The 573,228-nt window shown below is 46.5% G+C and overlaps 7 protein-coding genes and 3 non-coding genes across 19 annotated transcripts; 8 read left to right on the top strand and 2 right to left on the bottom strand.

Moving 5' to 3' along the window:
• The first annotated feature begins 12,886 nt into the window (after positions 1-12,886).
• On the top strand, positions 12,887-13,002 carry LOC136170194 (U5 spliceosomal RNA). Its single transcript, XR_010663615.1, has one exon. It is a non-coding gene; the product is annotated as a U5 spliceosomal RNA (small nuclear RNA).
• A 13,314-nt stretch (positions 13,003-26,316) lies between these two features.
• Positions 26,317-32,159, bottom strand: KIAA2013 (KIAA2013 ortholog). The gene is made up of 3 exons (XM_065935744.1): positions 30,938-32,159; positions 28,340-29,193; positions 26,317-27,008 (listed from the first exon to the last, which is right to left on the bottom strand). Exons 1-3 carry the CDS (start codon positions 31,968-31,970, stop codon positions 26,991-26,993), a joined length of 1,905 nt encoding a protein of 634 aa, XP_065791816.1. The 5' UTR covers positions 31,971-32,159; the 3' UTR covers positions 26,317-26,990.
• A 5,428-nt stretch (positions 32,160-37,587) lies between these two features.
• On the top strand, positions 37,588-68,022 carry PLOD1 (procollagen-lysine,2-oxoglutarate 5-dioxygenase 1). Its single transcript, XM_065935743.1, has 19 exons — positions 37,588-37,757; positions 46,298-46,389; positions 46,550-46,680; positions 47,678-47,841; positions 48,971-49,083; positions 50,802-50,865; positions 51,809-51,906; positions 53,206-53,307; positions 53,904-54,035; positions 55,940-56,061; positions 57,932-58,036; positions 58,843-58,968; positions 59,268-59,409; positions 60,250-60,363; positions 62,104-62,169; positions 62,805-62,909; positions 64,361-64,507; positions 65,389-65,514; positions 67,135-68,022. The coding sequence occupies exons 1-19, from the start codon at positions 37,682-37,684 to the stop codon at positions 67,288-67,290; spliced, it is 2,181 nt and encodes a 726-aa protein (XP_065791815.1). The 5' UTR covers positions 37,588-37,681; the 3' UTR covers positions 67,291-68,022.
• Positions 68,023-75,296: 7,274 nt separating this feature from the next.
• MFN2 (mitofusin 2) lies at positions 75,297-102,562 on the top strand. 5 transcript variants are annotated; one of them, XM_065935740.1, is made up of 20 exons: positions 75,297-75,465; positions 76,780-76,827; positions 77,220-77,304; positions 81,579-81,757; positions 85,370-85,505; positions 88,349-88,511; positions 89,150-89,274; positions 90,207-90,315; positions 90,428-90,535; positions 91,862-92,015; positions 92,185-92,252; positions 92,395-92,516; positions 93,962-94,088; positions 94,501-94,605; positions 94,865-94,967; positions 95,392-95,612; positions 96,213-96,368; positions 97,812-98,008; positions 99,052-99,186; positions 100,418-102,562. In XM_065935740.1, the coding sequence occupies exons 4-20, from the start codon at positions 81,583-81,585 to the stop codon at positions 100,485-100,487; spliced, it is 2,274 nt and encodes a 757-aa protein (XP_065791812.1). In that variant the 5' UTR covers positions 75,297-75,465; positions 76,780-76,827; positions 77,220-77,304; positions 81,579-81,582; the 3' UTR covers positions 100,488-102,562. The 5 variants fall into 5 exon arrangements, with proteins under 5 accessions (XP_065791812.1, XP_065791810.1, XP_065791813.1 ...); XM_065935738.1 differs by having other exon boundaries at positions 76,689-76,827; XM_065935741.1 differs by lacking the exon at positions 77,220-77,304.
• A 13,914-nt stretch (positions 102,563-116,476) lies between these two features.
• On the top strand, positions 116,477-133,326 carry MIIP (migration and invasion inhibitory protein). Of its 5 annotated transcripts, none has more exons than XM_065935735.1 (11): positions 116,553-116,627; positions 118,386-118,569; positions 118,805-119,140; positions 119,579-119,660; positions 122,901-123,009; positions 123,097-123,149; positions 123,827-123,956; positions 124,111-124,207; positions 125,257-125,391; positions 125,688-125,794; positions 132,046-133,326. In XM_065935735.1, exons 2-10 carry the CDS (start codon positions 118,456-118,458, stop codon positions 125,775-125,777), a joined length of 1,146 nt encoding a protein of 381 aa, XP_065791807.1. In that variant the 5' UTR covers positions 116,553-116,627; positions 118,386-118,455; the 3' UTR covers positions 125,778-125,794; positions 132,046-133,326. The 5 variants fall into 5 exon arrangements, with proteins under 5 accessions (XP_065791808.1, XP_065791807.1, XP_065791806.1 ...); XM_065935734.1 differs by lacking the exon at positions 132,046-133,326 and adding an exon at positions 128,643-129,185; XM_065935732.1 differs by lacking the exon at positions 132,046-133,326 and having other exon boundaries at positions 125,688-128,636.
• A 52,947-nt stretch (positions 133,327-186,273) lies between these two features.
• On the top strand, positions 186,274-220,092 carry TNFRSF8 (TNF receptor superfamily member 8). Its single transcript, XM_065937137.1, has 12 exons — positions 186,274-186,417; positions 189,482-189,575; positions 189,943-190,100; positions 191,857-191,973; positions 194,867-195,019; positions 201,871-201,970; positions 202,257-202,402; positions 204,249-204,350; positions 204,484-204,537; positions 211,840-211,865; positions 216,009-216,192; positions 219,848-220,092. Exons 1-12 carry the CDS (start codon positions 186,330-186,332, stop codon positions 220,090-220,092), a joined length of 1,467 nt encoding a protein of 488 aa, XP_065793209.1. The 5' UTR covers positions 186,274-186,329.
• Positions 220,093-246,758: 26,666 nt separating this feature from the next.
• TNFRSF1B (TNF receptor superfamily member 1B) lies at positions 246,759-281,975 on the top strand. The gene is made up of 10 exons (XM_065935731.1): positions 246,759-246,904; positions 264,183-264,282; positions 266,398-266,526; positions 266,960-267,109; positions 267,579-267,672; positions 268,070-268,299; positions 269,437-269,514; positions 270,110-270,144; positions 276,215-276,422; positions 279,337-281,975. Exons 1-10 carry the CDS (start codon positions 246,827-246,829, stop codon positions 279,615-279,617), a joined length of 1,383 nt encoding a protein of 460 aa, XP_065791803.1. The 5' UTR covers positions 246,759-246,826; the 3' UTR covers positions 279,618-281,975.
• A 20,007-nt stretch (positions 281,976-301,982) lies between these two features.
• On the top strand, positions 301,983-567,775 carry VPS13D (vacuolar protein sorting 13 homolog D). 2 transcript variants are annotated; one of them, XM_065935730.1, is made up of 69 exons: positions 301,983-302,064; positions 306,616-306,788; positions 315,574-315,651; positions 317,995-318,185; positions 318,279-318,359; positions 321,149-321,265; positions 324,485-324,589; positions 325,760-325,930; positions 326,322-326,422; positions 327,549-327,717; positions 329,914-330,015; positions 330,153-330,354; positions 331,304-331,483; positions 332,686-332,816; positions 333,635-333,710; positions 334,142-334,312; positions 335,509-335,639; positions 337,954-338,086; positions 339,628-341,841; positions 342,972-343,123; positions 345,916-346,947; positions 349,331-349,421; positions 351,533-351,659; positions 353,185-353,365; positions 358,514-358,696; positions 364,381-364,603; positions 369,390-369,600; positions 372,173-372,344; positions 372,523-372,635; positions 374,345-374,557; positions 380,295-380,560; positions 381,702-381,835; positions 384,348-384,503; positions 385,687-385,897; positions 386,410-386,484; positions 389,554-389,760; positions 391,871-391,960; positions 394,539-394,679; positions 396,887-397,009; positions 402,873-402,975; positions 404,053-404,205; positions 406,319-406,454; positions 407,774-407,821; positions 410,004-410,154; positions 410,241-410,451; positions 413,990-414,237; positions 415,938-416,129; positions 416,436-416,562; positions 418,278-418,420; positions 423,118-423,248; positions 426,094-426,269; positions 431,242-431,365; positions 432,161-432,396; positions 435,424-435,532; positions 442,610-442,773; positions 443,973-444,081; positions 446,197-446,376; positions 448,598-448,714; positions 449,552-449,701; positions 454,753-454,902; positions 455,856-455,952; positions 458,087-458,235; positions 470,771-470,905; positions 472,053-472,220; positions 508,365-508,497; positions 511,202-511,397; positions 552,375-552,506; positions 562,779-563,019; positions 564,608-567,775. In XM_065935730.1, exons 2-69 carry the CDS (start codon positions 306,692-306,694, stop codon positions 564,737-564,739), a joined length of 13,092 nt encoding a protein of 4,363 aa, XP_065791802.1. In that variant the 5' UTR covers positions 301,983-302,064; positions 306,616-306,691; the 3' UTR covers positions 564,740-567,775. The 2 variants fall into 2 exon arrangements, with proteins under 2 accessions (XP_065791802.1, XP_065791801.1); XM_065935729.1 differs by having other exon boundaries at positions 402,870-402,975.
• Positions 350,535-350,606, top strand: TRNAC-GCA (transfer RNA cysteine (anticodon GCA)). The gene has a single exon. It is a non-coding gene; the product is annotated as a tRNA-Cys (tRNA).
• On the bottom strand, positions 371,315-371,387 carry TRNAG-CCC (transfer RNA glycine (anticodon CCC)). The gene has a single exon. It is a non-coding gene; the product is annotated as a tRNA-Gly (tRNA).
• Positions 567,776-573,228: the final 5,453 nt, after the last annotated feature.

Genomic DNA, 573,228 nt, shown 5'->3' with positions numbered 1-573,228 from the left:
TCACACAGCAGTGGCAAAGCAGACACTTCGACTCAGGTCTCTCTGATTCCCAGAGGGTGAAGTCTGTGTAGTAAGGGAAGGTAGGGGGGCTGCCCGTAGAAATGGGGGCCACTGCCTGCACTTTCACACCAGCAGAGCTGACCCCACCCAGTTACCTGAACTCCCGGCTCCCTGCTCTCAGCACCCCTGGAAAAGCTAAGGGTGGAGATAAGGTGGCCGAGGTGCTGATGCGGCATGTGACACGCAGATTTTTGCAGCTCCAAAGCCAGCCCCTACCCTCCCCGTCTGGCCAGAGGAATGCAGACGAGAAGGTCAGGTGATGGACAGGGCGTCCATGATGGGCAGATTCCAGTGTCAATCCCAGGGGCTCCGGGCTGAGACCTGCCTCACTTCCGAGGCTACCTCTCCACTTGTGCGTTTCGTGTGTCTGACCGGCCCTGGCTCCTCACCCTCCAAAGGGTCCTTCCATCACTGGGGCTCACCTGCCTCTTGGGGTCCCACAACTCTGAGGTCCCAGATGTCTCCCACTGGACTCATCTGTTCTCTACAGCAGGAGCAGAAAACTTGCTGTGAATCCTGCCTTTGAGACCAGATGGCATTAAAGATGTCCTAAAGGAGACTCCAGAGCAGTTACTTGGAATCCCACCAATTCAACCCATCGATGCAGGAGACTCCAGCCTCAGAACACCCAGGACAAAGATATTCTTCCAAAACAGCTGTCTAGCAGTTTCCCTGGCTCTCTGCCCATCCTTCCTAGCGTAATCACTCACTGCTATTCCCCGGGTGGGCAAAACTCTGTCCCAAGTGGATGAGAGTCTGTTTGTCTCGGGTCCTGTCACTAACCTACCCTCCTCCCTGGGATCTCTGACCGGCCCAGGACATTCTGCTGCCCCTGCTCAGAAGCAAGCCCCAAGCCCCAAGCCCCATGGTTTACCAGTGGGGCCAAACCCAGCCCTTCCAAAGCAGTGAAACTGAACCCCCTCCTCTAGGACTGCTGTTTTTTCAGAAATCCCTCATCTTTTATATGTTTTAACTTCATATATTACCACTATGATGTTTGCCTTAAAACATTAAGGGTTTTTTCTAGAAAGCAAATATTTTTCAGAGTTTTTCCCTCCAACCTGCTGTGAGAGAAGCAGGAGTTATTGAATGGGACTTCCCTGGTCCCATTGTACTTGTTTACAAAGTCCAGGGGTTAAGACTCTGTGTTTCCACCACAGGAGTCACAGGTTCAACCTCTGGTCTGGGAACTGGCATGCTGTATGGCCAAAAAAAAAGGTATGGAAGAGTTACTGGAAAATCAAGGTGATGCACCCAGGACTCCCAAAGTGGGGACAGACATGAATGTGGCCAGTAGTGGGCTTGAGGAAGCAGTTTCTGGGACATTCCTTGCTTGGCCCCCCAGTTCCATCTTACCAGGAGCTCAGTACTATCCTTACTCAGGGAACGGCATAGAGTAGCAAGAAATATAGGCCCCATGCTGGGCTCTGGCTGCTCAAGGGCCACCAACACGAGGCCTGGGAATGCAGAGAGAACAAGCTGACCACTAATTAGGATTTGGTGCTTTTGCATCCTGACCCATTTAATCCTGCCACTAACCTGTGCTTCCCAGGTGGTGCTAGTGGTTAAGAATCTGCCTGTCAATGCAGGAGATGTAAGAGACGTGGGTTGGATCTCTGGGTTGGGAAGATGCCCTGGAGGAGGGCATGGCAACCCACTCCAGTATTCTTGCCTGGAGAATCCCATGGACAGAGGAGTCTGGCTGGTTATGGTCCACAGGGTCACAGAGAGTCGGACACGACTGAAGCAACTTAGCATGCACACACCCGCATTTTACTGGTGAGAAAACTAAGGCTCAGAAAGATGAAGCAAGTTGCCCACAGTCACACAACCCATAAAATCAGAGCTGAGATTTGAACTGAGGTCTATGTAACTGCAAGGTCTCTGCCCTTCCAAGGCACCCGGCATGACTCTCGGGGGAGACAGGGTGAGATTGGTTCTGACTACTGTGCAGCTGATCCCAGACCAGAAGAGAGATGGGGCCTCCTGAACTATCTAGGAACTCCCACAAAAGGACTAAAATCTATCTCGCTTTATATTTATTTTATTTTATTAATTTATTTGACTGTGTTGCGGCACATGGGATCTTTTAATTGTGGCATGTGGGAACTTGTTTCCTGACCAGGGATCAAACCTGGGCCTCCTGCACTGGGGGCATGGCGTCTTAGCCACTGGACCACCGGGAAGTCCCTAGAATCTCTTGTGAGTTTCCCTAGTCGGCCGGCCTTGGGCGGAGCCACTGCCCTGTGTTCCCAACATCTGGCAGGCCTGCTACTTCCCAAGTTCAGACATATCAGACTCTGCTACTTCCCAAAGTGAGGATCAAACAGAGCAGTGTCACCCAGGTGAACAGAGAGCCTTTAGCGCCACCTGCTGGAGATACAGTAGCAGCATCTCTAGTGGACCCTGCAGTCCCAGAACACGCCATCCCTGGCCACTGGGGAAACTGGGGTTCGGAAGGTACGATGGACAGCAGGGAGCAGGACCAGACTGCTTCTCAGGAGATTAGAGCTATACTTGATCCTATAAACGGGTGTGCGTTCCTCCTGCCAGAAACTTAGAAAGCTGCACCTGGCGCTCAAAATACACCTGACCTTGCAAATACAGATGGATGGATGGAGGCATGTCAGCTGCTAAAGGCCAGGCTAGGAGGAAGGCTAGATAATTGCTGTATCATGGAAACAAGGCAATTTTCAGCAATTTTCTGCACAAAGCCCTGGCTGTTTAAGTCCAAAGAGATGATTGGAGGGGCCAGCTGGAGACTCATGTCAACTCTATTTCTGATCAGCCTGAAATTTTCACAACAGTCATGACTATTAATGAGCCTACGGCCACTGCCACTATACACCTCCCCTATCTTTCCTCTCCCAGCCTGAGTGTCTACAGGGTATCCACTGAGCGGAGGGCTGGGGTAATTGGCCCCAGGAAACCGGGAGAAGCAAGCAGCTCAGCCCCAGGGAGGGAAGGAAAGAGATCCAGGCTGTTCCCCACAGCTAACATCTCTCAAGTATGTCCTTTGTGTCAAATCATGCACCTACACACTAGACATGGGGTCTCATTGACCACGGCTGTGACCAATGAAGAAGGGAGGTTCATACCCAGAGGTATCAGTGTCCACACTAGTCTCTGTCTAGATGGAGGTTCCCATGACCCAGTCCTGCTGACCATCTTCTGCTGTTCAAGCCACGAAGGAGGAAGCATGATGGAGTGGTCAGGAGGCAGCCTCTGGAGCCAGATTGCCAGTCCTGGTCCTCACTGACCTGCAGTGTGATCTTGACAAGTAACTTGACTTCTCTGAGTCCCACATACTCTGCCTGTGATACAGAGGTTGTAACAGCACCTACCCAGGTCTTATTCCCTAGCTGGCACAGCCGGTGTCAGTTCTGATTGGTGACTCTGCCATAGAGTTGTTACAATATTTTTTATTGATTATTATTTATTTATTGACTGCACTGGGTCTTCACTGCTGCACAGGCTTTCTCTAGTTGTGGTGAGCAGGGGCTCCTCTGGAGTTGTGGTGTGCGACTTCTCATTGCAGTGACTTCTCTTGTTGAAAAGCAAGGGCTCTAGGTGTGCAAAGCTGCAGTAGTTATATTACAACTCCCAGGCTCTAGCGCACAGGCCTTGTATCTGTGGCTCATGGGAGCCGTGGCTCCCATTAGCTGCTCCATGGCCTGTGGGATCTTCCTGGGCCAGGGATCAAACCTGTGTCTGCTACATTCACAGGCAGATTGTTTACCACTGAGTCACTAGGGAAGCCCTTCATCCCACGTTTGATGTGTTAGTTTTATTAGCATTGAGACTGCTAAATAATTCCTAATTTCCCTTTTGATTTCTTCTTTGGACCATGGGTTATTTAGAAGGATATTGTTTAATTATCAAATATTTAGGGCTTTTCTGGATAACTTACTATTTTTGACTTCAAATTTAATTCTCTTGGGGTCAGACAACATATTCTCTAAGATTTTCATGTTCTTCCTTTAGTTCTGTCAGTTTTTGTTTCATTGCACTTTGAAAGTCTATTATTAAATAATCATTTAGGCTTGTTATGCCTTCCCAATAAATTGACACTTTTATCATTATGAAATATCTCACTTATCTCTGATACCATTCCATGCCCTAAAATATACATTGCTTCATATTACTACAATCATACAAACTTTATAACACCTAATAATGCATAATTTTCCATCCTTTCAGTTTCAACTATTTGTGTCCTTATATTTAAAATCTATTACCTACAGCAGCAACAAGTGGAGTCGTATCACTTTCATCCTCTTGGATAACCTTTGGCCTTTCTTTGGAAGATTTCACTCATTTAAATTTAATGTGATCACTGATATGGTTGAGTTTAAGTCTAGCATCTTACTATTTGTTTTCTATTTATTCTACTTCTTTGCTACTCTTTTCTTGACTTCTTTTAGGCTAACTGAATAATTTTATATTCCATTTTCTTTCTTTTACTAGTTTTTTTTTAGCTATACCTTTTTATATTGCTCTAGTGAATATATTATGCATTATTGATTTTCCAGAGTGTACCTAGAATTAACATTTTAGTACTTCAGGTAAAAGGTAAATACTTTAAAACAGTATAATTCCATTTAACCTCTTCCTTTGTGCTCCCAGTTTTATATATTTCACTTCTAAATATGTTACAAACTCCCAAAAACAAAATCGCTAATTTTGTTTTAAACAACTGCCTTTTAAACAAATTAGGGTAATGAAAGATAGTTTAATGTTTGGCCCTATGTTTACCTTTTCTGGTGCATTTTTCCATGAACCCCAGTTTCCAAGTCATTCCTTTCAGTCTGAAGTACTTCCTTTAGTACATCTTGTGCAGTTCTGCTGGAGACAGATCTTTCTCAACTCTTTTCTTGTATGTCTGAAATAGTCTTTATTTTTCACCCCCATAGTTGAAGGATATCTTGGCTGAATATAGAGTTTTGCGTTCACAGTTTTTCTTCTTTCAACACTTTAAAGTGTCTTCTACACTCTGGTTTTTTTTCTGATAAGTCCCCAGTTAGCTCCAAAATGACTTTTTATCATTAGCTAGTTCAAATCAAGATACAAAAAGGAACTTCATATTGCATTTTGTCATTTGTGGGTTCTTTTGTCCCTTTTACCCTGAACAGCATTTTTCCCCAACACTGTGTGTGTGTGTGATTTTTGAAGGACTGGATCAGTTGTCCTAAGGAATGTCCTCATCATGAATTTGTCTGAACTTTTCCCTCATGGTAGGTATTTCTCCCTCCAAATTTAATTTGTTCCTGTATCCTCTAAGCTTCTTGTAGACTGGACCTCAGATCTGTAAGATTCTGGACCTGACTAGATTTAAGTTTATCATTTTTATATTTTATATTGTCTGACATAAAATATATTGAACAACCTCTCTCCATCTACCTCATAAGGTTGGCAGGGGAATTAAAGGATCATAAAGTATTTCTCAGCACCTAGCTTAGAGCAAGTGCACAGAAATGTTAGCTAACGTCATTATTGTCATGCAGTCAGTCATGCCACTGCGTATGCTGCTGGCAGCCCACTGATTAAATGCTGACTACAGATGTATCTGGTCTTACTTTTAAGTTGTGAATTAATTCTCAATTTTTTAAGTGCCGGAAATTTTAAATCAAATTCTAAATTTATAGCTTCTTTGGGAAAATGAGAAATAGCAACAATAGGTCCCTCTTTCTTCATAGCCTTGATCAGCTAGACCTAAACTATGGGTGGGACTCTCCAAGGGGGCCCACTTACTCCAGGTTACATTCATTTCCTCTAAGTCTATGAGGGCTTGTAATTCCTGGTCCAGGTTCATCCCGTGTCTTGTCTGAAGAGCTGGGACCATTTCTGAGCTCCTTCTCCTGTTGTTTCAGTACTCTAATCTTCAGGAAGGCTGTGACTGCCACTGCTGAGAGAAGTTCCATTTCCTTTAACCAATCAATTAAAATAATTAAAAGCCATTCTCGGCAACCACATTGTCAATATTCCAGGGCTTTCCAAAGGTTACTATCAAGAGCCAAGTGAAATAACCCTTGGGGGGAAAAAAAATTGATTCTATCATTAAAGTATTCCATCTCATGCTAAAAAAATGGACAAAACTACCAGTTGACCAAAGGTGGAAAAATAGGAAGGACTTGCTATGATTCATAGACTTTATTCTTTTGTATAAAGTAAGACCAAGATAGAAGTGGCATCAGCATCATGATGGAGTGAGATGCGCTCTTTGTCTCTCCCCTTCAATGTACAACCAGTAAAACATTCACAGCTCAACAGAGGTGTCTCTGCCCAACTCACCTGAGATTTCAACATATTTGTACATCTAACAGGGGTGAAGTGGAACACACAGAGGAGGTGGAACGAGGGGAATGGTAGAGGTAGCACCTGCCATCCCAGACTCCCGGTTGTGACACCTGAATCTGCAGCCCCAGAGAACCCAGTAGCAGCAGGGGAGGTGGTGTACACAACTCCAGCCTCCTGGCCCTATGTAGCAACTCCCATGGCATCCCTCCAGCTGTAGAGGTATCCATAACTCTGGTCCCCTGCCCCCACCCCTAGTGGGAAAGCCTAAACCCAACTATATGACAAGGGAGGTGTCTGACTCTTTGCGACCCCAAGGACTGTAGCTGGCCAGTCTCCTTTGTCCATGGAATTCTCCAGGCAAGAATACTGCAGTGGTTTGCCATTTCCTTCTCCAGAGGATCTTCCCGACCCAGGGATTGAACCCAGGTCTCCTTCATTACAGGCAGATCTTGCATTGCAGGCAGATTTTGAACCACCAGGGAAGCCCTAGACATATGCATGACAAGGTATATGCACCCACAACCTGGGTTCCCGCCATCTTTCCCCTTTCAAACGCAGTGGAGCCTGCCTCAATGCCCATCATCCCATGTCCCAGACAGAGATGCCAGTGACACCAGCAGCAGCAAGGCACCAATAGCCCCTAGAGGGACAAGCAGTGATAACGATGGTGCTGGATACAGAGGCAGTGGAGGATGGAAAGTGCTGACTCTCAAATATAACCTGAGGGAGTGAAGTGAGTCAAAGTTGCTCACTCGTGTCCGACTCTTTGCGACCTCATGGTCTATACAGTCCATGGAATTCTCCAGGCCAGAATACTGGAGTGGGTAGCCTTTCCCTTCTCCAGGGGATCTTCCCAATCCAGGGATCGAACCCAGGTCTCACGCATTGCGGGCAGATTTTTTACCAGCTGAGCCACCAGGGAAGCCCAAGGGAGAGCAGCTAACAAAACTCAAAAAAAAAAAAAAAAAAAAAAAAAAAAAACACACCCCAAAAAAACCCCACCAACTTGCGCTATAGCGCCACCTTCTGTAAAACAAAAGAAAGAAAGAAAGTGAACTGGCTCAGTCGAGTCCGACTCAGCGACTTGCCATTTCCTTCTCCAGTAAAACAAAAGAAAGGCCTCTAATTTCTAATCTGTTCAATTGTTAGAACGATATTTTTAAGAAAGCTTTATGGGAGTTCCTTAAAGCGTCTGCCTACAATGCGGGAGACCCAGGTTCGATCCCTGGATCGGGAAGATCCCCTGGAGAAGGAAATGGCACCCCACTCCAGTATTCTTGCCTGGAAAATCCCATAGACTGAGGAGCTTGGTAGGCTACAGTCCATGGGGTCGCAAAGAGTCAGACACGACTGAGCGACTTCACTTCACTTCCACTTGGCAGTCCAGTGGTTAAGACTCTGTGCTTCCACTGCAGGTGAGAAGTTCAATCCCTGATTGGGGAACTAAAATCCCACAAGTTGTGTGGTGCGGCCCAAAAAAAAAAAAAAAGGAAAGAAAGAAAAGAGAGAGAGATTGAAATGCTGTAAAAGAACCAAACAGAAATATTGGAGTTGAAGAGCTCAATAAACGAGATAAAGAATGTGTTAGAAAGCATCGGAGATGAAGAAAGTATTAGAAAGAAATAGAGCAGACCATATGGAAGAGAGAATTAATGAGCTCAAACATGGAAATCTAGAAGACACAAGTAGAAGAAAAAGTAGACCCACCATAAAAGGGATGTTGAATAACATCCTCTGATCTGAAGAGGAACTTTGAGACTGAAAAACAGAGCAGGCAACTCCATAAAGTGCAATTATGACGTTTATTGTAGGTAACTGACACCCAGGCAGGAGATTATCTGGAGGCATTTGCAGCTACACTTTGCACCAACAAAAGGGGTACAGGGGGATTAAAAGAGGCCAAAGCTAAAAAGAGAACCAAGGCTAAAATAAATAAAAATAAACATCTAAAAATAGAAACACATCTGCACAGGGAGGAACCAGGGCTGATTCCTCCCTCCCCACCTCCACTCCCCGGGGATCTCGTGACCATTATTCCTTAAGGGCCATTAACCATCTGTATCAGTAAAAGGCATTCTTCCAGTTTTCTATCAGATAGACAAGGATTAAACTTGGTGAGGAGCTTATCTGACCTAGATGCATTCCTGTGAGTAAGCCAAAGATCGGTCTTGCAGAAATGGAACTGTGGTTTTATTAAAAAGGCGGAACTGACAAAATGGAGTGAGAGTGGTTCGGCCACACAGATAGCCACCAGCCATCCGGGGTGAAGCGGCCGAGGAGGCTGGCCACCAGTAGCATGCTGGCCTTCAGGCTGACAGTAAGAAGGCAAGGTTGCCCCTAGACCAGGGCCAGGGGAGGGAAGGGTTGGCTTTTGCCCTCCAGGAAGCCTGAAATTGCTCAGAAACTGCCAAAGTGTTAGGGGAAGCACACTGACTGAAACTGCCCACCCTGACCAGGCACCAGAGTAACCATTTGCATGAGTTGTTTTACGGCAGGAGATCCTGATAAGGAATACTGAACTAATAAGCCACCACCAGCCGGAAGAGTTCGGGAAGGATCGAAAGGAGACACTACCTGTCCGTCCACTTCCCAGAATCCCTCTTGCTAGCATCCACCTTGGCTGAGCGCTGCGTGCGCCACCAGGAAAGACTCTGAATTAGAATGATTGGCCAAAGACCACCCGGAAATGAATCCCATCACCATAAAACCCAAGACTGCGAGCCACGCGGCAGAGCAGTTCTCCTGGGTTCCCTTACCCTCCTGCTCTCCACCCGGGTGCCCTTTCCCAATAAAATCTCTTGCTTTGTCAGCATGTGTCTCCTCGGACAATTCATTTCCGAGTGTTAGACAAGAGCCCAGTTTCGGGCCCTGGAAGGGGTCCCCGTTCTTGCAACAAAAGTATAGCCAAAGTGGGTGGTACTGTGGTACCTGGGTTCCTCCCCACCTTGGAAGCAGCTGCCAGGCCTAGAGCAGGAACATCAGGGTCACCACCACAGCCAAGTCAGAGCTATGAGGGATTCCTTCTGGGTCTTCCAGGAGCTTAAATGGCTCAGGAATGATGCCTGAGAGAGGCAAGTTAGGCTCGGAGCTGTCAGGAGCCAAGGGCACATTGGCAGGGGTGGGTTGGGGGGTGCAGGGAGACAGTCCCTGCTGCCATAACCACGTGTTGCTCACAGACTAAGTCTGATTTTGCCCCATCCCAGACATGGTGAGCACACACCCTCCCAACTCCACCTGGCAGAGGGCCTCCATCCTCTGGGCATCAACCTGCCCAGAACCAGGGCTCAGCATCACCCAGGAGGTCCCAGCAGCAGAGGATCTGCTCTGCTTGGAGGAAGCAGATCAGCAAGGCTCAGAGAACAGGCCTGCAGGACAGAGGCCCCCGTGACCTGGTCCATGGCTGCCACTGGCCCAGGCTATTCTTCAAGTCCTCAGTTTCAAGATGACAGCCCCCACCAAGGTCACTGGAGAAACTACACAGATGGTCAGAATCCACATCTGACTGGCTCCAGGGATGAAGAGGAGGCAACTGGAGATGGAAAGTATCACTGAAATGCCCAGGGATAGGCTGCTGGATACTTCCCTGAGGCCAGGGAGCCGGGAGTGGAAGGAGAAGCTAATGATTTTATAGTATTTTCCAGGGAGGGCATGGATGTATGGAAAAGTCAGGAGCCCACATGAGAGTCAGCAAAGGTCATGGATCCAGGACTATATCCAAGGTGATGGCCCTGACCAAGTGGCATTTCCTCATCTGCAAATCCCTAATGGTGGTAGCATTTATCCCATTAAGTTGTGAGAAGAAAGGAAAGGACATGCGCCATGGGAGCGGCTCAATAAATGGGAATCTGTAGGTTATGATTGAGGGAGGGTGGTGTCATGGTTAGGGGATGGACTCTGGGAGTCTCCTGGATTCACATCCAGCTCTGCTACTTACCACCTGTGGGCTTTCACCACTGTGTGCCTGTTTGCTCGTTTGTAAAGTGAGGATGGTACTGATAGTACCAAACTTGTAGGGTTAGTTTAAGGATTAAAAGAGTTAAAAGAACTCAGGATAATTAACACTCACCTGGTCATCCAAGTGTCGACTCATTCTCTCTTGATCTGAGGGTGGGAAGTTACCAGCAGCAAATTTCTTTTTTTTTTTTTTTTCTAATATTTACTTATTTTACAGAATCGAGTCTTGGTCATGGCACTCAGGATCATTGCAGCACGCGGGCCTCTCTCTAGCTGTGTGTGGCACATGGGCTCAGTAGTTGCAGAGTCCTGAGACATGTGAGATCGTAGTTCCATTGACCAGGGATCAAACCCGTGTCTCCCACGTCTCCTGCTAATTCCAGACTCTTAACCACTGGACCACTAGGGAAGTCTCCCAGCAGCAAGTTTCTAATACTAGACCCTCCCTCTCTTAAGCCATCTTCTGAGAAATGAAGAGGAATTCTCTTACCTCTGACTAAACCAAATGTAAAGAGGAAACTAAACAACTATAGGGTCACATCATGCACTCCCAAGCCAAGGCAAAACGGTTTAAATTCCTTGAGGTTTTTGTTCTGCCCGTTCTGTTGATGTGGGTGATGGAAAGTGAACTGGGTTAGTAGGTGGGAGCTGGGGTGGGGGCGGGGAGTGGGGAAGCAGTGAAGTGGGAGGAAGCCGCCTTCCCCTGGATGCCCAGGGTCAAAAGTCAGATTTACAAGCACAGGTGGAGCTGCAGAGGAAGCGGCCCCCTCTCCCCTCCCCTGCCGCAGCAGCACGAGATTCAGGCCAGAGACTTGAACTCTGCAGATTTCCCAGCCTTAACCGGGTTTTTTGTTGTTGTTGTTGTTGTTGTTTCTGATTACGAAAATAACTTGGACTTCCCTGGTGGTCTGGTGGTAAAGACTGCCAATGCAGGGTACACAGTTCCATCCCTGGCCTGGGAAGATTTCCCTTGCTGCGGGGACAACTAGGCCCTTGAGTTACCACTGCGGAGCCTGCGCCCTGGCTGTGCTGTGCTTAGTCGCATCTGACTCTTTGCAACCCCACAGACTGTAGTCGGCCAGGCTCCTCTGTCCATGGCGATTCTCCAGGCAAGAATACTGGAGTGGGTTGTCATGCCCTCCTCCCAGGGGATCTTCCCACCCCAAGGATCGAACTCAGGTCTCCCGCATTGCAGGCGGATTCTTACCGCCTGAGCCACCAGGGAAGACCAAACTCCAGAGCCCCAGAGTTGCAACTACAGAGCCCCCACGTGCTGCAAGTACTGAAGCCGTGAGCATAGAGCTTGTGTTTCACAACAAGAGAAGACACCACAGCGAGAAGCCCGAGCACTACAATAAAGAGCAGCCCCCGACTCGCTGCAACTAGGGAAAGCCCGTGAGCAGCAATGAAGATCCAGCGCAGCCAAAAATAAAATAAAATTAATTAAAACAACGCTTAATTATCGCCGGGGAAGGCAATGGCAACCCACTCCAGTACTCTAGCCTGGAAAATCCTATGGGTGGAGGAGCCTGGTAGGCTGCAGTTCATGGGGTCGCGAAGAGTTGGACACGACTGAGCGACTTCACTTTCATGCATTGAAGAAGGAAATGGCAACCCACTCGAGTGTTCTTGCCTGGAGAATCCCAGGGACGGGGGAGCCTGGTGGGCTGCCGTCTTTGGGGTCGCACAGAGTGGGACACGACTGAAGCGACTTAGCAGCAGCAGAAGCAGCTTACTTATCGCTAGGAATAAATTCTTTATTATTAACATTTTAATGTTTATTCTCAAGCCTTTCATATACACACACACACACTTTTTTCTACCTAACTGGAATATACTTTTGTATCTTTCCTTTTAACCGAATAAATGGTAAATATATTCATATATATTCTTTGGAGAAAAACATTTTAGTGGTTTCAGAATGGTGCATTTTATTGACCTACCACAATTTAGTTAATTGCCTGTTGCTAGCTGTTCATGTGATTTCAAATTTTACTTTCATTGTATAGAGTACACTTTTCCCCCAGGTATGATTTTCTATATTTGATTATTTGGGTCCATTTAAAAAATAGTTTTGCTTGGCAAAAATGATAAACAGAAAATATTCTATGGACGGAAGAGCCTGGCGGGGTACAATCCACGGGGTCGTAAAGAGTGGAACACGACTGAGCACGCAAGCCCCAACCCACCCCCGCTTCACACCTAAAACAGTCTTTCTGTAGCTGGATCAGGCTCAGGTCTCTAACCTTCTAAGTCTCGCCTCCGCTCTGCCCCCTGGTGGTGGTCTCTGTCCCGCACAAGAGGAAGGAACTATTTAAGGAATTTCCGGAAACAGGGGCGTGACGACTGAGAGTATATTTGCATACCCACAATGCACTGCACTGAGGACAACTTTTCAATCTAAAAATGGCTAAATTCTTCTTTTTTCTTTGAACTATTTTCTCTCAAAAGTGAGAATACTTTCATAGAATTGCCTGAGAAAAGATAGGTATGAACGGCTCTGTCAGTTAAATAATCACTATTACTGTGTTAGGAGTAACAGTTACCTGAGCAATGCGTGCCGCGAAGTTGGGGCATACTCTGGTTTCTCTTCAGATCGTATAAATCTTTCGCCTTTTACTAAAGATTTCCGTGGAGAGGAACAATTCTGAGTTTTTACCCAATTTTTTGAGGCCTTGCTTTTGCAAGGCTAATAATGGTGTCAAAAAATAGAATGAACGTTTTGGTGTTTAGCTTAAACTATAGAATACTACGGGGTGACTAATGTTTAGTGTTTGTCTAAAACGTATCAAAGCTGTGCTGCTCAGGGGGTGACGCTATTGAATCATACCCAAACAGGTATGGGTGAATATAAAAATCAGTTTTCAAAATCTAAGTGTAACTACGTTGGTTTTTCTATAGTATATTTGTGAAGGTCTTTTTTTTTTTTTATGAAAGCTTCGTTTAAAAAAAAAAAAGTCTCAGTTTTGAACTTATTTGTTTAAATTTAGGCGTCAAGAAAGAATTTTGATGGCACTTAAAAAAGAATTGACAAACACGGTAGGAAGTAAATTTTTAACCTGTCTTATTAGCCAGAACTGAGCTTCCGGTTCCCAGTTTGCTTAGCTGTAAGGTATGTTGGGAAATGTAGTCTTTCCCCTAGGCAACCATGAGTTTTGTGAGGTTTACGCTGGTGGTAATAAACATGCACGCTAATGTAAGAGAGTTAAAAGACACGTGTTGGATCCCTGGGTCAGGAAGAAGAGCTTGGCAACCCACTCCAGTAGTCTTGCGTGGAGAATTCCATGAACCTGGTGGGCTACAATCCACAGGGTCCCAAAGAGTCCTACACGACCCAATCGGCTTAGCACGCGCACAGGAAAGAGAAGGAATGTTGTTCAGTTGCTAAATGGTGTCTGACTCTGTGACACACACCACCCCCCCCCCCCCGCCCCTGCCCACCCATGACTGCAGGATGCCAGGCTTCCCTGTTCTTCACTGTGTCCCAGGAATTTGCTCAGATTCATGTCCATTGAGTTGGTGGTACTGTAGAATCTTCTCCTCCTCTGTTCCCCATTCTCCTCCTGCCCTCAATCTTTCCCAGCATCAAGGTGTTTTCCAATGAGTCGACTCTTTGCATCAGGTGGCCAAAATATTGGAGCTTCAGCAACAGTCCTTCCAATGAATATTCAGGGACGATTTCCTCTAGAATTGACTAATTCGATGCCACTGCAATCCAAGGGACTCTCAAGAGTCTTCACAATTTGAAAGCATCAATTCTTTGGGGATCCGCCTTCTTTATGATCCAACTCCCACATCCATACATGACTACTGGAAATACCATAGCTTTGACTATACAGACTTTTTTGCAAAGTGACGTCTCTGCTTCTTAATACACTGTATAGGTTTGTCATAACTTTCCTTCCAAGGAGCAAGTGTCTTTTATTTTGTGGCTGCAGTGATTTTTGGAACCCAGGGAAAGAAAATCTGCCTGCTTCTGCTTTCTCCCCTTTTATTTGCCATAAAGTGATGAGACAGGATGCCATGACCTTAGTTTTTTTAAATGTCGAGTTTTAAGCCAGCTCTTTCACTCTCCTCTTTCAATCTCATCAAGAAGCTCTTTAGTTCCTCTACTTTCTGCCATTAGAGTGGTATCATCTTAGAGAGTGAATACTGAAGAAGAAAACCAGCTGTGTCTGCCCCAGTAAAGGAGGGAGAGAATCCATCCCCAAGTTCATTCCTTGGGCTCCATTTCTTTGCTTTCCAGGCTCCTCCCTGTGGTCATGTGCAGGGAGCCTCTCTGAGGTTGGAACAGGGTTGAGGGGATTACCTCTTCCCAGGGCCTTTTGATGTTCTTTTGTAGAGAACCAGGACAGCAGGCACAGGGAGCCTAAGGCAGCTGCCCACAGTCTAGCCCTGCTCCACTGGGGAGGGTAACTTACTTTCCTCTCCCTTAGACAAACTGCTCCTCTCACAACCAAATCTGTTCAAGCAGAACTAAATGCTAGTGGCCAGTGATTTCTTGGGCTCCAAAGGCTGAGTGTCTACCTAACACAGGGATTATAACTTGCTTGTTCAACTTTGGCAAACAAACAAAAAACCCTGTTGTAATGAGCACTCCTAGCACCCAGATTACATTCTCCAAACACCATTCTCGATTAAAAGCTGTCTCCTTGGAGAAATGGCCATCTGGTTCCTGGGAACCTCTTCAAGATACTGTTTCCTGGCTCATGGCTGGAGTCAGCCATGCCCAGACAGATCTAGACAATCAGCTGCTAAGATCAGAGAAAGAGAGAACTAGATACTCTATGCCCCCAGGTGAAAGAGTGTTCTGCTCCCATTAAGTAATCTTGCCAGGAAAAATTGAAGTTGAATCTGATCAAGACTAGATCTGACTACCAATTAACAGAAGAGCAGAGCACAGTGGAGCTTTTCTGCAGCACTGTGGGGGGATGGATGCAACCAGCAAAGTCCTGACTGAAAGGAGCTGTTTGGGGCAAACCACCAGAGTTCTTCAACAAATAAATTGCAAGAAGAGAGAGAGAAGAAAGGGAAACTTATATGTTAATAGAGAGTTAAAAGCAACCTGTCTCACTGTGCAGAACTTGATGGGATCCTGGTTTAAACAAACAGTATTCAGACTTTATTACATTTATGAGATGTCTTTGTTTTTTAATCTTAGTGGGTCTTTGATGATTTTAAGGAATTATTGGAGGATTTTGGATATGATTATCATATTGTGGCTACGGTTTTTGTTCTAACCTCCTTATACTTAGAAGTACATACAGAAATATCTACAGATGAAATGAAATTATTATATCTTGGGTTTGCTTCAAAATTATAGGACTACAAAAAATGTGCCCCACAAAAAAAATTATTTATGAAAAAAGTAATAATGTGAGTGGGAGAGAAGTCGTTGATGGTTGTTGGACTTGATGATGGGCACACAGCTGCTTAGTCGCTTCAGTCGTGTCTATAGCCTGCCAGGGTAACCTATGGACTGTAGCCTGCCAGGCTCCTCTGTCCATGAAATTCTCCAGGCAAGAGTATTCAAGTGGGTTGCCATGTCCTCCTCCAGGAGATCTTCCCGACCCAGGGATCGAATCCGGGTCTCCTGCACTGCAGCCAGATTCTTTACCACTGAGCCACCAGGACAGACAGAGTTTCTTTATTCTAACTGGTCTACTTATGTGTATGTTAAACATGGTTCATAATTTTAAAGTTTTGAATATATTTTTAAAAACAAATTTGTGATTGGTAACACATGTGCTTCTGTATTAATAGATGAAATACTGAAATCTAGTGGCAAATCTCATGACTACCATAATTTCAAAGTCCATAATGAACATGAACAATATTTCAAGATGCTTGCCACCCCTGGGCGTGTCATGAATGTGTCTGTGATTACTGACAATGATGCAAACGCCTAAGTTAATCATGGAAGGAAAGGTTGAATTTCAGTTAGAACTTAGTGAAAAAAAATTTTTTTTCAATCCAGCTTTGCAGATCTCCTGAATGCTATCCCTGGAGCCCACGTTTAGAAGCCCTGATTTACATTCCCTGGTCTCCAGGCACACTATACAAACGATTCCCCCTTGTGTGCGGCGAAGATGTTTAATTTATCAAAGCACTTTCGCATAGTCATTTATTTCATGGGAATTCTTAACCGTCTTCCGAAGCTGGAAGGTTTATTAGACCCATTTTACAAGTGGGAACCTAAAGTGTATGCACATAACTCACTCGTTGAAGGTTACACAGTGATAATGACAGACCCGGAGACCGAATGAAGGTCCCCTAACTCCCAGCCCTCTCCCTACTTTTTCCACATCCGGCGCCCATCCCCCAAAATGCTGCCTAGTTGCTTTTTCTCAAAGTTTTCCTTTGAGGGAAGCCACAGCTTTTCTCTCCTGAACTCACCCACTCTCTCTTGTCTGTTTGGTCATCTCTCAGGAGCATTATCCCACTCTGCCCCACCCCAGCCCACCCTGCCCTGGCCACCAGCCCTCATGTTGATTCCTCAGGTGCTTGCAGGCAACCGGGAGCTCTGATTTCCAGCACTCTCCTTCACATACTAGCAGAGGTGATAATTAACCTGCCCCTGGGCGAGTGTGTCGACCCTGCAAGGTTGTCAGTGACTTCTGGCAAGTCTGTCACTGTGTCTCAGTTTCTGCTTTTGTAAAACAGGGTCATGAACTGTCCTCCTTGGTTTTGAGGGAAGCTGTGAAGACTGGCTGAAGTCATGATGGTAACCAGGTGAGAGAAAGTGATCCATCCATGGGAGGAATTACTGCCTGTAAAGTTATCATTGCCATGGATTAGGGCCAGAGCCCATCTATCCCCTTGCTTTTTACAGATCGCTGAGGTGAACCCTCCCTCCTCTGCCTCCTGTACAATGTCGCGAATCTCTGTCCATAGTTCTTCAGGCACTCTATCAGATCTAATCCCTTGAGTCTATTTCTCACTTCCACTGTATAATCATAAGCGGTTTGATTTAGGTCATAACTGAATGGTCTAGAGCTTCCCTGGTGGCTCAGACGGTAAAGAGTCTGCCTACAATGTGGGAGACCCGGGTTCGATCCCTGAGTTGGGAAGATCCCCTGGAGAAGGAAATAGCAACCCACTCCAGTACTCTTGCCTGGAAAATCCCATGGGCGGAGGAGCCTGGTAGGCTGCAGTCCATGGGGTCACAAAGAGTTGGACACGACTGAATGACTTCACTTTCTTTCTTTCTTTTGAATAGTCTAGTGGTTTTCTCTACTTTCTTCAATTTAAGTCTGAATTTGGCAATAAGGAGTTCATGATCTGAGCCATAGTCAGCTCCTGATCTTGTTTTTACTGACTATATAGAGCTTCTCCATCTTTTGGCTGCAAAGAATATAATCAGTCTGATTTCAGTGTTGACCATCTGGTGATGTCCATGTGTAGAGTCTTCTCTTGTGTTGTTGGAAGAGGGTGTTTGCTATGACCAGTGCGGTCTCTTGGCAAAACTCTATTAGTCTTGCCCTGATTCACTCTGTACTCCAAATTTGCCTGTTACTCCAGGTATTTCTTGACTTCCTACTTTTGTATTCCAGTCCCCTATAATGAAAAGGACATCTTTTTTGAGTGTTAGTTCTAGAAGGTCTTGTAGGTCTTCATAGAACCATTCAACTTCAGCTTCTTCAGCATTACTGATCAAGGCATAGACTTGGATTACTGTGATATTGAATGGTTTGCCTTGGAAATGAACAGAGATCACTCTGTCATTTTTGAGATTGCATCCAAGTACTGCATTTTGGATTCTTTTGTTGACTATGATGGTTACTCCATTTCGTCTAAGGGATTCTTGCCCACTGCTAACTGCTACTGCTGCTAAGTCGCTTCAGTCATGTCTGACTCTGTGTGACTCCATAGACGGCAGCCCACCAGGCTCCCCCATCCCTGGGATTCTCCAGGCAAGAACACTCGAGTGGGTTGCCATTTCCTTCTCCAATGCGTGAAAGTGAAGTCGCTCAGTCGTGTCCGACTCTTTGCAACCGCATGGACTGCAGCCCACCAGGCTCCTCTGTCCATGGGATTTTCCAGGCGAGAGTACTGGAGTGGGTTGCCATTGCCTTCTCCAATTCTTGCCCACAGTAGTAGGTATAATGGTCATCTGAGTTAAATTCACCCATTCCAGTCCATTTTAGTTCACTGATCCCTAAAATGTCAATGTTCACTCTTGCCACCTCCTGTTTGACCACTTCTAATTTGCCTTGATTCATGGACCTAACATTCCAGTTTCCTATGTAATATTGCTCTTTACAGCATCGGACTTTACTCCATCACCAGTCACATCCACAACTGGGTGTTGTTTTTGCTTTGACTTTATCTCTTCATTCTTTCTGGAGTTCTCCACTGATCTCCAGTAGCACATTGCGCACCTACCGACCTGGGGAGTTCGTCTTTCAGTGTCTTATCTTTTTGTCTTTTCATACTGTTCATGGGGTTCTCAAGGCAAGAATACTGAGTTGGTTTGCCATTCCCTTCTCCAGTGGACCACGTTTTGTCAGGGATCAAGACCATCCCCAAGAAAAAGAAATGCAAAAAGGCAAAATGGTTGTCTGAGGAGGCCTTACAAATAGCTGTGAAAAGAAGAAAAGTGAAAGGCAAAGAAGAAAAGGAAAGATATACCTATTTGAATGCAGAGTTCCAAAGAATGGCAATGAGAGATAAGAAAGCCTTCCTCAGTGATCAGTGCAAAGAAGTAAAGGAAAACAATAGAATGGGAAAGACTAGAGATCTCTTCAAGAAAATAGATAGAGATATCAAGGGAACATTTCATGCAAAGATGGGCACAATAAAGGGCAGAAATGATATGGACCTAACAGAAGCAGAAGATATTAAGAAGAGGTGGCAAGAATACACAGAAGAACTATACAAAAAAGATCTTCAAGACCCAGATACCCACGATGGTGTGATCACTCACCTAGAGCCAGACATCCTGGAATGCAAAGTCAAGTGGGCCTTAGGAAGCATCACTATGAACAAAGATAGTGGAGGTGATGAAATTCCAGTTGAACTATTTCAGATCCTAAAAGATGATGCTATGAAAGTGCTGCACTCAATATACCAGCAAATTTGGAAAACTCAACAATGGCCACAGCACTGGAAAAGGTCAGTTTTCAGTGCAATGCCAAAGAATGCACAAACTACTGCACAATTGTACTCATCTTACACACTAGCAAAGTAATGCTCAAAATTCTCCAAGTCAGGCTTCAACAGTATGTGAACCATGAACTTCCAGATGTTCAAGCTGGATTTAGAAAAAGCAGAAGAACCAGAGATCAAATTGCCAACATCCACTGGATCTTTGTAAAAGCAAGAGAGTTCCAGAAAAACATTTACTTCTGCTTTATTGACTATGCCAAAACCTTTGACTATGTGGATCACAACAAACTGCGGAAAATTCTACAAGAAATTGGCATACCAGACCACCTGACCTGCCTCCTGAGAAATCTATATGCAGGTCAGGAAGCAACAGTTAGAACTGGACATGGAACAACAGACTGGTTCCAAATTGGGAAAGGAGTGTGTCAAGGCTGTATATTGTCACCCTGCTTATTTAACTTATATGCAGAGTACATCATGAGAAATGCCGGACTGGATGAAGTACAAGTCGGAATCAAGATTGCCAGGAGAAAAATCAAAACCCTCAGATATGTAGATGATACCACCCTTATGGCAGAAAGCAAAGAGGAACTAAAGAGCCTCTTGATGAAAGTGAAAGACGAGAGTGAAAAAGCTGGCTTAAAACTCAACATTCAGAAAACTAAATGGCATCCAGTCCCATCACTTCATGGCAAATAGATGGGGAAACAATAGAAACAGTGGCAGACGTTATTTTTTGGGCTCCAAAATCACTGCAGATGGTGACTGCAGCCATGAAATTAAAAAACGCTTGCTACCTGGAGGAAAAGTTATGACTAACCTAGACAGCATATTAAAAAGTAGAGACATTACTTTGCCAACAAAAGCCTGTCTGGTCAAAGCTATGGTTTTTCCAGTAGTCATATATGGATGTGAGAGTTGGACTATAAAGAAAGCTGAGCGCCTAAGAATTGATGCTTTTGCACTGGGGTGTTGGAAAAGACTCTTAAGAGTCCCTCGGACTGCAAGGAGATCCAACCAGTCCATCCTAAAGGAATCAGTCCTGAATATTCATTGGAAGGACTGATGCTAAAGCTGAAACTCCAATACTTTGGCCACCTGATGCGAAAAACTGACTCATTTGAAAAGACCCTGATGCTGGGAAAGATTGAAGGTGGGAGGAGAAGGGGATCACAGAGGATGAGATGGTTGGATGGTATCACCGGCTCGATGGACATGAGTTTGAGTAAACTCTGGGAGTTGGTGATGGACAGGGAAGTCTGGCGTGCTGCAGTCCATGGGGTCACAAAGAGCTGGACAAGGCTGAGCAACTGTACTGAACTGAGGTGAACCCATAAACTCCAACCCTGTAACCTTATCACTACTTTCTTCCCTTCATGGATTGTATACTCCAGACAAACTGATGTATTACTGTCCCCTTGCCTCCCTAAACTTCCCCATTTCTGTATGCTTACCCATGCCCTGCCCACTGCCTGGACGATCCTATCCCACAGTTTCACCTAGCAAACACCCATCATGCTGCAGGAAGCCATCCCTGAGCCTCTAGTGGAGGTTAGATGTGCCAGCCCCATACTTCACAGCCCCAATCACAGTATAATTGTCCATTTTCTTATCTGTCTCCCCTTTAGACTGTCCATTTCACCAGCTCAGGGTCTGTACCTGACCTCTTTCCAATCAATAAGATTGCTAAGGGGATTTGGTCAAATACAGGCATTGAGAGCCCCACAGCAGATAAACGGGATTGGAGGTGTGTGTGCATGCTCAGTCACTCTGTTGTGTCTGACTCTTTGCAACCCCATGGACTGTAGGCTGCCAGGTTACTCTGTCCATGGCATTCTCCAGGCAAGAATGCTGAGGCAAGTACCGTTGAACCTAAAGTCCTGCCCAGAAAGACTTTTGGATTAGAAAACAAAACATCCCTGCATAGAAGAAATTGGTGCAGCTCTGAGCAAATACACAAGCAGTTATTTCCAAAATACACCCATTGTGACTTGGACAACTGGTAGGCGCCTCTAGTTTTGGAGCTGGCAGACCTGGGACACATCCCAGACTCCAAAAATTATGTGACCTAGTGCCTTATCATCTTGGGGCCTCACTTCCTCATCTGTAAAATGGGAATAAAATTTGCCTTCCAGGGTAACCAGAGGCCTGTGCCTTGCTGCCAGGCATCTATTTCCTCTCCTTCCTGACAAGAGAACTCCAAATTTCCTTTAGCTAAACTTTCCTCTCCTGTGGCTTCCCAGGTGGCCCTAGTGGTAAAGAACTCACCTGCCAGTGCAGGAGACATAAGAGACAAGGGTTCCATCTCTGGGTCAGGAGGATCCCCTGGAGGAGGAGGGCACGACAACCCACTGCAGTATTCTTGCCTGGAGAATCCCATGGACAGAGGAGCCTGGCAGGCTACAGCCCATGGGGTTGCAGAGTTGGACATGACTGAAGCAACTTAACACACATGCATGCATGTATACATTATTCTCTGTGTAGTGGTTTGAGATTGACCCAGTGCCTAGCTCTGAGGTGGCCTGAATGGTCTAACCTAGTTAACATATCCCTTGCACTCTGGTCATAGTAATTGACTCAGGCATGGGCTGTCCAATCAGGGGTGAACCTCAGCACTTTGGGTAGAAATGCTGGGACTTGGACTCTGCTGGCCTTGTTAAGAGGGCAAATGGCCATAACTGTGGCCATTTTGTTTCCACAAGCGTGGCCCATCTGAGGATGGAAGCCAATCTACAGGAAGTAGAGCTAAGAGATGGATCCTACTGAAATTATTTGATTCCTGCATCAAGCCATTCCTGAAGTCCTCCTGGACTATACTGTTAAGGAACCAGTACTTTTATTTTGGTTTAAGCCAGTTAGAATTAAGTTTTCTATTACTTGCAACCCCAAAGTTTTAATTGAAACACCAGGGTTGAATGACATAAGGCATACAAATGTAATCAACAAGTATTCTTAAACACCCACCCTATGCCAGGCATTGTGCTAGTCTCTGGTCCATCCAGAGTGAAAAACAGGTACAGCCACTGCCTTCGTGGACCTTGAACTAGTGGGGGAGTGCCCAGCATGCAGATGTTTGTCAAAGGTAACCGTTGCCCCTTTTACACCCAAGGGTCAGATACATGCAAAGCCTGCTAAAAGAATCACCATGAACATTAACTGAGTTGAATGATTTTATCTGAAGCTTCCATTGGTCAAAGTCCAGAGGAGAGGCTCTAGGAAGCAGGACTGTGAGACTAGGTAGCTTGTTCATGGTCAGGCTGTTTGCTCAACCACCACCTGCCTGCTGAGATAAGCCTCCTTCTGCAAGGTGGCAAGTGCCCTCAGCAAGTGGGGTGATCAGCCCAATCACCGGACCCCTAAGCTGATGGCAGAAGGTCAGACCACTCCTGCTTCTTGGGGTTGGTGGGGAGCTGAAAACAAGACCCCAAAGTGCAGAGTATCTTGTACTTAAGGGTTTTTTTTAAAGGTCAGGAATTCTTTTAAGGACCTGAGGAAAGTTACAGAAACTCTCCTCATGAAAAAAAAGAAAATATATACATATATATGTATACATATATACACACACACACACACACATATATATGCATATATACATTTTGCAATTCCAGGGATTCACAGGTCCCTTGAAGCCAGGTTACAGACTCTTGAGCAAAACTAACTCTAAAGATTTTTTTAATCTAAGATCCTATGAATGTTTGTATTCTTGGCTTATTATCACCTTGAAAAGTTGCATTCCCCCACTGGAAGAATATGCCCGTCTTAGTCCATTTGGGCTCCTATGGCAGAATACCACAGACTGGGTGGCTCATAAACAACACAAACCTATTTCTCACAGTTCTGGGGGCTGAAAGTCTAAGACCAGGGTGCCGGCATGATTGGAATCTGATGAGAGCCCTCTTCTGGGCTGAAACAGTTGTATTCTCTCTGTGCCCTCACTCAGCAGGAAGAGGACTGGGGGAACTCTCTGGGTCTCTTTTATAAGGGCACTAATCCTGTTCATGAGGGCTCCACCCACATGACCTACTCACCTCCCAAAGGCCCCTCCTCCAAACTTCATCACCTGGGGGGTTAGGTTTCAACATATGGATTTGGGGATCCCCAACACTCAGTCCATAATAACACTCACAGGAGAACTCAACTTCCTCTTGGAAAAATTGCCCAGAGCTAATCATGGATGCTAATCATGGACCTCATGATTAGTGTCTTACTGAAGCAAAAGCTTGTGTGCAGGCAGCTTATTTGTAAGAGCTCCCAGGGGACAGTAGAGGGAGACTGGGCGAGTGTAAAATGGAGGGAGTGAAAGCAAATCAAGGGTGTCTTCCTGAATTCTTCACCACTGTGGGCAGCAGGGGCCTGATCCCATCTGAGAAGCAGTTTAGGAAGTCTCTCAAAATTGTCCACCCAGGGGATGGTGGAGGGAGCACTGGCTCCAACTCCCAAGGGAGAAGCAGTGTTATCCTTGGCCTGCTTCGAGGCTACACACATGCTGAGTGCAGAACAGCTTCCTGAGGTCAGAGAGAAGCCGAGGCCAGGTGCTGCCAGGAACACACCTTGGCAAAGAACTGGTGACTGCAACCATGGCAGGAGTGAAAAGTAGCCTACGAGGATGTGAGCTGGGGCATGAGATGCCAGGGAGCTTGTCAGTCTTCAGGGAGTTAATACATTTCCAAGCCAAAGTTTTAGCTGCTAGGAAGTGCTGGATATATGCGATTACATTTTCCATACCAGGTGTCTGCCCCGGAAAAGCGATTTGGCCTAGCCTCTTTGGATGGCATCACCGATTCGATGGACATGAGTTTGAGCAAGCTCCGGGAGTTGGTGGACAGGAAAGCCTGGCATGCTGCAGTCCATGGGGTCACAAAAAGTCAGACATGACTGAGTGACTGAACTGAACTTTCTCTGGTGCATTACTGGACCATGGGAGGCAGACCCACTAGGGTTATAGATGGCCTGCTGCCAACTGAGGCCAAACTGGAGGCACTGCAGAGGCTCATGGCAGAAAATGCATTACCCCACCCCATCCCACAGTGGCCATCAGAGGAATTTGAAGGGAGAGATGGAGGGTAGGGGCTGATAGAGGCTGGGCCAACAGCGAGCCCCAGCTTACATCCCTGCTTGAGCTGCACAGACTTGAGCAAATTATTTTTTAAATTTTATTTATTCTTGGCTATGTTGGGCTAGATCTTCATTGCTGTACTGGGTCTTTCCCTAGTTGCGGTGATGGGGCCTACTCTCCAGTTGTGGTGTTCGGACTTCTCATTGTGGTCTTTTGATGAGGAGCTTGGGCTCTAGAGCGCAGACTCAGTAGTTGTGGCACAGGGGTTTAGTTGCCCCATGGCACGTGGAAACTTCCCGGACCAGGGATCGAACCCATGTCCTCTGCATTGTCATGTAGATTCTTTTTAAATTTTATTGTTTTTGACTGCTCTGGGTCTTTGATGCTGCATGGGCTTTTCTCTAGTTGCAGCAAGTGGGGGCTTCTCATCACAGTGGCTTCTCTTGTTGCAGAACACCAGCTCTAGGGCACACAGGCTTAGTTGCTCCACAGCATGTGAGATCTTCCTGGACCAGGAATCAAACCCCTGGCTCCTGCATTGGCCAGCGGATTCTTTACCACTGAGCCACCAGAGAAGCCCTAGCAGGTGGATTCTTAACCAATGGATCACCAGGGAAGTCCTGAGCAAACTACTCAGAGGTCATTTCCTTATCTTTTTTTTTTCTTTCATTTCCTTATCTCTTAAATTGGCACCTTAACCCTCAGCAACCTCCTCCCCACGAGGCTGTGTTGATGTAAAATACCTAACACCTGTGCTCACTTCAATGAGACCTATAAATCACAGATACTCGTCTACTGAAATTAAACTTGCTAGGTCAGTATTTTCCAGGCACAGGTACGTAGGCTCATTTTTACATGTACAGGAGCCCACACCATGCCTCGCTGCAAGTTAAACAGGAGGAATGGGAGCCATGAAGCACTGCTCCTGTGGCCAAGTAGCTTCCAGTTGAATGCAGTGACTAGAGGCCACGTCACACTGTGAACCGCAGTCTACCTCACCCCCTGCCAGCCAAGGGTCCCCTGGCTGGAATCAGGAAGCATTCAATGCTCTGCACCCTGAGAGCAGGAGAGGATGGTATTCAGGACTGAAGCATCTGGAAAACCAGGGCTACTCAGAGAAGAGCCTGAGGAACTTTTTTTTTCTCTCTCCCAGCTGCCTGCTGGGGGCCAGACCCTTGGGACCTTGGCACCGAAACCAGGTGAGTCAAGCTGCTCAAAACACACACCTAGGAAGCAGAGTGACGGTCCCCAAGGTGGACTGCCATGCTCAGCATGGCCCCTTTGCTCCAATTCTCCCCACAAAGGATTCAGACCTTAGCTTCCAGAACCTGCTTCCCAGGTGGCTCAGCGGTAAAGAACCCACCTGCCAATGCAGGAGACTTGGGTTTGATCCCTGGGTTGGAAAGATCCCCTGGAGTAGAAAATGGTAATCTGCTCCACTAGTCTTGCCTGGGAAACCCCACAGGGCCTGGTGGGCTACAGTCCATGGAGCTGCAGAGTCGGACAGGACTAAGTGAACAGCAGCAGCAGTCCTACGGGCAGCAAGACCAGGGCAGGCAACTCCAGGCTCTTGGGCAGGCTGGAGGTGAGGCACCGCAGCAGGAAGGGACCTCGGTGACACTCCTCGAGCAGCCCCCTCTGCCAGGACATGCAGCAAACCCCAAGGAGGGTTGCAGGGGCCACATCCACATGATCTGAGGGGGCTCTTCTGAAGGGGAGAGGATGTGGGAAAAAAACACTGTCACCACAGTGGGGCCTTGTGCTTCGGATTCTCCCCCAGTCTGGTGACTGAGGAAGGTCTGAAGTCTCCAGAGGTTTTAACCACACACAAACCGCTCATGGAAGTTTGAAAGAGATTTATTTAAAAACAGAACGACAAAAAAAAGCTTTGGTATTCCAAAACCCAACAATCAACAGTCACTGGAAAGTTAACCACCTCCCCTAAGGCCCAGAGGTACAAAACCACGGTCTCCACAGGCTCATGGTAAGGACACGATGTGCAAACCCCAGGGTGATGGAGACCCACCCTCTCCACGCAAGCAGCCTACAGGGCTCCAAACCTCCCGGAAATCACCGCCAAGATTCACTACCGAAGAGTGGATGCAAAAGTCATCTGGCAAAATCTCAACAATAAATTATTACTAAAAATTCATTCAAGAAAAGAACACATTAAATTAGGAAAAGAACACATTTTTTCCTAGACAAGTCTTTTCAAAAAAGGGTCTATTTCCTGGGATAGAAGAAAGGGACAAAGTGGAAGGAGTGAGTTCAATTTCAAGTATTTTCCGTACAGGTTCATTTTATTGAATCAAAAGCTTACAAAAAGTCCATCGGCCCCTACCCTCCCCTCCCCGATGCAAACTCCTGAACATCCACACGCACTTCTGAGTCACTGGTGTTCCCCAACAAGGCACAAAAGGCTGGGTGCTTTCACAGGATCCCTTGTTCGCAGCAGCAGGACTTTCAGTGCTGGGCATCTTGTGCAAGTGGCGACTGAAAGCAGGACTGATGTCACTCAGACACTGGGATCTTCCTGTTCAATCAACAAGACAGGACATTACTGCACACGCCAACCCCAGTGGACAGATACAGCAATCTTGAGGGAAGCAGGTGATGGGAACACCCTGCTAGCATCCCATCCTGGCTCGCAGCCGGCTGGGATGACGGTGCCCAACCCAGAGACAGGCTACAGCCATCCTGGACTCAGGGCCTGGGCGTCTCCTTAGGCAGGTGCAGCAAGTTCACAGGCTCTGCTCTGGCCAGGCCTGGCTTCAGGGGTGGGAGGTCACTGGGCAAGATCCGAGAAGACAGCTTGGCCTGTCCCCCTGATCAGCTGGGAACCATGGCTGGATGGGGCTAGGCCAGATTAACAGCAGAGAAGTCCACCACCCAGCAGAGAGAAGCAGCCCGCCCACCTGCTTCACTGAGGCTGCCAGACCCACACAAATGCAATGCAGCCTGTGACAGCCACCCGGGAAGGCCATCTGCACATTTCTCTTTGATCTGACTTCTGTGTTCCTCACGCTTGACAAGCTCAGACCAGCCTCTGATCCTTCTCCCACGCCTTTAGGTCAAGTGCTACTTCCTTCTCAGAACCAGAAGCCACTGGGAGCACAGACCTGGAGCTAAATGTACCCTCCACCTACCCTCCACCCCACTACAATCTAATGAGAGGAATGGCAGGCGGCCTCCCCCAGGGACACCCATCCTGAACTCCAAGACATGTTTCGATGAGAATTTCACAGTCATCATGGCCGAAACCATGGCTTCCTGGGAGCAAAGATATTTCAGGAAACAGGAGGGAAATGATCTTGTCCTGGCTCACTGCATGGGACTGACCTCTGAACTCGGTAACAGGCTCTCAGGGGTGGGGGTGCAGATCTCATCAGCAGTTTAGGTACAGGCTTCAAGTCCATCTAGGGGTTTGTGGCAGGTATTTTTAACTGCTGAGATTCAGGATGTGGTAACAGGATTGCCTACGTCCCTGTGAGGCCAGCAGACGTATCTATGCATGTCTGGATTCCACAGCTGCCCTTCCAATGGGCTCCTCTAAGAAGGTACTTTTAAATGTCCTCTCAAAGCATTCCTGCTCCCCTCTGTGATGAGAACAGAGGACACTAGCTTAAAAGAACACTTCACGGGAAGGAGGTTCAAGAGGGAGGGGACATATGTATACCTATGGCTGATTTATGTTGATGTATGGCAGAAACCAACCCAACGTTGTAAAGCAATTATCCTCCAATTAAAAATAAATTTAAAAAAAAAAAAGGATATCCCACCACTCCCCCAGCCTCACTCTGTCCTAGACTTGGGACAGAATACAAGGCTGGGGCCCTGGGCGCTGGAGACACAGGGGCTTTCTACCTTATTCCTGAAGAAGGGCTTGGCGCCAGGCCCACAGTACTCATTGTAGATGAGCTTGAAGAGGAAAAGGTGGAAGAGGGTGATGAGGGAGGCCACGCTGAACCAGAAGAGGAAGGGCAGCCCCGGGTCCTGCTGGGCCATGTGCTCGTCGTGGGCCAGGATGGCCTTGAGGTGCAGCGTGTGCCGCAGGTCTTGCAGGTGCGTGAGGTCGGTCGAGATGTAGAGCAGCGGCGTGATGGGCTGTGTCACCATGACCGAGAAGGTGTGGCCCTGGGGCGCCGAGGTCAGCTCCACAGGCTCGTCCAGGCAGCCCGCTTCACAGGCGTAGATCTTGACGAGCTGGCCTCGGGACTCTACAGACACGTGCAGGTACGGCTTGCCCTCAGCGTCTGCGAGCACGGCCAGGTTGATGTGGTCGTTCTTGTAGCGGATGCCGTGCAGGGCGTAGCTGTTGTGCAGCACGTCAGGGTCGGCTTGGAACTGGAGGTGGTTCTCGGTGAACTGCAGGCCGCCGAAGCTGAGCACCATGCCCTGAAGGATGCCGGGGGCACCCGCCCGCACCAGCCCCTTGCAGCCGCGCTTCTGCAGGGTCAGTCTCCACAGGTCCCAGAGCTGCAGGATCTGCTGGACGGAGGACAGGCGGCCTGGCCAGAGGTTCTCAGCGTGCATGGTGGCGTGGCCGCTGAAGCAGTGGTCTTCGTAGTTCAGCGTCGACTCCATCTGGTCCCGCTCCCTGTGGCTCAGGTCGGGGCTGAGCAGCGGGGCCGGGGAGCAGGACAGCATGTAGTACAGCGTCAGGTTCACGGTCAGGCCAGATGGAGTATGGGCATCAGTGATCTTCTTCATTTCCACACCTGTCATGCCATAAAGGTTGCATGTTAAGGAGGACCAACACTGCCTGGAGGCTGAGGTTATGAAACAAAGATCAAGAGCAGCAGAGCTGGGGACTTCCCTGGTGGTCCAGTGGCTAAGACTCTGTGCTCCCAATGCAGGGAACAAAGGTTTGATCCCTGGTCAGGGAACTAGATCCCACATGCTGCAACTCAGAGTGTGTGCTGAAAATAAAGAACCCACATGCTACAACAAAGATCAAAGATTCTGAGTACTGCAACTAAGACCTGGTGTAGTCAAATAAATAAGAGCAACAACAACAAAAAGAGCAGCAGAGACACAAAATTTTTCTCCTTGATAAAAACAGCAGTTCTAGTCTCCCTAGAGTTCGGGGGAACATTATCCTGCCTGGCTTCCTCACATAACCACGTGGAGCCCCGAGGGCCTGAAACCTGCCAGTGGGGCTCCTGCCAGAGTCCAGAAGAACACAAACTTAGCCAAGCCTATGACACCAAGTCAAAAGGCCAGTCCCCTGTCTCCAGAACGGTCACCTATGCCCTGGCCGGTCATAGGCTGCTTCTGTCTCCTGGGCTCATAACCTCAAACAACATCTGATCAGAAGAGCTCCCAGATTTGTATGAACGCTAGCCTCAGACAGCTAACCGCACATGTGGTGTCTCTACCTGGATGTCTGACAGGCATTTTGAACCTGAAGGTTTGAATTCTTCCAGTTAATCCTTCCTTATCTATGGCTGATTCATATCAATGTATGACAAAACCCACTGAAAAATTAAAAAAAAAAAAAAAAAATCCTTCCTTAAATCATCTCCAGACACCTGCTGGCACCCTCCCCACAAACTCAGGAGTCACCCTCATGTTCTCACTCTTCACTGCCAGTCCACTGAAAGCCCCAGCGGCTCCAGCTCCGAAACTATCAGAGTCATCCACCGTGGCCTCCACAGTCACCGCTCTGGTCCCAGCCACCCTCCCCTCACCTCGGCTCCTGCCAAAACCACCTATCTGGTCTCCAAATTCTACTGCTCCCCGCCCCCACTTACTGTCTATACGCTGAGACAGCAGCCAGTGGGACCCTTAAAAATGTGCACCAGGGACTTCCCTGGTGGTCCGGCAGTTAAGAATCTACCTTCCAATGCAGGGTACGAGAGTCTGATCCCTGGTTGGGGAACTAAGATTCCACATGCCACGTAGCAACTAAGCCCGTGGGCTCTGGATCCCACAAGCCACAACTAGAGAAAACTGCATGCTGCAACAACAACCCGGCTCAGCCAAAAAATAAGTAATTTTCTTTAAAACAGAAGCCCAAGCCTGTCACCAGCTGAAACTGTGAGGAACTGAGGAAAGACTCTGGGGACCAGCCAGGCCCTTCATTTATCCTTTACCAACTGATCCTTCTCCCCACCCCCCAAACCACTCTGCTCAAACCAGGCTTCATCTACAAGAACAAATAACAATAATACCTGCCCTTTACACACTTCTCTCAGAAGACTCTGCTAAATGTCCTCTGAGATAGGCGTTACTATTATTATTGAATACAGGCCGAGAGAGAGTCAGCGATTAGTTCAAGGTCACGCAGATACTAAGTGGTGGAGCAAAAGAGTCAGCCCCAGACCCAATGGCAAGCCCAAGTATGAGCCACCTCAGGACCCTCCTTCAGTGTCAGCTCTGCTGACTTTGCAGGGGCATCCCCAGGGTGGGCTGTGCTCACCCTGCTGCAAGGTGTGCATGCCTGACAAAGCCGGACCTCACCTGGACTGAAGAGCTGAGCCCAGAGGCGCTGGTGATCCTGGAGCAGCTCAGCTGCTGGCATCTCCAAGAGCTCCAGCATTTCCTTCCGAGCCAAGTCCTGGAGCACCTTGAGCTCCTTGGCTGCTTTGCTTTTGAGCACCTGGGGGTTAAGGGGGCCAGAAACGTGTACCACCCACAGCACAGTCTCGTCCAGCTGCGCCTTGGGAGCCACCTGGAGACGGTCCACTAACTTCTTGGCGGCCACCACCACCAGGTGCACCAGCCCCGTGGGAACAGGCGGGGACCGGCCAGAGTAGAGGAGGAACTGATGGTCTCCGACCTTCTCCAGGGTGCTGGTGAAGGCCCTGGGGGCGGGGCCGGCAGTGGGCCCCACAGTCTGCAGCGCGGCCACGCGTTCCGTGGGGTTGTTGAGCTGGATGCGCTGCAGATAGACGTGGGGTCGGCCACGGTGAGCGAGAAAGTCCTCCTGCAGCAGCACGCAGTCTCGGCCGGATCCCGTGAGCAGGCCGGAGGCCGAGACGGGGCCCGGGCCGGCGGCCACAGGGCCGGGACCCGAGGTCCCCAGCTGCAAGCAACGTACTCGCCGCAGCAGCCCTTCCCGCAGAAGCAACACTGACTCCCCAGCTTCAGGGAGCGGGCTCAGCGGGCGCAGCTGCACGAAGGGCACGAAGTCCGGCGCCACGGCAGGCTCCCGCTCTCCAGGGGTCACCCACAGCCGGTTGGCGACCACGTCCAGGGCCAGAAAGCCGTTGGCCACCAGAGATGGCACTCCAGGGCCCAGGGGCACAGCCTCGCCCCGCTCCCGCAGGCTGCGCCAGGCGTGGGTGGCCGCCTCCAGACAGGCAGAGGGCTCGGCAGCGCCCGGCTCGCCGTGAGGCCAGGGCAGCAGCTGCAGGCCGCCCGCCGCCCGCCGCGCCCCGGAGCCCGCGAACCAGAGAAGCAGCACCAGGAGGCCGAGCAGGCAGAGTAGGCGGCGGGCCCAGCTGCTCGACAGCAGTCCCGGCAGCCCCTTAAGCCGCTGCTGCAGCCACATCGGGCCGCCGGGCGCGGGCGCGGCGCAGGGGCGGCCGCCGGGCCCGCCGCCCAGCCCACTGGCCCGGGCGCCCGCGCCTCACTCCCGGGCCCGGACCGCAGCGCCAACCCCGGCTCCAGTCGCAGGCGCCGCGGCAGCCACCACAGCTGCTTCCTCCTCCTTCTCGGTTCCCTCCGGCCGTCAAACAACACCGGCCGTCAAGCGCCGCCGAATCTTTTGCGACAGATGGAAAAGAGGCGGGTGGAGGAAGGGGAGCGAGCGGGCCCCACAGGAGGCGGGGCCACAGCAAGGAGGGGGCGGGCGCCGCCGGGGGATGGGCCACCGGTTCTTCTGTTATGCCAAGTCCAAAAGAGTCCGGTCGGGGTCTGTGGAAGACTGGATGCTTCCAGCTCATGGAAAGAAAAAAAAAAAGCCACCGCGCTAGCCAAACCTAACACGTGTCGGGCCCCATCTGCTACTGATGGATTCAACAGCCCTAAGATTTTTAAAAAATAATTTTAAAACATTTTTCTGTAAAAATGATCCTCACTGCAAAAATACTTAACAACTGTGCAGAATAGTACCCCCCCCCCAAAAAAAAAGAAAGAAAAAGAAAAGAAAGTAACCATTGTCAATCAGATTTCCTAGGATATATTTTGTTGACACTTTTCCAGACCAGTCTGGCTGCATGTATAGTATGTATGGGACACAAACCAGTTCCAGGACACTCCATTTCTCTACCATACCAAGTCATCTTCTTCTCTTTCTTTTAGATAAATAACTTTTAATTACTTATTTGGCATGTGTCAGCATGCGGCCTCTCTAGAGGGCTTAACTGCCCCAAGACATGTGGAATTTTCCCAGACCAGGGATGGAACCCATGTCCCCTGCATTGGAAAAGAAAATGAAAGCGATAGTGGCTCAGTCCTGTATGATTCTTTGCAAGTCCATGAACTGTGCCCACCAGGCCCCTCTGTCCGTGGAATTCTTCAGGCAATACTGGAGTGGGTTGCCATTCTCTTCTCCAAAGGATCTTCCCGACCCGAGGATGGAACTCTGGTCTCCTGCATTGCATTACTGTCTGAGCCACGAGGGAATTCTTAACCACTGGACCACCAGGAAAGGCCCCGAAGTCATCTTCTTGATGTCAACTGGGAGTTTTAGCTTATTAAATAACATAAAACACTAAAGCTGCATGCTTTGAAAATGCTTTTCATTTGTGAATTATCAATGCAGAAGAGAAATTTTGTTTCTGGGAGGAAAAATTCAATCAGAGCACAGGAGAAGACAATGGGACGATTGTTTCCGCTTTAGTTTCAGGACATTCCAAAGTCAGACAGTGTGCTTCCCAGTTGTTGAAAATTATACGGTCATTTGAGGTGGCTTCTTGTGAGCTGTGTGCAGACGCAGATGTGTTTGCTGAGTTCTAGGGCCAGCACCGCAAGAGAAGGCGACTCTCCAGGTGATCCTTCAGTATGCTCACCTTTTTATTTTTTTAAGATCATTATCAAAACATACACACAGAATCTTAACTCCCGCAAGGATTTTACAAGCCCACAGGACAGCTTCATGAATGTGCAGGAATCCATAACCTACAGTTAGACAGATAGGATCCATACAACCAACTCAGCAAGGCAGAAGTACTTGGGAGGAACAGTGAAATGAGAGCAAAGAACTAAACCAGGCTTGATCCCACCTGTAAAATGGGGATGACCAGAGAACCTACCTCTTAGATTTCTGAGGAATAAATAAGTTAATACAAGCAAAGCAAGCAAGGTGCAAGTACACAGTACATGTAAACCTATGAAATTGTTTTTGCTACTGTAAACATCTGTGTGATAGACATATAGCTTGGTCTACTTTTGAGATTGTTTCTGGGGGAGCAGTTTCTGGAAGTAGATTTCTACGTCAAAGAGAAGGGTCATTGTTGGTGCTCTTAACTCCCTTGTTGTTGTCATTATTGTTGTTTAGTCACTAAGTCGTATCCAACTTGACTGTAGCCCGCCAGGCTCCTCTGTCCATGTGGTTTCCCAGGCAAGAATACTGGAGTGGGTTGCCATTTCCTCCAGGGGATCTTCCCCACTCAGGGATGGAGTCCCCATCTCCTGTATTGGCAGGTGAATTCTTTACCACTGAGCACCAGGGAAGCCCCCTCTCTCTCTTAACTTCTTACCACTCTCAAACACCCCAGGGGAAGGAATCACAGGGTCAGCAATATAGCCACAACAAAGTCAGAAGGTCAGGAGAAAGGACCTTGGACTTTCCTGATGGTCCAGTGGTTAAGAATCTGCTGGCCAGTGCAGGAAACATGGGTTCAATCCGTGGTCCAGGAAGATCCTACATGCTTCCGAGCAACGAAGCCAGTGAGTCACAACTACTGAAGTCCGAGGCTCTGGAGTCCATGCTCCACAACAAAAGAAGTCACTGCAATGAGAAGCCCATGGACCACAAGAAAGAGTAGCCCCTTCTTGCCTCAACTAGAGAAAGCCAGCATGCAGCAACAAAGACACAGCGCAGTCAAAAGTAAATTTAAAAAAAAAAAAGTGAGGACCCTGGCTTGAGGCTACCTGGGTTTTGAATCTTGGCCTTGCCCCTTGCTAGCAAGTCAGCTAACTTCCTTGGGCCTTGGTTTCTCCATCCATAAAATGGGGATCACAAGACAGCGCTGGATTGGTCTGAGACTTGAGCTGGACAAACAAGTTAAACATTTGGCATATTGCCTGGCTTAAAATATGTTCCCCAGTGGCTCAGCAGTAAAGAATCTGCCTGTGATGCAGGAGACACGGGTATAATCCCTGGACTAGGGAAGATCCCCTTGAGAGTGGCATGGCAACCCACTCCAGTATTCTTGCCTGGAGAATCCTATGGACAGAGGAGGCTGGAAGGGCTACAGTTCATGGGGTCGCAAAGAGTCAGACACGACTGATTGACTAACACACACACACACACACACACACACACACACAGGCTTAAAAAATAACACTCATTATTTAAATTTCTTTTTTTGACTAGGAAACAGAAAACACATGTACATGATACAAAATTCAAAATATACAAAAGGGTGAAGCATGGACATTAAGTTTTCCTCTTTCCAGGAGCTCCAGCTAGTTAGTTCCTCTTCCTAGGTGGAACCACTGCTTCTTGTTCCTTGGATACTTTTCCAGAAATTCTATTCACTAACAAGTATATAGACAGAGATCTATACTTTTTCCTTCACAGAAATTATACATATGATATACACTTGCATATTATTTTTTTCATTTAAGAGAAATTCTATTATTATTATTAAAGGGAGTGGAAGCCAGTGGGAGTTAGCATATTACTTGCATGTTATCTTTTCATTTAAGGAAACAGCTTGGAAATTCTGTTACTATTATTATTATTAAAAGGAGTAGGTACCAGTGGGACTCAGTGATGGCTGTAAAGTGGGCGGAGGCTGAGAATCGGCGGGTAACACCGAGAATGTAGCTGTGCACTGAGACTATCACGCTTCCTCCGGTCAACAAAAGAAATGATAAAAATGGATAAAAGCAGAGAATGAAAGGGAGAACAGCCTCTTGTGGCATCAGACCACCGCCTGTACCTTCCCAGAAAAGCAGAGTCCGGTTCCTTTAAATGTGCGCAACACGTGCGGCACGTACCGGGAGTAACATCTGGGCGGCTGCCACCCCTGGCTGCTTAAAGAGACAGGCCTTCCCTTCCGATGAAGCTTGGACCGAGTTCAAGTTGCAGCAATTTAGTGAAGGGGGTTGGGGGGACAGAAGAATGGATATCGAAATTGGGGAGGTGGGGCAGGCTTCACCAGGGTGATCCTTTTTCAAAGGGAGGCCACCAGCCTCCAAGATTGATTTCCCCTACTGGTTTGCAATGACTCTGGGAACCCCACTGCCCTAGGATTTTTTCTGTCCAGAGTACGTCACCATCATCGAGATTCTTCTTGGGCCCGAGCAAAAGGGAAGTTAGAGAAAAGTTGCCTCCCTTTCTGTGATCCCACATCAGCTGTGTGACTTTGAGCAAGTTGCTCCACTTCTCTGAGCTCTGGTTTCCTCATTTCACAAGCAGGGGCAATAATGCCCAACTGGCAGGGCCCTGGGGAATGGGACATGAGCCAGAGCTTTGAAAACTGAGCCAGTCAACACATGCTCCTTCTCTTCCCCTCTGCTTATCCTTCCATTTCCTCCTCTAAGGAGCTGGAATTTCAGCCTGCATCCTCCTGAATTTAAAAAACATCCGGTGGATCCTGGCATCAAGTCCTGTCCCCAGCTGCAGAAACTCCCTGCCCTGGGTCCCAGGTCCCATTTGGCTGGCAGAGGCCCTGGTTGGCACACATGCCTCCCTTCACTTGCCTTTTGACCTTGAGCTTGCTGCCGTGTACCCTGGGCCTCACTTTTATCATCTTTACCACGAGCGAATCTCTCTACAATGAGATGATCTCCCAGGTTCCCAGGGACTGTACCTACTTTCTAAAAGAACATGTGGGATTCCCTGGTAGTCCAGTTGCTAAGACAGAGCTCCCAATGAAGGGGCCCAGGTTCGATTCCTGGTTGGGGAACTAGATCCCACAGGCCACAAATAGAGTGCACATGCTGAAACTAAAGTGCGTGCTGCAAGGATGATCGCTGAAGATCCCATGTGCTGCAACTAAGACCTGGCGCGGTCAAATAAATACATACATAAATAATATGTTGACTTTGTTTGGATTGTACAAATAGTATATATTCATTGTAAAATGATTCTAAAAACAATGAAAAATATAAAAAAGAAAATAAAAACTACCTGGGAATAACATACACATGTTCCCACAAGCTGGAAATTATGACTGTAAACATTTGACTGCCATTTTCTTTTAGCATCGTATCTGTAAGGATATATTTTTGCTGAGTGGAGTCATAGTGTATATACTGCTTTCCCCTCATGACACCCTATCAGTGGTGTATTCCTCACGCTGAAGCAGTCCCACATGCTTGAAGCACTCACTTCTGTGAAACAATTTCATTCATTCATTCATTCAACAGTGACCTCAGGGCCAAGACCTTCCTAGGCTCCGAGGTTCTCCTTTACCTCCCAGGGACAAACAGGCAGAATGAGTGAACCCTCATTGTGGGTCGGTGATGCGCTTTCTACATGGCCAGCAGCCAGGAGGACCCGCAAGGGTGTGGATGCCTCTGAACACATTCCTGCCGGCCTCGCCCACTCCAGGCTCAGACCCTCACGCCCACTTTCGCTTTGAACAGGACTAATGAAATCTGAAGGGCTGAGATGTACTGAGAGCTTATCACGGGGCTGTTCTAAGTGCCCCGTTGTTAGCAACGTCACTAACCCGTGCAAGATCCAATGCATAGCTGCCATCGTAAACCCCACTTTTCAAGCGTGGAAACCGAGGCTCACAGTGATCGTTACCATCAAGGCTTGGCGCAGGGTCTTGGGTATAGAAACTGTTGCCTCGCCCCGTCTCGCTTCGTCTTCCCTGTCGGAGTGAAGCCCCGGGAGAAGAGAGGGAGCAGGGCGGCGGAAGGACCCGGGAGCCGCGGGAACAGGCCGCAGGGAGCTGCCTGGACTCGGGAGAAGCAGCGGATTCGGGCGAGTCTGCAGGAAACCCTGCCCCCAGGCCGCGCGGCGCGACACCGCCCCCGGGGCGGGCCCAGTGCGTGGCAGCGGGATCGCCGACCCCATCGCGAAGTTTCCAGCCTGCGAGCGCCGCTGGACCGGCCGGACGTTCCCAGACCCCAGACATGCGGCTCCTGCTGCTCCTGGCCCCGCTGGGCTGGCTGCTCCTAGCCGAAACGAAGGGTGACGCCAAGCCGGAGGGTGAGGGCTCCGGGCGGGGGAGTGGGGGGTGCGGGAGGGAGGCAACAGGGGCTGGCTGGAGCGGGAGGATGGGGGCAGGAGGGCTGGTCTAGGGGCTGCCTCGGTTAGGAGAGGTCTGTAGGGAAGTCCTGGGCTTCTGAGGGTTTCTGGGTTCAGGTTGCTGGTCCCCTGACTCGCTGGTGACTTGGTCACTTCCCCTCTTAGGGTTGCGGTTCCCACTTTCATGCCGCTGGAGGGGAGGAATGGCCGAAGTCCTGTTCAGTACCCGAAGGGTCAAAGAGTAGTAGCACGCATAATAACAAGAACAGTAGCTACCATATATGGAGCGCTGGCCACGGGTCAGACATCAGTTAAGCCGATCCCAAGCTGAAGCCCATCCTTCTGCTATTCCCATTTTCCAGCTGGGCAAACTGAGGCTCTAGAGTTGACTCAGTTGCCCAAGGTCATTCTGCTTGTGGACTTTGGAACCTGGATTCTCACCTAGGCCTCACAACCCTGGAGTGAGGGGCCCCTGGGCAGGGTCGGGGGTGGAAGGGGTGGCTCAAATGCCAGAACCGTTGGTACTTGCCTGTGTCCTCTGTGGTCTGCTCTGCCCCTGTCAGGTGGGTCTTAACTCTCTCTGGGTTGCACATGAGGAAACTGGGGCCCAGACAGGTGCAGTGACTGCCCAGGGAGGTCCAGCCTTGGAGTGGTAGGTCTCAGATCTGCTGGATTCCAGGTCTATAGTGCTCCTTCTACATCCCCAAGGCAGATTGGATTTCAAGGTGTCCCACCATCCCAAGTGGGTGCTCTGCTCCTCCCCAGCTCTACCTGGACCACCTGCCCCGTGAGCATCTGAGAGCCCCCAGGGGGACACTGAAGGCAGGCCAGCCCAGCAAAGCAGAGCCAGACTGGCCATAGCCTCCATCATCCCCGTTCTGTTGGTCCACCCTCCTAGAGAACCTGGGAACAGAGTGGGGGTAGTTTAGCAGATGGCACCTGGGAACAGATGGTAGTTTAGCAGACTTGGGCCAGGAGAAGGGATGGGAACCACCATTTCTTGAATACTTCCTTTGTGTCAGGTTCTACCCAAGGCCACATGTCTCCCATGATGAAGCAGTATTGCTTCATCTCCATAAGGCTTGGTGTTCTAGCCTGCAAAACAGGAGTGACCATACCTCAGTCCCAGAGCTTGAACAGGGATTCCGTTCAGCCCAATACCCAGGCCATCAAGGCATTTTCTTTCTTGGGCCCAGTGCTACTTTTTGGAGTACCCAGCAGGACAGTAAGACCTGTCAAAAAATCCGGTGAGGGCGGTGCTAAGCACAGGGCTGGGCTGGTGGTATGTGCAAAGGTCCTGTGGCCGGGGTCTAGTTGCTGGCCTTTTTTCCCCCTGAGTCTCTCTTCCTTCTGCTTCTACCGATATAGGCTCCCTCCACTTTAAACCATCCCAGGAGAGAAACCCCAACCACCTATGATGAAACTCAGGGGGGTGAGTTGGAGAAACCAAATTGAGGACAAGGCTGCAGGTGCCCTGATCCCCAGCAGGTGTTGAGAGGGGGCAGAGTAAGTGCAAGGCAGCCTCCACAGAGTGTGCAGGATTCTGGGTGTTGCTGAGATAATCCAGGTAAAGCACCTGGTAGATAAGCAGGTCCCCAGACACATGTGGCTAATATCAGGCCGCTCTCAAGTGGCCACCCTGTGCTTCCCTTGCTCCACTCAGACCTTTTTGATAGCGTAAGTAATCATTGGGCCCATTTTGCAGTTGGGAAGACTGAGTTCCCTGAAAGGTTAGACCCCTGGTCTCAGGTTGCCACAGCTTTTTGGAGGTGGCATCATTGACTGCAACTCAGACCTTCTGCTCATTCCTGCTGACCCCTACCTTTGGATAGAGGGGTGTCCTTGTCGGGAGATGCTGCTTGGAGGAGTCTCTCCAGCTCTCCCAGACCCAGCTGGTTGGGACCTCTCAGTCTGCTGGCTAAGAAGACAGCGGAGGATGGAAGTTTTTTCTCTAGGCCTTGCTCAAGCTACCTACTGCAGTGCCTCCCGTGGAGGCCAGCTCCTTCCTCCCCCTGGCTGGGCGGGGCCACCCAGCCCAGCACCAGGTGGCCGGGATGGTGCAGCTGCAGAGGAAAGTTCCATGGGGCAGGCGCAGGGACTGGGCCAGATGTCCCTCGGGGGCCCAGCGAGGCCTGAAGTGGGGCCAGGAACTTGCTGTCTGGGGCTTGGGCGGTAGGGTGGAGATTCTCTCAAGAGCTTGTCTGCCCTTCAAACACCCAAGGATTTGACACAGGGAGAGAAAGATGGATGGTTCTCACTTTCAGGGTGCTCCCAATCTAACGGGGGAGACACGGAGCTCCTCATCGCGGTGGACGCCCAATCCGGTGGGGGAGGCAGAACCCTCTGTGCCCTCCTGTGCCCGAGGGAACAGACATTGCCCCTCCTGGGGGAGCCCGCAGACTGATGGGAGGGACCAAAAAAGGCCTTCAATAAAACAGGATCCAAACAAGCAAATTTGCGCAGAGCTGAGGGAGCAGGGGAGTCCCCAGAGGCAGCCCGGTCCTTTCTGCCTTTCTTCCCGCTCCCTTCTTCCCGGGCTCACGCCTTTCTCTGCAGGCCTTCATCTGGCCACGGAGAGGGGAGGACCAGCCGCAGCCCCGTAGGCGCTGAGATCTGAGGCTCCAGGATTACCGGCTAGGCTTGGGTGGGAGCTTCAAGCTCTGCTGTGGAACAGCAGGAAATGGAGAAGCAGGCAGACCCAGCTGGTTGGTGTGTGTGTGTTGGGAGGGGGGAGTCTGAGGAGACCTAAGGGTGTGAGTGGGAGGCCAGACCCCTGAGGAGAGGCAGGGTTGGCTCTGGCCCTGGGAATCCCCATCTCCAGGCTCTGCTTCCTTTCCAGCCCCAGGTGGGCGTTGGGGATGAAGGAGGAGTTTTCATTCATTTCCACCTTCCCAGAGAGCAGATTGGGTGTGTCCTGACCGCGCCTTGAGATCCAAGACACACAGACCGTCTGCCCCCTTGCCTGGGCTGGCATTGCTTGGGGCGAGGAGTTGGCATACCACGGAGCACGGCTGAACTGGCCTGCATCCCCAGCCTTCTCTTAGGATCCCAGAGAGATGTCTGCACTCCCACAAGCCCTTGGCGCAGCCTTTCCGGTCATTCTTGCTCTCAGGAAGACAGTTCCCCTCCATCCTGGTCCCCCCAGCACAGCTCCCTCTGTTAGGGGAGGTTCCCTATGACAAAAATTCCTTCAATCCTCACATGAGTCTCTGGAGGAAGTTGTTTTTTCTTTTTCTGGCTGCACTGTACAGCTTGCAAGACCTTAGTTCTGTGACCAGGGATTGAACTTGAACCTTCAGCAGTGAAAGCGAAGAGTTCTAACCATTGCTCGACTGCCAAGGAATTTCCTGATACTACTGTTACTACTCCCATTTTGCAGATAGGAAAACAAAGGTGCAGAGAGGCCACGTTACTCTCCCAGCAGTCTGTCTCTCGCAGTTTGCCACTCCGCTCTGCTGTTTGGTTTATCTCTGCTGACCCTGGATCATGGGTCATCATCTCTCCAGGGAAACCACTGCTGGACTTGGAGCAGCAAGTCAGGGGGACCAAGAGCCCTGGATGGCCGGCCTCACGTGGGCCTTGGCCTCAGCCCGTGGCGGCTGGCTGGACCAGACAGCAAGCAGGTGGGCGGGTCCCTGGTGTTCACGGAAGGCGAATCCTCCACGTTGTCAGCCTGTGGGCTGCCCAGAGCTCTGGCTGCGCGGTGATTTGGGAAGAGACCTCACCGCGTGACTGGAGCCGGGTGCCCATGCTGGGGAGGCCTGAGAGAAGGCGACCGGAAAGGCTGGATTCAGCTGGCAGCTGGGATTCCCAGCATTCCAGGATCTTGGACAGGGAGGTGAAGGGCATGGGCATGTGGGATTCCAGCTCATTCCTGTCTTATACTTCAAGGTTCTGTGACCTTGGGCAGGTTATGTAGCCTCTCTGTGCCTCAGTTTCCTCACCTGTAGAAGGGGAGTAGAAATGTCACCTATCACATAGGATGGTTTTTTAAAAATTATTTAATTGGCTGTGCTGGGCTTTCACGGCTGCCTGTAGGCTTCTTTTGTGAGTTGCGGAGAGTGGGCTTCTCCTTGCAGTGGCTTCTCTTATCATGGAGCACAGGCCCTGGAGTGCAGGCTCAGTAGTTCTGGCACACAGGCTTAGCTGCCTAGCAGCATGTGAGATCTTCCCAGACCGGGATCAAACCTGTGGCCCCATCATTGGCAGGAGGATTCTTAACCACTGGACCACCAGAAAAGTCCCTGCTTAAGATGTTGGTGGTTAAATTCGATAACAGATGTGACATGCTTCAGGCAGTGCGTGGCATTGAGTCAAGGCTCAGCTGGTGCTAGTGCCTAATAGTCACTCCCGATAGGGCTCCAAAGGCCACCCTCTGCACATCAGGCCCAAGTCACACTCAGTCCCAGCCTTGGGGAGGGACACCAAGGAAATAGAGACATTGGGCTCGTCATGATGAAGGGAGAAGGAGCAGGTTTGTACTGGTACTGCACCTGCGGGGCATACTGAGACTGCTCGAGCTGAGGACTGATGGATGTAAGGGCGTGAGATTGAGGAGGGCTTCCTGGAGGTGGTCTGGGGAAGGAGCAAGTTTGGCAGGCAGGACAAAAGAATAGGGTGCTGGTTGGATTCATCAAGGCAGTTTCATGGGGATGTTGAGAGCTGGTGCCAGGGTCCCTTAGGGCACGGGCCTGCCTTGAGTTCTCTTGCTGTGAACCACCTCCCGAGCCCCTGCATGGGAGCCTAGAGTCAGAGGACCAGGGGATGGGTGGTCCTATCCAGTCAATCCTAAAGGAGATAAACCCTAAATATTCATTGGAAGGACTGATGCTGAGGCTAAAACTCCAATACTTGGCTACCTGGTGTGAAGAGCCGACTCAATAGAAAAGACCTTGATGCTGGGAAAGATTGAAGGCAGGAGGAGAAGGGGACAACAGAGGATGAGATGGTTGGATGGCATCACTGATTCAATGGACAAGAGTTTGAGCAAACTCTGGGAAATGGTAAAGGAGAGAGAATCCTGGCATACTGCAGTCCATGGGATCATAGAGAGTCAGACACGACTGAGCAACTAAACAACATCAGCCTCCCAGGCCCTGCATTGGAGCCTAGAGTCAGAGGACCAGGGGAGATGGGTAGGACCAGAGGTTTCTAAACGTGGCTGACATCAGAAATCACCAGGGAAGTGGAGGAAGAATCCAATCCAGCCTCCTGGCTCCATCTCAGATTGCTGGTCCCAGGACCCAGGAGTGTGGATTTCAAAACCTCCTTTGTGATGCTAACATGCAGGCAGGTTTGGGACCTCCTGTACTGGGCGATCGTGGCCAGGAGAGTGGACATTGTGTTGCCCAAGGAATATAGGATTTGTAAGGTCCCCTTGCAAGACCCTGGCAAGGAAAACTGAGCAGAGACAGGCTGGGCAGGTGGAAGGGGGCATGTGGGGAGGGCCTGGCTGACCCGTCTCTTTAGATGGAGACGGATGCCTGACCACCATCCAGGCCTGAGCAGGGCATGCAGAGTTAAGAGAGGGGCCTTTAGAGCCAGATGTCTGTGTCCACATCATCGTGCTGCCTTGGGCAGGTTACAGTGTCTGAGTCTTCCCCCCGCCCTGCCCCCTGCCGCCTGACTTCAGGAGCCCTTGCCAGTAGAGAATCCAGAATCTCACGTAGATGCACACACTGGCTTTTTCCATCCATGAAATGTGACACTCTTCCTGTCCCCAGCAGCCCCTCCTGTCGACCAGAGGGCCTCAGAGCTAAGGCTTTGGCTCTCCTTTCCTGGGGGCAGAATTAACCATCCAGGCAGGAGTTGGAGGGAGTCCTTCCCCTGAGTGTGAGCCATGCCCCTCTTCCCTGGACCCCAGGGTCAGCTGGTGAGGCCTCCCCTCTCCACACCTGCCTAGTGAATCCACCCTTTTCTGCCCCAGGTCTCTGGACCCACCCCCAGTGGACTCTTGCCAATCCTGGCCCGGCTGCTTGGCACCATCCCCCTGCTCTGGGACCGGCAGCCTGCCTCTAGGCTCAGCTGACTCTGCCAGGCTGGGCCCCTTTGTTCTTTTAGCCCAGGCTCCTCCTGACTTCTTGGGGAGGTTAGGGTGGGAGGGCCTGACTTACCTGTGCTCACCTGGCCACTTGGAAGGTCTGTTCATCCATAAACGTGCTAAGTCCTGGACCCCAGGGAAACAAAACTCACCCAGTGAATCAATGATGAGTGCTGCAAATGATGGAGTCCTGCCTCTGAGGGCAGGAGAGAGGTCAAGAGAAATCCAGGAAGGCTTCATAGATGTGGAGGTAGGGAAGAAGTGAGACCGGGAGGAAGGTTAGAGAAAGGGCAGAGAGAGAAAACCCTGGCAGGAGGGAGGTGCCCAGCAAGATGAGGAGCAGGGCCTGCTTGGTGGAGGGAATGAGGGTGTCAAAGGCCAGTGGGCAGGGGCCCTGAATGCCAGAGCATGGTGTTTGCCTCTCAGTGATCAGCACCACGAATAGCTCTTAGTATGTGCCAGCATTCCAACAAGGATTTTCCAGGCCTGGAAGTGAAATGGGCTTCCCTGGTGGCTCAGATGGTAAAGAATCCGCCTGCAATGTGGGAGCCCTGGGTTTGATCCCTGGGTTGGGAAGATTCCCTGGAGGAGGGCATGGTAACCCACTCTAGTATTCTTGCCTGGAGAATCCCTATGGACAGAGGGGCCTGGCAGGCTACAGTCCATGGAGTCGCAAAGAGTCAGACATGACTAAGCCTGTGAAAGTGAAAAAAAGTGCTCGTGACTGAGCACAGAAAGTGAAAAAAGTGAAAGTGTTGGTTGCTCAGTTGTGTCTGACTCTTTGGGTCCCCATGGATTGTGGCCCGCCAGGCTCCTCCGTCCATGAAGAATTCTCCAGTCGAGAATACTGGAGTGGGTAGCCATTCCCTTCTCCAGGGGATCTTTGCAACCCAGGGATTGAACCCAGGTCTCCTGTACTGCAGGTGGATTCTTTACTGTCTGAACCACCAGAGCCTGATCTCATTTAATTAGTCTAGCAGTCCTAGGAAGCAGGTACTGTTATTACCCCTGTTTTACAATGGGGAAACTGCAGCTCAGAAGGTCAAGGACTTGCCCAAGGTCACACAGTTGATAAGGAGCAGAGCCAGGAGCCTATCCAAGCCAGCTACAAAGCTTTTATTTATTTTTTTTCCCAACCAGAGATTCAACCTGGGCCTCAGCAGTGAAAGCCCAGACTCATAACCACTAGTACACCAGGGAACTCCCAGAGCCTTTACTTCCCAGAGAATGCAATCTCAAAGTATGGTCTGGGAGCGGTTTGTCCAGGGCTCCCAGAGGTGGTATGTGGGAGAGTTTCCAGCAGGTTCTGTTGTAGAGATAAAGCCACCCTGCAGAGCCCAGAGTGGTTCCTTGTAAAAAAGGTAGCATAAGTAAGTTCATTTATATCACTTCTTTTTAGATTCCACATATAAGGAATGCCATAAAATATTTTTCCTTCTCTGTCTGACTTACTTCAGAAAGAGACTCACAGACTTAGAGAATGAACTTATGGTTGCTAGGGGTAAGGATGGGAGGAATGGATAGGGAATTTGGAATGGACATATACCCACTGCTCTATTTAAAATGGATAACCAACAAGGACCTACTGTATAGCACAGGGAACTCTGTTCAGTGTTCTGTGGCAGCCTGGATGGGAGAGGAGTCTGGGGGAGAATGGATGTGTGAATATGTCTGGCTGAGTCCCTTTGCTATCCACCTGAAACCATCACAACATTGTTAATCAATTATGTGCTCAGTCACGCCTGACTCTCTGCGGCCCCGTGGTCTGTAGCTCGCCAGGCTCCTCTGCCCATGGAATTTTCCAGGCAAGAGTACTGGAATGGGGTGCCATTTCCTATTCCAGGATAATTGGTTATACTCCAATACAAAATTTTTTTTAATTTTCTTTTTTTTTTTTTTTTTTGAGGAAAGGTAGCATAGCCACTCTCTGGCCAAAGGCCAGGATTTCAAGTGAATTGCTACTGCAGGCCAACTCTTCTTGGTTCTCACGGTGTTGGCAGAATCCAAGGCCAAGTGAGGCTCAGCACAAAAATGTATTGAGATCAATTAGCAACGTCTGCCCTAAGTGCAGGCATGGAGAGTGGAGGTTGTTCGCAGGATGATGTCTGACATTGGCCAGAGAGGTCCTCCTGGTGTTCAACATTCAGAGAGAATCCTTTCCTCTGCCCTTAAATCCAGAGAGACCCAGTCCCATAATGCAAGGTGCAGATGCTTCTGTTCTGGGCATTTCCTGCCATGTTGGTCAGTTGCCAGATAGACGGAGACCCAGGTCACGTTGCAGCTCTGACATTAACCTGCTGAGTGATCTTAGGCGTGCCCCTTCCTCCCTGGGCCCTGGGCCCTTGTCTGTGATGGGTTGACGTGAAGATACATCCCGTGGGATTTGACACATCCCTTTGGGCACAGTTACCCACTCCTGACGCCACCTCTTTTCATCCTCCATTCCCTTCTGTGTCCCTAGACAACCTTTTGGTCCTCACCGTGGCCACGAAGGAGACCGAGGGGTTCCGACGCTTTAAGCGCTCAGCTCAGTTCTTCAACTACAAGATCCAGGTAAGGGGCTCCCTGAGTGGGGGCAGAGACAGCCGAGGGGAGGTGCTGGACAGATAGAAGTCAAGATGCTCTGTCTGTCAGATGCCCAGGTGGGGCTGGAAATTGAGCTGGCCAGGTTTCTCTTTAGCAAAAGCCCATGTTAAGGGGCCTGTCTCTGCAGGCGCTGGGGCTGGGGGAGGACTGGCCTGGGGAGGCGACGTCGGCAGGCGGAGGGCTGAAGGTCCGGCTGCTGAAGAAAGCCCTGGAGAAGCACGCCGACAAGGAGAACCTGGTCATTCTCTTCACAGACAGGTAGGCAGCTGAGAGGTAGAATATTCTAGAATGAGGCCCTGCCGGGACATCAGGGATGAGGTAGGGATTACTCTAGTTAGGGTTCCCTGCAGTTCTAAGGGATCTATGCAGAAAAGACCCATTTCCATTCTTGGTGAAAAGATGGATGGGGGGACCTGCCCAGGTATGGTGAGCTATGCTTCTTTTAATGTATATATAATATATATAATTTTATATATTTGTTTTTGGTTGCACTGGGTCCTTATTGCTGTTTGCAGGTTTTTTTCTAGTTGTGGTGAGCAGGGGCTACTCCCTAGTTGCGTTTCACAGGGCTTCTCATTACGGTGGCTTCTCTTGTTGCTGAGCACAGGCTCTAGGGCTCTTGGGCCTCAGTAGTTGTGGTGTATGGGGCTCAGTAGTTTCAGCTCCTGGGCTCTAGAGCACAGGCTCAATGGTTGTGACTTGTGGACTTAGTTGCTCTGTGGCATGTGGGATCTTCCCGGACCAGGGATCAAACCTGTGTCTCCTGCATTGGCACGTGGATTTACCACTGAGCCACCAGGGAAGCCCGCTGAGCTATCCTTTGAGTGTGAAATGGGCACATATTATGGGGACCATGTCTCTTCCCAGGGAGGAGGTGGAAACTTGGTGGGCAGGGTCAAAGGTAACAGAGCTGATCTATTTGCCAGATGTGGCCCAGGGCGAGCATGGGAGGAGGATATTGTTAGTTGCTCAGTCGTGTCCGACTCTGCGACCCTGAGGCCTGTAGCCCACCAGGCTTCTCTGTCCATGGGATTCTCCAGGCGAGGATACTGGAGTAGGTAGTCATTCCCTTCTCCAGGGGATCTTCTTGACCCAGGGATCGAACCTGGGTGTCCTGCATTGCAGGCAGGTTCTTTACCGTCTGAGCCGCCGGGGAAGCCTGGGCTCCTCCTGCCTGTGCCCTCCTGAGCCCCCGCTCCCCACCAACCCCGTCTCCTCCCTGCCCTGCTCCATCTTCTCCCGGCTCTGGCCACAGCTACGACGTGGTGTTTGCCTCGGGGCCCCGAGAGCTCCTGAAGAAGTTCCGGCAGGCCAGGAGCCAGGTGGTCTTCTCCGCCGAGGAGCTCATCTACCCGGACCGCAGGCTGGAGGCCAAGTACCCGATGGTGTCCGACGGGAAGAGGTTCCTGGGCTCTGGAGGTGAGGAACCCGGGTACACAGTGTGTGGCAGATGGGGCGGGCTCCAGAGAGGTCCATCCGCTGCCTTGCGGAGGACCCCCTGACTCGACATCCCACATGGCTATCGCAAGCTACTGAATGCAGAGTGTCCTTGGAAGAACTGAGTTTTTAACCTTTAAATCAGCTCCCCTGCAGTCTTCTTCATCTCATTCAATAGCCCAGGACTATTGAATCTGCACAGGACAAAACAGGGAGTCACCCCTGATTCCTCCCTCCCCTCCCCCACCTTAGTCCTTCAGCAGGTCACACCACCCCCACTCCGAGAGATCTCTGGAGTCTGCCCGCTCATGTCCACAGCCCTGGCCACCGCCTCTCAGCACCGCTGGTGTGGGCAGTAGTCTTCTGACTGCTCTGCCAGCCTCCAGCCTCGCCCCTTTCAGTCCATTCTCCACCCAGCACAGATGCGAGTCCACACACATCACTCAGTGACTTCCTGTTGCAAGGAGAATAAAACCCATATTTTATTCTGGATTCCTCTGTCCCGCCACGAAGGGGGGTCCGCCCCAGCAACCCTATCTCCCTATTGGCCGAGATAGTTAGCGCAGCCCAGATGGCCTGGCCCTGGCCCAGGGGTAGAGGTGTCCTCGGGGGCGGGGCCCTTTCCTGGCTGCCCACCTTTTTCTCTTCCCCTCCCACCAGTCTACACAGTAGCTAAGGAGCTATGTGGGCTTTTCCCTCTAACGCCTCCTGCACTGTGTGACTTTGGCTCAGCCTCTGCCCTTTTCTGGGTCAAGTTTCCTGGATAACTATAGAAAAGGGGCTCCAAACTTATGCCCCACCAGCCCTGGGCTTCAGTCTAACTCAGTCATTCCCCACCTGTGTGTAGCCCAGGACCTGAGCTGGTGCAGCTTAATGGACAACAGTGATTTTTCTCTCTGGGCTCAGTGGGAACTTGTCACCAAGTGGCATTAACAGATAGACTGTTTCCAGCCCATAGACAGCACCTCCCCTCAATCCAGGAGGGCTTCTGAGAGGAGGCAGGGCTTATGAATAAAGAAGTGAAAGGTGGGTGAGAGGGAAGCCTGGGAGGAGGCCCCTGACTCAGAGGTCAGAAGCTGAGTGTCTTTCTCTATATGTCCCCCACCCCCAGGCTTCATTGGTTATGCCCCCAACCTCAGCAAACTGGTGGCAGAGTGGGAAGGCCAGGACAGCGACAGCGACCAGCTCTTTTACACCAAGATCTTCTTGGACCCAGAGAAGAGGGTAAGCGGCAACGGGTAGGACTGTGGGATCTTGACGCTGGATCCCGCAGATTGGGCTGCACTGGGAGCAGCCCCCGCCCCCCAGACCTGACCCCCTGGGTTGGGCATTAACACCCCATTTATCTATTCTTCGATTCACTCATCTATTCAGCAGGTATTTTTAAAAATATTTATTTATAGTATTTACTTTTTTATTTTTGGCTGTCCTGGGTCTTTGTTGCTGCACTGGCTTTTCTCTAGTTGCAGAGAATGGGGGCTGCTCTCTAGTTATGGTGTTCGGGCTTCTCATTGCAGTGGCTTCTCTTGTTGCAGAGCTTGGGCTCTAGGGCACTCAGGCTTCAGTAGTTGCAGCTCCCGGGCTCTAGACCACAGGCTCAATCGTCGTGGTGTGCTGGCTTACTTGCTCCACAGGATGTGGGATCTTCCTGGATCAGGGATCGAACCTGTGTCTCCTGTGTTGGTAGGCAGATTCTTAACCACTGAGCTACCAGGGAAGCCCCAGCAGATATTTACTGAGTTGTGTGTGAGACACTGTCAGGTGTAGGTAATGAACAAGACAGTTGGGGTTTCTGCCCTCCTGAACCCTCAAACTGGGGAGAGGAGGAATTGGCAGCCTTCTGTCAGGTGGTGAGGATGGTCTTGAAAGGAACTGACAGCCTGAGCTGCCCCTGTCCCACCCCACTTGGGGGAGTTCTGAGGGACTAAAGAAATCTTGACTGGACCTGGGCCCCACAAGCCAGGCCTCTGATCCTGTGTCAAGGCAGGGATCCTTGAGGGGAGTGGAGGTGGTAGAACTGAGCAAGTGTAACCCCAAAGCCAGCCAGTGTCCTCTGGGCAGGCAGGAAACTTAGGGAACCCTTGGGGTGAGGGTCAGTATTCCTGGATTCTGCCCTGCACACCCCCTCAACCCCTATTTATGCTGTGTTGCGTGACAAAGGGTAAGTCACTTTCCTTCTCTGGGCCTCGATTTTTATTATCCATGAAATGATGAAGTGAAGCAGTTGGACTTGTGTAGTGGAAACTATGAACTTGATCTTTGTTGGCTCAGTCCTTCCTCCTCCTTCCCCTCTGCCTCCAGTGATATTGCTAGTAGAAGCCTGTGGTCTAAAACGGTAGAGCTGCTCTCTGTGGGATGAAGGCTGACCCTAGAGTGTCACTTGGCTTGACCTAGGTTCCTTGAGACATAGTTGCACCTGCAAGAGGTAGCTTTATGCGGTGAACATGGACCTCAGGGCCAGGCTGCCCATTTCCAATGCCAGCTTAGCCAGTTACTAGCTATGTGACCTTGAGCAAGTTATCCAACCTCTCTGTGCCTTGTTTTTAAATCTGTGAAATGCAATGATGATACTTTCTCACAAGACTGTTCTGTGGATTAAATGAGTATGCTTGTAATACTTAGAATACTGATTGGCACACAATCAAGTGCTAAACAAGCATCTGTTATCACAATGGCTGTTGAACCAGCGGTCCCCTTAGATTCCTTCCAGTTCAGAGAGTCCCTGGTTCTCTGTGAATAAAGGTGCTAGAGCAGTAAATCCCAGGGGCTCGGCCACTGACTGACCTTCCCAGGGCTCCCAGCTGCCCTGATGTGACAGGACAAAGTGGGTGGAGGGAGAGGAAATGGCAGAAGGGAAGGACTGGCTCCCCACACTGGGTGATGGAACCCTGTCCACTGCCAGGGCTTGTTCCTGGTGCAGTCCAATGCCCTCTTTCCTACAGGAGCAGATCAATATCACCCTGGACCACCGTTGCCGAATCTTCCAGAATCTGGATGGAGCCTTGGGTGAGTAGCCCCGACAGGGAGGGGGATCCTGAGAGGAGTGGTAAGGAGATGAGGATTCCAGCCAAGGAGGTTCCTCTCAGCTGTTGTGCTGGGATTTTGCCTATCTCATCCCCACGTCCCCAGAGACCACCTGGATATTCTCTGGGGGCAGAGCTGTGTCTCTTTGGGGTGAAGAAAGGAGGGCCAGGAGGTCAGTCCAGAGAGCCTGCTGGACACCAGGGCTCAGACTGGGAGGAGCTGGGTGATGCACTCAGTGGGTATCCCATCCCTGCCCTGCGTCCCTGGTCCTGCGAGATGAGCCTACTTCACCTCCTTCCCCTGCTCTCCCACCTCCCAGGTGAAGACTTCCTGAGCTGGGGGCAGGGAGTTGATGGATGACATGGGAAGCAGAGAGGCCACTTGTCCCTTGAAACCACAAATGCTGTTGGCCTGGTCCCAAGTCAGTGGCTGGTGATGATGCTGCTTTGCCACTATTTTGCTGGGTGACCTCAGGCAAGACATATACACATACCCTCGGGCGTCTGTTTTCCCATCCTTAGAGAAGTTGGACCAGATCATTGATTGGTGATTTAATGGGGTAAATGGACCCCTTTGAGAGTCTGAGGAGAGCTCTGGGTCACATCCTAGTGAGGTGCAGAGACATCACACCCTTTGGTCTGTGGTTTCTGGGAGTTCATGAGCCTCGGTTAAAAAGCTGGGTCCAGACCACTTCTTGGGTGGGTCAGGGGCTTGCACTGATGGGCTCCCCTCACATGATCACTCGCCACAAAAGGCCTCCCTGCCAAGCATCTTCTCAGGCCTCTGGGAAAAGGCCCGTCTGCATTTTATAACTGTCAGACAGAGCAGTCCTACCTGCTGTCTTATGTGCAGACTGTCTGGGTCAGAGCCCAGAACTTGGCCTCTGGGCCTGATGCTGGACAGGTCTCTGTTTTCTGACCTACAGATGAGGTCGTGCTCAAGTTTGAAATGGGCCAAGTGAGAGCGAGGAACCTGGCCTACGACACCCTCCCGGTCCTGATTCATGGCAACGGGCCCACCAAGGTAGGGAGGGGCCCCAGCCCCAGGGGAGAGTCCGGGGGGAGAGGTCCAGAATCCGGGTTGTGCTCTCACTGTGACCCCAAAACTTCCCCTTGGGTTTGGGGCCACCTACCTGGGACCCGCTCACTGCCCCTGACCTCACATCTGAGTTCAGGGTGGTGCCTCCTCTCCGTACCGGATGGTCAGTGATGCCTGTCCATCTGTGCTGGACCACAGAGGAGGCACTGTCCCCATCCAGGTCCAGGCGGGGCTGCCTTGAGTCATCTGTACTCTGCCACTCCAGGGCAGACTTGTTTCTACATTCAGCAAACATTGCATGTTTGCACCAGGGCGTGAGGCCTCGCCAGCCCTGAACAGTACAGAGTGTTCCCTGTTCTCCCAGAGCTGTAGGAGGAGGGCGGGGTGCAGGCCAGCCTCCCCTGGCCCTTGAGGGACAGGCCCCTGGACCACAACTGGTTTCTAGGAGTGTGGTCCTCAACCACTCCTTCAGAATCACGTGGACAGGAGGGGAAGGGGAGTGTGTTTAAATGCAGATTTCCTGATGCCACCCAAGTGCGTGTGTGCTCAGTCGCTCAATTGTGTCCCACTCACTGTGGCCCCATAGACTGTAGCCTGCCAGGCTCCTCTGTCCATGGGATTTTCCAGGAAAGAATACCAGAGTGGGTTGCCATGCCCTCCTCCAGGGGATCTTCCCAACCCAGGGATTGAACCCGCGTCTCTTGTGTCTCCTGCATTGGCAGGTGGATTCTTTACCACTAGCGCCACCCACCCAAGAGCTGCGGTTTTGAAATGTCTGCAGATGTGGGGCCCAGGAATCTGCATTTTACACACTCCCAGGAGGTCCACAGGGCTTTCCAGGTACCACTAGTGGTAAAGAACCCATCTGCCAATGCAGAAGACTTCAGAGACGTGGCAGGTTCAGTCCCCGGATTGGGAAGATCCCCTGGAGGAGGGCATGGCAAGCCACTCCAGTATTCTTGCCTGGAGAGTCCCATGGACAGAGGATCCTGGCAGGTTACAGTCCATGGGGTCGCAGAGTTGGATATGACTGAAACGACTTAGCACACACAGGCAGTCCACAGATGAAGCAGCACTAGAGTCTGTGTCCTCCCTCCGCCCCCCTCAGAGCAGCTTTGGTCATCTCCAAGGCGGACATGCTCTCCAAGACCCACCCCCAACAAAGCCATATTTCTGCCCCCTTTGGGGTGGTGGAGGGCTGGGGTGCAGGCCCCCCCGCTTGGTGGTGGCCGGGGCAGGAGTGGGACTGGCCTGGTTTCGCTCATATCCCTCATCTCCCGACAGCTGCAGCTGAACTACTTGGGCAACTACATCCCGCGCTTCTGGACCTTCGAGACGGGGTGCGCCGTGTGTGACGAGGGCCTGCGCAGCCTCAAGGGCATCGGGGTGAGGCTGCTGGGCCCCAGGGCTGTGTCCTTGGGGTGGGAGACGGGCGGGGGGGGGGGATTCTGGAACAGACTCTGTCATCTTTGGTGGGCAGTAAAGCGGTCACCTTCCTCCTTGTCCTCACCCAGGCATCTCCTCCTGGAGATGCACATGGCTCAGATTGACCAAATCTGACCAAAGCTGCTCAGATTGCACATGGCTCTAGTTTCCTAGGAAGCCTAAGTTCTGGTTTCTTCTGCCCGGTCCTTCAGGTGCCCTTGTAGCCCTCTCCCCATCCCATGAACCTTATTCCTCATTCATGGTCCATCTCAGACCCCATGCCAGTCAACTTTTCTTGACAACATGCGGTCAACCCATCCTGGCTAGAGTTTGGACTCATACTGCAGCTGGCCCCTGCAGGGACAGCCTCCTGCTGCGTCCCAGCTGGTCCCCTCCCCTGCCACCTGCACACCCAGCTCGGAGCTCCTGCCCAGGCCCCTTTCCTGCTGAGTCCTGCAAAGCCTCTGACTTCTAGTCCCTCTGGCCATCCTCAGGGCTCAGCAGCCGCTCAGTGGCTGGACATGCCTGGACCCTTGTGCCGCCCTCTCTCCCTGCAGGATGAAGCTCTGCCCACTGTCCTGGTTGGCGTGTTCATCGAGCAGCCCACTCCATTCCTGTCCCTGTTCTTCCAGCGGCTCCTGCGCCTCCACTACCCCCGAAAACGGTTGAGGCTTTTCATTCACAACCACGTAGGTAGCAGGCACTCGGTGTGGTCACCATGTGATTTGGGTCAAGGGTCCACCTTTGCAAGGTGCCCTGAGACCTCTGAGGAAGTGACTGAACCAGGGTTATCTGGGCCAGATGGAAGTGGGCAGTAGGCTGTATCCCCAATCACTGGGTTGACTCTGGAGTCAGACTGGCTGGGTTTGAACCCCAATAACGCTGCTTATATTAGCTGTGTGACCTTGGGTATCTTATTCAACCTCTCTAGGCTTCAGTTTTCTCATCTGTTAGGTCTATTCAATAGGGATACTATTAGTGCTGGCCATATGGGATTGCTGCAAGGGTTAAACAAGTTGACCTCTGAAGCATGAAGATGAGCACCTGATGAATAGGAAGCACATAGTAGGTGCTCTTAGCGGACGTCATTATCATTATTACCCTTCCTGCTCCAGTCAGTCTTTCATTTCCCCACCCCCCTCCTTTTTTTTGGCCAAGCTGCAGGGCATGTGGGATCTTAGTTCCCCGACCAGGGATCGAACCTGTGTCCCATGCAGTGGAAGTGCTGAGTCTTAATCACTGGACCACCAGGGGAGTCCCAGTCTTTTCTGATTTGATCTGGTGATAGTTAAATTTATTTTTATTCCTTGAGTATAATACATTCTGAGGAGTCAGGGGGGATCCGAAGGCCTGCTGCTTTGTGAATCCAGGCCTGGAATAAGTATTCTGAGCTCCTGCCTTGCCAGCCTCTCTATCCCGGCAGGATAAAGTCCCACATCTCAGCTTTTGCTGAGAGAAGCCAGACATGCTCTTAAGTCCTGTCTGCTGTCAAGGCTTTTTGTCTTCCATAGAGTCTTCTCAGCTGCCCTGTCTAGGGTCACCCTCTTCTGAGACCTCTAGGCCCTGACTGTCTGCACCCCAACTCCAGGGACCTGTGGGCCCCACTCAGCTTGGCTTGTCTGTCTCACAGACATTCAACTGTGCTGCCTGGAAACAGAAGGAGGATGTAGACCCTGCCCATGGGAAGCACCCAGCTTCCCTGGAGTCATCAAACCTCACACGCGTGAATTGTGACTTTGTGTAGAAAAAGAGAGAGCTGTCCCAGATGGTCTTCAAGGACCTTCTGTGTGCCCTTGTCTGACTTGTCAGCTCCTCGCAGTGACCCTGTGGGGAGACATGATTGCCCTCCCATTTTACGAGGGAGGAGACTGAAGCTGAAACAGGTGAAGTGACTTGTCCAAGGTCCTGCAGCTCACTGGAGCAGATCCACGCTTCTCTCTGAACCCTGGGTTTGTTTTTAAACACCCTGCTCTTCCTTTTTCCCCATGCAAGGCACTTTTTCCAAGTGCCATTTGAGCATCACCTGGAGCATTTTATAGCAAAGCAGAACCCTGGGCCAAGGACCAGCAGAACTGGTCATCAGTGACTGGATGTCAGGCCTGTGAGGTGAGGGTCACTGTCCTGGTGACAGAGGCTTTTAAGAGGCCTGTAGACCTGGTCTCGTCAGGGGAGAATGGTCGGAGGCTGGCTTCCCAGGTGGCACTAGAGGTAAAGAACCCGCCTGCCAAGGCAGGAGACAAGAAACGTGTGTTCGATCTTTGGTTCGAGAGTATCCCCTGGAGGAGGAAATGGCAGCCCACTCCAGTATTCTTGCTTGGAGAATCCCATGGGTAGAGGAGCTTGGCGGGCTACAGTCCAGGGGTGACAAAGAGTCAGACACGACTGAAGTGACTTAGCATGCACGCACGGTCAGAGGCTGGCCAGGAAGGGCACTCCAGGCAGAAGGTCTGGTGATGGTAGAGTTCCAGGGAGCAAGTTGCAGCAAGTGGCTGGGGATGTGCCAGCAATGACAGGGAGCAGCCTGGGGAAGCAGAAGGCGTTGTGGGCCCAGGGGGTGGAGCCTCGTCCTCAGCCTCCATCCCTTTGCCCCCAGGAGCCGCACCACAAGGCTCAGGTGGAGCAGTTCCTGGCAGAGCACGGCGACGAGTACCAGTCAGTGAAACTGGTGGGCCCCGAGGTGCGGGTGGCCAACGCCGACGCCAGGAACATGGGCGCGTGAGTTGAGGGTCGTGGCGGGGGGGCCGTGATGTCAGGAGCCCCAGGCGGGGAGACGGGTTCAGAAGGCTGTGTGGTCTTCAGCAAGTCCTGCCCCTCCCTTGACCTCGGTGTTCTCATCTGTCAAGTGGGGAGATTGTTGAGCTAACCTCAGTGCTCCTGGGGAGGGCTGAGCACTGTCATTTGGGTTCGGGAAGCAAAGGAGAGACAGAGGAACGACTGGAGGGCTAGAGGAGATAAATGCTGACAGAGAAACAGTCTCTGATTTTTTTCCTTTATCATGGAAATAAACAAGTTTAATTTGTGTTGACTATAAGATAGAAAGTGCAGATCTGAGATTGGCAAACGCCTTATAAAGGACCAGCTAGTAAATCTATGTAAATTGGCTTTGAGGGCTCTGCTGTGACCTCTCAGCCCGGCTATTAGAGCATGAGTGAGCGTGGCTGTGCTCCAATAACATTTTCTTTATCAACACTGAAATTTGAAGTTCATATGATTTTCACATGACTTCTTTTGATTTTTGTTTTCCCCAGCCATTTAGAAATGTGAAACTGTTCTTACAGATTTGTGATTGCCATGGGGTGGGAGAGGGATGGACTGGGAGTTTGGGATTAGCAGATGCAAACTGTTATGTAGAGAACGGGAAAACAAGGTCCTACTGTGTAGTACAGGGAACTATATTCAATATCCTGTGATGAAGCATAATGGAAAAGAATATGAAAAAAATGTGTATATGTATATATATATGTATATATACAACTGAATCACTTGGCTGTATAGCAGAAATTAGCATTGTAAATCAACTATACGTCAATAAAGGAAATTTTTTAAAAGTTCTTGGGGATTCTCTTAGTGGTCCAGTGGTGAAGACTCCATGCTTCCACTGCAGAGGGACATGAGTTTGATCCCTGGTCAGGGAACTAAGATCCTGCATGGCGCATAGCACAGTCAAAAAAAGAGAAAACGGTCAAAACTCCAGGCAGTGGGCTAGATTTGCAGTGTGTTCCATAGTTTGGTGAACCTGGCACCAGTAAACAAAAAGAACAGATTTTTAAGAAAATTTTAACCATTATTGATTTACAATATTGTGCTAGTTTCAGGATTCTTTTCCATTAAAGGCTGTTACAAGGTATTGAATATCATCATCTTGCTGGCATCTGGCACCCAGTGCCCTGAAAACCATGGCAGTGGGGAGAGCAGGCCCACAGGCAGGTTCCTACCCTGCTCGGTGCTTTGGTGCCATTTACTGTGCTGGACAGTAAATCCTTGTTTATTTTTTGTGTATTGGTGTATATCTGTTAATCCCATACTGCTAATTTATCTCTCCCTTTTCCCCCTTTTCCACTTTAGTAACTGTATGTTTATTTTCTATGTCTATTTCTGTCTTGTAAATATGCTGGTTTGTATTATTTTTTTTTAGATTCCACATACAAGTGATATCATATGATATTTGTCTTTCTCTGACTGATTTTACTTAGTGTAAGATTTTTTTAAGCTTTTGGTATAGATTGCCAAACTGTCCTCTGGAAAGGCAGAGCCAGTTTACCCATAGCACTGAGCAGTATAGGGACCTGTCTGTGGGCCTGCTTTCCCCAGTGCCCAGGTTTTCAGGGCACTGGGTGCCAGATGCCAGGCTCTGGGCTTTGTCTTGACAGCTTTGTAGTCCAGGGGTTGGGTCAGAGTCGGGAGGGACCTCGAGGCGGCTGGTGCCAGCCTGCAGCAGGGCTGACCTGAGCTCCCTAAAGACCCTTGGCTGGTACCTGGTGATGACAGATGTGGGCAGCGGTGGGGACTGCAGGTGCAGCGATCCTGGGTGGGGAGGCTGGCACCAGCACCCTGACCCCGATGACCCTGTGTTCCCTCCCCACAGGGACCTGTGCCGGCAGGAGCGTGGCTGCACCTACTACTTCAGCGTGGATGCCGACGTGGCCCTGACTGAGCCCAAAACCCTGCGGCTGCTGATCGAGCAGAACAAGTGAGGCTGTGGGTTGGCCGCGGCCGGCTGGCAGGCAGGCGGGGTGGGGGCCCCTCCCCTGCCTGTCTCCTCCTCCACATTGGCCTCACCTGTGACCCTGGGCTTTTCCCAGCCTGGCTATCTTGTTTGTACACACACACACACACACACACACACCACACACACACACACACACACACACACACACACAATTTATTTATTTATTTTTGACCGTTCTGGGTCTTCACTGGTGCATGTGGGCTTTCTCTAGTTGTGGCGAGTGAGGGCTACTCTCTCTGCACTGCACAGGCTTCTCATTGCAGGAGCTTCTCTTGTTGCAGAGCACAGGCTCTGGATGCATGGGCTTCGGTAGTTGTACCCCGCAGCCTCAGTAGTTGTGACTCATGGGCTCTAGAGTACAGGCTCAGTAGTTGTGGTGCTCGGGCTTAGTTGCTCTGCAGAATATGGGATCTTCCTGGACCAGGGATCGAACCTGTGTCTCCTGCATTGGCAGGTAAATTTCTTATCCATCGTACTGCCAGGGAAGTCCTGGCTACCTTGTCTTAGTCTAGGATGTTCTCCACCTCCTGGCTCCAAGCTCCAATCTATCCCACCCCCTATTCCCACCCCTCCTCCTCTGTGCCTTTCCTGGCTGCTCTGTGAAGGGCAGGGGGAGCTGGCACCAGATGGGCCACACCCCACCCCAGGCCTGACTCCAGGGAGATCCTTGCAGGTTGAAGGCACTCTCCCTCCCCTTCCCCACACCTGGACCTGCCCCCACCTCCCCTCGGGCAGAGGGACTCCCTCTGAGATGCTCCCTTCCCCAGGAATGTTATCACCCCATTGATGACCCGCCACGGGAGGCTATGGTCGAACTTCTGGGGGGCACTGAGTGCAGACGGCTACTACGCCCGCTCGGAGGACTACGTGGACATCGTGCAGGGACGGCGTGTGTGAGTACCTGCAGGATGGGGGGACACCCTCCTCTGTCTGCCTCCTGGCCTCGCATCCCCCAGTATTCCTGTCCCTGTGCTCAAATTCCTGCTGAACTGAAACAAGGAAGACTGCAGTCAGACACACAGAAAGACTTCCTGACAATTATCCTGGGGCCATGTGCCCAGAGTAGGGGAATCAAATTGGCACCATCCTGCCCTCCCAGCCTGTGACTTCCCCCTCGTCTGACCCCTGACCCCCAGCCTGTGACTCCACACCATTGCCTGTGACCCCCTCCATCTTCCCCTCTCTCCCTTAGGGGTGTCTGGAATGTACCCTACATCTCAAACATCTACCTGATCAAGGGAAGCACCCTGCGGGCTGAGCTGCAGAAGACAGACCTGTTCCACCACAGCAAGCTGGACCCTGACATGGCCTTCTGTGCCAACATCCGGCAGCAGGTTAGCTGGGCTGGGCAGTCAGAAGAGACCCTGTTGATGGGGAAGATGAGTTACCTTGTTCCCATGTTCCCTGTGGCTTCTGAGATCCCAGCAGAACTGCTTACAGGCTGCCAGGCCCTGGTGGGGGCCTTGGGGCAGCAGGCATGAGGGCTGCCCCTCGGGGTCTGTAGGGTCATTTTAGTAGACCCAGTTATCACACTGTCTTTCTCTTTTTAAAAACTTTTGTTTATTTATTTATGACTGTGCTGGGTTTTCACTGCTATGCGGGCTTTCCTCTAGATGCAATGAAATAGGGGCCGCTCAATAGTGTGGTGCACAGGCTTCATTGCTCCATGGCCTGTGGGATTTTCCCAGACCAGGGATTGAACCCACATCTCCTGCATTGGCAGGTGGATTCTTTACCACTGAGCCACCAGGGAAGCCCCACACGATCTCTTTTATGTACATTTCGACAGCCTAAAGAAAACTGAACTTTTCACGTTTACTCCAAGTAATGTGCCCAAGAGATGCCCTTACCTTTTCCCTGTGCCCCACCTGATACTATTTTGTGGTTATTTTTTTTTTTAAACGTGACAGTGGGATGATGTTTTCCTTGTGCCCACAACTCACTCCAGGATCAGAACTCCGTCCTTTTCGTTTGCATGTTCATTCTTTCACTCCTGTTCAGTCCTCCAGGAAGTCTTCCTTGATTGGCTCAGGCCTTGGGCACTTGGAAAATGGAGTGACCCACACTGGGTTGTGAATTTAAATATGGTGGGTAGAGGAGGCTTCAGTTTTGCCCACCCCAGGGTTGGAGTGTGCAGAAAGGAGGCTCTCTTCCATCCGGCCTCTTCTCCCCAGGATGTGTTCATGTTCCTGACCAACCGGCACTCCTTCGGCCACCTGCTCTCCCTGGACAGCTACCAGACCACCCACCTCCACAACGACCTATGGGAGGTGTTCAGCAACCCCGAGGTGAGGCCCTGGGTGGGTGGGCAGGCATGGGAACAAAAGGGACCTCAGTGATCCTGTGACCTGAGGCACCTCCCTCCCAGAGCCTGACCTTGGCTGGGACCCACCACCTCCCTCCCAGAGCCTGACCTTGGCTGGGACCCCGTGCGTCCCCCCTGGCTCCCTCCACCCCAGAGGGCTTGTCAGGCAGGATTCCAGCGTGGAGAAGAGCGTGTCTCTAGAGGCAGCGCCATCTGGTGGAGGAGGGACCAGGAGTTAGAGGCTGAGGTTTGTGGTCCATCAGCTGTGACTCAGTTAAGCCTATCCACCTTTGGGGCCTTGGTTATCTTTTTTTTTCCCAGGCAAGGCTTTACTGGGGCCCCTTCTGCAGCAGTAGGGAGTGAGAACTAACAACAGGTTCCCTTGCTCACTCTCCCTGAGGAGGGGTCAGCTTGTTCCTTATATAGGGTGAGAGTTGGCAGGGTGTAGCCAGAGCGGTTGCTTAGGTGTTTTGCCCTCTAGTGTTGAGTGCAGGGGGCATGCTCAGTACCCTGCTTTTGCTCCCAGCACTCTGATTTTGCTCTCAGCTCTTGAGAAGTGGCAGTGGAAGTTGTTTAGTGTTTCCGTTATCTTTTGTCCAGAATCTGTGGGGCCTCAGTTATCTCAGCTCTAAAATGGGTGTGCTATCCCAGCCTGCCTCACCTCTGAGGGTGCTGTGCTGATCAGAGGAGGAGGAAGTTCTGACAGCATCACTAGATGTTGCAAGCCTGTGGCTGATGTGGGCACAGGCACATACCTGCAGGTGGACCTATACACACAGCACACACATGTACACACACATGCAAACATGGACTCCCATGGACACACTTGTGTGCCCAAACAGCTCACATGACACAGTAGGCAGTTCAGTTCAGTCGCTCAGTCGTGTCCGACTCTTTGCGACCCCATGAATCGCAGCATGCCAGGCCTCCCTGTCCATCACCAACTCCCGGAGTTTACTCAAACTCATGTCCATCGAGTCGGTGATGCCATCCAGCCATCTCATCCTCTGTCGTCCCCTTCTCCTCCTGCCCCCAATCCCTCCCAGCATCAGGGTCTTTTCCAATGAGTCAACTCTTTGCATGAGGTGGCCAAAGTACTGGAGTTTCAGCTTCAGCATCAGTCCTTCCAATGGACACCCAGGACTGATCTCCTTTAGGATGGACTGATTGAATCTCCTTGCAGTCCAAGGGACTCTCAAAAGCCTTCTCCAACACCACAGTTCAAAAGCATCAATTTTTTGGTGCTCAGCTTTCTTCACAGTCCAGCTCTCACATCCATACATGACCACTGGAAAAACCATAGCCTTGACTAGATGGACCTTTGTTGGCAAAGTAATGTCTCTGCTTTTTAATATGCTGTCTAGGTTGGTCATAACTTTCCTTCCAAGGAGTAAGCGTCTTTTAATTTCATGTCTGCAGTCACCATCTGCAGTGATTTTGGAGCCCCCAAAAATAAAGTCTTCCACTGTTTCCCCATCTATTTCCCATGAAGTGATGGGACTGGATGCCATGATCTTAGTTTTCTGAATGTTGAGCTTTAAGCCAACTTTTTCACTCTCCTCTTTTGGCATAGGTGCATACAAGCTCCCTCACTCCCACCCCCACCACCCCCACACCCCACCAGGCCTGGGGGGCAGAACTCCCTCTTGGAGCAGCCCCTGTGTGTTAGTCCCAACTGGCCCAGGCTGGGCTCAAGGACCCCAGCTCCCCTTCCTCCCCACAGGACTGGAAGGAGAAGTACATCCACGAGAACTACACCAAGGCCTTGGCGGGGAAGATGGTGGAGATGGTAAGGCCCCAGCGCCCTCTGTGAACAAAGCTGCTGGGCTTACACCCTGCAGTGACTGCGGGGGACAGATGGCAGAGCAACAAGGCCAGCTGACCTGGGGGAGGAGCAGGAACCACCTTCCTGTGCTCTGGTGCTGCTTGGGGCGAGGGAACACGCAGTGGGGTGCCCCTGCATCTTGCTGGCACTTTGCAGCTGGAGTCTTCAGGGGCGGAGGGGCCTGAGGCTTCTTCCCTGGCCAGAGCAGGAAAGAAGAAAATGTCCCCAGCTGTGGTCTCAGCTGTGAACTGTGGGCCTAGAGTGAGAAACAGATGCTTCCTTCTCTGCTTCTCCTGCAGCCTGTGGGCCTCTGCTCTCTGGATTTGCATATTCCTTTCCTGGCTTCGGCAGCTCTGTGACCTTGGCTGAGAAGGGCCAGCTCTGAGCTCTGGTTCCTCCTCCCTTCAGCAGCCTGCTGAGTTCCTGCTCCCTGGGGACACTTGTGGGGACACGGAGGGCTCACAGACTGGGATGTGGGACTGGACATAGGCCACATGAGGGGCCTTGCCTGCAGCAGGGTCTGCAGAGGGCCATGGGGGCAGTGGGAGGACGAAGTGATGCTTCTCTGGACCCTGTGACCAAATCTCCGCCCTCCTCAGCCTTGCCCGGACGTCTACTGGTTCCCCATCTTCACGGAGACGGCCTGTGATGAGCTGGTGGAGGAGATGGAGCACTACGGCCAGTGGTCTCTGGGAGATAACAAGGTGGGGGTCCAGATGCCTGGACTGCGATGGCGGGATGCTGCCCCTTTCCCATGCCTGCCCTCGGGGCTCTTTTTTGACAAGTTAGCCAACCTCTCTGGGACTCCTGGAGATGGGGGCATTGGCAGGGGTACCTGCAGACACTTAGGAGTAGAGGGAGTGAGAAATGGGATGGAGTGTTACTCTTCAAGTTGCCATTGCTGCTGGGTGACTTAGAGCTGCCTTCATCTTGAATTGCTAGGTTTCCAGTTCCTGGTTTGTCATTAGAATGATTTCACTTCCTTCCCCAGGTTGGGCATGGAGATGGGGGAGGAATGAGATTTGGAAGGATTTGGAAGCGACAGCCATGTCAAGATCACCAGACAGCAGAAGCAAGGGGCATGGTGCATGTGACACAGGCTGTGCATTCCCTGAAGGAGGAATTCATACCTGCAAGCATCTTAGAAAGTTCAGGAACCATTTTTAAAGGCACATGAACCCTGGGCCTATGTGCTGCTGGGACCAGCTAACATTGGGCTGGCAGCTAGACTAAGCATGGTTCTGGTTACTGCCCAGTTGACATACTTGGTGGCAGAGCTCATTTGCAGAACCCAGTAACTCAAATAGCCCACATGTGGGGTCTGGTGAACCCTTGTGCTCCAGTGACCCGGTCAGCAATGGAGCTCTAGTATCCCAACTAACCTGTGGCCTCTATGTTGGTTTTCTGTGCTGTGTAACAAATCACCACAAAGCTTATCAGCTTAAAACAATACCCATTTATTATCTCCCAGTCTCTGTGGGTTGGGAGTCCGGCTCAGCATCTCACAAGGCTGCAGTCCTGGTGTCAGCAGGCACTGGGATCCTATCTGAAGCTTGGGGTCCTTTTCCAAGCTCATGTGACAGAACTCACTTCCTTGCAGCTGTATCATTTCAGGCAGCTTGCTTTATCCCGACCAGCAGGACACAAAATCTCTGTCTTCCAGACCTTCCTTGAAGGCCCACCCGAGATGATCTCTCTTTGGATGAACCTAAAGGCAGTAGACTAATGTTACATTAATTACATCTCCTGAACCCCTTCACTTTTGTCCTGTAATCTAACCTTCTCCCATCAGGTTCACAGGTCAAAGGAAGGGGATTTAGACAGAGCATGTACACCAGGGGTGGGGCTTCCTGGGTGGCTCAGGGGTAAAGAATCTACCTGCCATGCTGAAGACGCAGGAGACGTTAAGAGTCCTATCCCTGGGTCGGGAAGATCCCTTGGAGGAGGGCATGGCAACCCACTTCAGTATTCTTGCCTGGAAAATCACCCATGGACAGAGGAGCCTGGCAGGCTACAGTCCGTGGGGTCGCACAGAGTCAGACACAACTGAAAGGACTGAACACGCACTACAGCAGGGAGCTGGGATTTCATGGTGTGTGTGTGGGGGGGGTTGGATCTTAGAATTCTGCTTACCATTCTCCTTGGTCACGTCCAGGACAACCGCATCCAGGGTGGCTACGAAAACGTGCCAACCATTGACATCCACATGAACCAGATCAACTTTGAGCGGGAGTGGCACAAGTTCCTGGTGGAGTACATCGCCCCCATGACGGAGAAACTCTACCCGGGCTACTACACCAGGGTGGGCGCGCCTGGGGTGCAGCCGGGATGAGGGCGTGGGGTGGGTGTGGTTGGGGCTTGCCGGGGAGGAAGGAGTTCCAGGCTTGGGGGAGAATATTTGGTCTCCAGGAGTGGCATCTCCTCCCATCAGGGGTGAGGCTAGGACCCCCGGAAGGTGGGGCCTCGGGAGGCGGGGGTCCCGGGAGGCGGGTCATGTGGGCGGGGCCTCGTGGACGGGCTCCAGGGGGCGGGGCCTAGGGAGGTGGTGTCCAGGGGGCGGGGCCTCGGGAGTCATCTAGTTCCTAAGGGGAGGCCACTCTGCCTCCAGCCTTGACTCACTCCTTTGCATCCTTCTCTGTGTACTTAAATCCTGCTCCAGAGGCTCCTATGCTAGTCCACCGAACAAGCCCCGTTAGCTGACCGGCATGCCCATTCCTTTAGCTCCCTCCCTCGTGTGTCTGGCTGCCTCTTTTGGCTTTTGCCCTCCTTCACTCGGTCACCTCCTCCTTGTTTACTCTGGTTTTCTCCAAACACCTGCTCTGAATGTGCCAGGGCCTTGCCCCCAAGGAATCACCAGCCAGAAAGAGTCCTAAGGGTTATGTGCATTTCCTCTCTTCTCTTCCTCCCCGCCCCTGCTCTCCATCATCATCTTCTCCTGCTCTTCCCTCCCTCCCTCCACGTCCTCCCTTTCTTCACTTTTCCTTCTCTTCCTTCCCTTCCACCCCACGTTTTAATTGAGAACCTTGTCTATGCCAGACGCTGGAGAACACAGCATAAGCAGATCTGCCGTCTTCTTCGACTTTACAGCGATTGGATGAGGGGTCCCTTCTGTGCACTCCTGCTTTTCCCAGCATTTGGGGGCCTCTCTCTGACTCCAGTTCTTGTCCCGCTTCCTTGGCACAGGCCCAATTCGACCTGGCCTTTGTCGTCCGCTACAAGCCCGATGAGCAACCCTCACTGGTGCCACATCACGACGCCTCCACCTTCACCATCAACATTGCCCTGAACCGGGTTGGAGTGGATTATGAGGTAAGCAGGGGGCACTTTGGGCCAGGGGCAGGGCTGACTGGGGAGTAAGCAGCTCACAGGGTGGCCAGTCAGGGTGGCCAGAGAACCCTAGAGAGAGGGTGTCTGGTGCGTGGAGAAGGCTTCTTGGAAGAGGTGGACTCAGAGCACAATTTGGTCGGGGGGAGAAGGCTTTAGACATAACAGAGCAAGGGTTTGGGATGTCTGGGAGCCAGACTGGCTGGGCTTGGGTCCTGTCTCCCTCTCACCAGCTCTGTGTAACGTGTAACCAGGCATGTTTCTTAGCATTTCCCTCATATCTTAGATGGGAAAACCAAGAGGACCCCCCCTGTAGATTTGTGAGAATTAAATGAGCTCATCCAGGTAATGCTTATGTGAATCCATAATAAGTAATCAAGGAAAAGAATAGCTATTAGTAATAAAAAGTTTAGGGTTTCATCACTCTTGAAATAAGAGGACAGCTTTGGGAATGGCAGGACAAGATTAAAACAGGTGTGGGGCACAGGCTTGTGACCAGAGGGGAGAATGGAGAAAACAGGAAGACATGAGAGTTCAGAGGGAGTAGTTGGGGGCCTCAGGGCCCCAAAGAAGGTTCTCTAGGTGTGATCAGCTAGGGAGACAGCCATTTATTCACCATTTACTCCTTAAGCTGCTATTTTCTTTTAAAAGTCTTTGTGGAATTTGTTAGAATATTGTTTCTGCATTATGTTTTTGTTGTTTTGACCATGAAGTATGTGGGATCTTAGTTCTCTGACCAGGAATCTAACTCACACCCTCTGCATTGGACAGCAAAGTCTTAACCACTAGACCGCAGGGGAAGTCCCAAGCTACTATTTATAAAAGCTTCTGGGAACTCAGCCCTGGGCAGGCACTGTGAAGGATACCCATAAAACACCTATCATTTTTTTGAGAGTTTACAATGTATCAGGGGTTTTCATAGGGGACAGTGTTGCCCTCTCAGCACACACTGGTGATATCTAAAGACATTTTCAGTTGTTACAACTATGAGGATACTATTGGCATCTCTTGGGTAGAGGCCAGGGGTACCCAGGACAGCTCCCCCATAAGAAGGAATTATCTGGCCCATGTGGTGATAACTGTACAGCAGTGTAAATGTACTTTTAATCATTGTATACTTGAAAATGATTATGATGGTAAAGTTTATGTTATGTATTTGCCACAATTAAAAAATAATTATCTGACCCAGAATGTCCTTAGTGCTAAGGTTGAGAAACCCAGCCCTAAGCTAGCTCTTATTTGTATCATCTCATTTAATTCTCACAACCCTGTACAGTTCAATGCCCATTTTCCAGAAGGGCAAACTGAGGTTCACGTTGGTCAGAGTCACTGCCCAGTGCTGCCTGCCTCCAAGGCCAGTGCTTCTGATTCCTTGTCCTTTGCTGAGTGTCTTCCTTAGGCAGCTCATGGCTGTCGCTCCACGGGGCATCCCCAGGCAGGCTGTCCTGAGGGGCCCCTTGGCTGCGATGGCTCAGATGGGAGAGTGGGGGTGGGGGTGGGAGGGCCGGGTGTCCCTTAGGGGAACTGGCACGGGGTGGGAGGGCCCGGTGTCCCTTAGGGGAACTGGCACTTCCTGTCGGGGAATCGACACTTCCTGTTTCGCAGGGCGGGGGCTGTCGGTTCCTGCGCTACAACTGCTCCATCCGAGCCCCACGGAAGGGCTGGACCCTGATGCACCCCGGGCGACTCACACACTACCACGAGGGGCTCCCCACCACCAAAGGCACCCGCTACATCGCAGTCTCCTTCGTCGATCCCTAACTGGCCGGGACCGGCCACCACAGACCTTTTCCTCTTGGTCAACAACCACTGCCCAGCAGCCTCCGGTGCCTCGGGCCCAGGGAACTGGATCCAGCCTCCAGGCTCTTGACCTCTCACTGCCTTTGAGCCACCTTCGGAGAGACGGGGCCGCAGGCCAGAGGCAGAGCACAGCTCTTTGGCTGGGACCTTCCTGGCGCTCTGGATGTCTTCCCGGGAAAAACTGTTCACTTTCACTGCTTTGTAGCAACTGGTTTTTTCTCACTCATCTTCTTGAAAAACCCAGTCCCACTTTCTCTGCTTCTTCCGGGGGGCAGTGCTTGAGCACAACAGGGGCTGACCCAGCTGCCCAGAGAGACTCTAGGGGTGAGAAGTCACACCCCAGAGCTTCTCCCCAGCAGAGCTGCAGCCTCGGGGCCTTCTGCTTCAGGGTTTACACTGAGACCTGGGTCAGACTCAAGTCCCCACGTGACCTTGGAACTGCAGCAGCCCCATCCTTCCTGGCTCCTGTCATGGGAGCAGAACGCTGTCCCTTGAAGATGGTGACTCGGAAAACCTTCTGGGAACAGGAAGTGCATGGATGTCGCAGCTCCATCCTCTACTTGACCTTTGCTGGGGGCGGGGCAGAGTGGGGAGTGGTGTGTCCTCACACTGCACTGCGTCATCCTGTCCTGGATGCCTTCGGAGAGAGGGACAGACAGAAACAGTGTTCCTATTAAAGGTCATTCAAACCACTGAGTGGGAGATGCTGGGGTAGGCGGGTGTACACGTGTCAGGGCGGGTGTCTGCAGGGAGAGGTTTTAATATCGAGGAAGGCTGGCTGTGTCAGCAGATTGGGTGACTTGTGTCTCACACTGAGTCACATGTGGTCTCTGTCTCACTTGTATATTCCGTAAACCCTCCATGTGAGCCAGGCTCTGCTACCTGGAGCGCATGGTGTCATCTCTCAAGATCCAAACCAGGTGTTTGGGTCCGAAGCCTTTGCTGACCACCCTTCCTGCGCATGTGAACATCAGGGAACGGAGAACTTCTGGTGATCTTGCCACACCCTGTAGCATCCATAACACGTCAAGGCATTTATTAATGTTATGAAGTATTAGTTGCTCGGTTGTGTCTGACTGTGACCCCACGAACTGGAGCCTCTGTCCATGGGATTCTCCAGGCAAGAATGCTGGAATGGGTAGCCATTCCCTTCTCCAGGGGATCTTCCTGACCCAGGGATTGAATCTGGGTCTCCTGCATTGCAGGCAGATTCTTTACCACCTGAGCCTCCAGGGAAGCCCATTTATTATTAATAAGTGCCAACCTCTGTCCATCCCTGCTGTGGGCTGGCCATCACGCATGTCAGGCACTCAGCATGCAGTCTTCTGGGGTGGGGGCTAGCATTGCCTTTTTATAGATGAGGAAATGTAGGCTTGGAGAGGCCAAGTAATTGACCTAAAGTCACAGAAGTAAGTGGTAAGGATGGGGATTTGAATATGATTTCAGCAGAAATCTGGTCCGTGCTCCCCACCCCCACCTCCCAGGTACCCTGTAGTCATGGATGGGGACAGAAAAAAACCAAATGCAGTTCACTGTGAACCCAGGGTGATAAATGTCACAATGACTGTAAGAACTGTGGGGAACTTAGTTTTTCTAGGTGATTTTTGCCCCCAAGGGCCATTTGGCAATGTCTAAAGGGATTTGAGGTGGTCACAACCTGGGAAGGGGGTTGGAATGCTGCTGGCAGTAGTGAGTCAGGGCCAGGAATGGTCCTAGACATCCTACAAGACATCCTGGCTGCCAACAAAGACTTGCCCCCAATACCAGTGGTGCTGAGACTGAGAAGCCTGCTGGTGGTGCTTTAATCATTGTATCTGACTCTTGAGACCCCATGGACTGTAGTCTGCCAGGCTCCTCTGTCCATGGGATTCTCCAGGCAAGAATACAGGAGTGGGTTGCCATTTTCTTTTCCAGGGTATCTTCCCAACCCAGAGATCGAACCTGGATTTCCTGCATTGCAGGTAGATTCCTTACTGACTGAGCCATGGGGAAACTGAGAAGCCTGCTAGCAGATGCCATTTAAGCTGGGCCTTGGAGAGGGAGGAGGTTTCCAATAGGTAGAGACATTCTCCAGGTCAGGAGATGGACCTGTCAAGGCATAGGCGGGACTGAGAAGCAGGTTGGCTGGTATGGGTGATGTGGAGGGGATCAGATAGCAAAACCCATTTTCAGTGGCTAAGGAGAGTTGGACTTTACTTAGTTGAAGTCATTCAGGGGTTTTTCATACGTGTCCTGAGGAGGTGGTTTTTTTTTTTTAATTAAAAAAGTTGAAGTATAATTCATTGACATGTTTCAGGTATACAGCAAAGTGATTCCATTATATATACTTTTCCACTATAGGCTTTTGGGCTTCCCTGGTGGCTCGGTGGTAAAGAATCTGCCTACCAAGCAGGAGACGTACGTTTGATCCCTGGGTTGGGAAGATCCTCTGGAGAAGGAGATGGCAACCCACTCCAGTATTCCTGCCTGGGAAATCCCATGGACAAAGGAGTGTAGGATCACAAAAGAGTCAGACATGACTTAGTGACTGAACAACAACAGATTATTACAAGATATTGAATATAGTTCCCTGTGCTTTACAGTCAGTCCTTGTATACAACAATAGTTGTGTTATCTGCTAATCCCAAATCCTTAATTTATCCCTTCTCTCTAAAAATAAATTTTTGTTTTTAAAATAACCCATGGCGAAGGGGCTTCCCAGGTGGCGCTAGTGGTAAAGAACCCACCTGTCAATGCAGGAGACCTAAGAGACCAGAGTACAATCCCTGGGTCAGGAAGATCACTCTGGAAAAGGGAATGGCAGCCCACTCCAGTGTTCTTGCCTGGAGAATCCCATGGACAGAGGAGTCTGGCTGCCTACAGTTTATAGGGTTGCAAAGAGTCAGACACGACTGAAGCACTGAGCATGCATGCAGTTCATGCACTGTGAATTCAAACAGTGCAAGTCTTAATCTCTGTCCCACCTCTGACCCCCAGCTTTCTAGTTCGCCCCAGAAGTGACATGTCTATTCAGTTTCTTGAGTGTCCTTTCTGAACTGGTCTGTGCCATACAAGTGTGTGTCGTAGGGTTGCTTTTAAGTGTTAAGATTTTTTCCGATGCCAAATGCAATTCAGGTCCACTGTGGAAATGTCCGTCAAAATAGAAATAGATAATGTTGAAGAGATGTCCTGCAATTGTACCCCACCCCTGCCCTGCGCCCCCACAATCACACCATCAGCAAAGTTGGGGGAGTCTGGTCATTGGAGGCCTCAGAGCTAGATGCAATGCTTCAGAGAGAAAGTGGGGGTGCTGGTTGAAGGCTCATGCTAGAAGGCTGGGGAAGGATTCCAAGGCTTCTGCAGTGGCTCAAGCAAGTGACCTGCACCTCGGCCAGAGCTCACAGGAAGGAATGGACAGGACAGATGCTTAGGAGGGAGAATCTTCAGGCCTCCTCAAAGAAGGGAAATGGAATTTATTTCATGCCCTTGGAGAACGGACTGTTCCCTTAGCCAGGGAGTTTGGAGGAGGAAGCAATCAGACAGCTGCTCTAAGAGGCAGGAGTACAGGTTTGGAGGCAGGGTCTGGGTGTGGCCTCACAGTCCAAAGTCCAAAGATGACTCTCAGGAGGGGAGGCTACTAGTTCAGTTACGACAGAAAGGGCAGAACAGCTCCTTCTGACCTCACTGGGAGCTGATAAGCTGGTCCAGTTGTTACTCAATTGCTAAGTCATGTCCGACTGTTTGCAACCCCATGGACTGCAGCACGCCAGGCTTTCCTGTCCTTCACTATCTCCTGGAGTTTGCTCAAATTCATATCCATTGAGTTGATGATGCTATCCAACCATCTCATCCTCTGTCACTCCCTTCTCCTCCTGCCCTCAATCTTTCCCAGCATCAGGGTCTTTTCCAATGAGTTGGCTGTTCGCATCAGGTGGCCAACGTATTGGAGCTTCAGCATCAGTCCTTCCAATGAATATTCAGGGTGGACTGCCTTTAGGATTGACTGGTTGGATCTCCTTGCTGTCCAAGGGACTCTCAAGAGTCTTCTCTAGCACCACAGTTCAGAAGTATCAATTCTTTGTTGCTTGGCCTTCTTAATGGTCCAATTCTCACATCCATATATGATTACTAGAAAAACCACAGCTTTGACTATATGGACCTTTGTCGGCAAAGTGATGTCTCTGCTTTTTAATATGCTGTCTAGGTTTGTCATGGCTTTTCTTCCAAAGAGCAAGTGTCTTTTCATTTCAACCCCATGAAAAGTATGAAAAATGTTGGTCCAGAGGCAAACAATTTGTCTATTGAGGTATCTGGCAAGATTATACCCTAGAGCAGTGCAGTCCAGTAGAGACAATGTTGGCTTTCCATACTCAAATACCTATTTGCACATGGAGGGAGCTGTTCTATGCCATTTTATATAAAGGACTTGAGCATCCGAGGATTGTGGTACCTAGGGAGATCCTGGAACCAATCCCTGCTGATACCGAGGAACAACTGTATAATATGAACCATAAGTCTGAGTGTTTTTCCTTAAACTCCACACAATACTCACTTAAGACACTTTTGGTCACCAAATGTGTCTGAGTTTTTCCCACACCAAGCAATCCTCCAATTCTGAGTAGACACAGAAAGGGTGTCCTACAAATTTAACTCCATTTTGACACTATTTATAAAGAAGGCTGAACACTGAAGAATTGATGCTTTTGAACTGTGGTCTTGGAGAAGACTCTTGAGAGTCCCTTGGGTTGTAAAGAGATCAAACCAGTCAATCCTAAAGGAAATCAACCCTGAATATTCACTGGAAGGACTGATGCTGAGGCTGAAGCTCCAATCTTTGGCCACCTGATGCAAAGAGCTGACTCATTAGAAAAGACCCTGATGCTGGGAAAGATTGAACGCAGGAGGAGAAGAGGACAACAGAGAACAAGATGGTGGGATGGCATCACCGACTCAATGGACATGAGTTTGAGCAAGCTCCAGGAGATGGTGAAGGACAGAGAAGCCTGGTGTGCTGCAGTTCATGGGGTCACAAAGAGTCAGACACGACTGAATGACCGAACAACAACAAAGCATCAGATCCCATAGATTAAGGGCTCAGTCCCACCAGACTGTCCCCACTTCAAGTGCCAATAGCAAGTCCAGGTTGTCACCTGTGCTTCTGACTACTAACCATCTATAAACTAGAGATTCCCATGATCCCTCCCCTCTCAAGTTTGACTAAATTTACTACATTGGCTCACAGAATTCAGGAAAATAGCTACTAGATTACTGGTTTATTATAAAAGGATATCACTTAAAAACAGCTAGGACTTTCCATGGGTTTCCCAGATGGCTCAGTGGGTAAAAAAATCTGCCTGCAATGCAGGAGACACAAGAGATACAGATTTGATCCCTGGGTCGGGAAGATCCCCTGGGTAAGGACATGGCAATCCACTCAAGTATTTTGCCTGGAGAATCCCATGGACAGAGGAGCCCAGCATCCATGAGGTTGCAACGAGTTGGATACGACTAAAGTGATGGAGCACAGCACAGCACAGGACTTTCCTGCTGTCACAATGGATAAGAATCTGCCTGCCAGTGCATGGGACACAGGTTCGATCCCTAGTCCAGGAAGATTCCACATGCTGCGGAGCAACTAAGCCTGTGTGCCACAACTACTGAGGCTGTTCACTAGGACCCAAGAGCTGGAAGTACTGACGTCTTTGTGCCTGGAGTCTGTGCTCTGCCACAAGAGCAGCCACCACAATGAGAAGGCTGTACGCTGCAACTAGAGAGTAGCTCCCACTGACTGCAACTAGAGAAAAAGCCTGTGCAGCAATGAAGACCCAGCAGAGCCAAAATTCAATACATAAATGAATAAAAAATTTTTAATAAAAAGGACAGCTGGATGAAAGATATATAGGACAAGGTATGTGGGCAGGAGTGATGAGTTTCCATGCTCTTTCTGGGTGCACCGGCCTCCCAGCACCTCCACATGTTCACCAGCCTGGAAGCTCTCTGGACTGTAGTTCAGGGCTTTTTATGAAGACCTCATTATGTAAGTATTAAAGCATGCAGGTAGCTAGATAGCAGAGGAAGCACAGGCTGGATGGCAGAAAATCACACATCTGTAATGGTCAGACAAAGAAAAGTAGGAACCTCCAGACTGATAGGAAACCACACATTTTGGGGTGATAAGTGTACTGGAGGCAGACAAAGCTGAGAAAAGGCGGGAATCTCTGGTGTCTAAACCTTTTGCTCATTATATTCTCATTACAGTAAAATCAGCCTTGCAGACAAGAAGGCTGCATTACACACCCATTACACACTGCTGCCACAACACTTTCAATCAAGGCTAAATAAGGACAAAAATCCCTCCTCCCCTCCAGAAGGAGAAGCTGGGATGAAAATCAGGGAATATGACCCCCAAGCCTGCAGTTCCAAATGACTATTCCACCCTTTCATTTGTATGTACCACATAACCAGCTTGCTAAGAAAACTCAGGGCAGCTACTTGCCTGTGTCTGCTCTCCCTTTGACAGCATGATTGATTGAGCGACAGTCGCTCAGTCATGTCCTACTCTTTGCGACCCCATGGACTGTCGCCCACCAGGTTCCTCTGTCCATGGGATTGTCCAGGCAAGAATACTGGAGCGGGTTGCCATTTCCTTCTTGAGAGCGTACTTTTGCTTAAATAAATTCTTGCTTTTCTTTGTTAACCTCCCTGTCTCTGAATTCTTTCTGTGACAAGACAAGAGTTTTTCTTTTACTGGGAATATAGACACAGTTGATTAAATCATTGACCATTAGTGATCAAGTCAATCTCCAACTCCTCTCTCAGGAGGTGGAGGAGGGTGGTAGGGCTGAAAGTTCCAACCCTCTAATCAGGTGATAGGGTTTCCTTGGCAACCAGCCCCCATCCTTAGGAGCATTCCAAAAGTTGTCTCATTAACATAAATTCAGTTGTGTCTGAAAGGTATGATTCATAAAAGACAGTCATTTCACTGTTATCTGAATAGCTCTGAAGGTATTTCAGAAAAAGAGGACACAACTAAATATAACAAATGATGCCCCTGTGGCTCTTATATAGGTAATTATCAGGTATTTAGGAGCTCTGTGGCAGGAACAGTGAATGAAGACCAAATAAATAGTTACTATTATAAACCACAATATCACAGCGAGCCAGTTGTGTGATTTTAGATTTTTAGTAGCCCTATTTTAAACAGTAGAAGGGAACAGGTGAACTTCATTTCAGTAGTATATTTCATTTAACCCAACTTATCCAAAAATACTGTATCATTACACACAACATAAAAATATGAGATCGTTGACATTCCTTTCCTACCGAGTCTCACATATCTCAGTTTGCACCGGCCACATTTCAGGAGCTTGCTTGTGGCACATGGCTAGGGACTACATACTGGAGAGTACAGCCTTGGAGCCTTCTCCTCCGTCGCTGAGGCCACCAGGAGCCTGTTTATTGCTGTGCCCCCAATGCCTGGCACATAATGAGGCCTAGTGAGCTGCCATATGTGAGCTGCAGTAATCTCCCCTCTGAGCCAGCTGGGGCTGCTGTGAAAGTTAGAACGATATACCCTGGGTACCCTGTTCAGGGACTGTTGCTATTCTTACTTCCTCAAAGTTAGTTGAAGGGCGGCAGGCTCAGGCGTGCTTCCTGAATTTCTCTTGAGAGCTCTTCTCTACAATTACCAAACGCAAGCGTGGACTGCAGAGCAGACAGGCTCTGGCTGTTGGGGTCGGGCTCTAGGGCAACAAACGAAAGAGAAGAGCGGGAACCTCTAACTTACGCCCTTGGTTTCTTTTTCCCTTGACAGCTCGTGGCCCCGCCCACCCCAGACCTGACAGGCGCCTGGCGGAACTACGACCCCCGTGATGCAGCGGGAGTCCTGACAGTACGTCATCGGTTTGGGACGCCCTGGCGGTGATAAGGGCGCCAAGGCGCCTCTCTTGGAGCTGAGCCAGTTGACCCCTGACCCATAAGGGTTAGTAGGGTGGAACCCGCTGAGCTCGGAGTCCACCGACTCACTGGGACCAGAACGGCGAACCTGCGACGGCTGGTGACGCACGCGTCCTCCCTCCTCCTTTCGCCTCTGCCGGGTGTGGCGCTCGTTGGTGACGTCGGGGGTATGATGGCCGCTGGGAAGCTAGGAAGGTGAAGGTGAGAGGGCGAGTGTGTTGGGTGGTGGGGCCCGACCCGGCCCAACAAGGCGAGTCCTGGGTACCCCAGCGTGGGCCGGTGGGACGCCGGGTTCCCGAAGGCTCAGGATCGAGGCCGGCGGGCGTCCCTACGCTCTCGCCTTGCAGCCGGGCCCTCCGCGGCCCTTGGAGGAGGGGGCGGGACTCGGGGTTCGGGACTTGGGGGTGGGGTCTCCTGAGGCGTCTTGTCGCTCCCCCGCCTTTCCGCTTTCTCACCCTTCCCCGCCAGATTCTGTTCTTGCCTTTCCCCATTTCTTGTCCACTTCTCTGTATTTGCCAGCACTTATTCAGCACGTGATAGGTGCCCGTATTCATCCTCGTAGGCGCCCCAATTCGGGCACTTACTGCTCTGGCACAGTTGTCGCTTTATTGTTTGGCTTGTGGATGGACGGTAAGCGCTAATTCTAGCGCCTAGCATGCACGCACACATATGTGCTCACACATGCGTGCATACACACACACAAGGCAGACAGAAAATGTACATAATTAGCTGCTTGGACGCTTGAAGCCAAAACTGCCCATTCCCATTTCCATCTGTTGTGAGCCTTGGTTGCCCTATTTCTTTAATTTCTGTATCTGTTCTCTTTCTCTCCTCCCAGAAAGGGCTCTGACTGTCACCCTTGCTATCCCCAAGAGTCAGGTGAGGCCCCTTCACATAACTGAAAATAAGTGAGGCTTGCAGTCAATGGGAGGGAGGCCGTATCTCAGTTCCAAGCTTGGCCTCTTAACTGGCAGTCCATAAATCTTTAAATATTCCAAGCCTGTCTTTGCACTGTGGAATTGAGAGTTAAGTAAGACATTTTGCAGCGTCTGACAGAGCGAGGCCTTCAGTAAGGTCCACTTCTCTGTCTCAACTCCACCTTCCCGTCTCTAATCCTCAGTGCCACAGCCCTCAAGCCTAGACCTTGAACTGGTTCTGTCCTCTCCTGTGGTCCCTCTGGATGTGCTTTTACCAGAGTCCCTGCTTGTCACCAGCACGTGGCTGAACACATGTTTGTGCACACCCAGGCTTGGCCCTGCACCCGTGGGTTGTTTTTCCCCAGGGCACTTCCTCACCTACCACCCCAGTACCTCAGTGAGTAAACTTCCCTCGGGCATGAGTTTGTTTGGCTTTTTAAACCTGGTTAGACTTGTTTGGCACCATTTTTTCCCCTTGCCTGTTGACCTGTCCCTTTGCTTTTCTAGTAACTCAGAATTGGCGGAGTCGATCAGTAGCCGTCTTCAACCTGAGACAGGAGGGAGGAGAACTCAAATTCTTTTCCTCTTTTTGACCCAGCCCGTGTTCATGATGCCTACCCTGTGAAAGTCTCTCACCATCGGAAAAGTAAGTCGTGGCCAAGACATCTGGCACCCTGGAATTGTGTGGGGTGGAAAGGGGTGTACTCTGCTGGCCATCGAGTGCCGAGTCTCTTGGACAGGGGTCTCTTGAACAGAGCTGGATTTTTCCAACCTGTGTTGGAAAAAACTGTCTCCTTTCACATGATTTTACTGGTTGCTGAGAAAGCCCATTTAAAGGTTGACAGTTAAGAAAATGACTGGGATCTCTGGGCTGCCTGAAGAACGAGTTTCTATCTCCCTCATTTGTTCTCTGCTGTGCTGGCTCCTCTGTCCCCTTCTCTGCCCACCAGAAGTTGGGTCACTGGCTCCTTATCACAGTTCTTCTAAGAGTCTCCTCTGCCTCTTTACTGTGTATACTCTTTTGTTTCAATTTCTCAGCTTTTCCTCTGTTCCAGTTGTACTAGCAGACGATCTGTGGATCCATTTTATTTTCTCTGCTAGGAGTCGCTGCGCATGAAACTGGGTAAGAAGGTGGTGTGGACTCAGGGACTCTGCTTGGGATCCAAACACACCTTGGAGTGAATTTTGTGGCTGCTGTCGCTGCACCCACTTCACATAATTCTCCTCCACTAATAACCTAGATTGAGGCTGAGCTTTTCAGTACCTGCGAGTGCTAGGAGCATTTTAGAATTGGTTTTAGTTTAGTATCTATTACTACTATGCCCCCAGCACTTTTTTGTCACGGGAGAAGGAGACTACTAGCATGAATGAGGCTTTTCCCAAAGTACGAGCCTTCTCCTGTTATGTAGAAGAAGGTTTTCTTCAGAGAAGTTTGTGAAATGCAGCATTGTGAAATGCAGTTAAGTGAGAGTTGTTACAGCAGGCCTTCCTTCCTAAAGTCTTTGTTGTGTTCATGTGCTACAGTGTGTGGGGGGGACTGTAGAGTGTTGTGTCTTACAAATTGATTTTGCTATGGAGCCCTGTGTATATGGAACATTGGCTGGATTAGAGTTCTGTGTGTTGCACTTTGGAAAATGCTAGTGTTAATTCTCTGAAACCATGACCTCGGGAAGCGCTTTGAGGCGGTCACAATAGCTTGATGCGTGCCACTTGGTGGATAGCTGATACTGGAGCTTGACTCTGGCCCAGCTGCGCCTGGGGGACCGACTCCACATGTCTGCTATGAGCCCTGTGATGAAGTAGGGGCTATCGGGGCTTTCCAGAGAAGGATCAGGAACCAGCTGCTTCCCCCCACTCTGAAAGCCTAGGAAGCCAGCTGGTGGAACCTCAAGATAGCGGTACTCAGTCTTGGAATGTGTGTGTATTTGCAACTGTGGTCCATTTGTGCACACATGTATGCCCAGCTCACTCTTTGGAAGGATTACATCCTGGAATCTGACAGATTTGATCAACTCTCTTGACTCATTGAACTCCAAATACTAAGAAACAGATGCTTGGCCAAAGGCTGCTTTTTAAGAGAAAAGTAAATACATGCATCCCAGGTTTAGAAGGGTAGGAAGGTAATTCCCTTTAGGGTCACTCACTAACTGAAGCCATGTCTCTCAGTTGTGGAGGAGGAAAGTAGAAATGGAAATTGGTCACTACTCTGTATTAGGCTGGCTTTCTAGAAGCTCACAAATTAGATGGTGAGAAAGTGTGATTTTAAAAGTCCTGGAAGTCTGGTAAGGTTGCATGGGCTCCATGCAGATGTCAAGGAAGGCTTCATGGAGGAGGTCACACTAGAGTTGGGTCTAGAAGGACAGGAGGCGTAGGCCAAATGGGTGAATAAGGGCAGAGGATTCCAGGCTGAAAGCAGCACGTGTAACACAAACATAGACTCTCAACTCAGGCATGAATAAGGGCAGAGAAATTAGTTTGGGTTGGTGGTAGGGTGCACCTGGGAGGTTCAGGCATGTACCTACAGGCTGGGGAACGTGAAAGCAGGGCAGCCCCTGGACAGGGTGCCATCTGAGCAGACCAGGTGACCTTAGAGCACTCGGCTTTTACTCACGTGCATGCTGTTGAATCTTGCACTTACTGAACACTTAACGCCTCTGGTGTCCTATCGTTTGGGCTTGCAAAGAACAGCAGAACTTGAAAGCGCCTGCTCCTAAAAGTCCCGCTGATATCTGGGAACTTGCTGCCTGCAAGCAAGTCACTTCTGGGGCGGGGCACTGCTGAGCCTCACCCCTGAGCAGACCTGTGCCTCGATCCCTGTGGCAGCTGTGGGGTGGCTGTGGGCGTGCTGGTGGTGGAATTGCCTCTGCTCACCCCCGAAGGCTACCTGTTCCAGGGAGAGTCCTGTGATCTTGCTGGTAGAGTTTATTACTGTTGTTGTTTTATGGTATGTAAAACTACCTTTGAGCTTGTGCCGTGTCATCTTTAATCTTCTCATGGACTCTGCGTGATATCTTGTTTGTACACATGACAATTCCAAGGCTCTGAGGTTTAAACAGCCCAGAAACAGCACAATCACGATTTGAACCCAGCTCTTTCTGATTCCAGAATCTCATCTGCAGCGCCAGCTACCTTGTGAGACCCTGTTCTCCTTCCGGTGACTTTCCTCTTCTGCTTATGTGTAACCCCTGTGTCTCCAAGAGTCTTTCCTACTGGGCCACGGGAAGCCCGATATCAGTGTACTCTCCTTTTCTGCTTTGGAGGAGCCAGTGGTATTTTCTTCCCCTTCTCAGAGCGATGCTGTCTTTCTTTTATTTCTTAATTCTATTTATTTATTTATTTTTGGCTGTGCTGGATTTTCTTTGCTGTGTAACAGCTTTGCTTTAGTTGCAGCGAGCAGGGACTACTCTCTAGTTGTGGCACTTGGGCTTCTCATTACTGTGGCTTCTCTTGTCGCAGAGCACAGGCTCTAGAGCTCGAGGGCTTCAGCTGTTGCAGCTCCCAGGCTCTGGCTCAGTAGTTGCGGAGCACTGGCTTAGTTGCTCCTCAGCATGTTGGATCTTCCAGAACCAGGGATAGAACCCTGTCTCCTGCATTGGCAGGTGGATTCTTTACTGCTGAGCCACCAGGGAAGGCCCATCTGCTGTCTTTCTTCCTTTTTTTTTTTTTTGACAGTTATTTGTTTATTTGGCTGTGTCAGGTCTTAGTTGCAGGAGTGGGATCTTGGGTGTGTCATGCAGGATCCTTCGTTGCAGCACTGGGACTGTCTAGTGGACTGAGTTGCTCTGTGGCACGTGGGATCAAAGTGCCCCAACCAGAATTGAACCTGCGTCCCCTGCATCGCAAGACAGATTCTTAATCACTGGACCACCAGGGAAGTCCCTGTCTTTCTTACTCATGCCCTTGATAGTAGGCACCATGCTAAGAAAATCTCACAGCTGTGGTATATTCCTGAGGAGGAAGGCAGAAATGGACACATAGTCAACTTCTCTCTCCCATCTCTCCAGAAATCTTGAATATCGAAAAATAACTTGTCGCTTTAGATAAAACATGTGGGTTCCCATTTCCCTGTGGGTCTCTCTTTCTCCTCACTCTTTGGGATGCTTAGTTCTTAAGGGCCAGTTTTCAGTTATTAGGAATGTTTATTTTTTTTCTGCTTCTCAGAAGCTGGTTCAGCTTGCTTTGGCAGTTTCTCTGTAGATTCACTCCTGGGCAGTACCCTGTCATCTCCCAGATAGGGCGCGCGCCAGGTTGGGTGGAGAGCAGGTGGCGCTGTGATTAGGGTGGCAGGGGAGGGAGGGAGGTGCTGAGTGTTGAGGAGGGCAGATCCAGGCATACACAGCTGTGCACACCGCCCCTTATCCTTGGAAAGGTCTTTTTCCTGGGACTTGCCAGGGTTTTGACGGCTCTGCTGAAGAAATGGCGCTATGCGTGGTGGGGACTGTGAGGAACTTTGGTTCAGGGACTGCCAGCCTCATCTGGGGACCAGCTTCTCTAGTCTGTCTGCCTCTTTTGACTTTGAGTAAAGATCTCTAGGACTCTGGAGTTAAGCCTCATGGCCCCTAACTTGTTGTTGCCATGTGGAAAAACAAAAAACAGGCCACAAAGATGTGCATGTGATTGAGGATTGAGTAAGAGCAAAAGAACTACCACACAGAAACAAATTGGGGTGATGAGCAACTGTTAATAGTGCCTGTTGTAGAACTGTGAGGTTATGGATTTTTTTTCCCTTTAGTTCCCACATTTTCTACAGTAGACACATTTATAATGAAAAGACAACAGTAAACATAAGTATAAATTGTAGAAGTAGACCGTGTTCATTTGAGGATCAGCCCTCCTTGCCATCGTCCCCACTGGCAACCAAAGATAAAAATAAAAACAGAAACAAAACCTGATACGATTCAGGGCCATCAGCGCTGGGCAGCAGAGTGGCCAAGGAGGGTGGTGGAAGTGCCTGACCTTGAGCATCACTTTGCTTTCACCGTTCTGAGTGTTCAGAGCCTTTTCTCAGGGGGTGATGTATAGGAAATAAGTGCGATTTCTGTCATTCTTTTCTGCCTAAGACTGAGAGGAGGATGTCTCTGTATGTTACCTTGTGCTTCCCCCCTCTTTCTCTGAGGTGGATGAGGCAAGCCTGTCCTTGTTCACCCAGCAGGGGACACCCAGAACTGACCCAAGCTCTGGGCCCTGGGTGCCCACACTGTGTGATAGGAAGAGGGGCCCAGGCAGTCCCTTCCTAGTTTTGAGATGCTGGCTCTGATCTCCCTGTCCGCAATCTGGTCCTGGAGGGCCCATGTTCTGGATGGGCCTGCGAGCCAGGCCCAGTGCCCCTGCCGCTCACACTCTTCTGCACCCCAGCAAAAGGTCCCTGGGTTCGCTCATGTATCTTCTCTCTCACAGCGCAATGTCCCTGCTCTTCTCTCGATGCAACTCCATCGTCGCAGTCAAGAAGGATAAGAGACACATGGCTGAAGTGAATGCTTCCCCGCTCAAGCACTTTGTCACCGCCAAGAAGAAGATCAATGGCATTTTCGAGCAGCTGGGGGCCTACATCCAGGAGAGCGCCACCTTCCTGGAAGGTGAGACGGGCACCCTGCTCAGCCACGCCCGCTCCTGTCAGCCTCAGTATTTAGGGGGCAGAATTGGGGGCAGGGAGGTACAGCCCTGCCCTTGATGAGCTCACACCCAGGTGGGTTGTCACCTTCAGTGGTACTCTGCTCCTGGAATCACATGGAACTGGGCTCCAGGGAGATGGGCCAGGGAAACACGGGACCTATCCTTGAAAATTCTATAGATTCTGCTCCACTTAATCATAAGGGGTGGGTGAATCGTATCCTCACCTGAGGGACAAGCAGACTGAGGTTCTGAGAGTCATTGATACCCTGTAAGTGACACAGTGGACTGTACCCGGGACTGTACTTGGGCTTAACTCCAAAGCCCAGGTGTTTTGCTTGGCCCAGCCTGGCTGCCATCAGTCCCCCACCCTGTGTCTGGGTGTTGGTTGTTCCTGACCAGGGTGTTCTCTCTCTGATATTTTTAGATACCAGGACTTTGAATAGGAAACTTGCATCACCGGCGCCTTTTCCTCTAGTTACTAATTTGAGTCCAACCTTAATCCTCACTCAGTCAGCAGAGAAGGACCGGTTCCCAGGGCCCCACTCAGTCTGAGCACCAACTCCAGCCACTGTCTTCTGAGACTCTGTCTAGAAGGCACACCTTGGCTCCAGGCCCTGGGGTTATCAGTGAACAGTCAGTAGCTGAATCTTACTGGTCTTGCTTTCCTCATTTGTGAAAGAGGAGCTTAGGGGAGACCAGGGGTTTCCTAATTCTAGTCTGCAGAACCCTAGAAGTTCAGTGGGAACGCCTCAGGGACATGCTTCTCTCTACTTGGTACCTTCCCCTGGAGCAGCTTGGCTTCTGGTTGGTGACACATCAGGCTGCTCCTTTAGGCTCCCTCTAAAGAAAGGAAGTAGTCCCAGTACTGGGGTCTGAACGTTTGTCCTTCTGTGCTCACGTGTTGGAATCCTCAGGCCCAGTGTGATGGTGTTAGGAGGCAGGACCTTGGGGAGGGGTTCCGTCATAAGGGTGGAGCCCTCGTGAGTGAGATTAGTGCTCTTATCAGAGAGACCCCATAAAGCTCCCTCGCCTCTTCTGCCACATGAGGATATGACTAGAAGTCTCCCACCTGGAAGAGGGCCCTCACCTCACCAGGCTGGCACCCTGATCCAAGACTTCCAGCCACCAGCACTGCGAGCAACACACTTCTGTTGTGTCTAAGCCTCCCAGTTGTGGTATTTTGTAAGAGTAACCTGAACAGACTAAGGATGGACTCTTCATGCCCTGCCCTCAGCATGGTGCTTAATGCAGGAAAGGGGTTCACAGAGAATTTGTTCAGTTTAAAGATCTGAATTTCAAGGGTGTAGGATTGGTAGTTGAAATGCTTCCAGTCTAGTATCTGTTTGTTTAGCAGTAGTTCTGGCGTGCAGAGATGGGACAGACCAGGCTGCTCTCCCCTCCGGAGCCAAGACTAACCCTCTGTGATGCTCTGACTCACTCCCATGGTTCTGTGGAGGAACACGTGGTTCATAATGAAGATGTTTGTGTGACGGCATCAGGAGTGGGTGTTTTAATTTCTCTTTTTGTGAAAACAGGAGGCCTCCCATACTGGTGGGCCTCCAGGGAGGGAAAGCATTGGGGTGATCCTGAGATGTATTTGGGGTTGTCCCGGCCAGGGGAGGGGAAGACTACTGCCTGGGACTGTTCTCTAAAGGGCAGTAGCAAGAGCTTGTCAGCTGATGGCTTTTTCTTTTAAATTTTCTTTCTCCAGTCACAGGCTGGAGAGCCAGCTTCCTCTGGGGCACATTCCAAAAGCCACACCCTTGTGCCCACTTAAGGGAAGAATGTCGATGGTCTGAGAAGGGGTGACCGGTGGACGTGGGGAGGCCTCGTTGGCACCAGCTGTAGGGGAAACTCACTGGGCGGCTCTGAAATGCACCTGTCGTGCTCTGGGACCGTTCTCAGGGCTGGGACCTGTCAGCCCAGTGGTTCACAAGTGCCTTAGTCTGTTTGGGCAGCTGTAACAGAAATGCCATAGACTGGGTGGCTTGTAAACAACGCATATTTATTTCTCACAGTTTTGGGAGGCTGGAAAGCCCAAGACCAAGGCAGCAGCAGATTTGGTGTCTGGTGAGGGCTGGCTTCCTAGACTGCTATCTTTTCTCTGTAGCAGCTCATGTAATCACATAGCAGAAGGGGCTGGCTACTTCTCAGGTTTTCCTTTATAAGGACACTAACCCTAGGCATGAGGCTCCATCTCTATGTACAGTTGACCCTCAAATAACATGAGTTTCAACTGCACAGATCCACTTATACATGCTTTTCTGCCCATAGTAAGTACTGCAGTAGTACACAATCCATGGTTGAATCCGTGGATGCAGACTGTGGATATAGAAGGGCTGTGCATACAGAAGCTGACTAAATTACATGCTGATTTTTGTTTGGAGGATTCACACCCCCAAGCCCCATGTTGTTCAAGGGTCAGCTGTACCATCACACTGTCATCACATGGGGCACGTAAACATTCAGTCCATCGCAGCCAGGGTGTGCTGAGGGGCAGACACCCATCTGCAGTCCAGCTAGCTCAGGACCCTCCTGGCGCAAGTGCTGGATGGGAAGGGGACAGGGTCTTTGTCGGTTGCTCCCATCTGTCATAACATGTTATCCAGCCGCGTGGCAAGGGCCCTGGGGAAAAGCAGTGCAGTGATCCCAGGATCCATTCACTTAGCAAACACCGTGTGCCTGCCGAGTGCGGGGTGCGGGGGTCAGACAGCTGGGCCCTCACGTGGTAGGTGATGCACACAGCTGAGTGGGGCAGTTACCCTATGCTGAGACAAGGGCTAAGATGCAAGAAGTCCGGGTGCCGCGGGGACACAAGCCAGGAGGATCTGCCTCAGGTTGGTGGGATCAGGGCAGGCTAAGTGAGAATAGGCCAGAGCACCCCGAGGTGGTATGTTCGTTCTTCGGAGGGGTGGGGTGAGGAAGCCCCGAGCAAAGCCTGGAGCGGTGGTGAGTGTGGGAATGTGGTGAGGTAGGATGCAAGGCGGAGGTGCCCAAGACCCAGCTGGAGCAGTGAGTGGGGCCAGGTCAGGCAGGGCCTCGGGAAGGTGCACAGTGACCTGGACTCAGCCTTGACCCCGCCGTCTACTAGCTCTGATGGGTACATGACGCGGATTAAATGAGGCCATGTTTGACCAGAACAGTGCCTGGCATATAGTGAGAACTTGGTGAGTGTACGTTAAGTACAAAACATATAAGTAAATGATGGCAGTCAGCATCTGGGTCTTCATCAGATACCTGCCCCATTCTTGGCACTTCTGTGTTTTAATTCAGTTAATCCTTTCTCCAGCCACATGAAGTAGGTGCTGTTGTTATTTCTGTTTTAAGGCTAAAGAAATTAAGACACAGGAAGGTTCATTTGTCTGAGGTCACAAAGCCAGGAAGAGGTAAGAACCAACACTTGCACTGGAACCCAGCAGTCTTGCTCCTAAGCCAAGTTCTTTATTGCACTGGGGCCCACAGGAGTCTGGACCTCCAGCCGGGGAACAGAGTGCCGCGGGGGTGGGTTCTGCTATCCAGACTGGGACTCTGAAACTCTGACGGTGGGCTGAACTGTTTTTAATCTACACCTGCAGAAACCTACAGGAATGCAGAACTGGACCCAGTTACGACAGAAGAACAGGTTCTGGACGTCAAAGGTTATCTGTCCAAAGTGAGGGGCATCAGCGAGGTGCTGGCCCGGCGGCACATGAAGGTGGCTTTTTTTGGCCGGTGAGTCTCGAAGTCCTCATGCCCTCTTTCTTCCCAGCTGGGAGGGAGGGAGGCATGCTCTTTGTGCTGGATCTGACCACCCCAAGGCGGGGAAGCAGGCAGCACACCCCAGAATTTGGCACTCTCTCGTTTATTTTTTTAAATTTAGCAGTGGTAAAATAGACATAAGAAAATTTCCCATTGTAACCTTTCTTAAGTGTACAGTTTCGCTTTGTTAAATACATTCACATTGTTACGCAGCTGTCACCACCACCAGTCTCTAGAACTTCTTCCCTGGAAAATGGAAATTTACCTGTTAAATAATATCTCCTGGTCCCTTCTCCCCCACCCGCTGGTAACTACCCCTCTACTTTCTGTCTCTATGAATTTTTGACTCTGGGAACCTCATATAAGTGAAACCACGTATTTTTGTAACTGGCTTATTTCAGTCAGAATAATATCCTCCAGAATCATCCGTGTCATAGCATTTGTCAGAATTCCCTTCCTTTTAAAGGCTGAACACTATTTCATTGCATGTATATTCCATATCTTGTTTATCCATTCATCCCCTATGGACACTTGTGGCTTTCCCTTTCTGATTATTGTGAGCAATGCTGCTATGAACAAATACCTGTTTGAGACCCTGCTTTCACTTCTTTTGGATAGATTCCCAGAAGTGGAGTTGCTGGATCATTCCGTTTTTAAGTTTTTGAGAAGCTGCCCACCATATGGTTTTCCATAGTGACTGTAACATTTTAATTCCCACCAGCAGTGCACAAGGGTCCTAGTTTTTCTTCATCCTTCCAATACTTATTTACTGTTTTTTTTTTTACAGTAGCCATCCTAATGGGTGTGAGTTAGTAGCTTTTAAAGTTTTGATTTGTAATCCCTAATGCCTAGTGATATTGAGCATCTTTTCACGTGTTTGTTGGCCACTTGTATATCTTCCTTGGAGAAATGTCTGTTCAGGTCCTTTGCCTACTTTTAAATTGGGTTGTTTGAGAGTTTTTGTGGTTGTTTTGTGATTTTTTTGTGTGTTTTTCGAGTTGTAGGAGTCCTGAATTTCCTTATCAGATATATGATTTGTAAATATTTTCCCCCATTTTGTCGGTTACCTTTCCACTCTATTGTCTGTGTCCTGTGATGCAGTTTTTTATTTTGATATAGTCTAATTTATTTATACTTTTCTTTGTTTATACTTTTGACATTGTATCTAAGAAACTGCCAATTCCAGTGTCATGAGGCTTTCCCCCCTATGTTTTCTTCTAAACGTTTTATATTAAAAAAAAAAAAAGTTTTGTACTTTTAGCCCTCAGATTTCTTTGTTATGCTTTGAGGTCAAGTAGGCACCTCTGGAATGTCTGCTACAGTGCCAGGGAATTGTCCAGTTCTGAGTGGGCACTGACTGGTGTCCTGCCCAGTGAACTTGGTTCTGACATTCTACCAGGAAGCGGCAGACTCTGCAGGTTAAGAACTTGGTGCACAGATAGCCCCACTTCAGATGCTGTTCGAACCTGTGCTTCTGATCAACTGGCTATAAGTCAGAGGTTCCCACAACCTTCTCCTCGAGTTTAATCTGCTTGAGCAGCATTCACTTAGGTTTACTGGCTTGTTACAAAGGATATTGTGAGGGATACAGATGAAGAGGTGGCCAGGGCGAGGTCTGGGAGGGTCCTGAGCGTGGGAGCTCTGTCCCCGTCAACTAGGGCACACCGCCTTCCACCCTGAAGCTCATCAGATCTCACTGTTCAAGAGATTGATGGGACTTAATCTACAGCCCCCCTCCTTCCTTTTCCAGGAGGTAGGTGGGCGGGGCTGAAAGTTCCAACCCTCTTACCACTTGGTCTTTCTGGTGATCAGCCCATCCTGAGACTGTGTGGGGGGCCACCTTAGTCATCTCATGAGTGTAAACAGGTGTGCTCAGCAGGGGCTCCTTATGAGTAACTAGGGACGCTCCTATCACTCAGGAAATTCCAAGGAATTGCCAGGAACTGGGGACAAAGACCAAATATATTTCTTCTTAAACCACAGCACCTTTAAAAAATTCAAGCCCAATCAGTTTGGGTTGCAGAGTCAGACACGATGGAGCAACGAAGCACAGCACAGGGGAAGAAGGCCTCAGGGAGGTGGGGTGCTCTGCACACAGTGGCGGCCTGAGGCGTCGGCGCTCTGCCCCTCTGCCCCTCATCACCTTGTGGTGTCCTTCAGCCTTCTGGGCTGTCTTTTCATCCTTGCCTCAGAACTGTGGCCCTGGCTTTGGTGAACTGGAGCTGATGAGTTTGAGGAGTGGAGCTGTCTTAAAGAAAAAGAAGATAGAAAAACGGGTGGCAGGCAGAATGCTACCATAATCTACCCTGGAGCAGGCCCTTACAAGCTGGGAGTGACGGGTGGGGCTTCATGTTCGAGAGGAACCTGGTGTGAGAAAAGCAGCAAAATTGGCCTTCTGTAGAAAAACTTTGGGGTCATTCAGCTGAGGTCACTTAGACAGAAGAAGACACCCTGGGGTGAGTCAGTGGCTTCTGGTAGAAGAGGAGGAGTGGTTAGTCTTCCGAGTCAGACAAGTGGTCTCCTGCACGATGCTGAGAGCCTCATGTTGGTGGGGGCTCACTCAAGGGCAGGTAGTGTCTGCATGCTGGCATCACACCACAGGAGCCCCATGTAGTTGGTTTGCCATGATGACCTGGGGCATGTCACACGCACAGGTCACCAGCTTTGTCCATCCATTTTCATAAGCACAGAGCACCCATTCTGCCTGTGTGGGCACTGATGTCACTATAGAGGACAAGACTTTGGACCTCCGGCTGTCCCTTCTTAGTGACAACCTGAGATGCAGTTGGCAGTAGCTTCACTGGGTTTCCTTGTAGGACGAGCAATGGGAAGAGCACCGTGATCAATGCCATGCTCTGGGACAAAGTGCTGCCCTCCGGGATTGGCCACACCACCAACTGCTTTCTGCGGGTGGAGGGCACAGATGGCCACGAGGCCTTCCTCCTCACGGAGGGCTCAGAGGAGAAGAGGAGTGTCAAGGTGAGAGGGCCCTGCCGGCCTGGTTTTTGGCCCTAGTCACACTGGTGGGTCAAGTCTGGGCTGAGACCAACCAGTGGGTCTGTTATGCCAGGACCCACAGCACCTCTAAGGAGGGGGAGGTGTCTCTGTAGTGGAGTTTGGGGAGCTCTGTCCTAGCCTGGCTGTTTAGGGAGTGTGAGAGCTTCAGGGAGGTTCTGGAGCCTGGAATTCATAGACCTGTGAATTGCTGAGCAGGCCTTTTCTCTTTGCAATGCAGAGTGTGTTTGCCTTGTTCTTGGGGGTGTTGCCAGAGAGCCATCCCTGCATTTGCTCCGAGATTCCGATGTTTCAGCTCAGGGTTGGCGTGCTTTCATTTTTCTGAGAGCCAGCTGCACTTTGGGTTGGGACCACATGCTCGTTTTGGTTCATAAAGAATTAATTAATGCAGAATGACATCCAAGAAAGAAACTTAACGGAGGAGTGAAGGATAGTTGGTTCTTGCTAGCAGCTCCCAACTCTTGACTTTGTATGCATGAAATGAAAGAGGGGTAGCAGATTAGCCTACGGCCCAGGTCATTGTCCTGGGGCTAGGCTGCACTGGTCTCCAGCCCAGAGGCTCTTCCTTGACCCTGATTATCCTCTGCCTCCACCCTCATCAGACAGTGAACCAGCTGGCACACGCCCTTCACCAGGACGAACAGCTGCATGCGGGCAGCCTGGTGAGTGTGATGTGGCCCAACTCCAAGTGCCCGCTTCTCAAGGATGACCTGGTGCTGATGGACAGGTGAGAGGGCAGGTGCCTCCTCCGGAGGTGCAGACGGGGAGGGCCCCTGGTTTCCATTTCTGGGTCCTCCAGGCCAGTGTCCCCAAGGTCATGTTGTTGCTGTGCTGAAGTATATTACTTTTTAAACCGGCTTAACCACATGTTCCAGCCTTATGGATTTCCTTCAGGGTCTGGTTATTGTATCATCTTGGCAGGCATCGACCCAAAGATCTCCCAATGATGGTCTATAAAGAGGGATAGGAAGGATGCTCGAAAGGGGAAGGTTCTCAGCCTCAACCCAATGTTAGTATGTTTATTGGAGGAGGGGGTGGAGCTTCTTCTTTATGAGGTCCCTGTTGTGTTTTATTTTTCTCAAGGCAACATTTTGCTCCTGCTTTGTGGACAGGCTATAACTATACCAAGAAATTTGGTACGAGAGTGCTTGCTGGACTCACAGAAATGTAGCATTTCACCTTAATTGTATATCCACAAAGTAAAATGCAGGGGCTTCCCACTGGTAAAGAACCTGCCTGCCAGTGTAGGAGATGCAGGTTTGATTCCTAGGTTGGGAAGATCCCCTGGAGAAGGGCGTGGCAACCCACTCCAGTATTCTTGCCTAGAGAATCCTGTGGACAGAGGAACCTGGCAGGTTACAGTTAGTCCATGGGGTCGCAAAGACTCAGACACGACTGAAGCGACTTAGCATGCAAACATGCATGCACAAAATAAAACTCAAATCTTTAGGTTTTTATATGAGTGATAAATGCATATGACAAAAATTACATTTTCAGACAGTCTGGAAGGATATGAGATGAAAAGTAAGAATCCCTCCAATAAGGGTGATTGCCCTCCCCTCTGTAGTTTTCTCTTCCTTTGCCTGCTGCCTCAGGTCTGTTCAGAGCAGGAAGAATAGGGCCCCAGGTCTGATGATGGTTTACCCCTGTCACCTCCAGCCCTGGCATCGATGTCACCACAGAGCTGGACAGCTGGATTGACAAGTTTTGCCTGGACGCCGACGTGTTTGTGCTGGTGGCCAACTCGGAGTCCACTCTGATGCAGACGGTAACCCATCCTCTGCCTTTCCCCACACTCCCAAGATCCAGTCGAGTGGACGGGCCAGCAGGGCCTTGGCTGGCACAGCCCCTCCTTTACTGAGGTCTTTCCTCTCATCCAGGAAAAGCAATTCTTCCACAAGGTGAGCGAGCGCCTGTCCCGCCCAAACATCTTCATCCTGAACAACCGCTGGGACGCGTCTGCCTCGGAGCCTGAGTACATGGAGGAGGTGGGCGCCTCTTTCATTCAGCAGCTTGGGGACTGCCACCCCATGTGTCTATCCAGACTCTGCATGCTCTCTCCAGCCACATCCCTGAATGAATTTCATCACCAAAGTTGTCCCATGAGGTCTTTGGGGTCACTATGGGACCGCTTCACTTCTCCCATTCACTTTCCTGGACCCCTCTCCTCTTTGTTTTTTGGAGTGTAACTGCTTTACAATGTTGTGTTAGTTTCTGCTGTATAACACAGTGGATCAGCTGTATGTATACGTGTATCCCCTTCCCCTCTAATCTTCAGAAGGCTTTCCTTCGTGCTGAGAGGCCTCCATACCACATTAGCCGAGCCCTTGCTTGGGACCAGTGCTCTCTTTAGTTCTTGAAGAGTGAGTCAGAGGCGTAGCTTTGAAAGACATCCAGGAGAGCTTAAAAGAAGAGCAAAGGATAATTGGTTCTTACTGACAGCTCAGAATGCTTTACTTTTTATGGGTAACATGTAAGAAAAAGGAGTCACAGGTGCTATGGGGCAGTGATCAAGTGTGTAGTCAGCAGATGCGGCGCAGTGTGACTGATAAACTCCCTAACCTATCCTAACTAACCCAGGTAAATCCTAACCTGTGAGCTGAGTGTAATAGATGGAGTTGTGGAGAGGATGAGATCTGTTCACCTTGAGAAAAGGCCTGGCACGTGGCAGGTGTCCACCGGAGGCTGTTGTCACTTTGACGTTCCAGCAGTGGAGCCCTAGGACTTCAGAGCGAGGAGGGATTTTCAGGTGGCACCCACTCATTCATTAAGGCCAGGGAGGACTCAGCTTGTCAGTACAGAGTCCACGTGTGTGTTTCTGTTTTTTTTAAATATATTTCTAATTGGGGGAAAATTGTTTTACAGTGTTGTGTTGGTTTCTGCTCTACAACAGAGTCAGCCATAATCATACATATATCAACTCCCTCTTGAGCCTTCCTGCATGCCCCTCGACAGGTGTGGGTTTCTTGACCCCCAGCTTCCTTTCCTTCTGGGTCACCAAAGGGAGACTTTTGTGGGCTTTTAACAAGGCAGTTTGGGGCATGTGTGAACGTTTCTGCTTGTTGACACCTCAGGTGTCTTGGGCAGGCTGCACCCCGAGGAGCCCTGTGACTTGGGATCTGGGCAGCCTGGTGGCTGGAGGACAGATGGTGGGACATGATCGCTGCATGTGGGCTTTTAGCTTCTGAATCCTGAGCTGTGTGACTAGATTACCTGTGCTCTTAGAAAAGAGGCCACCGGGGGCCATGGGCTCCCTCAGGAGGGCCCCCTCGCACCCCACCTGGTCATACAATACCTGTCTGCTTGGGCTCCAGGTGCGGCGGCAGCACATGGAGCGCTGCACCAGCTTCCTGGTGGACGAGCTGGGCGTGGTGGATCGGGGCCAGGCTGGAGACCGCATCTTCTTCGTGTCTGCCAAGGAGGTGCTCAACGCTAGGATCCAGAAGGCCCAGGGCATGCCCGAAGGAGGTGACAATAGAACCAGCTTCTTGCTTTTCCCTGACTCTTGAGACACTGGGTCTTGTGCTAAGTCAGCTGGTAGAAATAGTTGTGAGAATGAGGTAGTGAGAGGAGTCCTGGGTGAGAAGCTCTTGGCTGCCTGAGTTATTTCTGGACTAACGTGGTGCACTTCTCCTAGGGGGCGCTCTTGCAGAAGGCTTTCAAGTGAGGATGTTTGAGTTTCAGAATTTTGAGAGGAGATTTGAGGTGAGCATGAGCCTTTGATCCTGTTGTCTAGAGATTCTGTGCCTCTCTGGCGCTCCCCGGCCACGTCCCTGGCAGTTGAATGCCAGAGCCTGGCTCTTGGCTGGTGGCCCCTGCCTCCCTTGGCACTTCTTGTCTGTTCCAGGAGTGCATCTCCCAGTCGGCCGTGAAGACCAAGTTTGAGCAGCACACGGTCCGGGCCAAGCAGATCGCAGAGGCCGTCCGCCTCATCATGGACTCTCTGCACATCGCAGCGCAGGAGCAGCGGTAAGAGCCCGGGAACAGACTGGTGGAGGGAGCGTGGCCATGACCGCCTCACCCCCACCTGAGCCCGGGCCCAGGGCCAGCACTCAGCTGGCAGAGCAGGGTCTCAGGGTTTCCACCAGACCATGTTTGAGCCACGAGGAGCAGCCAGTGAGGAGGTTGTGGGGCGTCTGTCTGTCCCACCTGGTCTGTGTAGTGAGCTTCCCTAAAAGTCTGAGCTGGCAGCCTTGGTCCAGTGCTACACCAAGCACTGCAGCTATTCTCATGGCTGGAAGCAGAAAGCACTTCTTCAGAATACCTTTTTTGGGGACTGCCCTGGTGGTCCACTGGTTAGGACTCCGAGCTTCCACTGCAGGAGATGCAGGTTCGATCCCTTGGCGGGGAATTCAGATCCCACATGCTGTGCTGCATGGCCAAAAAAACCTTAAAAAGAGAATTAATAGATGCTCTTTTTTGATAGATTAAAATATATGAGAAAGTACAGAGAATAATATATCTTGTTTCCATTGCCCACAATTGACAATATTTGTTTTATTGTCAGAATAAAACAAATAAAACACAGAAAAAAACTATTGAATTCCCTTTGATTCTTCAGTCCCTGCCCCAGTGTCCCTCTGCCTGCTCCTCAGAGGTAACTGCCATCATGAATTTGGTGTGTAGTCCTGTCATTCAATAAAAAGTACTTTTTATGTAAATCCTGAAGAATGCACAGTGTTGTATTCTGCGTGTGTTTCAAATGTACAGGTACGGGAACATGCAATACTTGGCTTCGCTTTCCACTCAGCATTGTTTTTATCCTCTGTCCTTGTTGATGCCTATAGTTGGAGGTTAGGACTTTTCGTTGAGGTAGAGCAGTTCTCAGTTTCCTCTAGATTGATCTTTAGATTTCATTATTTTACTATTGTAGACCCTGCTGCTGTGGACACCAGTTTTTGTGTCCCCTGGTGTGCATCTGCTAGAGACTAGCATTAATTCCTGGAGGTGGAGTGTTCCGTCTTGGGATGTATGCGTTTCGACTTTACCCAGTTTTGCCCGTGGCTTTCTGAAACATCTGGCCCTGCCTGTGGTCCCACCAGCAGTATATGCTGGAACTCCCATTCCCCGACCCTGATCTGTACTTCAGACTTGGTGATTTGAGCCAGGCTTTTGGGTAGTGTTGTACCCCTTTTTCTCTTTTCCTTGTTTACTAGTGGAGTTTTTTCTATATGAATGGCAGAGCTTGTTCTAAAGTTCCTGAAAAAGCACCCTCCCCTATCTGTCACCACCACATCCTCCGAATTTGGAAAACTTAAGAGCGAGTTGTTGGTACTATCTCTCCCTCCTGCCTGGGAAGGGGAAGAGCAGGCCTCCAGGGGTGTGCACAGAATGCCAGGATCACAGCTGGGGCCCACAGACTTCCCAGCACCACCTCCTCGGCTTAGTCGGGTAACCAGGGCTCTTTCTCTCAGGGTCTACTGCCTGGAAACGCGTGAAGAGCGGCAGGAGCGGCTGAGGTTTATTGACAAGCAGCTGGAGCTCTTGGCGCAAGACTACAAGCTGAGAATTAAGCAGATCACAGAGGAAGTCGAGAGGCAGGTGAGAAGTGGAGGAGGAAGGACACTGGGGAGATTTGGGCTCCGAGTAGAGGCCAGGCACTCGAAAAGTGAAAACACAGACATCCTTTTTCTCGGGGGCTCCTCAGCCTTCCAGGAGGAAGCCATAACCCTGATTCAAGAATGTGGTGCCTCCCGGGGTTTGCTGTTCCATCGTGTGACCCCGGGCAAGTCCTCCTCCTCTGGGCCACCTCCTCTACAGCTTAGATGAGTTTCAGTCAGCCAATCTCTAATACCCCTGAATTCAAAAGCTTTAATTCTGCAGGCCATCTGTGGACACTGCAGATTTGCAGGGAGGCAGACCCAGTCTCCTGGAGCCTGTTAGGCACTCCCGGTGCTGTGGAGTGGAGCCACGTCCCCTTGGGCCACTCACCAGCACACTTCCTTTGCTGCAGGTGTCGACCGCGATGGCTGAGGAGATCCGGCGCCTCTCTGTGTTGGTGGACGAGTACCAGATGGACTTCCACCCTTCCCCCGTGGTCCTCAAGGTTTACAAGAATGTGAGTCATTAAGTGGCAGGGGCTCCCCTTGTTTCCCGTTGGCTATGGATGGAGTCACCACGAGACAGGGATTCAGCCCCTGCTGGTCTGAGTCAGGGCCCCTCAGCCAGGGACTTGAGCCTCAGGCTTCATTCCACCTGCCTGCCGCTGTCACCTGCTGGGCCTGGGCTGACCAGCCTCTGAATGCCTGGCCCTGGGCTCCCTGGAGGGAACCACTGGTGTAAGGCGCCGCTTCCTTTTCCGTCTCTTCTGGCTTCAGGAACTGCACCGCCACATAGAGGAAGGACTGGGCCGAAACATGTCAGACCGCTGCTCCACGGCCATCACCAACTCCCTGCAAACCATGCAGCAGGAGATGATGGGTCAGTGCTGTGGGGGCTCAGGACCAGGGCTCTGGGTGCCCGAGGTCAGTGTCAGGCCAGCCTGCAGAACTAATGACGTTTCCTCATCTGTCCTCTTTTGTGATGAGTCAGCTCCATACCTTGAGGTTCTGGGCATATGTTGTGAGTTTATTCCACGCATAGACTAGGGGTGAACAGGGGAGGGGGCGTCTTGTGTTACCACATGGGACTGGCAGAGGCTGAGAGCTTGGTCTGCTCCTTAAATCCACACATAAGTGGGTACGGAGTCTGAGTCTGCATACCCCACCCACAGGCCGGCTCTTCTAGGCCTGGTTTCTGGGTCACACTGCCAGCATCCTCGCCAGTGGCAGGTGTGGTGAGGCTCAGTACTGGCGAGGCACAAGGCTGAGCCACTCTGCTTTCTCCCCACTTCTGTTCCCGACAGACGGCTTGAAACCCCTCCTTCCTGTGTCTGTGCGGAGTCAGATGGACATGCTGGTCCCTCGGCAGTGTTTCTCCCTCAGCTACGACCTCAACTGTGACAAGCTGTGTGCCGACTTTCAGGAGGACATTGAATTTCACTTTTCCCTCGGGTGGACCATGCTGGTGAACCGGTTCCTGGGCCCCAAGAACAGCCGCCGGGCCTTGATGGGCTACAGCGACCAGGCACGCGGAGTCCCTCACCCTTGGGCACTGAGGGAGGCTAGTCTGCGCGCTGGGTATCCAAGCCATTCTGAATGGGGCTCCCGGAGGTCATGGCTGTGGCATGTGGGCCACCACCTCGGTCAGGTTTCTGCCACAAATCAACCTAGTTTTATCGTAGGCACTAATATTTGTGAAATTACAAAAGCAAGCTGTATTTTTTTTTATTAAGCTTATAAGTATGTAATTATTAAGTCTAGATGACCTATCTGTCCAGATACCACCATTTTCATGTTTAAATGTTAACCCCCATCTCTGTACTTCTGGAGGTATCACCTGGGCTGCTTTAGGCCACATCTCAGGCTTGGGGACCTAAGCTGAGGCCTTCCAGGGTGGCTGCAGCTCATGATCTGTGGTATCCATGGTGTTTACCTTTGGACTGGCAGGTCTGTTAGGAAGCTGAAATCCTGGTCTGCTACACGTGGAGCTCATTTTCCATTTTGGAAGGTGAAGTCACGCCCCGTGTCCCTGTTCTGGACTCTTGGCCCTGAGGGTTCCCGAGGGTTTCAGGGAATGGGAGATTTGCTGCCTTTTTCTTCTCAGCCCCCCTGTTTCTCTCCACAGGTGCAGCGGCCCATGCCCCTGACCCCGGCCAACCCCAGCATGCCCCCACTGCCCCAGGGCTCCCTCACCCAAGAGGAACTCATGGTTTCCATGGTCACTGGCTTGGCCTCCCTGACGTCCAGGACCTCCATGGGCATTCTCGTTGTTGGAGGAGTGGTCAGTGACAAGCCCAGCACGGGAAGGGTGGGGGTAGGTGGGTGGGACTGAGGGGCAATCTGGCGGGGATCTCTGCATCAGCCCGGCACTTTACATCCACGATGGCTTTTCACTATGATCTCAGGAGCCATGCAACCTTAGCCCTGAAATGTACATTTCTGGACGGAAGTCTCATTCAACATAAGGTGACATTGAGGTTCCCATTTTACAGAAAAAAATCTGCAGTTGGCTTGCCAAGGATACACAGGTTGGAGTTGAGCTCTGGCCCCATCTGACTCCAAGGCTATGTTCTTTCCCCTGTAGGGCCAGTCCTGTGGGTAGGGAAGTGACCTGAGAAATTGACAAACCTGGCTTCTAGAGAGGTGGGCGTGACCAGGAATTTCTCCTTTGTCAGTGAGGAAACAGAGCAGAACTTGGAAGGGCTTGAGCCAGAAAGAGGCTGGACTGGGCTGTGAACCCTCATTTTGCCAGCTGTGGTTTTATGACCCTTCTCTTCTACCCCAAGGCCTGAGGTCACAGGCTGCCTTCTTGATGGGGTACTCCCCACGTCTTGACCCAAGACACGCTGCAGCCAGAGTGACTTGTGCCTTGAATTTTCTTGATGATGTAGGCACATGCTCTCTGCGATGGTCATTTGAGTTGTAGAGTGGTGGCAGAATGTAACTGACAAAGCTGCCAGGAGTTGACTTCTCAGCTTGGAAAGCCAGGGCAGGCTGGAGCTGAGGCACCCTGCTCCCAGCCTGTAGACAATACCTACTCTGGTTCTTTTTTTGGTAGATGGTAACCTGGCAGAGGGTCACTAGCTTAGAAGCTGACACTTGACAGTTATGTAACCCTTTTACAATCAGTGTCTCATTTTACCCAAACCACCCTGGGAATTGGGTGAAAGCCATCATTCCTATTTTGAGAGGAAACAGGTATAAATAGACTCGCTGTGGGTCACACAGCCAGGATGGCAGGCAGCACTGGAGCCTCTGTTTCTGGTTCCAAGTCCACTGCTCTTTGACTCTAACTGCGCTGCCTTGCACCAAAGTGTTACAAAGCGGATTAAAAGATGCCATCTGCTGAGGACCGGTACTCAGAGTTCCACTTGTCATCAGTGTCACCAGAATGGAATGTCCCTTCTGAGGACTCCAGCATTTATGTTTAAGATGTCTGTGTGCCTGGATCTGTGCCTCTTGTGCTCACAACCATAGCAGTGGCCCCACTGCCTTTGCACAAGTCATGTTGTGTGGGCCACACTCCGTTTCCCTCATTTTCCAGCTAGAGAGAATCCCTGCCCTTCTGGTCTCGGTGGGGCCCAAGAAGATGTTGAGAGGAGTGTTCTGAGTAGAGGCACAAAGGCCTTTTGATGCTCCTGGGAAAGTCCTGGCAGCAACAGGCTAAGAAGCTGGGAGGTGGGACGGCAGAGGGCTGCATCCGCTGACCGCTGTGCCTCTGCAGGTGTGGAAGGCCGTGGGATGGCGACTCATCGCCCTCTCCCTTGGCCTCTATGGCCTCCTCTATGTCTATGAGCGTCTGACCTGGACCACCAAGGCCAAGGAGAGGGCCTTCAAGCGCCAGTTTGTGGAGTACGCCAGCGAGAAGTTGCAGCTCATCATCAGCTACACCGGCTCCAACTGCAGCCACCAGGTCCAGCAGTGAGTGTCCCCATCAGTCCGAGGGGCCGGCGCCAGCTCCCATGGTGCCCTCCTACACTGACCTGGAGACCAGTGGGACCCGAGCGCTGTCCGATCCTGGCCGTCAGCTATGCAGTGACAACGTGGAGGTTGAGAGTGGGAGAGGAGTCTCTGGGGACACTGTATGTCCAGGGCTGGGACTAAGTAGGCCTCTGGTCCCCCAGGAAGGAAGACAGCAACACGAAGGGCGTTACTTGTAGCATCTTTGGCAGGTTACCTTGAAGGACTTGCGTTGTGGGTGTAGCTTTGATGTTTTAAGCCACAGCCCAGTCTTCTTGGCGTATCTTTGGGCCAGGTGGGAGTGGTTGCTTGATCTAGGTGGTGGTGACTAAGGTGCTGGCTGCCTGCCTTTTATTGCTATGTGGCAGGTCCCCTGCTAGGCATTTTGCACCTAATACTTCATTTTCCCCTCAAACACTTTGAAGTAGTTGTTCTTATTGACACTTTGTTTTTCAAAATGAGGAAATTGAGATTTAAGAGGAGTCATGTGTCTTCTACAGGCTTCCCAGATGTCACTAGTGATAAAGAACCCATCTGCCAATGCAGGAGATGCAAGAGATGTGGGTTAGATCCCTGGGTTGGGAAGATCCCCTGGAGGAGGGCATGGCAACCCACTCCAGTATTCTTGCCTGAGAAATCCCGTGGACAAAAGAGCCTGGCAGGCTACAGCCCGTGGGGTTGCAGTCGGAGATGACTGAGCAGCTGGACACACACGACCCTGTCTCTTGCGCTCGACTGATCAGCAGCAGAACTGGGATCTGAGTCCCGGTCTCTTGTGTCCAGGTCGGGGTGTCCTGCCCTGTGCTCCCGGTTCTCACACGATGGTGATGCTGGTATTTGTGGTGGTCGTGATGTCCATGGTCTCAGCAGGAGGTGGGGCAGATGCTGCCAAACCAGGACAGGTGGTGGCCAGTGCAGGTGACCGGCAGGCTAGCAGCTGCCCTGCCCTGAGTCTGGTTTACCCTCGACATAGCCTGGTTGATCCTGACTCTCTCCCCCTTCAGGGAACTGTCTGGGACTTTTGCTCATTTGTGCCAGCAAGTTGATGTCACCCGGGAGAACCTGGAGCAGGAAATCGCTGCCATGAACAAGAAAATCGAGGTTCTTGATTCACTTCAGAGCAAAGCCAAACTGCTCAGGTGAGGTGGCAGCAGGGGAAACCCGTCCTGCGAGGTTACAGCTCACAGGCAGGTCCTTAACTGCGGTGTCTCGGCCACCTGACATGTGCTGTCCCAATCTTCAACATCCCTGCAGGGGCCTGTCATCACCTTCACTTTATAAAAAGGAAAACTGAGGCCTGGAGGGGTGTTGAGTAACTTATCTGAGATCCCAGAGTAGGTGGTTAAACTGGGAGTAGAAGGATCCAAGCCTGCTGGGCACCAGCACCCTCTGAGCCTCCTCACGTTATTTGGCCTCTGTTGTCAGCGGGAACACTGGGCTAGACGCACCCCTCACTTCCACCATTTCTCTGTGAGCCCAGGGATGATGGCCTCCTGAAACCCGTGCCCACAGGGGAGCCAGCCAGGTAGCGGGTGGCTGGCCGAGCCTGGCTCAGAACCCAGGTCTGCACAGAGTCTCCATCGAAAGTCAGAGCTTCGGGCAGCAGGTTGCTGGAGAGAGGATGGGTCCCTGGAGTCAGGAGTGCTGGCTTCTGGTCCCGGCCCTCACATTCAGGCAAATCTCTGAGCTTCCCCAAGTCTCATTGCTTTTATCTGTAAAATGCAGTGAGATTTCATGACACAGCCACAGAGCTACGTGCACAAGTGCTCTGGAGAGTCCTTGGCTGCTCAGGCCCAGATAACATCAGCACATGGGGACTCGGGGCTTCCTGCCCTGCCCTGACGTCAGCACAGAGGGGGGCTGCATCCAAGGGCGTCCGTGGGCCTTCCCCTCCCTGCAGTGCAGACGTGCGCTCCCGCCCACTGCCCAGGGACACCTATTTTCTAGAGATACACCGCTCATCCCCAGGGGAAATCTCACGAGGCGTGGGTCTTGGGGGTGGGCGCCTCTGCTGTGCGTCAGCTGCAGGGACAGGGTAAACCCAACAAGGACTGCATATCAGCAGCGCAGCCCCTTGCCGACAGGCAGAACATGGTGTTCCCAACAGATTGGGGCCTTGCCGGTGGGCCCAGCGTGAAGCCAGCACAGGGCTTAAGGGTCAGAAAAGTTTATTTCCACCACCAATGAGTCGTGTGACCGTGGGAAGTTATTTAACCTCTCTGGGCCTCATTTTCCTCATCTGTGAAGCGGAGGTTACTAGAGGAATAAAAGAGTCTGTACAAGTCAGGTATCCAGTAGAACAAGGCTTGGCAGGTGACGCCACGGCCAGTTATCAGCTCTTGCCGCTACAAGGTAACCTTTTCTCTGCAGGAATAAAGCCGGCTGGTTGGACAGCGAACTCAACATGTTCACCCACCAGTACCTGCAGCCCAGCAGATAGTGGGCACCCGGAGCCGGAGCCCCCGTGGGGAGGACAGTGCTGCCAGCACGTGGGGCCTCCCACCACCAGACCTGCGTGCAGCTCCTGTCCACTGCCTCCACCGTGAGAACGAAACCACCCACTGTCTCCCACCATGTTGAGCCCCAAAGCACTAGTTATTTTCCCCTCCTTTGCCTGCTGTTGCAGGAAGACCTTCCAACTTGTGCCCCTAAAGGAAACTTTTTTTTTTAATGAGTCTGGACAGCACGGTACTGGGGAGTTCAGTCTTTGCTTTGTCATGCTCTCTTGATTGAGAAGCTGCTGATTGATTGCTTGATGAGCTCTTGGGATCAGCCAGTGTTGCAGAAGGCCTGGTTGGGCCTTTAAGGGTAATCAGGCAGACACCGCCCCCTCCTCTGGCCAACGCTTAACACCAACCCCCACACACTTGCCCCCCACGCACCCCAGCCCCCGCACACCTGCCCACCACGCACCCCAGCTTCCCTGCAGAGAAAGACCGCCTTTGTGGGGAGGCTGCATTTTCTTCCCAGCGCAAACTGATTCCAAGAGTCCCAGGAGGCTTGTGGCTTTTGTGTCAGTGTGGTTCTTTGGCTTTCATGCTTCAGTCTGTTTGCAGAGTCTTCCAGACCAGCCTTTCTGCATTGGCAGTGGGTTGAGTGTGGCTTGGGTTTTAGGCGGAGGCAGGCTTTCTGCCATGAGGGGCAGGAAGATACCGCAGAGGCAGCTGGAGCGCGTGGCCAGGAAGGAGGTGGTGTGTGGAACCTGTGTCCTGTCTGTGCTGGCTCGGGCGGCCAGTGCCATGATGGGGCAAGATTTGCCTCCCTTCTCGTTGTGTCCCTTGTTCTGCTTTCGGTCCTTAGCCTTGTAGTCTGGCTTCGTATTGGTGAAAGATGGTTTGGTCCAGATTGTTAAAGGATGTAGTAGAAGGAAAGATGATGGAAGATGGGGACCTTGGTGGCAGGCTGAGGGGAGTGGACCCCATCCAGGATGGCTGAAGGATCAGTAGTCGGCACAAAACAGGGCTTTCTGTTTGACCTCACTCTGGGAGGGGCTCGTGGGGTCCAAGAGTCCACCCTACCAGCTTGAGGTTCCACAAGAAACTTGTTCCCACCCCTCACCCCGCCTTGGCTCAAGCCGCCCTTGGCTACCAGGCCTCTGGACGAAGTCTCTTGTGCCAGCCGTGCTGCACATGGCCAGGAGACAGTGCAGGGAACCCAGCACCCAGCCTCCCACCCTCCTGATCCCGGAGCCTCCAGATGACACACGGGGCCTCGAGTTGCTCTTGAGAAGTGTTTTCTGTATTGAGTGTGGGGATTGTTGCTGGTCACAGTGGGGGCAGGTTCCTGTCTCCATGGTGTTAGCCGTCTGGGGCAGGCAGCCTTCAGGTGGCAGCCTCTGCCGGGCAGGTCAGAGAGCTTCCTAGAAGCCAGCAGCACCGCTCTCCCAGAAAGAGGCAGGCTCAGGCAGAGAGGTGGGGCCTGTCCTGCCCTTCTGAGTCCACCCGCCCTCTGACTTCGGGGAAACGGCTCAGTGGCCTCTGCTTGCTGGTGGGTAGCGTGCAGTTGGCGTGCTCTCCAGGTGCCCACTGATCCTTCAAACCCTCAGTCTACTCTGGTGTGTGGAACAAAGTGATGGACTTAGCTAAGGTTGTTGTGCAGCAGAGGATGGCCCAGCTTTTTGCCAGACCCGGGTGGTGGTCACCTCACAGTATGTCCGGAAAAATCAGTGTTGCACAATTCCAATGAATTTTGTGCTTTGGGGGGGAAAGTTATGTAAAATAACTAAACATGAATTTTTTTTTTAATGTATCCCCTGGGATTTTGAGCTTATACAACAAGTAAAATTGAGTTTATACCACTGAGGGCAAGACTCTGAAAGAACTGTGGCAAAAAGCACTTTAATTTAATGCTGCTAACTTTGTTCTGTGTCTTTATGTTCATTTACTGGAGTGCGAGACGTGCTTGACACAGTGAGTTTTTTCTCTGATGTATTTAAGGTGATAAATTTGCCTGAATTACTCCTGTATCAGTGCTGATAATATTGGACACTAAAATAAAACCTAGTTGGAAACCCTTTGTGTTTGTGTGTCTCCTCAGTTTATTCTTATGCAAACTCTCTCTGACATGAGAAAGTCTACAGGCTGTATTTTGAAATGACCTTAACTTTACTTAGGGGAAGTTCCCACTGTAACCTGCCTGTGGGTTCCTCCTGACTCTTGGAAGGAATCTGATGCTCTCAGAAGAACAAAAGGCGTAACTGATCTTTAAGAACCAGGAAATCTAGAGTGATTTCTCTACAGATTTCACCATAACTCTAAACCATTCATTTTTCACTTAAAAAGTAATGACTCAGACTGGTCCACCCTAGTTTGCCTTCTGAGAATTTGGTTGTGACCTTTTCTTTCTTTTTTTTTCTCTGTCTTTTTTTTTGGAAGGGCTCTCAGCAGTGGCTTGGGCATGACTAGTCAGTTTTGCTGACCTTGCACACCTGTCCCCTGGGCTTTGGTTCACCCACTGCCTGCACAGCTCATCCACGTCAGAGGCCTCCACGTGGCAGTGGATGGCATCCTCATCCTTCCAGATTCCCAGGTCACCAACTTGGGGCATGACCCCGGATTCACTGGTCACTGCCTCCAACCTGTCAGTTTCTGTCTTAAAAATAAACTTCGCCCCTGACTCTCTCGTCTGCTCCATCACGGCTCTGGGCCACGTTACTGCCTCTCACTTCCCTTGCCTTCTCACACTTGCTTCAAAGCAGCAGGCCGGTTGACCTTGATGGAGGCTGGAAATAGAACTTAGCTCATGTTTCTTCCTTGCTCAAAATACAACTCCGGCTCCCTGTCCCACCCAGAATCGAGGCCCAAGTCCTTGCGGTGGCCTTTCAGGACCCGTGCTCTGACTGCCCCCTCCCTCCTCTGCTCGCTCTGCTCCGGCCACACTGGTGCTTGCTCTTCCTTGAAACTGCCGTGCACGTTCCTCCATAAGGCCTTCACCAGGGCTGACCTTCATCCAGACCCCCACCCCGCTCCTCAGTTAAGATCCCTGTCCCCCGGGCTCTCCTCTGGCACTTCTGAGTGCCCCTCCCCCCAGTCATTATCTGAGTAATACTGTTTGTGTCTGCACCTGCTAGAGCAGAGGCCCTAAAAACATAAGCAAACTATGAGATTTTTATCTATTGTGTTTATTGATAAGTGCCCAGATCTGGACCAGTACCTGGCACAGAATCGGAACTCAGTAAATACTTGCTGAATTAGCAAATCCTGTCCTGATAACACAGTCTCACACATTTATCAACCCTCAGCACTGGTGGACAGAACTAACATGCTATTGAAAACTTCCTATAGGTAGGCATGACCGCTAGGGGCTTTCATGTGTGTTGTGTATTTAGCGATGAGCGTTTTCAACTCCAGTGTGGAAACTGAGGCTCAGAGAGGTAGGAACTAGCTCAGGCTTCAGCAGCTGGAGGGTGATAGGGACTGGGTTGGAGCCCAAGTCCTGATTCCTCAAAGCCTAATGGCTTTGAACAATTTTTTACCCTGACGCACTATTAGAAATTCATAGCAACTGAGTACACACATGTGCAAGTGAAACCAAAAAACTTAAAGTCATTCGTTACCCACCCCCCGTTTTTTTTTTGTTTTTTTTTTTTTTTGCAATACACAGGTATTTTCTCACGAAGTGCTAACCCACTAAATTGCTTACCAGCCACTCTTGGGTCAAGACCGGTAGTTTGAAAAAAAGGTGTTCACCCACTTTGCCTCAGTCAGCACCTCCCAGTTCTTTATTCCCAAAGGCCAGACTTATTCCTGTGGTTTCTCAGACTACCTCATCTGCCCACGAGGAGTTCTGGGGAATCAAAAGCCTGAGATTTTTGGCCCTTCAGTAACAATGCCCCCGTTTAATTACAGCATATGTAGCCAGGAATGTACCTCTCTGTTCCAAGCACTGAACCCTACTCACAGATGTCAGCCAAGTTCACTCTGACCTCCAGGACAGGGTTTCCTGTCTCTGAGTCAGACTCAAGCTTGAGATAGGAACAGCCAACTTTTATGGAGGGCCTGGCATGTCAGACATGTTTATGCATAGCATCCAATCCTCTCAAAAACCTATTGACCGATTTTCCCCTTTGTACAAATGAAGTTTATTCAGCAAAATATTTGAGTGCCTGCTGTGTGCTGAGCGTAGTTCTGGGCACTGGAGATAACAGCAGTGAATTTTGTTGTTTACTTGCTAAATCGGTCTGACTCTTTTGCTTCCCCATGGACTGTAGACCACCAGGCTGCTCTATCCATTGATTTCCCAGGCAAGAATACTGGAGCGGATTGCCATTTCCTTCTCCAAGTGAATAAGGTGGATAAAATAGCCCTGCCTTGGTGGAGTTCACATACCAGTAGGGGAAGGCAGACAGCAGGCGAAATTTGTATAAAAGACATAGTGTATCAGAAGATAAGAGTTACAGGGGAAATGAGGCAGGGAAGGTCAGGGAGGGTGTAACAAGAGTGTGGCTGGGGTAGGCCTCTCTGAGAAGATATTTGAAGAAAGACCTGAATGAATTCGGTGGGGAATGAAGCTCTGGGGATACCTGGGACAGGGTATTCCAGGCAGATGGAGTCACATGTGTAAAGGCCCTGGGGTGCAAGTATGCCCAGTATCTTCAAGGAACAAAAAGAGACTAATTTTGTGACTGGAGCAGAGTGAGGAAGGTGGAGAGTAGTCAGAGTTAAGTTGGGAAAAGGACCCAGGGGAGCTTGGGGTCTTGCCAGCCATTGTGAGGACCTTGGCTTACCTGTGAGCAAGGAAGATGCCATGGAGTGTTCCGAGCCAAGGTTCTGGGCAGCTGTGGGGAGAGTAGACGGCAGAAAGTGAGGATGGAAGCAGAGGGACCGGTCAGGAGGAAAGTGCAGTGTTCCAGGGAAAAGAGGACACTGTTTTGGACCTGACCATTGTGATGGAGGCTGTGAAAAGTGGTCATTTCTGGAGATCTTTTTTAAAATGTTCTTTTTTTCTCTTTCTTTCTTTTTGGCTGTGCTGGGTCTTCACCCTTGCAGGCTTTCCCTCCTTGTGACAAGCAAGAGCTATTCTCCCTTGTAGTGCGAGGGTTTCTTGTTGCGGTGACTTCTCTTGCTGCAGAGCCCAAACTCTAGGTGCGGGGACTTCAGTTGCAGTTTCCGGACTCTAGAATACAGGCTCAGTAATTGGGGCGCACAGACTTAGTTGCCCCACTGCATGTGGAATCTTCCCTGACCAGGGATCAGATCTGTGTTCCCTGAGCTGGCAGGCAGACTATTAACCACGGCAGCCCAAGGGAAGTTCTGGAGACCTTTTGAAGACAGAAACGATGAGATGTGCTGGATGAGTCATGGCTGACTCAAGTTTTGTCCTAGGCACGTGGTAGGATGGGGAAGCTTCAGTGGAGCAGGCTTGGGGGAGAAGATCAGGAGTTTCATTTTGTTGAACTTTGGGTCCCTCTTCCATAGTTGCATATGTGAACTTAGAGTTCAAGGCAAGTCTGGCCCGGAGGTGCACACTGGGGAGTCAGTGTGTGATGGTGCCTTGGCTGGGGTCCCCAGGATGCAGAGCTTAATGCAGAAGACCTGTGTACCCTCATCCTAATGTACAGAATGACCCCAGAGAGATGTGAGTTGGGGGGGAGTTGGAAGGAGGGAGAGCCAGCAGAAGTGTGCGTGGTGGTGTGTGTGTGTGTGTGTGTGTGTGTGTATGTGTGTTAAACACTCAGTTGTGTCCAACTCTTTGTGATCCCATGGACTGTAGCCCACCAGGCTCCTCTGTTCATGGAATTCTTCAGGTAAGAACACTGGAGTGGGTAACCATTCCCTTCTCTAGGATATCTTCCCATGGATCGTAACCTGGACTCCTGCACTGCAGGTAGATTCTTTACAATCTGAGCCACCAGGGAAGCCCTTGGCCACCGCCAAATGTGACCCTGAGGAACCATGTAATGAGTCTCAGCACCATTTCTTGGTGGGGAGGAAGGGGCAGAATATATCTGCCATCGCCCTCTTCCAGTTGGTTGAAGATTTGCCCCATGGGAGACTGACTCTGTGCATTTCTGGGTTGCATATGAAATCACCTGGGCACCAAGCTGGGCCCACGGGAGTGGTGAAGTTGAGAGGGGCGGGGCTCAGGCAGGGAGTATGGTCTGGCAATTTGTGTTTGCTTCAGATCACTCAGCCCAGGCAGAGTCAGAATAAAAGACAGGCAAGGCCAAAGAGGTCTGAATGGGTCACCTCTCCAACCACTCAGATCTGCTCTTGCCATCCTACCCTTCCCTGAGAGGGGTGGTTTAAGTCCCACTGGACAGAGCTGCTTCAAGGTGATACAGTCAGTCCCTCATCTGTCCCCATTCTATCATCCTTTACCTTGGCCAAAGCTGCAGCTGGTCTGGTTATTTCCTGGTGGGGTCATCCAGACCTTCATCCCCAAGGGGTCTGAACTTTTGACTGTCTTGCCCTGAGAGGGCTGTGAATGCCATAATTGCAACTTACTGTCATCAGTAAGTGTGGAGACACCAAGAGACACCCAAGAAGATTCTAAACAAACCCTCTGCCTCATTTGGTACATGCAGTCCTGACTCCTCATCCCGTGCCACGCTACATGGCTTCAGTCATGTCTCTCTGTGACCCCATGGACTGTAGCCCGCTAGGCTCCTCTGTCTACAGGATTCTCCAGGCAAGAATACTGGAGTGGGTTGCCATGTCCTCCTCCAGGGAATCCCAACCCAGGGATTGAACCTGTGCCTGCATATGTCTCCTGCATAGGCAGGCAGGCTCTTTACCATTAGCGCCACCTGGGAAACCCTCTGACTCCTCATGGTGATTGAAATCTATCACCCCTGCCAGCATAGAAACTCTCTTTGCCTGCTGGTCCACCAGCAGGGAGGCCTGAAGACCAGGTGACGGTCATGTCTTCGAGTTCATTGGAACCCCGGGTACTCAACTGTATCCCCTGGTGGAAGTTCCCCAGCCCTGGGCACTGGGACCTTCAACCTGTCAATGTTTGCAGGGATAGGAAACACACATTTTACCAGGGAGTCACTATGACCAGTAGCAAGTTTGCTTCCTGTCCCCACGTGATCTAGCTTCAGGGGACACAGCAGCATATGTCAACTTCCTGGAGAACAGAGCTGCAGGGTATGGTCCTTGACTGCTATCTCAGGCCACTTGGGTGTAGGGGTACCTGGTAAGACCAGTGGATCCTTTTGTCAGATGCCCATTGCCCCACCTGTTTTGCCAAGAAATGGGTCCCTTGGTGAGACAAGGTGGTGTGGGGGACCATGTCACTGTACCAGGTAGCCTGAAGCCCTCAGATGGTGGTGCTGGTGATGGCCCCAAAGGCAGGTCAAGCAAGCCCATATCTGGAGCAGCATCGATTTCAGTAAGTACAGATCACTTCCTTCAGAGTCAAAGGGTTCTGATGTACTTGATCTGCCACCAGGTCAGTGGCTGGCTGGTCTCTTGGAGAGGCAGTATTGAAGACTCAGCTTTGGTCCTTCAGACCAGGTGTCCAGCAGCAGCAGGACCCAGCCTTTAGGAAAAAGAGCCCAGGTGACTTCACACCTTCATGTTGCCTGCTCTGTCCCTGGGATTTTGTATCTTCATTGGGGAGGCTGAGCAGAGAGGCTGGCTGACATTTACCAGCCACCTAGTCCCTTCCGGCTGGTTGTGGACCATCTCACCAGCAGTGGACATTCTCTGACGGACCTGAAATGTGAGACACAAAGATTTAATCCTTTGTGCCCCCACATACTGGCCATCATTGACACATCTTCCATTAAAAAAAATATATTTTAATTTATTTATTCAGCTGTGCCAGATCTTAGTTGCAGCGCGTGAAATCGCCGATCTTCATTGCAGCATAGCACATGTGCATGTTCAGTTGTGTCTGACTCTTTGCGACCCCATTGACTGTAGCCTGCCATGCTCCCCTGTCCATGGGATTCTCCAGGTGAGATTACTGGAGTGGGTTGCCATGCCCTCCTCCAGGGGACCATCGTGACCCAGGCATTGAATCGGTGTCTCCTGTGTCTCCTGTATTGGCAGGTGGGTTCTTTATTGCTGAGCCACTGAAGAAGCACTTCCAGGGTACGGATTCCACATTTAGTTTGTCCATTTGTGAGCTGATGGACATTTGGATTATTTCCCCCTTTTTTGTGACTATGATGAATAATGCTGCCAGGAACATTCTTACACAAGGCTTTGCATGGACATATGTTTTCATTTCTCTTGGATAGATACTTAGCACTGGAATTGCTGGGTCTTACAATCAGTTTATATTTAATTTTTTATGATACTGCCAAATTGTTTTCTAAAGTGGTTGTACCATTTTACATTCCCACTAGCAGAGCCTGTAGGGTCTATTTCCCCATCTTTGCCAACACTGGCATAAAGAGTCTTTGATTTCACATGCCATCATTTTAGACACAGAAAGAGTTATGCATTGATGTCTCATTGTGGTTTTATTTTATTGGGTTGGTCAAAAAGTTTGTTCGAGTTTTTCCATAAGATATAACAGAAAAACTTGAATGAACTTTTGGGCCAACCCAATACATTTGTCTGGTGAATGGAGCCTAGAACAATAGAAGACTCTAGAAAGCCAGACTGCGATGAAAGCTGGTGCTACAGGTATTCATGGTGGGTAAGGATGCTGTGTGGAGTCTCTGACTAGGCTCAGTAGCAGAGTTCTGTGATGTGGAGCATATTTTATGTGCTTAGTTACCATCTGTATGCATTTCTTCTTTGGTGAAATGTCTTCAGTCCTTTTACTCATTTTAAAAATTGGGTTGTTTTTTGGCCCTGAAATGGAAGCAAACTAAGAATCCAACAACAGATGAATGGACAAAGAAGTCCATTTCATACATATACGAAAAAGTGAGTCGCTCAGCTGTGTCTGACTCTTTGCAACCCCATGGACTGTAGTCCACCAGGCTCCTATATATATAGCAATACTACTCAGTCATAAAAGGAATGAGATATTGCCATTTGCAGCAATATGGATGGACCTAAAGAATATCATATGAAATGAAGTGATATCATTTATATGTGCAATCTAAAAAACAATACAAACGGACTTCCCTAGTGGTCCAGTGGCTAAGATTCCATGCTACCAACGCAGGGGGCCTGGGTTTGATCCCTGGTCGGGAAACTAGATCCCACATGCTACACTAAGACCCAGTGCAGCCAAATAAATTAAAAAGTTAATAAATATTTTAAAATGAAAAATAATACAAATGAATTTATATATAAGACAGAAACAGACTCACAGACAGAAAACAAACTTAGAGTTACCCAAAGGGAAATGTTGGGGTCGGGGAGGGATAAGTTAGGAGTCTGGGATTAACAGATACACATGACTATACATAAAGTAGATAAACAACAAGGATTTGCTGTATAGCACAGGGAACTGTATTCAGTATCTTATATTAATAGATAATGGAAAAGAATCTGAAAAAATAGACATATATAGCTGCATCACTGTACAAAAGTAACACAGTATGGTAAATTGGGTTGTTTTCTCATGAGTTGTAAGAGTTTTAAAAATATTTATTTATTTATTTGGCTGCATCAGGTCTCAGTTGCAACGTGCTGGCTCTTTCGTGGTGGCACACAGACACTCTTGTTGTGGTGTACAGGTTCAGCGATTGTGTTGTGCAGGCTTAATTGCCCCATGGCATGGGATCTTATTTGCCCAACCAGGGATCTAACTCTCCTCCCCAGCAACTCCCCTGCATTCCAAGGTGGATTCTTAACCACTGGACTACCAGGGAAATCCTGAGAATTCTTTATATAATCTGGATACAAATCTTTATTAGACATGTGATCTGCAAACATTTTCTCCAGTCTTATGTCTTGCATTTCCATCTTCTTAACAATGTCTTTCAAAGTACAGAAGTTATTAATTTTGACAAAGTCCAATTGATCCATTCTTTCTTTTAGGGGTTATACTTTTAGTGTCATATCTAAGAAATTTCTGCTTAATCCAGTATCACAACGATTTTCTTTTCTTTTTTTGATTTTCTCTTTTTAATTTTTTTTTCATTTATTTTTATTAGTTGGAGGCTAATTACTTTACAATATTGTAGTGGTTCTTGTCATACATTGACATGAATCGGCCATGGATTTACATGTATTCCCCATCCCGATCCCCCCTCCCATCTCCCTCTCCACCCGATTCTTCTGGGTCTTCCCAGTGCACGAGGCCCGAGCACTTGTCTCATGCATCCAGCCTGGGCTGGTGATCTGTTTCACCCTAGATAATGTACATGTTTCGAGCTGTTCTCTCAAAACATCCCACCCTCGCCTTCTCCCACAGAGTCCAAAAGTTTGTTCTGTACATCTGTGTCTCTTTTTCTGTTTTGCATATAGGGTTATCGTTACCATCTTTCTAAATTCCATATATATGCGTTAGTATACTGTATTGGTCCTTATCTTTCTGGCTTACTTCACTCTGTATAATGGGCTCCAGTTTCATCCATCTCATTAGAACTGATTCAAATGGATTCTTTTTAATGGCTGAGTAATATTCCATGGTGTATATGTACCACAGCTTCCTTATCCATTCGTCTGCTGATGGGCATCTAGGTTGCTTCCATGTCCTGGCTATTATAAACAGTGCTGTGGTGAACATTGGGGTGTACATGTCTCTTTCAGATCTGGTTTCCTCAGTGTGGATGCCCAGAAGTGGGATTGCTGGGTCATATGGCAGTTCTAATTCCAGTTTTTTAAGAAACCTCCACACTGTTCTCCATAGTGGCTGTACTAGTTTGCATTCCCACCAACAGTGTAAGAGGGTTCCCTTTTCTCTACACCCTCTCCAGCATTTATTGCTTGTAGACTTTTGGATAGCAGCCATCCTGACTGGCGTGTAATGGTACCCCATTGTGGTTTTGATTTGCATTTCTCTGATAATGAGTGATGTTGAGCACAAAGATTTTCTCTGAGGGTTTCTTCTAGAAGTATTACGGGTTTTACAAATAGATCTATAATTCATTTGAGTTGTTAATTTTTACTTATGGTACAAATATGGTACAAAGAGGGTTTTCAGAAATTTGTTTTGTTTTGTGGTGTGTCTCTCTTTGGCATCTGAGCATCCAGTTGTTCTTGTACCATTTGCTGTAACGACTGTAATTTCTTCACTGAATTGCCTTTGCATCATTATCAAAAATTAATTCATCATTTATGTGTGGGACAATTTGTTGACTTTCTATTCTGTTCCATTGATCTGTTTGTCTACTTTGATGGCCAATACTGCTCTTTCTTGTTTTCTGTACTTTTACCATAAGTCTTGAAGCAGGTAGTGTAAGTGTAAGGTCTTTCTTCTCTGGATATGTTGGTCCTTCGCATATCTGCATAAACTTTAGAAATTATAAATTTCAACAAAGAAATTTATTGGGATTTTGATTGGGATTGCTTGAGTCTTTCAAGCCATGAGCACAGTTTCTCTAATTGTTTAGTCTTTAGTTTTTCTCAACACTGTTTTATAATTTCTAAAGTATATGTGTACTTTTTGGGTCATATTTATCCTTAAATATTTTATTTTTATAGATGCTATTTTAAATGATATTAAAAATTTTTTATTTCTGATTTCTTATAGAAATAGAACTGATTTGTGTATATTCATCTTGTATCTTGACACTTTACAAAACTAAGAATTCTAGTAGGCTTTTTTGTAGACACCATGAGATTTTCTATTATCATGCTGTCTGTGAATAAAGACAGTTTTTCTTCTTCCTTCCCATTCTAAATGTCTTTTATTTTTCTTATTGGACTGGCTAGAACTCTACTGTAATATTGAATTGAAGTAGTGATAACTCTAAACTCCAATGTTTTGATAATGTTTGGCCTGATTGTATGTCAGGCACATGATTTGCACTTAGTAACATATATAACACACTTTCTGCATCCATTCATCCACTACTGGACACTTAGACTGTCTCCACATCTTGGCTACTGTAAAGAATGCTTCAGTGAATATGGAGGTGCATAAATCAGTGTTCTTGTTTTCCTCAGATGAATACCCAGAAGTGGAATTGCTGAAAAATTGGTAATTTTATTTTTTTTAATTAAAAAAAATTTTTTTGGCAGCCTAGATGCCCATCAGCAGACAAATGGATAAGGAAGCTGTGGTACATATACACCATGGAATATTACTCAGCTGTTAAAAAGAATTCATTTGAATCAGTTCTAATGAGATGGATGAAACTGGAGCCCATTATACAGAGTGAGGTGAGCCAGAAAGATAAAGAACATTACAGTATACTAACACATATATACGAAATTTAGAAAGATGGTAACGATGGCCCTATATGCAGGGCAGAAGAAGAGACGCAGAAGTACAGAACAGACTTTTGAACTCTGTGGGAGAAGGGGAGGGTGGGATGTTTCGAAAGAACAGCATGTATATTATCTGTGGTGAAACAGACCACCAGCCCAGGTGGGAGGCATGAGTCAAGTGCTCGGGCCTGTTGGGCTGGGAAGATCCAGAGGAATCGGGTGGAGAGGGAGGTTGGATGGGAGACTGGGATGGGGAATTCATGTAACTCTATGGCTGATTCATATCAATGTATGACAAAACCCACTGAAAAAAAAAAAGGGGGGGGAATAAAAATTATGGGTGCAGCATTTGGGTTTGCATTGATATTTGGCCATAGTATGCATCTGGTTTTCTGCTGTGTAACATACTATCCACAGCTGTAGAAAGAAAGAGTAGAGATGTTAGTATTTTACTAAGGATATGTGTGTGTCCTCAGTTGCTTCAGTTGTATCCGATTCTTTGCGACCCCATGGATTGCAGCCCACTAGGCTCCTCTGTCCATGGGATTCTCCCAGCAAGAAAACTGGAATGGGTTGCTATGCCTTCTTCCAGGAGATCTTCCTGACCAAGGGATTGAACCCACATTTCCTAAGTTGCAGGGGAATTCTTCACCACTGAGCTTCTGGGGAAGCCCTTTTACCAAGGATACAAAGTAACTACATGAAGAATGCAAAATAGAAATATAAAAACTGGTTGGAAGGGGGTTGGTGGTGAATCAGCTCAAAAAAATAAAAATAAAAATAAAAATAAATATTTTTGGCCACATGCCATGCAGCATGTGGGATTCTAGTTCCCTGACCAGAGATAGAACCTGTGGCCCCTCCATTTGAAGGGTGGAGTTCTAACCACTGGAATGCTAGGGAAGTTCCTATTTTTAATTTTTTGAGGAGCCTCCATACTATTTTCCACAGTGGTTGCATTGATTTTCCATCAACAGTGCCTAAGGGTTCCCTTTTCTCCACATCCTTGCAAACACTTGTTATTTCTTATCTTGTTGATAATAGCCATTCTAACACATGTGAGGCAATAACTCACTGTGCTTTTGATTTGCATTTTCCTGATGATTATTGATATTGAGCATCCTCCCATGTACCAGTTGGCCATCTGTATGTCTTTGGGAAAATGTCTATTCAGATCCTCTGCCCATTTTTAAATTGGATTATTTGGAAGATTTTTTTTTTTTTAAATCAGACATGAATGTTAGATTTTGCCAAATGCTGGAACACTGCTTTAAGTAAAAATATTGTGGCACTCCACTTCCAACTACTAAGAAAAAGGGAGAGCACTTGGTGGATTTTTCTGAATCTAATGAGATGGCTCTTCTTCTTTTCTTTCCTTTCCTCTGTTAATTGGGGAATTACACTGATTGCTTTTTTAAAAAACTTTTTATTTTGTATTAGGATATAGCTGATTAACAATGTTTTGATAGTTTTACGTGAATGCAAAGAGACTCAGCCATACATATACGTGTATCCATTCTCCCCCAAACTCCTCTCATCCAGGCTGCCACATAACATTGAGCAGAGTTCTGGTGCTATATGAAGTGAGGTGAAAGTGGCAGTCACTCAGTTGTGTCTGACTCTTTGTGACCCAATGGACCATAGCAGGCCAGGATCCTCTGCTATATAGTAGGTCCTTATTGGTTATCCATTTCAAATATAGCATACTGATTGCTTTTAAAAGTTCTGGGCAAGTTACTTCATCTCTCATGGCCTCACTTTTTTTTCTTTTTGCCTGTAAAATGGGACAATAATACTCATCTTAAAGCACATTTAGAGGTCAGCATGCATTGGTATATGGAAAATACCTGTCATATAGTAGGTATGCCATATAAACTTGCCCATATTTCACAGACTGGATCATAGCCATCTGTGTTCATATCTTACCCACAGGCTCCCTCCCTCTACTCCAGGCAGAGACTTCTCATAATTCTTTCTTGCGTCCAGATGAGCTATTTCAAATCCTAAAAGATGATGCTGTGAAAGTGCCACACTCAATATGCCAGCAAATTTGGATAACTCAGCAGTGATCACAGGACTGGAGAAAGTCAGTTTTCATTCCAACCCCAAAGAACAGCAATGCCAAAGAATGTTCAAACTACCACAATGTTCAAATTACACTCATCTCACATGCTAGCAAAGAAATGCTCAAAATTCTCCAAACACGGCTTCAACAGTATGTGACCTGAGAACTTCCAGATGCCCAAGCTAGATTTAGAAAAGACAGAGGAACCAAAGATCAAATTGCCAACATCCGTTGTATCATAGAAAAAGCAACAGAATTCCAGAAGAACATCTACTTCTGCTTCATTGACTACTCTAACGCCTTTGACTGTGTGGATCACAACAAACTGTGGAAAATTCTTCAAGAGATGGGAATACAAGACCACATTACCTGCCTTCTGAGAAATCTGTATGCAGGTCAAGAAGCAACAGTTAGAACTGGACATGGAACAACAGACTGGTTCAAAATTGGGAAAGGAGTACGTAAAGGGTATATATTGTCACCCTGCTTATTTATGCAGAGTACATCATGAAAAATGCTGAACTGAATGAAACACAAGTTGGAATCAAGATTGCAGGGTGAAATATCAATAACCTCAGATATGCAGATGATATCACCCTTATGGCCAAAAGCAAAGAGGAACTAAAGAGCCTCTTGACGAAAGTGAAAGACGAGAGTGAAAAAGCTGGCTTAAAACTCAACATTCAGAAAGCTAAGATCATGGCATCCAGTCCCATCACTTCATGGCACATAGATGGGAAAACAATGGAAACAGTGAGAAACTTTATTTTCTTGGGCTCCAAAATCACTGCAGATGGTGACTGCAGCCATGAAATTAAAAGATGCTTGCTCTTTGGAAGAAAAGCTATGACCAACCTAGACAGCATATTAAAAAGTAGAGACATTACTATGCTGACAAAGGCCCATCTAGTCAAAGCTATGGTTTTCCCAACAATAGTCATGTATGGATGTGAGAGTTGGACCATAAAGGAGGCTGAGCACTGAAGAATTAATACTTTTGAACTGTAGTGTTGGAGAAAACTCTCGAGAGTCCCTTGACTGCAAGGAGATCCAACCAGTCCATCCTAGAGGAAAGCAACCCTGAAATTCATTGGAAGGACTGATGCTGACGCTGAAACTCCAATGCTTTGGCCGCCTGATGCGAAGAACTGACTCACTGGAAAGATCCTGATGCTGGGAAAGATTGAAGGCAGGAGGAGAAGGGGACGACAGAGGATGAGTTGGTTGGATGGCATCACTGACTCGATGGACACGAGTTTGAGCAAGCTCCGGGAGTTGGTGATGGACATGGAGGCCTGACGTGCTGCAGTCCACGGGGTCGCAAAGAGTCGGACACGACTGAGCAACTGAACTGAAGTGCTTATTAGTATAGTGCCTATTGGCACAAAACAGGCAAGATAAGTACATGAAAGAAAGTATCAGTCACCGGCCGCCGCTTACCCTCCTGGGTCGAGAAGCTAAAACTGCCGCAACCAACCAAACGAGAAAGGGACCGAGGCCTTGTCCGGACCAATCGAAGCCCGTCCTCTGGGGGCCCGCCCCATTTCGAACCCTAGTACCTGGTCCCGGAATTGACCAATCAGCGTTGAATCCCGCCCCAATGTTGAAACTGCCGCTTCTGATGCGAAGAAACGCTCCCAGGAGCGTCCCGGCTCCGCCCCACGTCTGGCCAATCAGGGCGTCCGAATCAGGCTCCGCCCCCAGTTGGTGACGCGTTGGGTGGGCCTGGCGGAACTCTGGGCAGCGCTGGATGCGGCAGAGAGCTTGATTTCCCGGCTTCCCATCGGTGAGTGCGGAAGTAGCGGGCCCCGGGGTTGGAGAGGAGTGGTTCGACGGATTGTTCTACGTGCAGTTCCACGGAGCGTCCGGGTCCCTCGATGGGAAAGAAGAGGGAGACCGAGTCTCCCATTCCCGGGGGGGACGTCCCGCCCCTGCGTTCCGCTGCACTGCCGCTGCCCCAGTGTGTGTCTCTTTTGAACGTTGCCTTCCCGTCGCCTTGGCTCAGCTTTAGCTTTCCAGAGCGCCGTCAGAGCCGGAGGTTTTCTCTCTTTAACGATATGAGAGAACGGAGGCCCAAAGTCGTTCAGTCAGATGGGGGCGGGAACCGGGATCAGGCTGTCTTCTCCACTTGTTTGCACCTCCCACCCCTGTAACTCCCACTCCACTGTCCTCCCTTCCCTGCCTGGGTGTATGTGAGGGGGCGGGTCTCTCTGCTTTAGCCCTTGCAGCCGGGCCTTGAGGAGGGGGCCCGGATATGGGTGGTCCACAGGTGAGGAGTGTGGGTGGAAGGACTGGGGTCAGGGCAGGGTTTCTGAGAGCAGGGTGTCTGACTGGACCCAGTGTTAGAAAAGGATCCTGTGTACTGGAGGAGACTAAATTTCTAGTTGGAGGAATCTGGGCTTGGAGCTCAAGAGAGAAGATGAAGCCTCTTCCCCTAAGGGCAGAAATCTCTTCCAGAGGCATCAGTGTGTCCTTGAGCCCAGATCCCTGGGGGGCCAAAGGTTGGAGAATGAGGAGGTGGCTTCCTAGGCCCCCCTCCACACTGTTTGGGGAAAGGTTGTCATAATGGTCCCTGAAGCCAGATTTGGGTTCAAATCCTGGCTATACCACTACAAGCAGTGTGACTTGGGGCTAGTATTTTAATTTCTCTGAACTTCTTCATTTGTTTAAAAAAACAGAGAAGAAGGGAGGGCAGGAGAGAAGGACGAGTCCCTTCAAAAATTTGATTTGTGTTGAATTTGAAAGTTATAATGTTTTACATTTGTAGACTTGCCCTAATTGTCCACTACAAATTAAGGTGTTGTTGTTCAGTCGCTCATTCATGTCCAACTCTTTGTGACCCCATGGACTGCAGCGCACCTTCACCATCTCCCAAAGTTTGCTCAAACACATGTCCATAGAGTCGGTAATGCCATCCAACCATCTCACCCTTCTCCTGCCTTCAGTCTTTCCAAGCATCAGGGTCTTTTCCAGTGAGTCGGCTCTTCGCATCAGGTGGCTAAAGTATTGGAGCTTCAGCATCAATCCTTCCAATGAATATTCAGGGTTGATTTCTACAAATTAACCTAGTCATAATTTCATAGTTGAGGTTGTTAAAGGGGAGAGATTAATCTCTTTTGACATGTCAGGAAACATGCTCTGGCTAGTTTAACAATAATAAGCATTTATTGAGTGCTCATTGTGTGTGCCAGGTATTATACTAAGGTTTTTTTTTTTAATTAAAAAATATTTTGGCGGGTCTGAGTGTGGCATCTTAGTTCTCTAACCAGAGATCAAACCCATCCGTGTCCCCTTGCATTGGAAGTGTGGAGTCTTAACCACTGGACCACCAGATATAATATGCATTACCTCCTTTAGTCCTTACAACAGTTTTATGAGATTGATGCCATTATCGTCTGTGTGGCAGATGAGGAAACTGAGGCACAGCGAGGTTAATTAACTTGCTCGAGGTTTCCCAGTTAGAGAACATCAGAGTGGGGCTTTGACTCTCTGACTCCGAAGGGCAGCCTCCTCATTGCTGTCATGCTCTCTGTCTTGGCTTCAGGTAGGAGAACCCCGCCCTGAGGACAGTCTGTGGTCCAGGAGTCGGTGACATCTGTTGTGGAAAGCCCAGGATGGTGGAGATCAGGGACCTAGTGCAGCTGCGGCAGCTCAACCTGGAGCTCCTGAGGCAACTGTGGGTCGGGCAGGATGCCATGCGGCGGTCCGTGGCCAAGGCAGCCTCAGAGGTAAGCACCTTGGCCAAGTCCCTGGGGTGAGAGAGGGGCTGCCTAACCCTCAGGCCAGAATCAAGGCCTTCCAGGTCCTCTTATGCAGTGCGCCCATTTTACTGATGATGAGAAAACTGAGTGAGGCTCAGCATGGGAAGGTATGGCAGAGGCTGAGCAAGGATGAGGAGCTGGCCTTCATGCCTAATGCAGGCCAGCTGGATGGATGGCTACTGACCCAGCCTCTCTGTTCCAGTCAAGCCTGGGCTCAAGCAGCAGCCATGACTCAGAGATGCCATCGTCCCAAGAGATGTCCTCAGTTTCCTCGAGAGCCTCCTGCCCACAAGATGCCCACCCTGGTGACCCCTGTGATAGGTACTGGCCTGGCAAGGCCAGCTCTGGGATGAACACTCTCCCACCTGCCAAATGCCTACACCAGGAGTCCCTGGGCCCTCCGAGGCCCCATTCAGCTCCCTTACTGGCCATCTCAGACTCAAGTGACTCAGAGCTTTCAGCAGAGCTGGACAGTCCAGGAACCCAGGAGACCCAGGCTCTGAGGTCCATCTTGGCTCAACAGGGCAAGTTGTCTAAGGTAATGTGGGAGAGTGGGGCAGCCATTGATGGGGCTTCCTCGAACCTCAATTTCCCCTCTGACAGTTGCACTCACAGGCAACCTCCCTTCCAGGGTGAGAGGCTCTTGGGAGGTGCTATGAGTCGTGTCCTGCTTGGCCTGAGTGCTTGATAAGTTGTGGCCGTTAGTTTTTCAGAGAGCACTTTGGGAAGAAGGTGACCAGCCCCACTGTGCAGATGGGAAGACCGAGGTTCAGAGGGCAGACTTGTTCACATTCACACGTGGTGGGGGGAGTGAGGGGTCAAACTCTTGTCCTCCAGCCCCCAAGTCCTCAGCTGAGCCCTGGGGCCTACGTCAGGGTGTAAGTTAAGACATAGCCCCTTTCTTCCCATCAAGGTGGGGCCTCCTTTGGGCTGGGCCTGCTAGCACAACCTTGCCCCTCTTTGCCTCCCTCTTCAGCCAAGAGTGACCAACAAGGAGTCTCCAGTGCCTGAGAAGAGCTGGCGCCTGAGACCCTACCTGGGCTATGACTGGATTGCAGGTGTGGCCCTCCCTAGGGCCTAGAGATTGGGGGTGGGGGGCCCTAGCTTGCTTGTGCACCTGCCTGAGCCCCCACCAGGTGGGAGAATCTTCAGTACCACGTCTTCTGCCTCGGCCCTTGGCACAGTGAAAAGCACAGAGACGGTGTTCGCTGAGTGTTTGTTGAATGAATGAGAGCTGCCTTATTTTTTTTGGCATTTATTGTGTGCCAGGCCCTGGGAAACTGTATGTGTATCATCTCTATCTCTTTACTCCCCCAGCAACCTCAGTTGCCTCCTGGATGAATGACCTCTGGCCTCTTTCCAACCCCATTACCATCCATTTTTGACTCAACAGCCAGAATGAATTTTGAAACCTGGGAATCAGATCACATCATTCAGAATACTTGGCACTTAGTGTGTACGCTAAATCACTTCAGTTGTGTCCCACTCTTTGCGACCCCATGTAGCCCGCCAAGCTCCTCTGTGCATGGGATTCGCCAGGCAAGAATATTGGAATGGGTTGCCATGCCCTCCTCCAGGGGATCTTCCCAACCCAGTGATCAAATCCAGGTCTCTTATGTCTCCTGCATTGGGCAGGCAGATTCTTTACCACTAGCACCACTTAGGAAGCTAGCACTTAGAGTAAAATCCAAAATCCTTATCTAGACTTCTGAGGTATGATCTGGCCTCTGCTGGCCCAGTGACATAACCTCTAACCATCTATCTTCTGACTCTTCGCTCCAGCCTCGTTGGCCTCCTTGCTGATCCTTGAACCAGCTGTGTGCTCATGGCCACCTGCCTTTGCACTTGCTGTTTGCTTTGCTTTGGCGGTGTTGTGCAGCACATGGGATCTTAGTTCCCCAACCAGGGATTGAACCCATGCCCCCTGCATTGGAAGCATGGAGCCTTAACCACTGGACTACTATGCAAGTCCCTCTTCCCTTTGCTTTGAATGCACTTCCCCCAGATTCACACCTGCTGGTTCCTTTTCATCACTGAGCACTCAGTTCAAATGGCAGGCGCCTTGCACGAGCACAAGGTTGTAGGGCCACTGCCTCTGCATCCTTGCCTGTGGCATCAGCTACTGTTGTGTTCTTCATTCATTCATTCTCAGAAATCATCTTGTTTGCTTGTTTCTTGTCTGGCTCATGAGCTCCGTAGGAGCAAGGGCCTGGCTATCTTTTTGTTGCTGTGTTCCGTGAATCTAGAATAGGGCCCGGCACACCATAGGTCCTCAGCCAACACTGGTTGAAGGAGTGAGTGGACAGTCTTCAGAGCTTGGACTGTTGGAGCCTCACTTTCATGAAGGAGGAAACTGACGCACGGAGAGGCTGATTTCCTGCCAAGGCAGGGGCTCTGTGTGGCTGCTGGGCCCCTGTGGAGGTGGGGACATAGCCCCTGTCTGCCAGCTCACTGCCTTGCTTCTTGTCTCTGGGAAAGCGGAGGTGCCTGCCCTGTTCCTGCCCTGTGTCTGTGTGCACCTCTCTCCTCCTTTCTGAGCTCCTTTCTGCAGCCTGTCTGTGCATTTGTGTGCTTGATCCCATTCCTTCTTGATTCCCAAAGCTCTTGCTTCCTGTAATTCTCTCCTGTCCTCCCTCCACCATGATTCTGCTCCGTCAGCATATGAACACTGGGAAGTATTAATGAGAACTGATTTAACGGAGCGCTTGTCCTGTGCTGGGCCCTGTCCCAAGAGCTTTCCTACCATTAACTTCTTGACTCTTCACAATCATCTGATCAGGTGGGTAGTGTTACTGTCCCCATTGACAGATGAGAAGGCTGAGGGCCAAGAGACTTAAAAGCTTAGCAAAGTCTCACATCCGGTTGGGGTAAAGCTGGGAGTATTAATGAGAACTGATTAAGTCTGTGACTTCCCCTCCTGTTTCTAGTTAACACCCGTGTTCTCTGCTTTTCTTTATCATGAAACTCTAAAGGCCATCTTGATTCTCCATCTCCAGTTTCTCTCCCTGACTTTTTCTTAAGATCAGGCTTTAGGCCCTGACACCACCCCAGGTTAGCTGTGACCACTGCGTTACCAGCTCCCAGCTGAGTTCTCAGTCCACACACTTTTTGGCCCCTGAGTAGCATAGACACGGCGGCCACTCCCTCTTCCCTCCCCGAAGCTCTTCCCTTGGCTTCCAAACCTGGGCACCCCCCTGGCTCTTCCCCACTTCCTTGGCAGCTCCATCCAGTTTCCTCTGCCAGATCTGCTTCCTTGTTCCAACCTCCAAACTCCCTAGGCCCCGTCAGTGTTAAGACTCTCCTCACCCTCTTCTCTCCCACTTAACCCGTGCTGCTCCTCTAAATTCTGGACTTGTGTATCTGACTTTCTTCTCTGCCTGGTTCACTAGGTGTCCTAGACTAATATCAGGTCCAAAATCAAGGTCCTGACTTCCACAGCTTTTGGTCCACCCTCCCGCAGTCTTTCCTATGTCTATTGGCGGCAGCTCTGTTCATGGTGCTAATGGCCATAATCTGGAGATCAACCTTGATTTTTCCTCTCCTTTCCATACATACATCCTGGTAGCCCTGCCTTCAACATATTTCTAGAATTCACCGTCTTGTCTCCACCAGGATGCCTGCAGTAGTCCCCTAACTGCTCTGCCTGCTTCTTCTCACCTTGCTGCAGCAAGAAGAGGAGTACTCTAAAAGCACATGGCTGATGTGATCGTATCACTCCTTGTCCCCAAACCCATCAGCGGTTTCCCAGTCACATCTCCTCCACTCTCACCGCTCTGCCCATTTCACCTCCTGAGTGTAACTCCAGTGTACCAGCACACACTTGCCCCAGGGCCTTTGCATTTGCTCTTCTGTCTGCCTAGGATGTCCTCATGGCTCCCTCCCTCCCTCATCAGGTTTCTACTCAGGTGTCACGTCCTCAGGGAAGCTCACTCTGGCCCCTCTGCCGTCCAAGCTCAGTTTCCTGACTCTCTTTCTCTCTTACTTCCTGATAGGTGTCACCTTTCCCCATTGTATCCCAGGTTTCTTTAGCGACTGGTTTGTGACCACGTTAGAATGTAAGCCTCAAAAGGGCGGGGGCTTTGTCTAGGTTGCTGTTCTTTCCCCAGCCTGTGACACAGTGTCTGGCTTGTAGCAGGCGCTCTATAGATACTTTTTGCACAGACAATTGGGTATGCATGTGTCACGTGAGTTGAGGGACCCCTCCAGATCTGTACGCGACTCAGTGGCCTGGGGTGCCAGTGCTGAGCACCCCCTGAGTCTTGGCCTCACAGCAGCTCCTTTGTGCGTTGTCCGCCCAGGGTCCCTGGACAACACCTTTCCTGTCACCAGCAAGCCTGAGGCCTTCTTCTCGAAGCTGCAGAAGTTCCGGGAAGCCAACAAGGAGGAGTGTATTTGCAGTGACCCTGAGTGAGCAGGGGCAGGCACACGGTGGGCAGGGAGGCTCAGGCCGGCTTGCCCTCTCGCCCTGTCCTGCTCACCCTCTCGCCCTCACAGACCCCGGTTCCTAGGCCTGCAGGAAGGTGATGCTGTGGAGGGGGACCATGAATGTGAGTGTAAACACTTGGTTACCCCAGAGCCCAGCCAAGGCCTGGGGAGGCAGCTGAGTGTTGAGGACTCAGGGAGGGAGCCTGGTGTCCCAACAGGGGATGGGGTGGGGGGGAGCTGAGGCCTGGCCTCATGGGGAGTGGGGCCAGCCCTGTGCACTCACTGCCAGCCTCCCCAGCTGCCTTGTTTCCCACATGCCCCCCACCCCCTTCCTCTCCTCTCTGCATGTGGGTCATCTGAGGTGGGGGGGGTTCTGGCTCAGTTACGTGAGCATCTGAGTCTATATTGCGGGTTTGTATGTGCAGCGTACAGTGTCTGTATCCATGTATGTAGCTGTGTGTGTGAGGCGTGTTCATGTGGACATACATGTGTGTGCACTGTGTGTGTGTGATTACAAGTATAAACACACCGTATATGTCCACAAATGTGACTATATGAAGCAGTGCTCTGTGTTTGCACAGATGACATTTGAATGTATGAAGATGCCAGCACGTGTACATGTGTGTGTCATGCGTGAGTAGAAAGCGGTACTCGGCGTGGTTCTGTGTGAGCAGGTGTATGTGTGCACGCCTGTGGATGTGGCCACTGGGGCTGTGCAGGGGTTGGTGGGCCTGTTGGAGTCCAGGGGGTCTAGGTTCCCCAGCTGAGGAGGGACTTCTGCTCCTCTCGGGTCTCACAGGCATGTACTGTTACCGTGTCAACCGGCGCCTGTTTCTGGTACCTGCGGATCCTGGCACCCCCTGCCGCCTGTGCAGGAAGCCACGGGACCAGCGGGGTGCAGGGACCCTGGCGGAGCCAGTGCAGGTCAGGTGAGTGGCCCGAGTGGGCAGGACACCCATGGGAGTCACAGGGGCAGTGGCAGAGGGGAGCAGAGCCTGGGGCCCGCGGTCTCGAGGGGGTGCAGGTTGGGCCATTGCAGCCTGGAGAGACCTGCAGGAGTGCCCACACTGTCACCGCCCCCAGGGTGAGCCTCCCACTGTCCGTCCTGGATCCCCCGCACCGGCACCGCATCCACCGGCGGAAGAGCTTCGACGCCTCCGACACGCTGGCGCTGCCCCGGGTGAGAATGGGACTGGGGCTGCCCCCTCTCTGGCCCAGGTCCTCAGATGTGTCCTGAGGCCCAGAGAGGGCCAGGGACTGTCCTAGAGCCACACAGCGAGGCTGGAGCCCAGTCTCTGGAGTTCAGACTGGGCCACTCACATCACCTGTGCTGTACCTGTTTCCTGAGGGAGGCCAGGCTCCCCACCCACCCCCCGTCTGCCCATGAGCTGGCATAATGCAAAAGGATCTGATTTCTCATGCTATTGTGTGCTGTGTACACAGTCCTCAGGGGGCTTATCTTGTGGGGTCAAGCAACAGAGAGTGCAGTGGTGGTGGTTTAGTCTGATACTTGCGACCCCATGGGCTGTAGCCTGCCAGACTCCTCTGTCCATGGGATTCTCCAGGCAAGAATATTGGAGTGGGTTGCCATTTCCTTCTCCAGAGAGTACAGGTCCTGCTGTTATTCCAGTTTACAGATGAGGAGACTGAGGCAGAGGGGAGGTGCCTTGTCTGTGGTCAGCCACAGACATTTGAGGCCGCCCTTTGGGTCTCCTGGGTAGGACAGGGGTCAGTGGGGACCCCACTGATTCCCAGTTGAGGCCAGGGATTCTGGGGTGGAAGCGAGGAGAAGGAGTACTGAGGAAAGTCAGTTTGCTCATCTGTAAAATGGGTCCAATATACTGTCCTCAGGCTTATGGGGTGGGCGGGGGCCAGGTCAGTGAGTCAGTACTTGTCAGGGGCCTGGAGCAGAGCCTGGCACATAGGATGTGCCAGGTCCATCAGCGTCCATGGCCTTCCCTCCACCCATCTGTAGTCTGGGTCTGCAGGATTAGGAAAGGGAGGCCTGGGGGAACAGTGGTGGACACAGACCTCTGCCCTGGGGGAGCCTCAGTCGTGGGGGACACTGTGATTGTTTGGGGGGGGTCCCTTCACCTTCATGGGGGACACAGCCCTGTCCTAGAGGAGACTGCCAGTGCCGGAGGAGAGGTGCAGCCCCTCCCTGGGTTTGCCTGGTTAATGGGGAGTGCCCCCCACCAGCCAGGCGCCTTAACCCCTTACTCTCCACAGCACTGCCTGCTGGGCTGGGACATTATCCCTCCGAAGTCAGAGGAAAGCTCAGCCCCTAAGAGCCTGGACCTCTGGTCCAGTGTCTCCCCTGAGGCCCACCATCAGAAGCTATCAGCCACCGGCTCTCCTTACCTGGTATGTCCAGGGTGCCCTGGGAGGGGCAGACACCTTGGAGCAGCACGGGGACTGCAGAGTCTCTGGGGGAGGGATTGGGGTTGGGGGGGTCAGAACCTGGAAGCCTCTCTCTGTGGGCTCCCATCTCCCTGGCCCTGACCCCCGGCACCTCTCCAGTCTCCATTGCTCCCCGCTGGCTACCCTGCTGTGCCCTGGAAGCTGACCCCAACTCTGAGATCCAGAAGGGGACGAGGCTGGATGTAGGGGGGACCCATTCCAAAGAGGCCCGCTCTGACATCTTTCTCTTTATTCCCTAGGCTGTGCCAATGCGGGTCCCACTCCCCACCCCGATCTGGTCAGAGCCCTCCTCCATGCCCCGGCCCCGCTCACCCTGGCCGAAGCCCTGAGGACTGGCCAGTTGGAGGTGAGCGGTGCTCCTGCCATCGTTTCAGCTTCTCCCCTCTGGCAGGGGTGCCCACGAGAGGGGAGCCTTGCCCAGCCTTCGCTGGAGTTGGACTCAGGCCCCACCTTCCTTCCTAGGCTGGGCCAGTGGGTGGGCCCCGGCCTGTCTCCTTCCTGGGGACACAGAAGGGGACCCTGGGGTTGGGGTGAGGGGATTCTGTGACACGTTTGTAAGTAAAGCTCAGTGCTCCCTGCAGCCCCAGATTCCCACGTGTGCCGGGTCTGTCCTGCCGATGCCCTCAGAGCCTTGGAGGTGCCCTGGCCTCACCCTGGCCCTTCTTATTTGGGGAAGGACGCCTCTTGACAGCGTGCGCTGGGTGGGGTGGATCCAGCACTGAGTGTGGCTCTTTTGGGGGTGAGGGTCCCCAAAGCAGGCTGGGGTCAAGGTCAGCATTAAAAGGCCCCCTCAGCAAGGGGCTTGGGGTCTCAGGCCAGCCCCTATAGATGAGGCTGAAGCTGTGACAGTGGGGAGTGAATGACCCCCACTTGACCCCTCTTGACCCCTGACACCGGGGTCCAGTGATAAAGGGATACTCTTAAAGTTCCTGGGTCCAGTGGCTCCTTATTGCCATCTCAAGCCCAATCCTAGAAACCAGGGATGATTCAGAACCCCAACAGGGATCCCTGGGGAAACAAAAGGCCGGGAGGGTTCAAGTCAGAGGCAAGCAGCTCACCTCTGCCCTCCTGAATTAGTAAGCAGCACCTGTCTTTCCCCCTATATGTTGAACAATAGGAACTTTCTAATTTGTAGGATAAAAATGGAGTAGCTGGGGAACCTAGGCCCAGGGAAGGCATGTGCTTTTTCTGAGGTTTCTAGCTTAGAGGGGTGGAACTAGGGCTGTGGTCTGTGGCTCCCACCTGGAGCTTGTGAAGCTGAGAAAACCTTTCCCCGTCAGTCACAGCACATGTATTAGGATAAGTGAGGTTATGCCACAGCAACAAATTAATTCCCAGATTACAGTGGTCTGACATATATCTTGCTGACTTGCTCACACTACCTGTTCGTCATGGGTCACAGTGGGGCCTCTGTTTTGACATTGCCTTTCGGGGACCCAGACCATTGGTGGCTCCCCCGGTGGCTTCAGCCCAGAAGTGACACAGGTCAGTTCTGCTTGTGGGACATTGGGCAGAACTAGTCACGTGGAGTCGGGGCACGAAGGGGCGCATGGCATACTGGGTGAGTGTTACTGTCCTCCACGTCATGACTTCACCAGCTCTATCCCTGCAAGATGGACACACACCTCCCAGGCCATTGGCAACAATAACAGGCAATACAAACTCGCCTGAGTCTTCCCTCACTCCATCTGGAGTTCCAACCTCCAGTGCTTCCATAGACAGGCAGGTAAGGTGCCTGGGAGTGGTGGGCACAGGGCTACCTGGCCAACGCATATCCCTTCCAGAGACTTTCAAGTCCAGATGCCTCTGTGATCCTGCATACGTGTCTGTGGGCACTTTGAGCAGCAGGTCATGGTTTGCCACTTGATTCCAGTACCTGAAGAAACGAAGTCTCTTCCACACATAAATTTTTTAAATCAATTTTTTAAAAATTTATTTTCAGTTGTATAAAATGTAACATAACAGTAACTTCCCTGGTGGTCCGTGTGTGTGTGTGTGTGCTAAGTCACTTCAGTTGTGTCTGACTTTGCGACCCCATGAATTGTAGCCCTCCAGGCTCCTCTGTCCATGGGAATTCTCCAGGCAAGAATACTGGAATGGGTTGCCATGCCCTCCTCCAGGGGATCTTCCCAACCTGGGGGTCAAACCCGCATCTCTTATGTCTGTTGCATTGGCAGACAGGTTCTTTACCACTAGCGCCATCTGGGAAGCCCCTCTGGTGGTTTAGTGGATAAGAATCTGCCTGTTAATACCGGGGTCATTGTTCAATCCCTGCTCCTGGAAGATTCCACATGACTTGGAGCAACTAAATCCATGTACCACAACTACTGAGCCTATACTCTAGAGCCTGGGAGCTGCAACTACTGAAGCTGGCCCACCATAGGGCCCACGCCCTGCAACAAGAGAAGCCACTGCAAGGAGGAGCCTGAGCACCGCAACAAAGAGCAACAACTAGGGAAAGCTGCGTGCAGCAACAAAAATCTACTGCAGCCAAAAAAACCCAAGACACAAAGTTTACCACTTTTATATGTGCAATTCAGTGGCCCTAACGTCCATTTACACTTTTTGCAACTTTCAGCACCAAACATCCCCAGAATTTTTTTCTTCTTGCAAAACCAGAAAGGAAAAGTAAAAGTGTTAGTCGCTCAGTTGTGTCTGACTCTTTGCGACCCCATGGACTGTAGCCCGCCAGGCTCCTCTGTACATGGAATTCTCCAGGCAAGAATACTGGAGTGAGATGCCATTCCCTTCTCCAGGGGATTTTCCTGACCCAGGGAATGAACCCAGGTCTCCTGCACTGCAGGCGGATTCTCTATCATCTGAGCAGAGCTCCAATTAAACACTCATTCTCCATCCCCACCTGCCAGCTTCTGGCAGCCATTATTCTTTTCCATCTCTGTGAATTGACTAGGTTACTTCACCCAAGTGGAATCATGCAGTATTTGTCTTTTTGTTCATTTTTTGGCTTCTTTGATGTAGCATAATGTTCTTGAGGTTTATGTTGTAAAGTGTTAGAATTTCCTGCCTTTTTTTAAGACTGCAAAGTATTTCGTTGTATGATGGGCCACATCTTGTTTATCCATCCATCTACTGATGTACTTTTGAGTCACTTCCACCTTTTGTTATTGTATATAATGCTGTTGTGAACATGAGTGTACAGATGTCTCTCTGAATCCCTGCTTTCAATTCTTTAGGGTATAAACCTAGAAGAGGAATTGCTGGATCGTAGGATCATTCTGTGTTTAATCTTTTGAGGACCGGCTATACTGTTTTCAGAGGAGCCACTACACCATTTTCCATTCCCACTGGCAGTGCATAAGGGTTCCAATTTCTCCAGATCCTCACTAACAGTCATTTTCTGCCTTTTTTTTTTTAATATATAATAGCCATCCCAATGGGTGTGACGTATCTTGTTTATTGTAGTTTTGATTGCATTTCCCTGATGATGGTTAGTGATGATGAGCTGAGAGACCATTTGTCTATCTTATTTGGAGAAATGCCTTTTTAAGTCCTTCGCCCAGTTTTGAGTTGGATTGGTTTTTTTGTTGTTGTTCTTGTTTTCCCACATGTGATTTCAATTCAAGAAAGCCTGTGGGATTTCCATGGTGGGGGAGAATCCACTTTGGTCGGGGAACTAAGATCCCACATGCCAAGGGCTAACCAAGCCCAGCAACTGCAACTGCTGAGCCCGAAGGGTGCAATGAAAAGATTCTGCATGATGCAATAAAGATCCTGTTTGCCACAACTAAGACCCAATGCAGCCAAATAAATAAGCAAATCATAATTTAAAAAAAATTAAGACGCGCTTAGACTTATATGCCACCTGGTGAAACCCAGAGTTAGACATTAGAGTGAGGCAAGTAAGGTACAGAGAGACTGGTGCAAAAGTAAGAAAGGGCCAGAAAATTCAGTAATCAAAATAAATCATATTTAAAAAGAATAGAGAGCCTGTGGGAGTCAGCGGTTTTGTTAGAAATACTTTGACCGGAGGGAGAAGAGAATCTGGAAACCTTCTGTCAAACAAAATGACAACATAGACAGCTGAGATCACCTTCTAAGTTTAGCCAACCCAGAAGAGCAACAGCTTGAATGAGATAGAAATAGTTCTCTCCCATAAAAGTCCAGACTGCAGTGCTAGGCCGTTAAGTCATCAGGGCCAGTGGTTTCTCTGGAAGGACCGTTCCTTTGAACATTTAGAAGGTTTCTGGCTTCTGTCTTGCCCACACAGCCGCTCCAGATCAACTCTGAATGAGCAGGCTGGGGAACAGGCTTTTTCAAACCTGAGGGACCCCAAGGATGAAGATCACAGGGAGAGAGGCCCTGCACAGAGCATCACGTCTTCAGCTCTGCCTCACTCACCTGCACCCCAGCACGGTCACTTCTGTCCTCCCAGGAACAGGCAAGCCATTCCTGATTCTTCTAGGCTGTCCCTCCCTCCCTAGGGGATGTCCAGATCCCTTCTTGTCCCCCTTCCTCCACCCCTTCCAGGTGTGCATCTCAGCTGGAGAGTTCTTTCACGAGTGCCTTCCCTGAACCCCTGGACCCCCAGATGCATCCGCCCCATCACACACTGCACTTTCCTGTACTCCTCCATCCCAGCCCTTGTGTGTTTTCCTTTTTTGAATTTTTTTTGGCCATGCCGTGATGTACCGCATGCAGGATTTTAGTTCCCCGACTGGGGATCGAAATCATGCCCCCTGCCATGGAAGCATGGAGTCCTAACCCCTGGACTGCCAAGGAAGTCCCCTTTATATGTTATTAAATTACTACCCATGAGGTTCATTGCTTCAGTGTCTCCCTCTCCCCTGCTAGAATTTAAGCAGAGGTGGTATTTTCCTCTTAGTTGGAACTTTTTTTCCTCCTGTTTTCTCAAAGCTAGTGGCTAAACTGTATTTCAGGATCTGGCTTTTCCCTCTAGCCTGGACTCCCATTTACATCATGAAGGTGATGGGAGAGGAGAGGAGTTGTGTACTCAGTTGTGTCTGATTCTTTGTGACCCCCATGGACTGTAGCTGCCAGGATCCTCTGTCCATGAGATTTCCCAGGCAGGGATACTAGAGTGGGTTTCCGTTTCCTTCTCCAGGGGATCTTCCTGACCCAGGAATCAAAGCCAGGTGTTCTGGATTGGCAGGCGGATTCTTTACCACTGAACCACATGGAAAGTCCCTAAAGGCAATGGGGAGGATGCTTTCATTTCTCCAAACCAAAGGACTCTTGTGGTTGGACACCTTACATGCTTAATAATAGTGTCATTGTTTGTTGGCATAAATCCCAAAGGAAAAAAGCAAGATCATCTTTTTTGTTGTTGTTTAGTTGCTCAGTCATGTCCAACTCTTTGTGACCCCATGGACTGCAGCACTCCAGGCTTCCCTGTCCTTCACTGTCTCTTGGAGTTTGCTCAGACTAACATCCATTGAGTTGATGATGCTGTTGTGAAGGTTCTAGGCCCCACATAGGATTTCAAAGTCACACTCCCTGGCGAGTCCCAGTCCCTTCACTGGATCTCCAGGTTGGGAAGTCTGAAGATTCCTTGCATCTTCCAAAATTGACGTCAGTCATTTAGAAATAGGAACAGGGGAGCCTGGCTGTGTCACAGCAGAGACACAAACTCTCACTGGCCATTGGTTCATTCGTTCTCTCATTAATTCATTCACCACACATACATCGAGCTCCTGTGCTAGGCGCTGTGCCAGGCTCTGAGGACACAGTGGTGAAGCAGACAACAGGGTCACTTCCCGTGGAGCCCCCCTCCCTGTGCTGGGACTGCAGTGAGCCCACACATGGAGGAAGTGCCAGGAAGAATGCTGGAGCAAGGCCTGACCTCTGCTTCCCCCTTCTCTGTCTCACATCCCTCCCAGGTGAGGCTCCAGCCCTGCTGAAGCTTTTTTCTGGCTCTTAAACCTGTTGGCTTCTCCTGGGCCTTCATCCACCCTGTTCTGTTCCCTCTGCTCAAAGCTCTCTCTATCCCCCAAACTCCTCCTCAGGCCTCAGCTTCCAGGTCCGCTCCTCAGAGCCCTTCCCTGACCCCACGGGATTGGCCGAGGCACCTGAGTCAGGTCCCACCTCTGCGTCCCCATCCTGTCCCATATCACTCAACTGTAAAGTTCCTCGAGGGCAGGAGCGGAGCCTGCCTTGATTTCAGCTTCCCCCGAGCTTGGTATGTGGCATGTGACGGGCACGCAGTAAACAGGTGTTTGATGGATGAGTGGATGAGTCCCCAGGTCTTAGGAAGACGGAGGCCATGCGGCACAGGGACGTGGAGAGTGTCCCAGGAGTGTGGCTCCAGGGCTGCTCGGTCGCTTCTATAACTGCTCCTGGTTTTCTGTACACCATGTTGTCCTGTGTCTCAGGCAGACTGTCAGAGGTCTTGCTTAGCACCACCCCCACCCAGCCCTGTAGGGTATCTGACCTCCTGGATGAGAGGTAAGGAATGACTGGGAACAGCTGTGACATATTCCTCAACCACCAGCAGCCATGGGTCCCAGACCCTTGGTGAGAAGATTTGGGAGTGTGTGGAAACAAATGAGCCCCAGCTGGCTCCCCAAGGGAGCCTTCCAACTTCCCGAAGAACAGAAATATCTCCTGGTTGCCTTGTAGGAGGTGGTTCTCCTTGATGGGGTGAGAGACCCCTTCTGCTTCTCCAGCCTCGTGGAGGTGGACCGTTCATGGCCCAAGAAACATAAAGCACAGGATTTTCCAGGATCATTTCTCCAGGTGCCTTTTGAGCATAGCATCCTGACGTTCTGAGGATGTACATTTTATTGCAACCAAAGTTCCTACTTGGCTTGCCCCAGTCTTGTGGGTCAGACCTGGTCCAACCGGGGAGCTGCATTGAAAGACTGACTTGGAGAGGGGCACAGAGCATGGCTTCAAAGAGACTGGGGTTCAGACAGCCCCTCCCTCTCCCATTTGGGACATCTGAGTTGGAAAGGAAAAAGTAAAACCGTGTCTATTTGCAGATTTATAGAATATATATAGAAAACCCTTAAGCCTCCACAAAAAGCCTGTTTGAATTATGAACAAATTTGGTAAAGCTGAAGGATAGAAAATCCTGCTTCCTAACTGTGTGGAAAACCTAGACAGCATATTACAAAGCAAAGACATCACTTTGCCAACAAAGGTCCATCTAGTCAATGCTATGGTTTTTCCAGTAGTCATGTGCAGATGTGAGAGTTGGACTATAAAGAAAGCTGAATGCCAAAGAATTGATGCTTTTGAACTGTGGTGTTGGAGAAGGCTTTTGAGAGTCCCTTGGACTGCAAGGAGATCAAACCAGTAAATCCTAAAGGAAATCAGTCCTTAATATTCATTGGAAGGACTGATGCTGAAGCTGAAACTCCAATACTTTGGCCACCTAATGCGAAGAACTGACTCATTGGAATAGACCCTGATGCTGGGAAAGTTTGAAGACAGGAGAAGGGGATGACAAAGGATGAGATGATTGGATGGCATCACCGACTCAATGGACATGGATTTGAGCAAGCTCTGGGAGTTGGTGATGGACAGGGAAGCCTGGCGTGCACCAAGAGTCAGACATGACTGAGTGATGGAACAACGAGCGTGTGCCTTTGGGCATTTCACCTCACCTCTGGCTCATTTCAGCATGTGTACAGGGTGATAGTCCCAGGGAGAGAGAGGAACAGGAGATTAGATAGGTGGACGGCTGCCCATGGACTGGCCCGAGAAGAGGGTGATAAGACTCATGATTGTCATCAGCTCTTCCTGTCCCCCACCACACCCTGTCACGAGACCAACATCATTCTAACGGGCACAGGGGCCTGCCCTCTCTGAATTCACTTGGTCGGGCTCACCCCTTCCCCTGGGAGGTTAGAAGGAATCAGGAATAAAATATCAAGTTGGTTGATTGAAAGACTGCCTCTTCCCTCTGCTTCTTCCTTCTGGGCTCAGAGCACGTGCAGCGAATGTGCCGGTGGTCAGCTCTCCAGGTTGAGGGTTTTGCCCACAGGGAGGTGGAGGGCTTAAGTCAGCTGTGGGGCTGTGGCGACCAGCGCCCTGCCCGTGGCTGACGCCCCAGGGTGTGACGGTGGTGGGCTGTGACTGTGCAGGAAGTCAGGAGGGGAAGCCCAGGCCCCAAGGGATCATGTTGTGGCTGGTGGGGGTGGCATGAAGTTGGTCCCAGTGATGAATATCGGTGCCTGCCAGTGGCTTAGGTGGTCTTCGGGGACATCCCCCTGTCGTGGCACCAGGCTGAGCCCTTTCCACAAGTGTGTTCTCCCTCAGGTCCTCATTGTCTGTGGCCAGAGGCCACGAGGCTTCTCCCTCCCTCTCTAGAAACACCTCCTCACACAGCCCCTGAAACTCAAGAGATCCCCAGGCCCTACTGTGTGGTAGGACACTGGAAGGACCCAGCTGTCGAGCTGACAAGGCTGTTCTGGAAGCTGTGATATCTCAATGGGAGGGAAGGGGAAGCAGAGAGCTTTGAGAATTTTCCAGGTCCCAGATCTGGTGCAGAGCGGGGGGATCCTTCCTGCACCAGAAGGATCAGAAGACCCCAGCCCAGAGGAAGACCCAGCTGCCCATCCTTCCCACTCCCAACGAACTTGTATAAACTTCCCTGGCTCCTCTCGCCAAAGTCTACCTGCAGCGCGGAGGCGCACCCTCCTGGGTCTGGGTGGGGTCAGTGCCAGCTGCATGGACAGAGCACTGGACCTGAAGCTGAGGCCTGCAGTTCAGGGCAAGCCAGTGAGCCTCTCTGAGCCTCGTCTGTACAATGGAAGTTGTAGGATTTCCCTGGTGGCTCAGTGGTAAAGAATTTGCTGGCTGATGCAGGAGACACGGATTCGATTCCCGGTCCAGGAAGATCCCACATGCCTCAGAGCAACTAAGCCCGTGCGCCGCAACCACTGAACCTGTGCTCTAGAGCCTACAAGGAGCAACGACAGGCCTGGGTGCCCTAGAGCCCGTGTTCCGCAACAAGAGATGCTACTGCAATGGGAAGCCCATGCACCGCTGCAAAGAGCAGCCCCTACTTGCTGCAACTGGAGAGATGCCCTCACAGCAACAAAGTCCCAGCACAGCCAAAAATAAATAAATAAATAAAATTTTAAAAAATATATATGGTTGTAATGCTACCTACATACAGGGGTGTGTAGAGGAGTAAATGAGACAGTGGGGTAATGAAATGTTCAGCACAGTAACTGGCACTTAGTAAGTGCTTCATAAATATGAGAGTATTATATGAAAACAAGGGCTCATTGTATATTGCAAAATAGGAGTCCTATTTTGGGGGTAGTCTACTTTACCTGGCCTGAAACACAGAATTGAGAGAGGGTGAGAGGGGAAATTCTAGGGACTTCCTCCAGTGAATGACTGATGATGATCTCTGCCCGAGTGTCCCTGCTGGCATGGGCTCCTGTAGGCCTGCAGGTCTGGGAGAGTTGGGTGGGTGGTGGGTGAGAATGCTTCTGAGGAAGACTCAGAGGCCTAGAAACCATTAAGGCTTCCAGGAATCCTTGGGTTCAAAGTCTGGAGGCGTGGGATGGTATGGGACACAGCCTGGAAGATAGTGGCTGTGGGTATGGGGTTTACACAAGCCTCCATCTGCCTCCTCCTTCAGGGATTATTGCCCAAACTTGACTTGTCCATGGCCTCCCTCCCTGGCCGTGGGCTCTTCCTGACCTTCATCACCCCTGGAAACCAGCTTCCAGGGAGTCAACTTGTCGGCCTGCACCTTCCTGTGCCTCTCAGTGAGGCCCTACTGGGCTCATTGGATCTTCTCGCTTTGCTGGGCTGGGGGCCTGATGAAGGGCAGGGGTCTTCCGTCTGCAAGCCCAGGAGAAAGGCCTGATAAGGACCCAACCTGGCTGACACACCTCAGGCTTCCAGCCCCCTGGACTGTGAGACAGTATGTTTCTGTTGTTTAGGCTGCTCAGTTTGTAAGCCTTTGTCATGACGGTCCAAGGAGACCAAGATACCCTTTGTGCCAGGAAACTCCTTGCCAGGCTTGGGGAGGTGGAAAGGAGCTGGGGGAACCTGTTCAGCCCCCACCTGTGAGTCCTGCATCCCAGAGCTGTTCTGGCTTGGGCTTCATTTTTAAAAAATAAATTTCATTTATTTATTTTTGGCTGTGCTGGGTCTTCATGGCTGCATGGGTTTTCTCTAGCTGCGGAGAGTGGGGGCTACTCTTCATTGCGGTGTACTGGTTTGCTGCGGTGGCTGCTCTTGTTGATGAGCACAGGCTCTAGGGCGAGAGGGCTTCAGTAGTTGTGGCTCCTGGGCTCTAGAGCTTAGGCTCAGTAGTCATGGCACACGGGCTTAGTTGGCCCAAGACATATGGAATCTTCTTGAACCAGGGATCAAACCTGTGTCCTCTACATTGGCAGATGGATTCTTATCCGCTGTACCACCAGGGAAGTCTGTTGTTCAGTCGCTCAGTTGTGTCCCACTCTTCGCAACCCTGACCTCATCTTTCTGCCTGGTAATTTGGGTCACCTTCCCAGACAAAAGGGCCTCTCTTGGGTGATATGCGGTGGAGAGGAGGAAAGATGGGGACTTGGGGAGTGAGTAAGCAGAGAGCCCTGGAGACAAGGCTCCCCACCTACCTCTGCCTCAGTCACCACCAAACTGAGACCCAGCCTGGCCCACTCTTAGTTTCCAGTCATTCCAGCCCCTGATACATCTGTGGATTTTATAATCCTGAGAGTCACCTGTCTGCGGAGCTTATTAAATGCAGGAGCTCATTGCTATGATAAAAGCTGGAATCAAGATTGTCAGGAGAAATATCAATAACCTCAGATATGCAGATGACACCACCCTTATGGCAGAAAGTGAAGAACTAAAGAGCCTCTTGATGAAAGTGAAAGACGAGAGTGAAAAAGTTGACTTAAAACTCAAGATTCAAAACAATGAAGATTATGGCATCTAGTCCCATCACTTCCTGGCAAATAGATGGGAAAACAATGGAAACAGTGGCAGACTTTATTTTCTTAGGCTCCAAAATCACTGTAGATGGTGACTGCAGCCATGAAACTAAAAGACGCTTGCTCCTTGGAAGAAAAGCTATGACCAAGCTAAACAGCATATTAAAAAGCAGAGACATCACTTTGCCAACAAAGGTCTGTCTGGTCAAAGCTATGGTTTTTCCAGTAGGGTCATGTGTGGATGTGAGAGTTGGACCATAAAGAAAGCTGAGCAGCGAAGAATTGATGAATTGATGATTTTGATTTGTGGTGTTGGAGAAGACTCTTGAGAGTCCCTTGAACTGCAAGGAAATCAAACCAGTCAATCTTAAAGGAGATCAGTCCTGAATATTCATTGGAAAGACTGATGCTGAAGCTGAAGCTCCAATACTTTGGCCACCTGATGTGAAGAACTGACTCATTGGAAAAGACCCTGATGCTGGGAAAGATCGAGGGCAGAAGGAGAAGAGGGAGGCAGAGGATGAGATAGTTGGATGGCATCAGTGACTTGATGATGAGTTTGAGCAAGCTTTGGGAGTTGGTGATGGACAGGGAGGCCTGGGGGTAGCAAAGAGTTGGACGTGACTGAGCAAGTGGACTGAAATGATTGCCATGATATTAAAAGGAAGATTTCTGTAGCATTTGCTATGTGCCAAGTGCTATTCTAAGAGTTCTGCATCTCTTAACCCTTTGAGTTCTTACCACCTTATGAGGTAAGGTTATTATTCCCATTTATGGGTGGAGAGTTGAGCAACAGAGAGGATAAGTGACATTCCTAAGGCCACACAGCTAGCACATGACCCAGTCGAGATTTGAACTCAGACCATCATGAACTCCAGAGTCCATGCATCTAACTGGTACCACACCTCCCACAGGGACAAGCACCCTGTGTGTCTTGCCTTCAGGGGGCTGGCTTTGGGGTGGACGCTAGGTTTCCTTGAGAGGCAGCTCAGTAGGGAGCGGTGTCTGAGCTTGGGTTCTGAGTGTGGTCCCCAGGCCAGGGAACATGGGCAAGTGACCTCCTTGCCCTGAGCTTCACTTTCCTACCTGGGTGATGGGGGCGTCTCTGCTGGGGCCGCTGTGCAGCTGGAAAGGGTCCCTATTGCTCTGCTGACTGCACGCCCCTCACACGCCTTTACTCACCCAGCCTTGAGCATGCACTCTCACGCCTGCCCCCACTCTGTGTCCACACACCTCACACATCCATGTAAATACACATCTTTTTTTTGATCGTATGATATTACTATTTTTTTTTTTTTTGAGGAGGCTTCATACTGGTTTCCGTAGTGGCTGCACCAATTCACACTCCCACCAATAATGCACATGGGTTTTCTTTACTCCACTCCACATCCTCCCCACACTTGTTACCTCTTGTCTTTTTTTTTAATTAAAATATTTCATTCTTATACAATTTTACTTTCCATTTGTAATTACTTTGCACTGTTGGCTCTATTCCTTTTGCTGTACAATAACATATCCCTGTGATACTGAAGCTCCAATATTCTGGCCACCTGATGGGAAGAGTCGACTCATTGAAAAAGACCTTCCTGCTGGGAAAGATTGAAGGCAGGAGAAGAGGGAGACAAAGGATGAGACGGTTGGATGGCATCAGCAACTTGATGGACATGAATTTGAGCAATTTCCGGGAGTTGGTGATGGACAGGGAAGCCTGGTGTGCTGCAGTTCATGGGGTCACAAACAGTTGGACGTGACTGAGTGACTGAACAACAAAAGCCTATCTTAAACTCCCCCATATAGCGTCCCACCCCCTACTGGTAATCACTAATTTGTTCTCTGTGCTTATGCACACACGTAATCTTGTGGGCCCACAGCCTCACGCACACACCCTCACACACCCTCACACACACACACACACACACACACACACGTGCTGCAGGAGGCCCCATCCATGTCACTGTGGCCCCAGCACTTAGTCATTTAACAACCCACTGCGCCGAGTTCCTTTCATGGAAGCCGACGTTTGGCTTTTCGTTTGCAGAGATCTTCTCACTCAGTTTCTCTCAGTCTCACTTTTCACTCTGACTGGGAAGGAGTTTTTTTCAATCTCTCTTGTGGTTTTGACAGCCCAGCGCCCGTGGCTCACGCCCCATAACTCCTCAGAGGCGTTGGGCCTCTCCGACGTGTCCACTCTGGGGTCAGGCCCTGGACTGCCCTGTCACGACCCCACCACTGTCCAGCCATTGTGGGAGTGGTGGGTGGTAGTGGTGGGGCCGGCTGGGGAAGAGAGAGGTGATGTCATGGGATTCCTGGGGTGCAGATGGACCCCAAGAGCTCAGGGGCGTCAATCTACCTCCTCAGCTGTGAGTTTCTGTGAGAAGTTCTCGGGGAAAGAGTTCCGAGGTTGTCGCTAATGTGGCTGGGTCACCAGCTGATCGTAGACCTCTCCTGGGGGTGCTGACACCTGCCTGCCGCAGGTGTGCTGCCCGCCTCCCAGCCATCGCGCTTGGGGGTCCCTGAGCTGGCCTCCCACACTTCTTGCATTCCAGTCTCCTTTGCTGATGCTGGCAGAGGGACTCCGGGCCAGGCACTCATGCCCCCACTGCCTCGGACCTGGCAAGTACAGGAAGTCTAGAACAGCCCCTGGGAGAAGTCAGCCTCTTCCTGCTTTGAGATTTTCAGACCCCAAATTCCCTGACTCTTTCTTCAGAGTTATCTGAATTTGGGGGGAGGGAGGGAGGAGCACAGAGGAGTGTTATGCACTCCACCAACAGGAAATCATGTTTTCCTAATGTGTTGTTGGACACTCACTTCTCAACTCAATTTCTTTCTTTTTTTAAAAATAAATTTCTCTCTTTTTTTTAAAAACTATTTATTTTTGGCCGTGATGGGTCTTCACTGCTGTGCTTGGGTTTTCCCTAGTTGTGGTGAGCGGGGGTTATTCTCTGTTGTGATGTGTGCACTTCTCATTGTGGTGGCTTCTTTTGTTGCAGAGCACAGACTCCTGGCATGTGGGCTTCAGTAATCATGGCACATGGGCTATAGTTGCTCTGCGGCATCCATATGGCATCCACTCCTAGTCCAGGAATCTTCTTGGACTAGGGCTCAAACCTGTGTCCCCTGCATTGACAGGTAGAGTTCCTATCCCCTGTACCATGAGTGAAGTCCTCAACTCAATTTCCTATCTATAAATTTGCTATTATAATGCCTACCTTGTGGATACAAGAGAATAAATGAGCTCATGCAGGTAAACATGACTGAGTTGTGCTCCCCTTCAATCCATATATTGAAGTCCTAACCCCCAGTGTTACTCTATTTGGAGACAGGTCTTTTACAGAGGTAAATTAAGGTTAAATGCGGTCATAGGGTGGGGCCCATATTCAGTAGGACTGACGTCCTGAAAAGAAGAGGTAACGGGCAGTTCCTTGGTGGCCTACTGGTTAGGATTCAGGCTTTTACTGCCGAGACTCAGGTTCAGTCCCTGGTCGGGGCACTAAGGTCCTGCAAGCCTTTGTTGTTGCTCAGTTGCTCAGTTGTGTCAGACTCTTTGTGACACCATGAACTGCAGCACGCCAGGCTTCCCTGTCCTTCACCATCTCCCAGTTTGCTCAAACTTGTCCATTGAGTCAGTGATGCCATTCAGCCTTATAGCATGGCAAAAATAAAAAAGAGGAGTGGACTCCAGGGATGTGCACACATACAGAAAAGGTCATATGAGGACATGAGAAGGTGGCCTACTGCAAGCCAAGGAGAGAGGCCTCAGGAGCAGCCAAAGTTGCCGACACTTTGATCTGGGTCTTCCAGAACTGTGAGGAATAAATTCCTGTTGTTTAAGTCACCCAGTCTGTGCTATTTTGTTGCAGCAGCAATAGGGAGGGAATCCAAGGGCCAGTCTGGTGAGCTCTGACATGCATATAGTGATTACTCAGTAGATGGTAGTCAGTATTATTGTTGGGAGATATTAATAGTTCTCCCTGGCGTTTCTGCACATTTCATGTCAGCTTCTGACCTGGACAGTCTTCTTAAGGACATTTGCATAGAGTGGTGTCTTCCAGCCGAGGTCTTGAGATGCCACAGCCGGTGCTCCAGTGTTGAGGCCCAGGGAACTGGGGGTTCTTTGGGGAGAACAATGGCCCCATCAGTTCACGTGGTTGGGGCCTGACTAGGTGGCCGCATATTTAGAAGAGATCCCTGTTTTTGTAGTAGTTGGGCAATGAGTATTCAAGAGCTTCCTGTGTGCCCAGCTCTGTGCTAAGATTTATCATCTCCTTTAATCTTTGCACAACCCTATGAAGTGGGTGAAACAGAGGCCTCAGGAGGTTAACCAACTTGTTCCAGGCCGCTCAGCTGTGGCTGTGACAGAGGTGGGATGGGAACTCGGCCTTGTCCGACTTTTCCAAATACATAAAAACAAAACAAACAAACATCTGAGTACTTCCAATTGCATTTTATTTGTACAAGGATTTTCTTTCTATCCTTTTTTTTTTAATGTGAAGCTCTGGTGGTCTGAGAAGGGTTTTCTGTGTGCACACAGCTCTCCATTTTGATCTGAGTCCCAAGGATGGTGATGGGGACCCAGTTCTTGCAAGAAGAGCTGCCTCACCACCTGGGGTTTTGCAGGGGTGAGCTCCCAGCAAAGGGGGCCCTAGGGGCTAAGATCTGCCTGACCTGGTCATTCTGAAATCAGGGGCCCCTCCCGGGAAGGATGCAGGCTGGGGAGAGCTGCAAAGCGGGTTCAGAATTGGGGCTTGAGATGACTCATCTGTGGCTATTTATTACCCATTTCCATTTCTCAGTCTGATTGGGCTGCTCGAAGGCCAAGCCTCCTGTCTTCTGGGTGCTGAGTAAGCAGCCTGGCCAGTCCTGCCCACCTCTGGCCTCGTCTGGAGCTCGCTCTCCTCACCCTTGGCAACACTCGGGCCCCTTGGGGCTGCTGAAAGTTCCCCCTGACTGCCCTCATCGAGGCCTTCCCAGCAGCACCACTCTCTGCCAGTCCACCCCAGCCTATTCGTTCTTCCTTCAGGTCATAGCTTAAATGTCACCTCCCCCAGGAAGCCCTCTCTGACCACCATGCCCACCATGTCACAGGCTGGTCACGTGGCCCTTGCCTTGTGCTCTTGCAGCACTCGCCTTCCCGCCTAAGAGTCACCAGTGGGTGACTAATTAATTTTCCCATTCTCCCATCTCAGCAAAAGGCAATTCCATCCTTCCTGTTTCCCAGGTTCCCTTACGTTGTCTTCAGTGCCTCCGTCGGCAAATCCTGTCCATTCTCCCTTCCGAGACTGGCCCCCTTTCAGCTCCACTACTGCTCCCTCCTGGTCTAAGCCTCTACCACCTCTCCCCTGAAGGCTGTGGTTGGCCTCTTCCCTGGTCTTCCTGCTTCCATTCCTCCACTCGCCCCCTGACCCTATTTCTAACAATGGCAGCCAGAGGGAGACCCCAGAAGAACCCAAGTCAAAGTCATACTTCTCCTCTGCTCAAAGTTCTTGAGTAGCCCCCGTCTGAGTAAGGGTGCAAACCCAAGTCCTTACAGTGACCACAGGCTCTGAAAACCCTGTATTGCGCCTCTGACCACACCCCACCAGCCGCTGGGGCTACCTCACCCTTACCTCAGGGCCTTTGCACTGGCTGCTCTGTGCCAACCACCCCATCTGCCTGGCTCCCTCCCTCTCAATCTTCATGCCTTTGCTCAAAGTCAATTTCTCCGTGAGGCCTTTCTTGATCACTTGATTTAAATGTGTACTTCTCCTCCCCAGCATACCCGCTTTTCGTCCTTTCCCCTTACTTTTCTCTATAGCACATCTCCCCTTCAAAAATCCCATGTGCTTTACTCATTTATTTTATGTGTTGTCTGTCTTCCCCTCACTAGAATGGAAACTCTTCAAAGGCAGGACGTTTTGACTGTGTTCACTGCTCTATCCCCAGCACCTAGCCTAGAGGTGTACTACCCACGCACCTATAGAGTTTGTTGAATGAATGAATGACAGTTCCCATCACTCACCCCCTCGAACAAGCAGAAATGTGTTGCTTTCATCCAAACATTCCTGTTCTTGCAGGCGTGTTAGGTCCGCGGCGCTGGTCGGTCCCGTGGGAGGTGGGCCTGGGGCGGTTCCAGGTCTCGGTGGGCACCCAGCTCTCCTTGACATGCCCCACAGCCTGGATGGCCAAGCTCTGGCCCCTAGAGCACAGCGTGGAAGGGGCCTCAGGGGACTGGGAACACAGTGATGGCCACTGGTACGTGTAGGTGCTGACAGTTTCTCCACATGGCTCAGTTCAGTGGCGCCTACAGAGCTACAAGCCATGGCTCAGGAAAGCCCTCGGTCCATCGAGCAGGGTCCCTCCCAGCAAGGGCAGTAACTGCCCTCACTGCCCCCAAGCACGAGGGTGGGTCCTGGCAAGTGGTTGGACTTTAGGCCTCAAGGAACACAGGACAGGCTGCTTCCTTTGGGCTACTGCAGCCAAGCAGTGGGTATTTGAAATGCAGTGTCAGCTCACCAACACACAGGCCCCTGGGTGGTGGGCATGGGGCAGGCGACATTCCCCCTTCTTATCCTCGGCACGGGGCTTATTTCCCAGCACCTCTTTGGACAGACATGAGGACCACTTCCAGACAGCAGATGGCTCAGCCTCCAGGGTGTCTGGGATGGCGGGTGTGCCAGCATGGGTGTATCGGGTGTGTGTCTGTGGCTGCAGCATTCTAATAGGCGGATAGTTCCCCAACCCCTGACGCTCCAGCAGTTTCTGCAGGCATCAGACTCCCTGCCTGCTTCCTTTGCCTGGGGCTGAAACTCTGGGGTCAAGACCTTGCTCCCAGATGGAAGGCCTGGAGAAGGCAGATGACCCAAAGCAGCCAAGACATACGACAAAGCAGGTGATGGTGAAGGCGGGAGATTAAAAGCCTGGGTCTAGGGGCTGTCCCTGCACTGACTTGCTGCATGATATTGGCGTCAAGATCAATGTAAATCAGTTAGGGGAGGGACTCTTACTCTCCAGATCTCCTGTTTCCCACATCTTGGACCACCTTCTTATGCAAACTAGAAACTAATTAATGATGAGTAGCTGGGGGTTGTAGATGACAACTGTTGGTTTTCCGTAACACAGACCACGTCCCAGTCTCCAGCGGGAGCCACATGAGTTCCACACCTAACAGACCTGAGTCAGGGCCAGGCCTTAGTTTCCCCAGATTTCTGGGATTTCGTAGCTGGTGAGCCCCAGGCCCCACCAGGTCTTACTGCCTCAAGGCTCCTATTTGGAGGGAGAGAAGGGCCTGGGGGGTGGGGTGGGCAATCCTCCCCCAGTGGCATGGAGGGACTGGTGAGGAAAACCCCAGAGGGGTTTTCTGAATGAACTCTGCATACCCATGGGCCACTTCTGCTGGGAACAGGGTCCCTCCTCTCAGGGAGTGTGGCCCACCGCCCGCCTGCAGTGACCACATGGATGATGATGCGGACTCAGGGCAGAGGCTCTGTTCCGGGTTTCACTTTCAGAGCAGAGTCTGTCCTCCTCAGCCTCCATGCCGCAAGAGCGCGGGGAGGCAGAGCGGATGCCCGCCATCTTCCCAGGGCCCCTGGCCTTGGCCATTGAGTCCTCTGGAAAATACTCGTTAAACCAAGTCCTTCTTTCACATCAGATAGTCTCTGAGCCTATAAGCACTCATCCTAGGCGGAAAGTCAGACCACTGGCAAATACGCAGTTTCAGATGGTGGTGTGATCCGTCCCTGGAAGGGAATAAACAGAGTGAGGGGACACAGAGCGGCAGTATCAGTGGTCAGGGAAGTTTTCTTTGTAGAGTCTTCATCTAAGCCAAGACCCAAAGGGTGAGAAAGGGCAGAATAAAAAAATTATTGACAGCTTTATTAAAGTATAACTGACACATGATAAACTTGACCTGTTTAAGGTGGTGGTGGTGTTTAGTCGCCCAGTGCATCCAGCGCTTTGTGACCCCATGAACTGTAGTCCTGCCAGGCTCCTATGTCCATGGGATTTCCCAGGCAAGAATACTGGGGTGGATTCTCACATCTTTTTCCAGAGGATCTTCCTGATCCAGGGACTGAACCCACGTCTCCTGAATTGCAGATGGATTCTTTACCACTGAGCCACTGGGGAAGACTTGATAAATTTTGGCATCTGTATTCATCCATCAGCACAGCCAAGATATGAACATATCCATCACCCTGAAAGTTTCCTGGATGAGTCATAGAGCTAGGGGAAGAGGGATTCAGGCAGAGGAACTGGCAAGTGTAAAGGTTCTATGGCAGGGATAAGCCTGGTGGCCCCAGGAACAGAAAGGAGGCCAGTAGGGAACTTGACAGAGGATAAGGTCAGGGGGGCAGCAGCCCTTTGGGGGCCCTTTTTGGCTGTGCTAAGCTGGAGTCTGAATCGGAGCTCCCTCAGACTGGTGAGTGAGCAGCACGTTACACTTGGCCATCAGCCCCTCCAGCTCTGTACTCCTCCCAGGCTCTTCTGAGAAACCAGCCCATGTGTGGCAGTGACACTGTTAATGACTTACCGAGTGGCTTCCCCAAGAATGATTTACATTTTTACTGGGGACTTCGATACCTTGGCCCACAGGAGTGAGTAATGGTAGAATTTCAGGCTGAGGGGCAAGCAGTGGATAGAGACTTCCCTCCCTGGGTCTCGAAGTTCTCAGCCTTCAGGAGAGTGAAGCTGGCTTCCGGAACCTTCTGTGTTGTAAGTCTTGATTTGAGGATGGGGTGCCTTTGGCCCCCTCAAGTCCAGGCCCTGGAGAGTCTTCCTCAGCCTGACTGCCAGAGACCTGGCCCCTGTGGGGAAGGAGTGGGGTGACAGGAAACCCAAGGCCAATTCCTCTACAATAAACACCCCTGGGAGCCAAGAGCAGGTTCCAGGGTGATGAGGGGGAGTAGGTTGACCGTTGGTCTCCAGGACAACAAGATGTAGGGGTACAAGTTACAATAAGGAAAACCACCACCCTAGAGAGGGGAGTCACAGACTGGGGTTTGAATCATGGCTCTAGAACTTACTAACTGGCTGACTTGGGTAAACAACTTCTCTGAGCATCTTTTTTCCCATGGAATTTTTTTTTTTTTGGTCATTTTGCAGGGCTGCTGTGCTGAGTATCTGGTAATCACCTTTGATTCATTCAGTCTGCCTTGTGTGCTGATGACAGGCACTGAATTTGATGACAAAAATCCCTGCCCCAGGAGATTCTTTTTCTCCCAAGAAGCCAACAGACCCTGGCCTAAATGTTTCCTTCTATAGGGTGGGGACGGTGCTTCTGAAGGGAGGATGGCTTATTGGGATAAGAATGGCCCTGTGAGGAGTGGTCCTATCCTCCTTGGGCCTTCTGGTTGGGGCACACGGGTCTGGGGACCTCCATGTGTCTATGCGCTCATGAGCACACACTCTTCACCTGCACCTCCAGCCGAGTCGCTACTACCATCCGTTGCTTCTGTTTCCTTCTTGTACCTGATGTCTCTGATTCCGTGATTAATATTGGACTGGGTTTGGTTTCCTGAGAGTCTAAATGACTCACCCCCATTCACAACGGCCTCACTGAGCAGGAAGGTCTGGGGAAGACGGGGACTCTGTGATGGACAGTCTCCGCCCATGAGGTCATCCCTGACATGCTGTGGGCCTTGGCCAAATCTCTTTCCCTCTCTGGTCTTAGCTTTCTTCTCCATCTCTTTGGAAGTTAGAAGGAAATGATGGTACAGAACAGGAAGTCCTCCCCATCTACCAGTCCCAGGAGTTCATGAGAAGTAATGACCATGAGGCTGCGGATGAATGAAAGGTGCCTGAGCCTGGAGGCTAGACTGTCACTGAAGACAGATGCCCCTCTTGGGCTGGGAGAGCAGAGAGTCCCCTTGATGCCATTCACCTTAACCTGTTTAATCCTCACTTCAGCATCTCTGGGCTTCCCTGGTGGCTCAGTGGTAGAGAATCCAGCTACCAATGCAAGAGACATGGGTTCGATCTTTATGTCACAAAGATACCCTGGAGGAGGAAATGGCAACCCACTCCAATATTCTTGCCTGGAAAATTCCATGGACAGAGGAGACTGGTGGGTTACAGTGCATGGGGTCACAAAAGAGTCAGACACAACTTAGTGACTAAACAGCTAAAACAGCACTTCACAGTAGACATTGTCATTCTCATACTACGGATGAAGAATTTGAAGTTCAGAGAGGATGAAAAACTTGGCCAAGATCTACACAGTGAGTAAGTGGCAGAGGCGGAATTTGGCTGGGCTGTCTGGTTTCAAGGCTTGAGGCCAGCCCAGAAGAGCAGAGCTGGAAACGTCCTCCAGGAGCCCTCGGGCCCAGATGGGGACCTCCTATCTCTCTCACTCTCCCTGAAGCCTCAGAACAAGGGACCTTTAAAACAGGTCGTCACATCCCAGTCCCTCACTTCACGGATCACAGTGCAGAAGCCCAGGGAGGAGAAATCTTGAGGCTGGAGTCGGGCCTGGGCTCCTGACTCTCCGTGTGGTCTTCCCACAGCAGAGCTGATACCATCAAACTGGAGCCATGACTGAGGCCATCCCCGGATGCCTGGGGCCTGGGGAAGTATCCCCATGGTGCCTGTGTGACTAGCTGGCTGGCCTCTTCTGAGGCAGCCACCTGGCATTACCTGAGAGGTAGGAAAGACCTCTGACCCCTAAGGTCCTTGCTGTGGGCCTCTGCATGAGTCACCCCGTGGCTGGAACGGTGAATGCCACAGTTAACTCACCCTTGGGGAAGGGGAACACCAGGCCACGGGCCTTGCAGCTGTGATCCGGAATGGAGAGGTCTGGGGCCTCAGCAGGGCCCTAGGTAGCTGGTGGGTGTAGCAAAAGGACAGTGAAGCCTTACATTTCTCCCCTCTAATTCAAAGTGTTTTCAATGTCCATTTTTTTTCAGGGCCCCTTGCAACCCTCAGAAGGTTGCCTGGTAGCACTCACATCCACATCTGGCAGAGAAGGAAACTTGCCCAGATGATCCCCGCCTGCCTACAGGTCCTCCCGCCCCTGTGCAGACCCTGCACACCTTGAGGAGAGCCAGGCTTGCAATTAGCAAAACACCATGGGGATGATGAAGTGTGATTTCTGAGGCTCCATCATAAAAGACAACGTGGCTTCCATCTTGCTCTGGAGGAGGCTGGCCGCCATGTTGGGAGGACACCCAAGCAGCCCTGTGCGGCTGAGGCCTCCTGCACGCAGTCATGCGAGTGGCTCATCTTGGAAGCCCCAGGTAAGCCTTTCAGATGACTACAGTCCCAGCTGACATTTGATGTTAGAAAATCACCCTGTCCAGTCTTTCCCAAATTGCCGACCCCCAGAAAGAGTTGGACACAATCTTTGTTCTTTTCAGCTCCTAAGGTCTGTGGTACACAGAGATAGATAACTATAGAGAAAAGAAACAACATGCCCACAGTCACATGGGCAGATTAGGACTCCCATCTCCAGTGCTCTTTCTCCTGGAGAAACAGGGGCCTAGACAGAGAAGAGAGGGCAGCGAAGCCTTGAAAGTTAGAGGGCTGGAGCCAACTTTCAGCCCTGCCAATCTCAAGCTGTGTGACCTCAGGCAGGTTACTGAACGACTCTGTTTGTTCATCTGTGAAGTGGAGATAGCAATATTGACTTGAATAAAACCTTGCTGCCAGGCTTAAATGTCTGGCTAAGTGCCTGGGTATCCTGCCTGTGGGTACGTGTTGCTGGAGTTCCCCTAGCCAGCTGGGAGCCCCTACTACTTTCTCCCAACACCGAGGCCTGAACCCCACCACTTCTTACCACCCTCTAAGGGGCCAGAGCTGAGCCTCCAGGGTCTAGCTAGTTCTAGGCCTTTAGGAGGGCAGAGCTCTGGGGGCTTGAGTTCAAGCAAGGCAACTTGACATGAACGTTCCGCCAGAGAAGCCCCCAAGTAATCCCCACCTCCACCACTGCTCTCAAGAAAGGGACTCAGAGAAGTACCTGTGCCAGTCAGAGAAGAAAGGCCCAGACTTTCTACCCCTCCCTCCGCCCCAACTTTCAGCCTTCTACCTGCCTGCTGCCGCCTGCGGCAGAAAGAATCCCTTCATCTGCTGAGGGTATTTTGGGGCCATTTGGGGCTGGGGTTCCCAGCTGTTGGGGAAGTCCCTGCATTTCCTGAACCGAGTCGGAACCTTGTGTCTTGCTCAGCATCCCTTTGGTGACACAGGTTCCCGGTCCCTTGCAGAGAGCTTCCTGCTGCACCTGCCTCCCACCCCCTTCCTCTGAGATGAGATGGTCCTGGCAGCGCTGTGCACCTTCCTGCCTCCTGTAGGCCTAGTGGCCTGGCTTCCACAGCTCGATCTGGTGGGGCCGCCCCCCGCACCCCCCCACCCCCTGCTCCGCGATCCCACAACAGGACCCGCTGCTATGCCTCGCCTGGGCCCTCGGGACTTCCCCTCCTGCTCTTCAAAGCACTTTCACACGCATTCATGGGTTCGCGAACCGTCTGAAGCCTACAGAGGACAGGGACTCAGGTCTGGCCGATGCCTGCTCACCAGAGTCCCCCAAGCTGCCATTTTCCTAGGGGGCTGCAATTTCTCCCCCGATCCCCCACTCCACCTGCTCCTGGGACCCAGCCTGTTACCTGGCCACAGATTGTGCCCTTCCCTGGGCTAGCTGGTTATTGGCTGGCAGCCCTGGGCTTGGCTCTGTATCCGGCTTCCCAGGACATCCTGGTGCTCTGGGAGCCCCCAGTTTCCTGGGTCAAATGGATACTCAAATCAGTCATTACAGTCATGACACAGTGAGATCAGTTCTAGAATTGAGATACCAAAAAAACGACAGAAACCGCCTTTGTGACTGGGAAGATGGCTGGGGAGGGGAGGGATCAGTGCCAGGAAAGCTACAAAGAGGGGGTGGTACCACCGGAGCAGGTTCTGAAGACAGACATGAGTCGGATGGAGGTGTGTCCCAAGCCTTAGGACCAAGTCAGCTGGGGCATGGCCGTGAGCACCGTTGGCTCCGGGGAACCCTGGCTTCATGAATTCACTGCTCTTGTCGCAGTTTCTCACCTGCAGAATGGGCACAAACATTGAATCTTCATGGAGTTTCCCTGAGGATTCAAGGAATAGTCTGAAAACTCTTAGCAAAAAGTAGCGCTCAAAGACAGCTATTATTATTATTACAATAAGTAAATGACGCAATTTGAGAAGCACCCCTCCCACTTCGAGGAGGAGACTTGGTTAAGGGTCCCTTAAGGGGAAGGACAGGAGGGAGAGACAGGTTTCCACAGCATCACTATAATTATCATTTTTGATGGACGTGTCTTTTTGCTTGGGCTTACAGCTTTTTTAGATGGATGTGTAGTATTCCATTAAATGTGTAGACCACAGTTTCCTTAACCATTCATTCCCTGTTGTTGTGATTATTAGGGTATTTCCAAAATTTACAAATAATGGTTTAAGAAAAGTCACTGTGTCTATAGTTTTCTTTTTTATTTTTATAGTTCAACTATTTTCTTAGTCTTTCTTTACTAGAATTAAATTACTAAGCCAGAAGTTGTAAACTTTTTGGGGGGAGAGTGGCTTTTGTTAAAGCACTGCCATATTGCTTTCTGAAAGAGGTTGTAACATTTACTAGCAGAATATGAATGTGTATTCTGGTTTCACCACAACTTTAGGGTTGGACTTTACCAAAGTTGTTTTTATAAAGAAGAAAAAAAAAAACCCTGATGACTTAATAAGTCTAAAAAAGTATCCAAATTTGCTTTAATTTGCATCTCTTCGATTGCTAGAAAGGTGGAATTTTCAAGCTTGTAATTAACGTTCATTTTTGTTTCCCTGTATGTCAGCTGTTTTGATGTTATTATTTGTGCATGTGTGTTTAACAAGTATTTATTTATTCGTAGCACCAGCTCTTCTATATAGTGAGTTCTGGACTGGGGAGCAGGCATCCTGGGTTGCTCCTGTACCTGCCTGGTACTGTGAATGTCATGGGGTCACTTCCATAATTTCTTACTTAATTGTTTAACACAATCCCAGCTCAAACATCCTAGGACACTGGGCCCAGTGTATCTGGGGAGAGCCTAGAAGTGGGTCTCCAGGGAGAGTGCACAGTATAGGCATTTTAAAAGGGGAATCCAGGAGCTCAAGGAAGGTTGTGGGGACTTTGTTGAGAGAGTCCTGATGGCAGATGACTATTGGTGGGCCAAGGAGATGGAGGTATTTCTGGAAGACGGGGCCTTATGCCTTGCGGCACAGACCAAGACACAGAATCCTGAGGCATTCTGGGCTCAAGGAAAACAACTGGCCATCTTTAATCAGAGCACCGAGGACCAGATGACTGTTGCTGAGCTTTGGTTTCCATTTCTGGAAAAAAACAAACAATAAACAAACAAACACAAGGACAAGCAAATGGACCTTTGTCCTACAACCTGCCCAGTGGATGTGCAACCAATATGTACAGGATAAAGAATGAAAGTAGCGGAGAATCCATGGGATGGAGAAGCCCTGGAAGGGAAAATCAACTGCTGCAAATGAGAACTTAATTTGAATGAGGTTTGCACAATGTCTTTCTTTTAGGGAAGAGTGCTAGGCTCCTCCTCTAGGCAGAAAACTCTCAGGGGGCAGGGAAACACCTGTGGTTTGATAACTGAATATCTATTCTTTTCTCCATCAGTCCCTTCAACCGTCAGTCTGTCTAAATAGCCACCTATACGCCCACAACTCACCCTCCCACTCAGCCACGCATCCACCCATCCTCCCACCCACGCATCCGCCCATCCATCCTTCTACTGATTCGTTTCCCAGGGAATATTTATGAATGGTGGTGAACGGGTAACGGTGGCTTTCTCTGCAGCTTCCAGTGCTCCTTTCCAAAGAATCCCCAGGTCAGGAGAGAAGGTCTGGGTTGATTAGAGTGTCCAGAGCAGGAGTCTACTCGGGTTTCGCCCTTCTTTGGGTTGGGGTGGGACGGTTGAGACCCACTGGAGCCTCCCAATCTCCTGAGTCCCTGCCCCACCGCCCAGCCAGGGGCGGGAGCCGCTCTCCCCGCCCCTCAGCCCAGCTGGGCTGGGCAACACCCCCCACCCTGAAGCAGCAGGACGCCCCGGTTCTGTCAAATCCGGGGCGGGCCATTCAAACAGCAAAAGGCGAGTGTGGCTTTCCTGAGTCATCTCTGCACGTGTGTTCTCCCATTTGTCTTGACCGCTAAGTAGCTGCGTTCCTGGAAACAGGAACTGGGTACCTAGTGCGCCTCGGGTGGTGGTGGAAGGGAAAGGTTAAGGCTGAAACTTCGGAGAAGGAGCGTCCTCTTTTGAAGTGACTTCGCAGCGTGCGGTTGGGGCCTGCGAGGTGCGCCGAGGGTCTGCGAGGTCCGCCCGCGCTTGCGCGGCTGCTGGTCTCGGGCACCACACGTGGGTGCAGCGCGCTACCCAGGCTGAGCTGGTGGGCGCGGGCTGCGAGCCCAGTCCTCCGCCCCGGCCCCGGGATGCGCGCCCTCCGTGCTGTGCTTGGTCTGTTGCTCCTGGGGGCGCTCCGAGCCTTCCCGCAGGTAAGGGGGTGACAGGATCCTGGGGAGGCGCCAACGAGCGACCCGGAGCCCCTTTCTTGCCATCGCTGCCCTGAGTCCGGACAGTGTAGGGCTGGTGGGACGAAGGGGAGAACAGGGGCGCGCCACACCTCATTCCCTGACCAGGCGGGGTGAGGAGCCACAGGTGATAATCTGGGGCGGGGTGGGGGGGGGGGGGGTCACGAATCTGCAAGTATTCATAGGTGAGCGGTTGGCTGACAGGCTAGTGGGGGCGTTTTCTCCCACCCTCCCAGGGTGCTAGGATGATTCATTCATTCATTCATTCATTTAATATAAATGAGCAGAGGAGACTGCCTGCAGGAGATGGGTTGTTTGTGAATGGGGGTCCTGGGTAGATCAAGTGAGACCTGCGCGGGTCTGAGCAGGACAGATGGGGGTCTCCTTTGACCAGAAGAGGTTGGTATTCAGTCTCTTTATGGGTCTAGAAAGGGAGGGAGAGTTGGGTGTGGGTGAGGAGCAGGGTGAGGGGGTCAGACCAGCCAGATCAGCTTTCCCTGCCCTTGTCCGGCCAACCAACTCATGTGGATTTCTTGCTCTGGAGCATGTGGTGGGTGTCCATCCCTGGAAAAAGGTCAGTGGTGGAGCAGCTATCTGTTGTGGGAAGCCCCAGTACTGAATTTGGGGACTGCTTTAGGAAAATTGAGCCCTTACCAGTGGCAGCACCCAGAGAGGCACGAGGTGGGGGAGAGCTCAGATTAATCAGACGTGGTCTGCCGCCTAAGCTCTGAGAGCAGGGTCTGAAGATGAGACAGAAGTCCTAGTGGACTTCTGCCTAGAACGCAGTAGGTGTTGGTGAGTGCATGCTGTATATTGGTACAGAGGGCAGAGGTAGAAGCAACAACAGTGTGTTGGGGGAGGGGCGAGCCCCCACTTTAATCCTACAGGAGGAGGGATATGGAGTGGGCATCAGGCTGAAGGAGGGAACGTGTAGGTGGGAAAGTGCATGAGCAGCTGCCCCCTTCAATCTTCAATAGGGCAATGTGAAACATTTCTCCTCTGCCACACACACACACACACACACACACACACACACACACACACCCCAGAGGGCAGGGGCATGCAGCTGGCAGCATTATACCTTATGCTAGCCAGAGTTCCTGGCTAGAGAACCCCCTCCCAGCCCGCTAAGCCCTCTGCTGATGACCTGGGAGAGGGTGAAAGTCTGGGGAGTTAAGGTCTTGGCGGGGATAAAGGGAAGGGAGGCCTGTGAGAAGGGCTGGGGGAGGTTTCCAGCAATTTGTGACTGGCACTCATGTCTCTCCTTTCTATAAAGTGAAATCACCCTTTAAATTAAAAAATAACAGGTATTTACACAAGGGATAAATGAATATATCCTCAATGCAAAAAAAAAGCACACTATTCATGGGGTACTCTTGGCAAGAATCCTGGAGTGGTTTGCATTTTCTCCTCCAGTGGACTGTGTTTTGTCAGAACTCTTCCCTCTGACCCGTCCATCTTCGGTAGCCCTACAAGGCATGGCTCATAGCTTCATTGAGTTGCACAAGACCCTTTGCAATGACAAGGCTGTGATCCATGAAGGGAAAATCTTACAGATAAAGCTGAATTATTGGGCATCTCCTTATCTTGATTCCTTTGAAGTTGTAGCCACCATTTTGGTTTTGGTGTTTGCTCTGTGAGCTGTGTATGCGTGCTAAGTCACTTTGGTCATGTCCAACTCTTTGTGACTCCATGGACTGTAGCTGGCCAGGCTCCTCTGTCCATGGGATTCTCTAGGTAAGAGAATCCACTCAATACTGGAATGGGTTGCCATGCCCTCCTCCAGGGGATCTTCCCGACCCAGGGATTAAACCCAAGTCTCTTAGGTCTCCTGCATTGCCAGGTGGGTTCTTTACAACTAGTGCCACCAGAGCTTTATAAATGCATGTCCCCATTATGTCTATTTTATAAAAAATATCAGGTTTCCCATATACTATACCATATGGAACATTTTGCTCTTTCTTCATTTGGCTTTTACCATGTCTGCAGTGTGTCTTGGAGAGCTTTCCATGTGAATAAAGATCCTCCACTTATCTTTCAAAATGCCATCTAGTATTCTACCAAAAGGGTAGGGGGTTCCATAGTTTATTAATGTGTGTCCCTGATGGATGGGTAGTAAGTTTTCCATCATTGTTTTTTGTTTGTTTGCTTGCTGTTGCAACATACAGCCCCATGTGGATGCTTTGGGGAACGTGCATGTTTCTTACTCAGAGAAGAAGCTGAGAAGAGTGTATTGAGGCACAGGGTGAAAATGCATTCAAATGAAAAGACGCCACAGAATTGCCTCCCAGGGTGACTAGACACTTTGCTCTCCCACCAGCAGGGTTTGAGAGTAGAGTAGCGACTTCCCCACATCCCAACCGACTTTTGATCTTATCAGAGTTTTTATTTCTGTCAGTGTGATCGGTGAAGAGGGCCATATCCTTGCTGTGTTCATTTGCATTTCCCACCGACCCAGGAGGCTGAGCGTCCCTGGTCTGTCGGGTGCTCAGACTTGGGTCATTTCTGGGCAGGATTTGGGGTGCCCGTGGGGGCAGGGCTGCCTGCCCATCTCAGTACTCCCCCCACTTTCTAGCCTTCTTCCACCTCTATTGCCCCAATAAAAATGTGGAAAGTTCACTATTAAAAAGGGCTTGAATCAGGGCTTGAACATTAAAGTCCTTTTTTTCTTCGCCCTCTGGTTTTATGAGACCCCATCATTTTGTGGTCAGATCTCTGAGGCAAGAAGGCTTTCTTGCTGTGTGTCACCTTCTGAGAAAAAGATTTAGCCTCTGATGCTTCACCCTAAGGTCTCCCCACATGCGATTTTGTAATGTGATCCAGGATTATTCTGGTGAGAGTAAAATTCACTACCCGAAAAGCCTCTCCAACTTCCCTAGCCTTTCATCCAGGCCCCAGGAAAGGAGGGGCGGGGGGCAGGGAGGCTGAAGGCCTTTTCAGGAACTTTGCCTCCCCGGTCCTCCTCCAGGCCAGCGCTGAGGCTACAGCCAGCCTCCCTCCCAGACCCGCACCTCACCGTTCCAGCTCCTTCGGACCTCTGCGCTGACTTAGCCATCCTGCTGAGGCAGGTTCTCACGCCTCCCATCGGGCTTTCCAGAGTTCAGCTCGGACTCCATAGAGGGGGTGCTGACCCGGATGTACCAGCAGGAGGGGTGCAGGACAGACTTTCTGGTTTTGTCTTGGCAAAGGCTGCACCAGCTCTGCCTGGGGGGCAGAAGTCCACTCTCTACCAGGAGGAGGGGAGCCTGAGAGGGGGCCCCTGATGTGAAGAGGTGGAAGGAGATGCCGGCTGGTCTTCCTCAGAAGGAGGCCTGGGCCGACAGGAGATGGTGGGGGAGCTTTACTCAGCTTGAGAGCCGTCAGTGCTGGGAGAAGGGGAGCGTTTACTGTAAGTTTCTGCTTCTGCTCCCACTCATATCTGACCTCGCCTCGTTTCTTGAGTTGTGATTCATGCTTAGGCTTGTACACACATTCCTCAACCCTCCCTTCACCTCAAGGAACATTATCAGAAGGAAATGAAGCTGAGGGATGTCTGAGTCTGGGGAGCCCCGGGAGGCTTGAGGGTCCTTTCATGGTTGGTTAGTTAAATCCAACTTGGACTTCATGTGGTCTTCTTGGGTCCATGGTGCCCTTACCCTGTTGGTGGCTTGTCTGGGACCATAGTCCCCATTTTCCAAACAAGGATGTGGAGGCTCAGAGGCAGGGGAGGGTCTTGCCCACAGTCTCAGGACTGGTCAAGTCAAAGTAGAACCAGAGCCCCAGACGCTATGGACAGATGGTCCAAAAAGGCAGCTTCAGGCAAAGTTGGTCCTCCAGCTTCGCTCTCTCTTCCCCTTCCTGCCAGGGGCTGTTGGGATGAGGGGAGGAGCACTTCATTCTAGAGTCTTTGTTTAGGGTCAAGAACCTAGGCATTCTCAGTGGCCTTGCTGGTGGAGAGGGTCTTTAATATGCCAATCAGTCAAATTACCCAATAAGTGCCTAACTCTTCAGGCCCATCCAAGTATTCACTCATTCAAAAAACTCTTAAAGAAGCATCTGATCGGTGCCAGGCCTGGCTCCAGGGCTTTTGTCCCAAGCTGTTCCCAGTAATCACTCCGCTTCTTGTAGGCCTCAAGGGAAAGGGTGCTCCCTTCCTTCCTCCCCAGGCAACTTATGCCATCCTGGGTCACTCAGGCATCAAGAAGTTCTCTAGGATAAGCTGGAGTCAATCTCTTTGAAGTGTTTGCCCATCGATCCTGGTTCTGGATGCTGAGGCTATGTAACCAAGATGTGTCCACATTTCTCAGAAATTTCTTCCAGTGAGATGAAGACTGCGACCCTGGCCTCTGAGGTCTCCTGGTCAGTCATTCCACCCAGGGCCTTCAACGTGTATTTCTCACATGGTATGGGCCCCAAGCCCGCTTTAGCAATTCATTCATCCCACTACTATTTATAGTCAATCCTAAAAGAAATCGACCCTGAATATTCATCGAAAGGACCGATGCTGAAGCTCCAGTAATTTGGTCACCTGATGCGAAGAGCTGATTCACTGGAAGAGACCCTGATGCTGGGAAAGACTGAAGACAAAAGGAGAAGGGGGCAGCAGAGGATAGATTGGTTAGATAGCATCACCAACTCAATGGACATGAATCTGAGCAAGCTCCGGGAGAGAGTGAAGGACAGGGAAGCCTGGCGTGCTGCAGCCCGTGGGGTCACAAAGAGTCGGACACAGCTTAGTGACTGATCAACTGTATGCCAGGGAGTGTTCTGGATGCTGCAGGTGCCTCCGGGTCAGCTCTGCAGGTCTCTGTCTCATGGAACTAACATTCCACCAGACTGACAGACAGTGACCAGACAGTACCCCTTGCAGTGGAGAGAATTCTAACCTTTGAGAGTGAGAAGGGCAGTCACCCCAGGTGGGGAAAACAGGCCAGTCTCTCCCTAGGAGGTGGGGACACATACAGGAGTGAAAGTTGGAGGAACAGGAAGGAGGCCACGTGTGTGGCAGGGGATGGCATGGGAGGGTGGTGGGGAAGTAGGGGATAACACACACCTCTGTCTGTGGCTGGAGGGTTTTGCAGGGTGGAGGAATGACATTGCACGCATTTTAAAGTTCCTTCACTCTGCTGGGGGTGGAGCGGGAGCCAGGCTGTTGCTGTGGTCCAGGGGAGGGATGAGTGGGATGTGAAAACAGAAATGTACTTTGGAGCTAGAATCCATAGGACCCATAGATGGATTGGGTGTGAGTGCGGAGGGCAAGATGGGAATGGGGGGGGTGGGTTCTGTCCAGATTTGCGGGCTCCATACCTGGTCAAGTGGTGGTATCATTTATGGAGGTGGGAAAACTGGACATGGGACAGAAGAGTGTTTTGGAGAAAAGCAGGAGTTCTGTTTTGCCCACATCTGAGCGTCAAGTGGGGGCTGAGGGTTGGAATCAGGAGCTCTGTGCAGAGCTCAGGCCCCTGATGTGGGGTTCTGGCACCAGAGACGACTTCACAGTTCCTGGTGTTGCCTGGGCTCGGAGCCTGGGAGCATCAGCCCGCCCTCCATGGAGCCACCCTGCTTCTCTACTGATGTGGGCTAAGACCCCACATCTTTTGGGGGCCACTATGTTACCCTGTTGATTCACCCCAACCCAAAGGTAGGATCTTCCATTTGTCTTGTTAGCTGCTCAGTCATGTCTGACTCTTTTGTGACTCCTATGGACTGTAGTCTGCCAGGTTACTCTGTCCATGGGATTCTTCAGGCAAGAATACTGGAGTGGATTGTCATTTCCTCCTCCAGGGGATCTTTCCCACCCAGGGATTCAACCCAGGTCTCTTGTAGGGCAGGCAGATTCTTTACTGTCTGAGCTACCAGGGAAGCCCATTCATCTTGGTTACACTTTATTTTTTTGACTGCTCTGTGTGGCATCTGGAGTCTTAGTTCCCCAACCAGGGATCAAACTTGGCACCTCCTGTAGTGGAAGCAATGGACATTTAAGTTGTTTGTGTAGGACATGGACATTTTTGAAGATCACTATTCACCTACTACATACTTCATGTTGTCTTTTTAAAAATTGAAGTATAGTTGGCATGCTATATTTTATTAGTTCCAGGTATACAACATAGTGACAGCTTCCCTGATAACTCAGTTGGTAAAGAATCCACCTGTAATGAAAGAGACCCTGGTTCGATTCCTGGGTCAGGAAGATCCGCTGGAGAAGGGATAGGCTACCCACTCCAGTATTCTTGGGCTTCCCCTGTGGCTCAGCTGGTAAACAATCTGCCTGCAACGTGGGAGACCTGGGTTTGACCTCTGGGTTGGAATGATCCCCTGGAGAAGAGAAAGCTACCTACTCCAGTATTCATGCCTGGAGAATTTCATGGGTTGCAAAGTCCATGAAATTCTCCAGGCATGAATGTCCTTGGGGTTGCAAAGAGTTGGACACGACTGAGCAACTTTCACTTCACTTCATACAACATAGTGATTTGACATTTATATACTTTATGAATCTAGCATCACAATGTCTAGTAACCATCTGTCACCAATATTACAATATTATTGACATATATTGACAATATATTTCCTATGCTGTACATTACATCCACGTGGCTTATTAATTTTATAACTGGAAGTTTGTACTTTTTAATCCCCTTCACCTATTTTACTCAAACTCCTAACCTGTCAAGTCTTTTTTGGGAGACAATAGAGCATCATGTTTGGGCTTCCCTGATGGCTTAGTGGGTAGAGAGTCCACCTGAAATGCAGGAGACCCAGGAGATGCAGGTTTGATCCCTGGGTCAGGAAGATCCCCTGGAAAAGGAAATGGCAACCCACTCCAGTGTTCTTGCCTGGAAAATCCCATGGACAGAAGATCCTGGAGGGCTACAGTCCATGGGGTCACAAAGAGTCAGACATGACTGAGTGACTACAGACACACACACAGAGCATCATGGCTAAGGGGCAGCCTGCCAAGTTTATATTCTATTTCTGACACTTACCACGTGATGCTTGTGGGCAGGGTAAGTCACTCATCTGGGTCTCAACTTCCCTATCTATAGAATGGGGATGATCATAGTAGTTATTTTGTAAGACTGTTGGAATATTAAAAGGGATAGTAGAGGAGAGGTGCTGAGAGCAGCTCCTGGCATGTGGTGAGGCCTTGTGAGAGGTAAGCCGTTATTAAGTGCCTGTTGTATGCTAAGCATCATGGATGCAGGATGAAGGCAAATTAGTTACAGTCCCTGCCCTCCAGGGCGGCAGCATGGGAAGTGGTACATGGGGTGGGGGAATGCCATCAGAACTGTGTGAAGAACTGTCCAGGCCTGTGAGAGCCCACAGGGGCCTGTCCTCACCTCCACCTGGATTGATGGGGAAGAACTTTTGGAGGGAGGGTAGAGGTGGCCAGACTGCAGAGTCTGGGACAACAGGCTCTGCCCCATGGATGATGCCAACGTCTTCGCCAACATCTGGGTCAAATGGCATGGCAGCATGGGTATTCGTGATGGGCCCGGGGCTTGCTCTTGAAACTCCATCAACAGGCTTCATGTGGGGGGCTCTGAACCCCTGGGGACTGAGGACTCTCAAAGACATCATCCATGGCCTCATTTCACTACCTGCTGCAAACCCTATGTGGTTCGGGGGAGGGCATGGTCCCCTGAGATGGTTCCAATCCTGCAGGTCCATGAAACCCCTAAACCAAACCTTTGCTTTCCATCCAGAACATGTGCTCTTTCTACTACTGAGTCAGGACAGGGGGGCCAAGGGTTCTCTCTATCCTAGCAGTCAGTGGGGGCTGGGACCAGCCTCCCCCACGTGTAAGCTAGTAGGATGCAGAAGGTCAAGGAAACCTGCTGGCCCCTTCTAGGCAGGTAGGCTGATGCCAGGGTAGGGGGTGGCATTCCAGGCACCTCCAAGAAGGAGAAGAAAGCCAAAGTATCCCGTCACTGACCACCCCCCACACACCACATCTTTCCTCATTAACACCATCAAAGTTTCCTTGGCACTTCTGGTGTCCCGTGGTGACTGGTGCTTCTGGGGACTGTTATTCCAGGGCTGAGGTGGATCTTATCATCTCTTAGGTACAGCCGAGTATGCATCTCAGACACTTGCTGCAGCCCCAGAACTTTCATGAAGGCGCCCATCTGAACAACAGGCTCACCTGGCTGGCCTGGGGCTTCACTTGGGCTGGAGGAGCATCAATAGGAAGTGAAGAGTAAGACATTGCAGAATTGGGACTCCAGGCCAGATCTTGGTTATGTTATTCACCTCTGCCCTGTCCATCCCCTTGCATATTAGCTGCTCTGCAATCTTTAGTGGCTCCCTATTGCCCCAAGGCCACATTTCCCAAAGTCACTTCCAAAGACTAGTTGTCTCATGAGGCCAGGGTTCTATAGCCAGCTGAGTTTGGGAAAAATTTTGTCTCTCTGCGTGCATCTCTCCCCACCTCCATTCCCAACCTTTCCTTGGAGAGTCAGAGAGCAAGTAAGGAGATAAAAGGCTTGGAGAAATATCTCAAATGGGATGCAGTGATTCTCTGCATTTTGGTTTTGATTTTTCTTGTCCCCTGTGGACATCCTGTGGAACCAGCATTTGCTGGAACGCAACGTGGGAAATGAAGAGTTCAGTACAGATATGTGGCCCTGAGTCCCGGGCCTCCTGTCCTTCTGCTCCCACTGTCCAGCCCATCAAATCACTGAGTGCCCCACAGCTCTGCTCCTTCCAGCCTCAGTACTTTTGCTTCTGTGGAGCCTTTTACTTAGGATGCCTGCCTTTCAAGAATCTTTAAAAAAAAACAAAACTCAAAACTAAAAAATGGAAGTTCTCCTCTTCCAAGTCATCGTGGGGACTTCCTTGATTGTCCAGTGACCACAACACCACACTCCCAGTGTAGCTATGGGGCCAGGATGCATGGAGTCATATACACTCCCCCTCAGCTCCTTGGAGACCAGAGGTAGGAACCGGATCTTGTTCTTAGACGTGACAGCTGTGAGGAATACGGCCAGGGCCAGAGCGGGGCCAGACTGTGGGCCGTGGGTGTGTTTGAGGTCCAGGAGGAGGATGACTGCAGTTTCACATGGTCTCTTGGTCTGGACCTCATGTGAACCTTCAGGGTAGAGGGAAGGGTTTAGGGCCCCCAGGATTGTTGCTTTTTCGTCACTAAGTTGTGTCTGACTCTTTGCGACCCCATGGACTGCAGCACACCAGGCTTCCCTGTCCTTCACTATCTCCTGGAGTTTGCTCAAACTCATGTCCATTGAGTCAGTGATGCTATCTAACCATCTCATCCTCTGCCGTCCCTTTCTCCTTTTGCCTTCAATAGTTCCCATTATCAGGGTCTTTCTCAATGAGGAGTCGGCTCTTCACCCCCAGGACTAGTAGACTTACAAAGCTCAACCTTTTGGCAGAATAGCCTAGTGGTTACTTATGAGCAGGGCTATGGTCAGAACATCTGTAGCCTAATCCCTAGAACCTTATATGGCAAGACACCCGCGTTCAACCCCTGGGTTAGGAAGATCTCCTGAAGGAGGGGATGGCAACTCACTCCAGTGTTTTTGCCTGGAGAATTCCATGGACAGAGGAGCCTGGCAGGTACAAAGTTGGGGTCACAAAGAGTCAGACACGACTGAGAGACTAACATATGGCAAAGAGAACTTTGGAGATGTGATTAAGGGTACAGACCTTGAGATGGGGATTTTCCAGGTGGGCCCAGTGTCCTCACATGAGTCCTTAAAAGCAGAGGAACTTTCTTGGCTGCATTAGAGAGAGATGACACAGAAGAAGAGGTGTATGTTACAGAAGGACTTGACCTAGCATTGTGCACTTTGCAGATATAGGAAGGGGGCCATGAGCCAAGGAATGCAGCAGCCTTTAGAGGCTGGGAATGACCTTAGTTGAAACTGTGCAAAGAGACAAGTCCTCAGTCTTTAAAGATTTTTAAAAATTTATTTGGCTGAGTTAGGTCTTAGTTTTAGCATTCTGCATCTTTGTTGCATCATGCAGGACCTTTAGCTGTGGCGCACAGGCTCTCTAGTTGTGGCACATGGGCGTAATAGCTCAATGGCATATGGGATCTTAGTTTCCCGACCAGGGATCAAACCCACTTCCCCTGCATTGCAAGGCTGATTCTCAACCACTGAACCACCAGAGGAATCTCAGGCCCTCAGTCTTAACTATTAACACAAGGAAATGGATTCTCCCCTAGAGCCTCCAGCAAGGACACAAACTTGCCACATCTTGTTCTAGCCTGCCGAGACCTGGCCTGGATGGGGGTGATCAGGGAGGGGGTCCTCTGGGAAGAGACATGCAGGCGTGAAATCTGAAGGAAGAGTTGAAGTGTGCTGGGCCGGGGGGTGGGGCGCCCAGGGGAACAACATGAACAAGACTGCTGGAAAGATGGAGGGAGGAAGGGCGTGCACGGCCAGATGGCCAGGGCTGGTCCAGTAGCGTCTCTTGGGACCCTGTCCGGACTTTGGGCTTTATCCACAGTTTAGTTGGAAGCTATCTACTCATCTTCAACAGGGTATAAGGGAGAAGACCAGATCTGTGTTTTTAAAATATCGCTCCGGCCTCTGCACTATGAGTGGGGGATGAGGGATGGGGTGGATGTAAGGAGACCCTGGTCTGCCATTCGCAAGTCCAGATGGGGAGGAGGTGAGGAAGAGCTGGGGGACTAAGGGTAGAGCTGAAGGTTAAACAAACAGGACTTGGGATGCAGAGCCTGGTGGATAAGAGCCTGTGCCAGATGGCCAAATTCTGGCTCTAAAACTGCCAAGCTATGTGACTTGAGGCAAGGTTCTTAACCACTCTGTGCCTCAGTTTCCCCATCTGTAAAATGGGATAGATGGTAGGTCTAGGTGAGGCCTCGGATTCTGCATTTCAAGCAAATTCCCAAGTGGTGCCAATGCTGCTGGGGTCAGGCACCTCACTTTGAGTAAGAGCAGTGGCGAGCCCCGGGGTGGGGGTGGGGTACACCTCCCAGCTCTGCCCTGCTCCGGCCCTGTGGGTATTTTGCGTCTGATCTGATTCCTCCACCTCTCACCCCTCCCGCCTGCCACCCAGCTGTGGACTCTCGGATCCTACAGGTGTGGCCTGCCTCTTGTTTCTGCAGCTGTGACCAGGTGGGGCTTTCTGAAAGTGAATTTTACCAGGTTTTGTAGGGAAACCAAACCAACCTGAAAATAGATCTAGAAATGGGAAGGTTTCAAGCCACTCTTATCTTTATCTTGATGCCACTGAGCCTGAGCCACACGACTCTGGTTACACAGCTCATCACTCTGTGGACATCTTGCTCTGCCTCAAACCTGCTGGGGAACCCCACCCAAAAGCCCCCCTCCCAGGCCTTGGGCTTCCCCCTCCCACTCTCCCCTTTCTGACTCCCTCTTCCCTCCCAGAGCATGGCCTGGCTGTCGCTCCCCCCTTCCCTGGGGGGCAGCAGGAGCCGATGGGCCATCCAGGGTCTGGGCTTGTGGCCAGCAGAAGCTGGCAGGCCCTCAGAATTCAGAGACTGCCATAGATGACCAGGCTGCTGTGTTCTGTGCTCTACGCCAGGAGCTGGTATGGGTGGAGGGCCCAAGTGAGTGGGTGATGGAAGATGACACGGTGGGGCATTGTGGCAATGGGGAGATGGCAGAGGGGGGCAGTGAATGGGGCCAGAGGGTGAGGACCGAGTCTAGGGCGTGAGACAGGGCCAACTTTGCAGGGGGCTCAAGGACAGCTCTGCAAAGGCAAAGCTCGGGGCTTTGATTCCACCCCTTTCCAGTTTCTGGGCTAGGAACACCCTGGGAAGATGGGGTTGCCTCTTGCACAGGAGTGCCAGCCCTGGAGGGTGTTCTGTCGCCCATCAGCCCTCCAGCACAAGGTGGGTTTCTGGGGTAGCCCTGGAGTTGCCAAATCAGCTGACTAGACTCAGAGCCTGGGCAGGCTCTTCACTTCTCACAGATGGATTTCTGTGGTAATAGGGTCTCAGAGGGCCCTTGGGTTGTCAGTGCTGTTGTTTCTTCTGCAACAGCATGTGTACCTTGCACTGACCCATTTTCTCGGTGCTTGTAAAGCCATGACATCATAGGCACAAAAAGTCCCCAGTGTCTTTTCCAGAGAAGGCCAGCCACAGGGGCCTGGGGACGTTTAGGGTGAAGGCTAGGGGATAGGGTTGAGCTATGCCGCAGCCTGGACTCCACCTGTCTTTGGGAAGGGCTGGAAGGAGTGGGGGTCACCCCTCCATTGGGTTGAGGGGATCAGCGCCTTCCCTCATAAGCCCCACATGGGGAACAGAGGCCCCCAAGACCTCTGCTGTCTTCAAGGGACTCTGATCGGCTCCAGCTGGAAATCCTGGCTGAAATCCCACCACCCCTGGGGATGGCGAGAAGATAGCACCCCCTGGTGGCAAAATGTGGATTTACACAGATTTCCTTGTTGAAAAGAGGGCCCTCCTAGATGGCTCAGTGGTAAAGGATCTGCTTGCTGATGCAGAGGATCTGGGTTCCATTCCTGGGTTGGGAGGATCCCCTGTGGCAACCCACTTCAGTACTCTTGCCTGAAAAATCCTGTGGAGAGAGGAGCCTGGAGGGCTACAGCCCATGGGGTCACAAAGAGCCAGACTCAACTGAGTGACTGAGTACCCATGCATGCACGTTCCTTCCTGAGCACTTAGAACCCTGCAGGTGCTATTATTTACACTTGCTGTTTTGTACAATTGCTTTAGTTTTGTCTCTCTTTATGTATACATGTATTATGATGATGATGGTCATCATTTTTTACTGTTTGCTAGTTAATTGCAGACATTCTGATCCTTCACTCCTAAATATTTCAGCATGTTTCTTCTACAACAAGGACATCTCTTAGAAACAGGTTTTCAGGAATTCAACATCGATGGGACAAATCAGATAAAAAGCCCATATTCAAATTCCACCAGTTATCTCAATCTTCTTTACAGCAATATCCCCCTTCCCAGCCTGATTCAGGATCCAACTCAGACATTACATTCAGTTCTCTTGTCTCTTTAATGTTCTTTTTTTTCCTTCTGAAACATTCCACAGTTCTTCCTCATCTTTCATACACTGGCATTTTAAAGAGTTAAGGCCAGCAGGTTTGTAGAATATCCCTCAGTTTGGGGGAGCTGAGCTGTCTGATGTTTGTCTGGGTTTGTCTCATGATGTGATTCAGACTGTGGACTTTTGGTAGAAAGACCACAGATGTGATGTGATGTCCTTAGCACATTGGACCTTTTTTTTTTATTTTTAAGATTTACTGCTGTTTAAAAAAGTTAATTAATTTTTGGCCGTGTTGTGTCTTAGTTGCAGCCCACAGGCTTCTCTTTAGTTGCGGCACAGCCTTAGTTACCCCAGGGCATGTGGGATCTTAGTTCCCTGACCAGGGATCAAACCTGAGTCCCCTGTATCACAAGACGGATTCCTAAGCACTGGACCACCGGGGAAGTTCCTGGACCTTTTTTGTTTTCAAAATGGGCAGCCTGAGGCCCATAGAGGGGGAGAGACCTGGGGACACAGTGAAGCTCGAAATCTTCTGTCTGTGATTAGTTGCTCTGTGACTTTGGGCAAGTAACTGCACGTCTCTGAGCTGAAGTTTCCTCGTCTGTAATGTGGGGTAGTGATATGGCCCCGAAGGGCTGTGCGTGTGTAGTCCCTCAGTCATGTCTGACTCTTGCGACCCCACAGACCGCAACCCACCAAGCTCCTCTGTCGGTGGGATTTCCCAGGCAAGAATAACTGGAGTGGGTTGCCATGCCCTCCTCTAGGGGATCTTCCCAACCTGGGGACCGACTCATGTCTCTTACACCTCTTGCACTGGCAGGCAGGTTCTTTACCACTAGGGCCAACACTCACATGTGCGTGCTAATGCTAAGTCGCTCCAGTCGTGTTCAGCTCTTTGCGACCCTATGGACTACAGCCTGCCAGGCTCCTCTGTCCATGGGATTCTCCAGGCAAGAATACTGGAGTGGGTTGCCATGGTCTTCTCCAGGGGATCTTCCCAACCCAGGGATTGAACCCAGATCTCCTGCACTGCAGGTGGATTCTTTACCAGCTGAGTCACCAGGGAAGCCCCCCAAAGTGCTGGGGGTGGCCTAAAGGAGGTGATGTGTGACTCATGGTTGGGGAGGAGTGACTGGTAATACCATGGATTCCCTCTCCTCTGTACCTCCCCCTCTCCATTGACCCAGGGTGAGGTGGCGGGAGATGAAGGATAAGCATCTGTGCTCCCCTCGGCCATGCCCCTGGGCCCTGGGGAGAGTGAGCAGGGCCACGGCCCCCTGAGTCCATAGCTATCAGTGAGAGGAGCAGGCAGGCCAGGAGGGGAAAACCCAGACCAGGGCCCCAGAATTTCCCTCACGCTTAGCAGACCTGGCAGGGCTGAACCCTCAGCTCCCCACTGCCCGCAGCTCCCCGCAGCCATGGGCTTCCAAGCACACATGGTGAGATGCTGCAGGTCCGAGAGAAGCTTGGGCTGTCCTGGCAGGTCTCGGCCCCTAGAGAGTCTCCCTGGTGCCCCCAGTTTACTTGAGAAGAATGAGATTGTGCTGGAGCAGAAGGCTGGGCACAGGTAGGCACACAGAATGCCCCCAAGGCCCTGGGCTTTGGGTAACATGAGACAGACAAGTGCTGTGTGACTGGCGTTTGCCAATGTAGGTTATGTTTATTATTTCAAATTTATGTGGTGACACTTCAGATGTGCAAATAAAGAAGAGAAGAATGTAACTGACATTCCCTGTGTCCGCCTTCCAGCCACACTGCCCCGTTGCTGCTCTGTGCCCATAGCAGAGTGTTCGCGTATTATTTCTTTGTTCCCTTGGGTGGAGAGAAGAGTAGGGAATCCCCTTGGGCCAGCCAGGCCTCTCCCGGCAGGTCAATGGTTTCTGCTTTCTTCCCCCAAACCAAGAAAACCCCCGCTTCATCCATCCCATGAGTGGCCACCTCCTGTCTGCCAGCCTCCATCTGCTCGGATGCTGAAGATAAAGAGGTGGGACACAGCTCCCTCCTTCCCTGTCCCCCTTCACCTCCCTGCCATGCTCCTTTCCTGGAGCTCTTCGTTATGGGTCTTCCCAGAAACCTGATTCATGCTCCCCTCTCATTCACCAGGAAGGATGATGTTCATTCCCCCAAACTTTCATGAACACTGCCTAACGAAGGGGCTTAGCTTTCAAGGAGCCCTGGAAACATGTGGAAGAGCATTGTGAAAAATGCCTATTCCTAAGAATTCCTTGGTGGTCCTGTGGTTAGGACTCAGGGCTTTCATTGCTGTTAGCCAGGGTTTGATTCGTGGTTGGGGAACTAAGATCCTGCAAGCCGTGTGGTATGGCCAAAAAAAAGAAAGAAAAAAGCGTATTCCTGAAAAAAGTAAATCTTGGTCCCTACTTCACACCATGCAGCAAAATGAAACCCAAATTGAAAAGGTTAATACCATCCAGACGACAATGTAAAAGAATATCTAAATGGGGACTTGCCTGGTGGTCCAGTAGCTAAAATCTCTGAGTTTCCAATGCAATGGGCCCAGGTTCGATCCCTGGTTGGGGAACTAGATTCCCATGGAGCAACTAAAGATCTCACATGCTACAGAAAAGATTGAAGACTCTACATGCTGCAGCTAAGACCCAACACAGCCAACAAGCAAATACTAAGAAAACACCTACTCCAACCCTTTATTTTAAAAAAAGAATATTTAAATACATTGGGCAGGCAAATACTTCTTACATAGGACATTAGCAATAAAAGAAAAGATTGATAAATTGTACTTCATTGAAACTGAGGATTCTATTCATCACAAGACTCCTTTAAGAAAGTGGAAAGGCAAAACAGAAGATAGGAGAAGATAATTGCAGTAAATATATTCAACAAGGACTTGTATCCAGAATATATAAAGAACTCCTACATATCAGGAAGAAAAGTCAGATAATCCAATTTTTTAAAAAATGGCCAAAAGACCCAAATAGTCATCTTACAAGAGAGAATATTCAAATGGCTAATAAACATGTGGAAAAGTACCTAACATCACCACTCATCAGAGAAATGCAAATAAAAGATCAATGAAACACCACTGTAACCTCACCCAAATGGCTAAAAATTTACAAACTGACAATACCAAGTGTTGACAGGGATGTGGAGCAATTGGAACTCTCACACACTGCCATGAAATGTCAGTTAGTACAATTTAGAAAACTGTATGGAGAATCAATCAACACTGAGCATACACATACTTTATGACCCAGCAATTCCTTACCTAGGTATGTCTTCAGCAGTAATGTGTACACAGGGCTTCCCCTGTGGCTCAGGGGTAAAGAATCTGCCTGCAATGTAGGAGATGTGGGTTTGATCCCTGAGTCAGGAAGATAACCTGGAGAGGAAAATGGCAACCCATTCCAGTATTCTTGCCTGGGAAATCCCATCAAGAGAAGAGCCTGGCGGGCTGTAAGCCATACAATTGCAAAAGTGTTGCACAGTACTTAGAAACTAAAAAACAGCAACACAACATTGTGTACATATGTGCACCCAAAATACAGGTATAAGAAAGTTTCTAGCAGGGTTATTCATAATGATCAAAAAGTGGAAACAACCCAAAGGTCCCTCAAGAGTAGAACAGATAAATTGTGCATATCGATAGGATGCAATAGTCCAAGGCAGTGAACTTGAATGAATGGTTACTGTTTGCAATAATGTGGGTGATTCCCACATTAGAATTTTGAGTTAAAGAAGCCAGTTGTCAGGGTGTGTGTGTTTCTATCCAGGTGAAGTATAAAAGCAGACATAATGTGTCTCTGGGTGTAGAAGTCAAGGTAGCAGGGGGCCTTCCGTGGTGGGAAGGGGCAGGAAGGGGTTCTGGGTACTAGTGTCTTATTTGTGGATCTGGGAGCTGGTGGCAGAATGTGTTTATGCTGTAAAAATTCAGCACATATGTACTTGAGACCTGTGTGATTTTCTACATGAGAGTTAGACTTCAACAAGCAAGTTTACCAAAGATGATTTTTTGAAAGGATATATGTTTTTATTTCCCTGGAGGAGAGCATGGCAACCCACTCTAGTATTGTTGCCTGGAGAATCCCATGGACAGAGGACTGGCAGGTTACAGTCCATAGGGTCTCACAGAGTCAGACATGATTGGAGCAACTTAGCATGCATGCATGCACATGCTTTGGTTTTTTTTTTTTTAATTTATTTTTTAAATGTTTATTTTAAAATTTATTTTTGGCTGTGCTGGGTCTTCGTTGCTACTCGGGCTTTCCTCTAGTTGTGGTGAGTAGGGGGCTACTCTCTAGTTGCAGTGTATGGGTTTCTCATTGCAGTGGCTTCTTTTGTTGCGGAGAACGGACTCTGGGGCACATGGGTTTCAATAGTTGCGGCATGTGGACTCAGTAACTGCGGCTCCCGGGCTCTAGAGCACAGGCTCAATAATTGTGGCACATGGACTTGGTTGCTCTGAAGCATGTGGGATCTTCCCAGATCAGGGATCGAACCCACATTTGCTGCATTGGCAGGCAGGATTCTTTACCAATGAGCCACCAGAAAAGCTCTTACCGGAGATTCTTATTGCTGGGCCCATGCTGGAGGCCAGGTAGGAGGCAAGTGAATTATTCTCTGGGAGAAGGGATGGGAACTGAGACCTGGTGGACGAGGTGGGGGATACTGGTCCAAAGAGGCTTAGAGAACTTGCTGATGGGTTGGGTGTGAGCACTGGAGTAGAGGGTCAAGGGAGAATTCAAGGTTTGGGGTCTGAGTTATGGAAAGTTGGGGTGGCCTCCATCGCTCCAGGGAAGACCAAAAGTTCCGAGGAATTTCTGTCCTGACTATTAAAACATGAGGTTCCATCTCAGGCCTGGTCTTGACAGAAACTGGATACCAGGCCTCCTGGAACCTGAGGGGCAGGAGGGAGGGTGGGGGTCCGGGACCCTCCTGAACTTACCAGTGTGTTTCATGCTCCAGAGGCGAGCCCCTGAGAATGACTGTCTTGGAGACCTCAGCCGCTACTATGACAAGGCTGCCGGGAAGTGCTGTCACCGCTGCCGTGAGGGTGAGTGGGGGCTGCTGGGGTGGGGACGAGGGGAGTTTTGTCCTCAAGTTACAACAGTCTGGGGAGACTGGTAAGTGGGAACCACCAGAGTCAACATCGTCATTGTCATTGACTGTAGGTTTCTGAAGGCCAGCCCTTTATGAGCTTTTGTTTTTAATGATTGTGTGCGTGCTAAGTTGCTTCAGTGTTGTCCGACTCGGGGACCCGATGGACTATCGCTCACCAGTTTCCTCTGTCCGTGGGATTCTCCAGGCAAGAATACTGGAGTGGTTTGCCATGCCCTCCTCTAGGCGGTCTCTTAATTGCTAGTTCTGGCTTCCCTGGTGTCTCAGTGGTAAAGAATCCACCTGCCAATGCAGGAGATGTGGGCTGTATCCCTGGGTCAGGAAGATCCCCTGGAGAAGGAAATGGCTACCCACTCCAGTATTCTTGCCTGGGAAATCCCACGGACAGAGGAGCCTGGCAGCTTACAGTCCAGGGGGTAGCAAAGAGTCAGACACAACTGCGCGACTAAACAACAACAATTAAACACACACTGTACATATACTGGTCTGGGGCCTCACGTGTATTGCATCATCTTATCAGATCCTCATGATTATCCTTTATTGTTGCCATTTTGCAAATGAGGCTGGGGATGCTGCAAGGTTAAGCAAGTTGCCCAAGGTCACAGAGATAGAAAATGAGGGAGCTGACAGCGGCCAGATCCCAGGGTTCCGTGAACCCCAGAGCCTGGGCCATCAGCACCCCCTGACCACCCCTCATTTCCAGGCCTACAAGCCCTTTGCAGGCCTCATCTTTCCTGCTCTGGGAGCACGTTTGTCCAGGACTGCCAGGACCACAGCTCTCTCAAGGACAAATTTCCCTGCCCAGAGCTCAGTGGGCTTGCCCCCACCCACCACCCCTGCCCCGGCACAGTGATGGGCATCAAAGGTAGATGACAGGCACCATCAGGAAATCCTTCCGGAACAGAGATGAACCTGTTTGCCCCACTCTGCAGATGAGTCTAAAGGTCACAAGGTCATAAGGCATCCCCATCCTCTGTGGTTATCACAAGTCCCAAAGCACATCCAGTGGCCTTAAGCTGGGTGGAGTCATGAGATGAAGTTCAGCTGTGGTCTCTGACCTCGGGAACAGGGACTCATGGGGGAGGAAAGATATTCATTATTATGTCAGCAGAGGGCAGAGGGGCCTACAGTCTGAGGACAGCAGGCTTACACTCCGCCCACAGCAGGACAGGAGGTGGGCAGGGGTCTTCAGGACAGGTAGAGGGGCCAGCATTATTGTCTGGAGGATGGTGACAGGCCACGGTGCCCAAGATCACCAAGGCTGTGTGCCCTGAGCTGGCAGTAACCCTGCTCAGTCTGTTCCCTTCAGGCTCCTTGCTACACCAAGAGGGCAGACTCAGCCTGCACTCAGGCCACCCAAGGACCGAGAGAAATGTTTTGGGAAAGAATTTGATATTTTTTATTTATAAAAAATGATTGTAAGAAGTCATTGCAGCAGAAAAAGTAGAACTCTATTGGACTTTCTTTCCTTTATTTTATGGTTCAGTGTTGTTTTTGAACATACCTAACAAGTGGGGCCCCTTGCTTTTTAGTCCTTGGGACTTTACCCACATAGCCACGTATGAGGGGCCACATATGGCCCGCCACCCACACAGCCACCCACCCATGTACATGCTGTCCTTTCACCCACTGACTAACCTGTCCATCCCTTCCTCTTCTTGTCTCCTTCCTCCTATCCTCCCCCTTCCTATTTTTGCTGCCATCCATCCCACATACATCTACCCATCTGTCTCAGTCTGCTCAGGCTGCCGTAAGAAAATATTGCAGACTGGGGACTTAACAACAGACTTATTTTCTCATAGTTCTGGAGGTTCTTGAGTCCAAGATCAAGGTTCCAGCAGGGTTTGGTTTTGTTTCTGGTGAGAAATCTCTTCTTGGCTTGCAGACAGATACTATCTCATGGCAGAGAGAGAGAGAGAGAGAGAGAGAGCGAGAGAGAGAGGGAGATCTCTTCCCCTTTTTACAAGGCCACCAATCGTATCTGATCAGGGCCCCACCCTTCTGACCTCATTTAACCTTCATTACCTCCTAAAACCCCTATCTCTAAATATTGGGATGGCCAAAAAGTTCATTTGGGTTTTTTCATAACATCATCAGAAAAACCCAAATGACCTTTTTGGCCAACCCACTACATTGGGGGGTTAGAGATTCAAGGTATGGATTGGGGGAGTACATAGTTCAGGCCATAGCACTGGACCCCTCCCATCTATCCCTGACCTATCTCCCCACCTTATCCCATCCCCCTTTTATCCACTCTTCCACCCACATCCATTCAACAGTTGTTTATTGTTCGTTCTTATACTGATGTCACTTATCACCTTTCCAGCTTTTTCTCTCTCAGCCTTTCTACAGGGACTGCTCTGCTTGGTGTCCTCTGAACCTACTGTATGCTTTCGAGTTCTGGGCCATTGTACATGCCTGTCTGCACCCAGGATGCCCTCCCCCACCATCTCTTATCTGGCTGCCCTCCTGGCACCCTTCCCTCCACAAAGACTTCCCTCACCAGCCCAAATTTATGTGGCTGGTTGTATACCACATCTCCCCAGGGGAGCAGAGGTCAAAGTTCCTGGGTGGTGTGGCCCACATGGCTCTGATTTTCCATAAGACCCACAATCCCAGCTGCAGGGAGAAAGACAGACACTTCTTTTCCATGCCCCCCAGCCCCTTTGGCACCAGCCCGGCCGGGCTTTAATGGGGAGTGAGTGGGAAGAGCGGGTGATATCCCAGTCCCTGGCTCCCTCTACTTAGATGCTGTGGAGGGAAGAGGGGTGCTCCCTCTCCCCCCGTATTCCCTCTCTGAGGCCCACTGACTGGGGTGACTGAGCACCTGATGCTGGTGTGGTGGGCGGGGCATTTTGCTGGAGTTTTATTGACCTTGTGCTTCCGGGCATGCAAGAGAGGAAAAATGAAAAACCCACAAAAACCCCTTCCTCTGTCTCTCGGGGAAATTTCTGACATTTTGCTCGCCGCCTGCAGTCTGCACTCGGCTGCGTATGGGGGCAGCTTGGTGGAGGAAGGAAACAGGGAGACCTTTGAGGCTGAGAAATGATGTCGTCAGGTTCCTCCTCCCACCCAGGCCTCTTATGCCCTTTCTAGCATCCTCGGCAGTTGATCCCCAGCCCTCTGCTTACACACTCCCCAGTGACAGGGAGGTCATTCACTTGATTCATGACAACAGCCACAGTTGTCGTTGGTGAAGCATGTTCTGTGCCAGCGCTGAGCCCTGTAACCATCTGAGCTCACTGAGCCCTGATAGGAAACCCAGAGAGGAAACTTGCACACGGTGGGGAGGCGGGGCTCGGGGACTTGCCCATGGTCACATGCTAGCCAGCGGCTCAGGCGGGGTCACATCGCTGTCTAACGAGAACCCTGAGCTCTTCCCCACTATTTGGCACTGATCCCGAGGCATTCACTGCGGGGAGGAGGCAGCATAGGAGTTGGCCAGGGCCAAGGTGGGGAGACGGCATGCTCTGGTTAGAGGACAGAGAATATGCCAAGTCCTGGAGTGAGCAAGGATGGGCATTCAGGAACGGGGAGGGGGGCTTCCCTGGTGGTTCAATGGCCAGTGCAGGAGACACAGGTTCCATCCCTGATCCAGGAAGATCCCACAGGCCATGGAGCAACGAAACCCATGGACCACGACTACTGAGCTTGTGCTCTAGAGCCTGGGAGCCGCAACAACTGAAGCCTGACTGCTCTAAAGCCCATGCTCTGCAACAAGAGAAGCTGCAGTGAGAGGCCCGTGCACTGCAACTCGAGCATAGTTCCCGCTTGCTGCAACTAGAGAAAAGCTTGAGCAGCAACAAGAACCAACACAGCACAAAAATAAATAAATAAAATTATTAAAAAAAAAAAAAAAAAAGTCCCCAAACTTGGAGGGGCTGAAAAACTGAAGAGCCCATGTGGGGGCTACCCCTTTCCTGTTCTGCATCCTGCTTTCTGGATCACTCCCTTTTTGTGCCCGGACTAACCTTCTCATAGGAGGTGCCTCCTCCAGGCATGGGGGACCGGGGCCAATTTGAAGACAGGCCTGGTGTTAGGCAGAGAGCAAGGTTTGTTTGGGGCCGGGTGGGTGGACCCTGTCTTGTCCCTGGGGGAGCTGAGTGTTTCTTCAAGGAGGAGGCAGCCTGCCCTCCCTGCTCTGGCTGAGCTTGGCTGGCCCTCAGTTTCCTCCCCATTTGGGTTTCTCCTTCAGGGCAATGGGGGGACGCCAGACAAATATCTTCCAGCTCCCGTCCCAAAGCACAAGAAGAAAGCATCTGATGGCTCAGATAAGGCCAGAGTCCACCTCTGCTCCGGTTCCCCAATGACAGAACTGCCTTGGACCACTGCTAGCAGGGCAGGGAGTGGGGGAATGGGGGCAGTTCTCCAAGAAAGGCAATCTGTGGGCTGAAAAGTCCATCTGAAATGTGTCTGCTGCACCAGGCAGTTAGCATCTGGGAGCCCTGAGAACACACTCCAGGGAACCTGACTTGGTTGGAACATGCAGGGGGGTCCTTCCTGGAGGAGGTGTCCTGAGGATGAGCAGGAGTCAGCCAAGGTGGGGAGTGGGTATGCTCTGATTAGGGCACAGAGAATATGCCAAGGCCTGGGGTGGCAGGGATGGGCATTCAAGAGCTGGGAGGGGCTCCATTTAGCTCGTCAAGGGTGGGGTAGCTCAGTGGTAAAGAATCCACCTGCAATGTGGGAGACATGCATTCGATCCCTGGGTCAAGAAGATTACCCTGGAGGAGGAAATGGCACCCCACTCCAGTATTCTTGCCTGGAAAATCCCATGGACAGAGGAGTCCATGGGGTCACAGAGTCTGCCGTGACTTAGTGACTCAACAACAATAAGGGTGTGAAGTGGGTTGGGGGAGGGGAGGGCGGAGGGACCGGCGGCCCAGACTCAGCGAAAAGCAGTTCTCTGTGTGGGAGTTTCTGGGGCCGGAGCAGCTGCGGCCGGGGTTGCCTGATGCTGAGCCAGAAGTGAGAGGCGGTGACGGGAAAGGGAGGACCAACCCTGAGAACATCTGGAGTCACAAAGGCGCTGTTTTCAGAGGCTGGGCGCATCAGCACAGAGCGACACTTGGGAACCAGTCCTGAGAGCCAGAGGTTTCCTCACCATTCGGTTTCTTTTTCTCAACTTATTTTTCAGTCGGAGGAAAATTGCTTGCCAATGCTGGGTTGTGCGCATGCGTGCTAAGTCGCTTCAGTCACGTCTGACTCGCTACTCCATTAAAAGGCTGAGAAAGTAGCGCTGCGGTACATACACCGTGCGTGGGTGCCCGCTCACTCGCTCAGTGTCCGACTGTTTGCAGCCTCCTGGGTTGCAGCCGGCCAGGCTCCTCTCTCCATGGGGCTCTCCAGGCAAGAATACTGGAGTGGGTTGGCATTTTCTCCTCTAGGGGATCTTCCTAACCCAGGGATCAAACCCACGTCTCTTACGTCTCCTGCGTTGGCAGGCGGGTTCCTTAGCACTAGCACCATCTCGGAAGCCTTGTGTTGGTTTCTGCCATAGAGCAGTGTAAATCAGCCATAAGTATATATATACATATATATATATATATATATATATATATATGTCCCCTCCCTCTTGAACCTCCCTCCCCCCCACCCCCTCCCACCCCTCTAGATCATCAGAGCACAGGCTGATCTGTGTTACAGAGCAGCGTCCCACTAGCTATGTTACACATGGTAACTTCCCTGGTAGCTCAGTGGTAAAGAATCCACCTACCAGTTCAGGAGATGCAAGAGATACAGGTTCGATCCCTGGGTCAGGAAGATCCCCTCGAGTAGTAAACGGCAAACGGCTCCAGTTTTCTTGTCTGGAAAATTCCATGGACAGGGGAGCCTGGCAGGCTGCAGTCCAGAGGTTGCAAAGAGTCAGACAGGACTGAGCGACTGTGTGCACACACACGCAGTGTATGCGTGTCAGGACTGCTTTCTCAACCATTCGATTTTGTATTCTAAAAGTGGTGCTCAGGGGAGAAGATCTAAGTGGAATATGGGAAAAAGAAGAAACAGGCAGTGAATAAACACGCCTCATTCTGCTGCTGCGTGAGCTCCATAAGCTCCAGCATCGTTTCTTCAGCCCCTGTGGCCTTTCTGATCTCTGTACCAGCCACCTCTGTTCCTCCCATAGGGTCTCTGCACTGGCGGCTCCCTCCGCCTGGAATGCTGCCCGCACTCCCCCCACCCCACCCCCACCTCCTCCAGTCCTTTGGGACTCCGTGGGCCCCCCTCCTACTGTCTCACGCAATCACTTCTCTCCCCACTGCCTTCCTCTCTTGGAGCTCCTGTTCTATGTTCTTCCAAGGCTGTCTCCACATTGGAAACCCACTTGCTCATTTCCTTCTTTAATTAAAAAATTTTTTTATTTACTTTATTTTTTGGCTGCCCTAGGTCTTGCTTGCTGCACTCAGGCTTTCTCTAGTTGCAGGGAGGAAGGTCTACTCTCTAGTTGCAGTGCGGGGGCTTCTCATTGTGGTGGCTTCTCTTGTTGTGATGCAAGGGCTCTAGGCGCTTGGGCTTCAGTAGTTGTGGCACACGGGCTCAGCTGCCCCATGGCATGTGGGATCTCCCCAGACCAGGGATCAAACCCATATCCCCTGCATTACAAGGCAGATTCTTAGCCACTGGACCACCAGGGAAGTCCCTAGTCTAGATTCTTTTGGTTGTAACAAACAGCAGCCTAACTCACTTAAGCCAAAACAAGACAAAAGGGAAATAATTGGTTCAATAACAGAGGGGTCTGTGGTGCCATAATTCAGGTCTGAATGATGACCTCAGGAGTCCTTTTCTCTCTGTCGATGTCACCTCCTACTCACCTCCTTCTGAGGCAGGCTCTGCCCGTACCCCAGCAGCAATGACCCTCCAAGGGGACCTGACCAGGAGCATCTCTGCTTCTCTTCCCCAGGGTATTCCCCGAAGCAGCTGTGCCCAGAGGGGTCTCACCACTGCGAGAGGCAGTGTCTGCACGATTATTACTTGGACATCAATGACCGCTGCACGGCTTGTGTGAGCTGTTCTGGAGGTAAGGGCTGCGTCTCTCCTCCCCTGCTCCTTCCAGGAGGGATGGGGGGCCTTGGGGGTGGGAGGGAGGCAGGGGAGGCAGAGCACTTGGAAGGTGGGAGGTGGTGAGAAACGAGATTTGGTGCTTGTCCTCTGAATCAGCCCCCTGGTGCTTCAGTTTATCTCTCTGCATCTATGAATTGATATCAGCTGTGATATTTTGCGATATTTTGTGATATTTTTTTTTTAATTGGAGGATAATTGCTTTACAATGTTGTGTTGGTTTCTGCTGTTGCTGTTCTTCAGTGGTTCACTTTTTTTGACCCCATGGACTGCAGCATGCCAGGCAGATCTGGCCTTCACCATCTCCTGGAGTTTGCTCAAACTCATGTGCATCGAGTCGGTGATGCCATCCTACCATCTCATCCTCTGTCGTCCCCTTCTCCTCCTGCCTTCAATCTTTCCAAGCATCAGGGTCTTTTTCAATGAGTCAGTTCCTTGCATGGCTGGCCAAAGTATTGGAGCTTCAGCTTCAGCATCGGTCCTTCCAATGAATGTTCAGGGTTGATTTCCTTTAGGATTGACTGGTTTGATCTCTTTGCAGTCCAAGGGACTCTCAAGAGTTCTCTAGGGTCACAATTCAAAAGCATCAATTCTTCAGTGCTCAGTCTTCTTTATGTCTGACTCTCACATCCGTATATGATGAGTAGAAAGATCATATCTTTGACTCTATGGACCTTTGTTGGCAAAGGGATCTCTCTGCTTTTTAATACGCCATCTAGGTTTATCATGGCTTTCCTTCCAAGGAGCAAAGGTCTTTGAATTTCATGGCCGCAGTCACCGTCTACAATGAATTTGGAGCACAAGAAGGGAAAATCTTCACTACTTCCACATTTTCTCCCTCTATTTGCCATGAAGTGATGGAACCGGATGCCATGATCTTAGTTTTTTGAATGTTGAGTTTCAAGTCAGCTTTTTTACTCCCTCATCAAGAGGCTCTTTAGTTCCTCTTCATTTTCTGCCATGAAGGTGGTTTCTGCCAGACAGCAGTGCAAATCAGCCATAAGTCTATACATACCCCCTCCCTCTAGAGCCTCCCTCCTGCCCTCCTGCATCCATTCTTTTTAGAGACTTAATTATCGATACCATGTTTCCTCCATGGAGGGTCGTACACTTACACATTGACTCTGCTAAACCCCAGGGGAAGATTCTTTTCTTATCTCAGCTTTACAGTGAGGAAACCGAAGTTTAGGGAGGTTGAGGGCCTTTCCGAAATTACAATGCTCTGGTTAATGGGAGCACTAGAGTTTCAGCTATTGGTTTGACACCAAGGGCTGTGTTCTTTCCCAAGACCACAGTGCTTCCAGGAGAACATTTTCAATAAGTGTGTTTATTGTTAATTTCTTATTAAGGGTAGTGAGTGTGGTTTGTGTGCTATCTCATATTTGTTTGTTGGGTTTTTTTGGGGGGGAGGATGGGGAAATTTGTTGAGATTTCTTCTGGCCTAATACATTTTTGTGGGCTTCCCTAGTGGCTCAGCAGTAAAGAATCCATCTGCCAATGCAGGAGACGCGGGTTCAGGCTCTACGTCAGAGAGATCCCCTGGAGAAGGAAATGGCAACCCATTTATTAATTTATTAATTATTAATATTCCAGTATTCTTGCCTGGGAAATTCCATGGACAGAGGAGCCTGGTGGGCTACAGTCCATGGGGTTGTAAAGAGTAGGACATGACTTAGCAACTAAACAACAACAAATAAGTTTTCATACTGTTTAGTATGTTTAGTGTGTTTGGGGAGAAACATGTATTATGTTTGTTGTGTACAGAATTCCATGTGTACCTGTCTGACCAAGCTTGTCAATACTTATGTTCTTTTAATAAGATGCATCTTTATTTATTTTGTCACTTTCACCAAGGTTAGTTTCTGAGACAGATGTGTTGAAATTTGTCTCCCAACATGCTTGTTTTCATCAGATTTTCATAGTGTTCTATCTATTTTTGTTTTATAAGTGTCAAAGCTATGTTATTAGGTACAGTGTTCATGAGTATCATATTATCCTCGTGGGTTGCACCTTTTATTGACATGAAATAGACCTCTCTGTTTCTTATAATGTGTTTGCCTTAATTTTTGTTTGATATTAATGTTGCCATTCTTTTTTGTTTATGTTAGCATTTCTCTGATATAGCGTTACAATTTTTAAAATTATTGACCTCATTTTATTAAACGACAGTCATATGCATCCTTCACAAAAATTCAAGCAGGAACTTCCCTGGCGGTCCAGTTGTTATGACTGCACTTCCAGTACAAGGGTCCTGGTTTCCACCCCTGGTTCAGTTCAGTTCAGTTCAATTCAGTCGCTCAGTCGTGTCCGACTCTTTGCGACCCCATGAATCATAGCACGCCAAGCCTCCTTGTCCATCACCAACTCCCGGAGTTTACTCAAACTCATGCCCATCAAGTCGGTGATGCCACCCAGCCATCTCATCCTCTGTCGTCCCCTTCTCCTCCTGCCCCCAATCCCTCCCAGCATCAGGGTCTTTTCCAATGAGTCAACTCTTCGCATGAGGTGGCCAAAGTATTGGAGTTTCAGCTTCAGCATCAGTCCTTCCAATGAACACCCAGGACTGATCTCTTTTAGGATGGACTGGTTGGATCTCCTTGCAGTCCAAGGGACTCTCAAGAGTCTTCTTCAACACCATAGTTCAAAAGCATCAATTCTTCAGCACTCAGCTTTCTTCACAGTCCAACTCATCCCTGGTTAGGAAACTAATATCCTACATGCCATGGGTGTGGCCAAAAAACAAACAGACAAAAACTCCCCCCAAAACAGCAACAACATAAAAATTCAAGCAATACACAAGTGTTAGGAAGAAAGCCAGCTCTGATCCTCCCCAGTCATGGGTGACTGACACCTCTTTCCCTCTCTGTAGAGAGAACAATGGGTTGGTTCGTAGCCAGACATACTATACACACACAGAAAGAAGGAATCTTCAAGAGGATGAGATCTTACTGCTTATGGCGTGAAAATGATTATCTTTAACTTTATTCAAATATTTCAGAGGAGAAAGGAAAGTGAAGAAACTAGACTATCACAAGAGATATCACAAGGGTTTAAAAAAAAACCCTCTGAAATTAACAGAAGAGGTTATGAAAATCAATAAGTGGTTAGGAATCATTGAAGGAATGACTGTCTCTTGTGGTAAAGTCATATTCTACTTGTTTCAATTTTGGGGTACAGAGAGTTGCTTGACTCCCTGTAATGAAAAATGAATGACTTGTTGGCCTCCCCATCCTCTTCCTGACTTTTATAGTTTACATTATGTTTGCTCTGCATAGTCTGTGATGTTGATCTTCTTTTCTGTAGCCCTAAGTCCACACTAGCTTTACTTTGTTATTTAAATTTATCCATTGTGCATTATGAGTCCATTTATCACAGCTTCTCATTCCTGAATTTTTCATTTTGATTTATCACTTGATTGGTCAAGTTTCACTGTCATGTGAACTTTCCAGGGATTCTTTTGCACCTTCCTTGACTTCTTTCATGTTTGAAAATATCTGTCTCTAAACTGGAATGACCACTTGGACAGGTATAATACTATCCTGGGATATATTTTCTCTAGAATTTGGTAGGATTGGTACACTGTCTTCTTGTGGTAAATAGTGCTATGGAGGCATTGCCCTTGAAAATATGTGAGCTATTTTCAATTATCTTTTGACATTGATTTCTAACATAATTCCATAGTGATAAGAGAACAGACTGTATGACTTCAACACCTTTAGACGATGAAATTTTTGCTCCTTGTTCTATGTCTCTGGATATATTTCAGTGCCTCATAGTTTGTAGTCTATGGGAGCTCCAATAGAATTTGTATCCTACTGTTGTGTGAAAATTGTATAAATCTTATTTATATTGAAGTGGTCCATGGTGCTTTTCAGGTCTGCTATATCCTTCTACTTCTCTGTATAGTCATTCTATTAATTTTTCAGAGTTGTATATTGAAACTCCATCTAAAAATCTTAATTTATCTACTTAAAAAGTATTTGTAATATATAGTGGGACTATATAAAAGATAAAGACGTTTTGAAACACAATGTAAAAAAAATATTGCCGTGAAAGATTCTGCAGTCAGCCTTTTCCTCCCACCTTTGTAGGTGACTCCGAGAATCATTTTCTCTATTCTTAAGGATCAAAAACTTAGCCAGAATATGCCGTGATATTGTTTGCGAACAATTCTTCCTGTTATCTGGTATGTCTTTTCTATCTGCAGATTTAGTTCTTCATTTCAGGGGAATTTACATGTATTTTTTTTATTTCTGCTCAACAGATACATCTCAATGTCAACTTGACGGATGCCAGTTGTTCTTATGTTTGATTGTCTTGCTTTTCCTCCTTGTCCTTCATCTTCAATCATTGCATGAATATCTGCCTTTTTACCTTGCATTCACTGGTGTTTTTTCAATCTTTTCTCCATGCCATTAACTCAATTTTCCATCTAACCTTTTTTATTTCTTGCAGCCCAGGTATCATAGGGCCCCCAGGATACTGGTAGTTCACTTACTGAATTTCTAATGATGGTGCTGTGCACCTGAGTTTGTTTTCTTTTGCTCTGCAGTCTTCCTTCTTATCTCATCCTTTTTAAAAAAATCATCTTTAAAAAAAAAAAAAAAAACTCTTCCTTTCTTGGATTTATATTCTTACTGTGTGTTAGTTGCTCAGTTGTGTCGACTGTTTGTGACCCCATGGACTATAGCTTACCAGGCTCCTCTGTCCCTAGAATTTGCCAGAAAAGAATACTGGGGTAGGTTGCCATTTCCTTCTCCAGGGGATCTTCCTGACCCAGGGGTCAAACTCGGGTCTCCTGCATTGCAGGAAGATTCTTTACTGTCTGAGCCACCAGAGAAGCTATATTCTTATTAAGTTCCTTTATAGTGTGAAGCACTCCTAGGATTGCTTATTTGTTGTAGACTGGGTTCTTTGTCCTTGCAAACTATATTCCTATCTTTTTTAGAACTTTCTTTCTTGTCTTCTCTCCTTCCTCCCTTCTGTCGTCTTTCCTGCTATAGCACATTCACATAGTTGCCATGTTATATTTTTCCTTCTTGCTCAAGCTTAGCCATGGCAGCAACTCTGTTCCTGACACAGTGTGAGGAATTTCTCCTTCACACCTGCCCCACCTCACTGGGCTCAAGTGTCTTCCCAGCTCAGAGCTTCAACTGAGGTGTGTGTGCTTAATTGCTCAGTCTTCTCTGACTCTTTGCAACCGACCCCATGAACTGTAACTCGCCAGGCTCCTCTGTCCACGGAGTTTTTTAGGCAATAATACTGGAGTAGGTTACCATTTCCTTCTCCAGGGAATCTTCCTGACCCTGGGATCGAACCTATATCTCCTGTGTCTCCTGCATCACAGGTGGATTCTTTACCCCCTGTGCAATCAGGGAAGACTGAGAGTTAATTCTTTTTTTTTTTTTTTGGCTGTACTCTGTGACTTGCAGGATCTTAGCTCCCCAACCAGGGATTGAACCCAGGCCATTGCAGTGAAAGCATTGAGTCCTAACCACTGACCACCAGGGAATTCCTGAGTGTTACCTAAAAATAATCATGGTAAAATATACATAAAACTTCTTAGTTTAACCATTTAAAAGTATACTGTTGAACACTGCTGTATTTAAAATGGATAACTAACAAGGACCTATTGTATAGCACATGGAACTCTGCTCAATGTTACATGGCAGCCTGGATGGGAGAGGGGTTTGAGGGAGAATGGATACGTGTATATGTATGGCGGAATCCCTTCACTGTTCATCTGAAGCTATCATAACATTGTTAATTGGCTACACCCCAATACAAAAGAGAAAGTTCAAAAGAAAAAAAGAAGTGTACTCTTCAGCAGCATGAAGTACATTCATATTTTTGGGTGACCATCCCCATCACCTAGCTCCAGAATTTTTTCATCTTCCGCAACTGAAACTCTGTCCCCATTAAATACTAGCTCCACATCACCCCCCAACCACAAGCCTTTGGCAACTACCATTCTACTCCCTGTCTCTATGAATTTGACTACTCTAGGATGCTCATAGATATGGAATCATACAATACTTATCCTTTGTGACTTATTTCACTTAGCATAATGGTTTCAAGGTGCATCCATGTTATGACATGTCAGAATTTCCTTCCTTCCTAAGGCTGAATGATATTCCATTGGATGTATCTACCACATTTTGTTTAACTGTTGATGTCCATGGGCATTTGGACTGTTTCTGCCTTTTAGCTATTGTGAATATTGTTGCTATGAACATATTTGTACAAATATCAGTTGAAGTCCCTGCTCTCAGATCTTTTGGGTCTACAGTCAGCAGAGGAATTGCTGGATCATGTGGCAATTTTATGTTTCATTTCTTGAGGAATCTTGAATGTTACTTTTGAAACTCATTTTAGGAGCTCCAAGGACCTTGGTGGGGGGTCAGAGAGCAGCCAGAGATAGGTATTGTCCTGGTGGCAGGGGGTCTGCCTTCCCTTCTGTCAGAGTCTTTATTAAGCTCCTGCTGCCTAGAAAGGGGTGCATCCACTCCTAGGGCTTCTGCTCATTCCTCCCACTTGGCCTGGCTTCCTGGAATTGGCAAGTCCAGGCAGTCTTTTCCACCTCTGCCCAGGCCTGTGACATTAATGGGCAGGCAGCTACTCAAATAGTTTGTTTTTTCTTCCGTTTTCCATGGGTGTCTACTCGCTGCTTTTAGTTGGCTTCTCCAGATTTTTGAAAATTCTCAGGATTTTATTCTCTCCTCAGTAAAGCTTCTGGGGTTCAAGTGAGAATGAGGGGCTACACCAGCATCATTGCAACAAGGAAGAGAGAGGAAAGTGTCCTGAAATGGTTTTAGGGGCCAGGTGTAGGGGAGGGCAATTTTGTCATTGTTGCCCACATCCCATTGGCCAGAATAAAGTCACATGACCGCCCATGCAGCCTCAAGGGAGGCTGGGAAATGCAGTCTTTCTCCGAACCCATTTGAAACAGAAATTGGGAACACAGTCACTGTGCCCTAGGGGATTCCTTGTCATAGCTATAATTTCCTTTTGTCTCTCAGAGGATATTAAGTGTATCTATTCCAAAGGTGTGTTCTGTTTTCTCTTTTATCTGTTTTCTTAAGCGTTAGTTGTTTGAGTTTGGGGCTCTTTTTTCTTGGTGCTGCTTTTCTTTGAGTTTTGGTGACTTCAAGGTCTGCACGTGGTATCCGATGACCTGGAAAGGGGTGGGAGGTGGGGAAGGTGGGGTGGGGGTGGAGGGTGAAACCCGCCTCCAAAGGCAGGGAAGGTGAGGGAGGTGTTGGGCGGGGTCTGCCAGAGGCTGCTCCTCTGGGTCTGCAGGGTCCCTTCCTCCCCCCAGGGCTGATCAGCTCACCTCACCTGAGTCTCCTTGGGGAGACGCTTGACTTCTAGGTCCTGCGGCATGAATGGATGAGGAGTGCGGGGTGAGGGACCTAGTTGGGTGCTGCTGCTGCCCTCCTTGTCAGATTCCCTCCCTATCGCCCCAGCCATGCACCCATTTGGAGACAAGCACCAGAGCCTCTTCCAGCATAATCCCCTTGGGTATATTTTGGGCTGTGGTCTCCTTTTTCCATCCAACCCCATCTGCCTTCCTTGTTCCAGGAAGGCCTCATCATTTCTGGTTGACCCGGGATGCCCCTTCTTGTTTTCTCAGGGATATTTGCATTTATTATTATTTTTACCAGTGATTTTTTTAGAAGATAAAACTCATCATTTAAAGTATACAGTGCTGTGGTTTTATATTCACAATGTCTATCTATTTCCAGAACATTCCCTCCCCCCAGAGAATTCCTTTGTGATAACCATAAATAGATTATATCTTTTCAAAATTGTGAATCACTATGTTGTATCCCTGAAACATATAATATTGTACATCAGCTTTATCTCAATGAAAAAAAAGGAACCCCTTAGCTCCTAATTCTCCCCCCAGTTCCATCCCCTGGCAATCACTATTCAAGTCTCTGTCTCGATGGATTTGCCTACTCTAGACATTCCATGTAAATGGAATCATGCGGTTTGTGGCTTTTAGTGTCTAGCTTCTTTCACTTTATGTAGTGTTTTCAAGGTTTATCCATTTGTAGTGTGTATCAGTACATCATTCCTTTTTTATGGCTGAATAATATTTTATTATATGGCTATAGCACATTTTGTTTATCTGTTTATCAGTTGATGAATATCGGGTTGTTTCTACTTCTTGGCTAGTATGAATAATGTTAGTATGAACATTCACCAACAAGTTTTTGTATGGACATATGTTTTCAGTTGTCTTTGGTAGGTATCTAGGAGTAGAATTGCCAGATCATATGGTAAATCTATACTTAACTTTTTGAGGAATTGCCAGACTCCTTTCCACAGCTCTCTCCTACTTTATATTCCCACTAGCATTCTAAAAGGATTCCAGTTTCTCCACATCCTCACCCACTATTGTCACTGTCCGACATTTATATTCTGTCATCCTAGTGGATACAGTGTGGTCTGTCATTGTGGTTTTGGTTAGATGACTAATGGATGGATCTGATGACTCATGACATTGAGCATCTTTTCACATGCTTTTTGACCACTTGTATATCTTCTTGGAGAAGGGTATTCTTTTGCCCATTGAAAAAAATTTAGTAGACTTTTTTTTTGTAGTTTTCAATTTATAGAAAAACTGAGCAGGAAGTAAAAAGATTTCCCACTACTCCCCAGTGTTATTAACATCTTGCATTAGTGTGGCACCTTGTTACAACTGATGCACCAATGTTGGTGCATTATTAACTGAAGTTCATAGTTTACATTAAGGTTCACTCTTTGCATTGTAGATTCTAGTTTTTGACAAACTTATAATGTCGTCTATCCTTGGTTGCAGTAGCATACAGAATAGTTTCACTGCCCTAAAAATCCTTGGTGCTCTGCCCATTCATCTTCCCCTCCCCCACCCCTACCAAACACTGGCAACCACAGATCTTTTTACTGTCTTCCTAGTTTTGTCTTTCCCAAATGTCATGTAGTTAGAATCACAGTAGGTAGCCTTTCCATTTGGCTGCTTTCACTTCGAAATAGACATGTAATATCCCACCCTGTCTTTTTTTCCCATTTTAATATTGGGATATTCATTTATTTTTAACATCATTTTTGTGATCTCCAGGGATGTGGGCTAGGAGGTGGAGGCTGCCTCATGGACCCCGTCTGCCTTCTTGCCCTCATCTCAGGAACAGTCTGGAAGGAAGAGCGGAGCATGCCAGCTGCCCTGCCCAGCAGAAGACCACAGCAGTGTCCTCCCTCATGTGCTGGACTGCCCGTGGGGGCCTTCTGGGTCCCTTCCCTCACCCTCTTTGAGTCCCCAGTGACCTTTCTCTGTGTCCCTTAGACCTCGTGGAGAAGAAGCCATGCTCAAGGAATTCCTCCCGCGTCTGTGAGTGCCGGGCCGGCATGTTCTGTGGCACGTCAGTCGTCAACTCCTGTGCCCGCTGCATCCCCCATTCTGTCTGCCCAGCAGGGATGGTTGTCAAGTTGCAGGGTGAGTATCCCCACCACCCAGGACCACGATCTGTGCTGACGCCACCCCACCACCCCCCGACCTCTCACCTCCTCCTTCCTGCTGGACAGATGACATCTCCTATCATGATGATGCTGAAGATACACCCAGGGGCCCCTGTGGTCCCTTCCCTGCACCTCAGGTCCCAGGCTCAGAAAGAGTTCCAGGCATTGCCCTGGCTGGAGGAGGTCTTGGGTTTGCTTGAGGCTCGGGGCAGAAATTCTCTGATGCTTGATAAGCAATAAAGAAACCTGAAGTTTCTGTCCTGGCGTTTCCCGGAAGATTAGAGCTGGTTTCCCCGTTTTGGTTCATGGATGTGCCCTGCTTCTCCCTCTTCCAGGCCTTCACACATGCTGTTCCCTCTTTCTGGGACACCCTTCCTTCCCTGTTCACCCAGTGAACTCAACTCTGCCTTCAGCTGTCTGTCCAGCTCCTGACCTCTCACAGACCTCGTCTCCTTCCCAACATGGGTGTGAACACTGGCCTCTGTCTCAATGTGGTCAGCGCACGTCTCCCTCTCTCCCAGTAGCTTCGCGAGGGCCAGGACCATGCCCAGTACGTTCACAGTCATCTCCCCGCGAGGCGAGGTATCTGCTCTTCAGAGATGTCTGTTGACTGATGTGACCAGATCAGAGCTGGGAAGGACGGGTGGAGTTCAAATCTGGTTGGATTCGCCCTGCTTATTCAGAACCCTCAGTAGACGGATCCTCAGAAGGCTGCTACCTGCAGGCAGGCGCGGTGCATGTATGCATACTAAGTCACTCCAGTCGTGTCCGACTCTGTGCGACCCTATAGCCTCCCAGGCTCCTCTGCCCATGGGATCTTCAGGCAAGAATACTGGAGTGAGGAGCTGTTCCCTCCTCCAGGGGATCTTCCCAACCCAGGGATTGAACCTGCATCTCTCACCGGTGTCTTCTGCAATGGCAGCTAGTGCCACCTGCGAAAGGGTTCTGAACTAGGCATCAGATACCTGGGGTTTTGTACAGTTTTGCATCTGTGGGTTGTGTTCCCAGCCCTCTCTGGGCCTCAGTCTCACCTTCTGTAAATGAGGAAGTGTAACTTTTCTTGCTTAGAAACTCTTTCTTCTCTAAGAAAAGCTGCTTTGAGTTCTGTTGCGGCTGTCTGCGGACCGGCTCTGGCTCTCTAAATGGCATTCCTGCCTCTGCCACACGGTGGCGCCCAGAGGCCTCTCTTTCTGGCCCCCACAGACCAGCAGCTGCCCAAAGCTGTACCATTGGCCATCTGTGGTTGCTGAGCACTTAAAATGTGGTCAGTAATTTGAGATGGGTTGTCAGTATAGAATATGTGCTGGATTTCAAAAACTTAGTACACAGAAAGTACATTTCATTTTTCTTATGTTGATTTTTGTTGTTCAGTCTTTCAGTCGTGTTGGACTCTTTGCGACCACATAGGCTGCAGCACGCCAGGCTTCCCTGTCCTTCACTATCTCCTGGAGTTTGCTCAAACACATGTCCATTGTGTCGATGATGCCATCCAACCACATCATCTGCCCTCTTCTCCTGCCCTCAGTCTTTCCCAGCATCAAAGTCTTTTCCAATGAGTTGGCTCCTCACATTGGGTGGCCAAAGTATTGTAGCTTCAGCATCAGTCCTTCCAATGAATATTCAGGGTTGATTTCCTTTAGGATTAACTGGTTTATGTTGATTATCTATTGGCATAATTTGTGTCCGACTTTTTGTTACCCTTTGAACCACCGCCCTCCAGGCTCCTCTCTTCCTGGAATTTTTCAAGCAAGAATACTGGAACAGGTTGCCATTTCCTCCTCCAGGGGATCTTCCTGAGCCAGGGATCAAACCTGCATCTCCTGTGCTGGCAGGCAGATTCTTTATCTGCCGAGCCTTCAGGAAAGTTCATATTTTAGATATATGGGGTTAAATGTATTGCTTAATTTCACTTGTTTCTTCTTTTCTATCCAAAATTTGGCTACTGGAAAATTTAAAATGGTGACTAGTGATCCACATATTTTATTGGATAGCACTGCTTGAAAAGTACTCCAACCTTTAGTTACCAAACCCTGGCTTCATTCCTCTGTGAGAGTTCCCACCGAACAACTCTCAGGGCCTCAGTCTCTCCAGCTATAGAATGGAAAGTAATTTCTGCCTCAGATGGAGCTTATAGCTAAGTCTTACCCTAAGACCTTGCATTGACTTTCTCCTCTGAAATTTTCCAGACTCCATAGGACTGTATTAACCCCATTTTACAAGTAAGGAAATTGAGGTTCAGAGATGGCAGGTAATTGCTTAAGACCACAGAGCAGGGAATATCTAATCTAACATTTGAACCTTATGCTCAAGTCTTGTCACCCCACCACAGTGCAGGTAGATGAGATGAGTCAGCCTCACTCATAGCCACTTCCACCAAAACTTTCAATCTCAGGTCCACTTGACTGAAAGCACTATGTTTTCTTCTCCACTCTGCTTCCACCCAGTATTCTTCAGAACTCTTCATTTGCAAGTCACAAATTATCTGGTTCATGTAATTGAAAATATTCTTTGTGGAACTTCAGGTATGGCTGGATCCAGGAGCTCTGTCTTTTCTCGGCGTCTCATCTCTACCCCCCTGTGTGCTGTTTTTCCTGTAAAATATCTACCAGCAGCTCCAGACTTGCTTCCTACTCAACTCCAGTGGAAAATCCGCTTCTCCTTCCCATATTCTCAACAACAAAAACAAAACCTTGAAGTTGCATCTCATAGACATGGCTTGGGTCATGTGCCCACCCCTGAGCCAGCCCATCATGGCCACAGGAATGGGATGGATTGATTGGTCCAGCCTGTCCCATGGCAATTCCTGGAAGTGGAACTGGGGTGGTCAGTCGGTCCCAGCTCCTTACCACAGACATTGAGATTGGGAGGTGTAATTCTCCAGGGAAAACTGGGCTACTTTACCCCAAAGGGGAACGGATGCTGGGCAGGCACAGAGATCAGATGGCCGCTGTGTTTCCCTGGGTTGTGATGGCAAAAGGTCTACTCCTGGAGTCTCTGGCTCCTCCACACCAAAGCTGAAGGCATCTCTGTTCTCGCTGCAGGCACAGCACAGAGGGACACCGTCTGTGAGCCGGCTTCCCGAGGGGCCAGCCCCAACTGCAGCGCCAGCCTGCAGGACTGCAAGGGCCCCACCAGGTAACTCTCAGCCGCCCACTATCCAGCTGACCCTAGTGTGGGGCTGTCCCATCTGATAGGAGACCCAGGGCACTGTGGGCTGGGGATGGGGGTGGGAGTCAGTCCAAGGTGTCAGGAATCCAGGGGGCCTCTCTGCTGAGCAGAAGGGTCATTGAGGCCCTACTGTGTGCTCAGCCTGCCCTGGCACACAAGAGACCCAGAAGGACAAGAAAATACAGCTCTTGCTCCCAGGATCTGACAGAGGGCCTGCCAGAATCTGTGGGCACAGTCTGGGGGCCCCTTCTCTATAGAAATGGGTATCCTTGAGCACAGATTCCCCCTGCACCATCAGAAGAATTGCCAGTCCCATCTCTGGCTTCCTTCCCAGTGGCGCCATCTCCCAGGCCAAGACCACCCTGACCTCCCCAGCAAGCCCTGGTGCCAGGACCATGCTTCTTGGAGGGGGCATCCCCCTCACCCCAGAAGATGCTTCTAAAATGACTCCCAACTCCAGCTCCTTCATGGGGAAGCTCAATCCAGATCCAGGTAAGCTCTCCAGAGGACCCGGGGGCGGTCTCCAGGGCAATGGTGTCCGATGGGTGGGGTACTGTGTGTGGGGTGGTCAGGGCAAATGGTCACTGAGCCAGTATGGGGAGAATAGGATCTCAAGGCCTTCTGGGACTGAGACCTGTAAGGGCCAGAGTAGAGAATGGAAGGACTCATTTGTTTCCTGGTTTGGGTACCAGACACTGAGGCATGCTAGGGCAGTGGAAGAGGCCCGTCTCTGCAGGTATCAATATGATGCCTGCCTCTGGTTCCCATGGCAACAGATTAGGGTCCCCATTCTCTCCTGTTTATTACCCAATAGTCTTCCATTGTACATGAATGTATGAGAATATTACACTTTGTTTAACAAACAAAAGTTTTTGGATATTTGGGTTGTTTCTCCTTTTTGGCTGTAGTGAATAATGAAAAACAAGTCTTTGGTGAATGTATGTTTTCATTTCTCTTTGTTCTTTTGAATTGATCTCTAGGGCTTCTTATAATTCTGGGTTTGAGCCCTTTGTCTTATAGTTGTGTATAAAATATCTTCTCCCACCGTGTGGCTTGCCTTCTCATTCTCTTTATGGTGTCTTTTGATGAAGAGGTGTTTTTAATTTCAGTGTAGTCAAATTGATCCATCTTTTCCTTTCTAACTAGTGCTTTTCATGTTCTTCTCTGCAAGGCTTTTCCTCCACTGAGCTCTCAACAACACCCTACATTTATTTCCTAAGGTCGTTACCGTTTTGCCTTTGTTTAAAGTGTCCCTATGAATATCCGGGTGAATCCACACCATTTATCAAATAAATTGTCCTTTCCTCACTGATTTACATGCCATCTTTGTTGTAAATCAAGGGTCCATATATGTATGGGTAGGATTATCTGTTTTATATATAGTCATGTGTACATGTTAATCCCAATGGCCTAATTTATCCCTCTCCCCATTTGTGCCTTTTTAAAATTCTCCCAATAATGTTTTATTATGATCTGTGTAGAGATATTTACATCTTTTTGTTAGATTTTTATGTCTTTGGTATTTCTGGTGATAATATAATGATATCTTTTTCAATACTTCACGTGCTAACTTTTTTATTGTTAGTACTAGTTTGAACTGTGTGAAATGCCAATATTTGATTATTTCTGTCCTATCTAAACAGCAGTTTCATGTGGTTCAGTGCAAATATATAGACATTCAATTGATTTTGATATAGTGAAATTATATCCAGCTATCTTGCTAAAATCACTTATTCCTTCTAATAATATATCTACAAACTCTTATGATGGTCTGTGCAGTCCATGGTATCACCTGTCCATAAGTGCTTGATGTCTTCCTTTCTAACCTTGCTCCTTTTGTTTCTTTTTCTTGCCTTATTGCATTGCCTATGATCTATGGGACCAAACTGAATAGAAGTTGTGATGGTAGGCATCCTTGTATCCTGTTGAACTCAAAGAGAGAGTGGCTACCAAAGTTTTGAGTAGGGCAGGGACAGAGCAATGAGACTGGGGAGAGGGCTCTGGCAAAGAGGAGGGACCAGAAGCAGGAGGGTCATTTCGGCAGTTAGCACTCTTTTCCTGTGTGGCGTTAGACACATTCCTCCCCTCTCTGAGCGTGAGGATGCCCTCTGAAGGACTAATTGACATGTGCAGAGTTTGGGAGCTGGTCATGGAGCTGGGGGGGCTTCAGTGATGGGGGTGGGATAGGGTGAGGGTGAGGCCTCTGCCAACATGACCTGGCCTGGAGCTTCTTTGCTTCTTTTCCCAGGGCTGACCCTGCAGCCCCCGTGCCCTCAGGGGTCTGCTGACTGCAGGAAGCAGTGTAACCACGACTACTACCTGGACAGGGATGGTCGCTGCAAGGCCTGTGTGACGTGTTCAGGAGGTAAGGGCCATGTCTGTCCTCCTGGGGCCTCTTCCAGAGAGCAGGGATGATCTTGGAGGGAGAGGCCAAGAATCTGGGGGTGGGAGATGGGTCTTGGATGCTCAGTCCTCAGGAGCCTGGTTCACCTCACTGGCACTTTTTGAGCAATCGGCTTCTAGCGACTCCCACTGACGATCATGGGTTTTGATAGCCGTGACCCCCTTCCAGAGAGTTTCCATTCACTCACTCTGTCTTGCAAGGAAGCATTTGTTAGTCAGCTACCCATTTCAAGCTTGTCTCATTATTTTTTGTATCTATCCTATGATGCCTGGATTGAGATTGCCCCCATTTCACAGAAGAGGAAACTGAGGCTTGGGGAAGTCAGGGGACTTCCAGGGCCACAAGCCCCTGCAAATGGCAGGGCCAGGATTTGAACCTAGGGCATCTGCTACCAGGCTCTGGGCTCATCACTCCCTCCACTGCCTCTTAGAGCACCACTGTGCAAGCACTTAGATACTGACTGCTGATGTTCCTCCTGCGGCCCGCTGCCCGCAGCACCACCAGCCGCCCTGTGAAGTCCGTGCAGCTGCCCAGGTCCCAGACTGCCATGGCTGTCGCCCCAGCCCACTCACAGCCTCCACCACCAGGGGGAGGTGTGATTCTGTCTCTGCAGCAACATGGACTGGAGTCAGGGGAGGCCATGTGGGGGAAAGGACATTCTGTTTGTGGTCATTGGAGGTCACTGTTCTGCTTACTAAGGCCACAGAGCAAATTTTCTCAAATCTGAGCGGCAAAAAGCAAACCATTCATTGTAGTCATGGAGTCTGTGGGTCAGAATTCAGTCCTGACGCTGGAGGGCCAGCTGGTGTCTGCTCCATGAGGTCTGAGGTTTCAGCTGGAAAACCTGAAGGCTGGGAGCTGGAATCATCTGCACCTTCTTCATTCACCGGTCTGGGGTTGATGCCCTAAGATCCTTTCCATGTCGGCTGCTATTTGGGCTTCCTCAAGTTCTGGGTGCTGAACCCAAAGATGAGTTGGTAGTAGGATAGAAACCATACTCATTTTTATGACCCAGCTTCAGAAGTTACTCAGAAGGTAGAGAATCTGCCTGCAATGCAGGAGACCCGGGTTTGATCTCTGGGTTGGGAAGATCCCCCAGAGAAGAGAATGGCAACCCATTCCAGTATTCTTGCCTAGAGAATCCCACGGACAGAGAAACCTGGCTGGCTAGAGTCCATGGGGTTGCAAAGAGTCAGACACAACTGAACAACTAATACACCTTCAGAAATTACATGGCATAACTTCCACTGCATTCTGCCTCTGAAGGCAGGGGGACAGGTTCCCCCTGGAGTCATGGAAGGGAAAAAAAGTCAAATTTTTAGATGAGTAAGTGGCCAAGCTCTGGAAGAGCAGACAGACTGAGAGCTATTACTGTGGCCATTCCTGGAAAAAATATAATCTATCACAGCTGCTGTGTCAGATGAGGAAATAAAGAGATGGCTCTGGGCCCCAGAATTCCTTCAAGTTGCATAAATGAAGCCTTTGCGAGGCAATGGAGCCCAAGTGCCTGGGGTCAAATCTTAGCTCTACTGCTTGGGAGCTTATAAACTCAAGAAAGTTTCTTAACCTCTCTGGGCCTGTTTCCTCATTGGTAAAATGGGCATTATAACAGACCTTTTTCAGAGAGGTGTTCTGAGAGTTAAATAGGTTAAACTGAGTTAATCTGGATAGAGTGCTAGAAACACTGCCTCAAACAGGCTTAGCTATGTTAATACAATATTATAATTAATAGTTATAATATATAATGTATAATATTATATATATATAATATAATAATTAATAGCAGGCGTTTGTCTTTACCATGCAGAGGCTTCTAAGCCTCTAAGTATCCCACCAATGTCTTTATTGAGCAAATTACATTTATCTAATCCACTGATACAGTAATTCTATTTTCACCCATTAATAAAGCATGCAGAATATCCCTACACATGTATAAATGCATTATTACACTTTTTGTTTTATAAAACCACTAACAATTTATTTTTATTTTGGAGAAAACCCCACTTTTCATCATTAGAATTTTCAAACATCCTCAGAAGTAGAGAGAATCAGAAGTGGTTATGAACTATCACCCAATTTTAAAGAATTATCAAGTCATGGCCAGTCTTGGTTCATCTTTACCCATACTCACTCAACCCTAATCTTTGAATTATTTTCTTTAAAAAAATTTTTTGGTGGGATTTTTCTTTTGATAGCTTTACTATTACAGATAGTAATAGTAAATTGCTAGATGTAGATACATACAATAAATACAGTTGACATACTAGATACAGACAGATAGATACAGTTGACATACAATAAAAGTCACATGTTTAAAGTGTGCAGTTTGATAAGTCTTGAGACATGTGTGTGGCTGTGAAACCATCACCACAATCAAGATAATGAACTGTCTGTCCACCTCCCAAAAGATTCCTTAAGCTCCTTACTGTCCCTCCCACCATTCCCTGCCTCTACTCCCATTCCCAGGCATTTCGTATGCTGTCACTATGAAAGAGTTTGCATTTTCTGGCTTTTCCTATAAACAGAATCAGAGTATAGACTCTTTTTTCTTTTTTTTTGGCTGCGCTGAATGGCCTGCAGGATCTTAGTTCCCCGACCAGGGGTCGCACCTGTGCCCCATGCAATGGAAGCACGGAGTCCTAACCATTGGACTGCCAGGGAAGTCCCTATATACACCTTTTTTGTCCAGCATCTTTCATTGGGCATAGTTACTTCCTGCACCAAAAGATCTGCTCAACAGCATAATCAAATAAGCACGCGTTCCTGGGCAAATACGTCTCTGCCCTCCGCGGGTTCTCTGGATCCCTGCCCTCTTCATTCCAGTCCTTCCTCAAGACCCTTCTCTGCCCCCCAGATGGCCTCGTGGAGAAGACTCCTTGCACATGGAACTCCTCCCGCGTCTGTGAGTGTCAACCTGGCATGTTCTGTGCCACGCCAGTGACCAATTCCTGTGCCCGCTGTGTCACCCGCCCCAACTGCCCGCCAGGGACGGTCACCAAGCTTCAGGGTAAGCAGGTCACAGCCCAACCAAGGGGCTGAGCTCTGGGTCCCTACAGCTGTACCGCTCCCCTCCTCCAACCAGCAAAGGACCTTCATTCCTAGCTATTAATGAGGCCAGATCTGGGCTATGGTTTCTCTTCAAACAGTTAGATCCAGGAAATGATAAAAAAAAAAAAAAAATCCAAACTTGGCATTTTGGCAAGAGTTTCTAATGATTGTTTTAAATTATTTAAAAATTTTGTTATTCTTCTTGAAATTATTGGGCTGGTAAAATCTTGACTTGCTTGCAAGGTTGTTTTATTGACTCAAGATAGATCAATATAAAGCTTATAAGGAAGCTTCCAATTCAAATGGTGGACATTTGCCAGAGTGGAGAAAAAAGTATAAACACTCGACAGCAGGCAAAATAACAAACAAAAAAGAGTTCATCAGCAGATGAGAGAGTTCAACAACTTTTAAGAAGGTTGAAAACAGATGGCAGGGTGGTAACACATGGAACCCAAGTAGAGGAAAACTCACCCCAGAATTCACTCCTTGAGGCTGGCAAAAAAGTGAGGGGTAACCTGCTCATAAGACCCCTAGGGAGGCTCTGGGCTCAGACCAGGTAAGTAAAATGAAGGATGGGGTTGAATCAGAGAATTAAAAAGTGCAGTAAGCTGCAACTTCATATCCAACATAAAAATTAGAAATGTGTAACAATCTGCCTGTAATGTTCAGGTTCAAGAACAGGTTCAATTCTTGGGTTGGGAAGATCCCCTGGAGAAGGAAATGGCAACCAACTCCAGTGTTCTTGCCTGGAGAATTCCATGGACAGAGGATCCTGGCAGGCTACAATCCATGGGGTCACAAGAGTTGGATACGACTAGCAACTAAACCACCAACAATGCAAAACCAACCAACCAAAGTGCAATCTAAAAAATAAAACGGATGAATATAACAACAATGACAAAACATGCAGCAATGATATACCATGAGCTCTGACCAGTCTGAGAGATGGTGCCTGAGTTTTTATATCCTGGTGAAAATGATCAAATTTTTGTCTAATGACACTGAAGGACTATCTAGGGATAACCAGGTATTGGCCATTCTGGTGCAAAGCCCTCTTTGCTTGTGTCTTTGGAAGTACACCCTGTCAGTAGGCTATTCCTGCCAAGTCACCCTGAGTGAAAGCCTTCCAGCTTGCACTCCCCACTCATGATCCCAGAGTTCCCAGGCAGGCCTCCTGCTGAGAGAAGAGACCCATGGTGAAAAGGACATACTAATAGCACAGTAGAAGAAACCCCACCTGCTGCTGGAATATTCAGCATTATTCTTTTTAAATAAATATGAATGAGAAGTATAGATCTTCAGCCTTATAAGGAGAAACAGCGGTATGAAGGAAAATAACAAGATACACAAACAAGCAACAATGATCCCAGGAATGGAAGAGAAAATAATCTGTGTCCACAGAAAAATTTGAGAAGTTACAACCACAGAGTGAGAACAAAAGGCAATGAAGAAGGAACAGTAAGAAAGTAGAAGACAAGAAATGACTTTTAGAAAGTGTGCTTGTTACCAATCTGTTGCCTCTCAGGCCCCAATTCACCTGTGAACACTTACTGTGCAATGAAAGAGATTGGCCTCTTCAAGCATTCCTTTCTCCTTGTGAGTGTGGCTCTAGTATATGACAGTAGAGGGCGCAAGAGGACCACTGCAGGAGAAAGGAGGTGTTTCTTGACTGCCTTTGCTTTTTCTTGTTCTTGCTGGAGAGTCTGTTTCCAGGGCCTATGGATGCGGACATCTGGTGGTGCCCTGACCCGGTCATCCTTCCAGAGTAGGCAGTCTCTTGGCGACCTCACAATGAGACTTAGATTGAAAGGACCTACCAAGAGCAAGGCAGGATGAATGAAGAGTACCCACATCTAGCCATAACAGATGTACACGCATGCTCAGTTACATCCGACTCTTTGCGAGTCCATGGACTGTAGCCTGCCAGACTCCTTTATCCATGAGATTTTATAGGCAAGAACACTGGGGTGGGTTGTCATTTCCTTCTCCAGGGGATCTTCCCAACTCAGAGATAAAACCTGCGTCTCTTGAGTCTTCCTGCATTGACAGGCGGATGCTTTACCTCTAGCGCCACTGGGGAAGCCTGACATAACAGATGTACCACCATTTATTTATCCATCCACCAGTTGATGGACATTTGGCTTGCTTCCAGTTTAGGGCTACTATGAATAAAGCAGCTACAAATGTTCATGTGTGGGTTTTTGTGTGGACATGCATTTTCATTTCATGGGTAAATAGCTAGGAGAGGGATGCCTGGGTCACTGTGCTGGCCTACACAGAATGTCTTTGTGGGCCAGATCAAAGCTGGCCACCTGTGATCTGATCCAGCCACTTCTTTTTACGGGTGGAGGGAACCATGCATAGAGCCAGAGGTAGAGCTGGGACACAGAGATTCTGTGTCATCCCAAGTACTCTCCACTGGACCACACCAGCTCCTTCCTAGTTGACCAGAAAATTTTTTTTTTTTAGCTTAAATGCAATTATGTTTGAAAGTATATTAAAAATATTTTCAGGGAATTCCCTGGTGGTTCAGTAGTTCAGATTCAGTGCTTTCACTGAAGGGGCCCAAGTTCAATCCCTGGTCAGGGAATTAAGCCACACGGCATGGCAAAAACAAGAGAGGCATTTTCAGACATAAAAGGGCAGTTTGCTTCCCTACAACCCCATGTATCCTTTCTTAGAAAGTCACTTGAAGATGTAAGCCAGTTAAATGAGGGGCAAAAAAGAAAAGCCATGAAATCTAGAAAACAGTGGTTCCATCCCAGGAGAGCAAAGAAGGGAAGTCCCAGAATGACGATGGTGCTAAAGACATGACAACATCTGGTTGAGCCTCATCAGAGCAGGAAGGTGAGGGGCTCCAGGGAATTGTCTGCAGGAATAGAAGTTAGAATGGCAGTCAATTTCATGAGGAGTAGAGTTGAACAACTTGAGGATATGGTGAAGGCACATTATTCTTTCACCAACAGAAAAGAGAAAGGCAATTGAAAACTCTAGGGAAAATAAAAAGCTGACAAAAAACGTACAGCTCAAGTATGAAGATGAAAATTTCATCTAATTTTAAGCACTTTCTGGGTGTACGGGGAAAGATTCCATTTGACCTTGATGCTAAGACCGTTCTCCTTTAACTGGCCCAAGGATCAGGTGTTTGGATTTAAAGAGAAGTATTTAAGTCTGATAAACAATATCTTTTTTTAAGTTTCTAAATGGGTCTAAGAGCAGGCACGTTCCTTGCCCTCCCCCCCACCCCTGCTTTCCAGTGAGCCTTTTCCAGAGAACACAGGCAGATTAAGTAGGGGCTAAATGATGTCTTCTGTTCAGATCCAAAGGAGGAAAAAAGGGGAGAGTCAGTATCTCATGGAGGAAGGAGGAAGGTTACGGCGAGGTTATGGTAAATACATACAGAGAAGGGATGAGAGGCACCCAGGAGTGCTGGGCCCAATTTCTCTGCTTAGAGGAAGGACAGCATTTCTATTGCTGGATTCTGTCCCAGGTTGCCTTGAAGGGAGGTTGCCTTGAAGGGAGGTCAGAGGTTGCTAATTGGGTGGTAGTGTTGTTCAGTCAGTCGCTCAGCCGTGTCCAACTCTTTACGACCCCATGGACTGCAGCACACCAGGCTTTCCATCACCATCTCCCAGAGTTTGCTCAAACTCATGTCTTTTGAGTTGGTGATGCCATCCAACCATCTCATCCTCTGTCTCTCCCTTCTCCTCCTGCCTTCAATCTTTCCCTGCATCAGAGTCTTTTCCAATGAGTCAACTCTTAGCATCAGGTGGCCAAAGTATTGGAGCTTCAGCTTCAGCATCAGTCCTTCCAATGAATATTCAGGACTGATTTCCTTTAGGATTGACTGGCTTGATCTCCTTACCTTCCAAGGGACTCTCAAGAGTCTTCTCCAACACTACAGTTCGAAAGCATCAATTCTTCAGCACTCAGCCTTCTTTATGATCCAACTCTCCCATCCATACACGACTACTGGAGAAACCATAGCTTTGACTAGTTGGACCTTTGTTGGCAAAGTGATGTCTCTGCTTTTTAATACGCTGTCTAGGTTTGTCATAACTTTTCTTCCAAGTAGCAAGCGTCTTTTAATTTCATGGCTGCAATCACCAGCTGCAGTGATTTTGGAGCCCAAGAAAATAAAGTCTGTCACTGTTTCCATTGTTTCCTGGGTGTAGCTGCAGTTAGTGTTCCTGAGCAAAAGAGCTCCCCCAGTCCTCTCCAAGTCAACTCTCACTGAATCCCCAGGACATCTCAAATACAAGTCAAAATTATCATAACAATTGCTTTATTTTCCTCATAGCCCAAGGTCTCCAGGCTTCAACTAATTCAGGTAATAGTCTGGTGACTACATGGAAAGACATAGCATCTTTTTTTTTTTTTTTTTAATGTTTTTTAATTTGCTTTTTTAAAAAGAAATAATTCTGTTTATTTTCGGCTGTGCTGGGTCTTTGTTGCTGCAAGGGCTTTTTCTGTGGTTGCGGTGTGTGGGCTTACTGCAGTGGCTTCTCTTGTTGCCTAGCACCGGCTCTAGGGCACGTGGGCTTCAGTAGTTGTGACTCGTGGGCTGTAGAGTACAGGTTCAATAGTTACGGTGCTTGGGCTTATTTGCTTCGCCGCATGTGGGATCCTCTGGATCAGGGATCCAACCCGTGTCTCCGCATTGGCAGGCAGACTCTTTACCACTGAGCTACTAGGGAAGTCCTCATTTGCTGATTTTTAATCGCTCTAAACATTGTGTCGGTTTCTGCCATGTGTGTGTGTGTGTGTGAGAGTCACTCCGTCGTGTCCGACTCTGCAACCCCACGGACTGTAGCCCACCAGGCTCCTCTGAACATGGGATTTTCCAGGCAAGGATACTGGAGTGGGTTGCCATTTCCTTCGCCAGTGGATCTTCCTGACCCAGGGATCGAACCTGGGTCTCCTGCATTGCAGGCGGATGCTTTACCGTCTGAGTTACCAGGGAAGTTTCTGCCGTGTATCAGCATGAATTGGTCATATAGGTATGCCCCCTCCCTCTTGAACCTCCCTGCCACCTCCTCCTGTCTATGTGGAGACCTCCAAAAAGCGGAGGTTCCTCAGGACCCTACTGATCCAAGAAGAAAATTAATCCTGGCCTTACTTTCTCTTCAAAATGTTAAAATCAGGAAAAATCTGAGAGACATAATGAGAGATTTTTATAAGAGAAGCATGGGCAGGTGGAGGGTTGGCTTTGTATCACTTAAGAGGAAGGGGTGGGTACCGCCCCCCCTAGGAACATGGGGGCGGAGAAGGCTGTTAGCTGGGCTGGACCTACTTCAAATGGGGGCCATTTCCTTCTGCTCCAGTAAAGCAGTTAATCATGAACTAGTAAGAAAATGCTCAGTCCCCAGTAGGGGGCAGTGCCGTCCCATGGAAAGTGCTCCAGGCTGGAACTCAGGAGCCCTGATCTCTGGTTCAAGCTCTGGCTCTGTGGTTCTCTCCGTCTGTGAGAAGGGGTGGCTGGGTCAGATCGGAGGTGACTGTGCTTGAAGTGGTACCCAAAGGCAATCTGTCAGCACAGTGACACCGCCTTCCCCTTCCTAGGTACTCAAGTGAAGTGAAATTATGTTTTTGCAAAGGCTTATACACAAATACTCATGGCTACCCAGGTGGTGCTAGTGGTAAAAAATCTGCCTGCCAATGCAGAAAGTTTGAGAGATGAGGGTTCAATCCCTGGGCCAGGAAGATCCCCTGTAGAAGGGAATGGCAACCCACTCCAGTATTCTGGCCTGGAAATTAGTTTCTGTTACTCTAGATTAACTTTTTGGGGATATTTCCATAATATGTATTCTTCTGTGTCTGGCTTCTTTCACTGAGCTTCTGCAGTTCATCCATGCTGTAGCTGTATTAATGCGCTTAGTCACTTCGTGGTGTCCGACTCTTTGCCACCCCATGGATTGTAGCTTGCCAGACTCCTCTGTCCATGGGATTGTCTAGGGAAGAATACTGGAGTGGAGAGTCATTCTCTTCTCCAGGGGATCTTCCTGCCCCAGAGATGGAACCTGGGTCTCCTGCATTGCAGGCAGATTCTTTACCGTCTGAGCTACCAGGGAAGCTCCCAGTTGTGTTAGTATTTCATTTCTTTTATTGCCATACAGTATTCCAGCATTCAGAGATACTGCATTTTATGGGCACTGGGGTCATTCCTGCTTCTTTGATGACTATGCAGAACGCTGCTGTGACCCATCTCCTTCCTCCCATCTCTGGGGCTTCCTCACCTTTTGTTTCCTCTGCTTAGAAACTCCTCCTCAGGGAAGCCTCCCTAGTGAGACGAGATTGAGTCTGCCGTTACAGGGACCCAACTGCCTTCGTATGACACCGAGTCTATGAACCCCACCAACTGGTTGGCCCCCAGGGGTGCAAATCTTTTCTGTTTTGCTCACAGCCCTGTCCCAATTCCCAGCACATAGTAGGTGTTCAGTAAAGAGTTGCTGCACGGAGGGAAGGGAGGAGAGAGGGAGGAAGCAAGGAGACAGCCAGGACACAGACTTGGGTCTGCCCGGCTGCTGTGTCCTTCCGGCCCCACCGTGCTGCCTCCCCGAAGTCACCAGTCCTGGTGCGTCGGGCTCTTTGGCACTGATTTTTTTTTAAATTTAATTTAGAAAGTTGAAGTATGGTTGATTTATAAGATATTGAATACTGCTCCTTGCTATACAGTAGGTCCCTGCTATTTATCTCTTTTATATATAATAGTGTATATATCTGTTAATCCCATTTCCCAGTTTATCCCTTCCTCCCTGCTTTTCCCTTTGGTAACCATCCTTGCCACTGTTTCTAACCCACTCCCTGCAGGTATGGCTGAGACAGGCACCACCTCCCAGGCTGAGCCACCTCCACCAGGGAGCCCTCCTGACTGCAGCACCAGCCCGGAGGACCGTGGGGCACCTGCCAGGTGACTCCTTGGCCCCCTCTCTCCACTGGCCCTGCCTGGTGGGGGGCGGGGCAAAGCTGGCTGGGGGTGGCAACGGGGCTTGGGCTGGATCTCTAGGCCAAGCCTGCAGGTCATTTTGGAGAATGTGAGTCTATGTCTGTGCTGGCACCATGGAAGGCCAGAAGGCCTAGAAACCCAGGGTCTGCCCTCAAAGTGCCTGGCGGAGACTGTTGGCAGAGGAGCTGGGGTCTCAGGTCTCTGTTTCCATCTCAATCGTCCGTCTCACCTCTGGCCTCTCTCTCTGCAGGCCCACCCCCTCCTTGGTCTCCCCGGCCGCCTCCCTGACTGGTAAGGAGCACGGAGGGGGTGTCACCCACGCCTGGGAGGACATCCCAGTCTCAACCACTGCTCCCATCTCCTTCTCCTCCACAGGGAAGCCGGCCCTGGTTTCAGGTAATGATCACCCCCACGAAGCAGGGCCTTCCTCCCGGGCGACCACAAGCAGGGAGGCTTCTTACTGGGCAACAGCATCACTTGGTGGGGGGAAAGAGTGGGGGTTGGGAAGTCCTGGGAACAAAGTTGACCCCAGGTCTTCGGCTTCTTGATCTGGAGCTGTGGCTCTGTCACTTGCTAGAGATTGTTCCTTGATTCTTCTGAGCAGGGATTTTATTCTCAGCTTCTTCTCCACGGCCCATAATTGCTACTCACGAAATACTTGGCGACTTATCTCATGACCTTGACAGCTTCCCTGGTGGCTCAGTAGTAAAGAATCCGCCTGCAGTGCAGGAGATGCGGGTTCAGTCCTTGGGTCAGGAAGATTTCCTGGAAAAGGAAATGACAACCCACTCCAGTAATTTTTCCTGGAAAATTCCATGAACAGAAGAGCCTGGCGGGCTACATACAGTCCATGGGGTCACAAGAGTCGGACACGACCGAGTGACTAAACTACCACTACCTCATGATCTTGACTAGTTTCTTACTTCCTTTGAGCTTCAGCTTTCTCACCTTCTGACGTTTTAACAGCGTATACCGCAAAGGGTAGAAAGCAGAGAATGGTGTTACAGGGGCGTTATCGGCTCCCGGAATGCGATTTTAAGGACTTGCAGTTCTAGTGTTGGACACTAGGCGGCGGTAGTTCTCAGCCAGCGGCCCTCTGCGAGGTCTTGGATTTGGCAGTTTAGCAACTTAGAAAAGCAAATTACCAGACTCTCCCAGCTTACTGCATCAGACTCTGCATTTTAACATGGTCCCCAGGCGATTCATAGGCACAGGAATGTCTGAGAAGCACTTATCTAGCACATGTTGCTATTGTTCGTTCGCTAAGTCATTCTTAGCAGGCAAGAATCCTGGAGTGGGTAGCCATTTCCTTCTCCAGAGGATCTTCCCCGACCCAGGGAAGGAATCAGCGTCTCCTGCATTGGCGGGTGGATTCTTTATCACTGAGCCACCAGGGAAGCTATTGGGTGCGTGCTACTTTTTTAGCACCTAAACATGGATTTTAAAAAATAATAACTATATGTTGATTTTCATAAGCGACAAAGGGGCTAAAAAAAAAAGGGGGGGGGGCAGGTTACGTACTAAGAGATAATGAAATATATCCAGATAGTGGTTAACAGCATGGGCTCTGGGGTCACGCTGGCCTGGCCTGAGTTATGATTCCTACCCTCTGGGTGACCTTGGGGCTGTTAATCTTTGCAACATCAGTTTCCCTCCATTGTAAAATGGGGATGGTCATGGTGCCCATGGCATAGGGCTGTTGACTCCTCATTCAAGGAGCACTTGCTGAGTGTGCTTATGTGCAGAGTAGATGCTGTGCCTGCCCTCGTGGAACTTCCTGTCTAGAGGGGGGGCTGGGAGTTGTGCCAGACTCCTAACTTCACCCTCTTGGTTGTTCTACCTGCCAGCCGCCTGGGACTGGGAATCACACATGCTCTCCTCCCCAGTCCTCTGATGTCATTCTATTGGACCTCAATTCCCTCTTCATTCTGCCTCCTTGACCTCTCCATTTCTCCCCTTCTAGAAACGGTTTGTGCATCCTTCAACTCTTTAGCTCCCCCATGGGCTTCCCAGAGCCAGATGAGGAAGGACAGGCGGGTGAGGACTGGACCAGATAGCTATAGATAGGATCTGGTTTTCTGTTCTGGCTTGGGAAAAGAGCAGGTCCTGTCAGCAACAGTGGAGTCTGTGTCCAGAAGGAGGAAGCAGTCTGGGGTGAGGGCTGTCCTGTGTGGTTACTGTAGGGCCCCTGGCTCCCTACCAGGATGTCAGGGTGAGGATGCAGGGCACCTCTGTGTTCCAGGACCTGTGCTTTTCTGGGTGATTCTGATACTGGTGGTAGTCGTCAGCTTCACCTCCTTCGTCCTGTGCCACCGGAGGGCCTGCAGGAAGTGGATTGGACAGAGTAAGTGCATGCATCCTTGGGGCCATGGGAGGGCAGGGTGCCCTGTGCTAGCCTGGCCTGGGTCCCTTTCCCATCCTGCCCGCTGAGACTCCCTGAGGCTGGCACCCCAGCCCTCCTCCTGCTGTTATTTCAGAGCTGCATCTGTGCTACCCAGTCCAGACCTTCCGGCCCACGCTGGAGCCTGTGGGTGAGTGTCCAGGGGTCCAAGAGGGCTGCGCGCGGCTACACTGCATCTCTGCACGGTGGGCCAGAACTCCCTTGGGGCTCCCTCTGTGTGTGGGGATTCCCACAAGCTGCTCCTCCTTTCTGTGCAACCTCATATGTGATGGGAATATAATGTGGGTGGAAATTATGTGACATGTTCCCTTCAGCGTCGGATGCGGTCTGGGCACGAAGTTTCAAAAATTCAACTTGTCCTTCATTCTCTCCTTGGCCGTGCCCTCAGGAGAGGCCTTCCCTTCTTCTCTTCTCTCTGTCCCTCCTTCCCAGCCTCCTTGTCATTTCCCCTGCCCCTTCCTTCCTGCTGGTGCCCAGGGTGTGGGGGTTGGGGTGGGGGGAGCAGGCTAACAGGGCTAGAGTCCTGATTCTGCACTATGAGCTACATTGACTTTGGGTGAATTACTTCATTCCTCTGTGTCTCAGTTTCCTCATCTGTACCAAGTCACTCAGTCGTGTCCGACTCTTTGTGATCCTATGGACTGCCAGGCTCCTCTGTCCATGGGATTCTCCAGGAAAGAATGCTGGAATAGGTTGCCATACCCTCCCTCCAGGAGATCTTCCTGACCCAGGGATCGAACCCATGTCTCTTATGTCTCCTGCACTGGCAGGTGGGTTCTTTAGCACTAGCGCTACCTGGGAAGTGGGGTCTAATTCAGAGAGTGGATGTGTGGGTCTGTTGTGATGGGGCCTGTTAAGTGCTGTGTGCAGTGTCTGCACGCAGTCAGCGTTCGCAGATAGTGGCTGCTCTTTGCTGACAGCTCCCCTGTGTCTGGGGCCTTTTTTCTCACCAGGAATCCAGGCCTTCCTGAATTCTCGGTTGACCTGAACTCTTCGCTCTGATCCCTGGCCACCTCTTCCAGGCAGCTTTCCATGCCCCACCCATCCAGGCAGCAGACTCAGCTCTCACCTGGCAGGGGGCGGGAGGAGGGACCCCAGCCATCTTGTGCCAAGTATCTCCTCTCCCCTGGGCGACATCTTTCAAGGCAGGACAAGGTCCTCCTCAACATGCCACAAGCATTGATTGAGCACCTACTGTGTATGGGCCCTGACCACAGGGGAAGGAGCTAACATAAATGGTTTGAGCTTCCTTTCTGGTTTCAAGGCAGGGTCCTATGAGGGTCTCAGAGACCCAGAAGCCCCACGGGAAATGGGTGATGCTCTTCATTTCATAATGAAGACGAGACCAGGGCCACGCTATCTGTGGTTGCCATCGCCAGACTCAGGAACTGGTCCTGGAGACGGCAGGTCTCGCTGGCAGAGGTCTCAGTCCTTTACCCTCTTCCTCCCCACCCCACCCCCCGCCATGGGTTGTCCACCATGCAGTGCCCAGCCTGACACCCAGCGGTCAATGCAGACCTCCTCGCTCCCCACGTCCCCAGGCCCCACGGAAAGCTTTGCCCTGGCCTGGCTTCTGACTTGGGCCCCCGAACCCAGTGCGTGAGGCGTGTTTTGGGTTTGATGAGTTTCATAAGCAGGTGCTTGTGTTCTCTTCGCAGGGGGGTTTTTGTGTTTTGACAGTTTCAAGCCTTTTTCCATGAGCTGTCAGGCTCAGTGTCTCATTGAAACCCGCGTTTGCTTTCTTGACATTTTTCTAGTATTCGAGTTTCCATTGCTGTCAGTTTATTTTTTTCTTCAAACCTCCATGATAGCAGTTTTGTCGCACACATACAAAAAAAAAGAGAGAGAGAGAGAAAAGACAAAAAGCACCTTCTCTTAAAAAGTCAGACCTACCAGGAACTGAGCCTGGGCCTCAGTGGCGTCCACCCTGTTTGGTGCCATTTCTGGCGCGCAGGTTTCCTGTCGGTCCTTGGGGGTCTGGTTCCCAGGGAAGGAGGTGATGCAGGGTGCAAGACGTGGGTGTGCACAGCAGGGTGAATGCAGTGGGAGCTGGAGGGGTGCAGGAGTCTTTGTGCACTTGTCCGCTCCTTTGTGTATCTGCCGCGCACCTCCTAGTGGCCCTGTGCTGGGTCTGGCAAGTGCCCTCCCAAGCTTTCTGACCAGCTCAGGCAGAGTGGGAATAATCTGGCCTCAGTCCTCCTGGTCTCAGAACTCCAGGACTCGGGGAGCCCCAGGTGTGGTTAGCAGTGATCTGGACAGGTGCCTATTTGATGCTCACCCCCATCCCTGAATGGATTTGACTTGGTGATGTGTGTCCTCAGGGGCAGGCATCTCCATCAGTACCCGTGTGTTCTCATCTTATTCCTCCCAGAGGCCTGTTATACCCATTTCTCAGATGAGAAAGCTGAGGCACAGGAAGAGGAAGAAGCTTGTCTAAGGCCACTTGGTTAATGAGCAGTACGGCCGACCAGGATTTTGTTGGTGGTGCTGGTTAGATTTTTGCATAAAGGGTACCCTGGCACTGTTGACACCTGCCTGGGAGCCTTTGCTGTGGGGATTGTCTTGTGTGTTACAGGATGCCAGGCAGTCCTGGTCTGTAGATCCACCAGATACTGGCAGCACCTCCCATCTGTGACAGCCAGCAATGTCTCCAGGTACTGCCACATGTGCCCTGGAGGGGAAACGTCTCTTCTCTCCTGGTTGAAAAACACTGGGTGAAAGTCTTTTAACCCTTCATTTAGAAAGACACTGTCATCATTACTTTATCTGTTACTTCAGGCAGTTTTAAGTTGGAAACATTGCTTCGTTTGTTTTGAAACAACTTCAAACATACAGAAAAGTATGGTGAACCTATTTTTCCTGAACTATTTTGAGAGTAAGTTACTGACTTCATGCTTTTTCACCCCTGAATACCTGAGTGTGTATTTCACACAACCGCAGTGAAATCATCAACATCAGAGACTTCGCTTTGCTGTATCACTACCAGCTAGTTCTCAGACCCCAGTCGAGTTTCTTCGTGCATTGCTAACAGTACCTTGAATGCAGTCCAGCCTCCCCTGTTGCATTTGGCCACTGTGTCTTGTGTCCCCTCTAGTCTGAGTTTCTCCCTCCCGGTCATGACCTTGCCATTTTGGAAGATTCCACCAGTGATTCTGTGACTGCCCCTCACCCTAGGTTTGCCTGACTCTGGAGTGAGGTATCCACCCCATCCCCACCCCCGGCCAGCTTTCCCTTTGCCGCTTCCCCCGCATGTTCACCATAAGCCCTGGATTAGCGTGGTGTCTGCCAGCCTTCTCCAGCATGCAGTCCTCTTTCCTCTGTGGTCATCGCTAAGGTGAGGGGAGGTACTCTGAGGCTCTGTGAGTAACTGGTGCGTCAGCAGCCTTTCCTCCATTTCTGTATGTTTGTCTGTCTGGATGTGTGATTCCTTTCTTACTCTGCCGTCATTGTTGCTTAATTTGATGTTCAAATTGTCCCGGGTGATGCCAGTGAGGGCCCCTTCAAGCTGGCTCCTGTGTCCTTTTGGTTCTATCTTTCCGTGTTTGGAACTCATCTCTTTTTTAAGTCAGTTTTTTTTTTTTAATTGAAGGAATTTTTTTTTTTTTCCTTTTTTTTGGCTGGGCCATGCAGTTTGTGGGATCTTAGTTCTCTGACCAAGGATCAAACCCCAGCCCTTGGCAGTCAGAGTGCTGAGTCCCAACCGCTGGACCGCCAGGGGGTTCCCTGGAGCACTCCGTTACTGTGTTCCCAGCTTAGCTTGTAATAATTCCCTGCCCCTTCCTGGATTGGAATCTAAGGCTGCCTGTTGCCAAACTGCTTCCTTGGGTCTGTTCCACTTCCCACAGCAGCCAGAACCCCAGGCCAGAGAAGGGATGGAACTGACAGCAGAGAGCAACAGGGATGGAAAGGACGGATAACTTGGGTGTCAGAACCCACGAGCTTGGCTTGAGCAGCCCTCAGATCAGCTCTGGGAAGCCAAGCACTTCTCTTTGGGGACGGAGGGGGCTGCCAATGCCCAGTTTGTCGCTGGATTTGTGTCCTGGGATGCTGGACACATTTGTGAGAAGATTGCGATTATTCCAAAAAAGCAAGGTTACCAATGAATGAAGACGGGGAACTGAAGCAAAATTTTTGAGGGAAAAAGCACTTACGAAATCTGACCTCTACAGTTGGCACCATTCATTCTAGGTCTTTTAAAGAACATAGGCAGCTTGTAACACTGCTGTAGGCTGAGGTTGATACCATCTGGATTCTGCCTTTTCACCTTGGCATTATTTTATGCTGGTTTCTGAGAGAGTATTGAAAGCTGGCTTTCTTTTCAGTGTGATGGACTGTCAATCTACGGGAGTATCCTGGGGCCCCTAGGTGCTAGGGAGCATTCTAGCCACCTTCCTTTTTGGTTTTTTTCCTTCCCTTTTAAATGTTTTAATTTAAAAAGCCTAAACAGACTTCATTTTAAAGAGAAGTTTTAGACTTACAGAAAATTTGAGAAGTTAGTGGAAATATAGCCCACACCCAATTTCCTCTATTATAAACATCTTATTCTACTGCAGTACATTTGTCACAATAAAAGCAATACTGATACACTACTATTATCTGAATCCCATACTCTGTTCAGGTCTACTTAGCTTTGCCTAACATGTTTCGACTGCTCCAGGATCCCACCTAGGATCCCACTTTACATTTGTGCCTTAGGCTCCTCTGGCCTCTGACAGTTTCTGGCATTCCTAGCTTTTGATGACCTTGGCAGTTTTGAAGAGTGCTGGTCAGTTAAGTTATAGGATGATCCTCTGTTGGAATCGGTCTAGGGTTTTTGTCCTGATTAGATTGGAGTCATGGGTTTGGAGGAGGAAGACCATATGAGTCCAGTGTCATTTTCATCACAACCTATCAAGAGTATATGCTCTCAAATTAAAACTTGAAAACAATTCTTTTTTGGTTTAGTAGATGGGATAGACCTCCAGTGTCCCTAGCCACAAGGGACTAGTTCCACCGAGAAACAGTGAGGACTCAATTTTGAAGACTTTTGGGGGAAGGGAAAATTGGCTTTCTGTTAACTGGCAAAATGTCCCAGTGGGACTCTGTTTATGTTGAAATGTGTTATGTTTTGTATGTACACATATGTGGACCAGGGGGCTTCCCTGGGGGCTCAGATGGTAAAGAACCCACCTGCAATGCGGGAGACCTGGGTTCCATCCCTGGGTCGGGAAGATCCCCTGGAGAAGGGAATGTCTACCCACTCCAGTGTTCTTGCCTGCAGAATTCCATGGACAGAGGAGCCTAGTGGACTGGGCTGTATAGTCCATGTGGTCACAAAGAGTCGGACATGATTGAGTGACTAATATTTTCATATTTTCATATACGGACCAGAGTCTCTGCTGAGTTTATAAATTAAGAAACGATGGCTGATGAAATCTTGATTTTTGTTAACTTATCCCAATAAAACCCACAGAAACCAAAAAAAATAAAGAGAGAATATGCTCTCAACATTATTGATTCCTGGGCACCTTCTCTTCTGAGATCTCATTTAATCTTTATAAAAACCCTCCAAAGGGGCGTGATCTTGCCCCTTTTCCATACGAGAGAACTAAGACTGGGAGAGGTGAAGGATTGTGCTGGGATTACATGGCTAGGCAGGCCTCCAATGCAGGACTACTAAGCCGCTTCCTTGTTTGGCATCTGGCTCCTTTTCAGTTTTTTGCTTATTGTAGGCTCCACTGCTGTGCACAGCCTGGTTACTTTCCTTTGAGTTATTTCCTGAGGGTGTGTCCCCGAAGAGGGATTACTAAGTCAAAGTGTGTGAAGTTTTCACTGCCAGATGGTTCTTGAGAAAGAGGGAAGCAGTTCACAGGGCATGAGCAGCTGTGTTCCTATTTACCCCCTCCTGTTTACATCCTCTCCAGGACTGCGTTTTATCATTTTTGTTTATTCTGTCTTGTTACTTTGTCACATACTTTCTCCCCTCAATGACTTGCTGCCAAATGACAGTTGGCTGTTTGCAGAACTCAAAAATCACTCTCAAAGGATAAAGATTTGGCTTCTCTGACTTCATTTAAAAGAATGTGCCTCAGGCTGGACAACCCTTCTCAAAATGCTGGCTTGGGCACTGGACAGTGGCCACCTCGTGGGAGAGAGCCACGAGCCTCCTAAGGTGACTGCTCTGCTGGGAACAGCAGTTCCCAGATTTGTTTGTTAACTCAGTAATCAACCATTGTGTCATTTTACACATATGTTTCTCTTGACCATGATTCTGGTCCATTTCCCCTTTAGACACTTTACCTGTGGATGGTCATTTAAAATGGACATGGAAGATTGTCCCCCAGAGTGACCTGGTGTCTACACAGCAGGTTCAAATTGCCCATTGTGTTGTTTTATTGTGGCTGGTTGGCCCCCAGTGTGCATTTCTGCTAGGATTTGAGGAGGCTGGTTCCCCTGAGCAGCTGAGGTCAGAGTTCCAGAGATGACTCAGCTGGCTGGCCTCTTCATATGCCAGTTCTCTGCCCAGGTGTCCACACCTAAAGGCAACAAAAGTCAAGACCCTGTGGGTGGTCCCCTTGGGAGTGTAAGGGGCTGTGCGCTCCCAGAGCACTCAGCGCCTGGGAGCTGACTCACCCTGGTGTAAACATGTCTCCGGGTACCACCTCTAGCTTTTCCAGTTTTCCATCTGGCTGTGCTTAAGGGTCAACATATACTTGGCCTTGACCTGACGCCCTGTTTAATTGGAGAGAGAAGTTGGAGAGGAGGGTGGGGTTTAGGGTGAGAAGTTGAAGGTTGTGCCCTGAGGATCACTGTGGCCGGAGCCCACCAGGGGTGTCCCGAGCCCACACTATCGGAAGTGTGATGACCGGTGAGACTGGTTGCGTGGACTGTTTCGGGCACGTGTGATAGAGGGCCGAATTCGCGCTGGCCAGAGCCTAAAGGGCTCTGCAGCCATCCGGCTTTAGACATGTCTGACGCAGGGGCTCAGAAAGGATCCTCTGGACCCACCACCCTCTCTCTATCACCATGAGATCCTCCTGTGTGGGTTGAGTTTCACATGTTGCTCTGGGGGGCTCTGGCCTCTTCTGCCCCTGATGGGAGCAGCCACAGACCAACTTCTGACCCTGCCAGAGCCTCTTCGGCTCCAGCTGGGGTGCGCGCTGGTCCTGAACCACTCCTGTGGGTTTGTGGGAGTGGGTGGATGGGGTCCGGAGTGCTGAGGGGCTTGGTGGCTGGGAGAGAGATGACTGCCCTGTTCTCTGGCTGTCCGGAAAGTGAGGTCCTGTGCCCCGGGCCTGAAACCCATCCACTGTTCTCCAGAGTGAGGTCTGAGGAAGGACCAGCTTCCACCCTGGGGGCAGTGGAGGGGGCACGTGCCCGCAGTGGGGTGGGGCAGGGCCAGGCAGCTGCCAGATGACCCTTGGTGAAGTGACTGCTCTTTTTCTCCTTGCAGATTCCAAGCCGGGGAGGAACCCGATAGTAAGTAGCCTTTCCCTTGCCCCCACCCCAGCTTTGTGCCCCTACATATGACTCCTCCTCCATCAGAGCTGCTGGTTCTGACAGTGACTGGGTGGGTCCTTTCCCTCCCACGGCCCAGGTGCAGGTTCCCCTGCAAGTTCAGGCTGGGTCTGCCCCACGCAGGGAGCTCTGAACGCAGTGGGGCCTCAGCCAGGCCCTGGCGGGGGATGAGCAACCCCGCCCCCACGGCAGCCTCGGCTCCTGGCTCATCCTGCTGGGGACTTCCAGAAGGGCCTGCCAGAGGGCAGGTCTGGTTTTGACCATTCGGGTGCCTGGTGTGGTCTGAGGGAAGGCTGGGTTCATTTTCCCCTCTGTGAGTCTCATCCTCAAAGCTGGGATGTCAAGTCATTAGCACAAACTTTTGAAACTTTAGCTAGCATGTATGGAGCACTTCCCAGGAGGCAGAGTGGTAAAGAATCCGCCTGCAATGCAAGAGATGGAGGTTTGATCCCTGGGTCGGGAAGATCCCCTGGAGGAGGAAATGGCAACCTACTCTAGTACTCATGCCTGGAGAATCCCATGGAAGAGGAGCCTGGCGGGCTACACTTCGTGGGGTCGTAAAAAGTCAGACGTGACTGAGCACATGTGTGTGCTTGGAGCACTTACCGTGAGCTCGGCATCTGGCTTTGTGTTTCTCCAAGTTGTTCCGGTTTGTCCTGGCAACACACTGAGGTTGGTACTGTTGTCTGAGAGGAAACAGAGGCCCAGACAGGAAAGGTGATTCCACAGTTGGAAAATAGGTCAGCTGGGATTTGAGGGCTGTTGTGTGTGACTCCAAAGCAGGTGCTCTGAGCTGTTACCCTGAGCTGACTCCTAGCAAGGCCATCTTCACCTGCCTTTTATGATGCACTCGCTGTGCAAGGCGCTGGGCCAGGGGCTTTGCACATGGTACCGCCGACCCTGCAGCCATCCTGCATGGGGCATGTACACCAGGTCCTTGCCAGGCTTCGCTTGGGGCCCTGCTCTGTGCTGGCCTCTCAGGGGCAGTGCAGGGACCAGTGTAGGGGCTTGGGGAGAAGAGCGGCACTGCTTTCCACAGCTGAGAGGGGACAGGATGAAACATACCATATGATCAGGTCTCAGGTATGTATGGTTTGACCACTTTCCCCCCACTTACCAGTTCTTCTGTTCCTTTCTTTTTTTTAAATAGTATTTTTAAAGTTTTATTTATTTATTTGGCTGCGTTGGATCTTTGTTGCTACGTATGGGCTTTTTCTCGTTGCAGTGAGCAAGGGCTAATCTCTAGTTGTGGTGCATGGGCTTCTCGTTGCAGTGGCTTCTCTTGTTTCAGAGCACGGGCTCTAGAGCGCACAGCCTTAAGGAGTTGTGGTGCCTGGACTTGGTTGCTCTGTGGCATGTGCAATCTTCCCAGACCAGGGACTGAACCTGTGTCCCCTGCATTGACAGGCGATTCTTTACCACAGAGTCACCAGGGAAGCCTCCATTGTCTATTTTTAAACATAATAGATGGAAGCACACTATAGGTTCAATTTCAAATCATGAGAGATCACATTCAAACATGCTTGGGTCAGATGAGTTGCTGTTACGATATCAAGAAGTTTCATGAAAAAGGTATTTAATGATTTGTAAGATACAAACAAGGCTAGTAGAGATGATGGGATTCCAGTTGAGCTATTTTAAATCCTAAAAGATGATGCTGTGAAAGCGCTGCACTCAATATGCCAGCAAGTTTGAAAAACTCAGCAGTGGCCACAGGATTGGAAAAGGTCAGTTTTCATTCCAATCCCAAAGGAAGGCAATGCCAAAGAATGTTCAGGCTATCACACAATTGCACTCATCTCACACGGTAACAAAGTAATGCTCAAAATTCTCCAACCTAGATTTCAACAGTACATGAACCAAGAACTTCCAGATGTTCAAGCTGGATTTAAAAAAGGCAGAGAAACCAGAGATCAAATTGCCAACATCTGTTGGATCATAGAAAAACCAAGAATTGCTTCTTGGCCTTTTGGCTAAGATCAAGTGTAGAAAAACCAAGAGAATTCCCGAAAACCATCTACTTCTGCTTTATTGACTATGTCAAAGCCTTTGACCATGAGGATCACAACAAACTGGAAAATTCTTAGAGATGGGAATACCAGACCACCTTACGTGTCTCTTGAGAAACCTTACACAGGTCAAGAATCAACGGTTAGAACTGGACATGGAACAACGGACTGGTTCCAAATTGGGAAAGGAGTACATCAAGGCTGTTTATTGTCACCCTGTTTATTTAACTTAATGTGCAGAGTACATCATGTGAAATGCTGGGCTGGATGAAGCACAAGTAGGAATCAAGATTGCTGGAAGAAATATCAATAACCCCTGATACCACCCTTATTACAGAAAGTGAAGAGGAACTGAAGAGCCTCTTGATGATGAAAGAGGAGAGTGAAAAAGCTGGCTTAAAACTCAACATTCAAAAAACTAAGATCATGGCATCCGGTCCCATCACTTCATGGAAAATAGATGGGGAAACAATGGAAACAGTGACAGACTTTATTTTCTTAGGCTCCAGAATCACTGTAGATGGTGACTGCAGCCATGAATTTAAGAGATGCTTGCTTCTTGGAAAAAAGGCTATGACAAACCTAGATAGCATATTAAAAAGCAGAGACATTACTTTGCCGGCAAAGGTCCCTCTACTCAAAGCTATGGTTTTTCCAGTAGTCTTGTATGAATGGGAGAGTTGGACCGTAAAGAAGTCTAATTGCCAAAGAATTGATGCTTTTGAGCTGTGGTGTTGGAGAAGACTCTTGAGAGTCCCTTGGACTGCAAGGAGATCAAACCAGTCCATCCTAAAGAAAATCAATCTTGAATATTCATTGGAAGTACTGATGCTGAAGCTCCAATACTTTGGCCACTTGATGCGAAGAGCCAATTCATTAGAAAAGATCCTGATGCTGGGAAAGATTGAAGGCAGGAGGAGACAACAGAGGGTGAGATGGTTAGATGACATCACCGACTCAATGGACATGAGTTTGAGCAAGCTCCAGGAGATGCTGAATGACAAGGAAGCCTGGCGTGAGGCAGTCCGTGGGGTCGCAAAGAGTCGCATAAAACTGAGCAACTGAACAACAACAACAGCAAAGATAATCAAATATATTTTGGTCACATGGTCCAGTGCGTAAATAATAACTTCTTAAGACTACCATCTTTTAGACTTCAAATTATTTTAAAAGAATATGAAGGATTATGTAACTATATTTTTGGAATTATTCAAACTCATTCCCTTTTGAAGCCTGAAGGTAAATGGTATTTATGTTAGAACATTTCACGAGACCACTTCTCCTTGGCACTTATGGAATGGTCAAAACCAAAACCAACATTTTCCTGAAACATATCTGTTTTTAGTACATTAGTGTGATCATAAAAGACTGCTGTCCCAGGAGCAGGGGAATTGGGATGGGCCTAGAGCTGACACTTGTAGACTGAGCAAACATGTATGGATTCCAAAGGGAGACACTGGGGTTCCAGTATTGGCCAGACAGTTACTAACTAACCCTGAGCAAGCTACTTGACTCTTCTGTGCCTCAGTTTCTTGATCTGTAAAAAGGGGAGATATTAACCACCTTGTAGACTAGTTGGGCTTCCCAGGGGGTGCTAGTGGTAAAGAACCCACCTGTCAATGCAGGAGACATAAGAGACTCAGGTTCCATCCCTAGGTCAGGAAGATCCTCTGGAGGAGGGCTTGGCAACTCACTCTAGTATTCTTGCCTGGAGAATCCTATGGATAGAAGAGCCTGGCGGGCTACAGTCCTTAGGGTTGCAGAGTCAGACACGACTGAAGTGACTTAGCAAGCACTCACGCAGAGTGGTTGTTAAGGATTAGCACGTGCTGAGGGCCACATACATGGTAAGCATTGTATGCGATGCTCCACTATCCTTTTTTAGTGCCAGTTAAAACGAGGTGCCTTCAGAGGGTCCCATGTGCAGGAACATCAGGTCATCCATGCTGAGAAGCCCAGGGTAGCACATGGTGGCTTTAAAGCAGAGAGGGAGACTCGCTGGGGTCTATGGAGATGAAGAAACAGGGGTTCCCCAGCACAGAGACTGGGGGAGGTTGGGGTCCTGCCTCAGCACCATTTCCTCTGCCCACTGCAGCTGACCAAGAGCATATCAGTGGCAGACCCAGGCAATGAGGAGCAGGGCTTACTGAGCCGCCCAGCTGTGGAGACCTGCCTGGAGAGCCTGCGGCTGCTGGAGGCCAGCCCAGTCAGCAACCCCCCATCACCCACAGACCTACCTGAACCCCGAGGGACCATGGAGCATACCAACAACAAGATTGGTGAGTCGGCCTGTTTGGGGGGTCCTGGAGTGCTCAGGGGGCAGCAGAAGATGGACCCTGAGCCCCTAACAAGGGACCAGAGACCCTGGGGATGGAAAGCTCAGCAAGGAAGAGGCAGGGGCTCCCCCACCGGCTTTTATAAGTAGGAGATGCTTTTCATGAAGGAGTTAAGCCATTCTCAGGGGTATCTGCAGCATGCTCCGCCTCTTCATCCCAATTTAAATTTCTGTAAACTAGAGGAGCCTGGCGGGCTACAGCCCTTGGGGTTGCAAGATTCAGACATGACTTAGCGACTAAACCACCACCACCAAACCAAATGTAGTCAATAGTTCTGACTTCCCAGGGTCATTATGAGAATTTATGAAATGATGTTTGCAAAGTTGTCCTAGTGGGTGCGGGGCTCCCTCTGCCTGGTGTCTGCTCTTATTAGAGGGGAAGTAAACACCATCCAGCCCCCAACACAGGGCCCCTAAGACGGGTGGAGGGAGATGTCAGGAGAGAAGTCAGCCAACAGCTGCCGCTTGGCTGATGTGTTCACATTTGGGCACTGCGCTCTGGTCACCTCTCCTGAGGATCGAGTCAGTCCCTCTGTTTTACAATTGGAGAAACATCGGTTCAGGATGAAGAAGTGATTTCCTCTGGTGCCCTGAACTGCAGCCTCCCTCCAGCCAAGGCGAACCTTCCACTCTTGAGTCTCCTTCCTCCTCCTCCCCTCACCCTGGTACATCAAGAGCGCTTCTACCAAAATGGATACTTGCCCATATTATACCCCTGCTTGAAGCCCTCCAGGGAGTCCCTGCTCCCTGCAGTGTGAATTCCAGGCTGCTTTTTCTCCTTCCCACTAGGCTCGCCTGCCTCCCAACCCCACAGTTCTGCTCCTCTTGCTCAGTGGCAGTTTTCTAATTTTTGGAGCCCTCTCTCACATCTGAGCTTCTCCGTGGGAGCTTCTTCCTCACCTGAAATAGTCAACTCCACCTCCTTGAATCTAGTCAATTCTTTTCATTTTTGACCGCACCCCTTAGCCTGTGGGATCTTAGTTCCCTGACCAAGGATCGAACCCATGCCCCTTGCAGGGGAAGTGAGGAGTCTTAATTACTGGACTGCCAGGGGAAGTCTTAAATAAATTCCTGATGTCCCAGGACCTTGCGTACTTGCCTCCTCCTCCAGGAAGCCTTCCCTGCCCTCTCCACTCTCCTGTCTAGGAGACACCCTCTGGGTACCCCCAGAACCCAGGCCTCTCCGCCTTGTGTCCTCAGCTCCCGGCAGTGTGACTGTGTTTGCAGCTTCCTCCCCACCCCACCTGGCTTTGAGCTCCCCGAGGGGCAAGGTCTTAATGGGATCCATCTCTGTCTTCTCTGGAGGGTTAACCATCACTGAGATCATCCCGCAGAGGCATTTGTGATTGTCCTACACAATTCTGTAGCAGGGGTTGGTGGATGGAACTCTTCAGGGCAGAGCCATTAGCGCCAAATTGAAACTTTTGGAATTGCAGCTTTCAGCAAGTTTTATTGGAAAAGGATGTATTTTGGAAAATGCTGCTGAAGACATCCTCCTGCAAATTTCCTGAGAAGTGCTAGTTGAGTGTTTGAGTCCTTGCTGAGCACAGTGCCTGGAACCATAGGGCTGGGGCTCTGGGAGTGTTCGGCAGGGGTGGGTAGAGGGAGGCACCAGGCTCCCAGCAGGGCTGGGGCATGGGCAGCCCGGTCTATACGCCTGGTCTGTAAGCTTGGAGGAGGTCTTCCTGGAACATTCAGGAGATGGTGAGCCCTCTGTTCTTCTGACATCTCCCTAGAGGAGTACCCCCTGGTCCAGTTCCCAAGGGGACCACGCTCTGGTTACCCCTCTACCCCTGGGCCCCAGTCACAGGGAACCCTGTCCCTTCACCTTCACCACCACCCCTCTGCCCCCAACCAAGACGACTTCCTTGGATGCTGGAGCCCTGAATGGGGCAGAAAATCCAAGCAGCTTCTGGAAGACCCTCTCCCTCCCAGCTGGGAAGCGGACATCCCTGTGGTGGTGGACAGAGCCCAAGGAATCAGGACCCAAGGAATGTGAGGGGGTGACAGCCCGGCCCCCCAGTTTTGGCTGCTTCTACCTGGACAAACACACCCCGCTTCATTCATACCCCTCCTCCTCTATGTCTGTCTGTCTGTCTCTTTCATCTCTGGCCCTCCTGGTTTCTTCTGTGTTTTCCCTCACCTCACCATCACTGGCTTCTATTTTTTGCTAGCCCTTCTGGTCAGGTTCTGCAGGCTTTAGTGGAGGGTGTGTGACTTGAGGCCATGCTCTCTCTTTTGGGGGGTAGGGTGCTCCCAGCCTACAGCTTGTTTCATTCTTGTAACCTTGTCTCTCTCCTAGAGGTATCCAAAACAGAAAAACTGGATTATGCAATGGGGTTGAGGGTGCAGGGGTCCCAAGAATCTTTGGGGGGGGGTTCCTGAATCAGAGGGGTGTAACTGGGTTCCCCAGCGAGGCAGGCATCCTGAGCCCCAGGCATCCTGCACTCCACCCTAGCTCTCAAGTTCCCTCTTGATAGCTTCCCCATTTAGACTCCAGAGAGAGTTCTAGGGCTGAGGGGCTGGGAGCTGGCACCCTGCCCTGAGCTCAAGGCCATCAGAAACTGGGCTGCTGGAGTTTGCAGTTGGCTGATCTGGGTGAAAGCCAGGCTCCCTACTTCCCAGTTTCTTTGGCAGCTTACTTAGCTCCCCTGAGACTCCAAAGCCCTGGAAGCAGGAGGTCAGTGGTGGGGTGGGTAATATCGCTAACAGGCTGGACTGGTTATTCATCCATGCAATTCACACAGGCAGCCCTCCTGTTTGCTAGGCAGGCACACAGCAATAAGCAATAAACACCAAGATATACCAGCCCCTGCAAAGCTGTCCAGATCTCAGGCTTTTGGCGATTATTAACAGGGTTGAGGTTTCTGTAGGATGTGGTCTGGGTTTGCCTAGACTGAAGAAGTTCCTGGGACTCAGAACTTTGAAAACTGAATCTCAGGAAAACCAAGACATGTTGCCGCGGCCCCCTTCTCCTCCTCCTGCCCCCGCAATCCCCAGATTTCTGCTTTAGGCATGTGAATAGGTGCTGAAAGGGAAGCTGGGCAGGGTGGAGTTTCTTTGGGGATTTCTACTGACTACCTGGTGACCTTGGACAGGTCATTTAACATCCCTGAGCTCCATCTGTAAATGGGGATCGTATAATCATAGGCCATCTACCTTGTGGAAGTGATGCGAAGATTCGGAGGCTAATGTGTGGGAAACATCCAAGGCGGCATCCAGCAAGGCTAAACTCTGCCGGTGTTCAGTGGTGCTCTTGATATCAACGTCGTTGTTCCCTGATTTCTCCCCACTTCTTGCTTTCTCTTCTAACCCTGTCCTCTCCTCTTCTGCCCCATCCCTGCAGAAATATCAAGAAAATCAGGAGCACCTCCAGTCCTTAACCCCTCAGCAGGCAACTGCTAGCTGTTTTATCTCCTTTGAAGCCCAGGACACCTGTGAAGTCAGTGGGGTTTATTGTGAATCAGAGAGGCTGTACCTTCTCCCTGAGGCCACACAGCAGGAGTGGCAGAGCTAGGATGGGGACCCTCCTCTGCCTTCTGGTTTCTGTATAGCTGGGACCCTGGTCTTCTCATCTCCCCCACCCTCTTGCCTTGCAGAGAACATCTACATCATGAAAGCCGACACTGTGATTGTGGGGACCGTGAAGGCGGAGGTGCCTGAGGGCCAAGGCCCAGTGGGGTCAGCCGGGCCCGAGCTGGAGGAGGAGCTGGAGACGGACTATGCCTCCCACTACCCGGAGCAGGAGACGGAGCCACCGCTGGGCAGCTGTGGGGACGTTATGTTCTCGGTGGAGGAGGAAGGGAAGGAGGACCCCTTGCCCACGACCGTCTCTGAGAAATGAGGGCTGGACTGGGGCTGAGAGGGCAGCTGGGTGCCTCTGGAAGGCCACGGTGGCCCTGGTGGTACCACCGGGTGTCAGAGGCCCATCTGGCCTGAAGTGAGGTTCCAGCATCCAGTGGTGGACCCAGCCTGTCTATACGGGAGGTTCTGCTGTTCTATACTTGTATCCCCACCCAGCTGCCTCCCAACCCAGACCTTCGGGAGCCCGGGCCTGTGCGGCAGAGACAACCAAGGGGCTGGATCTGAATGACCAGGAGGGCCTGGGTCCCGTGCCTTCCGCTGCTGCCAAGAAGATGCCCCAGAGTCCTGGGTGTCAAACACACACCAAGCAGAGGCTGAGGCCACGAGGCACATCTCCCCCGCCCCCAGACCCCACTTTCTCCATCACCCTGGCCTCAGGAGTGATGCCCTCCAGGCCTCACTGCTGTGCCAGCCACCCCTAGTTACTGTGAGTGGCCCTGCGGACATGGAGCCAATGCCTGTACTTGTTTCTCCTGAATCAGAAGGGAAGTCAAGTAATGGGGTGTTGTCCGCCTGCCCCATCTTGGCCGCAGCCACAGCGCTGCGCTCTGTGCAGACGTGAGTCCCCAGTCTGGCCTCCAGCCCTACCTGGGCCACTGGGACCCTCCTAGTCTTGCCAGTCTGTCAGAGTTCTGCAGCCTGTTCCACAGTGGGCCCATGGCCCAGGGCATGTCACTGTCCCTGAAGCAAGAGGCATCCAGGACCCAGCTACCTGAAGATTCTCAGCTGCCATGGCGCCCTGGCCCAGACAGAGGCCCTGCCCACCCAACTGCTGCCTGGAGAAGGGCCCTGCTCTGCTTCACCCAGGGGGCTTCCTTGCTAAATGAAGAAGGGGAACCGTGGGCCCTTCCTGGGTTCTTGCCTGCTCTGTGGGGACCACGTGCTCTGTCTTGGGTCACGAAGATACATCCTTCATAGAGCTGCCAGGTACACAGACCCTGATGGTCCCAGGCCCAGCCTCGGGCTCCAGCCGCTCAGCGCCCGTGATGGAGACTGGGTGTATGTGCTCAGTCATGTCTGAGTCTTTGCGATCCCATGGACCCCACAAGGTGTGACCCCACCAGGCTCCTCTGTCTGTGGGATTCTCCAGGCAAGACTACTGGAGTGGCTTGCCATTTCCTCCTCCAGGGGACCTTCCCCACCCAGGGAGTGAACCCGCATGTCCTGCAGCTCCTGCCTTAGCAGGTGGGTTCTTTACCACTGAGCCACCTGGGAAGCCCTAAAGGCGATTTGGATGTGCATGCTCATGGGGATGTCAAAAAGCTCCCTGGTCTCACCCAGACATTCTGCCGGAAAACAAAGAACATTTTGTGGTTCAATCTGGACTTCAGGATTTTTGCGTTTCACAGTAAAGATCCAGTGCCCTGACGTGGGGCTGCGGCATCCTGCTCTCCTTGGGGCTCTCAGACTCAAGTCAACAAACAAGCAGCCTTGGAAAAGGAGTGTGGACAGATGATAAGTCTGCCGTGGCCCCGGGATGCACAGTCTGGGCAGCCTGAAGGCTGTTGGAATTACCCTCTGGAAAGCAGGCCGGGGAAAGCTGCTGTTTACTCACCAGCCCACTCAGTCTCTGGAGGAAGTTGAGGCTGGGTCAGGCATCACAAGGGTAGTTTCTGAAACCACTCAGATGTTTTGGGGAAAGTTGGAGAGACGCTGGACACTGGGAGAGACAGTTTACATCAGAACCTGATGTTTACATGGGCTGGACAACTGCCAAAATGCCCTTTGCAAGGACAGTATGGGTGCTCTGCACCCTCCCCCCACCCCCAAGGGCTCTGCAGCCATGACCTGAGGATATTGACATATGGTTCCCGGAATGACAGGCTCCCTCGCTGGAGGGCCTGTCACAGAACTTTGATCCTTTAAAAATTCATAAGTTCCCTTAGAAAGCAATTGCACGGCTCAGGAAATTCTCCCTGAGATTTGAGTACGTTTGAGCGATCCCTCTCCGGTCAGGATAGGGGTTCCCCCTTTATCTCTGCCCCCAGACACCTAGGCCATCAGCCACTGGGGACAAGGAGCCTCCTGTCTGCTGGGGCAGCCATTCCCACTGCTGGAGGTTTTTCCCTGTGGATGGAGGCAGACCGTTCCTTGTGTAATGCCCCCTCCCTGGTCGGTCCAAGGCCCAGCCTTTGAGGATACTCAGAATAAAGCCCTCAGGTCCCAAAGTTCCCTTTGGGTAGGAGGGATACATGGTTTCCCCACGATCCTTTTTCCCTCTGGGCTGAACCTAGCAGTACCCCAGCTTGGGAAAGGGAGTCACTTAGTAGCAAAATGAACGCCCCAGCTTGGGGAACCCAGAGAGGACTGGGGGTGAATGTAAGCCTTGGGCTTAGAGTCACAGCTAGGAAGGTCAGTCTGCCTCCCTGGTGTCAACAAAAAATTCATCTATCTAAGAAAGAATTGGAAGACTGTATTTGAGCCAAATGTTAGGATTATAATCAGGGAAGAGCATCTCAGAAAGCTCTGAGGACTATTCCACCCATTAGAAGTCAAGACACAGTTTAAGTTTTTTTGAGACAGAGGGCTGTACATTAAATGACATATTATTGACCGGTTTACATCATCCAGATCTAAGTGCCATTGTGGTGGGTCATGTGACCCACCCTTATAAGACCAAGAAGCAATACTGTGTTTTAATGAGTTGTCTTGTTGATGCTATGAGTACGTGACTGGTTGAGCTGGTGTTCCTGCTGATGGAAGTCTGGTTTGATGCATAATACAGATACACAATGCAGTGGGGGGAGAGGGGAAGCCAGATGGCAGAGAAGAATTCTTATGTTTAAATTTCTCTTGCCTTGCCATAAAAGATGAATTTTATTTCACAGCTTGTCACAATCAGGAGCAGTCTAGGGCCTCTTCTCCACCACAGGCAGCCAGCCCGAAGCCCGGCTCTGACTGTGTCTGCCCTGGGGGCTGGAGGGAGGTGACCTCGCCCACCCCACCTACAGGACTCCAGCCTACACCCAGATCTCACAATCAGCTGGGCCACTGAACTAGCCGCTGCCGGTCACGTGGTCCACCTGAGAGCCAGAGAACGTGTCCCTGCCCTACCTGCCCAGCGACGAGGGATGCTGCCTTCACTTCTGGTCATTCTGATGTCCAGGTGGGCAGATGGACAAGGCCCCTGATGCCTAGCATTGCAATTCCCGGGCTCTGAGGAGCTGGCCCACACGTGCTCACCCCTTTTCCTGAACAGTTGTAGTCAGGGAGTGACAGTAAGTGATGTGTATTGCGGAAACTATTGCATCAAAGAAAATCCGTTGTTTCCCAAGGCTGTCCTATAGGTTGCAAGCTACTGTAAGGTTCTTAGAATCTCTAAGGTCAGGGTCAGTCCCTAAGCGAGAACAAGGGACTGAATCTCCAGAGCATCACTCCAGCCACAAGAGCCTAAAGAAGGTGTCTTAGATGTCCTCTCTGTCTGTGGTCACTGGGACCTGATTTTAAATAAAAATCTATGCAGAGATGAGAGGTGGCTCTGACCAAAGTTCCTTGGGTGCCTTCTCTCCTCCACCCATTCCTTGACCCTCCCTGTCCTCTAACATGTAGCAGTGGGGGAAGTGCAAGGTAGGAGGTGCTGGGGCCAGGATGAGTAGGGGAAGGGATTCACAGTCAGGGCCTGAGAGGAAAGCTATCATGTGTCAGTACCCTTGACTGGGCTTCCCAGGTGACTCAGTGTTAAGGAACCTGCCTGCCAATGCAGGAGACGAAAGAGAGGCAGGTTTGATCCCTGGGTCAGGAAGATCCCCTGGAGTAGGAAATGACAACCCACTCCAGTATTCTTGCCTGGAGAATCCCATGGACAGAGGAGCCTGTCGGGCTACAGTCCATGGGGTCACAAAGAGTCAGACACGACTGAACACGCACCCTTGACTGGAAGTCGAAGTGAGCATATTGAAAGCGTCAAGGGAAGCTCCTTGGACCTTAGGGAGAAGGTGGCCGAGCCCACCTTGGGCTCCTACACCCCACCCCTCTGGGATCCCATAACCAGGTCAGTGAGCAAAGTCATTCTTGTGTCAGATCATGCTCTGTGCTACCTAAACCTAACCCCTAATCTGGGGACTGGCAGAAAGTCCGGAGGGCACGGTCAACTCTAGCCAGGTGGTTTGAGAGGGCTTCCTGGAGGAGGTGCCTTTTAAGTTCTACGTAAACATGACCTGCAAATATCCCAAAGAGGCAGACGGGGGATGGCAAATGCCAAGGTCCTCAGGTGGGAATCCTGGCCCCAGGGTTCAGGAAGCACACTCCCTGGTAGAGCTTAGTGATCAGGGCAGAGAGGAAAGGGAGGTAACAGGGCAGCAACCGGGTCAGATCCTGGAGGGACTGGCGGGCCATTGTAAGGCCCTTAGATTTTATCACAAGTATGGTTAAGAACACAGTCTGCATTTCTTTCTGTTTTCCTCCTATTAGAACAATAAACATCCTGGTATTATCTCAGCCATGGGCATGAAAGGCAAACGAGGGGCCTCACAGGTTGTTTTGACCTACTTCAGAGGGAAGCCGGGGAAGGAGGCAGTAGTAGCTGGTAGCCAGGAAGCAATTGGATGTGTTTTCTCAGAAGGAGCAGAGAACTGAGACCACATTCCCGGTTAACATCGCAACAGCCGTGCACCCTTGGCTGATGTCACCGCAGGGGGAGGAGGGGGGAGGTAAGGAGTCTGTCCAGGTTCCTCTTTCTCTGGGTGTCTTCCAGGAGAGGAAAAACCAAGCCAAAAGACCCTGGGGAGGCTAAAGGCGTCTGTGTTTTGGTGTGGGGCATGGGTCATCTTAGTGTGAGGCCCACCCTTTCCTCCCTAGCCCTCCAGCACTTGCCTCTGTCTCATTTCATTACTCTGGCTGCTGATACAGCAGAGGGGATGCGCCCATCAGACTTTAGCCTCCAGCCTAAAGCAGTTCCCAGCTCCTTGGCCTCTGGGAAAGCTCTCAAGGGCTTTCAGCTTCAGTTTCCTAATCTGCAAAATGGGCATAATAATTATTTTCCAAGTGGCTTAGATGGTAAAGAATCTGCTTGCAGTGTGGGAGACTCAGGTTCAATCCCTGGATTGGGAAGATTCCCCTGAAGAAAGGAAGGCTACCCACTCCAATATTCTTGCCTGGAGAATTCCATGGACAGAGGAGCTTGGTGGGCTACAGTCCATGAGGTTGCAGAGTCAGACTCGACTGAGTGACTAACACACACACTCAAGATGGTTGTGAGCTTCACCAGTAAGACAGGTAAAGAGTTTGGTGTGGTGCTGGGCATATTTCCTGTTCAGCAAATGATATTCATCATATGCAGCATTGTATGAGCTTTAGAGATTACCCAAGACTCTACTTTCTTTACATATTTGGGCTTCATAGTGATAACTGAAAGATAAAAATTGGCTGAGTATCAGCACTCTGTTTTATGAATTGAGAGTCAGAGAGGTTAAGCCACCAACCCACTGTCACACAGCTGGGAAGTGCCAGAGCTGGAATTCAACACTTCAACTCTGGCTGCCTCTATGGTTGGGGCTATGTTCACATTACAGTTAACATCTGGCAATATGCCCTCTGGGCCAGTTTCCTTTAGAAAGGTCGATTTTATTCCTCTTTTATGGGGAGGCAGAGACAGTTGCACTTTCCTGGTGGCTCAGACAGTAAAGAATCTGCCTGCAATGCCAGAGACCTGGGTTCAATCCCTGGGTTGGAAAGAGCCCTTGGAGGAGGAAATGGCAACCCACTCCAGTATTCTTGCTTGGGAAATCCCATGGACGGAGGAGCCTGGAGGGCTACAGTCCATGGGGTTGCAAAGAGTTGGACACTACTGAGCGACTGACACACACAGGGACGGTTGCTGAAGACTGGGTAAACCTTCCTGAGATTAAGTGGCTTTCTGATGCTTCTGCTGACCTAGCTGGAGTCTTGTTTCTTGAAGATGCTGTCCTTAAGGGTGGTCTGATTCTGAGGTCAGGGTTGACCCAAGGTTGGGACAGAAGGCTGGGAGGATAGGCAGAACAGAGAACCTGGGCTGGAGAGCTGCGTAACTGAACAGTAACCCCTTGTACCCACACTCTGCCCCATCTCAGGATCCCTGAAAGGGAGGCAGATCAAGAGCATGCCTTCCCATTTTACAGAGGGGAAAACTGAGCCCCATAGAGGAAAACAACCTGCTTACTGCCCAGTTTGGTGCTTTTTGGTGGAGACAACTTTAGCTGTTCATCTGGACTTGGTGCAGGATCTTAATCCAAATGAACAGTAAAGATCACTTGATGATTTTCATTCTTTTTCTTTCTTTCTTTCTTTTCCTTTCTCCATCCATCAGTCCCTCCTTCCCTTTCTTTCTTTCCTTCTGTCTTTTTTTTTTTAAATTGGTGTTAAAATGAAAGTAACTGTGGCAAATGACTTGGGTTCTTATTTATAAGACAGGTTTGCAAAATGGTCCTCATAATCAGACAAGAATATTATAGGTAAAGGGCTTTGCAGCTTTGAGGGTATCTGGACTGTGCACAACCCTACACTTAGAAGGACCCATGCTTGGTTTAATGCTCTGCTATCCCTGTCTGAAAAATTAATAATTTTTGAACAAGGAGCTGGTGTTTTCACTTTTCCCTGGGTCCCCAAAATTCCATAGCTGATCCTGCATAAGGAGCAGGGAAACCGTCTGTTAGGAATTGACTCTATGCCAAAATGCTTTATATACATTACCACTTAACCTCACAGTGACTGTTCTTATAGATGAGCTGGCTGATCCCCATTTCTCAAAAGTATTGACAGGCTCATAACAGACCTTAACCGTCCTGGTTATCTCTTACAACATCATGAACCACTTTGAAACTTAGTGGCTTAAAATACCACCTGCTGCTTATCTTGCTCATAAGTCTGCAGTTTGACCTGGGCTTGGCAGGGGCACCTCAGCCCTGCTCACAACAGCACTAGCTGGCACGGGGAACACACTTCTGAGATGGCTACAGGCTGGTGCTGCCTGTGGGTTTTTCTCCATGGGCCTTACCTGGAGCTGCTTGAGCTTCCTCACAGCATGGTGGCTGGGTTCCTACAGCAAACAACTGCCAGTCGCAAGTGGAAAACTGACATGTTCATAAAATCTGGGTCCAGAAATGGGCATAGCATCACTTTTGCCACGTAATATTTTTTGAAAAGTCTTTATTAAACTTGTTACAATGTTGCTTCTGTTGTTTCTATATTTTTTGTTTTTTGTTTTTTTTTTTTTTTTTGCAACAAGGCATGTGCTATCTTAGTTCCCCGACCAGGGATCGAACCCATATCCTCTGCACTGGAACATGAAGTCTTAACCCCTGGACCACTAGGGAATTCATGTCACATACTATTGGTCAAGCAGTCACAGAGACCAGATTCAAAAGGAGGTCACAGAGACCAGATTCAAAGGGAGGGAATGTCGACTCCCACACTCTGATGGGAGTTCAGAGAATTTTGAGATCTTACTATGTGCCAGGCTGTTGCTGCTGCTATTTAGTCACTCTTTGTGACCCCATGGACTGTAGCTCGCCAGGCTCCTCTGTCTGTGGAATTCTGCAGGCAAGAATACTGGAGTGGGTTGCCATTTCCTCCTCCAAAGGATCTTCCTGAAGCAGGGATCGAACCTGCCTCTCCTGCACTGGCAGGCGAATTCTTTACCACTGAGCAACCAGGGAAGCCCCATGTGCCAGGTACTGGGTTTAATTTGATCGTTACTGTTCCCAGCATTGCCTCAAGGAAGCTAAATAACCAAATCCAAGTTTGTCTGGACTGTGGGGTTGACCTGTGCATTTAGGAATCCACGCAATCAGAATGTAGCAGGGCCAGAAGCTGTCTGACTCCAGAACATTTAAGGCTTTTGAAATAATGGTTCCCCAGATGGGAAAGTCAAGGCTGCAAGAGGTCTTGCTGGGCCTCCCCCTCAGGGTGGGTGCGGGGTATGGCACCTTCTAGGGCAGGAAGGGGGCCCCTGGGCTGCACGGAGCCTGGTCAGGAAGTCACAGAGGGCTGTGGGCAGATTATGCAATAACAGGCTGTCTCAGGGACATTGTTTTTCACTGAGATGACACTTCACTCAGGAAATACCCACAGCCTTGGCAGGTGTCGAGGAAGTGTTCCTCACTTGTGCTGGAAGACCCCCCAGTGAACGAACACGGCAGTGATGGACTCTCTAGGTGGACCGGGTCCTCTGGGCCAGGTGCATTCATCAGAAGTTCCCTGAGAGCTGCTCTGAGTCCCTGTGAGCTGGGCTCAAACAAAAGAGATTTAAGATGCCCCATCTTTGCCATCCAGGAAGTCGCACCACATTCGTTAGATAATAAAACTCAATTATTGAGGTTTCTGGGGCTATCTCATTTAAACCTCACAATGCTCTAGGAAGTGGTAACTATTATTATCCCTATTTTACAGGTGAGAAAACCAAGGCACAGAGTACTTAAGTCATTTGCCCGAGGTCAAACTTAGGCTATGGTTAGTGTCTGAGTTTTCAACCACTTGGAAATGCTGTTCCATTGTAGCTCAGCCTAGGGTCACCACTGTGCTGAGGCCCCAACCCAGAGTCCCAGGCACTACAGAACACTGTTTAGACATCTTTGTTGTTCAATTGCTAACTCGTGTCTGACTCTTTGTGATCCCATGGACTGCAGTCCGCCAGGCTTCCCTGTTCTTCACTGTCTCCCGGAGTTTGCTTAAATTCATGTCCATTGAGTCAGTGATGCTATCTAAACAGCTCATCCTCTGCCACCCCCTTCTCCTCCTGCCCTCAATCTTTCCCAGCATCAGTGTCTTTTCCAATGAATCAGCTCTTCATATCAGGTGGCCAAAGTATTGGAGCTTCAGCTTCAGCATCAGTCCTTTCAATGAATATTCAGGGTTGATTGCCTTTACAGTTGACTGGTTTGATCTCCTTGCAGTCTGAGGGACTCTCAACAATCTTCTCCAGCACCACAGTTCAAAAGCATCAATTCTTCAGTGCTCAGTCTTTTTTATGGTCCAACTCCCACATCTGTACATAACTACTGGAAAAACCGTAGCTTTGACTAGACGAAACTTTGTCAGCTAAGTTATGTTTTTGCTTTTTAATACACTGTCTATGTTTGTCATAGTATCTTTAGGGCTCAGTAAACGTACAGATAATGGAGTTTGCCTCCTGGCTTCTGTCCACCTTTCCTTTTCAAAGCCCAGCTCCAACCAGGTCATTCTCTCGCAGAGCCTTCGATAATTCCCCAGTACCTACAGGCCAACGTCTGCCAGTCTGGCCCTCCCAGGCGTGTCCTGCTGCCTGTCACAGCTCCTGTATCCAAAACCCCTGTGAAACCCAACTGTGTTCCTCCCAAGTTACCAAATATGGAGGTCACATCCCCACCAAGAATCTCTTCTCAGCATCCCAACTCCCAAACCTCCATCCTCAACTTTCTCTTCTTCCTTCAGAAAGCCTTCCAGGACCACCCAGGACAGGGACATCTGTGTCCTTCACGTTCCCACAGCACTGACTATGAAGAAGGTTGGAGGCCTAGTTCCAGAGGGCACACACAAAATATTTCCAGGACTTCCCTGGTGGTCCAGTGATAAAGAATCCACCTGCCAACGTGGGGAACAAGAGTTTGATCCCTGATTCGGGAAGATTCCACATGCTTTGGGGCAACTAAGCCCGTGAACCACAGCTACTGAAGCCCATCCTCCTTAGAGCCTTGTACTCTGCAGAAAGAGAAGCCACTACAATAAGAAACCCGCGCATTGCAACTAGAGCATTGCCTACTTGGTGCAACTAGAGAAAGCCTATTTATTCATTTTTGTAGCCAAAAATGAATAAATAGAGAAATAAAATAAATAGAGAAATAAAATTTTTTCAAAGTACTGAAAATCTTAAGAAATTTCTGTTTGAAAAGATGAATTTGTTCATGGATTCATTCACTCATCCTCTCATTTAGTCACTCAAGCAATAGATCTGTGCAGGGCACCTACTATGTGTCAGGAACCATGCTGAAGAATACAGTGTGGCTGGGAGGGGATGGGGATCCATGGAACTGCTCTCAAGGAGTCAAAGCCTGACTGGGGAGATGGGTCTGAGGTCAGGTGATGGCTGTGGGTGTGGTCTTTGCTGTGACAGGTAAACCCAGGGCTCTAATACCCACTGTGTGGCCTCTAACCCAGGTGGTGGATCTCCACTTCCTCCTCTGCAAATTGGACTGAATAAGCATCTATCCCAAAGAGAAGTTGCAAGGATTAAATTTATTCATTAGTTTGTTAAATAAATATTTATTGAGCTCAAACTGTATGTGCTGCTGGTTCCTGGGGACCCAACCTTGCCCTCATGCAGAGGGACAATAAAAAGCATATGAGAGGACTTCCCTGGTGGTTCAGTGGTTAAGAATCCACCTGCCAATGCCAGGGTCATGGGTTCGACCCCTGGTCTGAGAAGACTCCACCTGCCACTGGGCAGCTAAGCCCATAGTGAAAGGCACTCAGTTGTGTCCAGCTCTCTGTGACTCCAGGGACTGTAGCCTGCCAGGCTCCTCTGTCCATCGAATTCTCCAGGCCAGAATACTGGAGTGGGTTGCCATTCCCTTCTCCAGGGGATCTTCTCAACCCAGGGATCAAATCCGATCCCTGAATTGCTAGCAGATTCTTTACAGTCTAAGCCACCAGAGAAGCCCTGACGAAGCCCATGTGCCACAACTACTGAAACCTGTGCGCCCTATAGCCCGTGCTCCCAGCAAGAGGAGTCACTGCGGTGGGAAGCCTGCACGCTGCCAACTAGAAAGTAGCCCCACTCCTGCACCTCAAGAAAGCCTGTGCAGAGCGACAAAGACCCAGTGTATCCAAAAATAAATATATTTAAATTTTAAAAGTGTATGAGATATGTTAGTCAGTGGTAACTGCTATAAAGACCAAAAGCTCAGTGATATGTGGGATCCCTGTTGTGGGCCAGATGTGCACTCAGGGTTTGGGGGGCTTGGCAGAAATCGAACAAAGTCTAGAAGGTTGGAGAAATTGGGGGCATGCAAGTGAGCAGGTGTGACTGGAGTGTCAGAAATGAGGGTGTTTGTGAGTCTTCAGGGGAAACTGCTCTACCCCTGCATCCAGATCACTTGGTCTCTGAGGAAAAAAGAGGTGAACTGATGAAGATAGGCAGAAATTATTATACAAGAGCTGGGTGGGAAAGTGGAAGGGCTGAACTGGGTGGTCAGTGGGAAGTTGCAACAGCCTCGAGAGGGTTTTGGAAACTGCCGTGGAATTGGGGGCCCCCAGAGGTTTCCTTTGGGTGTCAAAGGGAAGAGGGAGGGTGAGTACTTTGGGAACTTCACAGGGAAACCTTCCTCTGCACAGTGGAGGAGACCCGGGACTCCAATCTGGGGAGGCATCAAGTTCTGAGTCTACATTTACTGAGCACCAACTATGTGGTGGACTCCCAAACCCGGCTCCTTACAAGATCCCTACAGGGGACTTACTGCCCCCCTCATTGTATGTATATCCCTAGTCACTCAGTCATGCCCAACTCTTTGCAATCCTTTGGGCTATAACCCACCAGGCTCCTTCGTCAGCTGTCCAGGATTTCCCAGGCAAGAATACCAGAGTGGGTTATCATTTCCTCCTCCAGGGGATCTTCCCAAGCCAGGGATCGAACCGTGTCTTTTACATCTCCTGCACTGCAGATGGATTCTTTACCTGCTGAGCCAGAGGGGAAGCCCCCGTTCTACAGTCGAAGAAATGGAGGCTCAAGGAGATGAAGTGATTTGTCCAAGGACAAGATCACATGCTGTAAGTGGTCTGAGCTAGGATTTGAACCCAGGTCTAGAAAGTGGCAAAGGTGATACCCTCTTGGGGCTTGAAACGCCACCATTCATTCCTAGGAAGTAAAGGGTCCTAGGATCCTCATTTAGGTGCACGGCTGGAGCAGGGTCACCATGAACTGGGGGTGCAGAGGCAGGAGGATGCTGCCTGGAACATAGTAGGTGCTCAATGCTTACATGTGGTGTCTGCAGGACAGGCAGGACAGGCCTGGGGCCGGGGAATGAGTGGCTCTGGTTCCCCAGGAGTGAGGTCTTACAGACATATTTCACATCAGAGATGAATTAGAGGGGGCCACGTCACTGCCACTTATTTCAAGAAGCCCCTCGGGCCCCTCTATCTTTCTCCAAGTGTTTGGCCTCCACCCTCCCAAGTTCCTGCAGGGGCTGAGCCGACACTGAGTCACCCACGCCCAGCCCTGCTCGGCTCTGGTCAGTAGACATATACTCGTAAACATCCAAGTGAGTGAAAATTGAGAAATTGTAGCAGGGGAAAAATTACTTATTTCTTCCTCTTTTTGAATTGAGCAAGGGAAAACTTGCCGGGGAAATGAGGTCAGTGACTCGGGCATTGCTGACGAGCAGGGCCTCCTGCACTGCATCTCGCAAAGGGAGGGCTGGGTATCGGGTCAGGAAAATGGGCCCAGAACCATCCCATGTCCAGCCTGGCTGGCCCCCAGCCCTGTCACTCTCTCCTGGCTCCTTGACCATTCCTGTTCTCAGCCAAGTTCTCCCCAGTGGGAAAAAAATGTTCTCGTTCATGTGTCTGACAGCATCTGGGTGGGCAGGCCCAGGTAGGATGTACAGATGGGGGTGGGCTGATGTGCAGGAGGAATTTGTGACCCCCAGATCTTATTCCCTCCCTCTCAGAGTTGTTGCTGTTGAGTCAGTAGGTTGTGTCTGACTCTTTTGAGACCCCATGGACTGCAACCCACCAGGCTCCTCTGTCCATGGGATTTTCCAGGCAAGAACCCTGGAATGGGTTGCCATTTTCTTCTCCAGGAGATCTTCCTGACCCAGGGATTGAATCCGCATCTCCTGCATTGCAGGCAGATTCTTTACCACTGAGGCACCTGGAAAGCTCCTTATAAATAGAGAGGTAATTGCAATTTTTGAAAAATAAAACTAATAAAAATAGAAAAAAGTATAAGGAAAGTAATAAAAATTATGCATGATCCCAACACCCATCATAACCACTTCAAATATTTTTGCTTCTTCCCTTCTCCTAATTTTTAAAAATCATCTTCAGTTATTTATTAATAAAACCTTCCAACTTATGGTTATAATTGTTATGGATGTTAGTTCATAGCCCAGCTCACATTGGTAAAACCATTTTCATGCTACAATTACAAGAAATCCATAACTTAGACTGTCAGCCTGAACCCCATCTCCGTGGAGGCCCCACTGAGGGGATTTGCTTCTGGTGATTCTGAATGGAATGCCTAGAGGCCTCCTGCTTTTAGTTCTTTTCCTTTTATTTGATCTACAAGATCTGCTCCTTCTTAGCATCTGTGCTTGTTGTTGTTGTTGTTTTGTCACTAAAAAGTCATGTCCGACTCTTCGCAACCCCATGGACTGTAGCCCACTAGGTTCCTCTGTCCATGGAATTCTCCAGGCAAGAATACTGGAGTGGGTTGCCATTTCCTTCTCCGGGGGATCTTCCTGACCCAGAGATTAAACCTGTGTCTCCTGCATTGGCAGGTGGATTCTTTACCACTAAGCCACTTGGAAAGTTCAACTTAGTCAAGTCAGTGGAGAGCAATCCTGCCCCAGACACCTTCAGCCAAAGAAGCAACTCTTTGATTTGTTTTATAAACTGGATTTCCATCCTAATGGTCATCATTATTGAGTGCTTACTATGGTTGTTGTTTTCAGTTACTAAGTCGTGTCCAACTCTTTGTGATCCCATGGGCTGCAGCATGCCAGGCTCCCCTGCCCTTCACCATCTCCCAGAGTTTCCTCAAATCCATGTCCATTGCGTCAGTGATGCTATTTAACCATCATGTATCATAGCATTTACTTTTCAATATCACATTGGGAGGCAGGTATAGTTATTATTGTCATGTTACAGATCAAGAAATGAAGGGCTCAGAGAGGTGTAGTTATCTGTCCAAGGTCACACAGCCAGTGAGTGGCAGAGTTGGAATGCCCAAGCAATCTGAGAAGGCTAAGTCGTCTTTTCTCCTAAGATTCCATCTGAACAGAGTTTTATGACCAAAAAAATCTTTGAGAACCTCTGGTTTAGCCCATTCCAGTGCTTTTTCTTCAATGTCAGACTCCGTGTGGAGAAGGCAAAAGATCTCTGTGAACTGGAGATGTTGGAGGGGTTCAAGAAGGAGATAGAGTTGAAGTAAAGCCAGGAAGGATGGCTTAGCATCAGGAGCAGGAAGGCATCACATTTTTTAAAGTGTTTATTTATTTATTTGGCTGGGCTGGGTCTTAGCTGAAGCACACAGGATCTCTGATCTTTGTTGTGGCATGCAGGGTCTTTAGTTGTGGCCTGTGGGATCTAGGTCCCAGGGATTGAACCTGCTTCCCCTGCATTGAAAGTGCACAGGCTTAGTCAATGGACCACCAGGTAGGTCCCAAGGCATCATATTTTAATGCGAGATTGCTTATGCCCGAGAAGCCTGAGGGTCCAAGTGGGAACCCTCTGGGGATGCACGTTAGAGGAAGCCTTGGAGTAAGGTGAGGTGGGGACAGGCTCAGGAAAGCTATTTTCCCTTGGAAAAGTTAAAAAGAAGTGACAGGTATGCCTTTTGTTCCTGACAAAGGTTGTTCTGAAGAACTGAAGCCACTGATTCTGAGTAGGTATAGGCTACTGGCGATGGAGTGGGATGAGTCTGGTAATTCCATCTCTCCCTGGGTTTCAGCCCTGTGTTCAGAGCACACGAAGAACCCCAAGTTCTCCATCTGTGAAGTCAAACCTCTTTATGATACATAGAATAACTTATGAGGCCATTGCCTTGAGGTCTGGCAAATTCTTTATGACACAGACTTCACATGCTAATGAGATTTGCTATAGGAAGATTGTGCTACATCAGGTGTCCACACAGACCGTGAGGCTAGGATGAGCGGCTTAAAATCATCTACAGAGCTGGGCTATTAGGTCTTGCCATGCAGCCTACCCAGAGTTATTGCAAACATCAAATGGGAACCCAGGTGCAGAAGGTGGTGAGTTAGGGAGGGGTGCTGACAAATTTCAACCTGCCACACCCAAATGCTCAGAGGGGGAGGAAAACTATTAAAACCATAGAAGAAGTCTGAATAAAAGAAGGGTATACATACCATGTTGATAACAGAAAAACTTGACACTGCTAGGATGTCAGTTCTCCCCCAAATTCACCTATCAATTCAGTGCAACCTTAATTAAAATCTTAGCTGGAATTTGAGGAATTTAGCTCTGTTCAGTTCAGTCACTCAGCCATGTCCGACCCTTTGTGACCCCATGGACTGCAACACGCCAGACTTCCCTGTCCTTCACTATCTCCTGGAGTTTGCTCAAACTCACATCCATTGAGTTGGTGATGCCATCCAACCATCTCTATCGTCCCCTTCTCCTCCTGCCTTCAATCTTTCCCAGCATCAGGGTCTTTTCCAATAAGTCAGTTCTTCATGGCAGGTGGTCAAAGTGGCAAAGTATATTCTAAAATGTGTATGGAAAAATAAAGAACCTGTAGAATAAAGTGAATTTTAAAAAAGAGCAAAGCAGATTCACTTTACCAGATACTAAACAATGTACAGAGCCCAACCAATAAAAAAAAACTGTGTGGAACAAGCCCATGAGCAGGAATGAATGGAATAGAACAAGCTGTTCAGTGACAGACCCATGTAATTATGATCAGTGATTAAAGAATGGACGATTTGGCCAAAGATATAGGAAAGACTGGCTCACTCTGTAGAGAAAAAATGAAGTTGGGTCTCTAGATTTTCTATGCCACACATCATCTGGGTTGTATTAAAGACTTAGATGTGAGGTATAAAATCACAAAACTGACAAAAGAAAATATAGGAAAATACTTTTACATCTGCGGTGAGGAAGGACTTTTTGACTAAGATCCAAATGGCAAAAAATTTATGGATTTGATTACATTAAAACTAAGGTTTTGGTTTTTTTTTAAATCAACAAAGGACAGTATAAGCCAGATGGATGACAGAATGTAGAAGTGTTTGTGATATCTAAAAATGACAAGGAATTAATATCTAGAATATACAAGGAATTATTTCAAAGCTACAAGAAAAAGACAGGAAATAATAGAAATATGGTCAAAGGATATGAATAGGCAGTTCACAGAAGGGGAAACCCAAATGACTAAGTAGTGAAGAGGTGCTCAGACCCACGAATATTCAGAGAAATGCAAATGAGACAACGGTGACTTCTACTCTATACCCAACAAATTGGCCAAAATCAGAATGTTGGCTAATAGCCAGTCTGGGGAAAATGGAAGAAAGGGGAACCCTCCTACCCTGCTGGTGGGAAGGAGTATGGCCGATGCAGCCATCCCGGAGGACTTTCTGGCAATGTTCTTGAAATAGGCACACGATGACCCCACCATCCGGCAGTCCCACTTCAGAGAAATTCAAACACCCACAGACACCAGCATGTGCTTTACAAGGACACATGGATTGTGTTTATAGTGGGGGCCAGGGGACAGGGGCTGGAGGGGGGCAAATAAAGTCAGAGAGGAGGCTTGTAAGGCTAGATCTGAGGAGTATGATTCACTGAATCCATTGTACCTGAGAGAGAGAATTATGCAAAAAAAGATTCCATTCACACTAGCGACCAAACTGTCAAATAGCTAGGAATCACTTACCCCAAGGGGGAGGGGCTGGAGGAGGGGCTGGTGGAGGGGCTCAGGTTCTTGCTCAGCCTGAGGAGGCCCCGTTTGTAATGGGTGGAGAACTCAAGAGGAGGCAGGGAAACTGAGGCCAGAGTGCGTCTGGGAGACATTTTGTCTCTGAGTCTTTTTTTTTTTTTTGGCTGCGCTGGGTCTTCATTTCTGTGCTCAGGCCCTTCGTTGTGCATGTGGGCTAGTTGTGGCTCGAGGGCTTAGTCGCCTTGGGACATGTGGGATCTTAGTTCCCCAACCGGGGATCGAACCGGCGTCCCCTGCATTGGAAGGTGGATTCTTAACCACTGGACTACCAGGGAAGTCCTTTTCTTTCTTTCTTTCTTTCTGATTGTGCTGGGTCTTCGTTGCTGCACACGGGCTTTCTCTAGTTGCAGCGAGTGGGGGCTACTCTTCGCTGTGCTCGGGCTTCTCACTGCGGTGGCTTCTCTCATTGTGGAGCATGGGCTCTAGGCACGTGGACTTCAGTAGTTGTGGCTCACGGGCGTAGGCGCCTGCAGCATGTGGAATCTTCCCAGACCAGGGATTGAACCCACATTGCCTGTACTGGCAGGCGAATTCTTTATCACTGGATCACCAGGGAAGTCCTTGTCTTCACTTCTTTAACTAGAAAGTGGGGACCTGCTGCTTCTTGACTCCTCCAGGGCCTGAAGGAGAGATAGTGGGGTGTGGAGAGTGGAGAGGGTGGACGGGAAGCAGGAATGGGGGTAGGGGGTAGTGGGGTGAAGGTTGGGGGTTGGGAGTTGGGGAAGGAGGAGCTCATCCTTCAAAGGAAAGGAATATGGGTAGTGCCTTGATGAGGCTGAAAGGAGGTAGGAGAGTTGAAAGCTTTTTGAAAACCTAAAGGGCTGTAAAAAGAAACCTGCTGACAAGATGAAAAGAATTGGGCATGCGGAAGGGAGTCTCCTCTCCCTGCTGGCGGGAGTGTAAACAGTACGACCTCTTGGCCAGGACCTAGCAAAAATGAAAATGTGTAAACCCCACCGCCTGGCAGTGCTATGGTACTTTTTAGGTTTACGACCCAGAGAAACCCTCAGTCCAGTGCTTCAGGAAACAGGCTCCAGGATGTGCCTCTGGCCAGAAGTGCAGACACTTTACAATTCCAGGGCAGCAGGTGAACAGAGGTGGGGAGGGCAGGGGCAGGCGGGCGCGCGGGGCAGCACCAGGTCTGAACTCAACAACACGGAAAGTTCTCAGAAACACGGCCGAGGGGCGGTGGGGGGGAAAACCAGGAGGCAGAGAGCATGTGCCTGGGACACTGATATAAACACAGAAACACGCGTTTAGTAATACTCCCTGTCATCCAGTCACATGAAAAGGCAGAAAAAGGATTTGTGAGCAACATGGCAGACTCAGAGGAGTCTGAGCAGTCCCCCAATAGCTGCCTTTGCAGGGAAAGAGAAAGGACTAGACCAGGGGCTGGGGGTCAAGATGGACTTTGGTTTTAATTACCAAGGAATTTGAAGCAAAAAAAATTTTTTTTTTAATGTACAGAGAGACTATGATTAGGGGAAAAAAACCCCAAAACAAATGAATCAATGCCAGTGCTGCTTACTTAGTAGGGGTTGGAGGGCTAGGAGAGAGCAAAAGTGACATGGTTCCTGCCATCATGGGAGAGACAGACAAACAAACAGAGAACTTATACCAGTTGCTATGAAGAAAAGTAACTTCAGGGGACTTTCCTGGTGGTCCAGTGGCTAGAACTCCACACTCCCAAGGCAGGGGGCCCCGGGTTCCATCCCTAGTCAGTTAACTAGATCCTACATGCTGCAGTTAAGAGTTTGTATGCCTCAACTAATGATCCCACATGCTACGACCAAAGATCCTGCATAGTACGATGAGGAGGGATGATCCTTTGTGCCGTAACTAAGACCAGGCACAGTCAAATAGGTAAGTAAACGTCAAAGAAAGAGAGACAAGCAATTTTAGCTAGGAGGGTCAGAGAAGCATCTTTGAGGAGGTGGCGTTTGAGAGGACTGGACCAGAGTGAGGGCATAGTCACGCAGGCATCTGGAGGAAAGGTGATCCGGTTGTTTTACATGTTCAGGATCAACCAGGAAGACAGAGGGTCAAGTGTTAGGATAGACGGTCAGTGAGGAAGGAGGGCGAACCTGGTTGTTAACATTGGTCAATCCTAGGTAGTGGGAATATGGGTGATTTTTATAATACACTCTGAGATTTTTTTAATTAAAAAAATGAAAGACATCATAAAGTTAAAAGACAGATGGATGTAAAATGCAGCAGCTTGGTTGACAGAAAGATGAAAGGGAGACCTACCCACTGTGGAAGGCCCTGTGTGGGATCAAGGTGCTCATTCCTGCAGGATAGGTATGTTCCCTCTGTACAGTTGAAGGCAGGGGGTTACAATCCAGCCCATATCTCATGGAAGTCACAGTACTTGAATCAGAGTCAGAATCAGGATGAGAGGGGTGCTAGGACCCAGTCCAGAGATTGCAGAGACCAGGTGATCTGCTGAGGCTGCCCCCTCCCCACCCAGTGCACACCTGGCTACTTGGTCAAACATCTTTTCTTGCAGAGCCCACATGCAGGCCAAATCCTTTTCAGGGACTTGCCTGATGGTCCAGTGGCTAAGACTCCACACTGCCAATGCTGAGGGCCTAGGTTTGATTCCTGGTCAGGGAACCAGGTCCCACATGCTGCAACTAAAAGATCCTGCATGCCACAACCAAGACTTGGTGCAGCCAAATTAATTAATTGATTTTAAAGAATCCTTTTCAACATGAAGCCCTAGGCAGCTATCACCAAGCTGAGTTGACATTTAGGCTAAATCAGCCTGCCTCCCATGCCCTGATCTAATCCAGCCCCCTCATGTTCTAGATGTTCTAGGCTCTCACACAGGGTGAGGGCTAGGAAGGGAATTCCCCTGAGTCTGAGCTGGCCTCCACCCTCTGGGCTTAGAAACTCAGGGTCTTTAGAAGGTTTGGGGTCGATCTGGGGATCGATTCCTGGGAAGAGGCCACCCAGGACAGGGAGGTTGTGGGGGAGTGAAAAGAGAAGGAGGCCTGCAGGCTCCCTTCTCCAAGTTGCCTGGGGTCCTCTTTGAGGGTCATGAGGAGGGAGAGCTGCTCTCCTCTTCTTTGGGAGGAAATGGGGACGGAAGCAGTGTCCCCAGCCCCCAGCTTGGTCTGGCCAGCTTCACCCCTGTCCCCACCAAGACATGGCCCTCGGGTAGGCGGGAAGGCAGGTGGGAGGCCTCAACAGATAGAGGAGGCAGTTGCAGAGCTGCGGCTCACCCCAGTGCTACTTCCTTTTTGAGATTTTAGGACATGAGTCACCAAGGGGCTGGCCCTGAGCACCCAGGGCGCTGAGACAAGCAGGACAGTGGGATAAGAGAAAAGGTCGCCTCTCAGTCTGTGGGCCAAACTGGGTGAGGCTGGCAGTGGGGTCCTGCTGACTAAGACAAGATCCCAGTGAAGCCCACCCCAGACCAAGTCCCACTGAAGGCCAGTTCTGAGAACTCCCCTGCAGTGTAAACCACCCCTCCAAGCCTACCCATAGCAATGCCTTCTGAAATACCCTGACCACCTATGCCTTCCAACAGCACCTCTTGCTGCTGGCTGAAGCTGCAGAGCCGTTCCTCCAAATGTGAACACCCAGTACACAGTAGGTGCTCAATAAATAATGGTGGACAGGCTGGCTGTTCTCATGCATGATACCTTCTGGGCTGAGCCTTCCTCTACACAACTTGTGAAGCACAGGCACTGGCTTGCTGGGGTGGCGTGTGCGAGATGGCTGGGGGCTCTCCGAGAGCTACTGGCTGCACTGGGAGGTGGGGGAAGCTCCAGGGAGCCCCAGGGTTCCGATACTGCACATGCTGCTTCTGATTTGGGGACCAGAGGGCCATGCTTCTGGGTTCTGGAAACCAGCCTGCCACCTTTTACCGAGGAGCAAGTGGGATTTTTCTGCCTTGTGGGGCTAGGGGTCTCTGAAGTGCATGGTCTGGTAGACCTGGTTGAGTGTACCGGGCCTGGGAGTGACTGGACTGGACTGGATTCTGGGGCATCGACCCTGACAATCACTCAACCATTCATTTGCTGACTCCCTTCTTCACCCCTCTCTTGTCTCCTGCACACGCTCATCCTGTATGCAGCCTTCACCCACTTCAACTGTACTGAGCCCCCACTCGGGGTGTCACCTGGTCACCAGGGAAATAGAGGGGACTGTGACCAAGTTGCTCTGCCCTTGAGGATCACACAGTCCAGCATAGAGAGGCAGTCAGCTGAGCAGAGCTCCTTGACTATGTGTTTCAGTCCCCTTGCTTGACATGGCAGGCGATCAGGGACCACAAGACTGATGGAGAAGTTCATCTGCTTCCACTTTCAGCGCCCAGCTCCCCAGGGCTGCACACAGCAGGTGCTTCATAAAAGTCACAACATGAGTTGGAGCCTATGGCTGGATGTGTCTGAGGCGGTAGAGCTGGAGTGAGCCAGGATGCATGGGTGTGAACTGGGCTGCTTCAAGTATAGGGTTAAGGGCAACCGTGGGCTCCTAGGAGGAAGCCAGTTTTGGGTCCTCTCTGATCCACAGTGCTTGCTACAGGGAGCAAGCCCTGGGTGGAAGGCAGGAGGCCACCACTCATGTAGGAGACAGAGGGATAGAGAAAGTACCCCTTACTGGCCGTATAAGCTGGACCTCTCTGTTGCAAAACAACGTGTGTAATTCATCTGGCCCAGAGAAGACTTCTAATAACTACTAGTATCACAGTTACTAAGAACGGAGAGGAGACATGTAAGCGACTAACCGTACCCAAGTGAGTGTCATGCTCAAGGTCTGTGGAGGGACCAAACCCTGCTTGGGTTGGTGGGGTGTGGTTAAGGGCAAGTCTTACCAAGAAGAGAGAGTTGTGCTTTGACTTGACGGACAAATAGGTGATCATCCAGCAAACAGGAGGGGAAAACATCCCAGGCAGAGGGAGGCCAGGTGGACAAAGGCATGGAGGTGGGAACTCAGAATGCTTTAGGGAGTCCAGGGTGGTTAGGGTATGGAGGTGGGGGTCATGGTGCAAGAGATCCAACTGGTAGGCAGGCTGGACCAGGATATGAAAGTCTCCAGCATCTCACCAAGGAGGCTGAGCTCAATTCTGCAGGCTGTGGGGAGCCATGGGTTAGGGCATCAGTTCTCAGCTTCACCACTATCAACATTTGGGCCTGGAAAACTCTCTGTTATGCAAAACACCATTGCAGGGGGCTGTGCTGTGCATAGTAGGGTATTTAGTGGCTCCTCTTTGATCTCTAACCATAAGATACGAGTAGTCCCTGCCCCATGCAATGGTGACAACCAAAAATGTCTCCAGGCATTGCCAAATGTTCTCTGAAGAAGGGGGCAAAATCACCCCTTGGTTGAGAATGACTAGACTAGAGGGAATTATAGGATTACCTTACGCTTTTGAGAGCTGACCCTGGCCACACCCTGGCTAACGGGTGAGAGGGACAGAGTCTGAAGGCCAGGGCACTGGTTTGGAGGCCATCAGAGCATCACAAGTGAAAAATGGCCAAATTCAAAGCCAGGGCCAGCTCCTGGGGCAGGAGGAGAGGGGCCAGTGATCCAGTGGGCAGGGTACCAATGGCACGTACAATATGCTGGTTCTAAGATCAAACCCCATCTGGAAAAGAGAGTCCTGGGCCACCGATACAGGTCACGCTAAGAGACTGAATGTCAAATGACTTGGCCAGAAATGGGCCATTGCCTACCCACTGCTGAAACAAGATGTCGGGTTGGAGAAGCCAAGAGAAAGGATTTGGCGGGAGGAAGGAGTCACCATGGTGATGAGCGCCCCCTGCTGCCTCTCAAGGGAGAGGCGAGGGTGCTTTCCCTTAACTCCGGGCAAGCAGGAGGGGTACCAGGTCCACTCTGAGAGCTTGACATTGCTGGCGTTTAGGGACCACGAGACTGATGGGAGACTCTTTTATTTATTTATTTATTTTTGACCATGATGTGTCTTCATTGCTGGGAGGGTTTTTCTCTAGTTGTGGCGAGTGGGGACTATTCTCTAGTGGTATTGTGCAAGCTTCTCACTGTGGTAGCTTCTCTTGTTGCAGAGCAGGGGCTGCAGGGCACACGGGCTTCAGAAGTTGCAGCTCCCAGGCTCTAGTGCACAGGCTCAATAGTTGTGGCTCATGGGCTTAGTTGCTCCGTGGTATGTGGGATCTTCCAGAATCAGAGATTGAACCCCCTGTCTCCTGTATTGGCAGGCAGATTCTTTATCATCGAGCCACCAGGGAAGCCCCTGATGGGAGACTCTTATTGCTCATGTACTACGAAGCGCCCAGCACCCCAGGTCTGGCACACAGCAGATGCCTGATCAAGATGGTGATGTGAGTTGGAGCCTATGGCTGGAAGGGCCTAAGGTGGCAAAGTTGGGATGAGACAGGGTGCATGGGTGGGAGACAGCCTGCTCTAGGTGTAGGGCGAAGGGGCAACAACCATGGGCTCCAGGGAGAAAACCACCCTTGGGTCTCTCTGACCCATAGCACTTCCTGTGAGGAGAAGCCTTGGGCAGGAGGAGCCTGGAGACCACCACTCATGTAGGGGACAAGGGGGATATGGTAAGCTGTGGTCAGCAGGAGACTCAAGCATCTCTGGTGCTGAGGAGCTATGACCAGAGCAATCAGTAAACAGGTCTCCTAGAAACCTGCAAGAGTGCCCCAAGAGCGAATGAGCCGGAAACTGCCTCCCAGAGGCCCCAGTGTGTGTGTGTGTGGGGGGGTGGTGGTGGTGGTGGTGGTGACAACTCTAGCTGACATGAAACACTGCGCCCTTTGCTTCCAAAACCTTTCTCCCCAACACAGTCGGCAGGGTCAAGAGAGAAGTCATTGGGTCCTCCCACTCCTAGGCAGGTTCCAGCCAGGGTTCAGCTGGACAAAGGGAGAAGCTCCACCCTGGATAAGAGACTGTAGCTCTGTCAAGTCCCCAGGGCAGGATTGCATTCTCATCTGGTGACTTGCCTGGAAGTGCCTGGAAAAGCTCCAAGACTTGCCCAGGATTTCATACAGAAAGAATAGGTCCCCAGAACAAACGTAATAAGGAGTGAGACTTTCTCCTTAGACCCTCACCGGTTATCTGCCTGTGCTCAGCTCCAGGCCCTGCTATCAAGCCCCTGCTCCCACCCCACTCCCACTGTAGTGTTGCTGCGTTCAGTCGCTAAGTTGGGTCCGACTCTATGTGACCCCATGGACGTAGCATGCCAGGCTTCCCTGTCCTTCACCACCTCCGGGAGTTTGCCCAAATTCCCGCCCATTGAGTTGGTGATGCCATTCAACCATCTCATCCTCCGCTGCCCCCTTCTCCTTTTGCCCTCAATCTTTCCCAGCATCAGAGTCTTTTCCAATGAGTTGACTCTTCACATCAGGTGGCCAAAGTATTAGAGCAACAATATTTCCAATGAGTATTCAGGATTGATTTCCTTGAGGTTTGACTGGTTTGTTCTTCTTGCAGTCCAAGGGACTCTCAAGGGTCTTCTCCAGCACCACAATATGAAAGCATCAATTCTTTGGTGCTCAGCCTTCTTCAGTGTCCAACTGTCATGTCTGTGACATGACTACTAGAAAAACCACAGCTTTGACTATATGGACTTCTGTTGGCAAAATGATGTCGATGCTTTTTAACATGCTGCCTAGGTTTGTCATAGCTTTCTTTCCAAGGAGCAAGCGTCTTTTAATTTCTATTGCAGTGGGATAATCTCAAACTACATCTCCCAGGTTCCTTTCCTAAATGGCTCCTATCTTAGATTTGGCCAATGGGAGGCACTGGTGGGCGACTGGAGGCTGAGAGGAGGGGAGAAGCCAGGACTCTCTGCTCATGCCCTGTCTCTAACAGTGACTCTGTCTCCTCCATGTTTCCAGATGACTCTAGATACCCCAGCTCCTGGCTTTGGTAATGCCATTTGCGGCCCCAGAGATGGTGGTGGCTTCTTGTAGTTGCTAAGCTTGGAATAGTATCCCTTTCCCCTAATTCTTCTTTTAATTTCTCTAATATCTTTATAACTAATTCCTCTGTATTAAGTACCTTGTATAGCCTGGCCTTTAAGTTTGGGTTTCTTAGTGGCTCAGATGGCAAAGAACCTGCCTGCAATGCAGGAGGCCTGGGTTCGATCCCTGGGTCAGGAAGATCCCTTGGAGAAGAGAATGGCAACCTACTCCAGTATTCTTGCCTGGAGAATTCCATGGACAGAGGAGCATGGCAAGCTACAGTCCATGGGGTCACAAAGAGTCAGACATGATGGAGAGACTAACACTTTCACTTTCATAGGATCACTAGATAGAGGGCTTGCTTTCCTGTTGGGCTGGCTGTCACCCACCTCTTGGAGTCCAGCTGGTGGAGCTGAGTTGGAAGGTGGAATCCCTGAAGGATCCCCATGTTTGGGTGGTGGTGGTGGTGCTGCTTCCTGGCATGGGGAGCTGTTGGAGGGAATGAGTCAGGGGGACCCACCGGGTTTGGGGTGTGCAGAGGACATCCGCGGAGGTGACACCCCGCTCCTGGTCTTGGCTCTCTCTCAGGGATAAGGAAGTCCTCCAAACTGCTCCCAGACAAGACTTGTAAGAGCCAGAAGAAATCTTCATGCCAGTTTTAGAGGCTGACTCTTTCTACAGAGTTAATGTTGTGGGCTACGCTAGCCTCGCCCATGTCTCAGAAATGTGTGGGAACCAGGTAATTTCCCAGTCTCCTGATCAGGAGGTGGGATTTTCCATCCCTCAAGGGTCACTTCCCAGTTCCTCACGCAGTGCCTAGAAGCATCATCCTTACCATCCCTGGGGTTGGTGGCCAGAGCAGGGGGTCCCTTGTTTTGGGGCAGTGAGAGAAGAGAATAAAGTCCTGCCCACCCTGCCCCCCAGAAATACCCTGTGTGCTAGGGGCAAGGACTCCTAGGGCTGGTGGAACGTTTTGGTCATTCAGGGCTGGTCTTGGTATTAGAAGCCCTGGCATTCAAAGTGGCAGCTAGAATGGGTGTTCAGATGTAAACTCCAGGGAAACCAGCCTTCGCGGCCCTTGGCCTGGGCCAGGCCCCCTCTGGGCCCCCACAGCGTCCTGGACAGTTTTCTGTCCCAGTCTCTGTTTACTTGTCTGCTAACAGGACTGGGGACTCAAGGAGGTCAGGGCAGGGCCAGGCTCACTCTGAGGAGGGTATGAAGAATGTTGAAGGATAAATGAGCAGATGAATAATAGAAGTAACAGCTAATATGCACGCAGAGCTTACTGAGTTACTTAGATACTTACATTATAAGTTTACATGCATGTATAATATATACTATATTGTTGTTTAGTTGCTCAGTCCTGAGGGACTGTATGCAACCCCATGGACTGGAGCCTGCCAGGGTCCTTCTGTCCATGGGACAAGAATACTGCAAGAATACTGGAGTGGGTTGCCATTTCCTCTCTAGGGGATCTTCCTGACCCAGGGATTGAACCTGTGTCTCCTGCGTCTTCTGCATTGGCAGGTAGATTCTTTACCGCTGAGCCACTAGGGAAGTCCAACATATACTATAGTATGTTTACTCCATAACTTTCGATCTTCAGACTATCTCTTTGAGGTCAATGCAGAGATTCAGACTCAGGTGGTCCGACTCTAAAGTCTAAATGAGTGAATAATCTAGGACGCCCCTAGCTGAGCTCGTGTCAGTTTTGTGCGAGATTTCCCCAAAATTGTACCACACTCCTCCACAAGAGTGGAGAGCCTGACGCGGGTATGAGGGGTAGGTGGACCCGGGCAAGTCGACAGGCAAAGCCTCGGGGCAACCACAAGCCTGGTAGGAGCCTGTCCCCCATAAGGGTTTCCCGCGCCACCTCTGGGAAGGTTGGTTTTAATAGGAGGCGATGTTACAAGGAGGTTGCAGGATCTCGGCGGACGGCGAGTGGCTGGCGCTGGAGGTCCGGACCCAGCGCGGGGGCGGGCAGACTCGGGTGAGAGTCCGTGCTGGGGTGCAGGGCGGCCGGCTGGGGGGCGGGTGCAGGAGGAGGGCAAGGAGGTGTGTCCGCGCCCGGTCCCGCCCCCCGGCCTGTCTCCGGCCGCGCACCGGCTTTCGCTTTCAGTCGGAGGCGCGGAGGCAGCGGAGCGGGAGCCGAGGCGCAAGGGCGCGAGGGGTTGGCCAAGCCGCCGGCACCTATGGCGCCCACCGCCTTCTGGGCCGCGCTGGCGGTCGGTCTGCAGTTCTGGGCCGCGGGCCGCGCGGTGCCCGCCCAGGTAGGTGACTCGCGCGGCCCCGCGGGGGGCGCCATCCCACCCACCTCCGGTTTGGCGCGCGTCCCCCGCCCCCGGGGCACCCTGACAGGGGAGCTGGACTCCGGGCCATGGAAACAGGATCAGACGCGCGCGCCTTTGGAGACTTTAAGGGGACCTCGGGTTTGGCACACGGGCGCCCGAGGTCCGAGGTCTGGAACTCTGGACACCGCGGTCGGGGGTCGCACCCTGGTTCCTCCGTCTGCGCCGCCCAGGGCGTTGGTGGCCGGCCAGAGGGCTCTGGACAGATCCCAGCCAGACTCTGGACCCCAGCTCCCGTTACCCCTGCGACCCCTGCCCTCCCCAGGGTGGCTTTGGGGTGAGGGTAGGCGGTGAACTGTACTGGGGCGCTGTCCCCACTGCAGATGCCCGGCACCTTCTTCAGAAGACTTCCTCCTCTTCTGGGCAATGCTTTTCTTCTTTCTTAGAAATACTGGGGCTGCGCCTCTAAAAGAATAGGGCAGGTGTGCAGTAAGTGTCTAATAAGGGAACATTCAGACTATGGGCTGTCTTCCGTGCCCTTTGCCCAGACCCCACTTCAGAGTCTGCCCTGTCTGGACTCAGGGTTGATGGGGAGGAAGATACTGTCCTAGAGTACCCCTGGTCTGACCTCCCTGAGGATCTGGGGACAAGGGTGAGGGAGGACTTCTGGGCTGGTTGTCAAGACTGACATGATCTCTAAGGGGCTCCAGGAAAATAGAGCAGAGACCCCAGAGCTGTTATTCAGTACTGACTGCCCTCACCAGACAGCAAGGGAGAGCGTGCAGAGGACTGCTCCTCCTTTGCCCTTTGTGCCTGGTAAGACTGAATGGCCCCATTTTGCAGAGAAGGAAAACTGAGGCTCAACAAACTCCTTGTATTTCATGGAAGGACATGGGAAGGTGCTCTTCCCTGAAAGAGGACACCTCTTCCTTTCCCTTCTTGGCAAGTGAGGAGGTGTGCCTTCATCCCTTCTCATGATCTTATGGATGGGTGTATACTGACCCGTCTGGACATCTTGACCAGGGAGGAAAGTAGGAGGTGACACTGACTCATGTGAGGTGACTCACAGGCTAAGGCTAAAGATACCTTAGAGTCCAGTTCTCCAGGGCAGAGGATGGAGGCTGTCAGATCAGAACTGACTCACTCACATTTGGCGTGGGGGCGAGTTGCTGCCCCAGAGGTTGTTGTGTAAACAGAGAAGATCAGGAGAGTCCCAACTCTGAGACCTGACTATGGATGCCCATGGCTGTGGTCCCCAGCCTGCCTGCAGGGTGCCAAGACTAGGGGCATTGTCTGCCTCGGCAAACCTGGGTCATGCGAGCTCCTGAGGGGAGGAGGCGTGGGGCTTCTCTTCCGGACAGCGGCCCCTCGTCCTGGAGTTGTTAGAGGGCTTTGCCTGAGTCTCTCGCTTCCCTCCCCTGTGACCAGCTCCCATATCAGCTTGTTCCCTCCTTCCCAGAATGGTCTCATCGCTGGGGCAACCATCCTCAAAGTAGAGCACCTCTCTTCTTGCCTGAAAAGCAAAAGGTCCCCAGTGACCAAGGCAGAAACTGCCTTCCCCTCCACCCCACCTGCTGCCCCCGTGTCCCAGGCCAGAGCGAGTGAGGCATCCGGGTGTTTCACGGTCGTTGTGTATCTTCATATCGGTGCTATTCCCTCTCCATGGTAACCCCTCCCCCATCCTTCAGGGTCTTTTACACATTTCCCCCTATCCCTACCCCAAAGCCTTTCCTCAGTTTCCCAGTTGAATTTGATGAACTGCTTTTATAACTCCCAGCCCTTCATCTCCCTTGCAGAGAGACGTCATTCTATTTTTTAATCTGGTGTTTTTACCCACCTCAGTAGATGATGGAATGTTCCTTGAGGACAGGTTCTGTGCAATCTTCCTCCTTATTATTAGCACCGCAACAGCACCTGTTTTTTGAATACCCACTGAGTGCCAGGTACTAGCCTTTGAGTTTAATTGCAGAGTCTTGCTGAAACCTTCCTTATAGCAGCTCCTAAAAGGTGGTCTTCTCATTTAGAGATGTGGAAACTGAGTCTCTGAGAGGTTACGACATTTCCCAGGATTGTAGAACTGGAGGGTGGGGGGCGAGGAGACTTGAATACAGGTCTGCCTGATTCCAAAGCCCTCCTCACTCTACTCCCACCGTGCCTGTGTCCCCTCCTGCCCCTAGCCGGGTCCCTGGCACTCGGGGATGTCCAGTTATATTGGATGTAACAGAGCCAGTTGCAGAAAGAGCCCCAAGGAGACTTGAACTGATGGCAGGTGCAGGTGAATCACTTTGCCAGCTGGGTTTTTGCCTCCTTTAAAAGCTGTATGTGTCAGCTGGTGTGAAATGCATCATTCATTCATCTAGTCATTCATTCATTCATTCGACAAAGAAATGCCAGTAAAGCTGACAGGTTAGGTGGGCAATTGGTGCCGTCTGATGGGGGTGGGCAGGACCTCAGCTGTCTAGCTTTCTGTTGTTGCTGGGAGGGGGTTGAAGGGACCTCTACCTGCTGGGTGACCTACCTTCCCCTGGAAGTCCTGAGGCTGAGGGGCCTCTGTTTGCCTTATTATTTGCTTGGGGCCAGCTTGAATTAGGGGAGAGGTTGGGGGCCCCCAGTTTGGCCTAGAGATATCGGCCTTTGGTGGAGATGGGTGACCCAGGGCACCTGCTGTCCTATTTGCCCCTATCTGAGACCCCAGAGGGGAACCTGCTTGCCGGCTGAGGATGTGGCCCTCACTGTGGTCTTGGGGCCTGGCCCAGTGGCTCCTGGGGCACTCTTCTTTTCCAGGGCTGGGAGACATTTACGGTCTTGACCATCAGTGCTTCCTGGAGGAGTAGCCAAGAAGGATGGAGGGGGGAGTTTTACTGCCATCCGTGGGGTGTTTGTGTGTGTGTGTTGCCTTCAGCTCTACACATCAACTTAGTTCTCGGCTTTATACGATGCTGGCTGCTTTTCTGTTGTTCAGACGTGCAACACACACACACACCTGCCTCAGGCCCTTGCACTTGCTTCCAGTGTTCTCCTCTGGTCTCATTCCTGTACTTCCTTCTGCTCAAATGAATTCTTCTCAAGGGTGCCTTTTCTGGCCAACTTACATAAAAGCTCCCCTCCAGATACTCTCACTCCCATTATCTGCTTGGTTTTTTTATATAACACTCCTGGCTTATTAAATTTCTTTCACTTGCATTGTGTCTTTCTACTCGACTGTTAAGTAAAGTGTGGGCAGGGACTTGTTCACTACTGTAGACTCATAGCCTAGAAGAGGATTTCTCATTCTCGGTGCTCTTGACCCTTGGGCTCGGTGGTTCTGTGGGAGTTGTCCCGTGAGTTGTAGGATGTTTAGCAACGTCCTTGACCTCTACCCACGAGATGCCAGCAGCACGGGTCCTTCAGTTGTGACAGTTGGAAATATCCCTTGATAGGGCTTCCCTGGTGGGCAAGTGGTTAAGACTCTGTGCTTCCACTGCAGGAGGCACAGGTCTGATCTCTGGTGAGGTGACTTTTGCATGCTGTGAGGCTCAGCCAAAAAAAGAAAAAAAAAAATGTCTCCAGATACTGCAAAATGTCCCCTGGGGGAGAAATTAGCCCAGTTGAGAACCGCTGATTTAGAACACTGCCTGACATGTAGTTAGTGCTAAAAATATTGAATTAATGTCCGAAAATATTCATCTGACCTTTATAATGACCCTGTTCTTTAGATGAGATAGCTGAGTTTGAAGAGCCAATGGTGGCAGGCGGGGCTGGGCTCCAGTTTGTCTCCTCTCTGGGGTGATTCTCTGGGCTCTTCCTCTGCTCTGCTGGTCTGCTGAGGCTAGCAGTGCTCTCCCCAAAGTGCTCACCCGCCCACATCCCCCTCTCGGCTCGTGACAGGGCCACCCACTGGCAGTGACTCAGGAACCCAGGAAGCATGTGATTTGCCCGGAAGCAGGCAGGGAGGGAAGCCAGGGGTTTAGGATAGAGCGAGGGGTGCTACCGAGGGAAACAGGAACAAAGCAGAGATGCTGTGACTCCCGCTTCGGGACATCCCACCAGGCAATATTGATGACTTAGAAGAAGGGCTCCGGCCTCAGAGGTGGACAGACCTTGGCTCACCGGTTACTTTTCTGTTTCTAGACTGTGTGACCTTGACATATCTGTCCATCTAGGGATGCCTGCCTTTGTGTTCCCATCTGTAAAATGGGAATGATCCCTCACCTCTCTGGCTGGGTGTCAGGATTAAAAAGTGCTTTCTAAGTTGTGCAGCCCATTGGCGGTTGTTAGAGCATCTGTGGCTTTGCTGGACCTGGGAGTCCCCGTGGAGTCAGATCCCCAGGGCCCCGCGGTAGGGGTGGCAGACCTCCATGTGCCCAGAGCTCCTGCCCAGAAAGAACAGTTTCCCTCCTGCCCGCCTTCTAGCCCTGCTTCCTGCTCAAGACCCCCTTCCTGGGGCCCCTCACACCACCTGCCCAACTGCCTGGCCTCAGGAGCCTGGTGTGCAGCAGATGCTAAGGGGTCAGGAATCCCTCCCCTCCCCCCACTCCTTTCAGTGAGTGACAGGTGCTGGATCTTATTTGAGGGTGAACAAGGGGGACACGGGGCATAGAATAGGGGAGTCTCATGACCTTGCTGTGGAGAGGATGCAGAAGGCCTCGACTTTCTCACCATCAGCAAGATGGGCATGGGATGACTCCAGACTGCCTTTAAAACCTCTTCCATCTTTGACCTCTGCAATCTGGAAGATTCTGTTTACTTGTAACCCTGAGAATGGAAAGCCCTGTGAAGGCTCTTCTGGGGTCATGCTGTCCATGGCTGCCATTCTCCAAGTGACTTCTGAGATAGCAGGGCCCTGATAAAGGATCACTGGCCTGGGGGCCAGGAGACCAGAGTTTCCGTCTGTGCACTGACGTATTGGCTCGCTGTGTGACCTTGATCGGGTTACTTAACCTCTCTGGGCCTAAGCACCCCTATCTCTATAAAACCTAGCAGCACTGATCCTAACACACTCTTGGAGTGCTGGAGAAGCATCAGCTTTGTTTGTGCTTGACACAGGCCACAGACTGGGGGCGAGGGGGTTTAAGAGTTTTCCCAGGAAGGAGAGTCCTTCCCTCCCCACCATTAATATCTCTGCTTCTCAATCTATCTGCTTGCTGACCTCAATGCCACTTGCTTTACCTGGAATGATTTCCCTGACTCAGGCTGCAGTAGCATCAAGGCTGTTGGTCAGCTTGCAGCCAAGACGAGATGTACAACCCTCAGGCAGAGTAGGCGCCACGGGTTTCCCACCTCCCTACCCTTTATGACCTAGTTAGCCCCTCTTAATGTTCAGGCACTTCGGGGCTGAAAGTCTGTGCCGTGCGCATCACTGAACCTGCTGCCTGGGACCCCGTAGATAACGGGAAGCCTTGAGTGGGGAGAGCGCGTTCCTTAAAGAAGTCTTTGTCCCTGTGATACCTCTGCACAGCTATCCCCCCCCCCCCCCCCCCCGTTCTGAGTCCCCGGGCTTTGGGCATGAGTGCCCCCCTGCTGAGATGTTGCCTGTGGGGTTGGGACTTGGGAGCCCACAGTCAGTTTCCACCGTGTCTTGTTGTGAGGTCACAGGTAGTGGTGACATCACTGTGGTTTGGGGCTCTCGAGGTGCGTGCACAGGAAGAGGAAGTGTCTGTTCACGGAGAGGGGTTTGCAGGAGTTGATTTCTGACTGCCCCAAGTTTGAGCAATGCTGGGGGAGGGGCTTGGGGGCAGGGCAGCTGTCCAGGAGGCCCCGGCTCTGTCTCTGCCCTGGTGTCCTGTTGATCGTGTCAGATCGCCCTACCTCTCAGCATCTGTGTCCTCTTTGCACGGGAGGAGGGCTTGGAACAGGCTGCATCTCGGTTGTCGCCTGCGGAGGTTGAGGATCACGATACTACCTTGTGTTACTAGAACAAGACCTGTTAGCTAGCCCATGAGGCTGCAGAGCCCACCTCCCTGGCCCCGGGTGGGCCAGGTACCCTCCTACTCTTGGGAGCAGGCACTGAGTGGGCATGTGTGGGAACAGTTGGTAGCCCAGGGTGACTTCAAGGGACATGGGTGGATCCCTTTGGCCAGCAAACTGCTGGTCCGTCCCCGGCTTCGGAGCCGGGACCCTAGGTTGATTCAGTGCTCTGACCGAAGATGGGGCAGAAATCCCCAGGGGCTTTTGTTTTCCTCTGCCGTCCAGACAGCAGCCCACCTGTCTGTTTCCATCTAAGCCCGGCCCTGTGGCGGGTATGGCTGATGTGGCCACAGATTCAGGGAATTGAGTGGGCCGGAGGTTGAGAGTGGCTTGGGGAGGGAGTTGGGGCAGGGAGGCTGTGGACGGGCATCTTCCAGGCCATTCACAGAAAACCTTCTCCAGTGCTGTTCAGGAGAGATGCCCAAGACGACGGAAGTGAGCAGAGCGTGGAGCCGGGAGTGGGAGTCCCGGGCCCAGCCGTGGCTTGGCCTCCAGTTTCAGAGGACTTGGCCAGTTCTCTTCTCCTCGCTGACCCTCAGCAGACACCAGCACACCTGGCTCACTCCCTCTCTAGAGTCCTTCAGTGCTGACTGTTAGATGGGGAAGAGGGGAGATGGTGGGGAGGGTTGGTGTTTTCGGGCAGGAGGTGGCCTGCCACTCTGGCCTCCGTGAGGCTCCGGCTCAAAGCCGAGGTCCGGACTTGACAGTGATTCTTGAGGACGGGCCCCAGCACGTGGCTTCAGTTAGCGGAACCCCCGCCAGCATCCAGGGCACCCCTCCCTGCCCTCTGCTGCCGACCCAGAGTCCTGCTTGTGTCTGTCACGCGTGCGCAGAGGCTCCAGGTTCATTCAGGTTGACCCTGGTGAGCCTGTCCCCTCCTGCTCTGCATTCACAAGCCCCCAGTCCTGCTGCTTCCTGTCCTGTCCTCCCGACTCTCTCAAGCCCCCATCCCCCACCTCATGTCATGATCCCCTATCCTCTCTCCGCTCCTCCATCACCCCATGTCTTCACTCTCTTCCTGACCTGGCCCCTTGATCCCCTCCATCTTTTCTTGTCACCTTCTTGACTCTGTCCCCCACATTCCTCTTCCTGCAGTGACCACATAGGCTCTTTCTAAAAGCTGAGCCCTGGAGGGTGGGCAAGATTGGGCTTAGTGGATAGTTGGAGGATGGATAGCAGGGAACAGTGGCTAGACTCAATTAAGCAACAGCCTTGTTAGATGCAGTGATGGTACTTGAGGCTATAAGCTGGTGGTGGTTTAGTCACTTAGTCGTGTCCAACTCTTGTGACTCCCATGAACTGTAACCCACCAGGCTCCTCTGTTCATGAGATTTCCCAAGCAAGAATACTGGAGTGGGTTGCAATTTCCTTCTTCAGGGGATCTTCCTGACCCAGGGATCAAACCTGCATCTCCTTTCTTGAAGGCGAATGCTTTATTGCTGAGCCACTAGGGAATCCTGAGACTATAGGCTATTCAGGATCAATTGTACAAAATTTAAAAATTAAAACTTTGTAGCAGCTATAATTTTTGGAGCATTTACTAAGCACTTTACATGTGTTATCTCATTTAATTCTCACAGATGTCCCTTGAGGTATATACTGAGGTTTTTAGCCTCATTTATTGGGAAAAAAAAAAGCAAAACACCTTTGATGCTTCCCTCCAGTAAGAAAGGAGTCTGGATTCAAACCCAGGCATCTTTGTCCCAGTGTCCATGCTTTCAGCTGCCCCACTTACTTTGAATCAGGAGTTGAGTTAACCAGGAGCCACCGAGAGTTTTTGGACAAGGGAGTGACCAGAGCAGAGGGTGTATTAGGAAGATCACTCAGGCCTCAATGGGCAGGACAGGCTGTTACTGTAGTTTAGGCAAGAACTCTGGGCTGATGGAGTGGCAGCAGAACAGGAAGGAAGAATCGAAGGCTTCAGGAAGGAGGTGGGCTTTGGATTGGACTAAGACCTAGGGTGGGGGCAGAGGACTGGGGAAGAAGGGGGAGCTGGCCTTCTTCACCCCATCCTGCAACATGAGGCCCCTCTGGCCTTAACTGCGCCCCTGCAACCTGACTGTGGACCATGTCAGCCCCCTGTGTTCCTGGGGTGAGCCCGGCCTCAGGTGAGCCCGGCCCCAGGTGAGCCCGGCCTCAGTCACCCTGGCTGCTGCTGGAGTGGACCTACTCCGCTCCAGGCTGGGCAGGGCTGGCCTGAGCTTCTCCGGTGTGAAATATGATGAGCCCTACCATGGGCAGAGGGGCAGGACTCCTGGGGGCCTGCTTGCCTCTGCTGCCAGGACCTCGGGACCTTCTCCCTGGTTTGGTTTTCCTCTCTGTGGTGAGGTGGGGAGAAAAGGGACCCCCCCCCCTCGCCAGTCACTTCCCTTTGAGGGCTGGGAGAGTAAGGAGAGTACAGTGAACCCTGAGCTAGGACTGATGGCCAGTGGGTGCTTCATGGGTGCCAGGCAGGGGTCTAGTGCATCATTTGCCCCCAGTGACATCTGTCCTTGAGGCCACCAGGAGAGGGGTCACCAGTATCTTCCCCATTTGATAGGAGAGTCAGTCAAGGCACAGAGGTTAAGCTCTGGGCTCAGATTCTCAGCTCTCTAGAGGGCAGAGCCAAGAGTCCACCCTAGATGTCTCTCTCCAAGCTCCAGCTTAAACTACCCCCCAGATGTCACAGTGGTTGCAGCGGCCGTGAGGGGCTCTGCCAGCCTGAGGACGCCACCCTCTCTATAAATATATGCCCATTTCCTGCCCAGTTCTCATGCTGTAGCCCCAGCTCATTTCAGCTAATTGGAAACGAAAACTTTTGCTTCTGTTAAACAATTCAGCATCTATTAGGTGCACACCCCTCCCCCCGCCGCTGTGGGCTGTGCACTGGGCTGGGCGTGGAGCCGTGAGTAATAAAAACCTAACGAAATAATGCTCAGTTTTTACTGCTGCCGGGCATGGTGCTGAGCACGCCACACACCTTGGCCCAGTGAATCATAACAGTCCCCTGAGGTGGGCACTGCTTTTGTCCCCATTTCAGAGATGGCGAAACTGAGGCTGGTGAGTGACAGGGCTGGGACTGAAACCTGATGTCTTGCTCAGAGCTCACGCTAGAGGGTGCAGACACAGTGGGAAGATACAGGGAAGCAAATAATTTAACCAAGAAGTGGTCTGGGCAGTAGAGAGATAAACCCAGGTTGTCGCTGGAACCCTCAGGGAACCTCTGACCCCCAGAGAACGTTTCCTTGAGATGATAGTGGAAAGGACTCTTTTTTTTTCTGAAGTATCAATTTTACTTTACAATTTTGAGGAAAAGCACTATTTTCAAATTAAAACTAACGTATAGCTAACACAGTGCTGTAAATCTACTATGCTCAATAAAAATTTTAAAAAACCAAAAAAACAAACGTATATATTATGGCATGACATAGAAAAGTTTCATGGTAAAACATAAGACTTAAAAATTTCATGTTGTTAGAGCCAGTATATTTGAACTCCTTCCTTAGATTACTTTTCTTTCTTTTCCATTAAGGTATCCTTTGGTGGAAAAGTCTGAGTAGTGTTGATGTAGTAGGCTTGGCAGTTAAAGAGACCTGATTTCTAGGTCTGACTAGTGGAAAGGACTCTTGAAAGAAGCCCAAGAGTTGGCCCTGTGATGGGGGTCGGCAGGATACTGGGGCAGAGGGAGCAGCAGGAGGAGGCATGGAAGAGGGGGAGGGACCCAGAGGGGACAGTGCAGGGTGAAGACAGGGTGGGAGATGCTGGCATGGCCCGGGCAGTGACCCCCAGGCACCAAGCTGAGAACATTGAGCTCGGGCCAGACTTGGTGTAGGAAGGTGACATCGGGTCTGTCTGGAAAGCCTGGGGACCAAGAAAGAGTAAGGAGGTTGTAGGCAGCAGAGAGATGCTCAAGGCGGGGCCGAGAGAGATTGAGGAGGTGATAGGGCCAGTCTTGGGGGTGTGTGTTGGGAGGATAGAAAGGGTTGGGGATGCTTTCTGCAACTAGACTAAGTGTTCCTTAGGGACAGGGACCACACCCTGTTATCTTTGTACCCCGCTGCTTAGAACAAAGCGTGGCCCCAAGAACCGGATACCAGCCTGGGCTTCCTGTCTGCCCCCAGCTCACTTCTAACGCGACATCACAGGCAGTGGGCCAGGAGTGGGATGTGTCACCCGGGGCCGCCGCCTGTGATGTGGTCGGTCCTCCTGACGCAGGTGCCCCGCGTCTCCGTGACGGCAGACGAGCCTCCACCGCCTGGCTCCGGCGTCACCGCCCTGTAGGCTGCACCCCGAAGTCGGTGGGGCTCCTGAGAATCCCCTAAGATCTAGGCCCAAATGGCTCTGCTGTGTCTCACTGTGCATTGAGGCCCCCAGGGACCTGCCATGGAAATGATATGGTTTCTCTATTGGTTGAAACCGGTTTCCATCTGTGCGTGGATCCCTGGGTCCTTGGGCAGATGCTTCTGCTCTTCCCCAGGCTGTGCTGTCTGCCCTGGGATCCTGGAGACCCTTTTGCCTTGCTCACTGTGTGTTCTCCAGGTGGTCACTCTCCCTCTCTGGGCCCCTCGTCTCTAAAATGAGGCAGCAAGAGAGGATGCCGGGGCTAAGACTATCTGAGGACACCAAGGGAGAGGTGGCTGAGACTAGCTCCTGTCTGCTACTTGTTGGCTGTGTGGTCCCAGACATGGTGTAGAACCTCTGGAAGCCTCTGTTTCTGCATCTCTAATATGGGGTGATGCTGACCTCATTGTGTTGGTTCAGAGATTAAACAGTGCCTGGGAATGTCCCCAGGACTGTCTGCACACAGTAGGTGCTTCTCCTGGGTCTGAACAGCCTCTCTGTTCCCCCTACTCTGTGAAAAAGAGAAGTTTCGAGGGGCATGTGCTACTCTGCAAGCCTGGAGCTTCCTCCGTGGCTTCCTCTCCCATCGTGTCCCCTTCCTGGTCTCACTGTGCCCAGGGATGCTCCCGGGGGAGACTGGGAGTCAGATCCCTTCCCAAAGGTACTGGCATCTAGGGTGAGGGGGTCTCCAGAAAATCAAGAAGCCTTGGAGACCCCCACAGTGCTGCATCAGTATGCTGGCAGGAAGGGCTGAAGGTCTGTAGATTTTGTGCTTTCAGATGCCACAGTCTTGGTGGCAGCCTCTTCTTCCTCCTCCCCAAGGCCTGTCCTCTCTGCCTTCCCCTCTCACAGTCTATTTATAAATAGGAGAAGGGGCTGGGGGCCCAGACTCTGGGGTGCCTGCAGAGTCTTGTTCGGGGAGCAGCGAGGCAGGAAGTCAGCTGGTGCAGGGTTGCCCAATTCCCCAAAAGAGAGTGCTGACTCAGGCTCCAGAATCAGAGGGACCTGCCTGGTGCCCTGGCCCTGATGTTGCTGGATGGGTCACAGTGCAGTGCCCGTCTTGCCCTGGTCTCCCTCCTCAGGCCTGGCTAGCTGCCACTTCTGGTCCTCTAGGGTGAGAGGGGGGAGGGGTGAGGAGGGGAGGGAGCAGAGCAGAGAGAATTCATGCCTCACTCACCTGGTAAGTCTGGTCCCTCTCTAGCTATGCCCTCCTGCACACCTCTGTGGCTTGCCTCCTTTCAAGGACTCACAGCCACATCCCTGTCCCTTAGCCTGGACACTGTGTCCTCTGGCCACTTAACAGACCCCTGGCCCCTGGGCTTTGGTCACTTGCCCAAACTCTTTATTTTGGGGTCCCCTCACCGCTCCAGGTGAGGTCCTCTTGAGTAATGATCCTTGGAGACCACCTACATCTGGCCTGCCTTCTCCCCGCCTCTGCCCCAAGGAGGCTCACTCCACTGTCCCACAGCTGACCTGCCATGGTCTCCTGATCTTAGGCTTCTTGAGGAATGGGCTGGGGCCAGCCTGAGGGTGACCACGAAATTCCAAGGGTCACAGGTCTGCTTCCCCAGACTTCCCTTCTAGGAGGGAGGGAAGCCCTCATGGGCTGCCCAGCACCTCACCAGACCTGGGTAGTCTATTTCCAACAACTTGTCCTTGGCTTGCCTGATCTCAGCTGAAACCAAGGCAGAGAGTGCCCAGTTCCAATATGCCATCTGACACAAGTCCACACCATGTGCAGACCCTTAGAGTTTCCCCTGGGTCTCCTGGGAGTCTGGGAGAAGCTGATGGACCCCAGTTAAGACCCCCCCGGCCTGTGTGCCTATGATAACCCGGGGAGGAGGAGGCAGACAAGGTGTTATGTCACCATTTTATAGATGACATTGTTGAGGCTCAGAGAGAATAAGTGATGCCCCTAGGACCAGCTCATGCACCCAGACCCTCTGAACTAAGGCCACTGCTACTCCTGTGATGCTAGGTGTCTGTGTACCTGGGAGGATGGACATCTCCAACTCCCCTCCTTTCAGAGCCCACCTGCTCAGGCTGTCCTCACCTGGGAGAGGGTTTGAGGGACAGCTGGACTGGGAAGCCCGCCTCCCAGCCCTCAGTCTTGCTCATATCCCAGCCCCCACATCCCAGGTCGTTCAGTTTTTCCGTCTCTCACATGGGTGGCCCACCCGCCCACCGCATCCTCCTGAGGTCTTGGGAAGGGGCTGAGCTTTTTGATACTCATCTTTAAGGAGGCAGAGCTCGGGCCTCTCTGGTGGCTCAGTGGTAAAGAATCTGCCTGCCGATGCAGGAGACATGGGCTCGATCCCTGGTCTAGGAGGATCCCGCATGCCTCAGGGCAGCTAAGCCTGTGTCACAGCTAGTGAGCCTGTGCTCTAGAGTCCGGGAGCTGCAGATGCTGAGCCCACCTGCCGCATCTGCTGAAGCCTGAGGGCCCTAGAACCCGTGATCTGCAACAATGGTAGTCACCACAATGAGAAGCCCGCACACCACATCTAGAGAGTAGTCCCTGCTTGCCACACCTAGAGGAAAAAGCCTGTGCAGCAACAAAGACCCTGCATAGCCAAAAATAAACTAAAAGTTAAAAAAAAAAAAAAGCCAGAGCTGGAAAGAGCTTAGAACCTCAACTAGGCCACACAGCCATATTACAGAGGAGGAAACTGAGGCACAGAGAAACCTGTTAACCACCCAGAGTGGGGAAGCTGCCTGAGTCAGGGAGCGAAGACCTTTGGGGTGGGCCCTGTGGCGGGGAGGGTTAAGATCCAGTCTTCCTGGGGTGGGGAAGAAACACAGGGCTGGAGGTGAGGAGACCTCTTGGAGGCTCAGTTTTCTCATCTGTGGCTGGGGAATAATAACAGTACGGACCTCACAGCGCTGGGCTGAGGAGTCAGAGAGACTGTAATGCATGCGCGCAGCTCTGCCCAAGGCAGACTTTCAGGAGCGGGTGCTGCTGTGTCTGTCTCCCAGCGCCCTCGCCCCGCCACCGCTGCATGGCCCCCTGGCTGTGCGTGGAACACACGGAGCATGTCCTCGCCGGAGCCCCTCGTCTCACCTGGCTTTTCCATTCTCCTTAGCTCCTGCTACCCCTCCCCATTTTCCACCATGTGTGTCTGTGTCTCCCCCACAAGAGTCCAGCTTCCTGGGGCAGGGACTTGCATGTGTCTGATGCCGAGTGCCCACCACCTAGAACCACCTGCGTGCCGTGTGTTTGTTGAACAAATGAACGTTTCCTCCTTGGCCAGTGTCTTTCTCCACCACTAAATGGGAGGTTGTCTGAGATGATCTCTTAAGGTTCCAGCTCAGCCCATCCTGAGCTGCCGTGCCTCCATCCTGCTCCCACTTCTGGGTCCTTTCTCCTCCTCATTAGCTCCCATGTGTCCCTCTGGCATCTGGCACAACCGTAGATTAGTTGGGCCAACCCTCCCTACTCACAGACTCTTACCTTTGAGCGTTTGGTGGCCTCGCTCCTGCTTGCTTCTGACAGGTCAGAAGCCCGGTGACTCAGGCAGGTCTGAACAGTGCTGCGTCTCAGATGCTGGAGGTCCCTGCCTGCTGCCGGAGACTGGCTCTTCTGAGGTTCCTGCGTGGTCACCTGGGAAACCAGCTCAGAGCTGAAGTCAGAGGATGTTGGCCTGAAGCTGAGGGAGGTCCCCTGCACTGGTGTGTGTGTGTGAGAAAGAGAAAGAGAGGGACTGAGAGAGAGAGAGAGAGTGCCCATGTGAGCCAGCGCCCACATGAGCCAGTGCCCACGTGAGCCAGTGCCCACGCCCACGTGAGCCAGCGCCCGAGGCTCTGCTCAGCATGAAGGTGGATGAACAGGAGCTGATGGCATGGTGGTGACTCAGGGCAGAGGGCAGATCCCAGGAGCTGGTCCCTTCAGCTGTCCTGAGGAGGGGGCCAAAGATTTCTCCAGTGGAACCAGAGCAAGAGTCACATCGCATCTCCACCTCTCCCCTCCCAGACCTCAGACACGTGACTGCATCTCCCTGAGCTGTGAAATGGGCACATACCTGCTAAGGGGTGGGAGTGGGACCTTAAAAAGTGCCTGCAGCCAGGCCTGACAAATAGTTGGTGCCTAATGTGTATCCAGTTTTTTTCACGTCCTTCTTGAAGGGCCAAAGCTGGAGGAGTGATGGGAGCACATGGTGGGAGACGGTTTGAGTGGTGCTTGGGGTCCTGGGCCTGTGTTCAGGGAAGGGGAGCTTGGGCCCCCCAAGAGAAGGGAGGCAGGTTAGGGGCAGTGGGCATATGACCTTGGGTGCATGACTTTACCTCTGGAGCATCTGTGAAATGTTGGGGAGGAATCTCTGTAGGTGGAGCACGTACAGTTGGTCCTGAGATGTAGAGGAGATGGAGCTGCAGACTCCGATGTGAAGCTGCTCTGAGGCCTGAGGTGGATGAAGTGTGGGCCCTCATGGCCCCTTGTGCGCAGTCCTGCCACCAGCCAGGCCCTGGCATGGTCTTTGGGAAACCCCAGGAGGCGGGTTTGCTTCTTTCTGTCTCCATTTTCCCATTTGTGAAATGGGTACAATCAGATGTGCCTTACACACTGGATGTTAGATTCTTCCTTCCCGTTCTCCTTCCTCCTTCCTTCCTTCTATCATCATCTCTCCCTCTCTTATCTGTCTGTCTATCCATCCATCATCCCTCCATCCATCATCCATTCATCATCTGTCTTCTCCAGTCTCCCCCTAAACACACACACACACACACACACACACACACACACACACACACGGTCACAGGTCACCCACCTGTTAAATGGGTGGTTAATGCTCATCAGTGAGGTCCAAGTTTTTACTCAGGGACACTGTATTTTGAAAGGTCAGGTCTGCTAAGCATGCTGAGTGAATCCAGTACTAGCCAATTCATTTCCTCATTTTGAAATGTCAATCAGGCTCTCCTGTAGGTGGATGTTGTGTGGTTCTGAGCCTCCCGGACCCCAGAAAAAAGCTTGCATAGCCCTAAGTTTCCCAGAGGCTGCTCACCATGTTCTGGGGGTCTCCAAGGACCCTCAGCTTTTATGGCTGCTTTGCTGACCTGAGGCCCAACTTGCAGGGCTGTGCTTTGGCCTGGTCTCTGCTGTAGTGAGCAGGCCAATGGAGGGAGTGACCTTTTGTCCCGCTCTGCAAGGGGCTTTCTGTTCCTCATTGTTTAGCCATGACATGGCAGTATTTTTTTTTTTTTTTTTGTCCAAGAGGATAAACAGGCGTCAAGATGACTTAAAGGAGAGCTGACCTCCTCTGCCCGCTTAGGCTGGAGTCAGAGAGGCAAGAGGAAGTGTAGGGTAGATCTTTCATAGCAAGATTCAGACAGGAAAAGACCTGGGATGAGAGGCCTCAGGAAGGCCACTCCGGGCAGTGACCGGGGGGCCCCGGGGGTCCGGCTGCCTGCCTTTGTCCCGGAACCCTTGCCCTGTGGGTGGAGAGAGAGACCAGACTTGGCCACAGCAGGGCCCTTTCCCGTCAGATCCTCTGGGCCCTGACAGGAAATCCTCCCCCAGGGAGGGCAGGCCTCCCTGGGCTGCATCTTGGGGAGGAGTCCTTCCCCGCCAGAAGCTGCGGGGCCTGTGGCTCTCAGGGCCCGCAGGGGTGAGGGGCTCCCCTAGTTACACCGAAGGTGCTTGTAGGGAGGAAGCCCACTGTGCGCAGGGTCCTTGAGACCTGTGCCTGCCCCCATGGAGGGCAGGGGGCTGGAGGGAAGGAGCTGTGGCTTCTCCCCGTCTGATGGGGGAGGCTGCTGCCCGGGGTGTTCAGTCTGAGCTGGAGGAACAGCAGGCTGCTGCGAGAGGCATGGCAGGGACAGACCAGCCCTCCCATTCCATGTGGTGAATGCACAGGTGAATGTTGGAGTGAAGGGGGCTGCGGGCAGCACAGTTCTGTGGTTTTGGGGCTCCCGCAGCCTTTGATCACTGCTCTCTGCCCTGACCCATCCCCAGGTCATCTTGCTCCAGCCTGTGTGCCGGTCAGGTTTGCTCAGCAGCGGGGCATCAGAATCACTTGGGCAGGTTTTCTTCTTTTTTCTTTTCCACAGTACAGCTTTCTGGACCCACCCCTGGGCTCCTGACCCTTTGTTGGGGAGGGAGTTGGCATTATAACAGACCCTTCCAAGGTGCTTTGGAAACACGCAGTGCCACACAGTCCCCCCAGCCACCTCCAATAAATGGGAGGAGCCCTGAGAAGGGGCTTTGCTTCAGGACCAGACAGGAAAGGGAGAAGCACCAGGACTCTATGTGTGTGTGTGTGTGTGTGTGTGTGTGTGTGCGCGTGAATATACACACATGTGTATGCACAGGCATCAGACCAGGCTGGGAGGACAAGAAGGTACCTCATTTCAGCCCCATGAGATGATTGCTAGAAGGGGGCATATTCAGTGTTTAAGGAGAGCCCAGAGCAGGAGGAACCTGAATCAGCCTGGGGGAGTCAGGGAAGGCTTCCCGGAGGAGGCAGCACTCAGCTGGAAGGATGAAGGGGTGATTACCAGGTGCAGGAGGAAAGAGGGCGCAACCTAGGCATGGGCACTTTGTGCTGAGCTCTGATTCCCTGGAGAAGGAAATGGCAACCCACTCCTGTATTCTTGCCTGGAGAATCCCATGGACAGGGGAGCCTGGTGGGCTACAGTCCATGGGGTTGCAGAAGAATGGGACGTGACTGCGGGATGGAGCACTGCAGTTCTCTGTGACTGAGGCCACCACCTTCTGGGAGGCTTCAGGGCCTCACATCTGCCGGGTGTAGGGTTAGGAGCTGGCCCCACCCTCTGGCCAGCTGTTTCGGTGTCTCCGCCTGCAGACGTGAGTGTGCTACGCTGAGGGGGCTGAAGAGGAGATTAAAGAAGGCACCTCTTCTTGCTCTGTCTGCCCCCCTCATCCAAGGGAGAAGTCCCCACATGGCTAGAACTCCAGGAGGGAGAAAGCCAAACACTTGCCGGGCACAGATGGGGCTGTGGGAGTCCATGCTGATGGCTCTCCTTCCCTTCCCCCTTCCAGGCTGGGTTTACCCCCTACATCCCGGAGCCCGGAAGCTCATGCCGGCAGCAAGAATTCTACAACCAAAAGATTCAGATGTGCTGCAGCAAATGTCCACCAGGTAAGGGGTGGCCACTGGGGCCCTCGCCCTCAGCCTGGCTGGGTCCCTGGGCACCAGTGCCCTGAAGAGAGTCAGTGTGTGCGGGGGTCAGGGTCATGGCCCTAGACTCTTAACTGAGCTCCCTCTGGTTCCATGAATCGACCCCCACGGTCCCTCTTGCTTCTGGGCCATTGCACATGTCATTCTCTCTGCCTGGCACACTTCCCAGCAACCTTCCCCGGGTGCACACCCATTGATCCTTTAGACCTCTGATGGCCCCCTCCTCCAGGAAGCCTGCCCTCATTGCCTGGCCAGATCGGGCTCTTCCTTTGAGCTCCCGCTGGCCTTTGGCAGGCCCCATGGCAGCAGCTCTTTTTACACTGTGATCATGGCCTGGATCTCCTCTATGGCCCCGACTGTGCGCTACTTAGAACAGGGACTGTGTGGCTTGTTCTTTGCTGAATCCCCAGCACTTGGCACAACACCTGACACATAGCAGGTACTCGGTGCATATTTGATTGAATCAGTGACTGCTGCCCATTTCACAGGTGGTGGACCTGAGGCCTCATCCCAGTTGGGAGAGCCAGGCAGCCCAACTCCCAGGGCTGTCCATCCACTCGTTTGTTTATATATTCATCCCTGTAATGTTTATAAAGTATCTGCTAAGTGTCAGGCACCAAATACTGGGAACACGACAGAGAGCAGGGCAGGCAAAGTCCTCACCTTCATGGATTTTGCATTCTAACCAGGACATAAGACAGATAAACCAATAGAGGAGACAGACATGTGGTCTGTGAAGGAAACAAGACAGGGCAGGGCAGATGGAGGCAGAGTGGGACATGCTGGTCATGGAAGACCTTTCTGAGGAACTGACTCGTGGGCAGAGATGTGCAGGAGGTGAGTCATGCAGATGTACAGGGGGACAGCCCTGCAAAGGCTCTGAGGTTGTTAGCTTGTTTGGTGTACTTGGAGAACAGGCAGGCCAGTGTGTGGCCCCAAATGAGTTAGCAAGGACCATGGTAAGAAGTTTAGATTTTATTCTGCAGGATCTAGAAAGCCACTGGAGAGCTTTGAGCCATTAGCTTGAGATGTGGGCCGGCACAAATGCGCCTGTCACCATGGCCATTTTAAGAGATCCCAGGGAAGTGTCTCTTCTTTCTTCTGTTAACTGGCAGGGTCTCTGTAAGAAGGCACTTGAATAGCACAGCAGTGAAGGTGCAGGATAGGAATAGGGCTCAGAAGAGAAACTTCTTCAAGGTTTGCCTAGGTGTTCTCCATCGCCTGGCACATCTTTGAGTCCCCAGGAGTCCCATGGCCTCATCCTTGATCGAATACCAGGGATGACTGCTGCTGCCTTTTTTTTTTTTAACCTTTCTTAGATGAAGAATTTCAGCCAACTATAAAGAAGAAAGGATAAGACTTCCCTGGTGGTCCAGTGGTTAAGACTTTGCCTTCTAATGCAGGGGCTGTGAGTTCCATCCCTGGTCAGGAAGCTAAGATCCCACATGCCTTGTGACCAAAAAGCAAAGCATGAAACAGAAGCAATCAATAAAGACTTTAAGAATGGTCCACATCAAAAAAAAATTTTTTTAAATAAGAACTGGTAAACCAGTTCTTACTGAAGTGTTATTGACTGATAATCGGCAGTTCCAATGGTGGAATTCCAGGTAACTGAAAAGAGCAGAAAAGGAAGGGTTAGTCACTTAGTCGTGTCCAACTCTTTGCGACCCCATGGACTATATCCCACCAGGCTCCTCTGTCTATGGAATTCTCCAGGCAAAATTACTAGAGTGAGTAGCCATTGCCTTCTCCAGGGAATCTTCCCAACCCAGGGATCAAACCTGGATTTCCTACATTGCAGGCAGACTTTTTTACCATGTAAGCCACCAGGCAAGCCCTAAAAAAGAGCAGAGAGGAAGATATTTTAGGAGCACTTTAGGGTTCAGAGATGGAGTGATGGCTGGTACACGCTAGATAGGAGATGACGCAGCAGTTGAAACTCTATCAAAGAGCCTCCCAACTAGGCCTCAGAACTCTGGGGCGCTGGAGGACAGAGGATGAGCCTGGGTCCTGGCAGAAGCCACCCCCTGCCCCATTGCCCACCTCCACTGAGACTCCTGGCCTTCACTTTTTCAGGCTACCGGGTACAGTCTCCATGCAACACGACCTCAGACACCGTATGTGCCTCCTGTGAGAGCAGCACATTCACCCAGCTCTGGAACCTGGTCACTGCGTGCTTTAGCTGTAACTCGCGCTGCAGCTCTGGTGAGTCGGCTCAGAGTAAGGGGTGGTCCCGGGCATCCTCTCCTGGCCCCCGTGAACTCCAGCCCCTTTGCCCTTGAGCTGGCTGGGCTTATTCTAGACCTTTGTTTTCATACCCGAGGACACATGTACAGTACAGCTCTTCACTGTTTATCATCCTCTTCAATAACCCCTTGGGGCAGGCAGGCCAAGAGCAGCAGTGGGGAAATGGTGCCAGTTGTTAGAGTTGAGGACGTTGTGCCTGGGAAAGTAGGTGTACTTGTTCATACTGTGACGGAGACTCTGTGGCCAGCAGTCTTTATGCCCCTTCCTGAGGCCGGTGCAGCGGTCTGCTGTCTGTGGGTGGTAGGGCTGGGTGGAAAGACAGAGTGGGCGTGGCGATGGGCGTGGCCGGTGGAGGGAGGAGTGACCCTCGGCCTTCTTCTCCTTTCTCTAGACCAGGTGGAAACTCAAGCCTGCACAACGAAACAGAATCGCATCTGCACCTGCAGACCAGGCTGGTACTGCACCCTGGGGAGGCAGGAGGGCTGCCGGCTGTGCGTAGCGCTGCGCAAATGCGGCCCTGGCTTCGGCGTGGCCAAACCAGGTATGGGGCCAGGGTCAGAGGTCCTTGGGGTACCCTTGGGTCTCTCCTTCCTAGGAGCATCATCAGGGTAGCCAGGTGCTGATTACCCATCTGTCCACTCGTCCCGATTCATTCTTCCTTCCAGTCCTCCTGGTCAGGCACCTCCTGTGTGGTAGGCCCTGGGGATCCAGAGATGATCAAATTAAGCCTCAAGCTACTGGAAAGTCAGGTGGTGCCCCAGGAAGACAAAGTCACTAGAATTAGTTAAGGACAGACCACCCAGGTGTGTGTGTGTGTGTGTGTGTGTGTGTGTGTGTGTGTGTGTGTGTGTGTGGTATGAAGGGGTGGAAGTGCAGACAGAATCTCTCACCTCCTCAAGACTCCCCGGGGCTCCATTTACCACCTGGGTGTGTGTGTGTGTGTGTATGTGTGTGTGTGGTGTGAAGGGGTGGAAGTCTGAATTGGTGACAGTTTCCAATTTTTTGTGAAGGAACTGCAACAACAAATGTGATATGCGCTCCCTGTGGCCCGGGGATGTTCTCGGACACAACATCTCACACGGATACCTGCAGGCCCCACCGGAAGTGAGTGGTTGCATCCTCTGGTTCTGGAGGAGCAGGGAGGGGCTATTCCCCCAGTGATCCTGAGGCTTCCAGCACAGATCAGCTGGGCCACAGTGCCTGGGATCTTGGGCGGAGGCATTGCCGAGCCTGCTCCAGTGTTAGGACTGGTTTATCTGACAGTGGGCGGGTGGGTCCCTGAACAGCCTGGTGAACAGGAGTTTTGTCCTAGAAGTGAGGGATGGGGAGCATGGGGATAGGTCAGGTGGGGACAGGAAGGGACAGTCTTGAAAGAGGGCGTGGCATGCAAACTCCCTCCCCTATCCCAGTTGCTGGACCCCTTTGATGTCAGCCTGGCTCCCATGGGTGAGCCCAGCTACCCTGAGCCATTCAGTCCCAGTCACGCCTTCTCCTCCCACAGCTGTAGTTCCGTGGCCATTCCTGGTACCGCATCGACAGATGCAGTCTGCACCTCTGTGCTCCCCACCCGGAAGGTGGCCCGGGGCCCAGCCACCACAAGATCCCAGCACATGGAGCCGACTCCAGGGCCCAGCACAGCTTCAAGCACCTTCTTCCTCCTCCCAAAAGTCCCAAGTCCTCCAAGTTCCCCAGTGGAACAGCCCAACACAGGGAACATCTCTCTTCCCATTGGTAAGTCTCAAGAGGTCCCGTTCATCCTTGCTCCCTCCCTTCTGTCTTAGCGCATGTGTGCTAAGTTGCTTCAGTCGTGTCTGACTCTTTGCAACCCCAAGGGCTGTAGCCTGCCAAGCTCCTCTGTCTGTGGGATTTCCCAGGCAAGAACACTGGAATGGGTTGCCATTTCCTCCTCCGGGGGATCTTCCCAACCCAGGGATTGAACCCGAATATCTTACGTCTCTTGCATTGGCAGCCAGGTTCTTTACCACTCGTGCCACCTGGGAAGCCCTCTTAAGAGTCTGACCGAGAGCTTGTTATGGGCTGGACCCTGTGCTCCATCCTGAGATGCAGGTGGCATTGAGACCTGCTTTCTTCCAAGATTTGGCAATGCCACTAAGAATTCCTGGGTGGGGAGGCACAGGGTCCCTGTTTTATCTCCAAGTGGAGATGGTCTTCTGGTTGCCATTTCTGGTGAAACACTAGGCTTTGACAGTGGGCTGGGCCAGGTCACCGTATTGTGGGCTTCCCTTCTGGACTACACCAGAGGGCTCAAACTTGTGGTCCTCAGGCTGAGTGTGGCCCACAGGCGTGTTTTCTTTGGTGCATGGATTTTGGTTTGTTTGTTTTGTAATCAGATTTCAGAGTCTTTGCCCTGGGCTTGTCCCTTGCCTGCAACAGCCCCAGTCATCTTTGGTCATTGACTGACCTAGTACATTTGAGTTTCCTTGATTTGGCTGGGGCTTCCCAGGTGGCGCTAGTGGTAAAGAACCCACCTGCCAATGCAAGAGACGTAAGAGATGTGGGTTCGTTCCCTGGGTCGGGAAGATTTCCTGGAGAAGGGCATAGCAACCCACTCCAGTATTCTTGCCTGGAAAATCCCATGGAGAGAGGAGCCTGGCAGGCTATAGTCCATAGGGTCACACAGAGTCGGACACCATTGAAGCGATGTAGCATGCACACATTGGGTCGTGGTTGCAACCCTTTGGGCTCTCTAGTTGTGGCACACTGCCTTAGTTACTCCAAGCCATGTGGGATCTTAGTTCCCCAACCGGGGATACAGTCCACGTCCCCTGCTTTACAAAGTAAGTTCTTAACCACCGGACCCCCAGGGAAGTCCCAAGTTTACTTTTTGAACTTCTCTTTTCCTTCTAGGACTGATTGTGGGTGTGACAGCATTGGGTCTGCTACTGATAGTTGTCGTGAACTGTGTCATCATGACCCAGAGAAAAAGTAAGATTCAATCCTTCCTTCCTTCCTTCATTTGTTTATTCCCTTATTCAGGGAGTTTTTCTGGGGGGCCCCCTCTGAGTCCAGCACTGGGCACAGTTTTATGGGTCAGACAGAGCTCGGTCTGGTAGACCCTGTTCTTAGGAGCTTAGAGCCGGGTGCAGAGAGCATTTCCACTAACTCATCTAGTAAGAGGTGAGATGCTATCAGGGCTATCCACGAGGTGGGAGTCCAAGATTCTTGTCTAGAAATTCTGGGGGATTCAGCCCTTATGGAGCAGGTGGCATCTGAGCTGGGTAAGATTTTGATGGAGACATGAGTATAGGAAAGAGAGGGCATGCAGAGCAGTGGGGTGCGGTATGGACAAAGTGGGCCAGGCTGAAGAATGGTGGGTGTTGCGGAGGGGAAGGGAGCAATGTCAGGCTGGCTGGAGGGTTGGGTATGGGGGCTTCTGTGTACCTTGTCTGGTAGGTAATTGCTCCCCCAGGACTGAGCCTACTCTGAAAGCTTCTGCTTGGGCCCCATGCTCCCTCTTAGTTAAAAAAGATGTGACCTAAGGAAGTTGCTCACTGACTGGTCCCTTTTCTCCTCTCTGCAGAGAAACCCTTCTGCCTGCAAGGAGACGCCAAGGTGGTGAGTGCCCCTCTGCCTGCCCCCTCTGCCTCCATGGTATCCTTCCTGCTGGGCCGGGTTGTCCCATAGGAAGTGGTGAATTCTGTAGGTTGGTCTCTCCAGCCTCAGGCAGGATACAAAGCCCCAGGAGACTGCAGAAAGACCGGCCAGGGTCTGTTTTGGGGGCTGATAAAGGTGGCATCTGAGCTGGGCAAGATTTTGATGGAGACACGAGTGCAGGAAGGAAAGGGCATGCAGAGCAGCGGGGTGTGGTTGGACAAAGCAGGGCAGGCTGAAGAAGGGTGGGTGTGGGGGGAGAGGAGGAGAGCAATGTTGAGCTCATACAACTGAGCGTGAAAGGCCACATCAGGGAACAGTAAGGGTAAGTGGGGTCAGTGGCAAGCATGTGGTCATGGACCCATGCTGTGACCTTGGGCTGACATGAAATTGCCCATGGCTGGTTCCTCACCATTAAGTGTGGACACTGTCTCAGCCCCGCTTGTAGGACTGTGCCTTTCACCCAGCTGGCAGCAATTCCCAGCATCTCTGAGTTGTTTACAAAGCACTTCCACATTGTACAGTGGTTTTCAAACTGCGTGCTAGGGTACCCCCGTGTTCCATCAAGGGTCCTGCCTGGGGCAGTGGTGGGGGGTCAACTTGGAGGTTGAGATCAAGGCTAGGGGACTGGACCCAGGGCCCCCCCCAACTTCAACCAAAGCAACTCACTTTTGATCATTTTTATGAAGTAGGATCTGTGCAGGATTTTTGCTAGAAACAGAGCACTGACATTGTATTTCATCAGTTTTCCATCAGGAGGGCATTTGGCTGCAAGTAACCAAAAGCTTAAGGGTGACTTCAAAGGGCTGTATTTTCTGTCGGCGTGTTGCTGATTGCTGGAATGGTTCAGTTGCATTCTTCTGTGAGGCCAGCAGTACCCCAGGCTCTGCCATCTTTAGTGTGTTGGCTTTTATTCTCTTGCCTTTGGCCTGTGTCATAAGATGGTGATCACCACTGCATATGTGACCTCCAGTCTGAGGCAGGAAAAAGAGGGGAAACAGCCAGATGCCATTTTACAGGAAATCAGACACTTTCCTAGAAGCCCTGGGTACATTTCTTCTTTTGTCTTATTGGCCAGATGGTATCACGTGACCACCTCTTGCTGCAAGGGAGGCTGGAAAAGGTGGTGTTTTGCTTTTCTAGCCTTTATGGTGGAGAACTAGGGAGAGGGCTTGGAAATGGGTGTGGGGTGAGCCAGTACACGGTGTGTACTGCAGCCCCATGCCAGGTGGGCAGGGCAGGTTTTTTTTGCTTATTTGTTTGTTTTGGATGTGCTGGATCTTAGTTGTGGCCTGCAGGGTGTTTGGTGTGGCGTGCAGGATCTTTTGTTGCAGCACATGGGATCTAGTTCCCTCATCAGGGATTGACCCTGGGCTCCCTGCATTGGGAGCACAGAGTATTAATTACTGGACTGCCAGGGAAGTCCCTAGGGCAGGTTTTTTACCCAAATTTACAGATGAGGAAACAAGACTCCAGGAGTTCCCTCCATGTCCCCTGTCCTGCTGGGGCAGGGCTTCTCAAACCTGCCTGTCAACTCTTTGTCACGAGGGGCTATCCTGTGTATTATAGCTTTTTCAGTGATATCGTTGGCCTCTCCCTACGCGATGCCAGTAGCACTGCCTCCCAGGAGTGAGAATCAAAGTGTCTCCAGACATTGCAAAATGTTCCCTGGAGGACAGACACCCTCCATTGGGAACCACTGTGCTAGGGGACAGCTCAGCCCTGAGGTTTATACAGGGTTTTGGACTTGGTAGGAACCAGACTGGTTTCATCTCCTGATTGTCCCAACAAGAAAAGAAATAGAGGGAAAGTGACTTGCCCAAGGTCACACAGCATTACATCTCTGGACTCCTGGCTAGTGCTTTTTGACATGCCCTACAGTGAAAGTGAAAGTCACTCAGTCGTGTCTGACTCTTTGCAACCCCACAGACTATACAGTCCATGGAATTCTCCAGGCCAGAATACTGGAGTGGGTAGCCATTTGCTCCCTTCTCTAGAGGATCTTCCCAATCCAGGTCTCCCACATTGCAGGTGGATTCCTGCTGAGCCATGAGGGAAGTCAGACAGAAACACTGGTTTGGAGGTACAAACCATTTCTCGTTCCTCCAATGTACCAATGCCATGCCCTCCTTTTTCTCGCTTCAGTTCAGTGACACTGGAAGCTGAGACCTGGTGGCCCATAGAATAAGTGTGCCCTCTAAGCTCCACCCCAGCACCCAACTGCCACTTTCTCTTTCCTGGGCTGAGTATCTCCCAATCTTTGGTGCAATAAAGCTGCCTCAGGTGTGGCCCAGAACCCCCGCTGCCCTTTCTGTTTGCGCAGTTTTGTGTTTACCGAGTGTGAATGACCCCACTGCTGTTTGTTGAGTGCTATTGCCAGTGGAGCCCAGGGGTGTGCTGGTAACCACCCTCTGGGTGGGGGAGGACCCAAACCCTGATTTGTGGAGTTTGCTCATTTCTGTGTTATAAACACTCCCACTAGGACTGATTTCAGGAAGCTACTTAATGAATGTAAAGTTGGGAAGAAACACACATAGGTCTGAGCTGGTTCCAGCACCCCACTGGCTGAGCCCCAGTTTAGACCCTGCGTCCTCACACACAGCCCTGTGAGGTACAGGCTGTCATCACCCCACTTCACAGATGAGGAAACTGAGATTCAGGGAGCTTCAGGTGTCCGCATGAGGTTAGACCACTAGCTGAACAGCAGAGCCCAGGTTTGAAACTCATTGAGAATCTGCAGGGCTTGTATTTACCCACTTTCCTGTTTGCCCAGAGAAGACATTTAGAATTGTTCCAGGCATCCCTGTCCCCAGCAGGGACTGCCGTCCGAGGTTGATCTTCAGCCCCCTCAGTCCCCGGGCTTGCACCCCTGCCCTGACCCCTGAGCTCCGCCTGCACCCCACTCTGTTCCTCAGCCTCCTGGCAGTGGTCCTGTTAACAGCTGCCTAGTAACGCTCTTGGCCAGACCAGTGGGGTTGAGAAAACGGTGACTCAGCACCGCCCTGCCCCTCCTGCTAACACCAATACATGGCGAGACAGTAGCTTCCCTTTGTTCAGAAAAGACCAGGGTAACCACATGTATGAGCTCAGTCACCCCCACAGACACGCTCATCCACAGGCTCTCGTTTCATAAAGAGGGTGATGTTTATGAGGTGCCGAGCGTGGGCCAGGCACAGCACTGAGTGTTGCTTAGCCTCACAGCCATGCTGCGACCCAGGCAGTGTGGTTATTGCCCCGATTTTACAGCCCAGGAGTCTCGGGCTCAGAGAAGTTAAGTAACTTTCCCAAGGTCACACAGCAAATGAGTGGCCTGAGACGCAGACCCAGGAGTGCCTCTTTTCACCACCTCCAGCACACACGCTAGTTGCACCACTCAGTCATGCGCACGTGCTCCCCACACGTAGAGACACACATGTGGGCATACTTCAGGCATTTTCCTACCTATACTTACGGGCACGGGAGCTTCAGGGACACACTCTCACACACAGACAGACACAGGCCAGCCAGCAACTCTGCCAGGGCCTCTGCTCCTGCCCATGGCAGGGCCAGGCTGGGACATGACAGGGAGGCTAACTGGGATCCTGTTTGTTGAATGACCCCCCCTCAGTAACCGCCATCCATACCTCCCTAGGGTGCCAGCCCAGGACTCAGAATGTATCGGCTCCACTCAGAGTCTGCCTGAACTTAGCAACTCGTGGCTTTGGGGGAGGGAGGCAGGCTGTGACCTTTGGGGGTTTCTGTTCTGCCTGGCCCTTACCACCAGCAGAAAGGCGAGACACAGGCTGAAAAGCCCCCTTCTGTGGGGGATATGAGGGATGACCTTTGGATGTTTCTTCTCCTGTTCCTGCTCCCCCGCCTGTCCATGCTCAGAGCAGGTCAGGGGTGGGGTCCAATACCAAGGTCAGACCATGTGAGCGAAGAAAGGTTCAAGATGAACTTGAAATGCCCTCCCTTCCTCCAACATTGAGGGCACTGAGCCAGGGAGGCAGGACTCAGTCGGAAGCACGCAGCTGTGGTACAGCGAGTGGGACTCCCCCTGCCCCTGCCATGGGCCCGCTGCGGGATACTAAGAAGGGACTCACCCTTTTTGGGCCTCCGTGGCCTCACGGGGACTGCTTTCAAAGGATCCTCCCAGCCTGAGAGTCTGTGAGCTGGCCTTCGGATATGCAGAGCTCAGGGGGGACTGGGGGCCTGGGGCTGTGAAGATTGGCACCTGAGTCCTTCCTGCGTTCTCCACCTCTGACCCCACCTCCCCGACCCTGCCAGGCTGCATCCTTCTAGCACTCATTCGCCTCAGTTCTCAATCTACCCTGGACCCTCTCATCCTGGATAGGGGGTGAGAATGTGGCCCCTCGGTCTTTTTCTTTCTAGAATCCAGTGATCGCCCGGAACCCTAAGGCAAGGGCTTGTGCACCTGGTCAGTTGTAGACAGGTAGCTGACTGCCTCGGAGTGAAATTTCTAGCACAGGTGTCTGAAAATGGGGCACCTTGTCTTGAGCTTCCAGGGACAGAACCCCAAACACCCAAGAAAGATGTAGGTTTTAGCCCAGATGCACCATGTCCTAACTGTGTGGCCTTGGACAAGTAGCTCAACCTCTCTGGGCCTCAGCTTCTATGTCTGCAAAGCGAGGATAACATTCGGCTGTATAGATAGTGTCTGAAAGGGCTTCAGCACAGTGCTTGGCATTGGATGGATTCAAGTGTCAGCTAATATTTTATTATGGTTGTTGTTGTGACTTGTGTTTTAAGAGAAAAAGGTTGAGAATCATGGAACAGCTTGGGGAATGGACTCTGGAAAGTGTTACTGAGACAGCAAGACTGAGAGCCCTAAATGAGAGGACTGTCTACACTGAATTCAGGGCCAACAGACTTTTTCTGTAAAGGTCCAGACAGTCAATATTGTAGACTTTTTGGATCCTCTGGCTCTGTTATCGCTTCTCAGTTCTGACACTGCAGTGGGAAAGTAGCCACAAACACAACATTAACAAATGGGGGTGGCTGTGTGTCAAGAAAACTATATTTATGGACACCAGTGTTTGAACTTCACGTAACTTCGTATCATGAAACGTTCCTTAAATATTTTTTCATTCATTTAAAAATGTAAAAACCATTCTTAGCTCATAGCCTGTACAGAAACAGCAGCAGACCAGACTTGGCCCCTGGCAGTAGTTTGCTAAGCCCTTATTTTTTAAAAAAAATTTATTTATTTTGACTATGCTGGTCTTTGTTGCTGTGCACGGGCTTTATCTAGTTGCGGAGAGTGGGGGCTGCTTTCTCGCTGTTGTGTTCCGGCTTCTTGTTTTGGTGACTTCTCTTATTGTGGAGCACGGGCTCTAGGCACTTGGGCTTCAGCAGTTGTGGCTTGTTGCTCTGTGGCATGTGGAATATTCCTGGACCAGGGATCGAACCTGTGTTCCCTGTATTGGCAGGTGGATTCTCAACCACTGGACCACCAGGGAAGTCCAGAGCCCTGATTTAACAGACCCTTGATGGGTGCTTAATATGGGACAGGCACTATTGTTAGTGCTTTATAAAACTTCAGTCATTTAATCTCAATAATCCTGGGAGGTAGCTTTATTATTCTTTCCTTTCTAGAGGAAAAAAGAGGAACAGAGAGGTTAAGTAACTTGTCCAAGGTTGCAGAGCTAGTCAGTGATGGAATCATGGTTTGCACACTTATGGTCTGGTTCCAGGGTCCATGCCCATGGCTGCTAGGCTGAGCCACATCACCCTGTGACCTTAGGAGAGTCACTCTCCTTATCTGGGCCTCTGCTTCTTTATGCAAAATGAGGGTGAAAACCCTGCTTCACCTCTCAGACTGTTCAGTAAACAGGGCCATGTGGCGCCTGCCCTCCTAGGGCTCACACTCCAGGTTAATCACAGAAACCCCAGAGAATCACACGTCCTGAAAGTGCTGTGCATGGAGAGAAGGTGCAGAAACGCCGTGTAAACTGTGAAGTGCTGAGGGTGGTGAGCGGGACGAGGGGGCGAGGAGCCAGCTGATGGGTTCCCTGCTCCCCTCCTCCCCATGCAGCCTCACCTGCCCGCCAACAAGGCCCAAGGTGCCCCAGGCCCTGAGCAACAGCACCTGCTGACCACGGCGCCGAGCTCCAGCAGCAGCTCCCTGGAGAGCTCGACCAGCACCACGGACAAGAAGGCGCCCATCAGGTCCCAGCTGCAGGCGCCAGGCGTGGAGAAGGCCAGCATGACGGGGGAGGCTCGGACCAGCTGCGGCAGCTCAGGTAAGAGGTGGGAGCTTCCCCCCCGCCCCGCCCCCAGCTTCATCCCCTGTGGCACCCCTCCATGTTTCTTCCTGGTTTCTGTCTGAGCCAGCTAGTCCTGGGCTGCCCCTGTAGGACACTGGGTGCCCTGCACCACCAGCCTGGGCTCCCCTCCAGCCTCCCTTCCACCACCCTCTCAGGTGCAACTGAACCACAGGCTTCTTTCTGTATTTGGAGCCCACCAAGTCCCTCCAACCCTTGCCCTGCGTGTTCTCCCACCAGGAGCACCCTTCCTTCTAAACCATTTCAGATTGTCCTTTGAGTCCCTGGTATCCAGGCAGAGAGTCTTCTTATAGAATACATATAATATGTAAAATGGCATATAACAATGTTATATTTCAATGCCATGTTCTGTAAATATTGCATATCATATATTAAGAAAATATTGATCTATATTAATGTCATGTAAAATACATTATATATAGCACATAATATAATATCATGGCTTCTCGGGTGGCTCAGTGGTAAAGAACCCTCCTGCAAAGCAGGAGACACAGGTTCAATCCCTTGGTTGGGAAGATCCTCCTGGAGAAGGAAATGGCAACTCACTCCAAGTATTCTTGTCTGGGAAATCCCATGGACAGAGGAGCCTGGTGGGCTACAGTCCATGGGGTTGCAAAGAGTTGGACGTGACTTAGTGACTAAACAATAACAACAACAATATGATATTATATATAGATAATATATTTATATGAGTGTTATATCACTATATTAATATTCTAGATTAATGCTACATATAATATATAGCATATAGCATAATATTATATATTAACTTTATAATGTCTCAATTATATAATATTTTTGTATATTATGTGTTATATCTTATATAGGATATTACTATATATGGCATATATAATATATTTATTAATACATGATATTAAAGTTGGATTTTAATATATCATTATGTTATGCATGCTAAGCCACTTCAATTGTGGCTTCTTCAGCCACTTCAGCCGACTCTTTGCCACCCCATGAACTATAGCCTGCCAGGCTCCTCTGTCCATGGGATTTCCCAGGCAAGATTACTGGAGTGGGTTACCATTTCCTTCTCCAAGGGATCTTCCTGATCCAGGGATCAAACCTGAGTCTCCTGCTTGGCAGGCGGATTCTTTACCACTGAGCCACCTGGGAAGCCCCTATTATATATTATAGTTATATTATTGCTATATAGTACATTGTGTACACCCAATAAACAGAAGAGCCAGAAGCCACCCCTGGGCTCTTGGGGGACAGGGTTGGGCTGAATGCGTAGATGATACCCCTGGTCTCCACCCGCTGTGCCTGTTGTCTGGTCCGTTTGGGACTGAGGCATCAGGACTGTGGAGCCTGTGTGGGGTCTGGAGAAGCCTGTGGCCTGCTTACAGTCTGCATTTTGTCCTGGACCTGGTCTGTGACTACTGTCATCCTTGGTGGGCATTGGCAGTGCCCACACTGGACGAGGGCCCTGGGTGGAGTCCTGCAGAAAGCCTGGGGCTTCCTTGGGCATGCTTTGCACTGAGAGGCCAAGCCCACTGGCCTGTGTCTCCCCTCTCACCTGGCAGTGCTGGCCGGCGTCAAGGAATGACCGTGAACTTGGGTCATTCCTAGATGTCTTCCCAGCAGCTCTGGTGCTGTGAGATTCTGAACGGGCTCCTTAACCCACCGAGCCTCAGTTTCCTGGTCTAGAGGTGAGCATGGCATCTCCTGCGCAGGGCTGCGACAGCCTTCCCTGTCTGCCACCTGACTCGGGGACTGGCTGGAAACTTCTAGTTTCCCGTCATAGCCCACCCTCATCAGTGTGAGACCTTCTCAGTGCCGCCACCGCAGCCTGAGAACTCCCCAGTGAAGGACCAGGCCAGGGCCTGCAACATAGCCAGGGGTGAATAAATGAGATCCAAACATAAACTCTTGGTCTTTGCCCCCCTCTTAGATTCATCTTCCTGCATTCTTAGTGACACCTCTTCCACACCCAGTGTGGTGTGGCTTCCTCCTTGGAGACCCGTGTCTCTGTCTGCCTGCCCCACCTACCCGCCGTCTCTTCCCCGTTCCCCTCCTGAATCTCTGGCCTCTGCACCCCACTTCTCTCCCTCTCCCCCAACACCTCTCCCCACTGTGGGAACGGGTAGACCTCAGGTCTCTGCCCCCTCCTGCTCCCCCGTCTGCCCCCGCAGTGTCTCATTCACGGTATGCAAAGGCCATGGTGACGCTGGGTGACATTTGGGTGCCATGAAGGCACAGGGTGGAAATTTCCTTCCACCCCATGATTTCAGCTCCCCATCCCCACCCTTGCTTCTTTGGGGCTGTGTTTCTTTTTGTTTTGCTTTGTTAATGCTTTTTAGTTGGTATTTTTATTTTTTTAAGACTTTTTTTTTTGCAGTGAATTAAAAAAAATTTTTTTTTAATTTAAACTTTTTATTTTCTATTGGGGGTATATCAGTATGGATACTTTTTCATTTCTGTTGGGGTTCACAGTGTTGTGATAGTTTTAGGTAAACACTGAAGGGACTCAGCCACACATACACATGTATCCATTCTCCCCCAATGTCCCCTCCCATCCAGGCTGCCACAAGTTCAGAATCTCTGATTCTTTGTGGGGATTGTGTTTTGATCTTCAGACACCTTCGATTGCCTTATGTGGTTTGGTTGGCACCTTCCGTCTGTGGGGTAAATCGGGCAGGATATTCTTATTTGACAAATGAAGAAACTGAGGCACATGAAGGGTCAAGCAGCTTGTCCAAGAGTACACAGCAAAGCTGGGCTGGCACAGGGGCCTGTGCTCCTGGCCCGGTGCTCTTTCCGCGTGTCTGAATCTACCTCTTGGGCAGGAGACAGGCTGTGAAGACACTCTTCTCTCCAAGAATCCCCCACTGACCACCGTCTCCTGTCTTGTGTGTAGCAGAGGCATCCTCTGGTGGCCATGGGACCCAGGTCAACGTCACCTGCATCGTCAATGTTTGCAGCAGTCCTGATCACAGCTCGCAGTGCCCCTCCCAGGCCGGCTCCACGAGGGACACAGACGCCAGCACCCCCAACTCCCCGAAAGAGGAGCAGGTCCCCTTCTCCAAGGAGGAGAGCCCCTTTCAGTCCCAGCCGGGGGCTCCAGAGACTCTGCTGGAGGGCCTGGAGGAGAAGCCCCTGCCGCTCGGCGTGCCTGATGCAGGAATGAAGCCCAGTTAACCCGGCTGGCCGTGGGCTGTGTCACCGCTGAGGGGGGGGCCAACCTCTGGTGCTTCTCCGCCCCTCCCCTCCCCCAGGACTCTGGCTCTTTCTGGGCCAAATTCCTTTGTGCACAGCCTCAGCCTTCCTCTCACCTGCAGGCAGAAGAATGAGGCGGGGAGAGTCGTGATGTGTCCTGTCTTGGTGTGTGTCTAACTTGGAAGGCTGGCGGACGCAAATGTGCTGGGCAGCCTGGGACAAGCCCTTGCCTCTCTGAGAGCTGCCCCCCAGCCGGTCCTGCAGTCTTGGCTTCTGGAGCCCTTGTGGTTTTGGGGTTTTATTATTATTATTTTTTAATCCCTGGACTCTACTCAGCTCTGGCTTCTTGTCAGGGAGGAAGGATGCTGTGTGTATCAGTGGAGAGAGATAGTGGAGAAAGGCAGGACTTTAGCCTGAATGGGAGACTGCAGGATGGTCCCAGTGAGGGTGGGCAGGTGTCATTAAGTCAGATGGTTCTATGAGGGGAGAGGGTGGCGACCCCTATAAGGGTCCCCCAAGTTAGCTCAGGACCCTGGGCAGCACCACCTCCAAATCCACTCCTGCTATCTCCATCTCATACCATGGGCTAAAAACTGGATGCCCAGAGGGCCCGGGCAGGCAGCCTTCTCAATGAGTGCTGTGACCTGGTTAAGATGCCAAATCTCTAACTGGAAATCTTCTAGTTTAAACTTGTGGCAATTAAAAAAAAGAAAAAAGCACCATGGTGCAGACAAACAAGCCACAGTGTAACAAAGCCAGACTCAAGAGTTTGCATCCTCTGCCTTTGACCTTCACTCCCATTTACCCACAGCGCCAGCTTCCCCTCCCCTACTGTTTGGTGTGGGACTCCGAGGCCACACCTTTTCCTATCAGGGAATTTCAGGAACTGGAGATGACTGAGGCCCTGCAGCCATCTCCTCCTACCTCAGCCTGGACCTTCCTCTTTTGCCTCCCGAAGGGGTGTACCTGTTTCTCTCGACGCCTCCTCCCGCTGCGCCTGAAGTCCCAGGTCCCAGTGGAGCCTCAGAGCCACTGTGCCCACCAAGATCCTGGGTGGACATGAGATGCTGAGAGCTGGTCTTGTGTCTGTGTGTCTGTGTTGTATATTGTGGTTCCGTGTGGCCTATGTTGTCAGGTCAAATGACCTTCCAGGAACTGAAGTGCTGAAGCCAACACTTGGGCCGACGGATTCTTCCCGATTAAGGAGTCCCCCCACTCCCTAAAATGTATGCCCAGGCCCTGCAGATGACGGACAAGTGAGGCCTTAACCAGATTCTGGAAGGCAGGGGGATGGGGGCCTCCTTGAGAGGACAGCTGGATCCCATATTACTTGGATCCCTTGTTGAAAAATTCCACTGAACTTGAACTTGGCAGCTGAACTTTTAGAGGGTAGAAGAAGCCCAGCCATTACCCTGGAGTGAAGAAAGGCTTCCCACGCTGGGATCAAGATGTCCCCGTGCCTGGACTGGCGAGTCGCCAACCGCGTTGGACCCTTTACGGCCGTGGAGCACTTCTGCCCTCTGGTGGACTGTTCTGGGAGGACCTCAGGCTTCCTTGCTGTCACCCCCACAGAGCGGGGATGAATTAGGAGACTCGGTGTGGCTTCATTTTGTTACCAGAGTGGCCGCTAGACCCTTGGTCAAAACCCTTTGACCCCCTCCCTTGAACAGGAACTCACATATACCTTTTAAGTCACAGGGTTGGAACACAAAGAAAGAAACTAGAGGAAGAGAAAAATAAAAACTGGATAGAACCAGCTGAAACCAAGATGGAGATGCATCTGACCTCCAGCAGACCCCGAGTCTCAGTTGACACTGATTTTACTACATTAGCTACTCAATGACATACCTACCGGTCGCCGTGACCAGGAATCACTGACCAAAAAAGGACAGAAAAGAGGTGGCACCGCATTTCTAGGAAAACCCTGCCTCTTTCCCAGAAAATGAGAGCATTTGCCTCCCCATCATCCCTCGCACTCTTCCCCCCATTGTTCTTAATAGCAAATCTGGCTCCCCATTAAGGCGAGAAGTTTGTTTATGAACGGTTAGTAAGTTCCCACTTCTCCATTCTCTGACCAATGAGTAAAGCTTATGCTGCTCTACTCTCAGTTTCCATTTTGGGTTTGGTTGTGTGAACTCAAACAGAAAAAGAACCTTCTCTGCCAAGGTAGGGGCCTTGGCCAGCCCAGGGCCCACGTTCCGGGGGGGAGTCCATTTGACCTAACTGATAACAGTGTTCCCAGCTTGTGGGCTTGTGTTGATCCCAAGGACAAGGAGAATTTGCACTGTATGTATCCTGACAGCATTCCTGCTTATGAATAAACCTTTTATTTGTTTTTTACTTTGATTGCTGGCTCTGTCTTCAGGTCTGAGCTGGAGTATGTCCTTGGTTCTGCTGCCTGTCACCAAGGTAAGGGGGAGAATGGGTCTTGGCCACTGGATTCTGACAAGTCCATTCTGTGCAGGACCCCAGAAGCTGCCCATTATAGCTGCCCTTGCCGAGAGCCTGGCCACTTCCTCAGGCGTGGAATGGATAGTGCTTTTTGTCCAGAACCACCCAGCTGGCCTCCAAATAGGTCCTCAGGACACATGCCATCCATCGCCTTGGTCTCCTCAGCCCGCCCTTGGGGTTGGGATGGTCTCTGCAGGTATGCTCAGCGTGTGCAGCCCCCTACTGACTCAGGGGAACAAGACTCTGGTCTCCAGGAGGCCCCAGTCGCTGGGTACTCCAATTGTAAGCAGATAAGTTAGGGCTCCTTGGAGAAAGAGAATCAGGCATGGCTGAAACCATTTTGTAAGCTTAAGTCTAGCCACAATGCTTGTATTTGAACCGGCCTCAGTAACTACTGATCTTAAGGGAACAGAAGAATGGAGAAACAAAGGACTATTATAGGGGAAGAGAAGTGATAATAGCAAAGATGATGGACCAGTTCTAAAGCCCCCCATTTCTATTTCACTGGTAAAGATTAGCCTGAAATGCTCAACCACCAGATCAACCAGAACCTGAGGGATGATGATATTGACCTGTTCTGACCATTGTGACTTCAGTCAACTTAGACTCAACTTAAAAACTTAGACTCTGCCTACACCCCAGGCCCCTTCATGAGTATACGTGTGACTTTAGTTTAAAACTTGCCCAAGTTTTTTATTCAGGGGGACATTACTTGGGGAAAGATCTCTAGTGTTCTCCTTACTTACTGCAAATAATCATAAATCCTTCCTGGGACTTCTCTGGCAGTCCAGTGATTAAGATTTCTAACTCCCAATGCAGGAGGCGCAGGTTCGATCCCCAGCTGGGGAACTCAGATACTGTATGCCACTCAGCACAGCCAAAAATGAATAAATAAATAAAAATTAAAATGTAAATACATAAAAATTAAAGGGGGATGTTGAAGTAATAATAAATACTTCCTTCTCCTGATCTTTGACTTGGTTGTGTCTTTTGGTTCAACACTCACCAAGAGGCAAACTCAGTTTTTGGGTAACAAGCTGAGCACAGGGGCTGGAAATAGAGGAGAGCCCCTGGCTGTGGGGCTCCTAAGACATGAGGAGGAGTTTTCCAGAATAAAGGATTTGGAGGTGGTTTCCTTATGTCAGGGCCTGAAGGGGAGAAAGACTCTGGCCCATGAATTCATTCAGCTTCCTTCCCTGCTCTCTGACACTCCGTCACCAGACCCGTTTTTATTGCTGATGATTTCTTGGACTTCCTACTGATGCCAGAAACTCAGCCTCTGTGCACCAGTGCCAAATCAAATCTCAGAGTTCTGGGTGAAGTAGAAAACAATAGCTTTATTGCTTAGCCAGGCAAAGGGGGACACAGCCAGCTCGTGCCCTCTGAACTGTGTGTCCCCATGGTGTGGGAGGGATTTGGTGAGGAGTTTATAGCAAAGGTTCAAGTGTGGGGTTGCTGATAAGGTCCAGGGTATGTGAAGGGCCTACATTCCTTTAGTCTGGCCTTTGGTGGTCTCCTGATAAACTTCTCTGATTCTCGAGGTTATCAGACTGTGACCTCTGGAATGAAGAATGCTTCATCAAGTGAAAAGTGAAAGTATTAATTGCTCAGTTGTGTCTGACTCTTTGTGACTTCGTAGACTGGAGCCTGCCAGACTCCTCTGTCCATGGAGTTCTTCAGGCAAAAATACTGGAGTGGGTAGCCATTTCCTTCTCCAGGGAATATTCCCAATCCAGGGATAGACCCTGACTCTCCGGCACTAAAGGCAGATTCTTTATCATTTGAGCCACCAGGGAAGCCCTCATCAAGTAGTTAACATCTTCCATTTTGGGGAGCTTTAGTTCTGTATAAGGGCTCAAAATATTGTTACGTGTGTCCCTTGAGGTAGAATCAGGATTCTGCTCCAAGGCTGCACTAGTGTTTCTTGATTACTCCTCCCTTGTCTCTGCATCCTCTCCCTTCCTTGATCAAAAACTGAACCTGCACTTTGGAACTGAGGGAAGGTCATGGAGGCTGAAGCATGTTCCCTATAAATAAGAAATTGGGGACATAGAAAGGTTTCTGTACCCAGGAGCTGCACAGGTTTCTGCTCGGTTGGGATCTGTGGCCAGGTCCCACACTGTCTCAGAAACTCATACCCCAGAACAGGGCTAGGCAAACTTTTCTTATAAAGCACCACATGATAAATATTTTAGGCTTGGGGAGGGGGTAGGCTTATGGTTTCTATCACAACTGCTCAATTCTGCTGTTAAAGCATGGAAACAGTCACAGATGTTACATCAAAGAATGGGTGTGTGGAGTGTTTTCTGTTACTGAGTCCAAGCTCACTCTGCTCACTGCATATGTGCATGCTCAGTTGCTCAGTTGTGTCTGACTCTTTGCAACCCCATGGACTATAGCCCACCAGGCTCCTGTCCATGGGATTCTCCAGACTAAAATACTGCAGTGGGTTGCCATGCCCTCCTCCAAGGGATCTTCCTGATCCAGGGATTGAACTCGTGTCTCTTGTGTCTCCTCCATTGGCAGGCGGGTCCTTTACCACCAGTGCCACCTGGAAAGCTCCTAGTAACCAGGCAAAGATCAGTTAACTGAGAAGAGAGGTGTTGAGGCAAGGAGTAAGACTCCATTTGGAAGGCTTGCTGATAAAGATGGCAGACTATTGTCTCAAAATAACCATCTTCTCAGGGTCTGGTTGCCAGATTCTTTTATAGAATAGAGATGGGGGGGGGAGGTGAGGAAATAAAGTAAAAAGGCCATTAATCTTGCAAATATCTCCTGGAATGGCCAGCTGTAGGGAAAGAATGTGTTAATCTCTTCCTTCCTGTAGCCATCAACAGGTGGACAGGGTCCTGAACAAAGGCAGTTATTTTCATATTCAGGCAGAGGGTCAAGTTTCCCTGAAGTAGGCCATTATGTATAAACATTATCCTTGGAGTGAACAAAAGCAACCAGAAGCAAAGGTTGAAGTGAAAGAAACAGATCCAACATGGAAAAAACAGTTCTTCCCTATAACATTTCCACACCACTAAGCAGCTCCCCAGTTCTCCGTGGATCAACGAGGTATTCTACAAACTGAGCTCAACTCTGACACTCTCTGCCTGGAGGTAGTTCAGACCCCACAAGGTTAAGGGCTCAGTCCCCTTAGACGCTCCTACTTCAAATGCCAATCTCAAGTCCAGATAGTCACCTGTGCTTCTGTCTATTGGCTCTAAATCAGAGGTTTCCGCAACTTCCTCTTTGGGTTAAATCATTTGTTAGCATAGCTCACAAAGCTCGGGGACCACTTTTCTTATGTTTTTCAGCTTATTATAAAGGATACAGATGCACAACCAGATGAAGAGGTACATTGGGTAAGGTCTAAAGGGCCCTGACCCAGGAGATTTTGTCACTTTGGAACAGGGGATCCATCGCCCTCCTGCCTGGGTACCAAATTGGAAGCTTATCAAGTCTCATTTTTCAAGAGGTTTTATGGAGCTTGATCTACAGACCTCTCTTCATTTCCAGAGGTCAGTGGGTGGGGCTGAAAATTCCTCTGGTCACTTGGTCTTTCTGGTTAAAGCCCCAACCTGAGGCTGTCTAGGGACCCCTCTGCGAGTCACCTCATTAGCATAAACTTAGGTGTGCTCAAAAGGAGATCCTTGGGATTGTTGGCTTAAAAAAGAGTCACAACCTAGAAGTTGAGAGTTTTGTTTTATTCGGCAGAAATTTTTAGGACTTAAACCCCGGAGGCAGCATCTCAAGTAACACTGAACAAATTTCTCTGAGAAAGTGAGGGGAGGAGCCAGGTTATACAGAAGTTTTGCAATAAGGAGCAGGTAGTCTGAACATTAAACAATTAATGTTAATTAAAGAAAACCAGATATCCCAAGTTAAGGAATTTAGTGATTTTCTAGGTAAGGAAAGATAAGAGTCTGGGCTCCCCGAAATCATTCCTTTCATATGCATCTCCGCTATCTGGGGTCAATATTCTGAATTTTTCACATCCTGAGTTCCTCAGGGCTCACCGAAGGGAGTGGCTGCAGCCTGGTGGCTGCCAGATCCCGCAGGTATTCTCCTCCTTCCTGGGGGCCCTTAGGGCTCAGGAATTCACACCTGGAGAGCTGGAATTGCTGATGATTGTGACATCCTTGTTTACTGATATGGCAGGAAGTATTCCGTTTCTCAGGACTTCCCTGGGGATTCAGTGGTTAAGATTCCCTGCTTCCAAAGCAGAAGGCATAGTTTCAACACCTGATAAGATGATAGAGATCCCACAAACTGTGCAGCCAAAAAATAAAAATAAATGAATAAATACTCTTTTAATAGGTGAGGGGAGGCTCCTTATGAGTAAATAAAGATCCTTCTACCATTCAAGAAATTCCAAGGGTTTTAGGAGCTCTGTGCCAGGAATCAGACAAAGACAAAATATATTTCTTATTATATCACAAGCGTGACTATATTCCAATAAAACCTTATACTATTTGGCCTGTGGTTTGTGGTTTGCTAACCCTGCCCCAGACCTTGTCATTATGGATAGCCACAGCCACAATCCCAATTTCAAGCATCCCACTCTCCCTTGCCTTCACCCCCACCCCCACCACTGTTCTCTGTCTTTTTCCCTCACTGGAACCTGCCTTCCGTTAATCCCACCACCCCTCATCCCCTCCTGTCTTATTTGGCATAAGCACTGTGGTCAATCATTTAGTCCTGTGTATGCAACCTTGTTACCCAAAAACTGGGTTTGCCTCTTAGCTCTTGACACCCATCCAGCCAAAAGACACAACCAAGCCAAAGATCAGGTGAAGGAAGGATTTATGACAGCTTTCAGTAAGTAAGAACAACAAGGATCTGTCCCAAAGTAATGTCTCCCTGTACAGCAAAATTGGGGAAGTTTTAAGGTAAAGGTACATGCATATTGGGCAGTAGGCAGAGTCCAAGCTTTAGCTGACTGAAGTCACAAGTGTCAGAAAAAGGTCAACATCATCATCACCCTGTTGATCTGGTGGTTGAGCGCTTCTGGCTAATCTTTGCCACTGAAACAGAACTGAGGGTCTTTAAAACTGATACAGTATCTTTGCCATTGTTCATTTCTCCTGCTGACTGTTTCTGCATTCCTTTGTTCTTTTAGGAGCATTAATTACAGAGACCAGGAAAGAAATACTGGAGTAGGGTGGCATTTCCTACTCCAGGGAATCTTCCTTCGTGGGTACAGAATTCTCAGTTTTGTAAGATGAAAAGAGTTAGGGAGATGGATGGTGGTGGTAGTTCCCCAACCAGGTGATGCTTTTGAACTGTGGTGCTGGAGAAGACTCAAGAGTCCCTTGGACTTTGAGGAGATCAAACCAGTCAGTCCTAAAGGAAATTAACCCTGAACATTCAATGGAAGGACTGATAATGAAGCTGAAACTCCAATACTTTGGCCTCCTAATGCAAAGAGCCAACTCATTTGTAAAGACCCTGATGCTAGTAAAGATTGAGGAAAGCAGAAGGGGATGACAGAGGATGAGAGAGTTGGATGGCATTACTGACTCATTGGACACAAGTTTGGGTAGACTCTGGGGGATAGTGAAGAACAGGAAAGCCTGGCATGTTGCAGAACATGGGATTGCAACGAGTTGGACATGACTGAGCAACTAAACAATGGAATTAGTGGCTTTAAACAACATGAATTCATTCTCATAAAGTCTAAAATCAAGGGGTTGCTTGGAAGGCTAGGCTCTAAGGCAGAATCTGTTTCTGGAGGCATGAGAGGAGAATTCATTTCTTTGCCTTCACCTTCTAGAGGCACATTCATTCCTTGGGTTGTGGCTCCTTCCTCCATTTTCAAAGCCAGTAGTGTAATACCTTCTGTAGTCATATCTCCTTCTGCCTCCCACAGGTGATTATATTGGGCCCATAGGGATAATTCAGCATAATCTCCCCATCTCAAGATCCTGCCAGGTAATTCACAGATTTCAGGGATTCAGATGTCGATGACTTTGTGGGAGTCATTATACAGTCTCCCAACCACCAGTCACACTCTTTGATTAGATAGACTATTTCACACCCGGTCTTCTCTTCTCAAACCTGTGACCTCGCCCAATCATTACCATCAGTCGATTACCTGGCTGCCCATTTCAGTAAGGGGATAAAATAAACACAAGAGAGCATCCTCAGGCTCTCCCACCACACTGAGCCTCCTACCTGCCCAAGGTCTCAGGCTTCTCGCCTGTGCCTGTATAAACTCCCAGGCTACTGGCTAATGGCATCCTCCTCTCTGCTCTGGATCTCAGCATCTCTCCCAACTCAGAGATGTTGCTCCAGCACCTCTCCCCTCTCCCTGCTTTAGCATTAGCTTCCTGGTCTCCTGAATCTTTCTTGACTACATACAAACATACCAGTGATCCTCATACTTAAAAAACAACTTACTCCCCTATACCCAATAGAAGGGAAAATTTAAAAAGAAGGAAAGAAAGGAAGGAAAGAATGAAGAAAGAAAAAAGAAAGATAGGAAGGAAGGGAAGAAGAAAGAAAGAAGGGAAGGAGAAAGAAAGAAGAAAGGAAGGAAGGAAGCCAGTATAGGGGAGGATGTGGAGAAATCGGAACCCTTTTGCATTGCTAGTGGGAACTTAAAATGGTACGGTGCTAGGAAATACAGTATGGCAGTTTCTCCAAAAAAAAAAAAAAAAAAAATCCAACAACATGGAATTGCCATATGATCCAGTAATTCCAATTCTGGTTATATATCCGAAAGAATTGAAAACAGAGACACACATACTCATATGCCAGTGTTCATTGCAGCATTATTCATAACAGCCAAAAGGTGGCAGCAGACCAAGTGTCCACAGGTGGATGAGATATGATGGAGAATATTCAGCATTAAAAAGGAAAGAAATTCTGACACATGCTACAACATGGATGGACCTTGCAGAAATCATGCTAAGTGAAAGAAGCCTGTCACAAAAAGACAAATACCGTATGTAGGATTCCACTTACATGAGATACCTCTGTGTGTATGTTTAAGTCGCTTCAGTCATGTCAAACTCTTTGTGACCCTATGGACTGTAGCCTGCCAGGCTCTTCTGTCTATGGGGATTCTCCAGATGAGAATACTGGAGTGGTTTTCCATTCCCTCCTCTAGGGGATCTTCCCCACCCAGGGATCGAACCCAGGTCTCATGCAGCTCCTGCATTCCAGGCAGATTATTTACTGCTGAGCCACCAGGGAAGCCCATGAGATACCTAGCATAGTCCAATTCATAGGGACTGAAAGTATGATGATGGTTGCCAGCGGTAGAGGGAGAGGGGTATGGGAAGTTAGTGTTTACTGGGTACGTGTGTGCATGTGTACCCAGTTGTGTCCAGCTTTTTGCAACCCCATGGACTGTAGCCCACTAGGCTCCTCTGTCCATTGAATTTTTCAGGCAAGATATACTGGAGTGGATGGCCATTTCCTACTCCAGGGGATCTTCCTTCATGGGTACAGAATTTTCAGTTTTGTAAGATGAAAAGAGTTAGGGAGATGGATGGAGATGATGGTTGCCCAGCAAGGTGAATGGGCAGGCATACCTTGGAGACAGAGCAGAATTGATTCCAGACCACCATGATAAAATGAGTCACATGAATTTTTTGGTTTCCCAGTGTATACAAAAGTTGTGTTTGAACTATACTGTAGTTTATTAAGTGGACAATAACATTATGTCTTAAAAAACGATGTACACACCTTAATTAAAAAATACTTTATTGCTGGGACTTCCCTTGTGGCCTAGTGGCTAAGACTCTGCACTCCCAATTTGCTCCCTCGAATACCAGGTTCGATCTCTGGTCAGGAAACTAGATTCCACATGTTGCAATTAAAGATCCCGTGTGCCCAGTGAAGATGGAAGATCCCATGTACCACAACTAAGATGCAGCACAGCCAAATAAATATTTTTAAAAATACTCTATTGCTAAAAATTCAAGTCTTTAGTGAGTTGTAATCTTTTTGCTGATGGAAGGTTTTGCTTTGATGTTGATGGCTGTTGACTGATCTGGATGGTGGTTGCCTAAGGTTGGGGTGACTATGGCAATTTAGAAAAAGAAGATGACATGGGGTTTGCTGCACTGATTGACTCTTCCTTTCATGGTCAGTTTCTCTCTAGCATATGAAACTGATAGCATTTTAACCACAGTAGAAATTCTTTAAAAATTGGAGTCAATCCTATCAGACCCTACAGCTGCTCTATCAACTATGGTTATGTAAGATTCTAAGCCCTTTTTTGTCATTTCAGTATTCATCATATCTTCTTCACCAGGAGTAGATTCCATCTCAAAAGACCACTTATTTGGCTCATCCTTAAGAAGCAAGTCTTCATCCATTCAGGTTTCATCATGAGATTGCAGAAATTCACTCACATCTTCAGGCTACACTTCTAATTCTAGTTCTTCTGTTACTTCTACTACATCTGCAGTTATTCCTTCATAGAAGCCTCAGATCCCTCAAAGTCATCCATGAGCACTGGAATCAACTTCTTCCAAATTCCTGTTAATGTTGATATCTTGACCTCGTCTTATGAATCATGAGGGGTCTTAACAGCCTCTAGAATGGTGAATCCTTTCCAGATGGCTTCTTAGCTTATTTTGTCCAGATCCATCAGTGGACTTATCTATGGCAGCTAGAGCCTCACATAATATATTTCTTTTTTTAAAAAATATATTTCTTAAATAAAAAGACTTGAAAGTTGAAATTACTCCTTGATCAGTGGGCCACAGAATGGGTGTTCTGTTAGCAGTCACAAAGACATTAATCTTCATCAGGGCACCCATCACCTGGTGGGTGACCAGGTGCATTTTCAATGAGCAGTAATATTTGAAAGGAATCTTTGTTTCTGAGCAACAGACCTCAACGTTGGGCTTAAAATATTTAGAAAACAATGTTTTGAACAGATGTGCTGTCTCCAAGCTTTGTTGATCTATTTATAAAACACAAACAGAGTAGATTTAGCATAATTCTCATTGACTTTAACCTAAAGTCATCAGTTATGTTAGCCCCTAACAAGAAAGTCAGCCTCTCCTTTGAAGCTTTGAAGCCAGTCACTGACTTTTCCTCTCTAGCTATGAAAGTCCTAGATGGCATCTTTTTTTAGTCCATCCATCCATCCATCCTTCACATGCTCAACTCGTGTCTGACTCTTGTAATCCCATGGATTATAGACCACTAGGCTCCTCTGTCCATGGGATTTTCCAGGCAAGAATACTGGAATGGGCTCCCATTTCCTCCTCCAAGGGATCTTCCCTACTCAGGGATTGAACCTGTGTCTCCTGTGTCTCCTGCATTCAGGCACATTCTTTACCAATTGAGCCATCAGGGAAGCCCCTTCTTTCAACAGAAGGTTTTTCCATCTGTGCCGATAATCTGTTGTCTAGTGTAGCCATCTTCATTTATTATCTTAGTTAGATCCTCTGGGTAACTTGCAGCTTCAGCTTGAACTTTTATGGTATAACAACGGCTTCTTTCCTTCAACTTCCTGGACCAGGCTCTGCTGCCTTAAACTTTTTTTCTGCAGCTTCCTCACCTCTCTCAGCCTTCCTAGAATTGATGAGAGTTGGGGCCATGATCCGGGTTAGGCTTTGGCTTAAGGGAATGTTGTGGCTGGTTTGATCTTCTATGTAGACCACCAAAACTTTCTCCATTTCAGCAATAAAGCTGTTTCACTTTCTGCTCATTCGTGTATTCATTAGAGTAGCACTTTTCATTTCCTTTAAGTATGTTCCTTTGCATTCACAACTTGGCTAACTGTTTGGCACAGGAGGCCTACCTGCCTGTCTCAGCATTTGACATGACTTCTTCACTAAGCTTCATCATTTCTAGGTTCTGTTTTATAACAGAAGTGTGGGGCTTCCCTACCAATCCAGGAGAGGCTGGAGATGCCAGTTCGATCCCTGTGTCAGAAAGATCCCCTGGAGGAGGAAATGGCAACCTATTCCAATATTCTTGCCTGGAAAATCCCATGGACAGAGGAGCCTGGCGGGCTATAGTCCATGGGGTCACAAAAGAATCAGACACGACTGAGGGACTCAGCATGGAGCACCAAGAGACGTGTGACTCTTCCTTTCGCTTGAAGACTTAGAGGCCGTCATAGGCTTATTAACTGGCATGATTTCGATATTGTTGTGTCTTAAGGAATAGGGAGGCCCAGGGAGAGGGAGAGAGATGGGGGAGGATATCTGGTCAGTGGAGCAGTCAGAACACACACAACGTTAAGTTTGCCATCTATACAGGCATGGCTTGTGATGCCCCCTAAGAACTACAATAGTAACATCAAAAATCACTAATCACATTTCACCATTACAAACATAATAATAACGAAAACGTTTGAAATATTTAAAGAATTTTATTTTATATTTTTAGCTGCACTGTGTGGCTTGTGGGATCTTAGTTCCCCAACCAGGGTTTGAACCCAGGCCCTTGGCAGTGAAAGCATGGAGTCCTAACCACTGGACTGCCAGGGAATTCCCGAAGTATTTCAAGAATTATCCAAATGTGACACAGAGACATAAAGCAAGCAAATGCTGTTGGGAAAATGGTATGGATAGACTTGTCGAACATACAAGGTTGCCACAAATTTTCAATTTGTAAAAAATTCATTATCTGCGAAGTGCGATAAAGTGAAGTGCAATAAAACGAGGTATGCCTGTACTTAATGCCACTGAGCTGTTCACTTAGAAATGATTAAGATGGCAGATTTTATATAATGTGCATTTCATTACAATTACAAACAGCAAAAACCTTCTTGAAAACGATTCTCTCTCCAGTTACTCTCAGATTTCCCAGTTACTTCTTCTTCTTTTTTTTTAAAAACTTTTTTGTACTGGAGTATAGCTGATTAAGAATGTTGTGAGTTTCAGCTGGACAGCAAAGGACTCAGCCACACATGTACATATATCCATTCTCCCCCAAACTGTCCTCCCATCCAGGCTGCCACATAACATTGAGCAGAGTTCCCTGTGCTGTACAATAGGTCCTTGTTGGTTATCCACTTTAAATATTGCAGAGTGTACACGTCCATCCCAAACTCCCTAACTATCCTTTCTCCCCATCCTCTCCGTTGGCAACCATAAACTCTCTAAGTCTGTGAGTCTCCTTCTGTTTTGTAAATTCATTTGTATTATTTCTTTTTAGATTCCACATATAAGGGAGATCATATGATATCTCTCCTTCTCTGTCTGACCTACTTCACTCAGTATGACAATCTCTAGGCACATCTGTGTTGCTACAAATGGCATTATTTCATTCTTTTTAATGACTGAGTAATATTCCATTCTATACATGTACCACATCTTCTTTATCCATTCCTCTGTCGATGGACATTTAGGCTGCTTCCATGTCTTTGCTATCGTAAACAGTTCCCAGTTATTCTTAACAGCAAGACATTGTTTATTGACAATATTGAAAATGTCTATCGACATTTGCTGTCTCCAATTTATCTTCTCTCATCTTCTCTTGAGCTCACTCCATTGAAGCTGTGTCCATCTCATCACTAGAACTCTTAATGGCCAGGTCATTGCTGACACTAACCCTGATGCTCAATTCACAAAGACTCTCAGGGGTCCTCTTACTTCCTCTGTGGGCTGTGTTTGATGCAAGTGACCAGTTCCTTCCAAGAAACATGCTCCTTGCCTGCTTCCAGGAGCACACACTCCCTTGGCTTTCCTGTCATCTCAGGGGCTCCTTCTGCCTCCTTTGCTGCTCCCTCCTCATTTCAACTCTTTGTATCTTCTCCATCTCCCACCCCCTCCCCTGCAAGCTCCACACAGCTTCATGGCTTTAAGTACCACAGATGCATCCTGCCAGCTCCCAGAGTTTGAATGGATAAGTGCTTCCCGGGCTCCAACTTCATGGCAGGCTGAAGATGTTCTAGGTGCTGGGATACAGCAACTACTAAAGCAAAAGGTTGGGAAGAGAGGCAATAAGAAAACACACACACAATACTCCTACAAAGATTAGGAGTATTAGAGTATTAGATGTTTCTTAAGAGCATCTCATCTACTTTTTCTTTGCACCAGTCAGCATTCCAGGATAGAGCTCTCATTCCCACTCATGTTTTTTGAGTACTGCTCTTAAGTACAGTACACCTAGCTCATTAACTTTGGCTGGGCCATAATTAATGGGTAGTAGTATTTTCTAAAACTGGATTCATGCACACATCTAAGCCACATTAAAATTTCAACTGAGAGAGGACTTCCTTGTGGTCTAGTGGTTGAGACTCTGTATTTTCAATGTGGGCGGTTTGGGTTCAACCCCTGGTTGGGGAACTAAGATCCCACGTGCTATGTTGTACAGCCAAAATTGTATAAAATAAAATAGCCTATTCCCAAACTTTCTTTAAAAAATTTCAACTTCAAGTCTACAAAGTCTGTTTCCTTTCTATCTGAAGAAAATGAAGCTGGTCACAGAGAATAGACAGATAGGGGGTTTCCCCTGTCCTACTAAGGTGGGCAATGGGCAAAAGACTCATGAAAAATTATAGCCAGTACAGAGACAGGGCCAGACCTGTCTTTTGGAAAGATGTCTCCAGGTGTTGGGGGCGGGGTGGCGAGTGGAAAGCGGGGCTGTCAGAACTGGGATGCTAATCCTGTCTGTGGCTCTCATGCCCTTTGGTTACTGGGAGGTGGGCTGATCCCTCCTAAAGCCCCCTTGTTCTGGCTACGTTGGGAAGATGACTAGGGAAGGGAAGATTGGAAGCAAAGACACCAGGGATGTGCTGGTTGTGTAACAGGGAAGAACAAATCTGATTCCTTAACTGGATCTGTTTCTTTTACTTTAACTTTGTATTTTATTGCTTTTGCTATAAGTTGAGAATGTTGTCTACTGAAATATACGTGATAGCCCATTTTTGGGGCCCTCATCTTTAATGGTATAACTGTTTTCCATTCATATAGAGATAAAAAGTTGCAGAACATAAAATAACATTTGTCTTGTTGGAGGTTTATGGGAACATTGTGACAGGACCTACATGGACAGTTGCAAGAACAAAGGATTCCTGCACCAAGAGGTTTGCAACAGCCAACCAGACTCCCTCCCCTTGTAGTATAAAAGAGGCCTGAGCCTTAACCTGGGAAAGATGGTTCTTTGGGACACTAGTCCACCATCTTCTTGGTCTGCTGGCTTTCTGAACAAAGTCGCTATTCCTTGCCCCGACAACTCGTCTCTCAATTTATTGGCCTGTTGTGCAATGAGCAGTATGAGCTTAGTCTGGGTAACTGTTGTTCTCCACCCACTCCTCCAGTCCTCTTTCCACCCAGCTCTGTATCCTCTTCAGACTGAATCGCCAGACCCTTGCCCTCCAGCTTCCAGCAGGGTTTGCCCTTGGGAAGGCAGTAGCAGGAACAGAGTGGGAGGAGAGGACTGGCCGGCTGTATTCCCTCCTCCACACACCCTTCCAGTGGCTTCTAACCGTATCCACTCTCTCAGCTTGCTTTGCTGCAGCCACACCTTCCCTGTCCCCATAGCTCCTCCCCGTGGCTTCTCCCCGTGTGCTTAGCCAGCTCCCTGGATTTTCTTACTGCTGCCCTCTGCCCTGCCAGCTGCCCTTCCTTTAACTTGCCCATGCCCTGTTTGCTTCCAAGGGGCACCACAGCCCTGACAGCTCTCACTGCACATTTCCCAGGCCTCTGCTATGCAGGAGCCTCCTAAGTTCCCATTCCAGGTTCAGTTTCACTCTATACAATGGGGGTAATAACAGGTGATGTGATGTGAGAGGCATAAAGGAAAACTCTTCCCACGTGTTGCCTGTACTCTCAATACTCTTGACACGGTTACCAAATGTGGGTTTTTTCCCCTCCCCCACACCAAAAAATTCAGTGACACCAGCTGGGTGTGCTACAGTTTAACTCAATTCTGACACTTTCCACCTGGAAGTAGTACTAGAGCTCACAGGTTAAGGGCTCCCTCCTACAAGACTGCCTGAATTTCACACACCAGTCACAGGTTCAGGTGTTACCTGTGCTTTAAAAAATTTTTTTTAATTATTTACTTTATTTTTGGCTGCGCTGGGTCTTCGTTGCTGCCTGTGGGCCTTTCTCTAATTGTGGTGCGTGGGCTTCTTGTTTCAGTGACTTCTCTTGTTGCAGAGCATGAGTTCTAGGTGCACGGGCTTCAGTAGTTGTGGCACATGGGCTTCGTTGCCCCAAGGCATGGGGGATCTTCCTGGACCAAGGACTGAACTGGTGTCCCCTGCACTGACAGGCAAATTCTTAACCACTGGACCACTAGGGAAGTTCCCCTGGAAGCTTTCTGAACCCCATCCTTTTGAGGTTTTATGGACATCCTTAACAGGCACGCTTGATTGACTCATTGGTCACTGGTGATTGATTCAACCTCTAGCCCCTCTTCCCAACCCAGAGATAAATGGTTGGAGTTGAAAGTCCCAACCCTCTAATCACATGGTTCATTCCTCTGGTATCCAGCCCCCATTCTTGGGGGCTTTCCAAAAGCCACCTACTGACTGAAACTTAGGTGTGACTGAAAGGGATTTGATATGAATAATAAGACCCAGGTTTTGCCTTTATGGCTCTGGAGCTTTTTCAGAAATGAGGACACAAGAGCAGCTATTTGAACAAAAGATGCTCCACTGCTTTTATCATTTGGGAAATTTTAAAGATTTTTGGAGTTGTGAGCCAGGGATGAAGGATGAAGATCAAATGTATATTTCTTATTATAAATCACAACATCAAAAAAACAAAAAACAAAAAAATAAATCACAACATCACAGTGGGGAAATTTGAAGCAACTGAAGGCAGCCACTGGCCTGATGAGTTAACTGATCAAAATGGGCCACATGAAGCCCCTCCTGCCTCTTTATTTTCTTTAACCCAGATGGAGCAAGTGGTTTTACTAAAGTAGGGCCAGGGTGGATGGGAGGAAGAAACTCTTGGATTCCTCTCCATCGAGTTTACATTCAGGCATCATTGTTAGGGAGCACCTTGATGGACTGGCACAGAAGTCAAGAAGTCCAGAGTTGTGGGCGCTAGAAGTCCGCTTTTCCAGGTGTGAATCTTGGTTCCTGTTTGTGTAACCTCAAGCAAATTAATGACCTTCTCTGTGCCTCACTCTCCTTACCTCTAAAATTGGGTTAAAATATCTCCGTCAGAATAAGGGATTACATGAACTACTATCTATAAAATACTTGGGACTATGTCTGGCACATAGTAAGTACTCAATAAATACTAGTTGCTCTGTGTGTGTGTGTGTGTGTGTGTGTGTGTGTGTGTGAGTGTGTGTTGGGATGCAACAGAATGCAAGGCAAGGAAGGTTTCTGCTGGAGCTGGCATGCTAGGTGGGGCTATGTGAAGAAATATGTGAGTGCTATGCCACATAGCATAGCACTTAAACTCACATGGTGAGTTTAAGAAGTAAAACAACATGGGAAACAGAAGTGGGAGTACTGAGAGTTTGCAAGGGGAGTTCAAGAAGGCTTCTCTGAGGAGCTGGTATTTGAGCTGAGGCTTTGGTGAAGGGAGGGACAGCAGCTGCTCCAAGTTCACATAGCAGGTTATAGGTGAAGCTAGGGTGCAATCCCAGGACTCTTTTTTAAATTTTATTTTTAATCAGAGGATAGTTACAATATTGTGATGGTTTCTGTTATACATCAACATAAATCAGCCATACATATACATATGTCCCCTCCCTCTTGAAACCCCCTCCCACCTCCCTCCCTACCCCACCCCTCTAGCTTGTCACAGAGCACTGGCTTTGTGTTCCCTGCATCATACAGTGAACTCCCACTGGCTATCTATTTTACATATAGACTCTTAACCTTTAGGTTTGCCCCAAGCAGCCTTCTGGCTTTTCAGATGCTACTCTGGTTTCTGGTTTCTGAATATGGAGCTCCAGGCAGGGCAAAGAAGTCCCTGGAGAGAGAGGAAATTCTAAAGAGCTGGTTGTGAGGAGCCCCCTATAGTAAATAAACTGTCCACCCAACTCAACTCCTCAGATGAGTATCAAGCCCAGCTGGCCCAGTGCCTCCTCTGCATGGCATGGATAATGGGTACCTTGCCTATCCCCCAGGGCAATTATGGAGATAAAATAACTGAAGCTCAGTTTCCCAACTCTCAGGCCAGGCCACACTCAGACCCTTGCCATCATTCAGGAAACAAACCCCAACATCTTGCCCTGGCTCCTGAAGCCAACCTTCTGGCCTCATATTTTGTCTCTGGGGTCCCAAAACTGTCTGTCTGCACCCCATCTGGTCTAGACCACCTGGAGGCCAGGTGGGGAGAGAACTTTATTGGGACGTACTGAGGAGGGCCTCTCAAATCTGCCTGCCCCAGAAAACCTGCCCCCTTGGGCCAATATGCACCCCAGGGTCTAGCCTGGACGGTGATTAGGGGACATCCCCCATCTCCTGCAGTCCTTCACCTGTCACGTGTCTGAAACCTGCAGCTTTGGGGGCCACAGCATGGATGGGGGACTGTTGGAGGACCTTCCCTGTGGCCAGCACAACCCTTTCCCCTCTGCTAGGCCTACCTTTGACCGACCTCTCTGTTCCCTGGGTCCCCCATAACAAGCAGCAGGAGGGTGGAGGGTGAGCTGCGGTCATCATGCAGAAGGTTTCAGGCCGGCAGCAGAGTCCTGCCTCGTCCTGTGGTCTCTCTGTGTGATCTTGAGTCAGTTCCTTCCCCTTCCTAATCCTCAGTTTCCCCTTCTGTACAATGTGGACTTTGGACCAGCTCTACATTTCCAAACTCATCACTTGGGGAGCTGGGTCCTCCTCCAGACTCCCTGAATTTGTATCCCTGGGGGCCAGTTCTTCCCACTAAGACCTCCAGCTAAAACTGTACACCCCTCGATCCCACCTTGCTTCCCCGTATTATTTCTTTAGTGCCTATCACCATCCCACTCCTGCATGCTTTATGCTGACTTTGCTTTTTGTCTGTGTCTCATCACCTGTTGGTATGTAATCTCCAGGAGGGCAGGGATATTTATCTATTTGTTTGGTTGTGCTGGGTCTGTTACTGCACTCGGGCTTTCTCTAGTTGTGGTGAGTGGGGGGGTACTCTTCACTGCGGTGCGAGGGCTTCTCAATGCGGTGGCTTTTCTTGTTGCGGAGCACGGGTTCTAGGGCTCCTGGGCTTCAGTAGTTGTGGCACATGGGCTTAGTTGCCCAAGGTACGTGGAATCTTCCCTGACCAGGGATTGAACCTCATGTCCTCTGCATTGGCAGGCAGATTGTTGGCCACTGGGCCACCAGGGAAGTCCCCACATGTGCTTTGATTTTCTCTTGTGTAAACACCCAGGAATGAGATGGCTGTGTGGTAAACACAGTCGTGGCGCAAACTCCTCAGGTACAGTCAGGTGTCTCTGGGCTGGAATATCTGGATTCTGAGAAAAGTTCTGAGGGGTGCCTTCCCTTCTGCCTTTTGTGGAGTTTGGGGTTTTACACCCAAACCTCAGCCTCTGAGGACACCCAGTGTTGAGATTCTGATGGGTTGACCCCACCTCAAAGGAACCCAGGTTTTCTTTAGGAGTGAGTCAGCCCACAAGCACCTTCATTAGCTTAGCATCCTGAAGGTTCATAATTATTATGGTGAACAGATACCTGCAAACTTGCCAGCCTGCATCCTGCATCTTCTGACTTTTTATGAGCCTGAGTTGTTCTTCCTGTCCTTGTGATAATCCAAAATGAGTTGTTCATTTGTTCATTCATTCACAGCACCTTCATTGAGTCCTTCCTGTGTTAGCCCAAGTCTAGGTACTGAAGAAACATTTGTGAAAAAGACACAATTTCTGCTGTCAGAGAACGTTTAGGGTGAGGGAAGAAAAGATGTGGATCAGTCAGTTCAGTGACTCAGTCGTGTCCGACTCTTTGCGACCTCATGTACTGCAGTACACCAGGCTTCCCTGTCCATCACCAACCTCCAGAGCTTGCTCAAACTCATGTTCATTGAATTGGTGATGCCATCCAACCATTTCATCCTCTGTTGCCCCCTTCTCCTCCCGCCTTCAATCTTTCCCAGTATTAGGGTCTTTTCCAATGGGTCAGTTCTTTGCATCAGGTGGCCAGAGTATTGAAGTTTCAGCTTCAGCATCAGTCCTTCCAATTATATTCAGGACTGATTTCCTTTAAGTATAAACAAGTAAATAAAATAATCTCATTTCAGACAGCATTATACTTTGTGAAGATAATATAACAGGATAATGGATGAGGGGAACTTAAGCTAGGACAGCAAGGAAATCCTCTGAGATCGAATGTTTGAAACAAAGAGTGGGCTATATGGTTATTCAGAGTTGCCCTGTAACCAGATACATCTATCGAGCATGTGAAAGGCAGCGTTATAAAATTGTGACTTGCTGTAGTGTAAAATACACACCAGATTTAAAAAACCAATGTCTTTTTTTTTTTTTTTTGACAGTGGCTCTTTTTTAAAAAAAAATTATTTATATATTTTGCTTCACCAGGTCTTAGTTGCAGCATGTGGGGTTTTTAGTTGTGGCATGTGAACTTAGTTATGGCATGTGAGATCTAGTTCCCTGACAAGAGATCGAACCCAGGGCCCCTGCACTGGGGGTGCAGCCTTAGCCATTGGAACACCAGGGAAGTCCCCAAAACGTCTTATTAATAATACTTGTCCTGTTAGTTACAGGTTGATCAGTCCTGAATATTCATTGGAAGGACTGACGTTGAGGCTGAAACTCCAATACTTTGACCACCTGATGCGAAGAACTGACTCATTTTGAAAAGACCCTGATGCTGGGAAAGATTGAAGGCAGGAGGAGAAGGAAATGATAGAGGATGAGATGGTTGGATGACATCACCCACTCAGTGGACATGAGTTTGAGTAAACTCCGGGAGTTGATGACAGACAGGGAGGTCTGGTGTGTTGCAGTCCATGTGGTTGCAAAGAGTTGAACATGACTGAGCAACTGAACTGAACTGAACAGGTTGAGATGATAATATTTAGAACATGTTGGATTAAATAAAATATATTATTAATTTCACCTTTTAGTTTTCCCTTTAAAAAATGTACCAAGTAAATTTAGTATGCAGCTTAGCGCCGAAGAATTAATGCTTTTGAGTTGTGGTGCTAGAGAAGACTCTTGAGAGTCCCTTGGACTGCAAGATCAAACCAGTCAATCCTAAAGGAAATTAACCCTGAACATTCACTGGAAGGACTGATGCTGAAGCTGAAGCTCCAATACTTTGGCCACCTGATGCGAACAGCCGACTCATTTGCAAAGACCGGATACTTGGAAAGATTGAAGGCCAAAGGAGAAGAGGGGTGGCAGAGGATGAGATGGTTGGATGATATCACTGACTCAATGGACATGAGTTTGAGCAAACTCTGGGAGATAGTGGAGGACAGAGGTGCCTGGCCTTCTGCAGTCCATGGGTCGCAAAGAATTGGACACGACTTCACGACTGAACAACAACTGCATTATACTCCCACTGGACAGCAGTGGTTTCTGTAAAAGCATCCTAAGGAGAGAGATGCAAAATAAAGGTCCAAAGGTAGGAACTGGAGGATGCTGGGGGCAGAGCGGGCCCAGGAAAGAGTAGCAAAAATCGGAGTGGAACAAATTCATTAGGATCTTGGTTTTGGCTCTCTGAGGAATGGGTTTTAATTTAAGTGTGGTGGGGAAGCAGTTTTAAGCAGGCAAGTGGCAAAGTCTGAATTATGTTTTAACAGACCCCTGGACTGCTAAGTGTCGAACCGACTGCAGGCCAGTCTGTCCTAAATATTATCATCTCAAACTGTAGCCTTCCCCCGGACTCGGTTTACCCAGCTATATATATAGCTATAAAATGAGGCTATACGGGCCTTTCTCCCCATTGGTCTCCAGCACCTGCGAACTCTGGAGCGGGCTGCTGGCGTCGCCTCCTCGATGACTCGGCGCTCGGCTGGCCAGGCGCCGGCGAGTGGCTCGCTCGATTGGTCGGGTCGGGGCGGGCCTGAGTGCAGCCGGCCAGCGCCATTGAGGAGCCGCGGAGAGGAAGCGCCGCGCAGTGCCGGGCTGGGGCGGGCGGTCCGGACACCGACAGGTACGGGCCGAGGCGGGGCGGCGCCGGGAGGCGAGCAGGGCCGGGGGACTCAGGGTGGGCGTGGGCCCGCGGTCGGCTGCTCGGGATCTGCTTCAGACCTAGAGGCCCGGGCCCGCCCGTGTCGGGCGCGGCGCGGGGAGCCTGGGGACCCCACCGTCGGGCCCTCCGAGCTCCTTGGTGAAGTCCTGGGGCGTCCGAGCCCTCGACATCCCCGAGAGTCCCACCCTCACCGGGACCCCCGCGTCCGAGCCCCTACGGGCACCCTAGCCACACGCTCGGACGTCCTGAGCCTTCCGGGACTCCGGCGTCCGTGTCCTGGGGAGTGCGAGCCCCCGCCAGACCCCGCATCCTCTCCAGGGTCGGGCAGCCTGGTGCCCGGGGGTCAAGGGGGTGTCAACCCGCGTCTCCCGCCGAAGCCTTGGTCTCCACACGAGAGCCCAGTGCATGAGCCTCGCTACCTGTTCCCAAGAAGGATCTCCAGTCAGGGTTCTAGAGGGTCTTAACCACCCCCTTCTTCAGCCTCTGGGGGTCACGGTCTGGGCTGGGAACATCAGGCCTCAAACCTCTCTTTGCCCCTCGCCCTCCGGGGTCATGCCCTCCTGAGCCCCTCCTTCCCGGGGCTTGGGGACACCTGGAGCTCTTCCCTCCTGGCTCTATCTGGTAGGTGGGGTCTCCGTCCCCCGGAGCTGGGCTTAGGGTTCTTAGCAGAGAGGAGGCGCACGGGCTGGGGGGAGCCTGGCCTCCTGGTTTATTTCCTTCCTGCCGGGCCCCGGGCCTGGCCCCCGCCCCTCGCCGGCCGCTGATCTCCGAGCTCCCTGTGCCGGCAACCCTCTGCCCCGCCGCCTCCGCTCCTGTCGCCAGACCTTCCTACTTAGGACTCCAGCCACCCCTCGAGGGAGGGGCCTGGCTCAAGGTCATGGCCAGCTGTCTGCCCGCCCGTGGACTGAGTACTGATCTCCAGTGTCACCTGCCCTACCAATTAGGGGAGGCCAGGAGGGGGGTTAGTGCCAGGCAGCTGCCGAGAAGTCCTGATGGACAGGGGTGTAAGCACTTTAGGATTCTGGCCAGCCTGGGGGCCCTTCCTGACACCGGATTCCTTAAGGGAATCCTTGAAGTGGCCTCAAGCCTGGTTTAGATGCTTAGCAGAGTTAATGGATGCCGTCTGGCTTGGGCCTTAACCTATTTATTGCCCAGGGCGTTTTATAGTGCCTCTCACCCCATCTTCTTTTAATCTGGGCTTTGCCTTCCTCCACCTTCAGGGGAAGTAGAACAGGGCCAGATCTTGTGTGCACACTGATAGTTGTTTCCCTTTATGCCTATTCAGAGAGCACTTGTAGTTGGCACTTCAGAGTTTGTTGGCATTTAGGGCCAGAATCAATGGCAGTTACTTCAAAAATAGAGAGTACTCCGACTTTGGCTCTTTGTTTAAGTGTGTTTGGAGTTTGCATAGTTAGACTACATTAGTCAGATTCATGTTTTGTTTTCAAAGATTTACTCGTTTAAAGTTATAATAAAGAAGTGTTTCCTTTATTCTTATTTTAAGAAACTTGTTCTTGTAATCTCTTCTTTAAATAAATGTACCCCATAATTTTTAGCAGATTCGTAATTTTACATAAAATGTGCTTTACAAAAGATCTTTGGAAAGAAGTGTTCCCAGGTGGCTCAGTAGTAAAGAATCTGCCTGCCGGTGCAGGAGACTGAAGACACTCGACTTTGATCCCTGTGTCAGGAGGATCCCCTGAAATAGGAAATGGCAGGCCACTCCAGTATTCTTGCCTGGGAAATCTCAGGGACAGAGGGGCCTGGCGGGGCTGCAGTCCGTGGGGTCACAAAAGAGTCAGACATGACTTAGCAACTAAACAACAGCAAAGCATTTATTTTCTTATATGTTTTTACTGTCATTGTTGACAAATAAGAGTTAATTTAATCTGGAAATGCAGAACACTGCTGACGAATAAAAACAATTTTTCCTGCAGGTTAACTCTTAAAGAGCTTTGTGTTTGGGGGGGTTTGGTGGGTGGAGGCCTCTCAGTTGGCCTAAGAGTGTCTTCTGGCACTAAGATGAATCACTGGGGGTGGGGCAAAGTGCTTGGAAAGGATCCGGAAAGGGCCATTTCCAAGTGGGATGCCTGCCACAGCAAACCTGGAGCCTCAGGCTTGGTGGGCCGGTGTCCCACATGCTTGGCTCAGAGCAAGATGTGGAGCACACATCTAACTCTAACTGGGATCTACTAGCTGAGAAATCTTGATACCCGTTTAAACTTTTATGTCTCAAGTTCCCTATGTTAATTTTATGGAATTCTAAAAATTATTTTTTGTAATGCTAATGGACACCAGTTATTATGGTGGACAGTAATAAATCAGTACTGGGTGTGAATACTATAGCTGGAACCAGAAGATTTCTGGTGTTTGTAGTTACTAAGGTATCAGTGTCAGCTGATGTCTAAGTACCAATAATGCAGTTCTAGGACTTTTAAGAACAGTGATAAACCACTACTCTCTCCCTTCCATTTATATCATTTTTAAAATGATCCTGATAAATTTGCAAAATTGATTTCAGGAAGGTTTAAGAGGATCTTTGCAGAATATAAAGTTCATTGATCCAATCTCTGAGGCCATTTTTCTATTTTTTTTTTTTGTTTTTTGACTGTGTTGGGTCTTCGTTGGACTTCTCAGGTGGCACTAGTGGTCAAGAACCCACCTGCCAGTGCAGGAGACATAAGAGACTTGGGTTAGATCCCTGGGTGAGGAAGATCCCCTGGAGGAGGGAATGACAATCCAGTCCGGTATTCTTGCCTGGAGAATCCCATGGACAGAGGAGCCTGGCAGGCTACAGTCTGTGGGGTAGCAAAGAGTTGGACCCGACTGAAGTGACTTAACACACTCGGGTCTTCGTTGCTTTTCTTGGCCTTTCTCTAGTTGTGGGGAGCTGGGGGCTACTCTTCGTTGCAGTGTGAGGGCTCCTCCTTGCCGTGGCTTCAGTTGTTGAGGAGCACAGGTTCTAGGGCATGGCGGTTCAGCAGTTGTAGCGCACAGTTCAGTAGCTGTAGCGCATGGCCTTAGTTGCCCTGAGGCATGTGGGATATTCCTGGACCAAGGTTTGAACCTGTGTCTTCTGCATTGGCAGGCGGACTCCCATCCAATGCTCCACCAGGAAAGTCCCTCTTGGGCCATTTTTGCTTTAATCTAGGATAGGGTTTCTCATCCTTGGTACTGTTGGCATATTGGGCTGGATTATTCTTTGCTGTGAAGGGCTGTCTTGTGCATTGTAGGGAGTTCAGCAGCTTCCATGGCCCGTCTCCTCTTACAAGGTACCAGTTGCAAAATTCCAGCCACCGCCCCCCGCCCCAGCCCCCAGTCATAATATTCAGAAATATCTCTAGATGTTTCCAGGTCACATCTGGATAGAACCTCTGATCAGGACAGCCTAGTCCCCAGGTCAGTCACCCAAAGCTATCAGTTTCATGATCAGTTACATCAAAAAGATGCACAACTTTGAATTGTAGGTAATTTTTGGTTAATTTATAAGTGACCATTCTTTGCAGCTCCATCAGTTTGTAATGTATTGGCCCTCCATTTACTAGTGGTGGCATCTTAACAGTGTTTCCCATTCATCATTCTTTTTTTTTTTTTGATTGAAGTTAGTTTCAGGTGTGCAGCAAAGTGATTCAGTTCTAAATATATATATTTCCGGTTTATTTTTCATTATAGGTTGTTATACACTATTGAATATTGTTCCCTGTGTTACACAGTAGATCGTTGTTGCTTAAATCTGTTTTATGTATAGTACTGTGTGTCTGCTAATCCCGTACTCCTAATATCCCTCCCTTCTTCCCCCTTTAGTAACTGTAAGTTTATTTTCTATGTCTGTGAGTCTGTTTCTGTTGTATATATAGATTCATTTGTATTATTTTTTTAGATTTCACATATAAATGATATAGTATTTGTCTTTCTCTGCCTGATTTCACTTAGTCTGATTCTCTAGGTCCATGCATGTTGCTGTAAATAGCAGCATTTTCCTTCTTTTTAAAAAATATTTACTCATTTGGCTTCATCATGTTTTACGGCACGTGGCGTCTTTGTTGTGTTGTTCGGGATCTCATGTTGAGACCCGTGGACTTTCTAGTTGTGGTATGTGGGCTCAGTAGTTGTGGCTTGGGGACTCCAGAGCACGTGGGCTTTAGCAGTTGTAGCATGTGGGCTTAGTTGCTCTGAGGAATGTGGGGTCTTAGTTCCCCGACCAGGAATTGAATTTGCGTCCCCTGTATTGCTTAATCTCTAGACCACCAGAGAAGTCCCTTTCCTTTTCTTTATGGCTGAGTAGTATTCCACACCTTCAAACCACACCTTCTTTATCCATTCATCTGTTGACAACACTTAGGTTGCTTTCATCTCTTGGCTATTGTAAATGGTGGTGCTGTGAACATTCACCCCATATTTTCTTAAATCTGTGCTTTGTATCCATCTACTTTCAGGACAGATGGAGTAGGATATCATCTTGGAAAAATTGTCTGGTTTTTCTGTTCATTTTCTTTTTTTCTTCTTCCATAGATTCTTCTGTGACCATGAGAGAGAGAAATAAAGAATAATCCATGAGTTTTAAACACCTTGTCTTGAGGATATAGTCATGTTGGAAGGTCTTGTAGCCTGGGTTCTTAATACCTACCTGGGGAAGTATGTCAACAACCTGAACACTGACCAGCTCTCTGTCGCACTTTTGAAAGGTGAGTACATGTGTCTCTTTTTGGTGAACTGTGCTTTGCAGATTGGATATCTATTTTTTATATTCTTTTTATTGTATTGAGAATAATAAACCTTAATGGCCAGATGGCTTTGTTCCAAATATGTGCAAAAGAAAATAATGTTCCCCCATAGGACACCGATTATTATTATAGGGTAACTTAAGTAGGTAGCTGTATTGTCATAGAGTTTAGGGAAGTATTAAATAATAATAATAATAATTTTAAAAAGAACATACTACTGGTGACTATGCTTTGCCCCAGTTAATGTTTTCAGTTTTATAAGACTTTATGGAAGTAGCCAGGATGTAGTGACAGTGGCATTAGCTTCAGCTTCAAATCCTGCTATTACTTAATTAGCTATATGAACAAGTCATTGCAATTCTGAGCCTCAGTTTCTTTCGAAATAGAGGGCAATATACCTCTGTGGGTTGCTGTAAGGATGAAATGGAGTGGCCTTTGAAGCTCCTTTCCTGCTGGTGTGTAATAGATAGCCACATGTTACTCTAGGGTCTTCCGACAGAGTTTATGGGATCTTGTCCTGCCGAGTAGTAAAATACCTAAAGCTTGAGACATTTTCGCCTTGACAAGGCTATATTTCCTAAATACAGCCCAGTGGTTTGATGAGGGGATTGGAAAAGTGCTTTCTTCTCCCTCCTTGCTTTAAGTTCTCTTTGCTCAACTCAAAATGGAACCCTTTAACACATCTAGGAAAAGAAAGAAGATCGAGTCAGTTTGCAAACATGTAGAATCATCGAAAGAGGAAAGGGGGCCTCAAGCACAGTGGAAACCTCCTGGGCTCCTGGGAGTATGATTTTGGCAAGTGTACGGGGGCAGGTTAGGGGGGCTGGCCATGAAGCAGATGTGTGGGCAGCCTGAGCACAGGTGCAGTGATTTACTGTTCCCAGAAGTGGCATTCTCCGGGGTTTCCTGACCCACCCAAGCCAGGGGAAGGATCACAGCAGCGATAGGCCACAGGGAGCTCGAAGGGTTGCACCCCCCTGCTCCCTTCCTTTCATTGGAAACAGCAGTGGCTTCTTTCCTATTCTTTTTTTCCTCTGCACTTTCCTGGACGGGAGCTTCTTGATGGAAATTAAAAATGACTGGTTGCCCGGGAAAGGGCTGTGTTTAAAGTATAATGGTAGTGTCAAGTTTATGTCTTTGGTCATGTACTGAAGTTCTCAGACACACTATGAAGCTACCGGGGTGAACGGGTAGGTTACTGGGCCCAGAAGGAGCCCTGCAAACCACAGCATTGCTGACAACAGAGCTGGCTTTCTTAAGAGCGATGTGGTAAGAAGGATGTTTGCTAAAGAAATTAATAAATAGAAATTGGTATCTGATTAGTTATGGCATCTCCACTGATAATAGACTTTGAACCTCAGCAGTTTTATTTATTTATTTTTTTAAGTTATTACTGCTTATTTATTTTGACTGCGCCAGGTATTAGTTGCAGCATATGAGCTCTTGGTTGTGGCATGTGGAATCTAGTTCCCTGACTAGGGAGGGATTAAACCCGGGCCCCCTGCATTGGGAGTGTGGAGTCTTAGCCCCTGGACCACCAGGTAAGTCCCTGAAAAGGATTTGGCCTGCATGTGGGCTCTGCATGAAAGGATGTTTGACCAAGTAGCCAGGTGTGCACTGGGTGGGGAGGGGGCAGCCTCAGTGGATCACCTGGTCTCTGTGATCTCTGGACTGGGTCCTAGCGCGCCTCCATCCTGATTCTGACTCTGATCTGACTCTGATTCAAGGACTCTGACTTCATGAGATGTGGGGGATGGGATGGGGCTGGGCTGGGCTGGATTCTAACCCCCTGCCTTCTACTATACAGAGGGGACATGCCTGTCCTGCAGGGATGACCACCTTGATCCCACACAGGGCCTTCCACAATGGGTAGATCTCCCATTTATCCTTTTGCCAACCAAGCTGCTACATTTGACATCCGTCTGTCTTTATTTCAGTTTTGTTTTTTATTTAAATTAAAAAAAATCCAGAACATAAGACACACCCGCTACCCAGAATTGACCAATGTTACCAACCAGGTCCGCCCTCCTTCCTTTCTGACCTTCGAACCTAACACTTGACCCTCTGTCCTCCTGGTTGTTCCTGAACATGCAAAATACCTGGATCACCTTTCCTCCAGATGCCTGCATGACAGTGCCCTCACTCTGGTCCAGTCTGCTCAAAAGCCACCTCCTCAGAGATGCTTCTCTGACCCTCCTAGCTAAAGTTGCTTTTTTTAAGAAATTTTTTATTTACTTATTTGGCTGTGCTGGTCTTAGTTGTGTCGTGCAGGATGTTCTATCCTCATTGCACCAGGCAAAATCTTTAGTTGCAGTATGTGGGATCTAGTTCCCACACCAAGGATTGAGTGTGGGCCCCCTGCATTGGAAACTCCGAGTCTCAGCCACAGACCACCAGAGAAGTCCCTCTAATCTCAGCAATTTCAGACAGAGTATATCTTGTAAGGATGACCATGGCTATCACTGAAGCTTTCTACCCCATTTCTGGGCCTATCTCTTCTTAAAAAGTATTCTCTGTGGCTTTTAACAAGCCTGTGGAGTTTGCGGAATGTGTCTCTGCAGAATAGAAACATGCTTTTTCTTTCGTAACTGATGTAGTTACTCTATGTTTATGGATCCGGAGCACGCCATGGTGCTTGGCCAAAAAAGTTTTAGAGCATCACAGTGCACTGAGAGAATGGCTTTGTAAAGGAGTTGAACACTTTTTTGTTGATCTTGATGACATGATTAAGGAGGCTTTGGGGGTAGAGGATATGAGAGGAAAATGAGAGTGTTATTTCAGTTTGTCTAGAGATATTTACCCGACCAGTAATGCTGAAGATCATGATCATCAAGTCATGAACTCCTTATTGCCAAATTCAGACTTAAATTGAAGAAAGTGGGGAAAACCATTAAACCCTTTAGGTATGACCTAAACCAAATCACTTATGATTATACAATGGAAGTGAGAAATAGATTTCAGGGACTAGATCTAATAGACAGAGTGCCTGGTGAACTATGGACAGAGGTTCATGACATTGTACAGGAGACAGGGATCAGTACCATCCCCAAGAAAAAGAAATGCGAAAAAGCAAAATGGCTGTCTGAGGAGGGCTTACAAATAGCTGTGAAAAGAAGAGAAGTGAAAAACAAAGGAGAAAAGGAAAATACCCACTTGAATGCAGAGTTCCAAAGAATAGCAAGGAGAGATAAGAAAGCCTTCCTCAGTGATCAGTGCAAAGAAATAGAGGAAAACAATAGAATGGGAAAGACTAGAGATCTCTTCAAGAAAATTAGAGATACCAAGGGAACATTTCATACAAAGATGGACTCAATAAAGGACAGATATGGTATGGACCTAACAGAAGCAGAAGATATTAAGAAAAGGTGGCAAGAATACACACAGGAACTGTACAAAAAAGATCTTCACAACCCAGTTAATCATGATGTTGTGGTCACTCACCTAGAACCAGACATCCTGGAATGTGAAGTCAAGTGGGCCTTAGGAAGCATCACTACAAACAAAGCTAGTGGAAGTGATGGAATTCCAGTTGAGCTATTTTAAATCCTAAAAGATGATGCTGTGAAAGTGCTGCGCTCAATATGTCAGCAAATTTGGAAAACTCAGCAGTGGCCGCAGGACTGGAAAAGGTCAGTTTTCATTCCAATCCCAAAGAAAGGCAGTGCCAAAGAATGCTTAAACTACCGCACAATTGCACTTACCTCACACGCTAGTAAAGTAATGCTCAAAAGTCTCCAAGCCAGGCTTCAGCGATATGTGAACTGTGAACTTCCAGATGTTCAAGCTGGTTTTAGAAAAGGCAGAGAAACCAGAGATCAAATTGCCAACATCCGCTGGATCATTGAAAAAGCCAGAGAGTTCCAGAAAAACATCTATTTCTGCTTTATTGACTATGCCAAGGCCTTTGACTGTGTGGATCACAATAAATTGTGGAAAATTCTGAAAGAGATGGGAATACCAGACCATCTGACCTGCTTCTTGAGAAACCTATGTGCAGGTTAGGAAGCACAGTTAGAAGAACAGTTAGAACTGGACATGGATTAACAGACTGTTTCCAAATAGGAAAAGGAGTACGTCAAGGCTGTATATTGTCACCCTGCTTATTTAACTTATATGCAGAGTACATCATGAGAAACACTGGGCTGGAAGAAGCACAAACTGGAATCAAGATTGCTGGGAGGAATATCAGTAACCTCAGATATGCAGATGATACCACCCTTATGGCAGAAAGTGAAGAGGAGCTAAAAAGCCTCTTGATGAAAGTGAAAGAGGAGAGTGAAAAAGTTGGCTTAAAGCTCAACATTCAGAAAACTAAGATCATGGCATCCAGTCCCATCTCTTCATGACAAATAGATGGGGAAACAGTGGCAGACTTTATTTTTGGGGGCTCCAAAATCACTGCAGATGGTGATTGCAGCCATGAAATTAAAAGACACTTACTCCTTGGGAAGAAAGTTATGTCCAACCTAGACAGCATATTAAAAAGCAGAGACATTACTTTGCCAACAAAGGTCCATCTAGTCAAGGCTATGGTTTTTCCAATAGTCATGTATGGATGCGAGAGTTAGACTATAAAGAAAGCTGAGTGCTGAAGAACTGATGCTTTTGAACTGTGGTGTTGGAGAAGACCCTTTAGAGTCCCTTGGACAGCAAGGAGATTCAACCGCTTCATCCTAAAGGAAATCAGTCCTGAATATTCATTGGAAGAACTGATGTTGAAGCTGAAACTCTGGCCACCTGACGCGAAGAACTGACTCATTTGAAAAGACCCTGATGCTGGGAAAGATTGAAGGTGGGAGGAGAAGGGGATGACAGAGGATGAGATGGTTGGATGGCATCACCGACTCAATGGACTTGGGTTTGGGTAGACTCTGGGAGTTGGTGATGGACAGGGAGGCCTGGCGTGCTGCAGACCATGGGGTCACAAAGAGTCAGACATGACTGAGGAACTGAATTGAATTGAACTGAGAGATATTTACAGATACTTTGGGAGATGCAAAGGAGACCGAAATAGTTGTCAAGTGTATGAATTTTGTAGTCAGACTGGGTTTGAATCCCAGTTCCTTCACTTAGACCACTAACTTGGGCAAATCACTCAAATTATTTTTTTCTTCTTCCACTTTTACTGAGATATAATTGATACAGAGTCCTGTATAAGGTTAGAGTGTATAGTATAATGATTTGACTTACATACATCATGAAATGATCATCAGTAAGTTTAGTGAACATGCATCATCTCATTTAGATACAAAATTAAAGAAACAAACCTTTTTTCTTGTGATGAGAGTTCCTAGGATTCAATTTTGATATACAGCATATACATTAACTCTACTTATCGTGTTGTACCTTACATCCCTAAATTACTCAAATTCTTAATGCTTCAGTCTCCCTTTCTGCAAATTGGAGAGAATATTCCCTGTCTCATGCACTTCCAAGGACTGAACCCATTAATGTGGGTCAAAAAGCTAGAACTACTCTTGGCATTCAGTGGGCCCTCAGTCAGTGTTAGTTATCATCACCATTTAAGGATCAGCCTTATGACTGACTGGTGCATTGGACTTCAAGGATGGACTGTGCACACATGTTCAAAGCAATAAAAATGCAAAATAGCATGAGAGAAGTTGAAGGACAGAGACAGCACTTGTATAATATTTCATTTGTTCAGTCATTCAACAAACACTGAGCACCTGCTTTGGGTAAGACTCTGTATTATGGAATGACACAAAAAGGGGAGACAGTACAAAATACTTGGAGCTCAGGCATAGAGTCTATCTAACCCGAGTTCCACCACTTTACAGTTGTTTGTGACTGTGAGCAAGTTACGTAAAAGCCTCTTCTTCACCAGCAACCCCCAACACCTCCCACCTTTTCTTTTGCTGTAACACGAGACTTGTGGAATTTTAGTTTCCTTACCAGGGATTGGACCCAGGCCCTCAGCAGTGAGAATGCAGAGTCCTAACCACTGGACCGCCAGGGAATACCCACCCCTTCTCCGTCTTGCCACCAGAGATCAGCCAGGCCTGGTATGAACTCTGGCACTACCCCTGACCAGCTCTGTTGTTTGTAAGAAACTGCTTATCCTCTAAGCCTCACTTTTCTTATTTTACAAGTGAAGGAAGTAATACTTTGTTATTTTTTTGTGAGGATCAGATTAAGAAATGCATATGAAGTGCTTGGTACATAGTAGGATCTCAGGGTACTATCATCGGCATCATTATTAATATCATCATCCTAGCTCCCTCCTCTGTAGTCCCTGTTCTTAGCCATTAGCCTGTCTGGGAGGCAGAAATGAGTGTACAGTGATAGAAGCAGTATGTATTATGTTGTTACACTAGACATCCAACTGTAATGCAGTGGGAGGAGGATCATTCATCCTGTCTGGAGACTGAGAAAGCTATTCTGGAGGTGGCTTCTGAGTGGGTCTTGCAGGGTTTTGGTAGATGGCCCGAACTGGGTGACCGCCTTCCAGCAGGATGAGGCCTGTGAGTGGAGGCAGAAGGTGAACACCTGCAGGGCATGTTCACTTGCTTTGAGGCCAGAAGGTAGCAGCTGCCGGTGCTGAGTCAAGGAGTTTGAGCCCTGGGCTGCGGGCATACGTTTAGTTTCCCTCTCCTTTTCTGATTTATAAGCTCTGAATCTCAGGTTGGCCCTTTAAATGAGGTTGACTTTCCTAGAGCCCAGGGAGGAGGATTGAGTAATCATTAGGTATTTACTCTTAATTCACTGTAGTTCTGGCTTCCCAGGTGGCCCAATGGTAAAGAATCCGCCTGCCAATGCAGGAGACCTGGGTTTGATCCCTGAGTTGGGAAGATCCCCTGGAGTAGGAAATGACAACTCACTCCAGTATTCTTGCCTGGGAAATTTCATGAACAGTCCTCTGTAGCCTGGCGGGCTACAGTCCCTGGGATTGCAAAGAGTTGGACACAACTGAGTGCACACGCACTACACACTAGTGACTAGATTTCTTATTAATCTGAGCTGAGCAATTTTGGCATGAAAGAGTCATCCATAAGTAAGTCTGCAGATTTTCTGCCTGGAAATCAACGAACATTGTCATCTATAAGGTGCTTACCTATGCTGGGTGCTTTGTGGCCTGGTTCCTTGGAGGGACCTTTCCCGGCAGGGCCGGACGGGTGTAGGGAAGTAGGAAGCCTTTGATCTGTATTTTGTCTGATTCCCTTGTTTTGGACTCTCGGTAGGCTGCCTTTTCTCTTCATTTTTGCCTATGTGTCTTCTTTCGAGACCACCTCCTCTGTTCTCTTTGCTTCAGCTTCTTTAATTGTTCATTGCGTGGATTGCCTGCAAGTTCAGTTTTCCATGTGGTTCAGCAGCCATGGAAACCTGGGTCTGTCTGCCTTTGTGACAGATTTGGGTGTTGAAAAATAGGGCAAGTGAGTCAAATTGCAAATGTTGTTCTTTAAAAGAAGAAACTGTATGGTTTCCTCCCTTTAAGTCAGTTTCAACTGATAAGGAATGTGTTTCACATTTTTTTCCCCAAATGATCATTTTCTCCCTAAATGTGGATATAGGGTTGTTTCTGGACTCTCTGGGACAATTAACTTGTTCATCTTAAGGTGTGTGGAACCCTATCTGAAAAATAATTTGGGTCCATTTGCTCAGAATCTGCTCAGATGCTAGCTTTGAATACTTTAGACGCCAGTAAGGCACATCTTAATCATTCAAAGGGGGAAGTAATCAGGTTTCTTGTATTAGTTTGTCTTTGGAGGAAAAGACTTGCTTTCCTTTTTTCTGAGTTCTCTTGCCAGATAATGGTTGCTAGTTGTTGTTGTCTGTACTTTCTGTTCTTGAAAATATATTTCAGACAGATTTATATGACTCAGAAATCAACTTTGTTGCGCAAACAACTTCATAAAAGGATGGCTGTGTCCCCAGCTTTTTGAGGGTGGGGACCCTGCCTGCCTTTGTTTATAATCCCAGTGGCCAGCACCGTGCCTTAGGCACAGGGGACGGTCACTTCCGTAGTTTCAGGAGTGAGTGTCACCCCCGTGACTGTCCCTTTAGTCTGCTTCGGAGACATCTAGTACTTTTGGGTTTAAGTGATGGTAAAAGCTGGGGCTGAAAAGGACCTTGAGCAGTGGTCCAGTTCATGCCTTTTCTCATTACTCTGCAAGTGAGGGTGGGAAGGAGAACCTGTGGAGGTGGGCTTTCTGGAAGAGAGAGTGTACTTCCTTCTGATGACCAACTTTACTGAACTCACAGGAGCTCTTAGACATGGGGTGGAATACATCATTTTAGGAGGGCAGGCAGTGAATGAGGAGAGCTTGTTAAAAATGGCAAATTTCTGTTTCAATTTCAGAGATATCTGGGTGGGGAAACCAGGATCTGTGTTTCATCCCAGGCAATTCAAATGTTAATGGTCCTTGGGTGAATATTAGCCTAAACTTGGGGCATGTAAACTGGCCACCCGGCCAGATCCCTCTATAATAGCTTTTCCATTTTTAAAGACTTGTAAAGAAAAGAAAGAGAGAATATACAATAGACCCTGTAAGGACTGAACTATTTACTCCCTGCCTCGTTAGAGTCTGATCCCTGCCCTAAACCCTTCATCTCCTGGCAGGCTTACATGTCAGAGTGGGCAGGTCAGGTCATCAGTACAGATAAAGCACAGTGGTAGGTACAGCCTGGGCCTCCGTGGGAAACTCGCCCTTTACTCTTCACTGATTTGCACACAGTAGGCTCCTACTGCATCTGTTGGATGAACATGTTATGTGTTTTTATTTTTTAGGTGCTGTTGAATTAGAAAACTTGCCTTTAAAGAAAGATGCCTTGAAAGAACTGGAATTACCATTTGAGGTCAAAGCTGGTATGTGAAACAAGGGAGAGGGAGGCAGTATTACATCATTTGGGACGCGAAAACTGAGACCCTTGCATCTGGCTCTGTTGGACCAGGAAGAGGCAGAATAGGAGTTTCGATCAGTCTTCAAGTGTGGTCCCTAGGCTGCTAATGTCAGGATGTTCTTGGGGTGGTTGTGGCCCCCAGACTTACTGAATCAGAGTCTCTGAAGAAGTGTCATTGAACCTGCATCATTTTTATTTAATTTTTGAACCTGCACCTTTACTAAGCTCCCCAGGTGATTCTTAAAAGTCTGGGAACTTCAGTCTTAGATATGGGGGTTTCTTATTTTCAGAGAATTCATTATACATTTTGGGCTTACCCAGTGGCTTAGCAGTAAAGAACCTGCATGCAATACAGGAGGCACAGGAGACCTGAGTTAGATCCCTGGGTCGGGAGGATCCCTGGAGGAGGGAATGGCTACCCACACCAGTATTCTTGCCTGGAGAATCCCATGGACAGAGGAGCCTGGTGGGGTACAGTCCATGGGGTCACAGGGTTGGACGCGATTGAAGTGACTGAGCACAGCACACATGTTTTACATATTCCGGAGAGACAGTTGACTCTGTTGAATGAAAGGTGGGCTCGGGAACAGTATGCTTGGGTTTCTGTTCCATATCTGCCATTTTCTGGCTGTGTGACTTTGGGGCAGTTCCGTCACAACTGTGTATGTGCTTCCTCATCTTTAAGATGGGAAGATTGACGTTACATCGTAGGGTTGCTGAGAGGAATACCTGAGTCAGTACATTAAAATTACTCAGTACAGTGCCCAGCACAAGTCTTGCAGTTACTAGATTTGGTAAAGAAACAAGAATTGTCACAGAATAAAAATATTCTCTATTAAGTGACCACGCATAAAATTAGTCCCTCTTTAGACACTGCTTGTCATTGACCAGTAGCCTATTGATGTCAGTCAGTCTTTCCTTTATTTTGAGGGTACATATAATAAAGTGTACATACAGTGCAAGTCAGTTGCTAGGTGAAATAAAATGGAAATTTTGCAAGAGATTTAGGCTTTCTTGAAGTCAACTCAAGTCATGGGTGAACTGCCAGAGTCACAAACAAAGGCAGTGACAAGTTAGAATCTGAAAGAAACTCTCAAGAATGATGACATGGTGGATACTGCCAAAGAGTTCTTAATTGAATATCAAAGGATTAAGAGAGGCTTTTGGGGAAAATTGATGTTTTCTAATGTTTTGGCAAAAATGACCCTTGCTCTGCCAAAATGGAATGTAGCAGAAGTTATATTTTGCTGTCATATAATTGTCCTCCCAATTAATTAAGATTAGAATTGCAACTGTGCACTAATTATTGTTAGAATTCTTTGTTGTGAACATTGATGTATGGTTTCAGTTTATAATATAAATTTTATTAAATGTAAGAACTGACTTTGATTTTTCTAGATAAAGCCAGAATTATTTTTTCATTATTTGTTGTGACATATATCTTCATTTGTTGCTGGATTACACAACTGATCACTTGGTGTCAATGATACTCTGTTATCTTAAATATAACAGATTGCTCCTGCTCGAATTCTAGGTCTTAGGCAGGCATGATCACACTCTGCTAACCTTCTACTTTTCAAGGTAGACTGTTAGTTGGGCTCTGTGGATCTCTGAGAGATCCCTTAGGTCAGACGGTTCATATGCTCTCATGCTTTACTCCTTGGTGGTGACTGGCCTCGTATTAATTTTAAGGAAAGAAGCCTTGTGTTCTAGGAGGCTTGGCTAGAAATGGTAGAACTCGGGAAATATGTGTCACGGTTCTCCCCGGCCATTTAGCTCTCCCATCAGTCCGAGGTCTCATGAAGAGTCAGTTTTCCTTCTCGATAGAATTCCACTGCAACATGACCAACGTTTCAGTCGTTGTGTTTGAAACTGGGTGTATTGTAAGTCTGTTAACTCCCAGTAAGTACCTATCAGCCAGCTAATTAATAATGAAGAAGAAATGAGTTGTGTGCCCACGGGCTTGTGCAAGTACCATGGGGAGAAAGAAACCCCAGAGAAATTTATGATATAGTCCCATTGGGGAAGAGGTAATTTCCAGAGCGGAGATGTTGCATTTGAAATGAAAAAGTTACACTGACCTTGTTCCAGTTTCTACCTTATTATGCCTTTGTTCTTACAGCTCTCAGCCTAGCAGCGTTTGTTTCACATGTAGGAAAACTGGCTGCTTGTTTTCTTAAAAAGTAAATGGTAAAAAAAAAAAAAGTAAATGGTAAAATTAATGATACTCCTTAAAGGACACTAGAAGAATACAGAAAAATAGAATTAAACACGTGTCAGACATTTAACAAGACTTTCCTCTTCCCAGGCTTAATTGGGAAAGTGACCCTTCAGATTCCCTTCTACCGCCCCCATGTGGACCCTTGGGTGATCTCCATCTCCAGCCTTCATTTAATTGGAGCCCCTGAAAAAATACAGGATTTCAATGATGAAAAGGAGAAGCGATTGGAAAGGGAGCGCAAGAAAGCTCTCCTTCAGGCCCTGGAGGAAAAATGGAAGGCAAGGCAGAAATCCTCTTGACCTGAGAGCGATGGTGGTGAGACTCGAAATTGGCAAAGCCCTGGATTCTAACACCAGCTCTTTGCTTTGTAGAACGAACGCCAGCAGAAAGGGGAATCTTACTGGTATTCAGTCACTGCCTCAGTAGTTACGAGGATTGTGGAGAACATTGAAGTAAGTCCTAATGGCTTTTATAAAGTATGAACACGGAGGGGACCGCTCAGGCTTAAATGCGTTTCATGTCATGGTTGCTGGTTTCTCGTGGGTGTAACTGATCACAGAGTGTCTGCAGAGAATGCTGACTGCTCAGGTGTGCCTTTTCCTAGGTGGTGTTGGAGGGAGAACCTGAAAAGTGAGTCAGACACAGGTTTTTCTTGCTTCAGTTAGTGTGAGTAGGAGTTTTAATTTCACTGACACTTCACTTCATTTTCTTTTTGAATATGGGAATGCCACTTGCTGAAGGATATATCTTCTAAGAAGACAGATCCTGTCTGGTTGCAGAGCAGATCACTTAATCTCTCTGCTCTCAGTTTCTTCCTCTGGACAAGGAGAGTGGTTGGATATGGTTTCCAGTTGATTACATAGTGTGTTTTGAACAACTCTCTCACCGCCATGTCTGGGGCCATGTGATGAGTTACAGTGCTCGGGCCGCTGGCCATATTTTCTGCTTTAATCACCATTTTGTTTTGTCCTCAAAACCGAGAATAGGGTTCATACTAATTTTCAGGAATGTCATAAGAATCAGCTCATACTTATCAACTCCAGGGTTTTCATGCAATGCCATGTGACAGTCCACATGTTTTTTTAAGGTGTCCCACTCCCCCCCAGAATACAGTCTGAGGTTGCTGAATTCATAACTTTGGTAACATTGGTAAAAAGATCAGTACATTTGAGGTGACTGCTTTGCATTCTTTTTCAGGCAGTTATTTATCTCATTGATTTTTTTAGATATTGTCGTTATTTTAACTGTATTTTTAATAATAACTTTGGGATTTAGTTCACATACCATAAAGTTTACAATTTTAAAGTGTACAAACTGGTGTTTTTTGGTATATTTACAAAGTTGAGCATTGATCACCACTGTCTAATTCCAGAATATTTTCATTATCCATCAGAGATGCTCTATACCCAACTAGCAATCACTTCGAATTCCCCTTTCTTCCAGTCCTCTGCAACCATTAATGTACTTTATGGATTTGTGTAGTCTGGACATTTCATATCAGTGGAGCTGTACACTCCATGGCCTTTTGCATCTGGCTTTTTAGCATAATGCTCCCAAGGTTCATCCATGTTGTGACATGTATCAGTACTTTATTCCTCTTATGACTGAATAATATATTCCATTGTATGGATTGCCAAAGATGAACAAAGCTGGAGTGAAGTTAAAGTGGTGAAAACAGACTTTATTCAGTGACTCCTGACAGTAGGGGAAAGAGCAGAGCTCCATTTCAGTTGGTACAGAGGTGACCAGGTGTTTTAAAGGGAGAATGAGGGTGTGTGTGTGTGTTGGGGTGGGTGGGGTGGGCAGGGCTCAGGAGGAAAATTACAAAGGGTTGGTCAATGTGGATGTGATTAGGTCAGCTGTATCTGGTAGCTGGACTTCTCTCCTTCCATAGAGATGGGTGACAGGAGCCCCTTTCTTCCTGATGATTGCATTTCAAGGGAGTGGCTTTTGGGTCCTTGAGTTGTAGGAGATACATTACATAGGGACAGCGAAAGGATTCACAGCTGTAAGCCCTTTTTGATAAATGTTCTAAGAAAAGGGAGGGGGATGTGCACTATTGTCAGGTGTTGACTGGAGCAGACAGTCCTGAACTTTTCCACATAGGAGCTCAGGAAGGGGATGGAATGTCGGTCCCAGGGACACAGCGTGAGGCTGCTGGAAACCTTCATTAAAATTTCAAGTCTTTTCATGGAGGTGTTTGAATTGAACGTTCATACCTAGGGCTTTTGCAGTTCTTGGGGTAGACCACATTTTGTTTATCAGTTTATCAGTTGATGGACATTTGGGTTGTTTCCCCTTTTTGGCTCTTAGGAATATTGCTGTTGTAAAGATTCATGTGTCTGGTTTTGTGTGAACATGTGTTTTCATTTCTCTTGCATACATACCTAAGAGTGGAGTTGTTGAGTCATATGGTAACTATATGTTAAATTTTTTGAGGAACAGTTTTATAGTTTCACTGGTAATGTGTGAACATTTCAGTTTTTCCACATCCTGACCAGCACTTGTTATTGTCTGTTTTTTAATAATAGCCATATTAGTGGGTACGAAGTGATACCTCAGTGTGGTTTAGATTTGCATTTCCTTAATGGTTAATGTTGTTGAGCATCTTTCCAGGTGCTTATTGGCTCTCTGTTTATCTTTTGGAGAAGCATCTATTCAAATTCCTTTTCCATTTAAAAAAATGAATTCTTTACTGTTGAGTTGTAAGAGTTCTTTATGTATCCTGGATTCTCCCTATGAGATACACATGACTTGCAAGTGTTTTCTCCCATTCTATGAGTTGTCTTTTCACAGTCTGCTGTTTTTTATTTCATTGAAGCAGAGTGCTTTTTCAGTAGGCCCACTATAGAGGCACGGGGAAATAAATAAGGTCAGAGTGGAAATGCCCTGTCCAGATTTGAGGGCACAGGGACCAGATGAAGATACCATGAGAGGGAGGGCCAGTTATCTAGATACAGTGGTACTACTTTAGTTCAGTGTTTAAGGTGTTTTCTGAAATGATTTCATGGAAGTACCATTAACTGTCTTCTTGAGTTGGCACTAATCAAAAGAAATGTCATTCATGTCCAGTTTGTGATTCTAACTCTTAGGAACTTAGAATATTGGGTATGTATGTGACATACGCGTTTGTATAAAATACCTGCTGTGGTTTACTTAAGTGGCTCAAGCACAGTTTGACCCCTGCTTATAGTACTCTACCTGCCACAATTGTCTAAATGTGTTTTTTCCCCTCCTGCAGTTAAAAATTCAAGATGTCCATTTGCGCTTTGAAGATGGTGTCACCAACCCTTCCCATCCGTTTGCATTTGGCATCTGCATTAAAAATGTATCCATGCAAAATGCCATGAACGAGCCTGTGAGTATGAAATACACCTGCAAACTAGGAAGAAAGCACCAGGTCTGGGGCATTTGGGGCTGTGCCTTGGGTCCTTTCATGTTCTGTGAGATCATCGTCTTTTTCTCCATGTTCTTTGGCAGGTGTGGATGTCTTTTGTGTTAATTTCCTCTGACCTGTCATTATTTCACTCGTCCATCAAGGTTGGCACATTTTACACATGAAGAAACTGAGGTGCAGAAAGGATCTCATTTTTTATTTTCTTCTGTCCTTACGTGCACTCTTGGGGTACACTCACTCTGTTTCAGGGTTTTATCAGCCACCTGGGAATACGTGCCGATGGCATCCACATCTTGAAAGTCATTCTTCCCACCTCTTCTGGCCTTCAGATTCAAGGTCTTTTCCTATGGGATGCCTCTGTGGTATTTTGTTGTTTAGTCACTCAGTCGTGTCCGACTCTTTCGTAACCCCATGGACTGTAGCCCACCAGGCTCCTCTGTCCATGGGGTTCTTCAGGCAAAAATACTGGAGTGGTTTGCCATGCCCTGCTCCAGGGGATCTTCCCAACCCAGACATCGAACTCGTGTCTCTTGCATTGGCGGGAGGGTTCTTTACTGCTGGTTAATGGAAGCCTGTGGTATTTTAGGCTTGTTATAATTAAAATGATCCCATTATATTCCAGCTGCCCATTTTGCTTCCCTGAAACCAACTTTTTTCCTTTTTTCCTCTGACATGTTATTGCATGTTACAAACCAATCACATGAAAACTGACTTTTGAGCCCTTTTTGTGCCAGGCACTGTTCTTAGTGGTTTGCTTGATCTTTCATGTTGAATTCTCATTACTCTTCACTACCACTGTTATCCTGTACTGTAGCTGAGGACACTGGAGAGCCCACAAAGCCTAAATATCTGCTCTCTCCAGCCCTTTACAGAACAAGTTTGCCTCCCTTGCTTCAGGCCACGTGTTCTCGCCCATGACTCTCGTCTTTAGACACCTGTGCTCATTTCTTCACTTCTTATTCATCAGCTTCTGTATCCATTTGGTTACAATGTCCTGCCAGTTTTCCCTGCAAGGTGTCTCAAACATGGCTCTTCCTCTCCCCTTCACTTCAACTGTCTGACTTAGGATCCTGTCAGCTTCTGCCTGAGTCAGTAAGCTCCTGACTTCCGACCCTGCCTCACTTCTGTCCCAGGCTCTTGATTCGCCCTGTGCCAGGGCTTATCAGCCTTTCCTATGTCCCAGCATACAGAGGAGAGTGATGGTGTTTGTACAGGTCAAAGGGGCAAGTGGATGTGGCTGCTTGGGGCTGGATGTGTCCTGAGAGCAACCAGGTACAGTGGATCCTCCAGCAAGATGGGCTTGAACACTGTGAGTCCACTTGTCCACAGACTTCTTTTAAAAAACAGACCACAGTATCACATGATCCTTCAGTGCAGAACTGTGAATAGGAGTGCTGAGCAGAAAGTTATATGAGGATTTTTGACTGCAAGGAGGGTTGACGCCCCTAACTCCCAAGTTGTTCAAGGGTCAGTGTATTCTGAACTGTAGTTTGGTCCTGTAGACTTGCTTGTTATCTTGACACACTCATGACTCCATTTGGGGTAGAGGGGAGCTCTACCTTGCACTGTTGCCAGGGTTCTCTTTCTAAAACACATAGCTGGTTCTGAAACATGCCTGCATCCAAACCCTCAGTGACTTCATGTCCCTTCAAGTGTGACATCCAAACTCCTTAGTATGTCAGACTTCTTACTGTATCAGTTTTCTTGGGCCTAGATAACAAATTACCGTGAACTAGATGACTTCTTCTGTGCTGGAGGCCAGAGTCCAAGGTCAAGGTATCAGCAGAGTTGGTTGCTCTTAGAGACTCTGAGGGAGAAAACTGCCCCCTGCGTCTCTCCTTGCTTCCCGTGGTTCCCTTGGCTTGTGGGTGCATCACTCCAGTCTCTGCCTGGATCTTCACATGGCCTTCTCCCCCTGTGTCTGTTTCCTCTTCTTTTAAGGACACCAGTGATTAGATTAGGGCCCACCCCAACCCCCTATGATTCCCCCCCCCTACAAAGAATTCGACAGTTTTAATCATATAAAATAAAATACAATGAAAAAACATATTGCTCAAGGTCTATCCCAATCTAGATGACCTTATTTTTTTTCACAGAAAGTTCAGTTTTAATCATATAAAATACAATAAAAGCCATATTGATCTTCTTTCTTGAATTGTTTTAGGTGTAAGGTTAGGTTGTTTATTTGAGATTTTTCTTGTTTCTTGAGGTAAGATTGTATTGCTGTAAACTTCCCTCTTAGAATGCTTTTGTTTCATCCTATAGGTTTTGGATTGTTGTGCCTGCATTTTCTCTAGGTATTTTTTTGTTTTCCTCTCTGATTAGTATGACCTTATTTTAATCTGATTATGTCTGCAATGACCCTATTTCTGAGTATGTTCCCCCACTCACAGGTTTTGGGACAACACAAATTTTGCAGGGTGCAGGGGGAGCTTTTCAACCTAGTGTACCTAGTAACACTCCAACCTACTTTTCTCAACACTCAAGTAACTCTCCACTCCTTGTGTGTGTCCGTACACGTGTCCTAGTACTGCCGCACCCCTAAACACAGTGCTTCAGTACATGTGTCCCAGTACTGCCCCACCCTGAACACAGCGCTTCCGTACACGTGTCCCAGTACTGCCCCACCCTGAACACAGCGCTTCTGTACACGTGTCCCAGTACCCACTCCACCCCTGAACACAGTGCTTCTCTACACGTGTCCCAGTACTGCCCCACCCTGAACACAGCGCTTCCGTACACGTGTCCCAGTACTGCCGCACCCTGAACACGGCACTTCAGTTGCACAGATGTATTCACTGTCCTTTGGAGCAATCGGGCCTATTGTGTCATTGGCCCCACTCCTTGCAATGTGTCCTGAACCTTTCCTTTCTCCCCTCTGTCTGAAACATACACAGCTTTTGATACTTACCTGCCCAGTGGTATTTTTTAGTTGTGTGCTTGTAGCATCTTATATATTCTTCCTCTGCTCTCCTCTGCTTAATTACACTTGTTCACATGTTTGTGTTTCCATTTAGTTAGATTCTCAACTCCCTAAGAGCAGAACCATGTTTTCATTGTTTTGTATCCTCAGCACCTTGCAAAGTGCCCTGTGTATGACTCGTCACTAATGGCCTGTTGAATGAATGAATAGATTTGTAAATAAAGAATCATCTTGCTTTCTTCCCTGTCTTCCCTCAGGTACAGAAATTAATGCGGAAAAAGCAATTAGATGTGGCAGAGTTTAGCGTCTATTGGGATGTGGATTGCACTTTATTGGGGGATTTGCCTCAGGTGGAGTTACAGGTATGATTCTGGCAGGGCTCTCCTATAACACAGCACAGCAATGAAGTGTGTAGGATCACGGCCATATAGGGTTTTGTTTTCTGTGTCTCTGTTCCCGTTCCCACCCCCTTTCCCTCCTTGGCATCCGTTCTCGAGTGTGTATGAGTATGTTTTCTTGAGGTACCGGCTATGTCTGTAACTCTAAAAAATATATAGGGATTTGTGTATGTTTTACATTTATAGTGTATTATAGATTTGTTTTCTTTTTTTCATTTAAAGCTCCATTTTTACCAGTGTTGCATTTTATACTTCTGATTCATTGCTTCTGTTGGATGGTATTCAGCTGCATGCACTTAACGTATTAGTGTTCTCTACTCTTTTGGCCACCGTTGTACACCCAGGTTTTCAATGAATGAAGAACCACATCTGACTGTTAAGAAGAGATTTCTTACTATGTTTTGTGTTGAAATTTCACCTCTGGTGGCATTCCTTTAAGAAAACTTAGAATGTCATTGTAAATCATTGGATGTAAAATTGTGAAGGATATTTAGAAAAATCTCAGTTTAATCTTTTTGTAAAGAAATTGTACTTGGTTTTAAGTGAAATGGAAAGAAAGTTCTCATATTTCCCTCAACCACGATTATCCTTGCATGCTGTTGTCCAGAATGGTTTTTGTTTTGCCAGTTTGATTAAATAAATATTGTACATTCATACAGTAGAGTATGCAGCTAAAAAAACAAAGGGCAGAGATCTTTATAATGAATACATAATAGTCTCTAAGACAGTATTAAGTTTCAAAAACTAAGGTAAAAAAGCATGTATGCCTTCTATGTAAGACTGGTTTTAAAAACCAAAAAGTTATGCATTTGCCTGAATCTGTACAGAATGCTTCTGGTGGACTGTGTAAGAAACTGGTGTCATTGGTTGCCTCAGGATAGGGTAAATGGGTGACTGAAAGAAGGAGTAGGAAGGAGACATTTCACTTTTTTGCCTTTAAAATTCTAAACTGTGTGAATGTATTACCTGTAAGAAATATAAATACAAATTTAAAAATGCTGGAGAGCTTTAGATTCCCAGTTTTTTCCTGCTTTTGGATTCTGATGTCATATGCTGTAGATTAGACAGCATTACACCAGGTGACTCGATCTGGGAAACGTCTGCTGTAATGACAGCCATTCTTATGACACTCAGGAGGCCATGGACAGGAGCATGGAGAGTCGTGACCATCACTACATCTTGGAGCCCGTTTGTGCATCTGCTCTTCTGAAGAGAAACTGCTCCAAAGAGCCTCTGCGCTCTCGGCACACTCCCCGAATCGAATGTGATATTCACCTGGAGACCATTCCCTTGAAACTCTCTCAGGTACCCTCCTCCTTCCTGTCACTGTCTGCTGCTAACTGGGTGTTGATAGAAGGGTCCCCTCGTGGGAAAGGAAGTGCGCATGAGACCCAGCTACGGTGGATACAGAACCCACTGTCTTTATACGCTCAGGTTGGGTGTGTCTCAGGTTAGCTTGATTTGATGTTTTTAAGTGCTGAGTGAAGAGCGTGAGAGAGACAGTGAATCTGTGTACTTAGCTGATAATGTTCAGAGAGACATGCTACGTACTGCTGGAGCTTGGTCTTGCAGTTGGCTTTGGATTTCAGCTCACTGGGTTGACTAGTATGACTTGTCCCTGTGATGTGTAATGTCTTTACTGAGCAAAAGAAATAAACCAGTTCTAACCTTGTACCGCTTAACTTCTAATAAAAAGCTGCAGTACCGGCAAATCATGGAATTCCTCAAGGAGCTGGAGCGAAAGGAGAGGCAGGTGAAGTTCCGAAAATGGAAACCCAAAGTGGCCGTGTCTGAGAAGTAAGGCTTGTCAATTAAGTGTTGTGTGTGGAATGCATTTTCTAGCATGTTTTTTTTGTATATAGATCAGAAATGTGCCTCATTGTCTTCACATGGTTGAAATTGAAAGTATAGTCGATTTTTCTGGTTTTAAAATGCCCTTTCTGTTGTCATTGTTACCATGCTATCATGTATCTCTGGTGTCACCGGTTTACTCTGAGGTCGAGCATAGTGGAGTTTAGAAGGTTCTCTCAGTCTCAGGCATGTTTCCCTGGTGCTTCAGTGGTAGAGCATCTTCCAGCCCGTGCAGGAGACACGGGAGGCTTGGCTTCAATCCCTGGTCTGGGAAGATCCCCTGGAGAGGGAAATGGCAACCCAGTCTAGTATTTTTGCATGGAGAACTTGATGGACAGAGGAGCCTGGTGGGTTATAGTCCATGGGGTCACAAAGGGTCGGATACGACTTAGCAACTGAGCAACAGCAGCAACAACTCAGTCTCATGTAGCAAGGAGACTAGCCTTGCTCTGGTGGGATCTGACCCTGTGGTAAATATTTTGTAGCACTTTTGATCCTATTCCCTTGTATCTTTTCTCCTAACCAGTTTGGTCAGCATTTATGTAATAGACTTGATGACATCTGTAGCATAAATGTCCAAAACATCACTAAGAGTCAGACAGGACTGAAGTGACTTACCAACCACATAGGATAAATAAATGTTTTCATGTAGATGTGCTCAATTTGACCAGTCAATATATTAAACCTTTTTTAAAGATCCTATGTATTTCCAGTCTTCCCTGAAGTCTTCCATTTAAAAATCTTTAACAGTCAAATCCTTGCTGATTATCTTACAATGGTATTTACTGTAAAGCCATCACTTGATTGTCTGTCAGTGGGAGAGGCTGATGTCATGGGTCGTTCAGACCAATTGAGTAATGTACTGTTATCGGTGTATCTATCGAGGATGCAGTGGATTAGCTTTCCCCACTGGTTGAAGTTAGCCTAATATTATTTGAATTTGAGGCATAAAGTGATGGTTGACAAGAGAAGACATGTCTAGAATGGGAGTAGTGTGCTGTGGATCGCCCTGGGTCGATAACATTTTCATTGCTTTTGCTGTGAGTAACTAGATGGCTATGAAATGTTTCAGCTGCCGAGAGTGGTGGTATTTCGCTTTGAATGCCAACCTGCACGAGATCCGGGAGCAGAGAAAGCGCTGCACATGGGGCTTCCTGTTGGGCCGGGCCCGTGACGCCGTGTCTTATACTGACAAGTACTTCACCACGTTGAGAGGAGGCTTGCTATCTGCAGACGACAAGGTAAGGGGTGTTGTCTCGCGTTTCTCGTCACCACTCAGAGGGTAAGAATGTCTCTTCAAGACTGAAGAAAATGGAATCTGTGAAGAAATAAAAGTCTTTGTTCGGTATCATAGTTTTTTAGGATAAAGTTTGCCTTACTAGGGTGAGAGCTTCTTGGAAGGCTGGGTTTTGCCTCGGCAGAAAGCTTTCTCCACCTTCTGTTGCTAGAGGGTAGCTGGGCTGTGGGCTGGGAGAAGGAAAAGGGGCTGTGATCCTGCCAGGCTCCCCTGCTCTCTACGCAGGGCCCAGAGAGACTTTGCATCTAGTCTCTGATATTGAACACCTGATCCTAACTCTTTTCCTCACATTTCCCGTAATCCTGACGGACTAGATGGACCCTGGAGTTTTGGGGGTAGAGCCTAGGCCGAGGCTGTGTGGTGAGGGGAAGGCCAGCTCCAGTTTCAGTTACCTGCAGGACCAGAGACCCTTGGAGCTGGCAGTCCTAGGGTCCTGGCCTGGAGCTTCCTCTAGCTCCAGCTTCCTGGAGCTTCAGAGTATGGAGCTCCTCTGTCTCCTCTGTCTCCTCGGGGAGGGCCGTGGGGAGTGTTTTCCTCCTTGATTTGTTTCGGTTTTGTGAGCGTTAGTTTTTGTAATAGCAATTTAGACTTATTCCAGCCTGGGGATTGTCTCAATTAACTCTTTCTCTAGTAAACACTTCTAAGCTTCCCCTTAGCACCTGTCTTAGCTTGGGCTGCTATAACAACATTCCACAACTTGGGGCGCTTTAAACGGTGGATGTTTACTTCTCACAGTTCTGGAGGCTGAAATTCCATATTAGAGGTGCCAGCAGATTCAGTTCTTGGGGAAGACCATCTTCCTGGTTTATAGGCAGCCGCCTTCTCCCTGTGTGCTCATGTGGCCTTTCCTGGGCAGAGAGAGAGCTGTTTGTCTTCCCCTTCCCACAAGGGAACTAGTCCCATAATGATGGTCCCATCCTCATCACCTCATCTAAACCTGTTCACCTCCCAGGGGCTCCACCTTCAGATCCTATCACGTTGAGGGTTAAGGCCTCAACATGAACTTATTGGGGGGACACATTCAGCCTATGAGAGCACGCCACTGTGGTAACCAGTGGCAGTGCTGCCTCCTTGGGTGTTCTCACCTGTCTTGCCAGAACCCTGAGGTATGACCCACTCTGCTAGTGCTTTTTTTGAGTGTCAGGTGTGGTTACTGACATAGAAGCCTTAATAAAAGGATGGAATAAACCAGACCTTTTGTTTTGGATAGTTTTCTTAAAGGCATAGGGAAAGGCATGGGGCAAGGGAAAAATCTAAATTACAGCTGAGGTGAGCAAGTGAACATGTATAATCTCCTTTTCCTTAATGGCAGGGGGTAAAGCTTCCCTGGTGGCTCAGATGGTAAAGAATCCACGTGCAGTACAGAAGACCCAGGTTCCATCCCTGGGTCGGGATGATCCCCTGGAGAAGGGAAATGACAACCCACTCCAGTCAGTATTCTTGCCTGGAGAATCCCATGGACAGTGGGGCCTGGTGGGCTATAGTCCATTGGGACGCAGAGTCCGACACCTCTGAGCGACTAACAACTTTCAATTTCAAGAAAACCGCTTAGGAGAACTGACTCCACTTTCTTCCGCGTCTTTGTGTGTCGCTGGCCACTGTTGTTCTTTCCTAACTAGTATGAAACACATGATAAATGACCACTTCCTTGCTAATGTCCCACATGAAACATAAAGAAGCTGGAGGCCTGCACACTTACTCTGTAAACTAGGTCCTCAGTTTCCTCCTCTGACTTGGGAAGATTAACAGCCAGCCACCAACTTGAATCAGTTGAGGTAACGCATGTGAAAGCACTTTGTAAACTGCCTTTGCTGAGCAAAGATGGGCTATTGGAGCAATACTTGTCCTGCAACACTTGTCCTTCACTTACCCGTTGACAACTCAATAGCATCTCTGCTCCCTCTGCGCTTCCTGTTAGTCTCAGAGTACAGGTAGGATCTACCGGGGTTATATGGAAAAGCTGTTTGAACCAGAAGCTTAGCAGTTATGGAACTCACTGTTTATCTTCATGGTTTCTGGGCCTTGGAAATATTGGAAACATTGGGGGCCAGGTGGGTTCCTTTAGTACTGGACGGGTTCGTGATGGTGTCCACTTTCTCTGCAGCCATGACACCTGTTTTGTCTGACTTCACCCGAACAGGAGGAAATGTGTCGGATTGAAGAGGAGCAGAGCTTTGAGGAACTGAAGATATTGCGTGAACTGGTACATGAGCGGTTTCACAAGCAAGAAGAACTGGCAGAGGTAGGAGACCCTCCAAGAGAATCTGTGTTTACACTCAGCATGCTGAGTGCCTCTTGGGGCACAGAGAATGAGGAGTGGCACCTCACGCTCTGTCTCTGTCTTTGGTCCTCACGTGTGCTCGTTTCTGATTGACACAGAGCCTACGGGAGCCTCAGCTGGATCCTCTGGGAGACTCTCCTGGAGACCCAGGCCCTGGGGGAGGCAGCGGGATGCTACAGTACCTTCAGTCCTGGTTTCCCGGCTGGGGTGGCTGGTACGGGCAGCAGAGCCCTGAAGGGAAGCCAGTGGAGGGCCTGATGGCGGAGCCGCAAGAGCAGTGGACTCCCGAGGAGATCTTGGGTAAGGCAGGAACTGGCTTTCACTTGCCCTTCTTGATTACAGAGAAGGGAGACACTTGGTTCATGATTCACCTATTATTTGTGAAACTGGCCCATAGTATATTTCAAAAAAAAAAGACATTTGTAACAGTTTGTTTCATGTTATAGAGGCAGAGAGAGGTTTTTTAAAAAAATAATTTTCTTTCTTTATATTTGGCTGTGCTGAACCTTTGTTGCTGTGTGGGCTTGTCTCTAGTTTCGGCTCGTGGGCTTCAGTAGTTGTGGCACGTGGGCTCAGTAGTTTCGGTTGCTGGGCTTTAGAGCACAGGCTCAATAGTTGTGGCCCATGGGCCTAGTTGCTCTGCAGCATGTGGGATCTTTTTGGACTAGGGATCAAACCTGCGTCTCTTGCATTGGCAGGCAGATTCTTTACCACTGGACCTCTAGCGAAGTCTGAGAGTAGGTTTTAAGAGATACTTCGTTTACAGCTCCATTACTGAATTTGAGTGTTTACATGATTTCAAACAGATCTGAGTGGCAGTGATTGTAAGAGAATTAAGCCTGAGCCAGTTCAAAAGTTTGAAACCCTGAGAGCTTGAATACCAGTCGAGAGTCACTCTTTAGACCCAGGCTGTCCAGTATGGTAGCCGCAGTCACAAATGGCTATTTAAATTTATTCAGCTAAAATAAAAAATTCACTTCCTCAGTTGACTAGCCACATGAGCCACAGTGCTCAGAGCCTCCTGTGGTTAGTGGCCACCAGGTGGACAGTGCTGCCTTATACTGTAGTTTATCGTGAATTTGACATTGCCTCTCGTTTGACAATAAGTTGATCAGGGCCCTTATAAGGTAGTTAGAGTCGTTTCATGTTGGTGAATAAAAGTCATCCATGACTTCGGAGTTCTTTCCTAAAGGGGAGATAATAGTTATGTCATATCGTTTTCTTAAAGCCTCTTCTTCCTCATGTTCAGGCTCCGAGGAGTTTTTTGACCCTACTGCGGATGCCTCTTGTATGAACACGTACACAAAGCGAGACCACGTCTTTGCGAAACTGAACTTGCAGCTGCAGCGAGGGACCGTGACTCTGCTGCACCAGGAGCAGGGGGCTCCCCAGATGAACCAGAGTGCTTTCATGCAGCTTGAGTTTTCAGGTGCTGCCCCCAAAATGCTTCCTGATGCTCTCTATCTCCCCAGACACCAGTGTCCACTTGAGTCTTGGTATTTGTGGTAGTTCTGTTGTAGAAAGTTGCCGTGAGTACTGAGTCATGGCCCCTAGGGGAAACACAAGGTTAGATGTCTGTAAGCATTTGGTGATCACATTCATCGGTGGATCAGTACATAATGCTGTTCTCTGTGTGTGTTTAATGACACCTTATTTAATACATGTTGTTGACTCGATAGTGGAACTCATAGCCAGTGACACTGAAACTGTAACTGATGTCTGAGTGAAGGTTATCTACGATGTGTATTTCCTCTGTAAGACACAGCGCTTCCGCACTGTGCTTGGGGGCCCTTTTAAACAGCGAAATCACCAATAGACAGCACAAAAATGCCAAAAGCTGGCACTAATTGGATCATGATAAGGGCACTGGTATGAGCTGAAACAAGAAGGCAGAGTGTTGTCTTGTTCAACTTCAACTAGAAACACGCACTTCAGGTGACTTGAATTTTTTTTTTTTGACTTGAATTTTTTGCTGCTCTGTACATGTCTGCAAAGCACTGTGAATGTATTATATTTGGGGTTACAGTAAATTTTAGTGAGTAGATGAATTTGCAAATATGGAATCTGCAAATAATGAAAATTTTTTGACTTCTTTTTGTGAATTTGAATTGAAGGTACGTAAATAAATGCCCAGATGTTGGTTTTGTCTTCTCACAAATAGATTTATTGTAGTTCATAAAATAGCCACTTATCTGAGGTCTGTCAGTAGTTTAAAGGCAAGTGACCAAAAAAAAAAACCAGTTTTTGACTGGCTTTGACTTTGTAACCTTGAGAGCTGAGAAGTCATAAACTTAGTGTGAACTAGCAGATTGCTTGAACTAAATTGTGACGTGCTCTGTTTAAAATTCATTGTGTTGGAAAACTTCTGATATTCCTTACAAATTTATGTCAGTGGACAGGAAAGCCTGGCATGCTGCAGTCTGTGGAGTCGTAAAGAGTCGGACACGACTGAGCGACTGAACTGAACGGAAGTAGACATTTAGATATGTAGATAGGGTTATTTTGTTCCAATTTGAAGGAGAAGTAGTTCATGATATCTGATAGTTCACTGTAAAATATTATATCTAATACTTTGAAAATACTTAAGGCTATGATGGCATAGTATCAACTCTTAACATTTGTCTTCTGTAGGTGTAAAACTTCTAGCAGAATCTCTTCCTCGAAGAAACTCCTCCTTGCTCTTAGTCCGGTTGGGTGGACTGTTTCTTCGAGACCTGGCTACGGAAGGAACCATGTTTCCTCTTCTGGTCTTCCCTAATCCAGTACGTATAGCTGTATGGTTCCTCCAGGGTGTTGGTGAATTGCCGTCTGTTTTAGGCAAGCAATAAGTAGTATTAAGTGGATTCGTTCCAACATTTGATCATTTTGAGCGAGATATGGTAATCAGAATGTAACTACAGTTAGATAAGTTTTTTTATTTTGTTACCATGTGTTGGTGGGATTTATGGCAGTGGCTTCCCCCTACCTGGTATTGTAGCCACCTTAGAATAGTTGCCTTGGTTTGGAAGAAAATGTTATCAGCATGACTATTTCCTGCATTTCAAGGTCAGTGTTTGAATTTCCTCTGTATCTTGACAGTGATTTTCATGCATTCTGATCCTTAGTCACCGATAGGACTTCTCATCTCTCTAGAGTTACAGAAGAATCACTTTAAGTTTTCTCTTTTTATATATAATATTCTTCTTAGACGAGAAGATCTTTGCTCTTACTGAGTTGGCAAAGATATGATCAGAAGAGTTGAATCTTTAGCTCCTTATTATGCCTCCCATAGCTTTTCGGCTTGGGGGGTTGGTGATAGGGTGGGAGGGCAGAATAAAAGTGTGAAAAGCTGTGCACGTCCAGTCCTCGTTGAGCAGTAGTTCATGTAGTGCTGAGTGCAGAGCAGCACACTGCCTGTACAGGCTGGGGAAGGCACAGGCTGGAGGGCTCGGCCTCTGGGTCTGCATCCCCTGATGTCACTTGAGTTTTGATTCGACTGTGCTAAGTGAGAGTGACGTCAAAGGGTAAGACGGGAGAGAATGTGTGCACGGTGAACTGGCCCCTCTCACCCTGATCCGTATGTTTTGTGTGTGTTCATCAGCAAAAGGAGGTTGGCAGAGTCTCCCAGTCTTTTGGACTCCAAACAACATCTGCAGACAGAAGCCATCATTATCCTGGTAAACTGTCATGTGTTCTTAAATTCATCCTTAAAAATGCAATGATTACAGATCAGTAGTCTTGGTCAGAGAGGGAGTGAGTCCTGTTTTGTGCCCATGGGCTTGCTGTGTGGATCCTTATCTGACTTGGAGACCACCCTGTGCTCTCCCTTAACTGGTGAGTGACAGGGGCAACTCCCAGGGCCTCCAGGTCTGGGGTTCCATGATGGGAGTGAATACAACAACCCAGTCTTGAGAAGTCCTGTTGATACCAAGAGGCAGCCCTTATTAGGCTATCTATTTTATAAAGTTTTTGAAAATGAGACTTAATTGGAAAATAATTGAGGAAATGTCTTTTCCCCCCCGAGAATTCTTTGCCAGTTATAAAGAATAAGGTTATTGTTTTGCTGTGTTCTATTTATTATTTTTTTCCTCTGGTTCTTTTCCTCTAGCTGCAGACCCGGATGACCCAGTTTTTGAGATGCTGTATGAGAGAAATCCAGTGCACAGCCATTTTGAGAGACGGCTGAATGTCAGCACAAGGCCCTTGAACATCATATATAATCCCCAGGCTATTAAAAAAGTAGCAGACTTTTTCTACAAGGGAAAGGTTCATACCTCAGGTTAACTTTTTTGTTTGATTATGTTACTTTCTAATGACCTCTTTGTTGTCACTTCTGGGACAAGGGTTATTGTACATTCTGGTGACCTGGTAGTGGTAGAAAAGCCCTGAGAATAAGTGGAAGTGTTGTCCTTAGATCTTGAATCAAAGTGAATATCCTTGGAAAGTTGCTCTTCCAAGAGAAATCAACGGCTTAATATTTTTTTCTTTCCTTGTCTTCATTTAGCATGTATTTAAAATACTTTCCATCTATTATGACAATGGTTTCCTTGGCTACCCAGGATATTTTAGATCAGAGAATTTAGGGGGAATGTTTAAGAATTTTCTCCTAGATGACAGGATCAGTTGTTTGTTTTACTTGTTTTGTGCAGCAGTAAATACTGCAGAGGTCGTCATTGGACTCTTCTGTGTCATCGCTGGTTTACATATGTCTGCCTTTGTCTCCCAAAAAGATTTGAGACAGTATGTGCAAAAAAAGCAATTCTGTTGATAGAGAAATCGATAAAACAATATTGCTCTCCTGAATATATCCGTCACTCCCCTTTCATAAGGGTTGTTTTAGTTTTTGGTCCAGTTTTTGAGTCTCTTCATGTACATGAATGTGTGTGCATGCTTAGTTGCTCTTTGTGACCCCATGGACTGCAGCCCACCAGGCTCCTCGGTCTGTGGAATTTTTCAAGCCAGGATATTGGAGTGGGTTGCCATTTCTTCCTCTAAGGGATCTTCCACACCCTGGGATTGAACCCATGTCTCCTGCATTGGCAGGTGGGTTCTTTAGTACTGAGCCCCCAGGGAAGCCCCTTTCATGTAGACGGTGACCATAAATGTCTTGGCTCCACTGCTCTGACACTGACAGAATGTAGAAGGCAAATCCTCCTAAATTCCAGTTTCCCTTTCAGTAATGATCATGCTGTTAAGGATTTTGAAATATTATAGTTTGGAATCTTTCAGAAACTGATTCTAGAAATTCTAATAACTTAGATGCCCATCTCTTATGTACTTAACCTTTCTCTGCATGGCTGTCCTCACTGTCTTTGCCACATTCCTGTAACCCCAGCTCAGGCTGGAGTAAGGGACTCTTGTTGTACAGACTGTTTTTTAGCTTTGGTGGAAATTCCTGGTCAGAGTACATGTTGCAGCACTTTCTTTCACCCAGTCGTAAGAAGATTATGACTCTTGGATACTTCAATCTTGCAGGTTTCGGTTATCAGTCTGAACTTGAGTTGAGAGTGGCTGAAGCTGCGCGAAGACAGTATAACAGACTGAAGATGCAAACCAAGGCGGAAATCCGGCAGACTCTTGACCGATTGCTAGTGGGTGATTTCATTGTAAGTGGACATAATGATGCTCCTTTTGGGGGGTAGGGAAGAGGAAGGCATTCTTTCTGGGAAGTTCTTTATGTACAATAGAGAGTCATGCCTGTATCAATTACACTGATAAGTAAATGGAATCTATGAAATACTTATCAGCTAGCAAAAAATAAAATCCCATATCTTTTATAGTCAGGGTGTAATAAATAAAAACAAATGACTGAGACTAGATCATATGTTATTTCTTCCTTGTTTCCGTTTTAGAACATTCTCAAGACTTGTCTTTGTTCCATTTTCTAGACCTGACATTTTGTAAATATTTCAATTAAGAACACCCCCTTTTAGTTACCGTTATCAAAAGAAAAACAATTGGAATGATGCCCCAGTAATTTTTTGTTTTAGAAATTTGTTTATTTACTTTTTTGGCTGCGTTGGGTCTTTGTTTGCTGCATGTGGGTTTTTTCCAGTTGAGGCAAGCAGGGGCTACTCTTTGTTGTGGTGTACAGGCTTCCCATTGCAGTGGTTTCTTTTGTTGTGGAGCACGGGTTCTAGGTGAGTGGGCTCAATAGCTGTGGCTCGCGGGCTTAGTTGCTCCACTGCATGTGGTATCTTCCTGGACCAGGGATTGAACCAGTGTCCCTTGCATTGCAAGGAGGATTCTTGCACTGGTCCACCAGGGAAGCCCGATACCCCAGTTTTGATTCCTGGAAGTGATGATCACTTTGTGATGCTGAGTGCCCAACTGATATGAGGATGCTTATGCACAGGGAGAGCCAAGAAACATCTTAACAGTCCAGCTAAACTGAGTTTCTGACCCTGTGGCCTGGGGATGTGGTGCTCAGATGTGGCAGTAGGTGTAACACTCAGAGGGTGGCTTGTATTTGGTGCAGAGCCATTTGGGAGTGTAAGGGATGGCAGAAATGTTCAGGGGAAACACTTAGGGGTTTGTAGTATGGGATACAGAATTTGTCCCAAATTTGTCCCATTTTTTTGTTTTTGCATGTATTCCAACACAAATAACAACATTTAGTATTTCTGATTATCTTAGACCAAGAGGTTTCTCTTTCATGGCATTTATATAAATTAGCTTTTACTACTACATATAATTTACCAAATGTTACTATTACTACATGTAATTATATAAATTATATTATATATTTATATAGTGTATATAAAATGTGTAAATTATCTATTTACAATAACTAGGACATGGAAGCAACCTAGATGTCCATTGACAGATGAATGGATAAAGAAGTTGTAGTACACACACGATGGAATATTACTCAGCCATGGAAAGAAATGCATTTGAGTCAGTTCTAATGAGGTGGATGAACCTAGAGCCTATTATATAGAGGAAAGTAAGTCAGAAAGAGAAAGATAAATACCGTATATTAAGGCATATCTATGGAATCTGGAAAGATGGTACTGACAGTTCTATGTGCAGGGCAGCAAAAGAGACAGACATAAGAACAGACTTTTGGACTCAGTGGGAGATGGCGAGGTAGGATGATTTGAGAGGATAGTATTGAAACATACACATTACCATATGTAAAATAGATAACCAGTGCAAGTTTGATGTATGACTCAGGGCACCCAAAGCTGTTGCTCTGTGACAACCTGGAGGGATGGGGTGAGGAGGGCGGTGGGAGGGAAGTTCAGGATGGAGGGGGCACATATATACCTATGGCTGATTCACATTGATGTATGGCAAAAATCATCACAGTATTGTAATTGTCCTCCAATTAAATAAATTGAAAAAATACATAAATTGTTAATTTTTTACTGTATATAATCCTCTTTGATAAGCATTTATATAAATTAATTTATATAGCAAATTCATGGGAAGAGCCATTAACAAAGTTGTGAATTGGTGTATTTTTTATATTTCAAATGTCAAAGCTTATGTTTTTCAGTAAGATATTTTGGCCTGAAAGTTTGTGCTTAGCAATGTCCATGAATAAGTAAAAATATTTGGATTTCTCATTTATTTGAATTCTATAATTTCTACAGTACTTTAAAGTATTAAGTCTTTAGAAATAAGAGCTTTCTTAAACCATCAATCATCAGAATCAAAGAGCAAGCAACCCCCAAACCAGTAATTTGCACATTTTTCTCTCCCACTTCAGCCATTTGCCTGTGGTAATGTCTCATATCCTTAAGCATTTGGATCCACTTTTGTTTTAAATGTTTTGCTTTAATACCATAGACCGTTAGGTCATCCTGTGATCCTAGTGTGACCTTCAGGGAGGCTTGAGCTCCAGCTGATAAAGCTGCCCACTCTTAGCTGTTATAGTTCAAGGCTATTTAATTGTGATTGATTCTATTTTTATAGGAGGAGAGTAAACGGTGGACTGTGCGACTGGACATTTCTGCCCCTCAAGTGATATTTCCTGATGACTTTAAGTTCAAGAATCCCGTGTTGGTTGTTGTGGATCTAGGAAGAATGCTGTTGACCAACACCCAAGGTACAGTGTGAATGTGAAGTAATAAAGGCATATCTTGGCAGATTGATCTCGCTCTCTCACTGAACCAAGTAAAGCTTAAAAAGAGGTTTATTTAACATTTCTAGGCTCCAAAGTTAACTCGTTACTTTTTTATATAATAGTTTTATTGAGATCCATTTGAAAATGTACAATTCAGTTGTTTTTGGTATATTCATAAAATTGTACAGCTTTCACTGTTATCTAATTCCAGAACATTTTCATTGTCCCAAGAAGACTTTCTAGACCCATAAGCAGTTATTCTCTATTACCACCTCTACTGGCCGTTGCTAACCACTAATCTTTCTATCTTTGTTTTTATGCCTGTTCTGAAGAGTTCGTATGAATAGAATCTTGTAATATGAGATCTTTTATGTATGACTTCTTAAACTTAGCTCAGTGTTTTCAAGGTTTATCCATTTTGTGAAAGAAGGGAAAGTGAAAGTGTTAGTTGCTTAGTTGTGTCTGACTCTTTTTGACCCCTTGGACTGTAGGCCTCCAGGCTCCTCTGTCTATGGAATTCTCCAGGCAGGAATACTAGAGTGGATAGTCATTCGGTTCTCCAAGGGATCCTCCCATCTCAGGGATTGAACCCTGATCTCCTGCATTGTAGGTAGATTCTTTATCATCTGAGCCACCAGGGAAGCCCTGTAGCATGTTATCAATACTTCATTTCTGTTTGTGGTTAAATGATGTTCTCTTATATCGATATACTACATTTAATAATATCCACTCATCAGTTGGTGTACATTTGGTTGTTTCTGCTCTTTGGTTGGTATGAGCTTGGCCCTAAGGGGATGTGAAAAGGGAATTACATCCGAAGAAAAGAATCACACAACCGCAGAAAGTACCTTCTTGGATTTATAAAACATAAACGTGGGATGGAGACACAGGTGACCAAACCCAGGGATGTGTTTTTGTAGTTGTCGTGACACTGCTCAGGTGCAGAAGAGAGGGGTTGAGTGAATTTGGGACTGGAACTTGACATATTAAGCAATTACTGCTCGCCAAGTGCTGCTCTTAACACGTGGGTATTGTGTTGAGGAAGGCAGAGGAAACCTCTGTTCTTTTGTAATCTTCTAGCTGGGGGGACAAAACGAACACATAGATGAATACAGGAAGAAGTAAACAAATAAGGAGGGTTGGTGATGGCAGCTCATGCAGTGCAGCTCAGATGTTGGGGGGCGGGGGGCAGTGGCCAGAGGGCATTGTTGGTTTCTGCACCCTGACATGTGTTCTATGTTAGCAGGTCTCCATCTTTCCTCACGTTCATGAACTTTTACTCTTTGTGTTTTGATTTCCAAATCAGTAGATAAGTTCACTCTGAATACATGGGAAATACAGAATATTGTGCTTAGAGTTTTCATCCCCTTATTTTTTAAATCAGAGCTGTTGATTCTTTCTTCTTGTTGTTCAGTCTCTTAAGTTGTGTCCAACTCTTCTCTACTTTTCTTAATTATTACATTAAATGGGGGAGGAAGGCAAGAGCCAACATGTACTTTAAATCTTCCTGTTTTCATCTGCAGATGACTCCAAGAGGAAGAGTGGGGATGGGTCAGCATCGGAAGAGAATCAGTTCAGTGATGATGAATATAAGACCCCTCTTGCCACACCTCCCAATACCCCACCTCGTGAGACTAGCAGCAGTAATGGGGAGAAAACACCTCCATTTTCCGGAGTTAAGTTCAGTGAAGAGCAGCTTCAAGCACATCTAATGAGCACAAAGATGTATGAGAGGTACTCGCTGTCCTTTCTCGACCTGCAGATTATGGTTGGACGTGTGAAGGACAACTGGAAGCATGTCCAGGATATTGACGTGGGACCGACCCACGTGGTCGAGAAGTTCAACGTTCACCTCCAGTTAGAACGTCGATTGATTTATACGTCAGATCCCAAGTACCCCGGAGCCGTGCTCTCAGGCAACCTACCAGACCTGAAGATCCACATCAATGAAGATAAAATATCTGCTCTGAAGAATTGTTTTGCTCTCCTGACCACCCCAGAAACTAAGACTTTTGACTCTCAGATGAAGGAGAAGATTTTTCCCCAAGGAGGACAGCGGGGAAGTTTGCAAGACTCCGTGATGAACTTGACCCAGAGCATTGTGATGTTGGAGCAGCATACTCGGGAGGTCCTGGTGGAGTCACAGCTCCTCCTGGCGGAGTTTAAGGTGAATTGCATGCAGCTTGGTGTTGAGAGCAACGGCCGGTACATCTCTGTGCTCAAGGTGTTTGGCACCAACGCTCACTTTGTGAAGAGGCCTTATGACGCTGAGGTCTCCCTCACCGTTCATGGTTTGCTTCTGGTGGACACCATGCAGACGTATGGCGCTGATTTTGACCTTTTGATGGCCTCCCACAAGAACTTGAGCTTTGATATCCCGACAGGAAGCCTCCGGGACAGCAGGGCCCAGTCTCCCGTCTCTGGGTCCAATGTGGCCCACCTCACGAGTGCTGCCACACGGAACAACCAGTCAGCCACTAGTATTTCTCTGGACAGAGTTCTCACCAAAGAACAAGAGTCCCTCATAAAACTGGAATATCAGTTTGTGAGTTCAGAGTGCCCGTCCATGAATTTGGACAGCACCCTTCAGGTGATTTCATTGCAGGTGAATAATTTGGATATCATCCTAAATCCAGAGACAATTGTGGAGCTGATTGGTTTTCTTCAAAAATCTTTTCCCAAGGAAAAAGATGAATTGAGTCCTCAACCTTTAATGACTGATTTTGAAAGAAGCTTTAGGGAACAGGGAACTTACCAGTCTACATATGAACAAAACACGGAGGTCGCGGTGGAAATCCACAGGCTTAACCTGCTGCTCCTTCGGACGGTGGGAATGGCAAATGGAGAGAAGTATGGTAGAAAGATTGCGACAGCGAGTATAGGTGGCACCAAAGTTAATGTCTCCATGGGCAGCACATTTGACATGAATGGTTCTCTCGGCTGTTTGCAGCTTATGGATTTGACACAAGAGAATGTTAAGAACCAGTATGTTGTCAGCATTGGAAATTCCGTAGGCTATGAAAATATCATCAGTGATATTGGCTTCTATGAATCTGTGTTTGTCAGAATGGAAGACGCAGGCCTCACTGATGCTCTGAGTTTCACCTTTGTTGAGAAATCTAAACAGGAATGTTTTCTCAACCTCAAGATGGCCTCCTTGCATTACAATCACTCCGCTAAATTCTTGAAGGAGCTGACGTTGTCCATGGATGAGCTGGAAGAAAATTTTCGAAGTATGCTGAAAAGTGCAGCCACCAAAGTCACCACGGTCCTAGCCACTAAGACAGCCGAGTACAGTGAGATGGTGTCGCTCTTTGAAACTCCCAGGAAGGCCCGGGATTCCTTTTTCTTAGAAGAAAATGAACCATGTGGGTTTGGCCTAGGTGCGTCTCATTCTGACACCGTAAAGCTCATCTTGAACATAAACATTGAATCACCAGTGGTTTCCATCCCTCGGAAGCCTGGGAGTCCTGAGTTGCTGGTAGGACACTTGGGACAGATCTTCATCCAGAATTTTGTGGCAGGAGATGATGAATCCAGAAGTGACCGTCTGCAAGTGGAAATCAAAGACATTAAATTATATTCTTTGAACTGCACCCAGTTGGCAGGCAGAGAGGGCCCCGGGCCGGAAATGAGCCGGGCGTTCTGCCCTCTGTCTGGGTCTACCAGTGCCAATAGTCAGGAGGAAGCTCACTTCACCCGACATGATTTCTTTGAATCTTTGCATAGAGGTCAAGGTGAGGCATGGGTATCTTTTGTCTCATTTTGTTTAGATTCCAGACCCAGCCATGAATGTAGTACCTGGCTTAAAATAACAACAAAAACCTTCCTTTTAGAATTACCCTAAGTGAACATTTAAGAAGTTAAAATAGAATTTTAATAGGATGCTTTCATATTATGTTTGAATGTTTGCACCTTTTCTCACTGAATACCATTTTTGGCCCAGATAAGGATTTTTTTTTTTAAGTGGCCCCCTTGGGTGAGTGTTCATTCATTGGGATTCAGTGGGTGAATTCTGTTAGAGTATTATGTAATTTAGTCAAATGCATCTGACTTTTTCATTCCTAAGCTGTAAATCTTTTCTAGTTAAATATCGTAGTCTAAGACAGCTGGAGGGATTGACAGAAATAGAATGTGAAATTTAAGTCTGTGGATGTTATGGTCTCTGTTGACTATCCTGCCATCTTCTGTAATGATTTGGTACAGGGTTCTAGGAATAAAGTGCTTGTATTTATGTATTCTCGATCTGATCTGCTAAAACCAAGCAGTTCAATCTATTAGTCTTGGCCTCTATAGAAATCAGGTAAGCTATATTGATGGTGAAGATATTAATGCCTTTGAGAACTTCTCCTATGGTTCTCAGATGTTAATTCACTGATTCATGTTTACATAGTTAACAAAAAATTGCTTTTTCTGCTTGGGTTAAAAGTTGTTCACTTAGAATTCTATGTTGTCCTTGATTCTGAGCTAGGCCCCATGAGAGGGATCAGTCTAAAGTTGAGCATGGATGAACAGTTTTGGTTGGAAAATGCCAGTTTGGGAGATTAAGAGAAGCTTACTGAGGACCCTTGCCTGGGTTAATGTTCACTGCACCATATTTTGAAACCATCAAATGGAGCTTGTTATGAAAATAGCTGTAGCATGCTCTGTGTGTGTAAATTTATCTTATACCCTTGCTTGCTGTGAGTTTTGGTCTTGGAATAGTTACCAAGGTTTGTACTCAATTGTAGACCCTCGGTGCCAGGCTAACCTGCCTTCCTGGTTTAAGAGCAACTCCTGGGCTTGTTTATATATACCCTCACTTAATCAGCAATGACGCAATCAATCTGAGTGTTTCTAGTTGGTCATTTCTTCTCTCTTATGCCAGCTTTTCACATCCTCAACAACACGACCATTCAGTTTAAACTGGAGAAGATCCCTATAGAGAGAGAATCTGAACTGACTTTCTCACTTAGTCCAGATGACCTGGGAGCTTCTAGCATCATGAAGATTGAAGGAAAATTTGTCAATCCAGTTCAGGTAAGCACGCTGTTGATTTTTATGTCAGGACAGTTGAAGTCATGTAATGATTTTATATTTGTTATATACATATGTTTTGTCTTGTTATATTTTGTATATATAAAATGTTGGAAGGAAAATATAAATTCAAAGAGATATTGTTCATGCACATTATTGTCAATAACTTGTTCCAATAAGCATGGAATCCTTTTATCATGTCCTTCTATCACTGAATCAGTCTTTGTTAGCTTCTTCATGTGGAGGGGTGAATTATAGAGTGGAAGAGGGCAAATTGTTAATTCTGTTGCCATTAAGAAATGAGGAAAATTATTGCTTAAAAAGTCAGGATCTCTCTTTCCCAGAGTGTTATAATTCTGGTCACACTTTTGGCATATGTGGCCCACCTATAAAACAATCTGATTATCTGAGCTGTTGGCAGATCCTTTCAAGGGAGAATTAGTCTTGCCGTCATTGAAATGAAATGGTCCAGGGTGTGTGTGTGGTATGTATGTATACATCTTTCATCCTTTTACCTTCAGAAGTGTCATTTTTCCTGCTTTCACAGGGAAGAGAGCGAAAAGCATAACATTATAAAACAGCAAGGATAGGGAGAATCTTAGGACAGTGCATAGGATCTAGGGGAGTGACTGGTCATTAGTTTGGCAGCTTCTCTGCAGTAACCCAGGGGTGCTGTTAACAGAACATGTGTAGCTTTTGACATCAGTGGTTTCTGGATATGGGTCTCTGGTTGAGAGAACTTTCACTGGATCTTTTCCTTTTTGGCTTTTAAGCTTTTTCTCTTAAACTTTTGCCTCATCAGTGCTGGATACTTAGGGTGGAGTTTACACCTTAAATCTAGCACATAAGGTGAATTCTATTGGATTGTATTGACTTTTTATTCTTATGGTTACCGTTGACTTACTGTTGTTTTTGATGAAAATCTTAGAAAATTATTCTTTAAATTATTATGCAATAATTTAGTAGTTTAAATAATGAAAAGTATTTTGTTATGAAAGATTTTAAAAATAAAGTAGAATATGCTGGTAAACTTCATGTACCCATTACTCAGATTCAACAGTTACCAAGATTTTGCCACATTTGTCTCATCCATTTTTTTTCTTCCTCCTTTGGAGAAATATTTTAAGGCAAATCTCAGACCATGCCATTTTTAATCCTATATATTTGAAGTGTATCACTATAAATTATGTGCATTTAAAAAAATAACTATAGTGGTATTATCATGCCTGACAAAATTAGTGAAGATTTCTTGGTATCATCTGAATTTTAATTCATTTTGAGATTTCAGAGACATTTTTGATTTTTTTAAAAGATGTCCTTTACTTTTGGTATATTTGAATCAGGATCCAAGTAAGGACTGTACATTCCATTTGGGTGATACATCTTGTGGGTCTCTATTCATTTAGTTTCCCTCTCATTTCCCCCCACCCCATGACATTATTTTGTTGGAAAACTAGGTCAGTTGCCCTGCAGAATGTCCCGCATTCTGGATTTGGCTGTTAGTTTGTGGTGTTGCTGAACCAATTTTTCTACAACCAATTTTTTTGTAACTTAACTCTGTAGGTTTAGTTGATTGAGGTGTTTTTTTTTTTTTTGGCCAGAACACTTCAAAGGTGGTGCACTGTAGCTTATATCAGGAGGCAAGCAATGTCTGATTGACTGTCAGTGATGCCAAAATTGTTGATTGTATGCAGATGGCAAAAAGTTGATCCATTCATTGTAAAATTCCCTGTCAGTCACTCATATAAGGTCTTATTCCACTGATAACTGGTGGGATCCATTATTTATCTAGCAGTTACAAAATGATCACCTTCCAGTTCTGTCTTTTCTATATCTATTTGGAACTCCTCTGTTAAAAAATTACCCTTGAGCAAATAAAAACTTCCCTGAAAACAGTTTTAGTAAGAAATTGTAATTAAAAACAAAGTGAGGGGATAACAGGTAATCATCAATCAACATTATTACCATAAAAAAGTACTATTTGTTTGATCAGCTGTACTTGTCATAGGCTGTTATAATAATTGGTGATGATCAGCAAGTTTTATTTTTTTGACTTTTTATTTTATATTGGAATATAGCTAATTAACAGTATTGTGATAGTTTCAGGTGGGCAGCAAAGGAACTCACCGGTACATATACATATATCCATTCTCCCTGAAACTCCCCTCCCATCCAGGCTACTACATAACCCTGAGCAGAGTTCCCTGTGCTAAACAGTAGGTCCTTGTTGGTTATCCATTTTAAATATAGCTGTGTGTACAAGTCGATCCCAAGATCAGCAAGTTTTAGAATCATGAGAGTTTCTTAGTCCTAAGGTATAACCCACATTAGACTTTTGGCAGGATTTCCTTCAATTTCTGTAGTTGTTTTGTGGGGTTAGAAAGAATGATTTTGCAGATTCAGGCCTACATTTAATAGCACTTATTGAAACATTTATTGTGTGAAGATTATTCTGTGAGGTACTTGGGGACGGCCTTGTGAATAGATATAGATCAGAGAGAGGTAGAGGTGTAAGGACAAAAAAGAAATAAAGAGATGATGAAGAAATAGATGATCCTTGCTGTCAACTGATTTAAAACGTCTTGGAGAGTTGATATATATCAGAAACCATTGTGATATTGTAAAGTCATTATCCTCCAATTAAAAATAAATAAATTGAAATAAAATATATCTTATAAATTATATTTTAAAAAAACAGTTGGGTAAAGTCATACAAAATTTGTGGGCAGTGCATATGAACGCATTTGACAGTAGTAGTAGTAGTAGAATAACTGAATTTTTCTCTTCGAATGCAGGTGGTGTTAGCAAAGCATGTATATGAGCAGGTTATACAAACGCTGGACAATCTGGTGTATAGTGAAGATCTGAATAAGTTTCCAGTCAGTGCAGCCTCCTCACCCTGCCCTAATTCTCCTCTGCCTCCCCTCAGTACCTGTGGAGAACCTTCCGCTGAAAGGAAGGAGAATGGATTGTTCAGCCACTCCAGTCTTTCTAACTCTTCTCAAAAGTCCTTGTCTGTGAAGGAAGTCAAATCCTTTACCCAGATTCAAGCCAACTTTTGTATATCAGAGCTTCAGGTTCAGCTAAGTGGAGATCTGACTTTGGGGGCCCAGGGTCTTGTGAGCTTAAAATTTCAGGATTTTGAGGTGGAATTCAGTAAAGACCACCCCCAGACTTTATCCATTCAGATTGCCCTGCGCTCTCTGCTGATGGAGGACTTACTGGAGAAAAATCCAGATTCCAAATATAAGAACCTGATGGTGTCTCGGGGAGCCCCAAAGCCATCTAGTTTAGCACAAAAAGAGTATCTCTCTCAGTCCTGCCCTTCCGTGTCCAACGTGGAGTATCCAGACATGCCTCGGTCTCTCCCTTCTCACATGGAGGAAGCTCCCAATGTGTTCCAGCTGTATCAGAGACCCACCTCGGCCTCCCGGAAGAAGCAAAAGGAAGTCCAGGACAAGGACTATCCCTTGACCCCACCTCCTTCTCCAACGGTAGATGAGCCCAAGATACTTGCGGGAAAGAGTAAATTTGATGACTCCTTGGTCCATATCAATGTATTCCTGGTGGATAAGAAGCATCCAGAATTCTCTTCCAGTTACAATCGAGTTAACCGGAGCATTGATGTTGATTTTAACTGCTTGGATGTGCTGATCACACTGCAGACCTGGGTCGTGATCCTAGATTTTTTTGGAATTGGCTCGACTGCAGACAACCATGCGATGAAGGTGCCGCCTGAGGACACCCTACCAAACGTGAAGTCAGAGTCAAGTACGTTAGCGGAGTCTGAACTGCAGGATCCAGTTAACACCAAACTGGATCTCAAGGTATCAGTTCCCTTAGGCTCTTGTTACGTTCTGAGTATGAACGTGGGCTTGTTTACTTAGATGCTGTCACCGTGCATTTGTGCCGGAGAATCTATCTCATTGGCAGAGGAGATATGTGGTCTTTTGGATGTCTATTCCAAAAGGGTAGACGTTAATATCTCAGAAAAGGTTTTAGCATTAATCCCATCTGGAGGCAGGAGAAATAAACGGTTTCAGTAACTTCTTGTCTTTCCTTTGGGCTGTAAAATTCGGTGGAATTATTTAGCTTCTTTATGCCTCTGTTTCCTTATCTTCCATCATCTGATTATGATAACTAAATGAGGAAATTACATGAAGCACCTGGCAATGTGTCTAGCACGTAATAACCATGTTACTATGTAACTAGTAACTAGTGCAGAGTAGCTATTTTCAAATGTGCCTTTTATTATCTTCCTTTCACTCAGAACATTATTGGCTTTTAGTGAGAGCAAGAGTACAGGTGTCTTAAATGTCAGACTACCTTGATTTGAAACCTGGCATTTTTGTTGTAACCATACAGTTGTTCGACTGTGGACAAACCATTTAACCTCTTTCTCCCTTAAGTTTTTCATCAATAAACAGAGGTTGTTTAATGGTGCCTGTGTTGTCAGATTGTAAAAGTTCAATGAGATGACCTAGGTATGGCCCTCCTCATGTGCATGACAGAAATGATCATTCAGTGACTGGTACCTTCCCCGCTTCTTCCTCCCATGCAGTTGTCTATAGAAGTTGGGTTAGTGTCTCCTAGGGTGTTCCACATTCTGGATTTGTCTCTCTTTCTTTATGGTACATTTGACTCCTCTACTAATTTTAGAAATGGAAGTTAGCTCTGAAGACTTAATCATGTCCAGGTCCGACACTTTGTAGGTGGTGCCGAGTGCTTCCTGTTGCATTACACCGGAAGTCTACAACACGCAGCCGTCCCACTTTCAGTGATGCTAAGATCCATGCCGAGAGTGGGCTCAGGTGGTGACAGCTGGATTCCTCCAAACAAAGCATATTTAGACTCATTATATGCATTATTTTGGTGATGAAGTGACTAGAGGTTGTTTTTTTTTTTGTTTTTCCCCACTTCATGATAACCTCATTCCCGTGAGATCCTCCTGTCATCCATGTCCAGAAGCCACTGCAAGGGGACCCCTTGTGCCATTGGAGTGGCCCCCATGGTCACTGCTCCATCTGTAATAATTCCCCCTTTTTTCTCTTCCTTCTTCTACAAATGTTTTTTCTCCTTCATTTTCTCCTACTATTTTCTTTCTTTTTCCTTTTTTTTTTTTTCATTTATCAGACATAGGCTGAGCACCTACTTTGTTGTTGTTCAGTTGCTAAGTCATGACCAACTCTTCGCAACCCCATGGACTGCAGCATGTCAGGCTTCCCTGTCCTTCACTATCTCCCGGAGTTTGCTCAAACTCATGTCCATTGAGTCGATGATGCCATCCAACCATGTCATCCTCTCTAGTGGTAGGCATTAAAGATAAGGGGTGCATATCACCAGGCTCTGCCACTCGGGAGCAGAGAGTGTGAATTGGGATGTGAGCTTCTATCTCCTCTTCCTTCCTTCCTTCTCTTCAGCTGATGCCTTATCTAGTGATGGCACTCAGGGGTATCTGCCTCCATAAATCATAGACTCAGAGTCCTTTTTGTAGCTAAAATGACAGAATTATGTTACTGAATTTATTTGTTGCCAAGAATGCTGTTCCTGAAACAGAGGATTTTGGTTTTCTTCTATTGGTGGTTGTCTCAGGGGAAGAAAATCTTTGATTGTTCTTCCTAAGTGAAGTCCCAGTTGGTCACCAAGGGCTTCTATTAAATATTAGTTTGAAGACATAAACATTAAGTGTATTTATCACTTCGCTTTGACAGATTTCTTAGGGTGCACTTAATGAATCTGTATGAGTGATTATAGAATAGTGCAATATTAGATATAAATGCTGAAAGGGGAAAAATTGTTTTATAATGTAAGACATTTCACTGACAAACAATAGATGAAACCCAAAGAAAGCTTCCCCCCCAAAAAACCAAAGAGCCAACCAACCAACGTACAAAAAAAAAAAAAAAAAAAAGAGAGAGGAGAAAGAAAAAAGAAAAAAAAATTTCAAAGAGAACAGATAAGGTGACCATAGAGAAGACACCACAGAACCTGGGTTTTAGATTGCCCAGTCGAGTTCTTTTCCTATCAGCTCTCTCCTCTTACTGTGGTCTGACTGGCTAAGAAAAGCTGAAATGAATTTGGTATCAGTCGGACAAAAAGTTTTATCTTCAGCTCTCCTGAGACTTGCAGCATCTTTCTTGATGCCATTTGCCTGAAAGGTACCTTTTCCTCTGAGTAACATTTGCCTTGTCTTACCTCCTGTGTTCTTAGGTTCATTCGCTTTCTCTCGTGCTGAATAAGACCACCAGTGAGCTTGCCAAGGCGAATGTGTCTAAATTAGTGGCACACCTGGAAATGATTGGTAAGTGGAGTAAATCAGGCTTGGGGAATCTAGGGAGAATTTGAACATCCTGCTCACAAATCTAATTGTCTTCACAGGCGCTAAGTAAGGTGTGGCTCAGTGGCTGGGTTGTGGTTACTGGTCTGGCCAGGACTGATGGTGGTGGTTTCCAGATACTGGTTTATGGATCAGAATCATCTGTTAGAAATGCAGCTGTCTGGCACAGCTCCCTTCCCATCCCAAGACTCTGATTCTATGGGTTGGGATGGGACCCTGGGATCTATCTGTGTTTTAAAAAAGCTCTCTGGGTGTCTATATAGTTTCTTTGTCTAAAGTTTGGACATGTTGGGGCGTGAAAGGGGGCATTATTAATAATTACAGCTGGGAAAGTGGCATATAACAGGGGCTGCCTCTGGGAAATCAGGGCATATGTTCACTCTGTTGCCATAATTAGGGGGAGCTCATAAGAGGGCATGGGTTTCCCTGATAGCTCAGTTTATAAAGAATCTGCCTGCAATACAGGAGACCCCGGTTTGATTGCTGGGTCGGGAAGATACACTAGAGAAGGGATAGGCTACCCACTTCAGTAATCTTGGGCTTCCCTTGTGGCTCACTTGGTATAGAATGCGCCTGCAATGCAGGAGACCTGGGTTCAATCCCTGGATTGGGAAGATCCCCTACAGAAGGGAACAGCTACCCACTCCAGTTTTCTGGCCTGGAGAATTCCATGGACTGTAGTCCATGGGGTCGCCAAGAGTTGGACACGGCTGAGAGACTTTCACTTTTCTAAGACGGGGTGGTTTAAGCAGGGAGATATTGTAGCAAATCTAGCATTCTTCCTAATGGGACGCAAAAGGCTGTAATCCCTAGTAGAACATAAGTGAAGAGCTACATCAAGCTCTAAAGTGGAGGAATTTACAAAGTGAGCATTAAATACTGCTCCTTCCTTAAGCAACTGGTGATAAAATAAGAAGACTGTAAAACTCAAATGTTGACTCTGTAGTAAAATAAGAATGTCTTTTGGGGAAAGGGTGATTTAAAATTGAGGTTTCATTCCTGGTATAAATTAATTTATAAAAGGTTCCTAGAAGAGATGAGTCTTTAGAATTGGGAGAAGATTGGGTAGGATAAGTTTCCCTGGTGGCTCAGAGGGTAAAGCGTCTGCCTGCAATGCAGGAGACCCAGGTTCGATCCCTGGGTTGGGAAGATCCCCTGGAGAAGGAAATGGCAGCCCACTCTGGTACTCTTGCCTGGAAAATCCCATGGATGGAGAAGCCTGGTAGGCTACAGTCCATGGGGTCACAAAGAGTCAGACATGACTGAGTGACTTCACTTTTTCACTTGTGTATTTTTGTTAGAGGACATTCGGAACCAAAAATAAGTATGTGTCTTCATTGGGAGCAGAACTAGCCTGCCAAATACATACACCTCAGTCATTGTTTTATTGTTAATTATGATGACAAAATTTGTTTTACATAAGCAACAGTTCAGAATATTCCTTTTCAGTATCTACCCCATGTTAAGAATGATTCATACAGGTTCATAGCCCAGGGGTGCATGTTTCAACATTTCCTCTTTCTTCCGCCCACCTTCCAGGAGCTTCACTTGTGTAATATTGGAGTAGTTTCAAATCTGTGTCTTCAGTGTCTTATTTTATTAATGTTGCCTTTTAATTAAGTCACACTAAAACCCATTTAATGCTGCCTGATTAATACATCTCTGACATTTTTTCCTTTATTCTTTTATTGATAGTATAAAATAGACCTTATGCTATTTTGCTAATTCTAATTAGTGGTCTGATCTCAGAAGAGAGCATGTTTCTATCTGTATTTGTAAATGTTTTATCCTTTAATTTATGTTTACCCTTAATTTCTTCCCCCTTTTAAGTGTTAAAGTGTGGTGCTATGGTATTATTTCAGTCCCTTTGGACTTCTGCATTGAGGCTGTTTGAAATAGTGCATAAAATATTTTTCTGGATGTATTAGAATATAAATATTCACTTTTGACATTTCGTTTTATTAAATGGTGTGAAGTCTGGGGCATGTGTATATCAATTTTTGTTTCAGGCAGAGTTAGGGTGTGTGACAGAAAAAAAGACCATAAGAATGCATTCTGATTTTTAATCTTCCTAGAGGGGGACCTGGCCTTACAGGGAAGCATTGGGAGCCTGTCTCTGAGTGATCTTACCTCGCATGGAGAGTTCTACCGAGAACGGTTCACTACGAGTGGAGAAGAAGCCCTCATCTTCCAGACTTTCAAGTAAAAATATCGAGCTTTTCCATCGTGGTTGTTTCCTGTTTCAAATTCTTGTCAGCTAAGCAATGAGGAAAAGTTTTAAAAAATCATAGCCTCTTATGTAGAATCAAGTTGATCTAGTTGTGAGGAATCTCGATTTATATTAAAATGGATCTACATTGAAGTGGGCTACTCAGGCTTTAATAAATTAAGGGGATATGGTTGAAATAATTGTGGTTATCATTATAGTCCGGTTTCACACCAACGTGTTGTGTGACTTGAACAAGTCACTTAATCTCCTTGCATCAGTTTTTCTATTGAAATAGTGAGGAGACTATGTTAGATCAATTTCGATTTAGCTCTGAATGATCTGGGATGATTTCAGCCCAAGAAAGTTGTTGAAGATAATGGGTTTTAAATTGCATTAGGCATTTTCCCCAGTACAAATACAATCTGTATTCAGTTTTAGAATTTAGAAGGCAGTTTTAGGCCTATGTAGTTATTAAAGAATAGTTTTCTCAGAAAACAGAAATTTTAAAAAGTGGTTTTTCAACCTTTTGGAGAGCTGTTAGAATGTATGGATATCCATCTCTGCCCCCAAGTATTCTGGTCTGTGGTAGTGTAGTGTTCTTTTTTTTTAAATTTAATTATCCAAAGTGATTTTAATGTTCAACCAGAGTTGAGAAAAGTGGTCCCTAAAGATGTCTGAGAAGTTTCTCTTTCATTTCCAGAGGGAGTGTGTCATACTCCCTGAGAGTGCTCCATCTGAGAAGTTGGATTGGTTTATTTGCATTGTTACCTACCACAGTGACATGGTTCTTTAATAAATGAGATAATTAGTGTAAAACTCTTAACTCTCTGCCTGGCAAAATAATAGTTGCTCAGCTAATATGAATTCCTTTCTCCAGTGACTATGTCCTGTATAATAATTTATTATTGTGGCATCTTGTCCCATTAAAACCATTTGTCAAAGTTTTCTAATATCTGTGAATGTGGATGCTAAAACTCTTTGGCCTGCATTTCACTGAAGTAAAAAGACTTCTTTCAGCTTCCAGAGACAGATTGCCTCAGGAACACTGGTTCTGTTGCCTAATTTTCTTTACCAGTTTTTTCACAGTGTAGTTTTTATTACCCCGAGTTGTCACAGTCTTTGCTCGAAAAGTGAGCAGGAATATTCACTTTTCCTTAAAGTCAGGGACAAAGAGACTCAGGTGAAAGGTCTGAACCATGGTGGCTTCTGAGTGAGTTCTGGAGCCAAGAGTGATCGCAGCCCCAGACCTATCCCCCTGTTTATAGCCCTGGCCATCATACCAGACTTTTTTTTTAACATCCTCGACCTCTGGTGGAAGCTTAGGAAGGAGGTAGTTATTGGAGTTTGCTTTCTAAAACCTGATTGTGGATTTCCATTTTTTTGGGGGGGGGGGGGAGTTTCCATTTTAACAGTTAAAGCTGTTTCCTAGGGAAGCCTCTAAGTGAACCCGAGTTTTCTTCAGACACTCATTTGCATCCTTCCACTGTCTCCGAGTCACATTGTTGCCCTTCCTCCTAGGTATGGCCGGCCTGACCCTCTCCTCCGGAGGGAGCATGATGTCCGAGTGAGCCTCCAGATGGCGTCCGTGCAGTACGTGCACACCCAGCGCTTCCAGGCGGAGGTGGTGGCCTTCATCCAGCACTTCACTCAGCTGCAGGATGTGTTAGGGCGCCAGCGAGCTGCCATTGAGGGGCAGACGGTAGGTAGTGCCTGGATACGAGACACTTTCCGAGTTTGACTCATCAGCAGAACTTTTAAATCTCCGGGGATAAATCTGGAAAGTGTCACTGAGAAAAGTGAAGGTAATCAAGTAATCTTAAGCTTTACTAATGTCCTCCATATAGCTGATTAGCTACAGAAATCTTACTGTAATCGGAGAGCTTATATTCCTTGTTTCTTGCATCATGTTGTAATTACCTTTTAAAGTTTAGCTTTGGCTTGCTCTAAAAAAGATAAACAAGTTACTTCAGTGGGGATACTTCTCCTGGAAAGTGGTTTCAAAGAAGGTATCTGTTATAAAAAGAGGGTTTCTTTCAAATGTAGTTCTCAAACTTCTTAGCTCATGGCTCCCTTCTTGTCTTGGAAGTTTTTCTGAGACACGTCTGAGGCCAAAAGAAACACCTAATGGTCTTTCCATTTCCAAAGTGATTAAGTCCAAACAACTTCATAATTACGTTTGTCCAACAATTTAGTAGCTGTTTGAAAACGTAAAAGCGTAAGTGAAAGATGATATTTTTATTTCATTCTTAAATCACCATAATTGCTTCCTAGTAGGTTGTATGTGCCTCTTGGGCACAGAACAGCTCCTCAGATTTGGAATCGGGTTGAACGTCACAGCCCTCATTTCCTTTTCCACATTTATTTTCTCATGGAACTTGTTTTTTATCTCAGCAAGTGCTTAAGACCCAGCTTTGCAAAGATGTGACATCACTGGAAGGAATGTAGCATGACCTCACATTGGGTGTAGAACACCTTGAGCTGGTGGCATGTGCAGTGTTCAGGTGACATCACTGGAAGGAATGGAGCATGATCTGACATTGGGTGTAGACCACCTCGAGCTGGTGGCGTGTGCAATGTTCAGGTGACATCACTGGAAGGAATGTAGCATGATCTGACATTGGGTGTAGACCACCTCGAGCTGGTGGCGTGTGCAGTGTTCAGGTGACATCACTGGAAGGAATGTAGCATGATCTGACATTGGGTGTAGACCACCTCGAGCTGGTGGTGTGTGCAGTGTCCAGCCGATGATGTGTTTACATGAAGGATTTAAGATGCCCTGGCAGCGCACCTGTGAGTGTGAGGCAGCCTCTGGTGTCCTCTTGGAACCACAGAAAGCAGTTACAATGTGGTTCTTTGTAAAACGTGTTGGTTATTTAAGTTTTATTAGGTAAAAGATTATACTTAGTGGCAGCGTTTAAAAATTTTATGTTTTAATTTAAATAAAAAATTTTTTGAGTAAGTTGTATATTGTTTTAGTACAGAATCAAAGCCAAAAAGAGCATTTGGAGAAAAGTCTCTTTCTCAGCTACTTCTCCTCACCCACCCAGTTTCTGTCCTTGGCAGCAGCCAGTATTACTGGTTTCCTATGTATATTATAGAGAGTTTATTTATTTTTTTTAATATAAAAGTAGTACAATCAAATGACAGGGAATCTGAAAAAAAAAATAGCTTAGTTTTCTAGCACCATAGGTATATTTTATTTTTTATTTTTTTTCCTCATACATGTTTCCATGAATATATGTAACCTTTTTTTCTCTCTTTAGAAACTTATAAAAAACAGATGAAAGAATATCTGTAACATGTATATAAACTTCAAAGTGTGGTAATAGAAGGAACATCCATGAAACCACCACCAAAATAAAAGTTAAAACATTACTAAGACGTATTGCATGTAGTCCTTCCCTATCTCATTCTTTTGATGCCTCAAGAAGCCACTCCCCTGACTTTTGGGTCTACTAGTCCCTTTAAGATTAAAAGAAAACTTCGTATACCATATCTTTTGCTCAGCTTGTTTGCACTTTATGAAAAGGGTATGAAATTTGCTTGTGTCCCTTTGCTAATGGTCTCCCAGCCCTAATCCCTGCTTCCTGGTAGCCACTGGCCAGCTTGCTGCTATAGCAGGATGCAGCCACATTCATTCATTTCCTTATTGTCTGGATGCCTTTACACTTTTCTTAATTTGCTCTGATATCTTAGGGATTTTTGTATCTAAGCTCCTGAGCGTTACTAGTTTGTAGTTTTCTTTTCTTGAAAAGAAAAATGCCTGTTTTAGTTTTGGTAACTGGGCCATGCTGTCCTTGTAGGATGAATTGGGAAGTGTTCCCTCTTTTATTTTCAGAACAGTTTGTGTAGAATTGACATCAGTATTTCTTCCTTTATATCTTCCTTTACATATTCTGGATATAAGACCTTTGATATATTTATTGTGAATATTTTTTCCTAGTCTATGGCTCCCCCCTCCCCCATTTTCTTAATACTGTTTTTTGAAAAGCAGGTCTTTCGTTTTGATGAATTTCAATTTTTTAATTTTATGGTTAGTGCTATTGTTTTGTCAAAGAAATCTGGCTACCACCAGGTGGCAATAAATCTCTCCTATTTTCCTTTTTTAGAAGTGTTATAATTTTAGATCTCTTCCATTTTGAGTTAATTTTTGCGTATTTCGTGAAGTGAGACTTGAGGTTTTTTTTCCAAAATACCTATCCAGACTCTTCTTTTCCCACTGAATTACCTTGACACTTATGTTGAGAATCCACTGATCATATATGTATGTGTATTTCTTTATTCTCTATTCTGTTTCTTTGATTTATATTTAATTGTACACCCCCTTGTCTTTCCTAAAATAATACTATTTATTTATTTCTTGGCTGTGTCGAGTCTTTGTTGTTGTGCTGTGTGCAGGCTTTCTCTCGCTGCAGCAAGTGGGGGCTTCTCGTATGGAGCAGGGGCTCTAGGTATGGGGGCTTCAGTAGTTGTGGCTTACCAGCTTAGTTGGCCTCCGGTATGTAGGATCTTCTTGGACCAGGGATTGAGCCTGTGTCCTCTGTGTTGGCAGGTGGATTCTTAACCACTTGACCATCAGGGAATACCTTCCCCCCGTGTCTTTTTTTTTTTCTTTTTAAACTTATTTTTAAACAATTTATTTAGCTGCCCCAGTTGTAGCATGTGGATTCTTCCATCTTTGTTGCAGCATGTGAATTCTTTCGTTGTGGAATGTGGGATCTAGTTCCCTGACCAGAGATCAAACCCATGCCCCCTGCATTGACTGTGTAGTGTCTTAGCCACTGGACCACCTGGAAGTCCCCCCTCTCCCTTGCCTTGATAGCTCTTCCTTTATGGTATGTCTTGAAATCAGATATTCTAAGTCTTCCAACTTGTTTTTCAAAGATGTATTGGCTCCTCTAGGTCCTTTGTTTTTCCTCTATAAATTTTAGAATCAGCTTGCTGTTTCTACAGTAAAGTCAGCTAGAATTTTGATTGAGATTGTCTTGAATCCATATATCTGAAGAATTTACATCTTAACAATATTGAGTCTTTGGATCCTTGAGTATGGTGCATCTTCCATTGAAGTAGGTCTTTAGTTTCAGCAGTGTTTCGTAGTTTCAGGTAAATCGTTCTTACATATTTTTTGTTAAACTTATCACTAGGTATTTCAGCATTTTGATGCTATTCTAAATTGTATCAATGAAAAAAATTCAATGTCCACTTATTTATTGAAAGTTGAAGAGATATAATTGACTTTTGTTTACATAGATGTTGAGCTCATATCCTGTAATCTTGCTAAACTTACTTAGTCTGAAGTGAAGTGGAAGTCACTTGTCATGTCTGACTCTGTGACCCCATGCTATACAGTCTATGGAATTCTCCAGGCCAGAATATTGGAGCCTTTCTCTTCTCCAGGGGATCTTCCCAACTCAGGGATCAAACCCAGGTCTCCTGCAGTGCAGGCACATTCTTTACCAGCTGAGCCACAAGGGAAGCCCAAGAATACTGGAGTGGGTAGCCTATCCCTTCTCCAGCGGATCTTCCCAACCCAGGAATCAAATTGGGATCTCCTGCATTGCAGGTGGATTCTTTGCCAGCTGAGCTATCACGGAAGCCCTCAGTTATTTATTTTAGCTCCTTTAGATTCTTAAGAGTTTTCTACATAAATGATTACATTGTCTATGAATAAGAGAGTTTTCTTTTTTCCTTCCCAACCTGTATACCTTTCATTTGAACTAGGAGTTCAGCTACAGTGTTGAATAGAAATGGTGAGAGTGGGTATCCATGGGTATTCCTTATCTTAGAGGGAAAGCGTTGTCTTCTGCAGATGTTAACTAATATGATGTTAGCTGTAGATAGTTTGTGTACGTTTTTAAGGAATCTGTCTACTTCATCTGAATTGTCAGTTTGTTGGCCTGAACTTGTTTATAGGTTTCCACGTCTCTTAATATTTTTAAGTTCTGTAGCAATGTCCCTGACTCTTCTGATAGTGGTGGTTTTGTTTTCTTCCTTTTTTCCTGATTCATATAGGTAGAGGTTTTATCACTTTCATTAATCTCTTTAAACAATCAACTTATTGAGGGCTTTGTCAGGCCTGTGCATACTCTTAATAAGCATGTGTGCACTTATAAAGAATGTAAAGTGATAGTTGAGTAGAGTGTTCTATAAATGTTCAATTGATTTTTTTCTCTTATCTGTTTTCTAAATAACTGGTTTCTGCTCTTTATTATTTTCTTCCTTCTCCTTACTTAGGTTTATTTTGCTTTTCTAGCTTTGTAAGCTGGAAGTTTTATTGATTTTAGATCTTTTATATAAAATAAACATTTAATGCTAAACTTTTACTTCAAGTGCCTTTCCCCTCCCCTTTTTTCCTTCTTTCTTTTCTTGAGTTAATTTTTATCAGAGTGTGGTTGCTTTACTATGTTGGTAGTTTCTACTGTACAGCAAACTGAATCAGCTATACATATACATATATCCTTGCCCTTTTGGACTTATATCCCTTTCAGGTCATTGAAATCTGTAAGTACCTTTTTAAGTGCTTTAAAATTCATTCCATGAATTTTGATGTGCTGTGTTTTTTTAATCAGTGAGGTCAAGATTTTTTTTTTTAACTTCCCTTGTGATTTCTTCTGTGACCCATGGGTTATTTAGAAGTGTGTAGTTTAATTTCCAGATACTTGGGAGTTTTCCATTATCTTCTTGTTACTATTTTCTAATTGAACTCCTTGGTGTTCATAGAATATACTCTGTGTGATTTTAGTTGTTTTAGATTTATAAATTCATGAAACTTTTGGGAACTTGAGGTTATTTGATTGTTAAAATGAGGGAATGAATTGAATGTCTCATTCAGTTTTCCTTCTTTCAGGTGAGAGATCAAGCACAGCGCTGTTCACGGGTTCTCCTGGATATTGAGGCTGGTGCTCCTGTTCTTCTTATCCCAGAAAGTTCCAGATCAAATAATCTGATTGTAGCAAATTTGGGAAAGTTGAAAGTCAAGAACAAATTTCTCTTCTCTGGTTTTCCTGGGACCTTTACCTTACAAGATAAGGTGAGCAGTCAGCACCCATTCCCGTCTCGGTTTACCTGGCATTGGAATACCAATTGAAAAATTCAGATGTTACCATAAGATAATTACTAACACTGTATTTTTGTAGTATATGCGGCTTGAAGAATATTTTTTTTTGACATTTTATTAACATTTCAATTAACCCTTAATAGAGGTAGTATAAATTATAACTTTTACTAACTCTATGTAGTAACTTATTTTAGCAAACGAATCAACAGAACCATCTTTATAATGTTTTCCTCCCAAGCTGAATTCATAGTTATCAACTTTATACTGTGTAGCTTTGTTTTCTGGAGACTTTGGCTCAAGGCTTATCTGAAGCCATTTGAAAATATCTTAATAAAATCGTATGGAGTTTATCTCTTTACAGTTTAAAACTGCATCAGCACTTATTTCTTATAACAAGTTCAGAGGTAATTGGGATAAGACTGCTTTTTTCATTTTACATTTAGAAAAGCTAGAATTCATTGAGAATAAGTGATGAAAATGGGAAACTTTTGTGAATCACAGACTTAGCAGTGATAGGACCTTGGAGGTGGTCCCACCATTTTTGCAGTTGAGGAGACTGAGTAACATTGCTAGAATTAAGAGATGCTCTTGGGTTCTAGGTGTGTGCTTTAATGAAACTCCCCTGGTTTCCATGGTAGCTGACAATAATAGCAATGGAAATAGTGTTTGTTGAATGCCTAGTATACAGCAGCCTATGCTAAACTCTTTTTGTATTTGTTCATCTTGTCCTCTTGTCCTTATTAGCAAGCTGAGAGGTATTATTTACACCATTTTTCCCTGTAAAGAAATTGAGGCTAGATAAATTAAGTAATCTCTTTCAGATTAAACATCTAGTGAAGAGTATAGTGTGGACCTCAGGCTTTGGTGGTGTTCATTCACCAAGTCGTGTCTAACTCTTTGCCACCCCATGGACTGCAGCATGTCAGGCTTCCCCATCCTTCACTATCTCCTGCAGTTTGTTCAGGCTCATGTCCATTGAGTCGGTGATGTTATCCAAATATCTCATCCTCTGTTGCCCCCTTCTCTTCCCACCCTCAATCTTTTCCAGCATCAGGATCTTTTTGAATGATTTGGCTCTTCACATTAGGTGACCAAAGTATTGGAACTTCAGCTTCAGCATTTATCCTTCCAATGAATATTCAGGGTTGATTTCCTTTATGATTGCCTGGTTTGATCTCCTTGCAGTCCAAGGGACTTTTAAAAGTTTGTATTCTCCAGCACCACAATTTGAAACCATCAATTCTTCGGCATTCAGCCTTGTTCATGGTCCGACTCTCACATCCATACATGACTACTAGAAAAACCATAGCTTTGACTGTATGGACTTCTGTAGGCAAAGTAATGTCTCTGCTTTTTAATATGCTGTCTGGGTTTGTCATAGCTTAGACTTTGGTATATCTGCCTTTAGTACTCCATGCTCATAACTGTGGTATGATTTTACCTCCCAGCATTGGTGGCGGTAGTTTAGTTGCTAAGTCATGTCCGACTCTGCGACCCCGTGGACGGTAGCCTGCTAGGCTTCCATGTCCTTGGGCTTTCCCAGGCAAGAGTACTGGTGTGGGTTGCCATTTCCTTCTCCAGGAGCTCTTCCCGACCTAGGGATCGAGCCCACATCTCTTGCATTGGCAGGTGGATTCTTTACCACTGAGCCACCTGGGAAGCCCCTCCCAGCATTAGGATTTGGTTTATGTAGGATAGGGGAAAACAAACTGACAGAGGTTGTTCCTATCTTACTATCCCTTTCCCAGATAACTCTTGAAATTTTCTAAAGGATGTGGCAATGAGTTCATTAAAATAACTTCAGTGGAAGAACTCCAGAGTTTTTCACAGAAAAGATACAGATTTGAGCAACTGCTGTTCGCCTCTTTAAGTGTAGGAAGAAAAGAAAATGGAAGAGAGTGATTAGGGAACAAGTCTTGCCAGGCCTTTGCCAAGGACCTCAAGTCAAGTTGAAAGTAGGAAGACTGCATTTGTTGTTATGTGTAGACTCAAATAGTGTTACTTTTTTCAAATGATTGTCTCTATAGTTTTCTTCATTTGTTTTACTTCTCACTCATCCAGTTACTCACTACTACTAACCCAAACACCCTGAACTGAAAATACTTGATTCATTGAGTGGGAATGGCTAGAGTGAGGAGAGTGGAGATGAGACAGTGAGAACCATGGGAACCATGTTCAAGTGTCATGACCTTGGGCTCAGGGCCCAGAGTAGGGGTGTTTGGATGATGGTTTAGAGGACAGGTTGTCCATATCTTATCTCACTGCAGCTGCTGAGACAAACCAGATTTAGTGATCGGAGCATAAGGTGAAACCAGTACAGAACAGCAGTGATAAGCAATGCAGATGGAAGTGCATCACCAGGCTTACTCATCCGCATGCCGCACATTCAGACAGCTGATGGCTTAGGACTTGCTGGTTCACCTTGCGTTCGGAAGCCCCTCCTGTTGGAATAATAGGTCTTCTTTCCAGATGGGGCTTCCCTGGTGGCTTAGCTGGTAAAGAATCTACCTGCAAGAGACCTGGGTTCGATCTCTGGGTTGGGAAGATCCCCTGGAGAAGGGAATGGCTACCCACTCCAATATTTTGGTATGGAGAATTCCATGGACTGTATAGTCCATGGGGTCACAAAGAGTTGGACACAACTGAGCGACTTTCACTTTCATTTTCCAGAGTGAGGAATAGGCCTCCACTTACGTATATATGTATATTTTTTTTCGTATATTTTTTAAGACAGTTAAACAAAATCACCATTGACCTTTCATAGTAGGCCTAGTAGAGAACTAGTAACCTTGGTGTTAATTAGGAAAATCTCTTTTCATATTTGAGTTGTAGGCGTTTTACTGTTTACTGGCTCGAGCCTTAAAGAAAATAAAGAAAAATCCATTTATAAAAACAAAGATTGATAACTGCATCTAAAATTTCTTACTTTTTTTTTTTTTACTGTGCAATGCTTGTAATTAATGCTACTAGATATTGAACAAATGTATCAGAGCTGGTGTTGGCACATGACTGTTGTCCCCATGGTCACCTCAGGGCATCTGCCTCTCTTACCCACGTCTACTGCCCTTCCTTGCGGCCCTAGGGAGAGCTGAATTCTTCCTTGGAAACTGTCTTCTGAGACTTCAGTTAGTTCTTTGAAATATATTTGTTTGTGGGAAATCGTTGTTTTGAGGCCCAAGTTTTTAGGAAGAGATCCATTAGAGCCAGAATGGGTGATCAAGCTCAATGATACCATTTTGTCCCTCTCTCCCTCCTGAAAAGATAAAGGGCTTATTTTTCTGTATCAGGTATATCTGTATATGGGCTTATGAGCTGACTCTGAAGTTAGCTTCTAAAGAATTGCCAAAGTATCTCAAGAAAGTTTTGCAAAAGGGTTTCTATTTTGTTAAGTACTACCAAATAACAAGTGCATTGTTTGTAGCATTTTAATGGAAAAATTTCCCTGTATTTTGTTTTCGAGGATTTGATTTTAAGTGGCAGCACATACAAGGATCGCTTTTCCTTCAAGGTATAATATACTTTTTTTGCCTCCTGGTTATTCGGAAAAACCTTATGGGATTCAGCAGTCAACTCCCATTCATTTGCTTAAAAAGGAAAATCTTGAAAACTAATCTTTTAAAATATTTCATTACTTGGGAAAGCCTGCTTATCACCACCCCCCACCCCACACCCCCCCCCCCCCCCCCCCCCGCTTTGACTAATCACTTCCCACCTGTGTAGAGGAATTCTCCTTAAGGATCATTAAAACTAATTCTTTCTTCCCTGCTTCCCTCCTTCCTTCCTTTCTCCTTTCCTTCCCTAGGTAATACTTTCTTAATGACCTTATTTTATTTCCTTCAATCCTAAAAGACTTTATCTTGTTACGTGCCAGTGGGTTGTTCTGTGAAATTCCATAAGGTTTGCTTGGAGTGTGTTTCTTGTTAAAATATTTGTAATTCAGTTAATTCATCTGTGAAACTTACCTCTCCACATGTACAGTCAAGCTTCACATAGGCTTGACTACGTGAAGTGAGTAATTACTTTTCTTCTCCAAAAAATCCTTTGTATTTACATTTGCTCTTTAATGCATCTGCCCATGTGAGGTTTGTCTTAGTATGCATTCCAGTGGTTAAAGAACAGGAAATAGTCCTGGAATCAAAGCTTGCAGAGGGGTCATTTGCCTTTGAGTTCTATGACTCCCGTGTGTTTGGAATTGTTTTACATAAGTCCTTGTCTTAATGAGGGCAGGTTTGAATTTTTTGCATATGCTTTTTCTTTCATTTTTTTCAACCATAGTTCGTGCTTAAACTTAATTTCTTAGTATTTCAAAAGCTTTGAGTTAATCCCCTCAAGCCACCGATTTATTTAAACCAACTCAGAGAGGATGGAGAGATGAATCAAATGAAAGAGCAACAAATACTCAAAGGCGTTTTAAATAAACTAAGCAAGAGGGAAGGTTTTTAATGTTGAAATACTTAAATGATAGCATTTAGCTAGTCATTTGCCTTGCAAAAAGGAATTGCAAAAAAAAAATAACTGGTTTCTTTCACTGTTACATGTAATTACTACTCAAGATAACTGTGAAGGTGAATAATACTATCATCTCCCTTTAGAATGCTGAGAGGAATATACATATAAAGCAGTCCTTGGGAGAACCATTCTTCCTCTCCTTCCAGCTTGCTAGTGAGAAGGGATAGATGAGAACAAACTGATGCTGCAGAGACCATGCGGATATGTAGCTCTGAGTCTTGAGGGAAGGAGCCATGCAAACTTAAAATGTCAGTTATTGGACCATTCTGGTGAAAAAGATTTGCCCTGTCAGCAATTAACTGAAGGTACTAGGTATGTAAGAGAAGCATGTGATATTTTCAGTAGAGTTACAGATTTGATTTAATTTTATTCTGTATTTACCCTTAATTTTTATGCCCTTGAACAGAAACATGATAGGAATGGCTTGCCTGTGTTTTCCATTTGCAGTTACTTAGATGAGAAATGTAAACCTGGGAGGGGAGACTTCTGGAATGTACAAACACATTAGTGGGGCTTCATTCCATATTGCTGTTAGATGCATTTTCTTAGGAAAAAAGAGTCCCTCTCCTCCAGCAAATCAACAGTATATTGTATGGCTGAGAGATTTGCCTTTGTAGCATTGACCTAGATTAAACCACCGTTATTAGTATCTTGATATTTACTCTTAAGCCAAAAGATAACATGTTCTATGTTCAGTTGCCAAGTCGTTTCTGACTCTTTGCGACCCCATGGTCTGTAGCCCGCCAGGCTCCTCTAGTCATGGGATTTTTCAGGCAAGAAGATTGGAGTGGGTTGCCTTTCCTTCTCCAGGGTCTTTCCAACCCAGGGATTGAACCTGTGTCTCCTGCTTTGGCAGGTAGATTCTTTACCACTGAGCCACCAGGGAAGCCTAAAAGATAAAATATGTTCCTGCAAAATTGCCAGAGTTTTCAACAGGTACTGAATTATATGTAATGTCTCTGCAGAGAATTACACGTGGAAGAAAGAATCATGATCCTGTGGCCCTTTTGTTTATGGGATCTGGGGGACTTGGGAAATACCATGTGGCAGAGAGTCTTTGAAGAGTCCAGGACCGGGAAGGGACTTCCAGGATAGTAGATAGTTACCACCCCCATCCCTGCTGCTAGTTTTCTTTTCTTTCTTCCCAGGAGTCTGTGCCTTCATCTTCCCCAACTGGTACTCCCAAGCACAGTGTGAGGAAAATGACAAGCACGGAGGACCTGAAGGGGACCCACTCTGAGGGGCTGATCATGATGCCTCCTGCTGGAATGAGTCCAGGCAGCTTGAAGAGCGAGTCTGTGCCCAGCACCTCGACCAAGCAACAAGGGCAGGCAGTCACACCCTCTGTCGGCCGAGCTTCCAGCAGTCCAGGTAAAGGAGGAGCGGGGAGCTGCATGAGGACGGAGGGGAAATTCATGAGACCATTCTGCAATCCTAAAGGGCGATGCATCCTGTTCAAGTAGATGCCGACAAACGGGTAGCGTGTCTTTAGTCATCATCTGATTCTGATACTGATTTGGAAGGCTTTAGAGTCTTAGGATGTAGATTAGGATTGGGTGACTTCTAAAGTAGGGTTGTTGTTGTTGTTCAATCACTCAGTCTTGTCTGACTGTGCGACCCTGTGGACTGCAGCATGCCAAGCCTCCCTGTCCATCACTAACTCTTGGAGCTTGCTCAAACTCATGTCCATTGAGTCCATGATGCCATCCAACCATCTTATCCTCTGTCATCCCCTTCTCCTCCTGCCTTCAGTCTTTCCCAGCATCAGGCTCTTCACATCAGGTGGCTGAAGTATTGGAGCTTCAGCTTCAGCATCAGTCTTTCTAATGAATATTCAGGGTTCATTTCCTTTCGGGTTGACTGGTTTGATCTCCTCGCACTCCAAGGTACTCTCAAGAGTCTTCTCCAGCACCACATTTTGAAGGCATCAGTTCTTTGGTGCTCAGACTTTTTATTGGCCAGCTCTCACATCCGTACATGACTACTGGAAAAACCATAGCTTTGACTATATGGACCTCTGTAGGCAAAGCAACGTCTCTGCTTTTCAATATGCTGTCTAGGTTGGTCATAGCTTTTCTTCCCAGGAGCAAGCGTCTTTTAATTTCATGGTTGCAGTCACCATCTGTAGTGATTTTGGAGTCCAAGAAAATAAAATCTGTCATTATTTCCAGTGTTTCCCTATCTATTTGCCATGAAGTGGTGGGACCAGATGCCGAGATCTTTGTTTTTTGAATGTTGAGTTTTAAGCCCGCTTTTTCACTCACCTCTTTCATCTTCATCAAGAAGCTCTTTAGTTCCTCTTTGCTTTCTGCCATAAGAGTGGCGTCATCTGCATATCTGAGGTTATTGATATTTCTCCTGGCAGTCTTGATTCCAGCTTCTCCTTTATCCAGTCTGGCATTTCGCATGATGTACTCTGCTTACAAGTTATAAGCAGGGTGTCAGTTACAGCCTTGACGTACTCCTTTCCCAATTTTGAACCAGTCTGTTGTTTCATGTCTGGTTCTAACTGTTGCTTCTTGACCTGCATACAGGTTTCTCAGGAGGCTGGTAAGGTGGTCTGGTATTCCCAACTCTTCAAGAATTTTCCAGTTTGTTGTGAACTACTCAGTCAAAGGCTTTAGCATAATCAATGAAGTAGAAGTAGATGTATGATTAAATTAGTGAAATATAGGGACTTCCCTGATGGGCCAGTGGTTAAGAATCTTCCTTGCAATGCAGGGGATGCGGGTTTGATCCCTGGTCAGGGAACTAAGATCCCACATGCCTGGAATCACCCAAGCCCACATGCAAGTTCTCAGCCTGTAGGCTTTGGAGCCCGTGCACCACAACGAGACAGACCCGGAGCAGCACTTAAAAGCTCTCACATGATGCAATGAAAGATTCTATGTGATGCAATGAAGATCCTGCATGTAGCTAAGACTCGACACAGTCAAATAAATAAATTTTTAAAAAAAGAGTTTAAGAACAAACCAAATAGTAAAATGCAGTATAAATAAAGAGATTTAGGTAGCCTCTAAGGGCTTGTCAAGATAGTTGCCACCAGATGGTGGTAGTATAGCTAGAGTAATTCCTACATCCTTAGACACATCCTTGCGAGTGACCTTTCAGACACTATCCCTTCAAGTCATTGGTTCAGTCAGTTCAGTTCAGTTCAGTCGCTCAGTCATGTCCAACTCTTTGCGACCCCATGAATCGCAGCACGCCAGGCCTCCCTGTCTATCACCAACTCCTGGAGTTTACTCAAACCCATGTCCATCGAGTTGGTGATGCCATCCAACCATCTCATCCCCTGTCGTCCCCTTCTCCTCCTACCCCCAATCCGTCCCAGCATATGGGTCTTTTCCAGTGAGTCAACTCTTCGCATGAGGTGGCCAAAGTACTGGAGTTTCAGCTTCAGCATAAGTCTTTCCAATGAACACCCAGGACTTGTCTCTTTTAGGATGGACTGGTTGGATCTCCTTGCAGTCCAAGGGACTCTCAAGCGTCTTCTTCAGCACCATAGTTCAAAAGCATCAATTTTTTGGCGCTCAGCTTTCTTCACAGTCCAACTCTCACATCCATACATGACCACTGGAAAAACCGTAGCCTTGACCAGATGGACCTTTGTTGGCAAAGTAATGTCTCTGCTTTTTAATATGCTAGTCATTGGTTAGTTCTGGAGAAATAAAAATCCTGCAAAGTAGGTAACAGCAGAAATACCCTAAGTAGCAATTTTTGAAAGACGTGAACCACCCAGTTATTGGTGTGCTGCTCTTGAATTTGACAGTTTGCCATTGTATTCCAAATGAGAGTCTTGATTTTGACCTTTTGGTTTTTCCGGATAGTGTGGATTGGATAAGTGAGGTGTTGCTTCAAGGAGTTTGGGAAGCAGAATATGATTTACCATCAGAATCCATTGGTGAAGTCAGTCCAGTGTTGTTGAACTTTGAGAGATGTGGGACGCTAACTGAGGGATATGTTGGATAGATATAAAGAATGGTTAATCCCTTCTGGGTACCTTGTTGTCCCAGAGGGGACAGAAAAGGGTTTATGGTTACGTTGATGATTCAAGGAGATTATTGTAATCCTCATCAGAAGACTGGGTATTGAACATTTACTACATGCCAGACATCGTGGCACATTTTTTCATAAATATTTGCAGTTTATCGTCATGCTACTCCTATAGGGTTTTATTTTTATCCCTGTGTTATAGATGAAGAGGCCCAGACTTTTTGAACCAGTAACCAAGAGACCCAGAGAGGCTGAGTAACTTGCCCATAGTCATGTCAATGTACGTGGTAAATGGTAGGGTTCGACTATGAGTCTAGGCAGTCTATCTTTAGAATCTGAAGTCTTAACCTGCATGATATTACTGACTAATCTATATACATAATGGACACTCACAGCATGGGGTAGGGGGGTGGGGCAAGCTGGGTGCCTACATAGGGCCAGTCAGTACATGAATCTTCTGTTGTTGTTCCGATAATAGTGATAATTAGGAATTGAGGCCAAAGGTACATGGGCCAGCAGTAAGAATTCACCTGTAATGCAAGAGACGTGAGTTAGATCCCTGGGTCAGGAAGATCCCCTGGAGAAGGAAATGGCAGACAACTCCAATAATCTTGCCTGGGAAATCCCGTGGACAGAGGAGTCTGGCAGGCTACAGTCTATGGGATTGTGAAAGAATCAGACGTGACTTAGCGACTGCACAACAACAGTACATATATCTGGAAGCCTATTAGGAAGTGATTTGGAAATTTTTTGTTAATTAATTTCTGTTGGAGTATAGTTGCTCCTCAGTGTTGTATTAATTTCCACTGTGCATCAGAGTGAGTCAGCTCTACTTGTACATATGTCCCCTCTCTTTCGGATTTCCCTCCGGTATAGGTCACCACAGAGCACTGAGCAGAGTCCCCTGAGCTATACTATAGGTTCTTACTGGGGTGTTTTATAGAAAGATCTCTTTCCTGACCATATTTTGCCTCCCAATTTGCTGTTTGTTTCTGGAATTCTGACTGTGATTAAGATGGGGTTAAGGTAGTGGTTTTCATGCTGCTTCTATACTCCTAGGATTCCGTGACAACCCTTGGGAATTATGAAGCCCTTTGTTCCTGTCCCTTGTCCCTTCTATGAGATCAGCTCTACTTCTGTCTTTTTCACTTATTTATCCATACAGTAACGAGGCAAGAGCTAATTTAATTAGTGCCTACCTAATCTAGGTGTTCAATGTTTTGTTCTATATAGTAACAAGCTATTAGACATAGTTCCTGCCACCTTGTAAATGATATGAGAAAGGCATTCAGTAAGCATCTAAATAAGGACAGATTAAGATAAATGTCATGGGAAAGACAGAATGGTAAGAGGGAAAGAACAGAGAAGGAGAGAGGAGGGTGATGCTCTGGGCAAGACTTCAGACAGTGAAGAGCCTGGAACGTGGGGGATAACAAAGACCAGTGAGCCAGCGGCTTCATGGGCAAGGTGGAGAATGGGTGGAGATGAGGTTGGAAAAGTAGGCAGTGGGCTTCTTATGCAGGGCTTTCGAGGGATTTAGGGGAGTTTCACAGAAAGAACTGTGGATTAAACTCAGTCATCAAAGCATATAAAGGAAGGGAATGTTTTGGTCTCAATTATTTTTTTAAGGATTACTGAGGTATTTTGTGAGCAGAATGGTTTTGTGAGGGCAGACTGGAATGGAATGGGTATGTTGGAGGGGAGTTTATGGTGGTCTAGGCAAGAATGGTAGTGCTTTGGATTAGATTGCTCTAGTGGAAATGGTTATGTGTGGTATTTGTTTGGAAAAAGCACTTTGCTGTAGAAAATTTTGTAAACCTTTGGGTAACATCATCTCTACACAAGACCCCTGTGGGATCTTCTTGAGAGGGATGCATGTTAAGTCCTTTTAGTCATAAGCCCTTTAGCCTTTGTTAGTGTCTCGGGACAGCAGTGAAACACTGGGAGGATGTGGCCTGGTTTGTGCCTGTGTACGGGGGGCAGGTAGGCAATGTCCAGCACATGGAGTGTTGAGGAGGGAGGTCTTGGTGCCAGAGTGGAGACTTCTGATCTAAACATTTTCCAAAGACAGAATGAACATTTTGGGGCTATTTAGTTTTTTTCTGGACCAGCCCCTTCTGAGTCCCATCTTCTTCCTTGTCTCCTTTTCCTTGGATCCACGTAGAAGACCATGTGTGCCTGCTGGATTGCATTGTTGTTGATCTTCAAGACATGGACATCTTTGCTGCAGAGAGACACCCACGAGAGTATTCCAGGGTCTCAGAAGACAGCAGCGGAGATCTGATCTTCCCCTCCTATTTCGTGAGACAGACAGGAGGAAGCCTCTTGACCGAGCCCTGTAGGCTGAAATTGCAGGTGGAAAGGAATTTGGACAAGTGAGTGGTTTATTTTCAAATAACTGTCTATTGTAAGTAGAACTGTGATAGCTTGGAAACCAGTGCTGTTAAGTCTGGAAGGGTATGGGTATTTACTTATATTTTCATCTATGTAACAAATCTATGTTGAGTCCCTACCATCTGCTAGACATCAGGGCTCCTTTGATGAAAGAAAAAACTTCTACCTTTATGGAGCTTGCATTTTGTTGAGGGATATAGGAAGGTAAGTACATGATTCTAATTTTGTGTTTGATTCAATTTTCAACTGTACTGAAGGATGACAGTAGGTGCCTTAGAAACAAACAGTAAGGGGCCTGAATTTAGCATGGATTTTGATGGCAGAAGGGAGGTAGTGATGGCACTGAAGAAGTGTTTGGAAGAAGTGACATTTGGATTCTGTGTTCCAAATGCAATAGATTCTGGACCTGCTATTGATATTTACCCTGGAGCTCCACCGAATCAGAGTAACTGTTTAGATGCTATTTTACCCGTTTTACTCCAATTAGCCATCTGAAAGTGCTCCATAAAGACCATTGAACTGACTGTAATTTCCTTCTTAATCGGCTTCAAAGCACAGGATGCTTAATTTCTGTAGTTTGGAGCATGGCCTCAGTTAGTTCTATATCTGACTGGGAAACTTACTGAAAATGAATGCACTCAGACCCCATCTGAGACCAGCAGAAGCTGACTCTCAGGGCCAAACCTCAGGTGCATATTAGCAAGGTCCTCTGATAGCGCTTACACTCCACTGGCCCCAGCAGTGGACTGGGACTGCTGGTTACAGTGTGTGATGCCTGTTCAGTTTGGGGCATTAATTTTGGGGAAAGCAGCAACACTCAGATCTTAACTTCAGGGAGAGATGAGGCGTGGCTGTGAAGTAATGAAAGCAAATGATTTTCATTTGCAGCATTTTGAAAAACAGTGTCACTACTTTTCCAGAGTGTGATTTTAATCCCTCTAGGGCCACTCCCTTCGCAGTTCATCACTTTGGGCAAGTCAGTTAGTGTCACTGTTTTGTTTCTCTCTGGATTAATGATACGGCATAGCCACTCTCACTGGGATTTTTGTGTTTCATTCTTACTTGTTATTCAAGTGCTCTCTGGCTGGTGTTCAGTTATGGTTGGCATGGGCTGTATTTGATTTTACTGGCTTAAACGTCTTAAGAGAAGCTTCATTATTTAGAAATTGAACATTTTGTTTTCTTTTCAAGTAATGCTTTCCAAAAAAAAATGTGCTTTACTGCTCTGCTTATCTAAACTTCACCCACTTCCATCAGTGTTTATGTGCAGGTAATTATCCCTGTTAGCCCAGATAGAAGGGGATGACTAAACACAGGGTATCTGATCAGCTTCTCCTGCCCTGGACTTGGCAACCCAGGGGGTTCTGGGTAATCCTTTCCAGCTTTTTTTTGTTGATTGCATGACTGGTCTTTTTTTCACCTGGTTGCATGAAGGTTTTTCTCCATAGACAAAGTAGTTTTTAATATTTCTCTTCAACTGCAAATCCTGGCCTTCTGCTCTATATACTTGGAGCATAACCTCTGTAAGATCTCTGATATCCACTTCACCTTTAGGAGGGTAGAGAAAAAGCTCTTCAGTGTTGGGATGAAGTATATTCCCCCTTCCCTGGGCATTTTTTTTTTTAAAGATTATTTTTTGGTGCGCTGAGGTCTTTGTGGTGTGAAGGATCTTTAGTTGTGGCAGGCAGGATCTGGTTCCCTGAGCAGGGATCAAACCTGGGCCCCCTGCATTGGGAGTGCAGAGTCTTAGCCACTGGACCACCAGGGAAGACCTCCCTGACCTGGGCATTTTCAACATCATTCCTGCCTGCCCATCTCAGCTTGAAATGAGTGACTGATTCAGGTTTTATCCTAGTGTCCCATCTTGGCTCATTATGAAACACTGGGTCCTTTTTTTTGTTACCACTAAATGGATAAAGAGCTTGTCGTTTTTTCTTTTTTATTGAAATATAGTTGTCGTACAATAATGTGTTAGTCTCAGTTTTGCTACATGATAATATGACATTTGCACACGTTATGAAATGATCTCTACTGTGAGCCTAGTAACCATCTGTTTCCACACACAGTTATTGCAGTGTCATTGGCCATATTCCTCATGCTGTATAGTATATCCCCATGGCTTGTTTATTTTATGGCTGGAGGTTTGTACCTCTTAATCCCTGTCACCTATTTTTGTACCACCCCCCACTCCTCTGTTCTCTGTACCTGTATCTTTCCCTTTTGTCTTTTTTTCTTTTTAATTGCTCTCCCAACTATAATGTTTAAATTATTTCTGAGTCTTATGAGATTTTTCTTTATTCATCAATTAGTTAGCTCAGATTTGGGGACTTTATAAATGTATAGTTGGGGAGAAAAATTGCCTTTTGTAGCTGAAGGATGACACTCAGTTGTACTAACTTGCTTCACTTGGACTCATGAAATTTTTGTCATTGAAGATTAGAAATTAATTGGTTGATAAGGGAGGTGGGTACATGTTAACACTTATATTTGGATGTGAGCTGTGTCAATGTTCGTGATTTTTTTGTGGAAGTGACCTTTTATCTTTTTCCATAGAGAGATAAGTCATACGGTGCCAGACATATCTATCCATGGCAATCTCTCCTCAGTCCACTGTTCTCTGGATTTGTGCAAGTACAAGCTGATCCGGGGTTTATTGGAGAACAACCTTGGAGAGCCCATAGAGGAATTCATGAGACCTTATGATTTGCAAGACCCAAGGATTCATGTGAGTGTGACATTAGGTTCTTCTGTAACTCTTGTGGTCTCATGATCATCCTGTGTATCTGTTCCTCAGAGTCAGCTGGGGAAAGAAGATGGAGCCACAAGCAAATTAGATTTCATGACATTAACTCCATTTTGAGATTGACATCAACTATGAATTGATCGACATTTTCCTTTTCCAGACTGTTCTGAGTGGAGAAGTATACACGTGCATGTGTTTCCTCATTGATATGGTAAATGTAAGTCTGGAGCTAAAAGATCCGAAAGGAAAAGAAGGTGCTGGGTCCCTGGCCAGGTATGGGGGGGGGGGGGTGTGTGTGTGTGTGTGTGTGTGTGTGTGTGTGTGTGTGTGTGTGTGTGTGTGTGTGTGTGTGTGTGTGTGTGTGTGTGTGTGTGTGTGTGTGTGTGTGTGTGTGTGTGCGCGCGCGCTGTACACCTTGTGCTGCCGTGTAGGGCAGAGGTGGCACAGTGGTGGTTCTGGTTGCTCTGCACAATGCTTTTTAAAAGTTTAAATTCATCTATCACTCAAGACAGCTGAGGTTATGCTGTGGTAACAGGCACTCCAAAATACCAATGACTTAGAAGAGTGACAGTGTTTTTCTCCTCATGTTTCGTGTCCATTATGGGTCTTGGGCTGCTCTGCTCACTGTAGTTACCCTGGCTGACAGAGCTGCTTCCTGTGCCAGCGAGAAAGCCCTTGAGTGGTCTTGAATGTCAGTGGGATCCTGGTAAACCCTGTGGGGCCAGAACATGGTCCCAACATGAGTGCGGGGTCAGGAAGTAGTCTCCCTGTGGGTCTGTGTCCAGGGAGTCCAGAGCTATCTGGTGAACACCAGTGTTGATAGCCTCACTGGCCGGAATTGGTGAATTGTACATGAAAAAGTTTGGATTTCAGCTTCCTTTTAAGAACTGTAAGTTTTGTCAGTAGAGGGCCAGTGTTCTCAATTAGAAGCATCTGGGAGCTGAGTGGAAGCTTGGGTGGCCTTTAGATAAGGCATGTGCTCACCCAGCAGTTCACTAATTTATGTCTTCTTGGTTACTATAGACCAGGAATTTGTGATTAGTGGTATAGAACCCTCAAGAGAGCATTGTATTTTCACACTTGACAACATTTTTATCTCTTGACAGCCAAGTAAAGTTGAGCAGATATTACTCCTGTTCTCCAGATAGTTTTTGACTAGTATAAGATCATATGACTGGAAAAGTGGTTCCGTATTTGAAAACAGGACTTCAAGGCTAGTAATTTTTCTATGGGACACACTCTGTCTTCTATTTTGTTTTTCCCTTAAAAATTCATCTAGGTATCTAACTCAGCTAATGAGAACATGATATGGTGGAGTTGGGGTCCCAGATTGATTATCTTGTGAACCAGCAGTTTTTTCTGATGACTGGTTATATTCTTATTTTCTTTCAATATGGGATAATTCTGTCTGGATTGTCATGATGGTACTGAGTGATTAAGAGCTGCCCATTGTAGCTCTGCCTGTTATTTAAAAAAATGGCAGTTGCAGATGCATTTTCTGTTGGTAGATGAGCTGCATTACTTCTCTCCATGAAAAGTGTTATTGTTGTGGTGGTTCCTAGGAGCTTCTTGCATAAAAATTCAGCAGACTGTGGAGAGAGACTCCTCCAAGCAGGCCAGGAGTTGACAGATGAAGGACTAAAGGGACCCTCACCCTTGGGGATTATTACGAATATATAGTCTTACTAAACTTAGGTGAGAAATGAGAATGCTAACGAACCAAGCATGCAACAAATATGTGGTAGGTTATTCCCCATGAAGTTCCCATGGACAAGAGTATCTCCTTAGAAATGGAAAGAAGGTACAAGGCAAAGTGAGACTTCGATCCATTTTGTGGAGACTGTTAAAATCAGTGACAGATCTGAGTGAAGTTATCTCCTTCATAGAACTTAAGCATATTTATGATTTTGTTCTTTTATCCTTAAACATATGTAATTTTGTAAAATGGAAGCATTCAACATCTTGTCTGCTTTCTCCCATAGATTTGACTTCAAGAAGTGTAAACTGCTCTATGAGAGCTTTTCCAACCAAACCAAGTCCGTTAACTTGGTTTCCCATTCCATGATGGCTTTTGACACCCGCTCTGCTGGGCAGAAGACCAGTCCTGGTGTGACCAATGTGTTCACCTGCATCTTTCAGCCCTCTAAAAGCAGCAGCACCACCCAAGGCTCCATTCAGATCGAACTGCACTTCAGGTGGGAGATCCAGACCTTGACTTTGCCTTTCTTTATCATGAAATACCCTGTTGTGGCCTGTGGGCCAACACCATGTAGGCTTTAGAGCATCAAAAGACTGAGCCATCTTTGAGAAATAAATAATGGCTTATCAGTGCAGTGTACTGTATGTTAATAACCATGCAGTTTCACTGACTGGCCAAAAGATGTCTCTGTTGCCTTAAGGAAAATAGTTAGGATTAAACCAGATTCTTAAAATCAGCCTCCCTATCGGATGTGTGTGTGTGTGTGTGTGTGTGTGTGTGTGTGTGTGTGTGCCTGCCCAGTTGCCAAGTTGTGTCCAGCTCTTTGCGACCCCATGGACTGTACCCTGCCAGGCTCCACTCTCCGTGGGATTCTCTTGGCAAGAATACTGGAGTGGGTTGCCGTTTTCTCCTCCAGGAGATCTTCCCATCCTAGGGACTGAACCTGCATCTCCTGTATTGGTAGGTGGATTCTTTTCCACTGTGCCACCTGGGAAGCACCCCCATCAGCTGTAGACTTTTAATATGTAAAGCGACTTGGGGCAGGAAGACATTATACTCATTTAAGGGGAAAAACGTCTCTTGGTCTATAGAAATGATAGAAGGGATGTGGTGTTACATTATCGGGTTATCTGTGCATGTCTTAATGACTGACTTCTCCATATAAAACAAGCTTTAGCCTCCTTGAACTAGATTATGTTTTTCTTCCTGGCATTATGGGAGGCACTGTTGTGTGTGAAAAGAGCGCAGCTTTTGGGATCACATAGATCTGGGCTCAAAACCTTCATCTACCACTTCCTAGTAATGTGTCCAAGGACAAGTTTTTTCATCTCTTTCACCTGCATTTTCATCTACTATAAAATAGGAAAGAGTTACTGTACCTACCTCATAGGAAGGAGGTGATAAAAGACAGAGTGCCAAAGAATCGATGCCTTCAAATTGTGGTGCTGGAGAAGACTCTTGAAAGTCCCTTGAACAGCAAGGTGATCAAACCAGTCAATTTTAAGGGAAATCAACCCTGAATATTCATTGGAAGAACTGATGCTGAAGCTGAAGCTCCAGTGTTTTGGTCATCTGATGTGAACAACTGACTGACTGGAAAAGACCTTGATGCTGGGAAAGAATGAGAGCAAGAGGAGAAGGGGATAACAGGATGAGATGGTTGGATGACATCACTGACTCAGTGGACATGAATTTGGGCAAACTCTGGGAGATAGTGGTGGACAGAGGAGCCTGGTATTCTACAGTCCATGGGGTCACAAAGAGTTGGACATGATTGGGCGACTGAACAACAACAATAATTAAACATCACTTTGCCGACAAAAATCTGTGTAGTCAAAGCTATGGTTTTTCCAGTAGTCATGTATGGATGTGAGAATTGGACCCTAAAGAAGGCTGGGCAACAAAGAACTTTTGAATTGTGATGCTGGAGAAGACTCTTGAGAGCCTCTTGAACATCAAGGAGATCAAACTAGTCAATCCTAAAGGAAATCAGCTCTAAATATTCATTGGAAGGACTGATGCTGAAACTGTAGCTTCAGTATACTTTGGCTATCTGATGCCAAGAGGCAACTCACTGGAAGAGATCCTGATGCTGGGAAAGATTGAAGGCTAAAGGTGAAGGGGGAGGCAGAGGATAAGATGGTTAGGTAACATCATGATTCAATGGACATGAATTTGAGCAAACTCTGGGAGATAGTGAAGGATAGAGGAGCCTGGCATACTTAGTCCATGGGGTTGAAAAGAGTTGGACACGATTTAGCAACTGAACAACACCAACATATAATGAAACAAGATATTCTGGCTACTGCTTGGCATAGATGGGAGCTGTTACAATTATTCCTGATGTAGCTTATGTTACTTTATGATACACTACTGTAAAATTTTTTGACTAAGTGGGCATAGACCTGAAAACTGAAAAATTAGGTACGATCGATAGAAATTCAAAAGGTGACCTTTGGAACTGATGTCAGTTTCATTCTATTAGTGCTTAATGTCATTGAATAAGTTGTAAATATATAAACCAGTAAGTAAAAAGGCTGGGGAAAACTTATTGGTTAGACAAGAGAGGAAAAAAAAACCTTACTAAAATTGTACTTTCATTTGCACACGTGTGACATTTCAGTGTGCTGTTCAGTGAATTCCTCAGGGTTGAGTTTTCCTAGGGAGGGGTCGTGATCTCCATATGCGTTTAGGAATTCTGCCTAATTAGATATTTAAACTTTTGCATGAGCTTTTAAAAAAGTGTATTAATTATTTTATTTTTGGTTGCACTGGGTCTTCATTGCTGTGTATGGGCTTTCTTTAGCTGCCGTTGGGGCTAGTGGTTGCTCTAGGGCTAGCTACTCTTCATCGCAGTGAGTGGGCTTCTCATTGCGGTGGCTTCTCTTGTTGTGAAACACGGGCTGTAGGCATATGGGCTTCAGTAGTTGAAGCACAGGGGTTCAGTAGTTGTGGCTCACCAGCTCTAGGGCATAAGCTCAGTAGTTGTGGTGCACGAGCTTCGTTGTCATGTGGCATGTAGAATCTTTCTGGATCAGGGATCGAACCGTGTACCCTGCATTGGCAGGTGGATTCTTCTTTACTGTACTGTCAGGGAAGGCCTTGCATGAACTTTAAAACAGTTTAGTAATGGGAATGCTAGTTGCCTCTTACTGAGCCTTACCAAGGGTCAGGCACTTTACTTGCCTTTAACTTAATTCTCACGAGTTTGTCCAGTGGGTGACTTCTTCCCCATTTTACAGATATAGGCATAGAACCTTGGATGGGGTTAAGTAACTCTTCTGAGATCACATAGTCAGTAAGTGAAGTAGTCATAACTCAGGCTTGGGCCTCTGATTTTAAAGCCTGTGTCTTGTCTAACAGTTGTCAAGCCCACCACATTTTAGTGACTGGGCTGATTGCAGTCAGATGATAAGCTGGCTGTGACTTGCAGTGTCTTTGTTGGAAGATGATGTTTATTTGAACAGGAGGCTTGCATACATTTGGTCCATCTGCTGAAACAGTTTCTTTTTTCGGTTTGCTTTGTTATTGAACTGGCTTTCTCAATATCAACTAGTTGTCCCACCTATTATATTTTTAATATAAAAGAAGCCTTAAAATATCAATAAATTTATATACTAAAGGTGTATAATTTCTCAGAGGCTAATAATAAAATCGTCCACCTTGGTTCTTGCTAACAGAAATACCGTTGTTAGTGAGAGGGTTAAAGTGCTCTCTTGATTGGAACTTGTGAACGTTTCTGTGTCTCAAGAAGAATTGCTCTTCTGTTGGGATTTTGTGTGTCAAATATAAATCACTTTACAGTGTTTAAAGGCTTGAAATATTTTCCAGAAAAGGGATCAGACATATTTTGACTTTCCAGTTAGTTCATAGCGCTGACGATCTGTGTTCAAAATGGGGTGGAAAAATTTTACTGAGGGCAACATTTTTTCTCTATTACAAAAGGGTAAAGTGTTTCTGTGAAAAATACTGTGTCTGTATGAAGGAGACATGCACTACAGTGCCCTTTTTCTAGGGGCAGTGAGCCAGGTTTAGGAGAAACAAGAGACTAGAGAAGCTAGCCTTAAAAAAAAAAAAATCTCCGAGTCAACTTTTCCTGAATAGAAGCCCCTTTTAGAGCCGTGAAGCAGGAATGTGTAGTAGCCAGAGCCCCAGAATCGATTTTGGGCTCACAGAACAAAATTCAGCCCCAAAATCTATAGGGGTGTCCCTGCCCATTTTTCTTGTCTTAGCCATCTCTGCCCACTAATATACTGACAGTGCCTGGATAAGGCCCTGACCACACCATGGCTCGAAGCCAGGCCTGAGAGTCCTTCTAGGGTTTTCACCTCAAATACAGACTTGAGGGTAATGGTGGCAATGAAACCAGTACCCCCTCCCCCTCTCCTGCAGCTCTCCTTCTAGGGTGCTTGGGGTATCAGCCACAGTAAACATCATCTTACTTGTCCTCCCTCTGGCTAAACCATCTGGGGTCTCAGGCTAGTTCCAGCTAGAGAAACCATCATGTACTAGTATGTGAATTTGATGTTTATAAAGAAGTGATCTTAGACATTGAAGAAAGAGTACCTGCCTCGCTGATCTTGTAGAAACAGCCTGTAGTGGAGAGAACTGACATTTATCAGACTTGATATGTGCCTGGTGCTTTCTCTCTTGCTGTTTTATTATTGCTCAGTTTATAAGTGAGAAAACAGAAAGATAAATATATGATGTTATTTATATGTGGCATCTAAAAAAAATGGTACAAATGAACTTATTTGGAAAACAAAAATAGAGTCACAGATGTAGAAAACAATTGTCTTGTTACCAGGGTAAAAGGGGAGGAGTGGTAAATTGGGAGATTGAGATTGATAGGTACACACTTCTGTATATAAAATAGGTAACTAGTGAGGACTTACTGTACAGCACAGGGAACTCTACTCAGTACTTTGTAATGACCTATATGGGAGAAGAATCTTAAAAAAGAGAGTGGATATATGTATAACTGATTCACTTTGTTCTACAGCAGAAACTAACATAATATAAATCAACTATTTTGTTATTGTTCTTTAGTTGCTAAGTCGTCCCACTAAGTCAGGTCCGACTCTTTTGCCCCATGGACTGTAAACCACCATGCCTCTCTGTGGGATTTTCCAGAGAAGCATACTAAAGTGTGTTGCTGTTTACTTCTCCAGGAGATCTTCCTGACCCAAGGGTTGAACCTGCTGACGACTCAGTGGTAAAGAATCTGTCTACTGATGCAGGAGATGCAAGTTCGAGCCCTGGGACAGGAAGATCCCTGGATAAGGAAATCAGCTATACTCCGATAAAATTTTTTTAAAAAGTGAGGAAAGAGGCTCAGAGAGGGTAGATAACTTACCCAAGATAACACAGCTTTTAAGTGACACAATTTAAGCCCATGCTTTTTCTACCACACCAGGATTTCTCAAACTCAGCACTGGTGACATTGTAGGTTAGATCATTCCGTGTTGTGAAGGCTGTCCTGTAAATTATGGGTTGTTTAGCTGCATCCCTGATTTCTACCCACAAGATACCTATAGGAACCCCTTCTCTTGTGATAAAAATGTCTCCAGACATCGCCAGATGATTCCTAGGGGATGGAAGAACCTGAGATGGGGATGTCTGAGAACTGCAGGATGACATACTTGCTACTGCTTTCTTATAATACATTCCTTCTTGTTTAAAAATATGATTGACTTTTGAAAACATACTGAATGTTTTATTAGACTCGGGGTCAGAGTTTATTGATATTCAAAGCTTAGTTTAGAAGATGCTGGAGGGCTTCCCTAGTGGCTCAGTGGTAAAGAATCCACCTGCCAATGCAGGAGACATGAGTTTGATCCCTGATCTGGGAAGATCATACATGGTGCAGAGCAGCTAAGCCTGTGTACCACAGTTATTGAGTCTGTGCTCTAGAGCCCAGGAGCCTCAACTATCGAGCCCACGTGTTGCAACTATGGAAGCCTATGTGCCCTAGAGCCCATGCTCCACAACACGAGAAACCCCCACAATGAGAAACCCAAGCACTGCAACTAGAGAGTAGCCCCTGCTTGCCGCAACTAGAGAAACGCCCACACAGCAGCAAACACCCAGTACAGCCATAAATAAATAAATAAAATAAAAAAAAAAGAAAATGCTAGAGTATCACCTGCCCAAATTGAGTGATATATTTGCAGGTTAGTGAAATGTCATGTTCCTCTTTTCCTATTTTATTTTTATGATCTTCTTTCTTGTAGGTCTACAAAGGATTCCTCCTGTTTCACAGTTGTTCTCAACAATCTCCGTGTGTTTCTCATATTTGACTGGCTGCTGCTGGTGCACGATTTTCTCCATACCTCCAGTGATATTAAGAAGCCAACTAAAGTTACTCCTTCTCGCCACCGTAACTCGAGCAGCGAATCTGCTGTAATGCCCAAAACTGTGAAAAGTGGAGTAGTTACCAAGCGGTCTTCCCTTCCTGTGTCCACCGAAAGGCACCTGGAGGTCAAGGTCAACGTAACAGGTAAGTGTATGTAGTTGTGAGTCACTGATTCTTGGTTTCGATTTTAGGCTAATTTTGTGTCTTACAGTATGACTTTTCTGTTGCCTCTGCATTTTGACATGAACACTTACGTGTTTCCACAATTTGCAGACTAACAGCTGTTGACTTTCTTGACCTCTGTTTTCAGATGGGAGTTGCCTGGTCCTCAGTGAAGGCTACAAGATCTAGTCCCTCTCCTCTGACCCCCTCTAATGCATGTGCCTGGCCTGAGTACCCACCTGGGCAATGATCTTTTTTCTCAGTGTTAAATCTGGCTTCAATTTTCTGTTTGATCTCCAGGGCCCCAACAGATGTGCCTTACTGAGTTTAGGCAAAGGTGATATGTGAAAAATCTCAGTTTAGAAGATAAATAAATGAGGGGATTGGTGCTGGCTTTACAAAAAGAATATTTTCCTTTATAAACAGATTTACCATGGTTTCTGTTAACTAGTAGACTCTCATAGCACATCTGTACATATATGTGTATTTATTGTTATGTTTGTGATATATCCTATGTCCTGCACAGTGATTTGAAAGAATCTGGATAGCTCATGGCATTTAAAATAGATTTAGTTTCAAAAGTTCAATTTATACATGTTTTTTGATGAGAACAAAAAGTAAATTTGCCATATCCATGTCCAGATGAATAGAAAACTGTCTATGTCTACCAATTTAAAAAGCAAAGAAAGTGGTCCACATTCTTTGTAAACAACCCTGAACATTTACACAGTTATGACCTGTTGCTCTTTGCTGCCTGACCAACATCAGTATCTGAATATTCTTCCTGGGAATTTAAAACAATTAGTCGCTTGGAGAAGGGGTGGTTTCCTGAGCTTCTTAGTGTCTGTTTTGCCTCCCAGGAGACCTAGCATACAACTACATTCTAAAGAGAGAAAGTGTGCCCCGGTCTTATGTCTGTGCAGTGCTCTGTTGGCTCAGCTGCGCCTGGCCAGATCTGCAGGACCTGCTCAGGGTGTCAGCAGAATGTCGACAGACATCCTGGACATCCGATCTCTCTGGCTGACCTATCAGCCCCCGACCCAGTAAATGTGCTGTCTGGTTTACGACATCTGCTGCTTTCACTTTCCAACCTTGCCCTAGTTGACGATATTGTTCTTTCTAGGCACAGAGTTTGTGGTCGTTGAAGATGTATCCTGCTTCGATACCAATGCCATCATTCTCAAAGGCACTACTGTGCTCACCTACAAGCCCCGATTTGTCGATCGGCCCTTTTCAGGAAGTTTGTTTGGTATTGAGGTAAGAAGTCTTTGTGTTGATTGAAGCACTCAATGTTTGGCTTAAGAGAAAAGCATCTGGAGAATAATTTTACCTCCTAAACTTTCTTTCAGGGTGATAATCAATGGGACCAGAGGACCCTTGCCCTCTTCTCTTCATTTTCTCCTCACATCTACCAGGTTATTCTAATGTGTGAATTCAGGCCCCCAGGGTCAGGCTGTGAATGTGTGGAGGGACTGTACCTCTTTCTCTTAGACCCAGCCTTCCTCAGAACATTCAAGGAAGCTCTTTCAATCCCCCTTTCCCCAACAGGCTCCTTGTCATGTCCTCCTGGTTCTATGGGTCTAGGCCCTGGCTAATTTGTGAGGGTGAGGAAGGGGTCCTTGTTTCTCCTGCATCCCCTTCCGCACATTGAGTGCTTGTCCTCGAGAAGACCTAGAGCTTTCTGGTTATAGAAACGTGATACTAAAGTGTTAGGGACTTTCCATGTTATCCTTCTAGGAATATCTGATCTATTAAAGGGCACCTCTGGAGAGTCGGACCTGACCTCAAGGGCTGAATCTCTAATTGTGATGCTCACGGCTCTGATTCAGTCTCATGAAGGAGATAATTTGCATTGGGATGGCTTTTGTAGCCAGAAGATTACATTCTACAATATTATGCAAAAATTGCTTTGTCTTTTCTTAAGCCAGGATATGTGGAGACAGAAGGAGAAAGGAGACAGAAGAAGAAATGAGGCAGATTACTATCTCCTCTGGCAAATATTCTTAAGTCACTGATCTCCACTAATATTCTTCTTGTTAGAATACTAGAATATTTGGTCAGAGTTACTCATCATTTGCTTCCCATTTATGATTAAACTTTTTCATGCCCAGTTCTTTCCAGTGGTATTTCAGAGGTTAAGGGAACAAAAACTGTTTTCACCCTCAGCAGCAGATGGTACTTTTTTTTCTGGTCAGAAATAGTTGAATAAAACCTGTCTGGAAATTTTACTTCCCTACCACTTGTATCTCTCATGTAAAGGAACCTCAGTGTGAGAGGAAGGATTTGCCTGCTAGTGCGATGTGACTTGGTCCTGAAATTGCAGTTCGTCTGCTTTCCAAGCCTCCACAATACCAGCTTTGAACGAGAGTTTGGTGATTGATTAATGAACTGTCAGATACAATTGGGTTTTGTGTAGCAGAAGCCCGGAAAGAAAAAAGGAAAATGGAACTTTCCTGCTCCAGAATCTTAGAAAAACTCCATGGCAAAATATTCGAGCTTCCTGGAAACTCTTTTCAGTCTTGTTCTTAAGGTGGCACAGTTGGATCTGAATTTTAAGACTACCCTAATACATCCTTGGGGGAGAATTTGTAAAGAAGGCAAAATGAATTAATGTTGAATACAGCAGAGGACCTTGGTGTCACATGCTTTTCAATAGCTCTAGAAAATGCCAGGCTTCCCTGGTAGTTCAGACGGTAAAGAGTCTGCCTGCAGTGCAGGAGACCCAGGTTTGAACCCTGGGTTGGGAAGATCCCCTGGAGAAGGAAATGGCAACCCACTCCAGTATTCTTGCCTGGAAAATCCCATGGATGGAGGAGCCTGGTAAGCTACAGTCCATGGGGTTGCAAAGAGTTGGACAAGACTGAGCAACTTCACTTTCTTTTTCCTTCTTTAGAAAATGCCAGAAAAGAGGAAGCAGCTCGGGAGACTAAAGCAGTGCTTTTTTCTTCCTCCTCTGCTCTTGCCGAGCATGCAGCATAATGTGGTCCTGGAATGGGTGTCCTACGTCCCTATTCTCTCCCCATAAACATGTTTTATTTTATTTTTATTAGAACATCTCAAACATACACAAAGTAAACAGAACAATATAAGGAACCCCTATGTACCTTTCACATAGCTTCAGTGATTAATATATTTATTTTCACTTATGATAGTAACAACAATATTACATGAAATTAGGCAAGGGGTGGGAAAAACCACTTATCGCCACCTATCTCACCTACATAATCTGTCTTGACATTTTGATGTGTTTCTTCTCCTATAGTTTTGGCGTAATGTTATTTTGATTGGGCTGCTTTTTCACAACCGGTATTGTAACTGTTTTCCTACCTTTCTAGGTAGTCTTTTAAACTGTTACTTTTAAATGGCTGCAAAACAGTCTGCTTAGTAGATGGGGAGTATCTTGAAAACATTGATTCTCTTAATTTTTTTTGTTTGTTTAGTGTTAAATGATGATTCGGAGAATTTTTCTCTATTTTGATTACTTCCTTGGCCTAGTTCCCAGCAAGAGTAGGATTATTGGATCAAAGGGTGTGAGATTTTTAAGTTTCTTGTTATGTATTGCCAGACTGCTTTTCCCACGGGTGAAGCACTGTACTGCTGGCAGCGGGTGAGGGCATCAGCCTCACTCTTCACAGTGTTCATTTCAGTGGTTGTTACGGGTCTTTTATAGGAGAGGACTGATGGCTTCTGAGATGGCCCCGTTTTCTTCTGGTAGTGAGACTTCCTAAATCAGACATTAATTCACGCCATATTTCATTTCATCCTCTAGGTGTTTTCGTGCCGACTAGGGAATGAACACGACACAGCTCTTTCAATCGTCGATCCAGTACAAATTCATGTGGAGCTGGTGGGAAATTCTTCTTACCAGAATAGTTCTGGATTGATGGATGCATTCAATAGCGAAGATTTTCCTCCCATCTTAGAGGTAATGATGACAAGTCTGGATAACACACTGAGACTCTCCCAAACACTTCCCTTTACTTGAACTACTTATTTGCTCTGCCAGACTCAGCAACAGTTCCATTACTTCAGCAAATACAAAATACATATGACGTTGTCTCTGCCCTAGAAGATCTTTCAGTCTTGTGGAGGATGAAAGACCTTTTGATTGTCTGGTATGATCTTGAAGTTCAATGAAAGTGTATAGAAAGCAGAGTTCAACATAGTTAGGGATATTGATTGTGAGTGAAACAAAAGAAGAGTCTGATCAGGGGAAGTAGGATGTAAATAGGCTAAGAAGGAGAGCAGTTCTGAATTAGGAAGCAGCAAAGTCAGGGGTAGAAGTGGCCCAGCAGAGCTGAGACTGAGGGAGGTCTCACTGCAGGAAGTCTGGGGACGTGAGGAGGAGGGAGAGGGGAAGCAGAGCAGGTGAAGCCAGGCCAGAACCGGTTAAGACTTGGATGTTTTATTTCTTTGGTAGAGAGGGAGTAATTAATTCATAATCCATTTGAACTGTAGGAGGTTTGAAAGAGAAAAGCCATTCTGATTTTGGGGCTTCAAAAAAAGAAAGATAAAAGTAAGTAATAAATAAAGTAGTATACCCAGACTTCAAGCAGACATTCCATTTTAAAGTGGTCTTGTGTTGGTGTCTGTACAGCTTTTTCCACTGGTAGCTGAATTGCTCACGACTGAAGAACACCAGATTTTCAGAAATACTAGTATAGAACTTGACTCATTTAAGGCTCTGTTTGAATAAAGGAGAGAGAAATTTTGTAGGGCGGTCAGTTGGCTTCAGAAATTTAAAAAACTAAATAGATCAAAGCAAAATGGATTAACCGAGTGTTACTAATTGGCTCTGGAGGAGGCAAGGATTGCCCTCCTCTGATTCTCTGCTTTGATGATTATATATACTTGTAAGAAATATTAAGTGCTCTAGTAATTTTGCCTGCTTAGTATTTTTTGTTTGGTACAGTTTTGTGACATTGGACCTCACATCTGAGACAACTTACCTCATGGCTATTCGTGCTTGATGTCAAGGTCTCCCCAGTCTTCAAAATGAGGACGTGTCTGTTGTATTTCTAGAACCAGAATTAGAGTGGTACCTCTGAGAGGTGTGGACACAGAAGCCACTGCAGCTTTAAAAACTGCCACCTTTTAAATCTTGTTAGATTCAGTTACAGGCCCTGGATATCAGACTCTCCTATAATGATGTTCAGCTGTTTCTTGCCATTGCAAAATCCATCCCAGAGCAAGCTAACGCTGCGGTGCCAGACGCGGCGGCCTTGGAGGCCAGCTCCGTTCACAGCTACCTTCCCGGTGCTTCTCGAGGGGGCGAGGAGGTCAGAGAAGGGACAAGACACACCTTAGACCCTGTCTTGGGTAGGTATTTAACCATAAAACCTGTCCAACCTTCCCCCAAACTCCCTGTCTTCTTAATGTTTAAGATTTTCTTTTGCACAATTCGTTTATTCAGGGTATAATTGTCTGTCATTAAGTATAATTGTTAAGTCATAAGTATGACTAATTCTTATTTTAAAAATAAAGGAAACACCCCAAACCAACTATTCTAACCTACAGTATTTTTCCTTTTACCATTTCTTCTAGAGATATGGGTAATGATAAGGTTTAGTTTTAAACTTTGTTTTCTTCCAAAAGTATATGGATAATAATACTGAGTTTCAGTTTTAAGCTTTTAAAACACAGCCAATATAGGGAGAAGACTTAAAAACTTCAGGGTATACTTGATAACTTCCAGTTAGAAGCTTATTTTTGCCTATAGAAGTGAAATGACTGAATCACCAGTTTCTGATTTCATTTTTTGCTTCAGCTAGTCTGTGGGTTAATTTACATTAAATTACTTATAAAAATATATATACCATTTCCTCCTGTAGAGTTACAGCTGGCTAGACTGCAGGAGCTGGGGTTTAGCATGGATGACTGCCGCAAAGCTCTCTTGGTGTGTCAAGGTAATTTGAATAAGGCTTTTTCCTTTATCTATTATCTTGATAAACAATAATGTTTGATAATGTTTATCTTTCCATTTCCTCCCGTACTCCCATGGATGCCTTAGTGAACTGGAGTGTGTTTTGAAAGCCCTCTGTGGTTTTCTGTGGGCTGGATATAATCTTGGGCCAGTAATAATGGGATGCAGTATTTTATGGTGGACGTAAATGTGGGCTCTGGAGCCGACTGCTTGGCTTCAGATCCTTGCGTTGTCCCCTACTGGCTCCTTGTTAGTGACGTGGGCAAGTTTGACCTCTCTGTTCCAGTGCTTCCTTACCTGCACAAGTGAGGATAGAAGACCTCCCTTGGTCCTTTGTTGCTAAGAAGCACTCTATGCAAAACACACAGCATGTGCCTTGTAGACATTAGCACTGTTGCTACTGGGAGTGGCAATGGTGGTGACACTGATCAACTTGGCCATTGATCGAGCTCCTCTGTGCCTAGTCATGTTTCTTGTCAAATCCTCATTCCCTTGGTGGTGGCATTCTTAGCCTCACTTCAGATGGGGAAGCTGACCCAGATGGTTTGGTAAGATAGTTTTGTCTGAGGCTATGTTTTAGCTTGGGGCTGGGATGGGTTTAAAGCCAGGTGTGCCCATCTTCCTTTCCACTGTGTCACACCACCTCTCCACCTCCCTCTGTGCTCTCCTTGTCTTTAAGTCAGAGATACAACAAAAACTGTATTTTTTCCTAGTCTTGATACTTGGGTGTATATCCTCCCTTTTTATTTCTCTATGTACTATATACAGGAGTACCTTGAAGATTTTAGGGACTTGGTTCCAGACCACCAAAATAAAGAAAATACTGCAGTCAAGCAAGTCACACACAATTTTTTATTTCCCAGTGTGAATAAAAGTTGCTTTCACATCGTATTGTAGTCCGTTGGGTGTGCAGTACCATTATGTCTATAAGAACAGTGCATGTATGCTGTTGGGAAAATGGTGCTGATAGACTTGCCCGACACAGGGTTGTCACAAATCTTCAATTTGTAAGAACTGCAGTATCAGCAAAGTGCAATAAAAGTTTGCTCAGGTATCCAACAAACACACACACACATGCATATATATATATTCGCATGTGGTATTTTTACATGTTGGTAGATTGTATTGCAAATACTTTATAGAATTACAGTTACAATTTTATTATAATGTAAATTATATATTAAATATATAATTTAATTATAATAATATTAGCAGCATCATACCTTGTCATTAAAATTATTTGTAAACGATTCTTTTACATTGATCTGAGGACGTATTATAATTTATTCTTCAGTTGTTTTTCATTCTTTCATTATTATACACAATTCTGTTATTAATATTTTTGTGTATGAACTTTTGTCTACGTCTCTCTTAGTTTCTTCGGTGGTGAGACTTAAAAAAAAATTTATTTGTTTATTTGACTGCACCAGATCTGTTTATTTGGCTGTACTCTTGGTACAAAGTGTCTTCGATGTTTGATGTGGCATTTGGGACTTTTTAGTTGTCACACGTGGGATCTTTTAGTTGCAAACTCTTAGTTATGGCATAAGGAGTCTTAGTTGCAGCATGCAGGATCTAGTTCCTTCACCAGGAATTGAACCTGGGCCCACAGCATTGGGCATTCAGAGTCTTAGTAAAGCACCAGGGAACTCCCTCTTTGGTAGTGAGACTTGAAAGTGAAAGTGAAAGTCTGTCTGTTGTGTCCAACTATACAGTCCATGGATTTCTCCAGGCCAGAATACTGGAGTGGGTAGCTGTTCCCTTCTCCAGGGGATCTTCTCAACCCAGGGATCGAACCCAGGTCTCTCGCATTGGTGGTAGATTCTTTACCAGCTGAGCCACCAGTGAGACTTAGTATTGTAAAAACTGGATCAGAGGATATAGATACTTTTTGAGGCTCTTTACTTGAGTCGACAAATCTTTTTCTGAAAGAATTGTACCAGGTTAAACTTTGACCACTTGTGTGGTCTTATCACATGATTGTTTGCATTACCTATCCTTTACCTCTGAAAACAATTGGAAGGTAGGCCTAATTATCTTATGTGCTTTAATTTCATTTTTTCCTAATCATCATTGCTTTTGGTGTAATTAACTTCATATCCCTTAATGTTTACATTTCTTTTTTTTTTTTTTTACTCTTTAACAATTCAAACACATTAAAAAAATTTCTAAGAACCTTTTGGATTTTTGTTACTCTTTGTTTCTTTAGTAACTGAGGTTTAGTTCCACCAATAATAAAGACGATAATACCAACTAATGTTTATAGAGCCTCTGTTATATGCCAGGTTCTGATCTGAGAACCTCCCAGGTGCTCACTTGTTTCTTCCTCATGGCAGTCCTATAAGTGGGTGCTGTCGGGCAGAGAGAGACCAAGCATCTTGCCCAAGAGCCGATATCTAGTCAGTGCAGGATCAGAAGCCAGGCCATCTTGCTCCAAAGCCTATGCCCTGAACCACCCACCACTGTTGCATGCACTGGCCTCTGGTAATTTATAAGTGTGGGGCTGCGTTGCTTTGCTTTTCGGTTCTGTTCTTTTTTAGCTTTGGCAACCTGATTGTGTTCAGGGGGCTGTTGTTTAATAGTTTTACAGTACATACATGGTTGAGAAGACCAAGTATGTACAACCTAAGACCTTTGAGAACGGTTACAAAGCAGCACATCAAAATATGCAGAACTACATAGTGAAGATTAAATGCTTGAGTACCAAGTGGCACCTGGAAGTTTGGATCCTCTCCATTCCTCTTTCCTCCTCTCCTCCAGCAGATGTCACAGTAGAGGAAGGACGGCTTCCTGCAAGCATTTTGAGCCAGGTCATATGGTAAACTTGAGTAGAGGTGTGTAGTAAAGAGGGCCTTGTTCTGTTCGCTAAAAAAGCAGGATTCCTATTATTGTGCTTCGTTTTCCTTGTTGTGTCTGAGACTACAATCTGGCATCAAGGTTCTCTTGGACTGTCTAGTAGGTCCCTATCAAATGTATTTCTCTGTTTCCCCTGTGAGTTGCTTGAGTAGCAGTGGGGACAGGTCCAACTGATCACCTTTTGATTTCTTTACAGGTCAGCTGAAAAAAGCAGCCAGTTGGTTGTTCAAGAACGCTGAACCCCGGACATCCCTTTCCCTGGCCTCCAACAGCCAGCAGAGCCAGGGGGTGGTGCCGGCCCGGTTGATCTCGGGCGTGGAGATGAAAGCTGAGAGCGTGTGTATCTGCTTTATCGATGACTGCATGGACTGCGACGTGCCTCTAGCCGAGCTCACCTTCTCCCGTGAGTGATCGCCCAACCCTTGGGTTCATCTCCAAGATCGGCAGCGACTGCTGTCTTTTCTTCATGTTACCCATGCTCTTCCATACCTAATAGCATTAGCATGGGAGAGATTTAGATAATGGTTTTACATGTGTTTCCTATTATTTGTATTTTAAAGACATGTATTTATTTGCTGTATGTGGCCTTCAGGCTGTGGGTTGGGAATAACAAATTGTCGTTGAAATTTCTGTTCTGTTAACATGTGTGCGTGCTTAATCACTAAGTTGTGTCTGGTTCCCTGTGACCCCATGGAGTGTAGCCCACCAGGCTCCTCTGTCCATGGAATTTTCCAGGCACGAATACTGGAGTGGATTGCCATTTCTTCCTCCAGGAGATCTTCCTGACCCAGGGATCAAACACGTTTCTTATGTCTCTTGCATTGACAGGTGGATTCTTTACCACTATGCCACATGGGATGTGCCACATGGGAAGCCATTTTTCTATAAACAGCCCTAGTTAAATAATTCCTGATCTCTCCATTTTGTTTATGTTTTCATGTCTCTAAAGATTGTAGTTGTTGTTTAGTTGCTAAGTCGTGTCCAACTCTTTGTGACCCCATGGCTGTCAGCCACCAGGTTCCTTTGTCCTTTGATTTCCCAGGCAAGAATACTAAAGTGGATTTTCGTTTTCTTCTCCAGGAAAGTGGGTTGCCATCTTCCCTGAGCCAAGGATCAAACCCATGTCTCCTGCATTGACAGGTGGATTTTGTACCTCTGAGCCACCTCTGGCTTCAGGGAAGCCCAAAGATTGTAGGGAGTACTATTATTAAAGGGATTTAAAAGATAAGCATAGAAAATAGGGTTTCCATGCTATATGTCTTTTGAAAATTAAAAAAACACAGAGGCTTGTTAGAAAGCTCACTCCATTGTCTCCTCCATAGGGCCAGATAGTAAGAGAAACCCTGTTCATCTGAGAGCTGTCCCTCAGCAGAGTGGGTACGACTGTAGAAGGGCTTTATCTTCAATCACATCATTGTAAGCCATGTTAGATGCAGCTACTAAAGAGAGTAAAGGAAAATCTCACTTCTGTGTTTACTTTTAATTTTCCATCATTTTGATCTTGTAAGTCACTTTTCTCTTCAAAGAAAATTCGATTCTGGGGATTTTGTTCAACCTTTTACACAGTGTGGGAGTTTTCCTTTTCTCTGTGTTTCTAGGCACCAAAGGGCCACTTGATTAAAACTAACAATGGGAATTTTGACTGTTTGCGTGTCTTTTCTGCAGAAGATAATTTTTAATTTTCTATGGTAATCTTAACATTTTGAGCTAATATTTATGAGAGCATGACTGTTCTCATTACACTACCTTCTTTTCAGATATTCAGGAAAAAATGTGTTTTTTATGTTGCCTGGTTGCTGAGGCTGGGATTGGTGGGGAGACAAATGAGGCATTTACCTCATTCACAACATTTAAAGGGCAACCATGAAAAGCAGTGATTAAGATAAATGATACTTTAATGCAATATTTTTAAAAATCAGAATTTATTAAATAAAAATCCCATGATGAGCAAAATATCAAATTTTTGTGTGCTCTCCTATAAGATCATTAGTATTAATTATAACTAATAGATCTTTGGGCTTCTCAGGTGGTGCTAGTCATAGAGAACCGCCTGCAATTGCAGGAGATTTAAGAGATGCAGATTCAATCCCTGGGTCAGGAAGATCCCCTGGAGGAGGAAATGATAACCCACTCCAGTTTTCTTGCCTGGAGAATCCCATGGACAGAGGAGCCTGGCGGCTTACAGTCCATGGGGTTGCAACAAGTTGGACACAACCAAAGTGACTGGGCACAACAGGTCTTCATTTTTATTATGATAACACCAGTTTATAACATACAGCTTTCTTGTGTACAACCTTATATTTCCACTTCTGTATACACTACAGTGTGCTCACTACCGAAAATTTAGTTTCTCTCCATCACCATACAGTTGATCACCCTTGCTCCCACCCCCCTCCCTGTCCTCTGCATCTTTGTGTTTATTTTTCTAACATCTCTTTAATATGCTGTGTCAGCAACAGAAAGTTTTGGTTGTTTCCGCCCCACCGCTGCAATAAGATTTGCTTTCATTGCAGGTCTGAATTTTCTGCAGCATGTAAGAACTAGCCCTGAAGGCCACGCCCACTTCACCCTTTCTGGAGATTATTATAACCGTGCTCTGTCAGGTCAGTATAATTATCATGGGATTTAAAACATACACTTTAGCATTTGCCTAGGCCTATCTCTACATAAATCTTATATGAAGCAAAGGAGTGGGACAGGACAGGGAAAGATGAAAAATAAGGGCACGAGCACAGAAGGTACAGATTTTTTTCATATTTCTAAAAATATATTTGGTATGTCACAATGGAATTATTTAAAGTTTTCATAGTTAATTCTTTTTGATCCTGGAGTTTGGCTCATTTCAGAACATGAAATTGCTCAGTAGTGAAGGATCACTTGTCTGGCCCTGACAGTAGCTAACTTTCAAGTGAGATTTAAGTCCACACACATTCTAAACTTAAGGCTTCCTCACTTCCTACTGGGCTTGTCTCATTAGAAGAGCACTGAGTCAGTGACAGCACATAACCTGCCTTGCATGCATACATACTGTCGCTTCAGTTGTGTCTGACTCTGTGTGACGTTATGGACTGTAGCCTGCCGGGTGCCTCTGTCCTTAGGATTCTGGCTAGAATCCTAGAATACTGGAGTGGATTGCCATGCCCTCCTCCAGGGGATCTTCCCTGCCCAGGAATTAAACCTGAATCTCTTACGTCACCTGTGTTGGCAGGCAGGTTCTTTACCATTAGTGTCACCTGGGAAGCTGGTAAATGAGTATAACCTGCCTTATGTATTCCCTAAAGTAGTACATGGTTGCTCAGGGCAAGCTGTTCTTCCAGAGACATAAACCTGGATACGATGCAAGTCATTTTCGTATTTCTTTCCTTTCACTGAAAAGACCAGAGTAAGGATGTATGCAGATGGACATTCAAGAACAATCCGGTAACAGGGCTGAACAGTTTGAGCTGCGACATTCTTTACCTTAAAGAGAGTTCTTTGTAGGTCTGGACAGGGTAAATCAAGTAGTGTTGAGGAGCGGTTGCTGCCTTTGAAGTCAGTGGAAAATTAAACTTCCAGTGTGTTTTGCTGCCTGCTAATTGTTCTAGAGTATGTGTCACATTCAATTTTATATGTTAGTTAACATTCTCCCTTCTCTGTTCTGGATTCACTTAAAGGCCACACACTCTTTTTTCCTAATTGTTCAAAATGTTTAACTTCAGCATAATGGTCCCAGCCCTACTAGTTGAGAGAAAGTTTTACAGGGCATATGGTAGCTATTTTTTTTGAGAATCTTTTATTTTCCCAGAGCAAATATTCCTTACTTTTACAGTTGCAGGAACACATTGAGGTCACTAAGCACTAAATGGCGTGAGGAGATGAACGTACCAATGTTAAGCTACATGTTAGATTGGATTTGTATTAGTAAATCACCTCATCTATGGCCAGTGGATTGTGTTTAGGGAAAAATTAACTGGCCTTGAAAAGCCATCTGTAAAACCACAGCAAGATACCATTTTTCTCATCCAACAAATGGGCAAAAAGGAAGTGTGACAGACCTAAGTGTGGTGAAGATATGAGCCATAGAAGTGTCATTTCCTACGGTCAGAATTGTAACTTGGGACAACCACTTTTGAAAACAATTTGACGTGACCTAGAAGCGTACTTGGCAACCCTTCAACATACTTCTAGATCTGTGCCCTTGAGAGTCTCCTATGTGTCCTAGGAAACAAGTGAAAAAGACTGCTTCTAGTAGTGGTCTTCCAAATAGCAGCAAAGCTGGAATCAAGTGCAGTATCTCTTAGCAGTAGAATAGATAAAGTGGTATGTTCATAAGTGGATTGGAACTCAGTGGTGAAAATAATGTGCCACAGATATATGGCATCAATGTGAGCAGATCTCAAAGACATGTTATTGATCAAAAATAGAAACTTGCAAAAGAATACACACAGTTGGATTCTATTTATGTGAAGATCCCCTACATTAGCAGGACACACTAATGTTTTTATTCTTCAGAAATGTATGCATGGGTGGTAAAACTACAAAGAAGAACACAGGAATGATTAAAAATTCAAGCTAATGGGGTCAAGTGGGAGAGGTTTGGTGGGGAGTGGTACTCAGGAACTTCAAAAGCACATATAATGTTCTGTTTCATAAGCTGAGTAGAGGGTACATGAGTGTTTGAGGGGATTTTATTCTTTAAACCATACATAAATGTTATTTAAATATACCTTTTGTACATATGACACGTTTTAAGATGAAAATTTCGAAAAACTTAATGAATTGCCGAATATACCTATTTTTCAACCAGTGGTTCTTGATGTAAGAAGGTAAATTTAATAGTTACTTCAGCCACTGACACTATTTTTCCAACCTGAGTCTGAGACTTTTTTCCATCTTGAGTGTATCAAAAACAGGGCTTGCCTGCTCTTTAATAGAAAAGGGCACATCCCGCCTGCCTGCCTTCCTCCCACCTCTGGAAGACCATGGTTGTGGTGCGTATGTGCTCTGCTGCCTATGTCCTTGAGGCAGCATAGCCATCTGTAGGATAACTTGCAGCTAAAGAGGGTGCCTTCTGTGTGAAATCAAGTTGGAAATAGAAAGCTGTTATCCATAGTATGTCCTTGCTGAACATTTGTGAACGGTGTTCCCCTGTAAACTCTTGGTATCTGCTGAGCAGATGTCTTATTTCCTGTGTTCTGCTAGGCTGGGAGCCATTTATTGAGCCCTGGCCATGCTCCGTATCCTGGCAACAGCAGGCCGCTAGTCGTCTCCATCCTCCTCGACTGAAGCTGGAAGCCAAGGCCAAACAGCGCTTGGATGTCAACATCACCTCTGTGCTAATTGGTGAGTGAAAGTTGTCTTTTGAACACTGGTACCCTTCTGTGCATAAATCCCTTGTCTGGAAGACTGTTAATTCTGGTTTAACAATTACTTGGGCCTGTACCAGACGTCGCTTACTCCTCACAGCTGCTTTCCTGATAAACCCTAACTTGGCCTTATGGTACTCCTCACCCAATTTTTCCAGAGGTGGCATCCCACGTTGGTCCTTTCGGTGCTCAAGGAAGAGTTATGCCATGTAAGAAATACCCATGTCCATGACGAACTTTCTCCCCATGATGCTTGGTCACTGGGGCTTATTAAATGTCCTAGAAGTGAGTTTAGATTCATTTATCTCACTCTATTCACAGAATAATTCTTGAAATGTATGATTTTGATTGTCTTTAGAGCAAGGTCAGTTGTCTGTGCTGTTTCTCATCAATTGTCCTATTGATGTAACTCTAAAAATCACTGGGTTAACGGGTTGTCAAGCTAATGGCGTGAACTCTGAAAGTGTCTTTGACAACACTGAAATGTACACTCCTGGATTCAATGTAGTGAGTCAGAATCTTGTCCCTATACTTGTCCTTATATCAGAAGAATAGTAAATTTATCACACAGTGAGATAGCGCCTTTGTTCACCACGAAACCTACTCACTGTTATTGATCCGTAAGCTCTGATTTTTGGTAACACTGTAGTGTCTGAGTGATAGTAACATATGCTAAAGTTGTGCCTCAGTATCCAAAAGGATTGGTTCCAGCACCACACTCGCTGCCCCTCACCTCCCCCGCCCCCATCCACATCTGTGGCTGCTTAAGTCCCTTGTGTAAAATGGCCTAGTACAGTGAATACAGTTGGCCCTCCATATCTGCCTGCAGAGCCCACAGATATGGAGGGCAGACTGTCCTGCAAATTTGTGAACTTTGTTCAGGGTATCTGTTGGGTTGAGTCTCATAGATTATCCATTGGCTTATTCCCTGTCAGAGTTAAGAGAATGTGTAGTGAAACGAGACCAGAAGTTTATTGATCCCCAGATTTTAAAAACACTGTTTTACATTTGTAGGTCTCATTAATATCAGCAATGTAATGGTAAATTGATCTCATGATTCTTCTATATTATTTTGGCTTCTATGTTATTTCTTATATAATTTGTTCATCTGGAAATTTAGATAAAGTTTGGGAAAGTGTTTTGAAAAGCCATGGTAAATAAGAGCTTACCTCAAACAAAAGAGTTCTATTGATATATTTCTTATGAGTATTTAATTTAAAATGTCTAATTAAAAATATCCTCTAAAAACCATTCTTGTCATTGGTAAAGCTGTTTTATTTTTTTAACCTTTAATTTCTTATTTCTAAAATTGTGCTGAAATCCAGAAACACTGCTGTAACCTCTTAGTGTTTAAAGAAATATAATTTCTGTAGCCAAATACTAGAGCTGAAAACCAGAAACTTACCATCCTTGTTTTAATTTTAATTAGTAAAGAAGGTCTTTACCAAGTGTGGTACGTAATAATTTTGTTAACCTGCTCTTCCTGTTATAATTCTCCTGTTGAAAAAGTAAAGCCACTTCTGGAGAACTGTCAGCTGGATTTCAGCCTCCTGAGTTTGGTGGCCTCTTAGCTGGTCTTTCTTCCTCCAGACCCTGCCCCTTAGCATGGCATGTCATGCTCTTCACAAAGGAAGTTGTTCTCTTTCCTACATTTCTTTGCTATATCCCCCGTACCCCAGCATATTGTACCAGTCACACCACAGTATTCTGTGTTCCCTAAGTGTGACATGTGCCTTCATATCTTAAAGTCTTTGCATGTGCTGTTCTCTCTGCCTGGAATATCCTGTCTAGTCCTATTGGTAACCCTACCTGCTTCAAGACCCAGAACAAAGGTCCTCACGTCTCTGGTGATTGCCATGTATTTGGCTGTGCGCTCCTCCACTTCCGCCAATGCAGAATAAACCTTCCCCTGTTACATGCTCCCATAGCATTTTGTTTGTATCTTTCTTTTAGCTCCTTTCACATTGTGGGATAGTTTTGTGGTGACGGTTGTTTTGCTAACCTTCATTTCTTCCAGTGGAGTATGAGGTTCTTCAAGAAACCAGCTTTCTCGGAATCTAGCATAGGGCCCCGCATTTAGGCAGGCATTCAATAAAAGCTTGTTTTGCTGAATTGAAGTGGTCTGACTTGAACTCTCAATCTTTACCATTTGTGTTCTCAATACCTTTGGGGAATTTTTCCTAGACCAATACATAAGTACCAAGGAATCGTGGATGGCAGATTACTGTAAACAGGACAAGGAAGTAGACCCCACCCCATCTGAAGACTGGATGGGCTCGTCAGTGGATCCTCCATGCTTTGGACAAAGTAAGATTTTTCTCTACACATGTCTGACTAAATCACCTTTGACCCCCACAGCCATGTTTCAGTGAGAAATTCAAATAGAACCATCATTTTCTATGGAAAACCTACAGGAAGTTCTGACTGCCTTCTACAGTTGTTTTAGTCTGTGGAAGGGACTTTTTTTTCTGGCACAACACGCTGAACTTTTCCTCTCAGCTCAGGAGAAGGACCCGCCTTGCGCCATTCCTCAATTCCGGTCACGTGGCACATAAACCGGGGCACCTGGAAATGCACTGGGGTGGCCGTTGGTCAGTTTGTGTTTTGCTCACCTGAACAGTTTAATTGACTGGGCTTTGGGCCTCGATCTTGAAGAGCGTCTTTTCAAGTTTCTAAATCTAAAGATTAGAGAGTTTGGATATATTCTTGAAGAGGGCGGGTGTGTTCCCGCGTGGAAGCAATTGTTTCACGGGGGGGCCTGTACTATAAAGGAGAAAAGAATTGAATGCCCAGCCTCTGAAAGATAGAAAAGTCAGTGTGTTCTCTGTTAACAATGTTTTCTTTCCTTATTTAACGCTTCACCATGGAGCTCTGATTTCCTCAGAGCTGGGGAGGTTGTGATGGCCAACGGCATGGTCCTTAGTTGTTCCACAAGCCATTGTCATCCAAATTCAACTCAGCCCCAGCTCTTTCAGTGTGGTTTCTTTGGGGAGTCTTGGCCAGACTTCACATAACTCATGAATACTTAACTGTTCCATCTGGTCTGCAAACGTGTCACGGGAAGATGGATTTTCTTAGTGTACGAAGTATTTGAACTGGTTCGTCTCTCCTTAGGGTGTATAAATGGATTTTCTATCTGCCTTGTACTTCTTGAAGGAGGAACAAGGCCACGTCAGCTCTGTTTGCTCTGTGTGTTTCCAGACTGTTGCTTCTGAGTCTCAAGGCCATTGCTTGGAAGCCAGGGCTTCTCAGATATCATCAGTTTCAATTCTAGCTCCTCCTCTGGCCTTCCCCATTTGTGTGTTGAGAGAATGTAATGGAGTCTACCCAGAAGGCTCTAAATAATCTTTGTAACATGTAATGTGTCCTAGAGAGTGTGTTTCTAAAAACGTTATTCATGCAGAGGGGTCTTAAATCCAGACTCAGTGCAAACACTAAGAAGGCTGCATCTTTTGGATTTTGATGAAGGACTTTCTTTTGTCTCTCTCCCACTGCTCCCTTCCCTTTTTATTTTAACATCTCCTCTTTCTTTATAGTTAAAAAGCTACCGTATGTATGGTAAATGCCTGTGTTAAATTAAAGCTAGATTTTTATTTACTTATAGATTTTTGTGGTTACTTAGGCTTATAAAGTTTTAATACATCTTTTTAATTAGGCATGAGCGAATATACCTAAATTTCCCAACTCTCTTCTTATTGAGACTTCTTGGATGATAGAATAGCAAGTGAGATTGTATTCTTCTACTAGGCCTGCTAAAGTAATTGTTGGGCATTTGTTTCCAAGGTCAGCCGGTTTGGATCTTGTTGAACCAATCACAAACCTTCAGCTTTTACTCTGGAATATTTAGTAATGATCCCCCCCAGATTTGTACATTTTATTCAGGCCAGCTTCAAAATAAGACCTTGAACTAGAGGTTCTTAATATGAAGTTCAGCCTAAGGGAGCCACTGATTTCTTACTGTTTCTTTAGCTGGGAAAGAAAATTAGCAGCCTCTTTTTTGACCTTATCATTGGCTTTGTTCAGGAAGGGCTGAGATTCCGTAGGTAAACCTGGATGGCATGGCACCTTAATTCATTAGTTTTGTAATCAGGGACCTTTTATGGAAATGTAAAAAAAAAAAGTCCTAGAAATGTCCATGTTTAACATGTAAATAAGACCATGAGGTAACTCCTCAGCTGAGACTGTAGCCTTGGAACATGGGCTGATTCTTCCCCTTGAATTTTTGAGACCCGTGGGAGGCTAGCATTCTGTTGCTACCACCATTTCCAATTGGAGCGGAGTAGCTCCCACTGGAATCTGTACTGCTTGTTCTTGGTTAACTTTTCTATGCCATGTGAGAACAAGCATGCTTTAAATTAAAAATCCTCAAAAGGCTGGTCATTCTGTTCAAGTGAATGTGAGTGCATTTTCTTTCCCCAACAGAGAAAAAAAGGAGCATGCTCTGTTGACACAGGCTCCACAGTAAAAGCCAGCATTAAAGCTGTCTGGCTCACCTCATCAAGTACTTCGTGAGCGCCTAGTGATCACCAAAGGAATGAGCCAATAAGTGCATGATGCTTGCTGTGTTTGTAATGTACACTGTTTGCGCTAATGTTTTGGAGACGAATCTTCTTTTTCGCTGTATTGATTCTCACCCTCTAACTTTGTCTCTCCTGTCTACCAGGCCTCCCCCTTGTCTACCTTAGAACTAGGAGTACAGCCAGTCTGACTAACCTAGAGCACCAGATCTATGCTAGAGGTACAGTACAGCCAAGCGAGGGCTTGCTTTATTTTCCTGTTTTAAGAACTGCCTCGTACATCTTATTTTCTGTGAACACAGGAGCCAAAGGGGGGTATAACCAGTTATGAGTACTTTGTTTTAGTAACGGGAAAGATCATTTCCAACTAATGGACAAAGTACCGTATTGTATTAGAAGGAAGTGACGTGCTGATTCTTATTCTGTCTCTTGCATGTGCTTTTTAATCTTCAGTGGAAATAAAATCAACTCTACCGTGTATGATGCAGAAGCATCCAGTGTCAGTTAGAGGTGATGTCTATACTGAAAAACAAATGATCGGAAGAAAACCTTCCTCCATCAAGCCCTGCAGCGAGTCTTTGTTTATAGACTACTCTGTGAATGTTTATTCTTATGGTAATGCAAAGGGCAGTGTGGACTAGGAGCTATGATGATCAGGAATGGAGCTCAGAAAAAAATTTCCAGTAAATAATTGCTTAGACACAAATCTTAATTTCCTTAGAAATGAATTGAGGTTCTTAGGAGGTAGAAAAAAGAATGTTCTTTGTTTCTATCTCTGATCCTTTAAGGGTTTTTGAGAATTTGACTGGTAAGTAAATATGAGAGGAAGACATCATAAACTTCAAGGAATTAGAATCGCAAAATGTTCAGTTCTTCTTTTGTGTGAAGGAGTGCAGTTTAATGTGAATGATCTATGTTTGTTGTTGGCTGCCACCACCAGATCCTGGGTCATAGTATATTTTGTAAAAATATACCTTTTGAGCTTCCTCTAAGGAGTTCGGAACAGGGATATTAATAAATGAGGGCAGTACTATGATTTTTTTCTGCAAGGTTTTACTCAGATTGATGTTTGTGAGGAGGGCTCCCAAAGTTCAGGCTTGATTCTTCATTTTTTTATGAAGAATTTTTTATACCTCTTAAGTTTTTGTATATCTGTTATTTCATCTTTTGGGCTCAGCAAAGCATTATTCCTATGTAGCCCATGGGGACAGAAGCTCAGAGAGACTAAGTAATTTGCCTCCATTCACATGAGAGGCCTGGGACTTTATTTCTCTGATTTACAAGCCAGGTCCTTTCTGATAGGCTGAGCTGCTTAGAGCATAAGAACCCGCACTGTGTATAATAGTCACATTTCCCTGGGGATCAGGTCCACAGGGCAGACATTTCCTCAGCTGGAGCTATTTAAGCTAAATGTGGATGTGAGGAGCTTGGGGTTCTTTCAGCCTGTGAACCAATTAGGTCTGGTCACCAAAGGAGGTTTCTGAGGCCACCAGGGAATCCTGTTCTCTTTGGTGAGCTTGGGGCTTTTGTCCTCTGGAGCTATGCCCAAGCCAGGTACACAGTTGAACTGGACTCTAGTGTGGAAGATGTCTGCTTCTTCCCCTGTGAGTTTAGACTTGTGAGCCCCTCCACTTATTTTTATCCTCAGTGAGGCAGGCTGTTGAAGTCTCTGCGGGTATGTGCAATCTACACAATCAGCTTGGGGACCTTAGCAGTGTGCCTACCCAGGCTATTTAATTCCACAGCCATATACTCGTGAATACCTTTATATGGGTTCCTAGCACTTTATTCCATATTACAGTGTGATCAAAGCCATTTGCCACCTGTTCTTTTTAAATCTAATTTGCAAATAGAAACTTAGCGTCTGGCTCACAGTGGGATATGAAAGCACATCTGGCTTCTTTTCCTCCTGGGCCCTTTATCTTCTGCAGTAAAGCTGCTTTCTGGCTCAAGGAGAGGGAGGTTCCTTTCAAGGTGCCACAGTGAGTACTGTTTACCCTGCTGACAGCTCTTAAATTTTTTACTCCCCCTCTGCTCTTGTCAGCAGCCTCACAGCTACTCCTTAATTTTCAACTTGTTGAATACTGATTTTTTTTTTTAAATCAAGCCTTGGGAACTAAGTGAGGCCATTGGGATGAGAAATGGGCATATTCTAGGTGGAGATTATATTTAGATGCATTTGGGGTGTCTCTAAAAAGCTAACCACTAAGTTGTGAGAACACGCTGGAGCCTACTCACTTACTTAGACTCCCCTGAGCCGTTGTTCTTACCAAAACAGAACTTATCTTAACCTGAAATGGCTTGTTGTGGCCTGTGTAGAGCACTAACTTCTGAAAACTTGAGAAGCTACAAAGGGAAAAGGAAACAGTGGTTACTTTTTAGAAGATGTGACGCTGACTTAGCCCTACTGCCCTTGTGCCGTACCCAAGAGGTGGGAAAGGCAGGCTTTGGTGGGGTTGGCGTTCTTAATTTTGCTGGCAGGAAACACACGGTCCTAGAAGATGAATTGAATTTTGCTGTAGTCTTCTCAGCCGGCAACTGCAGGCACCTCCAGCTGTCATTTTCTCCACAGCTGCAGACAACTTGGATCCTGGTCTTCCGAGGGCTGTCTTTGTGCTTTAAACCCAGACACAGAGTAAGACTGGGCCTCGCCCGTTTTTGTCTGCCGGGTGTGTATTGTTGAGCACGTCAGCCTGGAGGCTCCCAGCCTTGGGCTGCTGCTGCTTTTGTGGTTCCTGCTCCCACCTCGCTCTTTCTTTGTGTGGCCAGTAGAGGAAGCACAGGCCCTGGTAGGGGCCAGGGCCTCTCTGCTCCCAGGAGCGCACAGCAGGCCGAACGGGCACCAGAGAGCCTTCATCAGTCTGTTTCCAATGTTCATAGTCAGGTCCAGCTCCCCCTAGAACTGGATCACTTACAGTCTCGTATGGATCAGTGTTTCTCTTCAGTTTCCCCGATTAGAAGCTGCTTGGTGAAGGAAACCATATTTTGTGTTCTTCTTGGCATCTCCATAGGACCCGCCTAATACCGATGGTGAGGATATCTGTGCAAGAAAAATGAGCTAAAAACTTCATTTAAATAGCTTTGGGATAGTATCTTTTTGAACTTCCAGGGAGGAAAACCCACAACTGCATATGTAAGAGAACAGAAAAGGATGTTTTTATTTTTTTATAAATGTGCTTAGTGTGACTCAAGGGTAACTCTTATACAAAAGAGAGCTTCCTGAAAGAAAAGGTGTTTTGGACAAAGTGATACAAGTACACGTGTTCTGTCTTGCTGCAGTTCAGGTTATCTGTTTCGAATGGCTTTCTTGGGAGCAGTAGAGGTTCATGTCTGTCTTTTTTGATGCCAGCTGTGGTAGGTCTAATGCCTTCTCCTGCGTTAAGGCCCATAAGAATCACGGGAGAAGTGTGGGGTGAGAGTTGTTAACCCTCACAGTCAGTCGTTGGGGGCCTGAGTCATCTCACAATAGGTGGCAGAGTACATGAAGATGTCCTGCTTGGCCTTCAGCACACCTGTGGTGCTTTGTTCTTTTTTCTCTCCACATCAGCCTCTTTGCACGAGAGGCCGTGATGGGCACTGCCTCCAGGTGTGGGGAGGGTCTCTGCCGCACAGGTCAGGGCGCGTGCTGATGGCCTTCTGTTTGCTCACAGCAGAGATGAAAGCCCCCAAGCGCCGGCAGCCGTTTGTCCCTTTCGCTCTGAGGAATCATACAGGCTGCACTTTGTGGTTTGCCACCCTGACCACCACGCCCACCAGGTAAGGCCCATGCCATCTGTCACCCGGTGACATCTCTGTCACCACAGGCTCCTGTGTACCAACCCAGCTGAGCAAGGCAGGCCCTCCATGAGGCTCTTGGGATCCATTGCATTTGAATCAATAACGTGCTGCTTGCTGAGACTTATGGTGGAGGTTCTGGTTCTACATAGAGTCTATAGTCAGAGAAGTAGATCTTGAGTCTGAAATATCCAAACTATGATTTTGATCCTGGCATCCATTGTTTTTAAAGTAAAAGTTGAGCAGTTTAAGGATGTGAAAGAAAAGTCACCCCATCCCTTCTCCTTGGTCTTCATTCTACTTCCCCCTTTAAGAGAAGCTGTATGCTATTATGGAATCAAATGTTTTGCCCACTTTTCTTCCAAAACTGCTTGAAAATACCTCTCATATCCCTCACCTCCAATCTGGAATTTTCCAAACCTGTAGCATGCTTGAGTCCAGATGGAACTGGGTGGAGTTGGGAGAACAAATGGGTTCACCTAAGCCAAGTGAGAAGGCTTTCTAACAACTTTCTGCCGATTTAGACCTTGGCTCAACTCTCCAAATGCAGGCCGATCTTCCCAATTTAGTAGTGAAGTGTATGAAATGAGGACCAGAATCAGTTGATTTGAGACGGTATTCTTCCTGCCTCCACCAAGTATGGTAGTGCTCCAGAAGAAACCTTTTTTTTTTTAAGTCAGTTTTTAGTTAATAGTCACACACACACACACAAAAGTCACTTAACTATTGGGTTGGCCAAGAAATTCATTCAGGTTTTCTAATACTACAGTTAAAAGTCACAACTAGCTTACATAACCCCTTGGGTACCAGACTGTACTGCTGGCAGCAGGTGATTCTGCAGTGGTTGCTTTCAGCTGTTTGTAAAGTTTCAAATGTTATGATTGATCATGAAGTTAACTTGTGTTACTGACCTTTAAGGTCCTCTTTTGCAGCCAAGTTATGTGACCTTATTGCTGCGAATTGCGTCCTGGGAAGATTTCTGCTTCCAGCCCTGAGTTCTGGGTGAGAGGGAGGTAGAGAGAAAGAGGGACCAGCTGATACTGTCTGCTTTGGTTCCAGGGCTGCACTGTCTCACAGTGGGAGTCCAGGTGTGGTTCCGGAAGGGAACGGGACGCTTCTGGATGATGCTCACAATGTTAGCGAGTGGCGAGAAGTCCTGACGGGTGAAGAGATTCCCTTTGAATTTGAAGCAAGAGGAAAGCTAAGACACAGGTAAGACGTGGTTTTCTGTTTGCCTCAAAAAATGGGGGGAAAAAAAAATATATATATAAGTAATTGTCCCTAGTGTTTTGCCTCTTCACTTTCCTTTGTTAATGGCTTTAATGTTTTATTTTTAAAAGGTGTTTAGAAAACCAGTGTTTCCTTTTTAAAAAAATATAGTGACTATTTGGGAATACATTTCTTTCCATCAGTTATCCCTTTATTTGACATGTGAGGTGGTAACTGGTATGTTCCATGTAACTGCTTTGGGTGAAGCATAGACAGATCATAGCTCTCCAGTTCATTGCATCCTAGCTGGTTTTCATGATGGAGTGGTGACGTGGTCTTATGAAAAACGTTATCAAAGCATGGCGAGTTTTAAGCTACATGTGTACCCTTTCAGCAAGCAGATGGTTTCAGGAAGCAAAGCCGATAATAATAAGATGCTCTTGTTCTTTTCTTTCTTAATATTTATTTATTTATTTGGCTGTGTCAAACCTTAGCTGTGGCACGAGGGATCCTCACTGTATCATGTGGGATCTTCCATTGTGGTGCATAGACTCTCTAGTTGCGAGGCTCAGGCTCTTGAGTGTGTGGGCTCAGTAGTTGAGGCTTATGGGCTTAGTTGCTCCGCAGCACGTTGGATCTTAGTTCCAAGACCGGGGGTCAGACGCATGTCCCCTGCATTGGAAGGAAGATTCTTAACCAGTAGACCCCCAGAGAAGCCGCATAAGATACTCTCATTCTAAGAATAACTCACTTAGGGAGACCACTTGGCTGATGCACTCAAAACCACCAAAGGCTGGGAATAAATGTGAAAGAACATTGTGCCTGGTAACCAAGAGGGTGTAAAATGTGTAATAAAATGTTCTTTCCTGCACTTTTAAGCATTTCTTGCCAGCATTTTTAAGTAGAAGGGCTGTCTGGTAGATTTTAAGATTTTAGCATTTGAGCCTCATTATCTAAAACTTAAGAGATTGGCTTCAACCTTCTGTGGTCACATGTGTTCTTGGTGCGTTGATTTCTTTGTATGCAGACATGCTACTCAAACACTCTTCCTTCCATATAGCTGTGCGCCTACTCACATTACTCCCTAGTGGCAAGAGTTCTGACCTTGGGTGTCTCCAGTGGTTTTTAGGAAAAGAAGTTTATAAAAAAAATCACTGCGCTGGGCACATGTACCTGGAAACCACGTTAGAATTTCCAGGGAAGAGTGGTGAGCATTTTTCTGTTCCACAGAGTTCCTGGAGAAGCTGATTATAGAACCACTCGCTGTATTTCTTAATAAACACTGCCTCTGTTGTAGAAGCGGTTTGGCTTTTTTGTTATTTCCGTTTCCATGTTTTGTAACTCATTTCAAGTCCCACCTTTCTGCTTGAATTCGTCGAAATAAATGCCTTCTCTGGTGTTTCCCCCTTTGGCATCCTGTCCCCCACTCCCTGCCTCCCTCCCCCCTTCCCTTCCTGTCAGCCTCAAGTCCAGTTCCTCATTTCAGGCTTCTGGCTTGAATTAGGCAGAATCTAAAATAGAATTAAATGTGCAATTTCCTCCCGTTCCTCCTGTTCTGCCCACTGCCTTCTACTGCAGTTTCAGCAGAGCACGTTAGCCCTAAAACCCTGCGGGCTCTGTGTCTCATTACCTCGTCTGTAAGCTTCTAGGACCGAAGCCCAGTGACTGAGTGTGGTTCTGGGAGAAACTGGAGATTCCACAAAAGAACCAAGGAGAAAATGTCGTTTTAGGCATTTCCAAGAGTGTGGTTATGTGATTACATTGCTAGCGCAGCATTTTCACTACCCCACTGTCCCACTTTTAGTTGATGTCGTCATTTCATGAAGGTTGAGGTGTAGGGGTGGGTGGAAGACAGACCCGAGCTAGTTCACCTGGTTTGTATAGAGGGAGGGCAGCTGCCACTCTTGCTCAAGCTCTGTACATCTTGCAGTTTTGTTTTAAGCATAAGACGCAATTAAAAATATCCTCTTGATTTCCCTTGCATTAGGTAATCACCAAAAAGTTTGGCCAGCTGGGTTTTTATGTCATTATGCAGTAAATCCGATTTCAGGCTTTGCTCCTACTCCTCCCTTGGTAGGATTGTGCTTAATGTCTTTTTCTGTGTTCTGCCTGACAGACACACCCATGACCTCCGGATTCATCAACTGCAAGTGAGAGTGAATGGCTGGGAGCAAGTGAGCCCAGTGTCTGTGGACAAAGTTGGGACCTTTTTCCGATATGCTGCACCAGATAAGAATTCCTCATCCTCTACGGTGTGTGGCTGTGGCAAGGGTGTTCAGTGGCAGGGTTGTGCCTTGGCCACACACCCTCAAAGCCAGGCGGTCAGACAGGCCTGTAGTAGCCTTGCTCTAGTGAAATTTTCTTTCTTTTTTTAATGTTTTATTTTATATTGAAGTATAGCCTGATTAACAGTGTTGTAATAGTTTTAGGTGACAGCAGAATGACTCAGCCATACATGTCCATTCTCCCCCAAACTCCCCTCCTGTCGAGGCTGTCATATAACACTGAGCAGGGTTCCCTGTGCTGTATAGTGGGTCCTTGTTGGCTATCCATTGTAAATGAAATTTTCTCGTTCTTCAATTTTCCTAGCGCTGGGAAGAATACCCAAGATTATTTTGGGTCAATCATAGGCATTGATAATCACCATATAGATAAGCCAGCCAGTGGTTAGTTTTAGTAGAAAAACAGGACCTAAAATTGGCATTAATGCATATTACCCTACCTGTGCAACTCGATTTTATCCTCACCCAGACCAACCAGCAATTTACAAGGTTGCTGAATATACATTGGCTTTATTCCACATATCATTATGCTTCCTTTATAGTCTGTCTTCACTACACTTTTACAAGGCTACTCCTTGATCCTTCTAGCTCCGTGTCTCCAAATTCTACTCTCTGGCATAAAGACAGATGTCCGCTGTTGTTTATTTTCTGGTCACGCATCCTCTCAGATACCCTGGCCCTGATTTTACCCAGCTGTAGTTCTAGAGATTGGAGGCCAGCCTGGAGAATGCAGCATTCCTGACCAGAATGTGCAGGTGGAGGCTGGCATCCCAACTGATATGACCACTGTGGGTGCCCTTGCCAGACAGTTACACTTCAGGGGGTAATGGTGCTCCTTGTTGAGTAGCCAGTGGTGACTAGGAAAGCGCAGATTTGCAGAGACGTGGAAGCTTTCCTCATGCTCGCTCGCTTCATGAAAAATATTCTTGGAAGACACTGATGTTTTCATGGTCCGTCTTGTGCCCCAAGTTTCTTAGAAAAGGAAGCTTTCTTTCAAGATGACTTTTTTCTCTCCAAGTTAACATTCAGGAACAAAAGGACTAATTCCCCTAAGAGATACCTTTCTATTGTCTTGATGCATCCTGGAGAATTTGGGGTATGTTGAATGATTGTAAAAGGAATATCGCTTTTCCCATATCTTCCAAGATGCTTTTTCTTCACAGTAGACCGTTCTTCACCTAAGAGTATTTATAAACACCGCCTTTGCAAACAACTTAAGTTGCCATTGAATTTAATGATGCCTGTGTCTTAGCTCTGTACTGATTCTTTGACTTTGGGATCTTTCTTAGATTGGCAGCCCGAGCAGCAGGACGAATATTATCCATCCCCAGGTTTATGTGAGTATGATTTTTCTGTGTCACTGTGTTTACTGCATGCACATATAGCTCCTGATGACCACTGGACTCTGTGGTTGGAATTTATCTTTTTCATTTTCTGTTAATGATTTCCTTCCTTTTAAAAGAACTTGCACGGAAATATTTTCACCTAACTTGGTCTATGAGACTGAATATTATAGGGAAGGAGAAAAAAAAGGGCAAATGTTTTGGTCCAAGGTCTCTTTTTCTTTCTAAGTTAAATATAAATTAACCTTTGTACAGCTGTACATATTTTACAGGTTTTCCCCCAAAGGTCAACATGAAAGTAACTCAGAATGAAAAATAGTAAGATTCCCCCACCATTTGAGTTTTGAAACATCACCACAGGATGACATTAAAAGGCTGTTTTGTGGTTTTTGCTTATAATTTCTTCTCCCTGAGGATAGTAAGTTTTAAAATGTGAAATTTCAGATAAGCACAGAGGCAACAAGATCGAGATTTAAGACAGTTGTTACTGGGCCCTCGTTCTCCCGGGGCTTTGCTGGGCTTGGTCAGTGGAGGCTTTTGTGATGATTGTGTCCTTCTGATAACACTCTAGGAAGCTGTACTCCACCTTAAAAAAAAATTTTTTTTAATTTAAAAAATTTATTTATTTTTAATTGGAGGATAATTGCTTTACAATATTGTGTTGGTTTCTCCCATATCTCAACATGAATCAGCCGTAGGTATGTGTATGTTGTCTCCCTCTTGAACCTCCCTCCCAGCCCGCATCCCATCCCACCCCTCTGGGTCATCACAGACCCCAGGTTGACTCCCTGTGTTATATAGCTCCTTCCCACTAGCTATGTATTTTATACATGGTAATGTATATGTTTCAGTGCTACTCTCTCAACTTGTCCCACCCTCTCCTGCCCTCGCTGTGTCATTAAGTCTGCTCTCTATGTCTGAGTCTCTATTCCTGCCCTGCAAATAGGTTCATCATCTTAGGTTCTAGATTCCATAATATGTGTTAATATACTATATTTGTTTTTCTCTTTTTGACTTACCTTACTCTGTATAACAGACTCTAGGTTCATCCACCTCACTAAAACTGACTCACTTGCAATCCTTTTTATGGCTGAGTAGTATTGCATTATGTATATGTACTCCAGCTTCTTTATCCATCCCTTTGTCAACTGACATCAGGTTGCTTCCGTGTCCTGGCTGTTGTAAATAGTGCTGCAGTGAACATGGGGGTACATTTGTCTCTACTCTTCCTTTGCATTAGAACTTCCTGGAAGCTTTGGTTTAAAACATGGATCTTTTCCTTTGGTTGTTTATTAGGTTGACTTTCACATACTGTTTGTTTTAATGAAAAAATTGGGAGTATGGAAAGCTTAGATGTCATGTCATTTGTTTTTCCAATAAAAAAAAGCAATGTCAATATATTCTGAGTACTCAGAGTAATAGTTTTAAAAACCTTCTATTTTACCTAATGTGAAATTTTATACTTTAAAATAAAAAAACCAAAAACCTAAATTCTTGGCACATGGTAGCGGCACAAAGTATGTGTTAAATGTGTGCATGGACACGTGAACACAAATAGGAAACAGTGGCTGCACCTAAGACCAGAAATAAATCAGTTTCCTCTAGTATCTTGGATGGCATCATTGACTCAATGGACATTGAGCAAATCCCGGGTTTTAGTGAAGGACAGGGAGGCCTGGCATGTTGCAGTCCATGGGGTCGCAAAGATTCGGACATGACTGAGTGAGTGAACAACTAGTATCTTGAGTTTGATGAGCCTTGGTGTCCTGTTAAAAAAAGGAGTAATTATTGAGCAGAACTTAGACAATTATCATTGTGAAGTTTTTTTTTTTTTTAAAGTTCTTTGAAATCCAAATGTTGGCTTTTTATAAGCATGTCAACAAACAGTGTATGGGCATATTGAGTAAATTTCATCACATTTAGGAAAAAAAGTTATTCTTCCTATGAAAGGCATGCCAGAACAAACAACTCTTCAGAATTGGCTGTTATAATAGTGGGTATTAAAGGATATTAACTCCTATTAAAGCAGAGTGGTTTTAGAGCTTAATGACTCATTTCACTGAAGATATATAGTCATAGTAAGATGCTTTATGTAGGCCTTCTGACCAGTATTATTATACTTTGCGTGATTTTCAAAAGCCACACTTTTTTTTTACTATTTCTCTCTTTTCCATAGTTCTCTTCACTCCCACCTGTCCGGGTCGTCTTTGCAGTGACCATGGAAGGCAGTGCTCGGAAGGTGATCACGGTCCGATCAGCCCTTATTGTGAAGAACAGACTTGAGACGCCGATGGAACTGAGATTGGACAGCCCGTCAGCTCCAGACAGTGAGTTCTGACACTGCCTGCTGTGCCCTGAGCTGAACTCTGGGGTGGGAGACATGTCTCAGTGCTGACACGTGTTTCTGTGGCAGAGCCTGTGGTCCTTCCTGCCATCATGCCAGGAGACTCTTTTGCTGTGCCTTTACACCTTACTTCTTGGCGACTGCAGGCCCGGCCCAAAGGACTGGGCGTGTTTTTCTGTAAAGCTCCTATTCACTGGACCAATGTAGTGAAGACTGCTGAAGTTAGTAGCAGCAAACGAGAATGCCACTCCATGGACACGGAGAAAAGCCGGTTCTTCAGGTAAGCATGGCGCGGTAATGCCATGTAGATTTTGCCATTTTTTCCCCTTTATGCTTTCTCTGAGGACCCTTAGTGACTCAGTTGTGCTTGTTGTAAACCCTAAAGTTCTTACTGCTTAAGTGTTAAAGTTCATAAGAATTCAAGAGTTAATCCTGGACAGGAGAGTGGCTGTTACTTACCACCTAATATTCATGGAAGAAACAACCACAAACCCAGTACTCACACATGTGCGATTAGAAAGTGGTCTGTCTGCATCAGCTTAAAGAGAAGACATGGAAGGGGACTTCCCTTGTGGTCCAGTGGTTAAGAGTCCGACTTGCAATGCAGGGGATGCAGGTTTGATCCCTGGTCCAGGAACTAAGATCCCACGTGCAACAGAGCAATTAAGCCCGAGTGTCCCAACTAAGACCTGATGTAGATAATAGATAAATAAGGGTATGTGTATATATATGTGTATGTGTATATATTTTATATATTTATTTATTTTAAAAAGAGAAAATATCTGGAGAGGGAAGAAAAAAGAATGAAAAGTTCTCATTCCTACATTGGGGAGGAAAATCCTAGAGGTGGGAATTTTTCAAATAACAGATTTCAAAGGAGTTTGGGTAGAGGTGCACCTAATACTGACTTTTCTTGGGAACTTTGACAAAATTATTATGTAGACTCCTCATTTCCTCTTCTGAAGAGTACAAGTAATATGTTACTAGATTCAATGTTAGAAAAAATACTGGATTGCTATTGTGAGATCTTTCTAAACTTTAAACTTGTTTAAATGAGAGATGATCAGCTTTAGTTTCCTTTGTAGCAAAGACAGGCATTTACTTAGTTTAAGAAGATGATAAAGGAGAACAAGAAGAATATGAAGAATGCCAGTATACCCTTTATCCGGGCTTCCCTGATAGCTCAGATGGTAAAGCGTCTACCTACAATGCGGGAGACCAGGGTTCGATCCCTGGGTCGGGAAGATCCCCTGGGGAAGGAAATGGCAACCCACTCCAGTATTCTCCTGGAGAATCCCATGGACTGAGGATCCTGGTAGGCTACAGTCCATGGGGTCACAAAGAGTCAGACACGACTGAGCGACTTCACTTTCATGCCCTTTATCCACATTTGCCAGTTGTTAACAGACTACTTCTCTTTCGGTGATTTACAAAACAAAAAAAAACAATAAAGATATAAATGGTTTTGAACAGTGCTATTAGGCAGCTTGTCACAATTGGCATTTATGAAATACTTTAACCATCAATTCCAATTGCATTTTTATTTCAAGTATCTGCGGACATTCATCAGAAGAGACCATCTCCTGGGCCATAAAACGAAGATCAAGCAAATATTAAAGAATTGAAACCCCTCACAATGTATTTCATTATTATGATAGTTATTAAGTTAGACACCAGTGACAATAACATGCTTACAAAACCCCAAATATTTGCAAATTAAGCAATACATTTCTAAATAACCTGTGGGTTCAAAAGACATCACAAAGAAAATAATATTTTAAAATGAATACTAATGAAAACCATACATATTAAAATATGGGGGATGCAGCAAAGGCAGTCCTAAAGGGAAATGTGTAGCTTTTAATGCTCACATGAGGAAATCAGGAAGACGTAAAATCACTGCTCTAAACTTCTTCCTTAATGTAGAAGAGCAAACTAAACACAGAGAAATAGGAAAATAAAAGTATGAAAATCAACAAAATAGAAAATAAACAATAAGAAAAATCAACAGTGTCAAAATTGGCTTTTTGAAAAGATTCACAAGCTTGATAAACCTCTAGTAAGACCAGTCATGTTTCGAGGCAAGAAAACAAAATTGCCGGTATAAGGAGTAGAGAAAAAGGAGAACTGCTCTAGATCTTACAGATATTAAAAGATTTGTTATAAACAATTTTATTTAAATAAATTCCACACTGGAAGGATAAATTTCTTGAAAGATACAGATCACCAAAACTAACACAAAGAAGAAATAGGAAACTCAAAGAACCTAATATCTATTAAAGAAATTTAATTTATAATACAAAGGACTTCACAGAAAGAACGTTTAGGACCGTGAAACTTCACTAGTGAATTCTACAGACATTTAGGGAAGAAATCATACAAGCTCTTTGCAGACTCTTTCAGAAAGTATGGGAGGATAGTTTTGACTCATTTTATGAGGCCAGGATTCCTGATACCAAAAGTGATATAGTTATTATCAAAAAAAAGAAAAAAAACTGCAAACTAGTATTCCACCATGAAGAGATGCAAAAATTCTTAACAGAATACTCCCTAGTAGAATCCAGGGAGTATGTGTTAATTGCTCAGTCATGTCCGACTCTTTGTGACCTTATGGACTTTATAGCTCACCAGGCTCCTCTGTCCATTGGCTTCTCCAGGCGAGAATACTGGAGTGGGTTGCCATTCCCTTCTCTATGGGATCTTCCCCACCCAGGGATTGAACCCAGGTCTTTTGCATTACAGGCAGATTCTTTACCATCTGAGCCATCAGGGAAGCCCTTTAAAAAGCATGAGACTTAATAATTTTATCAAGACTTCAGAATTCCAGATCAACCTATAGAAATCAATTATACACTTATATTTTGGCCATGAACAAATGGAAAATATTTTAAGAAACACCATTTAGAGTAGCACCAAAATTTTTAATTATTTAGAAATCAGTCTTGGGAATGATATACCAGTCTTTTATCCTAAGAATTACAAAGCTTTGCTGAGGGATAGTAAAGAATCTGCCTGTCAGTGCAGAAGATGTGGGTTTGATCCCTGGGTCAGCAAGATCCCTTGGAGAAGGAAATGGCAACCCACTCCAGTATTGTTGCCTGAAAAATTCCATGGATAGGGGAGCCTGGTAGGCCTCAGTCCCTGGGGTTGCAAAAGAATTGGACATGATTTAGCGACTAAACAACAACAAAATTAATGAAAATCTATTAACTAAGTGGAAAAACAATCAGGTTCATGAATTGGATTGTTAAGATTTACATTCTCACTACATTGATTGGGAGATACAACCCAGTTGGTTATCAATAGAATGAGTTTTTTTAAAAATGGCATATGAACCAAATACAGATACATATAACAACTTGGCTGAATCTTGTTAAAACTTAATGCAATAAAAACAAACCCAGACACAAAGAGTAAATGCATCCTGTATCATTCCATTTATGCTATTCAAGAACAGACACAGCTAACTTATAATGATGACTATCAGAAACTGGTTGCTTGAATAATGGGGGAGGATATTGATTAGAAAGGGATATGAGGGGACTTGCTGGGATGAGAGAAATGCTCTGTAATTGATTTTGGGTGGTGCCTATAGGGGTGTGTGTAATTGTCAGAATTCATCAAACTGAACATGTAAAATCCATACGTTTTACTGTGATTTGATTATGCCTTAGTAAATGTGTTTGGACTGAAAATTGCAAATATCTTACCAAATTATTGAACCATTCGAGTGTTATCCTGTCTCAGACTCATCTAAGGAGAAAAAATTCAAGGTCTTCATTCAGGCTGATGATTTTTACACCATTTTGTCATCACAGGTTTTGTGTGGCCATAAAGAAGGAGAATTACCCAGATTACATGCCCTCCAACATATTTTCTGACAGTGCAAAACAGATTTTCAGACAGCCGGGGCATACCATATACCTCCTGCCAACAGTGGTCATTTGCAACTTGCTACCTTGTGAACTTGATTTTTATGTTAAAGGAATGCCCATTAATGGGACACTGAAACCTGGCAAGGAGGTGGCTCTCCACACAGCTGATACCTCCCAGAACATTGAACTGGGTAAGGGCTTCGTCAAATAAGTATTTGTAATTGTTCTGTGAAAGTGTCAATGGGTATCTTATGACTGTTTGGCATACATTTTGGAGAAATCGTAGCACATATAATACTGCAGTACGTTGGCTCGGGACTTCCCTGGTGATCCAGTGGTTAAGACCTCACGTTCCAATGCAGCGGCTGTGAGTTTGATCCCTGGTTGAAGAGTTAAGATCCCATGTACTTCTGGGCCAAAAATCCAAAATGTAAAACAGGAAAATATTGTAACAAATCCAATAAAGGCTTTAAACAATGATCCACATCAAAAGGAAAAAAATGCACCAGCTCAGAGGATTTATGCAGCTAAAAAAGCAAAACTCCTAACACAGAAAATCATTGAAACAAAAAAACTGAACAAAACTAAAAGATCTCAAGGCAAGCTCTCAACATAGCCTTTTTTCTTGTGTTGCTCACTTGATGTGTGACTAAGGGAAGTCATTTTGTCTCTTCAAACCATGCTTTTTACTAGCTGTAGAATGAACAAAATCAAATATCTCTTCTCTTTCAGAAAAAGGGAAAACGTTTGCCAAGCACGCTCGGTATCCCAGACAGTATGTCAAATACTTTGACACACATGTTCTCGTGTAATCCTTATAGCAGTAGTTATGAGTCCCATTTTACTGATGAAGACATTGAGGTTTGGAACAGTTAATACATCAAGTAACTTTCAGTTGTAGGGATGAATGAAGTGAAGGTAGAGTCACTATAATATCTGTAGCTCTTGTAGCAAGAAAGTCCTTCCGGATATGGGACAGAAAGAATGTTTCTTTAAGGCTGCTATAGACATGTTGAAATAAGGACGTAGATATTTACCTGTTTTACAGTTTTATAAGTGATTTCATTCTGTCATCTCATTTGATCTTCACAACAATGGATGTCTCAGGCAGAGAGACAGCTGTGACCCCCTTTTTACTGATGAGGAACCTGAAACTCATTGAACTTCAGCAGCGTGTCCCGCAGGGAAAAGCTTACATTTTTGAATACATAAATCCTTGAGCTTAATCTCGAAAAGAAAAAATACTGCAACCCTACTTGTCTGTTTTTAAAAAAAAATGGGTCTTGCTTTGATATTTAAATGTTTGTTCAACAAATATTTACTGAGCCCCTGTATAGAATAGAAATGCCCCCTCACCCTCCATCACTGTGTGCTCTTTGAGCACTCCTTGTCTTCACTCTCATTGTCTACAGGGAGCATCACTTTTAATAAGAAACTCTTGAAGTAGATACTGTTGTTATCCCCTTTTGGCAGATGGACACAGTGAAGTTAAATAGCTTGTCCCATGTCACACAGCTGTGAGAACAGACTGGGAATTTGAAGCCAGGCAGTGAGGCTGCAGAAAACCTTAACTCTTACCCTTTACTTGGCGTTTATTGAGTTTCAGACACCCAGCTGAGGGCCTGTATAGTAAACTCTTGAATAACCAGAGCTGTGACTGATAACTTTCATTCTTCTAATTATTACATGGTTCAGACTCCCTAGTGTGACTTCTAGACCATATTTATTCTCACCCCAGCTAAAGGGAGATGGCCATTGTAATAAGGTTTCTGCCAGTTGAATACTGTAGTTACTGACTTTTCCAAGAGGAATCAAATTTAGTTTGGCTATGGGCTATTTTGACAAACTATAAAATGAAACTCATAAAGACAGTAGTTTTATCTTTCTTTAGGGGTGTCCCTGGAGAATTTTCCACTCTGCAAAGAATTGCTCATTCCACCCGGAACCCAAAACTATATGGTAAGAATGAGGCTCTATGACACCAATCGGCGGCAGCTGAACCTTACGATTCGGATTGTGTGTCGAGCAGAAGGATCTTTGAAGATCTTCATTTCGGCTCCGTATTGGTTGATTAACAAAACCGGTATGTACAGAGGTTGCTCCAGTCGGCCTTTGGAGTCGGTCATGGGAATTCAGATTTATTTGCTCCACGCACTAAATGGAGCCAATGCAAACAGATTACCTCAACAGTGTAAGCTGCTGAACCTTTCCCACTCCATAGAAGTGCTTTAATCATGGTCAAGACTGGCCTTTTGGACAACGACTGAGTCCACTGAATAAATTCAGTCATCACTTTTTCCCCCTTGATGATTTTTTTCCTTTTATTATTTGCATCTGTCTTGGATACACTGGGTGGGATTGATATAAACATTTCCCCTCCTTCCTAAAGGGCTACCACTGATCTTCAGACAGGACAATGCGAAGACGGATGCTGCAGGCCAGTTCGAAGAACACGAGCTGGCCCGGAGCCTGAGCCCTCTCTTATTCTGCTACGCTGACAAAGAGCAGCCAAACCTGTGAGTACAGTTATTTATGGGAAGGGGAAATAAGCTCCCAGGGAAGGGAAAAATTAGCAAAGGCTATAGTATATCCGTGTAAGTAGAAATAGACTGTAGATAACCATCCTGACTTGGCAGGGGGACAGCACCATGACTTAATGGGATTTTTTTCGGATCTAATTTCTGTGTTATTTGATATGGAAAATAAACCATTTGGTTTTGGTGTATAATGAAAGCCAGTTTTATTTTCCGTGTATTGAAGTGGTTCTATTCATAACTCTGCTGATGGTGAGAGACCCACATGCTCTCTTTTCTGCGTGGTTTCTCTCCCCTGGAAGCGCTCAGTGCAAGCAGAGTAGCTGGCTGCAGAGGGAAGACAGGTTAGCCCATTGGTAGAGAGCCTGCACCCCATTAATCCAATCAGGCCATCTTATATTAGATTCTGAAATCCATCTCTTTCTGTTGAAATAAAGTGTGCCATTTCAAGATCTCAAAGCATTCATTACCTGTTTAAACACAGGGAAAAGCAACAATTGTGAGGATTAGCGGACATGTCCTTCTTAATGTATGGTAGGGCATTAAGGAAATGACAACCCACTCCAATATTCTTGCCTGGGAAATCCCATGGAGGAGCCTGGTGGGCTACAGTCCAGTGGGTCACAAAGAGTCAGACATGGCTGAGTGACTAAGCAAAGGGCATTAATTCAGTTTATTTTTTCTTGGATTTGACATTCTGCTTTTTACAGTGGTCTTCTGATGTTTAGCCTTAATCCAAAAATATGTAGGTGAATTTGATACTGCTAAATGCCATACCCTATTATCTATAGAAGGATGCTACAAACTTAGAGGAGGGCCACTCCAGTGGATACAGATGCATCTGTCTACCTAGCGGTTGGGCTGGAGTCAGGAGAGGACTGACCAGGGTACTGGCCAGTAGGAGACAGAAAACAGCCGCTTAACATGGTCAGTAGGCCCAGTTTCACTGTTTCCCTGAATGGATTTTGACAGTTTTAGATCCAGGACTTGAAATTCAAAACACAGTTTATTTTGTCCGTCAAATTCACAGTTTCCAAAGCCTTTCCACGTAGATGATCTCATTTGATTCTCCCAACATTTCAGTGGACTAGGCAGCATGGCAAAGTTTTTAAGATGAGGAAACTAAGGCCGAAGGAGAGTTATCTGCCCAAAGTTACATTGCTTGTTAGTGGCCAGTCTGGAACACACATCTGGGAATTATGTTTCCAGGATCCATGACAGGATGCTGGCCAACTGCATATGGTGCCTTGCCATTATATTAGCACCGGGCCCTTGAATGAATGTACCATTAGCTGCATCTTCTGTACATACTTTTCTCCTATGTTCAGGGTATTTCATGAACCCTTGAAACACCAGAGTCAGGAAAGTATCAGTTTGCTTTGAATCTTTGTTTTTCAGATATTGTAGCATTTTCCTCATGCCTTATGCTCACAGAATTGATGTTTTCCCCTAAAATGTCTAGTTGTGGAGGTCAGTACATGTCACACGTTGTTAAACTGTGACTACCTCTCAGATTGAGTTTTGACCACTGATTAATTGCCTTGCTGTGTTTGGGAATAACATGAGAATGAGGAAGAGTCACTGTTAGAGTTCTAATTTTGCCCGACAGCCACAGCAAGGCTTCCTGATTAGAACAGGTAGAAAAGACTTTCTTACGGATGAATGTCTATATACGTCTTTGCTTTTCTGCCCCACAGCTGCACGATGAGAATCGGAAGGGGGATTCACCCTGAAGGCATGCCAGGCTGGTGTCAGGGCTTCTCCCTGGATGGTGGTAGTGGCGTCCGAGCTCTCAGAGTCATCCAGCAAGGAAACCGCCCAGGGCTGATCTATAACATTGGTGGGTTACATTTGGGGGAGGGGGAGTATCTAAACCATGGGCCGACGATTTCAGGCTTGGAGGGATAAGCTGGCCCTACACTTTGGTCTGTCGGCAAGTGCTGGTTTTCTTATTTGCCATTGGGTCAGGTATCCATTCTCTGAATGCTGGATTGATATCATCACAGACCTATTCTTCTAGGGATCCAAGGAGCCACCTACACACTGCCCTTTTGAGGTCTGAGGCTGTTTAGTTTCAGATTCACCTGTGTCAGGAAAGTGTCAATTTGGCTTGAATCCTTATTTTTCTTGGAAATAATAGGAACACTTAGAATGCTTTTCATCCTCCAAGCATTTCCCACGCATTCATTGAAACCTGCAAAAACCCTAAGAGAGTAAGAAGCATTGTTCTCCTTGAAACTGAAGCTGAGGGGTTAAGTAACTTGTCCAGATATAAAGGGAAAGTCTGGGTTGGCATTAGGATTATGACTGAGGTGTCCACATTTGAGGCAAAAAATATAAAATGCACTTGGTGGTTATGGTAATTAGAAATCCCTAAGCTAGCTTAGCAGAGAAAGCAATGGCACCCCACTCCAGTACTCATGCCTGGAAAATCCCATGGACAGAGGAGCCTGGTAGGCTGCAGTCCATGGGGTCGCTAAGAGTTGGACACAACTGAGTGACTTCACTTTCACTTTTCGTTTTCATGCACTGGAGAAGGAAATGGCAACCCACTCCAGTGTTCTTGCCTGGAGAATCTCAGGGACGGGGAAGCCTGGTGGGCTGCCGTATTTGGGGTTGCACAGAGTCGGACACGACTGAATCGAGTTAGCAGCAGCAGCAAGCTAGCTTCCCAGGTGACTCAATGGTAAAGAATCTGTCTGCAATGCAGGAGACACAGGTTTGATCCTTGGGTTGGGAAGATCCCCTGGAGAAGGAAATGGCAACCCACTCCAGTATTCTTCCCTGGGAAATCTCATGGACAGAGGAGCTTGGCGGGCAATAGTCCATGCGGTCATAAAGAGTTGGACATGACTGAACACACACAACTAGTCTAGATTGGTGCTTTAACACTTTCCATGCACAAGCTTGCTTAGCTTCTAGAGGTGGGGAGCACCAAGGGAAGATGTGCCTGTGCCTATGTACCTCAAAAGATGTCGCAAAAGATTAAGACAAACTTGATTTAATTATGTCTCAGATTTGAAGTGTTAGCAGTGTATCCTTCCTTTCCTATATAACTTCTGGGCTCTCAAAGCATTGTTTACTCTTGAATATAGGAAAACCATTGAACTGTCTGTGGTAATGGAAATGTTCCATCTTGTACTGTCCAATGTGGAGGCACTAGCCACACATGGCTGCTGAGCACTTGAGAGTACATTACTAAGAAATGTGAGTGTGACAAACTGAATTTTTTATTTTGTTTTTTTATTTTGGTGAGTATGAGTGGTCATGTATGACTAGTGGCTCCTGTTTTGGACAATGCTGATGTAGAGAGTCCTGTTACAGAAGGAAAAATTGAGATGGTATTACTTAGCTGTTTACTTGACTCCCATGGAGTCAGTGCTTTGTTTAAGTGTTGGAGGGTTTATTAGTGAAAGACTCTCTTCCAAGTATAGTTTGTTTTTTTGTTTAAAAACATGAATTTGCGTGCATTCTCCCTTGACATGGAAGCTGTCTCCTTTAAAGCTGACGTGAAGACTTTTAATAGAAGAGATAAACTTTTATCTGATCCTCCAGCTGAGGATCACAATTCTCATGTTTGTTCGCTCCATCCCTTTAGTCAAAGTCCACTTCATGCTGGGTTTGGCTTTCTGCTGGGGTGTCTGGTCCTTGATAGAGTTTCCAAAGCAAGCCCCTGCAGGTTGGCCAGAAGCCACAGTTGGGACAAATTGGAGGAAACACGGTGGTGCCTGCGCCTTTTGAAGCAGCTGGCGCTAAGGAACCACACAGAACCCTGGCAGAGAGGCAGACTGAGCTCTCCAGTGGAAATATGCAGGGAGTGCACACACAAACTTAGATGCTGCGTGCATTCATGAGAACACGTCACTTATGTGTTTAGGGACCAGACTGTGTTTCACATTTTGTTGTTAACTAAAGAAAGGAAGAGAGAGTTTGAGCTAAGATGAGATTTTATGTGAGATCTTGGCATGTATTAAGAGAATTTGTGGAATCTCTTAAATGACTATTTTTGAAGAATTTGATAGATAACTAGCTTCCTATCAGGAAAGTTGAAAGCACAGACACAAATGGAAAAGCCATGCAGTGCCTGACCAGGTAACCTTAACATGTACCTCCAATAAGGATGATTTTGTATATTTTGATCTTATCAGCTATTCATTTGTTAAGGGTTTGCCAGGGCAATCTGAGATAAAAGGGAAACAAATTTTTTTTTTTTAATTGAGTCTTGATGCTATAGACTCTTTCTATGATACCAAATATACCTTTTATTTTTTTGTCCCCCAAATATACCTTTTATAGGTATATTAGTTGAGATCAGGCATCCGGTCCCATCACTTCATGGCAAATAGATGGAGAAACAATGGAAACAGTGGCTGACTTTATTTTTTTGGGCTCCAAAATCACTGCAGATGGTGACTGCAGCCATGAAATTAAAAGACGCTTACTCCTTGGAAGGAAAGTTATGACCAACCTAGACAGCATATTAAAAAGTGGAGACATTATTTTGCCAACAAAAGTCCGTCTAGTCAAGGCTATGGTTTTTCCAGTGGTCATGTATGGATGTGAGAGTTGGATTATAAAGAAAGCTGAGCGCAGAAGAATTGATGCTTTTGAACTGTGATGTTGGAGAAGACTCTTGAGAGTCCCTTGGACTGCCAAGGAGATCCAACCAGTCCATCCTAAAGGAGATCATCAGTCCTGGGTGTTCACTGGAAGGACTGATGCTGAATCTGAAACTCCAATACTTTGGCCACCTGATGCAAAGAACTGACTCATTTGAAAAGACCCTGATGCTGGGAAAGATTGAGGGCAGGAGAAGAAGGGGACGGCAGAGGATGAGATGGTTGGATGGCATCACTGACTCAATGGACATGAGTTTGGGTAAACTCTGGGAGTTGGTGATGAACAGGGAGGCCTGGCGTGCTGCGAATCATGGGGTCGCAAAGTCGGACACGACTGATAGACTAAACTGAACTGAAGGTTGATTTCTGATAATCAATGCTTTTCTGTATGTCATAGAAAAGTGATGGGAGTTTATCTCCCTATCCCAGTATTACTGAATGTTTCTTAGATACAGAGTTTTAGTGTTGAAAGTATGTTAGTCATTCAGTCATGTCTGATTCTTTGTGACCCCATGCACCATTGCCTGCCAAACTCCTCTGTCCATGGAATTCTCCAGGCAATAATACTGTAGTGGGTAGCCATTCCCTTCTCCAGAGGATCTTCCTGACTATTCCAGTATTACTGAGCATTTCTTAGATACAGAGTTTCAGTGAGTGATTTTGTGATTTGCTTAGTTTTTCAGCTATTTTGAGATTTACGTTAAAGAAACACTAGTACCAGTGAATTAGGGAGTTAACAGATCAGAGTATTTATAATTGAAAGTATGTTGGGACATCCAGGACATCTAGTTGTCATATCCTAAGGTCACTTCTCTTTTTATGATCTCTTGATACCTGTCTTTAGTAGGGTCCTTTGTGTCTGTCTCCGAGGCAGGCTCCCTGGGTTTAATCCAGCTACGCCACCTACTGGCTATGTCACCTCAGGACAAGTCACTTATCTTTCCCTGCCTTAGTTTCCTCATCTGCAAAAATGAAGGAATGAAAATGTCTAACTCACACGGTTGTTATAAGAATTAAATGTTGAGCCTTTGGTAGAGGGTGTAATGTGTACTAAGAGTTCAATATTATTATTTTTATTATTTTTTTACCATAAATATTATCATTGTATAACCAGAGTTCAACCCAATGCCTTGAATATAGTTACTTTATTCATTGTCTGAATGAAGGAGTGAACTCGTCCATCGAATTTCAGATTTTTAAAAGTTATTATCAGTTTTTGAGATAATATGGTGTTTTTTCATTTTTCTTTCTTTCTTTGGAACTTGAGATTTCCTTTTGATTGACTATGACTTTCTTTCCTTGGTATGTTTTTTGTTTATCTTTTTTCCCCACAGTACCTATTAGGTGCTGAAAACATTTATTTTATGAAGGAATAAATTCAGTTGTATTGAGCATTATATTTGAGCTGCATTTTTGGGCTGACAGAAAATACTAAAAGAGTCAGTTGAGTTTAGGGCAGTTGCAGAATGCAGTTAAGTAATACGCAGATTCTCCTCTATGTTGTAAAAGGGGCATGTTCTCTAGGAGGAAATTTTGTGTCCCATATGTAAGGAGAAATGTGTCACATAAGCCGTCTTAGTAGTCAACTTCATAAATGGAAACCAAGCTAAACACCTGTTTGTTTTAGTTGCTGTTAAAATTGTACACACTTTATGAAGAAGCTGGGAATTATGGGAATATTGATGTTGCCAAGGAGACTTTTTAAGGTCTAAATGGCAATAAAGAATGAGAAAGTACCTTCAAAGAACTGCTTTGAAGGTAGTTGCTGTTTTCGTTCTATTCTTAGGAGATGTCACAGCCTCTATGGGTGCTACAATCATTATCTCAGAGAAACTAATTGTGAAGGCTATTTAATTTTTTCAGACCATAATTTTTTTCCTTCTGATTAATTCATGGAACTGGTTCTTGTTATTCATAGGTATTGATGTCAAGAAAGGCCGAGGCCGATATATTGACACCTGTATGGTCATCTTTGCTCCCCGTTACCTGTTGGATAATAAGTCATCCCACAAGCTTGCATTTGCACAGAGGGAATTTGCCAGGGGACAGGTAAGCAGCTTGCTTTTAAAGAATGACTAGTGCTTATTTAATAGCACAGTGAATTTTAATGTCATTTTAATTTGAATGTCACATTTAATTTTATTGACTTATCTCCCCGTCAACAGTAAGTTTGTTGATTTGAGTAAACGACAGAATGATCTCCGTTCGCTTCGAAGGGAAACCATTCAATATCACGGTAATCCAAGTCTATGCCCCGACCAGTAATGCTGAAGAAGCTGAAGTTGAACGGTTCTCTGAAGACCTACAAGACCTTTTAGAATTAACACCCAAAAAAGGTATCCTTTTCATTATAGGGGACTGGAATGCAAAAGTAGAAAGTCAAGAAACACCTGGAGTAATAGACAAATTTGGCCTTGGAATACAGAATGAATCAGGGCAAAGGCTCATAGAGTTTTGCCAAGAGCATGCACTGATCATAGCAAACACCCTCTTCCAACAACACAAGAGAAGACTTTACACATGGACATCACCAGATGGTCAACACCGAAATCAAATTGATTATATTCTTTGCAGCCAAAGATGAAGAAGCTCTATACAGTCAGTAAAAACAAGACCAGGAGCTGACTATGGCTCAGATCATGAACTCCTTATTGCCAAATTCAGACTTAAATTGAAGAAAGTAGGGAAAACCAATAGACCGTTTACTTATGACCTAAATCAAATCCCTTACTATTATACAGTTGAAGTGGGAAATAGATTTAAGGGACTAGATCTGATAGACAGAGTGCCTGATGAACTATGGATGGAGGTTCATGACACTGTACAGGAGACAGGGATCAAGACCATCCCCAAGAAAAAGAAATGCAAAAAGGCAAAATAGTTGTCTGAGGAGGCCTTCCAAATAGCTGTGAAAAGAAGAAAAGCAAAAAGCAAAGCAGAAAAGGAAAGATATACCCATTTGAATGCAGAGTTCCAAAGAATAGCAAGGAGAGGTAAGAAAGCATTCCTCAGTGATCAGTGCGAAGAAACAGAAGAAAACAATAGAATGGGAAAGACTAGATATATCTTCAAGAAAATTAGAGATATCAAGGGAACATTGCATACAAAGATGGGCTCAGTAAAGGAGAGAAATGGTATGGACCTAACAGAAGCAGAAGATATTAAGAAGAGGTGGCAAGAATACACAGAAGAACTATACAAAAAAGATCTTCATGACCCAGATGATCACAATGGTATGATCACTCACCTAGAGCCAGACATCCTGGAATGTGAAGTCAAGTGGGCCTTAGGAAGTATCACTATGAACAAAGCTAGTGGAAGTGATGGAATTCCAGTTGAGCTATTTCAAATCCAAAAGATGATGCTGTGAAAGTGCTGCACTCAATATGCCAGCAAATTTGGAAAAGTCAACAGTGGCCACAGGACTGGAAAAGGTCGATTTTCATTCCAATCCCAAAGAAAGGCAATGCCAAAGAATGGTCAAACTACTGTAAAACTTCAGTCATCTTACATGCTAGCAAAGTAATGCTCAAAATTCTCCAAGTCAGACTTCAGCAATAGGTGAACCATGAACTTCCAGATGTTCAAGCTGGTTCTAGAAAAGGCAGAGGAACTAGAGATCAAATTGCCAACATCCCCTGGATCATTGAAAAAGCAAGAGAGTTCCAGAAAAACATCTATTTTTGCTTTACTGACTATGCCAAAGCCTTTGACTGGGTGGGCCACAATAAACTATGGAAAATTCTGAAAGAGATGAGAATACCAGACCATCTGACCTGCCCCTTGAGAAACCAGGTCAGAAGGCAACAGTTAGAACTGGACATGGAACAACAGACTGTTTCCAAATAGGAAAAGGAGTACATCAAGTCTGTTTATTGTCACCCTGCTTATTTAACTTATATGCAGAATACACCATGAGAAATGCTGGGCTAGATGAAGCACAAGCTGGAATCAAGATTGCTGGCAGAAATATCAATAACCTCAGATAAGCAGATGACATCACCGTTATGGCAGAAAGTGAAGAAAAACTAAGGAGCCTCTTGATGAAAGTGAAAGAGAAGAGTGGAAAAGTTGGCTTGAGGCTCAACATTCAGGAAACTAAGATCATGGCATCTGGTCCCATCACTTCATGGGAAATAGATGGGGAAACAGTGGAAACAGTGTCAGACTTTATTTTTGGTGGCTCCAAAATCACTGCAGATGGTGACTGCAGCCATGAAATCAAAAGACACTTACTCCTTGGAAGGAAAGTTATGACCAACCTAGACAGCATATTAAAAAGCAGAGACATTACTTTGCCAACAAAGGTCCATCTAGTCAAAGCTATGGTTTTTCCCATAGTCATGTATGGATGTGAGAGTTCGACTGTAAAGAAAGCTGAGCGTCAAAGAATTGATGCTTTTGAACTGTGGTATTGAAGACTTTTGAAAGTCCCTTGGACTGCAAGGAGATCCAACCAGTCCATCCTAAAGGAGATTAGTCCTGAGTGTTCATTGGAAGGACTGATATTGAAGTTGAAGCTCCAGTACTTTGGCTGCCTCATGCAAAGAACTGACTCATTTGAAAAGACCCTGATGCTGGGAAAGATTGAAGGCGGGAGGAGAAGGGAATGACAGAGGATAAGATGGTTTGATGGCATCACTGCCTCAATGGACATGAGTTTGAGTAAAATCCGGGAGTTGATGATGGACAGGGAGGCCTGGTGTGCTGCAATCCGTGGAGGGTTGCAAAGTGTTGGACATGACCTAGCAACTGAACTGAACCGAACCATTTTGTGCCTTTGGTGCCCTAAAAAGCTCCTGGTGGAGGGCAAGGCTCAGGGTAGAGAGATTCTCAGTAAACATTTACATCTTTGACTTGACTTTTGACTAACGCCAGTGATACCATGTTTTAGGGAACAGCCAATCCTGAAGGTTACATTTCCACGCTTCCTGGTTCCAGTGTGGTGTTCCACTGGCCTCGGAATGACTACGATCAGCTGTTATGTGTCCGACCGATGGATGTTCCCAATTGTATTTGGTCTGGAGGCTTTGAAGTCAATAAGAATAATTCCTTCCATATCAACATGAGGTCAGTCCAGAGACTATATTTAGTCAAAAAGTAGTCTTGTTTGAGGTGTGGCAATATAAATAGTAAGCTGTAAATACCATATAAATTTCAAATATTTATAAAGCTGTAAATAGCAAGTAGGTACTTTTAGTAAGACTACTCTTGATGAAATGGGCACATATGTTTCTGACTGAAAGGTCTTAAAACTGCAAAGACTAGGCAGGTAGGAATGAACCTTTTTATGGAATGAGCTAAAAGGGGGCATTGGCAGTTTTGACCATTTTGCAGTTGCTGTCCTCTGAGGTCACATGTCCAGGGAGTAGCACTGAGCTCATGGTCGCCTGCAACTCTTGTCAGCATTCAGATGGCAGCTTTGATTATGTTTTTGTCTGTTCTTGCACACTGTACAAGCTCTTCTGTCGTTAGATGCCATTCCAGTAAATCTCCTGGTCTTCTTTGCCCAACCCAGTGACCCTCAGATCCTTATTAAGAAAAATCAACAAAAGCCAGGGTCAGTTAGCACAGGATGACTCTTTTCTTTCATCCAGCGCTTTTTTTTTTTTTAATGTATTAAACTTTAAAAAGATTGTGGTAAAATGCACATACCATATGAAAAAGATAGCATAACATAAAGACCCAGACATTATTTTGTGTGCCTCAGGCACATAAAGTAAAATTTACCCTCTTAGCCATTTTTAGCTTTAAAAGTGTTAGGTATATTCGTGTTGTGCAGTCTCCTAAACTCTTTTCATCTTGTAAAACAGAAACGCTATACCCATTAAGCAACAACTCCTCATTTTCCCTTTCTTAACCCCTGGCGACCTTTGTTCTCCTTTCTCTATGTGTTTGACTACTCTAGGTACCTCAGATAAGTAAAATCATACAATATTTGTCTTTTTGTGACTGGCTGATTTCACTTAGCATAATGTCCTCAATGTCATCCACATTGTAACATGTGTCAGAACTCCTTTTTTTTCTTGGTGACAGCATTTAGTTTATTACATTTTATTTCCCTTTAGTGCAGTGAAATTCTATTTCATTCTTTCTTCTTTTTAATTTCTTCAAGTATAACTGATTTACAATGTGGTGTCAATTTCTGTTATACAGCACAGTGATTCAGTTATATAAACATGATATATATGTTCTTTTTCATTTTCCTTTCCATTATGGTTTATCACAGGATGCTGAATATGGTTCACTGTGGTATACAGTAGAACCATTTTACATTCACCATTTATATTTCACCATTTTACATTCTTGCAAAGAGCACATGAGGGTCCAGTTTCTCCACGTCTGTACCAGTGCTTGTTATTTTTCTTTTTTTTGATAATAGCCATCCTCATGGGTGTGAGGTGGTATCTTATGGTTTTGATTCTCATTTCCTTAATGATTAGTGATGCTGAGCTTGTTTTCATGTGCTTGTAGGCCATTTGTACATCTTTTGACATGTCTGTTCAAGTTCTTTGCCTGTTTTTGAGTTGGATTTTTGTTGTTGTTGAGTTGTCGGAATCCTTTATTCTGGATACTAACCCCTTATGAGATACATACATGCGTGCATTCTAAGTGGCTTCGGTTGTGTCTGACTCTCTGCAACCCTAGAGTCTGATGTATGAGATGTATAATTTACATATATTCTCTCCCACTCATATGTTGCATTTTTACTCTGTTGATGGTATTCTTTGACATATAGTTTTTAATTTTGATATAGCCCAGCTTGCCTATTTTAACTTTGGTTTCCTGTGCTCTCTGTGTTGTACGCAAGATCATTGCCAAATCAGTGTCTTGAAGCTTTTCCCCTATATTTTCTTCTGAGAATTTTATAGTTTTAGCTTTTCTATATAGATCTTTGATCTGTTTGTATTCATATAAGGTTAAGAGTTCAATAGAGACATCAGTTTGCCGACGAAGGTTCATATAGTCAAAGCTGTGGTTTTTCCAGTAGTCGTGTACGGATGTGAGAGTTAGCCCATAAAGAAGGTTGAGTGCTGAAGAACTGATCCTTTCGAACTGTGGTGCTAGAGGAGACTCTTGAGAGTCCCTTGGACTGCAAGGAGATCAAGCCAGTCAGTCCTAAAGGAAGTCAACCCTGAGTACTCATTGGAAGGATGGTTGCTGAAGCTGAAGTTCCAATACTTTGGGTTCCAGATGCGAAGAGCTGACTCATTGGAAAAGACCCTGATGCTGGGAAAAATTGAGGGCAAGAGGAGAAGGGAGTGACAAAGGATTAGATAGTTGGATGGCATCACTGACTAAATGGACATGAGTTTGAGCAAACTCAGAGAGATAGTGAGGGACAGAGAAGCCTGGCATGCTACAGTTTATTGGGTCACAAAGAGTCAGACACGACTTAGCGACTGAACAACAACAGAGTCCAACTCTGTTCTTTTGTTTGTGGATATCCAGTTTTCCCAGTACTATTTGTTGAAAAAACTTTCTTTTCCCTATGGAATGGTTTCTACATCCTTGTCAAGAATTATTTGACCCTATATGTGAGGGTTTATTTGGGGGCTTTCTAGTCTATTCCTTCATATTTTGTCTTTTTGCCAGTGTCAGACTGTCTTGATTACAGTAGCTTTGTAATAAGCTTTGAAATTAGCAAGTGTGAGACCTCCATCTTTGTTCTTTTTCAAGATTATTTTGGCTACGTGGCGTCCCTAGAGATTCCATCTGAATTTTAGGATAAATTTTTCTATTTTGGGGGGGAAAAAACAGTTGGAGTTTTGATGAGCATTATATTAAATCTCTAGATCTACTTTGCGTAGCCTTGACATCTTGACAATATTAAGTCTTCTAAATCCATAAACATGGGATGTCTTTCTGTTTGTTTCTGTCTTCTTTAATGTTTTTCATCAAATGCTTTTGACGCCAAAGAGACTGAAATCAGTGCTAGTTCAACACATCTAGAAGCAAAATTCAATTATTTATACCTTATGGTGAGTTCTCTTTGGAGAGAACACTATTATAAGGGAACAGAAAAATGGGTAATTTATTAACAGATGATTCAAAATAATATTTATATTTGACTTTTTAAAAAATGCATTATCTGAGGTTTGTCTTTGACTTTGTTTTTGTTGCTGATGTGCCTTTCTTAATTATGTTTTGCCCTGCTTCTTATTAGAGCTAGGTGCATCTGGTATAGTGGTTTTCAAGCTGTGTTCCTAGAATTCATACGGGTCTAAGGAGGTGATTTTATAGGCCAGATGAGTGAAGTGGACAGGGCCCCAGGGCCCTCATCCTGACTTCAACCAGAACTCCTGTCTCGTAGTGTCATATGTTCCCCACAAGGTTGGGGTGGGGGTGGGCAAGGTGAGGAATTTGCAGCTAAAACCACCATTGATTTATACACTGCTTTGGTGGAGGCAGCCCAGGTCTGTTTTGTGGTATAAAGCCAATTCAGAATTAAGCAGAAAAGTTACTCATGATTACTTAAAAGAAGAAGAAAAGAAAGGAAAGAAAGGTGTGGAGAGTAGGGGTGGGTGATACCTTTTAATCCCTTTGAAATAGTTTCAGTGTGTGGCCCTAAACTACTGAGCAGGAACCCTGGGCCAGATGTTTCCTTTACTTTCCTCAAGTTTTCATTTTGAAACAATTTAAACCCACAGAGAACTTGTAGGAGTAGTACAAAGACACCCCTCCTTTACCTACATTTCCTACTTTTCAACATTTGCTCTGTTCTTGTTCTCTCTCCACAATGTATTCACATGCATCATTTTTCCCTAAACCATTTGAAAGTAAAATGAAGTCATCATAAGACTTCAGACATAAAAAATTTGTCACCTATCGTTACACACTGAAGAAATTTAATATCATGTTTTTAAGCATATAAAATGTCCTTTAAAATGTTCTTCACAGTAACCCTGCTTCCCAGATCTGGGGTCCAGTGAAGGATCATGCATTTTATTGGGCTGGTGTGTCTCATCTGCTTTAATCTAGAATGGTCATCGTCTCAGTTTTCCTTTTTTGTCTTTATTAAACGTTGACATTTTTGGAGTCCAAGCCAGTTTCATATAGAATGATTTGTTTTCTGGACTTTTCTGATGGTTTTCTACGTTTAAGTTTGGGCCTGACATTTTTGGTAAGAACACTACTTCTGCTGTGGTGTATATTTCCCATTACATCTTGTCAGGAGGCCTGCGATGCCTGTTGGTTCCATTATTGATGTTAAATTCAGTCGTCATTCGGTTTAGGTGCTGTCCACCAGGTCTCTCTTTTGTAAAGTTACCTTTTCTTTACAAACAACACTAGTCCATTGTAGGGATAATTTGAACCTTTTTATATACTCACTTTTCACAAAACCTTTCAGTCAGTGGTTTGGTGGTTCTCACCTGAATCATTTGTTACATTAGTGGTTGCAAAATGGTGATTTCTGGTTCTTACATGTCTTCTACGTTTAGTAACTGATATTCTTCCATAAAGAAGAGCTTTCCATTCTCTCCAGTGGTTTGTCTATATTTAAATACACACACACACACACACACACATTATGATCGCATCTAGTACCAGTGGTTTGTCTATATTTAAATACACACACACACACACACACACACACACATTATGATCGCATCTAGTACCTCCACTCCACAGGATTCTTCCTCATCTTCCCTTGTCCTACAGTGTGAACCCTGTTCATCAATAACATCAACATATTAGTTTGAACCATATGAAATTCCTCTTTTCTAGGTCAAAAGTAGTCTAGTATCAACAATTTTATGTAGTTCAACCAATGTTTACTCACTTGTTGCACTGACACTATGACCCAAAACAAACCCAAAGTAAAATTTGTAGATCTCATGTATGTAGATCTCATCTTTGGCATGCTGTTCAAAGTTGCTTGAATGATTTCTTTTTTATTGTGTGATTGTACTGTCAGTTTCTACTTTTTAAATGTGGTCAAAGAACACATAGTGGTAATTGTGAGAAGTATGAGAAGAAAGTGAGTTGGGAACTTGTTCCCTACATTTTATGCAGCCTCTATGATTTCCTTTTGCTGCAGGGATACTCTGGGAAAATGCTTCTTCCTGCGTGTGGAAATTACTCTCCGAGGAGCTACCTATAGGATCTCCTTCAGTGATACAGATCAGTTACCCCCTCCTTTCCGAATTGACAACTTTTCTAAGGTATCAAGGGGAGTTGAGAGCCAGTTGGGCTCTTTCATATGTCAGAAAGTGGAGCATATTCTGCACTTAAGATGATGATGAAATACATCGTAAACTTGGGTTTGAAAGAAGCTGCACAGCGGTCTCAGGAATTCTAACCACTGGGAGGTGGTTTCTGCTGGTCATTTTGATTGCTGGGCAACCTTGTCCAGAAGTGACTTCTCAGCTCCCAAAAGTTACTTTGACCAGATGGTTTGGTTAGCATGGGGCCCTCTGCAGACACACCATATAAACAGAGAAATCAGAATCAGATTGACAAATGCCCAGTAGAATGGACAGTTCTACTGATGCTTTGTTAAGTGAGCTCCCTTCTGAATCTTCCAAGTGCAGCCAAGATGGAGGTTGTTAGATTCTATTTTAAATTATACCTTATGTCTTATAATTTGTAACTTTCCATAGCTGAATCCCAAGATTTTTGTTCCTTTCTTTGTTCATAGTGTATCCTGGGCATGGTGGGGTGAGACTAGATGCCACTGAAAGAACAGGGTTGCTTTCTCTAGGTATTTGGTATGGCAAAGTTTCTCAAAAGCTTTTACCCAACAGACTGTGACCCATGTCGTCTAAGTGGTGGGCTTTTTGCAATTTTGAAGATGATTAGAAAGGCATTTGAAGAGGCCAGCTGTTGAGGCTTACTTGTGGTTTTGTACCCTGTATAGCATTCATTTGGGAAAGATTTGGAACCTAAGAGGCACTGAATCACTTTCCAGCATCACCCCACTGAATGAGGGTTCTCCTTATTCTCTGCTGTTCCTGTAGGTCCCGGTTGTCTTCACTCAGCATGGCGTTGCTGAGCCCAGGCTCCGCACTGAAGTGAAGCCCATGACTTCCTTGGATTATGCTTGGGATGAACCCACCCTGCCACCTTTTATTACTCTGACTGTTAAAGGGGCAGGTTCCTCTGAGATCAGCTGCAACATGAATGATTTCCAGGATAACCAGCAGCTTTATTATGAAAATTTCATTTACATTGCTGCTACATACACGTTCTCTGGGTAAGTCTGGGTTAAATTACTGTTCTTGTAAAGCAGAAAGCTCTAATTATTAACCGGTTTTAAATTTTAAGCAGTTCTCAGAAGGCTGAGGGATGAAGGAAGATTCCTTCCATTCTTTACCAAATCCTAGGCTCAGACTTTATCTTGAAAGCTCTTTGGTCTAAGCCCTTGTCTTCTGGCTAGAGTGAAATTTATCCAAAGAGGCAAGACTCTTCTCTTTTTAAAGAGCTTCCTAATAATCCATTCTAGTATTTAACAGCTCTCCTTGGGCATTTTTGTTGTAATAGCTTCAACTTCTCTTGCTTTATGGTGATATTTCTTATGCATTTTTTAAACTTCTTGCTGCTAGCTACTATTTTTTATTTATTTTACCTCGTTCCTTATTTGAAACTGACTAATCTTCATCCATAATTACTCGAATCACTGTTCTGACCCTCCTCTCCCATTGAGAACACTGATTAAGCAGACACTTTAGGGTCTTCTTAATAGTCACCTAAAGGCAAACAGAGGAATTTAACTTCACAGTAATTACAGTTGCCTCAGAATTATGATCTTATGATCTTCACTGTTTGTCTGATTAGTTAGTTGTATTTAGAAAAAAAAAGCAAGGAGTAGTCAGCTTATTCTAATTCTGTTAGATTGGTACATGGATAGGTACATAGAGATTCAGAATATTAGGCTTTCAAGAGTAGTCATTCCACCAACACATAAATACAGTTGTTTCTGTGCTGATCACAGGGCCAATTTTAAAGTTGATCCATGAAGATACTGGGAAAATAGCCGAATCTTTAGCATTCCAAATATAAGTCACCTGGTGAACAGTACATTTAAAGTCCTGTTTATTTCCAAAATGTCCTAAATAGTTTTGCTTATGAAATATTTTTTATATGTGCCTGAGGCCCCCAAGAAATTGTCTGAGTCTGTGCAGCATCTTTCTCATCTTCTTAGACCCTAGATTTCACTAATAATGATATGAATGGCATGTTTGCTTTGATAAGATTTTAGTGCCTGAAAAACCAGTCCTTAATCTGGTTGCTATGCATGTTTTTCTCTATACTTCCTCATCTTCTGGTAGTTACTAAGCTCTTTAACTGAAGAATCCTAGTGGAGACTTAGTAGTGTCACAGGTTGAGCAGATATGAATAGATAAAAAGAGAAGTTTCTGGGAATCTAGTGTGCTGAGAGGCTGAACTATATTTTGGAGTGAAGTGGATCCTATTTCTTTGCATCTTTGATGAGAACTAATGATGAGGAAAGAGACTAGGATTTTGTTTTTTGAATTGAGGCAAAGTTCATAAACTGTAAAATTAACCATTTGTTAAAGTGATGAGTTTGGTGGCATTTAATGTATTCATGATGTAAAGCTACCACCTCTAGTTCCGAGACAGTTCCATCACTCCAAACCCTAAGTAGTTACTGCCCAGTAAACCTTTTCTTCTAGCCCCTGGAAATCACAGATCTGCATTCTTGTCTCTAAGGATTTACCTATTCCAGATATTTCACATAAATTATCATAAAATATCTGACCTTTTGTGACTGGCTTATTTCACTTAGCATAATGTTTTCAAGGTTCACCCACTTTGTAGCGTGTGTCACTTTTTCATTCCTGTTATGGCTGAGTAATACTCCATTGTACGTCTATACCACATTCTCTTTGTCTATTCTTCCTTTGATGGACATTTGTATTGTCCCAACTTATTGGCTGTTATGAACAGTGCTGCAATCAACATGCCTGTACATGTGTTTCAGTGCTTGTTTTAATTCTTTTGTGTGTATACCTTGGGGTGGAATGGCTGGGTTCTGTGGTAATTGTTTGTTTACCTTTTTGAGGAACTGCTGTGCTGTTTTCCACAGCAGCTGGATCATTTTATCTTCCTGCCATCAATGTGTAAGGGTTTCGTTTCTTCTACATTTTCCGCAGAGCTTGTTGTTTTCCACTTTTTTTCTTTAATTGTAACAATTCTACTAAGTAGGTAGTGGTATCTCAGTGTGGTTTTCATTTGCATTTCTATACTAGCTAATGACATTGAAGATCTTATCATGTGCCTATTGGTCAGTTGTATATCTTTTTTTTTCCCCATGCTACATAGATTGTGGGTCTTGAACCCTGGCCACTTGGGCCATGGCAGTGAAAGGTCTGTGTCCTAACTGCTGGACTACCAGGGAATTCCTCATTTTTATATCTTTGGGGAAAATCCTTGGCCCATTTTTACATTTGATTTTTTTTTTTTTTTTGCCTCTTTATTGTTGAATTTTACAACTCCTTATGTAATATGGGTGCAGATCCCATATCAGATACATGATTTGCCACTATCATCTATTCTGTGGGTTGTGTTTTTACTTTCTTGGTAATGTCTTTTGGAAGGATAAAAGTTTTTAATTTTGTTGAAATCAATTTTTTTATTTACTTGTGCTTTTGATATCATGAAAGCTAATTTTTAACGTTGAATTTTTCAGTCCCTTTTTTGATGATAGAGATTAATGGAAATAGAATAATCTAAACAAAATCTCATCAAAATACCCTAAAGTATAGTTAAGGCTGCAGCAATTCCATAAAACTTAGGATTATTAAGCCCAGAGAAACATAACAGGGTAGAATTGGAGGAGGTGATTATGAACCCTTTGTTTTCTTTTCATCTTAAAGGAACTTCTGATTTCTTGCTAAGATGTGAGGATGCAGTAATGCTGATCATCTTCCTGGCAAACAGTAGAGCCAATTCTTGGACCTTTGGAATGTCTGGATTGGTTTTTGTTTTTTTCCCTCTAAAAATATATAGTCATTCTTTTATGTCAGAATTTTTCTTTTATGTATATCTTCTGACAAATGAATCTTTGAATTATGCAGGAGAACAACACAACCTTGATCTTTCTGCAGCTTGAGTCAGACTTTTTCTTCCATGATTAAAAAACAAGTTTTCTATATAGTGGAGGTTTAGGCATCTGCTTATGAATACTTGAATAAATACATGTGTGTGGGGGCGGGAGGGTGTGTGTGTATTATGACTGTTACTGTTTTTTCAATTCTAGTTTACAGGAGGGGACAGGACGGCCTGTGACTTCCAACAAAGCCATTACTTGTGCAGAGCTCGTCTTGGATGTCTCACCAAAGACACAGAGAGTCATTTTAAAGAAGAAGGTAAGAAAGCCTAGAACTTTGAGCTTAGAATAAAAGATTTAGAATAAAAGTTAGAATAAGAGATAGGCCACCTGGTCCATCCCCTCCTTTTCCAAACAAGCATTGGAGACTGAGGCCTGGGCTCAGGGTGGAACTTGGGTGTCCTGACAGCTCCAGTTGGGGATCTCCCCTCTGTCCTGCGACGCCTACTGTAGGAACCCTAAGTCCCTCTCATCTCTGATACCCTTCTTGGAGAACTCAAGAATTTATTTTTTTCCCCAAATTTGTGATTTATCATTTTCCTTACTTTTTTTCTGTTGTATCACTCCCCTAATCTACTTTTCCCTGAACTCAATGGAAAAATGATCACAATGACAGTTTTCTCCCTATTTATGGCAGCATTCTTTTCCAGTTTAGGAAAATATTTATGCTGTTAGATCTAGATATTGAGAGAAAGAGTAAACTGACCAGAAATACTGTGGCTGACAGAAGGACTAGAAAGAAATAGTTGAGTCTTCAAAATGAACGTTGTTTGAGAACAGAGGTGCAGAAAATCACTAAGAGGAAGGAGATCACTAACTAATTATTTGAACACTCACCCAAGGAGTGTGTTCCAGAAAATTTTGCATAATGTAAGTTATATAATCCATAAATAACCCTGACAGAGGAAGTGTTACTAACGGAGTAACTAACGGAAGTGTTACTCCGTTGTTACTAACGGAGAATGTGCCTTTATCACCTGAAGTGGCATCAGTTGTGTGGCAGTGGGTAGTGCAGGTGGTTGGTGACTCTTTTGGCTTTGAGGTTGTACAACTCTTCTCACATCCTTAATGGAGGGGGGGGGTAGATTCAAGTTATTTCACATTTTGCACATCAAATGAAACTTTGATACATGGATTTTTAATTCAGTTTTATATTTTTTAACAACTTTATTGATACATAATTCATACACCATACAAATCTTCCATTTAAAATATACAGTTCAGTGGGTTTTAGTATATCCACAGTATGTACAACTATAACCACACTCAATTTTAGAACATTTTCATCACTCAGGAAAGAACTCTGTATCCTTTAGCTATCTCATGCACATACCCCATATTTCCCAGCCGTAGGCAATCTTTAATTCACTTTCTGTCACTATAGACTCCCCTGTTCTGGACTTCCATGTGAGTGGTCTTCAATGAGGAACTTCTTTCACTTATCCTGATGTTTCTAAGGTTCATCCATCTATCAGTCTACCAGTACTTCTCAGATTCCTTGCCTATCTAAGCCACTAGGGAAGCCCAGTACTTCTACATGTATTTCTGTATCACACCATTTGAATGCCACATAATGCAACTTGGCTTAAAATGTTATCACACTCTTTTCTATAAGACTGTCTTAGATATATTTTAGAAATCAGATTTGGGAATGGTGATGAGTAAACAGAGCATGTGCCAGAGGATGTTTAAACTACTGTACAATTGTGCTCCTTTCACATGCTAGTAAGGTAATATTCAAAATCCTTCAAGCTAGGCTTCAGGACTGTGTGAATCAAGAACTTCCAGATGTACAGGCTGGGTTTAGAAAAGTCAGAGGAACCAGAGATCAAATTGCCAACATTCATTGGATCATAGAGAAAGCAAAGTAATTTCAGAAAAACATCTACTTCTGCTTCATTGACTACATGAAAGCCTTTGACTGTGTGTGCTGTGTGCTTAGTCACTCAGTCGTGTCCCACTCTTTGCAACCCCATAGACTATAGCCCACCAGGCTCCTCTGTCCATGGGGATTCTCCCCATGGACAAGAATACTGCATGGGTTGCCCAGCCCTCCTCCAGGGAATCTTCCCAACCCAGGGATTGAACCCAGGTCTCCACACTGCAGGCAGATTCTTTGCCGTCTGAGCCACCAGGGATCACAACAAACTGTGGAAAATTCTTAGAGAATGGGAATACCAGACCACCTTACCTATCTCTTGAGAAACCTGTATGCGAGTTAAGAAGCAACAGTTAGAACCTTACATGGAACAATGGACTGGTTCAAAATTGGGAATGGAGTAAGACAGGCTATGTATTGTCATCCTGTTATTTATGTACTCATGCAGAGTACATCATGTGAAATGTCAGGCTGGATGAATCACAAGCTGGAATCAAGATTGCCAGGAGAGATATCAACAGCCTTAGATATGCAGATGATACTACTCTAACGGTAGAAAGTGAAGAGGAACTAAAGAGACTCCTAATAAGGGTGAAAGAGGAGAGAGAAAAAGCTGGCTTAAAACTCATCGTTCAAAAAATTAAGATATGGTGTCCGGTCCCATCACTTCATGGCAAATAGAAGGGGGGAAAGTGGAAGCAGTGACAGATTTTCTTTTCATGGGCTCTAAAATCACTGCAGACAGTGACTGCAGCCATGAAATTAAAAGATGCTTGCTCCATGAAAGGAAAGCTATGACAAACTTAGACAAAGCATTAAAAAGCACAGACATCACTTTGCTGACAAAGGTCCATATAGTCAAAACTATGATTTTTCCAGTAGTCATGTATGGATGTGAGCGTTGGCCCATAAAGAAGGCTGAGTGCTGAAGAACTGATGCTTTCAAACTGTGTTGCTGGAGAAGACTCTTGAGAGTCCCTTGAACTGCAAGGAGATCAAAGTCAGTCCTAAAGGAAGTCAACCCTGAATATTCATTGGAAGGACTGTTGCTGAAGCTGAAGCTCCAATACTTTGGCCACTGAATGCGAAGAACTGATTCATTTGACAAGACCCTGTTTCTGGAAAGATTGAAGGCAAAAGGAGAAAAGGGTGAGAGGGTGAGATGGTTAGATAGCATCACTGACTCAATGGACATAAATTTGAGCAAACTCTGGGAGATAGTGAAGGACAGGGAAGCCTGGCGTGTTGCAGTCTATGGCATCACAAAGAGTCAGACACAACTCTTAGTGACTGAATAGCAACAACAATAACAAATAAGAGACCATGAGGTATAGTAATTGAAAGTAAACAATTTTCTTGACTTCTATTGAAAATTTTGAAAAAGGAAATTTTGAAAGGCAGTAATTTAAAAATAAAAGTCTGACAGAAATCAGGGAATTGGGGGGGGAAAAATGGAAGAGTCCTTGGAAGTGATTCAGATGACCTTCAAAGAAGTGTTCACTTTGATGAGGATGTTAGAGTGAATGAAAGTCAACTCAGGAGAACAATGATTTTTCAAGTGGGATGTGATCACAGGTGTGATCAGAAAACACAAATCATGAATATTCTGGTGATTTCCAAGGCCTATGGGACTGTTAAGTAAATAAAAACAAAAATTTTTAATTAAATAGCAAAAAGTATTTTAATAAAAATTTTAATTTATACACTTTCACATTTGTTATTTCACTTGATGAAGATGAAAACTGGTAAATGAGAGGGCAGGTGATAAGTGAGTTACATTGACATCTAAGGCTAGATAGTTCTTTGAATAGGTGCTAGGAAATGGATCTGTGCATTTAAATTAGAAACCAGGAGTAGGAGGTTGACGTCTTAGGTTTTTGTTTTTTTACTTTTTATTTTGAAAGTATCTCAAATTTGCAGGAAACTTGGCAGAAATTCTGTAGAAGTGGAGTCCTGTTGCTGGTAATTTTAATGTTAGCACTTGCTTAAGGTGGTGTCTGCCAGTCTTCTCAACTGTGAAGGAAGTTTTTCTTTTTCCCTGTATTTAGTAAATATAAATACCTTCGAGAGGTACTTTGAGACTCTGTAAATATACTGTTCCTCATCAGGTTTCCTATGTATGTATGCATGCATGCATGTGTATTAGCTTGATCTTCCAAACAGAACACTATAAACGATGGAAATTTATTCCTCACAATTCCTCTGGAGGCTGGGAGGTCTGAGATCAGGGTGCTGGCCAGTTCGGTTCCTGTAGAGGGCTCTCTTCCTGGTTTGTAGACTGCTGCCTTCTCACTGTATCCTCAAACGGCAGAGAAGGTCCGGGCAGGGGCGAGGGGAAAGGAGAAAGCAAGCCCTTTAGTGTCTAAGGGCACTGAGCCTGACAGGACACCCCCACTCTCATGTCCTCATCTAAACTTAATTACTACCCAGAGGCCCCATTTTCATCACAACTGAGGGTTAGGTCTTCATCATAAGGGGTTTGCAGGGCCCAGTTCGGTCTCCAGCTTTGTGTATGTCCCCATGGCTTCCTGTCTTATTCAGGGTGTTTTCTGTTAGTGTCAGGATTTATTTTTACCCTCAGTTTTCCTGTTTGTCCGGCGGGAGTGCCTTTAGCCTTCTGTGTCCCTTGACATAATGCCCCCTCGTTCCTTGAGCACTTTTGTACTTTGTGACACAGCAAGTTATTTGGGGCTCATTTTATACTTTCCCTGCAGCATTCCTGGAATTCGCCACTTTTTTAAGGAATCCTGATTCCTTTTATCAGAGAATGGAATTTAGAAACTTCAGGTACATCCACTGGTACCCTTGTTGCTGTTGTGTCACTACAGACCTAGGGGTTGTATGTACACATGGCATGTATATACACACACAGGCACATATATATCTTAGTATATACATAACATATGTGCATATGCATACATATATCTTATGTGTGTGTTTATATATTAAACAGATTTCTCTTTCTCTGTATATTAAAAACCAGCCTTTCACAGTGATAGTTCTAATTCCAGTCCAGCATCACAGAGCTCATTGTAATTTTTCCCCTTTTCATATTTGTGACTCCCTTGTCCAGTACTAAGAATGTACTTAATTTGATCAGTTTCCCTGAATGTAACCTATGCACTTTCACCACAGTTGTGCCCCTGCCCCTCCCCTGTGTGGATGCACCTTGTTACCTGGCATGGGCTCTGCTCGCCACATTCTGGGCAAATTCCCTACCAGCCCCTACCCTTCATAGGAGTACCCTCCTCACCTCACAACCCATCCTAAGCTCACCTCCAAGGCCCCATTATAATCCATGGGTGACATGGATTATCACCCACGTGTGTTTTCACGTCCCACTCAGGGTCGGGCCACCATAATACACCCACCCACCGTCATGTGTCCCCCAGGTTTCTCCTTTCTTCTGTCTCACCTAAAGTTTTAGGACTAAATTATATAGGACAGGGGCAGGGGAAGGGAACTGGAAGGAGAATGGTGCATCTCAGATTTTTAAATGAAGGTTTGGGTAGTTTCCAACGATGATGAGCCTATACATATGGGCAGGCAATAGTGGAATCCATATATGAAGACTTGACTCCACCTGGCATTTGGGCTTTGATTCCCAATCTGGAACACTTCCAGGAAAACTGAGATGCACCATGTGGTTTTGGTGCTCTGGATAGATGTGTTCCCTTACTGTGAACTGAGAAGTAAGCATGTGGGGATTGCGGGTGGAGACATGCAGCTGAGTTCCATCTGTGTTCACAGGTGCAGGAGGCAGTAGCACACAGTAGAAAAAATGTCATATTTTTAGATTTGAGTTCTGGCCTTGCCATGTAAAGGTGATATCTACTTTCTCACATTCCTTCCTGAGCCTCATTTTCCCACTGATCTTCCAGGTTTATGAGAAGGATCAACTAAGATACTATACATAGCGTGCTGTGTAAAGAGATGTAATCATGATAACATTGCCAACATTTATTGAGACATTACCCTGTGCCAGGCACGTACACTTATCACAAGAACCCTCAGAGGTAGCTTAATTTCCCTGTTTGAAAAATCAGCAAAGACAGGCTCTGAGATATTTAGTAACTGAGCCAAGGTCACTTAGCTAGTAATGAAGCAGCTGGGTTTCAAGTCCTGGCATTCGACTCCAGCAGTCATACTACTTTCTCAGCTTTTACTTTGGAGAATGTAGCGGAAAAGCTGTTTTTCCAGTGTGAGGCAGTGTGTGGATGCGTTTGTGGAACCCAGAGTATGATCCTGACAGGTCTAGCTGGAGTATTCATCCCCATAGAAAGAGTCTTCTCAATGGTTTGGTGTTACTGAAATGGAGTTATGTGGATTGTTAGAAAGGTAGCGTGGCAGAGTGGTTAAGTGTGTCCCTGCACTCACCCTGTAGGAATTCAAACCTTCACTCTGCCACCTACTCGTTATGTGACCGAGCTGGAGTTTCTTTATCTCATTGAGACTTAGCTTCTTCATTTGTAAGTTAGGGTAATAATAGTATATACTTCACTGGATTGTTTTGAGGCTTAAATGAATTACTGTGTGCAGATCACAGTAATCAATCAGTGACTGACACATAGTAAATATTCATAGTGAATAACATAGTAGATGTTATTACTATTATTATTGCTTCTCATGAATTGGCCTGGAAGTCCCAAGTGCTGTTTATAAAATATTGCTAAGGAGAAAATATATTTAGAATTAGTAGCAACAATTTAGTATAATTTCTGAATATAATCAGCTTAATACTGAACGCAGCTGACCTGAGAATTGGAAACCATCAATGTAGTAGGTATCGCTTAGTAGCTCAGTCTTGTCTGACTCTTTGCAACCCCATGGACTGTAGCCCACCAGGCTCCGCTGTCCATGGGGATTCTCCAGGCAAGAATACTGAAATGGGTTGCCATGCCCTTCTCCGGGGGGATCTTCCTAACCCAGAGGTTGAACCCAGGCCTCACACATTACAGGCGGATTCTTTATCATCTGATCTACCAGAGAAGCCCTCTATGTAGTATGCATCCATGATAAACGTGGGATGGGGGAGAGCCCTGGTAAATTCTTGCTGTCTGCCACTTACGAGCATTACAAAAGACCAAGTGTTGAGAATATCGTATATCCTTTATATAATTGGATCTCTCTTCCACGTAAGGCATGGAGGGTTACTACCAGGAAGAGCAGTTAACAGCTACTGGAGGGAATTAGATTGAACCTTGACTCACTAGTTTGCTCAGAAAGTAAAGTTTTAAAGTTTACATTATTTGGGTTTTTTTTATTGTTTCAAAGAGTTTAGCAGGTTTCATCTAAACTGCAACTGGGGATTGACAATAATGCAAGTTTGAATTAAGCATCTGTTAGTATCTAATGTGGAAAATGTCCTTTTTAGTACAGTTCCTCCTTGAGAATTCATCCAGCCCTTGTCTGGAGCTGTGTCTGCACATGATGGCTCTTTTTGTCTCTGCCTGACAGGAACCAGGGAAGCGCTCTCAGCTGTGGAGGATGACTGGAACAGGCATGCTGGCCCACGAGGGCTCTTCCGTGCCTCACAACCCCAGTGAGCCCTCGGCTGCCCGCTCTGCCGAGGGCTCTGCCATCTTGGATATAGCTGGTCTCGCTGCAGTCACTGACAATAGGTAACTTTCTAGGCAGCTTCTGATTCAAGTTTCCCACTTTCAAATTCAGACTCAGAGGAAATGTATACCCAAAAGCTATATAGTTTAGAAGTGAAGTAAGAATTTGGTTTTTCTTCGACAATAGAATTTTATTTCCAAATATGAGTATTGAGTGTTTTGCTTTTAAAAGTTATTATGGAAATGCCTGTGGAGATGTTAAAAAAAAACAAACAATAAGAAGGATATGTTATGAAAATTGAATTTATTTTCAGCCAAACGTCTATCTCCCATTGCTCCCTAGAAGTGAATGTGCTCAGTCACTTCAGTCATGTCCAACTCTGCAGTCCCATTGACTGTAGCCCACCAGGCTCCTCTGTCCATGGATTTTCCCAGCAAGAATATTGGAGTGGGTTGCCATGCCCTCCTCCAGGGGATATTCCTCACCCAGGGATTGAACCCACATCTCTTGCATTGCAGGTGGATTCTTTACTGCTGAGCCACAGGGGAGGCCCCAACTGCTCTTGGCAAGCACCAGTTTGTAGTTGACACAGTCCCCTCATGGTCATAAATTCAACCATACTTTGGGAGGCATTTCATGACCAGCACTCCCTAGAAGGGAAAAGTTTGGTTTTTAATCTAGTAATTTTGTTAAATCTTTTGAAAGCAGAAATAAATTATTAAGAAAATAATCAAATGTGTTTTTATGACTTAGCTCCTTGAATTCAAATCAGCTCTTTAACTTTGAATAAGTTATTAACCTATACCTCAGTTTGCCCATGTAGTCAGTGTATGTTTTCAGCTAATACCCTGTTTATTTCCAAAATGACTTTATAGGACTTACAAGTTAAAACTCAGTATAAAATAAAAGTATTTGGAAATAAAGCAGAAAAGACTTTTGAAAATATTTTTAAAACCCTTTGCATACTGCATGAGACTGCATGATAACTTGTCATCGTGAGAAAGAAAGAAAACACGTTTCATTTATTAAATTATGAATCCCTAAGTATTTGTATTTGTTGACCTCACTGCTTTCCATTTTATTTTATTCTTCTTTCCTCATCTAGAGATAACTTAATTGCCATAGGATTCAAGCGAACTGTCTGTTAGATTTCCAGGGCAGAAGATATTAGAAGCAAGAAGAGTAAAATCATCATCCTGATACTCTCTTCAGACCTGAAGTGTTTGACTCACAGGACTCGTTACTTTTTCCTTTCTTCCAGATACGAGCCACTAATGCTTCGGAAGCCTGACCGTAGGCGGAGCACAACCCAGACTTGGAGTTTCAGAGAAGGGAAGCTGACCTGTGGGCTACATGGGCTGGTGGTCCAGGTCAGTAGGTTTTGACATCCTCAGTTGGAGCAAGCAGTGTTTGAGCTTTTTTTTTTTTTGAAACAGAGTCTCATTTAGAATATACATGAGATGTTGTTGAATGGGGAAAAAAAAATTACAGACCAAATATGTATTCTTTCATTTTAGTCAGGAAAACCATGAAACTTAGTGCATCTGTGTGTATTAACCCAGGAAATATTCTTGAAGGTGACATATAAGAAATGTTTTAGAAATGGTTGCCTCTGAGTGATTTTTTTCCCCCCTTGGCTTATTTGGATTTTTTTTTTTTTTCCTTTGATGAGATAAATTACCTATGAAGTTTTAAAAAGAGAGAGAAAAATGTCAGCTAAAAGCTCACCATAAATTAGACGGGTTTGTTTTAGACCTGTGAAGTTAAAACTGTCTTTTATAAAGTGTTCTCTGAGATGGTAAATAATCACCAAGCGCTCTGCATGCTCCAGATTCTGTTTACTTGTGCATTCTTAGTGGTGCCCAAATAAACATTTAATTGTAGCAAATGTCAAAATTAAGATTACTGGTCAAATCTCCCCTGCCCTCAACTCAGCCAGTTCACCACATGCAAAACTCCTGGGTACTTTACAAGCAAATGTGTGTTTGGAAAATTACCAGGAATTTGGATTTTCTCTCCTTCTGACTTCAGGCCAAGAATGGTACCATGGCTCTGAGATGGGTAGCTGGGAAGATGTGTGAGAGGTTTGGGCATAGAGCAGAACAATACATGTGACTGTGTATGCAGTTCTGCCTCAGTTTTACCCAAAAGGCAAACGCTAGAGCTAGGCTAGAGAGGTCTTAGTGTGTTTGACCTGGGGGAAACCTGGCCATCCTTCCATAATGGGAGCTTGTTCTCCAGGGCAGCAAGCGAAACTGTAAGGAGCCTCTGACTGCTGTTTGGTGAGATTTATTTTCTTTATCTCTATTGCCCTGAGCTTTTTTCATCAAAGACAAGCTGCTTATATGAAACACACATCTGGAATGGATTTGTGATTTTCAATTAGCAATACAATTCAGACTTCTAGAGGCAAAATAGGGCTTGTTATAATTGTTGGGTTCTGTGTCTGACCCTGACTTTACTTCTGGTTTGTTTCTAAAGCCCTTGTAATTCCAATTCTTTTAGAGCATCCCCCTGCCCCGCAAATCCCTTTCTGGTGTTTGTTGTTTCTTGAATCTATTTCATCATTTCTCTGGTTGTGAGTGACCCTATAACAACAGTATTCAACAAAGCAGAATGTGTTTTGGTTAGGGAAATAAGCTTGTTTCAATCTTATTATTCTGAATAAAGTAATTGATGGCATTAAAACATTTTCTGACACTGTCCTTATAAGGTTGTGTGCACGTTCTTCTAAACCTGAAACAGTCATAAAAGGTTTCTCCATGTTGAAATCCGTCCTATAAATCCAGCTCAAATTTTCCTTCTCATTACTTACTGTTTAAAAACTAACAAGGGGGAATCTAGACACTTGTGCTATCATTTTCTCTAGCCCTGTGTGCACTCTCCCAAAGGCATCATCCTATAGAGTTTTCGTTTTTACTTGGGGCATGTGGCAAGAAGGTGCTTTTCTCCAAAGGCCCAAATAACTGGCTATCAATGACATCACAATTCCCTGTTTCATTTTAGAAGAGACACCATCTTTGATATTTGATGGTCCAGCCATATGCATGTTGGGGGAGGTTTTCCATTCAGAATTTGCTTTTTATTGGAAAGCTGAGTGATGGTGATAATTTTAAAATTTTCAGAATGTTTCAGATTTTTAAGACAGCCCTAGGGAGAACACTCAAAGAAACAGGACTTTTGGAACTTTTTTATTTTTTATGCTTATCTTAATGACTAGAAGTTAATCACTAAGCTAATATACTGTATTTGTGGAATTATCTTACCCAGAATTCCTTAAATTCATGCAGTATAAGTTTCCATCTTGGCCCTAGTAATCCTACTGTTTTTTTAATCAACTCTAAGACTGAAAAAACAGTACAAGTTTTGGTGTATGTTGACCTTCAGAAGTGAGTTTAAATTTGGTGACTTGTTTCAAATGACATGTTAAATTGTCAAAGTTAGTGCCTTTGCCTTTTTTCATACATCTTTCCTCTGTCCTTTAGGCCAAAGGAGGGCTGTCTGGTTTGTTTGATGGAGCTGAAGTTGTTCTTGGTCCGGACACTTCCATGGAGCTTCTGGGGCCAGTTCCACCTGAACAACAATTTATTAACCAAAAAATGAGGCCTGGTTCTGGAATGTTGTCCATCAGAGTTGTTCCAGATGGACCAACTAGAGCGCTCCAGGTGATACTTTATTGTAAGAACTGACATGAAACTCAGTGTTCTCCCTGTGAGTCATTCAACAAATATTTATTGAATTATCTATGCTGAACTTGAGGATTTCTTGTCCTTATTTATAAAATGGGGATAAGACCTGCCTCACAAAGTTGTTATAAGAATTAAAGTATAAGTAAGATACGAGATGGTATTTTAAAAGGTATAAGAATTAATTTATTGTAACTTATAAGGAAATGCGGGAGACCTCAGTTTGATCCCTGGGTTGGGAAGATCCCCTGGAGGAGGGCATGGCAACCCACTCCAGTATTCTTGCCTGGAGAATGCCCATGGACTGAGGAGTCTAGCAGGCTGCAGTCCATTGGGTCTCAAAGAGTTGGACATGACTGAGTGACTAAGCACAGCATACAGCACAAGGAAAAAGAATCTGCAAAAAAAAAAAGATAAATATATATGTGTGATTGAATTACATGCTATACACATGAAACTAACACAACATTGTAAATCAACTATATATGTCATTTAAAAAAAAGGATGAGTAAAAACAAAATATGAGAATTAAAAAGATACTATCAAGAATAGCACATATTATTATCCATCATTATATATGTTTATTTTACATTTAAATAATTGATATATTAATAACAGTAACAACAAGAAGATCTCTGAGGTCTGTAATCAGACAATTTAAAATGTTATGTTTTGAAAGTAGGAGTAGAAGGTATTATGAGTAGTATCTAGAAGGGATTTGTATGCCCAGATTTGGAGAGAGGCTTTCTAAGCTAAGTAATACTTAAGGTGAGATCTAAAGGTTAACCAGAAGGAGTTAGCCAAATCAAGAAGGAAAGACTGGGGACTCCCTAGCTGTCCAGTGGTTAAGCCTGGGCGCTTCCAATGCAAGGGCAAGGGTTTGATCCCTTTCAGGGGAACTAAGATCCCACATGCCCTGTGGTGTGGCCAAAAAGAAGAAGGAAAGGCAGGGGCGCTGTGCCCTAAGAATGAGAGTGTTAACTCACCAGTTATTTACTGAGCACCCGTTAGAGCCAGACACAGTTTTACGTACTGAACCTAGACTAGTGAACAAAGTTAAGTTCCCTGCTGTGTTGGAGCTTTCATTGTAGTGGAGGAGATAAACCATAAGCAGTAAACAAAGTAAGTACATTATATATATTTGGGAGGTTGATAAGTGAAGGCCTGGAGATAAAAAAGAGTGATCTTACTGGCACCTCGAATGTGCTAAGAAAGAGGCAGGAGACAGTAGAAGGGGCCAGAACATTAAAAAAGCTTGACACATGCTAAAGATTTTGTGTTTTTTCTATGGCAACAGAGAGTCAGAGGATGACATGATCAGAAATTTATTTTGACTTGCTCACTTTGGCTCCAGTGTGGAGAGTTGGAGTGGAATGAAATTGGAAATGGAGAAAAAAGCCAGTTGGGAAAGACCTGGATGAGAGATTGTGGTGATTCAAACCAAAATATACAGCAAGAGATGGACATGAGGAGACTGGAGAGAAATGATTAGAAATGAGAACTTATTAAAGAGTAGAGTTGGTCAGATTGACTGTGGGGATGAGAGAGAGGAAGGAGTCAAGAGTGGCCTTCAAAATTTCAATTTGGGCATTTAAGAGGATGATAATCTACATCACAAAGAAATGTATGTAGAGCAGACTTCTGAGGGAAAATGAGGAGTTAAGTTTTGAACTTATTAAGTATATGATACTACATGAAAATGTCCAGAAGTCAGTACAAGTATGGGTCTGTAGCTCAGGGAGAGGTCTGTGCTGGAGACAGGGATTTACCAGGGCTTGATGAATTCGAGTTAAGGATAAAGAAAAGATGTTGATGATATGTAACAGTGAACTCTCTGAGACAGTACACCCTGATCCACAACACTTCTTTAAAAAGCACCCTTCTCAAGGCAAAAAACAAATGCTGTGATCCTGAGCTTTGCATATTTTGACTTGAGCTATAATTCTGGATCACCTACAGATGCCTACCCCACACTGTATGAAACTCTCAAGGTCCACAGCTTGGTGTTAGTCATACAGACTCAAAACCATGTTTGCTTCATTATTACATAAATCTTACCTTAGCAGTGCTTTGGAAACCATTAACTTCCATAGGATTATTGAGTGCATAGTGACTTTTGACTCATACAATTGGTGTGGAGTGTGTTTCGCAATGGAAGTGTGAGCCCTCTTAATAAGTACAGTGTTTTGTTTGACCTCAGATAACAGATTTCTCCCAACGGAAAAGTGACCGTTCATCATATGAAGTGGATGAACTTCCTGTTACTGAACGAGAGCTGCAGAAACTAAAGAATCCAGACACAGAGCAGGAATTGGAAGTACGTTTGAACTCTTGCAAGGTCACATCTTCATTATAAATTTGTTTGGAATTTTGCTCTTTGATATTCTCAGTTGAGACCTTCCTTTTTTTTTTTTTTCCCCTCTCTGACTTCTAAGTATCCTTGTTACTTCACAGTACTTAATGTTATCACAACATGAATGTGTGAATATGTTAGTTAAATAACTGCTCCGGTCAAATCAGGATGTAACAAACATTGCTAGAGTAAGATGAAAAATAAAGAATTTAAACAGGACGGAAGATTGAGAATAAGAAAACTAGGTCTTATCTTTTTTTGGCTCCAGCTGACTCTGACATCTTCCTTCCTCTACCCCGGTTTGGCCATTGGAAAGAAAGTAACAAGTTTGCAAAGGAATATGAGATGAGTGTGATAAAGCACACTTATTCCTCATTTATTCAGTAATCTTCTGAAAAAACATAAATGCCTTTATGTACAGCACTAGATTGGATGTTATGGATGTTCAATGAATGACTTAAGGAGAGCTTGCCTCCCAAATAGGAAGAAAGATTCTCAAACAATTATTTTCCTGTAATAAAATGCAGAATCTCATTAGTGCTCCAGCAGAGGTTTTATCATATCACTGCTGAGTTCTGGTTGGGGTGAGGAGTATGCCTGGAGAGGAAGGCTTCTAGTAAGATGATGAAATTTGAGCCATCTAGGTCAGAGTTACAACTCTTCTTTAAGTGGTGTTCATAGGCTCAGAGGCTCAGTCCCTCTTCTGAGAGGGACTTAAAGCCATGTGTTTCCTTGTACTCTCTTGACTACCTTAAGCTCTGATTTAAATTGCCAGTGTGCCATATTTTGGTTTTCTTTTAGGTGCTTGTGAAGTTAGAAGGTGGAATTGGGCTGTCTTTAATTAATAAAGTCCCAGAAGAACTGGTCTTTGCAAGTCTTTCGGGAATCAACGTGCACTACACACAGCTGGCCACCAGTCACATGCTTGAACTCAGCATACAGGATGTACAGGTGAGTGGGGGAGGCTCAGAACTTGTTGATTTTATTTTTTTTCTTCCTGCTGAACAGTTAACCAGATCAATGTTTAATGTTCTAGGAATTTAGTCCTCTGTGGCTTTTAAAAAATTTTCTATGAAAAGAATCATTTTTACCTACATTTGTCTTTACTGATTTTTCCAGACAGCAGAATTCTAAATATAATATCTAGTCTATCAGTAACTTGGAGAACTTAGTCAGGGTGGCACAGAGGAAGGTGACTGCTGGTTCCCCATCTTGTAAACAGAGAAAACAATGAAAATCCTCTAACCATCATTTAGAAGAACTGAAGTTCACCGCAGGGAGAAAAGAGAAATGCTAGGGAAATGAGTTTGTGCTTCTGACCAAGATGGAGTACAGGGATCTGATTTACTGTCCTACCTGAAACACCCCCCAAATCCAGATAAAATAAAGAGACAACAGATTCAAGACACTAGACATCAGGCAACAGAGGACAGGGATCTTTTGTTTTTGAGAAACAAAAGATGTGAGCCCTGCAGTCATTCCAACTGTGTTGTTGTTGTTTGGTTGCTGAGTTGTGTCTGACTTCTGTGACCCTGTGGACTGTACCCCCCCAGCTTCTCTGTCCTTAGGATTTCCCAGGCAAAATATTGGGGTAGGTTACCATTTCCTTCTTCATCACTCCAGCTTGCTGCCTTGAAAAAGTTTTCAGGCTCTGCACCAGGTGGAGAGACTGAGACAGAGCCTGTAGAGTGGATGAGCTGAACAGAATTGAGAGTCCTAGGACCAAGGCAGCCAGAGTTCATAGGACAACAGACCTGGGAAGGGCATGCTGCACAGAAGGAAATCTCCAGAGATTTGCAGTGGGCCCTGCAGGTATTCCGCAGAGACACAACAGATCAGAGGTGTACGTGAGGAGACTACCTTCTAAAAAGCTCACAGGGACAGTGCCTGCAGCTCACCCCCAGCTGCAATGGGTAAACTAATAATTATGGGACACTGGGAAGAGCCTTCCAGAAAGTCTTGGGCCTCCATGGTACATGTTGAGGCCTAAGCTGAGCACTGCTCCAGACCTACCTGACAAATCAGTCATAATAAAAGGAGGTTCTGAGAGGATCAAGCTGTTTCCAAGTAAATTAACCGTATCCCTGAACAAAGCTCCAGATTCAGTGGAATACAGAAACATCCAACACCCAGCAGAATGAAAACCACAGTGTCTGACATCCTGTCAGAAATCATCAGGTGTGCCAAGGGGCAAGGAAACACAATACACAATGAGAGCAGTGATCATTCCAAACCAACCCAGAACTAACAGAGACATTAGGATATTCAGAGAAGGACATTAAAACTTACTGTAACTGTATTCTATTCCACATGTTCAAAAAGTTAAGTGGGGAGCTGGAAGATAGTCAAAATCTCAAATCAAACGTCTAGAAATTAAAATGAAATGGATAAAAACACTGGATTTGATCAGAAGCAGATGACACAGTGACGAAAAAAAAACAATGAGTGAACTTATAACAAGAGAAACTGTTAAAATTGAAATACCCAGAGAAAAATAATCCAAGGGAAAAAACCTAGAAACCCACAAAGAGACTAGCATCAGTGACCTATGATAAAACTTCAAGCAACCTAATATCAATACTATATAGATAATTGGAATCCGTAGAACAGAGAGAGAGGAGAGGACAGAAAAAAAATATTTGAAGAAATTTTGACCATAAAATTTTCAAACTTAGTGAAAACTATAAACTCACAGAAGCAGCTCAAACACAAAGCCACGTTCACACCACCCCCCTTGCCACACACACACATAGTGGAAGCTATACCAAAGTACATCATAATCAGTTACTCAAAACCAGTGATAAAACATCCAGATTAAAAAAGCATGTTCCTTCCAAGGAACAAAGGTGAGAATGACAGCCAGTTTCTCATTGTGAACAACACAAGTGAGAAGATAGTCAGCAACGTTTTTACAGTATTGAAAGGAAAAAACAAACTGCCAACCTAGAAGTCTGTGCCCAGCAAATAAAATTTTCAGGAACCAGGGTGAATTAAAGGTGTTTTAGACATTCAAAAACTAAAAGAACTCATTTCCAGCAGATCCACACTACAAAAAATGTTAAAGGATTATCATTAAGGCAGAAAGTAGTGATACTTCCATCCATGCCAAAACCCTTTTCAGAAGAATTTTTTCTTTTATCATATATCATAGGTAGCAAAAGGGTTCAGGCTAATGACATCGCATTTGTTTGAGGATAGAAAGTTGGTATCTTTTACTTCCATTTCTTTGTCTTTCTTTTTTAGTATTACAGAGATCCAAGGAGTCATTTGATGTTCATTAACTTCATAACTATAATTAAACAGATATTTCTTCTTGTAGTGTCTCTTGATTTAATGTGTGCTGTAAATCATAAAAAGTAAACAGATTTGAGCTTTTACTATGATTACAGTACTGTGAGAAAGAATTTTTAAAGGCAGAAAATATAGTCCCACCTTTCATACATGCGTGCTCAGTTGCATCAGTCATGTCCGACGCTTAGCAGCCCCTGGTGGGCCCATGGAGCCCACTAGGCTCCTCTGTTCATGGAATTTTCCAAACAAGAATACTGGAGTGGGTTGCCATTTCCTACTCCATGGAATCTTCCCAACCCGGGGATTGAACCCAAGTCTCCTGTGTCTTCTGCATTGGCAGGGAAATTCTTTACCAGTAGCACCACCTGGGAAGCCCAGTCCCACTCTTAGGGAACTTCTAATCTGATTGAGAGAGTAAAACAAGGATCAGAAGAAATTTGCAGTTAGTACACTTATGCCAAATGTGTTTGGGGAGAGTATAGGGAAGAGGTCAGAGTAAGGGGGAACTTTACTGTCATTTCATCTATTGGATGTGACTGGTGGGTTGTCACTGATATTGCCTGTGAGTCAGGCATGGCACTGGGCTCTGCAGATATCACTGTGACCGAAAGGGTGAAGTTTCTGCACTCTGAGCTGAGAACCTAGGGAAGAAGTCAGCCAGTAGGGAAGCGAGCAAGCAAATGAATCATTCCAGCCTGGGACACTTTCTGTGAGAGAATAAAGGGAGATGGTGCTGCTTTGGGTAAAGTGGCCTCGAAAGCTCTTCCTGAGGACGTGGGAGCCAAGCCGAGCTTAGAGGACAAGAGTGAGATACCAGAGAAAAAGTGTCCTAGGGGAAAAACGTTCTGGAAAATTCTGAGAAGTGGGGAGGACTCACCCACCTTTGGGAAACAGCAGGGAGGCTTGTGTGCAGGATGGTGGGGAACCTGGAGGACAGCCACGTGTGGTGGAGCTGAGTCCCGCTGGCCCTGGCGGCGTTGCCGAGGAGGCTGTGCAGTCCTCTGAGAAAGGGAAGCCCCTGCAGGGTGTCCAGAAAGGAGGGACATGGTGTGTGTTTTTGGTGGATCACTCTGGCTGCTGTGTCAGAGCATGTAGGAGGAAAAGGGTACGGAAGCAGAAAGAAGTGCTTTAGGTCCCCCGCCCTTCCCTCTGTACCATGAGAGCCAGCAGAAGGACTGCCCACAGCGATTGGACAGAATGATTCTGTGGAAGTCCTGGTGATACAGTGCAAAGGTCAGGGGTTGGTGCTTGAAACACCTGTGTCTGAATCCCCACTCTCCCATTTACTACTTGGTGAATCTGAGTAAGTAATGTAACTTATCTAGGCTTTTGTTTTCCTGTTTGTAACATAGGGAGGAAGAACACTTAACCTTTAGGACTGTACTGAGGGGTGTGCTAGGTGGCGTGTGGGAAGGACGCTGAGGGGATACCTGATACATGCTCTCTCCTCTTTCCTCTTCCCAGTGTGGGCCTGTAGGGTGAAACAGAAAGTGAAGATGCTCACTTCCTGCTATGAGCCTCCAGACATTCATGAACTTGCCTGAGTGTGGGGAGAGTGTTCTCTGTGATGCTGCTCATGGAGGATGAACAGAGCAGCCCCTGTTTCTGCCACTGTCATCACTCCATCCCTAGAAGGGAGTTGACTTGAGGATGGGTAGCTGTGCCTGTTTGGCAGCCATATGTTACTGGTTTTTGGTTTGAGTTCTTTTGTTGCTGTTGTTCAGTTGCTGAGTCGTGTCAACTCTTTGTGACTCCATGAACTGTAGCACACCAGACTTCCCTGTCCTCCACCAGCTCCCGGAGTTTGCTCAAACTCATGTCCATTGAGCTGGTGATGCCGTCTAACTATCTCATCCTCTGTTGCCCCCTTCTCCTCTTGCCCTCATTCTTTCCCAGCATCAGGATCTTTTCCAGTGAGTCAGCTCTTCACACCAGGTGACCAGTGTATTGGTGTTTCAGCTTTAGTATCAGTCCTTCCAGTGAATCTTCAGGGTTGGTTTCCTTTAGGATTGACCAGTTCGAGTTCTTCTTATTCAGGGAATCTGGAACGAGAGAAGCGTCAGTAACCTGTTGGCTGAGAGTGTCCGCTTTGGGGACAGAGAGAATTGGAGTTCAGTTCTCGTTCTGTCACTGACTAGGCGTAGAGCCTCCGACAGGGGTGTCTCTTCTCGGCTTCTTCCTCTGTGACTCGAGGACAGAGACAGTTCCCAGGAGGCTGTGGTGAGGGTGCAGCTTTAATGACTCGGGCGGCCTGGCGGTCGCGGGACTTGCTGCGGTGATCCCTGTGTGGGGACCAGCTCAGTGCTTGGCCCATGGTGGCGTTTGCTCGCTCAGTCATGTCTGACTCTTTGACTCCATGGACTGTAGCCCACTAGGCTCCTCTGTCCAAGGGATTTCCCAGGCAAGAATAGTAGAATGGGTTGCCATTTCCTTCTCCAGGAGTTCCTCTGACCTGGGGATAAAACCTGCATCTCTTGCATTGGCCGGCGGATTCTTTACCACTGAGCCGCCAGGGAAGCACCCTTGGCACATAGTACTCTCACCAAATAAAGTATAGCTCCTGTTACTACTACTATTGTTGCTGGGTTTAGTGGAGATTATGTTTTTCCAAAGGTACTTTCTGAGTGACCTGCATATTTTGAGATTCAGTCAAGGGTAAAAATGAAAACTGAGAAACTCGTCCGTTTTGTCACTGCTTTTTCATGTCCCAGGTGGACAACCAGCTCATTGGCACCACTCAACCTTTCATGCTCTACGTGACCCCTCTGAGCAACGAGAATGAGGTCATTGAGACAGGCCCGGCTGTGCAGGTGAATGCGGTGAAGTTCCCCAGTAAGAGCGCGCTGACCAACATCTACAAGGTAGGCTGGAGGACTTGCTTTGTCTTCTCACAGCCCAGGCTCAGAGCAGCAGTTTAGGCCGCAGATGGAAATAGTCCAAGGGGTAAAGGCACAAGCAACTCAACATGTTGTGTAGCTGGATTGATGGAAGTTTCTCTTTAAACTTTATATTCTCAGTTGTGCTGTCGATGAGTATCAGGTGATAGAACTGAATCCATCAGAGTGTGTATTTTTCACCATGAAGTCTCTGCAGGAAAGTATAGCATCTTCTAGATTGATCGTGACCAGATATCTAGACCATGGTCTAGATATATTATTAATATTATAATCCATAAATTAACACACAGCATTGTAAAACAGCTATCCTTCAACAAAATAAATTTAAAAAAAAATAATCTCAGACTACTGGACAAGGGGTAGGAGGGGCCTCACTTGGGACAGACACCTTGAGCTGCCACAGTGTTCACTAAAAGCAGATCATACTAAAAGTAGATCATTCAAAAAGTGATACACTTTCTTTCGTGGAGAAGTCTTCATGTACAAACTAGTGTTACAAAGCTAGCTTGTCTGGAAAAATGGGAGCTAAGAGGTTGCTCCTCATATTTCTGGCCCTTTGTTACCAGGGCCAGTGGGGGCCATGCCTGCATGTGGTCCTCACATTTACAAATCCAGTCTTCTCCTTGAACTAGATGCCATCCACGTGAACTCAGTTGCATGGTGCATCTGAAAACGTCATCCTGACTAACTGACACAGATGCCCTGGTGCCAAGTAACAGGATGGTGAATCATCTATTAAACATCTTCTGGAATTTTGGGTTCATTTTAACAGTGGAGAGAGATGAGGCAGAGGAAAATTGGCAATATGATTATGAAATCACATTAAGAGACCATCCCGTACCATTGGGGCCTTCTTAGGTTGCAGATGAAAGTTCCTCTGACGTTTGCACTGTAAATCAGAATTTCTTTCTCTCTAGCACCTGATGGTCACGGCTCAGAGATTCACGGTACAAATTGAGGAGAAACTGCTCCTCAAGCTGCTGAGTTTCTTTGGCTATGATCAAGCTGAATCAGGTAATGTCCAGTGTTCCAGGTTTGTATCTGGGAATTGGCACTAGGGTGGTGTTTTTAGTCTGCTTGTGAACACAGGTAGGCTCTAGATGCCTGGTGAGCTGCCTTCCCAATTCGTGGTCTAAGCGGGGAAGCTAAGGCTTGTGGTCCGTTTCTGTTTCTCAGTGTTGCCTATTGATAGGTAGTGAGGTATGCCTGCTTGTGGAGGGCCTTCCGGACCCAAGCATACCCAGGGCAAGCCTTTGGAAAGCAGTCTTTTGTTCCTCTTTGTTTCTTGGTTTGGTTTTTTTTTGACACATCTGCTTTAGGATGGCAGAAATGATATTATTCATTTAGCTGACCACTTTGTTTCCTAACCTTTGTTTATTAAACAGACTCAGGGCCAAGAATCAGAAATCCCTTCAGCAGTTTTTTGGTTTAGCTGAGGAAGAAAATTGGCGAGCCTCAACCCCTTAACTTTACATTTTTGACATCTATACCCTTATGCCTTAATGTAATTACAGACGTTTTCAGTTATTGTGCTATTTTGGGAGGGGAATAAGATGAGCTATTGAAAAACCTAAATTTTCCAGCGATGCTCCAGGAATTATTTAGCTGTCGTCCCTTTGTTTTAGATCCTCATCATGGCCTTTCAAGACTGTTTATACAGCTTAGAAAGAAGTCAGTAATGCTTAGTCTTTTGAAGACTAAATATTAAGCCTAAAGAAATGATAAGATTGAGACTTTTAATGTTTGTCTACCCATGTTGGCTAGGGGGAAAAAATTCCTGGGGATTTGTGAAATAGGAACATACATACACACAGTGCAAGAAAAATGTTTTTGCTCTTTTTATCCCAGACTTAGAATTTAAGCTTTAAGCATATTTGGGGTCAAGAGCAAGATCCTGTGTGTCTAATGCTGCGTTCTCTACTTTGGGTGGAAACGCCAGTGTGTGTGTGTGTTCAGAAAGCCACTTGAGCCTGCTGCCAGGTATAAGTTCTTGTTGGGTACCTTCCTGGGAAGTTTTACTTTAAATTTGATTGGACATGCTCTTCTTGTAAGTTGCTCTAAATAAATTTCTCCCTATGCATTGTCTAGTGGATTTAGACTTATAAAATCCTTGCCTGCTTTTCACTGAGGAATCTCCTCCACTTTCTATAACTGTTCCTGTTCCCTGAATACAGATAAGCCTGTCTTTGTTGTGTTACCTTTTTTTTTTTTTTAAACCTATTCCCCTCTTTCTATAAATAGAGCTATAAAAGCTTCTAGTATAAATTTGTGTGATGTGTAGCTATGTATAGTCCCTTTGGTTTTATTTCTAAGGCGCATAAATCCAAGTGCAGATGAGCTGCCCACACAGATGTGGGAACCAGCATCAAGCTGAAGAGCACACTGCTGTGTGTTAGCTCATGTTTGTCCCTTTTACTTCATGAGATAACAAGTGAGTAATGTGCTTCCATGTGCTATTTAAGTGATGTCCTCTGGGAATTCCCTGGCAGTCCAGTAGTTAGGACTCTACACTCTCGCTACCAAGGGCCCAGGTTTGATCCCTGGTCGGGGCAGTAAGATCCCACAGGCTTCACAGTGTGACAAAAAATAAATAAATAGTGTCCACTGTTTGGGAGAGAGAGCATCACTTGTCCTGATGTCAGTTCTTTATAGCCTGCAGCCTGTTTCTTTTTAAGACATTATGTTTTGCTCAGATTCATCATTTAATTGGTCATGTTCATTATGACTGAATGAAAGTATGCTCCAAGTACTTATTTTTATATCATTTTCTGAGATAAATTCAAATAATCTGGGTCATTTATAGTAATAATAATGATAAGGACAGGATTTCTAGAAAGTGTGTTGCCCCATGACCTTTGACTTTCCCACCTGGATTATTTTTTTCCAGAGATTACATCTGCCAGGTGGTGCAGAGTTGCAAATCAGTAGTTTAAACTATTGTACTTTTCTGATAAACAACTTGAACCAGATCTGCTTTTATATAGAAGTGATATCAGGATGCTGTATGTATTAAAAAGCTAAATTTAGAGAGATAAATGTTTTCATCTTCCTATGAATTTCTTTTCAATGTGCCTGAAGTATTTGAATCACGAGACTTTTAAGGAGACTTATTAAAAAAAAACAAAAAACAATTCTACCTTTGTGCCAGAGGTGGAAAAATATGATGAAAACCTCCACGAAAAGACAGCTGAGCAAGGCGGGACGCCAGTCCGATACTACTTTGAGAATCTCAAAATCAGTATTCCCCAGATCAAACTGAGCGTGTTCACCTCCAACAAGCTTCCACTGGACCTCAAGGTGAGCTCCTCACGGGGAAAGTTCTAAAAACCACTTTTCCTGAGAAAAGAATGAATGTGCTTACTACTTGCCTTTTCCTGTCCAGCCTCATCATTTGTAGCAGATATTTTTACAGGTTTCCCTTTTTGAGACAGTTTATCAACTCATACGTGTATGTAGAGTTGACCCTTCAGCAGCATGGGGTTAAGAGCACCCATCCTCCTTGAACTTGAAAATCCACATAGACGTTATCATTGGCCTTCTGCATGTGTGGTTCTGCAGCCAAGTGCAAACCACTGAAAAAAACCCACGTTGAAGTGGACGATGCAGTTCAAACCCATGTTGTTCAAGGGTCAACTGTATCTTTCTTTTTTTTTTTTTTTAACATTTAAGTATGACTTTACTGAAGATTAAAGAGTAACAAAAGAATAAACACAAAAGAATAAACACAGAATGACATAAAAACCCATCTGCCCTCTGCTTAGCCCTTGGCTTAACTCAGTGAGGCAAAAGCCCATTTCCTGGGCCGCCCCCAGACTCAAGAGAAAAGCTGCAGCCCAGACCAGTATCTTCTCTTCATGCCCAAGACTCACCTGCCCTCCTTCTCTCTTAAGTATTCATCCCTTCTTGAATGGTTGACAGTAGAAATGTCTACCACACCCACTGAGATGTGGGGCCCCCCACACCACCGTACCAGGATGTGACACTCCTACAAGAGCATCTGGATGTGCACTTGACAGATGCAGTCTGAATACTGTCTTTATTTTCTACAATAAAATCTATTAAAAATTAAGGGATGTTCCTCAAATTCTGATACAATATTTGACTCAAAAGTTCATATACATTTTCCCCCTATACTGAGCTGCCCCTCAGTGTCTAAGAAATCATGAATTTTAGAGATTCATGCGTCCTTAATGATCCCCTGCTTGATAAACAAGGGTTTTGGAGTTCACAGGGCTTTGTCCCTGAAGATAATATAGATAATTAATGTAGAAATAGATAGGTAATGGTAGGAGCAGGAGGAGAACTGGGTGAATGTTGAAAAGCCTTTCCTTGGGTGGAGTCCTCATCTGCCTCCCTGCAGCTGGCACCCATTACTTCTGGTTCTTTGCTCTATTGCTGTTAAAGATGGTTATGATGGTGTCTACCTCCTCTCTAACTACCTGTCTAAGACTCCCGCTGCCCCATGCTGCCTCCTTGAAGATGCTGCAAGGTGGTCTCTCTTTCTGAGCGGAAGGAGCTAGAGACATGAACAAATAAGTAGTAAAACTGGAGTCTTAAATATACACACCTCTGGGTCTGCCCACGTTGCAAGCAAGTGAAGCAGCCCAGGGGGAACACGGCCCTCAGCATGTGCACACTCCATCTGAAATGAGCAGTGCAGCTCAGCTCCAGCCCGTTGTCGTGGGGTAATGTGAACCCAGAACTGCCAGATCTTCGGAATTCTTAAAGTGAAGCCGGAAATCTGGACTTTTATGTGGAATCTCCTGGTCTTCAAGTGTTGGCAACCCATTTGAATTTTTTTGTTTTTTGTTTTTCAACCTAGTGAGCCTGACAAAACACATGTGCAGGCCTCATGTGGCCCACGATTTGCCTGCTCACAACTTCCAAAATAGACTTATAGGTAATAGGACAGTAGCCTGGTCCACATCAAGTCCTATTTGAACCAGGACAGGACCAGGGTGATAGTTTCATTAAGGCAGCAAGTGGGGTGAGTGGTTGGGAGTGCTGGTCGGGAACCAGGAGCTCCTGCAACCATCCTGAGAACAGTGCCTTCTCGATGGACTGTCCTGTTGGCTTAATTTGCTTTAACTTCATGTTCCCCAGGAGACCGAAGATACTTATAATCAGCATGGGAGTGGGGGGAAAACCGTGGGAAAACCACTATCTTGCTCATATTCACAAGTATCCACTTGACTTATGTGACCCTTCGGAATGGGTTTGTTTGATAAAGTATATATTCCCCCAGAACACTTGGCACCCGCCCAGCAAACCAATGTCAAGCATTTCCTGAGAGTTAAGGACTTCTTGTTTTTTAAATCATCTTAACTAAGAAACACAGACACCTAACTGTTCCCTTTCAGATTACTCCCAGTAGAAAACTTCCCCCCAGACTGACAAATGCCGTGTGATTTTCTCCAGTTGAAGTGACTCCAGACCCCCAGTTCCAGGGTATTGACACTCACCAGTTTGCTTTCCATGCAATAAACTAGGAATCATCGAGGTCTAATTTGGCACTATACTGAAGGCCAAAGTTACGAGGTGTGGGCAGGGGGCACTCTGAATGTGGTACTTTAATGTCTCACACCAGGCGGTGGGAATCGGGACATCAATATTAAATCCTCAGCTTGTGGAAGTCACCATTTCATTGTGTCTTGAGTTCTCCTTATGGAGTCTGGGACCCATAAAATAATGTCATTTATTCAAAGAGTTTTCTAACAGAGTAATATCCCTTGATGAGCAGCTCTTAGGAAGTGCAATCCTCTCTTTGAGATGAATAGATAACGGCTAAAAGAATGGAGTCCCGTCCCAGAGCAGGAATCATGAGAGTCTTGACTAAAAGGTAACCGTGTCTTTGGTATTGAAGGAATAATTATCTTGATTCTCTTGACTCCAGACCAGAAATGAGGCTGTCAGAAGTCTCAGAGGGAAGTCTCTCCAGGTTTACAGTGAGGGTACATTATTGCCAGATAGAGTGTCTGTTCAGAGGACTCAGAGCAGTCTCACAGGTGCTATCTCGATTGGATTCCTTGCTCTGCGATGGATGAAGGGGGAGATAATAGCTCCATCTCACAAATGCAGAAAGGAGCACAGGGCATTCCCCACCCCCCGTTCTCCATTATTCCAAGTTTGCATGTTAGAGAGCAGCTGAGTGACATGGAAAAGGCCAGGTAGCCTATGTGTTCTTTTGCCCTTTTTCTTTTTTTTTTTTTTTAAAAGATCAAAAGAGTCCAGGAACCTTTAAAAGGTTTCACAAGGTGGCCTACAGCAGTCCTTTTCCCATTTAGAGCATTGGGGTATTACAAAAGAAGGGCTTTAATTGAGCAATCTAGTTTGGAAGAAAACCCACATTTTAATGGTCAGAGAGCAAGAGGGTGGGGGTAAGGGGGAATTTCAAACAAAGACACTATTTAAAAAGCCTAAAACTGTCTTCTCAAAGGCTTGAAATAATTTGTTGGGAAACTTCAGACCCTTTACTTTTTTCCTCCCCTCCCTAAATAAAAACCAGATTTGTTAAAAGGAAAAAAGATCCAGTATTGTTAATTGTATTTCAGAAAGTGCCAGAGAGGGAAATATCCCTGTAGTTTTAAACACTGTCCCAGGAGGAAAATGGGCAAATACCCTGCTTCACATAAACAGTCTCTGTGTACCATAAATAAACCTTTAAAGAATGAATTCCAGACAGTTTTGTTTAGTGCAGGATAAACTGAGAAAGGAAAAGACGTGGCCCAGGGACTTGCTTGTCATCTGAGACCTTATGGCATATGGACAGGTATTTCTTCTTTAACTCTAAAGTTTCTGTAAGACTTCAGCAAGTTTGTTTTTTTTTTTTTTTTTTGGTCTGACAGAGGTAGAATGGACAGTTTCCTATTTTTATGAGGAACTTATGAGCACAGATTGCCTTCTCCAGTGTCCATTTTATAACAGGAAACTGTCTGCTACTTGAGTAAATAAGCATCAACTTTGTACACTACTGTATTTGATTAGTCATTTAGTTACTGCAAGAAAAAGCCCTGATGGGCTCTTCCCCTCCTGTGTTTTGACTCGCCAGAGTGACCTGAAGGTGGCAGAGTAATTCATACCAGTATGCCGTGGAGCAGCTTTTTCCACTGTGGGAGGCCCCACAGCAGTACCAGATAAAGATTACTTTTTAGTGAAAGTCCAGAATATTTCCTTGGTTCAGACAAAGTGCATTGGCCACTCAGAAAGGTGATAGTGTCTCTCATGAGGGTTTTGACAATTTAGTAGAGGTATTAAAGTCTTTTTTGTATCAATATCATCTGTGGTTCTTCAGTGTTTGGCTGCAGTGAGGAAGTTAGGGTACAAAGCTTTTTGCCATCTCCTTTGTTTTGATCTCATTTCCTGTTCTCTGAGAAGAAAGTAAGGCTCAGAGTTGTATTGCCAAAACAGACTGCTGAACTGATGTTGGTACCTGGCTTTCCCAGCATATTTATTGTTTGGTTCTGAGCAAAATGGTGAAGCCTGCCAGGCCTCAGTTTCTTCATCGGAGAAACGGGTAAAATAGGGCCTGCTCACTTCATCATCACTCACCATGTGGATGTGCAAGTTGTGCATGAATGAGGAGCAGAAAGTTTTTCAGGAGAAATAAAGTAATCCTCTATTCTGGTCTTCATGCTTTCCACCAGACAGTCACGGTTGTGAAAATGAGCATGCTCTAATCTACGATCTACTAATTACCGGCTACAGGAGTTTAGGCCACCCACTTAATGTTTCTTTGGGGGTTTTTTTGTTGTTGTTGTTTAAAGAAATGAGAGTGTTAGGCTGAATTAAAACTTGAGGATGCTCTTAATCTCCGAAATGTTTTGTTCTGAAACTTTTTAGTAGGCTACTAGTGACTTCCCAAGGCACCAAGTGCAGTGGTACTCTTTCCTGGCCTGTCTTTGTACGGCCCTCTGCAGTGTTTGATACTATTGACTGCCCTGTTGCTGACCGTGACCTTTCTGGTTCTCTGACTCTTCCGTTTGTTTCATCTCTTCTCCTAACCCTATGTTTATCGAAGAGGGTCATTTTTTACCTAGTGGACTAAACTCTGGTCATATCACTTGTCCATTTTAAAGATAATTTTGTTAGTGCTTTATCGCTAATAATTTTAGAAGCTCTTTATAGAAGGTTTGTTTTTGATGTAAGTTGCAAATATTCTTTCTCTGGTTTTTCACTTGTCTTTTTTCTTTGCTTTTGGAGTGCATATGTTTTTTTTAAATCATGCAAAAGCTTTTTACTTTATGTTGTTGAATTTGTCAGTCTTTTTCCTTTTTCAATCTGAATTTCAACCCACTCTCTGGTTTTAAAAAATTGTATCTTGTTTTTCTTCAATTATATAATTTCATTTCAGTTATGCATGCTCCTATTCCAAAAGAATTTAAGACAGACTCTGAAGATATATGCTGAAGGATTAAAAAATAAGAGAAAATGAAGTAGAAAGTCCATTAAATTGCATATGAGATTTTAATATAAAGCCAGTTTAATTCGATGGGGAATATATAGGTGTTCTAAAATGCTGTTAAACTGTACAGATAGTGATATGGACAAATATGAAGTAAAATTTGTTATCACACTCTACATAAGAATAAATTCCAAACAGATCAGAGATTTAGTGACATTATTAGCATGAATGAAAAAGTGTTTTTATATTAAAAAAGGAGAGCACTTGGCATGCTCTCTAAAATCCTTAAATGTCAATCATGTTAAATAAATATATAATTGGAAAACAGACTATATCCAGAAATTGTTAACAGGCTTATAGCAGACCCAAATCAGCTGAGAACTACAAGAAATGCTAGACCGAGAAAAGCCCAAAAGTCTGTTGAAGGTATTGGAAAGTTACCAAGTCAGTACTTGAGGGTCCACAACTTATGAGAGGAGAGAAACTCAATCAGGTGAACCAAACATTAACTCTGGTTTTATTTTTGAGACAATTCTAATTGAGAAAGGTAGAGAAGTCAAGCAGAAAGCAGCTCTCAAAAGTCAGAGAATCAGAGTAAAGCTTTGGACAGTCTCATGGGGCTGGTCAAGCAAAAGCGAGAATCCATTGCTATTAAGAGAGCTGGTAATTGAGGGCCTCGTATCTTTTTTTTAATTGACGTATGGTTGATTTACAATGCTATGTTAGTTTCACGTGTAAAGCAAAGTCATTCAGTTATACATATATGTATTCTTTTTCATCTTTTCCATTATAGGTTATTATGGGATATTGAATATAATTCCTTGTGCTATGTAGTAGAAACTTGTTTATTTGTTTTATATGTAGTAGTTTGTATCTGCTAATCCCAAACTCCTAATTTATCCTCCCCCAACCACTTTCCCCTTTGGTAACCACAAGTTTGTTTTCTATGTCTTTGAGTCTATTTTGGAAATAAGTTCATTTGTATCATGTTTTAGATTCTATGTGTAAGTGATATCATATGATATTTGTCTTTCTCTAATTTACTTCGCTTAGTATGATAAGCTCTGGGTCCATCTATGTTGCTGCAAATGGCATTATTTCATTCTTCTTTTTTTTTAATTGTTGCTGTTCAGTCACTCATTTGTGTCTGACTTTTTGCGATCCCATGCACTGCGGCATGCCAGGGTTCCCTGTCCATCACCAACTTCTGGAGCTTGCTCAAACTCATGTCCATTGAGTCAGTGATACCATCCAGCCATCTTGTCCTCTGTCGTCCCCTTCTCCTGCCTTCAATCTTTCCCAGCATCAGATTGAATTTTTTTTATAGCTGAGTAGTATTCCATTGTGTGTGTGTGTGTATATATATATATATACACACACACACCATATCTTTATCAATTCATCTGTCAATGGATGTTTAGGTTGCTTCCATGTCTTGACTATTGTAAATAGTGCTGCTCTGAACATTGGTGTGCATGTATCCTTTTCAACGAGTTTTCTCTGGATATATGCCCAGGAGTAGGATAGCCGGATCATATGGATCAAAAAACTAAAACTCTATTTTTAGTTTTTTAAAGAACCTCCATGTACTCTTCTCCATAGTGACTGCACAAATTTGCATTCCCACCAACAGTGCAGGAGGGTTCCCTTGTCTCCACACCCTCTGTAGCATTTATTATTTATCGACTTTTTAATGATTGCCATTCTGACTGGTGTGAGGTGGTATCTCATTATAGTTTGGATTTGCATTTCTCTAATAATTAGTGATGTTGAGCATCTTTTCATGTGCCTGTTGCCCATCTGTGTGTCTTCTCTGGATAAATGTCTGTTTAGGTCTTCTGCCCATTTTCTGATTGGGTTGCTTGCTTTTTTGTTATTGAGTTGTATGAGCTGTTTGAATATTTTGGAAATTAAGCCCTTGTTGGTCTCATTGTTTGCAAGTATTTTCTCCCAGCCCATAGGTTGTCTTTTCATTTTATTGATGGTTTATTTTGCTGTGCTAAAGCCTGCAAGTTTGATTAGGTTCCATTTATTTATTTTTACTTTTATTTCTATTGCCTTGGGAGACTGACCTAAGAAAACATTGCTACAATTTATGTCAGAGAATGTTTTGCCTATGTTCTCTTCTAGGAGTTTTATGGTGACATGTCTTATATTTAAGTCTCTAAGCCACTTTGAGTTTATTTTTGTGTATGGAGTGAGGGAGTGTTCTAGCTTCATTGATTTACATGCGGCTGTCCAGCTTTCCCAACACCACTTGCTGAGGAGACTGTCTTTTTTCCATTGTATATTCTTGCCTTCTTTGTTGAAGATTAATTGACCATAGGTGTGGAGGGGCTCATATCTTACAGAGAAGGGACAGGCAGAACAAGGACCCCGATAGTCTTGAGCTGTTTATTTCTTGAAGCAGATGCCAATTTCTAAGTAGTCTAGGAGAAGCTAAGCAAAAAACAGCAGTCAAGAGGCTAACTAAATAGATCTTTTAGCAGTTTTATGGTGCTGGGGAGATTAAAAGTGGAGGGATGGAACTGGTTTTCAGTTGAGACTGCTGAAGGACTATACCAAATCTTATAAAGATGGAAACAGACCAAGATTATCTTTATTATTGTTCAGTTGCTCGGTCGTGCCTTTGCGACCCCATGGACTGCAGCAGGCCAAGTTTCCCTGTCCTTCATCAGCTTTACAAAGACTGAAAGCCAGCCTTGAAAACACCGGTTGGATTAACCCCCTAATTTAACTGCCTTGTTGTTCAGTTGGTAAGTCATGCCGTACTCTTTGCAACCTCATGAACTGCAGCACGCCATGCTTCCCTGTTCTTCACTATCTCCTGGAATTTGCTCAAACTCATTTCCATTGAGTCAGTGATGCTACCTAACCATCTCATCCTTTAACTGCCTGCTGAAGCTAAAGACTCATTTAAAATCTACAAGTTTTTATACAAAAAGTAGCATTCAATCACAAGTTACCAGGCCTACCAAGAGGAAAAAAGGACACTAGAAACAGATAAATCAGATGTTGACATTATCAGACACATGATTTAAAATATTAATAATTATAAATTTTAAATAAATTTATATAAAATTATAAATTTTCCCATTGGGAAAAAAAAATCCATATATTATTGACCCATGTAGTTCAAACCCATGTTATTCAAGGGTCACCTGTATTTTTCTTCTTATACATTGCTGTATTTAATTTGATGATATTTTGTCCAATGTGTCTTGAACACATTTATAATTATTAATATTTTAAATCATGTGTAGCACTACACATTAGTCAAGTCTGTGGTTGTAGAACTGTAGATGTGGAAAACTGACTATAAAGCTGTATGAGACTTTTTAACTGTGTAGGGGATTGGCACTTTTAACCTGCACATAGCTCAAGGACTAATTGTATGAAGATATTATAACCAAATCATATTTATTCCAGGAGTGTAAGTTAATCCGCCTGCCAATGCAGGGGATGCAAGAAATGCATGTTGGATCCCTGGGTCAGGAAGATTCTTTGAAAGAGAAAATGGCAATCTACTCCAGTATACTTGCCTGGAGAATCCCATGGACAGAGGAGCCTGGTAGGCTACAGTCCATGGGGTCACAAAGAGTCGGACGTGATTGAGCAACTGAGTACACGTGCTCACAAGTTTACATGTCCAAATAAATCATGTCATTCACCACATCAGCAAAATGAAAGAATTAAAAATAGGCTTATCTCAATAGTTGCACCAAAATCTTTTGACAAAATTCAGCATCCATTTATGAGAAGTCAGCAAGCAAAAAGTAGATAGGAACTGCCTTGATCTGACAATGTGTCTCCATGAGAAATCTACCCCAAATATACTCAGTGGTGGTCTGTTGAAAGCACGAAGGGATGGCTATTGTCCCCACTTCTGCTCACTGTTTTGCTAGACATCCTAGCCAGTAAGATAAATAAATAATAGGTACAAAGACTGGACAGGAAAATGAAAACTTTATTATTTGTAGAGAGCATGATTACCTAGAAAATCTAAAAGAATGTACAACTAAATTTTGAGAATGGATAAGTAAATTTAACAAGGTCCCTGAAGACATTGTATAAAAATCAATTGTATTTCTGGTCAGCAGCAATTAAAGAGAAAAGGAAAATTTGAAGGGACGGGGGAGCCTGGTGGGCTGCCATCTAGGGGGTCACACAGAGTCAGACGTGACTGTAGCGACTTAGCAGCAGCAGCAGTAGCTAGGTGCTGTTTCTGCTGGACTCACCTGTAGTTTTTGATGTAACTGCAGTCACCTGCCAGTCAGCTGAGACCAAACAGTGTAAGATGACCTTATGACCATGTCAGGTGCGTGTTGTTGGCCGTCAACAGAACCCCCTTCCACGTGGTCTCTTATTTTCAAGGAAGCTAGTCTTGGCCTCCTCACATCATGGAAACATCAAAATGGATGAAGGAGATGCTCCAAGATTTCTTGAGGCCAAAATTCAGAGATTGCTCAGTGTTACTTAGGTGGCATTTATTGTTTAAAGTAAATTATATGGTCAGTGCAGATTCAGGTGAAGGGGAAATAGACTTGGTAGAAGTGCAAAGAATTTGTGGCCATTTTTACTGTACCCCTTGATGTCTAGGAATAAATCCAACAGTGTGTACAAGACCTCTGCACAGAAAGCAATGAAATATTACTGAGAAAAATTTTAAAAATAAACAGATAAAGGGATGCACCTCGTTAATACACTGCAAGATGGAATATTGTAAAGTTGTCATTTCTCAAATTGATGTATAGATTCAATACAATCATTATGAAAATTCTAGCAATTTTTTTTTGTGGCAAATTGACAGGCTGATTCTGAAATTTACTTGGAAAGTGCAAAATGTAGCCCAAAATCCTGAAGAAAACAGAGTTGAAGAGCTTACTATTAGACTTCAAAATTATTATAAAACTACAGTAATTAAGATAGCTTAGTATTGGCAGAAGGCAGGACAAAATGATAATCCAGAAACAGACACATGAGCACAGTCTCTTGACTTTTGACAAAATTGCATTGTACTACAATAAGGGCAAGGATGGCCCTTCAATAAATATTATTAAGATGATAAGATACCTCTCTGGAAAGAATACTTCTTGATCTCTGCTTTATATATATATATATATATATATATATATAGAGAGAGAGAGAGAGAGAGAGAGAGAGAGAGAGTCATGTTCAAGTAGGTTGTAGATTTGAAGAGTAAAACAATAAAAATTCTACAAGTAAATAAATGCGAATATCTCTATGACCTTAGTGTAGATAATTTCTTAACTACAACGTAGAACATTCCTATCATAAAGGGAAAGATTGTTAAGTTGGATTTCATTAAAACTAAGAATATTTGCTATCAAAAAGCACCAAAGAGTGGTAAGACAAGTCACAGAATGGGAGAGGATATTTGCAAAGCATTCATGAAACAGACTTGTATACAAAATGTATAAGAAAAACACCTACAAAACTATAAGGAAAAAACAGACAATCCACTGTGCAAATGAGAAAAAGCCTTGAGTAGGCACTTAACAAAAAAGTATATCCACAAGGCTGATGTGTATATTATCAGGTGCTTAATCTCATCCTTGAACAAGAAAATGGAAGTTAAAACCACACAGAATTAGCATTACACACCCATCAGAACATTTGTTTCTTAAAAAGCTTTCTATACCAAGTGTTGGTGAGGATGTCGCCTAACAGGAAATTTCATAGACTGCTTCAGGGGAGCCAAACCAGTTCAGCTGCTTTGGAAAACTGTTTGGCAGCATAGGCTAAGGTTGAACATGTATATTCTTTATGACCCAGCAGTTCCACTCCCAGGTAGATATTTAAAAAAAAAAGATGTGTACAAATGTGCCCCAAAAGACACATCCAAGAATGTTCATAACACCACTATTCATAAAAAAAAGTTGGAAATAGCACAACTGTTCATCAACAGCAGTGGTTAAATAAATTGTGTTTTATTCATATGTTGGAATACTGCATAGCACTGACAGTTATATTTAAACTGCAGCTGTGTGCAACAACCTAGTGACTCACAGACTTAATGTTGATGTCAGAAGCCACATGCAACCAAGTCCATACTGATGATTGCATTTAGGTAAAATTCAAAGCAGGAAAAACTCATCTATAATGATAGAAGTTGACCTTAGGGAACGAAGGAGTCGTGACAGAGTTCACAAGGGGATGGGTGCTTCCAGGATGGGGATAATAACCACCTTTCTGGTCTAGGTGGTGGTTACTTGGTTGTGTTTTCTGTTCAGTGGCTCAGTTGTGTCTGACACTTTGTGACCCCACAGACTGCAGCACACCAGGCTTCCGTGTCCATCACCAACTCCCAGAGCTTGCTCAAACTCATGTCCACTGAGTCAGTGATACCATCTAACTATCTTGTCCTCTCTTCCCCTTCTCCTCCTGCCTTCAGTCCTTACCAGCATTGGGGTCTTTTTAATGAATCAGCATTTTGCATCAGGTGGCCAAAGTATTGGAACTTCAGCTTCAGCATCAATCCTTCTAATGAATATTCAGGATTGATTTCCTTTAGGATTGACTGGTTTGATCTCCTTGCAGTCCACGGGACTCTGAAGAGTCTTCTCCAACACCACAGCTCAAAAGCATCAGTTCTTTGGTGTTCAGCCTTCTTTATGGTCCAGCTCTCACATCTATACATGACTACTGGGAAAACCATAGATTCGACTATACAAACCTTTGTCGCCAAAGTAACATCTCTGCTTTTTAATACGCTCTCTGGATTTGTCATAGCTTTTCTTTCAAGGAGCAAGCATCTTTTACTTTCATGGCTGCAGTCATCATCTGCAGTGATTTTGAAATCGAAGAAAATAAAGTCTGTCACTGTGGTTGTGTTTACTTGGAGAAAAATTATTGAACCATTCATTTGATGAGTACACCTTTCCATATGAGTGGTATATTTCAGTGAAAAAGTAAAACATGGGACTTCCCTGGTGGTCCAGTGGTTGAGAATCTGCCTTCCAGTACAGGGGGGCAGGGGTTGATCCTTGGTCGGGAAGGTGGGGTCCCAGATGCCTCATGGCCAGAACACCACAACATAAAATCAATATTGCAACAAATTCAATGAAGACTTTAAAAATGGTCTACATTAAAAAATCTGGAAAAAAAAAAAAAGAAAGTAAAACATGACAAACATATAGATCCAAAACAGATCATAAAGAATTATGCTGTGAAGCTCAGGTATTTATTTCTATGTGATAATATGTTACTTTGGATGATACTTCTGTGTGTATGTATGTGTGTGTGTATCTTCCTAATGTTTACCTGGAAAATCCTTATTTATGAATATCATAACCTTGACTCCCATTGGAAAGTTGACATGACTTGTAGCTTTCATGGAATCCAGAATTACAGTACTGTAGAAGGCCATCGTATGGCTGAAGTGTGTTGTTGCCTTTCTTCCCTAACTAGGCCCTGAAAAGCACCTTGGGATTTCCATTGATTCGATTTGAAGACGCTGTGATCAATCTAGATCCATTCACTCGAGTGCATCCCTATGAGACCAAGGACTTCATCATCAATGATATCCTCAAACATTTCCAGGAGGTGAGCTTTGGAGTGGTCCTCGTGGCTGGAGCACGAGCGGAATGCTTCTTTTAGTTGTTTGGGAATTCTGGTTACTGAGACATTACTGCCAGCAGCCCAGCTGAACATTTCAGCCCTGACCATTGTGTTATGGAGTCATGTCACACAGCCTACGAAGTCCACGCACATCATGAAAATCCCCAAACAGTGCTTCTGACTTACAAGCTGTTAGTCTTGTTTCTTAGGACTAGTCTCAGGACCTTCCACTAGATCAGTCACAACTCTTACCAAGGGTTTAATTGATGCTTTCATGATAACACAAGACTGTGAACGCTGTTTATTGGGCATGGGCTTACTTTCAACAACCACACCAGTGTTCTTGGAACATGTGAGATCCTGCCCTAGAGTTGAACTTAAATTTTTTTTTTAATCAAGTTTGGGCATTTTCCATTTTGCATTTATTATCCTGACTGCAAAGAACCAAATGCAAAGCCAACACATATATACTCTTCGATGACTAGATAGGTCAGGATCATATCAAACTTCTTAGCTGTCAAAGGTGAAGTATGTCCTGTTCCTGTTGCCGTCTCTCCCTCTCCTTCTCCCTCCTTGCTTCCTTCCTTGACCTCACTCACTGGTGATGTTTCTACTGCACTGTGAGCAGGAAGGGATAGCGGATGTCACTGGAATGGTGGAATCAGGCCGTGGAGGTCCAGGAGGTTGGGGGGTGCGGGGTAGGTCTGAGCTTGCCTGCTCTATGCATACCGCCTGCTCCACAAACTCTGAGGGGCTCCACATCCCTCCCTCACTTTCCTGTTAAAATTCTCTCTGCTGCTTGTTGATTCCATATTTATAGAACGATGGAAAGGAGAGTGCGATGTGTGTACTAATAAATACTTATAGAGTCTTTCCTCTTTCATAGCTTTTTTCTTGTAAATGGCTTTGAAGAGTACATATGAGAGTGTTGAGGATAACCTCTGGGATATGTGTATTGGGAGAGGTTTAGGGTGGAGCTTAGGAAGGGCAGGAGCTCACAGTTGAGAAATAAAGAGCAATTAGTGGTGGGAATGGAGGACAAGACTGATTTATAATCTTTTTGCTTGGGACACTCAACCTGCAGATATAAAAAGAGGCTGGTTTTTTCTTCTCTCCCTGCTCCATTTGACAGGAACTCCTTAGTCAGGCAGCTCGGATCCTGGGGTCAGTGGACTTCCTTGGCAACCCCATGGGGCTTTTGAATGACGTTTCTGAAGGGGTGACTGGACTGATAAAGTATGGAAACGTTGGGGGCCTTATCAGAAATGTTACCCATGGAGTATCAAATTCTGCTGCCAAGGTAAGGAAATTGAGGTGTAGTTCCACTGGAATTAGCCTCAAGAGTTCTCTCCATTACTGTAGTTCTTTTATAATTAATAGGTTGTGAAAAGTTACATGCGTGGCCCTGGCTTCACTGTCTTTCCCTCCCCTCCTGTAACCAGGCCCCGGTCCATCGAGTGCGCCTCTGCACTCTCTTCTTTCTCCTCTCCATTCCCACTGCCTCTGTCCATGTGCTGGTTGTCTGTTTCCAGGGCCACTGTCATAGCCCCCTGGCCGGACTTCACCACAGCTTTCACAGTGCTGCCAGCATGAACTCGCTTCTTATATTATTTCATTTATTTAAGAATTTTTTGATGTGGACCATTTTTAAAGCCTTTATGGAATTTGTTGCAATATTGCTTCTGTTCTGGATTTTTGACCTCGAGGCATGTGGGATCTTAGCTTCCTAATGCGGATCGATTGCCCCCTGCGTTGGAAGGTGAAACCTTAAACACTGGACCACCAGGGACGTCCCTGAACTCTCTTTAAAACATAGTTTGATTGTGCCATTCTTCTGCCTGAAATCTACCAGCTAACCCGCACAGCTCACCAGATAGAATCCAAACTGAGGTACAGCCTTCCAGAGTGAAGCGAGCCCCTAAGTTACCTGCAGGATGGCAGCAATGTGATTCTCCTGTGTCTTGCGCTCTAGTTGGCTGTTTTGTGCTCTGGCCTCCTGTTTGGTGGCCATCTTGTTATTCCACAGTTTAATTTTTGGTGGAAGCTGACTTTACATGTGAAGCTGGAAAAGGTGAAGGTAGTTGAAGGTGGTGGGGAGGGGGGTTGCCATTTCATAACATACAAAATGCATCTAAAGACTCTGGTTTCTTCCCCTTCCTGTCAGCTCACCGTGGAGTCCTTTTAGAGACTGTCCTTTTCATGAATGAACGAGCGTTGGGAAAGCACCTGTATGCCCCACTAGTTTACCGTAGTGCGTTGCCATGGCAAAGTCACAGGCCCATTTGTGTCATGACCATGATGGTGGTGGCTTCACTGTAGAGAGCCTTTCAGGTGCCACATAGGAATTCATGATGTGAGTTCATGATGTGAGCAGGGAAGGAGATGGAATTGAACAGCCAACATTTCTGTGTTTTGTAACACTCTTGATAACAGTGTATGCAAGTTGGAAATTTATTCCTGTTTTCCACACTCTTTCCTAGAGATGATGGTCCTTTAATCAGATCAGTTTCTTCAATACCAGCAGATCTCTTTTTATTGCACCTCACAGATTATTTACAGTTGTTTACAAATTGAAGGCTTGTGGCAGGCCTGTGTGTCCAGCAAGTCTGTCAACACCATTTTTCCAACAGCATCAGCTCACTTTGTGTCTCTGTCACATTTGGTAATTCTTGAAATATTTCAGTCTTCTTCATTATGGTTATATTGGTTATGGTGATAAGTGATCTTTGATGTTAGTTTTGCAAAACGATTATGATTTGCTGAAGACTTGGATGATGGTTAGCATTTTTTAGCAATAAAGTATTTTAAAAATTAAGATAGGTGCCTTATATTTTTAGACACAATACTGTCGTGCACTTGATCAACTACACTGTAGTATAAACATGATTTTATGTTCATTGAGAAATCAAAAAATCTGTGCAGCTCACTTTATTGCAATATTTGCTTTATCCCTCAATCTCTCTGAGGTATGCCTGTGCTGGACTTAAGAGAGTTAAACCAGAACAAAATGTACTGTTTGACTTGTGGTTCAAAACAGGCAGTACTCTTACTTTTAGAGAAAGGGTGGAATGTAGAGAGGCAAGATACTTTCTAAATCATGGTTTAGAAACACACTCAGGGTCAAAGTCTGAATGAGTCTGCACATTTCTGCCTTGAATCATTGCCTCTGCTGCCCTTGGACCTGCACCCCTGACAGCAACATAAAATTGGCACAGGTTCCTCAGTGTTCTCTTAGCTACTGAACTGGTTATAAACATATGCACTCAACATATTTACTTTTGTGCACCTGTAGCTTGTATAACTTTGTGCATCAGCTATACTTCAAAAAAAAATTTAAATGTAAACGCTTAGTTTAAGGATCTTACTTAATTTTTTAAAACTAATTAACATAGGACAGTGTCTTTGTTTTTATACTTCGTTTTTTATTTTTGTTCCCCTGGGCTTTGTTTTCACTTGAAAAATACAAGACATATCATTTATTTAGAGGTCTTCCTTAACCTGGTATATGCCCTGACCTTATAACTTACTGTGAAAATAAAGTGAGGTATGACATTATGAAAATTTTGAAAAACACAGACTGAACAAGAAAAAGGGGTTTTCATTTTGACTCTTTGGTTTGCATCAGTGTAAAATCTTTACACTTTGGTCACCAAGAAACCATTGTGCTGTGCTAAGTCGCTTTAGTCATGTCTGACTCTGTGACCATAGCCCATGAGGCTCCTCTGTCCATGGGATTCTCTAGGAAATAATACTGGAGTGGGTTGCCGTGCCCTCCTCCTCAGGATCTTCCCAACCCAGGGACTGAACCTGTTGTCTCTTAATGTCTCCTGCATTGGTAGGCGGGTTCTTTACTACTAGCACCACCTGGGAAACTGTTAATGCACTTGAAATGAAAACCAGTGTCTTATGGTCTACAGGGGGGAGGGTCTGAGGCTCTGCGAGTGGGAGAGCCACACTCCATTGGGCCAGTTTGGCCGTTAGGACCCCCTGGCTACCTTGTGGTTGAGAATGAAGATGTGGGGAATTTGCCCAAACTCTCTACAGGTGAGACTGTGGGTGCATTTCTCTGCAGCATTCCTATGGAAAGGGTCGGCCCGTTCTTTGATTCTGTCTCATTCAGGGGCATCTCATTCATCTCCTGGTTCTTCTGTTTCCCCTGGAAAAACTATTTTTGAAGCTTGAGGGTCAGCGTGAGAATATAACTTGAGCAGAAGGGAAGGCAGAATACTTCTTGCCTCTGTTCTCACCCCTAAGTCCATCCAAAGGCCTGGGTGGCAGTATGCCTGTGTTTGCTGGATATTGTGCTTTATCTTGTTGTTGGATTTGCATAAAGGTACTTGAGTGGGAACGCTGCTTCCCATAGGATTGGTGTCCTTCATGTTTTTTTCTTGCCTTTAATGGGCTAATCAGAATGGGCATCACAGACTGCTACTCAGAGGAATAGCTGTGTAATTTATTTTGATACCCAAACCCTGGATGTGCTATAGCAATTAGTCCACATTATCTATCATGAGAAAGCAAAGAAACTTAAAATTACCACTTCCTTTTGAAAGTGGTAGCGTCAAAGACCAGGTCTGTCCGCTGAATGCCCATTCAGGTCATCTGTGATTCTGCATGTATGCAATTTGGCTGCAGATCTCCATTTTCTTGTAGTTTTGTGGGTTGCAATCAGACCTTTCATGTTGCTTTGGGGGAATGTTTTGTTTGCTTTTCTGTGTATACAAGAAGAGTTTAAGGAAGTGCAAATGACCACAGTAATCAACTGTTGGCCTGTGGGAAGTATTCCTTTAAAGAGTGCCAGTGATTAAAGAACGGGGTCAGACAAGGCAGAACTGCACCTCACCAAGCCCCCTCCCGCCAGTCCCTCTTGGCTGCAAAGTCCAAAGGGCTTGGTTTAGTAGGCTTTGGATGGAGTGGAATAGCCCCATAAACCTCTTAAAATTAATTATAAATAGTGTGTGTGTGTGTGTGTGTGTGTGTGTGTGTGTGTGTGTGTATTTTCCTGGAACAAAGATCTGAAGTTTTTATTGGATTGTCAGAGAGCTTCATGCCTCTTGAGATCATAAGTCATTAGTGCAGACTTAGGGTTGAGCGTTAAAGGCACCTAGTAGTCAGAAAACCTGGGTTCTGCCCATTCCTGCTTTTAAATAACCTTTATCTCTGTCCATCTCAAGAGATTTTAGTTTTTTGTTTTTGTTTTGTTTAACCTGTAAGAAGGTGTTGGTACTTTCCCTTGTCCCCACTGACCTGAGGAGCAAAGGAGATGAAGAGGTAACAACCCTCTCCATCAAGTTAAAAGGAAAATCATTCTGTCATAAGAAGGTAATAGATCTGCAGGTCTTAGTTGTCTGTGGGTATATATGAATTCTTCACAGAACATTTTTAATTTCTGGTCTATCATGTCCACTTCTGGAATTTCTCATTATATTTTAAACTGTTGTTTACTTTATTTACTGTTAGCATCAAGGAGCTACAACTAGGAGGTAATCTCTGCCTTTTATCCCCTTTATTTCTCTTAGCCTCTTCTTCTGGTCTCCCAACCCCCAGAAATCACCTATGGATTCCAGATCAAAGATGATATGATTTAGGGGTTAGCCACAGAGCTGTGAGCATCTTTCCATGACCCTTTTGCCTGGATCTTGGCAAAAGAACTCACACCCTTTGAGTAGAACCTCAAGAGATCCGATCCTGTTCCTAAGGCCATGATAAGATGGTTGCTCCTGGAATCCTTTCTAGGAATATGATTTATTTAAAAAAAGCACAACATTTCAGATTCTAAAACCTTGACAGAGGAACAGGTTTCTCTCTGCAGCATGAATGAAAAAAGCATACTTTTCTCTTGTTGGGTATCATTTGAATATAAGACCCTCTAACCTCTGAAAGCCAGAGAATTCATGGCGGGGGGACATCCATTGAATAAATTTCCTCTCTTAGACTCTCATTCCCTTCTCTCTGTAATTATTTTGTGATTATTTTCATTACTTATAGGAAAATTGCAGTTATTCTTAAAATTTTCTTTTAAAGTTCTTTGTAAACTAGGAAAGTCTCAGATGTTAACAGTAGAACAAATGATTCCATTCTCTTTTCTGCCCCTGTAGTAACTCAGTGTTTTCTCTGCACAACTGTCATCTGGTCTTCCTAAGGGAAGAAAGCCAATAGCATAGTTTCTTCCTGCAAAGGAGTGGAGCACTTCTGATCATCATAGAACCTCTGCTCTGTCCCACTTTCCATCCCTCTCTCTGTGTCCTCATCAAGACAATATAAGATGCTCTTCATCTTGGGTACTTTTCTGATCCCAGTAATGTTTTATGACTCTACACTTATGAATACAAATATTTTAATAATTTTCTGTGTTTTAAAAAAAATTCATTTATAGATTTTTAATTGGAGGATAATTTCTTTACAATTTTGTGTTGGTTTCTGTCATGCATCAACATGAATCAGCCGTAGGCATACATACGTCCCCTCCCTCTTGAACCTCCCTCCCACTTCCCACCCCGTCCCACCTCCCAGGTTGTCACAGCACTGGGTTGCGCTCCCTGTGTCGTACGGCAGATTCCTACTATCTGTTTTACATAGGGTGATGTATACGTTTCAATGCACCCGTCTCAGTTTGTCCCACCCTCTCCTTCCCCAACTGTGCACACAGTCTGTTCTCTATGCCTGCATCTCTATTGCTGCCCTGCAGGTATGTTCATCAGTACCATCTTTCTAGATTCCGTATATATGCGTTAATATATTTGTTTTCCTCTTTCTGACTTCCTGTTCAGTCGCTAGTCATGTCCGACTCTGTGACCCCATGGACTGCAGTACACCAGGCTTCCCTGTCCTTCATTGTCTCTCAGAGTTTGCTCCATTCATGTACGTTGCATCAGTGATGCTGTATAACCATTTCATCCTCTGCTGCCCCCTTGTCTTCTGGCCCTCGATCTTTCCCAGCATCAGGGTCCTTTCCAACAAGTCAGCTTTTTGCATCAGTTGGCCAAAGTATTGGAGCTTCAGCATCAGTTTTTCCAATGAGTATTCAGGGTTGATTTACCTTAGGATGCACTGCTTTGGCCTCTTCTGTCCAAGAGACTCTCGAGAGTCTTCTCCGGCACCACAATTCAAAAACATCCATTCTTCAGCACTCAACCTTCTTTATGGTCCCACCGTCACATTTGTTCATGACTACTGGAAAAACCATAGCTTTGACTACATGGAACTTTGTCAGCAAAGTGATGTTTCTGCTTTTTGATACACTGTCTAGGTTTGTCATAGCTTTTCTTTTAAGGAGCAAGAAAGTGTCTTTTAATTTCATGGCTGCAGTCACTGTTCACTGTGATTTTGGAGACCAAGAAGAGAAAATCCGTCACTGTTTCTACTTTTTCCCCTTCTATTTGCCATGAAGTGATGGGACTGGGTGCCATGGTCTTAGTTTTTTGAATGTTGAGTTTTAAACCAGCTTTTCCACTTTCCTCTTTCACTTTCATCAATAGTTCTTCTTCAGTTACTTCTTCTTCACTTTCGGCCATTAGAGTGGTATCATCTGCATATCTGAGGTTGTTGATATTTCTCCTGACAATCTTGATTCCAGCCTGTGATTCATCCAGCCCAGCGTTTCACATGATGTCCTCTGCATATACTTTCTGACCTACTTCACTCCATAATAGGCTATAGGTTCATCCACCTCATTAGAACTCACTCAAATGCATTCCTGTTTATGGCTGAGTAATATTCCATTGTATGTATGTAACACAACGTCTTTATCCATTCATCTGTCAATGGACATCTAAGTTACTTGCATCTCCTTGCTGTTGTAAATAGTGCTGCAGTGAACATTAGGGTACATGTGTCTTTTTCAGTTACGGTTTTTGCCTGTTTTTGACTAAGAGTTTTTTCATCAAAGTCAGTTGTTGTTCATGGAATTAAAATTTTTGTTCCTTATTCACTAAGGGTTAGTTTTACTGATAACTTCTACAGTTTTGTGATGGGTTTATTTCTCTCTTTGATTTTGGAGCATTTATTTCTACCAAGCTCAGAATTCCCAGCTCAAATTCTACAGATCTAAATTTTTGTCAAGGAGATATGAATTTTCTGTTAGTTTTAGTTAATAACATTTTATTCTATATACCTTTAGCCATTGTTTTATTGTTTAAATCAGTTTTGTTTGTTGTGAATTGGATAAAGACCTAATAGTTTTATATGTTTCTTGGTACAGGCAGCATTAGTAGGGAAAAAGATGCAAAAACAAGGTTGAAACGCCCTGTCTCTTTATGAAGAACATACTTACTTATAAACATTAATTGAACGTCTTCTCTTTGTCAGGCCTTCTTCTAGGCTCCCTACATATATTGTCTTGTGTTTGTTAAGCTCTATTCTTCAAATCAGGAAACTGAGACTTAAAGAGATTTTTTCAAGGTCGTGCAACTGGAAATGACAGGAATGATATGAAACCAAGTCCAGCTAATTCTAAAGACTTTGTTTTTTCCCTTGTATGTTGTTTCTCCTTTGTGTGTAGGAGGCTTTCTTCCAGGCACTAGAGAGAACATGAAAAATTAATTACTGTTAATTTTCCACCAGAAGCTTATTATTTGACATCACTTGGTTAGCTTGTAAGATGACCGCTGTCACATCACCTCTGTCATAAAGCAGGCTCTCAGGAAGTGGTGCTGGTTGTGGCCATTCTTGGGGCCCCCCTGATGGCTCAGTGGTAAAGAATCTGCCTGCCAGTGCAGGAGATGCAAGTTTGATCCCTGGGTTGGGAATATCCCCTGGAGGAGGAAATGGCAGCTGATTCCAGTATTCTTGCCTGGGAAACTTCATGGACAGAGGAGCCTGGCGGAACACAGTCCATGGGGTCACAAAGAGTCAGACACGACTGAGTGACTAACACACATATATGCATAAGCAAGTGAAGTGGGAAAGAGAGAGTAGGAAATTGAGACTGTTTGGATAGTTCAGTGGGAAACTTAGCTAGCACTTTAGATGGTATTTTGTTCTTTGGTCTTTACTTGGGGTACCGTGTGTGGAGGAGACACTTCCCTTCTAAGAGAGCCTTTCGCTGGTCCTTCGTGCCTACAAAACCAGATCTGGGCACAGCAGTAATCCAGTGGAAACCGGCTCGTGTCCCTGCACCCAGAGATTCTCAGCCAGCCTCTCCCACTAGCCAGACTTCTATCATATATACTGTGAACTGATTGAGGGCAGAGAGGTCCATCTGCCTTTTGTTTAAGATAAACAGCATTTGTTTGTATTTGTTTTGTAGGCAGTCTATTTATAAGGCTCAACTGAGACTAAGCCACTGTTTATTCAAGGCAAAAGTTTTATCTTTGCACAAAAGAATGTACTGGAGTGCCTGCCTGCATGGATTCTGAAGGGGAAAAGGCAATTTATGACTTGTATCTGTTTTTGTCATTATGTATGACTGCTCCATTTTATAGTTGAGCTGATTATCCCCTTAATAGCTTTTCCATGTACCTATAAGCAAGGAAGAGGTGAATGCCTTCTTATAAGCATTGGGGCTTTCGTGTGTTTAAGTTGGCATAAAACTTTAGGTTAAATGAAATTCACTTCAGACAGTGATCTATCCCTTTGAGAATGTAGAGTTTTCTATTTTCAAAACGACTTTGATCCGAAATAAGTCACCCAAGGGATTTCTTTTCCAGCCAAGAGGAGGTGCCTTGAAGTTGTTGTATGTAGAGAAATGACTCAAATTCTTGGCAACAGAGCTTTTGTTTTATTTTCCTCTGATAACCTTGAACACTAAAATGATTCCCTTAGTCTGAGCTCTTTTTGGTTAGAGGCAAATAATTTTAGATGCTGAATGACCCAGCAGTGACCTATCCTAACTTGGTCAAACCTCAAATATTTGTGGGAATTGGAAGTGTATTGGGCGGGGATGGACAGGTCTGGTGGAGGCATGAGAGTCCCATGAGTGGCCAGAATTCCCAGGCCATCCCCACCTGCCCCATTTGAGCACCCTTGCTCCTCAAGGAGGCTGGTGAGTGGGGCTCAGCTTTCCTCTCGGTCCACCCTCATCAAGCAGCTCGGCCAGAAGTAGGAGGGAATGACACCACCATTAATGCTCTGTTTTTGAAACAGGAAGATTGGAAGAGTTTAAAACTTGTCTTCATTTCTTGGTCGTAGTTCAGTTAAGAGTCAGGTCGTTAGTTATCTTCTTAGACCAAACATCTCATGTTTCAGAGGAATTCACTCTGTCTTCCAACCCTGTAGTCTATGGTGGTGGAAAAGTCTGCTCAGTTGCTAAATTGAAAAGAGAGGAAATATTTGTGGCCCCCAAAGAGTAGTGGTTTTCTACCCTCGTGTAAACATGGTGAGTAAAAGAATAATATGTTCAGGCTTTTCTTAGGTTGACTGGTTACCCCCAGAGAGGTGGTAGTTCATCTCTTTTCTGCATTTCAATCAGTATTTGGCCCCTCTTGAAAAACTGTGACGAAACTGAGACAAACTATAACTTATTTTTTTTTTTTTATAAACACATGACTATAGAACAAATCAAATTCTAATTCTTGGCAGTAAAAATCTGAACAATCACTCCGTTTGGAAGGTCCCTTTGGTTTTCTTTCCCTCTTTCTCCCCTGTAATTGTTATGTCTCTCTCCATTTTTGAAGAAAAGCTAAATCAAAGTGTTTTCTTAGGAGAAAGAGAGGAATCTTGGAATGCTATCCTTAAGAGTCAGAAAAGGATGTGGGTAATGGAGCCATTATTTATTGGGTGGCTCCTGTATGTCAGGTAAGGAGGGGCTAGGAGCTTTACAGATACTATCTCATTTAATTTTCACATGTACCCTCTAAGAAGGAAGGGTTATCTCCGCTTTATAGATAAGAAAAAGTAAGGTAAAGTCAGTTACCTTAATTAAAGTTTAATAATTAAGGAGCCATAAGTTTTAGGAAAAAGTGGTTTGGGAGTCTGTATATTTTTTCTCCACATGATCCAGCTTCTCAGATATAACCCTCTACCAAACCCAACCATCATAGAAGCTAAAACACCAGCAATCGAAACAGCATTTTAAAGTAAAGCTCAAACAGTGCTCCATTCATTCCCAACTTTTCCCCTCTGTGTTGGACTTTGAGATTTTTTCAACTGTGATTTCCAGGCTTTCTGAATTAATCTTTACTACTGAGGATTCCCTACTCTCGAGTAAAAGGATTGAAATGGGACAAAAAGATTGAAAGTTTTCCATAACCAAACAGAAAGTGACTTGAAAGTGTTTGCGGAAGCTGACTTTTACTCTCTTGCGCACTCAATATGCTTCATTTAAGATTTATTCAGATTTAAATAATTCAGTTTACACATGTAGGCCTTTCCTCTAATTTGCTTGGGGAGCAGACCTTCAAGCCACCTCAGCGTGTGCTCCAATAGCCAGCTTCCCCTAAATGTACATGTGAAATCATACTTTTGTTAAGCCATTTATTGAACTTTACTACTGTAAGTATTTCTGAACAAGTAGGATGTCACTTTAAAATATTTGGTTTTCAGCATAGAGGTCATGAAAGTAGGGAGATTTGTGCTTTCCCACTATCAATTGAGGGCTTCCCTAGCAGCTTAGTGGTAAAGAATCTGCCTGTCAATGCAAGAGACACAGGTTTGATCCCTGGGTTGGGAAGATTCCATGGAGGAGGAAATGGCAATCCACTCCAGTTTTCTTGGCTGAGAAAAGCCCATGAACAGAGGAGCCTGGCAGGCTATAAAGTCCATGGGTCACAAGAGAGTCAGACACAACTTAACGACTAAACAGCAACTATCAACTGAAGGCAGAAAATAAACTCACTCTCTCCAACAGTCCTTTTCTTTCTTTGCTCACTTCCCTTTACTCCAAAGTACAGCTTTTCACATTTTGTGGAGGTGTGTATGTCTCTGAATTCTGCTGGCACATTGGCTTTCAGATGCTTAGTGATAAACCATTGCTGCAGTTTAGAAGCCAATGAAGAATACTGGGGTTGGTATGTTGTCCTGAGGGTTTTATGGTTGGCTAGTTCTATTGACCTGATCTGGGCTTTGCTTCTTGGAGGAAAGGAGAAGTAAGGTTCCTTACTGGAATAATAATAATACTGCATTGTATTTGTCATGATTTTTAGTTGTTGATGAAGGATTTATAGATATCTCATCCCATGTCCGGGCTTCCCTGTTGACTCAGATGGTATAGAATCCGTCTGCAGTTTGGGAGACCTGGGTTTGATCCCTGGGTTGGGAAGATCCCCTGGAGGAGGACATGGCAACCCACTCCAGTATTCTTGCCTGGAGAATCCCCATGGACAGAGGAGCCTGGTGGGCTACAGTCTGCAGAGAGTCAGACACAACTGAGCATCTAAGAACAGCACGGCACATCCCATCTCTGAGCCTGAAAGCAAGCAGGTGATGTTTTCCTTACCATTTCCACCGCAGCCTCCACCACCACCACCACCATGAAGAAACTGAGACCCATCAAAAGAAAATGACTTTCTCAACATGGCCAGAAAGAAAGTGGTAGAGCTCTGGGCTTCTTCCCTGACCTCTGACTTCTAGAACATTGCTGGGCAGTATTTCTGGAATCTTACCAGACACCATAGAGACCGACATCTCCCTTTGAGACTTGGGTGATGGGTCATCGGTGTCGTTGAGCATTGGTAGAATGCTTCCCCTGCAGAATGGGTTTCAGAGAACATGGAGGGGAGGGAAATATATCTTTCCCTAAAGAGGCTTGTTGACTCATTCATTAGCCATGTGCCATGTGTGTGAAATATGTGGGAGCTCACAAACAGGAAGTGTGATGAGAGCAGTTCTTTAGAGCACAGTGTTTTGTGGAGCAGACAGCAGAAAGAAAATTTCCAGCTTCTCTCAGGAACAGTTCTGCGTTGTTGAAGGTGAGTGGAGATAAGAGACACCATGAAGGAGACATGATGGCACTTCCAGAAGGGGACAGTGTCTGGCTCTGCCTTGGCTTTGCTCAGAGCCACATGGTGATGTGTCCAGGCCCGACTCTTCAGGGAGGCTCAGCAAGCCCTCCAGTGGCAGCTTGAAGGCCCAGGTGGTCAGTAAAGAGTAGCAGAGACACGCTGCATGTAGGTCACAGGTAAATGGCAATGACGGCCTCTCGTTTCTTTTCTATTAAGTGCCAGTAGGGAAGCCTTTCTGTTCAATTTGTAGCAACAAGAACACTTCCTAATTAGGCATGTGAGGAAGGTGCAGATAAGGTCTGAAACTCAGAGCCAACTGGGGAAGTCAAGTAATGTGAAGAGAGAGTGGCAAAAAGCTGGCCACTCGGGTCATTTTCTGTTCTCCCAGTCCTACATGTTTGCGCCTCATCTTTGCACTGTTGTTGCTCGTGACTCTTCCTCTGTTTGGAATGCCCTTCTCCCCAATCTCTGGCCAAATGGCTCTGAGTGTGTAAGGTCCAGTCCTGATGCCCTGTAAGGTCCTCTCTGCCCTGAATTCCCAGGGCACTTTGTGCTTCCGTGAAGGCAATGGCTGTATTTTTTCTTGGAAAAAAACTAACCATTTGTGCGCATGTCTCAAACATCTATTTAACGTTTATCGTTATCAATTAGGTGCTCGGTCCTGTGGCAAATACTTAGGAAAGTAAGATTAATTTTTTTTTTAATGGATATGAAGCAGGTAAAGGCAGATAAGAAGTCAGTAAGCATCATACAGAGGGAATAAGTTTTGCAGCTGGAATCCAGGCAAAACATCTGCACTTTTGTGAAATAAGTGCTCTGGAGGTGAGGGGAAAAGAACACTTTATTCTGAACCTCAAGGATGAGATTGGCTTGGGGTGAAATGTTTGACGCAGTTGCGTGTTTATTCATTTGCCTCCCACAGTAGACGTAAAGCTCCCAGAAGCCGAAGGTCTTACTGTCGTCAACTTGCCAATATCCCTGAGACTAGCCTTAAATATTTGTCGTAAGAGGGTTGAGGTGATCCCGGTGGTAACCATGTGGGCCCTCCTTTATCTGGCATGGCATTTCCACATGGTGTACTTTCAACAAATGGACTTCTCTGGTGGCTCAGCAGTAAAGAATCCGCCTGCCAGTGCAGGAGAGGCAGGTTCTCTCCCTGGTTCAGGAAGATTTCCTGGAGAAGGAAATGGCAACTCACTCCAGTATTCTTGCCCGGCAAATCCTATGGACAGAGGAGCCTGAAGGGCTACAGTCCATGGACTCACAAAAGAGTAGAACACATCTTAGTGACTAAACAACAACACTTTCAACAAATAGTTATGAAGTAAGTGAAACACCTGCTGGATTTTTAAATACCTAACTGTTTTATGCTTTTCATGTGGAGTAAACAGAAACTTTGGAAACGTTTGTGTATGACTTTCCTCTCAAACATGTCTGTAAGCTGACTGAGATGCATCGTGATGCTCTATGTATGGAAATACAGGTAGAAAAAGGCTGCTGACTTTCAGGATCCTGTTTCTTCTCCTCTATTCCCCATCACTCAGGTCTGGGATACAACCTGGATGGAAGGAGGATCAGGTCCAGGCTCCACAAGGTAGCAGGAAGCCTTGGAAAACTGTTACGGGGGAAGAAGGGAAGCCCCAGTTCCTCTTAATCTAATGAATTAAAATATTCATGGAAATATCTGTTTGCTTTATTAGAGGAAAATGTTTCAACATTTCCTGCGAAATCTTGAATTTATATAACAACACATTGGTTTGGAAATGATAGTTTTCAGTGTTTTCACTGAAATGAAAATTCATCAGAGCATGCTTCCCAAAACAGCCCATTGTTTCAGCTTTGGTGCCTTTGTCATGTTTCAAAGCAGGATATTTTGACCAGCTGGGGTATTTTCTCTTTATTGGTAACTTGGAAATTGGCATGGATGATGTCAAAGTTAGTTGTAAAAAGGCTCCTGACTTTCAGGATCCTGTTACTAATAGCTCCTGGTAGTTTTATATAAATGTAACCTTTGTAGCATACTCCTGTTATTGTTTGATCTTCACAAACATAGTGTAAAAAAAAAACAAGTATTATTATTGCCACGTGAGTCACAGCAAGGGTAATTAACTCCTAGGGTTCAGCAGGGAGCTTGTGGAAGAGGATAGGACTCAGAGCTCCTCTGTGGCCCGAGGCTCTTTCCCATAGACCACTTTGCTGCTCTAGAAAGCACCCTTTCCCTCTCAGGAATTAAAGTGCTTTCATGTCAGTGAGAAAAACTTAACCTTGCAACATCATTAGGGGGCCAACGGGGCAAGTGATGGGAAATTCAGCCACACAGGTTGAATGGTTTTGCTAGAATCACACAACCAGCGTTGGCACCAGTGGCTGATGCTCAGGCCTCATGACTCCAAGCTTACTGCTTTTCCGAGCAGAATAAGTCTCCTGAGCAGAGGGCCAGAGGAGCTTTCTGACATGGGGAGATGGCTGTGGGAAAGTCTTACTTCCAAGAAAGGGCCTTACTGTGCTGGCTGGGTTGTATGAATGGTTGGTTCTAAAATCTCAGATGGACACGCAAATCTCTAGTCACAGGATCACTGAGAAGCAAAGCAAAAGGGGCAAAGCCAGGTAGATTTTTTTTTCAGCCTGATTCTGGAAATGCTTCTTACCTCTTTGAAATTTGTGTTCATTATTGTTAGCAAGGAGCCTGGTGTGCTGCAATCCAAGGGGTCGAAGAAAAGAGTCAGACATGACTTAGCGATAGAACAATTGTTAGCAAGGAGAGTTTTGTAGGATTGCTATAGGGTGGCTGTTTAGAAATAATTGGCAAGACAAATAGAGGTGCCTCAATGGATGTTTGGAGAAGGCAATGGCACCCCACTCCAGTACTCTTGCCTAGAAAATCCCATGGATGGAGGCGCTTGGTAGACTGCAGTCCATGGGGTTGCTAAGAGTTGGACACGACTGAGCAACTTCACTTTCACTTTTCACTTTCACGCATTGGAGAAGGAAATGGCAACCCACTCCAGTGTTCTTGCCTGGAGAATCCCAGGAATGGGGGAGCCTGGTGGGCTGACGTCTATGGGGTTACACAGAGTCGAACACAACTGAAGTGACTTAGCAGCAGCAGCAGCAGCAATGGATGTTATATATAGTGAGGGAAAAATTCTTAGGACTGAACACAATGAATTTGCCATTTGTTTCCCTTTAAAAGTTAAAACACAACAATGAAAATGTCTAACCTCAGTTTTTTGTTTTTGTTTTTTTAATTGAATTCTTTAAGAAGCCTCGTTTGAGTAACATTTCATGTGGTAACAACTCTAACCACTCCCTTTCCATTGAAGTCCAGCTCCCGTGTTCTTACTAAAAGAGATCTCAAACCAAAAATTCCTCACACTCTTTGCAGAAAAACGTGGCAAAGCTGGCTCTTCCTGGGTTTGGACCCTCCACACATCCTCTGATACCTTCGTAGAAACCCTGAGGGCACAGATCTGGGAAGGGGTGTGATGATCAGCTTCTTGCCCTCTCAGATTGCAGATGGAGTAACCTGGAGTAATCTGTGAGGCCCAATGAGGGCCTCTCAGCTAACTAGCTTCAGGGCCAGCTCTAACACTCTGGCCACCTGGCTACAAGTCTGGCCTTGTCTTTGAGATGGGGTAGGCAGCTGTGGGTATCTGCTTCTTGTCCTGCTGAGAACAAGGGAGAGAGTAGTAGTGGGGTGTTCTTTCCTCAGCATCCTTTATGTTGGTTTCATCTCTTTGTATCTGTCTCCACACTGGACTGAGCTCCTTGAGGACAGGGGACTAAGTCATAGTCACCTTGGTATTTTTAACCCCAAGCACTGTGCGTGGTATGAAGAAAGCCCCTGAGGACTTTTGAGCTGAAGGATCTGTTTTGTGTAAAGGTCGCCTCACCTGAATGGGAGGGAAGGGTAGCCCCTTTGAACGCCTCACTTCACTAGTCCTTCACACATCTCATCCAGTGAGTAAACCCCTGCAAAACTGTATCTCATCTGAAGACGAAACAAGGACCCCCCCCAAAAAGAAAACCCAAATAGGGGAATCCCTCTGTAACTAGATTGAGAGAGCAACTGATGAGATGAGATCGAGATAAAACTTTGGTAGACACGTAGTCTTTGGTTAATGCCAAAATTAACTTTGTTGGTTAAAATGAATTTTTTAAAGTTTCCCATATGTTTATCTGCATGTTAATAATTATGATTGTTGTCATTGGGTTTCCTCTAAAGTTGTATGTAAGTTAAGAGAAAAAATAAAAGAAAAAAGGAGGACCCTCCAGTACTGGGTCTTAACCTCGGGAAGGCCACCTGTCAAGCCCCTGGGTGAGCCCTACAGACGCCTGGTTCCCTGGCCACTGACCATCAGGCCCAGAAGAACTTGGTGTCAGGACAGTCTAATTTGAACTTGTGCCTCTTCTGAATCCTCCTCCAGAAAGGCTCTAACTGTGCAGGCTCTGGCTACTGTTGGTGCAATGGCTTGCATTCTGGCCCTGGTGGGTGACCAAGTTTGCCTGGTAGCCCCCCCTGCCCTGTTCTGTGCGTCTGAGTCGGGTGCGGGCCAGAGGACAGGCCGGCCTGGTGCGGGCTGTGTCCGTCCTCTCTAGAATAGGTGCCTGGAACCTTCGCTCTGTGCTTTTTTACTTTAATCTGGGACACTTTAACAAGACAGCCGACCAAATGGTGCCTGAGTTCTGACCCCTTGCCCGGGCTGGATGAAACCACTCTCTTTCTGTCTCCAGATGTTCACTCAGGTCCAAGCCCTCAGTCACACAGTGCAGCCCCTCTACTTGCCCATTGGAGCCGGAGCGAGATCGCAAAGAGTTAACACTTGTGCTTTTTCGGAAAGTTATCTGTGAAGAGTATTAGTTGTTTAATAAAGCGTGCCTGCCCTCCGGATGAACCCGCCAGTGACTCTGCAGCTGGGGTCATTCCAAGTTCACGCGGTGGACTTTTGACTGCCTTCTGTGTCTGTGAAAACAGTCGGCAGCTCCTGCGGGGATCATTCATTCAGGCCTGTAACACAAGACTGTTGCCAATGGGCACCTGCTGGGGCGGCTTCCCAGGAGGCCTGGGAGGGAAGATACCAGGCTCTTGAGGCTTCTGCGGAGATAAGAGCTGTGGGGGCTCCCAGGGAGCCTGCTAATCGGGCTGTGCTCAGACCCCATTGCCCGGCCGCGGGCTGGTGTCAGGGTGTATTAGGGAGCCCTGGTCCGATAGGATGTGAGCTAATTAGAGGCCTTCTACAAAGAGGAGGGGAGAGGGAGAGTGCGTGAAGAGGAGGAGGAGGAAAGGAGGAGGCTTGGAGCACATTCCCCAGATTTCTAGCACATTCTTTATTCCCTTCTTTTGTCCCTCAGAACAGAAGAAAACAAAACTGGAGAGTCTGGACATTTGGTTACTTCTAATCTTAAATCGTCATTCATTCTGCCTGATCCTGTTTTGGTTTTAGTTGTTGTTTCTATGGAATGACATGTGCCATCAAAGATATTTTGCCACATTTTCCCTGGAGACATTCTGCCCTTGAAATATTCTAGGTGGCTGGCTTGAATTTTGCCCCTTGCCCTGAATTGCTTCCTCTGGGCAGTAAGTACCTATTGTGACGTGTCCTAGGTCTTTTCCACTTTTACTTGGAAAATCCACTTGCCAGCTGTAGGGGGTACTGTTGGGAGAGTTATATAAATTAATACACAGTGAGCACTCTGACTGAATTTTAGGTGGTGAGATGGTGGTGACGTGGTGTCATGGTTTGCATTGTCAGAGCACACATCATCTCAGAAAGTACTAGCATAATTGTTAATAATTATGTATTAGAGTCATATTATGTATATACTCAATTATGTATTAGAGTACATAATTATCTAGTCATAATTATGTACTAGCATAATAATTCATTTTATACTCACTTGCCTCAGGAAGAAAGATCACCTCAAAATGTTTGATTTACTTGCACTTTTATTTAGCCTATATATCCCTCCTCCCTCCAGGTAACAGTAAACTAACTATCTAATTTTATTCAAGTATGGTTGATTTACAGTTTGTGTTAGTTTTAGTTTCAGGTATACAACAAGGTGATTCAGTTACATATATTCTTTTTCATATTCTTTTCCATTATTAACTAACTTATTTATCCACTGGAGGGTACCTTCAAGTCTGTGTTATTTTCTTAATCGGCTTGGTAATGATACATTTCTTGAAAGCACTTTTGTTCACACACAAACCCAAGCCTTTATTCTGTCTCTTCTGATACATTTCACATAAGCTTGACTGTGTGCAAAGAAACATTTAGATTAAGTTTGTACTACATGGTAACAATCCGAGGAAATTCCAATCAAATGCCAGCAACCTGTTTCCTTCATTCTCTGCCGTTGGCGTATCTGCTTTGTCTGTGTTCCGCTGGCGTATCTGGCTTTGTCTCTGTTCCGATAAGCAGTAACCACAATGTTAATTTTGTATTTCCTTGCCTTTTGTCTCATGTAATCTATTCTCAAAGCTGACCAGGGGCTTGTTCACTGTAATGTGATTAGTGAAATAGTTAGTGGGATAATGAGCTTGATTGTGTGGAATATGTTAGTGTATTATGTATAAGTGCTTTTGTTTAAATGATGAATAGCTTTATTTAAACAATAGTACTTACCATCATCATCTGCAAACTTAAAATTGTGTAGTCGCTAAATCGTGTCCAACTCTTTCTGCGACCCCATGGACTGTAGCCCACCAGTCTCCTCTGTCCATGGGATTTCCCAGGCAAGAATACTGGAGTGGATTGCCGTTTCCTTCTCCAGGGGATTTGCCCAACCCAGGGATGGAACCCATGTCTCCTGCATTGGCAGGCGCATTCTTTACCACTGAGCCACCAGGGAAGCCCTTTAGAAGTGCTACTAGCTCATATTAACTGACTGCTTCACTGAGTACCAGGTACTGTTGTAAGTCTTCACACGAATGGACTTGTTTAATCCTTACAATGACCCTGTGAAATGCTGGTCCCCATTGAAACAAGAGGACACTGAGGCTCAGAGAAATTAAGTAACTCGCCCAAGGCTATGCAGAGAGCTGGGCTGGGACCCAGGTTCTCTGACTCAGAGCCTACACTCCTGGCCCTGCCCAGTCCAAAAGTCACACCTGTCTGGTGGACTTCGTTCACGGACACGTCTGCAGTGTCAGATCTGTAGGAATTAACCATGTAAGGCTGCATTCTCAAGGAGGTGCCAAGAACCTGAGTCACCACTTAAAGTCCTTCCCTGTAGTACCCTCTGTCATACGATTAGCTCTTTGGTAGGTGCTACACCATCCAAGCCAAAGTGTGTGACTGAGAACGAGGAAATGCTCTAACCCTGTCCGAGATACTTAGTGAAGGCATTTCAACTTCAGTCTAGCTCCACACCCAGAGCTGACTAAATACAGACTTTCTTGCAAAAAGCCTCCTATTAACGAATCTGTTACTTATTGTGTCTACACAATAAGTTCACAATGTCTTTGAACAGCTTAAAAACACAAGGCTGTATGTGAGGCACAGAGGAAACAAACAGGAATTAAACGAACATGTCCCCCCTGCCCCACCACCACCCTGGTTCACAGTCCAGCACAGGAGACTGGAGGAGAAATTGTGTGCCTGCAAGTATTCAGGTGCCAGGACAGAAGTCTGGGCAGGGTTGGTGGGGGCACCAACAGGGCAGGGAAGCTGGGCTGCACTGAATCTTGAAGTCAAGGAGATGCTGGCCATGTGGACAGGAGGCGGCAGGCACAGGAGAACATGGGGGACAGCCCAGGCAGGAGGGACCCGGGAACCGAGCAGCTGCACCAGTCCCAGGGCGGCGGGGGCCTGGGACCTGAGAGTGTGCGCTTTGTCAGCCTTTATTCCAGGAAGGCTGCCCTGCCATTTTACTTCTTCTGTTTTTCTCCTCTCCTCTTGCGGATTATAGATGAATTTCAAGGGGAAGAGACCTAAATGAATTTTTCACTGTTTAAGCCTAGAAGTGTTGTCATGATATGACTGTAATTTGCATACACAAAACATTAGCTATTAAGTTTTTGCAAGTATTTTTATATGTGTGAGTAGAATCTTTAGGCCTTTGGCAGAGGGAGCAAGAACAAAATCAACAGTCCTCACCCTTTCCAGAAAAAAAGAAACAAAAAATGTTACTTGTTTCTTATATAATTGAGCTAAAACCAAATCATGGCCCATTCAAAGCAGGTAGACTAAAATCCAGCCAAAGCTGTTCTTTCTGGCCTGACTCCGTCATGGACGGCCTCTGGCATTTCCGGTTACCCTAATATCTCCATCTAGATGTAGCAGAAAATCAGCCTCCCCAAAGCCCAAACAACTCAGGGTCCTTGTCAAAGGAAAAGGAGGCATTTAGACCTCACTTAAAATAACTGGGCTAGAAAGGCAGGGAGGTAGTGGACTCGTTTTTAAACTGCGTTTTGGAAAATTAACTTCTCTGACCCCATTTGATCAGTCCATTAAACTACTTCACCTTTTTTTTTTTTGGTATTTTTTTGTTTGTTTGTTTGAAAAAGCTAAACAGGCATGACCTTAATTTGTGAGGCAAGAGCACATTTTACACAGGAATGTGTACCCTCAGCCTTCCACTGCCTCCATCCGCTTCGGTCAGTAGGCCTTGCTCTGAAAATCCCTCCTCTTCTGTTTCCACTCAGGGCAAATGACAGTGTCCACATTTTGACTCGGAATGTTTTGGTTTTCATGTAGGATTCAAAGGGGACATTTATCTTGAGGTAGGAATGGCTACTGTTTCTGCCCCAGTGTTCAGACTAAGGCTGATGCGTGCGTGCGTCCGTGTGCACTCACTTGTGTCCGACTCTTTGTGACCCATGGACTGTAGCCTGCCAGATTTCTTTGTCTATGGGATTCTCCAGGCAAGAACAGAGGAGTGGGTTGCCATTTCCTTCTCCAGGGGATCTTCCTGACTGGGGATTGAACCCAAGTCTCCTGCATCTCCTGCCTTGGCAGGTGGGTTCTTTACCAGCTGAGCCACTGGCTGATAGGTCTCCCTGTGACTTCTTGGAACTCTGGGCCTCAGTGTTCTCTCTGCTGTTGCAGAATTGTGGTACCAGATGGCATCTGCCAGGTTCTCGGGGTGGGAGACAGATTGGGTCTTTGACTCTCGAGGTTGAACTCAGGTTAAGCTGCCTGGCAAAAATGATCAAGGAAAGATTCCTTGAGTAAACCTGATAAAACGTCCATCAGGAATGGACCCTCCTGTCTTTCCTGGTTCACCCTGGTGCCTGTTCTGTGGTGGTTTTACCGCCCTCATCACTCAGCTTGAGCATTTGTGAGTTGCCACTTGTACCTTTGGACTGGATGGACTACGTCACTTTCCACCAAGTTGCAGAAATTTACACATTACAGAATGCTGCTGCTTGTTATTCTTTTCCATGAAAACTTTCTGTTTAGTGGGGAACCTTGCTGCTGCATCCAGCACTCACTGACCACGTGAGAGTCCACGTCTTACCCCCTCCTCTCTGACAGATGGATGATTAGAGCATGAGACACATTCCATCTTTTGATGGAAGTTAACCAGTCAGCCCTGAATATTCATTGGAAGGACTGATGCCGAAGCTCCAATACTTTGGCCACCTGATGCTAAACTCATTGGAAAAGACCCAGAGGCTGAGAAAGGTTGAAGGCAAAAGGACAAGGGGATGGCAGAGGATGAAGTGGTTAGATATCATCACTGCCTCAATGGGCATGAGTTTGAGCAAACTCCGGGAGATAGTGAAGGACAAGAAGCCTGTCATGCTGCAGTCCATGGGGTTGCCAAGAGTCGGACACGACTTAGTGACTGAGCAACAACAATTGGGGTGTTAGCACTACAGAGCCAACTGCTGAGTATATTCTCATTTGGCTCTTCTCTCTACAAATATTTCCTAGCTTTCATATGGCCTACTAACCCCATCTTGGGTGCCTGGTGTCTGAACCAGCACCGAAAGTTTTAAATGTAAAGAACTAATATTTGGTCATTTTGCATGAGCCCAGCGCAGTGCTCCGTGCTTCATGGCGTTTTAACCTTTCTTCTCCATCCTCGTCTCCTTCAGTGGCTCACGTACCTTGGGGTCATCCTTGACTCAGCACAGCCTATCAGCTACACTGCCTGGGACCCTTCCCCTTCTGCCTGCTGCTTCCCTGCTGTTGACCTCAGCACACAGCCCTGCCCCATCTATTATGGTGGCTGCTGCATCCTCCCTTCCTTCCGCCTTCTCACCACGGCTCCCAGGACTTCAGTACAGCGGGCGGAACACAGATTGGGTTCTTCCTCCATTCAGCCCCTCCAGTGGCTTCCCATTTCACTCTGCAGAGAAGATGAAAGCCTGTGCCGTGATTTATAAGGGACACGTGGTCGGCCTCCCCTGTACTTTTCTAACCTCGCGTTTCACCCGCTCATCACTTCCCACCCCACTCGACTGCATCATGCTGACCTGCCTGCTGTTGCTCAGCTGTCCCCCAGAACTCCTGCCTCAAGGTCTCTGCACCAGCAGTTCTCAGCCTGGAATGTTCTGTAACCCCGTGGTCTTCACCTACATTTTCTTTATCCAAATGCCACTTTGTCAGTGAGGCTCTTCCTGGCGCCCCTTCTCCATCTAAAATTGCATCCCCCTCTATCAACACCTCTTGTCCTCTCTCCCTGCTTAATTTTCCACTTGATTAGCACTTTCATTTTGTATAGTTATATTGTTTATTGTCTATGCAACTAGATTATAAATCCCAAGAGGGCCACAAATTTTGTCTCTTTTCTTCACTGCCACATCCCCAACACTTAGAACAGCACCTGGCATGTAGTTGATGCAAAGTAAGTTTTATGTAGCTAAGAGGGAAGAAATGAAAGGAGGACGTGAACAGAGGGATCCTAGAAGTTAGATGTTATCTCATCTTACAGATAGGGCACTGAGAAGCCAATAAATGAAGCCAAAATTGACCCAGATGTGTGACTCTAGAACGTTTCTGGTTCCTTTTACATGTCTAAGCCTCTGTGACTGTTGTAAACGTAGACTCTGTGGATTGCTTGCACAGGTACAGCAATATGAACACATTAAAGTGCCTTAAAGAAAATGGTTGGCCAGGATCCCCTAGTATTATTAAACCCTGGCATTCAATATAGAGAACAGATAAAAACTTATCAACAAAGTTTGAAACCAGGTGCCCCTCAACATAAGAAAAGTGATTAACATGTAGAGCTAAAGAGATGAAAAAGAACACATTTTTGAAAACAGACTTTCAAGTCAAATCAATAAGCAGTCTTTCTGGTCATTTATTCCCGGAGCTCCTGTGGGTTCATTCCGGGTTCACTAAGGAAGCAGGACTTGTCTGTTCCCGAGTTGCTCTGTGGTGTGTGCATCCTTGCCCAGTGCCTGGCCCTGTCCTGCACCCTGGGGACACAGGTGGACCAGACGTTCACGGGACTGAATGTGCCTTCAGCAAACATCTCTCCCCTTTGAGCTTAAAGGGCTCCTTTCAGTGAATTCCTCAGATAAGTTTTTTTCTTTTAAAGGAACAGTCTCCCAATTTTATTTTCTCATCTTGTTCCATGAACTTCAGGTGTTCATCTTAAGTCCACTTGGAGCTCTTCTTTTGCTAACACAGGAAGTTGAGGCACTTATCTGAAGATTAAGAAACATCCAAGGCAATGAAGCCCTGTTTTCCTGTCTTTCTGACCCTTTGGTAGACTTAACAGCAGTCCTTAAGGGTTAGGGTTAGAGATTCAAGATTCTCTAAGAGCCCCCCTTCTTGTCCATTAGCAAGGCCACAGGCATCCTCTGAAAAGACATGATAGGGGTTCCATCCATCTCAGGGAGTTGTTTCTATCTTGTTTCCCACCTGTGCCTTGGACTCCAGACAGTGTTTCTTTTTTTCTTAGATGATGCCTGGTGGCTTTTACACCTGCAGTCCAGGAACATGCCTGGGCTCCCACTTACTGGGAGAAACACTGAGAAGACTCAGTAGCTGTGACTAGACATGCTCCCTTGTGTATCCAGTTACGCCCAGACTTACAGGTGTTGAGGGGCGCCATTGTGTGTTTTGATCCCTGTTTGGTATTATTTTCTGTAGATACATGCCTTTACAACCTTCATTTAATAGAGAAAGAGGCAGTAACTCCGTATCTTTAAGAGATATGGCCACAAAGGGAAGAAAATGGGTGAATAATAACTTGAAGGGAAAGCTAAAGGAAGGCATTTGTAAGATGGAGTAGATGCAGTTGTATTTGTCATTCTGAGAAGAGGCCAGAAAAGACTGAAGATACGAAAGAGAATTGGCTGATCAATATCCAGGACAGGGTCTTATAGAAGCACAGAGGGAGAGTCTAGATTTAGGAAATAGTCAGCCCACTTACTCAATTTAAGTTTAAGGTGGCAGGATGGTGGGGGCAGGGGAATCAAGAGACTTTTTTTTTCTGTCTTAGTGAAGTAGAACACTTCTGTGAAGTGGGACTGGGGTGAGTCCTAATGAGTTGAAAAGGAACAGAAAGCATGTCTTTATTTTGCTCCAGCAGTGTTCCAGGGCACTGTCTTGAGTGGTATGACACAAAGATGACCAAACTTTCTTGGCTCCCTGTCTTTGGAGCATCATTCCAAGCCTTTCAGCATTGATGCTGCAGCCCGTGTAGCATTGTGAGAAAAACAGATAGAGCATGTTTACATGACAGTCAGATACTCATAAAACAAAGCTACAAAGGAGTACGGGAGTGGTAACCCTGCAGGTTTGTATGCAAGGAGAGGCCACACAAAGGCATCCATGGCGGCCAACCTGGAGTTGAAAACTCACAGTCTTGGAGCCATTCCTGCAGAGCAGGAGAACGATTAGAGAAGTAACTGATGGGGATATGTCCCCATGGTTAACTTTCTGCCACCTTCCCACTAGATATTTCCATGTTGGGTAACAGAGGCCTTGCTTCCTATATCCAAACCAATGCAATTCATTATTTTCTGCTCAAGTGAATAGCAGCTACTTGCAACACGTTATTGATTATTGAGGAATTTATTGAAGTTTAAGACTTGGTTATCTTTTGAGTTTAATTTCATAAGCAGTGTCCTTAAACATTTTAAGAGTCAGGTCTCTAAACCAGCACCCTCTGACTGATATATGTGAGCCGCACTTGTAATTAACCTGTTCTAGTAGTCACATTAAAAACGTAAAAGAAACAGATGAAGCTCTTTTTAATATTTTTACTCAGCCCATTATATCCAAAATATTATAATTTCAGTTTGTGATATGCTTAGTTGTTCAGTCATGTTCTACTGTTTGCAACCCCATGGACTGTAGCCCACCAGGCTCCTCTGTCTGTGGGGGTTGTCCAGGCAAGAATACTGGAGTGGCTTGCCACTTCCTCCTCCAGGGGATCTTTATTTCACCTATCTCTTTGGAAGATATTTCACTGAACTTAGGATTCAGGATTAGCAAGCTTCTTTCAGCTTCTGAATAGTATTGCATGATGCGCCATCCTTTCTGCTGAAACAGCTGCTAGTATCACTGCTGCTCTTGTGAAAGTGATATCTTTTATCCAGTGACTTTTTGTCTTTAGTTTTTAACGGTGATGTGCCTAGATATGGTTTTCCTGCCTGGGATTTGTAGAACAGATTGAACTTGTAGAGATTTTGGGAAATTCTCGCATCACTTCAGGCAGCGCTTCTGGTCCTTTCTCACTCTGTCTTTCAATGACTTCAGGTAAATGGAAGCTGGACTTTTAAAACCATGTCCCACGTGCGTCTTATAGCTCCCATTTCTCTTCATGCTTTGATCTGGCTATTTTCTGCTGACTTATTTTCTAGCTCACTAATCTCTTTTGGTGCTCTGTCTACTCTCCTAGCTTCATTTATCTATTAACACCTTAATTTGAGTTCTCTGGTAAAATTCTCCATCTTTCTATAAATTTTTTTTAAGATTACTATCATTCTATTTTAAACTTTAACTGTTAAACTATTTTAAAGTTATTAGTGTGTCTAATAACACTAATACCCAGATTACTACTGAGTGATCTTGTCTGGGATTTTTTTCTTAGTTTTCAGTCATTTTGTTTGATTTCCGTATCTGGTAATTTTTATTGAATGCTGGGCGTCATGTCAGAAAAGTTTTAGAGGCTCTGTCTGATGTTATTTTTCTCCAAAGAGGGTTTATATTTCGTCTTCCTTATACTTTCAAGTGCCCAGTGCTTTGATTTTCCTGCTTACGTACTTCCCTGCGGAACTTATATTCTGAGCTTTTCATTTGCAGTGAGGGGTATATAACAGCAAGAATTTTCCAGTGGGACTTATATTTCGGCACAGATCAGAGCCTGATGCCCCAGAGTAGAAGTGTGGGGAGGATGGACAGTGGAAGGGAATGTGTGTTCGGGGGTAGAGACCCTATCAGCCGTAACTCCTGAAATGATAACAGAGACCCTTAAGGAAGCTTAGTCCTCAAGAGTAAGTTCTGTTTAGGCAAGAAAATGGGTGAAACTTCTTTTACAAACAAGGGTTAATTAGCTTTCTTCTATGTTGAAAGTACAGTGATCCAGAGCCTCTATTTTTCTATCTTTCTCATAATTGAAGGTTTTCTTTTAAAAGCAACACAAGGCATCAGAGTAGGCCCATTAAGTCACCTTTGAAAGGGCAGCTTTCGGGTTAAGTGGATTGTGTTTTCTTCCTCATTCCAGGACTTGTTTTTTAAACCTGAAGTCTGTTAACCTGGGAATGCCTCATTCAGCGGGCTTTAAAAACACCAGATCTGCAGGAAGTAGATGGGTGTGAATGCCAAGTCATCTTTTGTGTGTGGGGTTGAAGGATAGTAAAGTTAGGAATACCTCCTAAAAGGCCACTGAGGAATCCAAGGGACATCCCAGGCAAATACCAGAGGTTTCTGAGGAACCAGACTGCAGTTTTAAAATTTTAGTCCTTCTGAAGGGTGGGAATCTTTGCTTCTTTTGTAAAAAGAACCTTATTGTGGACCTTCAGTTTTATTGAGATATAATTGACATGCAGCACTATGTAAGTTTAAGGTATACAACATAATGATTTGACTTAAATATTACATACATCATGAAATGATTACCAGGTAAATTTAGTGCACATCTGTTAGCTCATATAGATACAAAATAAAAGAAAGAAAAAATATTTTTTCCTTTTGATGAAAACTCTTGAGATTTACTGTCTCAGCAACTTTCATATTTCTTGACTGCAGTCACTGCCTGTAATGATTTTGGAGCCCAAGAAGAGAAAATCCGTCACTGCTTCCACTTTTTCCCTTCTATTTGCCATGAAGGGATGAGACCGGGTGCCACAATCATATTTTTTTGAATGTTGAGTTTTAAGCCAAACTTTTCATTGTGCTCTTTCACCCTCATCAAGAGGCTCTTTAGTTCCTCTTCACTTTCTGCCATTAGAGTGGTGTTATCTGCATATCTGAGGTTGTTGATATTCCTCCCAGCAGTCTTGATTCCAGCCTGTGACTTATCCAGCCTGGCATTTCGCATGATGTACTCTGCATATAAGTTAAATAAAAGGATGACAATATACAGGCTTGTTTTACTCTTTTCCCAATTTGAACCAGTCAGATGTCTAGTATTCCCATCTCTTTTAAGAGTTTTCTACAGTTTATTGTGTTCCATGCAAAGGCTTTCATATTAGTCAGTGAAGCAGAAGTAGATGTTTTTCTAGAATTCTCTTGCTTTCTCTATGATCCAACGAATGTTAGCAATTTGATCTCTGGTTCATATATATATCCTCCAACAAATATTGGCAATTTGATCTCTGTTTCATATGTATATCCTCCAGCAGTGTTAAATATATTAATCGTGTTGTACGTTACATCTCTTTTACTTAATGTATCTTATAATTGAAACTTTGTACTTTTAACCACCTTTGTCCAGTTCCTTCTCTCCCTCCCCTCTGCTTCTGGTAACACACATCTAATCTCTTTTCCCATAAATTTTCTTGTTTTTTTTTTTGTTGTTGTTGTTGAAGTATAATTGACTCACAGTTCCTGGTATACAACATAGGGACTTGATATTTCTGTATATTTCTAAATGATCACATTCAAGTCTAGTTATCATCTGTCACCACTCAAACATACTATATTATCACCAACTGTATCCCCCACGCTGTACATTTTATTCCTGTGACTCATTTATTTTGTAACTGGAAGCTTGTACCTTTGAATTGCCATATCCTATTTCACTCATTCCCCCATCCAGGGTCTTTCCAGTTTCCTCTGTACAACTGGATAATAATAGAGTCCACTTCATGGGGTTATTGTGAGGATTAAACCAATAAATGATTTCATAGATGTCAAACTTTTAGAACAGTGCCTGATATGCAGTTAACATTGCTGGCCAGTGTTTACATTTCTAAAAGTTACACTATGCTCTTTAGCAGTTGGAAGCTGTCCTTTACCTATTCTGCTCATTCTCATTTAAAACTTCATTTATTTGAAGAAACCAGTTGGGGACTGATTTCTTTCTTTAAAAAAAAAAAAATCTCAAGATGTTTCAAACCTTTGAAACACACCTGATTTTTTCAGTGAGAAGCTCAGCTTTTACTGGTGTCTAGCATCTGGTATTGTCCTCAGTGATGTCACCCAACTCCTTTCTTCCCAAGCTTTTGGCTTTAAAGAGAATATTTCTATTCATTTGAAATACAAAGTACTTTACAAGAATGAAGTCCTTGTGACTGGGAATGAGATAAGCTCGAGCTTCTTTTCTATTGTCAAATGTTCTGTTTCTAACTTTGTGCATTTTGAGGTTTAAGTCTATTTATATTTGACTTCTTGATGCTTTCCATTGTTCCAAAACGGGTATAAGGTGACTTCTATATCACAGGATGAGACATGCAGGGTTCAACTGGGGAGGAAGCAGGAGTGGAGCGTGTGTTAGAAGAAATAATTGAATTTGCTGTAATAATCCTTGCCATTTACACATTGCTTTGTGTTTCTTTTCTCCCCGCTACGTACTTTTAAAACTAAGGTATCTTTGGATTAACCCAGCAACCATGTAGGCTGTTTTATTGATGAAGACACTGGTCTGTATAGAGAGTGTGTGTTTTGCTCACATTCGCCCAACTGACACTAGTGACAGAGTTGGGATCCTTGCTGCCCCAAACCTGTGTGCTTTCCTAGTGTTGAAATAATTTATCTGCCAAGTCAGGTATTATGGCGTGCCCACCTTGGAGAGATTTTTTTCCCCTATGTCACAGTCTCTCTCTTGATTCAGTACTGAGGTGTGGGCCATTTATGCGGATTGAAAAACCTTGTTGGCATGGCAGATGGAGGCCTCATGGCCCATTCTAAGGCTCATTCCCCTTGACTAGCACTAACTGTAGGGAAACCCAGCCCTGGCTTCTCTCATGTGTACTTCAAGTGGTTTTCAGTAGTAGACGAGCTGATGCCTGGCTCCTCAGCACAGTCCTCCACCCCTTCTCGGAGGAAGCCTGTGACAAGGCCTGGCTGATGCAGGGCTAAAGCTGTGATGCCATCCCGCCCACAGCTGGGTTTAGAGATTCATCCTGCCGACATGATTGATGTAGGAAAAACCAGGGAAAGTTGGACTTGACAGACATAATACTTGTCTGTTACTGAAAATCAGTTTTCCTGATGCTACCTGTGGTATTCTTATTTCTCTGCTTTAGCCTTGTAATAAACTCTCCTGATCCTTTTTAAAGAAAAGGCAAAATCCTATTATGTGAGAGTGCTCCAATCCACTCCGAGCTTCTAGATTAATCTGAAACAACCTCTGAGTTCACAACTGGGTCAGAGTTGCGGAAGAGCAGGGAAAGACTTGCCAGTTCAGCGAGTGTGTGTCTCAGGCTGGTTAAGAACCAGGATAGTCTTGAGGTCTGACTTTGTTGCTTATGTTTAGACCTTGTGTGCTGAGATAATTCTGGGTGGCTTTGGATAACTCTCTTTCTTAACTGAAAGGAGTATCTGTTGCCTGATAAGAGTTTACCCGTGAAATAGCAACATGGTATCTGTCTTAGGGTAGGAGGGCTTTTAGATCTGCAGAGCTCCGCCTGTCCCCCCCCCCCCCCACACACCCCGCCCCCAAAACCCAAGGTCATTGGCTTAAGCATGTTGACTGGAGTAGAATGCCAGCCCCAACTTTAAAATGTCTTTCTTATTCAGGGTCTCTTATCTGGATTCTTTCCCTTCTCTTTTTGCCTTAAGGGCTATATAATCACAACCCAGTAGAACTGAAAGTAGACAAAGCTGCCGCACTTGTAGTAGATAGAAGTCTGGGGTCCAGAAATACCTCTTTCTTGCCAAACCTCAGCTTCGTCGATGCCTTTTTTTAAATGCCAGTCCCCTGTCCCAGCCCATCCTCTCCACTATTTGGCCAAGTGAGGGCTGGCTCTTAACCCTGTGTCAGTGACAGACCACCCACTGCTTGTTGGATCACGTTCTCCTTTACCTTTGCCCCATTCACAAGTCTCACAAAAGGGTTTTTCAGTGTCAAGGAAAAACTCACGCCAAGAGCCATTTTTAACTGTGGATATTTTAACAATATGAGTGAAGTATGTGAAGACCTCAGTTTTGAAGTGACTTAGAATCTTACATGACCTGAGGGAGGTTTTCCTGCTAGTATTCTGGCAGAGTCAAAAGTGACTCTGAAGTTTAAGCCTCCAGATCGCTTGTAAGAAACTTGTAAAAAGTGATGACCTCCTGTGTGCCAGACTCTGTGCCAAACACTTTGCATTATCTCCTTAACCCTTCAAAGTAACCCTTTAGACTAGCTTTTTGCAGAATCAAGCTGAGGTTCCAGAAAGTCTTGTACCAACATGTATGTTTAGTAAGTGGCAGAGTAGGAATTTGACTTGTTTGCCCCTGCCTTGTGACCATGTCATGGCAGCTTTCCTCCAGGCATGATATACTGGGCTCTAGATTTCCATGTTCCAGCCTAACTTGTAGCAGGCGATGCTGATCAGAGTTGGAACTGTGATGGTGACTGAGACCTGTACAACCTAATGCTGAAAGAAGGCCAAACCCTCACTCAGACACAGACTCTTGTTGCTTTTCTCCCCTTTCCTATTATACGTGGTCACATTGGCCCTGGTGACAAGAAAGATGCTGTTACCAGCAATTACTCAGTGGAGCAAGGATACTGAAGAGGAAGTTTCCATTAGGTAAATAACTGTGAAAGGAAAACCCCAGAGCAGGGGGAGAAATTCAAGCCCTGGCTCCTGTTACACTGGCCAAATATCCTTGGCACCCCTGCTTGCTGAGCCTCCTGAAAGGGACAAGAACGCTGATAGGACGAAACGGAGGGACACAGTGTGAATTTGTTCTCTTGCATCATTCCAGCATCTACTTGAATTTCAGTTTTATAAAATCAACTGTTCTGAGCCCGACCCAAAACCAGGCTAATTTGTAGTGGCTCCATTGCTGGAGACAGTGGGGTTATTTTTGGAAGGTGGGATATTGACATGCAGTGAGTGTGTGTCAGCTACTCTATAGAACTGGCATCTTGAAGTGCTTCTGAGATTTTTACTTGCCCTGGTGAAAATATGGCTTTGTAGAAATTAGTGATTGGGGGCTGTGGTCAGAATTCACAGGTGTGGCTTGTGCTGGAGCGTTCTTCAGTGAAAGATGGGAGGAATCACTGTTGTCTTCGCAAGGGTCATTGGAGCTTTTCTCAAGGACATCCTATTCATTTGGAATCTTTCATTTTAGCTAGGACAGTATCCTGGTAGCTCAACTGGTAAAGAATCCACCTGCAACATGGGAGACCTGGGTTCAATCCCTGGGTTGGGAAGATCCCCTGGAGGAGGGTATGGCAACCCACTAGAGTATTCTTGCCTGGAGAATTCCAGTGGACAGAGGAGCCTGACAAGGCTACAGTCCATGGGGTCACAAAGAGTCAGTTATGGCTGAATGACTAAGCACAGCACAGAAGAGCAACAGGACAGTATTCGCTTGCAGCCTTAAGTTTTTTTGTGGACTTGAAATGGCTACCAAATGAGCTATATTGGCCTATTGTTGTTTAGTTACTAAGTCTTATCTGACTCCTTTGCAACCCCATGAACTGTGGCTTTCCAGGCTCCTCTGTCCATGAGATTTTTTTAAGCTGGAAAGAATACTGGAGTGGTTACCATTTCCTCCTCCAGGGGATCTTCCCAACCTAGGGATTGAACCCACTTCTCCTGCATTGTAGGCAGACTCTTTACCTCTGAGTCCTTGCAAATGCCCCTTCTGGTGTTGAGGTGTAGTTTATACTGAGTGGAGTTAAAGTGCTTGCACGGTCTTCATTTAATCCTTATGACAGCCCTGTAGAATCTGATTATACCCATTTTGCATAGGAAGAAATTGAAGTTCAGATAACTCAGTACTGTTTTTTATTGAGTGTTCCATGTATTAGGCTCTGTGCTAAGTGCTTTACATGTTTTATCTAATCCTTATGGCATCCTCATAGATGGCTGTTCTCATTCCCATTTGAAGATGAGGAGACAGGCTCACAGTGGTGAAGTTACTCATCCATGGTCTCGCAGCTATTAAATGTCACAGAATTCAAACTCAGGTGTGAATGTCCTGTCCTTATGCCATATACCTGCCTCCTTGAAGTTTTCCTTTGTCCAAGTATCTGCCACCAAGGCTTCATTTCCATTTGAAGCATCATCAATGAAAAAGTTTCAGTGTGAATTTGATTTTCAGTGCATCTGGCTTTTCTTTTTAAAATGTGGAGGCAGAGCTGGGGCGGGCAGTGAAGGATTTCTTACACTAGTCACTCCTGCGTTATGCTGTAGCTCTCATGGCCATCTCTGCACTGTTTGGTCATTTTCAAAGTCAAGAACATGGGTGAAACAGTACTTCCCAGCCTCAGAAAAGACCAGTTCCAGAGGGCACCCATAAAGAGTGCTTACTGGAATTACCTCCCTCTCCAGCCCATGTGTCCTCACCATGTCTTTTAGGGAGAAATGAGATATAGGGTGTGATTTACTTCCCCACCGAGGTGGGGAATGAGAGATGGATTTAAGGGTGACTCAGTGCTCCCACAGTGGGAGAAGGCCGCAAGCTTTGTGGTACCGTGGATTCGACTCTCAGAAGACCAGTGGACTGGCCCAAAGCCCAGCCTTTCACCCTTCATCTGGCTGACTTCAGTTTAGTTCCTATAAATGTTTCTCCCTGCAAAATCTTATTAACCTCTCATCAGTATGGGTTTGGTCGAATCATGGATTCCTACAATGGCACAAGTTTTCTGAGTTCTCAACGTCATATTTCTAGGGGTGAAGACTTTTGTAGTTGTTTCCTGTTAATAAAATATCTTTGTATCCTTTCCGTCCATTCACAAGTGACAAAGGACAAACCCAGCTGGCCTGCACAGTAATTTTTTAACAGAGAGATAGACATTCAGATGGAAGCCCTGGAGTGTGCAGAGTGGGTATAGGCACCTTTCCATGGCAGTGGTAAGGCCCCTGAGAAGCACAGGGAAGAATCCAGCATTTAGAGGGAGGAGGGGATCTCTTAGGTCATCTTGTCCCACCCTCCTGGGGTCAACGTGGTGTTTCTGTACAGAGAACACCCCAGGCCAGTTGTGCTGGGGTTGCCAAGGCTGCTGCAACAGAATCAATTGGCAGTTAAGCTTTGACATAGGCTCCCTCATAAACCTTGGCTATTATACTTGTTTTATTGGAGGATGGGGGACAGTTAAGGGAAAGGGGTTGGTATCAGGCCATTTGCCTAGATTATTACCGCACATTCTCTTGGGGGGCGGGGGGAAGTATTATGAGGTTTTTAGCTTCTTAGTCAGTTGCCAGAAATACGTAGACAGGACCTTAACTTACTATCTCTTCCAGGAAGATCTTTCTTTTTAGGAAAGTCAGAGTTGAACCACTCTCTCCCCTCTTCTATGATATCAGGGAGAGTCATTTTTGTCCAGACCCTGAGTAAAGACCACTGGCGACCTCCATAATTCCAGAAGATAGCAAGAATGCTCTCCAAAACAAGGGTCACATTTCTGTCTCCTCTCTTGATTCCCAAGTGCATACAGTTTGTGTTCCAGGTTCTTGTTGCTGGCTGTGTCACGTATGGAATTGTTTTCTTCCTAATCAGACTGTCACTTTTGAGAGTAGGTCCAAGGCCGCTATTCGCTTGCCTCCTAATTTAGCAGGACCTAAATCTGTGCTGGGCCCAGAGTAAGTGCTTAATAAAGACATCCTAACTTGGATCGTAGATCACAGACTGTCAGAGCTGGAAAGGATTTTGGAAACCACCAAGTCCAACACTCTAATTTTATAGATGGTACCACTCCAGAAATTCACTTTGGAGGCTGGTGTTTATCTGCTGGGAAGAGAGTTTCAGTTTTTTCCTTTCAATGTTAAATTCTCATGCAAGTGACCATCATTCTAAATGTTTGAAAGGCTTTCTTTAGGCAGTGTGGGATGTTCTTCCTTGGACTAGTAGCTGACTAATAATAACCTAATAACAGTAAGAGCGCTGACCGGATTCTATACCCTGAGCGACTGTCACTGATCCTGTCAGCCACAGAACAGCGTCAGGACTGTCTCCCTCCTACAGATACTGGGAGGGAGGCACAGTGGTCAGGCCCTTGGCTAAGGGTCACGAGACTAGAATCTGGTTTGGCCAGATCCCCGAGCTCATGGCTCACAGTGGTTCTAAGTGAGGTGGCTGGAGAAAATCTCCACTTAATATGAAATCCCACAGTGTCTCTGTCCTAAAGGAAAGTGTAAAATTACTTTTCAATAACTTCAGCTCTCTAATTAGACAGGGAGTGACAGGGAAGATGAGGCAGAAATCAGTCATGACAGAGGTTGCATCTCCAGAACTCCACGAGTTCATAAAAGCTTTCAGTCAAGAGTGCAAGGAGTTCATCCATACCATTTCTCCAGATTCCATACATGAACCTGTTTGCAGGGCATGAATGGAGACGTAGATGTAGAGAATGGACTTATGGACACAGTGCAGAAGGGAGAGAGTGGGACAAATGGAGAAAGTAGTATCAACATGTATGCACTGTCATGTGTAGTGGATAGTTGGTGAGAGGTTGCTCTGTAACATGGGGAGCCCAGCCTGGTGCTCTCGTGATGACCTAGAGGGGTAGGACGTGGGGAGAGGAGGGAGGCTCACGAGGAAGGGGATATATGTATAATTATGGGTGATTTATGTTGTGGTACTGCAGAAACCAACACAACATTGTAAAAATTAAAAAACAAAAAGTGCAAGGAGAAAGAGCAGTCAGATCTTGCTCCAGGAACCATTGCTTTATGTGGAATCACTGTTTCTTCCTCCAGTCTCTCTTCTGTGCCCAGAACTCACCTTCCCTCATTTCTCAGCGTCAGAAGCCTCAGGATTGATGGCTTCCAGGGCAGATCTGTGTGCCCCACCTCGTCAAACCAGAATGCAGTGGCCTTGTGGTGGCCAGGAGGCCAATGTACTGGTTCCTCACGGCAGGCTGTTTGCCTCAAGCCTTTCCTCTGAGCTTTATATCTAAATAACATTCCTGTGAGTTTTCTAAAAGGTTAGTGCTGGGTCATTGGCACTTAAACCACTTGTTTTGGTAGATCCTTCCCGTGAAGCTTCATTATATATTTGATATCCTTCCTTTTTTATGCCTGAATGATGAGGATAAGTACCCTGTGGTTTATTAACTGTCACTTTAAACCTTTTCAGATTGTCTTGTGACAAAACAGAGTTTTATGTCCTTCTTATCCAGCTTTGATGGGTGAGACAGTTCTCTGGGTAAAGTATGCCAGGATAAATAAAATCTCACTCTGATTCGCGGGGAAGGATTTTGCATTTGAAGTCGTGAGTTCAAGTCTGCTGCTTCGTAAGAAAGGCGATCTACTCTGTTCACCTTTCCCTAGACTTTCTTTTCCTCTTGACAGATGGGACTGGGCGTTCAGTAACTGTGGAATAAGTGAAAGAAAAGGCGTTACTTTGGGGCAGCTAATCTCTGTTAAAATATGGATGTCAAATCCTCAGGCAACAATTTGCCATGCTTCTATTTTGAATCCCACTGATCCTTAGAGCAAACAGCCTCTGTCCTTATCAGTGTTGTTGACGTCGTTTAGTTGCCAAGTCATGTCCAACTCTTTTGTGACCCATGGAGTATAGCCTGCCAGGCTCCTCTGTCCATGGAATTTCCCAGGCAAGAGTACTGGAGTGGGTTGCCATTTCTTTCTCCAGGGATCTTCCCAACCCAGGGATCAAACCCGTCTCCTGCATTGCAGTCAGATTCTCCACTACTGAGCCACCAGGGAAGCCATCCACACCATTATAGAATCCCAAAGTTCACTTCTCCTCCCCCAGGCCATTTTGTTACACCTTTAATTTTTCTGTAAGTTTGCAATAGGATTGTGAAAGGTAAATATGATTATGGATGTTTAGTAGTTGTTTAAAAACCTTGTACCCACCAGTGTAAATGTCCCACAATTCATTATATGTCCAGTGCTTGAAAAATGTTCTTCTGGGACACACACTACATGTAATTCAGTGATTAATCTCTCTCTCTCTCTCATTCAGTATTTACTGAATCCCAGCTAGGAACAAGGAAAGGTATTTTTTTTTAATAATTAAAAGAGTGGAAAAAAAAGAGTGCTAAGACTTTAAAACTTGTTTCCTCCTGTTTTGTATTCATTCCAGTTTGCGGGGACTTTATCAGATGGCTTAGGGAAGACGATGGATAATCGGCACCAGTCGGAGCGGGAGTACATCAGATACCACGCGGCCACGAGTGGCGAACACCTTGTGGCTGGCATCCACGGGCTGGCTCATGGTGAGTCATGTGATGTCAGGCTGCACGGGGGCTCTTCTGTCTCAGCTACCCGGAGGTGCCTCTTGCTCATCCACCTGTAAGAGGAAATGATGGTTTGGTATTTGAGTGTGCCTGAATGCTTCCAGGCTCTCTGGTTCTGTCCTCCTTGGGCCAAAATGTTATAGCCTGTGGGAACTCTTCATTCATTTTCAAAATGTTGTACACATTGCAGTTCCTTCTTCTTCTCTGACTTCTGTCCCCAAAGTGTCCTAGGATGTAAGTAGCCAAACTCCTTTTTAGAACATAGGACCACTGCTTCAAGACTTGCCTTCTGCCCACTGATTATTCCTTCCAGAGGTAGTGAAATGTGAATTGGCTGCCAGGTTGTGGCCCAGATGTTTTCATATAAATGCACATTCATAGGGATTGTAGATCTATGTGCCCAAGAGATGTGGAACACAGCATGAATGTCTCTAAATGTGCTTATAGTTCTGATTTTTAATATTTCAGTCTGACTCATTTGTTGCGTCGGTACCTTCTCTGCATGACGTTGAAGGCCCCTAGGAAAGTAGACCAGCCAGCTCTTCCCACCACTGTCTTCAGCCACACGGCATTTCAGCAACCCAGAGTTATATCCTGCTCTCCAGACATGCCCCCGAGTCCTTGCTCACTCATGTTTCTTCTGCCCTCCCCTCCCCAGCCTCACTTCCTTGCCCATCAGAATCCTTCTCCACCTGCAAGTCCCCACTCAGATGAGGTTTGCCCAGCTCTACTGTCCCCAGTTAGAATCGATGATGATTAGAGTGTATCTGGCGGTCTGGGTTGTGTGTGTAGCCAGCTGTGTGTGTCTTGCTTCGATAGGCTTTGAGGGCAAGGCGAGGGTAAAGACCCTCACGTGGTCACCTTTGTACCTGCAGTACCTCACACGACACCTGGTGTATAGCTCGTGCTTGGTGATGGATAGTCTGAAGCTCTCAGTAACAATGGGAGGAAAAACAAGGAATATACCTAGTAAAAAATTGTATTTTTCCTTGTTTTTGTTTATCAAGTTTCCTAATGATAAGGTTTGGATCAAAATGCCTCTGCCCAACTGGAAAGCAAGCAGCTCCCAAGGAGACATCAAGCTAGCAGTGAACTTTAGCTAAAATTGATCTGTTTATGGACTTTAAAAGTTGATTGTTGGGCAGTCTTTTGGGGCTAAGATTTAATCATTGTTTCTAGTAACTGTAATGATAGTGCACCAGACAATTTTAAGACTTTATTTTTTTTAATGAATATAAAGTGCTTTGCTATGTGTACTTGTCTTTATCTATCCAGCATCCTTGAGATGTAGAGAGAAACCATGCCTGTCCTCACTGTTTAGATGGGTGTTCCAGTGTGCTGAGAAAATGAGTGAGTGGTTCACAGTAGAAAAGTCCCTCCAAGCCAGGGATCCTTCAGATAATATGTGCAAAACCTCCAGAAGCCAACCAGGCCAGTCTGAGACTAAGGATCCTTCAGATAATATATGCTGTGCTTCCAGAAGCCAGTCGGGCCAGCCTGAGACCAAGAACCAGTGGCCTCATCCAAGGGGGACCCATTAAGCTCTGGATTGTATGAAAGCGGCAGAGTGAGGTCCTTCCTTTGGTGAAAAAACAAAAACAAAAAACAACCTTTAAATGATAACAAGAAACAGAATCAGTGCCATCTCCTTGGTTTAAAAACTGGGAGTCAGGCTCAGTTTCCCCTTGTCGGCCCCACTCAACCCAGGTTCAGTCATGTTCTGTCTCTGCCATGAGCTTTGTTCTAAACTTTGGGAAAGGCCTGTTGCCTCACTGGAGCAAGTGGACCCAGAATCCAGAAGAAATGCCGTGAATTGTTAGTATATTCTCACCCAAGGAACTTCCTTTACCAATTTGTCTCACTAGAGCTGAAGAGTCTAGAGAGCGTCCTCATACCCCCTCCGTCAAAGGGTAAACATCTGTGAGTGTCCCTGGCACAAATCCTGGAGACGATTCTTCCTAGCACTGCCTGCGTCCTCTCCAGCCTCTGCCAACTTCTGGCCATTTGGGAGGCTCTTTAAGGTCACTGCCATCACCTTTCAAAATGTTTGGAATGTCTTTTTGACCTCGGTCAATCTTTTGAACCAGTGGTATCTAGGGTCTCAGCTGGCGCTGGCAGCCTTGGGGGTGCCCTTCATCCGGGCTTCACCCTCGACTCCAATTGCCTGCACCTGTTTCAGCAACATGTGCAGGAAGGAGTTTTGACCCCATTGCAGGCATTCAGTGGTGCTAGCTAGTCACGTAATATTCTTTGAAAACTATGAGGATTTATATTTGGTTCTTGTTCCACCTTACATTTTACAGGATCCCAACTTTCCCAAAGGACCCAATTTGCTGGTCTGTTGATTTAATCCTCTGTCTGCATCCTCTCCTGTTTGCCCATAAGCTATTCAAGCTCTAGAATTAAAAAGTAGTCACTGGTAACCTCTTCGCTTTCCTTTGATTTTTCAAAACTGAAACACACTGTCCTTCTGGCTGATGTGTGATGCATGTTCTCTGACTTTCAACTCCGAGGTCACATTAGCTGCCTCCCCATCTTGATGGGCCTCCCTGTTGCCTGTCAGGAGGTTGACAAGATGCCCCTATGTCTACCTCGCCAGGTGCATGAAATTGAGGGGTTTGCCTTTAAATGCTTTTGCTTTTGTCCTTGACCAGGTTACCACAGCCCTTGTCTCTTTTGCTAGGTATCATTGGTGGACTGACCAGTGTTATAACCTCAACCGTGGAAGGTGTGAAAACAGAAGGTGGTGTCAGCGGTTTCATATCTGGCCTTGGGAAAGGGCTTGTTGGCACTGTCACCAAACCAGTGGCAGGCGCCCTGGATTTTGCATCAGAAACAGCTCAGGCGGTGAGAGACACAGCCACGCTTAGTGGCCCCAGGTCAGTGGTCATGGAGGGGAGTGGCTTTTGCAGTTTCCAGCCCCGGTCTGCTGTCTCTCCTGAGCCATACTGATATGTTTGATCATACACTTTCTGCCTTAATGAAATGATTTTTTAAAAAACTGAATACACGTAACTAAAATTTCTGACCTACCTAATACAAATACATGAAAATGAGGTATAAACATCTGGCATCATTTTCTATATATCTGTATCTATATATTTATATCTGCATATACTGGATGTGTATGTGTGTGTGTGATTTTTTTTTTTTTTAATTAGACTAATCAGAAACACAATGGCATCCTTACACACATCCCCTGTTCACCAAACTGAGTAGACCCCTCCAAACACCCATTAAGAAAACTCTCAGGCCACAGACTGTGTCTTGCTCCAAGGCCCTGTGGCGTGGTTGGAGAATCCAACAGTTGCGGTTCACCACATGGAGTCTGTCCCTTCTTAGTTCTCCCTCCACTTGAAACTGCCAGCCAGTCCCCCAACCTTACAGAGAAACTCCCCAAGGAAGCTGGCAGTTCTTCTGTGGGATGCCGTCTTGCCTTGATACCAGCTGAGACAGGAAATCAGTGACAGCCCACACAGCTCCAAATCCTATAGACTCCAACCACTTTAACTCCGCTATTCATGTTAGTGGCTGATTTTAGCCTCCCTTGTCCAGAGTGACTAATTGGGGATCTTATCAACAAAGGGTGTAATGAATGTTACAGTTCCCAGCCAAGCTAGACTCCACTTAAGCCCAGAAGATTTCGCTGCTGCCTGGTTAATAGATATCCCCTGAGTGAGTTAGTAGGCCCTTAGAATGCCCAGGGCCTGGGCCACATCCACACCCTGTTGCTCCCTCAAATAGGATTTGAAGTGAAATCGTCCCCAATTAAAATGAATCCATTTTCTGTCACCAGGAAGCCTTACTGATGACACATTACTGCACTAGGGGAAATGCTTCAGATCGTAGATGGGGACCACGTCATGTGTTCAGCCAGAATGTCTTCCATCTGGAAGCAGCTGCTTCTTAAAAAAAAGGATCTGTGGAGTTTAGTCCTTAAGTGAAGTTACATTCTATTCTCAGACACAAAGCTGAAACAATCCTTGAGTGTATCTCAAAGCATGTAGGAAGCTGGGGAAAGGGGCAGGAGGGAGCCTCAGAAGGATTTCCAGTTAGTTTCTCCATGTCTGCCCGAGGCCCAAGAAGTCTCTGTCCAGTACTTTGTTAGAACAGTAGGACCCAATGAAGCCCAAGTAAAGTGGAAGGCCCTGAATAATTCAAGAAGACCCATTCTTATCCTTAAAATCCTAGAGTGGTCAAGGGACAGAGTGATTTGTTTCCGAAAGAGTCCGAGGTATATGTGTTAAATTTAGAAACATTATTTTGTGCTGCAAACTCTCATGATGTTGACCAGAAAGAAATCACTTGCATTTTATACAGTGTCAGTTTGGAAAGTTTGATGAAGTTTCGCATTCTTTTAAGGAGCTCAAGAAAGGCACAAAACGCTTGCTGCAGAAAGGTGGTGTTGTCATTTTTACCAGTTGTCTAGCTTTACTGCAGAAAGTTCTATTTAGTGTTAGTCAGCATGTATCTATCACTCATTCATTTTTTGATGAGTAAATATGATTGAAAATTGCCTGAAAACTCAAGGCTGGGAATATAGCAGAAAGCAAGGCTGAGCCTAATCTCAGAGGACTTACAGTCAAACAGGGTAGCAAACATAAAGCAAATAATCATAGAAGTAATTATTTGCTAAAATTGTGATAAATGACACAGGAAATTTACAGAGTGCCATGGGACTATATAATTAGAGGAGGCAAGGAATCGAAAGAGGTTTGCTTATGTGTGGTCAGTGGGGTCAAGAAAGGCGTATCTAGGGAAGTGATACTTGAGATGAAGCCTGACATAAAAGTGTGACCTGGCCAGGTAAAAAGAAGGAAGAGTCACCTCCCAGGTAATGGGGGACAGGGAACCTGTGCACTTTGCCTCAAAGTGGATAGCAGTTGGCCAGTCTAATTGAATTGCCCAGAACAGCTATCTTCTAGTCACTCACTCCTCCTGGAAACTAAAACTCTAGTGATAAGTGAGGGCCCAGGTAGCCATGGGCCCTTGGGCATGGGAGTTCAGAGGGGACGTTGAGCTGCTGCCTCTCTTTGTTCCTGGAGGAGCCAGTAGTGGGAGAATCATGGCCACAGTACCATGCTCTAGACCCATGCTAACTTAGGGCCTCAGAGAAACTTGGTCCTCCACCCTTCATTGCAGTGAAAGGCATCACAGATTCTTCTGGAACTCTGGACTCATTTCCCTTGGTCCATCTGTCTAGATCGAACCATAGGGTTATTAATGAGGAGCCATGTGTTAGAGAGAAAAGATCCCTTAACCTGGAAAACAATAGCACTGGGTCCCAACCCCCTTCCTTACCAGTTTTGGGCCCTTGGTCAAGCCTCCAAGCCCCCTTGAAGCCTCAGTTTTTTCCTCTCTGAACTGGGGATAAATATACCTGTTTGTTTATTCTTTCTCAGAGGTTTGAAACCCAACCAGAGTTATTTTAATGTGGATGTTATAAAGAACTATAAATTGCTGGATGATACTATTTTTGAAGTCACATTAAAGGAGCAGAGAGGTTTTTGCAGGTGGAGAAGCGTTTGAGTGCCTCAAGGGTTTGTTCTGATGACACTGTGATCTCTTAGGAACGTACCAGTTCTCCCAAGGGATAAATCACCCCGATTTCTTGGAAGTGAGTTGTAACCATCTCCAACCATCCCAGTTGATTGAACAGGATCCAGGGGTGTTACTCAGGGTTTTTCCCCACTGTTTAGACAACAGGGACTAACAAATGATTTGAAGGGATTAGAAGTGAGATTCTGACCGAGAGCTGACCTGAGCCCAGGGACCGAGCCAGCAGTAGAACCCAGGAGTCCAGGCGCTCTCCCTCTGAGTCTGCTCTTGGAATGAGACTTTCTGCTTCCTTTGTAATATTTCATCCAAGGGAAGGCTTAGATCTTAGCATCTATGTTTTAACCGACCCAGATTTCAAGCAGATGATAACAAAGCAAGCCATAAAACTGTGAAAGAATATTCCTTCCAGTAATCCATCTGAAAAGTGGCCTTACAGGAAATATTGGCTCCTTTCTGTGTTTATTTGAACATGATTTTATTTATAGGGAACCCCCTCCCCCCTACTTGAGTTCCTTGAGCTGAAAATACTTCCAAGTTCCTCTCCCTATTGGCGTGTGCAGGCGTTCCAAGAAGGCAGCCACCTACCTTTTCCCTGAAATTTCCGTGCAGTCTCACAGTTCTCGGGTAGGCAGGTGGGGGTCGGGGAGAGGGGAGGGCGGAGGACGGCAGAGCCTCTGGCCTCAGCATGAATGCTGTGGGCCAGTATCCCCTGCTGCATTTGTTAACTGCACAAGTATGTGTGGTTTGGAACTGAAGAAGAAAGCCTCTTCCAGGGCCATGTTCTGCTGGCTCAGGTTGCATCTTCTCGTCTCCGTGTGTTGAGCCACATTTGTCCATTCCCAAGTAAAGTTTACAAAAATGGCACTGAGGCAGCCACACTTGAAATGCCACTGAAGCCATGTGGACGAGTCCGCCACCCTTCAGGTGGTGGTGGTTTAGTCGCTAAGTCGTGTGTCGCCCACCAGGCTCCTCTGTCTGTGGGATTCTCCAGGCAAGAATACTGGAGTGGGTTACCATTTCCTTCTCCAGGGCATCTTCCCAACCCCAGAATCGAACCCGGTCTCCTGCATTGCACACAGATTCTTTACCGACTGAGCTACTAAGGAACACTTCATGGGACCAGGCCAAAGCCGAGGCACGTCCAGTTCTCTGCATGTGGGGTGGAGTTTGCTGGTAGCATTTAAAAAGGTACTTCAGTAGAAAACCTTAGAGACCCAGCAGCAGCAAAAACAACAACAACAACACAGAAAAGAAAGGAGGGTCTGATCTTGAGCTATTTATTTACTTGTTTGTTTCTCTGAAACCTGTATGTTGTACATATTGGGGTCACAGGACATTTCAAGAAAGCAGCAGCTGGAAGTGTATTAAGCTGAGCCCCTGAGGTTTCCTCCAAACTATTTCTTCACCTTTTCTGTCAAGACCCAGAACCAGGGGGTAGAGGTGGGAGTTGGCAGAACTTAAAATATTCAAACTAGTTTAGCAAAGCTCAGGAGTGTTGGTGCTTATCTCATTATTTGTCAGATAAGGAAGAGTGGGGAATCCAAAGGATAATGATAGATCAGCATTTAAGGATCTCACCATCGGTGATAACGTTCTGGAATCCCAGGATCCTCGTACTGTGCACATAGATGGAAATTCCAGTTGCTCAGAGAGTTTTTGAGTAACCTTTCAGTTGATTTCACAGGAAAGATTCATGGTGGACTTATTTGACTTCTTCAAGTGAAAACACTCCCAAGATACCACCTAAAATTCGTTAAAGATACTTGACATGAATGGCCTCTTAGATGTGAAATGGAAATGGACTTTTTTTTCCCCAGGCAAAGCCCTTTCTGTTAGTGTTTGCATCCTAACCCACAACTCTCCAGGATAAATGGGTTAAGACCCTCTTGGGTCATCAGAGCCTGGGAGTAGTCAGGGCGGGCAGGTGAGAAGAAGGTCAGCAAAGGGGATTTAGGAAGTGCTTCTCCTGCTCTTCCAGTCCAGTCTGACAACACGGCTCATAACTGCTGTGCTCTGAATGCAGCCGTCTGCCCTTTGTGGTGTATTATAGATAACACGTCAGGCAGAATTAGCTTGCATTAGCCTTTAGGGAACTTCCAAAGGTAAAAAATCTAATAAAAATGTAAACGTCATTAGGATATACCATGCGTGCATCCATGCATGCCCAGTCACTCAGTCGTGTCTGACTCATTTGCAACCCTGTGGACTGTAGCCTGCCAGGCTTCTCTGTCCATGGGATTTTCCAGGCAAGAATACTGGAGCAGGTTGCTGTTTCTTCTTCCAGGGGATGTTTCTGACCCAGGGATTGAACCCGCATCTCTTATGCGTTGGCAGGCAGATTCTTTACTGCTGAGCCACTGGGGAAGCCCAGGATATACCAGTGCTCTCAGTTTTTTCCATCATATTCCCTCTAAGGCAGAGGATGGTGGACCAATGCCCCCTGAATCTGGAGGCAGAGCAAGTCCAGCACTTCTTGCAAAGTTTCTGTTTTATCTTAAAACTGTAAATGGAGTTTACAGTTTATCCCATGTTTGTTCTAAATAAGGTAATATTTTTACATTGCTACCCAGTAAAATCAACTGTTCAGAAAGATACACCATGTCATCCTATAGCTACTGCCTCTTGTTCATTTAAGAAGTACAAGATACTCTTTCCTGATGAACTCTGCAGACCCTCCGAGCATCGATAAAAAGCCATGGTTATTGGCCTGGGTGAAAAGCAAGCACCTAGGACAGGTTTGACCCAGGCTATTTCTCATCTTTGGGTGTATCTGTCTGTCAGCTTGGTAACCATCTGCTGGGGGCAGCCCGGGCGTTAGTTGACATGTCAGTTCTATCATGAGAAGAAATTCAATTTCGGTGAAACTGAAAAATTACTGTTGCATCTGGCTGAAAGGAAGGGACTGTTCATATCTCTCTGGTGTCCAAAAGTGGCCCTGTGGCTCTGGGGGCACCCCTCTGTCTGTCTTCTGCTCACCGCTGACTATGAGGTGAGAACTCTGTGTCCTCACTTCCTGATCTCGCCACACCAGGCCTTTCCCGAGAATGCTTGAACACGGATGGATCCTTCTCTCAATCCTCCTGAGCACACCCAGGAGAAGAAACAACATTCAGAACTATGCTAATGACATGTGATGTCTCACTCGGGTCTGAAATTAAGCTGATGAAGCTACAGAATAAGATATTTTTAAGAAACATCTTAACATGCCTTATAAGTTAAAATTTCTCTCCCAGGAACACAAGCAGAGAACTCTTATTTTCTAAGACAGACTTCTTCCCTCTTGCTGAACTCCAAATACTGTACTCCCCTTTCACTCAAAGGCTCCAGACGATCCATTCTCATTGTAACATAGCTTATGGAAAGCTCAAATCTGTTGATGGAAAAAAAAGAAGTGTGTGTGTTCCTGCACACACATATTTGAGAAAAGCCTTTCCATTTATGAAATCCCATGACTCATTTTTATGCGAGATTATCTGTTAGGGGAAAAACCACTTTTTTGGTCATGGTACATTATTATCGTTTCTAGAAAGGAGAGCGTCTATTTTTTGCCATTTTTGGCTTGCAGAGATGACTGACTTCATGGAAACGGCACTATCCTGCTTCCAAAAGTAAAAATAAATTGAATTCAGGCACGTACGTCTTTGATATATAGTCCTGGTGTCTCAACCAGCAGGTTTTTGCTCAAAGAAAATAGAATGGAAAGTATGATTGCTTTCTGATTCGGGTTTCTTCCATTTAAAAATTAAATAGTCTGAGCGTGCGTGCACATGCACACACACACACACACACACACACATACACACACAAAAGTCCTTATACATGTAGTCCCTTCCTTGTTCAGAGACTTGATTTTTAAAACTCTGGAATGACCCCCAGTCTTACATACATAAGATATGCATTTGAGGTTTTTGCTTTTAACTTCAAAAGAAGCAGAAGTGTATTTCTTCCTGAGAAAAATTTGTATTCCCTATATTAGAAAAGAATTAAATGTCATTTAACTGTTGGTGGAATTCCTCTGCCAAGGCATGAGGTTTATTTATTTTTAGATTTTGATGGCCATCTTCTGTCTTTCATGGTTTTCCCTTCCAGAATCATCCCTCTTTGCCCAAGATGAAATTGGAGTCTCCCTGAAAAAAAGAATCCAGGTTTGAGTTCATAGCCCCTGCTCCCAGAGAGCTTTAGTCAGTAGGATAATTCTGAAATAAATGGAGGCCATATGGGCTAGCAGAGAACTGACGAATGTAGTACTGTTTGAGAAGTAAAGGACTGCAGCCATGGGTGGAAGAAAAGGCTGACTTGGATGTTATTGACTCCAAGTTCCCTCACTCTGAGACCTTTTTCGAGAACTCTTTCTGTCAGACTGCCTCTCAAAGACAGACTTGTGCTAAGTTTCTCACTGATTTGTCAAAAGGCAGGGTGAGGAATGAGGGAGAATGAGATTGAATTAGTGTAACATTTTAATCACAAAGAAAATTGTGTTGTATTTATTATATATGGGTGGGGCTTCCCCAGTGGCTCAGCAGTCAAGAATCCATCTGCAGTGCAGAATATGCAGGAGAAGCAGGCTGAATCCTTGAGTCGGGAGGAGGAAATGGCAACCCACTCTGGTATTCTTCCCCAGAAAATGCTGTGGACAGGGAAGCTTGGCGGGCTACAGTCCATGAGGTCACAAAGAGTCAGGCACTACTGAGGACTGAACACACACACATATGTATTATATATAACTCAAATCAGGTTAACAGTTTACTAACCTATATCCTTAGTGGATTTACTTTAATATGTAGAGAACACGGATTTCTAATTAGCACATAATTTATACATATGGGTCCTTTTAGGACAGAGGTTCTCAAAATAAAGTCTAAGGACCCCTGGGGACACCCCCCCAATACTTTCCAGGGGATCTGTAAGGTCAAACCTGTTTTTGTATATTTACATATTCATATATAGATATACAGAGGGAAAAACAACTATTTTTATAATATCATTCTCTAATGAATGAACAGAGTTTTCCAGAAGCTACACAATATGCGATATGGCAACAGGTTAGCTGTGGAAGCAGATAAGAGAATGCAGCTGTTTTCGATTAAGCAAGAGTTAAAGAGATTTGCAGAAATACAAAACAATGCCACTCTTTGCACCTTCTGTGACTTCATGAATATGTCACTGGCCTACAAATACCTCTACCTGGTTAATTTCTTTGACAAGCTATTTTGTTTGAAAATACGGTGATGATCCATCACCTGCTTATAAATAGTGCATATCGGTAACGATGGATTAATGTGGATTAAACTGTAGGAGCCACTGTAACACGATGCTTCACTTTGGCTTCCTGCCAACAATTGTCAATCCTCCTGGTTTGCTCCTGACTTTTACTGGGTTTCTTGAAGCAACAATTGGGAAGATTTTACCACATATCAGAAGGACCTCTCACAATAATTTACCTAATTCAATCCTTCACCTTAACCTACCATCCCAATAAATTCTAACTTCAGCAGCATGGTAAGTGCTCAGCAGAGGACTTCAGAGTGCAAGGTCCATCTTGTTAAAAGGCCACTTGGTTGTGTGAGCGGTGCCCTGAGCTTGTTCAGGAAATCCAAAGGGTACCTCTCTGTCAGAGTTTACTTGGCAAAACCTCAGTTTTCTGCCCTGGCAAAGTTGATGGAGCAGGATAAATCCACAATATTTGGATAAGTTCCTTTGAACTCCTTGCAGAGAGCAGTTTTTATGAGGCCGTTGTTCTCCGTTAACACCAGAGACAGCTCCTAGTAGATTTTCCCCAAACATACTTCAAACATAGATAATGGCAGGGGTGACCCAGGCTGTATCATAAAATCCCAGGGGCTGCTGAAAACTTCAAAGGGGAGTCAGCACAGTGCTTCACCTCTCGTTAGGAGGAGGATGGATCACCCTGGTGGGTTGGGACTGGCTGAACGTAGTGTAACCTCACTAAGTACCTCCAGGATGGGACAGAGGACAGGGCTCTGCAGTCCTCTAGACTTGACTGAGCTACTCTAGCAGCACAGTTAGGGTAGTAAGACTGGCACCCATTCACCTCCCAGGGCATCATCATGTCACATTAGCATGTGTGGGTACCTTCACATCTTCTAGTGGAAAGATGAGAACCTCAAAGTGTTTCCATGTTCATGTTTGAACTGTTGATGGGCCCTGTTAATTTAGTTAATGAACTTGTGATATTCTAGCCTGATTGCTCAGAGAGCTCTCTGGTTCATATGTAGGTGAACTGACAGTAAAAACTCATCAGGTGGTGAAGTACTGACCTCCTGCTATATTCCAGGCGTATAGCAGGTATTAAGTACTGAGAATATTCAGTACTGGAGGACAGACTGCCTTGAAGAATCTTCCAGATTCCTGAGACTCATCAAAGTGTCTGTGGGTTAATATTCTTGAATTAGTCTTACATGTCCATTAAAGCAAGTTTCCTATAACTTTCTTGAAGTACTCCTTTATTAGTGATTTGACTTGCTATTTGTTCTTGGAAACAAATTGCATTTGTGTGTCGGTAGTCTATATATTTGGTGGTGTGTATTGGTGTATATTTGATAGTTACAGGCATTTTTTCCCCACATTATTAGGTCACCACAACCCTTTCAAAATAAATTGTTACCGTTTTACTAATTGTTTACAATTGGATAATTATCTCTTAATTTTCCAATTGTTCTTTCCACCTTAGGCATATTTACTAAATATTCTTTAGTTTATACAATTAATAAGAACAGTGTTTTTAAAAAATAAAATTTTGACCTTAATGATCTCTTTGTGACAATTTTTTTTTTTATTTTTTCAAATTAAAGTTTGTTTTATCAGAGTGAATAGCATACCCACACTTTCAGAAGGCAAAGATTTCTTCCTGTGAGAAATAAACCATCAGTCAGCTGCCCCATTTTTCCCCAACCCCTGACTCCTGTTCCTCTCGAGGCAGCCATCTCCAGTACTTTGGGCTGTATTTTCATTTTGGAGGTACTTAACCTCCATGTTTCTAAAGGAATAAAAATGAGAATAGTGCTATTTCTTGATGTCATTTGACTTCTTATTGCTGTCTATACATGTCCCCCGCACCCCTCCCATCACATTTTTCAGTATACTATAGTTATATCATTTTCTGGTAAATCAATAATTCCACTTTTACCTTGTTGTTGTTCAGTCGCTAAGTCGTGTCCAACTCTTTGCAACCCCATGGAGTGCAGCCTGCCAGGCTCCTCTGTCTTCCACTATCTCCTGGAGCTTGCTGAGATTCATCTCCACTGAGTCAGTGATGCTGCCTCTATGTAAATAATATTCCCAGTGAAGCCATGTAGGTTACTATGATTATGTTTCCAGTTTGGTTTAACTTTGTAGTTTGTTTTTTTCTCCCTGGAGCCAATAATCACTTTATTTTTGCTTAGTTTTATATAGACCTATTCCCAGTTTATCCTCAAATTTTTATCTACTTTTGGCTTTTTCACTCTGAGGTTAGTAACTCCTTTTTAAGAGATTTTTCCTATCTGCCTGTTACTAATACATCCATACACTGTCCTGTTGTTGTTGTTGTTCAGTCACTAGGTCACGTCCGACTCTTTGCAACCCTGTGGACTGCAGCACACCAGGCCTCCCTGTCCCCCATCAGGCATCTCCTGGATGCCTGAGTTCATGCCCATGGCATCAGCAGTGCCATCCAGCCATCTCATCCTCTGTCATCCTGTTAATCTTCTACCTTCAGATCTTTTCCAGCTTCAGGGTCTTTTTCCAATGAGTTGACTGTTTGCATCAGATGGCCAAAGTATTAGAGCTTCAGCTTCAGCATTAGTCCTTCCAGTGAGTATTCAAGGTTGATTTCCGTTAAGATTCCTCCTGTACATGTTTAAAAATGTACTTAGTAATTGATCAGTTACACTTTTTTCTCTGGAAAGCTTTCCCCTAGCAGCCTCCTGTTCCTGTCCTCTGTAGAGTGAAGGCCCTCATTCTCTCCTGAGTTTCTTTCTTCCATTTGCTTGTTTTGGCCTTTTTCTTTCATGAATAGACAGTTCCCAGATGTTTGGTGATCTTTGACGAGGTGTTCTCCTATCTTGAGAGGAGGTGCTAGTCTGCAGATTGGGGACTCTCTGTGTGGGGCCCGGGGCCTCACCGTGAAGCATCAGGTGGGGACCTGCTGGTGCCCATCTTCTGTTGAGGAGGAGCGGGCTAGCTGTGGGTGGGAGAGCCCTGCTGTCTCACTGCTTCTTATCCAGACTGCTACCCAACTTTCATGTTTTCACCATCTCACAGACAGGCCTCCCTGTTCCTCCCTGATGCCCCAAGCACTCAGAGCTCCTCAGTGCACCCCCTACTTTCTGAAATTCAGCGGTTAATACACTAATTAGCTCACTGCTTTGTGGCTGCTACTCCCTCAGGCTTACATCTCAGCACCACTTGTCCATCTGCTCTTCAGCTTCTAAAATGTTGTTGACACCTTCTCTTTATCCTTTTGGATCCGTGCCACTTGTATCCCTTCGCTTTCACTTTAGAGGGGTCTCTGGACTCAATCTGTCATAGTTAATCAGAAGTCCTATAATTTAGATTTTTTTCACTAATTCATTCATCTTTTCTTGATGTCTTTTCTCCTCCACATCCAGCTAGTAGCTCTGAATTAATGTAGTTTTACTGAAATCCATATACATTGTTTCTGCTAAAACACTTTTTTAAGTTTGGTGGTATCAATAAATAAAAATAATGCTAACATTTTTAAACCTTTCCTGTGGATGTTTACTATGTCCTACGTATTTTACATGTATTATCTCATTTAATCACCGTGACAGCTTTTGAACACCATCTGCTTAGGGCGGTCAGCAGCCCTTCTTTCCCAGAAAGATTTAGAATGCATCTGGAGAGAGATCATTGCTAGTCCCAACCCCAGCTTTATGTCTGGTACTGGTCTTTAATCTCTCATTCCATGTGTTGTAAAGAAACAGGTTGTGGAAGGCTCTTGTCAGATCCCGGGAACATGAAAGAAACAGCACACCCCACGGTAGTGACACGGCCCTGTCACCACCCCTCACTGAACCATAAAAGCTATTCAGAGGGGCTGGCAGCTGGTGAGCGACTGTACTTAGATCCTGGGTGCTGATGGGTGTTTTGTAGTTTCCAAGGGAAGTTGCTGAAAGTTTTCTTATCTTGACACTCCAAGGGCAAGAGGTCTCTCTTCAAAGAGAAGCGCCTGTTTCAGAAAGAGACGTGGAAAGAACATAACATCTCAGATCTTCCCCAGTCCTGGAGAAGACGTGGGAAGGAGTGCTGTGGTGGCCAGTGTGAAGTGAAACTGAGCATCTGCGGGGATCAAGAAGGGGCTCCCAGAGCCCTGCCTGGTTCCCACGTCTGTACCACAAGGTCAGAAGGCAGCCCTGAATGTGAGTCATCTCACTGCTGCTTCTTAGCTGTGGCCCAGAGTAAGTTTCTCCTCCTCAGTATCTCTGGGGTGAGATTCCTCTGACTCACAGAATAGGACAGATAATGCCTGCCTCGGCGGGTGGTTATGTGGCTTAGATGACATAAGGTTTATAAAGCACTTAGCTGACTTGGGACGTGTATAATTAGGGCTCCAGAAATGGCATCTGAGTCAGTATATACCTCTCTGAATATGGGATGCTAAGCATAAGTGAAGCAAGGGTTATATCTTCACCTCTTACTTGTACCCTGTCCCTGAAAACTTGCTAAGGACTTGTTATGGTGGTGAGACCAGAAAGTCATACGCTGTGCTGGGTTTTTGTCTCTCGCCTTCTCTTTCTTCACACAAAATAGTTAAATCCAGGCCCACAAACCTGTGCTTGTCACACAGTCAGAATTCTGGGTGGAGGAACTCAACTGGGCTCCCAGCCCTTGTGTACCAGAAACCCCACTGGAAAAGGTGTGCAGAGGCCACGAACTTGCTCTGAACCCGCCTGTGGAAGAGCAGGTGATCCCAAACTATTGTTAGTGTCTGCTGTAAATGATATGCCTCTGGGTTCGAGCAGAGTTCAGCCAAAAGCCCCACATGACATGGAAATCTGTCCTGGAGCCAGGTTTGTCGGGTAGAAGTTATGTAGCGAATGTCTCCAAACTTTGGCATCTGTTGTCTGCCAAGGGTGAGACAGCCGAGGATGATGGAGGGTTTACAGAAACGCGGACAGGGCGTGCGACCCTGTGACAGCTGAGACACTGTTTCAGGCCACTGTTGCTCATCCAGCTCTCCTGATAAACAGCTTTAAAAGCATTACGTGGTTTGGAAAGCATTCTTCAAAAACGGTTATATTTTCCAGACACATGCCAGTCCACTGTTTAGTATTGTTGAAGGGTTTTGAGTTGTAGAATCAGATCTCCCATCAGTGGGGCACTTGGAACTGTGAAGGACTTATCTGTCTGACTCCTGCCAGGATGGTCTCACAACAGTGTTATCATGTTGGTCGAGTTCCCCCAGGTCTCTTTAAAAAAAATAAAAGTGCTCTTGGGTTCAGGACTAGAGTTTAAAAGGAAAGACTCTTTCATCTGTAGCTAGCGTGATGGGCTCTTTAAAAAAAATACTGCTTTCATCATGCACCCTTTGGTTCATGGTTTCTGCATAATGAAAGTAGGAGACAACTTCGGATATTATAAAGCTTTGAACCTTTGAGAAACTAGCTTTTTCTAGATTATAAAGTTTCATTTCATAATTCATTTCAAAACTCATCTTCTCAGTGGCCTTATTTCCAGAAATTTAGCTCCTTTAGAAAATTCTGGGTGTCATTGGGCAGGGGAAGTGGCTCATAGGGGAATGGACAGTGCCAGGATTAGGCAATGCATATGGGTCTTGGGCTGACATTGACCTGCTGTTGTTCACTCAGTCATGTCTGACTCTTTGCGACCCCATGGACTGTAGACCACCAGGCTCCTCTGTCCGTGGGATTCTCCATGCAAGAATACTGGAGTGGGTTGCCATTCCCTTCTCCAGGGGATCTTCCCAACCCAGGGATCGAACCTGAGTCTCCTGCATTGCAGGCAGTTTGTTTACCATCTGAGCCACCAGGAAAGCCAAAGTCTAATATACCACAGGGTGTGGTTTTTTTTTTTTTTTTAAGTTCAGTGAAGTGATTCATAAGATTTTATTCTTATTCCAAAAATGCAATAGTAGAGCTGACAGAATGGCCTTGAACATTATTCTGATTTATTGGGTTGAAGTGACAGCAACTCACATCCTTTTACTACATCAGTGTAGGATCAGTTCTTCCTTGATTCACGTCTCTGTGATCAAAATAACCGATCTGGATGTTCCCTTTGGGTGCTGGAGGCAGCATGCCCTCTTGAGAGAGAACAGGATTGTGAAACGTGAGACCAGAACCCCGATTGCAGTCCTGACGCTGCTTTGCTTGGTGGCCTTGTGCTGCTTTTCATCCCCTTCTCAGGTCGGTCCTCCCACTTCTGAGGGAGTGAGCATCAGCCCTGCCCTGGTCACATCTGCAGCTGAGGGGTAATGCCCTGGAAGAATGGGCCAGAAGCTGGGCACTGAAACGAAGAAAGCCCAGGAAGGACATATGAGAGGCTGGTAATGTTTTCTAAAAATAAAAAGGCAGTAGGTGAATGTGAGGCCGCGTGTACCTAAACCATCCCTGAGCAGCTCTGGGCCAGCCTGAGCCCAGTGGGCTTAGCACTGTTCAAGTCTGTTACATCTCATCTCCTGTGACATGAGACCTGTGGCCAAGCCTGCTCTGTCACCACTTCAGCCCCCTTCTGATTCCACCTCTGGGGACACACAAGTGCCCCTGAGTAATGGGCCAGGTCATGTGGCGGCGGGGTGGCGGGGGGGATGAGGGCAGCCTGTGGAGAACCGCTTGTGAACAGACCCCTTCCCACATGTTTAGTCATTGTCAAGGTACTTGAGTATTCACGGTTTCTTTTAGCTGGTGGCCAAGAAATCAATGTTTAAAAAAAATACAAAACCAAAAACTCTCAACAGAAGCTATTTTGCCCGAAGAATGGATGTATATGGTGTGGAAAAGCAAATCTCAAAACATAGTTCCTTTTTAGTTCTTAAACTGGTATCAATCTAGTCCTCCTTAGCCCTTTCCACAGCACTAGAATAAACAGTCCAGAAAATACAAAGGAGAGAAGTGTGTAGAGCCCGCAGTTGGCCGACGGCAGCTCTGGGCATGCGTATTGGCTGTTACTGCTACATCCTTTTTGTAAGCAGCTTGTGCGCCTGCATTTTCCCCAATCTGGCCTTGTTGTTTACTTATGATTTGTCTGTCCCTGAAATCTGGTCATCAAAGTGACCCTGAGATGGAGAAAGTCCAGCAGGAAGTAGGGGCATCCAAGTCACGGTTGAGAAGTTCCCAAAGTCTGTCCTGGTTCATAATTGGGTCTCATTCTCAGGGATGGATCTGGTTTTCCAAATTTTAATATATCAAAGAATACTGATGCATCTGGGCTCATGATGGGCCAAAACGAAGCCTTCAGGAGCCCTTCTGTCATGCACTGATACCTGAAGGAAGCTGGATTCTTTTATGAGTATTTGTGTAACCTGTGATAATGTGTGTGCAAGTGCTCTGTAGATTGTCTTGGGAGATGTGAGGTGTTATTATGACGAAAGGCTTAATTGAACCCTGCACTTGTATATGAATAAGTAGAGACAGATTAAATGGATTACACATTTTTCTCAAGGATTTCCTAAACAGTCTACCTAACTTTTTCTTGCCTTTTCTTTTCCTGACTTCAGTGGTTCTCTATAACCTTTATTTTTAATGAACTAGAACAAATAGTACTCAGTAGAAAAATTACCACAGAGAAGAGGGATTCTCAATAGCAAGGGACAGTTTTCTGTGACCCATTCATTCCATGGCACTTCCCTCTACTCAGAAAAAAGGTGCTGGAGGCTTTGGAATGACAAAGTCATTAGCTCATCTCTAAACATCAACATAGTGAATAAGGAAGCATTGTGAGAAAAGTGCCAAGACTGCAGTTTTCATTCAGAAACACATGGTTACCTTGAATCAAGAAACACAGCTTTCACCTTCAGACTGAATCAGGGTCTGATGGGAAAAAGGCCACTAGCTTCAAGAGACTCTGTTGAAAGACATCTGCCTCTACCCAGAACTGGAAAGGGCTTTAGTACCTGTCTTGCTGGTGTGGGATTTCGGGGTTTATTTTTAAACAAACTTGGGCCCTAGACTAGTGTTGCCTAACAATGGCTGAAAGGACAAAACTGGGCTGAAAGCACTGATAAAGTCCCCTCAAAGGCTTTCCTACCTGAACCTTTCATCATGTCTTCAGGTGGGTTTGGGTTTGGGGTTCCTTCTCTCTGTGTCTCTTACTCCTCCTCTCTATTATGCTTGGACCTTGGTTAGAAGAGTTCTATTGGTCAGCTCAGTTGCCTCCTTTTATAGGTGGAACGACTGAGACAGGGAGACATACACGATGAACCGTGGACTCAACTGGCTCATCCCTTGGAGAGCCTGGTTCAGCCTGGGGATGACTTACCTTCCAGTCATTGGATGGTATCCTCTAGAGATGTTAGGGGAGTGCACTCCTCGTGGGTTATGCTCTAAAACTTGTCGGGCTATTCGTACTAGTCAGATATTGAAGGTCACTGATAAGAGCAAATGGGCAGACTCCACAGGTCTAACACAGGGGACCTTCTCCTGCTGGACTCCAGAGACTCCATTCCGGGTGTGCACAGCCGCTCCACAAGCGCATGCGTGCACACATTCTCAGACAGTGTGCCCATATCCCGCCTTGGTAGCCAGGGCCTGAAGCATACGTTTACTTTTTCCTGTTTTAACTTTAAAATTAGACCAGCTACTTCAAGTGTTTACGTTCCCACCCCCCATGGGACCTGGCAAGCCCGGAAGATGCCCTGGAACTGGGGCTCCTTTTGATGTCTGGGCTGTGTGAGGGGCCCGCGTGCTCCGCGGTACCCAGGGTCCAGAGCTTCCCGGGAGGGGCGCCACAGGAGGGCTTGGCTGCCGCTTCAGAGAAGGGTTATCAGAGATCAGACCGCAGATTTTGCTTTTGTGAGAACAAAGTGCGACCGTCCATTCAGGAGCAGCGCGGGGCCTGTACGGAGGGGCCCAGGGCCCGCTGGGATGGGGTTTTACACTTGGGCTGTCCTTTTGCCCTTCCACTGAACTCTTTTCATTTCAGTCATGAGCAAACAGTCAGTGCCTGAACTAACAACCCCGCAGTCCTCCGGAGCACGGCTGGCTTACAGTACCGAACAAAGGGAGGGAGGGCCGCGTGGGCCGGCCCAGGCCGAGGAATGCGGCTTCAGGGTTCTGCTCCATAAATTTAACCAGCACGACGAAAAGGAGATAATATGAGCCTTCGTGATGATCTGAAGGGGGAGGTTCTGTGTCCCATTGATTGCGGTCTGGCCCAGGGCCAGGCCCAAGCCTGACCGACAGTTGAACCGTATCGTTAAGGCGTGTAATACAGCTTGTACTACCGCCAATGAGTACATATCCACAGGGCAAAAGTTTATAAAGAGCTGAGGCTGTCCTGTTTAACCCTCTCACACGGCATGTAATAGACCCAGCTGCCATTCAGAACTTGCCCATCTGAGGTCACGCAGGAAAGTCAGCATGTTTCTTTTCTCCAAGCAGGGCTTTTCAGGACTGGGGAGAGGGAAGAGGCACTGTCTAGAGAGGGTCCAGGCGCCCGATGCTTCTCTCCGGAGAAATGGAGCTGCCTGCCTCCTCGCCTCCTCCCCTCCTCCCAGGTCAGAAACGGGACACCTTAGTGCTTTATTCAAAGTAGCTCTCTGTTTGCAGGATAATGTTGCCAAAGGAAGCGGGCCTGACACAACAGGAAACCTACCCGTCTCCGAGGAGGAGGCTGCTCCGGTGGCAGAGGCGGTCGGATGCCACCGGTGTGGGGTGGAACACTCCTGTCGAGTCTCTGAGACTCGGGATGGTTGTTTCCTTTCCCTGCCTCCCAGCTTCCTTGAAGCCTGCTGACAACCTCACTTTCTGGCCCTCTCTACTCCTGAGCCTGATCGCTAAACCAGAGCAGGTGGGAGACTGTCCCATGAAAAGCCTGTTAGCCCAGCCTGCTGCCTGTCAGCTGCACACCACCCTCATCCAGGAGAGCAGGACCTGAAAAAGCCTGGTCGTTGTAGTAATACTGCCCTGAGTCTATGGACAGACCAACAAAGCACTGGTCTTTAGTACAGTCAGAAAGAAAGGGCTGTCTGTCTTCAGACACCTGAGGAGAAGCATTAAGGGAATTGTTTAGTCCTAGCCATCAGCCAGTCACATCCTTTGGCCATACTGGGAGCCTGCCTGTCCTTTGTCCATACCATCCAGCAAGACGTGTATTTCTATCCTTCCAGAGAACTACTGGTCTGCAACAGGCAGGCTATGGTCAGTGGATACAGATGGGTAAATTGAGGGTGGAGGAGGTGTGGATTCAGTCCCTGGGTCGGGAAGATCCCATGGAAAGGAAATGGCAACCCACTCCAGTATTTTTGCCTGGGAAATCCCATGGACAGAGGAGCCTGGTGGGCTACAGCGCACAGGGTCGCAAAGAGTTGGACACGACTGGATGACTAAACAACAAAAACAGCACAATGAAGTTGAGGCACAGAGCATTTACACAACTTGTTTAAGATTTCAGAGGTAATGAGAAGGGGAACTAGACTTTGAAAGTCTGAACACAGAGCACACGTTTCTAACTTCTGTGCTATTTCTGGATAATTTCTTGGTCTCTCCCATCAAAAAGCCCCATGATTTAAACCTGAGTCCTCTTACCAGGTCTCAGATCCACTTCCTTTTGACTCCTAAATGCGGAGGATAGGAACTGGATACTGCCTATGACCCAGAATATCTGGGGAAAGACACTATTGTAGTTAGTAGAGAAGTTTTCTTTACCCTAGACTTCCCTGGGCTACCCAAGTGGTGGAGTGATAAAGAATCTGTCTGCCAGTGCAGGAGCCTCAGGAGATGCTGGTTCAATCCCTGGGCCAGGAAGATCCCCTGGAGAAGGAAAAGGCAACAGTATCCTTGCCAGGATAATTCCATGGACAGAGGAGCCTGATGGGCTGCAGTCCATGGGGTCTCAAAGAGTTGGACTCGACTGAGCCACTGAGCATGCTACACACACGCTCTTCACCCTGGATCTCACCGCCTGAAGTGTGCTGGTCACAGTCTCTCACCACTACCAGCTTAACCCAGAGGTGGCAGACGGCCTGCTTGGAGAACCGAGCAGCCAAGTGTTGTGTCCAGGAGCTGTGCTGCCCTTGGTCCTCTCTTCTGCATCTCAGGCCCTCCCCCAATGATGAACCACTGTATCCTTCCAAGTTCAGAATTCTCTACTTTCATAACATAGCACTCACACATGCGAGTTCCAACTTGTCTTTGCTCTGCCATCCAGCCAAGGCCATCTTCACCAGTTGGTGGCCTGAGAACTCTCAACCGGGACATACTACAGGAGGCCATGGAAGGAGATGAGAACATCTAAGTATGTGCACAGAGTGCTGTGACCATCTTTTAGTGGTCAAGGGTAACATCTATTTGTTTTGGTGTTTAGGGTCCTGAGAAAAGTTTTCTAGAAGTAGAGGAGGCTACGGGACTGGCCACCCCTGAGATGGCCAGATAGCCATCCTATCTAGTTAGGCTTCTCTAGTCAGGGTGCTTTAAAAGCCTAGAAACAGGTTCTGGTAGTCCCTGGATGAAGCTCTCTCCATGGTTTGGATTCCGTGAAATGATTGCTAAACCCAAGGTTTAGCAGACCTTGGTACTGGGCTGGATGTCTTTTAATATGCACATGTTTGGGGGTTCTCTTTGTCATGTACTTGAGCCGTTGTGGCATCCAGGAGCTATGCTGTGGCTGGTCTTTGGGGATATGAAGAGAGAAATCCTCGGGGGTATAGAATGGTTCAATTGTAGGAAGAAATTCTGCTCTTTTGAATTATTTTGTTCCGTTTAACAATGATTAAAGATGCCATGAGGTGGCCAGATGATCCACAAAGTGAAATTTATAGAGATTCTTATCTGCAGAGATCTTAAGACAGCACTAGAAAATTTCAGTGCTTTATGTAGCATGCAGAAGGAAGCCTGGTCTGAGCAGCTTGCATCTGAGCGATCCTTCGAAAGGGAAGCAGCGCAGAGCAGCAACTCCAGAGTCACCTCTTGGCTTATGTGCGACTCACCTTCCTTTGGCAGCATTAGGGATGTCCCAGGCATACCGGCTTCTCTCCACCCCAAGGAACTTGTTCTTTGGAAAGCCACATGCCTGCCCTAACTGCCTCTGCCCCCAGGTCCAGAGGGAGAAAGTCGCTCGGTGGACAGGAGCGACTAGAGTAGGGGTTGTGTTTTTGTGTTAGCGTGGCAGAAAGCAGTGCTGTAGCCTCTGCTTCTCTGGACAAGCCCCCTGATGCACCTGCTCCTCTCAGAGGCCCAGCGAGGCCCAGGCAGGCGGGCCAGCACCCACTGCTGACTGGTTGGGGCTGCTGACAGGCTTGTGTCCCAAAGCCCAAAAAGGCCAACTACAAATGCCCATGATGGAGCATAAGCAGTGGCTAGCCCCAGACTGGGGTTGGAAGGCTGTTTATTCTGCTACCTGCTCTGTCTGAAAGGCTCTAGCATCTTTTCCCTCTGCCTCCTTGGCTCTCAGCAAGTTCTAGTACATTTTCGATTCACTTTTTTTCCACTCCGATAGAGGAAAGCCCCAGGCCAGTGACTCACGTGAACTCAGCCTCCTTGGCTCTTGTTTCCTCGGAGAGCAAATGCTCTGAAGGTGCGGTGCAGCTGTGACCCAGGGCATGGGTCTGAGCTTTATGGAGGCGCAGAAACCCACCTGAGACGACCCCACGCCCTTTTCTTTCTTTCATATTTTTGATTTCTCACCACTGGGACCGTTAAGTCTGCTTTCAAAGGGGGAATCAGGAGAGGAGAGGAGAGCATTTCAAAGGAAAGCTGATTTGGTCTCTGAACCAGCTTGTCTTCTAGGTTGTACTTCACCCTGATGAGAATCAGAAAGGACAGCCTGTAAGCCCCTGAAATGCAATTTCCAGTGAAACACGAACTTCACTCTAGTGGCTCTGCAGCTGGAGAGCCTCACAACTAGGTCCAGATGTTCTCTCTCCCCGGGTTAGCAGGAAGAAGGTTTGGGGCAAGCTGTGGGGGCAGAGTGCTTTTGCTTTTACCCATTCTTGGAGTGCCTGCTTTGCAATTGGTGTCCTGCCTTCTGGGGCTCTTTAGGGTAAGTGCTTTGAGCACCTGGGTCTGTTTTGGTCCCGCCTAACCCATGCCCACCCCCCCTTTGCCCCCACCTCCTTACTCCGAGCTAGCCATTTACCACAAGCAAGAGGTGACCTCTCTTCTGCTGCTCAGGTTCAGAAAGCAAGACAGTGCTGGAAAAATGAGTGAAATGTGCTAGAAAGGAAGCCCCCTGCAGAGGACCCTCGGGTCAACAAAGCAACATCCACGGCCCTACCACCATCCAGTGTAGCTCAGGGCCAGGCCTCCCGGTCCAGGGAGAAGTGATAGTAATGGCCAGTTCATGGCCTTTCCTCTGGAGAAAACTTCACGCAGAAAAAGCCATTCCAGACGAAGACAGGCCAATCTCACTCCTTAACTAGCCTGTACCCAACCCATGCTTGTCTTCAATATACGATCGTTGCAGTTGGTTCTCATGCTTTGCTTCTTCGGTGTACTTTAGATGTTTTGGTGTTTGTGTCTGACTGCTCCCTCAATCATCTTTTTAAAAAGTAGTTCTGTCTTGTGAGTTTAAAGATATGTACAAACCTGAGCTGTTCTCATATCCAAACAGTATATGAGCCCTCATAGTGTATGAACACTCCCAAGATAATTCACAGTCTGTGATTCTTATAGCAAGCCAATGAGAATAGGTACTGTTATTTCTGTTTTTAAAAAGAAAAGTAAAATAACTCAGTCCTACTTGGCTGTTAATAATCACCAAAAGGCTCATAGTGTAACCCTGACCAGATACCTTAGTATGTATGTATGTATATATATGTGCACACACTCACATACAAATACATATGTATATGTGACGTTAGATGAATCATAGAGGCACAACTATTGATGGCCTAGTAAGTAAATTGTTTTTAACATTAGGTAATATTAGTAAGTCATTTTTAACATTTTCATAATACTGAATTGCACATATACACCAATATATTGGTCAAAAAATTCATTCATATTTTTCTGATCAGATGTTATGGAAAAACCCAAACAAACTTTAGCCAACCCAGTACTCAGCTAGACCTTTCTTGATGTATGTTTCTAATTTTTTTGCCATTATAAGCATCTTTTACATGTATCTTTTCACATTTGTATAATTCTCTCTTTAGGGTAAATTTCTAAAAATAGAATTGCTGGGTTAAGGGTAAATGCATTTTCCCCTTTGAAACGCATTACCAGATTGCCTTCTAGGGAACTGAAACACCTGTATTCCCACCCCGTGTGCTTGAGAAGACCCTTCTCTGGCCCTCCACAAGCTTTGGCTGTTCATTCATTTATTCATTCAGAATTCTGTTGAGAAGTTTATAATGTAGATGCTGTACTACAGGCAAGGCACTGTTACTGTTTGAGTCTCTGCTGATCTGAGAGGGAATGTTTTCAGTGATACTACTTGTATTTCTTCCATCAGTAGGGTATTACATCATCTTTTCATATTTCATTTTGCCACTTAGAGTTCTTCCTTTGTGAATTATACTTGCATATTCTTCACCCCAGTTCTTTTTAAACCCTTGAGGTCAGAATTTCTCTTCCTTTTGAATATGTTTGTTTTTGTTTATTTGCATCCTGTCTTGATCCTACCCTTCCAGTAGTTGTCATCTTACCAGTTTATATTCACATTGATATATATCTTTCTTCTGAATATTAATAAAATTTAGATTAGTCACTTGGCAAATTCCATTAATGAAGTTAAAGTGTGCATCATGACTATAGAGAACTGACACTGCTTACTGTTCTTCAGTCCATTGCTTTCCCATTAAGAATGAGGCTTCAGCCAAGCTACTATATAGGGCAGGGAACTCAGCTCAGTGCTCCATGATAACCTAGAGAGGTGGGATTGGGGGGAGTTGGGAGGGAGAATCAAGAGGGAGGAGATACATGTATTCTTATAGCTGATTCACATTGATGTACAGCAGAAACTTAACACATTAGTTATACTCCAATTAAAAAAAGAATGAGGCTTCAGTCAGATATTTTTAGATTGTACGTGGGGTGGTCTGCTGACTGACCTTTGTCTTATTTATTTCCTCTTTCTTCTTAGTATTGGTTTACCACCAGTTCCTACTATAAAACTTGGCAGGTTAGTACTGATGCTATACATTGCTGTATTAATAAAAACCTTGCTCTGCCTTTGGTCAGGGCCCTACTTGAATACAGGGGCCTTTCCAGGAGCCATGTCCTCTGCAGTGTGTAGAGCCAGGCCTCCTTAGCTCTCCCATCACTGATAACACGTGATAGAAACACCTTATCTAGGTAGAAACACCTTATCTTCCCAACTGGACTGTAAGCTTCTTGAGATCATGTTATTGCCTTCTTTGGTGTCCCTCCAGGATTTTCAGATTGCTTAACACAGTGATTAACTCAGAGTATGCATTAAAGAGATTTTCACCAACAGTCATGCTGATAAGAAGTTTACCGTGTCTGAGACTAACATAAAGACCCAAGATCAAGTTGGATTTTGCCACTTACCAACTGAATGGCCTTGGACAAACTTCATAATCTCTCTCAGGCATGGTTTCCTCCTCTGTGAAATGGACTGCTAATAAAACACATCCTTAGAAGAATCTTGTGAAGCTTAGAGTCAAAACTAAATAAATGCAGCCATTGAGACAAACTGTGGACCCTGGGGGTCCAGCACTGTTGGTCTTAGTGTCTTCTCACCTAAGTTTGAAGGGCAAGTGCAGATGTAAGAGAGCAGGTGGAGGTGGCAATTCGCTATTTTTCCAAAGAGTATCCTTAGAGGTTCACGTGCTCCTCTGCTTTAAGACCCCATGTTGAGTCTGAATGTGGTTTTTTCCCCCCAACACAGAGCCTTGCAATCATCTGGGGACTCACACAATGCCACAAGTTTAAAATGTGCCAGTTTCTTCTTATGCTCTGCCAGTTTTCTTGGTGGTAGCATGAGTGGCTGCACACATCCTACAGATGTGCGTGTATACATATGCGTGCATGTGTGTAAAATGCTTGGAAGAGGTAAAGACAGGATCAGATTTTGCCTGGCAGAACAACTAACATCTCTAGTAGCCTCTAAGCATTTTCCCAAATGGGCTTTAATTGGTTTCCTTCTGTTCTATTTTTATTTTGTAGTCATCTTAATGTATAGGGAGCCAGCTCCTTCAAATGAGACATTTTATCATTGAAACATGTTATTTCGTTTAACCGCCATGCACCTGGCTTCACCAGCACTGACGGATGACTGGCAAGGAGGGGTTCTGAGTGGTGGTTCTCCTGTGACCTCACCACAGCTGTGACCCGCCAGTCTGCGCCACACATGGACCCAGACCGGAGCAGGCTAGCGGCCAAGTGTCGTCTGCACCATGGGCTCGGCCCCTCCTCACCTGCCCCCAGTGGCCCTCGGCCCCACTGTGGCCTGTGGCATGAAGGCCCTCCTGGCCCACGTCGGCCTCGTGTGCTGATTAGACAGGAATCAGCAGATCTGTTGAGTGCATGTTTAATGTGACACAGATGTGAAACAGGCTGCAGATCTTTCTGCTTTACAAATTTTCAGCTTTTTGCATTTCATCAGTGTTGCTTATTATTTACAGAATGTAACTTGAGACAGCAGAACAGATTGTAATTTTTAAAAACGGTTGGGGGGGGAGGTGATGGGGCCGCAGGGGATCTGGGAGAAAAAAAAAGAAAATCCAGTAGTGTGGAATGTTGTTTGCTGTCCAGACCAAACAAACCAGTTTGCCAAGGGTTGATGGACTATGGCAATCCGTCCCATTCATGTTCACACCGGCGGCACTTAATTATAAGGCAGCTTGACCTTCTTATCACCAAGTAAAGAAGAATCTTTTGTCACCAGGTTGAACGTCATGGGAACAGGCAGAAACATACCCCTTGTTGAGGGCACCAAAGGCAATCACTTCGCTGCCAGCTTGGGTTCTGTTTCCTTCCTGTCCGGACAGAAAGGACACCTTGGGACCTAATCCTCATTTGGACACATAGATGTTCTCCTTGCCTCATTCCTGCTCTGGCTTTATACTCGGGTGTTGTGGCAAGAGCCAGAACACCGAACAGTGTCTTCCTCGGCCTGAAAAATCCATGAGTGTCTTGAGGGCATTGGAACACTAGGCCAGAGCCAGTTCCACCCAAGTTGAAAAGGAAGGTGCTGTCTCTTGTTTGCAGAGGGTAGGTTCTCTGAGAGGTAGCCTTGACTTCTGAGAAAGCTCAGGTTAAATTTGAAGACAAACCATAAAAAACACCCACTGGTCAGAAGATGAGAAAGAGTAGGTGATATGTTTCTAGGTCAACAGAACCTAAGACTTGGGGACTAAAATAATGAAAGCCACAAGTAAAAACTGCTTTGGAGAATATCTCCATGGAATTTGAGCTGGTGCACAGAGTTGATCACCTTGGTCAGAAGGTTCTGAGCTGCTTCAGTGCTGAGTGTCAACCCCGGACCTGACCATCCGTAGGGAGCCAGGCCCCTCGCCCGTTTCCAGAGTTCCAGGCCCCACTGCTCTTTTCCTTCCTGCAAAAGTACAGATGGTGCCTGGTCCCCCAGTACCACCAGGCAGCTGTCCAGTTGTCACTTCCCCCCACCCTGGGAGAACATGACCCTGGTCAGTAACTTTCTAGTATCCGTCCACGGGGAGATGATCAACATTCCTGTGCCCCAGGAGTTCCTGGGCTGTTACCAACTCCCAGCCCTTCCTCTGGCTGGGCAAAGAGGAGTCCCCCCGATGGGCAACCCCTTCTCAAGCTCCCAGCCCCCTTCAGAAGCGGCAGCTCTGACTCCCCTGCTCCCGCATGGGCTCATGGCCTTCAGTCTAGCCATTTAGCATCTGTGTGTGTGTTGAGCTGGGGTACGACTCGTGGGAGAGGCAGAAAGCTCTGGTCACACGGGGCTTCCATTCGGCTCTCGCCACACTCTCCAGACTTGTTTCGAGCAGGAGGCTCCTCCCCAGAAAGGTTGGTGCCTGGAGAAGAGGTTATGTGGTGGCTGGCTCCGTGACCCTTTCAGGGTCTCAAGTCCAACCTCAGAGCCTGAAACACCCTGTTTATTCCTGTGAGTGAGGCAACGGTACATCAACTTTCTTTCTCATGAGTTGCTGGTCTTCAGTGTCCTCATCCCTTTTTGAAGCATTTTCTCCTGGTCCCTCTTTCTCCTTTTCTACTTCACCTTGACCAGTACTCTCTGTTCAGTCGTAAAAGATTGTATGAAACTTCCAGTCTGAATAAACAGTTTGAAAGCAAACAATCAGGGACTTCCTTGGTGGCCCAGTGGTTAAGGATCCACCTGGCAGTGCAGGGGATGCAGGGTTGATGCCTTGGTCGGGGAACTAAGATCCCACATGTTGCAGAGCAACTAAGCCCATGCACTGCAACTTCTGAGTCTCCATGTCACAGCTAGAGAGTTCTTGCATCTCAACAAAAGGTCCTGATGACTCAGTGAAGACCCTATGTGCCACAACTAAGACCCAATGTAGCCAAATAAATAAATTAGCAAACAAGTCACAAAGCAGGTCCTCAGAGGCTGCAGCACCCAGACCTGCTTGGTTTTGATCACAGGAGAGGGAGGCCCTTCACGCAATAAGAGTGTGGAGGCCTGGGGCTAGGGGTGGGAGTAGAGGCTAAGGACACAGACCCCATCACCACCCCCTTCAGACACACCCATTCACTTTTCAGGGGTTGGATGCATTCAGGCAGTCTTACAGACTTCATTTAGATAAAGTGTTCTATTTCTGAAAACGTCAGTTATGATGACTTTTATTAATGGCAATATTCTAAAACTCTGTTCCTTCCAATTCTAAGAATTTGACATTTGGTATAATTTACTGAGCTGCTAGATTGATTAACTCTAGCTGCTTTTAAAAAGTTCTTTAAACAAATAAGGTGCAGATGGAGTAAGTCAGGTGAGTAAACACTTAAGTGCTAGTTCCTGTGGAAAACATGTACGCATCCAAACATTTGCTGTTCCCCTTTTGAATCATTCTTGCATATTCAGTAAGCCATATTTTCCATTGTGTGCTGTCAAGCTAAAATTTCAAATCTGAGTTTTAAAAATGATGTGTTTTGGCATTTCAAATTGACTTCAGTTCAGTCGCTCACTCGTGTCTGACTCTTTGCGACCCCATGGACTGCAGCATGCCAGGCCTCCCTGTCCATCACCAACTCCCAGAGCTTACTCAAACTCATGTCCATCGAGTCAGTGATGCCATCCAACCATCTCATCCTCTGTCGTCCCCTTCTCCTCCTGCCTTCAATCTTTCCCACCATCAGGATCTCTTCTAGTGAGTCAGTTCTTCGCATCAGGTGGCCAAAGTATTGGAGGTTCAGCTTCCGCATCAGTCCTTCTAATGAATATTCAGAACTGATTTCCTTTAGGATGGACTGGGTGGATCTCCTTGCTGTCCAAGGGACTCTCAAGCGTCTTCTTCAACACCACAGTTCAAAAGCATCAATTCTTCGGCACTCAGCCTTCTTTATGATCCAACTTTCACATCCATACATGACTACTGGAAAAACTAGCTTTCACTAGACAGACCTTTGTTTGCAAAGTAATTTCTTTGCTTTTTAACATGCTGTCTAAGTTGATCATGGCTTTTCTTCCAAGGAACAAGCATCTTTTTAATTTCATGGCTGCAGTCACCATCTACAGTGATTTTGGAGCCCCCCAAAAATAAAGTCTGTCACTATTTCCATTGTTTCCCCATCTATTTGTCATGAAATGATGGGACCAGATGCCTTGATCTTAGTTTTCTGAATGTTGAGTTTTAAGCCAACTTTTTCCCTCTCCTCTTTCACTTTCATCAAGACACTCTTTAGTTCTTCACTTTCTGCCATAAGGGTGGTGTCATCTGCATATCTGAGGTTATTGATATTTCTCCCGTCAGTCTTAATTTCAGCTTGTGCTTCATCAGCCCAGCATTTCACATGATGTACTCTGCATATAAGTTAAATAAGTAGGGTGAAAAAACACATACTCCTTTCCCGATTTGGAACCAGTCTGTTGTTCCATGTCCAGTTCTAATTGTTGCTTCTTGACCTGCATACAGATTTCTCATGAGGCAGGTCAGGTGGTCTGGTATTCCCATCTCTTGAAGAATTTTCCACAGTTTGTTGTGATCCATACAGTCAAGACTTTGGCATAGTCAATAAAGCAGAAGTAGATATTTTTCTGGAACTCTCTTGCTTTTTCGATGACCCAGCGGATGTTGGCAATTTGATCTCTGGTTCCTCTGACTTTTCTAAATCCAGCTTGAAAGTCTGGAAGTTCATGGATCATGTACTGTTGAAGCCTGGCTTGGAGAATTTTGAGCATTACTTTGCTAGCGTGTGAGATGAGTGCAATTGTGCCATAGTTTGGACATTCTTTGGCATTGCCTTTCTTTGGGATTGGAGTGAAAATTGACCTTTTCCAGTCCTGTGGCCATTGTTGAGTTTTCCAAATTTGCTGGCATATTGAATGCAGCACTTTTTGCAGCATCATCTTTTAGGATTTGAAATAGCTCAACTGGAATTCCATCACCTCCACTAGCTTTGTTCATAGTGATGCTTCCTAAGGCCCACTTGACTTCACATTCCAGGATGTCTGGCTCTAAGTGAGTGATCACACCATTGTGGTTATCTGGGCCATGAAGATCTTTTTTGTATGGTTCTTCCATGCATTCTTGCCACCTCGTCTTAATATCTTCTGCTTTTGTTAGGTCCATACCATTTCTGTCCTTTAGTGCCCATCTTTGCATGAAATGTTCCCTTGGTATCTCTAATTTTCTTGAAGAGATCTCTAGTCTTTCCCATTCTATTGTTTTCCTCCATTTCTTTGCATTAATCATTTAGGAAGGCTTTCTTATCTCTCCTTGCTATTCTTTGGAATTCTGTATTCAAACGGATATATCTTTCCTTTTCTTCTTTGCCTTTTGCCTCTCTTCTTTTCTCAGCTATTTGTAAGGCCTCCTCAGACAACTATTTTGCCTTTTTGCATTTCTTTTTCTTGGTGATGGTCTTGATCACCTCCTCCTGTACAGTGTCACGAACCTCCATCCATAGTTCTTCAGGCACTCTATCTATCAGATCTAATCCTTTGAATCTATTTCCCACTTCCACTGTATAATCGTAAGGGATTTGATTTAGGTCATATATGAATGGTCTGGTGATTTTTCCTACTTTCTTCAATTTAAGTCTGAATTTGGCAATAAGGAGTTCATGATCTGAGCCACAGTCAGCTTCCCATCTTGTTTTTGCTGACTGTATAAGCACTTCTTCATCTTTGGCTGCAAAGAAAATAATCTGATTTCGGTTTTGACCTCCTGGTGATGTCCATGTATAGAGTCTTCTCTTGTGTTGTTGGAAGAGGGTGTTTGCTATGACCAGTAATTACCCAGTAATTCTTAATAAGGGAGTGGGAGACAGACAACTTTGGTGAGTACCTACTATGTGCCAGGCTCTTCTCTGGTGGCTCAGTGGTAAAGAATCTACCTGCCAATGCAGGAGATGTGGGTTTGATCCCTGGGTCAGGCAGATCCACTGGAGAAGGAAATGGCAACCCACTCTAGTTTTCTTGCCTGGGAAATCTCATGGCCAAAGGAGCCTGGTGGGCTGCAGTTCATGGGTTGCAAAAAAGTCAGATATGACTTAGCAACTAAACAACAATAACTATGTACCAGACAGTGTGCTGTACACTTTTCATATATTAACTCAACAGTCGTAACCGAGTAAGTATTATATTCCCATTTACTGACAAGAAAACCAGAGCTGAGAGCAATCTGGTAACTTCTTCAGGATCACCCAGCTAATAAGTGACTGGATAGGGATTCAGGTCTGTTTGTCTTTTTCCAAAGAAAAAGACATGTTCTTCCTGCACCACTATGCTCCTAAATTTCATCCCTCTCTTAAAAGGGATCCAGCTTTTGGGAGAAGGTTGGTCATGTAAAGATTAAAAGAAAGTAATTATGTAATTATTTGCTAGAAATCAATCTGAAAGTAATATGGTTTGTTTAATCAACTTCTTATCATTAGCATTTGTACTTAAGAGCTACAAAATAAGTTTACCAGGAAGTGTATTTTAGGCCCATGTGAAGCACCTTGGGATTGGCCTTAGAGGTGATAGGTTAGTAGTGAAACCGACCATAGTTTGAGAGATTCCTGTAAGCCTTACACTGAATCAGAATGCTGTGCTTAACCATAAATGAAGATTGTGTTTATAAACACCTTGTTTTTATCGTGAGGATGCTGAAAGTTGCAAACCACTTTGTGAGTTGTTAACTACTTTTTGAAAATCAACCCCAGAATGCATGCAAAGTTAGTCATTTCAGAAAATCCAAGGCTATCGGGCTGTAATCTCAGTATCATATTGTCCACTGATTGAAATTCTTTGTAAGTCGAGTTTGCCTTACTCCTCCCCCCAGCTTCATGAACAGGTAGTTAGTGGACTAGGAATAAAAGCTCTGAATTAGTCTCATTCTTAGAGTTTAAATCCCAACCGGCATCTCTGTTGGCATTAGTCCTACCAACTATCACAGTTGCAGTGTCCTGGAGTCCCCCAAACATATGTTAGGTTATAGGAAGCCTTGACCCCTATAAACAAGTCAGGTGTGAATCCCACAATGGGAGAAAGCCCAGCCCAGGAAACGTTGTCCCCACTGTAGGATGTCAAGTCACAAAAAACTTAACAGCAATGGTCATATAATTTCTAACAATTCCATGAATCAGCATCTTTCCCACATTTTTGGTTATAACAATACAATATGGAATTTTATATGTTGCTACACACATGACTTCAGAACTCTAGGGAGAGGTAAGTAGAATGTTGACAAGAAAGCAAGAGGGAAAGGGGAATATTTCCATTTGAAGCAGTTTCCCCAATAAGAAAACTAAGAGAGAAAGACTGGATGTTGGGTCCTGGCCCATCTTGGTTTCATCCACTGAGGCTAAGCTGAGTTAGGGCCCCTCTCGTGCACGCATGGCCCCCTCTGCAGATACTCCATCATCAGCATCATCATCAGTAGCATTTTACTGAGTGCTTATTCTGCACCAGGCTTTGTTATAAGCACTGTATCTTATTGATTGACATTCCTCACAACAGCCCCAATAGTATCCGATTTTACAGATGAGGAATCCAAAGCTCCAAGAGGTTACACAACCTGCAGTAGGTCACACAGTCTGTAAACGGTGGAACTGGGACTTGAACCCTGCTGCCATGTTACACTCTGTCTGTCCTCAGGCTCCCCGGCCGCATTATAATTGCTTGTTTCTGTTTCTCTTCCATTAGACTCCAGGAAGATCCCTGGGAACTCTATTCACCTCTGTCTTCCTAAAGGCCCAGCACGGCCTACGCTCAGGAAAAGTTCATTAAATGGGATGATGGTGAGGGGCAGAGGCAGGTACAAGTCATTCTCAAGGCTCTCAGTTTGGCTTCTCAGTTAGTAATTTCATTTAGGAATCAACCTCTACTGACAGAGGGTTTCTTTCTGCCCAACTGTTGTTTGTTTGTTGTTGTTGTTTTTTAATGTATTCAAAATCCAAACTGTCATTGGGTATTTGGTGTAATTTCCTCAGTTCAAGGTTTAACGCAGCCAGAGCCCAGTGGTTATCATTAAACTTAAGGGTGGAATATTATCTCTGAGTACATTCTAGAAAGTGGAATTCTCTCTGTCATGCAACTATGGGGAGGAGTTTCTCCTGTAAACTAGCCAAACTTCAGAGGTCTCCATCCTATAGTAGAGTCTTCTTTGATTACAGTTTGCATTGAAGGGAGTAAAATGAGTTAGTGAAGTCCTTTTCCACTTAGTCTTTGGAAGTGGATACAGTCATGAGAAGAAGGCTACAGGTCAGAGATCAGATGTCACCCTTGGCATGGCAGGCTTGCTGATCGTCTAGACACTGTGCTGCAGAGGATATCAGAGGAAGTTTTAATCAATTCATACACTCCAGTGTGGAGAATACTGTTGAGACAGACTGTTGAATTCCTTTTAGAGAACTGATAGATGTTTAACCCATTCAGTCAAGAATTCTAGTACTTTGTAGCTGTCATTCATTTGTTGTTCAGTCGCTGAGTCATGTCCAACTCTTTGCAACCCCATGAACTGCAACACGCCACGCTTACCTGTCCTTCACTATCTCCCAGAGTTTGTTCAAACTCCTGTCCATTGAGTCAGCAATGCTGTCTAACCATCTCATCCTCTGCCACCCCCTTCTCCTCTTGCCCTCAATCTTTTCCAGCATCAGGGTCCTTCCAATGAGTCCATTCTTTGCATCAGATGGCCAAAGTATTAGAGCTTCAGAATCAGTCCTTCCAATGAATATTTAGGGTTGATTTCCTTTAGGACTGACAGCTTTGATCTTCTTGCTGTCCAAGGGACTCTCAAGAGTCTTCTTCAGCACCACAATTCAAAGCATCAGTTCATTGGCACTGAGTCTTTTTTTATGGTCCAACTCTCTCATCCATGCATGACTATTGGGAAAGCCATAGCTTTGACTATACAAACCTTTGTTGACAAAGTGATGTCTCTGCTTTTCAAATCACTATCTAGGTTTGTCATAGCTTCTCTTCCAAGATGCAGGAGTCTTTTTATTTTGTGGCAGCACTCACCGTCCACAGTGATTTTGGAGCCCAAGAAAATAAAATCTTTCACTGCTTCCACTTTTTCCCCATCTATTTGCCATGAAGTGATGGGACCAGATGCCAAATACTGGAGTGGGTAGCCATTCCCTTCAGGGGATCTTCCTGACTCAAGGACTGAACCCAGGTCTCCTGCATTGCAGGCAGATTCTTTACCATCTGAGCCACCAGGGAAGCCCTGTCATTCATTAACAGCTAGTATTTAAAGAGAGAGTCTGGGTTGACCATCTCTTCTCAGCCTAATTGTGCTCAGTCTAACACAAGTATATACAGGTAAAATATTTAATTACAACAAAAGTTTCAGACACACACATAAAGTAAATGCAAGCACAATCCATCATCTTGCTGAGGTCTATTCAGAGTCCCTAAGGAAGATGGCAGTCATCAGTTGACTAAACATTCTCTTAGGCTAGGAAGTCACATGTTTGACACACACACTTTCTCCTCATTTACTGATTGTTTTTTGAAGTTCACTTGGTTGATAGACGTGGGCCATGACAGATTCTTCAGCCAACTAATATCTTAACTCAAGCTGTACAGGGGTGTGTGTATGTGTGTACAACATCTGTCTTCAACTAATAGAACTATGACATGGTTACTCATCATAGAAGCGAAGAACAAATAATAGCTGGCCAACCGTTGACCCTCTGGCTGAAAGGCAGGATCAACTCAGTAGATGGAATTGGTTAGATCGCCCTGTGTCACCTTGTTTGGATTTACTGCTGCTTCAAGAAAATGACAGGGATTGTTTTCATTACTCTGATCTTTGGCTTTGGCTCCAGTGAACGTCAGAGAGCAGTGGCCAGATGCAGAGCCGCTCTGCATTGATCTCCCCCGCTAGGTGGGTATCTGCAGTATATCAGCCACTGTATCAGCAGCCCCTTCTCCCCCAGGGTGGGGGGTGGGGGGAGGGTCGTCCATGCTGTACAGCCGGCGCCCTGACATTTCCATGGAGTTCAAAGCCCAAGTTCGTTTGGTGCTGACATTTTGGATTAACTGGTTGACTGGAACGCCTGCTTCTTTCTATACACTGTGAAATTTCTAAACCGCAGCAGCCTAGGGCTTAAAATGGCCGACAGACCCCCAGCTGGCAGCAATTAAGTGCACCGCGGCCCTTGGGCTAAACAAAGGTTTGTGGAGGCAGAGCTGCTGCCTTTGCACTAAGCCAGCTCGTGCTGTAAGCTTTCTTCTCCATGAAGTGTTTGTCAGTGAGAGACGCCATCCCCTCATGAGAGGTGAGCGGTGGAGTTGTGCCACCCCTTGTTGAATGACTCGTTAACCCCAGGATGGTGGTACCAAGACCCTACCCAAGAGGCACCATGTCTTGTCAGCGAAGGTGATGGTGAGTGGGGAAGCCAGAGGACAGTCCGAGGATGTCCCAGCCCTAACGGGCAGGAGAGCCCGGAGGCTGATCTTTCTGCTCTGGCACCTGTGGGCGGCCTCCACATCTGCGCCTCTTTTCTTAATGGAATCCCTTATGCTGTAGGTTGAAAGGGGAAGATGGGCATGAGAAGACAAGATGCTATTTGAAACCCATTCAAGCAGCAAAAAATGTTAGAAGCTAGACCAGTGCTATCTAATACACCATTTAAATTTGAGTACATTTAAATGAAAAAATTTAAATTCAGTTCCTCAGTCACACTGGCCACATTTCAAGTGCCAGTAGCCACACGTGGCCAGTGGCTATGTGCTGGGTAGTGCTATCCTGGACAGTACCTAGTGCTGGAAAGGATACAGATTACTAGGCTCTCTGAAGTGCATTGCTGGTGGGAGTGCAAATTGCTTCAGCCTCTCTGAAAACCATTTGAATTATCTTGTTAGCTGCACATTCATGCCCTGTGGTCTAGCAAACAGCTCCTAAGTATGTACCCAAAGAAGCTCTCGTCAAGGTTCACCAGGAGACAGGTATAGGAGTGGACACAGCAGCATTGTTTGCAGTAGGAAACCTGGAAATACTCCATGTGCCGTCAGCAGGAAGCTGGATGAATGATGGTGTATTCATACAGCGGAATGGTTATAAGCCAGTACAACAACTGAATTATAGCTGCATACAGAAGAATGATTGGATCTTTACAATAGGACTTCAAGGAGGGAGGAAGAAGTAAGGCTGCAAACAGAAAAAGGTAGTGCCATCCTTTTTCAGAAGCCCCAAACAATGACAACCAGAAAATGTAACAAGACTATACCAGAGCATACTTTGAAATGTGATAAGACTCCATTCAGAAGGAAAGTAAAGGAATGGTTAGTGCAAGATAGAGAGTAGTGGCAGTCTCAGATAGAAGAGGAAAAGGAGCGAGGAACGGGGAGGGGGAAGGGAGGGAGAGGACCACACAGATAGATTCAAGTTATGGTCAAACAATGGGGTTTTCGCACAAGGGATAGTGGTTTCACAGATGTTTATTATGTCATTTAAAATAAATAAAAAGCCAGTGATGATAGTGGGCCCTCAACTGAAGATAATGATGTGTCTAGTCCAGAAGTCCAGTTTGAAACAAGAAGAATGGAGTCCTTTCCTTCCAGATGCTAATAAGCTCATGGGAACATACAGGCAAATGACTCAGAAATAGTGACTTAACAGTGGTTTTTTTGAACACCACTGAAGAACAGTGGACGGAGGTTCGGAGGTTCGTGACATTATATAGGAGGCGGTGATCAAAACCATCCCCAAGATAAAGAAATGCAAAAAGGCAAAATGATTGTCTGAGGAAGCCTTACAAATAGCTGAGAAAAGAGAGAAGCAAAAGGCAAAGGAGAAAAGGAAATATATATCCATCTGAATGCAGAGTTCCAAAGAATAGCAAGGAGAGATAAGAAAACCTTCCTGAGTGATCAATGCAAAGAAATAGAGGGAAACAATACAATGGGAAAGACTGAAGATCTCAAGAAAATTAGAGATACCAAGGAAACATTTCATGCAAAGACGGGCACAATAAAGGACAGAAGCAGTATGGACCTAATAGAAGCAGACGATATTAATAAGAGGTGGCAAGAATACACAACTATACAAAACAGATCTTCATGACCCAGATAACCATGATGGTATGATCACTCACCTAGAGCCAGAAATCCTGGAGTGCGAGGTCAAGTGGGCCTTAGGAAGCATCACTATGAACAAAGCTAGTGGAGGTGATGGAATTCCAGCTGAGCTGTTTCAAATCCTAAAAGATGATGCTGCAAAAATGCTGCACTTAATATGCCAGCAAATTTGGAAAACCCAACAATGGCCACAGGACTGGAAAAGGTCAATTTTCACTCCAATCCCAAAGAAAGGCAATGCCAAAGAATGTTCAAACTATAGCACAGTTGCACTCATCTCACACGCTAGCAAAGTAATGCTCAAAATTCTCCAAGCTAGGCTTCAACAGTGTTTGAACTTCCAGATGTTCAAGCTGGATTTAGAAAAGGCAGAGGAACCAGAGATCAAATTGCCAACATCCGTTGGATCATCAAAAAAGCAAGAGAGTTCCAGAAAAATATCCACTGCTGTTTCATTGACTATGCTAAATCCTTTGTGTGGATCACAACTGTGGAAAATTCTTCAAGAGATGGGAATACCAGACCACCTTACCTTCCTCCTGAGATCTGTATGCAGGCCAAGAAGCAACAGTTAGAACCGGACATGGAACAACGGACTGGTTCCAAGTTGGTCTAAGGCTGTATATTTTCACCCTGCTTATTTAACGTATATGGCAGAGTGTGCATCATGTGAAATGCCGGGCTGGATGAAGCACAAGCTGAAATCCAAGATTGACGGGAGAAATATCAATAACCCCAGATATGCACATGACACCACCCTTATGGCAGAAAGTGAAGAGGAACTGAAGAGCCTCTTGATGAACGTGAAAGAGGAAAGTGAAAAACTTGGCTTAAAACTCAACATTCAGAAAACAAAGATCATGGCATCTGGTCCCATCACTTCATGGCAAATCAATGGGGAAACAATAGAAACTGAGAGACTTTATTTTCTTGGGCTCCACAATCACTGCAGATGGTGACTGCAGCCATGAAATTAAAAAACGCTTGCTCCTTGGAAGAAAAACCATGACCAGCCTAGACAGCATATTAAAAAGCAGAGACTACTTTGCCGAGAAAGGTCCATCTAGCCAAAGCTACAGTTTTTCCAGTAGTCATGTATGGATGTGAGAGTTGGACTCTAAAGGAAGCTGAGTGCTGAAGAATTGATGCTTTTGAACTGTGGTATTGGAGAAGACTCTTGAGAGTCCCTTGGACTGCAAGGAGATCAAGCCAGTCCATTCTAAAGGAAATCAGTCCTGAATATTCACTGGAAGGACTGATGCTGAAGCTGAAACGCCAATACTTTGGCAACCTAATACAAAGAACTGACTCATTTGAAAAGACCCTGATGGTGGGAAAGATTGAAGCCAGGAGGAGAAGGGGACGACAGAGGATGAGATGGTTGGGTAGCATCACTGACTAGATGGACATGAGTTTGAGCAGGTTCTAGGAGTTGTTGATGGACAGGGAAGCCTGGCGTGCTGCAGTCCATGGAGTCACAAAGAGTCAGACATGACTGAGGGACTGAACTGAACTGAACTATATTCGTGAATCCCAGAGTGAACAGATTTAGGATTGTGCCATGTACAGTCATCCTGATCTCAAAGGGTTATACTCGAATTTTTAGTGCCATGGTCAATATATGAAAAAAGCAGTTTCCATAACACACAAGGGCCTGCACTAAAGAATGTCTCTTTAAACTTTCTGTTGGCTGAAGTCTGTAACTAAATTTGTTCACATGCAAATGGTTTTAACTCCTCCATTCCCCAGCTTCCCAACTTGGACCTCAGGAGGTTAACACTTTAGTTAAGTTTCAGAGAAGTAGGAATCCTCTCTCGCCTAGCAGCAGTGATAAGGAAGTAGGGGACTGTGGGAAGAATTCCTTTAATCCATCTCTGTTTCTACTAAGAGTCTGTCTAGATCACGCTGTCTGAAAGGGACCTTCATGAGACCACAGGGTGACTCCGTGTCCTCTTACAGCAAATTTGAGCTCCCTCCTATGTCTGTGTGGACAGTGAGCCTTGAATGCCACAGCAGGCAGCTCCAGGGAGCAGGATCTGAATACTCCCTCCAGCCTTCCCTTGGTGTTTGGTCAATCCCGGAATGAGGACCTTGGAAATGGGAAGATAGTTTGCAGCCTGTTGGGGAGACAGATAAAAAAACTTAACAAACAGGCGATGCATACCCATGAGGGAACAACTCTGGCATTTGGCTGGGTTTAGAGTTTGAAAGTTAGAAGATAACGCATTGGACGTAGAGGGAAGACTGGATCACAGAACTCTGGGGAAGGTGTGGAGGGCGGCTACCCAGTCAAGACCATCTGTAGGCACCAGAGAGCTATTTGGTGACAATAGAGGGCCGCTTACTTACATTTACAACTGTTCTGTGGTCGTTATTTTGGGGATGTGGTTCTCAGGAGCGCAGATCCAGAAACGGGCCACTTCTTCTTGCCTGCTCTGGCTTCTCGGATCTCACCCAAGGAGGGCAGGACTTCACTGAGTTTTCTCCTCCTTGGTAGCATGTTTTTCCCCCGCTTTGGGCACTCATGAAAAGAATGTTTCTTCTAAGGAAAACATGTGTCAACAGAGATGTTACTGTCACGTCTCTGCCTTCATGTACCTTCTTTGTTTTGACTAGTTGACTAGCCAGATACACCCTTGACCTTTCCCTCAGGAAGTTGGGATTTGAGCTGGTTCATATTTTGCTTTAGTTTTGTTGGCTTTCAAAGCTCAGCATTCATGGTCTATAATCTCTTCAGCAAAGTTTGCATATCACCTCTCATTTTTAGCTCAGTAGTCAAAGTAGCCTTGATACCTCTTCCCACCCCTACCTCCAAATGCCTTCATTCATCTCTTCAGCTAATACTGCTGCTTCTCTACGATGAACCCAGGAATGAAACAAAATCCCTCCTCTCATGGAGCTTACATTCCAGGTGGAGAGCCAGGCAATAAGCAAATATTTTTATTTAAGTGGGATGTGAAGCAAATGTATTTTGAGTTCATGACCAACTTAACCTGACTTGTTTTTGAAACAACTTGCTGTGAGGAGAAGGACAGGAGTGGAAACAGAAAGAATAAGTTAGAAAACTATTGGTGCAATCCATTCCAAATCCAGAGATCATTTGTCAGTTACAAGAGTGATAGAGAAAGAGAGATTTGGGGCACATTTGAAAGTTGAGCCTTCAAACCCCCCAGTAGATCCAGGAGGACGTAGGGAGAGGAGTCAGGATGCAGCCTTACATTGAAAGACGTAGAGGAGCAGCCTTGGCAGGCCTCCTGAGGGCCTTTGGGCTTTGGCCACAGCACCCAGGCCTCTTCCAAGAGCTTCAGGGGTGATAGGATAGTAAGCCTGACTTGAGGAAAAGATATGTTTTTATCCTAGACAGTGTTTGAAATGACGGTAGATATTTCACTGGACCAGGAGATAAGAACAGAACTCAGCTACCTGGGAAAGCACTGCTCACTCCTTCCCCTGGTTTCTCTCCCACACGGTGTTTTGCCAGCATCCTTACAACAACAGTTGTCAGACTTCTCTCTGAGCGTTGATGGCAGCCCTCTCTGCCTCCCTCCATATTTTCAGTCAGTTGCATGCTCAGTCACTCCGTTTGTGTGTGACTCTTTGTGACCCCATGGACTGCAGCCTGCCAGGCTCCTCCATCCGTGGGATTTTCCAGGCAAGAATACTGGAGTGGGTTGCCATTTCCTTCTCCAGGGAATCTTCCTGACCCAGGGATCGAACCCTCGTCTCCTGTGTCTCCTTAGTTGGCAGGCAAATTCTTTACCGCTGAGTCACCTGGGAAGCCCCCTTCAGTCAGTTGTTGGGATCTAAATAGCCTGCGGTGTGCCTCTGTCTTAAAGAAGGAACTGAGACTGTGCACAGCAGGAGTGTGTGACTATATCATGTAAATAAAATAGAGTGGTTTGTGTTTTTTACCCATTCCCTTATGGCAGATGATCAGAACTTCTTTTTTTTTTTTTAGTTTTCAGTGGGTTTTGTCATATATTGATATGAATCAGCCATAGAGTTACACGTATTCCCCATCCCGATCCCCCATCCCACCTCCCTCTCCACCCGATTCCTCTGGGTCTTCCCAGCCCACCAGGCCCGAGCACTTGACTCATGCATCCCACCTGGGCTGGTGATCTGTTTCACCACAGATAATATACATGCTGTTCTTTTGAAACATCCCACCCTCACCTTCTCCCACAGAGTTCAAAAGTCTGTTCTGTACTTCTGCGTCTCTTCAGAACTTCTTTTTAGTCTCACTCGGAGAACACAATTAGTAGTAGTATTCTTGGGGTATCCTTTTTACTGAACTTTTTATAAAATTAATCACTGGATTTCTGGTTTCCAAGCCCAAACCAAGCATTACCCAGGTATGGTGCTTGAGACCCGGTGCATGTGGCCTGGTAGGCAGAGTGTTGACGTGGGCCCAGGAGGGCTTTGAGTTGTCCCATCTTTCCATCTCACCCATGGCATGGCCTGTGGCAGATTTCTGTTTCTGTCCCTGTTTTTTTACCTGATTTGCCCACCAGGCACTTTCCTGGCCCTGCAAGTAAGTCTCTTTTAGTTCATGATTCAGGAGTGGCAAGCCTCAGCCTCTCATTTAAATGTGTCTAGAGAGGGGTGTTTTGCTTCACTGGAATCCAGGAACAAATAATGAAAAGTACACCAAGTACAAGGCCGAGGACAGACCAGGCACACTCTTATCAGTCATCTGAAATATGCACAGCCTTTCCAAGACAAATATGGACTCCTGTTTCTAGGAAAACACCAGAAAGTACTTATCAATTACCCTGTATATGGTTTGTGGAAAAAGACAACACCAGCCTACCCTGAAAGCCATAGCAAAGCAGATTCCTCTGGGCAACCGACAGCTGAAGACCGTGAGTTAGAGCCCAGCCTGTGGCCTGGGACTGGTCCACGGAGCCTCTTTCCTCCCTCCTGTGATGCCTGTGTCCCTCCCCCGACACCAGGCAGCTGAGCTCCTCCTGGAAGATGAGGAGCCCGGTGTGCTCTCACTCATGGCCAAAGCCTCTCACTCTTCTTCCTGACCTTTTCCAAGTCTAGAGGTGTCTCTCCAGAGATCCCTAGAAAAATAGAGGATGACCCAGTGGAAGTTCAATAATAATAGCAGTGGCAAGAGTCACCGTTGGCAGAAAGCCCACATTCTGTCCAGCCCAGGCTTGGTGGGCATAGTTTTGTTTGATCCTCGCAGCCATCCTGCAGGGTAGGTACTGCCCTCCTGTTTTCCAGAGAGAACTAGAACTGGGGGTTGAAGAAGTGAACTGACTTGCCCATGATCACATGTCTAGGAAATGGCAACGGTGAAGTTCTTATTCAAAACTGGAGATTTTAACCACTTTCTTCAAGTGCGTTCACAAGGGATACTGAATGTGGGTTTAATGCTGGTCAGCAGATTTAGAGCATATCCTGTATGAAGTGGCATTTTTATCTTAGACGAGGAAGGAAGGGAAGTCATTTTAGCATTAACACGTAACCCTTTTGCTTTTCTGTCCACCTTCCCGCCTTAGGACTCAAGCACAGAGGGTACGGAAGCCACGCTGCTGCACAGGGCCCCAGGGCCTGCTTCCCCGCTACTCGGAGAGCCAGGCAGAGGGCCAGGAGCAGCTCTTCAAGCTGACAGACAACATACAGGACGAATTGTGAGTTGCATCTGTGGGAAACCAGCCCTTTTGGTTCACCAGGTCATCTTCTCTGTCTCTAAGTTTCTGTCCATTTCTGAGTATCATCATGACTCTGAGGCCTGGGAACTGGTCAGAGATTCCTTGGCCCAGATGGGTTTTTGTTTTGTTTTGTTTTCCTGCCACACCAGACAGCATGTAGGATCCTAGTTCCCCAACCAGGGATTGAACCCATGCCCCGTGCATTGAAAGCAAGGAGTCCTAGTCACTGGACTGCCAGGAAAGTCCCAAGCCCAGATGTTTTATACATTTAGATGTAACAGTGGTTCTCAAACTGAATTCCACAGCAGGACCTTAATGTTGGCATTCTCTTTCTAATTAGTTCAAAGAGAGAAGATAAAATGTTCTCAACCCAAAGATTTTTTTTTGCCCTGTAAAATTTTCCTAAACTTTGGTGTGCTGTTGTTGGCGGAAGAATGCTCGTTAAAACAAAACAGATTAACAAATAAACAACTAGTATCTGAAAATTTTGGAAATGCAACGTTCTTAAGGTTGTTTGGCTCCTCTTGAATGTGGAGCCTTGTATACTTAGGATCTTGTTATAACTTCAGTTAGTGAAGTTTTTCCTAATTGATATGTTTGTTGTGTAGAATCACTAACTCATATCCGACTCTTTGTGACCTGATAGACGGCAGCACACCAGGCTCCTCTGTCCTCCACTATCTCCTGGATTTTGCTCAAACTCTTGTCCATTGAGTCAGTGAGCTTGCTGTCTAACCATCTCATCCTCTCTTGTCCCCTTCTCCTCTTACCCTCAATCTTTCCCAGTATCAGGGTCTCTTCCAATGAGTCAGCTCTTCACGTTAGGTGGTCAAAGTATTGGAGTTTCAGCTTCAACCTCAGTCGTTCCAATGAATATTCAGGGTTGATTTCGTTTAGGATTGACTGATTTGATCTCCTTGTAATCCAAGGGACTCTCAAGTGTCTTCTCCAGTTGATATGGTAGAATTCAGTATATCACTATTTTGCAATATTCTTCAGAGACCCCTTTAACATAAAATGCTCTGTAACCTAAATAGGTGTTAGAATCACCAGTCCAAAGAAAGCAGTTAGTCCTGCCCTAGTAAGTAGCAAAATGCTAGTTTAATTTCTTTGAATGCTTATTTATCTCAGGATAAACAAGGTAAGGAGGGTTTAGAGGATCATGAGGGGTTTTTTGTTTTTTATTTTGGTTGATGAAAGGGTATCTGAAGTAGAGGTTAGCTCTTTAAAGAGCCTTCAGTGTCATTGTTACTGATGTGTTAAGCTGACCTCATCTCATAGTTTTGTAGCAGTATTTGAATGGGAATATCGAAAGTCAAATCCAGAATTCATGTGTTGCTTACTGCATAGGAAGGCATCTTCCTGTATTTGGTTTTTTGTAACTCAAACTCCCTTTGTTACTGGAGGGTCTCTCAGTGATGGAGATGTATGACATTATGGTAGTCAGCTCAGGCTGCCAAAAGCCAAATACCACAGACCAAGTGACTTAAACAACAGAAAGTTGTTTGTTGTAGTATTGAGGCTGGGAAGTCTAAGATCAAGGTGCCAACTGATTTGGTTCCTGGTGAAGGCTGTCTTTCCAGTGCAAATGGCCACCTTCTAGCTGTGTCCTCATACGCAGAGAAAGGCTGAACCAGATCTCTGATGGCTCCTATAAAGACACTAATCGTAGAGAATCAGGGCCCCACCCTTATGACCTCATTAAAAGAAAAAAAGAACCTTTATATTTTAAATTATTTATTTTAATTGGAGGATAATTACTTTACAGTATTGTGACAATTTCTGCCATACATTAATATGAATCAGCCACCAGTATACATGTGTCACGCCCATCCTGAAACCCCCTTCCATCACCCTCCCCCCCATCCCTCTAGGTTGTCCCAGAGCACCGGCTTTGGGTGCCCTGCTTCATGCATTGAACTCACACTGGTCATCTGTTTTACATATGGTAATGTACATGTTTCAATGCTATTCTCTCAAATCATCCCACCCTCGCCTTTTCCCACTGAGTCCCAAAGTCTGTTCTTTACATCTGTGTCTCCTTGCTGCCCTGCATGTAGAATCGTCATTACCATCTTTTTAAATCCCATGCATATGCATTAATATACAGTATTTGTCTTTCTCTTTTTTACTTACTTCACTGTGTAATAAGCTCCATTTTTATCTGCCTCATTAGAACTGACTCAAATGTGTTCCTTTTTATGACTGAGTAATATTCCACTGTGTATATGTGCCATAACTTCCTTATCCATTCATCTGCTGATGAACATCTAGGTTGCTTCCATGTCCTGGCTATTGTAAATAGTGCTACTATGAACATTGGGGTACATGTGTCTCCTTCAATTTTGGTTTCCTTGGGGTGTATGCCCGCAGTAGAATTGCTGGGCCTTATGACCTCATTTAACCTTTATTCTTTCCATGCTCCATACAGTCAGTCACACTGGGGTGAGGTCGTCAACATGGGAACTTGGTGGGGACATAATTCTGTCCATAGCATATGTCTCTCTACTCTTTTAGTCGAGCCTCAGCTCTGGCCATCATGCCAATAGCCAAAATCCCCCATGTTTCACTCCAGAAATGACTTTATATTCCTGTCCTCCTTGGGTGACGATCTGGTGCCATCCCTGCCCTTTTTACACTTTCCTGATGGAACTTTTGACTTTTGGATTGGAGGCTCAGAGAGTCATTCCTCAGGTCTAGTGAGACATGGTGCAGAGTCTACTAGCATGGTCACCCCGTGAGGGCCTCAGTTTCTATCTGATCCATTCACTGAAGAATCCTCAGTACATGGAACAATAGATGGCACATATTAGGCACTCAACAGATATTTGCTGAATGAATGAGAGTTGGATGGTTATTGTACATTGTGCTTTTAATTTTATCTCTCACTCACCCTTCCTTGGGCTTCCCTGATAGCTCAATTGATAAAGAATCTGCCTACAATGCAGGAGACCCTGGTTCAATTCCTGGGTCAGGAAGATCCGCTGGAGAAGGGATAGGCTACCCATTCCAGTATTTTTGGGCTTCTCTTGTGGCTCGGCTGGCAAAGAATCCACCTGCAATGTGGGAGACCTGGGTTCGGTCCCTGGGTTGGGAAGATCCTCTGGAGAAGGGAAAGTCTACCCACTCTAGTACTCTGGTCTAGAAAATTCTATGGACTGTATAGTCCATGGGATCGCAAAGAGTCAGACACGACTGAGCAACTTTCACATTCGCTCACCCTTCCTCAAGTCAAACCATGTTTGGACCTCATGAAATTCATTTTCAATACAATGATATATGCCAGAAACATAAGGAGAAATTGTGTAGCATGGCTAACACAGGATTGCTCCCAGTGAAATACAAGCATTGAGTACAGAGCCATGGAAAACTGGAAGCCAGAATCAAAATGAAGTCAGTAAAACAGATTTCATGAAACTCTTGGAATTCATAAGAACTCAGAGAAGATGTTGGCATGAATGACTTCTGACTCTTCAGATGAAAACCATGTGTTGCTACCCCAGTTTGTGTTAAATCTTGCCCATGCATGCTGGAGGAGCCATGTGACTGTAGTCTTCTGCAGTGTACAAGGCAGAAGTCATCAGGAAACCTGGCACATATTTCTCTGAAGTGTCCTCAGTGGTCAGGCTGGGTCTTCATGTTGGAGGCATCACTTTGCAAGAAAGGGGTTTTCAAGAAAAGTTCAGGAGCGCCATAATATACTTCTGACTTTTATCCTAGAATCCTAATTAAAAACATGCTTAAAGACCTAATTATTTGCATATTTTCCTCCAGAGTTAACCCCTTAAAAGGATCTTTAATACCTTGCTCTACTGTTCTAACTAAATATTTCCACATTTTTTTCCAGTTAGACTCACTGTTTCACTTCTGGAAAATATTGTGTAATTACTTCCCGATGCCGTGAAAACCCCACAGAGTCCACAGTGCTGTGGTTACTTCAACTTTGTTCTCCCAGATCAAGTTGCATTTAATTTTTTATTTTATTCAATTAATTAGTATTAAAAGGATAGTTGCTGACATATGATTTAAGGTCTGGTACACTGTAAAGGCTTGAGTTTCTAATGAATCCAGTATTAACTCTGATATGTTGCAAAATTGCCATCACTTTCCATTTTTCTTAATTTTGTTTCTTAAATAGTATTCTGGGTTAAAATGATGGTAAAGGGAAATTTGTTCTATCAGATTACATTAATTTTTTCTGCAACTGGTGTCTAGTATGTAGCCAGACACCTCATTTTCATTAAAAGAAGAAGAAAAAAGTACCTATTTCCAATACACCATCACAGACCAGATTACATACTAGCAATGTAAGCACTAGGGTAGTTCTTTACCTTTTCCAAAAGCTGAGTAGCTGTCCTCACATGCTGTTTTCTTGAGTTTATTTGACAACTTGATTATATTTTTTTAAATGTAGTTTTAGGAAATAATGTTTGTGAGGTTTTTTTTAAAAGATATTATTCAGTGCTTTAAAGAAGGAAGATTTTAAGTTCTCTATCTCAGTTTTAATATTTTGATAGATATACTTAAATATATTTGATTTCCTTTGTAATCCTAAGCATTTTATTTTATGCATTTAAAATCAACATTATCCTTAGAAAGGAATTGTGGTCCTCCCCACAATGCCAACAAGGGGAGAGGAGGGACCATGATCCAGAAATGTTAAGAACTCCTGTTCTGATTAGGAGCCTTTCTAAATGTTTGAAATTTTTAATTATTCAAAATTATTAATTATTTGAGTGTCAGTAGGTTGTGCAGAGGTAAAGAATCCGCCTGCCAATGCAGGAGACATAGGTTCCATCCCTGGGTCGGGAGGATCCCCTGGAGAAGGAAATGGCAACCCACTCTAATTATTCTTGCCTGGAAAAACCCATTCCTGGACAGAGGAGCCCGGTGGGCTTGCAGTCCGTGGGTCGCAGAGAGCTGGACATGATTGAGCACAACACAACATGTGTGTTCCATAAATGTTAAGAGCTCCTGTTCTAATTAGAAATTAGGAGCCTTTCTAGATGTTTGACATTTTTAATTATTCAAAATTATTCTTTATTTTTTAGTATTGTTACTGTGCTAACAAAAAGAGTCCTTATCCTTTAGAGAAATACATGGGTTTATTTACAGAGAAGAGGAAAAGGAATGAATTGAAAGCAACAACTAAGCATCCTCAAAGGGCAGCTGGACCTGGGAAGTGGCTCCAAATGACAGGGTTCCTGTATGTGACCTTGAAGGTGGCGCTTGTCTTTGGGGGAAGCTTGAAAGTCACGCACAGCAGGCCCCTTGAGTCTAGGCAGCATCTTGAAGGCTCTCCCTGTGTCGCTGGGTCACTTGATCTCAATCGAGTCAGGCTACACCCTTGTCCCTTTGGGTTGTGCACTCAATTCTATCTGTTTGTCTGCTCCTCCTCTTTTTTTTTTTTAATCTTTATTGAGATTTTTTTTTTCTTTTAATTCAAGAAAGTATAAAAAGGAAAACAAAAATAGCCTATAAACCCACTGGCCAAATTAATCCTTTCTCTTTTTGATGAAATAAACTCATGTACACAGTTATTAGGAAATTCAAAGAGTACAGAAAAAATCAAGAATAAAATTCTTTCTTGCCCCCTTTGTATGCATACTGTGATATTTGATATATACACCCTTCTTAAGAAACTGCATATAGAAATAGAAGGTAGAACTTTTTTTATCTGAGCACAGGTTATACTGTTTATTCTTATAAACAGTATAATTATTATAACAGTATAATTTATAATTCTTATAAATAGTATAATTTAATTTAACAGCATATAATTATAAATGAAAACCATAAAGTAATAAATGCAATCTCAAAGCAAAAATAAAAAGATCAGACATTTTGAGGAGTGGGATAGAATTCATTGCTTGGATTTTCTAAACCAGGAAATAATCTGTCAATAATCATTGACACTCCTGGAATAAGACAGCTCCCAACTCTTCTGATTGTGAAATGACTATAAAGTGTGGAATATACAGATATATAAATATTAACAGAGTTGATAAAACAAAAACAAACAAAACCCCAAGAGAGTGGGGGAACAAAAGAAAGAAAATCAGTTGAAAAAGGTAATTGAGTCAACTGGCAAATTTCTCTCTCCATAAGGAGCAATCAGTTGGTCGTGAACCTTTTTCCCTGTGGCCTCTTAGAGGGACACACATTTCTCCAACCTGCCGAAGTAAGGACTTGTAGACTCGCAATGAGACCTTCTCCACAGGATCGGGATAACTTGGCATCTGTTGTCAATGGAAGAAAGAAATAACAACAGCCACCCTGGTTGTGCATGTAGATTGATTCTAGTCATCACGGTGGCCCCTCAGAGGAGGTATGGTGATCCTCACTCTACACATGACAGTAGACAGCTCTGAGCCAAGCCTTGTGGCTGGTGACAGGCAGAGCCAGCTGTCACCGAGGATCGGCCGGTCCCTATGGCACACTGGCCTTCGTACTTGGAAACAACATCACTACCTGCCACAGAGCGAGAGGGCTGAAGCCGTTGTGGACAGCGACTTTGGTATTTGTGGTCTGGGATACTGTTCATCGTAGCGGAGCTGCTTCTGCAGCGTTGAACCTTGCCAGGCTCGCCCACTATTAGAACCCATCATCTTGGAGAGTGGTGTAAGCCACATGTCATAGCCTTCCTTTCTCTGAGAAGAAACTTTCTGAAGTTGGTCCCAAGGTCAAAACATCCTCTTTCTCTCCTTTAGGGAGAGTTATAAGTGAAACTTTTAACCAAAGTCTAAAGATCCTGATTTTTTTTTTTATAGAATCATTCCTAGCGTCCACAGAGCACCAGAGGTCTTCTCTGGTTCTCCGTATTTGAAGGGTGTGGCTTACCCAGAGGCTGTGTGTCTCTGGTCACAGTTTTTCACCCTTCCTCCTTCTGAGTTAATAACAGGTCAGTGGGTAGAAGGACACACTCAGGGTCCACCTGAGGCCACATGGCTTTCCTTCCCACGTCATCCCACAATGGTTTGTAATGGTCATCCATTCGTGGGCCGAGAGCAGCCTGCGTGATGCAAGGAGAGTGGGGGTGGTCTAGACTTGGCTTGTGTGAGGCCTTCGCCTCTCGAGTGACACAAAAGGAAGGAGTTCAGGCCTTCTGCAGGGGACAGCCAGGCAGGGAGGGGCATGCCATGCTATGACAACAAAGTGACAGGCGGAGGATGGGATGAGAAGTGCTGGGAGCACTCATGGGTTCAGCTTCTCTTGGCCCATTGAGTTTTGGTTCCTCTCTCTCCGTGACAAATTTGGGGTTGGTCTCCCTTACAGGAGGGGACCCATAATCTGGAGCTCAGTTTTAATTGTTCTTTGTTGTGGTTTCTAGATTTTGTGTGTGTTTTAATGTATGCTATTATGATGAAACCCAAAGCGTTAGTCGTTGGTTGTGAAAGTTCCAGGGAAGCGTTGAGAGGAAAATGGAGGGAGAGGTGGCTGTTGGCTAAGTCGGTGTCCAGGTTCTTGCTCAGACCGAGGGCTGTGACCCTGGCGCTCCAGCTGAGTCCCCACTGTCTCCCTCTCCCCTCCTCTCAGTTATACCCTTGGCTCCAATCTGCTTTTGGTTTGAAACGACTAGAACATGTCATGTAAATGTCCAGAACTTACTGTCTGTATTAACTTCAGGGTATGAATGGGCTCCTGGGCTCACAAAAGAGAGAGATGTGTGGATTTACAAACCGTTCCCCTCCCCTCACATTTCTCTAATGGACATGAATTCTTTTGATGTTGAATTTTTGTCATGGATTTACTGACTTTGTGGTGGAAGCTGGTGGGTAGCATCATCTCTCTCAGATGAAGAAACTGAGCCACAAAGACAGCAGCTGGCCCTGCTGGAGCTGCCCCACCCAGTGGGTCTCCCTGCCCGCTCAGCATGTGTCCCCTCTGCCGAGTGGGGTGGCTCTGAGTCAGGCATCCCAGCTCAGAGCCACCCTTCCTCCTCCCTTCCACCCAGAAGTCATGCTGGCTGGACAGAAGACTTGCACCATCTGTGACCTCTTAGAAGGGAGTCTGTTTTAAAGAGGTCCACTATGGAAAGGGCTCTAATAATGTCAGCCACCCAGGTGAGGGGTATCAGAGCAGCTGCCCCGATGGAAAGACCTCAGCCCTCTTAGAGGCTATGCGTAAATGTCAGCATCAGCAGGCACCAAATGGGAGAGGGGAGGCGCGGACAATGGGACAGCAGCTCTGCCTCCTATGCTGGACCCGAGGAAAGAGAACAGTCCTCAACTGGATTTTTAATGCCCATCCTGCCCTCGCCCTAATCATGGTGGCTGGCTCTGGGGAGCTCCCCTGAGAACCTGTTACAGCCTCAGTCACCACGTGCCCGGCCCACCTGTGCTCAGAAGCCCTGGGCCGTTTTCGGTTTTTAGGCTAGTTTCCTGGCAAGTTCCAGCCGGCCCCCAGTCCTCCCTTTCTGTGTCAGGAAGCCTTTCTCACCTCTGTCTGTCTCTCTCTCTCACCTTGTCTCCCGCTGGGCCAGCTATCTGAGATTTCACTCGGCCTCTTTAAGTAGTGCTGCTGCCCCCTGGACTCCATCCGAGCTGGGATGTGGGAAATTCTCTGCCGAGTGGCCTGAACACCAAAAGCTGCTGGGTGTTTCTCCTTTTGGCATTCAGACTTTACAAGTCTACATTCTTGGCATTGCCAACCAGTCAGAATAGAACAATAAACCCCAATTTTTTTGTCATGTGAGGCTATAATTAAAATGGCAGCTGGAACCAGGCAGAATTTTAGTGAGTGCTAAGGGGGTGGCCGACTCAGTGGTGGGTGCTCAGGGAGACATGGGCGGGGGTTGGGGGCTGGACTTTAAGAGTACATCAGCTCAGCCAGAGAGCTGAGTACTTATCCAGGACACACAGTGAGAACAAACCAGTGCTCAGCAGTGCTCTTGAAGGTAAGCAAGGAAGCATTCAAAAGTGGGGGTGGGGTTGAGCGTTTCTGGGGAAGCTTCAGAGAGAAGTTAGAACTCGTGAATCCTCAGACTTGAGGAGGAGGTAGAAGGGATGAGGGATGAGGTGTGTTCAGAGTCGGGGACTCTCTGAGCCCAGAGGTGAGCGCGGGCCTAGAGCCAACTTGGGGTGGAGAGAGAACCAGCCTGTCCAGCTGCGGGCAGGCCTGCTCTGTCCCATCAGAGTTTGGCGACCGCTGACCCCAGAACAAAGCCATCCTGGGACCCAGTCCCGAGTCGTTCCAGGGGAGCTGTGGCTCCGAGCAACTGCGATGTGGCGATTCCTCTCAGGACTTCGGGTCCCAGGGGGCCAGGGCCTGACAGCCAGCCTGTCGTCAGCTCTTAGTATTCCTGCCGTCTTTCCCTGTCCCCCGAAGTGGCCGCTCCATTGTGGAAGGCTGTCACAAGAGGCGGCGGAGGCAGCCAGGCCTGGGAGGGCTGTCACAGCCGTTTCCAAGGGTCACTGCTCTTCATTGTAGCCCAGCTGAGAGCTTTGACGCGCATAAATTCCCACTTTAAATCCGCGGCTCCGGGGAAGAAGAGATTTCTTTTATTTTTTTCCTGAGTGACCCCGAAACCTCTAGAATTGATGACTTGAGAGTTATGAAAATCAGGATTATAGCTTTCCCTGAGAATGCACACTTCCTAACAACTCGTGGAGCTCTGAGAATGCGGCGGTGGCTTCACCAGTCAGTCCCCTGTCCCTCAAGGTGTTGAGCTGAGACCGAGTGACCTCTTATTAAAACCATGACAAAAAAGAAGTAGGCGTAGATGTGCAGATAGAGAAGGCATGGCATCCTCTCACACGTCCAGTTAGGTGACCCATTTAATCCCCCTCCCCACTTCCACCTCCATCACCCCCGCCCCTCCCCCACCCTGCCTTCACAGCGAAGCTTCTCAGCTGCTACTTCATCAATGGACCTTTCAAAGCATTGTGTTTTCTTCCTCTCTTTTGCCCAACAAAGCACTGTTATGGTTTCCTCCAAGCCTCGTCCTATGAAAAGGCCATAAAACTGTTTTCTCTCATTGATAATGGTCGGTCCTATTTATCGAGCCCCCCTGTGCTATGCATGCCAGCCTCGCAGCAGCCCTGAGAGGCCAATGCCACTTTTATTCCTAACTGACAGACAAGGAAACAGGGGCTCAGAGTGGGTGAGCCACCCGCCCGTGAGGCAGTGAGCGAGGGAGCCTGGCTGTAAGATCGGTCCCCAGAAACCAGGGCCCACATGGAGCCTCAGCCCTGCCTTGAGCAGCAGCCCCGAAGTCCTGCGTGCCCTCCTCACTCCCCCCTCCCTCCACAGCTTCATCGCCGTGGAGAACATCGACAGCTACTGCGTGCTCATCTCCTCCAAAGCCGTCTACTTCCTGAGAAGCGGAGACTATGTCGACCGAGAGGCCATTTTCCTGGAGGTCAAATATGACGATCTCTACCACTGCCTCGTCTCCAAAGACCACGGGAAAGTGTACGTGCAGGTCACCAAGAAGGCTGTGAACACGAGCAGCGGCGTGTCCATCCCGGGCCCTTCTCACCAGAAGCCCATGGTGAGTGCACACCTGACCCGTCTCCCAGGCCCGCCACTGCCCTGCTGATGCTTCTCAGTGGAAAGGCGTTGCAGCATATGAGGCTTAGGCCTGGCTGCTGTGAATCCCCAGGGGTCCTGCTTCTTACTCCCACAGACAGAAGGTGCTCAGTGTGGTGGATGGGTTGGTGCTGCCCTCCCAGCTTCACCGCTGCTGTCCCTAGGCAGGCTGTTCAACACCTGAGCCCTGGTTTCCCCTCCTTACAGTGTAGGTAGGATTCCTGCCTCTGAGCAGCTGTGAGGACCAGCTGATATGATGCATGCGGCTGTTTTATTCCTAAAATGGGCCTCTTCAGTGCATCGGATCTAAGATATCAGAGCACATGCTGGCTACTTCCTAATTTCCCCTCTAGAATAATTGGAGGCTAACTTTTTTCCTGCACCAAGAAGCAATATGAAGCATAGGCCCCTACCCAGGGTAAAAGCTCAATAAATATTTATAGACAAAATTTACACTTTGCCTCCAAAGGCTATAAGATATTGTTATAGCAGTTAATAACCTGTTAATAACCAACATTCATTAATGGCTTACTATGTGTCAGACTGGATTCTGAGTGCCAGGCTGGATTCTTATAGATTATTTAATGTTGTACTGTTATTTTCCCCACTTGACTGGTAAGGAGGCTTGGTGATGACAGGTGACTTGCTCAGGGTTATCTGGCCAACACCACAAGGAGCTGGGGTTCAAAGCCATGTGCCTGCAAGGCACCAGAGCTGGTGGCCTGGACCAGGTCACTGCTTCTGCTCAGAGCTCGGCAGAAGCCCACTTGAGGGGACCCCATCTCCGACCATGTTCTCACTTGGAGTCTTTTCAGGAACCCTAGGTGTTAAGCTCTGCTCATCTTTCACCTGGAATGCTAGGATTTTCAAGCCTGCATTCGAGAATGACATGCCATTCAAAATGGCCCTGCCTATCTCAGTCTTTCTGCAGATCAGAAACCGCAACCAGCTTGATTGGGCCTCTCTCCCTTGACCTTCTCCCTGCCCAGGAATGTGCTTGGGTTTGGTTTGGCTTGTGTGGGCTCCCCTGGGGTCATTGTCTTAGGTTAGGACCGGTAGATTAACTGAGTTAATACCCAAAAGCCTGAGTATTTCCACAAGTTCCTTTTGGAGGTGGGGAGCCTTGCCCAGCTGCCCTTTCAGCCTTTCAAGGCAAGCAATCTTGCTCCATAAGAAAGGCCTCAAGGCGTTTGTGTGCTTTGAACATCAGCAGACTTTAGATTTGAGTCCCAAGTCTTTGTTCTCACTTGCTCTCACCTCAGCTGATCCTCACACCTCAGAGCACAGTGGTTTCTCAGTACAAGGAGTCCCAAAGGTTGGGGGATTGTGGGTCAGATGCACAGTCACCCTGGGGCCCACCCCAGACCTCAAGTGGGCATTAACTAGGAGTAGGGCCCCGGGGATCTATATCTTAGAAGTACACCCATGCTGTTCAGATCCACAGTCAGGCTGGGAGCTGCTGCCTGGGTGGATTTCAGTGGCTTGCGTCCTGCGCTTCTGTTTGGTTTCCCACTGTGGGGGCAAGTTACTCATTCTGTCCTTTTCCTCAGGTTCATGTGAAATCAGAGGTCCTCGCTATCAAGTTATCACAAGAAATAAACTATGCAAAGAGCCTTTACTATGAACAGCAACTGATGTTAAGACTCAATGAAAACCAAGAGCAGTTGGAGCTGGATTCCTGAGAAACCCCAGCTGCCGGAGGGACATTCCCAAAGACAGACCCCAAACCAATCAGGAGGAGAGAAGCGCATGGGCTTGGCTTAAATTTGAGGAAACCAGAATAAGGTTTGGGGGATGATATCAAGAGGGGAAGTAAATACTGATGAGGAGGGTGCAGATGGAACTGTGTTCATTTGTGGGGCAAGGAATTGCTTTAGATTATGGGGAGGTAATTTTTAAAAGACATCGGTTGAATAACGTTTGAAAAAAAAAAAAGAAAGCATACCAAGATCAATCTAATTTTTAGATTGCCCTGTATTTTGCTAACATGTATATATTGATATATATACAGCTGTGTGTTTGTAAATATATAGAAGCGTTTCTGAACAGGGACTATAATGTGTGTAAAGGATTGTTAACTGTAAAGTAATATAAAATTATATTGGATCTTCTATTGCACTAATTCTACATGTCTAATTCAGGGTACTATCCGTGAAGAGGGATTCTTGCAAGTTGCAGAATATTATGTCTTAGTCTAGGAAACGAGGGTATTCACAGTTGGGTGGGCTGAGGTGAAGTGACGGGTACATCAAGAGTGACACCTTTGACACCTGCGCTCATCCAGGCAGCAGCAGCGAATTGAAGTGTCCAGATCTAGAGCTGGCCCTTGACTCAGATGCATCTTTTATTGATTTCTCCCCCAGTTTAAAGATGGTTCTTAGAGTGTCACAGATTATTTTTTATCTGCCTAAATCTCTGGCTCTCTCCTGACTGGTCTTGCCAGACTTCGAGGTGTGTGCTATTAGCACACATGCACACACACCAGCATTACAAGTTTTTCTTGGGTTATTATCATAAAGGCCAGTCTGAAACATTGGTAGACTCTGATAACTTAGAAGGGAAAAAAACCCCACAGAACTGGGTAACAAATCAAAAGTCCAGAAACATAGCAAAACCCACAGTAAGAATGTTCTCCCTCCTGAGCAGCAGTGAGAAGGGAAGGACCTGGGACTCTCTTCTTCCTAATAAAGCTGCAGGCAGACTCCCAGCTCTGCAGCCCTGGGGACCCGGTGACAGTAACACTGAGATGAGAAGGGAGAAGGAGAGAATCAGAAAAGGGAATGAAATCTGAGTATTAAAAAGCTGTTTTTGTAAGTTTGAGGCCAAGATTTGGCCAAAATAACTTTTGCCCTTGGTTTTAAATTCCAAACAGTGGCAAGGCCTTGGAGTGAGTGCCCTCTTCTCCCTGGGTCTTGTTTGCAGGGTTTTCTCTTTTCTGTATGGAATAACCAAGTTGGGGAGGGGTAGGCCTCACTCTGGAATGAACGACTAGACTTGTGATTTTTAAAATTTTTATTTTAATAAATCTACTCAGTCTCTACCACCATGTCTAACATAGCTGAGATCTAAAAGGACCCAGGGGATCAGTGGATGTGTGGAAGGTTTAGGGGTTTATCACTCATGACCCAGATCCTTCTAAGACACAAATGAAGCTAATCTGTCTTTCTTCCCCCTCCTTGGTGTGTGTGTGTGTCTGTGTCTGTGTCTGTGTGTCTGTGTGTGTGTGTGTGTGTGGGTGTGTGTGTGGTGTGTGTCTGTGTGTGTGTGTAGTTTGTGTGTCTGTGTGTCTGTGTGTGGTGTGTGTGTATTCAAAGAAACAGGAAGGGAGCTTTCATTCAGTGCTAAGTGCTTTGGAAAGCAGTGTCTTCAAGGCTCGTCTTGAGTGCCAGGATTTATATATGGTCTTCACTGAACTCTGTCTTCATGGACAGCAGGGTTGAAACCTGGCTCTTGCAGGAGGTGTGTTTCTGGTTGTTGGGTTGGTTGGTTTTGCCAGGCGGTCATTCTGGCACCAGGTGCCGCCGCCTGCAGGTTTCTCGTCCTCTTCAACAGCCTCCTGCCCTGCACCCCACAAGTGTGGCTTGTGGTTTTTGTCACCAGTCACCCACTGCCTGAGATCATGACCTCCTAAGGATGAGACTCTCAGAGGGTTGATTGTTTGCATCAGTGATTCTTCTGTCACTTTCTGGAATGAAGTCACTTGGAAGTTCTGTTGGATTGAGGAGCTTGGTGTTAGGATTATAAAGGAAATTTCCCTTGGGCCCTAGTGGCACCCAGCATCCTCTGCCCGTGGGAAGTTAGTTGAGGGCTGCGCTCTGGAACGGTGCTTCCCAGAGATTCCAAGAGGGTTCTCAGATGCCCTCCTCCCGGCCACCTTCTAATATCATCAACCCTTGAAACAGTGGCCCAGCTCCTAATTGCACAACCTCCTCTGACATTGTGCCTTAGAAGAGGCAGATGTTAAAATGGGGTCCAAAGACCAAACAGGGTGAGGTTGGGGTTGGTGGGTGTCAATTTAGCTTCTCAAACTCCCTCTGCCCTCTCAGCCCTCATGCCAGGCGTGGGGTAAGGTTTCAGGGGCTCTGGAGAGTTTCCTGGTTTGCCCAGAAAACATCCAAAGCTTTAGAGGAAGCAGGCCCCGGCTATGGCTGCTAAAGGCCCCATTTCCTTTAAAATCAGTGTTTAGCCAGCGATAGCCAAGACTTCGTTACAATAATTTTCTACTGATTTTCTTGCTGCCTCAACTACCCAGTTCCACTCCCAGGAAGAAAAATAAATTGAATCAGGAGAAACCAGGCCAGCAGAAAGCAAAGTCCCCTTGATGCCCTCACCCAGCACATCCAGCTACATCGCTGCCCGATCAGAGCTGCTTTTGTTTGCCCACCAGAAAGGCTGGCCGGTCAGTGCTTCCTGCACCCGGGCCCGCTCACCGCCAACCCGGAAATGGAAACGTGGCCTCTCATCAGTTTGAGTGCCTCGCCCACCCGGTGGTGAGGATGCAGCTCAGAGTTTGGACGACTCCTGGGCCACTTTGTTTATAAGCCTCATCTGTGCCTCAGAATAGCACAGCAGCTGCTTATAAAATACCCAAAATAAAGTTCTGGGTCACCGCTGTGTGAGCACCCCCACACCCACCAATCTGTTGCGACTCTAGAATCTGTTCATGTCAAGTCGTTCTTTCTCTTCCTGTGGAATAAAATGCTCTGTTGACTTCCAAACATGTTGTTTCCTTCTGGTTTCTTGCTGTCCCGTAGATTCTAGAACGGTTGCCGGTGACAAATGCCAAACATCTGATGGTGTTCACAAGCACACGCAGCCCCTCCCTCACTCCAGGGAGGCGGTTCCCAGGCAGCCGTGCACCTCGGGCCTTTGCCTAACTTCCTGTCTCCCGGGCCAGGCTTCATGCTGACCGTGCTCTCCCCACCTCTGTGAGGTAACCAGTCCAGGCCCTGGCAGGATGGAAGGTGTCATGTCCTAGAAGGAGACTGCAGGAGGAAGCAGTTTGGTCACATTCATGGTGCCTACTTGGACTTCCCTGATAGCTCAGTTGGTAAAGAATCTGCCTGCAATGCAGGAGACCCCAGTTCGATTCCTGGGTTGGGAAGATCCACTGGAGAAGGGATAGGCTACCCACTCCAGTATTCTTGGACTTCCCTTGTGGCTCAACTAAGAATCCACCTGCAATGCAGGAGACCTAGGTTCAATCTCTGGGTTGGGAAGATCCCCTGGAGAAGGGAAAGGCTACCCATTCCAGTATTCTGGCCTGGAGAAGTCCATGAACTGCGTACTCCATGGGGTCACAAAGAGTCAGACGCAACTGAGCAACTTTCACTTCACTTCACAGTGCCTACTTGGTATTACTGGACAGGTCAGGAAGGCAGCTGGGCAGGCATTGGAGTCTGGAGTTCCAGAGACGAGTGCAGGCCAAAAGCGCAAGACTGAGCGTCGTCATGCAAGTGACCAGTGAGCAGAGCCTGGATGGAATCTTCAAAGGAGTGGGCAGAAGGTGGGAGGGGCAAGGAAAAGAGATCCTGATCTGAGTCCTGGGGTCTCCAAAGCTTAAGAGTTTAGGCAGATGGAGTGGAGCAGCACCTTCCAGAGATGGATGTGCAGCTGGGAGTGTGTGGGTCCTAGAAGCAATTGTAGACACCAAAAGAAGAGGCTTCCCAAGTGGCTCAGTGTGAAGAAACCACCTGCCAATGCAAGACATGGGTTCAATCCCTGGCCTGGGAAGTTCCCCTGGAGAAGAAAGTGGCAACCCACTCCACTATTCTTGCCTGGGGAACCCCATGGGCAGAGGAACCTTGCAGCCTACAGTCCAGGGGGCTGCAAAGAGTCAGACACAACTGAGGACTGAAACAACAGCAAGAGGAAGAAGGGAGCCTGCTGCTGTGGGAAGTTTTAAACAACAGATTCTAAGTGTTTGCAAACATACAAATGCAAAACAAAAACATAATATCTATGTTATAGCATATGAGGATAACCTCATGGATGTGTGTTCTCACTGTGCTCATGTGATTAGATACAGACATGGAACGCAGGCAGATACAGATCATATATCATTCCCAACATTTGTTTTCATGAAGTTGAAATCGTGTACTTTTCTGCACCTTCTCAGTGTTACCTTGAGGTCGGTATATTGCTGTTCTCTTAAATGTAGCACAATTGGTGTGACTGTTGTGTGCGAACTCAGCGATTCCCATATTGGAGGGCAATCACTGCATTCTCAGGCCACACAGCCCAATAAGAACAGCCTGCGAGAGTCACCCTCCTACGTAGGTGCTTATGCACTAGTTTTATTTCTGGGCAGTAGATTCCCAGCAGCCAGTGGTCTCCATGGATACACACAACGTCGCTTTCCAAACTTGTTGCTGGGGATGTGGAGGGCTGTGGCCCATCTAAGTGCCCTCTCCTGGCACTCCCACCAGAAATGTTAACCAGCCTGAAAGGCGTCTCAGTCACATCTCATTCTTTAGTGAATTACCAGCAGTGAACTTGACCATCTTTTCATTTGTTGTAGGAATTTAAGTTAGGAATGGCTGTGGAATTATAGCAAAAGTCCCTTCGTAGCATCTATTATTATGACAGTATTGTTTCTTCTCCTTTAATTTTTTAAAAATGGGATGTGTTGATAGATTTCCTGGTATTATACCACCCTTAGTCTCTTGGAATAAGCCCCATTTGGTCATAATGTTATTGTTATTCTTTTGATACATTCCATGGTTCTTTTTGCTAGTATTTTGAGTCTTTGCATCTTTATAGTGAGAGGAGGGTCTGTAGGTTTCTCTTTCCATAGTCTTCATCAGATTTTAGAATTAAAATTGTGCTGCCTTCCTAAAAGGAGAACTCTCCACCATTTTCTGTGGCTTGCAATACTTCAATTATGATAGAACATACAGTTCAAGTTTTCTAAAAGTTCGATGCAAGTCGGCCGCAAACCCTTGTGCTGTGCTGTGCTCAGTCGTGTCCAGCTCCTTGTGACCCCCTGGACTGTAGCCCGCCAGGGTCCTCTGTCCTTGGGATTCTCCAGGCAAGAATACTGGAGTGGGTTGCCATTTCCTTCTCCAGGGGATCTCCCCAACCCAGGGATCAAACCCATATCTCTTGGGGCTCCTGTGTGTTGGCAGGCGGATTCTACCACCTGGAAAGCCCCAGGCCACAAACCCATCAGGCTCTAGAAGCTTTTTCAATGGTTCCCTTTAATCTTCATTCCCCACCCCACCAACATGTGTGCCCTCTGCCAACTGGAATATTCAAGTTTTCTGTTGCTTCGTACGTCAATTTTGGTAGCTTATTTAAAAATCATCCAATTCTCTTATGTTTTTCACATTTGTTGCCATACATTTATATGTATTCACCAAAGATTATTTTAATACCTCTTGTCTCTGGTCATTTCTCCTTTCTCATTCCTAATCTTGCATATTTTTTACTTTTTTTTTTTTTTACACAACTAAGTTTTTGAGGAAGTTGCTATTCTTTTCAAAGGAGGAATTTGGGACTGGTTTCTCTTTGCTACTTTGTTTTTATTATTCTTTTGATTATACCTTTAATCTTTTGTTCCTGCCACCTGGCTTGTTTTGATGTATCTTTACTGTTCTTTTCTTGCTTGCTAAGATAGGTTTTTCATTTAGTTTTGTTTTTTTTCTCACCTATCTTCTTGAATAATGATGACATTTCAGGGTTATAAATTTTTTTTCAAAATACAGCTTTGTTTATCCCATAAATTTTGATATTAAGTGTTCTTAAGTTGTTTTCTGTGTAGTTTTTAATTTGCTTTTGATTTCTTCTCTCATCTAAGACCTACCTAGGAATGTGTTTTTAATTTTTAAATATTAAAAAAGTATCCTTAAATTCACTATTTTGAATTTTACTGGTTTATAATCAGCAAATATAACCTAAAGTTTTCTACGTTTAAAAAAATCTGTTGTGGTTTCTTTTTGTCCAATTACTTGATCAGTTTTTATAAATGTTCCATGAGCATATGAAACAAAAATACCCTCTTTGAGGCTTGTAAAGAAAAAATCAGTAAGTAGGTAGGTAGGATAGAAAGATGGATGGGTGGACAGACAATAGGAAGGACAGATAGGTACATAGACGCTTACCGATAGAAGTTTACAGACTATATTAATCAAAACCTGTAAGACTTTACTTATTTTTCTGTAAGAGAGCTCTGACCTGTGTCTTGCGAGTGGCCCAAGAAGCAAGTTCTGTGTAGTCCTTCAGAACGGGCAGTGAGAACTTCAAGTAAACAAAGCGAGCAGAAAGGAGGAAGAAGAACACACGTCATCCTCATTTAAGCTGCCTCCAAGTAATCCTGCTGGAACTTTAGAAGGATTTGATGCTGGAACAATGGTCCTGCGCCTGCCTACCTCATGCTCTCAGATAGGCCAGGCCCTGTGTCCCCACGGTCCTTACTGGTGTAAACAGTTCCCAGAGGGTAATGAAACTTCACACCTCAGGCTTACTCTGGTCTGACTCCAAGGCACAAAAAAGTTGTGGGTACATTTTATCTTGGAGGAAGTGTGTGGATCTAGGGCTGCGAGGCCCTTGGAAACCCCGGAAGAGGGTGGTGTGGGGAGGAGAGGGAAGCGGGAGGAGAGTGCTGACTTGACTCCCAGGGCAGTTTTAGGGGGAAAAGCGCTGCCTTTGGGGCATGTTTTCCTGGGACACCTTACCTCAGGGTTACACAGAGACTTCTAGGAAGTTGGGCCAAGCCTGCAGAAAGGCACCTCTCCATTCTGCTTGATGGTTTATCCACAGAGACTGCCCATCGCCAGGTATGTTCCCAGACAACACAGGTAACTGATGCCAAAGTCACTAAGCCTCTGTGCCTCCAACAACAAGGAGGCACTGCCAGCCCTTGCTGTGGGTGTCTTCCTGGGGCCAGAGATATGCAGCGAGTGGGGCGATACTCTCTGCCCTCAATGTGCTAGTGGACCTCAGGGTGTGAGCAGGGCAGGCTTCCCTGGGGAAGAGGCAGGCAGGCTGAGCCCAGATGGACTGAGAAGAGCGACGGAGGCCAAGAGGAAAGGGTAGTGCACACGTGACATCCTGGAGGTGAGAGGCTGCTTGGCCGGTTGAGGAGCAGGATCTCCAGACTGGTGGCAGACCAGTGGAATGAGGCTGGAGAGATGGGGCTGGGTCATGCTGGACTTTGTAAATCACATGGGGAAAGGTGTTTTGTTTTGTTCTGTTGGCTGCACTGTGCAGCCTGCAGAATCTTAGTTCCCTGACTAGGGATCCAGTGGAAGCATGGGACTCCAACCACTAGACCACCAGGGAAGTTCCTGGAGAAAGGTTTTAAGCAGATGATTTCATGTAAGATTGGGTTTCCTCAGTGACTCAATAGTAAAGAATCCACCTGCCAATGCAGGAGCCTCAGGAGACTCAGGTTCGATCCCTGGGTCAGGAAGATCCCCTGGAGGAGAAAATGCCAACCCACTCCAGTATTCTTACCAGGGAAATCCCATGGACAGACGAGCTTGGTGGGCTACCACCAAGGGGTCATTGAGAGCCAGACATGGCTGAAGTGACTGAGCACTTCATGTAAGATTAGCGTCTCCAGAAATACCTCTCTGGCTGCAGAATGGAGAATGAGTAGCATGATTGAAAAGAGGAAGGAAGGCCACTGTAGTGGTCCAGGTAAGAAATGATGGTGGCTTGGACCAGGAGCAGGCAGTGGAAGATGGAGAGAGGTGCAGAGACCTGGGACATGTTTTCAAGGAAAAGTAAATGAGACAGAGGGACTGATTTAGTATAGAGGATAAGAGGGAAAGAGGTATCAAGGGTCATTCCCTGGGTTCCAGCTTTAACTGGGTGGGCAGTGATGTGATTACCAAGGTGGGAGAATGCTGGAGAAAGAGCTGGGATGTTTATGACTGGTGTCCATTTACTGACAGTTACATATCTGTTGGCTCAGTGCTAAAGAATCCACCTGCCAGTGCAGGAGATGCAGGAGATGTGGGTTCGATCCTTGGGTCAGGAAGATCCCCTGGAGGAGGAAATGGCAACCCTCTCCAGTATTCTGGAAGAATTCCATAGACAGAAGAGCCTGGTGGGTCACAGTCCATGGGGTCACGAAGAGTTGAACACGACTGAGGACACACACACATATCTGCTGAAGGTCAGTTGGATAAATGAGTGTCTTAGGTTATGGGTATATTTAGTTTGT

The sequence above is a fragment of the Muntiacus reevesi genome, chromosome 5 (genome assembly GCF_963930625.1).
Source record: "Muntiacus reevesi chromosome 5, mMunRee1.1, whole genome shotgun sequence".
Classification (NCBI taxonomy): Eukaryota; Metazoa; Chordata; class Mammalia; order Artiodactyla; family Cervidae; genus Muntiacus; species Muntiacus reevesi.
The sequence above is the reverse complement of the archived record's forward strand: the minus strand, read 5'-3'. Positions and strand labels throughout refer to the sequence as shown.

Bases quoted from the DNA above. Each gene is read 5' to 3' on its own strand.
- KIAA2013 (XM_065935744.1), bottom strand. From the start codon at position 31,970: ATGTGGCTGCAGCAGCGGCTTAAGGGGCTGCCGGGACTGCTGTCGAGC. The intron at 29,194-30,937 runs GTGAGGTCCGGC...ATGGCATGACAG, and splicing joins GGCTCAGCTCTTCAGTCCAG to GTGTGGAAATGAAGAAGATC.
- PLOD1 (XM_065935743.1), top strand. From the start codon at position 37,682: ATGCGGCTCCTGCTGCTCCTGGCCCCGCTGGGCTGGCTGCTCCTAGCC. The intron at 50,866-51,808 runs GTGAGTAGCCCC...TCTGACCTACAG, and splicing joins GAATCTGGATGGAGCCTTGG to ATGAGGTCGTGCTCAAGTTT. The intron at 59,410-60,249 runs GTTAGCTGGGCT...TCTTCTCCCCAG, and splicing joins GTGCCAACATCCGGCAGCAG to GATGTGTTCATGTTCCTGAC.
- MFN2 (XM_065935741.1), top strand. From the start codon at position 81,583: ATGTCCCTGCTCTTCTCTCGATGCAACTCCATCGTCGCAGTCAAGAAG. The intron at 85,506-88,348 runs GTGAGTCTCGAA...GTTTCCTTGTAG, and splicing joins AAGGTGGCTTTTTTTGGCCG to GACGAGCAATGGGAAGAGCA. The intron at 98,009-99,051 runs GTGAGTGTCCCC...CTCCCCCTTCAG, and splicing joins TGCAGCCACCAGGTCCAGCA to GGAACTGTCTGGGACTTTTG.
- MIIP (XM_065935735.1), top strand. From the start codon at position 118,456: ATGGTGGAGATCAGGGACCTAGTGCAGCTGCGGCAGCTCAACCTGGAG. The intron at 119,661-122,900 runs GTGTGGCCCTCC...TTGTCCGCCCAG, and splicing joins GGGCTATGACTGGATTGCAG to GGTCCCTGGACAACACCTTT. The intron at 124,208-125,256 runs GTGAGAATGGGA...TACTCTCCACAG, and splicing joins ACACGCTGGCGCTGCCCCGG to CACTGCCTGCTGGGCTGGGA.
- TNFRSF8 (XM_065937137.1), top strand. From the start codon at position 186,330: ATGTTCTGTGGCACGTCAGTCGTCAACTCCTGTGCCCGCTGCATCCCC. The intron at 190,101-191,856 runs GTAAGCTCTCCA...TTCTTTTCCCAG, and splicing joins GAAGCTCAATCCAGATCCAG to GGCTGACCCTGCAGCCCCCG. The intron at 202,403-204,248 runs GTAATGATCACC...TCTGTGTTCCAG, and splicing joins GAAGCCGGCCCTGGTTTCAG to GACCTGTGCTTTTCTGGGTG.
- TNFRSF1B (XM_065935731.1), top strand. From the start codon at position 246,827: ATGGCGCCCACCGCCTTCTGGGCCGCGCTGGCGGTCGGTCTGCAGTTC. The intron at 246,905-264,182 runs GTAGGTGACTCG...TCCCCCTTCCAG, and splicing joins GCCGCGCGGTGCCCGCCCAG to GCTGGGTTTACCCCCTACAT. The intron at 268,300-269,436 runs GTAAGTCTCAAG...TTTTCCTTCTAG, and splicing joins GAACATCTCTCTTCCCATTG to GACTGATTGTGGGTGTGACA.
- VPS13D (XM_065935729.1), top strand. From the start codon at position 306,692: ATGTTGGAAGGTCTTGTAGCCTGGGTTCTTAATACCTACCTGGGGAAG. The intron at 315,652-317,994 runs GTATGTGAAACA...TCCTCTTCCCAG, and splicing joins ACCATTTGAGGTCAAAGCTG to GCTTAATTGGGAAAGTGACC. The intron at 444,082-446,196 runs GTCAGTAGGTTT...TCTGTCCTTTAG, and splicing joins TACATGGGCTGGTGGTCCAG to GCCAAAGGAGGGCTGTCTGG.